Source organism: Scophthalmus maximus, chromosome 13, assembly GCF_022379125.1.
Source record: "Scophthalmus maximus strain ysfricsl-2021 chromosome 13, ASM2237912v1, whole genome shotgun sequence".
Lineage (NCBI taxonomy): Eukaryota > Metazoa > Chordata > Actinopteri > Pleuronectiformes > Scophthalmidae > Scophthalmus > Scophthalmus maximus.
This window is the reverse complement of record NC_061527.1, coordinates 12,846,463-13,420,535: the sequence shown is the minus strand read 5'-3', so window position 1 is coordinate 13,420,535 and position 574,073 is coordinate 12,846,463. Positions and strand designations below refer to the sequence as shown.

The following is a 574,073-nucleotide window of genomic DNA, read 5'->3' as shown; positions in this document are numbered from 1 at the left end:
TGCAACTAGAAATCCAACCATGGTGATTAAATCCCATTCATGTCCACGCCGTGGACAGTGGGTCAGTGACAGTAATGTATCACTTAAGTCTCACACCTCAGAGACGTCAACAGTTTGTTGAAGAGATACAGGTGTCAGAGCTGCTGGTGACAGACAGACAGGCAGGCAGGCAGGCAGACAGGCAGGCAGACAGACAGACAGGCAGGCAGGCAGACAGGCAGGCAGGCAGGCAGACAGGCAGACAGGCAGGCAGGCAGACAGGCAGGCAGACAGACAGGCAGGCAGGCAGGCAGGCAGGCAGACAGACAGGCAGGCAGGCAGGCAGACAGGCAGACAGGCAGACAGACAGACAGGCAGACAGGCAGACAGACAGACAGCAGTGGCTCAGGTAACGAGTCTGACACCTCAACCTACTTATTAGATCTGGTGTTACAGCTTTGCTGCTGTGCAAAACGAGCACATCCCAAACACAAATCGTGTCGTTCGACGTGACAACAGACACAAAAGACATTTCGCTCGCAGCCACTAGGCTAACGGTTAACTTCACAGAGGTCACAGTCAGGGGGCCAGTGGTCCACTCACTCCGTGCAGCCCTGTGGCGAGACTCCCGGCGGAGGCCACCACGTTCATATCTGCAACTCGCGTGACGGGGGAAAAATCATATTAGCAACGGCTGAACTCGCACAACATGACAGCAGAGCCACCACAGAGCCACACATGGGGTCTGGAATCAACACCTCGGACCAGAAACAACGAGCCTGCAGCGGCGACAACTAAACAACAGCTGAGCGGCACGAAACCGTATTAAATACTCTCCGACACGGAAGCGAAGACGAGCGAGGCCGAGCGGCTCCACTGAAGTCGGATGAAGCGGCTCCGAAGCGGTCGAGCACCGCGCACAGACACACACACACAGACACAACACACACACACACACACACACACACACACACACAGAGACACACACACACACAGACACACACACACACAGACACACATACACACACACACTAGCTGCTAGCTAGCGCGCTAGCTAACTAGCTACGCCCTTACGCAGTCCCCGAAGAGATCAGGCAGAAACTTTTCCCAGTCACAGCAGCAACGAAGTTCCCCCGAGAGAGCGACGCGGGGCGAGAGAGGACCGCCGCTCCGGGCGCACACTTTGGACAGAGCTGTCGTAACGTGTGCGCGCGGAGCGGACGCAGGTCGCAGACGGTTTCGCGGTCGTTAGGTTTGAGTTGTGAGACAGCGGTTACCTGAGTGAGAGACAGAGTGGCAGCCATAGTGTTTCTGTTTCCCACTGCTTTCACGCTGCGCTGCTGCCAGACACAGACAGAGGCCGCTGGAAAACATGGCACTGGACCTCGACCGCCAGGATCGGGATCAGGACTCAACTAGGACCTGGGAGAGCACACTTTATAACATAGATGGATAGATAGATGGATAGATAGATAGATGGATGGATGGGTAGATAGATGGATAGATAGATAGATGGATGGATGGGTAGATAGATGGATGGATGGATGGGTAGAAAGATAGATGGATGGATGGGTAGATAGATGGATGGATGGATGGGTAGATAGATAGATGGATGGATGGGTAGATAGATAGATAGATAGATAGATAGATGGATGGGTAGATGGATGGATGGATGGATGGTGGGTGAGTGGGTGGGTGGATAGATGGATGGATGGATAGATAGATAGATAGATAGATAGATGGATGGATGGATGGATGGATGGATGGATGGATGGATGGATGGATGGATAGATAGATAGATAGATAGATAGATAGATAGATAGATAGATAGATAGATAGATGGATGGATGGATGGATGGATAGATGGATGGATGGATGGATGGATGGATAGATAGATAGATAGATAGATAGATAGATAGATAGATAGATGGATGGATGGATGGATGGATGGATGGATGGATGGATGGATGGATGGATGGTTACTTTATTTATCCCAAGCTGGGAAATTCCGGTGTAACAGCAGCACGTTTCACACAGCACACTTTAAAAATATATACAATATCTACACAAATAAATGTAAAATATACGAATTGCAAAAAATATAGAGAATAAGAATTATATATTTAAAGAATTTACATGAAATATTAAGTGGAAAAATGGGATCAAAATTTGTTTTTTGGCTCCGACTCAGTTGAAAATCACAAATCACACGTAATAACGTAAACATGAAGCAATATAGACATACAGCATTTGACACAGAACGGAGAGAAACTGTGCTGCAAGCCGAAAATCACCCATTTTAACCTACACAAAACACACTTCGAACGCCAAGCAACTATATCAAATATATACATTATGTCTTACCTGTGATGTTTTGTCATGATCACTTTGAGCTGTAAGTGGCCTGTTGTGTGTTTCTACTGTGAAAGAAAAATTCTTACAGTGTGTTCACCTCCTCAAAGTTAGTGAATGGTGTTGTCGACGGGGATTCTACTGACTCTGACGTGTGATAGACGTGTCAATCATTCAGATTGACCAGTGGGCCGCTGACCTATAGCCCCGCTATGTGACGTTAGTGTCGCTGCCCCCTCTGACTTCATTAGAACGCACTTCAGATGAGCACCCGTCTTTGTTGTAATACTACGGAAGTGAGTTATCTTGTGAAATACAAAATACAGATACCGCCAAAGAAACAAACAGAAATCTGTACAGGTCTGTGATGTCCATACAAATTTAAAAAATATTATTTATACACAACATATAGGCTAATAATAATAATACATTAAAAGATATGAAACTGGGAAGCATGTCTGTTTATTTTCTTCCAGGTGTTTTTATTGGACAGAGTCCCTGTCTTTGATTTTTTTGTTTATTTCTTTTTTACACAGCGATGAAAACCTTCCCACTTCAGTTACTACTATTAGTACAAAATGTGGCATTTACAAAAGGATCATCTTTCAGACGGGACAGTGTGTTATGGTACAGCAGTGCAGAGATAGTGGCATCAGAAATGAGTAAACCTAAAGTGAATGATTACTTCATGAACGCAAGTTTTCCTGCTGGTGCTCTAAAAGCTACGTCTGAGTTTGACAACGGTTTATATAGACACGCAAAACTGCAGTATGTGCATTAAAGTGAAAAAAAGCGTTAACTTTTACAGCACAAAATGATGCAATGGATTTTATCTTGATGGATGACAGTTTGTCAAACATCTAGTTAGTTCGTATGCACTCTTGTCTCCATGTCATTAACCCTTGTTTGAATCGGAGACTGAACAACCTGCACCAGGATGTCTAACCCTGTTGAGATCTCCACAGGCGGAGGAACAGGGCAGACTGAAAACATTGACAAAAACAAGCGACACAGATTATTAATAAGACAAAACACATGAGGTAAACAAAAACATGTACATGTCATCATCCACATACCAAATATAGCTTTTCAAGTGACCAAAACATTGTACTTCATCAAAACCCAGACCTTTTGCAAAAACAGAAATGACAATTAATGTTTCTTTTGGGTACAATTGTAACACTCAATAATTTCCGGTCCTGACAGACATCTTTCCTTCTTTTCTATTACTATTCCTCATTTAATAACAACAATAATAATAGTAGTAGTAGTAGCACGTGGAAACAGGAAACAGAATAGTCACTGCCAGTTCCCTTGCTTTGTAAACAAACAAACAAATGCATAACCCCACTCCAGGGTGTCAGTCAGGAGGGTCTATCATCTCAGTCACCAGCCGTGTTCCAAGGGCTTACTGACTCCAGACAGTCAGGTTCTTTTCAAAGCAGTTCCTGCACAAACTTTATAACTCATCCTTGAGTTTAGAGTCTGTGCCATCATCCTCCTCCTCCTCTTCCCCCTCCTCTTCATCATCCTCCTCTTCCTCCTCCTCCTCATCTTTCTCTTCTGCCTCCTCCTCGTCCTCCTCGTCCTTTGCCTCCTCTCTCCTCTTGCTTTCATCCTCCTCGCGTTGCTTTCTCTCCTCCTCCTCTTGGCCTTCCTTCATCTTCTTCTCTGCATCCTGGCAAACGCAAATTATGAAGTCTTAAATAACACATTCCTTTACAATAAAAATTCACAAATTTACTTTATTTAATGCTGAACATAAACTGTGTATACACATATGTATTGAAGCTATATGAGCGGGACATTGGGCTGCATGCAGTTGGAAAACTAATCGAGATTAAAGTTTTGGACTTGCCTTTGTTTTACCCCATGTATCATTGCCAACTTCTTCTGCCAGGTTTGGGTCATTGGTGATCAGGAAGTTGTCAAAGATCGTACCAGACTTGACCTTCATAAAACCAAAGTCAAAAGCATGCATATTTTACTGTTGGTTACACAAATATAATAAAATTTCCCTTCACATGAAACAAAAAAACAATTTTGGACAAAGTAGACTTACTAAAACACACATTTAAAAAAGTTTAAAAGACACAGCAAAGTGTGCAAGTAAGAACGTTCCTGTTCCAGGCTGGATATGATTAAACTAATAATCATATGCTAGTTTCTTGTTCTTAATTTAGCAAACTGACTATTTCGCAGTAAAAAAAAAAGTCAGATTTATTGTCTTCTTACCTGCCACAAGTCCAGTCCAATCACACCAATGCTGTCATATTTGTAGATCTCCGAATCAGCTGTGTACTCCGGGTTGTCGATCTCAGGGTGGATCCACTTGCCCTTGTAGGCAGGATTGTTGATTTCTGTCGGCTTCCACTCACCCTGAGGACAGTAAACAGACACACAAAGACAGGGATCATGGTTAATGTTCTGGGAATCACAAAGCGAATAGATCTGCTGATTGACTAGTTTCTCTTGAATGAGGCAAAAATGCACTAATATGTTGTGGTACAAAACCACAACAATCAACAAACCACTACACATATGATATGGCGCCCTCTATGGGCTATGCATCAGGCCACAGCTGTTGAGAAGTGTCATCAACAGCCTGAATTCCTCCTGATCAGTTGTTTGTCAGACCCTGATGAAGAGCTACATTACATATTGTCGTGTTTTTTGTGGCTCACATGCTCGAGGAATATACTAAATATATCATCTGAAGACGGAGGATTGCTTTGGTGCTTTTTCCAACGCAGTCTGCATTGGTCAACAATAAAGACTCCTTGGATCTATTTTTTTGTCCAAAATCTCATATTGCACGATAATAAAATGATTATTCAATTTAAAGTCAGGTGTGTAAACATTTCGCCTATTCTATAATCTGCCAACCTCATGTGTCAAGTGACACATTTTTTGTCCAAGTCAGCGGCAAAAGTTAGCGTGGGAACATTTTAACTGTGGTCATTACATATATGTAACGTGATACTATACTACAATACAATTATAATACAAGTTTTACCTGTATTGAAATACAGGCATTGTTGAAAACCACTCGCTCACTCATAGTACAGGTGTAGTGTTGCATAAATCAGATTTTCACATTTATCCACTGATTAGTGTTACTGTAGGATCTTTAGCAGAAACTTGTGTACTTTTGTTGCACTGTATGTTTTTTTGATGACACTACATAGGACTTGTATGCGGAGAATTTCAAATAAGTAATATACAGAATTCCAAATTTAATACAGTCAGAGTTTTTACAGGCAAGTCTCCCCACTTGGCAACGCCCCAGGGCAGTCATTTCGGACTAACAAGACCAGGCTTTTATCTAAATGAATGGGGAGAGAGCCACAGTCATCATTTTTTTGGTTTCTGGGAAATAAAAAATGCATAGATTCACCAAGATAAGATTTAAAATGTTTTTTCCCCCCACAGGTTATACTTCTACTAAACATGTGCAAGGTTTTGCTTGTGTCAGTGCAACAACACATGTCCACCGAGAGGCTGGATATATGTCGGCCAACCTCCATCTTTGGTGTGATTGACTTTTCTGTTCCAAGATTCTGATGAAGACAGAGATCCTTTGTATCTCATGTATGACGTCTGGTCCACATAGCAAGAGGAGATCTAACTCAGACAGCAGTAGTGTAACCTACAGAAAGGAACGTGTGATTTGAGCGTTGAAAATTATTTGCCGTTCACCTTGTAATCAGGGTTGCTGACCATAGGCGGCTCCCATTCTCCATCCATCTCGTCATCCCAATCATCGGGCTTCTTAGCATCAGGATCTGGGATGTTCTCAGGTTTGTCCCAGTCCTACAAAAAAAGTGATATGAAAATGATGACATTTACATATTGTCAGTTTGCCGATGCTCTTGGACGAGATGAGTCTTCATGAGGTTTTTGGAGGTCTTGACTACATTGAACTGAATCAAAAACATTTTGATACCTGGGAAGGCTCAGACAAACTGACCTCTGGTTTCTTATCATCAGGGTTGGGAATCTGCTCCCTGTCGTCCCAGTCTTCTGGCTTCTTGGCTTCAGGGTCCTTGATTTTCTTGGGCGGCAGGAAGTCCCAGTCGTCCTCCAGATTACCAGACTCAACCTTCTTATTATCAATTTTGACCTCGTAGGTGTTGTCAGGGTTGACGATCAATGTGTACAAGTGGGTGTACTCATCATCCTGCGGGGCAGAAGGGGTATGTTAGAAGCGATTGATAAGGATTGTGTTTGATTCATGAATGATTTACATATAATGAGGTTAGAATGCAAAACACTTTCCACTTTTGACACACCCTGACTGATTATGTTTAATGGTGTTATGGACAATAGCAATGCGGCTACTACAAAAGGCCAAGAACTGGACCCAACAACATACAGGGTCATATCTTCATTCAATGGGAATTAGAAAAAGCTTTTGCCATTTCCCAATTAAAAATAAAAACAACAGTAATTTATTGATGTCTCACCTTGCACCGGACATCCTTGTTGATCAGATGGTTCTTGCCTTTGTAGTTAAAGATAACATGAACCTTCTTTGTGCCAGGGCCACAAATATCAGGACCTAAAACAAGCCGACAGAAAGAAGTGAACATATGTAATCCAGTCCATCCTTTAGAAGCAGAAACTAAGACAACATAAGAGATGAGAAACTTCAAACATAATAAGTTTAGAACAGTTTGGGTATACAACCCAATGAAGATATGTAAAACTGGTGAAAACAAAATAGGAAGAAATTTGAGAAGAAACCATCTTCCAGAATTGTAAAGGTGACTGGAAGCAGGCTTGTACTGATATCACTGAAGAATATATTACCATTCACGGACGAGTCTTTAGGCCTACACAGGGAACTGTCCAAACTTACCAAACATGATGTTGTAGACGGAGTCGCCATGCATGTCCTCCTGACTGAGGTCAGAGGGGAACAGTTTGATGTAGCCTCCACCGCAGTCGATGCTTTGCTCATGTTTCACAGTGAACTGGATGACCAGAGGCTGGCCCTGGTTGCTGAAGTCATCAAAACGGGTCGACATGGCGTAGAAGTGGGCATCCTCACTCGTCTGCAGACCTGCAGTGGAAACAGTGTCACTCTATTTAGAATATGTCACAAGAAGACATCCATGTTGTACAGGTGAGTTTGACTTGGAACTAGTCTCTTCTCAAGTTGGAAAAAAAAGAGAGACAGACTGTGACGATATCTCTGGAGCTGCTCCACAGACGGTGAGTAATGGAACAACTCTGAAACAGTCTGACTGCACCCCCTGGTGATTTCAGTGGGAAATGGGCACATCTTCAGGATTACAGCTAGAGGCCCTACATTCTTAATAAATGTATTTGGATGTAACGGATAAAACATCTAAAATGTTCACTGGTGCCACCACAAAGGTGTCTATCACCTCAAGTGTTTGTGCGTTGATTTCCATCTTAGAGAAAGGTGTACATTATAATTTTGGCTTTAGTGTAACTGGATTAGCATCATGTAACATTTGCTAAAGGACGGATCTCGCCTTCAATTTAGATGGAGTGCTTCCTCTGTGTTGTTCCACCTGCAAATGTAGCATCAAAAGATAATGAATTAAGAGAAAAGGGCAAGTGACATATAATTGTGCAGTGCAAGTCAGTTCAAACCAGATTGAACTTCTTCGACATGGGCTGCGAACAAACAGAAGACATTTAATCTTGCGCTTTAAACACCCAAGATTAATCTGGGTTAACGATCCTGCACAGAAAGATCCACAGTGTAAGGATAACTGTTAACCTCTCCACTCACCTTTGTCTTTCTCTGCATCTCCGTAGAACTTCCCTGCCGTCAGGACAAACTTGCCGTAGTCTGACTTGTGCTTGGATTCCGCCCAGCGACTCGTCCAGGAATCTGCACAAACAAGTTTGAGGTCCAGTTTACAGAAGAAGAAGAAGAAAAAAGCTCCACCACGGATGATGCACCTGTACTGACGATGCATAGGTGCAGGTGCAGTGGAAAATGTACATGCATTGTGTGGTGGCTGCTTTCACTGTCCACACAACGACGAGGCTGGTGGTGAGGGAAGAGGGCAGCTCTAGGTGAATGAGCAGGGCAGAGATGAGCAGGAGGGGGATGGGGGAGGCAGCGAGAGGGTGTGATGCTGGCTGGAGGTGCGGGGTGGTGATGAAGGGAGGGGGTGTTGGGGGGGTCAAAGATGAATGGCAGACATGTCAAACCGAATTCATCTCCAGCTTTGCGTTAAAAAGACAATGCTACATAAAAACGCTGTAAAATCACAAGATCACATAAAAATAAAAATCTTTCATTGAGCCCAGCAGAAGGGGAGTCTGCCGGTTCTTGCCTCCCACTCGATCCAGTCACGTGTGACATGTTAGCAGTTTAAACGGACCACAACACGGACAGACAGACGACGAAGGTGTAGTCGTGTGATGAAGAAGAACCTCACCCCCGTCTTCGAATTGCTCTCGGAAATGCACAGTGGACTCGGCCAGGACGGACGCGGCCGACACGGCCACCAACAGCAGCGACAGGGCTGTCATGGTGACGAGCGGAGGAGCCCAAAGACAAACCGACTCTAAACACGAAACAGTCTATTCAGCGTGTCTGCGGGTCACAGCAGCACCGTGTTCGTCCGTCCGGTCCGTCACACGGGGATGTCACAGTAAGGAGAAACGCTCGGGACGCAGCAGCCGCCGCTTCTCCTCTCGGCTCGGAACAGATGTCTCGATCTGATTGGACGTCGGCGTCCAGCCTCAACGAGGAAGCGTGAACGCGCGCGGCCAATCAGAGGAGAGCAAGTTTGGGCCCAGTGATCGCCGCGGCCAATGGGAGGAGACCACGCGTTTGCTTGATACACACCCAGGGAAGGGTGATGATGCGCAGCGTGTGGATCATAAGAAGAGAAAGAGAGAGAGAGAAAAAATTACAATAAACACGACTAAATAACAATAACATGAATACACTTTATTGTATATGTTTGTATTATATATAATTATTAATTATTATAATATTTAATTATTATGAAGCTAATGACGCTGGAGTCCGACAAAGACGTTTAGAGGAAGCTTTCCCAACCAGACCACATCAGACCAGGTCTAGATAAATAAATAAAAAACACTTTACTTTGTCCTGTCTAATCTGGACGAGATTGAACTAGAAAAGAGACATTTTGTTAAAAACAAAACTGTGAACTAATTAAATCTTCTCTTTTTCCACTTCAAGCAAATAAAAGAGCATTCAGGTATGTAAATGAATAGAGTTGAGCTTCTCTGGGTTACTATAATGTTTGACAGGTGAAAATACAGTGATTTCTGGATCACAATGGTGGAAAAACCAGTGGAATTGACATTTTGTTTTTTTACTCTCAATATCTAATAAAGGTTTCATAAACAGGTGAAATTAAAGTGTTAAGGCTCTAACTAGGGCTTCCCAAGTCTCAACACGCTTTCACACTAATAAGTGGAGCGGAAAATGGACAGTCTGTCCCTCGGTGTTGTTGAAACAACTTCCGCGTTGTAATTTGACTTATGCAGCTGTGAAAAACAGATGTCAAGATTTTTTTTAAAGATCCGTCAAAAGATGTTCTGACATCAGTGTTTTCCAAAAGTCAGACCATTTACTTGAAAGGGAAAAATTGTCAAGATAGTATTTTGAATGACATTTTGTCTGATTTCTGCTGCAGACGTTAATGAAACTACAACAATCCTTATTAAGAGCACATCTACGCAAGTTTTGTACCACAAGGTGCATTCATTAATTAAGAAGGATGATAGGCAGTGGTGACATGCAGACCTAAATACATATAACGAATCTGCTCATGTTATTGCATTAAAAAAAACAGCTCTTTATGGGTTTTAGTGTATTTGTTTATTTTTTTTAAACAATGTCATCATCATTTCTTTCAAACATTCTTCTTGTGATGTGACCTCTAAATCCAACCAAATCATACCTCTGTGTGTGTGTGTGTGTGTAAGAGATAAATAAATTAACCAAGCCTCAAAGTAAAATTCTGTATATTAAGCAATGGTGATGATAATAATAAAACATTTATCAGGTTCAGGTTCATATAGACCCTCTTAAAATCATTGAGATCAAACATAAATTATTAAAAGCATTATTCCTAAATCAAATTGCGCGCACACAAAAACCTAACTTTTTTTTGGAAATGATCTGGTCAACTCCTGTAACAATTTCAAGTAAAATGTCCATCATTGATGTTATTGTCAGCTGTTACACACTCCATACAGAACCCCTAAATGTGCATTCAAACAATTCCACAAAAATAATCAGATACAGTAACACGTTCAAATATGGCACAAATTAGGTCAATAAAGAAACTGCAATGTCTGACATGCAAATACTAACACATGACATATGACGTGACGTTAAAAAAGACCTCGAACTTTAATGTGTCTATTCCACTTTGACACTGCACAACCACTATTACTGTGCTGTTCACTTCTTCATCGTGAGGATTAAAAAGGCAGGTGAAGGAGAACAGCCACACACTGGACATCATGTTTGAAAGACGTCTCCTGCAATGGCACTGGAGTCTGCAGGGTGAGCCACGCTGCGGGTCTCTCGTAGTGCTGGACCTGCCCAGATGTTTGGCCTTTTCTGAGAGACCTGGACATACATATGTTGTATCTGTCTTTGTGTGTGTGTGTGAGGGGGGGGGGGTTACGTAGATCAGAGCAGAAAAGAGACATCTCGTCTGTGGCTCTGTGTGCAGATGGGCTGGTTAAGTAGTCTCACACCTCCAGCTCGGTCTCTCCCTCTATGGGAGGAAGAAGTTGATCCTCTGGGGTATGGACTTGCATCCCTGGGCTGAGAACAGTCTCTCCTCTTTAGGGACGTACAGCATGGCCTTGGCCACCTCATCCAGCGTGGCTTCGTCCGTCTCCAGACCCCGGGCTACGTAGGCGTCACGTGCACAGAGCTTCACGTGGCGATACTCCAGAGGCAAGAAGGGCACATAGAAATCGATGAGGTGGCCGGACATCAGCTCGCTCTGCGCAAAGCCACCTGGGAGAGAGAAACCACGCAGAAAATGTGCTAACAAATTCCCCCAAAACACAATTCAAGTTCCACCAAGCAAGATTTTTTTCATTAAGGTAGAAAAGATTTGCTTTCATGTGATAGGATAACTAACAACACTGATCCTGCCAAGAATCAATACCCCATCTGCAGCTCTCTGTAGCTTTCAGCTAATTGTCCTGGTCCAGCAGAACAGTTGAGCCAAGACATGCAGCTCACACAACAACACAAGAAATGTATTCACTTCCTGCCCGGGTAGAAATGGCAGAGAGCTGAGGTAAAAAAAAACCTGCTGCACACCTTGAGACTCCATAGTTTCTGTTCGTAGTCGATGCTCCAGGTCTTCCATTCCAATGTCCTCTCGATTTTGACCAGAGTGCCAGAAGTCCAGTGCCACATCGTTGATTGTTGCCCCACCAATATTACTGTAGAGATGATGAGCACAGCAAAGAAACATGGTGTGCAAAGCAGTGGAGGAGAGTTTTCTATGTATTTTGTTAAAAATGGATTATTCTTGGACAAATGATCACAGATTAGTGCGCTGTAGTCGCTTGCTGTGTTTAAATACACTGACAATTGTGACAGAAACGAATCTTCTCAAAAAGCAAGGGCTTTCAGTGAAAGGTAGTTTAATAAATGATTAATAATAATAAATATATATATTGTATATGAAACCTTAGAGTTTTCTCCTACATCAGATCACTTAGTGAAAAATGCATTTTCTCTAATTTTGACTGAACAGATTATCTGTCAGCAGAACCTCGACATGGGTAATTGAAAACTTGAAAAATTCATAAAAAGTGCTAATGCGGACAGAGGAAGGAAACATCCCTCATCACAGATGAACTCTCAGAATATCTGGGCCAGAGGCGTATTACACAAGCTTCAACAGACAGAACACACCTGCAACAGAGAACCAACCTGAGGAAGAGGAAGATGGCTCTGCGGTAGCTAACCCCGTCGACATTGTCGTAGTGATCCATGAAGGGCTTGATGGCATCGATGAGGCCTGGGTGAAGCTTCTCGGCCTCGTCGAAGATGAACAGAGTCTGGGGGCAACGCAACACCATGTCCCGGATGGCTTCTCGCAGCTGGCCCTGGAAACAGCGTGAAAAATCACTCAACTCTCTAAACATAGCCTACACAAAAAAATAAGAGTATTTATGACTGTTGTAATATTAACGAATGGTTAAAAGCTGGAAAGGATTTGTAGCATAAAATCTTAGCTAGTTTGTGTACAACAATAATTACCAGATCGATCTTTTTAATTAAGGTTTTTTTATGTTAAATATTTTTATGTAATAAATCCTGTTTCAATACTGATTTTTTTTTAATTTGTGTTCGAGCTCAGATCTAAGACACATTTCCATTCCACTTTAGCGAAGAGGGTAAAAAGGTAGATTTTAAAGAACGTCTTATGCTTATTTATTTTTATAGTATCACACAAGAGGTGGTTGTATAAGGGAGACCTTGTCGAGACACAGTCACAGTCCACATTTACAAATTCTGCAGATTCTGATAGGATGAGTTTAAAGGTTATCCTCTGTACTATACTCTGTTGAATCTTGTTCATTTGTGTAAGAATACTGTGTCAACATAATTTGGAAATCTAATGCAGTGATTGTGAAAGAATGTGTTCAGATGGGGCTGTGTTTGGCAGCTGTGAAACCGGTGGACAAATTTCAGGTTCCAAAAAGCCACGCAGTTCAGTACTGATCAATGTCTGGTCGGATCTGATCTTTATCTTTCAGATGCTGAACAAAAAGTTAACTAAACATTTAACTAAGCAGGCAGGGATCCAGCATGTTCCAGACGCAGATCAGTGGCCTCTGTGTGTCTCACCTTGTACGTGTCCACCAGTCTGGCGTGCGGGAAGTGGAAGGGGGCGATGAACAGCCGGACACACTCGCTCTTCACCCCGTCACGATACAGGTTGTCCGCGATGATGCGGGCCACATAGTTCTTGCCGGTGCCGGACCAACCGTGGAAGGAGAGCGTGAGCGGCTTGTTGGACTCTGGGTTGTTGATGAAACCCTGGGTGGCTTTCAGGACCACGGACTGAGCCAGGTGCTGCCCGTGGAGCTTCATCTGAAGGTCCCTGGCCAGACCTGCACCATGTGTGCACACAAGAGAACAATCTCAGCAACTTTGCAGTGCTCTGCACTGAAGTCACCTACTACACTACCAACCAGTATTGTGTAACAATATTCAGTGTCTTAAATAGAGCAATTATGAGAATTAACAGTTACTGAAAAGCTAATAAATGGCATCAAATTTTCTGGGCTGCTATGGTTGTGCTATACACCTAAAGACCATTGCTCATCAACATGTTGCCGTTCAAACCCACAATTGCTCAGAAGTCAGTACTACATTATGACAAGAGCAGGGGATGTTACTATATTATCAAACCTTTCTCGATGAGAATTTTCTTTGCATTGGATTTTTCTCACTTTGCTTCAAAGTTCTGGGCACGCCAGCTTCCAGTGTCTCTCTACAACTAACTAAATCCAAGTAGAGGTTCTACTCCTGGTGAAATACACAATCTAAATCTTCATGTTACTGAAATAATATAATTGTAAAGTATCATTTGCGTCCTTCAAAGTGTTCTTCTTCCCACAAACAAAATTAAACCTGTACAATCGTTGGAGAAAACCAGAACTTAACATCAACATCCAACCTAATCTATGGTTGCAACCTACAGTATGGACATTTCATGTATTCAAGTGCAAGAACAACAACATTTAATGTAAAGGTGATGCTTTTGAAAATTGCACATCTGCTGTGCTGTCGAGTGTTAGCAGTCTGTTTTAGGTGTCAGGCTCAAAAGTAAGAGTTACAGCAACTTTTATTATTGGTTATAAAAAAATAGGTCCTAACCCACTAAATATAGAGCAACAGAAAATAGTTTAAAAAACATAACATACTGTAACTCTCGGTGAAAGATTGCTTTTCATATTATCTGCACATACTTTTATACATTTCAACTTAATTTTTTTTAAATATTTAATTCTGTTGTATAGTTTTTCCATTACTGCTCCTTGTACTTGTACTACTTGTTTTAAATTTGTGTTGTTATGCTGCCATCGAAGCAAATTCCTTGTTTGTGGATATTTATGTTGACCATTTCACAATAGAGATGCTGAAATAGAAAAAAACAAAATCCATACAGTGCACAATCAGTACTTGTTTTGTACGTATTACAATTTCTATGCAATGCATCTCTCTCTCTCTCACACACACAGTGCTGTACCTGTGATGTTGTTGGTTACCCTGCAGTCTCCAGACTCGCAGCACTGGCCCAGGCTACAGTACCACTGGTGCAGCAGGCTGATGTAGTCCTGAGGGATCCCTGACCACAGGTCTCTGGTCGGAACTGAGAGCAACACAGAGAACCAGTCTTTACAACTGTGCTGCGACCATTCAGTAATACATCAACACTGTGGGGGAAGCCAATGAACATGCAGGCTGCAGGACCGGCTACACAGGCGTCATGTAACATTGATAACGCGTCGCCTCCTACCTTGCTGTGTAGCATCGTCTTGGTTGGGCTGACACTCCCCCTCCCAAATATTGCAATAGATGTAATTGAAATAGTAGCTGGACACGTTGGAGATGCTGTCGAGGCGGAAGAAGTCGGCCTGTGCGGACAGCGCCAGGAGCAGAGGCAGGAAGCAGCGCGCTGACATCGGGCTGGGGAGGCGGGTCCGAGCCGCTCGACTCGACGCTGACAAGCGACTCTCGGGGTTTCCTCTCCCATCGACGAGGAGCCGTCTGCGGCCGGTGCTCCGTGTGGGGGCCGAGTGCTCCTCTTCCCGGTGGTTGCTAGGGAGGAGCGAACGGGTTTTTTACGGTCTTCGAGGCGCTTGCGGGCGGACACTTAGCTCCGCCCATCTTTAAAGGGCCAGCTAGCGCAGTCATTGAACTGTAATGGAGATCATCAGGATGCTGGTTGCTTGTAGACATCTAGTAAGGCAGCTGTTATTTTATACACGATGTTTTGTATTGTACCGTGAAACATCTTAGAATTTGGGGGATTTCTCTTAAAATTTAGACCCAAGGTATTATATTGAAAATAGAAATGTCAGACCACTGTAATAAGCCTCATATCAACTTTTAATGTAGTGTGCAGGTGTTGCATAATCCAGTGCCAGTTTTTATAAATTACAATGTCCCCATCAGCTAACAGGGAGACACAAGTCCATTGCTAAGCAGTGTAGAGCCTCTACTTTGATCCTACTGAGTCAGTCATGGTGCTGGCCCACTCATTGATCAGTTGTTCACTATTATGATCTGAGTCTGCTTTTACATGCAATTTATTCACATCAAATGAGAACAAAGTATTTACAATCCAGTCTTTATTGTCATGGTGAAAAACAAACTATTTTGATATCATGGAACTAGATAACTTCAAATCATTGTCAACTTCATGACTCGTTCCACTTCAGTGTCGTGGTTGCCGTCGTTGAGTTCTCAGGGTCTTCAAGGATGTCTCCTCTTCTTTCCTGAGGAAACAGACCAGTGACATTAAAATAAAGTGAAGGAAACAGTCAACACAACAGAAAACATTTAGTGACCACAACCTCCTCAGACAATAATGGAACGGTATGGGTTATAATCAAGAGATATCATTTGGCAGAATCTTTTCATCATAGATGGAGTGGTCAATTTAATCTGGTAATGTGGTGCACCCAAATTTCTTAGATTCTAAAATGCTTACCAAGTTCAGGCGAGGAGATTCAGCTCTTTCCTGAGAGGAGAGAGAAATAACCTTATTACAAGTCAGTGACTGGTTGATATAACATTTCAGTCACTGGAGTTCTCAGTAACAGTAGTTGTCCACATTATAGTTCAGGTCAGACATTTGTTAAACATCACTGAACTTATGGTCATTTTGTAACTAGTTGGAGTCGCTCCTCACCTCAGTCTCTTTTCTTTGCTGTCGACACTGGCTCCAGTGAGCAGTCAGAGCCTGAAGAAGACAGACAATATAAGTTTAATAAGAACATGAAACATTAGGACGAATATTTTAAGCTGACCAGATCAGCTAGAGCTAATAAAACAAGACTCCATGATTTTTGTCAGTCTTTACTTTTTCATCACACAGGCCAGACTACAGGGATCGAGAGGTCCACAACAGAGATCCCTATTGAACATGTGCATCTTTTTCAGACCCAGATGACGTAGTTACGCGGTTTTATTTTTGTTAACAGGTTGTTTAATCTCCCTTTTAATCTTGTATAAGTGGTATCATGTTTATTAAATGAAGGATTATCAACTCCACAAGTCATCTGGGTCTGAGGTGATTGGAATGCAGTTTATCATACTCACAATGCTTGTGACATCTTGCGCACATGACTGTGCCGATCCCATTTGGTCTGCAAAGTCAAAAGAGCTTCATGTGAGATAATGGGAAGAAATTGTAGTCATTTTAATTTTCCAACAATCAGATCAGAAAACATGACGTATATCCTCAACTGGATCAGAGACCTGATTCAAATTCATCACGTCTGAATTTTGGCTGCAAAGTACTGATCCGAACACGTTACTCACCAGCATTTCTGAAGGAAGCATTGTCACCAGCATGTCTGAAGTATTGTCACCAACATGTCCGAAGCATCGGTCAGCAAAGATCACATGTCTGAGGAGAAGAGGGGATTTTACTACTGTGGCTAAAATACAATTAAGGGTTTAAGGACAACTACAGTCAACACGTCAGATAGGAGCGAAAGACAGAAAGCTTATTCTTCATAGTTAAATCTGCTGAACTATGCAATCATCATTGTGTTGAGCATCACTAAAAAAAAAATTAATACTTCAGGTCCACTCACCTTCATAGTCTTTTGTAGTCAGACACACGTTTCTGAAAATGAACAGAGGAAATGAAATTAAAACCTCACTCGTAATAAAGGTCACCTTCTAGGTTGTGTAAGCAGATGCATCAGTTAGGAGCGAAAGACATGTTTCTTCGTCACAGTTATCAGCTGAACTATGCTGTCATCACTGCATCAAAACAGTTTTTCAACAGGTCAAATCTTTTTAACAAACTCACCTCAACTGATCCACAAATGTTGGAACCAGACTGGCCAACATGAGGACAATCTGCAAGGAAAACGCCACGTTAGAAGCCATTTAAAAAAACAAAACCGTTATGGTATTTCTTAATCACTGCATCAGTAAAAAGTTCTCTTTCACTCTTTTTCAGAGAGATTCCCATTGTTTTTTAACAATATTCATCATTGTCAGTTTGTTTTATGGCCACAATTTAATCATTCTGGTCCATTACCTGTTTGAACGTTGTCAACCAGTCGTTTCAGTCAACATGACCACACCTGCAGGAACACAACACACATGAGCATTTCAAAATGATAATGTCACTTTCGGGCACCTCTTCCTTCAGTGCCTCAGATAAGTCAACTGGTGGTTGAGAGTTTCAACATGTGTATTTTCAAGAGTAGCAAATAAATGTCATCACAGCAGCACTGGGCTCATGTGCAGGATTTAAAAAGGCAAGACGGATGCTTCTCTGGGGTGTGGTGCGAGTCAAGTCCAGCCAGAGCTGCATCTCATGTTACTAACATTGCAGAATCCAAATGGAGTTGAGTGTCTACATTTCAAAGCAAGTCAGGAAGTGTGGATCCAAACGCAATACTCAAAATAATTAATTCCTTGTTCCCCTGGAGGAAATTATTAACTACCACTTCCTTCGTAAACGCATGATTTAATGGATGTCTACCCATGTTACTGGGGAGGCATGTTGAACTTTGTCACAATGCAAATGTGTTTTTTTGGGGGGATCACAGGGGGTTGTTTTAAGTTATGCGGGCCAAAAGTGGAAGACTTATGACCTGCAACTGGGTGGATATATCTCTGTAGTTGGTGATGTGCTTAACCCATCACAATTTTTCTTCTAAACTGCATCACAGCTAAGGAACACCTCAAGAGAAGCATAAAATCATCTTTACAGCCAAACACAAATAAACTGAGCGTCACCTCTTCTGCTCCTGGTCGTTCATCGTTTCTGGGTTTTGCAGAAACCTGTGGATTAACACAGATCTTAGTACAGTGCAGGTGATATCAAGAGGAGCATTACAGCTTTAACTGAAGTCTCAGTATATGATTACTCAGAAATCGCTTCTGTCCACTACTCTTATAATCAAAAATCATCAGTGACTTCCAGTTATAAGTAGAATAGATACATTTAGAAGAACTGCAATTACCTGTTTAGTATTAGATGACTCCCAACACCATCATTTAGGCACATGGATATGAACCTGCAGAAAGAGCACTTTAGATTAAGAGCTCAATCTATACAACCCATGTGAAGCAGTTTTAGAAATCACTTCAATTAACTACTCACGACGACACGCCAAATAATATTTTAGTTCCTCACCATGTGATCGGCAGCGTCATTCTGAAGAGCTCCTCCACGGGTCTGCAAACACATTGGAGCAATAATTAACAAAAAAAATATACAAGTCTGTGCTTATTAGATTTTTATCACTACTTAGGGTAACATGCTTCATTGCCACCTGCTAATATTTTAACAGCTGCGCAGCAAACAACAAAATACCCTGAATCGGCTGAAAGCCATTGTCCCGTGCAGTCAGAAGAGTTGGCATTTCCTCACAGTCATTCAGATGTCCCTACCAACATTTATATCATCATGTAGCACTGGGGCGAGGCTGCACAGAGATGATTCAGCATCTCGACATGTGCGGTGAAACACGTGGCTGAGGCCTGCTGCGGCTAACGTGGCTAACACTGCTAGCATCGGGTCACTACTTCTTAGGACGCGAAACACGTTATTAAAATACAGCACGGGTTCAGCATGAGACACGTATACATACATGTGAAAGTCTGAGGATATAGTAACAACTGAATGGCACCATGTAAAGTCGGGTGAAGACCAGCAGCCGCTGTAAAGTTGTGCCATACATACCTGAGGGAAAGTGAGCCGGAGAATGAGATAGAGCGAAGGGTGCAGGGCCCTTTTATTGGGAATATCGCACTGGCTGATGGGAAAAATATTCCGACGACTAGCGCCCCTCCTGGTCAAATCCATGGACGTGTATTTCGTTTTTATTACGTTTCCTCATTGATACCCCCCCCCCCACACACACAAAAAAATGGTAGGTTAACAGTTAGTTTGCATGTATTATTAAGAATGTAGTATGTAAACATCTATGTATATATGTATGTAGGACGTATGTAAATGTAATTTGGCCATTTGTTTTTACATGAGGCACCTACACGGACACCTATTGCCCGTAGAAAGTAGCGCCTAGAGGTCCTTGCAGGCAGTTGATCCTGTCGCATGAGGTTAATAAAAGCTTCCTCTTAAGTTCTGCTATAATATATTTACAAGCGTGTAAACAGGACAATATTAATATTCACTCAGTTGGTATTTTATTATGGACACCAAGCTAAACGGTCCTGTTAAAAAAAACAAAACCCCAAAAAACCCTCCCATCACTTAAGTGTGCTATGACCTGGATGAATGAGAATATCCGGCATGGAGATTTTGAACATTAAAGATTGAAATGTTTGATCAGTTTGGAGGATGTAGTTTCTGTTTTAAAGCTCAATGACTCCAACGCCTCACTGTGTAAAGCAATACTGTGAGTGTAGTTTGTGATGTAGCTGATATTTAGTAGGTACATTTGTTTACCGAGTTCATTATCATACATTTACATGTCCGTGTGTGCGACTGTCGGTATGTAAACTGAACTGAAGTGAAGGAACCATGACAAAATATCACAGAATTAAACTCATGGAGATTTAATATTATGCATTAATAAACATACAATCAATGGTTATGATCAGAAGGGGAAAAAAAATACATTTTGTTTTCGATTACTCTCCATCAGACGACAGTGATACTGAAATGTATGGCAAGGCCTCAATTCAATTTAATTTACAAAGACAAACCATGGAGGGGAAAAAAGTAGTAACTTCAAATTTAACTGGACTCTGAATTTCATTTGGGTTGTTTCTAAAAAACCTTTTTTTGTCAGATTCAGAGGATTAAATTCAACTGCAGCAACAATGTCTTTATAAATCCCTTTAAAGGATTAATTGAATTGAAGTCTCAGAAGTTCTTTTACTGTACTTACTTCCCTCAGATTATTTAATGTAATGGCCAAATTTCTAAGAAAGCCAAATCATAAGATAAGGGGGGTCTGTCATGAGCTTGATACAGCATTAAGAGATGTTCTCAGGCATTTTCAGGTGAACTTTGTATTGTTTTTTTTTGTAATTTCTGCATATTGAAATATGACGGCATTTAGATTCAACCTACGTAGCTGTAAATAAGAGAATGAATAATAGTTCAAAAAGCAGAGGTTTACAATAGGATAAATACTGCCCTCTATGTGGTTCCTCTCTTGAAAAACAATGGACAAAAAAGAGATTACAAGAAAACTGAACCAGTATAATGCAGTTTGGCCAGAGCAGCACTATGAAACAGAAATAGTGTTTAAAAGGTGAACTCGTGTTCCTCTTTCTCGCTCCTTACACTCTGACATGAGTACACATCCACTCTGGTATCAGTGAGTTTGGAAAGGACACAAGAAGAGATGTAATGTGCAGAACAAAAGGGAGACTTCACAGACTCAGTCCAAACCTTACCTCCTCATCATTATCACAGACCAGCAATCCAGAAAGACAAAAAATATGTAAACAATCATTTGTTCATAAATGCTTTCAGGTAGCATGGAAACATGTTTTAGAGGATTCTTTGTTCTCCACCTGGATCAAAGTTCCTTCAGCCTCTTCTCTAAACCTTTTTTTTGGCATAACGGACATACAAACATGTCCAGTGACAGGCAACAAATGATTTCTATATTGCATATATATTCCATAAATCTGTGCTGTGGGTTATGCAGGGCTTTATTTCTGGAAACACTTGAGACACCACCAAATAGGCGGCAAATTAACTTTAAAAACGTGAACAAAACATCAAAACGAGAAAATGGAATGATTCCTAAAGATGTAAAGCCATACATTTCATATCCTCAAATATTTTACACTATTGCCAGAAAGAAAAATAAACAGAGCATTGAAAATAAAAAAGAATACATATTTATATATCAATCATATGTATATATCTATATATAAACAACAGTAATAACTAGTTGCAGGGAAGCAGAGAATTTCTCCCCCGCCCCTTTAAGATCAATCCGTCCCACCGTTATAAGGCTGTCAGACTCTCAGAGGGGGCGGCAGCTTTTTTTCCCCTCAGTCACCAGATTCCCTGAGATGTAGAGCTCTGTTTTATTTGACAAGGTTTATTTGATTTGAACACAAACCACACAACCCTTTACCCCCCACCCCCAACCCCCCCAACAAATGTGTAAGGAAATGAGTGCTGCTCTGGCTCGTCGTGGAGCTGATGATGGGTGTGGTCGTGAAGCTGATGGAACAGAGTCGAGAGACGAAAAGCGGAAAGACGCTCCCATCTCGTCTCAGTGCAGACAGGTCTCATGATGACTGGTGTCGATGGAGATGAAAGTGAGTTTGCCCAAAGAAGGAGAAGAGCGTTGCTTATTTTCCGGTTACATCTTTGATGCTTTCCCATTCGATTTCATTCATTTCCATTATTGTAGTTTTACAGTCAAATGCAAAGCTGTGTACATATTCAATCATCAGTCATTCCAAGGCTTGGATAAGAAGTGTGTTTTTTTGCAAAAGAGTTCTTATGAAGACTCTGCCGTGTGTGCATTTCTTTATGCATACATGTGTGTGTTTGCATCCGAGTGTGCGTCTTCTCACTGCCTCTGAGAGGCTAATCTCTTTAATAGAGGTTCATCGTAGACCCAGCACTCCCCGTCCTCGTGGAATAGCTGCAGAAACACACAAGCGATACAAAGTATTACTCAGTTATCTGAAACAAATATATTAAAACTGAACACAGAATAAAACTACAAGATTATCTGACATTTCTAACACTGATCTCTCTCGACCAATGAAATAGAGGGCGTCTGTGTACATTTACTTAATGGAGTAGGTATGTGATGTATTATGACTGTATGTATGAATGTATAATGTTACTGACAATGAGGACTGAATACAATCTGTTAGCTAAAAAATAATTACATCTTTTACATAGACCTTTGCTCACGTTATATCCCTTTATGTTGTATTTAGAATTTGTCATCTGATGTTCAAAAAAACAAGATTATATAGTCAATTATAGGAGAATAGATTTATGTTAATATAATATTTTAGGAAGGTGTGGTCTCCTATGACATGTTCTTTCATGTAGCTAATAAACAAGGTTAGAAAGACTCACCCTCGTCTCCCACTGCTGCTCGTTCTCCTTCCTCTCTCGTGCTTCGGCTCTCTGTTTCTCCTCCAACCGGTGTTTGGCATCTGTCGCTTCATCAATGTCTTTCAGCTTCAGGTTCAGCGTCACATCTCTCCACAATCTGATGGATCAGGTAAAGGAGGTAAAGGTCAAATACACAAACACATACTTTTGGACATTTAGGCTACATCCATACTAATACGTTTTTGTTAAAACCAGCATTTCAAAACTAAAACGATCTCTGTATCAGAAGTAATCCCAGTGAAACAACAGTGATGAAAAGTAAGACGAGGGATTTCTTGTCTTGACCCGACGACGATGTGACTTACAGTGAGTGCTAGAAAAGTTTTGTCTTCACCGCATGTATTCGAGTCATGACGGATAATAATCATGGAAGCAAATACAGGTGACTGAGCAATTATTTCCAAACGTCTCCTTTTCTGTCTGTCCATACCACAACGCTGCCCCAGGGTTTTCAAACTAAAACTTCTCAGTTTCAGGAGCTCAAAAACACCGGAGATGTGTGGACGGCAGGCGAAAACGTAGCAGAAGTGATGGAGTAGTATGGATGTAGCCGTAGAGTAGCATTTTGTTTAACAATGTCATTTCTCACCTTCGGGACTCGTACTCAAGCTGGTCTTCCAGCTTTCTCACTTTCTTCTTGACGATACCCAGCCTCTTAGTGTCTATGAACACTGTGTTCTCCTAGAATCACACAAAACACATTCATTTTTTAATTAAACATTTCAATGTATTAACTTTATTTACAGCAAGACTCTTTCCTTTAGTAGTTATTCCCATATCCAGTGAATGCGGAGATTTTGTTTTTGTTCAGCTAACAAATGATTATTAGTTTACTCTCAGTCTGATCCATACCCTTAACCACCCAAAGGAAAATACAAAAAGAAAACTCACTCCAGTTGCCCACTTGGCGTACATCACTCCATTCCATTCCCCTTCAATGGAGCAGAAAGACTTCTTATCATTGGGTGGGCTGAAAAAGACAAAAAAAAGAAGTGTGGTATATTTACTTGACTCCACTATCAGTCTATCAACTGTGTTCTAAAATGTCATTTGCAACCATTTCCCTCTTACAAAATCTCAGCAGTGATCCTGTGCTTCTTTCCTCCATAGAAGGGTTTGGTGTGGAACACAATGTTAGCGCTGTAGCCAGACTTGGAGCAGGAGATGTTGCACTCCCCACCCAGCTCCACCCATGGCACAGTCAGAATTGACCTGGACAGACAGACTCAGGTCAGTGAAGCAGACGGTAACGATCAGAAAGTAATAAAGTGATGATGAGGGAAGAAATTACACTCACCTGCCATATCCATTAGGGAAGGTGAGGATGTAATGTTCATCGTGCTCCAAACATGACACACAACCTTAAAACAATGGAACAGAAATATTACACCTCGTAACAGAGTGTGTTTTTGGGGAGTGTATGACACGTACTTCTTACATACCTTGGCCGATGTTGTGGACGCCTATGGACATGCCTAAGAACTTTGACTTGGTCCAGATGTGAGCGTTGAACTGGATCTTCTTATTTAAACACTCTGCGTAGAATGCAGAAACTACAGAGAGAAGAGAAGAAACACTGATGAGTTTGGACAAAAAGAGAAACAAGCAATGGTCCAGTATCTTAAAAAACAACAACAACTTTCATTTACATTTTCAAGATCCTATTTTAATATATTCAAATCATCAGCAAATATTCTCTTTACTAAGTATTCTGGCCCGATATGCTTAAAAAAATGAGTGGTTGCGGGTTTTGGCGACTCTTTGTAATCATTCAGAAGAAGGTTGGACACTCACTGGGTGGGTGGTGAGAGACCTGCTCCGCAACAAAACAAACACTATTGGTTGAAGACCAGGGAACTGGACCCTCTGACACCGTCTCCTGAACAGTGGTCTAAAGTATTGGATTGAGAAGAGATTAAACCAACACTTGTTCCATGTTGCAGTTGTGCAAAAAAAAAAGAAAGACTATATCCTCACACACGCACACATTAATCCTCTATACTGTATCTTTACATAGATAATAGTTGTTTGCTGCCATGTAAATGTTTTAAATGTGGTGTACATGCATATATAACCTTCAAGTTTATTTGCATAACCAAATATCACTTGTAGTATCTCAATGGTTGTTACAGGCTTACAAGAGATTTTTAACCAAAGTGATTTAAAGTAATATTGTGGACAGCACAATATTACTATTGTGGTAGCATTTCTCAACCAATATGCAAATAAATCATACATGAGACATCAGGATGTGTAAAGTTCCATTGTGTGTAACACAAATTGAAAAAAATAAGATGCTGTGCAGGCAAAGAAGCATATCAACAAAATCCAAAGAGATCAAGAAGCAACCAGGTCTGATGACACTGACTGCAGAGGCCTGTGGTCTTACCGTGTGTGGGGAGGGCTCCTCTGCCTCGCTGGGCAGATCCCAGTGGCAGTAGAACACTTCTCCCAGGATTGGATTGTAAGGTTTCTTGGCCACTGAGCCTTTCCTCCCTGCATGGAAGGCCGACATGTACCACTTCACCACGTGAACCATGCGCTCTCGGGGCTCCGGCTGCTCAGCGATACTAGAGGAAGTCAGAAGAAAAGGCACAATGATCAATCTTACATACATTTGAAAACTTTGACTTGAACAGAGCAGAGGAATTGTTGAAATGGAACATACCTTACAAACAAGTCAGGGTGTGCAAAGAAGTCAGCGTACATTTCTAGCAGAGATCTCCTCTCTAGGATGAAGGTAGGCAGGACCACCTGTGAAACATAATGAAGGTGAAAATCTAAAGTCGCTCACACAGATGATGGAAGTGAGTAAAGGGAGGATGGACTGCACTGCAGAGAGAGAAGAAGCTCTTGAAGAGCTCTCTACCTTTGTGAGGTCCATGCCCAAACGAACTTGAGAGAGCAGATGCATGATGACACTCTTGTGCTCCTCCACTGACTCGCCTTCTCCGTCATCGTCACGGTCGTCGTGGCTATCAAACGGATCTGCAGACAACAGCAGAGGACACATCTTAAAAGGCTGTAACAACATTCATTCCTCAGATTTTTAATGTGTAAAACATCACATATCTTTGAACATTTGACAAAGTTGAATGCGTAAAGGGTTACAAATTTACTTTCCCCTTTTTACCTGCTTCTGTCGTACCATTGGACATGGACGAGTTGAGGGACTCTGTGGTGTCTGGTCGTTTCAGCGCCGTTTGTTCATTTGTGCGGGGCGGGGCAGCTGCAGGCCCTGAGGGACTTTGGGCAAGAGGAGGAGATAGCGTGAGCGGAAAGGAGGCAGGAAGCACGGGAGATAAGGAGATAAAGAACGAGTAGGATTTCACAGGCAAATTGCTGCACACTTCTCCAACTAAGACCGCTAGTGCAGCTTTGATTTTTATTCGCTCCAAGCGGCATTTTGCCACCTGAGTTTCTAAACACTTAATTTCTGAAGCAACCATTTCACTGTGAGCAAAGCAGGTTGCATGGAGGCGGGGTGACGCGATACTCACTCTATGCAGTGTTTGGGGGAAGTGCTGGTCTGGTAAAACTCGTCAGCGTCGTAGAACTCATCCTCGCTGGAGGAATAGGAGAAATCTGGCACAGAGTGCAAGGGCAGGGGCATGTGAGCCGGGGAAGCGACGCCACTGCTGGGGCCTGATGCACCGCTCCCTGACAGAGGGGGAAATATCAACCATTTATGAGTCACATCAGTTTTCTCTCCCTGAGTTTTCCTTTAAATAAGGCTTGTTCCTTCAGACAGGTGGAGATGATCAAAACAAAATAATATGGAGCACTTGTTTCTCAGCGCAGTCCAGCTCACCGAGTACAGTAACCCATCTTTAAAACGTGATGGCTTTCACTGCAGAGCTTATTGACAGTGCTCTGGAGCAGGCAGCCTGCCTCCTTAATGCACAGCACAGCGTTTTAATACTGCTGCCTCAGCATAGAAGACGAATAGGCAGGAGCCTGTGCTGTCCCTCGGTTTTGTACTTGGCACTATATGGACACAGCACTCCGGCTTGGAGAAGTACAGTAACAATATAGTGTTATTACTTTTGTTCTTGTGTTTGAGTTCTTCTTCTGTTAGCTTCATGTAGCTTGTAAAAAGGACCAAACAATGAGAAATACAGCCCATTTCGAGGCAAATCATGTAGGCATCCAAATTTGCATGTCAAGTCCCATTTGCAAATAAAGATTATTTGATATAATTGAAAGCTTCAGAAAGAAAACTTAATGGACCTAGGACCCTGGGATGATATTCTTTTTATTATTGTCAGTTGCAGTTTCTAAGGACAACTTTTTGAAACTTAACTTTCACGGCAACACGAATTAAAAGTCTGTTAAATGTTCAATAAAAATGGAAATTCGAATTATATTAACCAAACATACAATGAATGAATAAATGAGTTTGGGGCGAACTACAGCAGCAAACCAAGAGAATGACTGTAGTTCCAAATATACAGTATAACATTCTTATAAACAACAGAGCTTTAGTATTACTGCCGCTGGAGTGAAGTGAACTTTCACCTGTGCTGTTGGGAGTTGGGGTTTGCAGACTGCCCATCACCGTGACAACGGGACCAACAGGTAATGTAGAAGGTCGTTGGTCTGATTTACACACCTGAGAAGCGTCTTTAGCAAAAACAGAAGGCAGATGAGTTTTCACCGAAGCCTTAAAATGAAGCCGTATTAAAACCAGCAACTCATCCCAAAATGATCTGAGACTTTGAACAGAAGCTTCAGGCGTGAGAGGGATTACACAGTCTATTATGAGACTGAAATCCGAATGGCCTGCTTTGCAGTGTTCATTTTCACTGCATTCATCAACAGTCTAGTCATCGTCATCTGTCCTAAAACAACCGTAAATGTCAGTAAAAACATTACTCTTATTTAATTTAGTCAATTACTTAAGGACTAAAGTGACTTACTTTATTACACTGAAGCAGTGAAATATGCTTCAGCACAAACAACAAAAAACATCCACATGAGACGATCCAAAAAAATAAAACACTGTTATTACCATAATATGTGTCATGCAACTGGACACTGCTGAATATCCTCAATGATCACAAACTTATCTTGTATCATTTTACCCTCAAACACTGAAAGAACATTTAGTACATTTAATAAAAGCCTGAGTAAAATTGATATTTTCATACCAGAACTCGCTTCAGGTTTCATCCCCCAGTTTGTAATACCACTGTGAAACATTAGAATTTCAAATGTTGTTGAGCGACAAAATACTGACTCAATATAGTCTCTGTTGATAAAATTGCCAAAATGGAAAAAAACCGGCGAGCACTTTTTCTGTCACAGCATAAACCGAGTTGCACAGTGGAAACCTCCGCAGGAGGAGATTAGGATGAACAACAGGGGGAGCTGTTTTCACCCTCAAGCATGTTACAAAACATTATCATCCTCTGGGTTATCCTTGTTCTGTGTAGTCTATTAACCACGTGAACACATCAGGCACAGGAACCAACATGCATATAGGAGATGGTGAAAAGGCAGAATGTCAGGTACCTGTTGGTAGTGTGGTCTGTGTTGGCATCGTGGTGTTGACTACAGGACTATCCAGAGGGGGCTGGTAGATCCCATCCACAGGGTTGATGGTGCTCTGGACAAACAAAGAAAAACCAACATCGCAATCAGCAACAACGACATGCCTTAGTTGTGACATCAGACATATACAACTGCCTTCTTACCAATCTGAAAAATTCTGTCCAACACGATAAAGAAATTCACAATTTAGTGTCAGTCTTGGCCTCCAAACTGTTCCAGTGTTTCCCCTACCATTACATTGGGAGCCCCCCGCCACCCCCAACAGGAGCCCCCGCCCCCCCCTGAAATGTCAAATTGATTTAAAAATTGATTTAAAAAAATACGTGCATTTCAGCTTGTGAACTTGTTATAGATCAGCTTAATGCTATACGTACACAACAGCAAGAACAATGAAATATATATGCACCACCCACCGAAGGCAGATCAATTTCCTTTCACTCCATTTCCTGGAAAGACATCACCAGGTTTCATTCATCTAATCAATATGAAACCAACAAACAAAGCCTGAAATCCAAACAGCAGCAGTAACTCTACACAACCACTAACAACACCTCCTGAACTGTGAGCAGCCTTTTAGTGCAAAGAGTTAAATGTGTAACATGTCTAAACTCTGTGGCTCCTGATTTCCCCGTGGTTAACATCAGTGGGGACACTCTTACCTGCAGTGGCCTGTCCTCATCAGTGCCACCTCACATTCAACATTGTGCGTCCAATGTATAACACACACACACACACACACACACACACACACACACACACACACACACACACACACACACACACACACACACACACACACACACACACACACACACACACACACACACACACACACACACACACACACACACACACACACACACACACACACACACACAGCAGCTTGTTGACTTTGTGTAAGGGGGTCACTGGCACCAATGACCCGAATGACAGGAACACCGACAGCAACACAAGCGGACAAAGTGACACCATATCGACCCTCATTCCCCAGCAACTTACCATTGAGGCTTTTGGTTGCACTGAAACTAGATCTAGTCAATATGATGAGTAATCCAATTATTCAAACTTGACTGCGGACTGTGGTTCTTATTTTTCCCCCCCAGAGTTTTCTCTGCACAATTTTGATCAAATAATTTGAATCCAACAGGAACAGGCACGGTGAGTCACTACAATGTCGGTCCATTGACATTAGGCAGTGAGGATACAGTAGCAGGGGTAAATACCAAGGTTGAATTAGGGAAGAAGAAAGTGGACAATAGGCTTCCACAACCCCAGGATACAACACTGAACATGTGGCATGAAAGATACTGACCACTTTGAAAGAAGAAGTCCAGATTGTTTTTCTGAAAGGGATATTTTCCTTTAAATACTAACCGGGCTATTAATATTGAAAGGAGTTTTTTTGCGTCCAGATAATTGGCAAAAATTGGCAAAAATGACAACGGTCACCAGACAGAAAGTTGACAATTAGAGATAGAAAATGTTTTTGCAGAAATGCTTGGTCTGACATCTTAGCTCCATTTTCTTTCTGTTCAAACTTCATTCTCGTCTTCCTTCCTCCATTCCTTCCTTTCTACCTCCCCCTGTCCACGTGAATCAATAAAAGTAAGGCAAGGGCTACTAATTTTAGCCAATTACAGAAATATTGGTTTGTCACAGTGGGACCAGTCTTTTGCTTTGCATGGCAGACATAAAGCAAAAGAGGGCGGATGGAAAGAGTTAAAGCTAAAAACTGCTTTAAACATGGTCTAATGGAAAAAAATAAAATAATTTGTGAATACAATATGACTAGCAGGTTGCCTGAGCAGCAGAGCAAATTTTAACTAAGCACAGGAAATAAATAATTTGGACATATAAATACCAAACAGACTTCTAGTCCTCTGGCAGGGCAACGCTGGACAAGGTCAATCAAACATGCTTCTACTGTTCGAAAAGGTCAACAGTGCATTTATCCTTTTCTCAACATTGCAAGGGCACAGGCAACGTGACGGACACTTAGATGTTCTTAAGCTGCAGCGATATCGTTAGCACAAAGCTTATGGCATATAAAAACGTGCAGTTTTGTGTAGAAAGAGCTTATGCAGCGCTATTTATACCATGTAATACTGTACTTAATAATTGTGAGATTAAGTCGGCTATAAGAGCAGTGCAGGCCTACGAGCTGTACAGCCCCTCTGGGATTCTCGCTTCATGGATCAGACAAGAGGTCGTCCTTATGTCAGTCCTTTACCTAACCCATTCACATTATTGTAGCTACCATTTCCAAAGCATAAAGGAAAGTTTTAGATAGATTTTTCTACTTTCCAGGAAGCCACTAGGTTATGTTCCTTGTCTTTTTCTTTATTCAGTTCCATGGAAATACAGTTGTGAGCAAAAACTGTTTGGAAAAGAAAAAAAATTCCTTTGAGAATTGGCAGCTGAAAATACTGCATTTACAGGCTGCACTCTATAAAGCGGTCATCAGACATGAACTCTGGAAAAAGTCTGGGAAATTGGGACTTGGAATTCAGTTATTTTCCGGAGTTGATCGTTCACATATGAAGAACGCAGCAACGGATTATCCAAGGGTGATGTGTGTTCAGAACAGCAGGAAAATTTCCGCAACATTCAGGTGTGGGGTGACGGCCGGGTAGAGTGCCCACTCGCTTGCCAGGAATCTTCCAGAGATTTTACTGATGTATTCTCACATGGAATCAGTTTGACACTTTCCGTAAATCTTTCTAGGCGGCATGAAAAGTTCTGGAAAATATCTATAAGAACATTTGCGTTCTCACATAGATCCCCTCCGGAGTAGTTCAAGAAAATCTCAGTGCATGTCTGAAAGCAGCAAAACTCCTGATGTGGGCTTTGACATAAAGAAGGACGCCTGCAGAGCCGGTAAAGTGTTCTCCTGATGGCTCCAGCTATTAGTGCCCAGTAGTTCAATAAGCAGGCAGCATGGACACAATAAATCAATGGTGAATTAGGGGTTGAAGTGAAGTGCTACATTCTCTCTCATACAGGCATGCAAACACACATGTTTAGTCTATATACATATACACATTCTGCAGCCAAGTTTTCACGCACACACACATATACATGTACACATTTAGTATCTTGATGAAGAAAAGAATAGTTCCCAACCATTGCCAAAAGAATTTAAATCCCAGATGAAATCAGGAAATTATCAACTGAATCAATAGGACAGAGATGGCAAACGTGAGGGAGAAGAGCTCGAGACAAAGCTCATCTCTAGAGTTAGACAGCATGCACTAGCGAGATCTGATTCATCTGCTTTTCTACACTGGAGAGAAGATTAAGCGAGAAAAGAAAGTTAGCAGTTTGTTTGATTTCATTTTTTTGTCATGGACAGAGAACGTCAAACTTACTATAAGTCCGTTTGCGTGTTGCTGTTCGTTACTTTGGTCCTTAAAATTTTGAGAAGACAGTGTTAGACTACGTATGCAGGAAGGTTCAAGAGTCATTTCATAAAGCATCCTGAGCATCTGTGGTGTCGAGAGCAACGACAACCATCCCTCTTATCACATGGCGCTTCATAAAAATCACCAACTTGCCACATGCAGTAATCCTTTCATCACATGGTAAAATCCCCTGTCGCTTCTCTCACTGTCAGTAAGGACAGGATTGCTTATTTATTTAAATCTGTAAAGTAATTTACAGTCAAGAAGACTGTAGGTATTTGGACAGTTTTACAGTTTTTGTTCTTTGGCTGTACATTTGGATTCATCGTCTTGCAGAATCATGAAATGTTGTCTAATGAATTCCGATGCATTTGACTAAATCGGACAACAGGATGTTCAAGTACACTTCTACATTCACCCTGTTCCTTCATCAATAAATGCCCGTGTGCCAGTTCTAGTGGCAGCCATATGTCCCTAAGTCATAACAGAACCACGCCATGTTTAACAGATGAGGTGGAGTCCAGAGAACTTTGATCCAGAAATCAGACGTTTTTCTTGTGTGTGTTTTTGCAAACTGCAACCTGGCCTTTCTGTTTTTGAGTTTGGGTTTGCATCTTGTGTTGAATCCTCTGAGGTTATGGTCATGAAGTCGTCTCTTAATTGTTGACAAGGAAGCAGCTACACCTACATCCTGGAGAATAATCATGACTTTCTGTGCAGTCATAAAGCTTACCATGTAAATGGTATTTAGATCATACACAAGACTTGTGCTCCTCTGTTTATCAGGTCTTTTGTCATTTTCTAGGTTGGCTGTTATCGATTTTGACAAACCTTTAATAACCTGCCAATTGATTTTTGTTTTTTTCGTGCATGGACTTAAGCAGAACTGACACAAAGCTGCATTTAGTAACCAATGTAAGTAGCCAATGTAAATGTTCTGAGAGCTTCAAGTCTCACCTAAAAACCACATGAAGCAGAAATGATTGCTCCACTTCCTTTCAAAGGGCTGAATGGAACATGTGATGAAAAAATACTGGGCTACACCCTCTTTAACCACCGGCCCAGAGAGTGACTATAAGCAGGGAACTATCCCAGAAACACACACACAGTAACACAGTGCACCATGACGTGGTCTCACAAGAACAACGATTACGGTGAAATGGCAGACCAAGCTACAAATGAATCAAATGTGCTCATAAGGCGTTTACCTTGGCAATTTGCAGCAGTACAATGCAGTGCTTGATGGACTCTACCATACTCTGAAAGAGAAACAGAAAGGAATTTATTAACCAAGAGCTCACAGCCTAAACGGAACGTTAGGAAGGAAAACGTGTTAAGTTCTGACTTACACAAGTAGTCTCTTTCAAATTTTCAATTTTCTGTGAATAAAAGAGAAAAGAGATCAACAGTGATCCAACAGTGATGAAATACAAATACAAGCTTCAGAAGCAGAGGTGCTGGTTCAGCCAGTTGAACAGCAAATAAAGCCCAACTACTGTAAAACATAGAAGTGATAGACTTCAACTGATGAAGCAGCATTTCTTCTTCATTTTTGTTCAACAAGACAGTTTCCCACAGTGAAGTGTCAGGTCACAGCAACAAGCCAAAGTGATAAAGAACTGTGTTAATGTCAGAGAGGAAGTGAATCACATAACAGCTGGAAAACAAAACAAGAGGCTACTAATACATCCTGAAACTCAACTGCGTCTGTCAACAGAACTGAATACTCCTACTCTCTTACTAATTTTTAGTTGGTAGTCTGAAAAACAAGGAATGCAACTGTAATGTTCATCCCTAACGTAAGTTAGAAAAACTATAATTAGTGTATAGTGGTTCGAGCAACAGTTCCTTAATTACAAGTTTTGACAAGCATGCAATGTGTCACATAGACTTGATGGGACAGCTGTGATAGTCAGTCAGAGCTGCAATTATGAGCTAATTTAAAGAAAAATATAACAAACAAGTTGGAAATTGAGTTTTTTCAAGAAAAAATGCTAAATCTTCTCTGGTTCTAGCTTCTCAAATGTGGGGATATGCTGCTTTTCTCTGTTTTTCTTCTAATCATCGTAAACGGAATATCTTTCATCTGCAAATGTTGTAGGGAGATTTTAATGAGCATTATTATTATTTTATGAAATTGTATAGACAAACTGATACATCAAGACAAAATTTGCATATTGATCAACTGATCAAAAGATTAGTTGCAGCTCTTTAGTCTGTTGAGGGCAATTGTTGTATGGTTTTAGTAAAACATAAGAATGATTTATATAGAACTATCTTGTTAGTAACTCAAATAAAAAGACTTACATTTACTCTCTCAACACAAATGCTGAGAACTAGGTCATGAATGTATGATTATTCTTTTTTACCTTTTAGAAATATTCAGATGGCTTAAAACGGACAAACACAGTTATCAAAGTCTGAACGACAGCTCTGCATGTCAGGGTGTTTGCCCCGCTGTTAGGCTCTAATGACAGCGAGAACACGGACCAGAAAGCCAAGACACAAGGACAGAGCAGCTCTGCTGGTACTCACTCTGCGTGACTCATCCTCTTTGCAGTCCTTGATCTTCTCATCAAACAGCTGTGTGAGAGGAAAAACAGGGGAATGGAATATGAGCTGGGATGTGAATCTGCACAGAGGACGTGTCTTCAGATGAAGTGAGGGCACTCACTCATTTAGCTGGTTCTCTGCTTTATCAACATACTACCACAATAATATTTTTTCAAGAGCAGAGTGAACCAGCAACTAATTAGAGGAATAAGATGAAGATGAATCTCATGACTTAGATTCAAATGCAAGAAATTCTACATACATTTTATGATGCCATATATAATTTGGAATGTGATTTTTTTCTTCAACATGACCATTAGCCAAACACTTCAATGTGAGTGGAGGACAATCCATAATTACAGCATCTTAATGAGCTTGTGAATTACAGCAAACGCGGTGATAAGGATGGACATGTGTTTCCTGGTTGAGTCCTACCTTTAACTGGTCAATCAGAATCTGTAGGTAGGCGTCCGCTTCAGCGAGCTTCTTATCAAAGTCTTGAACACTCGGAACAAATCCTGTCTCAGCCTCCTGAGGATGAAGAAACAAAACAGCTCAGCATAAGTCCAGCCATAACTAAATCCATGTTAAACACAGTGCCGGTATTTGCATATTCACATCAGCACTATTCCAGGCCATGTATTCACATATAACCCATGAATTAATATTCATTAAAAAGGTTTTGGTCTGTCACCTCCGGGCCAGGTGGGCTCTGTAAACTGTTACACAAAAGGGTTGACAGAAACATCAACAGTTCCAGAGAGTTTTCCAGCAATGTACTGTACTGGGGGAGATATGAATACTATTGTTTAAAGCCGAGCCAAAATGAAAGGCCAGCAGGTCTGTCTGCCTGTCTGCCTGTCGGCCTGGAGGCCAGCGAATTTCGGGCTTCAAAAAAACTAAATCAGAAAATCAAGACTGAAGATAATCTGGCTACCGACAGAGAAGTATGTGTTAAAGGGTAGAGGGAAATTCATTCTTAATAACACCATCAGAAACAGACTACACCACCCACTACACATGGGCACAGACAATTTCATCACATAATCTCTTCAATAATAATCATGAGACCGTTGGCAGAACAGACATGACCCGGCATCTGTCTGAGCTCACCCGCAAACCCAGAGCAATGTGGTCGGCTATGAAACAAAACCAAAAGCAGGAAAATGGGCAGATAAGCGCACACATACAAAAAAAAAAGAAAGAAGAAGACTTCCTTTAAAAATCTGCCCATATTAAATCCTGGTGCCTGTTACTAGACACGGGACACAACGATAAAAGCTCTACGACAAATCAGTCAGATGACAAAAGCGTGTCAATGCAATTTACAGCTGCACGGCAGTTGAAAAAACCTCTAACACGTAAAAAGTTCTGTTTGAATCGAGCAGTAGTTAAACTGCTCGATTCAAACAGATGTCTTGTTAGAAAATCAAGCTCTTATCTAACCGCGTTTGATGCTACTGCTGCTTCGGACTTGCGGTGCCGAAAGCTGCCGTGTCCCTTTCTTCCTGCTCTCACAGGAACGTGAAGAAAAGCCATTTACTCAACCTGAGACCTGCCAAAGTTTAAACTGTGAAAACATGCTCGCTTTATAGAGAACAAAGTCTGAGTTAACTCAACAGCCATGAAGCCTGGTGTCAGCTGGCCAAACTTCCTCAAAGGATCAAAGGTTCTTTCATCGCTAGCGCGACTGAGAAGTCTAGCTGACCACATAACATCTGAGCAAAAATCTTAATCTAAATCTTAAGTGTCAGCAAATTCTGTGTCTGGTAATTTACTCATATTACACTGGAAAAACACTGTTGTCTTAATGGGAAGGCATGACATCATGATAATCTTTACTTAAAACAAAAACTAAACCAAAGCCAAACACAGAGCGACACAAAAACATCTTTGTACATACAGGAAGTAGACTTAAAAACTTTACGGCATAAGATCCACCTTGGTCAAATTTCATAGTGTTGCAGTGAGGATTAACTACCATCTGCAAACCCACTCCAACATTAGTATTTACAAAATGGCACTAAAAAAAAAACAACCTAATAACATAAAATCTCCCAAAATACCAAATACCATGAGATTAAATGTACAAACACTAGAAGAGCTGAATCAAAACACAAAAATAAACATATATACATGTGTGGAACTGGCCCTGTTTGCCTCATAGGCCTGAACATATGCCCCCAAAAAACTGAGGAAATCATTTAAGCAGAGGATGACACAGTGAAAACAAAAACTAGAGTCCCATTAATTACCAACAGCACAGTATCTCATGTTTTGTCAACACACTTACTCGAGGGGGAGTGTTTTCTACAGACGGAGCTGATAAGTTGCTTTATAAACAGCCACCATAACACCACTACATACTGCTCACTTCTGCGCTGTTCCTGAGATATTCCCAGACGTCTGCCGCACCTCCCACTCCCACTCATTCCCACCGGACAGACTCCCTGTGTATGTGCGCGAGTGTGACATGGCCGAAATAATTCAGAGTCGTCTGTAAACTCTAAAACCCACACAAACACCAACAAACCCAGCCAACTGACCCCAGACTCTTGCACCCCCCCCTCCCCGGCCATTTCTATTTGTCTTTCCACGCAGTGACCCACTTTGAAATGCTGATGCCCCAGCAGCGCACTGCAGCCGATTAACTTCTCCTCGCTATGGTGCAGTGGCATTTTTTTTGTTTGTGTCTGTGTGTGTGTGTGTTTTACTTACTGGGTGCCTCGCTCCAATGGACATGCTGCGTTAAACCTAGTACATCGCTCCCATCAGGCCATTTAGCCTTCACAAATGATTATCTCTTCTTCTCTGTCTTCGATATTCAGTGTATCTCCTCCTACGGCAACAAACCACCAGCTTGTGTAAAAGTTAGCGTTCCTTCTCCCTCCTCCCCCACACAGAAACAGAAAACAATCTCCTCCTCTTGTTCCCCTCTGCAGTCTGCCAATATAAACCACAGCAGCCTTCAGACTGTGTGTTAGCTGGGCAGCCAGCCTGGCTACAATTTATCCTTCAGCGACAGTTATCAGCTGAGCGCTTGGTATGTAGTTGAGTTAATCCAGGTCCCTCCCCTGGCAGGAAAGGCACACTTCCTCTCATGCAGGCAGAAGAGAAAACACACAAAGCAGCAGCAGCAATTGCTAGGAGGGACAAGCACTAACAGCCACACCGATTGGCCGTGGCAGTGGAATGACATGTTTGGTTGATCACAGTAGATGGTTTCAGATTGGCTTCTGCTTGGTCACATGATGCAACGACGACAGCAGCTTGCCAAGCTGAATTTGTCCGAGTGCATGTGCGTGCGTGCGTGTGTGCAGGCAGGCACACGTAGCACATCCGAATTATTTGCCACAGAGGAAGGCAAGGCAGAAAAAGGACAGAGGAAGGGGGACCAAATGGAGGGGCCAGCCATGAGGGAGAAAAGGAGGAGACGGGTGGGAAGAACTGCTTGTAGGTGATGATGGTAGGGAACAAGGATGAAGGGTTAGTTTATAGAAAGGAGAGCAGGTAAAAAAGTTGAACAGGGGGGAAAAATGGAGGGCAGAAAAGAAAACACCTCAGCTTAGTACTACAAAATAAGAAAGACAAATGTCAATGGAACAAAAACATTGCCAGCAAATCAGCAATTAAATAGTCTTTCCTTAAAGCTGAAAATCCTGATCCCCATACCAGGCTAAGCCACATGTTACCGTAATATTCACCATTCATGGTGACATTAGTGTCACCAATATTACCCTGCACTCTGGAGTAGATGTGCAAGCAGAGTATTGCTTTCATCCCTATCTGTGTGTGTGTGTGTGTGTGTGTGTGTGTGTGTGTGGGGACAAAATAACTCTGTAACTAATAGCTGTAACTCCACATTTAATGAATATTACTTGGGAAGATTTTTGGAGCTGATCGTGAAAAGGTCAATTTTAACAAAAATATGGTCTGGCAACTCCAAAAATATGGTCAGACATCTCCCCAATTTATAAAGGGCTAGAGAAGCAATCTATATTGATCCCAAAATGATCCCCATTATATGATGAAGTCAGAAAATGACGTCATGTATAGATTCAAAAATGTTATTTTTCTAGGTATCTGCTTCCTCTAGGACTTTAGGCACAAACTTAAAATAATTAATGATCATATGGTAGAAATGATGTCATGTCGAGGTGTGCAGGGCGCTCATCACTCCTCTGATGGTTTTCATCTATTGCATTTATTTACACCGACAAGACTCATCAATGACTCAACTGCTCTATAAAGGATAAAAGCAAGTGACCCAGCTGAAAAGATGCTGATAACACTTGAGAGTCATTATATGCGTATTGTGCTGTAGCACAATAAATGATTTATAGTGTATGCAAATGCATGTAATCTGAGGCTCAATAAAAATCCCATGATTAAAGCTTTGATATCAAGGTAGCCTTTATCTTCACTTCAGGGTTTCACCAAACCTCAATCCTCTGGCTTCACAGTATGTTTATCAGCAGGAAAATGGATGGTAAATAGAAACTATGACCACAGATGCTAATTGTGGCCCACAGCCAAACGACTTTTTCTTGTTATACTGAATTGATTAGACAAACGGAGCCATGTGAAGTGTGTAAATTCACACACACACACACACACACACACACACACACACACACACACACACACACACACACACACACACACACACACACACACACACACACACACACACACACACACACACACACACACACACACACACACACACACACACACACACACACACACACACACACACAAGGTTACATACTCTGAGCTGGAGGGTGTGACGGAGGATGGTTCCCTCTAAGGCGTGGATCCACTTCTCCCGCTCATCTGCATCTCGGGCTGAGGGTAGAAACAAAACCAATGAGTAAGCATTATATTTGTGTTACACACTTATGGGATCACAACAGTGAAATGACATGAGTAAGTGACTTCCTGTTCAGGGATACATTTCAGTAGTTGTGGGTGTTGAGTTGGATCATGGGGGCAGTAGGCAATTTACAATAACAAATCCAAACTTTGCTGCTGTGGAGGCAGAAATACCAGCATAGAGCGACAGGACAGTAACAAGCAGTATATTGGGATATGAATGGGTAGAGATGGAGAGAGAGGCGAAGAGAGGAGCTTGCTGCATCAAGGGATGTTGGCAAGGGAAAGGGTCAAGGCAAGCCTGAGAATACCTCAACTATGATTCTTATCATAAAGGAAAGTTTTAATCCTCCTCTTTCATCTGGAGAGGATGATCTGGAAGATGGCGCCTGATCATTGGGATGCTTTGTCGGAGAGGATTTTGATTTCTATTCTGACTTTTACAGGGTGCCTAACATCTGAGAGACGCGTCTCCTTTCCTAGTCCCTGTAAATGTTCGTGCTGCAGCATTTTGAAATGACCGGAGAATCTTTGGAGACTTGTTAGGGCAGCCTGATAATAATGAATTACAACAATCCAGCGTTTAAGTGACAAAGCATGGATTAGTTTTACTGCTTTTTAAAAAGTTATTGTTCATATGATAGATTTAATCATACACTTAACCCAGATGATCTTAAAGTGAAGTTCAATAAGGCATAAATAATTGTAGGCACAAAACACATGTAGAAGAGAAAAGTATGTAATGCCAAAAACTGGTGGTTGTGTGACACATACCCCACCCCTCCCTCTAATAAGCCAATCATCTGCAACTATCAGCTAAACGAGAAACGTATCAAGCCCCCAAAAAAAGATGTGCATGAGTAGTAGATGATGGATAACCTTTGGAAAGTGCATAAGGTTTTAAACTTTGTGAAATGGAGCAGGACGAGGCTGCACCTTCACAGCAAAGACAGAGACCAACACACTGCCAGTGACATTAAACAGTGAACCATCATAACTCCCGACATGTGTAACACACACAGTCTGCAAAGGGCACATGCACGCGTTTCAATGCCAATGACGTACATGGATACAATAATATTTCCTCTGCCATGAAATGGAACATAGTGAAGTGGACTCCATCAGCTCAGGCTGTATTTACAAGTATTAAAAGTTTTCCAGTTCTTGTGACTAGTAGCTCAACACCTGCTTTGCTGTGGTTGTGAATGGTGACCATCACAGTCAAAAAAAAAAAATATATATATAGCTCTAAAAGCATTGAAACAAGAACTTAATAAGATATATGCCATTGAATTAGCTGGCAAACTATATCCTGTGTAGGAGTCATTTTTCATTGAGCTGGAAAAAGATGGTGCAGCAGATGAATGGCCATGCTAGTCGAGAGGCAGAAAAGCTTTTAAAGACATTATAAGGCGGCCGAGGTTCAGGCCAATCCACTCAGACAGCGCCTCACTGCCCTCTCACTTTCCCCCTCAGTCAGACTCTCCAGAGGAGCAGATTACTGTGGCTATCGTGTTTAGCTTTATTCACGGCAGGAGAGAGGTAGTGGGAGCTCAGCGAGTCAACAAAAAAACAAATAATACTGTAACTGTATGAACAAGTCCAATCTTTGTCCAACTCTGTGGCTCAAATCTAAACCACATTTTACACACGTTTTACACTCCAGGAAAGGTCAAATGAGGGGACACACCATGTCATGCCAGTGGCTGTCATCTGACATGACCCTCCACTGTTACTCAATATGTTAATTGTCCTCGCAGCATTTAACTTAATAATAAAAATAATCATCAACCAACTATAAAGCAAGGAATCGCTGTCTGTGGCTTACATATCTCGAGACCCGTTTATCTTATCGGCTTCACGCTTGGCATGTGTACTGTTAAGGGCCCAAGGAAGTGCAGTGTTGAATTTGAAGTGATTTGGTCAAGCGATATATAATATTAATAAACTTTGAATTAAACAGAAAAACAGCGCTCTGCCATTTGTGCAGTAGTGGGAGCAGGGCAGCGTGTCAAACATGTCTTCTTACGTCCGCACCTCGCCTTTATCCACAACTCATTTGCAACAGGTTCACAACAGGCACTGAACTATAGTAGTAGTAGTAGTAGTAGTAGTAGTCGTTATAATAATAATAATAATGTCTTTTTAAGCGCCTTTCAAGAGAGAACTTTCCAGAGGTTAGGGCCACCTACTGTAACCTGAAGGCTTTGTAACCAATGGTGCAGAGCCTGAAGAGGGGAGTGAAGAATAGATACTTGTACAACTAGTAGTACTTTTCTTGATCCAGAGAAGGGGAGGAGGATGTGTAACAGTAGATATCCTGCAATCCAACAAGTGTTATTCAGAATTTAGTTGTTAGGAAACCAAGATGCCATTAAAAAAAAAGACTGCGGAGGAGTTTGAGTTTTCCAAAGGTTAAAGATTTCTAGAATACTCCTGGCCATTTTCTGTCAAGAAATAAGAAGTTAGGAGATCTTACTGGTCTCTGAGTTCACAGTGAATATATATACTGGTCCTTACTGGACCTTTAAACACTGTTTTCTGGGACAGTAAATAAAGTTTAAATGGTTTGTTACATGTCATTTTGCCGCTCTTATGAAATGTAATAGGGGAGCAAAAAGGGCAAAAGTCCAAAAGCCAGCAAGTTAATTTTTCCCCCTTTAACTCAACACCAACCTGACATTATGAGCACACTGTAAATTTATGATGCTGTTTCAACCCTATAAGAGTTCAATAGTATGGGAGGCCTTCTCCTACATAGTGAGATAACTAGAGGTAGGCTATCGTTTTATATAGTGATCAACCTTGAAGCAGCCACAATCTACTTTTTAAGCAAATTGCAGTGATTGTGACATTTTGGAACATATACATTCCGTCTACCATGACAGTCACAAACTAACCGAATGATTGCGTATTAAATGGCTACGCTGTGCTTGTCTATCATGTGAGACATATTTGAAAAACAATTCAATGGGAGCTGGCATCATGGTGGATGAGGAGCTGGGGGACATCAGTAGAGTGTCAGTGGTTCGGAACTTGACAGACTGGAATTTCGTAGAACAAGGTTTTCTGGAAACTTTGCGGGAAAGGTAGGTAATCTATTCAACCACCTTAAAAAGGAAGCATCCAAAGAAATATGCCAAGAATGTTTCAGGTTGGTACAACTCATCTGTATGTCATGAGGTCCGGATACATGAACCGGTCTCACTGACTGAGAAGTAAAAACAAACATTTAGATAAAAGAAGCAAATGATGGAAAAAAGAGACTGAGTCCTTCACAGAGGATATTGTGCTGTTCAAAGCTGTGGACAACTTGGTATTTAAGACACTGATGCATGTTTTACATACATAGTCTGATCTGCCAGGGGTTTTAATGCAATACACCAATAAATAAACCAATATGTTGGCAAACTCCTGGCATGAGCCTGTATCCACATGTAAAGTAATTTCAATTTTGGTCCAATATAATTTTATGATGATGCTCAGCAGACTATAAACAACTGACATCTGACAGATTGTGTTGGATATCTAAAACTACTAAATGCACATCAATTAAGCTACAGGTCATTTTAGTCCCCTAGCCTGCAGAAAATTCAATTTTCAAGTAAACAATATCCTAATAGTACAGTTACCACAGACAGATATGTCCAGAGAACCTAACAAATAAGGCTAAATGCAGTAGTGGTGTTTTCCAAAGAAAAACCTCACCCTCCCATCTCAGGTGCCAGGTTATCCATCTCAGAGATCTCCCTTTACAACACTCAGCCTCTCTCCACAGTGATGCCCCTCCCCATCTCCAAAAGGCCTCTCTCAATTATTCATCCCTTCCCTCTGTTTCCTGTTCCTGCCATCGTCAGACAAGCTGATGAAATATTGCAGTACGTGCTCCGATGGGAGGTCAGAGGGACTGATGCTCTGAACGGCTAACTGTCGATACTGTGTCACTTTAGTTGCCCAAATGTGCTGAGAAGAAAATTTCACTGTAATTATAACCCAAGGTCAGTGAAATTATGATGCATTGGTGATGATTTAGCTCCGACGAACACATCAGATTTCTTTGGATCAACTAAATCATGCGGGAATATATTTCTAAATATACAGGTCTAGACTGCAGCCCTGAAAGAACAGTTATTCTGAGGTAAGGAAGGACCCTGGAGCGAGAAGACAAGAAAGAGAGCATGGGGGGGGGGGTCTATCATGGACTGGTGCTTTCAGGCTGGGCGGCCTGACAGAGAGGGAGGAGAAGACAAGAGATTGATAGCTACTATAGATAAGAGGAGGAGAGTGAGAGCAGAGAGGACCAGAGGAAGCTGAAGGGCTCTCAGACAGCTCTGATGCACTGCCGGGGGAAGAGGGGCTGATAAATAATGAATGATTCTGTAAATAGACAGTACAGAGCTGCACTCCAGGCTAACACCGCGGGGAGCTGGCTCAGAACTACACTTCAACCCGTGAGCTGGACTGTCCCATAAGATCAAGTGTCATGACAAATTATCTTTTTTTAAAAAATTTTTTACACCATTACACAAAACCTATTTGGTGATGCGCTGTGTATGGGCAGACATTTTGATCATTGGAAATTCAAAAGCTGGTAAATGGTAACAATTACTCCATTGTGCTGGTTTGTTTTAACAGCTCGGAGTCTTTGCAGTGATGTTCTACTACCAATCACATAATCCATACCTTGCCCATGCACCAGCTTATATATAAAGCAGTGTATTTTCTACCATTATAATGCACAGGTGCAGCAACAAGGCATTTTATGAGTGTGTCAACTGTACTGAATGAACGAAAAGCAAATTAATCATTAAAAAATGACCTCTCATCCTCTCCATCAGACAAGAACCTGGTGATGTCAGGCAGTCGCTCACTCAAGCACCTGGAAAAAAAGAACCCACAATTGCCAAATTAAGCCACAATATTTTGGCTATGTCAAGGAAACGTAATATGGTGCAACTTGCCGTCTCATTCCTTTTCATACCATGTGGAGACTTTGCTGCCTCTTACACTCACTTAACAGCTGATGTCAGTTACAGTAAGTCTGTGAGGATTCAGGGCTTGAGACTTAAGGGTTAACATTGAGATTCAGCTTATCAGACCTAATGCACCTAAATATGGTGTTGCATTATGGGTCATTGGTAGCCTTAATGTTGCGGGGCTAGAGTTAATTAGCCATAAAAGCATTTGGTTACTCCAGTTTAACCTGCAGGAGTTTCAGAAGGCTGCTTTCACACGTCCTACAGCCGCAGAGGAAAACAAATTAAGACAAGTGAAAATTAATGAGCGTCTTTACTGCAGAAATAAACCATGGAGGGAATCTGTCAAACAGCTAGAGCTAGAGAGGAAACTAAGCACTACAGTAACTCAGTCAGCTGACACTGGGACAGTTAGCCCTCTGCAGACGTCAACCCAAACCAAACTTTTGACAAGCAGCCAAACGCAGTTACACTGTCAGATGGTTATGAGAGGATGAGAAAAAATTGCAGTTCAAATACTTTCACTCCAAATCTTGTTTAGGTGCATAGTGAAGAGTGTGATACCTCTCAAAACTAAAAGACTTATGTACACGGCATTTAGAGACTTTATAGAGGAATCCAATAAGGATTCACTTCATCAGGTCAGTATATTTGTTTGCTAATGTCAGAGTGTACACAGTGAAAAACAAGTGGTGTTTTTAACACAATCGTTTTACAACAACATAGAAATCTCCTCCTGCCCAACATCCTGTGCATCTCTTCATATCCAAGCAAACCACGGATGTTTCCAGAATCACCTCCAGAAAAGTTAGTGTGTATGTTTTTGCCTGTTTGCCCATTGGGGACAGGTGAGATGATATCGTGCTCGTCTGTGTATCTGCAGAGCATATGTGTCTCACAGGGAAATTTAATGGTTTTCTCTCAAACAAAAAGATGTTCACGGGGCCGCACAGGTTGACAGTGTCCTGTACAAAGATGTGCTGCTTTAAATCATCAAAAAGTATATAAATATGAATATTTTCACATTCTAATTTAATTGAGTCATATTTACAACACATGTGTAGTCTTCTTTGCTGTCTGCGTTGCCTTTTTAAGCAAGCTCCTGCCTGAAATGAATTCCCCCGTGACAGCATTAATGGAGGATTTTGAATAATGCTCTCAAATTTGGACTCACTAATTAGAATCGCATTTGCATACATTGCTGATGTTATCCTGCTCTCTCACTCAGGTGATTCAGATAATATCCAACCAAGCATCACATGGTTAAAACATTCATACCGTTGTCACCTTCCTGAAGGGAAAAAAAGATTACATCATTGTTTAGCTAAAGTAGCTAAGCACATGATGAAGAGGACAAACACCAGATAGAACAAATATCCTTGTCTAAATGACTCACGGTCTGTACAAACATATGGCTAACATGGGACGCTGCAGACACTCTTCCCTCTGTAATACTTCATGGCCACTAAACAGTCTATGAAACAATCACAGCTATAAACTGTCCTTGAACCTCCATAGAAAAAACTGTTACAAAGCATACTGTACTGCTCCACCCTGACTGTACATCCCAGAAGACAAACACACATCGCCTGCGCTCGACACTTACACTCTGGCATGCAAGCGGACCATGAGACATGCGTGGTTTTCTTCTTACCCTTGCGTTTGTAGAACCACAGCATACAGCTTCGGAACACAGACATGGGGGAGGGCATGGAGGAGGTGAAAGGGGTGGGGGCCCCATTAACTATGGCTGGTGGCCCTCAAGAAGGAGGTGAATGGATGAGGGTGCTGGCGATGGAGTGTGAGGGGTTTGGTGTTGGCAAAATGGATACAACTGGACAGATGGTGGGGCACAGAGATGAACGAAAGGTGGAAGGGGTTAGTTAAAGACCTGGTGGCGTGACAGTAAAAAAAAGGATGTCTGTGGTGCACTGGACTGGACAGCTCCCAGCCAAAAAGAAGGAGGGAAGGGTTGGCAGGACGGGAGGGGGGGCCGATGTTGTAGCCAATCCTGTCCCTATGGAGTGACTGGTTGTTAGCAAGCGAGCGGTGGCAGCAGTGTACTGAAGGGCGAACAGTGGTAGCAACAAGACAAGACCTGAGCTCAGCTTCCAGCTCAGCAGTATTCCCTTTTATTCCCAGAGGCTCAGCTGCACAACAAGCAGCAATCTTCCTCCTCAGTCACAGTCAGGAGACGGAGAAAAAAAAGCCTTACTTGCTTTTTCTGTTCCAGAGCAATCTGTCTAGCTTGTAGTGGAGCAAATCTTGTTTATCTATAGAAAAATGTGTCAGTCCAACTTCCCGGATCGTGGAGAAAAGGCTTGAATGCGCAGGGCATGCTTTGACATCGTCTAGATGCCTGTGTGCATGTGTTTCCTGCCATTAGAGCAGACCAATCCAAGTCTTCAAAAGGCGGGGAGGGAAAGAGGCATGAGTGAGGGAGAGAGAGTAAGTGAGAGAGTAAATGGACAACGGGGATGGATGTGAAGAGATCATAAAGAAAGAACGCCAGTGATGGAAACACAGCAGAGAGGGGGGAGAGGCAGACAGAGAGCAAAATTAAAAGGGGGACACCTCACCTTGGAAATGGAAAGTCTTCTGGTCCACAGTGATGGTGAATGTGCTGTCGTCCTCGTCATCAATGCCGATCACAGCTCCCTGGGCAAACAGAGCGAGAGAGAGAGAGAGAGAGAGAAATAAAAAGAGAAGAGAGAGAGAGAAGCAGACAGTAGGACACGTCATACTCTACTTTCCATCGCTATCCAAATGCCCTCCATGTGTTTCTGCAGCCCCCCTTTGTAAAATACCTTTGATCCATCACTGCACCTTAGTCCCTCTCTTTTATAAAGCTCCTATGTCTTTCTCATACTCACTTTGTTTCGTCTAACACGCACCCACGCATACGAGTGCAGCCTTATGGGACACGGTGGAGAAGGGAAGAGGGGAGGAGGGATATGGGAGAGCAGAGGAAGCGACAGGCAGGGAAGGGTGGAGAGAAACAGACACGGGGGACCAGCAGCGAGCAGCCGACTGCAGAGAAGTGGCCTGCCGGTTAGTTGAGGCATTAGCTCCTAGCAACAGAAACAGGGCGTGACTCTTTCCGTAAATAAACCCAAAACCTACGAATAATAAAAATTACAACAACCATATATATAATAATATAAACACCCGGTAGTCCAGTAAAACAGCTCTCGAAAAGTGACACTTTCCAGGCACGTTGTGTGAGGATATTTTTTGAAGTGTTAAAATAATTTAGAATTTTTTTTGACAAACAGTCACATCACATGACACAATCATAACAAGCTAGATGTGGTCCCTGCTGCTCCAAAGAAAGTCCACAGAGCATAGTCAGTTACTTCAGAAAATTTAAAGGAATAGCGACAAGTGGTCGTGTATCAGTCTCTTGTAATGTGTTGTAGTAATGAGGCTCAACAAATTAATAACAAATATACAGTTGGAATGTATTTTTTCTGAACTTCCCATGTTATCTTACAGGAGAGCCCATTCTATCAGATACAAGCTGATTTAAAGTTAGGTGAGGAAAAATGAACGATTGCCTTAAATATGACTTATGACGTATGAATGAGACAACTGATTTCAGATATAAATTCCAGTAATAATTGTTGGAAAATTAACTATTCACCTTTTTCTGCATTATGCTCTGGGGGGGAAAACGCTTCCATGTGGGGATACATAGGACAACACATGAGATAGTGATAGGCTGATAAGCATTTGTCAGGTTGTAGTTAGTGGGGCTAATGTTAACTGTTACTTGGTCTGCCTAAAAGGACCATTAAAGACGTTTCTTTTTGCTGACCACAAAGTATGGCTTCATAAATTACCATAAAGTTCAACATTTCATGATAGAGGGTCAACAAAAACTAACAAACGATAGTAATGATTGATGGAAGAGATTGGACATGTGAGAAGAGACAGGTACTTTGGCACTTGAAAATAAATCCAACGAAAACCAGCATGACATTACATTAGAGGTCATGGCTACATTGTTATTTCAAACAAGACTAAGCATGCCTGGTTTAGCAGGGCCACAGAGAGCCTGTGAGAGAAAAAAAAAACTTGCAACTGCCACAGTCAGCTGAGGTTCTGGCACAATTGATGACACAGGGATCAGAGATAACAAACAAACAAAACAGACTATGATGATGTTATTTATTCCTTTAAAAGCATAAAGTTAGCAAAAGTGTAGAAGTAAAAACAAATCTCTATAATTTGTAGATATATTTTCACGTTAATGTGCTGTTTTTTTCTTCTGTTGATTGATCTGTTTCACAGGTCTAAACCCAAACAGCCAGATTCAAAGTTGTAAAACAACAAAGTACAAGTGCAAGGAATACTTTCAATGGTCATCACCATTTTCAGCTCCATGATAGATATCATTTTTACTGCAGTTTAACCGTAGTTACTGTAATTTTATCACAATGATCCAGCTCTGACCGAAACTTCTGCACCATGCCTACCACAAATAATGCTGGATCCTCTTTTCAGGTAGTTTCAGGAAAAACCTCCTCCCTGTAGTGAGATCTAAAACGTGTGTGGTGGTATAAATGTGGCTTTCAAATCGGCTTCTGTTGAAATTCACGAAATCTCACAACCTACACTCTCATGGAACGCCACTACCACAAAAACACAGCAACATTTGACATGTTAACTTACCTTTTCTGGTTGTATACAATTTAGGAGGGTTGCATCAATAATGTCGAACAACACAGCAAGGCAGCCAAATAAATAATTGCCTAAATTACTGATCTGGACATTTACCCTCTCGTAACAGGCAACTACAGTGGGGTCCAAAAGTCAAAGCCCCCTTTCCCCCTGGTATCTTATATTGAATGACACGTCTACAAGATTCACTGCTGGCTCTCAAATCCCAGGAGCAGATGTTTCAATAAGGAAAGAGAAATTAAATCCAGAGTGTGTTAAGATTACGTTCTGTTGTACACTGAAGACATTTAGGTTTAGGATCCAACCGGAATATGACATACTTTCAGCTCTTATTCTCTATTATTTGCATCCACGTGTGTTAAACAACTCAAGTCATAGCACCACTTTGTACCAAAAGCTGAATTTCGGAACTTTTGCCTCATGTTAATCTTTTGAACCTACACCCAATTGTCTTCAGTGTACAACGAAAACAAAGGAATTGACCTTGCTGTTTCAATGAAAGTGATTGAGAGGACTGTGTAAGAGGTGAAGCCAATGTATTTATTCCTACCCTGGTCCTGTGTTGACTTCTTTATGCACAAACACAACGTGCTCCTTTTTCAGGAAATTAGAGGTTTTTCTTTGGATAATAATAATTAAGGACTGGTTGCTCGAAAAACCTTTACCTTGCTCAAATAGTAAAGCTAATACTGCGGTAGGACAACTGCTGCCATCTAGTGAACATCCATCGGTACTGAAAACACATTGCAAGGGCATAGACCAGGGGTGAGGTCGAATTGTCAAATCGGGTTAGGAAGTTTCCTAAATCTTGGGGTTTGATCAGCAGCCATGATAAGGGCTGTTCGGATTCTCTAAATGCATAGGAAAGTAGCTTCAATGCTTCCTTTCCAATCTCCTTTAGCATAGGGTACACTGGAGCTTCCTTTGTGAGAGTAAGGAGATATAGACGCCCCACAATTTATTGCGGCAGCGATATTTAACGCCATGCACGGACGTAAACGATTAAATGCGAAGTAGAAGTAGAAGAAGTAGTAGAGTATGAATATGACCCCGAAAGTTATATATAGGTGTGTAGGACTGCACTCAAAACAACCACGGCTTAAACATGTGGGAGCTCTTCCAAATACCTGGCTAAGTAGGTGAGCAACAAAGCTAGGCATGCAGAGTACGCTCATATCTCATGTATTGAAGTCAAGTGTCGTTACAGGCCTGAGCTTCAGAAACTTACCCTGAGTCGCACACAGCCTCTTCTGGATCCTCGCATCATCTTGTCCTTTGACTGTAAACAAACAAAAGAACAAATAAAAAGGGAGTCAGTGTACAGTATGAACTGCAGGAGAGGGAAGACATTAACTTAACTTCCTTATTTTTTTGTATTACTTATCCTTAAACCTATGCTAGATAGTGCAAAAGGAGATTATTTGAACAGGCTCTTTTAGGCTGAAGAAAGCATGTCATGTCACAAAAGAAAAAGCACAGTAGTTTCTAATGAAGTTAATTGCCTCCTCTTCAGGGTCCTGGTGATGTGCTCACTGTCTCCCTGTCACTTGTCTTATTAGGTCACTTGAAAAGAACAGAGAGGTTGTTAATGCTATTAGAAACGCCTGTGCTTTCTCTATTATGCCTAACCAACATGTCTGCTATGGAAAATGCTCATAATTTAAGATACTTTGCACATCTGTGGGATGGAGTTATTTTTTGTCAAGTTATGAAAACTGAACATGAAGCAGTTTTAGGAGATTACAACAGACCTGTCCCTTATTATGCACAAGGCTAACTGCAAATGGTCAACTGTACATTTTGTCCGGTTGTCCTGTATGTTGTTAGGGTATTATTGACATTCACATAAATTTGATCTAACTGAAGTCTAAGAGTCTCTGCTCCTTGTATGAGAGTCAAGAGTCTTTCCTCTCGAGTCGTGTTTAGATTTCAATGTAGCAGTTTTGAAAAAATCTGAAAATAACGGTTCCGAAAATGAAAAAAGAAAATAACATACTGGATGAAGTGAAGAGGAGATCACTCTGTCACTCAATTGAACATGTTAATACATTTTCTTATACATGAGATTAGGGCTACTACTAACCTACACATTTATATAGTCAATTATTCTGCAGATTGTTTTCTCTGCTCATCATTTTGTCTTTAAAATGTCAGAAAATAGTTAATACCACTAACCACTGTATCCAAGAGCAAAACATTACATATTCAATGTTAAACTCTTTCGGGAGCCATCCAGATATGTTTAGTTGAGTCACTATGGTCTTTCTTTAGAATGCTCACTCAACTTTTGACACATGAAAAGCGTATTGATAATATTTTATCAATGAAATATTGATAGATCAGAGGGAAGGCAGCGAATCGTCACATTTGAGAACCAGCATGTGCTTGGCATTTTTGCTCGGACAATTATTCCAGTGGTTTAAATGGTCGATCCCTTGATCAACTTTCAGTTTCAGCTCTAAATCAGATGCTGTGTGAAAGTGCCACTAGATGCCCGTTTGTTCTGGTTACACGTATTGATGATAATCTACATGTATCTGTCTCATCTCACACAGAACCACAGCCAGGGATCTGGTTGATGTCTGACACGGTCCATGTCCTTATAAAACAATGGAGTTACTGAAAAACTACTGACAACTGCACAAGTGAACAATATCACAATAAATAAAATGCTCTCACGACTCGGGTCAACTCAGGTTGATATGTTCTTAGTTACAACTTGTTTTCACCAACAGTAATTCTGACAGTTTCTTGCCTGCAATGAACCAAATACACACCTATAACGAACAGCCACTGCCTCTTGCCTGCGATGTCTTGTTAGCTACTTGGCTAGCGACCCAGCGACCTTCCGTCTCTTGATTAACCACCGGGGGCAAATGTCACCTCGCCTACATAAATAATTGCCAACTTTCTCAACTTATGCTGTGATTTTTTTCACAACAACGTCGTGACGTGTTTGTGCATCTCTGCTCTTAGCTTCGCGAAGCTAGCTTTCAGTACGCGGAAGTGTAAAGTAAAGGGCGAGACCTGATTCGTCAGTTGGTTTCAGAGCACCGTTCCTATTGGTCAACGGTGGGATCTGTCAGCCGGGAGACCCGCCTCCTGGAGCCAGCTGAGACTCCTAACTCCTGACAAACACAAGGCCCTTCTCCCCCCGGGTCCGACACCCAGCGGCAACTTATAACCGCCTACAACCTCGTGAGCGGGTCACTCCGGCGTTTACAGACCGCGGGGACGAACGTACCGTGTAGTATGACAGCAAGCCGGCGTTGTAGTCCAGCACAAACCACCGATACTGCCAACCTTTCATGACGTTAGTCCACTTGCTAAGCGGCCCCTCCATGATGGACGCCATCTTTACCATAGGCTACGGTTGGGGAGGAGTCGGATATGGTGTGGGCCGGCGTCACGCCCACAATGCTACTGAGGATGATGATGATGATGATGAAGAGGAGGGTGGTGGTTGAGATGATGATGATGAACACAATTACTACTTTTATTTCTATAAAATTTCTATTTCTATTTTATTTAGAGTATAATGACGATAAAGATCATAACACTAAGTTTGTTTTCATTCGTAGTATAAGATCAATCAGATTGTTTACCAGAGTAAAATTAGCAGTTTACACATTTTAAACACAACTGGATTTCATAATCTTCCGGAAGTCCAAATGTAAAAGTAACAGCAACAGACTGCATTTGATGTGTCAAAATTAAAATCTGCTGGTGTCAATGTTATACTAATATGTTATTAGATAATTTTTGATGCATAAACAAGTAAGCACTATACTTTCATGTTGTAGCTGCTCAGGGTTTATGAAGTACAACTGTGGTAATGTAATGTATTATTATGCATCAAATTGTATAAACCGATGTAAAACGTGTTCTGTATGTTAATTATTAATCTGTAAAGTAACTAAAGCTGCAGCTACTACAGCTGTGAATACATTTCAGGGATAATTAAGTCATTTGTTTCCTGCAAAATGTACAATTTCAATGTGATTTATATTTGATCTACAGCATCACTGTATGCATTTTATTATTGATTTAAGACTTGGCTAGAAAGAGTCTAATGTGCCCTTTTCTCTCAACAGTCAAAACACATTTAAATCATGAATATTCATCTGAAATTGATAAATCTGTTACAGGCAGTTCAAAAATCAAGGTCGAAACAGTATTCATCAATATCTTTATTATTTACAATAGGCTTAACACTGATAAGCAGAACTTCACAGTAATATAACGTGAGCTTTAAATAAAAAATAAAAAACACAAAATATATATATTTTGTACACTAAAAAAGTTAATGTTAACATCTCTGCCGTTTTTCATCCCTGTGTAGATTCACATACTCATTTATGATGCGCGTGTGTGTGTGTGTGTGTGTGTCTTTACATTGCACTTGTACAACTGAAGAAGTGGCCTTTGGTATAATGATGTGCATTGATATACACACATTCTCCAGAGTTGTTCTCCAAAACAGGGAGACAGACGAGAATAAAATATATACTGTACAGGATAAATGTAGGCAACATAAACGAAGACAATGCATGAGACTGATAATGAGAATGAGCAGAAATGTTGTGGGCAGTTCAAATGTTAAACAGCATTGGTTCAGATATCAGATATGGGGGGGGGGGGACTCAACTCATTGACACTATAAACATTGATTGAATCTTTACTTGTTTATTTCTTTTAAAAAAACAACTGGACTGGAAATGTGTTTGATTCTCGAAGGTCACAATTTTATTTCACTCTTTCATAAGGCTTTCTTTTGGGAAACCTGTTCCACAGAGATGCACTAAACAATGGTAGAAACTCAATGGGCAAACAGGCCAAAGTGGTGCTATACTGTAGGCAATTATAATGAAGAAAATGTTTCAGACAAAACTTTTTTGCTAAATTATAAGACAAGAGAGCAGCATGCTCACGTGTTTCAAGAGGAAACCTAAACGGGTGTGGCTGCAGAAACAGTTTTAATGACCCACGTAACTGAGAACCCAAGTACAAAATCTAAATAGACAAGAATGCACATTTTCGTTTCAAGTTTGCATTTGACCACTAACCTCCAAATGACATAAATGCACACTGTATCGATAACCTATCACAATCTCATGGCAGAGAAATGATCACACATGAATGTTTTATTGATGGACTTTAACATTGACATACTTTGTACACATTTGTTCACACAAAGGCACGATGGCCATGTTATTTGAAATGCACAGTGAGGAGAAGTGAACCATCAGTTTGTTTCAAAGCATCTCACTTGGCAAGAAGTTTCCTGACACACACAATAACATGAATTGATGACATGAAATGCACCACAAAAAAAATGATGACAAGACGTTTTACTTGGCAAAGCATCATGGGTCAATAAGAGACATTTTGAAAGTGTTATGGACCTGCAGTGTTGATAGATTAGATTTTGAAAATATTCAGATGTGTCAGTGAACCAAAGTGTCTTATCCAGTGTAAATTAAGATGTGAGCCAAAGGAAAATAAGATGGGAAAAAAAGTTGTGAATTGTTTGTGCTCAATAAAACAGAGCAGCTGATTTTGGACTTTATTATCTAGTGTGACCAAAATTAGAAGTATGGGCCAATAGATGTTATGAAATAATAAATAAAGAGATTAAAGAGTCATGCAGATGAACATTCGGCCAGGTTCAGAACTGAAGAATACAGTTTCAATACATTCATAAAGCAGATATTCAGATCTGGGTGGATGGGCCTCAGTCTTGCAATACATCTCTGTATTCAAAAACATCACTGTTTATGCTGTGACCACACATAAATCTTTTTTTTTTTTTCCTGGATATGAAATAAATCGAATATATACACTATTGTTTTTCTCTCAAAATAGGTCTGTGCTTTGAATTAAAAAAAAAGAAAGAATAATTTAAAATTCAAGTTCATACATAACATTCTAAAAATTATTTGTCTTTTAAAACCAAACAATGTACAAATCGCTCATGTGCTGAAGACATACTGCAGTTTGTTTGCGGAGAGATCAGTACTGTGTGAGGAGTGTAAAGTAGGTCTCTGCATTGCTTGTAGTGTTGATACGCTGGAGACTTTGAGGCACTGAGGCCGCGACAAGGCTACAGGGAATCCAGCACTGTCCATACTGAGAAGGACACTTATAGAAACACTGTCCCAGTTCACCTGCTCATGTGCTACCCTGTGCTCTCCCTCTTCTCACGACACACGTTTACACTCCATCATACGCCAAAGAAATGTAGTGTGCGACGACTGGACATATACATCGAAATGCTTTCGAGGACTGTGGATTTCCCCCCATTTATGTGGCACTGAGTTAAGGTGTGAACATCAGTCATGTCACTGAAGCGAAGACAAATGGTAATTCGCCCCACATTCATTCATTCACTCACGCTTCTGTATTATGGGAAATAAACCAAATAGATTTAAATAAATATTTTCTTGTATTGTTAAGATTTGCTAAGCCTGTATTTTGTATTACTGTTCCATAAACCTAACGTTTCATTTGAGCTTAGTTATGCTCTTGTCAAATGAACACGATGCTGTAAGTGATCCCTTCAACAGCTGTCAGTGGTCTCGCTTTTTGGGAATGTCACCAGCTAAACAGCTGATTATTCACTAAAGATAATTCTCAAAAAACAATTTAAAGGAGACATATTGTGCTTTTTCAGTTTTTCCCTTTCCTCTAGTGTTTCATATAGGTTTTTGTGTGTATGTATAAGGTCTGTAAAGTTAAAAAGCCGAAATTCCGTGGTAAAGGGAGCTCCTCTCCCAGACAGAAATCTCTGCTCCCGAAGTTCCTGAAACGCCTCGTCAGTAGTCAGGCCAATACGTCACCATCTTACGGAAGTGCATACGGCATCACAACAGAGTGGGCCAATCAGAGTAGACTGGGCTTCATTGGGGGGAGGGCCCTTAAAGAGACAGGAGCTAAAACCATGTGTTTTAGACAGAGGCTAAAAAGAGGAGCTGCAGGAATGAGTTTGAGGAAACTGCTGTGTTTTCTGAAAATTAGAGCATGTAAACCTTTTCAAGTAATAATCCAACTGAACAGTATGAACCTGAATATGAGCAAAATATGTCTCCTTAAATCAATCCCAGAAGTAAGCAGTTCTGAGTGGATTAATTCAGCTACTGAGATAATACCAACTGTCAGATACTATCTATGAAATAAACTCAAAATAATGATATAAAAAAAACATCTGCACACAAATAAGTGTCAAATTGAATCCCCAAAAGGCTTTTTTAGAAATGGCAAACAGACACTAAATTTCCCAAACAATGAGCAAAAAAGTGATGATTCACATATTTGTGAAACACTGCTTGAGCTTAAATCAGGAAAACAGTATTCTCAGTAAGGCTGGACACAACCACCATCACTCTCGCTCAGTAATGTGACAGGCTGACAGATAAGCAGTGGGAGCTTCACCTACATCTACGGCCCGGCTGCGCGCGCGCGCGCGCGCGCGCGCGCGCACGCGCACACACACGCACACACACGCACACACACACACACACACACACACACACACACACACACACACACACACACACACACACACACACACACACACACACACACACACACACACACACACACACACACACACACACACACACACACACACACACACACACACACACACACCTGATACACTCGACATTCATTTGACAAAGAAGCCGTCATCACTGCGGCCAGGTGGAGACTTGCGGCAAAAACAATTCATGGTGCGACTTAAACCACATTTAGTTCAGAATAAACATTTCTCAATATGTACAGGTCAGAGCAAAGTTAGTGTCCACACTGGCATTTTATGAAACCATTGTTTGTAAACAATAAAAAAAGATTACATTTTGTAGAGATTTCTCTGAGGTACTTTAGAGATTCATCTCATTGCGTCCCCCAAAAAAGCTATCAATAGAACCAGAAACATAAAAAAGGCAATATATATACGATCTGTCGGGTAGTTAGGGCTGACGGTTGGTGTTGTCACAGTGGCTACCTCTGCACTACGTCACTAATCTCTTTAATACAGCTGTGCAGGTTGTCCAGTACAGTGTTGGGCCCCATACCGCTCAGTCCTCCTCCTGAGGACGAAGCCCTCAGTTCCTGCAGGCTGAGCTCGAGCTTCCCCACCGCCTCTCGGAAGGCAAATTTGTTCCTCATCTGAGGGATGCAGTCCACGTAACCTGAGCAGTAGTCTAGCAGCTGGTGGCCAGCGTCCAGCACCTGGCTGCTGGAGGGGCTATCAGAGCTGGCGTGGAGGGCGCTGCTCAGGCACTCAGCGTACTCCAGCAGGGCGTCGCGGCTGACCCGCTCCAGGGGCACCCTCTCTGCCTGTTGCCTGGTCCGCCGCAATGCCACCTTGGAACCGGCAGAGGGTGCCGCGTGTGAGGACGAGGCAGTGGTGGTGGCTCCGTTGGCCATTTTGGTGGGAGTCGTGTTGGTGGTGGCAGGAGAGGATGAAGAGGAAAAGGAGGAAGAAGATGCAGGAGGCACTTGTGGTGGTGGCACAGACGGTCTGCCCGTCGTCGCCCCTCCTGACGTCCGCCCTGACCTGTGACCTTTTAACGTGTCTCCGTTCACTTCCACGGGCGCACTGCCGACCTGCTCCTCCCCGTCGCCGCTGTAGGAGTGTTGCAGGCTGCGCAGAGTGGGAGGTGGAGGAGGAGCACATTTGGGTTTTACAAGTCGCGGCCTGTCCCGGTCTGCTTGGTGCTCAGACAGCAGTTTGAAGCGATTCCCCTGAGAGTCTAGGCCGACCAGGTGCACGTCACCTGGGCTGTGCTTCAGCGTGGGGGAGATCAGGACTGGAACTTTGTGGTTGTGAGTTGGTGCGCCCGCTGCAGCAGAGGAAGAACTTGAACTCTTAGATGGAGATGACCAACTCTGCTGCCTGTCCAGTCCTCCCCCACTCTCCTCTCTACCCTCCCTGACCCGGGAGAGACTGTCCGATTCCCCCACCTCCCCCCCAACACCCGGAGCCCTCACCCCTGTAGCAGTGCCCCGGGGTAGGAGCTTGGCTTTGGGCCTTTCCCTGATTTGTGCGGTCCCCTCATCCATCCTCCTCAGCAGAGTTTCCGAGGGCCGTGCAGCCCCGTTCTCTGGCTGGGAGGTTGTGGAGGCAGTTCTCTCCAGAGGGGGTTTCGCACTGCGGTTCCTGGGCAAAGTTAGAGCCATGCGCTCCAGGTCTGGCAGCCCAGCTGACATAGAGGAGGTAGAATTGGACCTAGGGAAGGGTTTAGGCCCTCCAACTAAACTTCCACCCTCCTCTGAAGACGTCGTCTTTCCTGTCCGTAGCCCCAGAGTCTTTTTGATGAGTCTCGGGGTAAAAAAGCCTGCTAACCCACTCCAACTGCTGCCGCTCGTCACCTGTGACCCAAGGCCAGAGGGTTTCTGTCCAAAAGCTGCCCCACAGCAGCGCGACTGAGTCTGGGTGGGTTCCCCGTGGGAGTGGGAAGGGGAGGCAGAGAAGCCTCCTAAACTGTCTGACTGGGGCAAAGGAGGAGGAGCGCTGAAATCAGCGGTGGGTTCATATTTCTTGTGAGGCTGTGTCTCCATCTCTCGGAAAGAACTGCTCCTCTTGGGCGGCGTCGGAAGGTTCTGGTGGAGCTGGGAGGAAGCCGAGGATGAAGAAGAGGAGGAAGACTTCTTCTTTATGAAGGAGCTAAAGAAGCCAGTCTTGCGGTCTCGTGTGAATGTGCCCATATCCTGTGCATCGTCCAAAAGGCTGCCGGGGGATTTATCTCGAGGCTGCTGTTTTCTTGGCAGAGCTGGAGAGCCACCTGATCGACTGTCACCTCCCAGCAAAGAAGCCCAGCCTGGAAAGAGAAGAGGGAAACGGATTGAAACAATAAAACTAATCTGGGCTGTACTCAACAGGAACACATCAGTTATTTTTCAAAGGTTACTCAAAATCATGCAGAACACAAGTAAAGCCGAATATTTGTTTACGCTCCCCTGCCTATACATTAATGTCCCTCATTCTATCAGACAGATGAATCTTGTTGTAAGATAAACTGCTGCCTTTCTCTCTGAAAGCTGCTCTTTCCTCCTTGGGGACTTGTAAGTAATGAAAAACCATTTCAGCAAGGGATTGGAACGTGTTCAAGCCAAGCCAGTCACACACGCGCGTGCATACAGTAATTCAATGATTTACAAGTTGCTCTTATAAAAGATGGGATGATTAATACACCTCTGGGGGCTGAAGATAAATAACACAAGCCAGTGAGAAACTGCCAGACCTCTGATACTAGTAAGGCTGTGGTATAACTTTGCTCAAGGAAAATTTTCACAAACCTGCTAAACCTTAAATGCAGAGGATGCTGCACAAAGTCCACTAGCCAGACAATAAATTGGGACAAGGAAGAAGAAAACTGATGTTGTGTGAAGTGAATAATGGCACGTGGTCACAAAAAAGTTAACAATTCACTCTTAATATTACATCGACAGCATGTGCATTCATTTTTGGGTTAAATATTTAAAACATTATTGTAAATGGTTACGTCACTTCATCCATAGAGCCTTACAATTCTCTCTTTCTTACACACTCACATGGTCCCAGTCTGACCATTGGGGGCAAACTGTGGAAACTTGAACATGTGGGCAGCAGTAGCTGGAACCGCCAACACTGTGATTAGTGTCCGACCCACTCTACCCCCCGAGCCATAGCCACCTGATTATACATGGAAAATAAAATATAGGCTAGGCTTTTAATCTTACATTATTTTGTACAATTTTGGACAAGTGGAGAAACGGTTCCTCTATTTTCGTCTTGTGAAAACACTTGTGCTTTAAGCCTTCGTGAGATGTTCTGCATGTGTAACTTTTACTGGATTTATGACTTCATGAACTCTACTGTTCTTTTTATTGGTCAATACTTGTGATTTTGGACAAAAACATACAACGAAATGGCCACAACGACAATAAACTGACAGAGACAAAGACAAAGGGCAGTGTCATTTTTACATAAAGCCCCCAAAACACAAAAATGAACACAATTTTATTTTCAACATTAAATAAATTAATAATAATTAAAACAAAACAAAGACAAACAACAGTCAATATAATGTCAATTTAATATTAGGGTTAGCAGATATTAATACAAGAGAATAATTGGTTCCTCATGTTAACTTTCATCAAAGATAGCAATCACTTCTTATTTGTATATGTCAGAGACGAGGAACAACGGTTCAGCTGAACTCGATACACGTTTGAGTGTATGGATCAGACGAGATGAGCTAAAACCAAGTTTAAAATGAGGGACACTAAATAACTTGATGCTAAAATACATATTTTTCTTATCAGTAGCGCATAGAAGTTGTGAATCCCGTCAGTAAATTTAATAAGACAGGAAAAAATTAAGTATCTAGAAGGGTCGAGATGTTTGACAGATGATCAGCTGTCTTATATGTTCCTTGGGGATAAAGGAGGACAAGGGACTGTTATATTGAATTTCAATATTTCTAGAAATATTTTATTTGTTTCAGACTGATTATTTTAGATCTTATACATTTTTATATATTTTAAGGTTCCATATCTTGGTTTGAATTTTTTTTCTTCAAATCTTTAACTGGTGTTGGACAACATGGACGTGAGCAATTAAAATTTCATGGATGAATTACAAAATCTTTGAACCATAGAAATCAAATAACTTGTAGGGACTGTCAGGCTGTGCTTGAGGAACTGCTGTGACATCGGTCAATTGACCAGTGGTCAGTTGCTGAGGAAAATGCACGCCCTTCTCTTCAGACGGCGGGCCCGGCGACGCCGCAGGTGAACCTCTGAATCGCCATGCACTCGCGTACCTGCAGAATCATAATGTGGTGAGCCTGACTGGTTGGTAGTAAGGCAGGGACGCCGGGCTGTACCTGAGTGGCTGTGCGTGCCGTGGTCAGTGCGCCCATCCAGACCACCCTCAATGTTTTCCTTGTTTTCTGTGTGCTTGTGGAGTGTGCGAGATTTGGAAGGCAACAGGGGCGTGTCGTGACTGAAAGAGTGCAGCGGTCCGCAGTGACCAGAGGAGGCCGTCTTACAGAGCTCCTCTGCTACCTCTGTAAAGCAAAGAGAAGAAAATACTTGGTTGAGAGGCAGGCACCACCGGAATCAACACAATGCATCTACTGTACATTTACAGAACAAAATGCAAAATAATCTGAATGAGATCATGTTCAATAGAATAACTGCAGCTATATGAGAAGCTCAGCGAGAGCAGGTTTTGAGTGTCAAACAAGACCAACAATTAAATTTCATGAGAGCTGAGATCAAGCGACATGTTTCTGTACCTTCAGAGATGCTGGAGTCATGGAACATCGTTTCAAAGGCTTGGTGGATCTCTGCAAATGAAGGTCTGTCTAATGGGCTCCACTGCCAGCCTGGTAGAAAGACACACACACAAACATGGCATATTATTACAATAAAATGCTGTATTTGACAAATACATGTGACTTAAAAATGGGTTTGAAGTCATCCAGGTGTTAAGTCAACATTTCTTTCACAGATATTTTGAACTTGGTTAATATGTACGACTACTCACATGCTCTCATGAGTTCATAGACTTTGGGGGGACATCCCTCAGGCTGTTCCATACGGTATCCTTTCTCCAGGAGGTCATAGACCTGAGACAGGTCGATGCCAGGGTATGGAGACATGCCATATGTGGCAATTTCCCACAGCAGCACTCCAAATGCTGTGAGAACGAAAGTTTTTGAGGATCCAAAATTAGGACAATGGAAATTAAGAACAAGATAGTACAAACCAACACTTTCTATGACTGTATGCGTAATGTGTTGCTCACCCCAGACATCAGACTTGATGGAGAAGGTGTTGTATGCAAGGCTCTCGGGTGCAGTCCATTTAATGGGGAATTTAGCCCCAGCGTGGGCAGTGTAGGTGTCACCAGTCATCAACCTGCTCAAACCGAAGTCTGCGACCTTCACGACATGATTCTCCCCAACCAGGCAGTTCCTTGCCGCAAGATCCCTGACAGGTGAGGCGAGGAGATAGGAGGAGAGAAAATTAGTTTGGACAAATGCAAGAAGAGTGCATATAAACACATTGACAAACCCTCCCCTCACCTGTGTATGAAGTTTTTCTTTTCCAGGTATTCCATAGCAGAAGAGATCTGCGTGGCCATGTAGAGCAACACGACAGCGTTCACCTCCTCTTTATCACAATCTCTCAAGTAGTCCAGTAGGTTGCCGTGTGGCATGTACTCAGTTACAATATAAAACGGAGGCTCCAGGGTACACACACCTACGTAGAATACACATGCCAACAACAAGTTTGAATGCCAAAGCCAGTGATAATACTTCATTCACAACAACTAATTAATTCATACCTAAAAAAAACAACAACATAATAATAACATAACACACTTTTAGTGATATTCCTTAATACTGACCTAGTAGCTGAACGAGGTTTGGGTGTTTAACCTCCTTCATAACTGCTGCCTCTTTTAGAAACTCCTCAACCTCCATGGTGTCTTCCTGTTATTGTAAAAAAACAGAAATACAAAATGAAAAGAAGCCTTTTTTTTTTACCAAGACAGAGATACAGTAAAAATTGGAAACATACAGCGTCAATAATGATAATCACATGTAATATCAAAGTCCACCTTTAGGTGGCGATCTATAACCATTGTTTTACTCTTTGGTTTTACCCCATGCCCCATCATTTTAAACGTCAGAATGTGCTGAGAAAATATTCATCGAAAACAGAACATTTTACAATTCAACTTTCAACAGATAGGCTCAGAGAAATCACATGATGATATAGAAAGGGACCAACCAACCCACCTTGAGTGTTTTGACCGCCACCGTGAGGTTGTACTTTTTCCACACTCCCACGTACACCTCCCCATACTGGCCCCCTCCCAGCTTGTGCTTCATGGTGATGTCTGTGCGCTCCATTTCCCACTTGTCGTGGATGGGTGACACACCGTAGACTGTGGGCTTGTTACATTTGGGCGCTGGGTAGTGCAACGTGGTGACCAGGCCATCGGCCACAGTGGAGTGGTGGTGGACCAGCTCGGCCAGGGTGGCAAAGCGGCTCTCGGATGTCACATACACCTGAGGGAGGGAGGGAGGGAGGACAAAAGAAAAGATGAACTCTGAGGAAGTATTAAAACCAACTGCAGCTTAATAACAAAACTTTATAATCACGCAGCAATGCAGAACTAAACTTTTACACCCCATTCAATGACTCAAACCACCATCATTTCTGGTGAGCCTGAACTGTTCATGTCTACCTTTCCATCAGAGGCTGTGTTGATGCGGTAGTGGTAGACTCTCCCTTCGTAGCGCAGCGATATGGACAGCTGTCCGGGGCTGCTCTCGCTTTCCCGGACCAGAAAACTCCCGTTGATAAGGGATGAGAGCAGGTACTCTGCAGCGCTGCGGGACACGGGCCCATGGTACCAGCTATGCTTCTCCAGACTGTTGACGGGTGTGATGTAGTTGGAGGGCACCCAGCCCTGGCCGTTCTTAGAGCGCACTTCACTCCACTCTCCATTCTGGTTGTAGCCCAGCACACGCAGCTTCTCGCCTGGACACAGCAGGGGAAACATGTTGGATTACATCAAGCATTGGCAGAATGACCTGGTGGCTACAAAGAGCGTCAATGGACAAGTCCTTAAGAGCTAATCAGTAGTTAAATAAACTCGTAAGCCAAAAGCCAGCTATTAGAAAAAAGAATGGAAACTTTAGGGATTTCATCTGTTCTCTATTGAAACAAATCTTTTTATCAATGCCTTAATATTGGGTCTCAAAGAAGTGAGAGGAGTCATGGATACAATGTGCCTCTTGTTGAAACTACTTCAAAAACTATTGAACAATGATAGCAGGGTTGGGTGAACTGCGTAACTGTCATAGAAGGCTCAGCAAAACCAGGCATGTCGCGACTTGGTCTGATCCGTCTTTCTCTGACGTCAGTGCGGCAGAAATGAGGGTGTGGAGAGGCTGATGTGTTGGAGACAGAAGGGAGGGAGGAATCCATCAAGTACAACAAACAACACTGAATGGAAGTGTGATCCGAGGACGATTAGATAAAGGGAACAGGGGAAGGTAGGGGAAATAGAGGGCAGTGGCAGGCAGGGAGTGATAATCTGACAGAGAGGAGAAGTTCAGCCTGCCAGTAGATGGATTTCTGCAGTTCTACCACACATCCTCTGCACTGCCTTTCTTTACTGTACATCTGCCTGGATGTAGAAGTAAAAAAGTAGAAATACAATATTCACATTACAAAGTAATCCAGCATTGTGTTGTGTTTGCATGCATTTGATTGGCCTGTGCAGCACCTTGCCAATGACGCCGCATTGAGCGTGGTTCATCTTTCTTGATAGACAAACCCTGAAATTTTGTAAATAAAGCCCCCAGTGTCAGCACCCCTGACGTGATGCCATGTTGAAATGAATGAGAAGGCTGCATATGTCAGTGCTTAAGTTTATATGAACTACATCCGCTACATTTTTGTTTTAAAGCTAAACCATCTCCGAACTCACGATCGTTTTAGCTCTATATCAGAAGTAACCCCCGTACAACACATCTGAAAACGTATATCACGTGACCATTAACGTACACGGAGCACATGCATGCCGGTGTAAACAGGAAGCAGATTGTCGAGTCTGAATTCAGTCTCTTACAGAAAATACAATGAACGAGAAAACAATAATAACTAAGTTAGACAAGGGACTTCTTATCTTGGAGCAACGGCGAGGTGGAACCGTTACCGACAGCAAGTGTTTACATTTTGTCGTCACCGCTGGTAGTCGAGTCGTGACTGTTAAGAGCCAATCAGAAAGTGAATGCGAGTGACTGTGTCATCGTTTCCAAACATCTGTTTTTGCCCGTCTAAACTTTAACACAGCCCCAATGTTTTCAAACTAAAACTGGGCCTGCAGCGTTTCCAAACATCTAAGTTATACATGGCAACAGTAACGCGTTTTGAAACTAAAGCCTAGTAGTCTGGATGTAGCTTTAGGTTATCATGAATCAGTTGACTAATGCCAATTCCTAATTTGCAAGAAAATAGTGCAAAGATTTAGACATAGTATAAGTACCAGAGCATTTTGATCGTGCTGTCTGCACAAGTCTCAGACAACAAGTTCTGGTTCCAACTGTGACAAATAGCAGCTACAAAAATTGAGTATTAGACCAAAGTAAAAAGACCAAAATAGTAGAGGTAACATTTCACTAATAGACCTCCAAGTCCAGTCAGTAAGACGAACCATCGGCCCATCAACACGTAACCACTAACTGGAGCTGCAGGTCGAGCACTATGCCAGCACTCCACAGAGCTACATTAAACAGAGATGGTTATCCACATCCAGCCCACCAATCCACCAGTCTCCTCTGTGTCTGTCCTCTGCGCCTGTAGGTTTTGTGGGAGTGGAAACACTGACTGCCTCCCTCCCTCACACTGAGCCATGTGTGCCTGAAGCCTGGGCTCTGGTGTGGCCTAGCCTGGTTTGACCTGGCATGGAGCAGAGACAGTGATTGGCCCCAGACGAGGGCCTGGTGAATCCCTCTCTGTGATCAGCCTCTTCCTGCTGCACACATCCACCTGTTATTATTACAGTAGAACAAACGCCATAGTATTTGAGACAAAGCTGGGGTGTTTCAATTTGAGACAGGGAAGAGTGGGATAGATGGGAAAAGTGCTGAGGAGCCCGGGAGTGCACATGTGCTTGCGGAGAAGAATCCTAGATTCAATCCATGAGTCAGGGTCTAAACATCATTTCCATCCTAGGCAGCTGCTGCAAAGCCTTCAAATGACAGATAACTAACACACTGCCACGTTTAATACTTTGGTTAGGTTGGGGACACAACCCTGGCCGTCTTTTGTGAGGATTTTTTTAGCTCGGGGGGAAAGCTCAACTGCGGCTAGTTGAGACAGGAGGCTTGAACAAAGAGTGTATGTGACAAAAAGAGGAATAAAGATTATGATAATCGTGTAAAGATTGAGATATAGTACAAGCATCACAGCGTTGTAATTGTGCCGTCTGCCCAAGTCTCAGACAACAAGTTATTGTTACAAGCTAAAAGGTGTGTGTGTAAAATAAGTAATTCATGGCTGGGGGTTAGATACCTGCTGCTGTCACTAAAAGGTGAAATTACAGTTACTATTAGGTAAGCTCTAGTGACACACAACATTCCTATGGCATAACTACACAAAAAAATGTTTCTGGGAGTCGCTGACCTGCCAATCACTGGCCGTGCCCTGAGGATAGTACAGATGACTCTTTGCCACATGTGAGGGAATCAGTGTTGGTTAAGAAGGCGTTGGTGAGAATGATCAATGACATGGAAAAATCTCTCCTGGAGCAACATTCACAATCCCTAGGCAACAACCTTTAGTGATGATGCATGAAACCCTGGAGTTGGAGACAGGTCTTTCAAGTCTTGTGTCATCACAGGACGAAACCACAATTTTTGCTGTTAGGGAGCTGATAGGTGAATGACACACTCACTGATACAGATCTTTGTTGTTTTTTTTGATCATGTCTACGTGTAATTGTTTACCTTTGGTTATGCTGAGCGTGTTGTCTCCGCTGGCGACAAAGTCATAAAGTGCAACGAAGAGGTTTGGGTCGCTCTCGGCCGCTCCCAGTAGGTTCTCTTTGGAGCTCCAGCGCACCGCCTCCGTCAGTGCCGCCGAGTCCAGGCCGAACGGCCGGTGGAGAGCTTCTGGAGGGAGGGGAGGAGGAAGGGTCGGGGAGAAAGCAGATAAAACTATGAGATTCGTAAACAAGCAACATCATTCACACAGGTCAAAGGGAAAAACAATTAGCCCCTGGACACAGACTGATACGAGGGGGCTTGTCTTGTTGCAGATCAATCTTATGACAAACAGTTGTAGCATCACCAGACTGATGCTCCTCTAAACAAATGGTACAGATTTCATTCTCCATAATCCATCTCACAGGCCGTCTACCTGTCGGTCCAGGCTCAGTCCCCAGCCTGAAGCCTGTTTGGCGATGACATCTGCTCAGAGCAGCCCATTCTTCTTCAAAACTACTGTTTGCCTGCAGGCACCTCAGGAGCATTACTTAAACCAGTCCAATCACTGCAGAGCACTGCTATCACTAACACACACACACACAGACCTGCCGTGTCTGGCGCAGGCTAGGTAAGATCTGAGGTGGGATCGTTGTTGTACCCGTGTATATACGTAGAGCAGGAGGGAGGAGGAGCTACAGCGCCACTGGGCTCCGAAAGATTCTCTTGCTACGCCGGATGCAGCGATTGCCATGGCTGCACGCCCACAGGCACACAATTATGAACAAGTACAGTACATGCGTAGCCCCGACATGTACTACTACATTCAACAGCTGCTGCCAAAGCCGCTGCATGTCTGGACAGCTGGTGAGCGAGTGGGAGAGGAGTGCGGTGGAATTAAGGGACGGAGAATGGGGAACAAGTAACAGCAACTTTAAAACTCAGAAGCCATTACACAGGGTTGTTTTTCTTCCTCATTTAAAAATAAGACTCACTTTAAAACATAAATGTAATCCAAAACAGCCTCTCGATAAACACTAGATTTTAAAAGTATTTAGCTTTTGTTTTCAGATGTTAATGTGAACATAATAAGAAGAAGGGACAAACAAAAAAACATACCCCAAAATGAAGACTAGAATCAGAGTTGGTCTGGTCTCGTTTCAGTTTTAAACATCATAAGCTGCCACCTATAAAACTCTGTGATCCACGACTGTTTCATCCTCCAGCAGCAGACAAATTCATTGCCAGCTTGTTTTTACTGCCGACATGGTCGGTTTTGGTAAAGAACAGAGATGTAAACACACACTTTCTTCTTTAAAAACAAATTCGATGAAATGCTGAATTGCATTCGAATGAAATATAAATAAATATATATTTAATGTAGATATAAAGGATTTCTGCTTTTCATTTCACAACTGTGATGCAGAAAAAGACTCAGTTAAAGTGAATATTTTGCCTCATATCACAATTTAGAAACACGTCCCAGGTCGAGTAATAAGAGAGATAACCAAGCTAAGGAATGTAAGAGCAGTGTCATGCTCGCAACCTGAAAGGAAACCGACACAAAACTCAACAAAACAGCAGCAGCCGTAAAAAGTGAACTCTATGGTGAGCAATCACACACAGCTGAGAAGTTAACAACTTTCAGATTTGGTTTTTAATTTGAGAATCGAGAGCACACACTTGAAACATGCATTTTCACTAAACTTCTGAGACACTGGCGCGGCCTAATGTGGTCAAACCATGTTAATAAATACTTTTGTACTTTTTTTTCTCCATTCGACCAGTTTAGGGTGGTACATTCAAATTCAAAAGAATTGAGTGAGAACAGAGTGCCATTGCTCTAATCTTTCAACGCTGGCAGAAATTCGTTAAGAAATTAAGTATTTTCCATTGTTAGTCTTCACCATGTGGCCGACACATGCCATACGCACTACAGAGCGGAGGGATTTTTCCGAGCTGTGTGACTTACACACTGAAACAGCCTAAAACAGATTTAAATATCTTTTTATTTTGCCAAACAATGTCGCTCTGCGATATCTATTTAGTCCTCTGTAGCACGACAGCTACACACAAGGCTTGCTCACCTTTGTTCTGGACCAGCATGCACTGTAGCGCAGCACTGGCCGTGACCTGGCTCAGCCACAGTTCCCAGTACATCTCCTGCTCGGTTCTGTTCTGGTCCGCTACCAGTCCCAGTATCCAAAGAAATACTGAGGTTTATCCTCGATCCGCTGTGCTGATGGCGAGCAGTTGTTTTAAAGCTTGACTGTATGTCTATTTAGACTAAGAGGGTGGAGACTGAAATGCACAAAAGTGTACATTCTCCTGGCAAAGAATAAGAAGCACGAGCTAGTCCTCTGAACCATTTCCTTCGCCGTGGAGCAAAAAATGTTGTATGAGAGGCGGTCAGAGAGAGGGAGACCCCCCGGACAATGTATTTACCCACGCTGTCCTTGAATCAAACCGCCTAAACTTCTGAAGTTACAGCGCTGACTCGCACACTCGCTTCGTGCTATGATGTGGCCTAGAGGAATCAGGATTTCCAAGGTCCATCTGGACAGCACAGACAAACATGACTGATGTCCGCTGTGGTTTAACACACTGTGAGAGATGGCAAAAACATGGCAGAGAGAGGCAGCGTGAAGGGCATGTGTTGAAGTGTGTGTGTGTGTGTGTGTGGGGTGGGGGGGGGGGAATGTAGATACAGTGGTTGGGGGTAGGGCAGAGTGTATAGTATGGAGGAAAGTTGAGCTGAATGTGACGTGTGTGCATGTGTGGAGTGTGTGAGGCCTGGACCAGCGCTGTGGCCGACAGCAGATGGCTGGTCTTGTCCCCCAGGGGGAGGAGAGGTCCTATTGACCCCCTCTTTTCTTTTGTGAGTGTGAGTGTGTGAGTGTGTATGACTGCAACTGCCGTAGCCTGGCAGAGCCAACTGTCAGAGCTGCTCCTCTTACATGCGTAGCTACACAGCTCATCAAGAATGTTTTTAATGAAACAGTGATATTATTCCAAACGCGGTTGTCAAAGGTGTTGATTTTGAATCTCAATTTAAGCCACCACATTGCTAAACCGCAAAAAGAAACTCAGTCATTGATTAGTCGAGAAGTCCAAGGCTCAATTCAAAAGTAACCAGACTACATCAGATTATTTTTGATAGCATGAGCACGTTACATTAGTTTCTTAACCTCCCCTTAAAATCTTTCTTTAAAAATCAGACTAACCACGAGATGCTGTTCCATCCAGGCCGAGCTCAAGCCCCATGTGCTGAAATGTTTGATTGAGGGGGCAGTTGGCCCGCGTGGGGTATGTCGTGTGCCCGTCCGGGTGCCTCAGCATGTGTGTGTGCGCTGTCAAGTGTAGCACATGTGCACTGTGAAGAAACTAGGGCTTTTTTGTTTAGTCCAGTGCAGAGGGTATTAGCACGTCGGAGGGGGGCATGACAAGCTTGCACCCCCTAAGACAGCTGGAGCCTGGGACAGAGGTGACCCCCCCGGACCCAAAGCACACACATCAACATTTAAACACTCATATCCACATCACATGCACACACATCATCTATCTGCCCCTTGCACCCTGCTGCTTACACCACAGCTGTTTGAGTCTCCATGTGTCCAAAAATCTGCCACTTCACTAACCGAACCACCTTGGGCCAAAGTATTAAACAACAACAAAACTTGCACCCTAATCAAAAACAATACAGTTCATATCTTCAGCCCATGGCCAGCGAGGTAAGGGTTTATTTTTAGCTGCTGGAGAACAAAACATGGCAACACGACATCCAGAAATAACAGAGCACAGTGATGGTGGAGATCGACGGCAGGCTGCCTGCAGGAAGCCCGAACAAAAACCTGAGACAATGACGCGGATGAGACCCACGTATACAAGACATTTTAGAAGCCAGTAGCCAGGAGGACAGCTCAGATCAGATCCTGTGGCAGAGTCAGACAGAAAGGGAGAAGAAGAAAATGGGAAAGTCCCAAGTTTCTAGAAAAACAGTGAGCTGGAGCCTGAGATACGGGTTTACTTTTATCTACCCTATGTTGTAATATAGTATCATCATCTCATTATAGCCACTGAATCACGTTGATATTCGATGATAAATCATGTTAGAACAGCTCTAGAGCGGTCTTGTGAACACAGTCACAGACATACTGGAGGTGGCATCATCACAGAGCTGTCAGAAGTTGCTAAGTTACCCATGCAGCGATGCAATGGATGAAGTGTTATTAAAATAGCCCCAAATCACTATTCCCTCAACCCTTCAACTTAAAAAAAAAAAAACAAGGGATAAAGAGCAACCAACAAGAGATCCGTCTTCTGTGACACATCTAGTAGGTCACACAGAGGAGAAAGGAGAGGAACTTTAATGATTCTTAATGAAGTGGGAACATAGAGTAAGCACTACCACAATAAACTGATTTGTGATGGAAAAACAATTAATCAACTATAATTAGAGGCACAATATGATGGTTGCCGGTTCTCAAATGTCACAGATTTCTCCATTTTATATAGTGATAAACCGTATTATTAGGGTGTTTTTCAATGATTCCAGATATTTTGTACAACAAATAATTCAGACAGATTAAATCAGTGATGAAAATTATCTTTAATTGCCACCCTACTTCGTGTACAACTAAGCAAAAGCAACTACCGTGGCTAGTAAATCAAGGATACATGAAAGGAAAAGATGGACACCAAATGATTGGGTCTTAAAACAGGGTTAAAATACACAACCGTCGAGAGTGCTGCTACAAAAGCTCAGTACGGGCTGAGACATCTGTCAAGCAAACACCAGTATGCAGTTCTTTTAAGTAAGCTTTTTCAAGTAGTATATTTGTAATATAATTGTTAAAATCAAGACAAATCCATGGGAAATACAAGTTACGTCTGATGTATTTTGTCCTTATTCTTGACGTTTTTGATTTTAGATATTTTATGCAGTAAATGTTTAATGGATTTATCAATCAAATTTATTCAATAGTGGGGGAAAAAACAAAATGAGTTCAACTGCGTGTTTGTTAACTCGTTACTAACATGTCAATGACTCGATTTTTAAGCGATCCATCTAGAGTTGGAGAAGCAGTCCACAGAGAAGAGAGGAGACACGAGAGTCAGTTGTTGTTCAAGAGGACTGGACAAAGGACAATAGCCTCATTAATGCCACATCACAAGTGTGTGTGCGCGCATGTGTGTGCGTGCGTGTTGGCTCAGGGTGATATTCCTTTGTTTCCGAGGACTTGGAATTTATTGTCTGAAAACACAGCTCTTTTGTTTACTGATGTGGTAAATGGACTGTATTTATAAAGCGCTTCTCTAGTCTTATCGACCACTCAAAGTGCTTTTACAGTACAAGTCACATTCACACACATTCATGCAGCGCTTCTATTTACCGCACTTTTTCTGTCACATTCATACACTGCCGGAAGAGGCAAGATTAATTGTCTTGCCCAAAGACACTTGGGCATACGGACTGGGGGAAGCGGAGACAGAACCGCAGACCTTCTGGTTGGTGGATGACTGTCTCTACCTCCTGAACTGCAGCCGCTCGAAAAGACTGAAGACTGAATATTTCCCCCAGTCACTTGAACATGGAAGTGGTCACAGACTTTTATACCCCACTGAATACACACCTACATGTACGCACTGGCCCACAACTCATTCATGTCCACACATATCCACACAGGCACGTCTACCTCAATCAGACCTCTGCCGTTCACTAATCCTGGTGTTGCAAACCGCCTCTGAGTAAGTGTGTATGCATGCACCTCTGCCGGATCACGCCTGTGAATGTTCTCTGTTCCGCTGCGTCCATACAGCCATCGTGTCTGCTGTCTACGTGGAAATACGCCAATTAGGGAGTGGACAAACATCAGTCTGGGCCTGAGGGCAAGAGGGATCATCGTGAAATGGAGAAGAATGGAGCCTTAACCCTGCCCTGCCCCTCTCAGGGCTTGTTATGGGTTAATAATGGGCTCTAAGTGCTTCCCTCTAGGTGTGCTGGCAAAGAAAAAAGCTAAGTGTTGCTTTATGTGACAGCAGAGAGGATTAGCAGCATATGATGGCTTGAGCTAACTCCTCAGCCACACTACAGTGATCTGACTCACACGTAGGGAAAGCTAAGGCCATTTACAAATTTGAATTGACCAATTATGAATCAATACATTGAAAATACAGAGTTACTCTGTACTCATTCAGGCTCTCTGACCTGCTTAGTGCACAGTAGCTGTGCTTAAAAATGTCAAAATTTAATTTAAAAAAAAAAAGAAAGAAGGGGGAGCAACTTTTGGATTGATAACAAGCAATTCTATTTCAGCTTTGCGCAATTCCCAAGTCAAAAAGAAAGTGTGTCCAGCAGAAGCCATACACTCAGAGAAAAATATTATGCTTACATGACTACAATAGATGTTAGAGCGCTGTCCTCGTCGCAGATCTGCCCACTCTTGTCAAGATACATGATGCAATGTGCAGTATGTGGATGACGTAAAATGTCTGTCTGAGGTGAGTGTTTACGTGACCAACTCCCCACAGGTAGAGAGGTGTGTTGACCGCAGCAGATCTCTCCAAAGCTTGAAAAGTACACTCTCCGTATTGCAGCCTCCTTGCTTTTCTCCTTTCTTCCTAATGAGGGTTTGCAGTAGCACCGATGGATTTCGATGTCTGGAGAGCTAATCTGTGTGTGGTGTGGTTAAGCTGTGCTCGTTGTAGGTTTAAGCTGCTTTACCATGACTCAGTTTAATGAACAGACTGGAGCACAGAGGGAAGATTTTAATTTCACTGTGCCCTTAATCAGATAGCCCAGAGAGCCCCCGGCTGCAAAACCAGCGCGGAGGAGCAACTATTTTCAAAGTATACAATATTCAAGTACAGTAAATGGTTTCTCTACACACTGGATTAGCTGCATTAGTAGTATTATTATCATTACATAATTAGAGATGACAGTGGAGCAGCATGGAGAAGGCAGTGTATATTTGAAATTAATCAATGGAGGCTGGAATGTGACCAGCAATCCTTCTTTAAACAAATCATAAAAGTCATCATAAAGTCTCATAAAAGTAACAACTTTTCCCTCATCTCAGATTAATCACACACATCACATGGCATATTTGAGCGCCGCAGTGCCACAGGGCGCCCAGATTAAGGCCCTTTGACTGACTGGTCAGCTGGTGGGCGATTACACCAAAGGAGTAGGACGCGCTGCATTGTCCTCAGGAAGAGCTGCACCACATTACAACTCCACCGAAAAGAACGGGGAGAAAAGAAATATGAGAGCGTGTGTGCAAGTGGATGCATGTGTGAGTATTCACAGTAAGAGTGTGTGTGTCTGTGTGTGCATGCATTTCCAGCCAAGTCTCTAGCCTGCAAACCAGAAGATAAGCAGCAGCGATAAAGCCAGCAACAGAGGACGGCTCCTGGAAGCAAATCAATGCAGGCTTGGCACAGGGGACTGCCCCCATTTCCTACCCCATATCTAATGTTTTCCCTGCTGCACCATCCACAGCTTGAGAGTGAAAACTCTTGATTTAACCAGGGGCCACAACAGCAATTTGGCTGGAGCTCTCCACTAAGTTGAAAACATTTGGTCTTTTAAAGCCAACAGATTCGAGGGATGGTTTCACCATCCGCACAGCCAATCGCTCACTGTTCAGATTAATCCTCACTCTTTAATAATATAAACTGCAAGGGAGTTGAGGCCAAGGAATAAAAACTAGGACTGTGGTTTTGGGAACTACACAAGGTTGACTGGTTGCAGATGCAAAGGCTCAAGGCTGCAACTGAACGTTGGATTGCAAAAAACACAGGCACAGCGAGACCAAAAAAATCTGGCAGAATACAATAACCGAGCAAAAACCACCAGTAATAAATTGTTAAATTTGTTAATTGATGATTATATGCAAATTTGATAAATCTTTTAACATTTGGATTGTGGTACATTCTATTGAGACCATTAGAAATCAATGGACATTTTATTGCCACGAGCAGCTTGGCAGGCAGTTGTAAAACAGGGCAGTCTTGGGATAAGGATGAAAGCAAAGATACATGAATGATTAAACATAAAACCATTACAATGGTACATGCAGTTTTCAGACGTAAGACCACGTTTGATTGTGTTAAAAACACCCCGCGCTTCTAGAAACGCTGCCGTCTAAAACCATACTAATTGCCACCTCTACCAGTCAGACTCATCAGTGATGCCCTAATTTCAGGCCAGTTTCACTCGTCGGAGGTGTGGCCATGGCTCCTCCTAGTGGTTAATGGCGGTTACTAGGACGAACGGACTAATTTCTAATCAACAAATCATCTTTACTCCAGGCTATTATCTTTTTAAAAGGCCTTTTAAAATCTCATCCATAGCCACTGAGGTGTCTGAAACTTGATTTCCTGGCCCAGATGTCACAGTAGCTGCTGTGCGACTTATCTGGTTGTTGGGGTATTAGCACATTGAGTCCATAGAAGAGTGGATTTGTCTCTAATCTAATTTCACCCATGATGCAAATCAGCTTAGGTCCTTGGATCCAGCACCCAGGCATCTTTCCTCTCCTCTGGGCAGCTTAAGCAGTGCTGCACTTTATGTGAAGCAGGCTTTAAATTCACAGCACTGCTGCCAAAAAACACCCCAATCCACTGATCTGCCCCAATTTCTATGATCTGTTGAGAGTAAAAATAGATAAACCTATCGCTTTGTTGATTTTTTAAATTTTTTTTTATAAAAAGACCTTTCAGAAGTATTGCTCCTGCGTTTTTTATGTCAGTACACCAATCAGGCTAACCCACCCAAAGTTCGATGAGGACAGGCAAAAATAAGACATTGACAACACTGAAAACGTAATAAACTGCAGTGTGAGCTTGCAATTAAAAAATACCATTAAAGAGTCTGTTTCCTCGGCACATTCACCCCTCTGTGTCAATTCAATAGCAAAGCAATCTGCCTGCTGCAGTGTCTGTATCAAACGAACCCACTGCATTGATGAAAAACCTCTGAACTCCTGACAGGGCTAAAGGGGGTGGAAGTGGAACCATTGATGTGTTGCAGCCACTGATTTGCCAATTCTGCACTTCAACCAACAGACACAGAGGTGGCTGTCAGGGTGGCTCCCTCTGAATCAGCACCCTGTCTGTCCGTGTTTAGCTCAGTGTCTTCTCGCCGACCTGTCTGTCTGTCTGTCTGTCCGTCTGGTGGGGGTGATGTTCAGAGACAGGGATGCTAAATTAGGGATGGTCTGAGTAGAAATGCTGCACACCTGAGCAGGGGACATGGGAGCTGACTCATCTTGTCTAAAGTGGAGGGGGGAGAGGGGGCAGCCCACATCAGGAAATTATACAAGGAGGAAAAACTGACTGCTCCTGAGGAGACATGAAGGAGAGGGAAACCAAAGGAGCATAACAAGTACCAGTTTGCACGTATACCCTCAAGCATCTTTGTTTGTCTCCCCTAAAATGACTCCGTTGTTTTATGGATACTGACAGAAACGATGGAGGAGTGGTGGAATCACCCGCACATACGAGGCTCAGCGAAAACTCACTGGAAAGTCCGGTAGCAACACACAATAAGGCATTCCTCATAGACTGGCACCTTTCAATTAGATGCCCCAAAAATGCAGCATTTCTGCAGCTTCTGTCCTCTATTTATTCAAGAGCGCGGCCTTTCATTTTCAGAGCATTGTTTCTTCATTTCATGTTCACATTTTCAAATGCTTCGACTCAAAACGCAGCCCTCGCTCTCAAATAGTCCCCACTCGTGTGCAAATTTGCTCTACTCTTGCTCAAAACATTTGTCTGTACTCAGATACAAATGATGCTACACAGATGTCATGTTTTTTCAGTTTTGAGTCCTTCTCGTGCTTCTGTACCCTCATGAAACTTCTGCTCAATGAAATTAATGATCAAATGAAACAAAATGAAAATTCCCCAAACAATACGATGCAACGTTGACCTGAAGCCTTGGCACTGCCTCATTGCGGGACGCGTTTGCTTTACTTCTGACAGTGCCCCTGTCACTCATACTCATTTGGCCCTTGAAGTTTCCTTGTCTGTTATGGGGTGGTTATGAAGCTGGATCAATAAAACCACTTCAATGTGTTGATCTCTGATTCCTTTCAGTAGGAGAACTTTTGAAACCACGCTTCCTGTGAAAGCACATTTACCAGCAACATTAAATCAGATCTGTCATCAACCCAACACCGCAACGCACCAGTTGACTTACAACAATACTATGCATCTGTTCTTGGACTTCCTTGTTCAGCTCGGACACTTTGACTTCCTTGAATGGGTCAATTCCTTTTTTTTATCTAAACTTCCTAGACAATGACATGATTCTATTTAGTCATTTTGCTGTTACATGATTATAAATTCATAGAGCAGCTTGCTTCATTTCTTATGAGCAATTGTGATTTATCGTCCTTTTAAAAACTGATTCACAATACATTTTGTTGTGTTTTAGCCCTAATGAACACTGATTTCCTAACAACCAAAACACGATAACACTGCATCATTACCACCTCAATAGACTAGCAGAAAAAACGGAACACTGAGTGCACAGTCCCAAGCTTCCTCACTAGTCTTTGTTCTATTATAGTGTACTTTGAAAAGGAGATGTCTTTCTGCAGAGTGGCTATGTGACTGCATCCCCGCTGCTATAAAAAGGCCACTCCTGCCCCGACATCGGAGCGAACACAACAGTGCCCACAGTGAGTGCTGCTGCACTTATGTCTGTCTGTCCGTCTGTACTTCAAACTGAGGCGAGATACTTCTCAGATGTCAAGGCCAGGGATTGAAAAATGACATCTTCCGCATGTTCCTTGCTCTCTGCAATTGTGTGAGCTAGATGGGTCTAGGGTCATCTGCGGAAAAACTAGGCAAGCTATGCCGGTAGATTGACATCCATGCAGCACAGATGGGAACCAACCATCCACTGGAGGACAGACGCAAGGGAGAAACAAAGTTAACATCGAGTTTACACACAGGGAGAGCTATCAAGAGGAGTATTAAGAAAAGCCCCGTGTGACTTAAATGCATGACGATATCATGAATCTAGACATCTTGTCATCTTCATTACTTATTAAGCCCAGATAAGCCTCTGGGAGACCGTGCCTAAGGGCAGAGTGCTGGGAGGAAAGAGGCAAGGCCATTTAGGGCACGGAGAAGTTACTGCTGGGCGGTTTCTCCATCGCTCAAAGTGGAGACATGCTGTAGATCTTCTGCATTATTCTCCACGACTCTCAGTGCAGATAACAATATAAATGCGTAACTCGGAGGCAGGAGCGTGGTTACATTTCCCACGAGGCCGCTGACCCACATTATTCCTGCACTTTCAGGAGCTACCAAATGAATCCACTGATCATGTGAGGGGATGGATGCTGGGTGGGACAACTCAGCTACAACAGCACCGGAGCAGCTGTAAACTTTGACACCTGCCCGGGTGCGACCGTCCAGTGACAGAAGGCCAGTTCAAGTACTCACACAGGTGTTCCCCCCCCGCCACCGCCCGGCATCGAACTGTGCATCCTGCTGGTTGACCGCCCCGCCACAGTGGCGACGATCGGACAGAGGATGCGACTGAGCACCACTCGGTGTTGTAACGTGAGCCTGCGGCGGCTGCGACAGCGACTCGATGGAGTGAGCGAACTGCTGCTGCACAAGCGCCGGAGGCAAGAATCACTGTTTACCAGAGCAGGCGGCGCACGGGCGGGCCTCGAGGAGGACTTCGCCCGACAACCTGCAGCCAGAGCCCAGGGGGCGACGCGTCCTCCTCCCCCAGGCACAACGTCTCCCCCCCCCCCGGGGGGATCTCGGAGTAACGTGCGGGCAGCGGTGCGCCGCGCCGCGCGTCGCGCCGGGGAGCGACCGGCCTCGTGGCTGCACTCGCGGACGCGTTTGCCGAATCAACACCGGCAAAGTGAGAATGCGCGAGTCAAATGGACGAGAGACGGACAGCTAGTGTTCGTGGGCTATTTCCGCTAACGCGTCGTTGTCAGAGTAGCGCGCGCTCGGCCAACCGCCGCCGGTCGGCAGCGGGCGCGTCAGAGTCCCACTCCTCTCCTCCGCCGTCGCCCGCGGTCAGTGCCCGCTTCGCCACATACCTGAGTGCCGCGTGAATATGTTGATCCCCGGGTCGGGCACGTTGGCCGCAGCAGCCCTGCCCGGCGGTGTCCCGGTGCTGCTGCCGGGTTCCCGGGGTCTCCTCCCGGCGCCGCTCGCCCGGCTCCCCTTCCCCTGGTGTGGCTGGGACGCGTGGGGCTGCGGCGGCTGGAGGGCGGTCGACGTGCCCTCGCCGACGCGGCCTACCTGCTGCCCCATCCTGGTCGTGTGGCGTAAGGACGTCTGGGTCGAAGCGAGCAACCCCCCCCCTCGCTGCGCACCCCTGGCTCACATTCCCCCGAGCTGCAGCGGCCTGGCCGGAACGGTCTCCCTCGGCCCCCTCCTCGCCGTTCTCCGCCGAGCTAACGTTGCCTAGCCCCGCACTAGCTCGATCGGCTAGCCTGTCGGCTAACGCTAGCAGCTATCAGTGAAACCCACCCACCCTGCCTTTCAACGAGAACAATCGCGAGCCAGGCCCGTGACAGCAGCTGCCTCGGTCCCGGCGGCCCCGCTGCTATCCGAGCAGAAATGAACGGTCAGCGACGAGCGAGATTCGGTCAAATCTGGAGCTTTTTTTCAGAACCGTCTTGCCGTTGTCCGGCAGCTGCGCGCCCCCTCTGACGCCGCCATCTTTACCGCAGAACAGAAGATGTGTTGCACAAGGCGGGGGGTTCGCCGCGATCCCCTGTCACCGTCCTCCTCCTCCTCCTCCTCCTCCTCCCCCCCTGCACCGACACTGACCGAGTCCCAACAATCCCCGAGCTCCGGTGCCAGCGGGCGGGGGGTGGGCAGGTGGGCATGTGGGCTGTCTGAGTCCTGGATTATAAAACACTAAATCAACGATTGTGTGGTAAAACAAAAGCAGTGCGGTGATCAAGACGACCGAATGAAGCCTTGATTGAATTATAAAACTATAAAACTATGTGCATAATAGGTGTATTACTTTCATAATTCAACCACACAGATAGATAAGTCCTTCATGAGAATAGAGCAAATATATTTCAGAGATTGAACAGATATCAGTACACTGTATAAACATATACACAGCTACTGAAGTGCTGCAGAGTACATGTATTCTGGAATTTGTGCAAATCTATTTCAATATTTTTGAAATAACTGGTGCATGACAATATACAGCACATTCATTAGAGCTGAAGAGACAAAAAGAACCTACTTGATTCCTTAAAATGCTTTATAGAACTCACACTTTGATGTGTCTTCAAGACATTTGTCTGCCATCCAAAAATAGAAAATACTGTTTCATAAAATTGTCACATGACACAATAGGCTACTCCAGGCCAGAAAAATAAAAGATCACAATGAACACAAATATCAGTTAGCTGACAACGCCCTGCTCACAAAATAAATAGATTAACTAATTAAACATTAATAATCAATAACATTCATATTAACAACATTTTCCAGGCATAACACAAGATCCAAATTTAGGATAGATATTGAGTTTTCCAGAGCTCAAACTACAAATTTACACTAAGGCAATTCAATATTTATACTGTTACCAGTACATTACAAAATATGTTGATAGTATTTGTGCTGTTTGTTAATATTCATTTCATAAAGGACTATGAAAGTCTCTTAAAAAATAAAAGGGGACCAACAAAATAAAACATTTTAATACAGTGCCACCTTGTGGCCATTGAATTCTTAAGAGCGCCGAGGTTCTAAGTTTTACTTTGCATTGTGCATCTCATTATTCACATAAAAACATTGAAATTGAAAGGTCAGAATTGGCAGCATTAACTGTGCAATGATTGTTTAGTTATTTTCGTTCAAATAATACAAATGTACATTATTCAATTATAACATTATTCCAGGACCACAAGAACTGAATGCACACTGAGCAGATCAATTCCTTATTCTACTAGTTTAACATGAAAATTGCTCTTCTGGAATATATATACTCGTCTTATTAAATGTACTGAGCAATTGACAAAGCAAACTGTAGTCCTTAATATCATCACTGTATCAGTGTTGTAATATCCTCGCAGCCAGCTGCAACAGTTTTACATTCGTAGGACTCCTTTGCAGTTGGAATCACTGTACATACTTCACAACATTGGTCATTCACAAAATATCATTTCATTTAGGTTCACTTGACTCTGGATGCATGTTCAAACCAGTTCCATTCAGTGATAAGGAATACATTACATTCAGCTGTCCCAGAGTATATAAACTCCACACAGCATAACTGTCATCTGTTTTGTTTAACATTCAGTGACAACTTTGAACTTCCTAAATTGTGGTTTTAAGTTTCTATAAAATTTGGGATATGGAAAATATAAGAAATCCGGTGTAAAAGCTCTATGCCTGTATCCTCGCATGTCTGAATCATAGTTCCACATTTACTACAAAATTATTTCCCAACTTCGTCAGCATCTCAAACGCCACCTTCGTTTCCCTCTTTAGAGAAATTATAATACAGAGACCTGCATTTCTTATAGATTTATACAAAACAACAAACAGAGGCTCTTTTTCAAAATAAATCTTGTGGGCAGTGAATATAAATAATAATAAATGTTTTTCCAAGCAGTATCATATATGTATTTTATGACTGGAATACCAGTTGCAAACTTTGATAAATATTAATCATTACTGCATATGTGAATACGGTTTGTACTGTGCAATTTTTATAATCAGCTGCTATATCATTATTGCATCTATTGTATTGGCACAGGGAGTGTGTTCACAGTTGATCAAGGCAAAAATAATAGGAAAACATCTGAAAAATAAATAGTACATAAAAATAAGAGTTCACAAGTGGTTTTATCGGAACTTGTAATTTTGTTGTGGCATCGCCTTTGGAAACATAAAACAGATAAGTAAGGCATCAGTGTGACTTAGCTGTTAGAGTAAAGACTATTTTGGCAGTTACATTGACTCAGTGATGACCTTAGTGCAATAAAATTAAAATATATTAAAGATCAAAAGTTATGAAAGTAACAAAAAGGCTGGTCAAATTTGTACTGATCAGCCACAGTCCTTGGCATTGGTCCAAACACAGGTCACAGCACGTCACCGTCCACCATCAAGCCTCTCTGACAGCTCCAGGAGCGAGGCTTCAGTAACTCTAGGAATGAAGGCTGTAACAAAAAACACCAACATATGAAGCTGAAGTTATGTCTATACTTCAGACAGATAAACCAAAAACTTTCAAATGAAAAACACTGTATCCATAGAGAAAGAAAATACATCAATGTGTTTACAGGACAACAAATCAAGGTGAAGGTGTTACTACCTCTTCTAGGGGGCAGTAGAGCTGAGCATACCACTCATGGGAGTACAGACAGATAATGACACCCTGACCCAGGAAGAGGGACGTCCACATGATTACGTTCCAGATGGGACCTTTCCGTTGGTCGTGCAGAATGAAGTTGAACATCACTGAGAGAGGATGAGAGTGGAAGCATAATGAAAAGATAAATTACTGTGTTTGTGTGTTTTTTGGATCAAATTAAATATACTGAGAATTATTTTGGGGTTTCGCATGGCCGTATGTTCTTACAGAAAAGCAGTGATGTTTGATTGTATAATGTATTTGTTTCTTACTTCCAAAGCACATGAAAAGGCAGAAGAGCACAGGATAGAAAAAGCCAAAGCAGATTGCGAGAATGTATTCGTGGACCACCGCAGACACTGTAAACACAAACAGCATGGCTGCTGCTCTGAATCGCTTCTGAGATATCTGGAATGACAACAGCAGAGAGAAATGTCAAGTCAAAACGTCAGTGGCATACAGTTTTAATATAATTTATCCATTTTAGAAATCAACAATGCATTAGACTACAATTACAGCCTCGCAATTGTCAAATTGTAGGAAATATGGTAATCTCCAATTCTGATCCTGACTAATAGTATTTAATAACGGTCAAAAAAGTGTTTTTGCATAACATTATGATTTAACCTTTGAGGTTTTGGACAGAAATTTTCATTGCCTCATCATTTCTCTCAATAAGACATTTACATTAAATTGCGTGAGGGAATTCATTTTTGAGTTAAAAGCCCGTTTTGTGAGGTGACCTTGATCTTTGATCACCAGATCTAATAAAATTCCCCCTGGTCTTTCTGTGATTTCAGGTGGACAAGAATCGGAAAAACATGTAGGGACATTGTCCGTGACTTTTGACCAGCAAAATCGAATCAGTTCATCCTTACTCCAAGTAAACTTTTGTGACAAATTTTAAGAAATCCACTCGAGGTGTTCCTGAGATATCGCTTTCATGAGAACTGGATGGATGGACGGAGTGACAACCATGAAAACATAATGCCTCAGAGGAATAAAAAAGCCAATCAAATAAACAGAACAACAGAGAAAACTCACCCACAGGATATCCCGGTACACATAGTAGTACAGCCAGTCATGGACCACTACATTCCAAGTGCGATAGTAATTGGCAAAAGAGGTTGAATTCCACCAATCCTGTGCAATCAAATTGAATTAAGTCAAATATAAAAGTAAAACACAATCAAAAATACATCAAATAAAATACATATTAATCTACATTTTGCAGCAGATGAAAACAAAAGCCCAGCACCTTGTAAAACATCCTATCAGCAAAACAAAGCATCTCCGCAAATGCATTGAGCCAACAGTGGAGGAAGGCGAAGAATCCAAGGAACAGAACCAACACTCCTGCAAAGAAGAAAGCAAATAGTTTTTTATGAACATGGCTAATACAACAATACTTTAACTCTCAGCTCCTTGCATGATAAAAAATCTGTAAATCTGTAAAGCAGCAAATGAGAGGCTGATCGTACCAGGTAGGATGGAGTTAAAGACACAGAGGACCATGGCCCTCAGATCAAACAGCTTTAGACTGATGCTTCTAAATTGAGGGATGCATAGCCGCACAAACACGTAATAGGCATAAAACAGACAGCCTAGTACCTGTAGAGTGGGAACAGGTGGAATGGTCAGAGATATTAGCTAATATAGTATATTGGAAATCTTTGTAAGTTGTAAAATGTGAAGAGGTTGGTACCTGAAGTAACTTTGAGGCCACGTAGCCCCATCTGATCACTGGGTTCCTGCATTACATGAGAAATAAGGTTTGAACAACACTGTTCTGTGTTCACTTCTCAAAAGGTACATGAAAAGTCACATAAAGAGATGGTGTACATATACCTGGGGTATTTGTCTCTGTAGATGAGTGTGGGTGCAAACAGGAAGTAGGTGTACTGAGAAACCTGAGGGACCACTGGACTGGGAGCTGTTGATGACAGGAGAGACTGTTTATCAACCTAAGCACACAAGGAACACAGAAATAAGTTGTATGAATTGGCAAAATAAGAACTGTGCATTGATACACAGGGAAAAAGAGAATAAATAATATGTTATTGTGGAGAAGTTACATACTAGTCTTGTCTTTGGCCCAGGCCAGAACCCTTGGTACATTTTCCCTGACAAAGGAGTGTACTTTCATCATTAGACGCACCTGGAATTACAGATATTAAAACCTTTAACATAAGGCAAGTAATATCGGCATAATACAACACTCCAACTGTGACACTGATCAAACTAAAAACAGCCAATAGGTCATGTACCTGTTCCAGGATGATGATGAAGCAGGATGCAGGAGGCATACTGTTGGTAACCACCACAAATGTGGGAAGGAATCCCAGGCCCAGAGCTTGGTAGAGCAGGAATACAGAACCAAACGTCAAAGTGTACAACCTGGGGTAAGACCCAGACTGGGACTGGGACCACAGGTGGAACAGGGTGTAGGGAACCAGCAACACAGACAGGAACATGCAGATCCACGTGCAGACCACCAGAGGGAACTGTCCAAATGCGTAGACCAGCAGGTCAAATTCCAACACCAGTCTGAGGCGAAGAAGAAAAAGTCGACACGAGAAAGGTAAGGGCCTTGAAAGATTATCTCGAAAGATTATCTTAGTTACATTAAATTTTAGTTGTGTAGTAGCAATCACACCATCTCAAGACACTTGACATAGTAAGGTTGAGACCTGACAGTATTACAGAGAGAAACCCAACTGCTCACAAAAAGAGCAAGAACGTGGTGACAGTGTAGAGGAAAAACAGGAATAAACCTCAAACAGAACCAGACTCGGGGCGGGCGGCCATCTGCCTCAGCCGGTTTAAAGTTTTACAATGATATCAATTTAAGGAATGTAAATATAACATTAACAAAAAACAAGAGAAAATGTTAAGATGATGATTTGTTAGAAGTTAACTGGCTAAACAGCCATTGACAAAAATCAAATGTAGAATGTGTCGCAGTCTTATATTACCTGCCTTCATCAATGAAATCTACCACAAGTGTACTGAGGATAAAGAGAATGAGGAGGGCAATAAACATGTGGTAGATGGTCCGGATGTGGTTCACTTCAAACAGCTCGCTGCAGAAAAACAAAAAAAAGACAATTATTACATTATACATATCCCCCCGAAAGTTGACACAATCTTAAAAGAGCAGTAAACATTTATAACAAACAGATATTTCAATGTTCTCTAGACTTGTGTAAGTGATATTTATATGACTTTAACATCAAAGTGTCAGCTTACTCTAGGAGGGACCTGCGACTGACAAACTGCTTTCCCTCGCCATGAGGAGCCCGGAAATGCCTAAAAGAATATAGAGTGAAAACAGTTACCAGCAATTTTGTCTTTCTTTTTTTTTTAAGGAGGAAGAGGATGTGGGGGAAGAGTGGACAGTTTGTCTACATATGCTTTTACCCCACATATACACTATCTGAACCAAATTAAAGGAACATTCACTTTGATAGAGAAGCTGAATGGCAATACCCGAGTTTGCTCCTCTCCTTGTCTGACGGTAGGGGTGAGAAGACCGCAGGAACAGGCGCAGGCTCCAGGCTGGCTGACTCTTCAATGAGACTGTCCATGAAGTCATCGACCTGACTGTCAAACTGACGCATCAGGTCACTCTTCAGGAACTGAGCAACAAAAAAAGGACGGAAAAAAATCATCATCACAGCATTTATGTTGGAGGGATGATTTTATATAGCCTACTATCTTTCAAAGCAGCTTAAGTTTTGAAAAATGATTGTCCTTCAGCTGAACTCACTCACAGAGCATGAGCTTAAATGTAAGTGTAGTAATAAATGAAACTTTTTCATTCAAAACATTGTTGCAGTATTTACCAGCACATAAGCCAATCTGAATAAATACAATTTATTGACACCAATACACATTTTCACACCTCACATGTAAAGCCCTTGTGACAAGAATATATTTGTAGAGCTTTTGAGTGCATTATGAAATTGTCAACATGAAGTCAGATTTTGTTTTATGCCAAAAGCAGTTCTCTATTATTTATCATATTTAACACGGTTAGAAAACATGATGAAGTTGATTTTAAAATATTAATTAAAATATGCATTTAATATCAACTGTCATCACACAACCAGCTCAAGTTCACAGATTCTCTATCATCTATAATTTGGACAATAAAATAGGGGTAGTGTGATATTTACAAAATATAAAGTTTGCCATAACTTAAAATAGAATAATAATTGTGTGATTTACACATTTTATGGCATTAACCATGAAATGAAAAGATATTTTTGGTACATAAGTGAAGTAATGAGAGCTCAACAGGATGCACCTGCAGCTATGGCAGCAGGTTGGGTATCATGGTTCCATCGTCCTGTGTCTCTATACAAGTGTTGATGTTTGTTTGTGTAACAGTTTAGGTCTTTGATTTCATAATCGTTACGCCCTACAAATTGATAATGTATGAAGTGAAAGAAATCAAAGATCTCTCCATTTTAAAATGATTCTTAGATAGTGTTATAATGTTAAAATAAATAAATAAATAAATGAATAAATGAATAAATAAATAAGTAAGTACAAATCTGGATGATTGATTTACTAACCTCTGCTTTCCTTTTTAACTGTAGCTTTTTGCTGATCACATGTTCCACTTCAATTTTTCCTAAAATTAGAAAGAGAACATACAACAATAAATAATAATAATTGTCAACATTCTGCTTTTTTTCAAATGTCAAAATACAGCTCTATACAATAGACACACCCAAATTGACAACTGAGTCAACTGAGTTGCCAGGTTACCTCGTCTCAACAAAACTTTGACCTGGTAAACATCAATTCAAGCCATGTCAAATATTTTAATGAATGACCAACAGACCGTCCCTCTGGTTTTATTGTTCACCTAGAATAAAAATCTGTTTTAATAATACAGATTAACCTTGTACAAGAGACAATCTTGCTAAAAGACTTAAGTTCAAACAGTTGATGTCCGTTTTAGTCACTGTGTTGTAAAAGTATAACCGTTGAAAAATAGCAGAAGCCAACATGCATTAAATCCAATGTTGCAAAATCAAAAAAGGAGACACGCCTATGCCATTGTGTACAAAGTTCAACCGATTGTCTCACAGGCTGAGTAAACTTGAATGCTTGTGATTAAGCTGTCCGTCTGAAGATGAGCAAGATTGTTCAGTTAGACGTCTGTTAACACAAACGATAACAAGCACCGGTTGCACTGCATCCATTTTACATCCAGGGGGATGCAAAGAAAAGACCCGACCCTGTAACAAAGCCAGGAAGCCAACAAATGACACATTAATACCATTATTTCCCCAAATGCTTTACCTTACAGGACATTTTCTGCTACAGTGTTCAGGACTTTTTTTTCAAACACACGGGTCCAAAGAGCAGTGTTATACAATATTTTTCTCGATCTGTTCATGACTTCTCGTCCATGTATTAGCGAACAGCTTCGACCCGGTCATTCTGTACCCTGGTTTACCCACCACACTGTACCTAAAGTCAAAAACAGGGCTCAAGACGAAGGCTTCATCACATGGGTTCAGTGAGTCACACATCCAGGGAAATTAACTGAAATGTAAAAATGCATGTTTCATATTAAATATCTCCCTGTTGTAACAGGTGACTGTCCTCTTCTTTGACAGGGGAGCTGGCAGTTTCTTACCATTGCTGGTGAGGTGGTTCTCTCTGGTGCCTCGCTGGTGTTCTCCTGGACTACGGTCCCCAAAAGAGCTGTCCAGGTCGGGGACGGTGGGCTGCTTGGGGCTGGCCGGGCAGCGGGACCGGGGGCCACTGACATCCGCGTTCTCCATCCTTTTAGAAAACAACAGACTCAATTCAAGGTAATGGAGAAGAGGTCAACGCAGACACGCGGAGAAGCACCTGGGTGCCCTGGAGGACTGTTGACGGACGAGCGAGTCGAACTCCCAACCAGCAGTCAGGTCAGCGGCCGCCGCGTGTGACCGCAGGAGGCTCGACCCGAGCTGGTCGGACTCACAGCCGCACCGATCACTGACGATGTGACGTCACGTGCGTTGCAGCCGCACCGATCACTGACGATGTGACGTCACGTGCGTTGCAGCCGCACCGATCACTGACGATGTGACGTCACGTGTGTTGCAGCCGCACCGATCACTGACGATGTGACGTCACGTGTGTTCCTACCGTGATGCTGCGCTACTCACGGCTGCTAGCACCCAGCTGGAGCTAATCGAACTAGCCAACCTGTTGACGTCTATCGTTAGCATGTTGACAGCACCGCCGTGCAATTACGGAAGGACATGTATTTTTTGTCTGTTTTGTAAACTCTGAATCACTCACTCGCTCGCTCGCTCCCACCGCCGCGTGCGCTGTCGTTATCCAGCGGACCGCCGGACGAGTGACTCCTTCAGCCACGACGACCTGACATGCCGCTGCTCACCTTCCTCATTGTATAAACACGGAGGAGGCGAGGAGCAAGACAGCGGCCGCTGATTGGCCCAAAGAGTCTCTCCTCCTTTCCACGTCACGCGCGACCACAACATTGGCCACGGCTGTCGTCATGGGGAAAAATGGATCAGTGTGATTTAAGACTAAGGACAAAACATTTCATAATAGGCCCCTCACCCGTTTCTCCACAGGACCCCCTGACTAAAATATGAGACTGAAATTTTGCGTCTCTTTATTTTTTCCTTTTCCATCTCGTTTTGCTTCTTTTGGGGTTGTTTTGTATCCCCCTTTTTGGTCACGTGGTCTCTTTTAAACTGTGCTCCATTGACATTCATACATGAAATACAAAGATCCACTTCACACAGAGTCTCTGGCCCGGAAACCCCCCAGATCACTGTGACCCTTGGGGCCCATGCAGCCTTATTTGGTAATCCCACTGTGGCTGTGAAATAATCTAATTAAACACAAATCAAGTACAAGCACACCATTAGTTGAAATAAAGAAAAGCTTAAAACTACACTTTGTGGGGCTCTCGAGACAGCGAGGTCTGATAATAAAGGAGGATGCGACTTAGGGACCTTGTCAAACGATATTGTGTTTTAGTATATAGTTTATGCTCCCCCATCAAAATAACTAATTCATTGAATAATATTACAATGGAAAGATAAACTGCTGCAAACTTTACAAATGTCAGAAACTGAAGGCCTTTATGTGATTAAAATGAACAACAAGAAATATCTTTACACCTAACAATGGACTGATAGTATGTAGGCTATTTTTTGATTTAGATTTAAAAAAAAATGGTCATCTCATGAAGCAATACTGTTAAATGAGCATGTCTTTCTCATATCCAGTCTTTAGAGCAAGTTTAAAAATGCTACATGAGTAAATTTATTCTAATGAATGCAATCTGTTTTTAAATATTTCGAATTCAGTCAAACTCAGTCAACACTGACCTCTGTTTTTGAATGAGACACTGCATCATCTAAATAAAGCGTGATGGATTACAAATTATAAATGGTCTCACGAGTGGTATGTGGCAAACATAGTAAACTGCAAAAACACAAGGATACTTTTACAAAAATCATGAATCAACAGTGTCAGAATGATAACTGTTGCAGCTGAGGGCGAAACGAATGTAAACTTTGACAGAATTTTGCTTCAAGACTGTTTTGTGTATGATTTAAGGGCCCTAAAGGATCATAATTGAATTTGTGAGAGATGGGTTTACGAGGTCTCAACAGGCATTTTGTAACAGGCAGTGATATCTTTCTTACATGATTCGATATAGTCTGTTGGAAAGGTCCCTGTGACTCAGGTCATTTCAGCTTCATGTCTGCAGGCTTTTTTGTTTTAACAAGGCCACTTTGTGATGTGGTTTGCCAGTCAAGCCAAATCAAAAGAATCATAAATGTTCAAAATGTCCCAATTGTCACATAAATTGCATGGGAAATGCCATCCAACTTAATTTTGACCTTTGGATATTCCTGAACTCGATAACTTGCTTGCTGTCACAGTAGGACTCAAAATAAATGGTACTATACTAGTAACTTCATATCCTTCTGTGTGTGTTCAACAAAACTCATCTCCCAAGCACAGATACAACAAATGACAAAAAAACAATACCTGTACATATGTTCTGAATAACTTGTGTTTTTTCATGGGTATATTAAGAGGGCAGCATATCCTGTCATCAGTAATGAAATTTAACCTGATTCAGATCAAGATCTCATTCAACACATTCTGTATTACATTAAAACGCTACTGCTTAATGATCACAGATTAAAGAAATATTTCAAATTCAGCATAACAGCAGAACAGACAGGTTCAGGGCTGCAACATGTTTTATTCCAAAGTCAAAATTATCATCTTATTTTATTTTGGACAATACAATGCTTCATATGATACAATCTAACAATTAATTCAATCTTTTTAAAAATTCAATAAATATACACAAAAAATACAGTGAGTAAATGAATCCTCACAAAATTCTACATGTGAAATATTTAGACACAATACAGTATATCACTGCTTTCTATGTGAAAATGATATTTACAATGTTTAATTACATGCAGGGAAATTCACAAACAAACACACATGGGCGCGCGCGCACACACACACACACACACACACACACGCTACTCATTGGTCACAAGAAGCAGAGGGGTCCCAGGATCACAGCGATCTCAGGGCTGGGGGGAGATAGCCCCCTCATTGCTACACCCAGATCTCTGACAGGAAGCAACTCCATATCTCCTCGATGTAGCTCCGTGCTCCCCTTCACCCTCACATCAACCTCCTCCTGCAAAATAATGAGGCAGAATAGATTTGATGAGAACAGGTGTAGTTTGTCCTTCCTGAAACTTATAACTTGGGAACATTCATTGCAAAAGTAATGATTAGATAAAGTTTCTGACTGATTTGTGCCAACTGCCCTGCCAAGGCCTCAATAAACTGGTGTTATGTTTGAAAAAGAAAAGGCTAGATCTTAGGTTCCCATGCCAATCTGTGTCCTTCAGTTTCTCTTCTTGGGGAGCCCTCGGCCCATTGTTTTTTACAGAGCGAGGCTATTTAGAAATCTGCCTAGCTGAAAAAAACTGTGACTATATCTCTGTCAATGATAAAATAGCTTGGTCTCACCTCACAGCCTTTTCTCGTCACCCTCATTAGGTGGGACTCAATTTCTTTGCCAGAGTCTCCCAGGAGGAGAATACTCCTATTGGTTGAATTTGTTGTGGCAGCAGCACTGGAGGGGTTCACTGTACAGCTGACAGTCATGTGCTGGAAAGACGTATGGCTTTGTAACCGTAGAAACCTCAGCTGGACAACATCCACACCAGCATACTCAAACTATTACAGAGAGAGAGTTAGAACATTTCTTGCTGTTAGATGTAATAAATGTTACCGATTCAATACAGAGATGGATCAGTCTTACCTTGTCTCCACCATGTTGCTGATTATACCACTGAGCCCTTCTTGTTTTCAACTTTTCTGATTCCCACCTGAATTTGATCTACACAATAGAACATGATTTCTTTTCATTTATTCATACATTTTTAGCACAACGTATTTTTTAACTATGCATGATGTTTCCTATATAATAGGAAATCATTTTTCTGACCAATAAAAGCTTCTCTTGCCCTAGTATGTGCAGAGATATCTTGACAATGTATTTTTCAGACCATATTTTTTTACCTTGACCTTGACCTTTGACCGATCAGCTCCAAAAGTTAATCATCTGGATATACGCTCCTAAGTAACGTTACCACCAAGTTTGATGAAAAACAGTGCAGGTGTTTTTGTATTTTGCGCACACACATGAAGACAGACAGGGGCACTTCTTCTTCATTCTCCACACAGCACGTAACCCACATATGGTAAACCTTGTAAGTGAAAAAATGTATCTACCTGTGACTTTAAAGGGTCAATACAGGTTGTTCCTCCTGCTGTGAAGTTACAGAAAACCTTCACAGCATCGTAAACACAGCCTTGGTTGGGGTCCATGTAAAAGTAACCTGAAAAAGAATCACATGAGTGTTTGTCCATTACTCAGGAATATGTATATTCCTCATTATAAACACCAATTGCCCGTGACTGATTTACAACATCATGAGCTTATTTAGACCCTCACCATCATTAAGATGTGGGTGTACGAGTCCCAGCTCATGGCAGGTGGTGGCAGGGTCATCCTTTGTTCCCAGGGGCCAACTGAAAGACTCCTCTGCCTCATCACCCTGAGGCAATCTCCTCTTCACCAACCTGGGCCTCTACAGAGGATTTCATCAGTACACCAACAAACATTTAATCAGTCAGCCAACAACCCATCATAAAACGGTTCCTTGCACATAAAGCACAGCTGGACAAAAAGTAACATGATGACATTGTGTAAATTAAGTGTCTATGAAAAGAGAGTTTGTACCAACTTTTTGTTGTCTTTCCTTTTGCCTGGATCTCGGCACATTTTTCAGTTTAGATCTTGTTTCGGGCCTCAGCTTATTTCTTTGACCTGGTCTTGTGTCAAGTTTTGATCGTCCTTTTGGTAAAGGTCTGCGTTTGCCTGGAGCACCTGGTTTTCCCTATGAAAGAAAAATGACTGACTTTAAGAGCAGCGTTCACTGCTGTCAAGCTTCAAATGCATGATAAAACTTTTCAGTATGTTGGCGTTAAGTTTGTTGATCAGGTAAAATATTATTTTTCATCAGTCCTTTTGAATTGTGTTTGCAAAATGTCTTACTGGAGGTCCAGGCTTTCCTTTCACTCCCTTTGGTCCTCTCCGGCCTTGGAAACCTTTCAATCCCTGTAAAGGTCCAAACACAGGTCAGTAGATTCAACTACAATTATACATAGACACAGTGCTATCTCAACAAACACAAATTTAAAAGTATTACAGTGATTTCAGGATGGCCTCTGAGTCTTTTGCCAAATCAAATATACATATATCTAAAAAGGATTGTTCTTTGACCTGTTAAAAACTACAGACCTGGAAAGTCCAAACATTTACAAAAACAGAAAGAGTTTTAAAGAGACTCTCACCTTCTTTCCATGTTTGCCCTGAAAAAAAGACATTTAAAAATTATTTGAGTTATGTATTTCGTTACTATTTTACAAAGCAGAGTATTATCCCAACTTACAGAAAGTCCAAGGGGGCCTTTTTGTCCAGGTGGGCCACGAGGACCAGTGTCCCCCTGAGTAAATCAGACAATTGATTAATTCCTTGCTACCAATTATAAAAAAAACAAAGAAAAGTAAAACAGAACTTACCTGTTTTCCTTTAAAACCTATTCGACCTTTCAATCCCTGCAAACCAGGATTCCCCTAAGATAACATTTATAGATTTTATCAACAAGAAATCATGCTTTTGCTGTAAGATTATGTTATATGACAATAATTTCATCCAACCTTTAGCCCCGGTGGCCCAATCGCTCCCACCACCCCTGTGTCACCTGGTAGACCCTGTACGTAAAAGAAGAACAACTTACAAACTGCTCCCCAGTCATATGATTATCTGACCATGCAATTATTAATTTCTGTTTGACATTTTTTTTGTTTAAGATGTCGCACACTTCCTCACCCCACAACGACTGGGGCACATTGTGAGGTGTAGACAAGTGCAACACTTTTACCTTTGTACCACGGCTTCCAGATTCACCCGCCTCTCCTCTCAGTCCTTGAATTCCCTGCATCAACACCAGTGATGATGCAGATTTTCAGGTTAACAAGTAAATTATGCCATGTTTATTTCTTAATTTTATATTGTGCAGAAAAACAAACTTGTGAACCTTTGGCCCAACTGGTCCAGGAGGTCCATGTGTTCCTTTTCGTCCAGTTTTACCCTAAGCGATGCAAGAAGACACTAGTAAGACATTGAATTATATAATATTGTCTGATAAGTAATCATTGTCTATATTTAAGGTGAACATTTAAATAAATTACATGATATGGTACCTTTAACCCTCCTGCTCCAGTGTTTCCCCTGATCCCAGGAGGCCCAGGTTTCCCCTAGAATATTAAATGTATGTATTACCCAAAAAATGCATCTGCAAACCAATCTATATCAGATATGTATGAGTGAGACACCATTTTTGATTTTTTTATATGTTGCACGGTTGCATGTAATCCATGTCACTATTGAGCTTACTGTCTTGCCAGACCAGCCGAGAGCTCCAGGTGCTCCTCTGAAACCAACATCACCCTTTTGGGTGAGCAAAGAGAGATTTATTTAAGTAAAAAATATTGAACAACAGAATAAAATTGCTGTGTGGTCAATTTTTCTTACCGGATCTCCCTCATTACCCTCAACCCCCAGTAACCCATCCAATCCACTCAGGCCCTGAAAGTTTAATCACAAAAAAAATAAAACAGTAATCATCCACACATTCCTCTATTTAACTTTCTAGTGTGCTAGAATACAATATATAATAATAATTTAATACATGAAATGAGGTATATACAAATGCAGTATATATAAATATGTAAATGTGTGAATTTTACAGCATCTGTCAAAAGGGATACTTGCGGGTTTTCCAGGTCTTCCAGCAGGTCCCGGTCTCCCTGGCCGTCCTTCTTCTCCCTACAAACAAGACTTCATTAGAACCTACTGTCCCAGGATTTGACTCTGGCAGGCCCATCGTACAATGCAGACTAAATCCTTTTCAAAGAAATCAATGACAGAGATCAGGATAGCTTACATTAAGTCCCTCAGATAATATGTAATGAAGGATGTTGTTCATGAAAAGACATGCTAATTAAAGTACACATATATTTATTTTTAAAATGGTTTTTATTTTTAATATTTTATTTTTAATATTTTTAATATATATTCTTTTTGAGAGAGGGAGAGTTTATTTCAATTACCAAAAATTATGAATCTGGATCAGGATAAATATAGAACTCACAATTTTCCCAGGGCCCCCCTTATTCCCTTTCCTTCCAGGATGGGCTCTTTTTCCCTTTATAAAGACAGTGATGGGAAACAAACATCAGAATTCAGCTGCTCATAAGCATCAACAACGAAAACCTGCAGTCAAACTAGAACATGCTGTGCCAGTCAGATGAAAACTCAATGTCTCCATTATGACGGCTTTATTTTAAGAAGAGAGGTACACTCTCTGCTTTAGATTTTTATCTGAGTCGAACGCCCGCTTCCTTTTACCTTTGGTCCCTGAAGTCCTTTACTTCCTGGAAGCCCAGGAGGACCAGCAGGTCCAGGTCGACCTTTACCACCTGGAGAGCCAGTGAATCCTGTTTTCCCCAGTTCCCCCTAAAAAATACAGTCATTCAGTCAGTCATACTTTAAATAATAGGTTAAATAAGTATAGGTAAAGTAAAGATTTTTGGAATTGATCAAATATTGCATCCTTCAGTATCACTGAAAGGTCTAATTACAAAAGCCAAGAATGGCAAACTTAAAAAAAGCTCTTACTGCTTTGCCTCGTGTTCCAGGTTCTCCTTTTGCACCCGCTTTGCCTCTTATGCCCTGGGAAGTACAGAGGGTTATATGAACACACTGTGTCACTGTGGTTATATTGTTTTACAGACCATTAAATCTGCTTGAACAGATTAATGTTCCACAAACGCTGCCACACATAATAAAATCCCACCGTGTCTCCTGTGATGCCTGCGAGACCGAGTTTGCCCCTCTCACCGTGACTGCCCTGAATTGCGCAACCACAAAGCACAGACATCATTACTCATCAATAAACCCCATGAGTGGACAGATCAAACTTACATCAGTGAGAGCATATTACTGCACCCAAATGAAAGAATCTATGGTAAATCACACCTTAAACCCAGGGATTCCAGTTTTGCCATCAATGCCTCTTTTGCCTGGCAGACCCTGAAAAAAACAAAACGCTGTCTGCTGATCTATTGATAACTCAGTCAGGCTATGAAGCCATGGGAAATAACTGAAACAAAAAAATACATTTTAAATCTCCTCATTGATGGTTCAGAATAAACTCTTTCATAACAGGCCATTTACAGTACACTGATTTGCCACAGCAATTTTAAGATATTTAGCATTAATACAGAGATAAATTATGGCCATGGTCAAAGTCACTCATGAAGTCAAGTTACATTTGTTATGTGTGGCACATATCACAGTCACAACCTTGTGACTGCTTAACATGAAAACTGACAATTTTTTGTTACGCTCAGCATATGCAAATTATTTTTTACAGACTCTCATGTACTTGACATTTAAGCCTTAAGAAACAATAACTGAAAAACAGATTTTGCTGCCGTGTAGCACTTGCAGAAAGTGTTAACATACATGAAGGTGTGGTTTGTATCTTGCAAGTTTCAACCCATCAAGTCAACACAACCGTTTTATACTAAACATTGAGAGTAGGGTTTTACTAGAATTGATATAAAACATTCAAATGCCTTGTTAAGTCAAACATACTGTTGTTGATGGTCCCATTTGTCCAGGGGGACCTATACTACCAGGGGCGCCCTGAAATGAGAAGAAACACACCTACAGTGTTTATTTCCAGATGTGTAACAGTCAAACATGATCACAAATATCTTATACACCACATTAACATTGCATGATGTTTAATAAGTTGACCACATACAGATATGTAACATCATTTAGAATTGAACATCAAAATATATCCAGCGGTGACACTAACAGTTTGTCCCTGGAGCCCCCTCTGGCCTTTGTCTGCTGCTGTCCCGGTGTTGCCCCCTGGTCCAAAACGTCCAGGCATGCCTGATGGACCTCTGGCGCCTGGTTCTCCCTGTGAGAGCATAATTAACCACAACAATAACTTGACATCAACCACCACTGTCCTTAACGACACTGTAAGTTATTAAGTGATGTCGTCTGTTTCTACCAGTTTTAAGCTTCTGTGACTGACCTTGAGCCCTGGAACCCCATGTTTTCCTCTGTCTCCTGCTGCACCCCTGTATCCCTACAAAACACGGTAGACCGAAAAGCAGACAGCATTGCCCTGAGTAAATAACCTTGTAAAATGAAACACAAAAGGTATTACAATTTTTATCAAAACAACTTCACTCACCTGTTTCCCTGGTGACCCCTTTGTTCCCTGTGGCCCTTGATTGCCTGTGTCGCCTTCAGCTCCCTTTGGCCGTCTCTGTCCAGGACGTCCAAGGTTCCCCTTATCACCCTGTAATACACATGTTTTCAATGTTTTTTAAATCATGCTACGTACACATATGTGTCTGTGTTTGACAGAAAGGCTCTTGAAGATAGTAAGGAATCAAGAATAATGACACTTTTATTGTCCGTTTAAAATAGAAGACCCTTTTTTTTTAGAAAAATTACAAATTGACTCACAGATATTCCTCTTTGTCCACTTGGGCCCTCAGGTCCCCTCAGTCCAACTGGACCCTAATTACAAAAGCAAAATTATAATGGGCGTCTTTTTTTTTTTTACCTGCAAAAGCACACACTGCATAGGCCTCTAATCTTTTGGTTTTAGAAAATGTGACATTTTAGTGTCGTTGCATTCAGTTAAATGAAAAAAGGTAAAACAACACAGTCTAATCAATCTACCTCCTCACCATCGAGACCAGCAACTCCCTCCTGCCCCAAAGCCCCTGTTGATCCCTGAAGATGCAACATGTACAGACAAACAGAAACGACTGAGTAATGAATCATTAAACTTTTTCAGAGACCACCCCAAGCCTAAGTTATGGGTGCATTTAAAGAGACAAGAGCTGTGTAGAAAAAAACTTAACCTTGTCTCCTTTGACACCAGCTGATCCCGTTGGTCCTTGGGTTCCATCTTTACCCTAAATATAGAGAGATTAAAGCAACAATTGCCCAAAAAAGACTTACTCCCTATATGAGCTTCTCTCAAAGGAGGGGAGTATTTAAATTTGTATTTCTAAACGATTATGTGTAAAGGCTGTGTGTTGATGTACATACATTTCTGTACATAAATATAGCCAAAATATGTTCAAAGCTGTCTTTGAATTAAAAATAAAATTCAGGTTCTACAGTTGTGTTTACTCTAAGGCAAACTTCTGAAGTACAGAAGACAAATCTATCAAAAATTGTCAATCATTATATTGATCAAATAAATGACATATAAAGTGTCCCCTCAGACATATATTTTTTTAAATTGATGATTGATGAATCCCCCACCAAAATCCTAATGATGTCTGGGTGATTCCAGTAATGCTCCTGCATGCTCCCTTTGTTCAAAGCAGATGAACAGCGCACAACATGAAAATTGACAGTACATTTTGTGTTGTAGATGATGAGCAATTGTTTTAGAAAAATACAAATCTCGATGACACTGTCACAAGCTTGAAGTACCAGTGTAATCTATGATGTAATTCATCCTTACTATGACCAGGCCTTGATTTCAAAACCAAAGAGGTCTGTTGTTAGCCTATAGACTCAAAACAGCTGTTGCAAGAAAATATTTTTTTTATGACTGATATTTTGGCTTGTTGAACAAAAGTGTTACTTAGAGCAGCCAACCCTGACCAGTGGTAGAGCACGCTGACTCATGACCTACTGTGACAGATAACGGTAATGTAGCCATTATTGATGGTCCAAGCACCTTATAAACCCCAGGGTGTTCAGTCTGGACGTAGGCAGCATAGTTGGAGTTAACCATAGCAAATTAGCGCATAATCATTTTTGGTCAGTTTTATCTTTGATTTTGGTTTGCTTTCAATCTTTAATGAAAAAAAAAATAAGATCAAACATTTAGAAAACTAAAGTTCAATCTTAAAAAGAAAAGCATTAAAAAAAACCTTACTGGGTAACCTGTAACTCCACGAGGGCCAACTGGACCTTGTGGCCCTCGGTCACCTGGAATGCCCCGGGGCCCAATCCCACCCCATGGTCCAATGTTACCCTGAATACCCTGGAAAAGATGTTAAAAGCATTGAAATAACAAAGGTGCTCTATGTAAGAGTTTTGCAATGCTACACAGGCAATGTTAGCATTTACAGCTGCTTACTTAGCAAGAGCGATATAAATTATATAAATAGAAGCAAAACAAGGGTTAACAAAAAAGGTTGCTAATCCAGTTGCCATATGTAAGCAAATACTTACAAATGGCCCCTTTAACAATTGTGTGGTTGTGAAGAATAACAACAAAACTGAGCACAATTGTAGAAAACACCATTACACAAAAGCCAAAAATATAGCACAAACCAAGCACATAGCCTAACTGGAACAATAAACAGTGACACAAAGCTGAGTATCATCTGCATAGAAGTGTGATGATGTTTAGCTAAAATTACAAAAGGGCTCTGAGAAGTAGTCAGTCAATGGTCAACTCATTACATTATGTGGTATGTACAGTATTTTTCAAATCATGCACTTAGACTAACAATAAATGGACTAAGTGCAAAATACTGACTAGGGTCCCAAAATACAGAGGCATGACATAATGCTTCTTAAAATGGTTATTGCTAATGAAGACATTTTGACATCTATCTCTCCATGAAACATTATAAACATAAGACTACAACCCCCATTAGTTTGGACTATATGCTAAAATAAGATGAAAAAAAGAAGCACATCTACTGTGTCTTCCACTAAGAGACTTAAAATTGTGCGAGAAAGACTCTTGCACCATGCCCATACAAAATGTATTAAAAGACTTGTAAGTCATTGTTGTACAATATGTCAATTATGTCCAAAAGACAACTTAATGGGTGATGACTGGGTGGGTGAAGTGCTTGAAAGGAATGAATCATTGAAATTCTTACAGCCGGTCCTCTGTATCCCTGTGGTCCAGACATGCCCCTCTCTCCCTGAAGGACAGCAAGATACAACTATTAGTAAAAAGCTCCCTATACACCAGATACACTTAATAGAGCGTGTATTGATTACAGTTGTACTGATATTGTTGTGGCAGTGAAGTTGATAACAGAAATAACTACTACTACTACTACTGCTAATATTAATAATACAGAAAATAACGTACTGGGGTGCCTTGTTTTCCCTTTGGTCCTTCCTCGCCATTCTTACCCTTCACAACAAGGTCAACCACATTGAGTTAAAACATAAAATATAGATCATGTTAACATAATAACCAGTATGGTGCAAGTGATGCAGCATGAAATTCTGACTGATTCATTTATAAACACTGACTAAATATGAGACTTTTAATTGTTCCTACCTTTAGTCCTTCACCCCCTGGAAGTCCACTGGGACCTTCTTTCCCTTTAATACCCTAAGGGAAAAAACAGCATCATTATGACTAGAATTTGAATATCACAAACACTGTACAAAACATTGTACTGTCATGACAAATATGCAATTTTTCAGAATAGCTTGCTTTCTAAGAAGCCACGTGATGATAGTGTGCAACTTACTCTCTCTCCTGGTTTTCCTAGTGTCCCCTTCCTTCCTCTACTGCCAGCTTCCCCCTTTTGAATGACACATACTGTTATTAACATATTTAATTCAAAGCACATCCTGATCCTCCTCAGTGCAACTCCTCCTTCTTGGTTTGAATGTGGTCAGCTTTGGTCCAAGTCAGATAAGAGTTGGAAAAAAAATTCAAATATCTATAAGGTAAATAACTCACACTCTTCCCTACATGTCCTTGGAGGCCAGGTGCTCCTGTCTTCCCAGGTAATCCCTGTGGCAGACATTTACCAGAGCATCAGATCATAATAGTGTGGAAATTCACTTGTTCACTGATTCTAGAGTTAAAAACTCACTTTGGGTCCTAAGGTTCCAGTGTCCCCATTCATTCCATTTTCACCAATGGGGCCCTTGTGGAAAGATTTTATTACTATCAATATTATCACATATCTGTCTAGGAGGCCCTAGCAGCGGAGAATACATTTGCATAAATGTAGATTTAGGAACTCTATGAGATGATGGGTGTTTGGAAAAAAATAGAAACATCAGTGTGAACATATTGTTTGTGCTTGGCCTTACCAGGGCTCCAAGAGCTCCATCCTGTCCCCTGTTTCCCGAATGACCTTGAAAACCCTAAGATGGGAAACAGATAATATGATAAAGATATTTTGGCAGTGTTTTTCCAGTGGGAGCGGATGAAATTCATGATTGAGTACATTTTCAAAATTAGAAGTAAGAAGTACCATTAGATTCATCGGATAATAAGGTCTCTTCAGAGAATCGCTCTTAAGATAGTGATGCAATCAGACCAAACAGGAGGCACATTTTTCTTTCCCATGCAGAAAGTCAATGCAACAATGAAAAATAGAATACAATACAATAGATGCAAAAGTCGCGTCATTCACTTCACCCAGAGAACAGGGCAAATGATGAAATGATCATGTGGCCAAACACGACGCAAATGTTTGCGTCAGTTTGGCCTGAACGCACCATTAGTTAGTGCTAAGGAGTCAATATCTCAGAATTTTCTCTGGTGTGTGTTGTATGAAAGTTTAAGTGTAATCACCTTCGGGCCTTTCGGTCCATTCTCCCCTGAGACTCCAGACATTCCCTACACAAACAGTTTATGCAAATGAAATTTTAGAATGTTATTAGTTTTTCTGCTTGTCATGAATGGACATGTAAATTTGTTTGAGTCAAGAATGTACAAACAAGTTTAAACACAGTATATCCAAAGTCCACATTAAACTGTTGGAAAAATCCCTTAAATCATTAATGTTACAAATAAAAAAATGTATTGAATATATTTTGGACTAAACACAGCAGTCAAAAGGACAGAAGAAGAATTGTAATCACATAGGAACCTTAATACCAGGTTCTCCTTCATGTCCTCTCACTCCCGATTTTCCCATCTCTCCCTGCAAATAAAAGACAACAACATTATTAGCACAGCTTTAGCGCAATGATCAGCATCTAGAATAAACATATACACCACACATTTATACTCACAATGGGGCCGGGCAATCCCGAAAATCCTGCTCGACCTTCTCGACCCTTCAATAGGACAAAAAAATAAAAAATCATGAGTGAAAAGGATTTAATATTTGCTGAAAATAACTCCAAACCTTAAATAAATCCGCTGCCAACTGAAAAAAGACAAACTAATAGTTGATAGTTAATAGTAACAGCAGTATTTTACATACTGGATCTTTCTTATATTTTCAGTTACAGTCTACACATACTATTGACATACAGTTGTACACACCTTGTCACCTCGAGGCCCAGGAGCTCCTTGAATACCAGTTGGCCCCCGATCTCCCTATAAAAACATATATACATAATTACATAAAATACACATTTCAATAGAAAAAACCCCACTCTAGACATGATTCCAATTATTTTCTCATTCCCACCTTTGGACCATCTTTTCCCTGCTTTCCTTGCTCCCCCATGATACCATCAAAGCCCTGCAATTTTAGAGGCACGTATGAAACAAAACCTGAATATTATAGTCACTTTACTACAGCATCTTCATTAACCATTATCATTGTTCATTGAGTTCATTTCACTCACGCTGGAACCAGGAGGTCCTGTTGGCCCTGTTGGTCCTCCAAGTCCCTCAAACCCCAATGGGCCCCGACGCCCCTTAAATCCCTGTTTACCTGGAGGCCCTGAAGGCCCCTGTACACAAACATAACAAGACTATAGTCAGTGTTCTGGTCAAAGAACGGATTAACAATCAACTGAACAGATAGACAAGACTCACCAGGTCTCCCTTGAACCCAGATTTACCCTTGTCGCCTCGCATGGCTTTAGGCCCCTGGTGGAGAAATGTGGACAGAAACAGAAAACAGCTGCACATTTAGCTCTGTAGTGAGTAACCAGAAAGGGCTGTAACAGTGAAACAGTAACTGTAACAGTATAATGACATGACATGGTCAGATAGAAAAATAGATAGAAAAATATTGCCATAGATTATATTTTATAGATTCTAAATATTTGAGCTTGAATTAATATTGAAATTGCTTTAAGTAATCTTACAGGATCACCTGAGGGCCCAGGCTTTCCTGGATTCCCGTTGGCTCCCTACAAAGAGGAAGACAAATTTGAACTCAAACTCATGAGTTCATATCTTCTCTGGTAATAACTGTTGCCTCTGTAGAGGTTTTGGCCTCATAGTCTTACATAAAGTCCAGTTGGTCCAGGTTCTCCAATGTCGCCTTCATCTCCTGAATCGCCCTGGTAAAACACACAGAAGGCCGATGATAGAGCAAACCCAAAATTATAACTGCGATCAAATGCTACATTACAATTTATATTCCCATTTTTTTTTGGAGTGTACTCACAGGTTCCCCTTTAAGACCCTGTGGTCCATCTGGTCCTGGCTTTCCCTGAAAGAAAAAAAAAATTGAGGTCAGTTATTTGAATTCCAAATGTCATCATGTGATATATCTGCGAAGATTGGCTGCTGTGTTTATGTACTGTATGATGAATGTTTATATATTATTTTTGACCTACTTTTTCAAAATTATATAAATAAAAGTAATGTACACAATAGATTGGTCACAATTTAAGAACAAAATAGCTGCCTTTTCTCAAAAGGAGGAGACCTTTTTTTTTAATGCACAACATTGTCATCATTTGTCTCATGTTAAAGATCAAACTGAAAGTCAAACCCATAGCTACTGTAAATGTTTGTCAAATTACAACAGCACAGTGATTCTGTTTCTGAATTTGACCAAATGGTCTTGTCATACCTGAGGACCACGGACACCTGGAAATCCAACTGTGCCATCAGGACCTGGCTCTCCCTGAAGAGATGCACAGACATACAGGTAAGACATTTATTGAGGTGGGAAAATGTAGTATGCTTATCATTATCATTAATACATCTGCAAGTGCACCTGCGGACCAGCTGCTCCTCTGAAACCCAGTTCACCCTGATGACCCTGATGACAATAAATTTAGGTTTAACAAATATCGTTTTATGATTCACTTTACAACTTAATCGACTAGTTGTTTACTTACTGGGGATCCATTTACTCCAAAGACACCTTTTAGTCCTCCGGAGCCAATTTTGCCCTGAGTAGAAGACAAATGAATTGATGCTCTCCTTACATAAATAGTAGCTGATTGTTTCACCCTAAATAATTATTTGATCAAATACAATGTCTATGTGGTAGTATATTATGTTACATAACTTACAGGTGGGCCTGGTGGTCCACTGAAGCCTTGAGCTCCGATCCCTCCCTGATAACAATACAAAGCAACAACAGCTGTGATCATGATGAAATATATTTACAGAGTTATTGTTATTTTGATTCAGTCGCTCTGGATAACTGTCACCCAGTGAGCTGCATGGCACTGACTAGAGTTCCTGATGGTCCTGGAAATCCAGGAGGACCCCTGGCTCCGGGTATTCCCTGTTAACACAGGACCAATCAGATGTTGCATTGTACACTGCTTCAAAAAACATCAATATAAGCCCAAAATAATAGTTTTTAGCTAAGCAGGAAACATTCTCATATATTTGGAATCTGACTTTATGATGATAATGTGAGGACCACCAAAAGGGCCATCAGTAAATAGTAAAAACATCTGTACTTACTATGTAGCCAGGAATCCCAACAAGGCCTCTTGCTCCTTTATTTCCCTGTGAGACAAAGACAATAAAATCAAATATTTCAGCACTCTTTTCCTTAAAAAAGACTGGATGTGTATTGTATCCTGAATCTGACCATGTCTCCTTTTTGTCCACTGTCTCCTTGTGGCCCAGCTTCTCCTTGATAACCCTAAATGGAGACAAAAAAAAGGTATTTGATCAGCACATATGAAAAATATGAGGTAGCTACAAAAATAAAAGGCTAAATGAAAACAAAAAATGAAAAAATTTAGACAGGCACAGATACAGGTAAAAACATATACTTGGGCCTCCATAATTTAAGTCCCCATAACATTAGAAGTCCAGGCCACTCTTACCCACTCACCCAGCTCCCCTTTACTGCCCTCCTCTCCTCTGTAGCCTTTGGGACCCTATAGGGACAAGCACATAGTGGATTTATCAAGCTGCAACATAACTGCACCTAAAAGTGTCAATTGCAAATAACAGACAAAAGATAAGAATAAGCACATCTTTTACATGTCTCTTAGTAGATTTACCTGTTCTCCAGGTAAGCCCGGAGGGCCTGGGTCAGCATCCTCTCCTGGGGTCCCATCTCTTCCAGGCCGGCCTTGGGGACCTGGCAGACCCTGTGGTCCAGGACTGCCCTGGAGTATAACACAACATGTCGTCTTGAACTCACATCGCAGAGAAACAGATAATAACTTGACAAGACATTTTTCGTTCTTTTTATTACATATCTGTGATATTGAATTGCATAGTTAAGTGAACTGTATTTTACTGTATTCTGTTCAATTAAATTGTATTTATTGCATTATTAGTGTGCAACCTGACATACATGTTAATAGTGCAGTATCATAGACACAGATACCTCGCTTTGCATTCCCACTGTAAACCTCAAAGTTGATAAGCACTCTGCAGCTATGCCCCACAATTTGCATAACTATAATAATCAACTACCTAGCAACACATTAGACACCACTTTTTTAACATCTGTGCAACTATCTGGGATATCATCAGCCTTGTTAGCAGTACATGTGCATATTGTTGTACATAAAACAGGCAATTATATGCATGATCAGTCCAAGTCAGAGGAAGAGAAGAGGCTGTTATATCATCTACAATGCATGAAGTTTGCAAACAAAACCTCATTGTAGACAAAAAGCAAATAAAGTCAAGATAATTACAATTTCCCCTTGAACTCCCTTTGGTCCTTGCTTCCCAGTAATTCCAGGGGGCCCCTAGAATACAAAATCAGTCACAATCAATATACATTCAATATTGTCATGGTGTGATGAAGTTTCGCCCTAGATCGCTTCTGTGAACTTTGTATTTTCAAGTAATCCACTTTTGTCTCCTTACAATTGTTCCGTCATCGCCAGGAGGTCCAGGAGGCCCCAGAGGCCCCTTAAGTTTCTGAAGAAAAATTGGAAAAAACTAAACAAAACATAACACAATGTCTTCATGATTTACAGTCAGGCGTTTGGTCCTAATATTTCTACACTGAGTGTAAATGATATGTAAGAAATAATGCATGACAACAACTATGCTATTGCAGTTCGTTGACAACAACAGTTGTGCAAGATTTTGAATAACTCGATTTCAACTGACTTGATGATGAACAACATGAACAACAAAACTCTGCTCGTTGATTGACAGGTCACCAAAGATATGATTACTTTTTGTTCTTTAAAACAAACACCTACTGGCCAGGAAGACACCAACTTTTTGTAGAACTTCTTCTTCTGCAGAGAAACAACAGAAAAATGTGCAGTGATACTTAAAAAGACTTTCAGTGACAAACAATAACACATTTTGAGAACAATAACCCCAAGCACAAGAAATGTACTCATATGCTAGAAACTACTGTAACTATATGGAAACATATTCATTTAAAATGGTGAATTTGCAAGATTAATGTTACAACACCTTTATTTGGTTTGTATGTATATACGATAGAAGCAATGGCCGTCAAACATTTATAACAATGTAGTTGATGTTCACTAATTTGTAACACAATTTCATGTATTGCAAATACACTCTCGGCATAAATTCAAGCAAGTGTGCAGCACAGAGGAAGTCTGGATATTGGCATAGTAGAGCCACAGCAGTTCACCTTGAAAGCCTCCCATTCTTCTTCAGAGGTTTTAAACACAACAATGGCGGGCATTCCAGGAGGACCAATAGGGCCTCTGTATCCTGTCCGCCCGGTCCTGCCCATAACGCCTGGATATCCCTGAGAGGACAGGAAATAATATCACATGTGTGATGTTTGCAAGAAAATACAAATGAAGGTTGCCCACAAACAACGTGAAAGATCATGTAGAGATTACTCCTGGTTTAGATGTACAGCTGAAGTTTTAACTGTGATATGTTTTGAGTTCCCACTGATCCCTTAACTGACCCTGTTCTCGAATGCAGCCTCTTGTGGCAAACCTGTGAGCAAACAATTGCCTAAAAATCAACTGCAAACTTGCCACCATGGCAAGCAGACACCAAACATAAGCGAATCCTATTGGAGTCATTGTATATTTCTTATTTGGCCACCTGACAAATGTCATTTTGGTTTACTTCTAATATGTTCTTTGGCAGCTACTGCCTTTTCCCACTCAGGTCTGATCTATGGGTCTGACTGCTGCCCATAGATTTATATAGGAGGTTGGTGAGAGCCTTGACATTGACAGATGTCCGTTAGCCTAAACAACAAGCTAAAAGAGGCGGATACAAGCTGCATATAGGCGGAAGAAATTGTTGGAGTTGGAGTTGAACACATACTTTGTCTCCTGGTGGTCCTGGTGGTCCTGGTGGCCCAGATGGACCCTGAATGAGTGAGGTCATGAGGTATTGATAAAAGCACGGTAGGACAAATTAAATCAATCAAAATGTATCAATGTTAACAGCCTTCATAATCCCGTAGACAGAGGATTATTACGTCTGAATTCTGGTGAATCAAACAATATAAAAACACTGTGCGTGAAGCTCAGTGTTACAGTACCGCTGTTTAGCCAGAGGAGGGAGACGATGGATTTCAGTGAAGAGTTCAACCCCTCCCTTTTACCACATGGTTCACACACACACACACACACACACACACACACACACACACACACACACACGAACACGCGCTGCTGTGACGTTAAGTTTCCACCTCAGTCATCAAAGCGTGCAGCCCCATTCAAACTCAATTTCATACATAAGGTCATGACAGAAAAATGAGATGATCATATTATAAATTGTGATTAAAATTTGTGTGAACTGTGTGTTTTGTTTGTCACCTAACATCATCAACACAGTCTTAAATTCCACAGTGTAACCTGATATTTATAGTATAAACCTGTGATGACACGACAATTACTGAAAATGTTACTTCATAACTTTTAAGTCATCAGTTTTATTATTGATGAAAAAAATGTACATACTGCTACGTGTAAACAATGTCTTACCCCTTGTCCGCTGACTCCGGGTCTTAGTCCTGCCCCTTTATGTCCGGCTGAGTATGTAGGCTGCTGATTGGCCGCTTCAACAGTCTGCTGTGTCGAGTCAGTCTCTGATTGTTCTATGGAGTCTTTGTTGCTGAGCTGGGATATCCCATCCAGTGAAGACTGATTATGCTTCTCAAAGTCGCCAGCGTCATGGTCATAATTTTCTTTTTCCATCTCGGCATCTCTTTCCCCTTCCTCCTCCACCACTAAATCGATCTCATCTCCATCAGTGTCTCCTCCACTCCCCTCATCTCCACCTGGAAGCCGCTGTTGTGGGGATGTGGTTTCTCTTTTGGGTGAAACACCGTCCAACCTGTCTTTGATTTCAGTTTTTTCTTCACTCTCTCTGGTTGAGACATTGCCCATCTCAACCATGATGTCTCTGCTATTGAGTGCTTCTCTGCTTTGCTGCGTGGGAGTTGAAACAGTCTGGTTTGGGGCTGGATCTTTCTGAGCCGCAGCAGAGTCGTCTGTTACTGCTCCCTCCAAGGAAAACTCTGTCGCTCTCAAGACTTTAAAGGAAACTGGAGGTGTGATCATTGCTGGTGATGTCTCGTGTTTTGCCTCCCTTGTTCCTCCGTCAGATGAAGGGTCCACCCTGGAAGTGACCAACCCTGATTTTGTGGTGGAGCCTAAGATGAGAGTAGATGTGGAGGCATGTGGCCCACTAGGGAAAGTTTTCTCTGTACTTCTTGTTTCTGCCTCTCCCCTTGTGGATGCTGACGTGACACCTGGAGCTGTGGGGATCTCAGGTTGAATGTTCGGGATGGAAATGGCCGTCTCAACTCGCTCCTTGACAGATGTGTCATCACTTGTGGAGCCCTCCTCTTTGGCTGCATCAGGGGACTGATGAACTGGTTCTGGGTGCGGAGCAGTTTTAAGCGTGTGTACAAAAGCCGTCCCGACTATGAAACTCTCCTCTGTTTTCTGTGGCTCCTTCATTGTCCATGGATCTCTCACTATTTCCTCACTCACAGTCTTTGGTTTGTCTTTTGTTCTGTTGGCTAAGCCTGTAGCCTGAGTTTCCACGCCAGTCCGGGTATTCTCTACAGCTGTGGTGTCCACATCCTGTGTGTATGGAACAGTACGTGACCGTGGAGGGTCGGCACTGCTCACTGGATTCAGTCTCGGTGTCAGATCAGTGAGTCTGGCATTCAGAGTTGTGTCTTGAGGGGAATCGTCTGGTCTGGATGATGCTCTGAAGCCAGGAGGAGTAGTTGCCTCATCTATTGCTCCAACCGTCTGGGAAAGGTTTAAATAAAGGGAAACATCACGCTGTATCCTCAACATGTTCTGTGAATTCCTTGTTATGTCTCCATTTTATAATCTTAGTTTGGAGAGAGTAACAGATCGAAGAGCAAGAGATGCTTACAAGTTTTATCAGCTAACTCTATACTTTTCTTATTGCCACTCTCTTTAGTCATATTATAGAATATCTCTAAATTTAAGAGTGGATTCATCCATTCTTGGACATGTAGTGAATTAATTACTGACCAAAGGACACATTTCAAATAAACTACATGAAGAAAAAACTAAACAATACCTCCAAACTCTACGGTAGAAATTACATTTCAATATTCTGCTCTATTTGGTGATGTGAAAAGAGTATGTTCAGAAATGCAAACACTCATAGAAAATTGCTCCTGGTGGAATTACACACACACAATAAATAACATTAATAAGAATTTCTATGATGACTAAACAGACACGAATGGTGCTAACACATGTGCTGTGACCAGTTCTGTGGACAATTATTATGAAGTATACTTTCACATTAATGTGTAAAACAACAACTATACTACTACTACAACTACTACTACTACTACTAATAATAATAATAGTAACCACATACTATCTCTGAAGAATGTTTCAACTGATACATGATTCGTCTCTATTATTGTATGCTATGTTTGATGGAACATGTTTGGTTGTAAAGTTTATAACATCAGGAAAAAAGACAAACCAAAGAGATGTTTTCAGTACATACATTTTGTGAGTGAAACCCTGCAGTCTATCCCTGAGAGAGTTTTTTCTCTCTCTGACAGTCGTGTGTTCATCGTACCTGTGTGTCTGTCAGAGCTGAGCATGTGTTGTTGTAATGTTGACAGTGCTGCTCGGCAGCTGTAGAATCTCCCAAGACAAAGATCATCTTCTGGATGGCGCCCTGATGAACCACAAACGCACAAATACAGGACTGTAGTTACAGGGAGTTTCATGTTTATGACAACCGTCTGTGTGTGATGCTGTCTGCTACACGGTCTTCTCTGTTGTGTGACCACTAGGGGCCACTAAAGTCAAAACTATTTGGATCTGACAGACATTTTAAAAGATGCAGAACATTTCTACAATTGTAAAATAAAATTTTAAAACTGAACAATTGTGATACATGCATTTATTAAATGTCACAAAAAAAGAGCTTGGAGTATTATTAACAAAATCTGTTTTTGTTTCTGCAGAGAATCACATAGCACTGACAATTTTTCCAACCCTTTTTATTCAGAGAAAGTAGAAGGAAAAAAAAACCTTGAGAAACTAACAGTAGGAAATCCTGTTGTTTTCATACCTTCATCTCTTTTTAAATTTTACTTACCGATGTATGAGAGGATTGCCCTTGTAAGACCAACTAACTAAAAGAGCAAATAACGAAATAATTCACTGCATAGCTTTGCTAGTATAAACTGTGCAAAATCTGACTGTAACTACAATGGGCCAGGATGAACCCAAGAGTTTCTGTCGTTAAATATTCCTTCCTGCAGTGCCACCATTTTGATCTAATCCTGAACACAACAGAGACAAAAAGGTGACATTTGCTCAACATCATTTTATGAGGTTTAACGGGAAATCCTTCCCTCGACTCTCTCATCCTCTAAAATATAACCCACAAACTCAATGCAGAAATATTTGTGCTACCAGTGATGCACCATGTTAAAAAACAAAACCAAACAAAACCCCCACACAAAGACAATAATAAAAAGCCAACAGTATTGCCTACATTTTCAGAAAACCACTTAAAACCCCATTAATACTGAAGGAGTAAAGATGGTTGAACGTAATAGAATCTGGATTGAATTTTGACTTTTTTCTCTAGGGCATACATTCTGAGGAGTAAGAAAGTAGAACTCAAAATTTCAAAAAGATAATACTTCTATATTGTCATAAATTCCTCTTTAGTAATATTTTAAAATTGAAATAAAATCGGAAACTCTTTCAGCAGTCAGCAGAAAAAAGTTTCCCCCCTTCTAATTTACAACAGTTCAAAGTTCTTCTATCTGTAAAAAAATTATAATATTTTAACATGAATCCGCCAACAACACTTTGACAGAGAGAAATGCCAGAAACAGACTTACGCAGCTCAGCAGCAGCAGTGCCACAACAGCCCCCTGCATGGCTTCTGATAGAGACAAACCTCTGCACTGCTCTGACTGTCCCGTCAGTGTCTGTAAGTCAAAGTTCCAGTCTGCCTCACACACTCCTCCAGGGGCTGCACTCGAAAATCACACACACCCTCTTCCCCGAAGGACTGAGCCCAGAGCTGGTCGACCACAGGTTTCTAGCCAGAGGGACAATGAACGCAACAGACCAAGCCAGACTCACAAGTTCTCATACACAAAACACACACGACAACATGTGAACACAACCACCACATTTATACCGTATACAAATCCTCTGAAAGTATATCACGCCCCAGAATGTGAACGAAAAGCAGCGGTCGCTGATGTGGCCTGAGATGAGCAATGGCAATTTGCTGACCGCTCAGTTTTTAGCAATCCTTTCATCCCCATTTAATCAACACAAAATCACTAAATTAGTGGATTTGTTACCTCAAGTGTTTTACGTAAGACCCGTTTAAATGGTTCACATTTGCTCAAACACATACTTGTTCTCAAATTCCAGCTTTCTCCAAAAGATTCTTCATTCATGCTCAGAACTATTGTTCATAAGATCCTTAGATACCAAATAGTTAAAGAAGCTAATCTACTCCTGCAGGTGTCATGCTTAATGATAAATGTATCAAATGATGTCATTAAATGTGGTTAATTCTCAACCAAATGAATCCTTTCTGCTTGATTTGCCATTGAACTTCACATTGAGCCCCCCACCTCCACCTCTGTTGTCCGGGGTCAGGAGGGGAGGACTGTGGCCCGGGTGAGGAATGTGACACGAGGATCAGAAGAGCGAGGGAGGGGCTGTCCGCCTGAGGACGGTTGTGTCGGGTGAGAGGTTGGCGCTTACGGTAAACGGTGTGTGGTGAGGACATGAGGCACCTCCCAACAGAGTCAGGCCCAAAGTGTTGATCTGCGGTCCCAAGCCATGAGGCCAGGGGGCGCTCTCCTGTGGACAGCAGTCCAGGTACAACCTCAGTCTGGACGGAGAGATGGCCAGGGACAGGCTGTGCCACAATCCGTCCCACAGTGGAGCAGCAGGAAACCTGTCAGACAGACGTATACTCATATAACAAAAAATGACCAATGATGTGGTATTACAGATATTGCATATGTTTGAGTTCTATCTTTGCCCCGAGCTCATAGGCCGTATTTAAAAGCCAATGTGACTCATCATAATTTCTCCTGATCACTTGTTGAGTTGATAATTTTACGCTTATACCGACAAATAAAACAATGCTCCATTAAAGCCCCTGAAAGCTTAGTTTCAGCTGTTCAGAATTACTGATAACCTTGAATAACATTGAATAAATAAGCAACAACCAAAGTAAATTATAAAAAACAAAAAGAAAACATCATTATGTATTAGTTATTAAGGGTTTAGCTCATCTGCTTGATTGGGAGTAGGAATCATGTTATTTGGATTTCATTTATAATGACAGGGCAGAATGAATAAACAGTCAAACAACTATCATCCAGTTTTGTAATTTGAGTAAAAGATAACTATCATCCCTGTGTGTGTGTGTGTGTGTGTGTTTCCTCACTCATAGTGTTGTTCCGAAACACTGACGACAGTGAAGAGTCGTGGCCCCAGCCTCAGCTGGAAAAGCTCCTCCCCCTCCGGCCCTAGAATAACCAGAAGCGCTCTCTGCTCTGGCCAGCGCCGACCCAGACGCAGACGCATCAGCACACTCAGTTCATCTGGAAACCTGTCGTGTAAACGTTAGCGCGTTCACAAATGAATGTACACATGCACTCATTCATGTGTTTACAGGACACACACCAGTCATTTTTACTGGATCAGTCACTGGACATGGACAGCTGTGAGACGCGTATGTCTGGGACAGTGTAGGTTCAACTCCTGCGGTTGTGGTGTCACAGAGACATTGTCCTCACGGAGAGACGCTTCACAAGTTAATGTAAACTCTGTCACAAAGCTGCCAGATTCAGGCGGCATTAGCTGCTCAGTGCGTTAACGTTCAAGGTCAAGTTTAACACCAAAGCCTTGAACTTCATCCTTTCAACCTACACATCACGGAAATATAATCCACCCTAGATAAACAAGCTCACTGCAGTCATGTGTGACTGAGGTAGGACAACCTTACACTAAAGTGCTCAGTTTTTTTTCTCGTGAGACAGCAGTCAGTACTTGGTTTGCTGTGTTTTCTTACAATGTATCTAAATGTAATAAAAAAATGTATTTATCAAGCACAAAATTCAGATTTAAAAGTGCTTCACAGGGCAGCAATTCAAACAAATAAAATCTTCTTGGTTTGTTGCTTCTGTCCCTTGTTAATACTTACCCATGTCCAAATACTGTGGCAGTCGGTAGGACAAGTGTGGAATATTGTCCTATCAGATATGCTGGGCATCCTCGTCCATCTTCTGTGGATGAAACATTGTAATGAGTGGCTGACTGCATGTCCAAAAGCTGCAACAGATCCACTTCTGCAAACACAGGAGAGAGAGATTATAGATCATTAATGTAGTATCGGTAAGTTAAAGTAAATGTCTTACTTAATCGATACTGCCACAATTAAACACTGCATTTCATTAAGGAACCAGCAAAGCGTTTGATCTGATATGTTGACTAATAAACAGACATGTGATTCAGTGGATCTACAACTTCTCATAGTGAATATCTGAGTTGTATAAAAACATCTGCATCAGATAATGTTCAGGGATCTCTCCAACATTTGCTTCCACACATGAAGCCATCAGAAATGTACCTAACTCTCGGGCAGCTCACCTTTCACTCCTGCTGAACGCATGTTTCCTCCGGTGCTCCCATGATCCTTTGCTTCAGGATGGAGGGAACACTGCTGTGCCGTGCCCACTCCCAGGGTCAGTCTGTTCGGAATCACCAAACACAAACAGACTTGAACCCAGATTGCCGAGAGTAAAGATGAGCTCTGCATCATGTCTTCAGTCGACGCCACAGAAGAAATGATGCTGGGAGAACATCTCCACTGCTGTTACACTTCAATCGGAGGGCCGGGCCTAACTGGCATCTCTGTATTCACACACTCGGCTCACGTTCTGATCTCTCAACAACAAACTAGATATCTCACCTCGGTCTCTGCTCAGCTTCTAGTCCAATGATACATTCACACATGGCTATTTTGGGAAAATGTGAACATATACACACAGAACCATATCCAGTAAAACATTTCCCTGATCATTGGCACATTTGTTTGCTAGGCTCTCGACTTGAACAGCTTGTTCGATGTATATTTTTGTATTTATGGGGCCATTTTAAACTCAATTGAGACCAGTAAGTCGAGAGGTATGAAAAGAGAGGGAGTGGTGATGCAGATGTTTCACGTTGTGGCTCCCGGGCCTGATTGCTCCATTCCTGCATTATTTTTATGTTAACTAGTTTGGAAGAAATGTCTGCACACAGCACAAATGCACATCCATCAAATATGTATAGGTTTCCGTCAAGCTTATGGATCCATCCATCCATCGTCTACCGCTTTATCGATCTAAGGGTCGAGGGGGGCATATCCCGGCCACATACAGAGACGAACAACCATTCACTCTCAATGTCTCCAATGAACCTAACCCCAATCTACATATGTTTGGACTGTGGGAGAAACCTGGAGAACCCGGAGAGAACCCACGCATACACGGGGAGAACACAGAAAGGCATTGTCACCGATTTGAACCGGGATTCAAACCCAGAACCTTCTTGCTGTGAGGCGACAGCGCTAACCACTAAACCACGGTGCAGCCCAAGTTATGTATGTTATGAAACAGAGTTTCTAAATAAAGTATTCAAATGTCACCATCAAATCACCCAGTAGAGAAAAGACAGGTGATCTCTCTTTAATGGTCCTTTGAACAGATATGTAAAAACATTCTTTTGTTAAATGTTATAAACAGGCATTGTGATTGAAATAAAAAATATAAACAGTGCAATAAATTAAACATTGATTTATTTTTGTACAGTTTATACTACATATTTACCAGAAAGCATCTCTATCTAGGAAATCCAGGCTTGATAGGGAACTCTTTGGGCGAGCGTCCCCAGGCACAGATTAGGCTGCTCTGTACAGACGGACGTTGAGTTCAAGTCCGAGGCCGCACTGTACATGTCAAGCGCCGTACTGTAAAGTACAGGCTGAAGCCTTAACCCTATAACCTGTGTACTGTATAAATCCACCCTTGTTGTCAACACACTTCAAAGGTGGTTTCTATAACACATCTTTTCAGTCCAGGACTTTCTGTTCAGGGCTTCAGCAGGTGGGTGTGATCTCCTCTGGCCTGCCCAGATGTGTCCTGTGTTCACATTTCAGAAAACATGTCAAACTCAACACATTATAACAACTCAATAGCACATGATATAAATATACATCTTATTCAGGGGCAACAGCTAGTATCTGGAAGTGTTTGAAGGTACTGACAGTGAATGCTGGGGAATGAGGAAGCAGAATCTTTTCTCTGACTGATGTTTCAGAATTTCTTAATTGGCTAAATGAATCTCACCAAACATAATGGATACGCTAAAACAAAAACAATCAGGCAGATTTATCACACACGTCTCACACATCTCCCATTATCAATGTCACCGTGATCATGCACGTGGAAATTTACCATAACACCGGAGCACAGAAAATACCTAAATGCTTGTTCCTACGGACCAAAACATAGACTCCGACAGAAACAATGTGGCAATTAACGAAGACACAAACCGAACTGTGCCTGTTCCTCTTTTGTAAAAGCGTCCGTATTTGTTGAAACCATTTGCATCACATTAAATCGGAAAGAAACGCCACCTGAAGAAGACACATCCTCGGCTCTATGTACAGGAAGTAAATGGCTTTAGTCACCTCTCTGGCACAACATCAACAGCACATCAATGTGGAAAAAAATTGTCTGTCCTACAGGGGCCAAAGGTATTACAGTCCACGAGCAGAGCACACATGGACCACAGGGTGTGTTTGGAATCTCCACTGGTCCTTGTGGCAGTGTGGTCATTGTATAGCCTGCAAACTGACGTGTAAGCTCTCCTCTAGTCCAAGATCTAAAGAACATCTTAAAAAGTTTCAGATGAGAATATGTTACAAAAACAATGGTACAGTATCCTGAGACAAAACATCTCTTATTCTGTTATCTGGTCAAGAGCTTTAGCATCATTTCACACCAGTGTGCAGCCGATGAATGTACACTCACCCACTTTTTCTCTTACTGTTTTCACATTAGGGCAAAAGTCGATGTCCTGTATCAACCGCTCATTGATTAATGACTGTATAATGCCCATGAACCTTGTGGACATTGTTTTTGTAAACATGAACTGTTGGGAATGGCTGGTTGCTAATTATAATCTGGTTGAATCAACCCTTGTTTCATTGCTACAGTTACAACTATGCACAGTAAAGCCTGACAGCTACCTTCTCAAAAGGCCTGAACTAAAAAACTAAAAAAAAAAGCTAAAATACATTCAACGTATTACATTTTTACATGCTATGTTCACCGGCACAAATGCACTTAAATCAGGCTCGACATGAGAATTGGACACCTTGGATTTACATCTCACCATATTTGATCAAACACTAAGTTGTGTGGGAAGGCTTGGCCACACACGGGTTTGCATGTACTGAGCTACTTCTTTTGATTTGGCAAATTTTCTCTTCTGAGATCACACACACACGTGCACACACACATACACACGCACGCACGCACGCACGCACGCACGCACGCACGCACACGCACACACACACACACACACACACACACGCACGCACACACACAGCCTTCCTCGAGCTACAACAGACACACAGGGATCCAGATAAATAGCAGTGGCGTTCAGGCCTGCCTGTTATGCTACCGGCCATGTGGAGTCGCTCCATGCATCCCCCTTCCTCTGTGTTTTTTTTAGCAGCGGTCGTCCTCGTCTGTATCACTCAGCAGCTCGCTGGCTCCAGCCGGACTCGCCTGGTCCAAGTGCTTCCGGAAATGCCCGTTAGGAACCTGCCAGGAGTGTCTGAGCTGAGGGGCGGAGCTTATAGCATTGGCCCGTCCGAGGCTGGTGGCGATGGCATTCTCAAAGGTAAGGGTCTCCTGCCCGTCGCTTGCCTTGCCACCGCAAAGGTCCTCGTGGAATGGGAGGTAGGGCTCCGAGATGTAGCGGTGAGGAGAGGGGTGACTCTGTGCCAAAACCTGACCTCTGGAGGACCCCTGACTTGCAGCTGGGGGCCTGCCCTCCTTGTCAGCCCTCCACGAGGTCTCCGTGGAGCCAACAGGGCCGTCCTGAGGCTGGGTCTGTACCTCAGAGGAGGTTGCTGGTGTGGGAGAGGTTTGGGTTTGGCAAACCAAAGGAGAATAGGAGATGTAAGGCCGTGGGCGAGAAGGGGTCTGGGGCAACTGGCGTCGATTACGAGGAGTATTGGACTCTGAGGCTGAGTGGGCGGGGCTGCCTGATGTGTTGACCTGCAAATAATACAAAACGGAGGAGATCAGCTTTACATGATCCTTCAAGGTATTCACTTAACATCACAGGTCCACAACGGTCCCTGATGTGAGGATAAGAATGCAAACAACAAAGACTGTAACTGGTGTGGAGGTGCACACCTGTCTCTGCAGGGTGTTTGTGCGTCCTTCGCTCGGTGAGCGGGACTGTCTCCTCTCACATGAAGCGTCTTGGCTCCGCTCCTCAGAGTTGCAGCGGGACACGTCAGGAGACAGCAGGTGGCGCCGTTCCTTAGATCTCCCTCTCTCGTGACTACTTGATTCTCTGTGGTTGACTCTTGAACCTGCGAGTTGTGCAGATTAAAGTAAGTCAAAACGCTTTTAAAATGAACATTTCAGTTCAAAGCGAGGAAAAATATCTCCCTATACAAAGCCCTCTCTCCAGAAATAATTTCATAGAAATCAAGAAATAACAAAATGCACTATGAAAATTAGCCAGTTTAAAGGCAGTCTCTAATTTTTTTTTCACAATATACATGACATTTAAATTATGTAAATTAATGCAATGGCAGGATTTACCCTCCTAAATCTAGTCCAAACCTAGGTTCTAAAAAATGTGGAATTTATTAATTAGATTTTTGTTATCATATTGGTAAATGGTTCTACAATTGTTCTACTATCATTGTGTTTCAATTACTGACTGATTCTAATTTCCACATAAAACTGGCCTTATCCAATTAAAATGGTTAAATAAAAAATAAATAAACAAACAAATATTCCAAATTCAAGGACTTTTCACTCAATCTGTAAGGTCACTGCAGCTTATAAGCAGACATTTGTTTTTCAAAAGCAGCTGGATTCATACAAAAATATTGTATGAATAAGATATGTGTATTTTGCCAATTTTTACTCAGTATTAAAAAAACTAAACTTAAAAATTCACGATCAAACATCGCTTTGAACACGAATCAGACTACAGGAAGTGTTATGGTATGTGTCAGGTGACCTCTGTAGCTCCTCTGTCGGGGTCTGTATGTCTCATCAGGACTTATTCTCTCCAGAGAGTGTTGTTCCTGCCAGAGGCCGTTCACACACTGGTCTCCGATGGTGGAGAAGGAACGCTTCATCAGCTTACTGTCTGCTGACAAGCCAGGCTACACACACACACACACACACACACACACACACACACACACACACACACACACACACACACACACACACAACCGGAGGAGGAATACGTTAGACAATCATGAATGACAACTAATAAACACACTCTCTCTCTTACGGTAAAGGCTGCAAAGACAAGTACCTGTGCAAGAAGTGAATCTTAATTGTTAGCCGTTTTTGAGGCACTTTATAGTGCAAGAGTTGTGACGTACTGAATAAAGGATTGAATAAAGTGAATTATTACCTGTGGATCAACAGCCAGTCTGGGCATGGAGGACGCTCTAACAGAAGCTGTGCGCTGAGGTGATTTGATAGCTGTTGGGTCCTGTCTGGCCTGTTGTTGTATCACTTGGTTATACTCCACCACATCTGGCACCTACACAAACACCACAGAGGTGAAGGCTTGAGTGGGGCTTATTCATATATCCCACCAAGACTCCGGAATCAAAGTGTGGACACTATGGACACTGCGGAAAATCTAGTACTTTTATTATTAAAAACAAATGTTTTACTTCAGTTTTGTATACTCAATTGATATCATTTTGTACTTTAGTGTATGAATGTCTGCCGAAGGGGTAAATCGACCTGCTGCATTAACATTTGTTGGGATTGAGAATATACTATTGCTGACTATCGATGGACAAGCTTTCTTCAGACTAAGTTGTTACCAGTGTGTGTAAATGGTGGTGGTGATGATGTGGGGGGTGGTAAGGGAGGTAGGGTGAACGGTAGTCGTTGTCCTCGTCTCCCTCCTCCTCCTCCTTCTCGTCCCTGGAACGAGACAGCGGCTGCAGGTACATCTCTTGGGCAGAGATGGGACTGAGTGCCACAAAACCTCCTCTGGTGCTGAAATGACCAACACAAAGACTCAGGCAGGGCAACTACAGTAGACGCCCACATACATTTGCAGATAATGATGATACAGGAATTCAAGGCAACAATAAACATATACAATTCCCACAACAAACACAACAAGGTCTTTCTATCTCTACCACCGCAACCAACCAAAACGAGTAGAAAATTCATATGTATTATTTATATATCAATATATATTTACAGAGCAGATCCGGCACCATGTCTGAGGAATGACAGGGATTTGGCATTGCATAGGATTTCCTGAGGCAGAGAGGAAGCATCCATACGCTGGAACATAGGAGCGTGTTTCTACGGGGGAAAGGAAGACACAAGGGAAAGCAACACATTTTAATTAGCCACAAATGAAGCTCCTTAAATTGTCAGGATCATTGCTAGAAAAAACATCCTGGAAAATGAATCTTAAAAAGAAAACGTGTCAATTTCATTTGTTTATAAGATAAATGCTTTTCATTTTAAACTCTTTGTGTTTAGTGAAAGTAATACACACCACTGTCTCAAGCTTTAAATCAATGTAAAAGTCTAAATAATGTACAAGATCAAAAGACAAGGCAACATCAGTGGATGGTGGATGCATCGAGGAGGGAAAATGAACAAAAAATGACCTCGTAATACACGCACAAAATGAAAACAAATGGAGGTACCTGTTCCTCCAGTTGCTGTCGAAGCTTCTTCGCCTTGCTCTGCTTGTAGTAGTCCATGATCATCATGGCAGCATAGATCTTCCCTATGGTCATGTCGCTGGCTGGGGAGGAGGAAGCAGAAACAATCAAAACCACTTTATTACTACGGTAGAAGGGATATTTGAGTTGTGCTGTCAAATTGCAGGTACAATGCCGACGTTACCTTTGTGAATGGGAACCAGCAGGTCCAGTGTTTTCTGAGAGAGATGGGGCCAGATGATGCTGATCTCCTTCTGCAGGTCCAGGTCCATCTGATTCCGATCCTCTCCACCTGGAAAATGCGAGTGTAGTTTGAGCTAAATGAATTTTACATGAATGAATGAATGTGTGTCAGGCGGAGGGGTTTGATATCCGGTCCAACCTCTGGCTATCTTGACCTCCAGAGCGGTGCGGATGAGGGCCATGAGGGTGGAGGTGAAGTGGACTGACATGTCATCGTCCACAGGCATGTTCATCAAGACTAGTCTCTGATGGCAGCAGAGAAAGCATTAGAGTCAGTCACAACCCAGGACAACAATAAACTATAATAATAATAATAGTAGTGATCATAATTTAAAAAAACTGAAATAGTGTGAATCCCAGAAATGCTGTGGAGGCTGGCGATACTTTCATGTAAATAACGATTGAATCTCTTACAAATTACATTTCATATTTTACAAAAGATCAGGGTGGGAAAGAGGCAGTCACTGTGATATAAAATTATTATCACCAATCAAATAAGCTTAGCTTCCGAAGAAAACTAGAACTTAATGAGTGAGTTTGCCTTCTCATGAATCTGTTTTGGAAATAATAAGATAATTCAATCATGATTTCAATGCAATAATCTTCAAGAAATATGAGCAACCAAGGCCTTTCTGGGTATCAGCAGAAATCGAAGAAGATAATTATCATTCAAACCACAATTTCATACATCTTAGTCTGCATATTTAAACTTGTTTTAGTTAAATTAAACTACACCAAAAGAAAGCATACAGATGAGAACAGAGAGGAGAAGCGTGTTATTATCTCCTGTGTCTTGTTTTAGACACAAGATAATTATGTCAAACGATGTTCTCACTTTACGCATGTCCTTTCCTGTCCTTCTGTAAACAGAGGCCTGCAGAGAATCTGGTGATAATCTAGTGTAATAAAAGAGGATAGACTCACACAACACACTGTGCAGAGAGAGAATAGCATTCATCTGCGATGGAGCATGCTCGCAGGCTCAGAGACTCACTCATTACAGTGCAACAACACACACGTTACATAGAACACACAGGTGGGACACTGGGCTGTGGCAGGAGGCACATGCAGACAGGAATATAAAGGAAAAAACATAGTATGAAAGACGTGAGAACATTTGACAGCACACGTCTGCAAGTGACAGGATTTAGCATGTAGATGTTTTGCAACTTTTCTCGTTAAACTGACTCAGAAAAAATAAACTCCACCAAGACTCTTAAATCTGATGACAGCAAACAGATGACAACATCTTATCTCTCTGCCAAGATGCAAAGCAAAACAGCCAAATCATGGCTGCAGCGTTATTTATCTGCCAATGAAAAATACTGCAACTGGAACAAGCGATACTGCATCATGTAATCAACAGAACAAAAATGCTTTGCCTTTCCAACATGAGACACACAAAATGAGCTTCAACAGTGCTTTTCCCTGTTGGTTTACACATGAAGTCAGGCCTGTTGCTCTCCAGCGTTTGCTCTACCTTATATGCCACCTTGGAGGGGCATTTCTTGCCCAGGCCTAGAGGTGGCGACATGTTGGTCAACATCTCATACATGTCTGTGTAATGGATACGACCACTTGGGGCGCCAGGTAGCCATGACGATGGGGATGAGAGAGAGAGGAATAAAGAAGGAGGGAAGAGAAGGGGAGCAGAGGAAGGGAGAGGAAAGATGTTGGAGGTGGAGCAGAAATTGAATAAAGGTCGAAGAGCCGGGAAGTGCACTCCCAAGGGATGGAGGAGGGGGAAAAAAAGGTGCAGGAGGGGTTGAAGGGTAAAAGAGAGGAATAAGAATGGAGGAGACACAAGAGAAAGGATTATTCCAGGGCAGCACACAGGAGGAGAGAGTAAAGTAGGAGAAACAAAACAGGTTGTATTCTTTCTATGCCGCCAACAGGGCATAGAAAACTGGGAAAGGAGAAAACCTCGGACAGGATGAGCAAAAGAATGACAGCCTGGATCTGGTACTATTATCCAATACTTACGGTCTGTAGTGTTGTACAGTTCGAGAGTCATGAAACATATTTAAACCTGATCCAAAAGGTAGAAAGAAACTGGCGTCCCTCATATTCCTCTTAAACTGCATCAAAATCAAGCTTAAAGCTTTGATTTAATGAAAAAAAAAAAATATATATATATATATATATATATATTTTTTTTTTAATGAGGGACATCCTGTGACTTAGTACCCACAGACTGGGGTGGCGTCATTCTTTGACCTGAGGAACAGACCCCTATGGGTCAAGCGGGGGGCGGTGATAGTTGGTGAAGGGAAAGAAAAGGAAAGATAGGAGGAAGTGGTTCTTCACATGGGGGAACCAAACCTTGCATGCCACCCTGTGGGGGCAGTTCTTTCCAAAGCCCAGGGGAGGTGAGATAGTGCGTACAACTTTGTACATCTCCTTATAGTGGATCCTACCACTGCAAAAAACATACATGTCTTTAGTTGTTGGTCATTACATCGTTGCAATCCACAAGAAGGGTGAAGTGACCTAAATGAATATATTCCACTGGTGTGGATATGTAAACATGACAAAGCAGCAGTTTTACGACATCTTGACAATATAAAATCAAACTTATTTCAACCAGTGGGCAACACATGTATGAAAATAACATGGTTTATATATAAGTTTGAATGAATCGTAAGTAGTAAAGTAGAAAGTAATATACTGGTGCCTAACAGAGATACATATTTTATCCATAGGTATCGTCATGTTCTCCTGCTCGTTCTACAGAACGCCACAGATCTGTTCTGGAAATTTTCTAGATGTTGTGAACGTGTCTGACTTGGACAATCTCCCGCTGCTCTTCATCATATGTGAGCGACTTAATTCTGCAGACATTTTCCAGAGCTCATGTCTGAAAGCAGGTAAATTAAATAGTAGATATCTACGCTCTTTCTGTAGTGTCGTTGAGACAAATTTGAGTTTTTTCAGTGTCCTTGGTAAGTAAAGTGATAACAGGTTTGTCTGGTTCAATCAAGTTCAGTGTGTTGGGTGATGCTGAAGTGTGGAGACAGTAGCTCTATGGTTTATGTATTGAACTAACTTACTGTTAACTATAAAGTATCTGAATCATATTAGAACTTGACACTAGCACTTGACACTAGCAAGTAAAATCTGGAAATTTGTGCGTGCACACGCTGCACTTGTGATGGAAGTGTTGGTGCGCCTGACTGAGAAACACTGACCAGGCGGCTCGATCATACTCCCCCCAGATCCGGACAAACTCATCCAGGTGGTGGGGGCCCAGGATGGACGAGTCCCTCGTCAGATACTCAAAGTTATCCATGATCACGGCCACAAAAAGGTTCAGCATCTGGGCAGAAGACAAACAGCAGAGGATGGAGAAACCTTGATATTTATCTAAATATAGATGGCGAAAACATTAATGTGCTCACACACAAGTTATCCTAGTTGGAACTTAGAATAATTTTTCCCCATTAAGCTGCTTTGTCTTACCAGGAAGGAACTGAAGAAGATGAAGGAGACAAAGTAGAAGTAGGCGAATTCCGAGCCACAGCCCCCCTCCGGCTCCGAAGTAAGAGAAGGGTCCCTCTCACACTGCTTCCCCCCCAGACACGACAACATAATCTCCTGCCATGACTCCCCCGTGGCACTCCTGGACACACGCACACACACACGGACACGGACACACACACGGACACGGACACACACACACACACACACACACACACACACATCACACAACATGAGGAGAAGTTGTTTGAGTTGTCCAGCTCACAGGTTATTCACAGTTACGTCTGCCTTGGCAGGTGCAATCAAAGCATCGAGACTCGCACCTCAGAGACCGTTTGGATGCTCTGTACTTGAGATGTGGTCGCGTAGTCTTACACACATTCACAGAGCATACTGTACTGCATGCAGCAGTTCTGACCTTTTAGTTCTATCAATGTCACTGCTGAAGTTTTTATACTGTTGATGTTATGTGTGATACTGAGGGGTACGATGTTTAAATGTGCATTTTTTTCTAGCCTGTCACGTGAAAACAAACTTGCACTTCAATGTGGAAAAATAAACATTATATCAAATCGGTTTCCTGAGATGTACTATAATTATTATTATTAGTAGTAAGAGTAGTAGCATTACTACTAGTATCAGGTATTTCATTATATATTTTACCATACCTTGCTCTCACTATATTTATTATACATCTTAGGCTGAGCTTAATTGCTGAAGTGGTAAATATGCTTTAATATATCACAACACTGCATCATATTGTGTACCTCATAGCTGATCAACTCAACTGACTCAATGTTAAAATAACCTATATTATATACTGTCTTTATTTTTGCACTAAAACTTGAGATGGCCTTGTACTACTCGTTCAAACATAACTATTGGGTTACCGCTACTCCTGTAAATGTGTCAAATTGTTTTTATATAGTTAATTTCATTTTTATATACTTTTGTTATCTAATTGTATTGTTATTTTGTGCACTCATTCTGTCTTGGGGTTTCTGTAATTATCTCATCTAATCTTGGATAGTCATTTTATTACTTGAGCTTTTCTGCTATTCACAGGGTCTGCACAGCTATTTGCTGAGGAGTTAAGTGGTACGCTGCAGCATCTATCACCTCTCGACACTGAGTAGCCCCTTGGGTACGGAGAGAGCGAAGCCTTACTAATGTAACCTAGCAACATGATTCAGGCTACATCAACCAAGAACCAAGTGTAGTAAAACAAGACGAGTGGAAAGGTCACAGCTGGGTCTCAGTTTGACACAAAGAAATGAACTAGTCGAGACTGAAACTAAGCCAGTGGATCAAGAACAGTATTGAGTGAGAAAGTGTTGAGCTTCAGATTGGATCTTGGTTTTCCAAAATTGTATCTCCAAGGTTTCCTACCTGAAGAGCAGCATCAGAGCACCACTGAAGGACTTGAAGTTGTTGTGCTGGTTAATGTGAGTCTCCTCGTTCAGCTTAATGTTCCCAAACACCTGACACACACGCGCACGCACACACACACACACACACACACACACACACACACACACACACAACCGCAAAACAATGCAACATTTTTATGGCAGAACATAAACACTGTCAACATTAAAGAGTGAATTTTCACCATGAAACCAATGATGCCAAGGGACTGCTGGTTCAAAAATGGTAAATGTAGCATGCTATACGTTCTCTTCACAGAGAGACAGAGACCGATCGAGTGTCTGTCTTTCCTGCCCTCTGACCTGCATGCCAATTATGGCGTAGATGAAGAAGAGCATAGCGATGAGCAGGCAGACGTAGGGCAAGGCTTTGAAGGACTGCACGAAGGTCCACAGAAGGATCCGGATGGTGTAACCTTGTCTCAGCAGTTTGATCAGACGAGCAGCCCGGAACAGTTTCAGGAAACTCATGTTGAATGTATCGACAAACTGGCAAAAGAACAGGAATACAGCATACATGTCTACATAAATACTTAAACATTTTGGGAAAACTGTGCAGATAACTGAGTATGAATCACTTTTTGGGAAGGTATACTGTCTTTTTTAGCGTTTGAGTTGGTTGATATTCAATCATGTTTTTCTTTTTACCTGCAGGTCTACCACAATCTCAGTGATGCTGCCCAAGACAGTGATGAAGTCAAAAATGTTCCATGTGTCTCGAAAATAGTTCTGCAGAAACAGGAGAGACGCGTTGAGTCATTAGTAGAGAGGATATGAATTTCACATTCAGGACCCATTTTGCCCATTTTCTCTCACCAGAAAGCCGAAGGCCATGATCTTGAGCACACACTCGACAGAGAAGAGAACCGTGAAAGCCGTGTTCAGATGCTTCAGCACGGCTTCATACGCCGGGGGCGCAGAGTAATACTGAGAATAGAAAGACGGCAGGGATCAAACTACAGGAAATTTGTGTTATGAATGAGATCAAACCTGGAACATTCCCGAAACAATTCACTGCAGCTCAACCTCAGGATACCAGCCCGATATCAGTGTGAACCTGAGCACCTGCACCCGGCTGATCTGCAGGTTGATGGAAGATTCCTCCAGACCCATAAATCATGCCTCAGTCTCCGCACCTCTCATATGTCGCACTAAAAAAGGAGTCATTCCTCCAGGGGGTGGCAACCACTGTTAATGAGGTCATGCTAAATAGCAGCCCCTGGACTTTACTGATCAATATTTAATGCTGACCAAGTCACCCCGTCTCTGCCTGTCTGAACGACCAGCACAGCCTGACAAAAGGCAAGTTCGGGAAATAAATTGTTGCGTGAGAGGGTTGGAAAAAAACCCCTAAAAAATCAGCAGATCCAAATGCAAACATCGCAGTGGGGGAAGGTGGTGCCGTGCTTTCTAAAAAGGACACATCGGGTTCTACATATACGTGCTTCTAGTCAGGAGTGACACATCCAAGCTTATTTTAAAACCAAAGTGTTAACAGTCGCAGGTTCATACCAGAATATGTTGCCGAGAAGCAACACCAGGTGTGTTTTTTCCTACTAGCAAACGAGGATATGTGGAAAATAACGTGTCATGTTCAGGAGTGAGGGCAGAGAGAGAAGAGTAGATGTAGATAATCAGCTGTTGTCCCCCCGGTTTATCACTTGTCAAATGATATGGTCTTATTAGAGTTTAATCATTTTGGTCTGTTGATTTCTGTAAAGTCTTCTTCATCTTCCTCACCTTCATCATCAGTACAATGGTGTTGAGAGCGATCATGGTCAGGACGGTGTATTCAAAAGAGGGCGACACCACAAAATGCCACAGTCGGTACTGGAACGTGTGGCGGTTCTGCGGCATATAACGGGTCAGGGGCTTGGCACCGATGGCAAAGTCTATGCACGCCCTCTGAAATACAGAAGACAAGTGACAGAGGAAACACAGGGGGCATGAAACAGAAAACAAACACAGCAGGTGGGAAACTATTCTCTGTTTCTTTTGACGACAGGGCTCTTTGTTTTCCCTTCTTTTCTGTTTGCTTTAAAACTCTACAGGAAGACTCTTCCTCTTCCCTCACCTCGTTCTTCTCCAGGCTGCACTCCTCCATCATCTTGTCCCCCTGCTCCTGGAAGGTGATAATAATGAGAGCCACAAAGATGTTGACGAAGAAGAAAGGAAAGACGACAAAGTAAATGACGTAGAAGATGGACATCTCCATCCGGTTGCCGTGGCTCGGCCCTCTGTCCTCCTCGGTGACATCTACTGAATGCTGCAGGACCCTGGAAGAGCATGAGACACAATGAGAACATTCATGCTAATAACAGCATGAGCAGCTATGAAAAAACGCCAACACCAGCGGAAAATATATCAGACTCATTCATTGCCCATACGACACTTTGGTGAAGAATACATAAGTATAATTTAATCAAAACAAATATTTTGTGGACAGGAGAAAGTTTTGAACTGTTTCTTTTTTTTTAAAGTTTATCTGACTGAGATAATGAGAGTGAGCTCTCATCCACGGCCACCTACGCCTGCAACCATGCGCCGATTGGACGGTACCCGCTGTCAATCACGCTGTATCCACGCTCCAATGCATGCCGTGCTTTATTGTCTATTTTACTCTCAATGAGACCAGAATTTACAAAATGAACATCATGCTGTATTGAAGAAGACTTGAAACAATTGATTAGACCATAAACCATAAACTCCTCAGGACAATGTTTACTGACGTTATAAATCAAGTGAGGAGTAGGGTCATTCTCTCATATGTTTTCTTCATCAAAGGTCAGACTTGACTATTACGGAAATACAAGCAGGATGTTAAAATGCCATACTGCTCATAAAATCTATTGAGCCCTGTAAGAGTGAAAAATTACACAAAACTATCATCTAGTGTTTCCAGTCAGACACTCACTGAGGCCATCCCTCCCCAGTGGAAACGGTGAAGAGGGTGAGCAGAGCCCAGACGACGTTGTCATAGTGAAACTCGTGCCTCTTCCAGTCTCTTCTCTTCACCTCTTTCTTGTCTTTCCCGTAGTCGATGTAGTAACCCCTATAACAGCAGACAGCAGAGGTGCATGAGAAAATAAACACAGGATAAGAAATGTAGAATCTAAGACATGGAGCCTCAAAGCAATTACAGTTGTAACAATGACACCAGAAAAAGTTTGAATTGACTGACTGATAAAAGAAAGAAAGAGGGAGACAGAGAGGAGGTGGGCAGAGAAGAAGGGAAAAAGGAGGAGTAAGGAATTACCTAATAAAGAACCAGTAAACCAATAAATACTTTAGAAAGGAAAAAAAAAAGAAAATTGAAGAAAGCTGCGTGTAGATAGATTAATAGAAATATACTTTTCTGTGGGTGTAAATCAGAAAGAGGCAATAAAGGAAAAAGAAAGTAGGGAGGAAGAACTGAAAAAAGTAAATGAGTATTACTGGCAGTCCTTCTCTGTGTCCTTCGAACTGTCAGTACAGTAGAAAAACTTCCCTTTAAAGAGCTGCACGGCGATGACGGCAAAGATGAACATAAAAAGTTTGTAGACAATCAGGATGTTGAAGACGTTCTTCAGAGACGTCACCACGCAGTCAAAAACCGCCTGGCGGGGAAAGAAACACGAGACAAAGGAACATTTTAAAAAGGTGCAGGGGTTCAGCAGATACTGCAGGGACAAACAAGACGTCTAGTTTTTATCTTTTCATTAACTAGGTCATAATGGCAGATATATAACTAACAGATTCAAAGACAGAGCATCCCTGACCTTGAGTTTAGGAAGTCTCTTGATGGTCTTCAGGGGTCGGAGGACACGAAGCACTCGCAGAGATTTGATGGTTTTAATGTCCCGTCCTTTGTTATTTCTTAACAGGAACAAAAAGAGAGTAAGCGTCACAGATGGCAGCACAGTGAGTGTCACGATTTAAGACCTTTGAACAATTGTTCTAACTTATTCATTCATCTTTAAAGTAAATTCAATCCGACATACTCAATTGAAATTACACTCTCAATTATGCATGTTTAAAGATGCTAAAATCTCTAATGGAGATAGACTTTGGTGGTTTTTACCCCATCACATTGCTGCTGGTCGTTCCCGCCGGGGCACCATCCACAGATTAAGGAAACACAAGAGAGAATGAGAGAGAGGTCTGTCAACAGTTATGAACAAAATACAAGAGAACACAAATTTACAGAACAAGAGCCAAATTAGATTTCATTTACAGACACGTTGATGATTAGACACACAGCATGATCAGTTATTGTAAGTAGTTAAAATAAATCCTTAAGTGACTGACGTGAGCGCGAACGCCACCAGTGCTCCCACCACGACGATGAAGTCGAGGATGTTCCACAGATCTCTGAAGTAGGAGCCGTCATGCAGGAGGAGACCCTGGTCAATCATCTGACGACAACACAAGGGTGTGAATTGAACAAGAGTCCTTTTTCCGGGATGGTTTCCAGACATGGCATACAGTCAACACTGAATTCATATGTCTGGTTCTGACAAAGATGAAGATCAAGAACCCCACAAAGAGTCTTATAACATAAACCTTTCTTCTAAAACATTGATAACTTATTTTAATTTTGTTTCAGAACTATAAAAATCACTCAAATAAAACAAGACGAAAAGCAATCTTTCATTCGACTGGTAGATATAAGAAAAGTCAAATTACTTCTTGAGTCGTTCGGGAAAATTAGTTTGTTTTTCCATCCATTATTTATGTATTCATCCATAAATGAACCTAATTTTCATGGCTCTTGAACGGTGATAAAGAAACAAACCAAAGAACACAAGGAACTTTTAGTCCCTGGTTTATTTCCTGTGGCTCAATACCTAGCTTGGAGCTTAAAAGACATTTTCATGTTTTACCAACATCTCTTGAAATCAGTCCCCACACTGTGACACAAAACAATCATACCATTTTTACACAGCTACTCACCTTTATGATCATTTCAAATGTGAAGACTCCAGTGAAAACATAATCAAAATAACGCAGCACCTGCAACGATGTGGGTATAACACAAGAAATTGAAATTATTTTCTCATTAAAAAAGAAGCACATCATTTCATGAGATCTGATTTTACTTCAGACTCTCAGCTTGACTAGAAAGAGACAGTCTCATCAAATGGTAGTAATACAACACAAGGTAATTAGCCTGATTACTCCCATAAAAACAACGGGCTCAGTTAGACTCAGACTTCAGTTTTCTTTTTTTCTTTATGGCACTTCCACAGAGCTATGAGACCCGAGGCACAGACAACAAGTGATTGAAACCAATCTCAGGAGTTAATAGGGATCCAGGCAATACTCGTCTATGAAAAAGCAGAAATATTCTGGCATCTATTTAGTTATCAATGTTGCAGCTGTCCCTGTGTCAGAGAGAGGATTTGGTAAATGAGCGCACATACCTTATTCCAGTCAGAGGAGGTAGCCACGGGGTCCTCAGCAGCCAGCGCTATACTGCTGGCGGCTATAACCAGCAGGATGGACATTTCAAAGTACCTGAGGTTCACCACGTAGTGACACGCTCGACGCACCCTGAGGGAGAGCAGATGGCAGAGCGAGGTGTGATCCAGGGGTCAGGCACCGTGAAAGACTGTGCAGCCCTAAGCTGGCAGAGAGATACTGCCAGCAGGGGTACACAACATGGACGGTGTGCTGCATCGATCTTAAGGCTTAAATTGACTTAAACTTTTGGGCTCAAACTTGTCATTATGATGTCAAAACTGACTGAGAGCTCAATTTACGTCACAAAGGAACTGCATCACCCATTACATCATCAAAACAAGACAGAGAATAGTGTTCTCCCGGTATCTATCCCCGGTGATGGAAATGTCAGGAGGTGGAACGGCCCAATTGACAAAGACAACTCAACCCAGCCAGAGGAAAAAGTATCCTGTTGACGGAGGGAAAACAACGGGTGAAGAAGGAGAATGATTGAAAAAGAAGAAAATGGGAAAAAGAAACAACGACAACCTTGGACGGGCATTCGCACTGTGGAGAGAGCTTCTGGAATTGAGAGGCTTCAAAAACCACATGCAGTTTGCCTTCCTGCTACAATATCAGTGAGTTACACAACCAGCTTACTTATTTACACTCCCAGACATTTAACCCGAGGTTATTTGTTCAAATTGGGATTTTTACAGTTGAAAATAAAGTAGCAGCTTCAGTGTTCATACTTCTCCTCCGTTATCTCCAAAAGTGGTGTTGACAACTTCCTCAGGAGCTATGAGGAAATGTACCAGCGTCTTTACGACAGCGACCAAACAATTATACCACCTGGAGCCACCAGGGGCGCCACAGCTGGCTGTTTCCTCTTTAACGGAAAGGACTAAACTTTGAACATGTTGGAAATGTTCCAGAGGCGGAAATCTATTCGATGTTAACGTGAGATACCATCACTCGTCATAACTACACTGCTGTGAAAAGTCTGCTCCAATAGGACGGCCGATAAAAAAGCGCAACGGTTTCCTGTGACAAGTGTGAGTGCCAGCAACTTACGGGTTGTCGGGTTTGAAGATGAACATGCTGTTTGGAGTCACCCGGTTGACAGGATTTGTTTCCTCTGCCTCCTCCTTCTCCGACTTACAGATTTCAGGGTCCCTACTGTTGACTAGAGAAGGTCAGCAGAAAAAGAAGGTGAAGTCCTATCACATATTTCTCACAAAGATAATCTGAGGATGATAATAGTAGAGATGAAGTCTGGAGGCTACGAATTAAGCTAGATGATAATGAACATGACCCTGGCATATCTCTAGAGTCTGATTCATTCAGAACGAGAGAGATAGTTTCAGAGAAACTTGACTTTTCCAGGAGTGTCACTGGGTTATTTCAGGTCTGAGAATCCAACAAGGCTGACAACTGTGTGTTCTTGGGAAGGGCTGAGATTGATGAGTGCTTGTGGATTATCTATACAACTCTTGAAATTAAACCTGTCCCACGCAAGTGTAAAAAGAGTAAAGTAAAGGTAGTGATGTCACACGTCACCTACAAATGTTAGCAGAAAAATAGCTAGAAAACCCAAACAACATCAATGATACCTGTGATCGTGGAGAGCTCCATACAGGACTGTGCACTGGGCACCTCGATGATCACACTGGAGCTGAGCTGACATTTGTCCTGGTCCTGCTCCGTGTCTTTCTCTTCTTCATTGGCCTCTCGGTTGGCAGGGGGAGAAGGGTCCAATTGCTGAAGAAGCTCTTCCTGCTTCTGAGGACACAGGTCACCAGTGTTGCTCTGCTCGTCTGGTGGGTTTCTGTCCCCTCCTCCTTCACCCCGGTCACCCTGACTGTAGATGTAGCAAGAAAACGTTGCATGCGGAGAGAAACATGACTGGATAGACAGGTGGGCAGTGATTTACATACGGTACAGTTGTCACTGTTGGGCAGTGACTCTATAGGCTGGAAAAAGGGGAATTCAGTTCAGTTTATGTTCTGCAAAGTAACGTCACATAGCCTGGGAGCTCATTACATTTGCTCTGCCAAACTACATCTGGCCCCCATCCATTGGGAAGTGTTTTCCAACTGGCAGAAATCTAGCCGGTCCAATCACAACCGATTATCTGATAATGGATCGGAGAGAAGGGACATTTGTAAACAACCAAGGCTGCCACTGACGAACGAGCATTTGACGAAAAGAACCTGATATAAACCCGATATTTTCACATTTCGCCCACAAAAAAGGCAACGGTGGGGAATCATCATCACAGGCATCTCCTCTTTGCACGCTCTGCACGTCTGTTGAGATTTTTCGCATCGCTAAACAGACATCACATGATTATTTCTTTCTTTTTTGACTTCAATTTGATCAGTTTATCAAAGGTTAAAAAAATTCTGCCAAGCAAACAGTTTTACTTTTGACTGTTTTCTAAAAAACAAGCTGGATGAGCAGCCGTCTGGTCTCACCTGCTCTCCTCAGGTATGGACACTTCCTCCTTCTCCTCCTCCTTTTTGGTCTTCACTTCCTTCTCCTCTACTTGCCCTGAGTCTCTCTTCCTCTCCCTGCTGACCGAGCGACTTGCCAACTGGCCGTCGTTCCTGGGAGATGACCCGTGATTTCTGGCTCTGCTCTTGTGGTCACAGTGATGCAGCGCCCTCCTGTCCCTGATCCCACCCAGACCTCCCATCTCGGGAGTCAGCGTGTCAACGTTAGCCGGTGGTCTGAACTTCTTCACTGCCCTGTGCTGGCGATCGCCATTCAGTCTGGGGCTCCGGCACTCGCTGATGGTGTTATGACTCTGATTAGCAGCAAGTTTTTTACTCTCAGAGACTGGCTCTGATTCTGGAGTGTCTGGTATGGCCGTAGACACAGAGGCATCAGGAAGAGGAGGATTTGTGTGATCCAGTGACGCTGGTGCAGACGTGGGGGATTCAGGTATGTCACCAGAGAGGGCGGTGCCTAGAGGCACATCCACAGACATAGAGGAGCTCGAAGGCTGGTTCTTGGCTGGGGAGGCAACGGGATCTGTCAGGCGTTTTAAACTCCCAGACGGCGTGTGCTGCATGGCCTGGCGGTGCAGCGACAGTGGACGTCCATGCGGAGCCTGGGCTGAGGCCGGAGGCCCGTCCTTCTCCTCGCTGGGGCTGTTGAACAGGATCTCTCGGCTGGACATCTGGCGGTGTCTCCGCAGCTGGCTGGTCCTCTGCTCCCACACTGACATAGTCATCCTTTTCCCCCTCTCTCTCCTGGACATGAAAGAGTTAGAGGGGTTGAGTGGTGGTGGTGGGCGGCCCTCCCTGATGCTGCCCCGGGCCTCCTCCAGGGAGCAGGAATAGGTAGGCCGGCTGCGATGGATGGCTCTTTTCCTGTACAGGTAGGGCCGCCTCCTACGGCTTCCACTGAGAAGAGAAAGACAAGACAAAACGTCACTATGTAGTCGCAGACAATTATATGCAGATCCACATTTCATATATACAGTGGATTCAGATTTGATTTATTTAAATTATTTAAATGATGTTGTTTGTGCTTAGATGCTCTAAAAATTCTACTCTCTTTAAACTTTGAATGTATATTAGCAATCAAAACAAAAAATGAATATCACAGTACATAGCAAGTGCTTTGGTCTGATGTTTGAGTGGTTTATCAACTACAACAAAGAATTTCATTTCAGCATGAAGCAAATTTACTGGATCAATGACGATGTTGGGTGGCAAATTAACCAAGCCAGGAATTGTTGTGTGACTTCAACGACAAAAAGAGAATGGTACAGAATGAAATCAGTGGAATCGATATATAAAATGTGGTGTCAAATGTTGGAGGTTGGAGAGTTTTGAGGGACAGGACAGAGCGTGAAGAGAATACTACACAGGATGAGTCTGGACAAAATTTACCCATTCAAGAAAATCAGGTGCAGGTGTTAGTGAGAGATTCAGAGAGCAGAACAGACAGAGTTACTTACTGGGGCGTGGACTCTTGTGTGGTCCGTGTTATCAATGAGCGATTGGTTGAAAACAAGACATTAGTGCTTTTGTGAGCAGAGACAAAACAGGCCAGGAGACACACAGCAAACGGTCCTCAAAGAACATAACCTGGCCTAAGTCACAAAATCAACTGAGTGGAATGTTAATGGAAAGCTGTGCTGAATTTGTCAATCATTGCTAAAGGGTAAAGCTGCTCTTTAAGAAGACTAAACGCACACATTAAATATTCATTTCACAATTAACTGCTACATCGTGCTTTCTCTTTGCAACAAAATTATTTATTTTGCACACGTCTCATCTTTAAAAAGTGAATAAAGGAGGAATTTGGACTTTTAAAAACTGACTGGACTCGTGATGCCTTTACTGTGTGTCTCCATAGGAGCCAAGCGGCACATTGACAAACAAGATGGTAGCAGTATTAGAAACAACATTCATATAAACATCAACAGTAGGCACAACATTGATAAGAAGACAATTTTTTTTTAAAGACTGAGTTACAGTATGGGCACAGGTAAACACAGAGATGGGCTCCATCAGTCAACACAGGGAAAGAGAACATATTTACTGTATATACCCTTTGAACAAAACCACCACATTGGGATGCAGCTCTCAACACCACTGCCACCTCAGTTCACTCACACGTTTGCATTCTTGTCGGACATGCCAGTAAAAGTCAAGTCAGGAAATCCATGTGCGGGAGCTTCAAAATATTACGCTTAAAATATTCAGAATACTCAAGAGCATTTGGGTGAGGGCTCAAGTACTTCACAGTGGAAGAAAAACTGTACACACACTGAAAACACTATATTAAATATTACAGCTACAGCATCATCTGTTGTTTTGTGCCGTAAAAAGCGTTCTCAGCGAGTGTGTGTCATTTCCGTTTTTCTTCCTTTGATCATGCGGACCAGGTACATGCATTACCAAGGTGAAATGATCATCAGCCCCCGACATGCAGCATCTCTTATTTTTTTTACTGAGCAAATGCTGTCATGCAAGTTTCTCCAGGGTCAGATGGGGCAGGTACTTGTGGGGTTTCAGAGTTGACATCAGAGTTGATACCAGAAAGCCTTAAAGTTCACAGTGTCCTCTCTGAATACAGATGCAGGCCCAGGCGACCCCGTGGTATTCCAGTCTCCTCTATGGACGCTGACAAGGGCCTGACCCTCAGCTGGCTCGACTGACACTAACGCACATCCCTCGCTTTCTTTCTCTTGTCTTTCTCCTGCGGTTTTCCAGTGATCCAATTTACGTCGGGTGAGTTTTATAACAATGGTAGGGTCGAAAGAAAAAGGAAGACAGAGAAAATAAAGAATGAAAGAGAAACAAAGAAGCAAAGACTGAAAAGAGAAAGAAAACGAGAAAAAAAGATAGAAAGAAATAAAGGAAGAGAAAGAAAATGTAATCTTGTAAAATCTTGCACATGCCCATGTCCACTCTTGTGCATGCACATGCACGTCCACCACCTATAACGAGGCATTGTGCGATCAAACTGAGAAACAAACAATCCATTCTGCAGGCAGGAAGCTGGGCATTGAGGAAACAAGGTCACGTTACCTTATGAATCAAATCTTCTACAAGTGAGGGCACCTCAACAGATCAACGCCTGCACACATACTGTTTTTACTTCCTTACACTCTCTCTGAACAACACTGTAATGGACACACCATGTTAATTTGGACACCCTGTCTAACCCTGTCTCCATGACAACAATACAGGCACCTCCCAACCACCCCAGTGTGGAACTGGTAACCATGGAGACCTGGACTTCAATTTGGAGGAAAGCGCTGGCAGCGGGCAGAGGTTTGATAGGAGACCTTTCAGTGAAGACATCTCAGTAAGTCTCTGGTGGGACAGCACCAAATACAGATTCAAGCCCCAGGTGACATTTAAGTGCTACAAGTCAGCACTTGTACAGCAGCTCAACTCGAGGCTCTGTATTGATGACCCTGGGCCTCCCTCTAAAACTGCTCTGCATTATCATAAATCAAATCTATTGGCACTGTGGCTTTGACCTGTATAGACACTCTCTGGAGGGAGGGAGGGGGAGGAGCAGGTCAGGCAGGCAGAGCGGTTGCTTACAAAACTTACTCTGAAGACATGAAGGAGGACAACGGTCCGACCTCCTTCGCTTTCTGCAGCGCATGCTTTTGGTTGAACGCTGCCTCTGCTTCCTCTTCATCCTGATGAAAAGAGGAAAAGGCGGCTGAACAACTCAAACATCCGTGAGCTTGAATAATTAAACAGAGCTGAAGTGAAAAGGAAGAAAGAGCAGAACTGGACATGACAGAGTGGAGAGGTTGATTTAACTATTTAGCTGTAAGCAACATATTCTTACAAGAATGAAAGCAGATGACAGCCCTGTTCTTTCTGTGATATCTTGTTTTTCATTACCTTGGTGAGTTCTTGTGCATTTGCGAGATTATCAACAGCAATGGCCAAGAAGACATTCAGCAGAGTGTCTGGTCACACCTGTGTTAAGGACTGACACAACACTGACTCCAGACAGATAATGGTGCCCGCCTCACACACAAGGTTCACAACCTCACACACGAGACTCACATCCTCACACACAAGACTCACAACCTCACACACAGAGATTCACAACCTCACACATGCAGACTGCATGCTATGTCAATTTTTTGGAAATAGGAAATTGAATGAGAGGTGGAAGTAACAAAAGAATTATGAATAGAAATGGACCGGATTGTGAATGAATGGTAGACAAAACACAGCCTAGTTTATCAAATCAATTGGTAATTTATCATACAATGATAACTTTTTTTCCATTTCACTTTCAGGCCACTTTCCTGAATTTAAAAATGGTACTTTTGTGTTGTGGATGATGAATGACAGGCTTTTACAGATTTTTTGTTCATGTAATTCCACCCTTCATAAAATGGCTTCATACACTTAGAAAAGCCAGAAGACTCAGACATTTTGGTCTGGAGTTGAAGACTTCAATTTAACATAAAAGCAGTTTTTTGTATTAAAAATCTTCTACAAAAAAAACAACAGGATTAAGAGTCTCTGACAGGGGGGTCATGAAGGATACAGTTTCCGAACAATGTGAGCACTATAAAGTAGATGGAGGACCACATTCCGGACTTCACTCCCCCTTGAGAGCGAATGCCATTGTACATGACCTCGTTCCAGTCCTCGCCAGTCAGGATCTGAGAAAATATACGCCCACATTCACACAAAATATCACCCGCAAAACTTTTCTCAACATCAAAGTTGAGCTCAGCTATATTTGCTGAAATTTAAAAAAAAAAAAGCAGTGTGAAGCACAGAGCAATAAATTGTCAGGGTTATTTCCAGACCTGAAAGACGGTCATGATGGCTGCAGGAAAGGTGTCGAAGTTTGTCGGGGTTTGGTCCTCAAAGATGAACCTTTGAAAAAGATGTGACACATATGTTCCTGAAAAAGTACAGTTGTGTCTAGTCAGAGAAAAAGCTGTCTTCCTCCTCTGTGACTGGCCTGGCTGATGGAGCAGAGCGGTTTTGTTTTTCTGTGCTCTGTATTCTAGAGGCCAGTTCGTGCACAAGGTCATGCTTGTCCAAGTCAGCCGGCATTTATTGGAATGACAGCTTGTGGGAAACAATCTAGGACTCGAGGGAAAACCACGCGATAGCCAAACGATTCTCAGTCTCTTGGTGTAATGAAAACAACTGTGAACCGTAGGACAATCTGTCCACTTCTCATATGTGTGACTATTCAATAAAGAGGAAAGCCGTGTGTTTAAGTTTGAAAAATGTATGTCCACTGAAACCAAAGGAAACGTCAACCAAGCTTTATTTTTCAGCCAGATTTATTACATTTGTCTTTTCTACCTTCTGCCTACATATTTTGAAAGTGGAGCACATATTGAATAATTAAGACTGCATGCAGTGCGGACGTAGCATCTCTCTGAGTGCATTTCTAGCTGCTCATAACTTTGTATCGTTACCTGCCGCCGAAGAGCTGCATGCCCAAGAGTGCAAATACAAGGATGAAGAGGAAGAGCAGAAAAATGAGGGAGATGATGGACTTCATGGAGTTCATCAGAGAGACAACCAGGTTTCTCAGAGACGCCCAGTACCTTGACAGACACAAAAAGCCATGTTAATGGGAAAAGAAAGACCAGAAAGTAATAGTATAATTCCGGTATTTTGAACCCCAACAGCAAAAGTAAAAGATTTTGACTTTTGCTTTTCATTTCTTTTTGTAAGCGATATGAATGCAATGGGTGTGAATAAGATCCCGTCAGTTTTTATTTTTGGCTTCAATTCAATTCAATTTGTCTCTGGGTGAAGCTAGTTTTTGGTGCAGTTGGTTGTTTGCTTTGTAAATATTGTGGATGAATGGATGAATCTCCAGCTGACCATGCAACCTTTATTCATTTTTAATACGGAAAACTGCATATCACGGCAACAAGACAAACTTACCCCAACGACAATATTGGTTTTCTTTCAATAGCTTTTCTGTCAACATTGAAATGTTCCTTGTCAACATTTCATGGCAAAGAGTGAGGAGGACTAACTTGGTGATCTTGAAGATCCTCAGCAGACGGAGAGCACGCAGGACACTGATGCCAAAGGAAGTGCCGGGCCTGAAGAAACCCCACAGCACTTCAAAGATGCTGCCAACGATGACCTGAAGAAATATGCATTCATAAGGAGCTGCAGAAACCAATCAAATGTATAACGACAGTAAGGACAAGGTGACAGAGACAGACAGGGGGAGGCATGATGCTGCATCATTTATCAACACAAGCAGTTTAAGCTTGGGTGAAACAAACATGAGGCGAGGGAGACAGAGTACTGACACTGCAGTCAAAGCAGTTAAAGGAGGAGTGGAAGTAGAGGCGCGGTCCCAAGCTGTACATCTTTAGGAACATCTCAGTCAGGAACAGAGCGAGGAACAGGAACTCTGCATAGTCTGGAACAGAAAATAGTCACGGCAGTGATCTTCAGAGCAACTTCACAGCTTTTTACGAAGGTGACACAAATTTTTCTTAACTGCCCGAGCACTTGTCATATTTCATGCTGCTACTGACATGAGGTGTGACTCACAGAGGAAGGTGGACAGCCAGAGAGGCTGGTTGTGGTGAACGATGGCCACACACAGCGTGTTGAGGGCCACGAGGCCAAGCACTGTCCAGTAGAACGTGTGTGTCTTCACCACGCGGCGGATGGAGATGCGCAGGAGACGCTCCTTTCGCCGGAAATAGGCTGCGGGACCCCGTTTGGCACTCCTGATGCTTGCTCTGGCCATGGGGATGCCTTGGGGGAAATGAGAGAGGTGGAGAGAAACAGTACTTGTACAACATGTTCCCACTGTGAATCTTGAGCTGTGCTCCGAACAGTGTGATGTTTACAGCCTGATCAACTATGCACTAGAGTATGCCTCACACAATCTATGCCCATATTTATGAGCCCGTCCAGACTCCCACTCACCCACAGAGGAGATGTCACCATATTGTTCCTCCCCTGGTTGCCCCCGATGCACCACATCCATGCCTCTCCTCTTGATGGTGGTGGCTCTCTTCAACACTGCCGGGAAAGGCATGATGAACATAAAACAAGTACAGTATAAAACAGTATAACTAACATGTTAAATTAGAGGCATCATACTGTACTGCAGGGCAGTGACACAAGGCCAAGTTTTGGGCAACATTGTTCAAGCATTTTTGCCTTGTTGACATCAAGTTGAATCATTGATTAGATTTGGATTGTTGTATATCAACATGGCCCCAAAAAATGCACTTTGTATGACCACCCCTACATTTTAAAGACAACCGTGGGAAGAAAATATGTGTGGAGTCTGACAATGCAATGAAACGGTAATGATGAAGGAAATGTGACAAGCTCATGCCTGTGAAGTTTTAGCAGAAAGGGAAAGTTGAGGTCATTAATGCTGCAGTTGAATGAGATGAAAAATGTTCTTTTGAATGTTGGTGTAATGATCCAAAACGGCTGAACGGAAAACTTTCTGCTTCTATTTTAACATCTCTGTCTTGGCAAACCATGCTCTGAGGCAACTTGGCGGTCCATGCATCATTTGCTATTCTGCCGTGTGCAAGTGCTGCCATACAGTGCCAGGAGACATGCCGTGCAGTGCGCACACATGCCGAGGTGAGTATGGTGTGTGTGTCTTTTGACCTTTTCACTAACAGATGTGCTTATGATTAGCTTTCAACCTACCCATCTCACACCTTCCCACTACCTCGTGATTTCTGAATCTACTCTAGGTCAATATTTGCTTGAGGACTTTTTAAATAAGCCACTGATCAAACACACGTCACACACACACACACACGCACACACGCACGCACACACACACACACACACACACACACGCATTTCCAGATCAGAGGTTGCTAAGGCAACCACAGTGCGCCATCTCCCTTTTTAGTCAACGCACTCAGAGCTTCCATCCGAGCAGCTGGTGCCACGGTCTGTTTTTACTATATTTGCATCATTGAATTTATTTTCAGGGTGTCAGTGTACTTCATGTGACAGAGACATACTGAACCAGAAACACTCCTTAGTTTTCTAGTTTGAATGTATTTATTAGTGTACATTTGACCGTGTGTGTGTAGTAGATGGGGTGTGCAGCTGGTGAGGCAGAGCGCAGAACATAGGGAGGTTCTCACCATAGGTACCACCTGTACTCCACTCTGGGAGCATCCTGAGAGCTGCCAATCAATCAACATTTAATAAAAAATCCTGCTGGTTCAGCGAGGAGGAAAGGTCAGAGTAGAGTGTAGAGGGTCAAAGCGGGTACTTAACTGACTGTGAAGCACCGAGTAGTTTAACACTATCAGTGCTCACGCTCTCTATGTGACATTAGGAGTTGTATAGTGAGATATGACTGTTATCTGTGCAAGTGTATCATGGCAGCAACAAACTCCGGACAGCTCAAATCTTTGATGTATTGAATTCAATATTTTTATAACAGGTTACCAAAATAAAAGTTTGGTCCACAGAAATGCTGAGGGTTTACTTACACACACAATGCTGCTGTGGGCTAAATGCTCACATCAGCATGCTTGTACACTCACAGGGACAAAACTGCAGTGAGATTTATGACAGCTCAGTCTGATCCCCACTGTGGGACCTGATGTTGAATCGTGACACAATTTGAGAGTGGATTTCCATAAGAATGATTACACAACTTTTGACACCGATTTCTCTTATTGACACCAAAAGAACTAATCAAGTACAACTATTGATGCAAATTTTACAAGTTTTGAATGTAATTGGTCATAAACCAATGAGTTATTGTATAATTTCTGACTAAATGGCACTTAATTAAATGTTAGGTGATTATTACATCCGTATTAAAAGATTATTAATAGTGTTGATGGTAGAATCACAAATAAGCAACACAAATCATAATAGCATGAGCCCAAGTAGCCTTCACAAAGCATTTGAAAGCTTAAAGTTGAAACAGAATGTGAAGCAATGTGTGAGTAGCAGGCTGACGATTTGCGCCGTGTAACCAGTAAAAACTAAAACTTCTCACCATCAAGGGCAGAGGGTCCGGAGTTCTTATTCTCCTCAGCAAGCATCACCTCCTCTGGAAAACAAAGAGTTGCAGAATGATCAGAAATGAGCAGCAGACGACCGCCCAGATGGAGAGATTTACTGGCATCTTTGGTAACTATAACAGACACCAGAGGTTGCATCTGGTCGTCCCATGTTCCACAATTGACAGGATTAGTAAAGTGAAATATTGATTTTCCTTTCCCAATCAAGAGCCAAAGTACTAGTTCTGGGACTGAAGTCACCTGCTCTGTCGATCCAGGCCCGGTAACCGTTGAGCTCTCTCTCAATCTGCTGTTGGCGTCTCAGTTTCATGAAGGCCCTGCGGTTTTCCACCCTCTCTCTCTCCTTGGCAAATTCCCTGCAGAAAAAAAACAAACCACAGAAACATGTATTTACTGTTTCAGGGTATACGAATAAATAAAAAATGTATTGCAGACAATCAGAAAAGTGCTATTGCTGTCTGGAACCAAGCTTGTCTTCATTCAATAATGAGAGGAGAGGTCTCTTCTCTTTACTGTGGACATAATTACAATTGACCTTTGATTAACCTTTTTGTAAAACTAATTAACGTGAACAGACTTTGACACTTTACACTGAAACAACACAATTGTGTATACCCGCAGCAGATTTCACAGATTCTTCAAGGATGTGGTCTATTGTTGAAGTCTTTGAAGGCCCTGAAGATCAGGATGAACCTGTGCCCTCAGAATTCAGATTCAGATATGTACATCATACATGGTCACAGAGAGCACAACGAATGGTGCATTTGAGCAGCCCTCATTTCTAAGTAAATCAATCCTCTTTGTCATCTGTTGGACATAAGGCCACAGTGAGTGCCCGCATTTGGGCAGATCTCTGGTTCTGGATCTCTGGTTGAATCCCATGGTCAAACCCCCTAACTTGGAGTGTTGGTGGTTGGTTGGTGTGGTTTGACCTTTGTATGGCCCCTCATTTAACACCAATGTGACTTCTCCCAAGCCTCTCAACAAGGAAGGTAAAAGCAGCAGGATAAGCCTTGATAAAACAACATGTGCAGGCTGCTTATACACGTGAGACAATTTCTCACTTTGAGAATCCACACAAAGTGAGGTGAAAACCAGCGTGAGCTTCCACACAATCCATCAAACTTGAAGCACAGTGACTTTAACAGTGACTGGTGCAAAAACCTGGTAAATATGATGTGACGCAGTACGTCTGTCTGGCAATCAGAGGCTGAAAACTCGATACTCGATAAGTTTAAACAGGGAACTTGGAACTAAATAGTGAACCTACCCAGAGAGAACTCCCAGCACCAGGTTCAGGACGAAAAAAGAGCCGATGATGATGAGAGGGATGAAGTAGATCCAGTTCCAGTTGGGGCCCAGGGCATCGTCAGTCTGAGACATCAAAAAGAGAAAAATAAGTTTTAAACTCAGTAAAATCAAGTCAGACCGGAGCAGACTCAACTCATGCTGCCATTGCGACACAAGACAGAAATACACAATGTAGGTGTTCGGGCGGCTGCTGAAGGTTCGAGCCAGAGTGCAGGCGGGGCACCGAACAGAGACATCGTGTGTATTGATGTGCTCCAGCCTCGCACAGAGAGTGTGGAGGAGAGTAGAGGCACTCTGTGAACTGCTACTTTATAAAGCCCATATCCAGTGTTCTGCTTCACTACTTTAAAGCACCTGTACCTGAGGAAGAACACATGGTGAGTGTTTTCTCAAGGATTCTAGGTTTGGTTTGAAAATGGACAAGATCAAAAGTGTGTGGCAGGGAAAGATTATGGAAACATCTCTATAAATAAAACACTGTAAAAAGAAAAGAATACAAAACAGTCCAGTGTCATCACTGTCACTATCACTGTCAAACTGAATAAGCTCCAGGCACTTTAATGGTACACCATACTAATACTGGGAAGATGGTAAATTTGTGGCCATAAAGGCATGAACATGGTCAACAATAACCAGGTAGGTTGCGTCATTCATACAATGTCTGATTGGTTTTAAGGGGCCACAAGTGTGACATGGAAACATTCCCTACACCATCAAACCATCACCACCAGTCTGGACTGTTGACCAGAGGTTGGATCCATGGATTCATGCTGATGTGGCAAATTCTGGTTCTACCTCAGTAGAATTGCAGACGCATTTGACCAGATTACATTTCTATTTTTTCTACTGTCCAGTTTTGGTGAGCCTGTGCCCACGGCAGCTTCAAATACCAATTTCGTGGCTGTCAGGAGTGGAACCCGACGAGACCCATTCTGAGCAAACCTCGGAGACTGTTGTGTGTGTAAATCCCAGGAGAGCAGCAATTTCAGAAATACTCAAACCAGCCTGTATGGCGCCAACAGTCATGCTCCTGAACTGCATATGTATGAGTTTTTTTGCATTACACTTCTGCACAAATAAACAGGGGAACAGGTGGTCCTATTATACTGTATATCCATACGTAGAGACAAGTCATTTCAAAGGTGTGCAGGCCCATAATACAAGGAGGATTTTTATAATTTGTTTTAATTTATTGTGTCAGTGACATGATTTTTTTTACAGTGTGCCTGTCTGAACAGGATCTTGTAATTCTGCGCTACTGCAAGCAGATGTATGTGAGCATGATGGGACATGATAAGTTGGATGGTCATACAGGCCTCAACTACATCACACTAGCAAATCATCCAGTGCTTTCCTTTCTGTCTACTTACTGTCTGAGTGGGTCTGCCTGCCTGCTCCTTTCACTCTGACATGGACGCTCGTGAGGCACAGTGGAGCATCTCATCCCTGTCTGACAGTTACTCTACAGCAGGAAATTACATTATTACTGGTTTCAGGGCTCATTACTTGAACACATGTCTCTGTGAGATGCAACATGATATGTACTGTTTTCCTGCTTGCTTTTGTAAGGCTTTAGGGGATTTTTAAAAACATTTCCTGCTGTAGGGCTGGTGGATCTCGAAAAGTCTCTTCGGGACAAAGCGATTTTGAGCATAAGAACTTTCAGTTTCTTTGCCAAGCTCAGCTCGTAAAAAGCAAGTTGCACGCGGTTATACATTTTTCAGGGCTGATGGCATAAAAATGGCAAGCTCAGAGCAAAACAGGAATCGACACAGCGCTCTGCAGTTTCAATACTAGAATCACAACCCAGTAACCTCCCTCCCCATGTGCTCCATCCACAGGCAAACAGTCAGAGCGGCGAGGACGCAGGTCTCTAATTTAGGTGTGTAAACTGTAACAAACCACTCCCACACCTCAATAATTTGCAGCAAACCAGAAAAATATTAGTGAGTTGTGAGCTGTCTTACATTGTAGAGGACAGTGGTCCATCCCTCCATGGTGATACACTGGAAGACAGTGAGAACAGCAAACAGAATGTTGTCGAACTGGGTAATGCCGTCATTAGGGCCAATCCAGGTATCGTTGCAGGTGTACTTGGATGGACACTGACGCACGCCACACGGGAACTCAAACTCAGATGAGTCCACCGTCTCATTTTCTGAACAGAAAAGTGTGGAAATAAAAAAAGGATAAAAGTACAGTATGTTACAAGTACAAGTACAGAAATACATATGACTAGAGCTCCATAAAACAGACAATAGACTTCTCATCTTCAATGTACTGCAATATTCCCTTGCATTGAAAAGTTATTACCATGGGTAATCACGCCCATTTGAAAGCGATCATGCTTTCAACAACTTTCTCACAAGAATCTGGGAGTAGGAATCTTTCTCTCTAATGTCTACTGATATTGAAGCTCGAGCACATAAGGTTTCTCTAACAATGCTCCCAGTGAGCAATGTTGACCCAGTAGTATTGCTTTACATTTCACAGTGAATTCTTGGCCTCAAAGACGTTTTATTGGATAAATATTCAATCAAGTCGCAGGTCAGAATGTGCAGTAAGAATGAAAGTGAGACTATAAACAGTGGAAGAGCAAAGTACCTGTCGGCATAGTAAACGTGAATATCCACTGACAGAAAATACTTCAACGTGTCTGTTACCTCACTGTTCATTCCGCTTCAGTGTGACAAGAACTGCTTGGTGGTTAATGACAGCCGTGAATGTACAATAAGTCATTGTGGTGCAAAGCTTCTGTTGGATTTAATTATACAGGACAACACTGTCAGCTTGATTTGTCCAAGTCTCCAGGTGCAGCCTGGCAGCCCATTGTGTGCACCCATGTGTGTGTGCATTTGTGCTTATGATAATAGAGCCCCTTCCTAAACAGCTCTGTAAATATTCGCGACATAAAGCCACATATGCAACCTTCACATGAACAACAATAATGACAACGGAATGAGCTTAATCCTGTCTCTTTGCTTCTACGCTCTGTGACTCAGTTTGTTGACAATAATAGTTCTAAAATGAGTCTTTTATTGGTTCACAATTATGCATTGTCCAGATCCATTTTATAGGTTCTTCTCTTTTGTTTCGTCCATGCCATCAGTGTCTTTAGATTTGTTGAAGCAATTCCCTGACTTTTTTAATTAAATTAAATCAGATCTTGGCTTAAGACAAGTAACAATGTCTGTAATAACAGGATGTCACTATTGGCTCTGTCAATACTGTAGGATATGTAGGATATGCATTCTTTAAGTAGACTGTATAAATAAGCACCACAATGCGTAGACTGTATGCAAACGGCTTGTAGGTGCGGTATGTGCTGTATGTATGCTACAGAGATGAACTATGAGTGTATCCATACCCAGTATTCCAGACTGTTGTGTGCAGGTGTAGTGCAGTTTGCCGCTGTAAAACTCCAGGCCAATGATAGCGAACATGAGGATCGCAAAAAACAGGAGCAGGCCGATCTGCAGCAGTGGGACCATGGCTTTCATGATGGACTTCAGGACTATCTGCAGACCTGGAAGTAAAGCGGCAGAATTGATGTAAAAAACACAACTCCTGAAAAAAAGAGATACACTTTACAATTGGCAAAAATTGGCAAATACTGTCAACACTTGATAATAAATTAACTATTCAAGTACATTTTAAGCAAAAATGTCAAAAATGACGTTTCCACCATTCCAATTTACTGGTTCTCTTGGTCTCAAATGAAAGTGAATCTATCAATTAACCAAGTCACTGAGAAAACCATCAGCAGACTGATTAATCATCAGAATGGTGGTGGTGTTGCAATGGACTGCACTATACAGTAGTGTCTAATGTATATATATATATATATATCAATTGATATAACTGTGGGGCTTACTGGGGATGCCTGAAACCAGCTTGAGGGGTCGAAGCACTCGCACCGCCCTCAGAGTCCTCAGGTCCACTGAGATGTTCATATGTGCCCCTGCTGCAGCCAGGATCCTACAGAAACAAACATGCACACATGTCCATTTGCAAACCCACACAACGAGAAGACAGACGGAGCGCATTTTCTGGTGTCTTGCAGATGCATAGAAATGCTACAGTTTCACGGTTTATGAGCTGCGCGGCGCTCAGCGACACTAAGGCCATCATACATGGTGCAGGGGGGCGGCTGCAGAGCTTAGATACGGAGTGTGAGGACGTTCGAGGTCTCCAGCGGGCAGAGAAAGCAGAAAGCAACAAGGATGCTTTTGGGGCTTTTGACGGTTTCCCTGTGTGTGGGAGGACGGCTGTGACAACTGCTCTTTAGGAGGACAACAAAGAGAGCGGCTCCAGCCAGGGAAGGCAGGACACCCTAGGGCTGGAGAAACACAAAGCACACACACACACACACACACACACACACACACACGCACACACACACACTCATTAGACCTATCTCGGCTACACAAAGCCAGAATCTTTCAGAAGCTCCATTTTACTTTGGTTCATTTTGTTCCTCCAGCCAGTGAACACACCTTTGTGGCTTCAAACCCTCAGACTGATGAGGAAAAGAAAAGCAGTGTCCAACGGCCCCCACCCTTTCCCCTATCGCTTCCTCATTAGTCTGCCTTCCTGCCTCTTTTCACACCCTCATGTGTTGCTCTTCCTGTTGCTCTTCACCCGTTTTTCAACCCTCTTCCCAATTATTCCTGAACCTCTGACTCTTCACTCCACTTTTTCCTTTTTCCACTGACCTGAACCACCCGTCAGGATCAGAGACGGATGGAGAAGTGAGGTGAAAACAAAAAGTAAACAGTAAAAACAGGGAGTTAGGATTATGTTTTTGCCATAGAAAGAATGGAAACAGCATTTTATTTCAAGAGTCTAAAGTTAGAGAGATTCATAACATTTGGCTTTTCCCAACTCCATTACCACAATGTTCATTGTCCTGAGCTCCTCCACTGCCCAGTTGCTAAATAATGACGCTCATTAGATCGTGAAGAGACAAAGATGAAGGCAACAACAAACAGGATAGGAAGGTAACTGATATGTGGATTATGTAAAAGGGCTGCAGCTCAGTAAGCACATGATTTATGTGCACTTCGGTCATAAAGAGTCGTCTTTGGTCCAGTTATTTGCTCTAAAATGATTACATGCTATCACACCTCTTACAAAAAAAACCCCAGCAACATAGACTCAATTACATCACTGTGATAGGGGGGTGAGAATTAGTCCCGTCTACAGCAGACGCAGAGTGTCATGTGATTTAATTAAGAGAAGAAAGAGAGAGGGTGAAAGATGGAGAGTGAAGGGAGAGAAGGATTAAAATAGCTCACCACCATCATCCACACAAATATAGAAATGGAATTATCCTCATGTGTCTCACACCTCTGACTATTCCCGTTTGTATCCCCCCCTCCCATTTTCACACCAGTCTCAACAACTCATTTTCGTCATACCTCGTCGTTTCTTTCCCCCCTCCTTTTACTCCAATCATTTCATCCGCATGTCTCCTGCTACCTCCGTCATTTCACCCCCCACTTCCTCCATCTTTCCACAGACCATTAGTCAGTCAAGGCTGCCCTTTAGTTGTTATGGAGACTATGGAGGATGGAGGGTCCAAAAATGGCTGCCTCATTAGGCCCGCTGTTAGTTCAGAGGATGTCCTGGGCCCCAGTTTCTAATAATGACCATTTGTCGATTTTAAGAGTGTTTCCTGAGAGCAGGATACTCTTGAAGTCCAACTAAACTTTCAAAGAAAACCCCACATTCTTTTATTTCTCATGCTGTCAATGTCATTTTGAATTTTGCTTGTTTGGAAGCTTGTTTAAACCAAAGTGCAAGAGAAGACACGATGTGTTCATGTGGGATATTTTTAGGGAACGTTTGTTGCTGTTTCTTAGTCTGTGGCTCTTCAGTGTCTGTGTCCTGGGCTGCAGCCTTGAGGTCACTATCCCTGTCACGCTAATAATACGGTGCCAGTAAATACCAAAGCCTAAAAGAGATGAACTGCCTGATTGGTTCGACGCAAAGAAGTTGTCCATATACAGGATGTACAGTGGGAAACACACGGGAAATGGCAGGAAAGGTGTGTGATACTGCAAAAAAAAATAATTACCAGAATTGGGGTGAAAAACTACTGCTTATCGTAGCTCAGCGCTCTCCAAGGTGTTCACGACAAAGTCATATAACAGGTAACTGACTCATGTCATATATTAAAGAAATAAAATACAAGGCTTAAATTAAACAAAAGATATTAACACCATTTTACAATTCATCACACTTTCAAACCGGAAAAATTCGGTCCGATTGCAGGTCTACAATGAAAGCTCTCTGCCTGCTTCTCCTCTTGCAGCTGGAACTTCGTTTTTGAGTATCTCACATACACGAACACATTTAAACATTTATCTCTTACATCCTGGCTCTGCTTACATTTTCATCAGCGTCTTGGTTTAAATAGCTTCTTATAGGCTATAATGGTCAGAACTGTGATATTACATCTTTGAAGACTATAAAAAAGATAGCCAGAACAGAAATGAAGACTACTCCTTCTTCAAGTGTTTTTATGTCTTCTTCAAATTATAACCGGTTGTTTATTTATTTATTTTCATAATCTTCCTAACCCTGAAATGCTTTGGCGAAACAGGTCTCTCCCTCTTTTTTTTTCCTCCGTCAAGAAAAGTGTGTGCTAGATTTGTTACCATTTGCTAAATATGAGGTGATCAGGACGGCTCGGCGATTGAATCCCACCAGTCACTTTATGGGCATCTTCCTTGACAACGCACATCTGACAGGTGCCCCGTGTTTCTACGAGCTAATAAAGTCACTTTTTGTCACCAGGAGCGGTCGCACAATAAGGTCTCTGCAGGCGTCATGTGAGACACACACTGTGGTGAACCGAGCCTGATGCCCTGGTCCGAGTTGTCAGCCACGATAAGTGAGTAACAGCGACGTACCCCGCGGAACTGACAGCTCCCCGCAGCGTGACAAATCTGTTGTGACAACCGCCCAAGCTGTGACAGCGATAACGTTGTGGCTTATGCTCCATGTCACTGTCAAGCTGCAAACTCCGATGACATGTGCACACCTGACTATTGTAATGATACAGCAGGTGTTATTTACACCCCTGGTCCACAGCTCTGAAGCCACGAGGTAACAACGGTGCATCGTAAGTGGTATTCTCAGCGAAGAGTATATTTCTGTAGAAGAAATCTTCACAGTTCGTTCTCTCTCTCTGTTTTTGGTGATTCGGTGAGATTTCGCCACGATCTCCATCGGCCTCTCCCTCGCTCTCCTGTCATTTCAGTCATTCGCTGCAGCCGTCCTCCAACGCAACACCTCCATTTTTTTCCCAGCTTGGCCAGACCCAGCAGAGTCCACTCATCATCACCTTCAGATTCTGAGCTTTTTATTTCTCCTCTTGTTGTGCATGGCAGTAACACTCGGTTCAACTATCTCTCCTTGTCGAAATGAAAACCTCTCAGTCACTTCTGATACTGACACAGGTAGGATCACATCAAACAACCTCCTCAAGGTGAAAATCAAACTTTCCCTGAACTGCTTTTGGTAAGACAACTTATACATTTCTCAGCTACTGGTATATAGTTGGGAAGCGTCGTGTGGGAGTTTAATTCACCACACAAACATAATGTGTCAGTGTGTACTGTAAGTATCCAGGACACCAAGCACCATGAAGAAACACAATGTGAGATGATGAAGCTGGAATCATTTGCACATGGGCTAATGACAGCAGAAAGTATTGTGTGGCAGGAAGTCGTCGTTTTTTAAATCAGATAATTTTTCTGATTATGAAGGACGCTCCCTTTTGAATCTTCCAGTCACGCCTTCCAGTTACCGTCCAGCGGTGACTCAGCTTTTGCATTCGCATGGTGAGCGGTCAATTTGTCCTTCAAATGATTGCGCAACACAGTCGGTGCACAGCAATCACACCAGTATTTAGAAGGAAACACACAAGTGTGTGTGTGCAGCATTTACCGACACACACTTGTCTTCATCATGAAGACTTGTGATTCTGCAGCACAGATCAATTAAAATAGCTGCTCTGGTGGCCAACAGTGCTGTGGGTGGTGTGTGTGTGTGTGTGCGTGTGTGTGTGTGTGTGTGTGTTTGTGTGCGTGCGTGTGTGTGCACAGCAGATTTCCTTGACATAAAGAATTATGTGGAGCAACTCCCACAGTTATGCTGTGGTTGGTTTAGTTGATATAAGCCTCTTTGCCTCCCACAGTGTGCTCTCTAATTTTAATTCTCCCCCATCTGTCTTTTTTACTTCTCTTCCTCTCTGAAACACACACACACACACACACACACACACACACACACACACACACACACACACACACACACACACACATAGAGTGACCCCCCCCCCCCGCCCCGCCTACATTCACAAACAAGATGTTCCAGTTGTTATGCAAGATCGAATGTTACTGCTCCTTAAATCAACAGCCTGGGACAGGGGCCCAGCTTTATGTGAATTAGTTACCAGCTGAATATTAGCCTGCATATTGGTTCATGTGACAGTTTGCTAAATGTTTGCTGAATAATTGATTTGGGTAAATGATTTATTAGCCATCTGTTGGAAGAGAGAGAGAGAGAGAGAGTGAAAGATGATAATTTAGTATCGAGCAGGAATGAATTCTTGGCAGATCTTCTCTTTCTGGGTCACAAAAGTTCACATAGAGCAAAGCGCCAAATACAGTATGTTTTTAATAAACCCTGAATAAACAAAAGCAAGACAAGATCTCTCCTGAATTAAAAAAAAGTAAAAGATTTAGATGCAACAATGCATCTCGTGGCATCTTTGTATCAATATGTCTTGTGCTGTGGGCTGGACTTTGGTTGCTGGTCTTCAGAGTGATTTACCACCAGACCAACCACATATTATATACTGTACATATTTTTGCTGATGCCACAATCTGTGGTTGATTGAGGGGAACATCCTTCGATCTTATGATCTTATTTCCACCCGAGCCAGACTCATGCGGATTTTCAGGGTGTCTAAAACACATAGTCCTAATATAATTCACCATCAACCATGGCTTTTGAATTCAGGCTTCAAACATGCCTCCACTTGCGTCCGGTGATCCGACATCTCTACAGTAAGAACAGGGGAGTGGGCCTGATTCAACACACAAGATTTCAACAATAACTTGAGTTGTGGGAGAACTGTGTTCCCCATCTAGTTTGTCAGGCGAGTCTTTTACCACAGCCGATACAGGAGCAAATGTCAGACTGCAAAGGGGGATGCACTGCATGAGTAAAGGGTTGTCTGCCTGAAATCCAGTGAGTAAAGAGAAACTGTCTGTTCATGATGAATGAATCTCAGCTCAATCCCCTTTAAGTAACTCTCACTAATGAGTGAACTGAATTGAATTTGACTTGACTTCTGAGCTAACACCAGGACAGCTTTCATCGGAGTGTAGCACCTCATCTTCTCTGATCAAATACTGGACTCGATTGCATCAAGCCCTTCAACGTGGTCTTTGTTTCACAGCCCCTTCAGCCTCTTCATAGGGATGAAGAGGCTGAAGAGAGGCAGGGGAGATATAGAGAGTGAGGAGGGGGAGGGCAAACAGGGACAGAATGGGCTTGTTAGATCATCAGTTTCCTTCACATCTTCTTCTTTAATTTCACTGACTTAATTCAGGACCACTGCTAAAACAACCTTCTCCTTTGGGATGTCAGTTCAATGTCACTAAAGAACGTACATGATGACTTTGCCTTTTTTGTGAGTAAAAAAAGGCTTGTTGAAACACACACCTGCAAACACACAGGCACCCGTGCACCCACACACAGACTGACAAATCTTTTCTGGTCCCCTCTAATTGTAGAGACACTGACCAGGGAAGCAGCAGGACATGGGGACAGTGACAGCCCGACCTGGGGGCGGGGTCCTCAGTCACCACGGTAACAGCTCAGGGCGACACGTCCACTCCCGCTGTGTCAGAACTCATCAATCGATCATACAACAGATGGAAAATAAGACTAGAGAGGTAAAGTCTGTCTGTGTGTCTGCATATGAGTGCGTGTGTGTGTGTGTGTTTGTGTGTGTGTGTGTGTGTGTGTGTGTGTGTGTGTGTGTGTGTGTGTGTGTGTGTGAGTGTGTGTGAGTGTGTGTGAGACAGCTCTAACAGGTGTATGACTGCCAAACAGACAGAAGGTGTTGTTGGCTAAAAACATGCAGTAGTGCCACATTTGGTTCATGCACATGACTGAAACACACACACACACACACACACACACACACACACACATACACACACACACACACACACACACACACACACACACACACACACACACACACACACACACACACACACACACACACACACACACAAACACAGGTTATGGAGTCAGCATTCAGTGAGCCAGGTACAGGTGACAGTATGTTCACATCTCGATTTAAATAATGAGATAATAATCTCACGACAATTGTGCGGCTCAACTATAGCAACAGAAGCTGAAGAAAAGAGAGAAACAATGGACACATCAGGGGAAGCGATGGGGGTGGATGGAGGATTAAACAAATAAATCTGAGTGAAAATGTAAATACAGAGGCTAAGAAACCAAGCAACGTTTTTGCTGCCCAATACTAAAAGCTGCTGTGAGCTATCAGAATCACTTGTGTTGGTTCTCACTCCAACACGAGTTTATACACGAGTATATATATATGTATATATATATATATATATATATACTGCTCTCCTCTCTCTTTCCCGCACCTTTCTGTCTTACAAGCTTTTCTGAAAGAGACCTTAACAACCCTCTTTTTCCTCCTCCCCCCACTCAAATGATCCTGTACTTAAACAGCCATGTTAGACAAAGTTGAAACCCTCTCTTCTCCAGTCTCCTCAGCTTTCATTCTCACCAACCCCCACCTCCCGACCCAAGTGTCTGGCACAGAGTGATGACACAAACCCTTGGTGGGCGTCGCCCTCTGCCAACTGTTGCCAGTCTAATGGAGGGCTTGCCAGCGAATGAGACTGCAAAGGTGCCAATTAACATGTATGAGATTACGCACAGAGGCATCCCTCTTATTTCCTCCTGCTCTATCTCTTCACTCTCTTTGTCTTTGCTCCTGCCATGTTTTTCTCCTGGTTCTCAGTCCTTCTGTTTTTTCTCACTCTCCCTCACAGCTTGCCTTGCCAGCAGCAGTGATTTGCTTGGGAAGCATGCGTGATGGCCTGAGAAGCGAATTTCAATCACAACACTCCTCAGCTACACGACAGCATCCTTTGAGGAAACAGCCATCTGCTTGAACGCCCCTCCTCTCACTTTCTCTGTGTAATACCATCTTGAAAACAGCCAGGCAGCTTGCTGAGGTAATCACGGCCTCCAACGTTGACACTGTCAGCAAATGCCCCTGTAATTACACATGTTTGCACATTCTGCTGCGTGAGTCAGGGGTATCCATGGAGGAAAGGTTAGCAAGTGTTGTAGTCAGTCAGGTGTTGTTCCTCTATGGGCAAAACACTCTGTAACACAGTGAAATTAAGGTTCCTACCTGCGTGACTCGAGGAGACGAGGTATCTAGAAGGTTCTTTCCTTCTAACTTTTTGGCTTAAACTTGTCATTATGATGTTAAAACTGGTTGCACAGTGTAATGGCAATAGAATAACGACACAATCCATGCTTATATTGGTTGGAACCACTAGGTGCATGGAAGTTGTCGGTTGTCTCTTTCATGGTTTATCTTAGGGCTTTTTCTTATTTGAATCAGCGATTATACCATGTGAATTTGGAGGCATGCTGCTTGTGGCGATTGTGTGGGGGTCCGTAGTGTATCTGCGACACAGTCTGTGACCCTTCCTCTCTGCAGAGGCTTCCTAATTACTAACTGATAAGCAGCGCTGGTGACTCATCTAATATTAGCAGATCTCATAAGCTTCATTCACTCTCTAATAAGGTTGCAAACCACAAGCGATGGCCTGTAGGTGAGGGAATTCGTGTGTGTGTGTGTGTGTGTGTGTGTGTGAGAGAGAGAGACAGATAGAGCAAGAACATTATCATTAATTTATCTTTGCTGAGGCCAGAATGATAATTTAGAGAGAAATCTATCTGCAGCTGCACTTCATCATGCTGACTATTAATAAAATGAAACCTGGAAGCTCATTTCTTCCAGATCGAGTAGGTCTCCTCCCTGAGATCAAATCATTTGCTCAAATTCAACCTTCAGCACATAAGTGACGTATTAGGGCCTTAGCTGTTTTATATATTAAAATCACTTTTACCACTTTTTGTTTGTTTTTGTTACTGTTCCTTCATCTTACAACCAAATTATAGCTCAGTAAATTGCAGAGAAGGCTTATGGTGAATGACACCAGAACCTGCCATTTGATAGATATTCCAAAAGTCTGTTGCTGAAAATCCTATGTAAATGCATTTTAAGACATTTGTTTGTCATGTCTTCTTTAAACTATTTTTTTTTTATAGCAACAGGAAAAGCAGGGGAGGGAGGGGATGGAATGCAGCAAAGGGCCAAAGCTGAATTCAAACCCATTTCTGGAGTGAGTCAAATGCCTCAGGAAACACTAACCAGAAGAAAACAACACATCAATAAGTGCTGCCTCATCCATCTGTCTCCGTTGGGAGAGCCTCCGGAGACTTCAGTCTCTTCCTCCCTGTCCCTTTTCAGGCAGGTAAGATTAGAGGATCCATTAGCATGTGTCTGTCTCACTGGGTTCTAATAAAGCGTCTAATTTTGGTCGTGTGGTGAGTTGCCGTGGGGCCGACTGTCCTCACCCCTGCCAAACATCAACTGATCAACATGCTGGAGAGGGGGGAGGGGCTCTCTGACTATTCCTTCCCTACAATCTTCAACATCACTTAGCAATACACTTCCCTCCTCCGCTCCCCGACAGTGGAGCATCGTTAGGAAGCCTGAGCCTCATTAATAATTGAACAGCCAGAATTATGTAGAATTCTCTAAGAACCTTGTCTGCCACCCTTTGTATTTTTGTCCTGTGAATTGATTTATATCACAGCAGAGTGTGTGTGTTTGTGTGTGTGAGTGTGTGTGAGAGAGAGAGAGACATAGAGAGAGAGAGAGGGAGAAGAGAGTGTCAAGGTTAATCTGATATCTCATCAAGTTCCTCCTTTAAAACCATAAACATGTCTGCCCTGAGGGTGAGGCGCCTCCCTCTCCTGTAAATGGTTTGAAATGCCCTTTATATAAATCAACTTTTCCCCACAGAACCGACTAACTGGAAACAGAAACTCCCGTGGGTCTTTAACTTCAGTGTAAATGATGAACTGTAAGTAGATAGAGAGAGGTGATGGTTCATGAGCCGTGACCACCTCACGACAGTCCACGGCTACTTAACTCAGGCTGAAATGAAAAGTGACCTCTGGGGTTTACGTGTAAACAAACCAATGGTATGGTTACATTAAGAATGTAACTACCAATTATTTAAATTACGGATTAATCCATCAATTATTTTCTTTTCTTATTCTATTTTCTTAATTACCACCTCTGAAGACATGGAGACAGACTGTGGGTTGCTTTTAGTGGGAGTGAAAACCAACAATGAGAAAAAGGTCTCCAATGACATGGGTTTCCATCACCATTCATCACTAAAACCTCCAACCGCCGTCCCCTTTTCAGTTGGCAAAATAAATCCAAAAATATTTCCCGTGTGTAGGAGTTTAAGAGCAACAAGCATAAAGGGAAGCAGACACTCATACTGGAACAGCAAACCTGCCAGAAATAACTGAGCTGCATATATAAAAACAAACAAACCAACAATTAGGAATGACCCAAGAACACTGTGTGCAAAAAATCTCACAAAACCACCATCCTTTCAATTCATAATCCTGTTACACACACACACACACACACACACACACACACTCACCCACTGAGGACGACGATGAAGTCCATGACGTTCCATCCGTTCCTGAGGTAGGAGCCTTTATGAAATACAAAGCCCAAGGCGATGATCTTTATCCCGGCCTCAAAACAGAACATCCCGATGAAGTAGGGCTCTGTCTTTTCCTGTTAATGCAAAGCAAGCATGCAGTGAAAAAAACCATGGTTATTATTTTCGTTATATGATTATAAATTGATGCACGTTGGTTGCAGGTGTGTGTCAAGACTGGGGTTACATTTTTTCATCACAGGCAGAATAGACCTGTTCATTGAATTTCAAGCAACTACACAGAGGATTGAAGTGTGTGTGTGTGTGTGTGTGTGTGTGTGTGTGTGTGTGTGTGTGTGTGTGTGTGTGTGTGTGTGTGTGTGTGTGTGTGCTTCCAGATGTTTCCATGTGTGAATTTCTCACCAGTCTCTTGGACATGGGTGTTTTGTCCTCTCCAGGAAGGTGCTGCTCCAGGGCCAAGACGATACAGTTGGCGATTATGGTGGTGAGGATCATGTACTCGAATGGAGTAGAAGGCTGAAGTTAAAGAACTTAATGTAGCAAAATGATTTTATATTGAAATTCTAGTAATAGGGCTGTTGGTTATATATATTTTGACTTTTTTTTGCAAACAAATCCCATGAAAAGATCAAAACCAAACATCATCGTGACATCGTCAGCTTCCCAGTATCAACTACTCTGCCTGTGGCTCTCAGGTCAAATCTATTTACTACGTACATTTTATCAACAGCTAATATCTTCTTATTGACAATAAGAAAAGCCCTATCCTTTAAGTCATGTGTTTAAGTGACATAAAGCTGACTTACCAAAAAGCAAACAGACAGATGCAGAGAAAGCTCTCAGTGTCTAGGTCACAGTCAAACTCAAATGTGATGTGCTTCATTCATCACAGCACAACAGCGCTTCAGCAAATGTGTGAAACTAGATATACATATATTTAAACATCGCAGAGAACATCCATTATTTTAGGTAGATTAAGAGATTAATATATTTAAAAATATTAACTTAATTACAGTAAATCAAGCGCAGCAGTGCTGCATTAACAATGTCATGTAAGCAAAGTTCGACAAGCTAACATTAATTTCATTGTATGAAACAGAATTAATCTGGAATGTAATAAGACCGGGGGCTGTATGCACAACCAGTCACAGGCTGCACCATATCTGAGGTCAGCTGCAACCGACAGCAACACAAAGACATGTGCACGCACACACACGCACACACACCCACAGGAGGTTAATCGAGGAGAGATGAGTGGGTGGGCCTGAGATGTGACCCCATAAGACACTGTGACCCTTGCTACAAGTTTTGACAGTCTGTTCTGTGGGACCTGTACAGATTGTCAGTTGAACTGTTGCTGCTCTGGGTTTGAGCCAAGCCTGCAATGTGCTCTTTATTTAATGCTCTGTGCGTGGGCAGTCCCCTCTCTCCTGGTTATGTGAGGGAGAGGTAGGAAGGAAGGAAGGAAGGGAGCTTAAATCTGCACAGAGTGCGAGGGGAGGGAGGGCGGAAGAATGGAACAGGAGCAAATGATGAGGCCAATGAAGGGTGATCAGTGGAGGAGAAGATGACGGTTATGTCGAGAGTGAGAAGATTGTGGAACAGGTGGGTGAGGAGGAGGAGGCGATGGGACCAAATAAGATCGACACCGGACAGATCGATGTTGCACTGGCAGTTGTATACAGCAGGGTTATTCAGGGACATCTGAGCAATGAGAGGCTAAATAAGCAGAGTGAATACTACCTTAGCCCCAGGAGTTCTAACTTAAACCTTGGCTGTGCCACAAAGTGACTCAGTGCTTGCAAGTTAATTGCTGAGAGCTTTTGGAAAAAGAAAACCATTTAGCAGCCATCAGCAAACAGTAGAGGATGAGCACGAACACAAAAAGTAAAGAAGTGGCATTTTATGTGTCTGAGGCCGAGGGGCTGTTTTAAGATGTGTTTGTATATTTCCAAAATTTGAAGAGCATCTTTTTTTCTTATTCACTCCTGTGCTATAATGAGCATCACTTTAGCCTCACAGAAAGATCTCAGCAGCAGCGAGACGCCACACCCTACAGTCATCCCATCCAACACACACAACAAACAGGAATGGGTAAGAATGGGGAGAAGAGAGAAAATGACGATGGAAAGAGGAGACAGGTATCCACGGCAACAGACCTCCCGTCCAGCCAAAAGTCAATGCCATAAGACGGCAGCTGATTACACACACACACATACACACACACACACACACATATATGTCAAAGGCGTTAGCTGGAGAAATGTTTTTATCATTGTCAACAATATAAAACTATAGTCGAAATATGATTACAGGAAGAAAAGGTCATGCCTTCATATGTTTCTATTATTCTAAAAAATATATAGTTCAAAACTGTTTTAAAGTTGTTTTTTGTTAATTGTGTGATGGAACCAGAAGTTGGTGTCATATGTTTTTATGAAAGAGACCATATGAGGTCAAAACCAGCTAATTTCTTAATTCATAATGCAAACTACATGAATATTGTTGACATATTTATTCCAATTGTTCTACCTAAAGATACCTGAAGATCAATTTCTTTTGTTGGACCAGTCTCTTTAATTTTAGCACCTTATATCATGTAAATACAATGTGCTAAAAGCCCCATAGAGCTCAGGCTAACTACAAACTACCCTTTACATACATATACACACAAACATTGTATTGCCATGTATTGTAATGTATTGCTCATTGGGTGAATGGCCTCTGTAGCTTGTTGAAGTAGTCAAACAAAATAAGTGTTCTGAGATGTTTGCCCAAGAGCCTGGATGCCAGTTGGTGTGTGTGACGGGAATCATGGATCGTCTACCAGCTTTAGCAACGAGGTGTCTCGTGAGCAATCTTGAGAGTCACAGTGACGCCGGCTCCCTGCCTCGATTCCTCAAACATGCGTGTAAAAATAGACACCGAGACAGAGTGTGATGCTCTGCGCGTCTGTGAACGCGCTCAAGCCCAGACTGGGTCCAAGCCCTGTGATTATTGTTGCAGAGAGGCAATCTGAGCTGGGATTATTGGAAATCTGCTAAATATCTGCAGCATGTGTTTTAAGTGAATGCCACAGGCTGAGCTGAATTCACTCTAAACGCTGGTTTCACATTTTTTCTAAAGCAAGCAATAAGCAGATACACTTATTATAATTGGAAATAATGAGAGTAGGACCTTAACTACACTAGTGTTGGACATGAGGGTAGTTGTTTGGTTATTTTACATTTCCAGTCGTCATGCAAGGATGCAAATTAGTTAGAGGGGAATGAATGGACTTTCTCCAGTTTTAACTGACTCAGGAAGCATATGCAACACGCAGAGAATTCCTAAAATGCTCACTCAATGAAATTACAATCTGTGCATTTTAAATCCTGCTGAGGCCTCCAAGGGAGAACTACTGACTCTTTCTCATTCAAGTGCAGTGGAAAGTGGACTTTTGGACTCCACTATGTGTCTAAAACATGTTTTATGTGACAGCAGTGACGTGTCCTGTTGAATACCAAAACTTTTTTATACCTTAAAAACGTAGTTTCACAACCAGCAAGCACATCTTACTCTTGCATTGTTTTTCCTGTGCGCCCGGATGAAACAAACTATTAAATCCAACAATCAATTATTCAGAGGTGTACCTTCTCAATGGGAAACTTCCCGCTGTGGGGGATCCCAGTGGGGATCAGAGAGGAGCAGCAGCTGCCAGTCCTCACCAGGCCTGCCACACTACGCTCAGGTCGTGTGCTTCATTATCGAAAGCAACCACAAGCGGATAGACTGACAGTCGAGACTCGCGCACACATGTGCACACCTCTATAATCACCCAATCTTCCTGTGATCTTGTACAAATGGATATAAAAAAGGAAAATGCACTCAGATTAACATCGAAACAAAGTGCAATGTGCTCTTGTTAGTCCACATACGTCTCTCGCTGGCTCCAGTATTACAAACCCAAACCACACAAGCCTCTGGATAATTTCTGAATCGATCATCTGCCGTTAATTGAGAAAAAAGGGAGCCTCTTGCGGTGCAGTGACAGCGGCAAGTTGTGCTCCAAACACAAGGCTGACCTTTACGAGGTGGCCCGCTGAGATCGTGCGCGCTTGTACTTCAATCCCTGTGGAGGCTCCTTTGAGTTGTAGACAATGAGAGTAGGGCTGCAACTAATGATTCACTTTATTATCGACTCTTTTTGTCAACAAAATATCAGAAAAGAGAGAAAAATATCCTGGGTAAACGTTTCTTCATCTGTCTTGTCTTACAAAGAGTCCAAAACCAAATATCTCTTACAAACTGTTGCATTGGACAGCTTCATATCCTGATATTTGAGGAGCTGAACCCATGGAGTGTTTACCATTTTTACTTAGAAAGGTACTGGACCAATCATTTGATTATCTTAATAAAATGATGATATCTTACATGGTCTTTAAAGGTCTGATTAGGGGTTACGACTGTTAAGATAAATGATAGAAATGATTTAATTTGCATGCCAAATAATGTAATGGACAGCTGACTGGATTCTACGCAGAATACGCAGACTAAAGCACAACCAAAACGCGTTGTGCTTCTTCGCTATATATGAATCTTCACACTGTAAACATGAGTCTCACAGTGAATTGAGAACTCTCATCACAGCATCACAGTGGACACAGCCCAGAATACAACATCACGCGGCTCAGCATCACTCCCTAACCAAACCACATCAACAGTATATTTTATGCAACAGTATAATATAGTAGGACTCTGTGAGTAATTATAAGCTATAATAGCACATGGCACAGCGATCAGACATCATTACACATAATTTCTGTTAATGTCTGTTAATCAGATACAGTAGAGCTCATTAGATGTAATGAGACCCTCCCTCCGCAGAAGGCACATTAACCTGGAGGTTGTTCAGTCTGGCTGCTTTGCTTCGGGTCACGACTGCACACACACAATATTTAGATTTAAAGCCACAGAGTAGCACATGTATGTGCCTGCAGGTACTGTGAAGGAAACATTACTGTTCATGACGCGACCACTGAACTATCTACAATACACACTTCAAAACCCTTGTCCTCGGGTGCTGATCGAAATCCACCCTGTTTCTATTTTTAACCAACTCAAAGGACGGGCCAACCCAGAAAACAACAAACGCAGAAAGACTACGGCCCGCCATCAACAATGAGCGCACACTCATTCTATTTACTGAGTTTTTCAAAATCAGCAGCAGGCCAGTCAGTCAGTCAGGAAGCTGCTGAATGGAGCTGAACAATGGGAGGGAAGAGGCCACACCTGGCCCACACACCTGGTGAGCTGCACCAACACGCCACTGACGGACATTCGCGTGTGGTCGTTCTCCTCAGCAACCAGAAGAGCGAACACAGTCTCTCCCTTTGCAGCAATCGAAGAGCGAGTCATTAGGGTCGAGAAAGCAGCCACACAATTATTAATGCAACAGTGCTACTGAAAACAAATATAAGTGTTATGTAATATAGAGCGAGTTAGGGAAGCAAATCAATGTAACACAATTTCCCAGTGTCTCCGATGATATGTCTTCCAAAGTTTAGTGTTGTCTTTTTTCAATGTTCCTTGATAGTTTATAAAAAGATGATCTTAATAGTTGCCAATTCATTTTCTGTCCATTAACTGAACCGTTAATCCACCATTCATCACGGCTCTAGTTGAGTTTGGCGTATGACGGCAGCAGGTCTTCATAGTCTTTTGTTGACACAAAATATTTGTGCCATATATGGAGAACCTCCTCTGTGTTCCACTAATCCACTTTCCACTGTCAACTCCTCCTCTTCTGCTGTAGATTTTGTGTCAATAGTTTTTTTCTTCTTCTGAATAATCTGTATATAAAATTCAATCCACTTTCGGATTATTGTTTTATCAGAATAGTACAACAGTGCTAGTGGCAAAATCAAGAGGTCTGATTTCACTTATTTTATCATGTCTTGTTTTATTTTTTCTCAATTCCTAATTTCAGTATTGTGTTGGACTGTGTTCCTTTTCAATTAATCTATCAGCTGATATGATATGAACCAAAGAAGTGTTTTTTCACTCAAACTGAACTGTGTGTGTGTGTGTGTGTAGGCTGGTTATTGTGCTATGTGCTGTCCATGGTGCTGAAATGTCTCAGTCATCGTTGCATAGAGAAACTAAGGGCAACATTTGAGATAATGAGACTGTTTTGTTTTTTGACCTAAACAATTGTGAACACTATTTCAATTATGAAATATGAGACAATTGTACTGCTTGAGGGGCATAAAATGATCGTTTACTGACCAATTGGAAGACAGTTGTCCCACCTTTTGTGTTTTACTCCCATGACTCCTTGCGCATGTTGGATAAGTGTGTTTGCAGCCTATTCCCACCATGAAGTAGAAGAAGAAAAGGATATGGCCACTCAATGATTTTCTTGGCGTACTTCCTGACTATGTTGTCCTCGCCAAAGATGAAGAGCGACCTGTTGACGGTGAAGCAGTTCTCCCGGACCGGGATGGGGTTGTACAAGGCCATCGTGCGGGCGCGCTGCGCTTTGGTCTGCTTGAAGGCCGGGGAGACGCCACCTGTGGACACGGCCGTGCCATCGCGGGTCCGGTTGCGCTCGGACCCTCCATCCCCGGAGCTCAACAGGGCCGGGACGTCGTCCCCGAACCTGGCCATTCTGTCGGAAGCAAACCACACGGGAGGGGACAGAGTGAGACGGGAGAGGCGGTGGAGGACGTTGTGTTCCCCCGGAGAGCAGGGCGCGGTGCGGCGCGGCGCGGCGCGGTGCGGTGCGGCTGCGCTCGGTGCGTGCGCGGCATGCGTCGAGATCCGGACCAGTCTTAGTCCATCGCCACTTCTCTTGGCCAAAAAAAAACACGGAAAACTTCTAAATCAAACCAGAAACATGTGCGGATATACCGTGTCCAATGAGGAGCCGTGCAAAAGCAGCAAGTGCGCTCTGCGAGAGAGAGAGAAAAAAAGGGGAAACAAATCCAAAAAAGTAATTCAATTCCGCTCCATTTAACGAATCCGTGATCTCAGAGGGACTTGTGACAACGGATTCGGTTTTTGTATTTTTTTTGTAGCGTTTCATCCATTCAAAGAGCGGAGAGAGAGCCGAGAGAGGAGCTGCAACAGGTCGGGTCTCCAGCCATCCTCCGGCTCCGCGACAAGGCGAGGAGCAGGTTCATCCTAATCTAGCAGCAGTCCACTGACTGATTCAGAGCACACCATCAGTCCTGTCTCCCCTCATCCTCTCCCCCGGGGACCACCTACCGCATGAGCACGGTCCTACCGCACGTGTCCGAGCGCGACGAGCAAACACAGAAAAGGGGGGGAAACTTTGGCATTTTCAACATGTTCCCAAAAAAAACGCCGCGAATGAAACTATACGCGTCACAAAGAAGAAAAGAGAATCCTCCATCCGCCTCGTCTGCAGCGGGATGGTGAGGGAAGCATCTCCCCCCTCGTTCTACCCCACACTGCGAGAGCCGGAGGAGAGAGGACAACGGTGTCTCCTACGATGAGACAGGATCGACACACCTCTTAGTCTCCACACCCCTGTCCACCCTTGTCCAACCTTGTCCAACCCTCTCCAACCCTCTCGAGCCCTCTCCACACTTGTCCAACCCTCTCCAGCCCTGTCCACCCTTGTCCAACCCTCTCCAGCCATGTCCAACCCTCTCCAACCCTCTCCAGCCCTGTCTTCCCTTTTCCACCCTTGTCCAACCCTCTCCAACCCTGTCCACCCTTGTCCAACCCTCTCCAGCCATGTCCAACCCTCTCAAACCCTCTCCAGCCCTGTCCACCCTTGTCCAACCCTCTCCAACCCTGTCCACCCTCTCCAACCCTCTCCAGCCCTGTCTTCCCTTTTCCACCCTTGTCCAACCCTCTCCAGCCCTGTCCACCCTTGTCCAACCCTCTCCAGCCATGTCCAACCCTCTCCAACCCTCTCCAGCCCTGTCCACCCTTGTCCAACCCTCTCCAGCCATGTCCAACCCTCTCCAACCCTCTCCAGCCCTGTCCACCCTTGTCCAACCCTCTCCAACCCTGTCTTCCCTTGTCCACCCTTGTCCAACCCTGTCCACCCTTGTCCAACCCTCTCCACCCCTGTCCAGCCCTGTCCACCCTTGTCCAACCCTCTCCACCCCTGTCCAGCCCTCTCCACCCCTGTCCAGCCCTGTCCACCCTTGTCCAACCCTCTCCAGCCCTGCACGTGCAGTTGGAGCACATTACTGACAGGCAGTGACAGACATTCAACAGAATTCTTATAGTCACATTAATAAACTCTACTGTGGGATGACTACAGTTTTTTGTTGTTGTTGTTGTTGTTGTGACTGGTCATCTCCACGCTGTGGTATTCGATTTGACATGTTGTTCAACCTTGCGCGGTCACGCGTCAAGGCGAGCGCAGTGGATTCTGGTCACGTATGAGATCCTGATGTCGGGGGGGGGGGGGGCAGACACCTGTTGTGAAATGAGCCCAGCAGCAGCAGCAGCAGCACTCAGGAGGACAGCAGCGAGTGTCTTTGGCTAATTACAGGGTTTAAACCTACTATTGCCAGGCATAATAGTGAGGGGGAGTGGTGCTGCTGCTGCGTGCTGGCTGGAAGTGATCACATCTACTCTCATGAGGATGAGATGGGGGTTTTTTTTTCCAATCAAGGACGTGCAGGGTGGGGGGCAGGACCCAACCTGACTATAGAGGAAGCAATGAAGGCATAGTTCTGGTTATGTTGTTATTTTCTTACTGTCAACAAATCTACATTAATTAATTCAAGTATAATCATAATTCAAGTATAATACATACAAACATAGACACACAGTCTGCTTTATCTTTTGCGTCATCCTGAATATGAACTGTAAATGTTTTGTTTAGTCTTTTTAGTCATAAATTACAAGCCCAATCAGACACTTATTGTAAATACATACATGTGTTCCATTGCTTTGCCCTACTCAAAAAATCATGTATGCAAAAATCATGCATACTGTAACCTCTCTGTAAGGTTTCTGAGCAATTCTGATAACAAACAAAAACAACCAAACCAATCCCATAACCTACTAGGAGGAGGTACAGTAACGATCAAGATTCAATGTGTATTTATGTGCCGCTGAAATGCACCATTTACTCCTGTTTGAGAAATGTTTACTGAAGTGTATACAGTTCCCAGATGTTTTAGGAAGTTGTGTCCTGTTATTTTAGAAGATTTACTTCTTCACTCGAAAAGTGTTTGACAACAGCATCATCCTTTAAATGAGGGAACGGAGCACTACAGAAAAAAAGCCACCACAAAAGATATGAAGCATATGAGGTATGATGATACCGCAGGAGACATTAAGCACAATGCTGACACTGATGGGTATTTAGTGACAGTGGTGTGACGGAGGCAAGTGTTCAATGGTGTGTGGCCTCCGACTCATTATGGACATCCAAAATAGAACGCAGAAAAGACAGACAACTGACGTCATCTTGTTAGACACAAAAAAAAATGCTTTAGAAAAATCACATTTTACTTGTTTTTGTTGTTTTGTTCCGGGTGAAACGTCAATTTCTCCACTTAGTCTGTGAAGCAGTAAGCGAGTTATACCATTTCATTGTTTGCTGCCAGTGTGAGAGAGTGCAGCAGCAGTCACAGCTTCCTTGGCTGAGAGTTGAGGGGTGAATTATGGTAATTGTGTGTTAGCCGGATGATTTGAGGTGGACGGATGATGGTTCTTCAATGTAAAAAGGCAGAGAGCGAGAGGTTAGAGTATCTTTGATGATGCTTTGAATCAGCTTTTTTCATCTGTAATTAAAAAAGAATATATTGCAGTGGCTGTGGCTCTGTTGGCTCCCCCCAACTTTTGTATGCATGTGTACATGAATGTGTATGAATGAACTTTTGTATATGAATGAACTTTTGTATGATCTCCTGCAAATTCATTAAATAACATATTATATTTACTGCGAGTACAGAGACAAGTGTCAAGTTCTTGCAAAGGAGAGAATATATTTTCAGATGTTTGAAACACTTTAGGATTCAAAAGAACAAATTGATCATTCAAAGCAAGAGAACCGTGAGAAATCCCAGTCGAGATCGTTCTCAAAGGGGGTGGAAGAACGTCTTTTTAAAAATTTATAGAAACCCATAATATATTTTACTGCAAAAGCTGAAAATCGGGTCAAACCGTAACCAGGCTGTGGGCTGTATACAAACAGCATACTATGAAGACAAATTAAAGAAAAACAAATCAATGACAACAACAGCAAAGTTATATAAGGTAAATACTGCTGAAGAACTGGCATCTAACGGGACATCGTAGACATTGTGTAAATGTTGGGAAATCTCTTGCTGTAAAAGATGTCTAGCTTGAAAAAATCTAGCTGAGTAACCTGCGGTTACTATGGTTTCCCGCTGTCATGACAGCACGGTTGACAGTTCCTGCTCTGCTAATGGGACTTAGTGCCACAGGACTGAGGCGTGAACAAAGATTTCAATTCAAAAATAGAACGAAGGTTCCCCTTTGGGTTGGTATTTGAACCTGGTCATTATCGTCCACTTCCCTGTATAGTTGAGTAAATAAAGTGGCAACTTACCCTTATTCTACTTCTGTGAGAGCTCAAACTATTTTCATATATCAAGCCACATAGATCCAGAAATAAATGACAAGAAACCAATGTTTTCGTAACCTACACCTTTTTCCTCAATGAAACACGAAACGCTAGATTACAGATTTTGATTCAATTTTTGATTTGGATTTGTTAGATAAGTTTGGGGCTAGTTTGTGTGATTTTTGATTTTTTGATTTTTTTGGGGGGGGGGATTTGGTTCAACAAGGATTTGGAGCAGAGAAGTGAGACATCTACACATTAATGAGGAATTGTGCAGCTCGTGTTCTGTCGTCTGGTAAAAATATCACATTCAGAAACATTATGCCAACTTCAGCTTCATCGCATGACATGCCCCAACTCAGCAATAGACACCGGGACCACATATACTCTGCAAAAGAGAAGACATACAATAACAGATTATTGATTATTAACTCTGAACAAAAGAAATGCTTTCACCTGTGTAAGAATAAAGGAATACCCTTTCAAACGGCAGTGCTGAGACAGACGGACAGAGAGACAGAGAGACAGACAGACAGACAGACAGACAGACAGAGAGACGGACAGACAGAGAGACAGACAGACAGACAGACAGACAGACAGAGAGACGGACAGACAGAGAGACAGACAGACAGACAGACAGACAGAGAGACGGACAGACAGACAGACAGACAGACAGACGGACAGAGAGACAGACAAGGAGTCAGTCAGTCTGTCTGTCTGTCTCTCTGTCCGAGTTGGACGTGTCATCACGTTTTCATCAGTGTGGAGAGCGTGCTCGTTGGCAGCCATGGGAGGGGCTTTAACTGTAACGGTATATAAGAGCAGATCAAAAAGACACAGGGAGGCACTATAATCATAACACCTCTACATTGCTGAAGAATTTCCGAAGTTTTGTTTTTTTCTAATCAACCCAGTTTTGCTCTACATTTAATCTAGTTCAGTGGGTTTTAACACAAATAAGTATCCTGGGTGTATTCAATTCTTCACAGTAAAGAGGCTTTGATTGTGCACAAAAATCTTTACTTACTTGTTTTAAACTGAGCACTCGAGGAGATAAAGTCAGCTTGAAAGTTTCTGTGACTCTTGACAGGATAATCAAACATAAAATTGCCTCCTAGCTGTCACTGCCACAACGGTTCCTATAGCAACAAGACATCCCTGGTGAGATGATGCTGTCCAGCTTGAACTGCAAAAGATGTGACGTTACCCACATTTGCTGCAACAAGTAAAAACACACAGAAGTCCAACCTCAAACCAGAGGAGAGATGAGGTTGGTTGAAAGAGTGAACAAGTTGACATTAACTAGGGAGCTGATGTACTGTGGCTTCAGAGAGGCAGCAGCACATCGAACATCAAATTCAACTTCAATTTGAGGATTAATGAACACGGAGCCATAACTCCCTGTCTGTCTGCTCTTTGTTCGGTGAGTGAACACAGTCAAATATTGTGTTAGTTTATAAGAAGCTACTACAGGTTCCCTCTCAATGCAGGTCTCTGAAGAACACTGGTTGATTACATGTTTTACTTCCCCTCCACTGGTTTCGCTGATACCTGTCTAATTTTGCATCTGCACTTTGTAACACCCCCCCCCCCCCCCAACACACACACATGGAAAAATACTATTTAATGGGCTAAAAATAAGTCTGTTTTTGCATATTTCATGCATGTTTCATAGACATGACTGTGGACTGGTGGTGCACAGTAGGATCAACATATGTTTGAACATACTGCTACGACTGTATTGAGACATTGATATAAAAGATATTTATACTAAAAACTGCTGCCCATATTTTGGATATTGTTCTATTATAACACCCACTTAATGCACTGACATGCGTCTGTATGTGTCAAAAGTCACACTTTCATTAATTAGTTTGCACAATGGGTGATGCTCAAACCTTCAAGAACACATTGAACTCGTCTAGTTCCACAACAATAACCGTTGTGCCGGGTCAGTGTGCCGTCGGCCTGAGAACAGATTACACCGTGACACAGAAAAGCTGAGGTCAAACACAGAAGGACAGACAGACGACCAAGCCTGACCCATCGATGGGGCAAGATGAAGGGGCCGGGAGACTGGACTATATTTAGCTTCATTGACATGGTAATGCTTGGAACATGAGAGGACCTGTGTCTGTGTTTGTGTGTGTGTGTGTGTGTGTGTGTGTGTGTCTGTGTGTCTGTGTGTGTTTGCGTGTGTCTCAGTGTGTGTTAGTAACGAGCTGTTGAAAAGATCAACCACCATTTGAATTTCTGGGAAAGTGTTTTTGATCTTAGAAACAGGAATAATTAGAAGTGGGTTCGACAGAATCGATAGTCATCTCTCTGTAATACAGCATGGAAATAGCAGCCCTGATGATTTTGTTCCTGGCCTTGATCAGCGCCTGAAGGAAATATGATGAAACACGTTTACCCTGCAGCACAATTACTCTGCCTCTCTCTCCTTCCTGTATTTCTCCAGCTGTCTTACCCTCTCTCTCTCTCGCTCTATCGCTACCCAACCCAGATTTCTGCCTTCCACTGTTGTCCTCCTCCTACTTGTTTCCTAGCAACTGAACTGACGTGGCCCCTATTCTCAGCCCCGAGAAATCTGTATAGCTGTAACCCCAGATTTCATAGAATAACCTACATAAATCCTCGTTCCCCATGGGGAGCTGAGTTATGGCGGTTGTCTTAACGATTCTGTCCACAAGCATGTTCCTAACCTGGTTTCTGCCATATTGAGTTGAGAATGGTCAAAGCAACAGTGTGGCAGTGATCAAAACAGATATTAATGATCCAAATGCAACACAACCATTTCGGATCTGTAACTTAATGTTTGTCCTGTCTAGAGAAAAGTTGGGAATGATTTTTAAGTGATTATCTTTTGTTCAATTTACACTTGGATCAAAGCTTGTTAAGTGACACACCAGGAGATGCCTCACACCATTCATGAAAGTCATAATTAAACAGTTAATGGAGCAATCAACTGTGCAAAGATAACTAAATGTTATAGCAGGTATGTCACTGAAAGAGCTTCCACCATTGAGCAAGTGGATGTCTAATATCTAATAATATGCAAAAAACTAGCTTCATATTAAACACTTTTTCACGTGTACTCACATTACTGTCACATGATGCTATTATCCTCAAATCTGCCTCATCCTGCAAAACCATCTCATCCAGTCAAGATGTGAGGAATAAGATTGCTGGGAGACTATCTCCACCTAGTGACGAATAGAGGTACTGCATTATTTAATGGGACAGACAATTCCATTTCCTGTTTAGATATTTTTCAGAAACTCTAGTATTATGACAATAGAGCAATATTTCATTTAAATGAGACAAATAGTTAGTAGAATTAGTTAGTAGAAAAAACAAATAAAAATTGCATTGATATTGACACTTATATAATCACCTAAGCATACTTTTAGGTTTAATTCCCTTTAGAAGAGTTTTTCAAGGCTGCCACCTCAGACAAGCCTTTTCAGTTATATCAACTCTTGTTAAGGCCCAGGAAGTTGCTTGAGAGGAATTGGAGCACCCTTCTGGTTTGCAGAAAGAAAAACGAAAATGTAATTTGCCTGTACATTGAAAGTAACAGATGTAGGGGTTGGGAGAATTCTATTACACAACTGGGTAATAGAGACATTTAAACATTTCACAGAAAATATAAAGGGAAAAAACAAAGCGAGAGGGAAAAAAGCATTCAATCCATACGATGGAAATCCATCATAACCGGAATCAGGTGGTGCTAACGGTAAAAAAAAGCAATGAATAAGGAATTTGCAGCAACTGCTTAGTGCTGCAGTCATTTACTTTTAAAATTAAACCATACATTAGTCCATACATCTTCCTGGCTACAAATTAGACTGAATCAAACTGGCAGCCCAGCAGATCAATAATGTCGGCAGGCAGCTGTAAATTTGCCAGAGGTGTGTAAGGGCTGGCTTGTCATAAGCAGATTGCTTGTAGGCTGGTCGGCTGGCAAGGTACCCTTGAGGCCTGCATGGGAAAGACTGTGTAGTGCACAGTATACATGAATAGAGCAGGCAAAGGAAAGAAAATAGAAAATGCGAGAGACAGGCATTTGGGATCTAAATAAGCCCCTCACTTAAGAACAATAAAATCCTTTAACAAACCCCTAAAGGTTATGTGTTAAATGATTTTGTGTTTGTGACTTTAATCAGATCACTCAGATTGTCCCAGCGGCTGCAGATCGGCTACGCTTGATTTTCACACCACAGCACGGTATTTCCCCTCGCATAATTATCCGATGGCTTCAAACGCGACAGCTGCTCTGGTAAGGAAAACACACCGTGCAGACAAGCTCGACTGAAGCAGCAGTGAATCATAAAGAGTGTGGATTGTGAATGCCCTCTGGTGGGCTAAACAGGGCAAATTTAACACACACAGGAGCAGATCGAACTTTGGCGCGAGATGATAAAGACAGAAGAATGATTCATCAGCTCTCTGTGTGTTTGCAGTCTCGGCCGCCGCTTTTCCTTATCTGTGTTTCAACATGCAAGAGGGGTTTCAGTGTGGGGAGGAGTGAGCCAAATTACACTAACACACAGCTTCAAAACGTGTTGTCATTGCACCTCTGAATAAATAATACTGAATTCCAATCCTCTGGTCTGTGGATCCCTGGATTACGATGCCTCTTTCAAAATAATTAGCCATTCTTTCCAAATGACATCACAACCACAGACAAATGATTTCCTCACAGGCTAAAATCTATCAATTTTTTCTATGAATGCACGCATGAGGCTGTTTGTGCAGTGAGCAGTTCTCAGATGCTCCACTAGAGGTCGCTAACATGGCGCTGAAATCTCAGTTCGCTGCTATGCTGGATATTGATGAGGACTCACTCTGCTTACCCAGCAACCTTCTCCCCATTTGTCAGAGCCACAACTTCCTGCAGAAAAACATAAGTCACAGAGCTGCAACAACTGGACTCCCTCTGGTTTTGGGGGGGATACAGATGTGATGAATATCTCTCTCTCTCTCTCTCTCTCTCACACACACACACACACACACACACACACACACACAAGGCATGTCTTTGGCTTGTTCCCCTCGTTTCCCCTGCATATTAGCCTCAAACTGTGGCTTACGTGTGGATGTCGATGCAAACCGCATATACTTCAACCCAGCCCATCACTGAATTGTGATCACAGTTAAGGGGCCCAAAATAGACAATGTCGATATAGCCGCGGCTCCATGCAAAGCCTGATTGCCTCAAAAAGCATCGGTGACTGAAAGAAATGATGTTGCACTACAAAGGTATGATTTGCTCCAGCCACCTAAACAGCACTGAGCTCTGAGAACACAGCAGAATTATCTTTGATATTTAAATCTGAAGCTTTGAATAAAGGGATGGGGAGAGATTTCAAGGTCTATAGCATGGCGCACCTTCATTGTCCTCAGCCAATTAGGACTTTAATATTTCCAAAGAAGCAAATGACAGCTATAATTTCAGTATGTTTGGAGAACTGGTATTATGTTTCAGTTCATATATTCAGATCATATCCTGCCTTATCAGAATTATTTATAATGATTCTATCAAAGAAACAATTGATTTGACTGATTGTTTTTATATGGAAATAATCATTTGATTGGTTCTCTCATTTACAACTAAACATTTTACAATGTGACAACCAACAGAGACATTCGAAACCCAAATCCCTCCTCCCTCGTGTTAGCTGTAGAAGCCTGTCCCTTTAAGGGGTGGGGGCCGGGTTAAATGTGTGTAGAGAAACATCATTGTAGTGTATTGTGTTTTTTATTTGCTTGCAAGCACATACACATATAGAACAGGTCATAATGCTTCCTGTGCTAAATGGTTTTATATTACAGGGAGATATCATATCATGTCCCAGCAGAACCTGTACAGCAAATAAACTGCTCAGAAGAGATCTGAAAATTAATCTCTTCTTCAAATAAGCCTTTTTGTGAGACAGAGTGCATCTAAATTCTGTTATTATCATTTGTTCAGCGACTCAAAACAATGCACTGAAGGTGTTTTATTCTAAGACAAAGGCTGAAAGAAGATGCACTCCTTAATCTTCTGTGCTGCTTTGGCAGCTTTCCGGGTTTATTTTCCAGAAGCACAGACAACACAACTAGACTTTTTAGCAAATACATCCTTTGAGAATGAAATCAAATCAATTGGAAATTTCCATCCGGCACGGAGCCTGGAGCGTGATTATAGCATGTGAGTAATTCCCAATATAATATTCTTTATTTATTAAACAGTTAATAAAAAGCTGGTTTACACAATGGCCTACAAACCATGTGCATTTACACTGTGTGTGTGCATGTTTGTGTGTGTGCGTCTGTGTGTGTGTGCGTAAGCACATCTGAATGGGAATATGCAATAGTAAATGAGAGAGCATGCTGTCGTCATGTGTTGTTGCTTGGGAGGACCAGAAGCCGTATTTCAGTTCCCTCAGGGGACGTACTGTAGCTGGTGTCAGTGAAACAGGGCACGAGCCCAGAGATGCATGGTAGTAACACTTAATGCTCTATCACTGAGAGAACGGGGAAGAGGGGAATGAGGACACCCAGGTGATCTTCTGTGGGTGAGGCGATGTAGGCCATCTGATGGTGTTGCGCACTGAACCAACATCACAAATTGTATCGGCCCCACTTTGGTTTTGATCCAGACTAAAATATCTCAACAACCACGGGACGATTGTCATGAAATTTACTAGAAATTCATGGTGCCCAGACGCCGAACCCTGCTGACTTTGGTGGGTGCCTGGCTTTTCCTGCGGTGCCACCATGAGGTTGGAATTTGAGGTTCTGAGTGAAATGTGTTGAAAAGTATTTGATAGAATGCAATGCAATTTGCTACATTCATGTTCTCCTAAGGATGAATTCTAATAACTTTGGTTACCTCTTCATTACCAGCATGTAGCAACTTCAGCTTTCAGCTGTACAGACTTGTTTTGGGGGATTTTTATTTTTGTCTTCGTACTGACAATAGAGACTGACAGGAACATTGGGCGAGAGATAACACGTAACAAAGGTCTCAAGCTCGAATGGAACCAGACATGCTGCGATTACTCAGTTCATGTCCCTTCGACCATTTCAAAAGTAACATCTTACCCTTGCAGTGTCTTTCATCATCAAAACTGTGCAAGAGCAACTATGCTCTAATAAGAGCAAGAAGATATTATGTAAAGAAGGGCTTTATGCAAACCATTCTTTCACAAATAAGAGGGCAACATGGGGGCATGTAGACATACATTGTTCGTACCGCTTCACTCTGTCGCCTTTGTTGCACTCCAATACTCTTTCCAAACCCTTCACTGTCTTCATTTTACACCCCAGAGCTACATTTAGTCATGACGGACACCATCATCGACTGACACATCCCAGAAACTCAGGGCCCCCCTCCATCTCTGTGATGGTCAACAACAGTGTCAGTTTGCGACATTTTTCCATCCAAACACAGGGAGACAGACACACAAAGGGAGACAGAGTGAGAAATGGAGGGTGAGTGAGTGAATGAGTGCAACAATACATCAGTTTATCAGTTAATGAGGAGCTCTCCACCACGAGTGCCTCAAAACCAAATACATGCACGTCATAAAACAAATTTGCCAGCTTGAAATAAATGAAAAACATGGTCAAAGAGTGTGTGAGTGAACAAACACTTCTGCAATTTTCCCCTGGAAGCACATTCGCTCTCAATAGAGGCTGCCTTCGCCACTCGGCATATTGTTTGACAGACACACGGTTTTGTGGTGTGGAAAATGTCTTTTCAGCGTGTCGTCATTAATAATTCACTCATGACAAACGGCTCTGACATTTACACTGCACTTGGTGTTGGTCTAGAACTTATGGGAAGACAATAATGAAGGAGACGGAAACCGATATAGGTAGCGAAAGATTCCCTCTCAGCTGTATCCTGATGAAATTAGAAAGGGTCAGGTTTGATAAAGTGTCAAACCGTAAGTAGTAAAACACTGATGGCCGAAGCGGTGATGACCTTTATAGAAATTGTGCATTTAACTGAATTTAAGTCACTCACAGAAGATCTTCTCAATGAGGGAGAATAAAACACACCTGAATGAGAGATAATATTAATCCAGGAGTGCAGTCGAGCCCCTAAAGCACATTTAGTAAAATCTGTAAGAATGGGCAAAAGGGTTGGCTGACATTTAGATTACCATGTGGTCCAATTATGTCTCTTCTTGAAGCATCCATCACACACTCGCTTGGTTTTGGAGAGGCGAATGAGAATAAGATTATGTGAATAAGATGCTGGCAGACTGATTAAGAGGCAGACTTTGTAAACCCCTCTGTCTTCCCTCCTGAATTTCTGTCTGACTCACGGCTCAACAGGTTGAGAACAATCGGACGTGTAAGGTCCTCTGAGGCCAGCGGAGTGCAATCGCTCATTCAAGGCTGATGGTTTGTGAGGAGACAAACACTGAAAGAAGGAGACAGATTGAAACCAGGGGTGGTGTCACTGTTTCCCTGACTACACTATTACTTTTCCACCTCGTAGTGTGACTTCACAGAACTTGTTTTTTTTCAAATACATAAACAGACATAAAAGCTAAAAATTGGAACAATGCAATTGTGCAGGTATTTTCTCTTTGAAAATTATAATAGCTCAGTCAGAGAAAGAGAACTTCATCTCATATAGCTTTTCTACAAAGTTCCCATCTGTACTTAAACATATTGTCTTCGTGAAGAAATAAAGTAAAGAGAAAACAAGTTGTTTGGTTATGGCTTTGCTGAACTCAGAATGCTTCACGCAGACTCCAACAAAAACAGAAACTGTGAACCAGAAATCAAAGAATCTCCTTGCTGTTTGTACTGGTGGATAAATGAGGTCTGTGTTTGGTGTGAATCAAAGAATCAAAACTCTGACTGAGGCAATTTTTAAAGCTGCTGCTGTGATCAGAAGAAATGAGGATCACACATTGTCTGTCCAAGTCTGTAAACACCCCTGCCAAGAGTAGAAACAAGCCAAGGAACTATGACAACAAACAGACGGTATATCAGTTTGTGATAAACGAGAAATTCCTGCGAGTGTTGGTGCACAGTGATCAGTCTGAGGACAAAAGTACGAATGTCATATTTTTTTAGTAAAAACCTGACTGCAGCTCCAATGTGAAGATAACAGAGTAGTTCCATTGTTAACTGTTAGAAAGCAGTGGTTTTGCTCTGCATTGATAATGACCTAATTGGAAAAGATCCATACTGAAAATGATTTAATAATGGACTTGTAGGTGGTTCCAACTCACATCAAGACCTCAGACTGAAGACAAGTTAGCAAACCACAAAGTGTGAAGAGGAGGCAACTTCGCTAATGGCAAAGTGGTTGTAGAATATGGTCATGCATAAATTAAGGGCTTTATATTGACAAAAAATTAGCCAATATGCTCCTCAAAGGCATGTTAATAAGCAGCTTCTTAGTACTTCTTCACAATCAGAAGATTAGTGGAGATACTGAGGTTTCAAGAGACACCGAATACTGTACGTCAGGCAGGATTTTGTGAAATGTGTTTAAAACTATACAAAAAACATTTTAAAAGAAACATTTCAAAATGATTCTTTTGATATAAGCGTTGAAACCCCCCCGCTGCTAATCCATTATAAGGCTTGCATGGCTGAGTTGCTGGACTTTAAAGAAATCAAACTGAATGAGAAACAATCTGTGCAAATACCATTCTGTTTGCAGGACACGGCCAATCAACTTGGCCTAAGTGACTAGAGACACCAATGGGAATTGTAGTTTCTGTTATAATGAACTACAAATTAAAGAGTGTCCACAGAGAAGCAGTCGGACACTCCAACAACAATATAAAGTGTATACAGCAGAATAAAAAAAAACAATAGAGATAAAGGCTACAGTATTTAAACAACAGACATCATAAAACATGAAGCAGAGTCTATTGTTAGTAAGAATTCAATAATGGTTGCAGTGTACCCAAGTTGTGACCCAGATGAGCTCTGATCACCCCCTCTATGTAAATTAATGTGCTCTGCCCCGGAACCAAAGGGAGGAACTACGATGTGAGCCATTATTAAAGTGACAGCTTCAGGATAGTTCTTTCCCCTATGTCTAATGGAGCTCTGATGTTCACCAATTCTCTGCTTAATTGGATGAGTAGTATGTAGTTGGACATAGACTTCATCACATGGATATTTCAACAGGTAGACCACATTTTTTTCTCTTGCATGTAAAAAAATCCCTTTACTGGAAATGTCTTCCCTGTCCTCAGAGGACTGAAGTCATTAGTTCTGAAAGTGTTGTGACATCGGGCACAGTTATCACAGAGGTAGTTTTCCTTTTTGAAAAGGAGCCAAGAGAGTCTGTATAGGGGGAGGAAATATCTGAGCTCCAACCATTATTGCATAGGTTAGGTCCCCATTTCTAGACAAAGAGAGATGGATCTGGGGTCAAAATGTCCCAGTATTTCAGGGAAAATACTTTTACTTGCACAGATTTGAGTGTGCAGATGCTTTGTTTCTCATTCAGTGTGGAGCAAGCATGAAAATCATGGTGCCATTTGCTCGGATTAAGAAATGGAAAGGCACAGAAATCAAACTCCAAAACACACAGCACCAAGGTCAAACAAAGTCCAAAACATTTTAGTGATCTCCTGTTTGTGAACAACATCTCTTGTTTCAGTTGAAAATGCCACATTGATTCAGTTTGATTACTGTCATTAGGGTCACGTTAATGCCAACTCTAAGTACTGTTATTTTATCAAGCACTTCCGAAAGGATGTCGTCACGCACGCACGCACACCTCACCCCCTGCTAAAAGCAGAACAAGATGCCAGATGGGGGGAGCTGACAGAGCTCGTCCGCTGCACGTTCCGCTCCACCTACACCTGCAACCATGCACCAAGTGAAACTAGAGCTTGAGACCATAAACTCCTCAGGACAATGTTTACTGACGTTATCGATAAAGTGAGTAGTCATTTTTTGAGAGAAGTGAGAAGTCTATGGTTTGTGGGCTAAAAAATGTGCAGTATGACCACAAAATGGCACTAGAGACCAGTTATTGGAAACAAAAGATACAAAAGGGTTCTTCCTCTGGGGAGCATGAATACACTCAATAAATGAATGGAAATCAGACAACAGTTCTGTATCGAGTTTTGCAGTACCTTATGTGCAAGTTAAAATTTCAGTGGGAGACACAGGGCCATAGAAGTCAAGAGTGTATCAGAGTTAATACCCGGTGGACCATGTTTGTCCACAGCAAAGTTCACATATACAACACTGAATATTTGGCCAAGAGGTCTCTTAAAGGAGGGTTAGGTAACGGCCAAACATGAGACCGAGAAAACCGGGTAATGGACCCAATAATATAAAAAACTCAAATAAGCCTTTATTTTGCATATAATATTTCTCGCACTTCATCTAAATCCAAACTAATTTCCTTTGAAAAACAATAGCAGGTGCACAATTTGGCTCAGGTGCAACATCTCATTTTCCATCCCACTGTCAGGTGGCTATGGGTTTGCAGCTAAGTGGCCCTGAGAGGTGGATTTTCATGGTTGTAACGCAACCTGACTCACTCTGGTCTTTGTTCTCTCGGCAGCAGAAGCGTAGATCTGTCATGTGGCATTGTAATAATCATATTGGGCAAGCCAGAGAACATTTTTTAGTCCATGACAGAACATCTCTACAGGCCTGGTGAATCAATAATTGACCACATCAACTATTGTCATGTGGACTTAAATATCATATTATACATATATTTTTTTTAATAGCCATCTATTCTCTTCCCCCACATTCATTGTACATTATCCATCTCCTCTCCACCTCCCATCTACCCACCCACTCTCTTCTGCTGTCACACTCCCAAAGGCCGTTTCTTTGGCTATAGACATAGCTCAGCATACGATGTGGCATCCTGTACCTGTGGTGAGAAGGGGGTGGGGGGGCACAGAGGGTGCCAACCCCACTAGAGGTGAAGCCCCAGCTTCAGCAGGGAAACAGAGGGGGGCGTCACCGCCATAATCAGCTAGAAATTCCACAGCGCTGCAGGGCAGGAAACCAGTAAATACACACACAATTCCACAAGGACCCTCTCTCTCTATATATACAACATCCTGTTGAATATTCTCAGCATGTTAAGAATATTCTCTAAACCCATCACAAAATCGGTGATTGATATGACAACGTGACAAACAACCAGTTGCAAATATGAAACTTTTACAGCAATCACTCAGATCGACACACTATTGTATCCATTCCACGAATGCTAAGTTTGACTTTTTGGAAAGATGGTCAGACAAATAGATGATGAGATAGAGAAAGATAACACGTCTGAAGCTATAACATGCAGATGATTAACAGCCCAAAGGAAACTTTGAGGATAAATAGTTTCTATTTTGGATAAAGTATAACAGAGAGCAGGTACTGTAAGGGTATTGTATCTAAAGCAGCCCCATACTCACTCCCACTCCTTGCGTCGTGCCTGTGGTGTGCTCTGTATCTTGTGAGCCTGGTGGGCTTTTACAATGTCCCTCTGCTCGATGAGGCCGCCCCGACGTCTCTTGATCACATTAGGACTGACCGCCAAATCTCCATCCACCCCCAGCATCCCCCCTCCAAGTTCAAAAGTCGAGGACACATCAAGAGAGAGGCCCTGACGGTTTGGATGCAGAGGGGGATCATGGCCCGACATATGTGCGAGGTAGAGGGTGTCGTAGCTGGTTGAGAGACTCTGCGGCTCCAGCAGAGAGTGGGACTCAGAATACAGACTGGACCCTCTTGCCAGTCCTGCGCGATGCTTCTGCCAGCTCTCACAGTCCTCTGGGGACGGGTGGAGGATCTGGTGTCTGGGGGTACTGCTACCACAAATCGCCCCCATGCCCAGACCGCCCACTGGAGCTCTAGGTAGCCCCAAAGCATTGTGGTCCCCTGTCAGAGACTGGGAGCTGACCGCATAGGAGTCCAGCATGGTGGGAGGACTGTCCGGGATCTCAGCATAGTGCTGCAGGAAGGAAAGGGAGCAGAGATGAAATGGAACAGAAAGAAAGATGTGTAAGATAAATTATATCAATGTACAAACCATAACCCATTATTTTACTAAACACGTCTGTCCAAATTTACTGTCATCTGGGCAGAAGATGTTTTTGTGTTATTTACCGATACAGATGCAGATAGTAACTTCACCTTACACATGCACATCATTCCCACTCACAGGTGCAGACACTCGTAACACTCTCTGCTTGGATGTTGGATTGTATACATCCGTCAAGCACCAGAGCCGCTCTAGCTTCTGCATTAAACTAACCCTCTGAGGAAATTGGCCAATGGCCAAATAGCAACTACTCTCCCCAGTCACTTTAAAATATTACCAGTCCTCTGAGCATCAGAACTGATTAGATGCTGTAACACATCCTGTAAAAAAAATAATCATATAATACTGCAGTGCTGTGCTTAATGGTGCAATTAGGAAAAGGGGAGAACGGGGTGGAAAAGAGTTATTTCTATCAACTTATCTTCTCCTTTATCTGGTGGGAACACTGAGGACTGGCTTGGTTTCGGGTGATATGCAAAGCAAGTCGGTGCACAATACATCTTGCATCCTGACATGCTCCAACAGCCTCTCAATACCTGCTGCTACTGCCCTTGCTTTATAAAAGCCCTCAACATTTCAGTCAGCCGAATGATAGGTTGCTGGTTTTACAGCCCCTCTGAGATGAAAAATCTTCAAACTTGTGCAGTGAAGATATTGAGCAGTGAAAGGGAGATGATAAGATGAGAAATCAGCGGACTGCTTAATCACCCTGAGAGCCAATAATTAAACTGCTGTCAATAAGTGGACACACTGTGATGAATGAAGCCCTAGTGATCAGAGACACACTTGAGCCGACGATGATGGTTTCACTGCACCTCTGTGATTTCCAGAGATCCTCTCCACTAAAACCTCCTGATATCAACAAAATGAACATTCTCTCCCGTACCTTACTGTATTGGTAACTTAACAGTTTTCTCAACACTATTTTCACCATTTGTAGCTTGTCGTGCTGTGCCCAAGAAATAAAAGGAGCAAAGTGAGACACAATATTTGCTGGTTCATTTGCAGTTGCAACAATTTAATTAGAATAAATATTGTGGAAAAGCCTTTCAGTTCTCAAATCACATTTTGCAGAAGAATAGCATACCTCAAGGCCTTTCCCCCCAAAACTACTTTCTGCATTGCTCATATCCATATTGACTAGAGCGACACAACTAAAGAATGAAGTAGTCCAACAGTAGTGTTTTAAACTACAACAGGAAACATGTTCAATGCTTAGATCGCTGCCACACTGCTGCAAGACGACCGCTCCTGACTCCTCTCTGACACCTCAATGTAACACAGAAATCAATGAATAAATTAATTGAGGTAGTTGAAGAACTATTATGGCAGGGGTTAATGAGAAGAGACTCGTGAATGCAGTTTCAACAGGATCTTTAATCTCAACAGAAGTCACAGATCAGATCCCTTTTGCAAGGTGAAAGAATCAACAACAACAAAACCACGACAGAAACACATTGGTGGCCACTGAAACTGGACATGTAACCTCCATTTAAAAAAGGAAAAAAAAGAAATTGATAGTGCATAGATTCATTCTCAAAGCACACGATGACAAACAATCAGTGATGGTTCTATAGTTTCTAATTGTCTGTGTCCATTTCCTCTGAAAGTTTAATTTCATTGCTCCTTGGGGGCTTAGTGGTATATAATGACAACACTGCAATGCTGGAACCCAGAGAACAATGGCACCATAGGTAAAGTGGCTTTAATTGTGGCTGCTTAATGGATGCGAGCTGTGCTTCCAACAGAGACAGAAAACACCTGTTGCTGCCAAGCCCTGCCCTCATTCTTCTCTCCCAAGCTTTACGGAGTGCTTCGAAGAGATGTGCAAGGAGTTTGACTCATTCAGCAAAGGCCAGTGAAATAAAGAGGTATGAATGTATGTGTATTTGTCCATAAAATTGCCCATTGTGTGATTCCTGGCAGGGGACCTCTATCTGAGAAATAGCAGGAGAACTTCAATTGATCTTGTGCTTACTGAATCCATTTTGCAAATTATGTTTACAAACTGGCTGCATAGGAACGCCAACACAATTAGCTGATATGCTGGGATAACTGAGTTCAGACAATTGGAACTGGATATGGAGAATAACAGGAAAGGGCAATAAAGACAAGAACCAACATGACCCAGACAGGTGCCCTGATGGATATAAATAAAATGTGATGGTACCAACATTTAAACCCCAAACCTAAACATGATAATTTAAGGGTTACAGGACAGATCTCAGCCAGAAGATAAAAAATGGACACAGGCACAAGGATATTTAATCTTATATCACGGCAAGTTTACTCTTTAAGTCACTCCAGTTCTTATCAGCAAACAAGAACAATTTGCTCACCCATGGTGCATTTATGTAAATGCCGTTTACATTGTGCTTATCTATGCATACCATTTGTAACCTACAATTTCAATACTGAGGCAGTTAAATCCCGGGTTTATGGTCATCTACCGTCTGCCAGTGAGATCAACAATGTGAGATTGAAACTGACACGTGATGTCTTTAGTCTTCACAGCTCACATTTGGAAAAAATATTTCCACAGTTTGGTCAATGTACTAATATGTTAGCTTAGCTTAGCACAAAGTTTCAAAACAAAGGCGGAAAAGCTATGTCACGGCTTACATCATTAGACGAAAATACAGGCTTAAATGTTATGAGACTCATTGAACCATTATCAGGACCATTATTACAGACCCATACTGCCAGACCTCAACCACAAAAACACTCAGTGCCATGAGGATACTCACTGCAATTCATGTACCCTCACAATTATCAAAACCATACTGCGAAGAAGTGGTTTGATCAAATTCAGATTAAGTCCCCGAGCTTTCAGGTGGCCATTATGTTGCCAGTCTTGACTTCTCAGTCGCTTGTGGTCAGATAAAAGGGGCCGAGAGGAAGTAAGACTTGGGGAAATCTGAATCACAATTGTAGAGGGCCCTAATTGCTTTAACGCTCTTTGTTGGATAATCAGGTGCCTGCATAATGAGGAGTGAAGGAGAGGCTCAGACAAGCGAGGAACCTTCTCACACCTGCTGCCCTCGACGGCCCACACAACTGCCGGATTACACATTATATTTCACCACATCCCACCCTCAACCTGAATGTCAACCCTGTGAGTGGCCAAATGTGTGTCAGGAAGTGTTATGGCGCCTGAGACTACTCTAATGGGTATCGTGTCCGAAAAGGAGATCCGGCACGCAATTCGGGCCAGCTGACAATATCCATCTTGCTTTGAGCAAGGTGCGGGTGATCGTTAAGAAATTTTGAGGATGGCGTTAGGTGCAAATGGAATTGCTAAAAATCTGTGGCTGTGGCTTTTACTTTTCAAGTGGCTGTCCCTTTTACTCGTTACAGATACTATTTCACATTATTCAAGTTATTCTAAATATTCCTCTTCATCATACAGGCCATATGGAAGAATATTGCAATGTATTCTCAAGCAAGGTTTTTATCAACTGTATGTGTGATGCATCTAGATTCAGAATAGGAATGTGCAGTAAGACCTGTGGGAGTTATTAATCACAATACAGTGGGAACAGAGTGCACAGAACAATATTCTGCACACACACATATTTCTTCAGTTAAGCACCAGTGCATGTTGTAAGTTAACTTATATCTCTGTTTGCCTTGTAAAAACAGAACAACAAAGATCAATTGAGCTGGACAGGCAGCTCTGTCAAGGATAAGGAAAACTGATACTTATAAATACTGTAGAGGTCTGTGACATGCAGAATATAAATGTGTTTCAATGCTCCGAGAGAGGTCTAATTTTCTTTGGCTCAGCTAGCCACTAAATTCGAGCAGTGACTCTCTAAAATACAGGGACTGCATATTACTGTTCTGTATTATACGGAGAGCATTAGGTGGTGCCAACATCTACATATTTAATTTACAACTTTATGTCATACATTGCAGAGCATTTGAGTGGGCAAACAGAAGCAGCAAATATGCAGATGTATAGAGTGTGATATAACACTTATCTGGATAACATTAAAATCCAGACAAAGGCCAAACACACACACACACACACACACACACACACACACACACACACACACACACACACACACACACACACACACACACACACACACACACACACACACACACACACACACACACACACACACACACACACACACACGCACACGCACACACACACGCACACGCACACCACACACACCACCACCACCAAAAGCAACACTTACATAGCATAAATAGCATAACGCAACTCCTTACATTCAACATGAGCTACTTTAAACCATGTCTTATTGTTATTATCCCCTGTCCATCAAAAAACAATCACATTTAGCAAAGATTCTCTTCTCTTTCTAAAACGTATGTTATCAATTCACACTTACAGTAGTTTTCCTGCTGAGTATCTACAAAGGTCATCCCCCCACTGAGACAATAAAAAAATGATGAAGGATATAATAACTTAATGCACAAGACCTACACTGCACTTTGCCAATCTACTCATCTACATGTTCCTCTACATTTATTGTTGTTTTTGTATCATTAGTACATCACCTCTTTATCTGGAAATTGAAAGCATTTAATGTTTTATTCTAACACAACCTACACATTCTCTGCGCAGATGCAATGCATTCTGTAAATGTATTAATGCAAACCTATTGTATTTTTGACATTTTATTTCAGAGGTCCAGATGTAAACACACATCATTTTTTGTAATTTGTAATTTCCTGTCCTGCATTTACCCTGCAAACATATTTTTCATTCATATATCTCTGTTCAAATAGAATAGAGATATATATATATATATCTATTTAATGCATCCATTCACTTTACTTTTATTCTTATTATATGATTCTTTGAATGGAAAATGGTAAATGGACTGTGAGTGGCTCAGTGTCCTGCCACCGACCTTCAGAATAGTGGACGAGCCGCTCTACTGCCTCCTGAGCCACAGCTGTATTTCCCTGCACGGTTTATTAAAGTTTCATTCTATCATTATGATACTATTGTGCCACAAACCGTGAAGGACCTCAGCTAGAACAGCTCAGCTACTTGAAAGCCTGAGTAACAGACATCACAGTGAAAATACAGAGAAATTGTGGATTCATTTTTTTCTGTCATCTCTTACATTTTGCTTTCTCATAGAAGTGTATAACAGTTCTCAACCTAAAAGCAACACTATCAAACAATAAAGTGCAACTTTGAATTCATATTGTTTATCAGGTTAAAATGTCAGTCTTTTTGTCTTTAAAAATAAATGACATGCAGACTTCAGATGATGAAGAGATGCTTCTCAAAGGGATCGTACTGCTGTGATGACCTTCCAGGAAAGACCATTACACACCTACTGATACATCAGAGCAGTAATGATCAGCTCTACTAATAGAACAACCCCACTGCTGTGGTCCAATCCATGGAAGGTGAAGTAGCCTCATGGGGGAAGGGCCAAGAGGTGAGGAACATTTTATATATTTCCTCAGCCATTTGATGCAATTATCAATTTTAGTCTTCACAATCTGATGCCTTATTTTATTTCAGAATGTGTACAAGTAATAAAACAAGAGGGAGAAATATCTAGTACCTCTACATACCAGGGTAAAACCACTGACACCAAAAAAAGCATCAATCATGCTGAGAGTTTTGTTGTTGCTGTTTACTCTCTGTAGAAATGATCCTGTACTTTGATGGAGCAAGGCGAGGAGAATGTCAATAAAGTCATGTCCCAAATATGAAATGTCTTATAAAATGTCAAAGATATTTAGATTTGTCAGTCTACATTTGTCTTCAACTTGATGTCTGTGAAATTACCTATTGAAGTTGTGATGGAAAAGTGAATTATCACCTTTATCATTGGGACCACTATGAAAAAAAACCTCAGCGCCCCAAAGCTTGTAAAATTCTTTGGCTGCTATACAACAATGCAGGGCTGTTACACGTGATTTGAACAAGATGACTTCCTGTACCATTAGAGATGAATCAATCAGTGCGTTTTACAGCTTGCGGCAGACATTGTGACTTAAAGGAGTAATTTGTTTTGGCAATAGTTTCTCCAAACAGGAATCTGTGTGTTTGGCCAAAAGCTGGAAAATGGCCAAATTGCTTTTTTCACAGTGTGAGACATATTTCTCATATACTGTATTTACCTTTCAATTAAATGACAAGACATATGACTCTGTTACGTAAACGGTCCAGATGCAAATATGAATGTGCCACTACACTACACATCATAAACTATACATTAGACTTGGCGTATATATATTACTTCAACTGTAACACAAAATAAAGCAGAGACCTGGAGCTGCTCTTAAATGAGTTAGAGAAAAAAAGATTTGCCATTTAGGTACTGATGTCCAACTCAGCAGCTGTTGTATGAAAAAACATACTTCACTCCATAGTCCTACTTCTGTGCAGGGTAAATCGAATATTATATTGATATACTGATATGAAATTTGAAGAGTATTAAATCTTGCACATACACATTCAGTTTACAATAAGAAACAAATAAAAATGAGGACACTGACGTTTAATTTTTTATGCCAAATTTAGCAACAAGACTGAGGAGAACCAATGTTTTTTTGTCTGTCCTCTCAACATCATAAAGGAGGAGTCCTTCGACACAAGTATGTCCATTAACTATAATTCAATTGGCTTCTTAAGAGACATTGGAGTTAGGCCTGCTTACCTGTTTAACATATGAGCAGCAAATGAATGGTGAAAAATAAAAATCCAGTACATGAAATAATGTTAATCTGCTAATATTAATTAGAAGAACTATCAGCCTTTGTTAAGATACCCATTGTACGTGAAAAAATGCATAAACACTTATACAAACTATGATTGGTGAACAGCCACCAGTGACAAACTGTAGGAAGAACCTGACTGACAATGCAAATATGTCTATTTTCTGTTATTGTTGTTTTTTGACCTTATCAGACCAGCTTTGTTCTTGGTAAATAGATTTGTGATCAGTCCGGATCTAAGGTTCAACTTCAACCAGTGATTTACTGTAGGAACCTAAGACCCTAAACTTGATCATCTTTCTAAATCTTGTCTATCTGAATGTAACTTTGGTAGATGGTCTAAAAAACATACAGCTTGTTTTCCCTAAGATTCAGTTCAGTCGGGCTAAGCTTTGTGCCTAACAGAGGCACTAATTCAAATACAGCATGAAAACCAATTAACAGCCCTTCTAATGAGAGTTATCCAATCAATCAGTGCAATTGACAAGAAAAGACTGACAAACAACCACAACATGAAAATAAAGCCAACAGATTCGTGGTGATATGTGACAGGTGTGATTATAAAAAAAAAAGATAATCTGATCAATTTTAGCATTGAGATAAGCATGTAACCCGCTGAACAGTAACTGGGTATCGCAGAAGCCTGCATGACTATAACTCTAAGCCTGTACTTCAGGAAAAGGAGAGATGTAAAATGATGAACTGGCAACACAGTGTTTGCCCCCAGCATCCTGTCATCTACAACACAAACACTGATTGTTGAAACTTTCGCTTCCTTTACAGTCAGACACGACTTGACAAAACATGCTGCTGTGCTAGTTCTGATTAGTTACCTAAATGCACCATTACAGGCCTCAAAGTGAGGCCAGTTTACAAGAAGATAATGAATAGAACAAAATTTCCCAGTTCATAGAAATGCAAAAGGGCAGAGACAAACGGCCAAGTTCATATTCGGGTAACGCAAGCAAGTCTTGACATGTTAGTATCTAAGACCCCATCAATAACTTGTCAGACACACGCTTCCTTTCCATTCACTGCAGCCAATCTAGTCTTGATTCAATCGTCTTAATCAATCCCTTTCTCATTAACTCCTGCCTCATTAAGGTAATGATTACTGCTTTGCCCAACATTTGAGACTGAACATTGAACACTGAAGATTTCAGGAAATTGTATCATTATCTGTTTTTTACGCTTATACTTAGGAATTAGGAGCCTCCATGTGGCCCTTATACTGACACCTGCCTGCTCCGTCACTGGCTCTGTGGCCCTCTGAATATGAACATTTCAGTATGAGTCTAACTCATAGCTCTCTGTCGCAGTTTAACCAAATTGCTAATTTGGTCATGTTTTGGAGTAGAGTTGAATAAACAACAAGAAACATGGTTCTGCCCACTATGGTCTCCTAAACAAGGATGTGGTGTGAAACCTAACATACTAAACTTCTCATTTGAGATATGCAGTACCAAAAACATGCTCTACATCCGCACAATTTCAGGCTATTTCAAAGTCACACAGCAGCTTCACAACCCTCGACTGAGCTCTGGGATGGATCGGCATGATCGATGAAGACTGAAGGACCCGGCTCCTCGTCCTGGCTCTTCTGCACCCAGCTCCTCTGGGGTGGCACACAAACATTTAGCTTCTGACAAAATGCTCCAGCGGACACGGCGACAAAGATCCATGCAGTCGCCAGTCTGCTGAGTGGGGGGTTTTTTTTCCGTCTTTTTATTTTCAAGAAACTAACACCTGTTTGAAAACATTTACATTAGGTAGGATGTCTTACCTACAGACCGAGTGCTCCTTACCATTTCGTTCAGCTCTCCACTGAAAATGACAAGCACACACACGACCACGTCCGACACTTCCTCCAACCAGTACTGAGAGAGGGGGAGGGGGGGGATAGAAAGAGGGAGAGAGAGAGGGGGGGTAGAAAGAGGGAGAGAGAGAGAGAGAGGGGGGGGGGATAGAAAGAGGGAGAGAGAGAGAGAGGGGGGGGGGGGGTAGAAAGAGGGAGAGAGAGAGGGGGGGAGATAGAGAGAGAGAGAGGGGGGATAGAAAGAGAGAGAGAGGGGGGGGGGGAGCTGTGTATTTGGATAAGTTCCCACCCATTACTGGACCCATCAAAAACTACAATAAAGGCTGCGGTTGTATGACACACGCATGTCACCATGTTTACTTCCAGCAGCACAGTGGACAGTACAGGTGACCCACTTGTTGCCGTCTCGTCCTCATGGTCAAACAAGCAGCGATAACCTCCTGGAAACACCTGCTGCCTGCCTCCATGCTCTGCTCATAACAGACTGCAGTTTACACGTTTATGACTCACCTGTTAACAGTGAGCATCGTCCGCGCAAGTGCGCGCACTCCGTTCGCTACCATAGAGACCGTTACAAGAGAAGATCCTATAACTCCACAAGAAATGGGGGAAAATAAAAAATACGACGCCAAAAAATAAATAAAAAAATACAATACCGAATCCAACATCGTGTGATGAAAAATAACTTTTGCAGGGGAAGTGGGGGTAACGTAGCCCAATGTTTTTTGTATGAATGGAGCTTCCGAGGTGATGCGGTAGTGTACATAGTGTGTGTGTGCGTACTTGCGATACGCACTCTGGCCGCTGGGTGTCAGTAAACGCACATAAAATGTATTGATAAAGCATCTTCGTCTGCTCTGATCATAGACTGTATATTCCATATTTAAAGTCAATGGCTCCAGCTAATCGATGATTGTTAGATTAGGCCTGACTTCAACATTTTAGAAATGCAACTGCACAATAAAATCAGTTCTAACTTAAGAAAATGTGAAACCAGCTAAACTTGCAAATATATCCAGTGCCTTCAACTTTTCATATATATAGGCCTATTTTATATAGTTTTTTATTGTATGATAACTATTCTACCATATATAGTTTTAATTTTCATATTTTTACTCATATCATCACTGTTTATCATCCCTTTATTAAGTGGAAAATAACTTTGTTTCAGTAAGTGTTTCAAACAGATATTCAAAGGGGGACTTAAATAGTTTTAATGATGATGATGATGATGATGATGATGATGATGTGGTGTGTGTATGGGGCGGGGGGCAACACTGTGGCTGGTAAGTGGCTACCGCAGCGTTTGACGTCGCCTAACTCTCGCGATAGTTCGGTCTCGGCTACCAACTCGCCCTGGATACTTCAGTTTCACCGTTGAGAAACATCAACATAGTAACCCGGGGATCGGAGCGGTAACCTAAGAAGCGGGCAGCGACCTTTTATTTCCAGGAATCTCACAGCTGAGCTGCAGATATGATTCCCCGGACCATCGCCGAGACGACAACAATGTGTGCATGTCGCTAGAAAAAGTTGCTAGCTTAGTTGGTACAACTGCGAGCTAGCCTTGGTTTGCTAACGTTAGCTGGCTAACGCTAACGTTAGCAAACAGACAGCTGATCGAAACTGAAGATTTCTGGGGAAGTTTGGATTGTTTTACAATGAGGACGTCGACATGAATGTGGACATCTAGACACCTCGGATCATTTCCCTAGAGGTACGTGTTATGTCTCAGTAAAGCAGCGGTCAGCCAAGTTACCAAACTCTCTCGAGTTGGCGGCTCCGACTATTCCCTGGACCGGAAGGCATTTCGAAATAAGTCATCTTGGAGTCAGTGGTTGTAATGAATTGGAGGCTCAGTCTTTGGACATGCATTGGTTGCCCTTGAAAGTCGAAGATGATCGGTAAAAAGTTGAGTTAGTGTAGATAAAAGAGATATTCAAAAGATAGTAACACCCTGCTTGTTAGTTCACACCCGAAAGTGGAGACATGGTGGATTGTGTGGTGAATAACTCCTGGTCAGGGTGTTTCAGCCGTAGCCCCTAACAACACAAGTTATGTTTCTTGGATATGTTTCGGATGGCAATTGGTTGCTTTTAATTGATTGCATTTGGTCTTATTAAATAGTCTTACTATAGTTTAACGTCTTCAATAATACCCGCGCCAGTCCAGATGTACCGTCAGTGTGAATCAGGCTCGCGATGTTGTACAAAATCATGTTAAAACTACTTAATCCTCGAATGGGAGTTTAACTCTTCAGTGCCATACTCGGGGAGACCGATGTGACGCCAGGGGGATCGTGTAACGTTACACAATCACGCCTCAATAAAGTCAAACATGGCATTATTTTTTTCTTTTTCTTCACGGCCCGGCTCGTGAGGTGGTGCTAAAGGCACAGTGGTGACTTCGGTGGTCGAAAGCAATAGTGCAACTGTCCATGTCCCTACCTTCGTGTCGGGGGGGTGTGGTGTCCGCCCGCGTGGGGCAGCACCGAGCCGCGGCGGCCGAGCGGCGCCGCAGTCGCCGAGCGAAGAAGAAGCTACGCGCCATCTTGGATTGTTCCACTGGAAGCGAGCCGCCTCCCATTGGCTAACTCGCGTCGTTTGGCACCTAACAATCTTCCGACAGCGTCGTTTCTTTCTCCGATGGCTTCGACTTCCTCTCGACAAGTTTGTAATTTCAACAAACGTTCGCTTATGGACTTCGTGGAGACCAAGCGCTTGTACTGACAGCCACACAGGACCGTTACACACTCCTCCAGTCCTGGGTCGAGCTTGTTGTTTGTAGACTCTTTGGTTCCTAATAAGCTGACGGCGGAAGATAACATCAGCAGGAAATGTGTCTTACAAATGTTATGCATTGACTCTGAATTGGCACAAATCATCTAAGCTGCTTTTTGTCTCTCACACCAGATGTGTTGGATTCAGTTAACAGGTAAAGACACATGATGCTGGTTGTTGTCTGCATTATTGATTATCCTCAGTAGTGGTCATCTGTGTATGGCCCTGAGTTAATAATGGAGGTCTGTTACTCAGAAATCCTGCTGATGCAGAAACAACACTTTCCGTCCTGTTTTCCCTCTCAGTCGGACGTTATCACCTCAAGGCGGCGTCATGTGATTCTTATGAGCACAGTCGAAATAACTTCTGTAGAACTACTTGTGACTCACACACTGTCAAATAGTTGGCATTTATTAGACTTGTTTCGATTAATGCTATGATTAACTAATCAGAGTGGCAAAGTTGTCAAGAAATCGCCACAGTATTGACTCAGGAAGACTGCTCCCTGATCAGAACAAAACAGTCGCTCTTGATCTTTGAGAGAGTCATATCTAGGTGGGACCAGACGCCAGTGCTCAGACTTACAGGTGTTTTAAGTAAACATCGCATGGCTGACGTGTCACAACCTTCAGTTTTGCTTCCCCTTCTCTTATAGAAATCTTTTGAGGAATGTTCTGCTGTAGGACCGGTTTTAAATGGCACAGTGACAGTAATCTGCTGTCAACAGGCTGTCATAAAAGCTTAGGCATGAATCAAAGCTTGCTTATTTATTTATTTCTATTGTTTCTGCCCAAGTCAATGTGTTGTTTAAAATGCTTGATGCTTTTTGTGTTTGTGCTCACCGTGTATGTTATAATAGTTAATAGTACAAGAGTATATACTGTTTGTTTCGGTTTTTAGCAAATTTTTGTGTTGTCATTAGTGTACCTTTGCTTAGTATTCTTATTTATTATGATTTTTCTGTTTAATTTAGGGCATAGGTGAACGGGAGAGATGAGGAGGAGCAGGGGGACTGAGGTGTCTCTTAAAAGCTCTGCTCAGCAGCTTACCAATCATAATATTGGCACAGGTGTGTAATACATTTTAGTTGGTTGTAGTAGTAGTGTTTATTATCACTCAGTGCAATCACTTAATTTGAAATTCATAATTTAGATGTGTCACATGGGTTTTACATAGCAAAAGGTTCCCGCTCACATTTTTAAGATGATTTTTATTCTCTTCCTCTTTATCAGAGCTGACATCTGCATGGAAAAGTTTGGCTCAGTCCAAAGCTGCGGTGGGTACGACTGCACCACTGTTCTGCCAAATGATTTTGTTCCGAAACAATTGCCATTTCATAGAAGTGAAGAAGTACAGTTTGCAATATCTAATAATGGCGATAACTCCCTTTCAAGTTCACATAATCCAAGAAGTCAGACGTGTATTTTCTCTGTGTAGTTGCGGCATATAGAGAACCATCTAGAGGCAGTGCCAGGGACAGGGGTTCTCTTGGACTCAGTCATGGAACCCCCCAAGGACAAATTGTCCAGGATGGTCCGCTGCAGGGGTGAGTTATTCCAAAATATAAAGCTCCATTTTGCAAAATAGTTAAATTCTTTGTCATATCTACTGCAATTTCAAAACCGCTATCTGTGTTGTCAGATGGGCATGGAGCTGACAATGGAGGGTTTTCGAAGCGCGGGGGGCGAAGTCAGCAGAGTCCAGAAAAGAGCAGTTCACGCAGCCCACTGCGAAATACTACCCAGGACAGCAATGTCTGCAGGAACACTAGTGTGGAGTTCAGGGAACCACTGGTCTCATACAGGTATAAATACTGCACTAAAATGCATTTATGAAACATCCTTAATACACTGTTTATTGCCCACCTTGGCTGTGATATCATCATTGTAATTATTGTTGTTTGTTGTCAGGTTGTTGTTTATACATGAAACCTCAGGAGAGTTTTTTTACCTAAGTAACAACCAGTCCCCAATGCTTTTTGAATGCTATTTTCAAGACTTCTATTCAGAGACCATATGTTCTTGACATCTCCACTGAATTGCTTGTGGCTGAGTAGCTTACAGGTACTTCAGCAGCTCAAGTCTCTAGCTTCACAGTAATGCTTCAAAATCCTAATGGTCTGTCTTAAGTATTGTCACACGGTGTGACAGAATTACTGGATTTCAAATGTGAATATGTTGCACCTTTACAGTAAATTACACAAGTTACAAATATTTTATTTGCTAACAATATACAAGGTTGAATTTTAAATATTAAACCGGGCAAATATTTCAGAATTGTTTTATGTCTAAGACATTCAGTTCCCTTTTTAGTGTTATTTTATTTTTCTGTCTGTCGGTATTGGTGTGTAAGATTGGCATTACCATAATCCGAAATTTTCCTTTTAATACTGTTCTATCTTTTAATATTATTCATCATTAAACTAAAGTGACACGAGTGAATATGCTGTTTCCTCCACCCATGTCCTTTAACCACCCACAAATGTGTTCTTCTGTATACTCAGTAAATTAAGAGTAAATCTTGATCCTCTTCCTGATCCCTTGTAATCTGGTTTGTTTCCAGAGGGGCCACCCCTCCAGCACATCCATCCTCTCAGCTGGAGTCCTACAGCCTGCATTCGGTTCCAGGGTCTTCGTACCCATCCTCAGATCCTCTGCTCAGCCAGCTTGTCTACCAGAGGGACACCAGGGACAAGCAGACAGACAGGGACCTGGACAGTACACACTCCTCAGCTCTGGAGAGCACCGAGGTCCGCTACCTCAATGACCAGCCAGCCCTGGATATCCTGAAGACAATTGGAATCCAGTCACATCCCGCAGGTGTAAGAGCCCCTTTGAGGGAGGGGGCTCAGGAGGAAAGGATGCCCAAAGCACAAGTCAGCATGGACAGCCAAGAGTCAAGCCCATGTCTCGCTCCAGCCCCTGGCTCTGTACCCAGAGGGGAGAGAACACCCTCCACCAGCCCTGGCTCAGCTTCTCAGAGGTTGGAGAGCCTAAAGCGACATCAGCCTGACGACAAACTGGAGAAGCTCAAAGAGCGTATTCGAAGGCAGAGACAACATCTGGAGGAGACTGCAGAGAGAGAGAAACTGCTGGGTTTTCTAGAGCAGCCTATAATGGCAGCTGTGGGGACTGACAAAGCTTCTACCAACAACATGCCCACAGCAAAAACACGGAAAGTTGCAGCTGCCCCGCGTGCACCTATTTACAAAGGTATCTTGACTATAAGATTGGCCCCACATGTTTCACTTTCTCATTTGTCTGAAAAATGTTACTTGAAATAATGGCTGTTTTGGGAATTTGAGCAATTTAGTAGGAAACAGGATGATGCATGTTGAGCATTCTATCGCTTTACTTTCAGGTTTCAACAGTACTGAGACAAAGATTCGGACTCCTGATGGGAAAGTGTGGAAGGAGGATGAGTTTCATAACCTGAGCAGAGACGTATACAGAGACCTGTCACGACAGTTTGCTGGTAAGCACACAACACAAACATTGCTATTATGACTATTATTATGAGACAGATTTGTCGCGATCAGTCATCTATTGTGTCTTTGGTTTTTCATATAGGGCGTAACTACGCTAATTGCATAAAAAACCTGATCTACACTCTGTTTGGAATAATATCCGAAATGTTTGACCCCATGCACCGAGCTTGTTGGTTCAGCCAATGGACCTTTTTTCTTCTGAACTAAGAATTTTTAGTCAGTTGGCGTTGCTTTTTGGCTTATTTTCTACACGTGTCCTCTTTCCACAGAGAACACCAGATCCAGACATCAGCAGCAGAGTGAACAGAGAGCAGATAGGTCCAAAGAGAGGAGGCCTCCCAAACCAATCAGGAAGGTCCACAGAGCGGACCCTGCCTCTGACCTAATTGCAAAACCAGGTATAATAATCCTCTTTTATGTGTGAGGGCCAACCCACCCACTGATCTATTTTTAATTAGTGACAGTAAGAAAGCTAAGCATGTGGGACAGTGTGGCCAGGATTTTGTTGCGGGTCAGTGTATAGTCCAAAACCATGAGCCTCAAGTGTTGAACCATCTCTGTGATTAGAAGGTTTTCCTCAACTGACTTTGCTGTTTTAACATCTGACATTTTAATAGCGCGGTTGTATTCTGTTTCTTATCTACCTTTATTTATAGATGGATTTTAGATTAGATATTTTTTGTAATGATTTTTCTCAGCGCACTTGTTCTTGCTGATTTCAGTTCAGTAACAAGTTGGTTGACCTCATCGCTTAGTCTTTTGATTAATGTAGACACTCACACACTCATTTCATTTCATGCAAGATAAAAATCAAACAATACTTTTATAAATTATTTTGTTTGAATTCAAATGAGTCAATGTCATAAATGCCTCAACCAGACAGCGGATAATAGCTTTCGGACTACTGCATTCACTGTGTTCTTTCATGAACACATGAACTCCAGTCACTGTGGCTTTCGAGGTTGCATCAAGACACTAATCCCTGAAGAAATGTCCAGTATGTATGACATGTAGTTTGTGACCAGCAAGTAGCACAGAGACAACCACACAGAAGGCTTAGAGCCACATGCTTTGGTATCCTGGGCATAGCATGTCTCTGACAGCTGAGAAAACATGCTTCCAAAGTCACACGTGTTAATAGTATCACTCGCTGTCTTGACCTGTCTCTGTTGACCTGAACACAAACACAGGCTTTTATTTGGTATATAGTGATGTGGACATGGCGTGAACATCCCAAGTAAAATCCTGTACCAATCTCCTGTACTCTAGCTCTCTTTCACTCTGTTTATGGTTTCTTCCAACTTTCGTGTTGCCCCTCATGTCTGGGTGGTCTCTGTTTCATGTTGGCACAGTCCTATAAATAGCCCCCTGAAATCTGTGTCCAGGGTCAGATGGCTCATACACCGAGTACAAACAGCTGCTTAGTTAGCGGATGTTCAGCTTCATTACCAGGAACTACTTTTCAGTATAACACAGTCATGGTAAAATGTGCTCTTGAGATTATTCCAGGGAAAGAGACACTGCTGTTTGATAAATAAAAATTTACTTGGACCTGTTGCACTGTGCTGGTGGCATAAAACCGAGAAACAGATATTGACAGGAAAGTGTGTAAAATAAAATTAAATGTATTTGACAGATTATTGTTAGGAATAAGAAGGGAAATATAATTTTGGTGGATGCGTGTAAACAGCAAATTAATTTGATAAATCCCACAGAAACGTCTTTTTCATAATAAAAGGTTTGGATTAAGCGGCTGTTTAAATTGGTCTTGCAAAATCTATGCACCTTGTCTATCAAATACTTTTCTTGTCACTCCTCTTTTCTCCAATATTTTTTTTTATATTTCAGTGAATCTGTTCCATTGGTGGCATGTCTTTATATATACATTATGTGCTAAGAAATGGAATCATGTTCCATGAAACCAGCATGAACTATATTGCATTGCAGTGCCTTCTGCAAATTAATTTCCTCCTTCTCGGCAGTGATTAGCCCGGCTTCGTGGCGGGATGGCCAGAAGCTGGTAAAGATGGTGCTGGGTTCAGGTCCCAAGCTGCCCAGAGAAGAAAACCTGTCGCATCCAACTGACGGACTGAGCAGAGCAGGTGGGACCTGGAGACCTAAGCTCTCACCCTCATAAACACAACACTATAACCCGCTCTTAATTACTATGTTCGCCAATTTTATGATTCCAACAGCCGACTCAGATTACCGTTAACCCATTTATCTCAGCTTTGATCATTTGTCCAATGCTCTTGCTGTAGAAAGAAATAAAAAGGACATGGACAGCAAAGGCGATTAGCTTTGTACTAGGATTTAAAGAGCTACTCGAAACATCTCAGCTTGATGTCAAAAATGTCTTCTCTGCATTATTTATGCCCAGTGGCATATAGGACAAAATTTACTGAGTTGTAAATTAGATTTTATTTAAATCAGTTTTGTCAAATTGCCATTGATCTATACTATTACACATACAGTTGTACACTGGTTGTCGTAACCTTCGTGGATTTTTTATCCATGTAAAAAGTATAATAGACTATCCCTAGTTTCTTGTAGAGGTTTTGCATGTATGAAACTCACAGTTTGACATCAAGACTGCAGTTTTAACCAGACAAAGGAATATTAATAAATTAAGAGTCTGTATCTGCTGCTGTTCTTACACAACTAAATCATGTCTCACTGGCTCACACACTCACACACACTCACACACTCACACACACTCACACACTCACACACTCACATATACGGATGCATTTGCTAGCTACATTTGTGCTGTGTAACATTGACCGGAAGGAATAGAGATTGACTGTTTGTTGTGGTTGGATGCACAAATTAGACATGGCCTGATTTCTCGAGCTAGCCCACAGTGTACTCTGGGGAATGGCAGAGTGGGACAGAGAGATGCGATGAGGCTCACTACAGCCATGTTCTAAAAAAAAAAAAACACTGTTTGGATTATATACTGTCAAAACTAGGTGAGACTTTTCAAATTGGCCCAGATTAGAGTGCAAGCCAGCCTCCAAGCCATATTCAGTTATTGCATTGTGTCCAGGCCAAGTACTTTTTAATTTTTTAAATGTTATTTGCTGCAGTCACGTTAGATCATCCAATGTTTTTCGATAATGGCAAATCTGTTTATTTCAGACTTTAGTCATAGATAATCAGCAAAGCAGTTCATACAAATTTAGAGTTAAAAATGTAATAAATAATCACAAACTCATACCTCTGATTCAACATGAATCGTGATCTCAAATTTAAAAATGTTTAGTGTTTTATCAACATATTTTCCACTTAAAGACTTTGTTGACGCTGTTTAGCAGCATGCTCTGTATTATGCGTGTATGTGGTTCTTTCTATTATCAAATTGATTACCAGTTGCCAACTGTAACATCTTTTCTGTAAATGTCCTCCAGCTTCCCATCGCCGCTCCAGTTCAGACCAACGCTCAAAATCAAGCCGACGCTCTCGCCCCAGCAGCACAGAAAGGCCCCACACTAGTTTTCAAGAGCAATCAAAAAGCCACTCCGCAGCCACATCAAGCCCCTTGTCTGCAGCTCAGGACAAGGTGCCAGTGGGTATAAGCACAGCCCGTTTGTCAGCAGACATTCAGGGGATACTTGATGACCTTCAGCTGGAGTGTAAAGCAGCTGAGAAGGAGGAGAGGGCCCGTCAAAGATCCCGGGGTGGGAGCAATGGTAGGAGAGGGAGAGGGGGTTCAGGGTCAAGAACAAGGAATCCAATGTCTGCTTGGGGAACTACAGTGGCCACAGGTAGCTCCTCCAGAGGATGCCACAGCGCCAGCCCAACTACACAACGATCAGAGGCTGCCAACATGGCGGACGCAGCACACAAAAAGCGACACTATGATGCAGATTCCGTTCGCCAGTACATTGCCCGACAACAAGAGGAGAGGAAGAAACGCCAGGCAGAGGAGAAGAGGTCACTCAGAGAGGAGACAGAGAGAAGAAACCAAAGACTGCAGGAGCTCTACAGGAAGCAAAGAGAAGTCGCTAAAACAGTGGCCTTTCCCAGCGAGACAACTGTTGCTCCTGTACAAAAGCGACTACAGGAGACCTACAACAAACTGCTGCTGGAGGAGGCCCATCTCAGCGAGGATACCACTCGGATTCACCCTGCTGCTCCTTATAGTCAAATGGTATTGTACATAAAAAATATGAAACATGACTATACCATTAATATATGATAGCTTGGTGGAATGATTAACTTAATGAAAGGAGAAAATTCACTTTCCCCATCTGTTAGAAATGAAATATATATTTCTAACATGTTCCAACAGAGACCTATGTACCAGCCCTCTGGAGAATCAGACAAAGAAAACAAAAGACTAGACGCACCGCAGAGCCCCTCGAGCAGCGATAGGTCTTTAAATGATCAGCAACCCCCATTATCCAGGTAAACACACACACACACACAAAACTGCCTGCTTTGCTCACTAACTCACCAGAATAATAACCTCCCTATACACAGATTCATACACACCGATTAAAAATAACCTTGCTGCAAGTAATTGTATTGAATTTCTTAGAAAATTCTTGTATCTCTCTTGGAAGTAAAGTTTGTCTGGAATCACTTGACTGTATCAAACAGAGAAACTGTGTTCTCAGGTTGTTTTTTGTTTTTGTGTTCCTGCTTGTTTCTTATGAAAACCCCTTGCAAGTGCCTCAAAAGCCTTTTTTTCTCAGAATTTGAGTATAGGATTGAAGAAAACCACTACAGGGACTTTAACTCTCACTGATAATAATATAACAAGATAACATAAAATAAAGATTAAGGTTTTAATGATTTAAATGTTCCCCCTCTGTGTATGTTGAGGGATTATGTTTGTTCTAATTATTGTTTTTCATCTGGTTACAGTGTACACTGTCATGATTTTGCAAATGTAGACAGGATTATTGTGCTCTACTTTTAACAGTTATGTATCAGGCTAGTAATGCATGTATTCAAAACTGTAGCTACATTTGCTGGGGAATGGAGATGCAGATGTCAAGGCAGAATGAAAGATCTCTGAAAGCAGGCTGTTTATACATTTTTTTCTCTCCTGTTAACATTGTCTTTTCTTTCTTGCTTTGTCTCAGGAATGATCTGGATGTAGGAGTTGCCTCTTTGCGTCAGCCAGACCGCCTGAGCCCTGCTGTGCGACCTACATCTAGTCCCAGCGGAAGTTTGCCAGGTCCTTTTGGTGACCATCTTCTCTCTCAGCTTCTCAGGCTTGAGACGGCAGGGGCCGCCGGTGACATCAGGCACACCCAGAGGCCAGCTACAGCACCCAACAACAGGTCACATTCCAAGATGTCCCGCATTGAGGCCCTCAAGGCCACCGCTGCATCCCTCTCCAACCGAATAGAGAGTGAGGCACGGAAGATTGCAGGGGAAGGCATCAACTACGGTACGGCAACTTCAATGGACATGGATACTATTTTGCCCCCTCGACCCTCCCTGGCTAATCTTGATGATGGATTCTGGACAGAAGCAGCTGCCGCTGAAAATAATGATGTAGCATTAAGTTTCCAGAGGATTTTGACTAGCACAAGTCATCGTTCATATAATGGGACAACTTTTCCAGGAGCAGGCAATCTGCATGCCCTCACGGGACAGAAAGAAATGAGGAGTACACACACCAATTTGACCAATCCACAAACAGTAACAGGGCCCACCTTCAACAGTTATACACAAGAGAGTGGGAAGCTAGTCAATGGCTTGGAAAAGGTAGAAATAGTGGATAAAATGGCTCAAAGGATAGGCTACGACAAGGTGGAGAATCAAATAGATCTCCATGACTCAAGTGCCGGTTCTCTCAGTGAGGGTCCCATTCTGAGTGAAGGGAGTTTTTTTTCAGAGGATGAGGCAAGCCCTCCTCACCCCTCCAGCAATCGTGTATCTCGACCAGCAGATCGGCCGGACGCAGTAGACTACTGTGCCGGTGTAAGAAGGGATTACCAGCGGCTGCCTGAGTTCCAGAGGGAGGCGGCAAGATGCTCGGCCCTCAGCCCCCCATGTGCTCAGCAGGACAGCAGTAAGGCGGCCTGGGAAGAGCTGAACAAAGGAAGCCCTTTAAGCGTAATCAACATTTTCACCAAGAACCTTCATGGCTATGTTAAAGGTTGGTTTGCTTGTGAGTGCCTTTCCATTTAGAGGAAAATATGTCAGTCGAGTTTTCTGTTCTAGATGTGGGTGGTGAGTCAGTTTGTTATTTGTCAGTGGATTTATGAACTTTTCTCCTCCTTTTGATATTTATTATATTATTTGTTGCTAACAGAATATGTTTTCAGACATGACCTCTGGAAAATTGGGTCTGGGCATTTTCAGGAGTTTGTTGTTCTCAAATGTCGAACGCAGCAGGGGCTTGTCTGAGTCAGAAGCGTTCACAACGGCATTAACATTTCTGAAACATTCTGTGGTGTCTGGGTAGAGCATGCAGGAGGCAGGACATGACGAAAATTCTGCTGCGGAAAGCAGTGTTTTTGTTTACAGTCAACAACATGCCCACTCACTCACAATGAGACTTCCAGAGATTTTCCTGCCGTATTCTCACATGGGCTCACTCTGAGCAGGTGGAAGGAAAAGTTTCGGTAAATGTCTGTAGCAACATTTGCGTTCTCACATGCAGCCCCTCTGGAAAAGTTCAGGAAAATTTCCAGACTTCAGTGCACGTCTGAAAGCAACTAGAAAGAAAAAAGTAAAGATGCTTGTAGTTATTTTTGTACTCATGAATAAGCACACACACACACACACACACACAACACACTGACAATCAGCCTACACAAGTTCCTAAATATTTCTTGTCTGCTTTGTTTCCACCTTGTCCTACAGTGAGTGAGAGGAACTCAACCCCTTCTCAATCTTTTCACTCTGGAAATGGGCTCGGAGACGCAGCACTTTATGAAGACGACTTTGTGTCATCACATAGCAGCAGAACCACTGGCCAGTTAAGGAGAGGATCAAAATCACCAAGGTAAAAGGAAAAACTGCATATACAGAATATCTTCAAGTGAACACTAGGTGGCATTCACGTCTCACAGATGAAAAGCTCATGCAGTCCTCTCGGACAGCAATCTTTCATGAGTTCATATAAATCTATGATGCAGGCTTTTTAGAAGGAGGATAACTAATACAAACATGAGACATACAGTTTCTGATTGTTAATATTTTTGTTGTGTATCAAAGATTCTAACTTTAATCTAAAGTGATTTGTTCACACTTTTCTCTCCTCTCTGTCAGTGTGAACAGTCACTTTGAGGAATTGATGAGAAGGTCTCCTTATGAGAAAAGTGCAGGAGGCATTCATTCCCACCATTCATCCTTTCACTCATCTGTTCACTCACCACGTATTTCCTCTGGTTCAACGTCTGGCTCCTCGCCCCTCTCTAAGCACTCCACCAGAAAAAGAGGTGAGAATCCGTGTGTCTTTGCATGTTCCATGCGAGAGCGTCGGCATGTTTTCATGCTATGAGCCTGAATTCTTAAGTTTTTTAAAAACTAAAATAGAAATAAAGGAAATTGCCTCTGTATGGCCATTTGCAATCACAAACCTTGCTGCTGCACAATGTAACTCCATTCCTTTACAGGCACAGCATCGGACCAGAGTGATGGCACTCTGGTGGGAGAGCAGAGGAGCTCCTGCTCACCTCCGTCGGATGTATTATCCTCTGACTCCAGGATGAGGGACTCAGACAAAAGCTCTGCCCAGAGCGATGCTAAGAGTGTCCACTCCAGTGAACCCTCGGGGCATTCTCACCAAAGGTAATGATCCTCGGAAGATGAAAACTGTCCAGGTGCAACATTCCTGTTTTCAGTGTGTTTTTCGGTATAGAACACTTATACGATATCAAACTGAATCATATGTGCAGTGATTTCATAGAAGTGGATGATCATTGAGTGGTGTTGCCACAAGTGTGAATTACACACTCATCCAGTTGTCTCTGTTATTTCATTCCGTTGTCTCTGTTATTTCATTCCGTTGTGTTTTCTGTTACCTTCAGTGTGACTGAACCCACAAAAAACATTTGTCAGAAGAGTGGTGGTGCTGTTGTCATACTTTGGCATTTTATGCTGCCTTATTTACATTTTCAATTGGTACGTGCACTCGGAGATGAATGGGATCTTTCAGCGTTGGGTCTTTTCAGTTGTTGCTGTTCCAACCTCTCAAAAACGTCCACTTGGGCATCTACCGTAATTACCCAAAGGTTAATTTATCTGGGCATGACCAACTACTAAACTGCACGAACGGAGCCCAAGTGGAGAATGCCAGTCCAAACAGCCTTGTGGCTTGCTGTTCTGTTGAGCACTTTCAGATTTAAGCAGCCGTGCAGTGCCCAGCAACAGGAGGAGACTGCAATATAACCCAAGACAGAAAACAGTGGTTATTTTGTTTTGGGGGCCAGCAGGGTGGTTGGTCGGGTCAGCCAGCTTCACCGCAGCTTGGGCCTGCTGCCATAGGAAAGGAGAGAGTTTTTTTTTCTTTTAATCTCAGTCCACAGTTGTAACATTTGAGCCCTCTAATGCTACTCTGAAGCCAAGGTGGCAGATTCCTGCCATTCTGTGCAGTCTGTATGTCCTAGACATTCAGATGGGACTGCATCGATGGCACTGTTTACATAGCATGTTGTTGTTTTACTGTGATAGTGACTTAAATTGACTTCACAAAATAAAACCTAAAATATTTCTTTAGATGTGTTACAATAGGTGTCGGTGAATTCTGCAGGTTTTTGGCAGATTGTATTAAAATGTTTCTGTTTTAGCATTGAGATCATGGAAAATATGTACTTTTAATACTATTTTTATAAGCATTTGAGTGTGATTGTTATCATTGGATAAGAATGGTGCCACTGTCTTCTATCCTTAATGGGGAAGTAGAGTGTATCCTGATCTCTCTGACATCGTCTTGGCCCCCAATCATCTCTGAGCAGCACAATATATCCATTCATAGTCTGGGCCTCTCACAGCAGGGTTATGCTACCTCAGGCAATCTGAGGGTTTGCAGAGCTCCCACTCTCTTTATCATTTGGACAACCCCCCCAGTTCAAAGCAGTCAAATACTGCTGAGCTTTCTGTGGTTTGAAAAACAATTTTAGAACTTTTTTTAAATGGATATCATGTAGGTTACATCAGGCCCCATCTCCTATTTTCCACGTATTCAATATCGCCTTTTCACATAGCAGCACTTTGTGTCTGACATATCTTTTTCAAACATATCTTGATTTGTAATCAATTCCCCACAGATATTTGTAGACCCCCCCATTAACCAGTGATATGACCCATCCACCTGAAAAATAAAACCACACCCACTCAAGAGAAGTGCTCCTTTGATTCAAACTTAAAATCACATGGATAGGTAACATTTCATTACTTTTTATTTTCTAGTTTGGCCCTGGATGGAAAGAAGTTCTCAGTGGTCAAGCCCAAACATGCTTCTCCTCTCGGCTCTCCAGACCATGGGCCTCCTCCAGGAGCAGACTCGTCCAGTGAGCCTGTAAGAGGTGGCTCAGATAACATGAATGTAGGCACCACAGCTTCCAGTGGTAGAGTTGAGACCAGGACCACAGGTAAATAAAACCAATATCAATATAACAATAGCGATGTGAAAGAAAAGGTTGGTTGCACATACACATCCTTACCTGTTTCTTTTGGTATGCATTAGGTCTACTTGTGTATTACATTGCTCTCAAAGGGCTTCTCTCCAACAACAAATCTGTTTATTAATGCCTCTCACCTTTTGCACCCTTCCCTGTCTCCCAGGAGAACTACAATATTCACCTGCTGTTCTGCAGCAGCGTATGGCAGCAGAACTCCAGTACCTAGAGTCCGTTGAAGAGTCAGTCCGACAACTGGGCGACATGGAGAGGCTGGTGGGCGTGTCCACGGCTCAACAGGAGAGTGCGTCCTTGGCACAAATGCTCAAGGTAACAGTGGATATAATGAGTAGTTTTAGTAGTAGTAGTAATAACTTAAACTGGACAAATCAAATGCTCAGCTGTGTATTTAGCTGTGTCTGTATTATTGTTATGCAGTTAAAATTGAATTTAACCTATCTTCGAGAATTCTCTTTCTAATTGATGCCACAGAGAAATGATTTGATAGTAGGTGTATAGTTGTTATAAGTTACAGCATAAGATGCTCACAGTTGTAAATGTTACTGTATATAGTAAGTGATGAGACAAAATATAAACCATGTAGACTTTGTTGCATAATGTTAAACTATCAAGGCTGTAATGAACTTTTGGACGTCTGTCTTTCATATAATGAACCTCATGTAACTTTACTTCAGTAATTTTTCTTTTTAGAGACTCGATATAATTTTTTTTTTTTTCCCTCTATACATTTTATAGACTTACTGCCTCACTGTAATGATTCTGTATTGATGTACTTACTGAGCTGCTGTATGAACTTTTGACACTGCAGGCCAAGCAGCAGCGCCATGAGCGTGACCTCTATGAACTGAAGATCAAGGCTGAAAGAGAAGCCCTGGAGACAAAGCTACAGCTGGAGGAAAACCGCCAGAGAGTGGCCAGGGTATAAACGTGTATTTTTAGATGACCCATTTGGTGTTGGTTTCCTCACCTTTTTGAAGTACAAGCTAGGAGAACTTTTATTTTTCTTTGTGTATGATATGTGTGTGCATGGTTTCATCTAGGCTCACATAGAACTGCAGGAAAATTTGGCAGCGACTCAAAAAGAGACCTTGGGCGGCCTCCAAGAGGCAACTACTAAGATGATGAGTCAACAGGCTGAGGCAGCGCGGTACACAGCTGACGCTGCCCAACACATCAAGGAGGTTAGCAATCACTGCCTTCCCCTCTGCCTGGAAAACAGGCAGTGTCTTCATTTTGTAACAAAAGCTCATGGATTTTTGAGTTACAGCAAGGAAATAATAGATATGATTATTTGTTCTCTATATTCCCGTCTGTCAGATGACAGAATTGGCACGGTCGCAGATTGCAGGAGCTTTAGTTGTCGCTCCTGCTGCCATCAATACCTCCATGTTGGACCAGCTGGAAGAGCAGGAGACCTCCAATGCAAAGCAGCAACCGGATAAAGCTGACTCTAATAGGTAAAGCCATATTTTTGAGCAGTACATATTGTTTTTCCTTGTTAATGGCTGTAAACATATTTAGGCTTGTTGCAGGATTATGTTATGACCATCAAACTCAGAGATAATACTGAGGAACCGTCAAAAAGACATTGCCATCACTCTTAAGTGTTTTAAATGTTTATAACTGAGAGCCAAAGTTAGTATTTGTTTTAAATGTGTCAAGTGTGTGTCTCTTACAGCTTCCAGAGTGAGATGTCAAGTAGTAGGACCAAGCCAGACCAAATTCTGTCTTCTCTGAACAGCCTCAGTCAATCTGACTCGTTATCCTTCAGAAGACCCAACCTTAGGTACCAGTCGGGTCTTTCATGTAGCACTAGTTTCACTGTTTGCATTTGTGTTTGGAGAAGAGAAACCAAAAGAGACACTTAATCTGTCTCTTTCTTATTTCCTCAGTGGAGCAAACTCAAGCAGCCACAATAGCCCATCGTACATCTCCTCTGACCACAGAGAACGAACAAAGAAAGAAGCGGGAGATGGAAAATGGAGGAAGGGGGGAGCTGAGGAGAGGACGGAGAGGGAGGCAGGCAGCAGCTCCATAGAGGAGGAAGTTCATACAGCAGCAAATGACTCCCTCTGCAGTGACAGCATCCCCTCCATGGTGGATGAGAAAGGTGCAGAATGACAAGCATGACCACAAGTTTAAAAAGCTGATATGTGTTTCTTTTTTTTTAACACGTGCACACTACTGTATTTACTTAATATTTCGCTGCCTAGACAGTTTGTGTAGTTGAAAACTTGCAGTGTTCACTCAGCCTTTGCTATTTCTGACCCCACCACCCAGGAGACAGTATGTCAGTGGCAACAGAATACTCTCTCAAGTTTGATGAGTCCATGACAGAGGACGACATAGAAGAGCGATCGTTCCGCTCTCTGCTGCCGTCTGAGGCGCACCGTCGTGGAACTATGGAGAAAAAGTCACGCCACCATGAGGAATCAGAGGATGATGGCGCCATTCACAACGCAACATTGGTTTCAGGGGCACACAATATCTTGAAGGTGAAAAGGCAGTGTAGTCAGACACATCACTGACAGTATCATTTCCCCTCAAATGTGATATTTCTTCCCTTTTTTTACCCTACATGTTTTCCAACTCACTCCCTTTTAATATGCAGTCCTTTTAACTTATCTGTTGCAGCAGATCTTAACCTTTCCACCTTATGTTCTCCTGCAGTCTCAAGAGGCAAACATGGCCTTCTCTGGTGGACAGGACAGCTTTTCTCAGTTCACCATGGACATGGTGCGTCAGTACATGAAGGACGAGGAAGTAAGACTGCAGCATCAGAGCTCGCTGTTGCGTCTTCGCCAGAAGGCTCTCAAAGAGAAGACGAAGACGGAGCTGGCCTGGCTAGAGCACCAGAAAAAGACGCTGAGGGACAAGGGAGAGGATGACAAAATGCCACCAATCAGGAAGAAGCAGAGGGGCCTTCTGATGAAACTCCAACAGGAGCAGGTATTTGGGGGAAGAAACATAATGACACTCAGTGACTGTTAAGTTTCGGCGTTTTGATCTTAACAGTCACTAAATAACCAACCATCTCTCCCCCTTTACTCCATGTTCCAAGGCCGAGATCAAGCGACTTCAGGAGGCCAACAAAGCAGCCAGGAAGGAACGACAGCTGTTGCTGAAGCAGCAGGAGGAGATTGAGCGGATGAGAAACTCTACACTCAGACTGAAGGAACGTCTAAAGTGTGCTGGGGGTGAAGCACCACCGGTAAGTATTGCTTTCACAGACTTTACAGAAGAGGTTTCAGTCCAATGTTGTCTGTGATCCAAAAACAAAATCTTGTTTAAGTTAAGTAAGAAAACATATTTATCTGAAGACCACGCTGCTACATTCTTCTTTAGGCTTCTCTTGATTGCCTTTACTAATCATTGGCTCATTTGTGTCTGACCATTTCTCCATCCTCCAGGAGACTCCTGTGTCAGAAACACCAGTGTCAGAGCCGGCTTCCCCCAACACGAGGCATACCGGCAATAACCGCAGTCCTTCCCCCCCGCTTTCTATCTCTGGAAGTGAGACCAGTAGCATCATGCAGAAGCTGAAGAAAATGCGCACTCAAATGGATGAGAAGTAAAGACTTTCATTTAATTTTTCATATATTCATTTGGTTATTGACCAGCATGCAAGTCATGCTCCTCATCTGTCTTTCGTAGCACTTACAGTAGGTTTGTCCTGCTGCCAGTCACCCCCCTTGTGTTTTCTTTGTTCTTTCCTTATTTTTGTTTTATAAAACATTAGGATTTTTCCACTTTTTTTGTTCATCTTACCACAACCTAGGGCTAATCATCTTTGAATGTAGAATGTGTGCTGAAACTGAATTTGAAGTGTTCTTAATCATTTTCTTGCATAACTCTGATGCACAGTGCACACTTGGCGAATACCATTCAGATATACAAGAATTAATTCAATTTTATAAAGGAGTTTAGATATATTTTATAGCTGAAATGCTCTGCATTAAGTGCTGCACTGTGCTGGTTGCGACAGTGGATCTTTTGAATTCGTTCTTTCATGAGTAAGATGTTTAGAAAAGTTCGACTTTGAAGAGTTCTTCAGTAAGGGTCTTTACCCTAACTAGCAACTAACCTAATTGAAACTTACAGTACTATCAGTGCATGCCATCTTTGCTTGCTGTCTTAAGTGCGGTGGATGTGAAGATAAGCATGCTCCATGTTATTCTCCCTCTAGACTAAACTAGCATCCACACTCTTCTACAATACTCCCCTCTAACATTTAAAGCTTTAACAGTTCATGAAAGGTGTTTTTTATAATAAGATTTGTCTGATGCAATCTTTAACAAATGTTTAAGAGCATGGACTTCAGATAAAATTAAACACTATGTAATCTTACCATTGAAACTTAGAATATCAGAGGCATGATTATTTTCCAGATACAAGTTGTGCACGCCAATACTTTTATGACATCCGTTTCTCTTGTGTTGACCAGTTACTAAAGTTCCCGAAGGTCTTCGAGGTTTTAGACTTAGCCACCAGTTTTGGTCAGCTGATTTTAGAGCCTCTCATGACCGCATAGCTCCAAAATGTAGGTCAATTGCTCTGGGGTTTAGGATTTATGAGTTGGCTAAAAATCACAAACCATCATCAATCCATGGAAGATCTTTGTCTTAGGTCAAGATGTAATTATTTATGAATTATCTAAAAATTAGACATAGAAATTTGTGTCTGATTACGTATTTATTAGCTTCCTTGCTTTGCCATGATCCTTAAAAAAAAGTATTGGGTGTCTGTTCCCTTCCCTCTGTCATTCTCTATCAGCACTCTTGTATTGTTGATCATAGCTGAAGCAAACCATATGTTCAACAGTACGTAACACTAACAAAGTTGAAATCACTTCAACGAGGCTGTAACTGTTCATACACTTTAATCTGTTTGACATTTACTAGTTTGCCTATTGTTTAAGTCGTCCATATGCAGTTGCAGCAGTGATCCCCCACCCCATACCAGTCACTTAAAACCATATTTGCTCATATTGCTCTTCTTTCTCCCTTCTCTCTACATGTCTTTTCCCTTTCTATCTCTTGTGTTTTTAATGTCCCCCTCCTCCTTACATTGTGTGTGTGTGTGTGTGTGTGTGTGTGTGTGTGCGTGCGTGCGTGCGTGCGTGCGTGCGTGCGTGTGTGTGTGTGTGTGTGTGTGTGTGTGTGTGTGTGTGTGTGTGTGTGTGTGTGTGTGTGTGTGTGTGTGTGTGTGTGTGTGTGTGTGTGTGTGTGTGTGTGTGTGTGTGTGTGTGTGTGTGTGTGTGTGTGTGTGTGTGTGTGTGTGTGTGTGTGTTGTACATGTCCACACCCATGTTCGTGCGACTCTTTTGACTTTGTCTGTTGCGTGCTTGTATGTTGTAGACACTGCTCTCCTGTCCACTACTTCTTCTCTGTCTTCACTGCCCACCACTGGGCCTCCCTCAGTGTCTGTCTTCCCAACCTTCACCCTAAATTCCAGCTCTTTATCTACAACCAGTTGGTCAGGTACTGTACAGTGATCTCTACCTCTTCCCCAGCACCTCCACCTAGCTCTGCCCTGCCTCACCTCCCACCCCATGGAACATGCTTGTGTTCATCCACCAGCACGGGGACCCTGTGTGGGTGGGATGGTGAATGACGAGTGATTCGAGGTGTTGTGGTTTGGGGTTTTTTCTGTGAGGTTTTAAAAACTTGCAGGATAGAATTTTGTGGGTCGAGGAATTTCACTCAAAGCTTGTTAAGTGCCCAAGGAAAGCTGCTTTACAGAAAACAAATCTAACCTTTTGACATCTTCACTTTGAATTCAAACAATTTTTAATGCGAGTTTGCAATATTTGTCTTACCAGTGAGTTAAATCACTGATTCAGTTTTAAATGGTTAGAAACTGAGATAAGAAAGAAGGTCAAAGGTTATTTTTATTCAGTAGGAGCCTTCCTTGTCAGATGGAAATCTCAGGCCCAGAGCTGGGATTTCACTCATTTCTGTGGTGTTAAATTTACGACTCTTACCTCTTTATTTTCTTGCCTCTTGGAATGAATGATGAATAAGCTTCAATGTATCCACCCTCTCCCCTCTTGTGGCTGCTGGCTGGTCTGCCTCAGACCAGTTATTGATATAAAACGTTTTCAGATTGAACCACACTATGACTTGAAAGTAACAGACTTGTGCTTAGAACAGACCAGAGATAAAGTGGTCTATCTCTTTAATGAGCCCAGTAAATCTTAACTAGCCCTCTTTATTAGGTAGTTGTTGCATAGGATGGGATAATAAGTACAGATGGCCATTGGCTTTAATACAGTTTGGGAATGCACTCAAAGACCCCCCTCCAGTCTGGTTCCTCAGTAACTGGCTTGTCATCAGTTTACATTAGGTCAGGAAAAAGGCCTCTAAATTAGATTAAGGCTAAATAATACTGCACTATAATGGCACCCATAGCTGTGGGAGACCCCATTACACAGCAGCTATACCTGACTGCACTTTGTTTTGATGGGCATCTGCAGATATATGTATGTATAAGTGACCCAGTCAGAGGTAAATGTTAGAATTACAAATTATTTTGCCTGTGCATGATAACAGAACGCTTTAGTTTAGTCATTATCCTTATTGGTTAGGGGAGTGTAGTAAATGTAAGAGGTCATGTTAAAGATACAGGTTTAAATGTCTCTATGCGTGCGTGCGTGCGTGCGTGCGTCCGTGCGTGCGAGAGAGAGAGAGAACAGGGCGAGGGACTGCACCCAATCAATTAACTTCTGGTTTCCAGACTGATGCATGAATCTGACATTTTTCCTCCTCTTCTTTATGCCTGAGTGACATGTCATCCTATTTTTTTTGTTGTTGATGGGTGCTTGTACACTTCAATATTTGGATGATTATTCGAAGCATGTATCAGGTGTGTATGTGTGTCTTTGCTTCTGAATGTTGGCCAGATGCTTGAGGTGAATTTGCTGTGAAAACTGGATGTCCACGTGATTTGGGTCTGCTTTTTCTTCTGCGGGGCCATTTTAACCATTCCTAATGCTGAATGTCTTCTTCTATTCTCTCCCTCATCACTGCCGCCTTTTCTCCTCCCTCATCAACCATCTTCTTCCTGTCTTTCTCTTCCTCTTCATTTCTCTTCACCATCATCTACAATCTCTACTTTTTCTATCTCCATTCTTTTTCCCCCTTCAACTTTACCATCCTTATCCACAGGTTCCTGACCAAGCGGGAGCAGCAGCTGATGCAGAGGCGTCATCATGCCGAGGAGCTGCTGCAGTGGAAACAGCGGCTGGACCAGGAGGAGGCCGAGGTCCGTAGGATGGAGAAAGAGGCCCTGGCTGTCTGGGACAGGACGGCGTCTCAGGACAAGGATTGTGAGAGTCAGAAAAATGCATCCTCTGACTGTAGTCCTAGTCACCACCGAAGATCCGAGCCCAGGACTGACAGTGAGAAAGGTGAGGAACAGGATTATTTAATTTTCAAGTGTTTGGCAAGTTGTTGACAAGCTGTTTTTAAAGTCAAAAGAAATATAACAAGGAATGGTGTTTGGAAATCCAATGTAGATCACATCCTATTGTTTGGGAAATGTCAAAATCAGTACAGACAAATAACAGTAACTTGATATTTAATTTTTTTTTAGAGTATGTGAGTGAGGGTGACTGTTCCTCAGCGACACCTGATTCAAGTATACACACAGAGGGATTGGGGTCCCGGCAACCAGGAAGCCCCTCCTCAGCAAATCCTGTGTCAGTCCCTGAAACACCTTTGGCCTCCGCCCAGAGCAGCCCTGCAAACTACACCCTAGACTTCGCTTCAGCTTCTCCATCATCGAGCAGACAAGTGCGCATAAATGTTGTCATATTTCCTGTCTGTGTTTCAGTGTTCAGTTCCTCTCTTTTGATGGCAGCAGAGTTCATTTTGAGTGTATATATGAATCCGACATGCCGAAGAGAGTGAATTTTCCAATTGTAAACATATTTCAGTGAGTTTCATTTAGAAAAATTCTGTAAAAATGCCAATTGGTTTATTTGTAGTCTTTCTCTCAACTATAAAACACACAGAAAACTTTATATTGTTTGAGGGACATGTAAAGGGATAACTACCCATTTGTTAGTTACTGGGTTGTTGCTGTTGTTGTACACTGAAGTGAGAATACCTTCTCTTCCCCTCCTTCTCCTGCTCCTGCTCAGTCCCTCCAGTCTTCTATATTCAAAGGCAGCCACAGCCCTGCTGCCTCTCCTTCCGATCGCAGCAGCAAAACCAAGATGCAGCTTCACTCCTCCTCCAGGACCGCCATCCAGGCCAGCACTCAGCCAGCTGACTTCCCCGTGGCCACACAGACTGGTGAGTAACCCGATGACTCAACACACACTGAACATACATTTTGGGAGTGATTAGTAGCTCCTGATAGTTCTCAGAGAAGACCAGAAAGAGTGGACGTAGTGCAGCTATAGCACTGGCACCGTGTAGTCAGGCATAATGTGATGCTGCCAGGAATACATTATGCAAGCACTTCCCTGATACCGAACCTGCTTAGCTGTGTGATGGGAGGAGAGAACACATTGCATTGCACTTAGTTATCGCAAAAGCTAAGACAGTTTTGTTGGCATAAAATTATAACTGAATGTGTTTCATTCATTTTCAGGCTTCCCTTTAAACCTTTAATCTTTGCATTACTGTTCATTGTGTACAAGCCATAGCAACATACACAATAACGCATTTTACACATTCTTGATAAAGAAAATGTACACTAATCCTCAAAGAACTGGGTTGGAACTGAGTTCGAGTGGGCACAAAGTTGGATTAGCCATTGCTAATCAGAGGTCTGGCACTGGGTTCGCATTCTAACTGTGATTTATCATCTGATTTTGCCTTCAGAACCCATTTCTGACCAGAGTGACATAGAGAGTCGTATCAAGGCCCTGAAGGAAGAACTAAGAAAACGAAAGTTTACGGCCCTTCAGCTCAAAAAAGAGCAGAAGAAGAGAAACAAGGAGCGATTGAAGGCGAAGGAGGCGAGCCTGCTGAAGCAGCTGGAGGTAAATGTGTGTTTGGGCTTTTAGGCGGCTACTTTTTAAGATACTGAAAATGCATTTGTCTGCTTGCGTGTGTGTGTATTTGTCCATGTATTAGTACATTTATGATATCTTCATTTTTTTATCCCTTTCATTTTCAGACCTATGACAACTTCATCGAGAAAACTCAGGCAGAACTGAACAAGGAACCGGATTCAACCACTGATACAAAGTCTGTCGCAGAGCAGTCAAGTATTAAACCACCTTCTCACAGGTACCAAAAATGTTTTTGTGTCTTTTAATGTAATTTGATTTGAAAGTGATCAGTGCTCAGTTCATAAAAAATGCCTCTTTCTTAGGTCTGAAAAGAGCCAAGTGTCTGACTCTGACAAGAAAAAAACTGATGCTTCATTTAACCACAGTGAGTGATTCATACTCATTATTACTACTGTACCTTACATACAGCATTTATTTAAAGATACATTTTGACAATAAATGTTTCAGTAATAATGTGTTTCTCTCCTAATGTTAGATGCCCCTCCTGAGGCTGATCATAGCAGATCCACCTTGGTGCCTGAAGGATTTTCTGATGAAGACCCACCAACTGTCACTCCAACTCCAGTATACGGTAGCCCAGAGTGTCCAACCTCAGGGCTGAGAAGCCGTCAGTCCACTCTGGATCTTTTAAGACCTTCCTCTAAGGAAACCAAGACACAGACTATGGAGTCTGTGGATGAAAACACTTTGTCAAAATCTGAAATTCAGGAAGAACTGGAGGTGGAAGTAAGCTGCAGGTTGGAGGATCAACACTCTGAACGTCTCTTCAAACTAGAAGAAGAAGACAGACTCGACTCCCACATGTCTACAACTAAACATGTTTCCTCTTCAGTGAGTGAAAAACATCGGTTATCTCCATCTGAAGCAGAGGATGTTTTAAAATCTAAAATTAAATCACATTCAGCTGCAACGGACCTCAACTCCTCACCACATCCAAGCTACAGCTCTTCAGCCAGTGCTCCCTCCTCCTTGCCTCACTCAAAAAAGGCAGCACCCATTAAGGGTGCTGAAGCCTTTTCTCCTTTGGCAGATGGCTATCTTGATGACTTTGAGCCATCAGTGGATTCGTCACCCAGGGAGCGCCATTGTAGTTCCAAGCCTGAGTCGCAAATCTCAATCTCCCCGTCTGAAGTGAAGGGGTCAAAAAAGGACTCCCCCAGCAGAGCCACGCTCTTTGACAGCCAAGATGAAGAGGTAGAGGAGGAAATAGCTGAGGAGCTGAGTCACCATTCTGGCACAAGTGAACCTAGCCACCATTCCGGAAGACTGCTTGATCTCAAGCAGACGGAAGACATCAAACTTGACTATAAGAGCATTAACTCCAGTCACTCACCACCCGTCTCTCCTTTGCAGACCCCTCTTTCTCCCGTTATAGATGAAATGCCAAGTTTTAACATTGGGGAACGGGTTCTTGTGGGCAGTGTTCAGCCTGGCACGCTGAGATTCAAAGGCCCAACCAGCTTTGCCAATGGCTTCTGGGCTGGCGTGGAGTTGGATAAGTCTGAGGGGAGCAACAATGGCACTTATGATGGAGTGATGTACTTTGAGTGCGTCGAGTGCCATGGTATCTTCGCTCCTCCAGACAAAATCACACACCTCCCAGATAAGTTTGAGGTCTACGCAGACACCACAGAGGACAAGGACTCGTTCTTTGATGATCTGTCAGACAAAGGTGGGGATAAATGGCAAGTAGACGAGGAAGGAAACAATCGAAAACAAGGAAATCTTGAGGGTAAAAATGAACAAACATCTCATGAAGACTTTGGGTCTCGGGATAAAAAGATTACAGACGATCCCCTTCGCAAGAACCAGACCCACCTCAATTCAGAATCCAAGCATCAACTTTCTAATGGCAACAGTCAGGACATAATGTTGGAGTTCGACTATGCACCAACAACTCTCCTCATCTCGGACATGGACAAGATTGGCCTGCGGAAGCAGGATCAGACAGAGATTACAACCCTTGTCGAGAGGGAAGATGTAGACTCACAACACCAGTTTACTCCCGCTGATCTTACCACAGATATCAGGGATGTTGAGGGCAAAGAGAAGGACACTGATGCACTGGACAAGTTTACAGACAAGCTCTTCAAAAACTTTGTGCAAGATGCTGTGAAACAGTTTGCTGAAATTAAAAAGGCTAAGGAGCAAAAGATAGAAGCTGCCAACCAGATGAATGGGGAGATGTTTTGTGAAAATGTCGAAGAAGCAAAGTGGATTTCTTCAGTGGACCAAAAAGATGGTCTACCTTTCTTCCCACCAATAGAAAAAGAGGAGCTGTCTTCTCCAGAGCTGTGCAACCGACCAGTGAGTGAATATTTCTGATTCTTCAGTAAGGTATAACAGGAAATTAATTGGTTTGGTTTTCAATATGAATAGAAAAGTAAAACGAGATAATACTGGTCAGTACTGTGATTGAACTGTGGAATTTTGATAATCCAGTTACTGGCAAACAGTACTTGTTGATTTGACCTCGAGGACCCTCGGTTTTGGGATGTGTTCAGCCAAAGTCCATTTCTGTTTATTGACAGACTTTTGCTCTTTGCTGAAATCCCTCCGTGTCTGAAACGTCAGTAAGAAAGAATACTCTTTAAGATCAAAAGTGTAAATACCATGATTTATAATGAGTCACGGTGCAATAACATATTCAAATTCATTGAATGTTTAAATCTAAGCTTGGAAGTGAGCATGAAACAGTTTGTTTTTTTTTCATTCCAGGAGAGTCCAGTGTTGGGGGCCAGCGGTCAAGAGGAGCTTGCTAAGCGACTTGCAGAGCTGGAACTGAGTCGTGAACTGCTCAATGAGCTTGGTGACGATCAAGACTGGTTTGATGAGGACTTTGGCCTCAGCTCCCGCAGGGAACAGCAGAGGCTGAAACAGAAACAGAGAGAGGAAGAGGAAGAGCTCAGGCTTGGAGAAGGAGGCCTGGGAAGGTCTGGCTCATCAGCCGGAGTTCCCATGGGGGGGCTGGTCTCATCACCCGGTGGAGAACAGCAGGTAAAGTCTCCCCCTAGACCTGAGCTACCTCTTCCCCTGCCTCCCAAACTACCTGAGCAGCCAGCCATGGTGGTGCCCCACTCGGCCGCAGAGGTGGAGAAGATGGTCCATGCTGCCACTCAGGAGATCTGGGCGGGCTGTGGCCTGGGGAGGGAGGGAGCAGTGACCCTTGCACATCTGCCAAACCCAGAACCTTCACAAGAGTATTTGGGTAAAGAAGCCAGCAGCCAGGACCAGGAAGCCCTCTCCATCCGCAGCTACAGAAAGGTGAAACGATGACCTTGCAAAACATTTTTTTAAAATTAAAAAATAAGTTAATTTAACATTATCAACCATACAGACATCCTAGATGCAGGCTTATTGTAAAACTGCAGTCTGACCACTTGAAGACTACCTTGGCTTACTTTCGGTCCTCTCTCCCATTGTGCTCAGTACACAAATGTCCTGCTTCAGTAGCTTAGGCTGAAGGCAGCTGGACTCACACTTAATCTAAATGGGTCTACTGAGGTTAAATGCTGGACAAGTTCCCAGTATTCAGCAGATTCCTCTCAGATGAGTGTCCCAACATTTTCAAGAATACACAGCTATTTCAGTAGCCTTTGGCTAACTACTGTGAGATCTCCCTGTGCTCATTGTGCTGAGAATCGTCAGACTCACAGACTGCCCAAGTCGGTCAGATACTTTGCTTTGAATGCAAATACTAGAAGCTGTAATTAGTGAAGTCGTCCTTGGTTCAGTTTATTTAAAATGACATGTTTCAGCTCTCGTGTCTCATTGCTCTCTGTTGTTCCCCAGGGTGTATTTGACCTGACGTGGGAGATGCTTCAGGAGATCTATGCCGAAGACCCCAGAGCTGATCAGCCTCAATGGGTCAAAACACGACGAGTCAAGTCGTCGTTCCACAGAGTGAGAACGCCAGGAGACATCACCAAAATCCAGGTACAGTACAACAGGACAATCACCACCAAACAGACAACAGAGACAATACATCTGATGAGTACGAAACAAAACAGCCAGACACCAAACTTCTTATTTAATTGTTCTATGTCTTACTAGATTTTTTGTGGTTTGTTTCTTTACTATAAGTGTATTTAGCAGCACACAATTTGGCTTTGTGTTCCACTCTGGTTTTCAGCAAATTTTTGGCCGTGCAGTTTTACAGGTCTCTTTACAGTCACCTCACTTCAAATGCAGTGTCATGCCTTTCACGCGTGTGATGATTTACCTTGTTTTTTTCTACATTGTTGAACAGGCGTTCATCGCGGCAGAAGTACTGAAACTGTACGGTCTGAAAAAGGATCAGAGCCAGAAGACTGACTGGCAGAAGATGCTTAAATTCGGCAGAAAGAAACGTGACCGAGTCGATCACATACTGGTAGGTCCCCAAAATCATTTTAGGTAGCAGTTTCACATAAGGGACTACATTTTTCGGTCACCAGGACAGAACCCCTTTTATGTGGTAGGTGTTTGGAATCATCAACATGTGTTTCTTGTATTGTTTTCACAAGTTGTGTCAGAACAACAGGATGTTACAGGAATTGATAAACACTGAAACTGCCATAGGGAATTTTGCATAAAACTCAAAGTTGACATTTAAACTCTCATTCGTGACATTTTCCCACTTAACTCACTGCAGCATGAGCAACTGATGTTGGTACCAGTGTCATAGAAGTGATCCATGTTTGTTCTCTCAGGTGCAGGAACTCCACGAGGAGGAGGCCCAGTGGGTGAACTATGACGAGGACGAGTTGTTTGTCAAGATGCAGCTGGCAGACAGCATCTTTGATGCGTTGCTCAAGGACACTGCAAACGTGCTGACGCTAATTTGCGACAAGAGGGCCAAAAGAGACGCCCTCTCTTGACGGCTTTCCTTCATAGATTTTTTAACTACAACCTCTAGCTCAATCCCAGTTAGTCCTCACTACCCCCAGTGAGCTCCAGCCAACCCACCGCCGCTCAGTCTTCCACCAGCTGATGTGCCAACAGCAACCCTCAGATGCCTTCAATCCCAGCGTTACCTCTCGGCTCAGCAACTCCTTCTTATTTCTGTGACATTCATTTGCTGAATTTGCTTCAGCTAACTTTATTGTACACACAAAATGCCTCTTGAGCAATCCTCACACTTTAATACCATCTGGTCTCAGTTCTCACCTTCTGGACTGGTCCTTTTGTAAATGTCTGTCAGAGAATGAACAGATGTTTTGATAGAGTGGACTTGTGCCATTTGTGAGCATTTAAAGTCCGTTAATGCTGCTAAGTTGATAGTTCCAAAGGGGGAATAAAATATAAAATCCCCCTAGAACAGAAGTGGGTTGTAGTTAATTTCTTTTTGAATCTAAAAAAATATATATATTTTGATTCAAAAAAGTGTAATAGAATATCAGAAAAAAAATAACAGTGTGGTCTTTAAGTGATTTGACAAGTGACACGTGGTTTGTTTTCACCTCCAGGAAATTTAAATTTAACAGTGACTATAAGCTGAACTGCCGACTTTTAGCTCTAACTTATTTGTTTTTTTTAACATCCGTATTGGGTGGAAAGGAAAGTGTAGCAATTGTAGCCTCTTATATGTAATCTCCCATTTTAAGGGGCTGTACGCCTTAAAAGAAAATAGTTTACAGCGATCCTTTGCTGTTCGTCTGATCTTCAGCGAGTACAACGGGCCTTAAATGGTAATAGATCTTCGACTGCGTGGCCCTACACACAGCTTGCTTGTTTTGATGATTTGATTAACGTCATTATCCTGTTGCATTGCCTTTAAATGTAGGGGACGATGTATTTAAAAAAGAAAATCAAACACTGTTCATCCGACAAGGAGATGACCAACCCCTCCTGAATTCCCTTACAGCTGAGAGGCAGCACTTCAACTTCATAATCATTGTTGAATGTGCAGAGAGCTGAAACAGTGAAAATGTGTCAGAAAAATACTTCAGACTACACTGTGTTGGAACATCACTGAGTTCAGATATTATATGAAAAAAATTGCCTACTTGATTATATTATTTATTGTGAAATTATCACTTGGAGCAGAAAGGAACATTGAGAATTGTAAATGATCTTGTCAACCTATAGATGAGAGGAAGATAATTTTAACATTGTGTAAAGAAAATTTAATGAAACTGTAAAAGCACAACTAAAAATGTGAATGTGGCAATACATTATGCAGGAGGTTTAAATAATTCTATGGAAACCAGAAAAAAGAACATGGGGAAATCTGTTTTTTAATATTTAAAAGTTGTAGTGTTTTAAGAATGAATTGATACTGTTTGTGTAATGTTGTCGTGGCCACAAATGTCCATTTGGTCAACACAATCACTGTGTCCCACTTCTGTACTATATGTTCATTTTTTAATGCGTACTCTACGTACCAGTGATAACGGATTGAATCTCGTACTGCTCATGATGTGTTTGTGAGAACACTACACACTCAAAATACACTTCAGCATATGGTATTAAAGTGGGACACACTGTCAGTAGGCTGGACTTGATATTTTTAAACGGTACTGAAATGCTGGATTTGAGCCTTACTTACTCTATAGTCCTTTTACTTTCTATGACCTCAGACGACACCTGCAGCTGTCTCCTTTCACAGTCGGTTATCTTGGACTCTCTGTAGTTGAACATTAACTAAGCAAAGCAAAAAAAAACCACGCATCACGGCTCTCTACTCCACTGGTCGATGTGAAACATTTGGGCTTTTGAGCAGTTGACAAGTTCAGACCAGTCATCACAATAAAGCCTGACAGCAGAGGCTGTCTCTCTCTGTGTTCAGTTTAAGTGCCTCTTTTAATTAAGTAAGTTGCAACACACTCTGTTGATGTCTCCGCATCCTTTGGGCCTATTTTCTTTGAATGTCTCTTCCACTGCTGGTAACTACCAATTTCTAACTGATCCTTGAACCTCCTCCTTCTGGCCGGTTTACCAATGCTTCAGTTTCTGCCTTATCGATGTTGCTGTATCAAATTGACATTTGGACATTTTCTATACCTTCTCTTTTTCCTGTACCTGAGGAAATGTTCGTAAAGCTAAAAAACAAAAAAAAAAAATAAAGCTCACTCTTACTCACTCCCCACATCTGTACATATAGACACAGCTGAGTTATTGTATTGATAAACTGCAACAGGAACGAGTTTGTGGACACTCCCGACACGTGACGGCTTAGCCCTCCTGCTGCCCTGAGCGAGTCATTGAGCTGATGAGACTGAGCACGTACGACTCGTGCCTGAGGGTTTTTTTTTTTTTTCTTTGTTTTGGCCTCACTGTCAGCACTGCTTTGAACCAACAAACTGAACTGTAAAAACTCGTTGTGGCATGTGTGACAGAGCTTGATCGTCCTCACTGACTTTTTGGAGCTTAAGTGACCTTAAACTGAGAACTAAATGTTTTGTGTTTTTTCTACCGTCAGTGTTTTAACAATTGCTTCGGCGTGTGTTCAAACTGTCAATGATAGATGTAGAAAAAAGACCAAAAAACATTTGATACCAATTTGTCTACAGTAAATGACTTGTGTGTTCGGTCTACAGGCAGATGTAACTGTTATCCTGACTTGGTTAGTACCTTAGAAACCCTCTGTCCTTTTGGATTGATTGTAAGTGGGAGGAAGTTAAGTTCTCCTCTGTAACTATGCAGTACTTGGTCTTATGCATCCTTTTATATGTATGTATCAAACAACTTGGATGTCTGCTGTTAGTCCTCTAGGTTAGATGCATTTTTCACGTAGCTTTAAGCTGTTTTGTGTCAGGTGGAGTTGCTTTTCTTTACAAGGTGATGGAGCAACTTCACCTTTTAATAAAAGGTGTAGTCTGATCCCGTTAACCGGATTTACACCGCAGGCACAAAAAGATTTGATTATCAAATTAACCCCGTCAGGCTAGACTTCCCTCTTTTCAAACGTGTATGATTATTTATAATAATGTGCTCTGAGTGTGCGCTTAGTGCACTTGGAGACTTGTACAATTCTTTTATGGGTGTAAATATACGGTCTTTCCACTCGGACCTGCTGTTACTGTAACCTGAACGACTGTTGTAAAATAAACACTGTTTACTTTGCAAATATGTACATAGTATATATTTGTTAACAAGACGAACCTTGAGATTGTAAATAAAGCTTTCGCTGTTTCTAAAGGAATATTCTCCACTAATGTGTCGTAGTAATTGTAATTGGCGCACAGTGTTGTTACATCAGTGACTCAAGGCAAAAATTAATAAATTACAATAGACCACATGACTAATCCTAGTCATGGGTTAGGATTAACTGATTAAATGATATGAATTATTAAAATGTGACATCTTGTGGGGGGGTTTTAATGCTCTACTAACGACTTATTTTCCAGAGTACAAGTTAAAATCTTTTTTTTCTTTTTTTTATTCAATGAAAAATGCTTTTATTTTGAAAAGACAAATGCGCTCCAAGGACAACTTACTATCTTACACTTTCTTTTATTTCACAACAAACTTTTTATGTACTGGGACCTGAAACTATTAACTTTAATTGTTGATACATGCAAAAAAATATCTTTACTCGAGGTCATCTCACTTGTTTTGTAGCTTTTCAAACCAAACAGTCTGTGTCTCAGTCTTTGTCTTCCTGTGAGTTTTCTCTCCACTCCGTTTACTTTGGAGAGTCCGTGACATGCGGTCGAAAGTCCCGCCTTGGGGGGAAAAATCAATGAGTTCCCTTTTTGTGTGTTTGTGTCAATGTGAAAGCTGTTTGTTTCTATTCCCATTACATAGAGACGCTTCCACAACGCCAGGAAGTCGCCTCTAAGTATAATTTGATAATTCTTTTTTTTTTGTGTGAAACTGCTCTGCCAGGTCAACAGTCAACTTCAACATTTAAAGTCAATAGTCACTAATAGTTATTTTCTATTTGAAAGTCGTTTAGGGGCCAAAAGAAAAAAAAAAGTTCTGTACTTCTTTCTCATCGGAAATTAATTATGGCGTTTGGGGTTGTTGTCTTTTGTGGTTGTCGAAGGAACTGAGGTCGCCAGTGGGAGGACCCAGGGAGGGAGAGAGAGGGAAACAAGTGGAGTCAACTTCAGTGCCATCGGGGAGGAAACTTGCTGCGCTCGGCTCACAGCTCCTCCAGCAGCAGCAGCAGCAGCAGCAGCAGCAGCGGGTCGACGGGGAAGATGGCGCGGCGCTGCGGCCGTGCCACGTCTCGGTTTGCGCCACACGCGCATCCCGGAGGAACCGCGCGCGCCGTTCGCGCTCTGCTGTGCGTCTGCCTGCTCTTCCCCTGCGCCGCCGAGGCCGCGCTGTACACCGCCTCCGACCAGATCGTCCTGTTGACGCCGGAGAACGCGGACGCGGTGCTGGTGAACGCGTCGGCGGCGACGGTCGTGGAGTTCTACGCGTCGTGGTGCGGACACTGCATCGCCTTCTCTCCGCTGTACAAGCGTCTGGCCAGGGACATCCGAGGTTGGTGCGGGCCCGTCGCGGCAGCTGCTCACACCGGGGCGGCTTTTAGTGCAGCGGCTATAAACGCGATCCATGTTGTCATGTCTTCTCTACATTGTTAGGGAAGACTCCCAGCTGTGCACCACTTGCACTTTGTTGTACATCACACGACGAGCCTCTAAAAGGAATCACAGTTCAACATTCTAGGACTAATAATTGCCTATGATTCATTTGTCTGTATAGCTGTGATGTTACTGTAAAGTTACACCTCCCTTAAGTTTTCATCGTGTGCCTGCAAACAGAGAGAGAGAGAGAGAGAGAGAGAGAGAGCACCGAGCTGTTGGTTTGTTTCTGTTAATCAGAGCATGTGATCTAATGAGACTAGTGTTTTTTTGATTCTTCTCTACTCTGTGACTCTCCATCACATCCTCCTGTCCTGAGTTTTCTTTCTGGAGCTCACGAGGCCTCAAAGAAATCTCACAGAGGCAGGAGAATCAATATAATTAGGATGACAGTAGAAGGGGGGCAAGGAGTGTGGTGGTGATGGCAGAGGCCCTGACACAGTCATGGGGTATTTTCAGTCTCACACACAGTCAACAATGGTAACTGACGGGCCTGACGGGCCTGGCATGCCTAGCGAATGCCTTGCCCTGGTGCTAGGAGAGGGATCCGGTTGGAATTTTATGGGAGAAGATTGGGTCATAACGTGCTGGTGGTGACAGTGGCCTTACGTCAACCAGGGACCTGTGTTAGTGCATCAGCAACAGTTGACGTCTTGAGTCAAATGAATGCAAAGGCCCATCAGAGAGACTGCACCCTTCATTTGTAATAATACATAGTAAACATGGAAAAATAAGGAAACGGTGCCTGAACGGGCCTTTTAATGTCTTCTGTATTGAAATACTGGAGTGCATTTTGGAATATTGGCTTATGGGTACAAGTACAGAGAGCAGTAGACCAGAGGGAGGGGACCTTCATTCTCTCAAGGCACATTTGAGTGTTTCTAACATTCTTTGCGCGTCGTTCTAAATTGCTGAAGACATACATCACACTAACTTCTCTCATGCAATGGCAGAAACTGTTTGTTTTTTTGGTGAGGCGTCTGATGTCAGATGGTAGTGATGATGATGATGCTGCCAGTAGATGTTATCCTGGTTCATGTCAGTCGGTCTTGAGCAAACTGAGTCTTTGCATGAGTCAGTGTAGGTTGTCCCAGAGATGCAAACTTCAGTACCTGTCTCGTCAGAATAGGGAAAACCTTCAGGACGTGCACACATTCTATAGAGCTAAAGCAGAGGGAGCGTTGGGCTCATTGTTTGCTCATCAGCTGAATTCACATTAAACAGCTTGGTCAATATGTTCAGCTCCTAATGATTGAAAGGCCTTTTGCAAACTCTCCAGCATGTTCACAGGCGTCTGTTCTTGCACAGTCCAAAAAAATGCAGTGTTTGCACAAAAGGCACTCTTTGGCTTTAGTCGTTATAGTCGTTTTCTATTTTTCTGGGTGCAGCAACACTCCTCATCTACTTTTCTTGACGGCCGCCATGATGCTTGTCTGCGATGCGTTTTGTTCACGCGGATCGAGACCTGACAGGCATACAGCCAGAGCAGCCCACCCAGAGAGACATGCTAGTCTCCTACTTTATCTTCTGTTATTGCAGAGAAAAACTATTTGCAGTAAATGAGAATCTTTGTGTGTGTTGTATTTATGAATTGTCTCACAGGTCTTCCATATACGGCCTTGAGGCCTGACGTTAGACAGTTCGCTAAATATTTACTGTGGCTTTCTCTATTCGATGCCTGTTCTTCAGAGTGGAAGCCAGCTGTGGACCTGGCAGCGATAGACTGCGCTACAAGGGAGAACAGGAAGGTCTGCACCAGCTACGGCATCAGAGGGTTTCCCACCATAAAGGTAACAGCGAGCAGTCTGCACAGACTGTCAAATCACATCAAATCATCTTTATTGGCATTAATGCTGATGTTCCATGTTATCCCACATCAGACTTTGAAAAGAAACAACATAATATTCAATTCCATGCTACTCCCATATATTTTCTGAACTGGCCATACAATCAGGAAAACTCACAGGTTTGCTCTAAGGTTTGAGTTCCTTCTTTCAACATGGATATGTTTGTCGTATGTATGTATGTAGATTGTACATGTACAAGCATGTGGGAACTAAACAAATTCTCTGAAGTTTCTTGATAAAGCAAAAATTTTTCTAGTTCCAGCTTCTGAAATGTAAAGGTTTGCTGCTGCTCTCTGTTTTAAAACATGTTATATTAAATGTCTTTAAAACAAACATTGACTTTTGACAGTCTAAATGTTTAATAATAATAAAAAGAACGGTCAACAAAAATGGTAGTAATAATCATTATGATGAAATAACCATTAACAATTAACTATTGTAATTCAAGACTGAATATCCCAATCAAAAGAACAGAATTTTGTAATAAATGTCAATTGTGAAAAAAATTACTTTAGTCTTTCAATAACTTCGAAAGATCCGCTTCGCAAAATGGTTGTTATTATTGACACAGGGATTAAAGTTCACTGTCCCAACAAGTATTTGTGTCAGTTAGATTCCAGAGAGGCCAAGTTTTATTTTTAGAGGACAAAACCCAGAGCCAGTTTCCTAGCGTGTATTGTATTTATTTTTTAAAGAGCATGAATAAGGAGTTGTTGAGTAATAATTTGTTGCTCAGATTGTCAGATGTCATGTTTCGCCCCTTGTTGGGTCAGTAGATGGTGGAAATCCGCTGCATTGAGTCAACCAGGGATCACTCTCCTTGTATTGGTAATATTTTGTCACCAGTTTGTCAAATCATTCGAATCACGGATCATTTTTCGAGGTTCTGGGTGAGGTCCGTGACAGAGGCTGTAGATGCAATAGTGATTTCCCAGAGAGTAGAGTCGACCTTTGTATGATCACCAGCTACACCGCAGAACCGCCCCAGTGTTTGTTGCTTATCTGATTAGTCAGCAGCCATGTGTCAGGGCCTCTACTCTCACCTCTGCTTCTCCTCTCTACCATCCAATGAAAGCCAACGGGGGGGATCTTCCTCTGTTTGGGCTCGCGTTGGAGCTTTAACATCTGCAACTCATTTTAACCAGGAAAGGATTTAGGGGTCAAGGCGGGCAAGGGAGGAAGGCTGCGCCCCCACCGAACATTACACAACGTCGCTTTGCTTCTCTCACGGTGGTGTGAGGCCCAACTGAAGCTCTCCCTCTCCCTCTCTCTCTCTCTCTCTCTCTCTCTCTCTCTCTCTCTCTCTCGCTCTCTCTCGCTCTCTCTCGCTCTCTCTCTCTCTCTTTCATTTCACAGTTCTTCCATGCCTACTCCAAGGCTGACTCGACAGGACTGGCTATCAAAGGTACACAGAAACAGACTCTTGTGAACGTGCAGTTTCAACAAGTGTCCAGTCAGAGCAGGAATATGCACATAGAGCATTTTCTTATTATACGTGTAGTTTATCATTAAGACTAATTAATATCAATGTCTGGCTTAGGTCAGCTCCAGCATAAAACTGTGCGCCATCCATTTCACACTTATCTAATGTTGCAGTTACACTGGGAGTAATTTGTGTGCAGTCACGGATGTGTGTCATCGAATGATAATCCAGAACAAGCAATAAAATACATTCCCTGCTTGGCCCCCAGATTTTTCGCGTGATGTCCGAGATCTCCGTCACAGGATCATAGACAAACTAGAAACCCATGTGGAGCCCTGGCCCCCCGCCTGCCCCCCACTGGAGCCCACCAGGTCAGGACACACACACAATTTCAGTTAGATTCTTTTTAATAAGTGTCAAATGTTTAAGGTTTATAGTTTGTTCTGTCTCTTCATCTCTGTTTGTTAAATCACGGACATGAACCTATAATGTATTAATGTTACCAAACTATGTTTGTTTAGTCAATTTATATTTATGTTTGTAGCATTTACAGTGTTGTATTATATTAGTAGAATTAGTGAACCTACCAGCAGTTTACCAGATAATCGGTTTAGTCCTATTTTTTTTAAACCTGGATAAAATATTGCGTAAGTGTGCTCATACTCCTTTATTTCCAAATTTGTGTGGATTCTAATTCCATGTTAATATGCAATATGTGTTGTGTTTTCTTTGTTGTATTCTTGTTTTTGTTTTTAGATAAAGTATGTCCTTATAATTCTGCACTTACTTCATTCTCTTTGAGATGTTTGGAGGTTTAACCAAAGGTGAATCTGGAATTCCAGTTACACTGTGTTATATATATTTTTTGTTTTGTCTGCTCCTCTCTCTCCAGCCAAGCAGAGCTTGACAGCTTCTTTGAGACAAACAGTGTTCAGCACCTGGCCCTGATCTTTGAAGAAGCCAACTCCTACGTTGGCCGAGAGGTAACAGCCTGTGTTTCCATCTGCCAGAGCTGTGTAACCCTAACCCTTTCAACGAAAGATTAATACAGTTTACTAGTAAAATATGTATTGTCATGTAGCTATATAACTCTGCTGAGACTGACCTTGCAATGTTATCCACAGGGGAAGAAAACTTTCATATTTACAGTCGTTGATGACAAAAAACTGGACATTGGTACATACTAAGTGTGTGTGTGTGTGTGTGTGTGTGTGTGTGTGTGTGTGTGTGTGTGTGTGTGTGTGTGTGTGTGTGTGTGTGTGTGTGTGTGTGTGTGTGTGTGTGTGTTCAGCTGACCTTGGACCTGTTACAGTTTGAGAACATTGCCGTGCGGAGGGTCCTGAACACTGAGGAAGGTCTAGTGACCAAACTGGGAGTGACTGAGTTCCCATCCTGCTTCCTTTATTATCCCGGAGGCAACTTCACCAGACTCAAAGTGTGAGTATCTACACATCTTTCTTTTTTTTTTAACATCAACTTAAAAAACTCACCGTCCAAGGAAAAATGTAAGAAAAAATTAAGGATTAGAAACGAAAATGTTCTTGCATGAGGCCAAATGATTTTAACTGAATACTGTTTAGTCCTCATCTCAGGTTTGTACAGCTTCTGCTTGACATCTGTCTGATCCCCCTATTAGTCTTGTTACACACATTGGGGTGGGAGAGGTCATGTCTTTATCAATGTTTCCACAGAGTATGGTGATGTCACACGTTTTCACCTTAGCCCTCTACAACATCAATGGAGCAGGGCATTTTAACTCTGCAGAATTCTGTAAAGGAAGTTTAAAGACAGTGTAGCAAAAGCTTAGGCTATTTGCATTTCCAAAATAATGTGTGCGAGTGGCGAGACAAATCTGAACGACAGTGTAGCCCTTGTTCTTGGGCAATGAACTTCGAATGAGGGACACTGGAGGATGAAGTCAACACTGGTGACGGCTCTGTTTGCTCTCTGGCAGTTTTGTTGTCCACTTTGTTCCTCATTTAGTTAGTCTGGGACTGCCCTGAAAGAGATACACCTCCAATGTAAACACACAAATGGAGTAGGCTACATCCAGTCCAGCTGTAAAAGCTAAACAGCAACAAATATCGTCACCCAAAGCATTTGCATTCATCTACCTCTAAACTTCTCCACTTCTGCCCGTTGTTCTCTGTGGTGTACGATTGGGAAGTAAATCAATGCAGTTACTGTTCGGCATGTGTTTTTCCATCATGGTATCCAAACACCAGTTGACACACAATTGCTCATTGTGCGAAGTTGTTAAGTTAGAGGTGACATTGCGTTCCACAGCTAGAGACAGTTCATAGCGAGTAAAGGTTTCTGCAAACTTGGAAAGAAAATAGCTGTTAATGCCAACGTTGGCTACGTTGCACTTTGATTTTTATCGAGGAAGTAACATTTTAAAAAGCAAGTGGGGGGGAGGTGTGAGGGCGACATGATATTTCAAACTTTTTACAGTAAATTCTGTTAAGCTTGAAGTTTACTCCCCTTCGGTTCCCATTGTTCCACATGCGACAACTTTGCTTTCTCCTCAAAAGCGTCTCCGTGTGCTCATTATCTGAACCCTATTCATGAGAATACTTTAAAACATCTGGCCTCTTAATGGGATCAGAGCATCAAAATCACTCCCATTATTCACTATCATAAAGCGGCGCTGATCATTCCTCACCCTGCAAATTCATCTGCTGTTTCTGCCTCTTTGTTTGGCTGTTTCAATAACTTGGCATGCAAAGAGGACTCTTTTTAGTTGACAAATGCAAAAAGGAAATGATTTATTGCCGATTTATTTATTCACCCGCCATCTCTCCCCTTCCAACCCCCCTCATCTCCATCACTGTACAGAGGGGAGGTTTTTTAATTTCTTGCATGAAAACAATGCCATTGCTTTTCTGGCTTCACCTGCCAAACAAGCCGCAGCCGCACACAGCGACAGATGGCCCCCCATCATCACTGAATGTCTGATTGGTCCTGGGAGAGGTGTGTGTGTGTGTGTGTGTCTGTGTGTGTATGTGTGTGTGAGTGAGGGAGAGAGAGAGAGAGAGAGAGAGAGAGAAAGAGAAAGAGAGCACGCCGGGGCGTCTCACATCCGTCATGCATGTAATGTGTACTGGTCCCAGGTGAATGCATTCCCTCCCTGCCCACCCTGATGCCTGCCTGCCCGACAGCCCTGGGGACCGCTGGATAAATGGCTCTCCCTTCACATCTGTACACTCCCACCAGACACGCAGGTGTAATTGAGTCCTGGGCTGGTGGAGCGAGCGTGGGCCCAGAGTATCCATCCTCCTTATTACCATCCTGTTGCAGTTTTACGATGCTCTCTCTCCCTTACTCTCTCTCGCGCGCGCGGTGTCCCTGACAAGGGGAGAAAGCAAATGAGAAGAGGATGTTAGGGGTGGAGAGAGAGAGAGAGAGAGAGAGAGCGCATTAATGGCTATGGTTCCAGTTGCAGGGTTTTCACATGGCTAAATGAGCTGCAATCTCTCTTTTACTCTCTCTCTCGGTTCCCTGCTACACTGGCACCATCTGCTCAGTATTTAAAATGCAATCCCATAAGTGTGTAAAATATATGGCCACAAAAAATACAGGCCATAAAGTATATATTTTATGGCGGTGGACCGCTGAAACAAAAGGTTGAAATAAAAAATAAAAGAAATGGTGCATTTTGTTGTTGAGGTTCCTTGCAGGATTGGAGCCACGTTCTAAACAAAAAGCTGTACAAACTTTAGTCACATACCCACTGTATTGTCACAAGTGTACGGACTCTTGAACGTTACAATCTCACCTGGATGGAGCCATTTTATCCAATTCAGCAACAAGGGCGTTGGTGATGTTGGTCATTGGCATCAGGCAGCGGCCACTTCATCCAAAAGGTGTTGGATGGGGTTACGGTCTGGGCTCTGTGAAAGTTATTCCACTTCACACTTGACAAACCAAATTCTCAGAATGGTTCACGGAAATAGAAGCATGCCATCATCTGAAATGTTTATTTAAGCTGTAACATTTAGAATTTCATCAGTTGAACCCAAGGGGACTTTCCTCAACAAGTGGCATATAATCTTACAAATTAAGGCCTTGTACTATATGTCGAGTGACCTAAGGGTCAGTCTCACCTGTGCTCCTCTCTCACAGCAACGTTGAGGCTCGTACTTTCTACTCTTACGCCCTCCAGAGGCTGCAAGGGGTGGTGCGGTCAGGAAAGCCTCCAGCGGTCGCCCCAGACGTCCTCGCCAACAGCACAGAGGATCCCTGGAGACCCTTCAACAGGTATGAACCAAATACGCTACACTGAAATTTCATTTTCTGCTTATTGCTGCATACATTTGTATTTTTGTGAATGTGTGTGTGTCCAGGTCCAGGGTGTATATGGCGGATCTGGAGTCAACACTGGACTACTCCCTTCGTGTGGAGGTGGCTGCTCATCCTGTCATCAAAGGAGAAGCCCTGAATTCTCTCAAGAGGTATATCGCTGCCCTGGCTAAGGTATGTGTGTCCACCAGATTATTATAAAACTCATTGTTTTGGTTATGAATTTAAAAAATATGTGCAAGTGTATATTGGTGTGGGTAAGAAATCAAATCTGTTGTGCAAGCATGAACCGTGAACAATTTATTCTGTTCTTATTTGGAGGCACCCCAGTGCACAGTAAGCAGTTTGTTTACATTCCTTTCCCATATCAGTCTTCATTGTTTGCTGTTAGAAACATTGTCTGACCTGGTCTTGTCACCGAAGGACATAGTTTACTGTGGTGATCAAGAAACGTTAAAGCTTATTGGGTGCCTAGGAACCTAGGTGCAAACAAATTGAAACCAATCTGCACACACGGGAATAGTCGTTTGAAAATGTTTCGAGCCTTGAAGTGATGCCTTTTTGTTCATTTTGTGAGTTTCCTGGTGTATCGCATCATCAATGGAGGACATTCACTGACAATATAAACATGTAGTTGCAGCAGGTCACCACTAGGTGGAGAGTGAGACAGAAGAATATTTGTTCACTGTAGATTTGAGTTGATGTTTATCCAGAGTTTAGTCAAAGGTTCCCTCTTCATACCATGTTTTTGTAGTCATTTTCAATCCATTGATTATTCTCCAAATTTACCCAATTGATTGTTTTGTGTTTTTTAACCATACACACTCACTTTGAGACATATTACTGAAAGCAGAAGTGTATGCAATTGACTGGAGCAGCAGCACAAAGACCCTCCTGGGTCTAGTTGACCCCCCTGATGTTGCCTCCCAGCGGCAGCCTTCCCGGGGGGATCGAAGCGTGGCTGCCACCCACTCGCCGCCCACACGCTTTACACAGATGCATTCAGATTATTATCAAACCTCGCTGGGATACCCAAACCACCGCTCGTCCTCCTCCGCCTCCTCATGCCGCATCCTTCCTTCTGGCTTCACACAAGCATTTCTGTAAATACTTGTGACCACGCCAAATCTCTGTGGCTCACCAAAACACCCCCTTACCCCTGAATCTTCCCTCCTCTATTTTTCCTCTACCATTTTTTCCAACCTCTTTTCAATATCACCATTTTCTTTACTGCCCTTTTTCTCCACCCGCTATATCCCGACTAAAAAGGTGCAATGGATTTTTACGTTTTTCACTGATTCTCTTGTTGTTTAATTTTTTGAATCTTTTATCGGTATCTCATTATGTTACGTATCTTTTGTTACTAATAACACGCTCACGCGTTCCCTCTTTGCCTCCTTCCTCACTGAAGTGTGCCACCCAGGCAAACGTGTTGTGATGATGAGGCCTGACCTGCTCGCCCTGTCCCTATTGGCTACGCACCAGGCTGACTCACTGCCCCAGTCTGCCACCAATCTCTCTGATTATATCTCACTCTCTAGGGAGGTGTTGTAGCAAGCTAGTGTGTGTGTGTGCGTGCGCAGCACAGCACTGTGGCCTCCCATTAGCTTCAGTTTATTTAGTCAATAGCGGCAGGTCCCAGTGGTATTTTGAGCCGGTCCCCCCAGCAGAATGGAGCAGCCACTCCACGGGCCTTTGTGTAGCGGAGGAGGCCGTCGTCGTTTTCTTTCAGCGGACTGTGACTTGTGACGGTCCTTGTTGACGATCGACTGAGCACACAATGCCGCAAAAGGGCAGAATCCTCCCGTCAGTCGGCTTGTTAAGGGCAGTTCATGTAAGACGAGCATGTAGTTTGTTAGACAGGGTGGAGATTTGGGATGAGAGTGGCTGATACGTACAGTAATGGTAGGAAATGCTTATGAGTCTAGTGTCAATAACTTTGAGTTAAATGTAATAATGTTTTATATCACATTTTACATTCAGCCTTTATACATTGCAATTTATGGGCTAGAGTTCAGAAAATGTAATTGACCTCTTGTTTTGAATCCTTATTTTTGGCTTCTTTTTTTATATATATATTTAAATTATTATTATTACAAGAGTCGATTGGTTTGTGGAAATGACCTCACTGTTAAACTGCCCTCTTCTTGATTACCAACACAATATGTCAAATCTAACACCTGAACAAACTTGCATTAGTCATGTGATTAGAGGGGAAGTGACTCGCCGGCGTGTCCTGACCAACATGTGTGTGTCGTCGCCTCGCTCTTGTGACACATTCGCTCAACCACGACACACTTTTTGACGTTTAGCAGAACAATTAGTGGAAAGTGCATTTACAGGCATCGGTGTGTGTGTTTGCTGCAGTTTAGGATTATTTTCATCAGCGAATAAACTGCCAATTATTGTTTATAATTTTGTAAAAAAAAAAAGGGTCCGAAATTAAAGAACTGGGAAATCTAAATAATTCAAAAAGCTAGAACCATTACATTTTGAAAATGTTGCTTAAAAAGTGCACATTTTCTGTCATTTGACTAATTTATTAATTGACTGAAATTAATTCAGCTCTCCTGTGTTTGTTATGTCTTGAGGACATGCAAAGTCTGTACAAATGAATATCTATTTTTCCCCTTTGTAAATTTCCATTCTTAGTCTGGCCACAAAAATAACACACTTGTCTATCCAAGAACTATAATCCCATGATTTGCTTGTTTCTTTGCGATCCACAATCATCCCCTCGTGGCATCTCCTTACGCTTCTCCATCTAAAGATGTAAACATGAGGGTTGTTTTTTAGTTTTTTTTAACCCGGTCATAATATTACTAGATTTACTGTCTTGTCAGGCTGAAGCCGGATTTATGAATCCTCTACATGCATATGAGGATTAAAAAAGTGGATCTTGGGAAGCATGAGAGCATTACAGCAAGGTTTTTAAGGATTACACCGCTATCCTGCTTTTCTTGAAAGAAGCCCTTCAGCCCGGAGGGGACGTTGGGGCAGGGGAATAAAACAAAGAATTAAGGTTGGGGGGGCTTTGGCCTCAAGGGACACAGGATTCACCCTTTCTCATGCCAAGGCTCGGGACAGGATGTACAGAAATACTTTTCGGCATAAAGATGCTGAGTGGTTCACATCACTGCTTTAATTACCAATTCTTGAAAAAGAATTAACAGCAGAAAACAAGTAAAGATTTGGTTTTCCAGGCTTCCCCTTCTGTGACATGTGCGTGCAGCATGCCCCCCGTTCCTCCTCGGGTGGATAGAAGTTGGATTAATACAAAAGGCTTCACCCCTGTCTTCTATCCCGGGCCTGGCCTGGTCTGTGTTGCAGCCAACAGATGCCCCCCATCTTGGGACCCTCACCACAAGGAGCTTGTGGTTTCTCAAGTGCTGCTGATACTAATCGGATGAGGGATGACATATTGCCAGGGTGAAGGGGATTGTCATGGTCCAACTGGGATGGGGGGCAGGAGAGGGGTACAGGGAACAGGGTTACGTGTGTGTGTGTGTGTGTGTGTGTGTGTGTGTGTGTGTGTGTGTGTGTGTGTGTGTGTGTGTGTGTGTGTGTGTGTGTGTGTGTGTGTGTGTGTGTGTGTGTGTGTGTGTGTGTGTGTGTGTGTCAAGATAGAAACTAGAAAACTGATTTGAAGTGTAAGTGTAGAGGTGATAAAATAAAAATCCTTTGGAGCTCGAACAGAATATAAATCAATTTATCAATTATTTTTTGCTAACATTTTTTATTTTGCCATTTTAGCTGATACTAATATTTTTTTGTCTAATTTGTATTTTGTGTTTTCCTTCTCCTGCGTTTTACAGACTAAAACAAATACTCTAGATTGACGTTGTGCACCACGGATGGTCAGGATCAGGGAGGTGGAGAGGGGGATTACAAAAAGATGAATCGGTATAAAAGAAAACAAATTGTTATCAAGGCGGCGCATTATTACACCGACTAATGTCTGCGCGAAGGGCAATAGATTTAAAAAAAATGTAACCTATTTGAGTTTTTAGGTGATCACCAGACCGAGGAAGCTCATGAATAGTGTTGCTTTGGTGATACTGAGCTAAGTCCATTAGCAGGAAACACCTGCGTTTTCGCTTCTGGTTAAATTCATATGGCTCTTTAATGAGCTTTTCTGACTGGTTGGCATTCAGACCCCAGATCCAAACCTAAACCTATTATATCACTCTCCTTGTAGTGAGCAGCAGGCATCACACGCCTTTGTCTGCTCTTTACATCCCACCTTTTGTGCTTTGTTCGTACTAAAGGTACACACACACACACACACACATATATATATTTAAACACGTAAATATGTCCATTTCTCACGTTTTTCGTTTTTCAGAAATTAAATGAAAGAACAAACAAAAGATTAAAGATCAAAAAAAAATAATTATGGAATTTTGAATGTACTCTAAAATGTTGACTCATTCGGCAGCCAAACTCTCTCATGATGCTCTTTATACAATATTTATGAAGGAGCAGAGTGTGCACTTGACAGCAAAATCATGTGTTATTTATAAGTAAATAGATAATATAGAAGTAAATTCTGAACACAGAAAACATGTTTAATTCTTTAGTAGACACACTGTCATACGTCTGTCTGTCTGTCTGTCTGTCTGTCTGCCACCAGAGAGAAAAATGTACCAAAGACATTTTTCCGCAGGCTGAGTGGATGGAAGTCTGAAGGTTCTGCAAGGGGGCAGGAAGGCTCTTGTGTGAGGGTAAAGATGAGGGACAGAGCAGGTCTGTGTTCACCCTGGACAAGGAGGTTTAAGTGAATCACCGGGGGTCTGGTTAAGTGGTCAGGGTGAAACACGCAGATCCTGTTAGAGGCCGATGAATAGACGGCTGAGCCATGGCCTGAAAGGCGTGTGTGCGAATGTCGGTGTATGCAGGTGTGTTTGGTGGAGACAGATGGTGGAGGCAGAACTAAAAAAAAAAAGACCCAGCAATGCAATTCCAAGGAGGTCCACATATAACAACACCCTGGCTCTGTCTGTCCTGCAGTTTGTCTCAGATTCCCTACAACTGTTCAAAATGGAAGATGTTCTCATTCTGTTCAAAAGGAAGCCAAAGATAATGAGAAAGAAAACTGAAGTTACCATGGAAGTGGTCCTGGTGTTTAGGTTTTGGAAAAAGCTTGATCCCTTAAATGTGCCTGTGTCTTGGAAACAGAGTCATTATCTCAAACTGTTCCACGAGAGGCTTCCTGTGAAAAATACTTACTGTCAGCACACTCGACACATCAGTTTTTGTCAGTGTTGTATGTGTAAAGACACGTTTGTCTCTGTCTGACTTTACTCTGTCATTACTGGTCTCAAGCACACATCAGCTGGATTTCCTCCGCAAGTCACAGTGTCACGTTTCCTCTCAGCTGTGTTGTTACCATGGCAAAGGCTAGTTTGAAAAGAAGTAAATACTCAACAGGACAAAGCCCGAGTAGACGGCGACTAAGTGGAGTTAGTGGCTTAGGAAATGGATCTTAATGAAGGAAAAGGCTTACGCTCAATTGTTGTTGTCACATGGAGTGAGATTCTTCAGTGGTGCTGAGAAGGAAAAACACTCAAACCACAACTTGTTATGTATCACGGAGACGTTTCTGGGATGAGCTGGAAACTCAGGCCCCGTGTGTTTATCAAGGTGATGTTGCTTTGCAGTTGCCCCTTAAATTGCAAAATGACCAATTTAAAAGGGAATTGGGCCTCAGTGTCAGCACATAGAACTAGAACACAACACAACAGTCATAGATCACTACTGTATACTATCAGACAAATCTTTGAAACATAAACATACCAGTATAATGTTCAACAAAGTGCTAGGCAATGAGTTGGATAATACATTGTGTGTGTGTGTGTGTGTGTGTGTGTGTGTGTGTGTGTGTGTGTGTGTGTGTGTGTGTGTGTGTGTGTGTGTGTGTGTGTGTGTGTGTGTGTGTGTGTGTGTGTGTGTGTGTGTGTGTGTGTGTGTGTGTGTCCATCCCAGGAGCCTCTGTTCTAATGTGACTAAAGGCAGTTTTTTTTCTGGCCTTTTACAATAGTACATTAAGAGCATTTGGGTTTTAGATTGTTTGTTGGACAAAACAAGCAATCTGAGGATATCACTATGGGCTCTGGGAAAATAGACTTTTTTTCATACATGTTATAGTCCAAAGGACTAAACAGATGTCTCTACTAATTGGAGGATGAGTTGATAATAAAAATAATTCTAAGTCGGAGCTCTCCTTGATTGCACCATAATCAAGTTTGTTTCCATTGTGCTCTGCTGTTTTATGCCTGCAGTACTTTCCGGGCCGTCCTGTGGTGATGAACTCGTTGAAGACTTTAAGCTCTTGGCTACAGAACCAGACTTCAGATGAGATTTCCTATGAGGCGTTCAGAGAGATACTGGATAACTCGGCACAGGTAAGTCAAGACAGAGACCCACAGGTAGCTATCGACTTTTGTTTTGACAATATAACATCCTTTTTGCAATGAACTTTGGGGATTCTTGTTAGTTCTTGTCGACTTTTTTGTCTGTCCTCCCTCCTTGGCATTTAGTGGTTTCAGAAGTGGTTTGTCCATTAGATACGGCACTGAAGAAGTACATGAATGCAAAGAGTTTTTAAGCCTAATCTGGCATCTAACTGTGGGGAGAACAGTGGGCAGGTCCCCACACATGTCTGTCTGGGAGTAGCCGCATCGTTCCACAGAGCTACAAGGTGACATGTCAGTCTGGCCACTTCATCAGGAAACACAGAAATACGAGTAAATGTGCCAGGCTGAGTCAGTAGCTTCCTTCAAATCAAAGCTCTAAACGTACTTTTATCATATCGCCTTTCCTGATTTTACCTAATTCTTGTTTTTTATTATTTGTATGGTTGGTCATGTTTAAATTTCTGTCACACGTTTGGTTAGTGTTTTTATTCCTTTATGACTGTTTTCATTTGTTTTTATGTTATTATGTGTGTTTTTTACTTGAGCTTTGTAACGTTGTTTTGAGAAGTCCTATCAAATAAAGTTATTATTATTATTACCCGTTCAATACCTACAGTACATAGAGTACATCAAAACGGATATTTTATTTTTTCCAAAAGATAAATATCCAGGTATTTCAATATGTACTTTGTCCCTGTGTCGGTGCCAGCACATACAGCTGAAAATCTATGTGCTGTTGTCTTTGGAATGAAGCCTACATGCCTCCAGTATACGGCCCCTTGCAAATTGAAAGAGTCACTTACTTACATCATTAGCTTTTAGCAGGCAAATCAATGGATCAATGAATCAATGGGAAGGTATGAATAGACTTCGCCTCAGAGGAAATGGACTCTGTATATATACACACACACACACACACACACACACACACACACACACACCAAATCTTTACTATTGACATGTGAGTAACCCTGTCAATCACGCCAGCGAAGGCAACACAGTGTGGTGAGAGAAACGACTTTCTGTCAGAGAAAATATGTAGTCGGATTCAACTGAGGCTCATGGTTGGAGATCTGTATCGCTCCTGTTCATTAGCGGAGGGCTGAGCCATTAACCTGAGATTGACTTCTCATTGATCAAGAAAACTACACGGAGCAGCTTTCATTAGGTTGAACAGGTTGGGAGATGCTTTGGGAGGCTCCACTTTTCAAAAAGAGCTTTGCCATTTTGTCTCATTCCAAGGGTTGAGACTGTTGTTTTTATATATTTTTCTCATTGTGAACAAAAAACAAGAAAAGACTTAACCTGTCTGTCCCCCTGGCACTCGGACCTACGGCCATTCATTTCTACAGAAGATGTATTAGAACACCGGAAATAGCTGTTAGTAGGATCAGTCCGTTGTTGGTTTGGGGTTTTTAATGGGATTTATCAACAATTAGAAAATGTAGAACATCACCAGCCTCATCCTTCTTAGCTTTTTTTTTCTTTGTTTGTTTCTTCCCATTCCGCTGTAATTTGTGTTTGTTTTGTCTTATTCCCTCTCAGGCTCCAGACACGGCTTTGCCCGAAGGAGTGAGGTGGGTGGGCTGTCAGGGCTCACAACGCCACCTCAGACGTTACCCCTGTGGGGTGTGGACTCTCTTCCATGTTCTCACTGTCCAGGCCATGAATGCTGGAGGCTCATGTACGTACACACACACACACACACACACACACACACACACACACACACACTGTTGTGGAAGGAAAGGGCATTGAGAGTTCACAAAGATGGGTGAAGTGAGGACGAGGGCTTTGTGGAGCTTTGTAAACAAATTAGCCCAGGAATTTTTGGTGAGCTATATTGTTTTCCAGACTGGCCTGATTTAACATCGAACAGACAAAAGTCTGCCACACAGAGATACACACACTCACACATGTATCTTGGTGATGTTTTGACCAGAAGTATTTCACCCTGTGTTTTGTCATTTGGTCAAAACTAAAATCGAGCCTAATTGTGAGTGTGTGAAAAGGGATTACGTTAGATTATGACCGGAGGCTCCGCTCCTCGCAGGGATGTTAATCTCCCTTCAAAGGACGCACGCTCACACACACACACGCTCACACACACACACACACACACACACACACACACACACCCACACACACAGATTAATCCCGAGGTTTACATACCGTCATGTGACCTGCAGATGGACTGGCCAAAAGGGGGTGTCCATCTGGCCCCCCACCGATCACCATCTTAACGGGAGGATACACCCCCATACAGGACAATATTGAGGATAACATTAAACTCACGTCATCCATATACCCATATACGCTTGCTGCCTAGCTTATTAAAGGAGAAAACACACGGTACATTTTTTGAACACAGCCAAAATAAGCGTCTCCTTACTTTCATGAAAACACACACACTCCAAGACACACTTCCACAGTTCGTTTGAACTTCCTGCAAAGCCGAGAACAAAAGAAAACAGCTCCGGGGAAATATGTTTGTGGCCTGTTGAGGTCCTGAGACAACAGTCTGACCACCATTCACACAGTGGGTTAACTGTATTTAATCTCCACATTGGGTTATCCCATTGGAATAGATTATTCATCTCAATATGGGGTTAACCCAGCTCTCTGTGACTCCTGGCCCACATAACCGTGGGAATCCAGGAGGCTGTGCACCCACACTGCCATTAGCGAGCTCTCGGGCCGTAGTGCAGGTTTACAGTAGAGTTTAATGTATCGAAACAACAGACTATGAAAGGGCCGGTTATTCTTCTTCACATAAAAGATGATGTCAGATTGTTGCATGGAGGTAATCTGTGAGTTTGCATATTATTTACATTAACTCATTTACATTTGCTGGACAAAAAAAAATCATCAACTAACGTTAGCTGTTACGAATTACAAATAAGTCTGTGTAGTGATATTATTATATTATTATAATAATATTTTTTTTATTTGCCCAACTGTTCCAACCAAAAGAAGGATTTTTTATGTTGCATATTTGAAGTATATTCAATGGTCTAACTTAGCAACAAAATCAGGTCAAGCAGACAGGTTTTGATTATATAATCAGTTGTGGCTGAATTCCATTTAGCTGCTTCAGTTTCAGGGTCTTGGTGTTTTGCACGTTGACTCACTGTCACACTGCCGTGTCTTGTTGGGACAGCTGAACTGAACAGAACCCTTGTTATTGTTTTCAGTACCTGTTCGTTTCCTACTCTGACATGTCTTGCTGTGAAAAAGGCCGTTTCATCAGATTAGCTATTGACAACCAATAACTGCTCCGACGCCTTCTTACTCCCCTTCAGATCCCCCGGAGGTGCTGTTTGCGATGAGGACCTACGTCCGCAGCTTCTTCGGCTGCAGGCTGTGTGCCGAGCACTTTGAGAACATGGCGAGGGAAAGCCTGATGGAGGTGAACACGTTGTCGTTGGCCGTCCTGTGGCTGTGGTCCCGTCACAATCGCGTCAACAACAGACTCGCAGGTAGGGGTCAGCATAATCACGGTCAGAGAGTTTGCAAAATCTCTTTGATGCAAAACAGAGGTGATTCTCATTTCAGTAGTTAAATTTCAGCTGTGGTATGTTTCCTTAAAATGACAGTGGAATAGCTGTTGTACAACATCTTTAGCTCCGGTGATGTGAGTTACTTTTCTGAATGAAAGTAGGCTCCATGGAAGCAATTTTGGAAAGAGAAACTTTAGAATGTGAAACAACAATAAAAAAAAAAACAACACGTGGGATTGTGCTCAAATAGATGTTGACAATCCACATGCTTCTGGGATATTGACTGATTAAACTAAATTGGAGCTTTTTACAGATTGTGGTGTGGTACCACACCACTCCAGGGTCTGTTTTGTTAAGATGCCAATTACCTTTGTCATTTTAATCTTATTATTTCAGAGAATTGTTTTTTTTTTAATCTTTTTCAAGTGGAGGTGTTTTTTTTAAGGGTAATAGTTCATCTTTTGTGGCGTGAAACTCAAATGCACCATGTGGCAATAATTCAGCAGACTTCCTGTACGATCTCGTCCTGTGGCAGACAGGACAGTGTAGAGGCCAGTGTGAGGTGCCAACCTAGATGACGTATAGGTTTGTTTTTGGCATTTTTCATTTTTGTTTTGAAATAAATCTGCAAATGTTTTAACAATAATCATTATAATTATTATGATTTAAGATGCAAAAATCAATTAGAACATAAAGAGAGTGTGAGCTCTCTTCATTGGACTCTATACAGGGGATGGAGCAGATGACAAACTTTAAGTTTGTGAAGCTGGTTGTTGTCTTCTGTTCTATGTTTTACACCTCGGTGTCCTGAGCCATCAGTACTCCCTGTCCCTCCCCCTCCACCATGGCCTTTCCTTTTTCCACGCTCCTCTCCTCTGTGTGTACCCATCCACACCATAGGACATAAGCCTCACCTTACTCTATTTTGGGTGAGATTTTAACTTCAAGTTTCCCCTCATGGTCACTCAGTCCCCCCTAATACGACTTAGGGGGCGAGGGCAGGAGGAAGGAAGGATCCTCAGATCAGACACCAGCTGTCACCTCGCCTTAGCCCTCCAAATATCATCCGTTTCTGCCGCACCCATTTACTCCTGACCCCCCTCTGCCAACCTCCATCTTTCTAATACGCTTACCTTGGTTCTCCTCCACATCCCGCTGTCCCGCCACTATCGCCTCACCAGCCATCAGCCAGCTTCTATTCATCTCGCCTAACTTCTTCGCCAAATTCTGCACTCGCATCATCCTTGTAGCCCTGCACTCCCGCAACTCCACTGCAGGATTTTCGTCTTCAAGGAACCTGGGATTTTCTTTTCAGGTCACGTCTTTTGAACTTAACATAAAATAACAATAAATTTCCCTGCATTTCTAGTTTTTTCTTTCATCACCAATCCAGATGATCTGTCTTTTCTCACACTGTACAGGAGTTTGCAAAGTTTCCTCTCGTTTCTGACCATGCTGTATCAGCATATTACACTTCTTCACGTCAGTCTTGAGAGTGCTAAACAGCCTTCCTCCTCCCTCGTCTGTGTTCATGATTTTATTAGGCACAGGGCTGTCATTAACAGCCCACTTTGTTAAATCACTGTCTTTTGTTTGTGTTGACTGCCCACTCGTCTTTTTCGGGGACAGCTTGTGTCCTGAACACCAGGGACCAGAAGGACTCTCATCCCTGCATGTGTCTGCTCCCCAGACACTTGAGCACCATTCAGCCTCCCCCCCTTCATTCATGGGTCTTTCCTCTCTTCTACTCCTGTGTCCGTCTTTCTCTCTTTTCCACTCACTGTCCCCTGGGACTCATATCCCCCGTTTGACAAGTAATAGCGCAGCATACCCACAGGATGGGTCCCACAGGAGCCACCCCTCTTTGCCCACACACACACACAAACACACACACACGCTCACTTCCCAAGGTATTGTGTGACAGCAGGTGGCAAACAACATGACACAAGCCGCACGCAGTCCCCCACTGTTCCTGCCCCTTCCACACGCACGCAGCATTTCCAAACACGGGTCAAGTTGTGGCGTGTGGCGGGGGGGTTTGGTAACGGTGGTGGGCGAGCTGGGGTCCACAGGGGATAAGTCGGTGATTCAGAGAGAAAGAGGGGGAGGAGCCGAGGGTTTGTTGGCTGTGTTTGTAGCAATGAGTGGCAGCGTCTCCCTCAGGAGAGCACACTCCATCCACTCAACCCCTCCTCTCCCTTTTGCCTAAAGTGGAGCTCTTTAGCAGGCCTCGCCACCCCTCCTTTCAGGAGCAACCATGCATGAAAGAGCATCTATTTGTAAAGCGGCTGAACAATTAATTTAGCTGGCAACAAAGAGGCCCCAGGGCCCTCGGCCTCCTTGCAGCAGCAGAATGAAGACTGGTGGCAGCTCAGTCCTGTTGCTGCTTGTCAACAGGCTGAGACTGATTCACATTTCTTTAGACAAAAAGCTCTGCTGCAGCAGGCCTGGCTGCCCCACGATGCATGCACTCGCAGATTTTCGGATTTAATAGAGAATAGACGTATCTTGATAATAACAAGGGCTTGCTTGAAATATTCTATACATAGCTGACCTAGTATCTACATCTTAGTACCAGTAGCAAAAGTACATTTTTTAATAAATGGGGCAATAAACAATAATTTCGACAGCAATGTTGGTTAAAGGACAGTGCTGAGCAATTACAACTACAGCATGATGAAAGAGTGTACCAGAGCCCCTCAGTATATTTAGTACGAAAAATGGGTATTTGACAGACAGACCCTGTTTTTATTTTGTATGCTGTTTTAGGTTACCATTGCACATTAAAATAATGAATTATCAAAACAATTTTTAGAAAAGGACCAGCATTTTGTGTGTATTAATTGTTTACATTTTAAGATGATATACTTTATTGTTATGGTCTGTTGATAGTTAAATGTCGCTGATAATGATCTCAGCTCCATAGCTGCTTCCACATAACTATGTCAAGGAGCATTACCGAAATTACTCCTGGACCTATTTGTGTCATCCATGAATTTTGTCATGTCATCAAAAAAAATAAACCAAAACCAAACAATATTATGAATCCGACAAGTTTTCAGCACTTGGCAGTTTTAGATCATATGGAATGGTTTTGTCTTGGTTATTTAAATGAGAATAAAATGCCTGACATCAGCTGCACTCCCCATCAGCCATGATGGCTCTGTGTGCCGCACGGTGCAGGTGATCCTCACTTACAGAATTAGTGCTGAGGAAGCCAGTTGGACTTGCTGAACAATACATATTTATACCTGATGAATATGTATGTGCGGCGGCGATGACATCTCTGTGACAGGCCATTGTGGCAATCTCAGTATGGCTGGTATGGCTAAAGTCACCCTGGCCGCAAATGTGGCGAGCTCATTAGAATAAGGAGAGAGTCATGAGGCATCTGGTGTGTGTGTGTGTGTGTGTGTGTGCGTGTGTGTGTGTGTGTGTGTGTGTGTGTGTGTGTGTGCGTGCGTGTGCGTGCGCGCGTGTGCGCACGCACTCTCACCTGAAATGTATAAAAGCCCCCACACACACCCAAAGGCAGCAGCCCATCCAGGACACAGTAAAATTGATGTATCCTTTATGTAAAGTACTGTATGCAGAGTACATACACGCATGCATATGACTGAGATTAATCTTGAGCGGTGGAGAGGAGGAGGGGGTGGGGATGGAGGTGGTGGAGGATGTAAATTGACAGTGCTGTAAAGTGACAGACCTGCTGCTGCTCTGCTTTTTTTCCCACACACACACACACACACACACACACACACATACACACAATGGCCTATTGGTGACAAAAAGCAATTTATTACTACACGCTGCCCTGTGTTTGTGTCCCTGTGGGCATGCATGCCGCGTGTGTCCGTCTTAGCGTTTGAGTGAGCCTGAACTGAAAATATATTGTGTGTGTGTGTGTGTGTGTGTGTGTGTGTGTGTGTGTGTGTGTGTGTGTGTGTGTGTGTGTGTGTGTGTGTGAGTGTGTGAGTGTGTGAGTGTGTGAGTGTGTGAGTGAGTGAGTGAGTGTGTGTGTGTGTGGTAGACAGCGGCTACATAAAAGAAAACATGTTAAAGGAGAAAGTTTCTAATTCATTAGGAGGGCAGATGCCCTCTGAGGTTTCTGTTGCTCTCATGTTCAATTTGGAGATTGGACTTTGCTTTAAAAATGGGTGTGAAAGGACAAGACAGGTGGTCCAGAGCACCGAGGTCTGCTGCCTGAACAGGGGATTGTGTGTGTGTGTGTGTGTGTGTGTGTGTGTGTGTGTGTGTGTGTGTGTGTGTGTGTGTGTGTGTGTGTGTGTGTGTGTGTGTGTGTGTGTGTGTGTGTGTGTGTGTGTGTGTGTGTGTGTGTGCGTATACACACATGTAGGGGAGCTGTCCACTTTGGCCACATCTATTATCTCACCACCCCTCCCACTGGGACATCCCAGAAGCCCATTGATCATTATTAGACCCTGTCATACATCCACACGCCCACACACATGCACACACACAAAATATCAATCCCTAGATTACATGCACAGGAGCACAGTGGGATGATTTACATATACACACTTAAACACATACATACACATATGCATATAGGCACTTAGTTTTTACGAGCACTGTGACAAGATCAAATGGGTTCAACACAGATTGCGCGCAGTCCTCAAAGCACTTACATCCTCAAGTCGACGCAACAACACAGAGAATAAAAGAAACAAACAATAGATGGAGCGGCTGACTTAGAAGCTGAGTGCTGTGTGGCTACTATATGTGGACAGAAACTGGATCTATCTAATATTTTATGACCTTCTATTTGATCTAATATAAGTTAGTGAAGTGCACATTAGTTTGTTACTATGGGAAAGACTGTGACAAAGCTGTAGGAGTGAAAAAATGTAGGCCTGTCTACATCCTGTACAACATGGGGAAACTGAATTACAAGCTTGAGTGCTGCATTCAAAAACAACTTCTGTAAGACTATTATAAAATGCTAACCGGTGAAATTATATTATTTTAAGTTGTAATGAGTCCACATAATGCTATAGCACCATGAGTATTCTATACAATATACAGTACATTTAGTTTAATGCATTTCAATACTTTATATTGTGTGAAATCATAATGTTTAACTTTCTGTAAAGTAACAGAATAAAAATAGAAACATATGTTCCTTGTAGTATTAAGTGTAAAGTTTAATTTGTTGTGTAATTGTACTTATGTAGTTGTTTTTCCACCGATTCAGAGCTGTAAAATACATTTTTAAACACAGGATTTACAGGGGAAAAAAAGATTGAGCCAGTAACACATGTCAGCAGGTTCTCACAATACAGGATAATATTCCATCTCCCACCAATTCTTTCATGGTCACAATTTATTCCTTTTTTCCTCCTTCAATACTGTAACCCCTTTTTGTGTGTATCTCTGTATCTCTCCAGGTGCTTTGAGTGAAGACCCCAACTTCCCAAAGGTCCAGTGGCCTTCACCAGAAATGTGTCCAGCCTGTCATACAGTGATGGAGAATGGGGATCATGGGTGGAACCAAGAGCAAGGGGTTCTCCCTTTCCTCCTGTCATACTTCTCCTCCGACAGCATCCTCACAGGTAGGAGTTTATGGCACATATTTTCTTTTCTGAAAAGCTCCTATCTGATAAATTCAAGGATTTTATCAAACTGCAAAAAAATGTTCTTCCTTATTCCTTTATGTATATATTTATATTTATTTTTTATTTCGTTTTCGTCCAATATGTGATTACAACATTCTTCGCTCTTATGAGCAAGATAAAATGTACATGAGGATCATGAGCAAAGCGTCTCATTTTAATATAGAGGTGATGACTTCAATAATGATATGTATGTGTCTCCTTGCATTTCCCTGTCAGACTATCTTGAAGATGAAAGCCAGATCCTGACAAAACAGAGGGAGAAACACGCCAGTCACCTATTAGCTCTAGAAGCTCAGAAAGGTGTAGAAAGAAAAGCCAGGGAGGCCTCGGACTTCATGATGAACCCTCGACCATTACAACCCACTCTGCAAGAGGAGGAGGAGGAGGAAGAGGAAGAGGAGGAGGGAGAGGAGCCACAGGATGAAGAAGAGGAAGGTGCGGAGGGAGCAGAAGCTGCAGATGAGATGGATGGTAAGACATCTGAGCCGAGCCCATGGGCCAAACCTGAAATGGAGGTGGGTCGAAACCGGCAGCAGGCCCACAGAAGGCCGAGCATCGTGGGGATGAGGATGCGAGACACGCAGGAGGACATCGTGGATCTTGACTCATTCGTCAACCAGCACTACAAGGCCAAGGCGCTGCAGGTGGCCGCCTCCAGCCGTGTCAAACAACGCACCCTGCAGAGGAAGGAGGAGCAGGAGCCCGGGCCCGTGTTCGGGCTCGGCATGGAGCTGGACGCGGGGCTCGGGATGCTGGGCCTGCAGCCTATGGAAGCAGACTTTGAGCTGGACATGGAGCAGAAGAGGGTGTGGCTGCAGAAGCGAGAACTGACGGGCCAGTACTTTGGTGAGGAGGTGAGCAACAGGGGACGCTGGATGTCTGTGCTGAGCATCGGATTCTCCAAAGTGGACATCAGCCTGTGTGTGATTCTTTATTTCCTGTCCTCTATGTGTCTTCTCGCCATGTACCTGTTCTTCAAAAACCGCTTCCGACTACGGCGGGTTAAAATTTCCATGCCTTGAACCAAAGAGTTTCCAGATTTGACGTGAGTAAGAGCAATGATTAACATTCATTAGGTTCATGTAGCCTAAGGTAGGGTCAGTGTAAGGGGATGTGTCGAGATTAACGTCATCTCAAGGTGGGCCACTTAACTCTTACCTACTGCTAAAGTAGGCGACAGTATGTTTTATTTCCAAATGTTGTGGAAGTCTAATGTCTACCGAGAGGAGGAGAAGGGAAAATTTGTATTTTACCTACTAAATCTTTGAAAGTCTGGGTAGTTATGTAACCTTGCACTTAATCGAGCAACCAGAGCTTTTCAGGCAGCATTTCAACTGTGGAAATGTGTTCATGTGTTTTCATATATTTTTCCACTGTATATTTCCTTTTAGGGTTTGTGCTTGAGTTGAGGATAAATAATTATGCTTTTGATTGTAATTTACCACTTATGAAGGATGAAATTATACCCAATATGAGATGAATTGAGGTTTTGATTTGATTTGAATCAAATGCAACTCTTTTTTTTAGAAGGGTTGTACGAAGGAATTATTTTTGTTGCTTTATTAATGTTATGAAGACCTCCCTATACTACTTCCCCATGTACTATGACCAAGAATTAAGTTTCAGTTGCGATTTGTATATATATTTACATCATATTTGAATCAATTTAAGTAAATACTCAAATAGGTGATTTTTCCAGTGATTTCAAAATAATGAGTTTCTGTTTTATCTAAAATTACAGATTTAAGATGTTTTGTCTCTAATCTGTCACTTGTTTGTTTTGCTTTTCTATGAGTTTTGCAATGGGATGACAAAAAAATAAAATAAAATAAAACAGTCCCATTCCCTAAATTCTTTGTGAGTTTCTTGAAAACTGTAATGGGACTGCAGCTTATTATAGAATACTGTGACTGGACCAGCTGGTACCGTCGCTTTTTCCAGAGAGTAGCAGATCAGCCCATTGTTCTTCAGCTCCTTCAAGTTGGTTTTCATTACACTGTTATATCACGTCTTTGAGTATTGCATCACACTGCTGAGCCCACACAACAGCTACTTGGGTTGTTTATGAAATGTTGTGGAGCGATGAATATGTTCACACTGGACAAGGCTTTAGAATAAGCGGGATTTGTTTTTGGCTGGTGTCCATGAAGTAAATCTTCTGCTGGCCTTCTCAGACACACTGTTTTTCTGTTTGCCTCATTGCTTCTGTCTGAATCAATAAAATTATTTTTGATAACGACTCATTGCTTTTTTTTAAAAATCCCCCATTTCACAGGGAAGGGTTAATCCTCTGTAACATCGACACAGTTTTATGACAATCTTTTAGAATTTAGAAGGATACCCTTTTCTGTCATTGAAAAGCTGTACAACAAAATGTAAGTGCAGTCCCCTCAATGGTACAAGAAGGAATAAAAATTAAAAGTGAAGTGTCATGGCAAGGACAAACGTCATTATCTCACCCCCTTAAGACAGGGGTCTCTCAAAGTTCTGTCCTGGGACCCCTTTTCTTTGCAATATACTTCCCTGGGTCTAATTATCCACACATGGATTATCCTATCACTATGCAGATGACATCCAACTATATCTGTCATTCTAGCCAGATGACTGCATGGTTAAATGAACGGCACCTTCAACTGAACCTCTGTAAGACTGAACTGAATCTCTTCATCACCATATCATAATGAATAACCTCATCCCATCACAACCAAAGTTATGAAGAACCTGGGTGTCGTGTGATGAGGAGGTATCCTTCTCTAACCATGTTGCATCTGTCTCCCAGTCGTACTACTTTTCTCAATACAACATGGGAAAAATCAGACCTTGTCCAACTCAGTATGCCAACTGACTGTTTGTACAGGCCAAGGTAATCCTTTGTCTCGACTACTGCGATGGCTGTCTGTTGGGCTTTCCCTTCATGCATCGTGAAACCCTTAGACATTGAAGAGAATCAAACGGCGTGTCTGATCTTTGATCAGCCTAAAAGGGCATTGACCTCCACCTGCTACCCACTAATGCTAGGCTACCGAGCACCTTCTGTGTCTGCAACCATATACTTGAACTCAATCGTACGGGCTTATGCTGCTTCTCGGCCATTGCGTTCCTCCAAGGAACGCCGTCTGGCATTGCCAACTCTGCACACAAGGGAGTAACAGTCCAGACTGTTCTCTTTGTGGTTTCCCCAGTGGTGAAACAAGTCACAAAAAACACTGAGAGTGCCTCCTCTCCTAAAACCTTTAACTACCTTTTAGTACTGTGCACTTTGAATGCACTTCTTTACCTGAGCTCCTTCACTTTGTCTTATTACTTCAAGCTATTCTACTCTACAGAAGCTTTAGTGTCGTCCATCAGTTCTTAGTGACTTTGGATAAAAGTATCTGCCAAATGATTAAATGCAAGTTGAAAAGGTCGAAATATTTTTTAACAAAACCTTGCAGAATTGGGATTAACAGGTTCCTGTTTGTTATTTGTTTTGATCATGATGACAGGACATGAGGCAAGAAGGAGCAGGGTGTTACATGCATGTTGGGGGGTGAAGCACCCAAGGTTGAAGGAAAAAGCCTGTTGCCATCTGCTGTGCAGCGCAAGCTTAATCCTAACAATTTCATTGGGATTATAGCAAGTGAGTAATCCAGCTTTCCTTTGGGACTAGAGGGGAGAGATTACCCATGAGGATTAGCTCCCTGCAGATAATAAACTTTATTAAAACGCAATCGGCTTTCGTGGGTCTTCCCTCCTCACACACTTGGAGGTGGGCTCTGCTCGGGGAAGGGAGCAACATTGGGGCAGAAGTATAGAGGAGGGGGTCGGGAAAGGTGGATGAAAGCGGGAGCGTTGTGTGACATGGATGGATAGATAGAGGACGAGGGTTTGATGTCGTCCGGATTACAACTGGCCCATCTGAAGGACGACCAGTGCTTGATCTTGAGCTTTGTGTTTCCTGGAACATTGGCTTGAATTCCCTTGACTCCTGCCCCTTTACCTCCACCCCCCGTCCTCCTGCCTCTCTCTCACACACACACACACATATGTGTATATATATAATATATACTCACACTGTTCTGATTCCAAATCCCACTCCATATCCATATCCAAACCAAGTTTCTAACATCAGCAATATGAAAGGTTTTGATGGTTGAGTTAAGGCAGTCAATTCCTCTAACAACACGCACACACACACACACACACACACACACAATAGGTTGATTAATAGCCCTACATTAAAGAAGAGGAGCATCAAGGCTGAGCAGCTGCGGTTATGTGACTTAATCAAACTCTCAGATACTTTGAATTAGACGCTGAATGACACATTATGATTGCCAGGATGGATTGAGAAAAGCACAGTTTGTCTCTGCATGTTATTTATTCATTTTGCAAACGTTATCCAGTATATCATAAGATACATTTTTTAGGACTCCTTCACACTGAAGGAGGAGTTGTGTGCCCTTCTCAAACTTTTAGTGTGTTTTTTTTAACTATTTGTTTTGGTATATCTGATATGTTATTTACTGCTGGGATTTGTGATGGAGATTAATCAAATGGAGATTATGTGAAATGCTTATTAGCACTCTCTCTCTCTTTTTATTTACATCCACATGAGCCTTTTGGTTTAGGTCCTTCTCTCCCACACATCTGATCTATTAATCTGTTTAAATGTTTACCTGTGTTTGTTATTGGATTGGAGTCAGCCACGCTTTGTGCTCCTTATACTCCACAGAAGCCCTCTTATCAGGTGGCTTGAGCTTCAATGAGCTGCGCGTGTTTTGCTGGTGAAGACTAATGACGGATAATGAGGAAGTTGGCAGCAGCGTAATATCTGTCTGCAACTTTGCCAAGGCCGAGGTGAGCGGTTCACAGTGAGGACATGGGCTTCAGATCTAAATCGTTCAGAGCTGTTTCCGGTCTCTTAATGCATCTGAATTCAGAAGCAGAAAAAGGTTTAATTTTATTTATTTCCAGCAAGTCAGATGAAATGTGCAAGTGAGAACATGAACAGGAAATTGGATTTTACTAAACTGTCAAACTAGTTAAATCATCTCTCATGCATGGGAATAAACACGGTTGAGACAAAATGAAGAAAGAAAATATTAACGCTGGAGTGAAATTGCACAAAGACTAAAGAGTGAAGAACATAAACAGACTAAAATGTACTTTCAAGAAAGTAATGTTTGCTTGGTCACAGATCTAAAAAAAAAAAAGTTGGATTTTTTCTCTTTTCACTTTTTTGTTCCTGTCGCAATTGAACAAACAACCCTTTAATAAAAAAGTGAATACGTGAGCTTTAGCAGTGCTTTTAGGAGGATTTCTTGGTTGTTTTCCCAGTTTGTAGTCTTTATGCTAAGCTAAGCCAATTGCCTCCTGGCCGTAGCACCAAACAGACATGCCAGTGGTATCTGTTCAAACTCCAGAACAGCTGGTACGTGGATCTTAATGGATTGTTGTGCCTCCCTTTACTTCCTTCAGTAGGAAACACCAGTTTCATCAGTCCTCCAGGTACAAGATGAGGCATCACCGCCGCTCAGTGGCCCGATCCCTGTCTTCAAAAACTTTCTTCACAACTTTGTCGCGTTTGTGTCGACTGTTGTTGAGATTTAATGTTGTGCTCTGACACACGGTTGTGTTGCGAAAGCACAGAGTGAAGGGTAAAAACCTCACCTTGCTGCCCCGTTGTTGTCTTCCATAAATTAGACAATGTAGGATTTTATAGCCGCTTCTCTCCTGTACGCGCTCTGCCTCCATGTTTATTACCCCTCAGGCATTGATATTAAAATGCAGGAGGGCCTTGATGCATTTTTCTGTCATCTCTCTTTCAGACTTTAATAATACTATAAAGCTTCCTCCTGTGGACAGAGGGAGAAGGGGGGTGGGGGGGTGAATAAATTATGAAAAACAACTAAGCCAGGTCCCCTTTAGGTTTTAAACATTCAGCCTTTTAGAGGCAGGAGTCAAGTAGGGTCAGATCCATCTCATTTTACTGCTGCGGTCCCTCCCCCTTTCATTTGGACGCTCATCTGCTCATTTCCCAAACATACCATCTCACCATCAGTGTGTTGTGCTGCCGTCTGTCTACGGAGGGGAACAGGGGGAGACCGTAGCCAACTGGAGGAGCTCACGGTTCATCTGTGCAGAAGCATGAACGGGAGGGGAAGCCCAGAATCATCAACAATCAACCCCTTTAGGCCTTGATAACAGGCTCAGTTGCACTGTTTTGATTTGAGCATACCCCGACCTTTGCTTCTTCAGTTCTGTTCTGTTCTGTTCTGTTGCTGGTGTTCTGTTCTCACCCACTCCTCCGGTGTGTGTGGTTGTGCGTGTGTGTGTGTGTGTGTGTGTGTGTGAAGTTTACAGGAAGTGTTTGTGTAATGAAGTTGGAGGGGATCCAACACTTGTCAGTCACATTGTTTTAATTCGCTCAGCTGACACTCCTGTCACTGAGCCGGGAAGATTCACTCTGGAAATCCTGAGGTGATGAAAAGGGTTTTTAATAAGCTTGTACTTCATGTCACTTGGTTGTAATAAAAGGGGCTTTGAGACATTTCATTGAAATCCTTACCTTGAATTTAAATCGCAAAATATATTAAACAACATGTTCATTTTTGTTTCATTTGGATGTTATGGGCAAGGTTAAATTGACCTTAACTCTAACTCTGAGAACTGTAATATAAATATAATATTGGCGGGTCTGCATTTCAAAATCAAGGGTTTCTTTTAGGAGAGGTTTAAGCAAATAATAATCAATACATTTTGATTCAGGGATGATTACATCATTGTTTTCAGAGCCCAGCCTGTGTCATATACCTTATGGTGCAGGCTCGGAAGAAATATAAGAAATGAACTGGTGGATATATAGGACAGAGAATGTACCATTAGCACTAATTTTGTCATCCTGGATCTTAACCAATAATCAGTTTTCCAGGCCTATCGAGGGCCTGGAGTGAATCGGCATGTGTTGCAGGCAGAGCAACACCTGGAGCAGATGTCACCGAATCACATGGAAATGATCAAATTGAATACGAAATGACCCCAGGGATGAATTGTTCAGAATAAGAAGACTGTGATTTTTTTGATTTTTTTTTTGTTTGTGAAAAGTGCAGCCTCTATATGAAATATAATAGAACACCTCGGTCGGGTTATTTGTTGATCTAAATCCAAGGCTGTGGTCGAACACACCTCTGCTGAACTGTGGTTCGAGTTATTCCAGTCAAACGAGCCAATCAGCGCCTCGTCCGAGCTGGACGGGGTCGCGCTCAGGTCCAGTCGGGGCGAAGTGGGAAATATCATACTAGCTTTCGTTTGTTCAACCAATCTCCTCTACTAATTACCCAAATGGACAGGAGCTGTCAGGAGACAATAACTATTCCCTAATAGAATTTGCCCCCCAAATGCAATTTAATTTTCTCCTCCGTGCTCTCGCCCTAGGTTTCCTCCTCCGCTCCCTGCCTCCCTGTTCCTCTCCCTGTTCCTCTCCCTGTTCCTCTCCTGCCTCCGGACCAGACGGTGCCGCCGCCTCTTACCGTCCGGTGGCTGGATATCCAAGTGAGTGTGGACTGACAGGTTGTACCGCCGCTCCTCGGAAAGCTCCGGTTCACCCGCACGCTGGAGGCAAACCCGGAGGAGGAGGAGGAGGAGGAGAGGAGGAAGATGAGGAGGAGGAGGAGAGGAGGAAGATGAGGAGGAGGAGGAGGAGGAGAGAGGCTGCGGTCAGTAGGTAGGTCTGCACGGTGATGTTGTGCGTTCATCTCTCGGAGGGAAAACGTGCATCTTTTCTTGAAGGGATTGTTTTTGGACGTTCGCGAAAATTAATGTGGGCTCGAGGTCAACAGTGTCGTCGCCATATCTGCGAGGTGCATTTGCTCTCGTGCTTATTCGATATTCTATTACTATTTATTTTTGATATTTATTTCTTTTACGAATCGCTTCCTGTAAAAAATAAAAAAAAAAACTGCAAACAATGTGCAGAGAAACAATGCAAGCATCCTGTATTTACACTCATGCAAAAAATAAATCCAATCATTTCCATTGTTTGATGTTTTGGCCTGTTGCGTGGACTATAGTGTATATTGTAGTACAGATATGACTGTGCAGCTTCACACACACACACACACACACACACACACACACACACACACACACCTGTGCTGTACTTCTGCTCACCTTGTGGATGGATGTGACTGTGTGTTTCTGACCGCCCGCTCGGTGTAAGATGGATCTGTGAATCGCAGAATGAACTCGTCCACTGAAATATTAGATCTAATTAGAGGTGTCTGGGTCAACGGCGGTGGCAAAGGAGTCGCCCTCCGCTTGAGTTATTGCCCGAGCTGCTTCCTCCAAAGCCTTTTCCCCTCTTCTCACAGTGGCACCTTAGACAAAGATCCGTCATCTCACCTCTCTCAGTGTGTGCATTACTATAATTATTGGATCATTGGGTTTTTTTGTGTGCTTGTATTTATGTTTTATTAATTTAAAAAATAATGTGTTATTTGCGCAAATTGTGTCTAGAGGAGCGGAACTGCTGTTGTCCTGTCAGTAAATATTTGGATCCATTTAGCCAATATTCAAATATATGTATTTTGTATTTTATTTATCTGCTTTTCCAGATTTTCTGCCATCGTGTGCACTGCAAATTTTTCTTGAGTAAAACAAAATGAAGATTATTTTTTTCCCCACCATCTATTCATCCAGTGTTTCTTTGCCATCTCATTTAACGATTAAATGGTATCGTTTAGTGTCCCACTAAAACAGATGTGCGCGCTCACATCATTTCTCTCTCTGCATTTTTTTGCATCCGTCAATTATTCTAATTGTGTTGCCCTTTGCTGACAAGTTAAGAGCATTTTTATCTGCACTGGGCTTCTTTTTTTTCCAGGGCAACCAATAGGGTCTCGAAATCAACAATCAGAGTAATTGAATTGCTGAATAAATTGAATGATCTTGAGGGGAAAAGTGTATAATGAAAATAAAGTAAGACCAGAAGATTTCCTTGCCACACATGCACCTCATGGATGGATGGATGGATGGGACACCTGTATCTGGAGACTGGAGCTTTGAATCGGTTGAATAAAATTCCTGTAATATTCAGATTTAATCTGCTTGATGTGCCTTTTCATTTGACTAAATTACATCTGATACATTAACCACAGGCGGACGGATTAAGGGATTGTGGCTCAATACCACAGACTGTATATAAGAAGGTCCGTGGGCCCAGTATGTAAACGGTGTATTCAACTATTAGAAATAAACAGTCCGTAGTTAGAAACAGACATCACTGTGGAGAAAGCTATAGGATGACAAACCAGCATTATGTAGTGGAGAGGTGACCGCGATGCCTCATGTAAGACGATGAACACACGAAAAAAAATCATATTTAAATTACTCAAAAGCAGAATATCTGTCTTTCTAGACACCTTCATTTTCGTAATTTTTTTCCGCCAAATTCACTGCTGCACAAATTCATTGCTTATTGAATAAGACGTTTGCCTTTCTTCACATTTTTGTGGAAATATTTTTTGCCAGCACAAATAATTTTTTCTTCAATGTTCTGACATTTACCAGAAAATCTAAAGTCATAATTGCTATTGTATTATTATTATTATTATACTGTTGAATTTTTCCACGGATTAAACAATTCAACTACAAAGAATTCCCATACGTTCAGATTATTCGGACTAGAATGAAATATAGATATATAACATGTTAAATTGGGACGAGCCGTGTGTCTGGACGTGTGGAGCAGCTCTGGTGCGTCACCTGGGGCCTGCGCACGGACCCACTGCGGATGGGCTGGAGGCGGACCGGCGGGGAAGCGCCACTGTTGTGTGCTTTTCTTTCCACGCTTGAAGTAAATTGAAAGCGAAGATTGAGTTCATCTAGCTTGAACCGGCGGCCCTCCGGGGGGAATATCTTATCCGGCAGAGCAGCCTCAGACGATGGGCTTTGGAATGAACAGTGTCAGGAGGAGAACTGCGCCCAGACTCCTAATCCCACCTGTCACTGAGAGGGATCCGGCCGCACGGTCGGGCCCGAGGACCGGCGGCTCGCCCGGGTCGGACTCCCACGTGTGTCCCGGTATCACGGCGGTTTCACTTCTGCTCCCGCGACAACGTGATGCCGTCCTTTCACAACAACAGGGCTTCACTGTGACGGACACTTTTAGTTTGGCTTTCATGTTGACAGCTTCCTGATACACATTCACCTTTGGAATGCACAGCCCTATGGATGGATAACCTATAACCGAATGAAACAGATGAAGACAATGGATTTAATTCAGGGAAATATCTCAGCATCACCTTCCCACCTGCCGATCATCCATTAAACTCCCATCTAGGGCCGCCTGTTGTCTGGTGTGTGTGTGTGTGTTAGTGTGTGTGTGTGTGTGTGTGTGTGTGTTAGTGTGTGTGTGTTAGTGTGTGTGTGTGTGTGCGCGCGCGCGTTGGGGGGAATTTTAAGGACATAAATCGATCTGCTCATGCCCTCATTGATAATGTCTATACGCAGATAAATAAAAGTGAAATGAAAGTGTTCCTCGTTCCCCTGACTGCGTGGGACCCCTGCCGGCCCCGGGGCCCCTCCTGAGAGCCACTGCAGTGAGCTATTTATGGTCTCCACAGGAACAAGGTCCCGCCTCCCCGGAGACATTTTCATAAACCGCGTTAGTCAGACGCCTCTTCTCCTTCCTCCTCCGCGCGCGGTGTACACCTATGGAGGATGCTTTCCGCCCCGGGGGTCTCCCTTCCTGCGCTCCCATTGGCTCCTCGGCAAGCCTCTACCGCGATGACGTCAGGCCCCGCCGCCCCTGCAGCGCTGAATGGACCGCGCAGTCTGTCTGATCCACTCCAAAATAGCTCGGCACGGCGCGGCACGGACATCATCCCGGCAACTGGAGACATAACGGGGGCTAGAGGCTTGACGCGGGGACGGCGACGGGGAGACAGACCACCCTGCGGAGCGGAGCAAGGCCTCAACAACAGCATCAGCAGCATCGTTTACTTTTTTTCTTCTTTTTTTTTTTCTGCACGAGACTAGGACGGGGGAGTGCGCCCACCGTGTTGCGGGTGTATGTGCGTGCATTTGTCTCCCGGTTTGGATCACGATGATGCAAAGTGCGGCGGTCCTACCGACAGAGAGTCCCGTGAAGAGTTTACCGGAGATCCTCGGAGTGCCACTGCAACGTAAGACGTTTTGTTTGTCTGAAAGCCCATCCCGTGTGTGTCGCTTGGTAATGTGGACGCCGGGGCAGACCCGAGCTGCTGCAGGAGAAGGGGTCGTAGGTGAAGGGATGAGGAGACTGAACCATCTCGGTCTCATCGTCACGTACATACAGGCCGGTGATGTGTCATGCAGCAGTGTGCCAGGAGACAATTCTGGCAAGTCGACTTGTCTCATGAGCACAAAGCTCTTTGCAGCCTCACCGGGGAGAAAGGCTCTGATTCTCGACAACAAAAAAAGGCTGAAACATTTGACTACAGTGCGAGTGGCGGCTCTGTGGCGGTTCACCCCATCATTAGAAACCAAAAACTGAAATAATATTCTCTATTTTTTTTTTGTAGCAAACACTATTTAATTGTCTGGTAAACTTTGCTGTATCCGCCGTGGGGTCGCTGCCCCCCCCCCCCCCCGGTGCAGGGAGCTGCCCATGCTGGCAGCTGTTAATGTGTAAACGAGGCTGCATGGTCAAGAGATCAGACGCAGTTGTCATCGCCCATCTGACGAATACACTCCGACTTTGATTGACACTCACCACCGAGTCAAATGAATACATGCTTTCGTTTTTATTTTTGGTCTCTGAGGCCAGGTCTATATAGTTTGTGTGGCATATTGTTCGTTTATTACATTATTTGTGGAGGATCGAAACCAAATATGAATCGCAGCTGTTGATCGTGCATGTTTGTTTTTTGTTTTGGTTTTTTTTAAATTTTTCCCTTCAGGATCAATTGTAGATGTTTTCATCCCGTCGTGTTAATCTGTGCGAGGCCCGCTTTTTAAATATGATGGTGAAACCGAGATAGAAGAGCAATGGGATGTATTTATGCTCCTAATTATTTACAGGCGAGTTAGAAATGTACAAATGGAGGAGCCTATTAGGTTAAAATAATCAACGTCAAATTGGATAATAATATAGGATCATTAGTAGGATATTGAAATTGTTCCTCCTGCAGTTCTACATTTTTAGGGTAAATTCTGTTATATTTGGCCTCCAAATAATCAAGAAAATACAAATTAATACTTGTCGTATTTTCTTGTATCCACACGTATGTCTCTTATTGATCATAACTCAATGAATCAGGATATACACATGATGTGATATGTGTCACCTGTGAGTCGCAGCCTGTTTATTAAAGTGTTTAAACCTGACTAAAGAGAAAAGAGCCTATATGTGGTCGGCTTATGCTCTTTAATTTTATAAATCGAGGCAGATTAAAAGATTGGATAAAGATCCTGCCACTCAGCTCCCCGCCGGCGCCAGCAGTCATCCTGGATTTAAACCTGGATTATTCTAGGAATAAAACAGAGAAACGATCTAAACATTTCTCATATCGTGGACGGAGTGCTCTGCTGACTCAGGCTCATTCTGCCCGAACCTCCACCTGCAGGCTGTGGGTCTGGGATGTAGAGTGTCCGCTTCGCGTTTAAAATCAACATAAACCATTTGGCAAATTTAAAGAGGCTGCCAAATTGCACTTCCTATATTTACTTCAAATTTTAAAATCCTGTTAGAACATTTTTGTCTTTCTATGAAAACGTGTTTCACTTCCTGTGCGAAATGACCGAGGTGATGAGACTGAGTGGAGAGTGGTGGCAACAGATCCAGAGATATGAAGAAGACCTCCTGAATACACGAGGTTTACTTTCTCTCTCACACACACACACACACACACACACACAAACACACACACACACACACACACACCGGAACTGGAGCTGGACGGTGGAAGCTCGGTCGTTGCCAAGAATCGTGCTGCTTTCCTTTCAGCACCACTTGTCTCCACAGAACGGCCCCACGTTCAGCTCCATCCACCACTTTATGTCCAGACACTTAAAATACCCCATTTAATAATCTTTGGCCACGGATATATTTAGATCCTCTCAGGGTTCCTCCACTTTCTTTTATCATCTCTGAGAGAAATTCACTCAGTGTTGAGGTGAAACAGGAAACAGAGCCAGTGTGTCTGAGTCTTTCTCTGTGTTTATTGTGTGTGTGTGTGTGTGTGTGTGTGTGTGTGTGTGTTGCTTTCATTTCTCATTTGTTGGTTTTATGCTGCGAGCTAGAATCACACGGGTTGAATATTCTCTGCAATTTTTCCTATTCATAAAAACACAAGCTAATATACAATATTCATCCGTTTTCACATGAGGTAATTGGACACATTAAATTAATGTAACTAGGGTTATCACTGTGACACATTTTAACCAATCAAATGCAAGAATTTTAAAATAATAAAATATTCACACAGCCTGTATTTCTAAGAGATGAACTTGTAAATTCTTATTTATTTTTTTTAAAGTTAAAAGCACGTTGCTCTAACCTCCATGTTGCACAACGAGAGAGCTTTGTCTTCCTGTATGTTCTGAATGATGAGATAACGCATTCGGCTTATTCAGCTTTATTGTGAGACAATTTCGCAGCCGAGATGTTTTCAAGTGTTCGTGTGCGTGCGTGTGTGTTTGTGTGTGTGTGTGTGTGTGTGTGTGTGTGTGTGTGTGTGTGTGTGTGTGTGTGTGCGTGCTCTGACGTTTGCTCTGGTGACTTTTCCTCGATATTGATTTTTCATTATCGGACACCATGTGGATATTTGAGAAGCGAAGCAGCGAAAGAAAAGAAAGAAATTTGTAAAAAAAAAAAAATTTAAAAAAGAAGAACAAAAAAGGAGCCTCAGAGATCGTCAGTGTTGTTGGTTTATTTTTAGATGACCAACAACCGACGCTTTTCTCACGACATCAATCATGCATAATTCCTCTGCTGACAAAAACACAGGAACTCCAATGTCGATAAAACAAACCACTCCAGTCAACCCAGCTCGTCATTATTTAAATCAACTATAATTCATTTGTCTGTTCGTTAAAGGTCGCGATTCAAGGGGAAGTGAGAATTTTGTTATGAGCGAACTATTCTTTGAAATCTGCATTTTAACTGTTGCTATAGAAACGACCATCGATGCCTCTCCAGAGGTCTGTAGAATGAAGGAGTGAGAAAGTGGCGTTTCTGTATATGTGTTGTTGCTGCTGCTGCTCTGTTTTTAACAAACAGAAATTAAATGTGATGCGGCCTCGACCCTGATTTACACCCTGCAGCCGCCTCGTCAGGGTTCAGCACCACGGACAGCGACGGGCCCGTTCTCCAACAGGGAAACCGAATCAACTGAGACAACATGAGTTTGGTTGACTCATGGAATCCACGTGTTTAACCCCTAAACCCTGAAAACAATTAAAGAATTCGAAAGCGCCACGACAAAGTTAGAGGTTTCAAAATAAACGAAACCTCAAAAAATGAAATGAGAAATTAATATAAAACTATGGTAAACTACACCAGTGTTTGGCAGACAGCTTTTGGAAATAAATCTCTTCACTACATTCTATATATATTTTTTTTTAAAAACGCGGGGATTGTAACTTTCAGTGGGTCTTATCTGAAATATTGTAAAAAATATATATATCTTTTTTTAAAGAGTTCAGGTTGATTTTGAGTGTGGTTTAATTCACCGTCTTTACCACTGTGAGAGTTTTGTGAAACCATTGTTATTTGACTGGGTGCACAAAAACGAAGATGTGTGTCTGTGTGTGTGTGTGTGTCTGTGTGTGTGTGTCTGTGTGTGTGCGTGTCTGTGTGTGTGTGTGTGTGTGTGTGTGTGTGTGTGTGTGTCTGTGTGTGTGCATGTCTGTGTGTGTGTGTGTGTGTTAGAGCTGTACCTGCTCTCTGCCTCTGTGCTCGCCGAGTGTGACCTTGTGCCGCTGTGCTTCCCTCGCAGAGATCCCTCAGTGCGCCGGCTGTAGTCAGCACATCCTGGACAAGTTCATCCTGAAGGTGCTGGACAGACACTGGCACTCCAAGTGCCTCAAGTGCGCCGACTGTCAGACTCCGCTGGCGGACAAATGCTTCTCTCGGGCAGGAGGCGTCTACTGCAAGGAGGATTTCTTCAAGTCAGTGTCCACTTTCCCTTTGCTTTGCTTTCCTATGGCGTCTGTGTGAGCAATGAGTCGCAGCCAAAGCATTTGCTCTGACTTTTCTTATAGAAAAAAAAAAATTCCCCAGTTGATTCCCTTCTCGAGCTATGGAGGAAAAAGAGTCTGTTTTTGACAGAAATATGGCAAAGTATATACATTATTTGTCTACATTCAATATTGACTATGTCAACAGTAAATTGTTTAGTTCGTTTTGGAGGTGACTCTCTAGTTAAATCCAGTGTTGCTCGTTTACATCTTATTGTTTCTACGCTCATCCTTTTTTGTGTTTTGGAAAGTAATGTCCAGTTATAATGACACAGAGCAGAAGAGGCGATTTCATTTGTTTAAAACTGAGTTTGACACCAGCACAATGTGTCAACTAATTGATCAATCTTTCCGTTGATGATGCAGGAAATTTGGGTTAAATCAAATAATTGTTCCCGTCCAATTGTTTTAATTTTGTGTCTGCTGCACAGTTAAAAACTGACTCTTTTTTAAAAAGTAGTTCAGTTTAATGCACCATGTTGGACTTTATATGCAAATTTATTTCAAAATTATATATATTTTTTCAGATGACAGTATTTATCATATTGATGATTTGCCTCCACACTTCCCCTACTTCACATTTTAGTGGCTGTTTTCTGCTGCTGACATAAAGAGAGAAAATCATTTTCTCTTTCTACCTTTTTGCTATTTTCTTTCTTTCCTTCTTTCTTTCTTTCTTTCTTTCTTTCTTTCTTGGAAAGGATTGGATTTCTGAGGCATTACGGAGGAAAATTGAGTTTGACTTTTGTCCAAAACAGGATCAGCAGATCCAGGCTTTTTACTAAATCATGTTTGAAAGGTTTTAATGCTCAAAGCTTGAATGAGACCTAAAGAGCTCTGGAGTCTCAACTGAGAGTTAACTGTGTTAGGCAACCCAGGGGACAACAGGGGGGCGTAAGCATGTACACACTGTCGTGAGGGACATGTCAGGACACACACACACACACACACACACACACACACACACACAAACAGAGACAGACACACAGATTCACTGGTGCTGGCTTCCCTGCAGTGATTTGTAGGCTTCACCTTGCTCTTTTTATTTCTGTGGGTTGGTTGTGTGATTTAAAGCCTCTCCTGAGTCAGTGCTTTATTGGTCCTCCTCAGGGTGTGTTTACTGTGAGCAACCCTCCTCCTACCTCTTCCTCTTCCCTTCTTCCTCCTCCTCCTCTTTAGTTCTCAGTACTTCATCTGCAAACACATAAAAATGCAAACACACACACACACACACGCACGCACGCACACACACACACACACACACACACACACACACACACACACACACACACACACACACACACACACACACACACACACACACACACACACACACACACACACACACACACACACACACACACACACACACACACACACACACACACACACACACACACACACACACACCACCGTGCATTGATCCTCTCAATCCATCAACCTGCGGACAGGTCTATCGTTAACAGAAATGCATTCCAGTGCAGATGTTTCCCTCCACAACAGCTGGGGATTCTATTAATACAGACACTTTGCCATCATTCTCGGCTGCAGTTGAGGAAATACCCGTCTAGCCTGAGGAATTTTAATATTGGTTGTTCTCACTATCCCCATCAACTCGTAAATAGGATATGAATAGGAGAACGATGTCAGTCTACCCTGCCGAGGTTTCACTTCAGATTATCTTATGGCAACTCTCTTACGTGATTTTTTTTCCCCCCGCAGGCGTTTTGGAACAAAATGTGCATCATGCCAACAGGGGATCCCGCCGACGCAGGTTGTGAGGAAGGCGCAGGACTTTGTGTATCACCTGCACTGCTTCGCCTGCATCATGTGCAGCCGACAGCTGGCCACCGGGGACGAGTTCTACCTCATGGAGGATGGGAGGCTGGTTTGCAAGGTGGATTATGAGACAGCAAAACAAAACGGTAGGTCTGCATGGGATCCTAAATATAAACCAAAAATATGACAGACGTTCAGCAAAAGTCCTGACAGTTGAAAAAAATTCAGAGAAATTAAAACAAAGGTGGAAACCTTTGTTCATAATGAAACTCATTAAGAGGGAAACAAGAGTTGTTTGAATACTCACGGCTCTCTCTTTCGCCTCTGCACTAACATCACAGTCACAGAGAAGTAACGTGACGCTGACGTGATTGTGTTTTGACTTACAGTACATCAGGCAGCTGTAGAATCAAAGTGGAGGACATGACAGATAAAACCACAGTACACATGCACACTGCAGTGAAATAACTCCTGTGTGTCGCCCTCCCTCCCTTTTGAGATTTGCACGCATCTCTGATTGATTATGTAAAGTTAAGCAATACTCTTCTCCGCTGCGGCCTCAATAACTCTGTTCCTCTGGCACCGAGTAGATTTATGTCCCCTGCTGTGGGAGGGGGACAGATGCACAAGGACAATAATACACTTCCATATACAACCATTCACTTCATTGAACACACATATCCTCCTTGCAAAGGCCCTTACTGTTAGGGCCATGTGACAAATGTATGAAGAAGTCACTGACACTGGTGTTGTGCTGGTGTTTTTAGATGATTCCGAGGCGGGGACCAAGCGGCCAAGGACCACCATCACCGCAAAACAGCTGGAGACCCTCAAAAGTGCCTACAAAAATTCGCCGAAGCCAGCACGCCACGTCAGAGAGCAGCTTTCCTCGGAGACGGGACTGGACATGAGAGTAGTGCAGGTAGAGAGCCTCGTTCTTATTTCGGACAACTGCAGGCAACCATACTCTGAATTACCTTTGGATAAAAAACCGCAGCTTAGTTACTCACCACAGCAATGCTTGATAACAAACATCTTTTGCTTTATATGACCCGATTTCAAACTGAGGCCCCTCTCTGTTTGTTTTAGAATTATAAGTCTGCCCCTTGACCTCGAAACTGCCGCCCAAATCTCAAATTTGTATAGTAATATATCAAAGATTAAAGGAGGACAGAGAAACAAAATGTCACTGTAGTCCAATTTCAGGCTGTTTATATGTAAATATAGATTATTTTTAAGAAAAGCAATCATGCCTTTAATATTGGGGCTTCTAAGAGCTAAGAGGTTTCTAACGTTTGAACTATTGAGTACAAATGCATACCGTTTAGATTAAAACCCTGAATAAAGCCAGACTTAACCCAGAAAAGTTTTGGATAATGATTCATATTAGTTGCAGTGGTTTCTGTTTGTGAATTGCTAACTATCAATTAACGGTAATCGTCATCATTTCTGCCAGGTTTGGTTCCAGAACCGACGAGCAAAGGAAAAGCGTCTGAAGAAAGATGCAGGTCGACATCGCTGGACTCAGTTTTATAAAAGTGTCAAGCGCAGTCGAGGAGGAGCTAAAGTGGAGAAGGAAAGCTCAGCCGACGACGCAGGACTCAGTGACAGCGAACTGAGCTTCAGAGGTACGTGCTGTGTGGATAACTTCAACCCAGTGCATATCTGTTATTGCTCGAGAGCGAGATTCCTGAAAGGGAATCATCAGTCATGCTGTTGTTCTAATGGGATTAAGGAAGCCTACAAGCTGCTAAATGACAAGAGTGCAGCAGCGATTGAATGTGTCTTTGCGGCGTTTCATTTGTTTCCCTGCGTTGCTAAATGCATGGTGGCTCCCTTAGGTCAAATTCAAAATGGCATTCTCATTTCCCATTCCCCTCACACGTCCCCGTGGCACCTCCCCTGCACATCCTCCTGCCTCAGTTTGTCTCCGTGACGGAGCTTATTGGAAAAGAGAGAGGGTCCTTAGTGGGATGCAAACGGCATTTCTAGTCATCCCTGTGTTATTTAATGTTTGTTTTGGGTAGTCGTAAAAGTCTTCGAGCCACTTTTAAAAAGAAGGCCGTTTTTATGAGAAATGAAAACATGGTGACAGAAACTCTATAAAGTATGTGAGGCTTTTAGTCAATTAGAGAGAAAGTGCTCCGGGGGCTCTGTTGTTATTGAAGCCAACCGTGGCACAGAGCGGGGAGAGATGGAAACAAATATTGTGTGCTGCAGTAATTGCACACACTTAGACCTCTTTTGTTAGCAAAGAATGTAAAGCCCAGCCTTTTCTGACCAACAAAAACTGACACGCTTATCAAACACCTCAATGGTTTGGTCCACTTACTGTACCTCCATGAAACACACATAGCGGTGCTACAATAAATCTCACCCATAAAAGCACTTAACTGTATTGAAATACAACAACCATATAATGTCCACGCAGTTGACAGCACTGTCGACGTGTCAAAGTATTTACACACCTCATGCTAAGTGATGCTGTCTCCTCCGCAGACGACCAGGTCCTGTCCGATCTCGGCCACACCAACGGGCTTTACGGGAGCGTCGGGGACGTGACCAACAGCGCAGTGCTCAACGGTGGCTTCTCTGTCGACGCCACGGGCCAGCCTTACCACGACATCCGGGCGGGAAGCCCGTACGGCCTCCCCCAGTCACCTTCCTCCATCACCTCCTTGTCCAGCCACACCCCTCTCCTCAACAACCTGGGCTTCAACATGGACAGTCTGGTGGCGCAGGGGGGCGCAGGCGGGGTGGGACAGGCCCTGAGGGCCATGGCAGGGGGCCCCACCTCAGACCTCTCCACAGGCAGCAGTACGGGATACCCCGACTTCCCCACCAGCCCCGCCTCATGGCTGGACGAGATGGACCATTCCCAGTTTTGAGTCTCGGTCGCGGTAGACCATTGCTGTGGTTATGTGACAAAAACAGACTCACAAGGCTTTTTACATTTCTTTCTTTCACCCTCCAAGATGCTGGGTGAAGAGCAGAAGGAAAAGAACGAGTGTGACTCTCAGTCGCTCCGCAGCGAGGTAACAGCCCGGGTCGACTCGTGTAGTCCGGAGGAAAGCAGTGAAGAACACGTCCACACTACTGAATGTTCAGCCTCAACACTGTATCATACAACGTTTGTTATCGCCTGACTTTGTTTTGTTCTTTCACTCTCTGAAAACGGGAATGGATTTCCAATATGTCGGTGGATTACGTTCACAGGGGAGGTAATATTGTCTCGACCCCCAAAATAACCCCCCCCCCCCCCCGTCCAACCGCTACAACATTAGGGTCAAATCCAGATCAGAGTCCCTGCGAGACCCGGGAGGCACCTGCATGCTTCTGATTCACGAGTAGAAATGAGTAGGACTGCTGTCGGGCCACATCAAAGCCTTTACATTGGCAATGCACTTTATTCTCCTCTTCTTTTTCTACACACGTGGACAGGAATGCAGAAAAGAGAAAGAGAGGAAAAAAGGGGAGAGACATATGCACAAGGCAAAAACACAGTGTTTCATTGGGAGAGAAATTTACAAGAAAAGTGGCACAAGTGTGAATTTTGAACCATGCTGATGTTTTTTAATGTAGTGCTGGAGCTTACGAGATATTAGGAAGTAGATGGTCCGTCCGTCCGTCCGTCCATTGAAGCTGACGTCTCCTCTGTTTGACTGAGGGCGTACACTGTTGGCTACACAGCAGGTCTCTCTTCTATATTTATAGGTGCTTGACTTGTCCTCGTCTGTGTAAAAGCTGTCTGAGAGCGGACGTCTGTCGGTGTTAAATTATCTGTTTCCAAACTCGACAGGAATCAAAGTGTTGGAGGACGAGTCAAGTTGTTTAGGGGTTTGGAGAAATTTTAGCCGTATATCACACATCTAAATTATTAATTTATTCTTTTGAATGCACAGATGTATAACAAGGGGAGACAGAGTCCTTTACAGATATTATTGAACTAATTAAATGGTTACACAAATATTCATTCAGAACGCCAACAAGTATTAGGAGGAACAAAACAATCTCTGTGTGAGCTCTTCTGTTTTGTCAATCTGACCCAGGCTTCTCTTGCTAATCTACTCAGTCCTGCAGAGCTCTAGCTTTGCCTGCTATCAACCTACTTACTGACCCCAGATGTGTTGTCAGTCTGTTCTGTTCTCCTGCTGCCTGGCCTCCATGTCAGAGGGATTACCAGCCCCCCGACCCCCCACCCCCCACGGCATCCAGTGTCGACACTCGGCTGTCACATCAGTGCTGGTGTGTTTCTCACACATCAGCTGCATCTTTAAGTCCCATGGCAACACAGGACAAAAAGTCCATTCCCTGTTTGTGATTCTCCTGAAATTAAAAAAAAGGGGTTTGATCTGAAATGTTGACCGTCATAAAACCAGTGGCTATTTTGACCCGAGGGAAGGTTCACCCGAATCTTCACTCTTTCTCTTTTTAAGACGAGAAGTCTAAATCTATTTGGTCACATTTCCCTGAAAAGGTCCTTTTTCTACCAGAGCATCCCACTTAAGAGCTAGGAAGAGAATGAACAAACAGAAAGCAACACCACTAAGACAATTTTTAAAAACTGTGGATTACTGCCAACAATTTACAGTGCAATTACTTACTCAATCTGTGGTATCAATGAAAGACACTAGGGCTAATATGTAAGTACAGGGTAAGAAGATGGGATTGGGGAATAGAGAGGTATAAACTTTAAGATGGACTTAAATGACAATGCAGTAATTGAAGTAGTAATTTAGGAAGTCATTATTTAATTACTATGTATCTATTCTAATAATTGCAGAGTACAGTAATTTTATTACTAGATAATAAAGCAAAACAGTGTTGCTATTTCACATATTTGATATTGGTTATGGTATGATTTATTCTAAAATAATAATATGCTTAAAATTAAAATGACTCTGGGAAATGGCCGTGTAAAATGGTTTTAAGTGTGAAGTGCAGTTTACATTATTATGTAGCTGGGTTTCAAAACATAATTGTTTTTCATAACTCAACTGTTGCCATACAAGCTTAGACTGTTATTCTCCTGTATGTACTCTGTCATTATGCAATATAGTCCAGGAAAAGAAGTACTTAGTATAATTCACTTCTACATCCCCCTGTACTTACCAGTAGATACCCAGTAAGAATATCATTGGTACCATTTATAAACAACATATTGACATTGTAAATTGCAGGCTGTAATTCATAAGTGTTAAATGGAAATCCTGTACAAACACAATTGTAGCCACTACAATTTTGTTAAGTCTGTGTTGCCTCAGAAGTTTGCATCTTAATTGTTGTAAATTTTGTACAGTTTGAAAAACGTGTTGATCGTCTTGTTTCATGAGCGCTATTTATTATTGCCATGTGTCTTTGAAAAAGATGTAAAAGAGAGCACTGAATTTATTCATTTATGCCTTCTGTGTAATGGTATGAACTGTGTACAGTCAAATCTATATGAGGAAAATAAAGCTGAATTGTCTTTGGGTTACCCCGCGGGTGCGTTTCTCTTCAATACAGCCGGCCTGCAGTGATGAATGTGAGAGTTATACGATTTTCAGCTGAACTTTGTTTTCAATATATCAAAAGAAAAATATCTACTTTAGGTGTTTTTATTATTGTGCCTTATCTAAACGCTCTTAGAGCGAGTTAACCCGCAAATTCATTTACCCATTGAGAGCATTTACCACACACTTAGGCCTCTATTCAATTGTGGAGATCCATTTAGTACCACCAACAGACAGTGGTCAGTCAGTTAACAGTGATTGATGCTGCTTTCCTCTCTCGCTCTGGGGTGGGGGGGGGGTGACAAGAAAGATACATGGAGAGAGAGGAAAGAGAGAAAGACAGAGGAGAGAGAGAAAACATATAAAGTGGAGAAACAGATGCCTTGTTGGCTGTTTCTGTGATCCTCTCAGTGCGAAAGAGACACAGCAGCAGATTGCAGCGCTGCACTGTCAAGTCCATCCTTAATCTTTGTGCTGTTAACTAATTGTGGAGTGCTTTGTGAAAAATGGGGCAAATATGCTTTGTGGTCAGGCGAAGGGGGACTATGGCCCATATGCAGGCAGTTAGCTTGTATGTTAATACGTCTCGCTGGTAATGCAGGGCTGTAGCTTGGGTTGTTAACCGCTGAGATCATGAAGAACAATTCACCACTGCAACCACACAAACCTAGTGACCAAAAATGTTCTTTTATAACAATGGTCTAGAGCTTTGTTTTAGAGCTGCAGCCGCACCCTCGCATTTTCATAATTTCTTTTGTTGTATAAATAATGGAGTTCATAAGAGTCTACAGCCAGTTAGCAGTGCTGTTGTTACTGAGGTTAAGCCGGTTCACAATCTTATTATAGTGTTATCATGCCAACATTTGTAATTAGCAATAAGAGTAAGCAAAGTTGCCCATTGAACAAATCAACATTTTGCATTTACAATGGAGCTAAATGAAGATTTACGGGATCACCACAATGATTGCTGTTCATCCTGAGGGTAACCTGAATGTCTGAACCAAATTTTATTTCACAATTGATCAAATCACTGTCATTTCCATCCCTAAAGTCACACTGCAATCATGGCTAAAGGTGAATCGGTTTTACTAACCTGGCCACTAGAAAAGTCGTGGCACCAGTCATGAAACAGTGACCCTGGTTTGCATTTGACAAGAGGCATCTGTTGCCTGTTATTCTATATAATTATCTTATTCTATAAAATCCCCCCAAAATTTTATTTCCAAAAAAACCCCACATATTTTTGTAGAATGTAGATTCTGTCTTTAAAACCCCACATTCTCCTGAAATGCCAAGGACATGACCTCTGCATCTTCATTTTTGACACACGGAAGCGACTCTATAGGCTCTCTGCGTATATGTATTGTTTTTTAGTTGCTATATTTCTAAAACCTCACAGGTTAAAGTGGATTTATTCCCTTTTAACTATAGTGTTGGCTAACTATGTATAGAATTATAATGAAATTACACCACAGTGTACATCTGTAGGAAACTAATTGGTATTCAGCAACGTGCGGCAGTTGTCTGAGAGCTGGCCAACCTAACCCAAACATAAGTGTTATCGATTCCTTTGTGTTTTAGCTATTCCTGTTGCATTATAAAAACAAAAAGCAAAGAGTCAGCCTGGTTGGAGTTAGCACGTTTGCATAAAACGCCACAAATTGAGCTGATTTTTATTTAAGCATTGATTGGCTGGGCTATGGGCATTAATGGATAGGCTCTAATAGTAGTGCCTTACAAAGATAAAGAGCCACACAGACAGTTAGGATAATTTACACGCCACTTACAGCACTAGTATACAAATAAATCTGTGGAAACTCCACCACTGTTGCTTTTGCGAAGATGACAAACACAAGCACAAATGCCATTATCATTGATCGCGGGGCTTTTATTACAAACTTCCTGAAGGAAACAGGTTTTTTTTTTCTTCATCTCAAGCTAAAGGGAATAAATTAACATGCAAAATAGATAGGATTTGTTTTGTCGTGAAAGTCAATCGTGCAGCGTCAAGACAGGGCATTTTTCTCTCCAAACGACTCCATCCTGCCTGCAGTGAACAATGATCCGCAGGATGACGGAGTGAGTCTTAAAGAGGGACTGGAGTCACACAGAGGCCTTTCAATGACACCCTCAAGGTTATGAGCTCAACGCTGTTTTAATGTGAAACGGGGCCTTTTCCGCTCAATAAACATCCTGCTGCAGATATCAGATATATGAGGAGGGCTCATGGCCCTAAAGAAACCATGACAAATACTGTACAGATGATGATATGTTTGCTGTAATGAAGGCCCCGGTCGCTATTGTGGTTCAGTGAAAATATAGGAGGCAGATAGTTGTGCAAACTGGGCTTTTTACCGTTTGTTGGTTTATCGGAAGTCCAAAAGGTCGAGTTTTCAATATTGGCAGAAACACCACGCACGCACGCACGCACGCACGCACGCACGCACGCACGCACGCACGCACGCACGCACGCACAGACACACACACACACACACACACACACACACACACACACACACACACACACACACACACACACACACACACACACACACACACACACACACACACACACACACACACACACACACACACACACACACACACACACACACACACACACAAAATCTTGGACACCAGTGAATGAGTCTGACTCTGACATTAGTAGGAAGTGTTTCAGAGGCGGAGGGATTTTTGCTTACTATTGGGTTCCCGGCTACACTTTTAAGGATGTGTGGGTGTGTGTGGTGATGCTTCAGCATGAAGAGGAGGTGGAGCGTGGGCGGGGGGGGGGGGGGGGGGGGTTGCATTAATAGCTGGCCAAAGCAATGACACGGTATTGCTTTTACAGAAGAGAGAAAGGAGAGGAGTAAAAGAGGAGGAAGCTAGTGTGCAGGTCAACGGTGAGGGAAACGGAAAAATGAAATGAGGAGCAGTGAGAGTGGTGTAGGAGTAGGAGAGATCACTGGATGAATTGCTGAAGAGATCCACACACATCCACAAATACCACCCAGGTGCGAAGCAACAAACATGCACATTAAAACCAATACTAAGTACTACCTCTGGTGTCTCAATGAATAGATTTACATGAACATTAGTATCCCTGTTCTGACTCTAATCCTGGTTTTGATTATAGGATATGCTGCTTATATGGCACACAAGAAACCTGGTTAATCATGTTGCAGTACATGTGATCATAACAGTACCCAGGTTTATAATGTGTCTAGGTTCCTCATTACTTCAACAGTTGTGAATGAAACCAGTTAGAGTCCTTCTGTCTGAACTCATTTGGATTCCTCCTCTCCAGCTGATCACTCATGATGGAAAAGAGGGATAATACAATCGTGGACCTTTATTTGAGCTTGTTGATTATTATTACACCATTTATGATCATATTTCTTCTTTTACTGACGACCTTGAAACGGCACACACAGACAATGATAAGAAACCCGATTGAGGAGTTTACCTGTCATCGCATAACAGCGTTTTATATGCTCTATTTAGCATATCCAAGTTTCTCAAATCTGGGAGAAAGGCTTACTGTACTTTACATGAACAAAAACAACAGGATACTCCAATAACCAGATAAAAACCTGGGTACTTGCTTGCATGTAAACTCTTTATAAAGAGTATAAAGTTGGAGGCATGCAAGCAAAGTACTGGTACTTCAAAACTGTACTTAAATTTACTGCTTGAGTAAATGTAGTTACTTTTCACCTCTGAAAAATGCATAAATATTCAGAACCGCTGAACGATATTGGGCCTGGGTGGGCGTTTGTCTGCGGTTTGGAGATGGAGGGAGCTGCAGTGTCAAAAGTGAAAAGCTCAGAGGAAAATTGAAGCCACATAATGGAAGCATAATGGGCTTAGTGTCAGAGTCTTGCAGACGAGCCGGGAGGGAAGCACGGCTGCCGTCACCCTCTCTTACCTCAAGCCAGTATAACGGGGTTTAGGAAGCAACGAAGAGACAACAACAGGCCCCAAACAGGCTTTAGAGATACGCCAACATCCTAATGGCAGGATGTGGATGGAATTCATAACAATGAGATGATCACTGGTTGTCTCTTTGTGGGATTGTAGTGCATCACGTCTCAGACTCAGGTGGAATACTCAAAAGGTTTCTCCTCAACTCAGTTAGGGTTCCTCCTCAAAATTCATGATAAAATCCAATGACGAAGGTTCCATAGCTGAAGCTTACAAAAGTGAATGATGATACTTTTGGGAAAAAAATATTCCCATACGCCCTCCTCTCTCAGTCGATACATGGAGAAGGAGATATACAGATGTAGACATCACATGGAGATATTTCAATTCACTTCATGTACTGTATGGCACCGCTCACTTGCATCTCAATTCACTATGTAAGTACTGTACAACAACTGTCAAGACAAAAATGTAATTTGAAGCGCTGTGCCTGGTGATGACTATCAATGCCTGGTAGACCATCTACTGCTGTCATAGATCTGAGTGACTGACATGTTGAGATGGTTATCTAACGCCTTGTGTCAAAGCAGATTTCCAGGGTTTTAAGTGAAACGTTGGGGGATGAGGGCATCGAGGCAGCGTGTTAGAGAGTAAGGGATTAAGCTTTGTTCCCACTGTTGTGTACAAAATGTGCATTTGTATCTTGGTGTAAATTGTAGTTAAGAACTAGGATCCAGATTTAGTTAATTCTCATCTGGTGGAGTGTGTGTGTGAGCGGAGGCAGAGAAAATGTGCTGATCTGAGGGGCTTGAGGATAAGCAAAACAGATTTGGCTTTAGACCACAAGTTCTTTTTTATTTTTTGGAGAACGTCCAACCCCCTCCTATGTGACAAAACTGTTCAGAGGCAGGTCTTAGAGAATAACAGTGTTGTATGTATGCTGTGCAGACAGTGAACATGACTAAGAAACAATACTCAAACATCAAATGTACAAGAACGTGAGTACTATATGTACAGTTTGTTTATTTTTTATTATTCAATTTTCCATTATACTTTTTAGGTGCATTATATTAATGTGCAGTGCGATTACTGTAGTTGGTGGTAGGGCCTCCAATTATCACTTTGATACTGTATTGGTCTGAGTGTATCTGTGTGATTTCATACTACTGAAACCAGTCTTTTTCTGTTGGCATATTCTGCCATGTTGAATTAATTTTTCTGATATGCTTTTGATCCCATTCAAATGTTCATATATTAAGAGTGTTTTTCCTTGTATGCCTGGTGGCATTGGGTTGACAAGACTCAAATAATGTCTTTTAAAGTAGTGTCACTATTTGGTTAAAGGTGATTCATAAATAATCTGTATTTTGAAATTCTATTAGAGTAAAAACTAATCCAAACATTCATATTCAAATTGCACCCAGCATTTCTCTATAATATAACTGGTGGCTGGCAGAAATAAACTCAGTTAATGTTTTCTTTACATGGATAATGTTAGGCTCAGGTTTATTGTGGTGGCCCTTGTGGTGAGATGAGAGTTTGTGATGATATTTTATGTAAACTATCACTGCAGCAGTATATACACAAATACAGTATGAGGCAAAACAGTCAATTTTTTAAGTTAAGGCTTCTGTCACTAACACAGTTAAGAATAAAAGTCAGAGGAATCTGATTTGTTGAAGACTTTAATGATAATATATGTCAAATAATTAAAGCATTCCTTGGAACATAACACAACTGAATCATGAAAAGATCTGAAATAACGTAACCTGTTGAGAGTTGACTCATGCTTAAAGGCCTGGCTGGTTGTCATACCTGCACAGTACGTGGGAGTGATATGTAGAAAATCTTCTTTACGGTATACACCATTTTATAATGTGATAACGATTAATATTCTAATATCATGAATTTCCTAGAATTGTATTTGTTTATGGATGATATAAGTAAATGGGAAAGTCTGTTTTTAGTTCCTCCAATGACTTCAGTACCAGACAAAACTAGATACTTCATCATATGCACAAATCTTTCTAATTTTGCCAATTAGCAGTCCTGCACATTGATTTGCAATATTGCTTGTAATGGCCTCATACAACAAGAGATAATTCAAGGTTGAGCTACTTCAGTAAAGCAAAGTACCTACCAGCTGACAGGCCTTGATCCCCACGCAATAATCACAATATCACCCAAACCTACTGGGCAGATAAAGTCAATATATATATTATTTTAAATGGATGAAAGTCTATGCGGTCCGTTTCATTCTGTGTCTTATATGAGATGTGCTGTTGTGTCTTATCGTTTGGGAAGGCTAACGTTTACACCCTTAGTTCCAAGAAGCTAAGTCAATTAAATTAAACTCAACAGAAGTATTTGGAAATAAAATCAAATAAAACTTCTGCAGTCCTGGTCTACTACCTGCTGGGGTTGAACAGAGTCTTTTCAGGAATGAAGGAGGGATGGTAGGGCAGCCAGGCAAATGAGTGGAGCGTGGGACGAGATGAGGACTCGGGCGGTGGGCGGGTGGAGGGGGTCTAGCCTTTCGGAGCAGTGTGCTGGCGAAGGAGAGAGGAGATGGTGCTGGATTCGGTGACCTCCTCGGGGAGCGAGCCCTCCATGTCTTTGATGGACGGGTCGGCTCCAGCGTTAAGCAGAAGCTCCACGATTTCAGCGAACTCACACGCAGATGCTGTGAAAAGAAGAGACTAAATTAAAGGACGAGTTAGAAGGACATGAATGATGTGAAAGGAGGGAGAAATAAAATTGTTGCAGGAAAGACATTTAGCTTTTTAGCCATGATTTTGGTGTGGCTCTGTGGATGGCAACATTAGTCTGTCGGTTCACCACATTGGTCCACATTGCAATATCCCAACAACTTCATGATGGATTAGCATGAAACTTTCTTCAGACATTCAGGGAGCATGAATCCCAATGACAAAGGAGTTATTACCTAGACCAAACAGCAGGATACATTTTGTTTACTTATTCAGTGAAATATCTAAAAGAAAAAATATTAAATGAATGGATTAGAATAGAAATTGGGTACAGATATTCATGGTTCCCACGTGATATACCAAAATGACTTTGGTGATCCCCTGAACTTCCTTTTAGCACCACCATGAAGTTGACCTTAGTAGTTTTCAGTAATTCGTCTTGACAACTGTTGGAGGAATTGCCATGACACTTCAATGCATTCATGTTCCTCTTAGTACAATTCTGGTCCTTTCTGAAACCAATTTGTGAAATCATTTTTTCTTAACTGGATAAATGGCATAATTGGGGATTTGATGGATCATTGCAGCTCTTTTTAGGCTGTTATGATATTGTGCACCAATTTTGCATTAATTGTCCTCCCTCCTTTCTCCGACATACTATAGTTTAATACAATATGTACAATGCTGCAGTTCATGAAAAGCCCATTTGCAGGCCCAGTACTGACACTGGCCTGGACCTGTGGTTCCCACAAACACTTCAATTCTGCCCCATTGGCAATTTGTGCCCTGACTAAAAGGGTCTTCGCTCTCTGTATGGGAGGGGGGCATGCACTTTCTTAACCCAGTTAACAGGTCCCTGCGTTCCCAATGCACCTCTCGTCCCTGTGGCACCTCTCACCCCACCCTCCCTCTCTCCCTCTCTTGATCTGAGTGCTCTTCTCTGTCGGTGTCACTCACTCACTCCTTTTAAAGCGCAGACTGTACTGCGACATGATCGCTGATGTCAGCAGCCGCAGTGATTGACAGCCAGGCCTTTTAACCTCCAGCCCCGGGGTGGCTGGTGGGCTGGGTGGCGGGAGTGTGTGTGCATGAGATGATGCATAGGAATGCATGTGTGCATGTTTGAGTTGTGTCTATGAATAGTACTACCTGTGTAAGAGTCAAACACTAAAATAATCACTTGTCTTTCAGCCAAATCAGGCTAACAAAGCTTGGCTTATTTTTCCAGCCATGCCTGCAGACCTCCTCTTTTTGATCGAAACAGTGTTTTATTTAGCCAGCAGTGAGTGTGCCCATGATGGCGTGTGTCTCGCCTGGGCCTTGAGCAGTAAAAAGTGGCTGGCCCTCAGGGGAGCCGTAGAGGAGGAGAACAATTTATGGTGAGCAGTAAACCCTCAATTAATCACTTGCCAGCTACTGTGGCCCTGTGCAAAGAGAGGTGGGAATGAATTTTCATTCTCTGCTATTTGTCTCTTGGAGTTCATCGCTTATGTTTATTAGTCATCTTTTTATGCCCCATCCTCGTGGCTTCCTCTGCAGAGTGTGTTTGTGTGGGAGGGGGGTGGGGGGTGATGCAACACACCAACTCCAGTGCCACCAAGCAGGGGGACAGATGGTGCAGCAACACACACGCGCTCAGAGGACAGGGGAACCGCCCCTCAGGGACACGTGTGTTGGGGCATGAGAGGGTCAGGGGAGTCTAAGGACCACCGCTGATTTCCTCTGGGAGGCCGGGCGATTATTTCACACACACATGCGCAGAACGAAACCAGACAGGCACCCACCCACACACACACACACACACACACACACACACACACACACACACACACACACACACACACACACACACACACACACACACACACACACACACACACACACACACACACACACACACACACACACACACACACACACACACACACACACACACACACACACACAGAGAAAGAGAGAGAGAATACAACAGAGAGGAATGAGAGGAACTGAGTAAAAAACAACTGTTGAAAGTGAAGATGAGGAACGGCAGGAGGAGCGAGACGAAGAGGAGGTAAATGACACATTTGAGACAAATGTGGGCAAAACTCCGGCTCTTTCTAGAAAACAAGCCGAATGTAAATTCGGGCTGTGGAAATTGATAAGAGAAAACCTCCTTACCATAATGTAGTGCCGTTTGTCCTTCATTGTCCTGTAAAAGACAAAAACAAGCCTTTAATTCAACAGACCTGCGACTTGGGAAGAATAAAATATCAGAATCAAATTCCAGGAATATTATCAAGAATAAAACATATGGTTCACCAGCATTTAGCGTAAGAGAAATTGCAAATTACTTTGATCAAACTTCTAAGAATCAACTGGAAAACCTGCAGCTGCTAGAATGCAAAGTAATTCCTGTGTGTTATCTGTGGGCATGTGGGCCATGTTTTCATTGTACCAAAGGGGGATCATGAGAAGATGAGATATTGATTTGAGAAACACGTGAGCAGCAAAACAAACCTCTCAGCTTGCTGGTGACTTCAAGCCCCATATCTTAACTCCACCAAGCTGCAAATGAACCCATTAAACTAATCCCAGCGATTGTTGTGGTAAATGCTGAAACTACCTGGAAGTTTTTAGAGAGCCTGAAAGAATAAAGCTGGCGTTGTTCCTCATTTTTCTTGTTGTTAACAAATACCATGAAAAAAATTTAAAAAATGAATTTATAAAATGAATCAAGACTTATTAACTCTCAGAAACTTTTGGCATTGCAGCGGTTTCCAATATGAACAATATGACATACATGTGACACTGGTCAATCTTTTTGGCTTTCTGGATTTTCTTACCATGTCACTCAGCCACAAGGCCATTTGTTACTGCTGAAGACATGAAGCATCAAAAACGACGCACAAATATATAGATTCATTAATAGAAAAGGCACAGTCATTTCCTAAAATAGCAGGACACTGTAGAACACTGTGTTGCTCAAACTACAGGAAATAGTGCATTCGTAAAGAACGGTTAAATACACATTTGCTGAGTTTCTCTGACAGCAGGATGCTGTATTTGGGACCAACAAAAAAGAGTTTTGGAGGGACAGAGGGGAGGGCTACAGTATATTGGGATTTGGATACACTGACAACATTTGTTGGTGGAATTGTTGGTTTGTTCTGAGATTTCATGAGATTTGTTTACAATAAGAAAAAAAGAGGAAACTTTCGTGCCTTTTCCTTTAAATGAATTAACCATTGGAGCTATATGTGACTGACACACAAAAGTTCAGGGACAATGAAGTCAAGTGTGTGTGAGTGTGTGTGTGTGTGTGTGTGTCCTATGAACCGTAAAAATGGTACTTGGGGTCAAGGGGTCAATAGTAAAGATATAATTCTTGTAAGAACTGTTGGCCTTGGGACAGGGAAATGTGTGTGTGGGGGGGGGGTGTGTGTGTGCGTGTGTATAATAAGACAAGATATGACAGGCATCATCAACAGGAGATTCCCTTGTTAATCACGGCTCCTTCTGCCTTTGCACCTCATAATGATGATAAATGGTCGAACTGTTGCCTCCAGTCTCAGAACAGGAGCAGCCGTTCAGCCCAGTACAATGGTTTTGGATGTTCGGAGGAATGTTAAGAGGCAGCAGACACAGTGACATTTGCTTCTATGCTGTAAAATGTCACTGAAGTGGAAAAACGATCAAATTACTAAAACTGTTCAGGTGAAATTAATCATTAGTCGTTCCACCTTTGCCCTTCCAGCAGCAGATCCTCTTGTGCCCCTTCCTGCGGTGGTCACTTCCACGCCCTTCCTTTACTTTCTACCAATCCTCTTCTGGTTCTTCTGACCTCCAAACCACACCTCCTCTCACCTCTTTCCTTTCATCATCCAAAGTCATCTCTCTCTTTTTTTCCATTCACTCCTTTATTTCCTCCTCTTTCTCCTTGCATTACCACAGCCACATTTCTTGTTCCATTTAGTCTCCTATTCAATCTTGATCCCTTTCCTTTTCAAACCTTCCTTCTTCTTCCCATCTCTTCCTTCGTCTGTTTCCTGTCTTCCCTCTCTGGGTGGGCCCAGTTCAGAGTGGTCCTATTGTTGTGTGTTCAACCCTCTCTCTCTTTCTCTCACACTTGCTCTCTCTCTCTCTCAGGGGCAGCACTTCAGGGACCTGCTGATTGGATTAGAGCTTTCTATTCCCTCTGGGTGGATCACAGAGCACAGATGCAAATCGCCACCAGCGTGGAAAGCGCACCGTAGTTAACTCAAGACAACAATGCTGTCTGTCTGCGAGTTTAGACGTGTGATGTACTGCGGACGTGGTTTCGAGTGAAGAGCGGGAAAGAACTCTGTTAAAATTGACAAATTTAGATAAGAGTGTACATTTTCACCCAGGCATTATCTGTAAAAAATCAAACGGGATGCTCCAAGAAGGAAAAAAAATACTTGACTAATTTCTTCTTTATTTTACTGCATGAAACACAAACCCACTTGGCACACAGGGACAGTGACAGATGTTTTGAGCCGGGGCCAAGTGAAGGACCTTGATGCACATAAATACATACAGTTATAATTAAAGTGTAAGGGGTTTAAGCCCTAATCTGCAGCAAGCGTTAATCTGCAGTTAGTTGTTCAACACACACACACACACACACACACACACACACACACACACACACACACACACACACACACACACACACACACACACACACACACACACACACACACACACACACACACACACACACACACACACACACACACACACACACACACACACACAGCAAGACTGCGTGACAGACAATGCACAAGCAATATAGTTATGGTGCAGAGAGACGAGAGCTTAAATCATTAGTTCACCAACAGAAAATGAATCAAAAACTATTTTGATAATCACTAAAGCATTTGCTTGTTCCTGCTCCACAAGTTTGAAGATATTTTAAAAATGTTTCTCACTGTTTCAGTGAATATGCTTGTCTTATCTACATCAGTGTAGGCCCTGGGGAATTATGATATTTTAAACTGAGTTCATGAAAAAAATACATTATTATTTGATTAACGAGAAAATAATCTGCAGATTTATCAAAAATTTAAATAATGATTGTCTGCAGCCCAAAGTGAGCTGGACAACAAAAGGAAAATTCACATATAAAGTGCTGCTGCCTGTACACGTGCATGTTTGTGAGGAAGAACGTTGTGCGTGCCAGTGTATGTGTGCAGCCCACATGCCTCTTGTATGTTCATGAGAGGGGTCAGGGGCCTGTCCTCTCAGCGTTCCCTAATGCCCCTGGATCCAGGACGGAGGCTTGATGGAATCACAGGAAATTGGATTGTCTTCCATTTGCTTTGGAAGCAGCCTGGAAGAGACACCCCCAACCCCCCATCCACAATACCTGCAGTTAGCAACCGTAGCACCCCCCCCCCCCCCCCCCCCCCCCCCCCCCCGTGCACCCCTGTTTCCATCCCATTACTGAGGCATGTTGCACCGAAACCCCTGCTTTTACATGTCATCCAAAGTTTCCCCTTGCGGTGCAGAAATGCTGGGCGGGATGTCAGCAGAGTGCTCAATAAAGCAGCTGCTTGCACAATACCAGCAGCAGAGATCCAGCACAGTGTAGTGTATCACCCTAATAGGGTGGAGCAATATGCTTAGGAGCTGCATGGATGGGGATTGATCTATTAGTACTATTGCAGTTTTGCTGAATTTAAGTCACACCAATCTATCATTTCTACCACACAAATGATGTGACGCAAGATGGATGGAAAAGAACGAGAGCGAATCGTGGATATATATAGAGAGATATGGCAAGCAGTTATTTCTTTAGCTGTTTGGCTTAACAGATCAAAATATCACTGTAACAAGTCCAAAAATTGGTCCAAAGAAAGAAAAAAAGGGAAAATGTCAGAGGCTAAATAAATTAGTTTGTTGTTGTTCTTACACATTATTCTAAAATGGAGTTCAGGATTTTCCAGACAACTCAAAGTCAAACTGGGGACAATCAGGAACAAACAGAAATCTTGTCTGGAGCTCTGTTGTGTCCATTTTCTCCACCTGCCTTCACAGTTCTCGAATATAGGGACACGGATACTATAAATGTTCAACCACATCCGTTCAAGATTAAGAGGGCATATCAGAGGTGGAAACTTAACTCAGTCAGTGATACAAAGAGGATGCGAAAGTCCCTTAGGTCTATGTCCGTTCGAAAACTAGGTTTCAGTCGGTCTGCATTTAATTCTGCTTGTCTGTGTCCGAGCCAGAGAAGAGATTGTGGGTAGAGGTCTGTCAAATCCACCATCAGCTACTACCTGTAGTTCTCGTGTTTTCATACCATGCCAATCCAAGCACCAACAGGACTCTGTACACGGCATATTAATTTCCATAACAGCCTTTTTTATACTGCTGCTAAACAAAGCACTTTCCTCAAAAAGGAAACAATTGTTTATATTTAAAGATGGACAAAACATGGGTGCAGTGAGAAAGAACTTAGACACTATACATTTCCACGATAATTATTCTGAGAATTTAGTAAAAATTACTGTAACAAATGAGACCTTAGTGAGGATGATTGGCAGCCATCTTTGCTCTGTAACACAAAAAGAGGAAGGTTTCATTCCATGAGCAGAGATATGGTGTTATAAGATGTTCTTATAACGAGATGTAATGGATTATTTGAAAATGCTAAAAAGAAAAGAATATCTTCCAATGTTTCTCTACGGTAAATGGGCAACCACTGCAGCTAAATGTTGGCTAAATGTGATAGTTTCTTCATTTAAAAAAATTATAAAGGGCTGTGCAAAATCATATTTAAAAAGTCCAAACATTTTTGAGTCTCCCACTTCCTACCACCTTATTCCTTTTCTTTTCCATTTCTAAGTCATCTCTCTTTTGTCTCACTAAACTTTCTTTTGGTTTTTCTTCCTCTCGTCCCTTCCCTGCCTTCCACTATTCTCCCCCCTTCTGTCCCTGACAGCAACATTAAACAAGTGGGGAAAAATGGACAAGCAATTATGATTTATGATCAATGCATGCAGCGGCTGCTGACTTTTATAATGACAGTGGTTGGGGGAGGGAGAGATGTGTGTATGCATCAGTCTCAAGGGTGTGTGTTGGGAAGATGAGGGGTGAATCGATCGGCGACTGGGATCATTGCTATGCAGATTCCAGCCGATAGCATTATGATGAGCAGGTGCCATCAATCAGAAAGCAGAGCACAGATTTGAGCAGTATGGAGGAGAGGACGACCCTCTTTCAGAGCAACTACTGTGGCACCTCCACCGCAGACAAGACTTCCTTCAAAAACTTAAAAGTTCCACACTGGAGGTCTTTCACTTTTAGACCTCATACAAACAATTACACACACTGTGTAGCCGACCATTCTCCAAGACACATCATGAGTTTTCATCTCTCAGAGCCTCTGACCAGCTGCTCCTGGCTGTCCCTTGGTTTGAGGTTAAAGGGTAAATGAGATTGTGCGTTTGCTGTAGCTGCTCCGAAGCTCTAGAACAGTTTAGCTTTGACAGATACGTGTTCCCCCTCCATAGACAGATTCAAGGTTAAACTGAAGACTCACTTGAATTCTCAGGCTTTCGACTGCCCATCGTTTATTAATTATATATCGTCTTTTTATCCCTTTATTTTATTTTGTTTCATTTTATCTTATTGCATTTCATTATTTTACTTCTGTCTTTATTTATTGTGTAGCACTTTGGATGTTTTAAATGTGCTTTATAAATAAAATTGACATTGAAATGTCAGAATTATAATTTTGTGCAGCTTGGAAATGATCTCTTTTTGGTGCATTTAAGGCAACTCTAACAGCCGGCTATAGAGCAGAAACCTTTGTGAAGCAAAAAATCCACCGAATTCACATCACACTCAAATCTCAAATTTCTTTAATTATATGCACCAACAAGAATCTAAAGGTAAACCATTGCTTTTGACAAGAAAGCAGAATAAATGTTCAATGTGATGGATTACCTTTCTCAAGCAAGTCTCTAATTGATTATGTGGCACATGAATTACAATGCATCACACTGCAAACCATGCGTTACATTTCAAGTGGGCCTCACCAGGTCAGGAGCAAAGGCTTTGGTGAGTTGGCTCCACATTTACTGGAAATCTCTGGAGGCAAATATGCGGCATTCAAGAGTATATCCTGGTGAAATAAAGTAAATGATGAATTGAATTTTATTCTTTACTGACTTCAAGAGAAATAAGTTGCAGGATGTGAAAGTAGGAAATCAACACATTTGGCAAATGTGATCATGGTTTGGAAAACATTAGCTGGTTATAATAAAACTAAACGTGGAGCGGATGCACTCAAGTTTGTAAACTATCGCTGAAGTCCCAGTTAAAATAGTCACAAACCAACATGTTGTTTTTGTGAGGATGTGTTTTGAGGATGTGACCAAGATGTAGGGCGGTTCTGAGCTTACGCATGAGTTTGTCGGTGTCCGGTTTGTGTTTACCCTCAGATGTGTGGGAAGGCCCCCGCCCATTGTTAAAAGGATCTACAGACTTGGGCCAGCACTAATTGAATCTGGGTCTCCTCTGTGAGCAGGGAGAGGTAACCTTGCCTCTCAGCGTGTGAGCATTGCCACCCACGGTCAAATTAGCCGACGCCAAACTCACTGCTCTTCAGACCTCCTGGGAGTGTCCTTGAGACGCCGGGGTGATCCCCTTCTCCCCTGATACACTGAGCTGCAGTCAGGAGCTCCAAGGTGTAGGAGGAAACCAAAGAGTGTATGTAAAGATGCACGACATGACAGCTCCCCAAAAGTGAAGCCAAATCATTTTGATCGCGCCCTGGTGGTTGTCTGTTGAGTAGGTCATAAACCCTGCCTCCTCAATGGGAAAGAGGAAAAAATGTTTTATATAATAATTTTTTCAGAAAAAAAGGTTTCAAGCGGTAATTTTTCCAGTAAGTTTGGTTTTAATTAGATATCTAATGCTATGATTTGTAGATATGGGCTATACAGATGCTATTTCATTTATTGACTGATTTATTGTTAAAAATGGAGTGAAACGCCCTGATTGACATCTGAGACTGACTGGCAATTGGTCAAGCACATATATTGGTGGGACCTCGATACTGCTGCTCCTCAACACATTCCCTACTCTGCCCCAAATGACGTCAAAAGCACAAGATGGCAGAAACCGTATCCGGGATATTTCAATTTCTTTTTTGTACAATGGGAGACACGTCGTATACAGTCTATGGGGGGAAATCTTGAATGATTTAGGGATCCAGAACTGGCAAGGGTCTTGGGAGAATGCCAAGCCCATAAGTGTGGTACACCTTAGATGTCATCCATCCAACACAACCCTATAGGTCTGGGACAAAGGGTAACAAGAGTGTCTAAAACCAGGTTCAATCTCAATGTAAAAGCTACTTTAAATGGCTGAATGCACCTTTACTCACAATATTCAGATTTTTCAGACTTCTCACACACACCAGACAAACTAAGCCACTTGTTTTTTCCTTTTCCTCCAAATCGCCCTCTCTTACACTGGTAACCTTTTTGTTTCATGCACACCGTCTTTCCCCCCCCCCCATGTCGCCGAGCTTGCTTGTTCCCGTGGGACACCTTAGCCTCCATTAAGGCCATCACAGAGGAGGATACGGTTTAGGCTGAGTATTAACATCACCAGAGGCCCCTCGCCTGTCCTCCCGAGGCTCATCGATGATGTTTAAAAAGAAATATATGAAATAAATAAATACATAAAAGAGTGTAATATGAAAATCAATGGCCAGGCAGGAGAGGCTGCAGCTGAGGCATTTGGAGTGAGGGACTCATAAAGCTGAGTACTGCGGGAGACTGATGGAAGGCAGAACACTTACTTTGTTTATTCTCTCTCCTCACCCCTGTCCCCTCCCCTCACTGTCTGTATCCAGCTCTCTCACTCTCTTATTCTCTCCCCACCCCCCTCTGTCTGAAACGGTCGAGGACAGCTTTAATGCTCCTGACAATTTATGTGGATGGTTAAGAACGATGGAAATCAAATAGTTGAGTGTAGGCAAGGCCCAGTGAGTGGCCAATAAGAAAGAAACAACAGCTGATGATGGCAAAGAGGACTGTTACCTGCTGGAATGGCTCTTTGGGCTGCACTATTACTGTCAAGTTGCTGGGTCTTTTTCTAGTGCTCATATTATGGATTCATAACTGTGTCTGTGTCCGATCGGCACTTTTAACACAGCACGGCAACAGCTCTCATTTCATCGAGTCCAGCTAATGTGCAACAAGTACCAAATATGAATCCTTTAAGAACAGCTTACAGCCTGGCTTATAAAATATCAAGAGCTGTTTGTGGTGGCTATGGTCGATTTTATGTGTATTATAATTCACCAAGGTGTGCTCTGATTAGAACTGACACGATAAGTCGTTTAGTCAAAACTCTTTTTAGTCCAATATTTGCTTGTTCCAGCCACTCCAATGAGAGTATTTTCTCTGTTTTATAAAATAGCTATATTTATAACTGAAAATCTTTATGTTCTAGAGTTTTGGTCAGACGAAACAACACATTTAAAGACCTCTCCTTGGACTCAGGGATGGGAATTATTTGATGACATTTTTTAGAGAAAAGATTAATAGTCAAATTAAACAGCAGATAGATTGATAACTGTAAGTTGCAGCCCTGCTTCAGATTTCTATTTGTTTGAAAAACTTTTAATAGACCTGTTTGACAGATTCTCCTCTGTACATTTACTTATATATATATATATATATATATATATATATATATATATATATATATGAAAATGTAGGACCCATAAATAAAGCTATTGCTGTCACTGGGAAATATGTATAAAATCCCCCCCTCATGGTACGTGTCATTTTATATTGCAACATCAATATATATATTGTGATAGAAATTCTGCAGCAAAGTTTCTGGCAAATCTATTTATAAGCCAGGAATGGAGAAAATACCCAGACAGAATAAAAAATCTGACAAATCAGAGTTGTTTCAGCTCACAGATGCAAAAATGATATTTAAAAAACCACAATGCAGTCCTGCAGACTGATCTGCAACATAGCCAACAATGGTGTAATACCACCAGAGATTTGAGAGGGACACATACCACTGAATAAACAGAGGAGGAAAACAACTGATGGTAGCAAAATTTAGATTTATCACCGTATATACTGTATTTTGGCATATCACGCAACTTTAACAGTGTCCATCTCATGCCTTTGTTTACTCTACTCTATTTTCTCTTATGTGATTCTTCAAATTCACAATATATACATTATCCTTACTTTGCCACCTTGCTGCCTATAAGACCTTACATATTCTAGGGCTAGGTCACACACACACACACACACACACACACACACACACACACACACACACACACACACACACACACACACACACACACACACACACACACACACACACACACACACACACACACACACACACACACACACACACACACACACACACACACACACACACACACACAATTATGACAAATCTTGCTGAATATTTGTTATGACTGGGCTGACTGAGCCATTAGTTATAGGAGGCATTGCTGGGAAAGGGGAGGGATACAAACGTGTAATAATGCCTCCACCATAGAATTTCAATCAGCCACCATGGGGTGTGTGTGTGTGTGTGTGTGTGTGTGTGTGTGTGTGTGTGTGTGTGTGTGTGTGTGTGTGTGTGTGTGTGTGTGTGTGTGTTTACCACTTCGATCACACAAGTAGTTGACACCACAGTACAGGACACAGATGAGAGGGTTCAGTGCTTTGTTGCTACACTGGAATAAGATCTAAAGTGCCTTCAATAGCTGCATAATATCCACAAAAAAAGAAGTAGATATTATTTCATTACATTTTTGCCGAATGTTACAGCTTCAGGATGAAATGTAATAAATATTGGTACTCAGTAACTACTGCTTTTCATGAAAAATGTGCATGAACACATTCTAATGCTTGATGATTTGGTCTGATTAAAAAGGAATATTTTTTCAGACATGCTTGATTTGTGAGCCGGGGATTTGGCTCACACACCTTATTTAAGAAGATGTACAAAACCCTTTTCCTATTGAGAAATAAACAATAGCTCTTTACTATTTGGTAATTGCAATATTTCATATTTTCAAGAGAATTTGACTTTTTATAGTTTTTCCATTACTTTGACATGCAAAACATATTTAGGCTTACAATGAAAATAACATTCCCTAACTAATAATAGAGTTTTGAGACTGATACAGTTTTGGAGAAAGATTTTTTGTGATTGTTTTTTTGAATGCACTGGTCGGGGCTCGAACACGCAAGGAAGAAGAGTAACCCGGATATGCACTGGGTGGGATGGATAAATTACCTTTAACCCATCTTTGGCATTCTGTACTGCATTGTCCTGTCATCAGCCTTCACGCAAATACTGACATATCTGCAATTAGCAAATATCCGCCGATATTTCAGCCCAGCCAATTTATGGAAATATTTCCCACATTCATCAGTGACATGTGACGTCACATATTGTACATATCAGTCATGAATAAGTTTCACACGCAGTCATGAAATCACTGTTTGGCTCCATTATATAGATAAATCAAGAATCCAAATCCACCCACACAACTCACACATCAATGGGTCCGTACCCAAACACTCTCCAGATAACACTGCAGGTTCCACATGCAGACTATGTGTATAAAGACTTGTTATGTGCTCTCTAGCCACCGATTGTAGGCTGCCCAGTCAGATATTTATTACTATTGATCTAGCTGGTCCTGGCTGGAGACTTTTGTTCTGCTACTCGAGGCTCTGACCTCAATTAAGTTATGAATTTCTATCTGATAGACTGGGAGCGCTTGGGGCCTGCCGTGGCTGTGCTACCACGCTGGATTAATTAGAATTAGCGGCGCTTCGAGTTGCCCTCCCCGCCTCATGGATCATGTTGTTTTAATACAAAGTAGAGGCAGAGGCAGCGAGGGATGGAGTGGGGGGAACGGGGGCCCGGGGGGAGGGGAGAGTGATGAGGAGAGGAGAAAGAGAAAGACAGACAGAAAAGCAAAAAAAAAAAAAAAAAATGCAGGAATGAGTTTAGTAAAAGCATTTCAGATGCGGTCATGTGCTTCAAACCTGCACTGTCCCATCTCCTCTAACTTAAGTCTTAGCAATCGTTCCTTCCTGCCATTGTGTTTGTGCTGTACTAACCTGCATCTCACCTGTCCTACCTCTTTGTCAGACTAATCCCGCCTCCGTGACTTACCCTGTCAGTAATCGCTTTAAGTCAGACATTGTGTAAATCTACTCTGGGCCATTCCTGACCTTTGTTGTAGTCTGAAAAACACCTCTGAACCAAAGCCCCATCTTTTCAACTCCAATTTCCACAAATGGGCACATCCTTTATATTATCAATGCATTTCCATGGCAACCTGGAAGCTTGTTGGGAGTGACAGAGGAGGGCTCGGGATTTTCGGCGTGAAAAGCAAAAGTTGTGAGTGTGTGTGGGATCAGGCTTATTTTACCTGTGGGTGTGGGATAACAGCATCTGGACAGAGAATGACCACAGGGAGTGTGGACAAACAAACGTCTAGACCACTGAAAAGACAGATTCTGACAATACTCAGCAACCTTCTATTGCTTTTGCCCTTAATGAACAGGTAGCATTAGAAAGTGACAGGAATGGTTGGGATGGTTTGCACCAGAACGTCTCAAACGTCCTAATAGTGGATCAACAAACCCTACGAAATTATGTTTCTTAATAATCCTCTTCTTTATATTGTGTTGAATTTGTGTGCATCTTGTTAATGATGTGGATGCATCTCCATTTGTCATATATCTGGTTTTGGTTTGGCCTGTTGCCTTCTTGTTTACTATTCACAGTACATATCAAATCAGACTTTAGTTCTTTAGTACTAAAGAATACTTAACTAACCTGTAAAAGCTTTTCTAAATTACTCAATAACATTACCTGTTGAAATCGTTAGATAACGGTGTGAATATGATTCACATACCAAACCTAATATATATACCAAACCTGTCAAATGCATGTATGTTTAATTTTATCTTAACATGAAGCAGCTAAAGAATAACTTTGCTTTACAAAGTTTAGTGTTGAATTAGAAAAGTTAATTTAAGTTTGTTCTCGACCTTTGCAAGGGTCTCAGAAAAGGGTTATGAAAAAACAGAAATTTGACCATCTATATTCTGTGGAAACTGGGCAAAATCAATTTGATGAAGATGATCATGTGATTTGATCAAAAGTTTAAGAATGGCAAAGTAAAGTGAGATTGTTTTGTCCACAGTGAAAAATCTCTTTAAATCAGGACGTATTAAATTAAAGAAAAAGTAAAGACGATGAATCTGACCAAGAATTTCATGTCAGCTTTTGCTCATCGCAGAACTTTTTGGCCATTACTCAAAAAAGAATTGACATTTGATAAAAAATCCTTTTTGAGATGTCTTGAAAACATTCGTACGACCACTGTTTAAACAACACTTAGTGATGAAATTCTCTTGTCAGATCCCTTTTCCCACTGTCATGATATGGAGGAATGTCCTAAACCTAAGCGTATTCCTCATTAATGCTCTTAAATACATTCTAGCACACAGAACGAAAGTCCAGTGTTTCAGCCTTAATTTCAGTTATTACATTAAATGAGGTTTTATTGTCATCTTTCCCAGTTGGTGCCGTCTGCCCCACTTTCTCTGAGTGTATTAGCTGAGGGAGTAGTGATACTGTGCGTGCCTGTGTGTGTGTGTGTGTGTGTGTGTGTGTGTGTGTGTGTGTGTGTGTGTGTGTGTGTGTGTGTGTGGGGGGGGGGGGGGGGGGGGGGGGGGGGGGGGGGTGTTGAAGGGGTTAATGTACAGTACCGACACCAGAGTCTGATCTACAGTTGGCAGGTGGCAGAGCTGTGATCTGTGTATTCAAACACACACACAGCTACCTATTGTGGTCCCACCCTGCCTTGATCCAGGATTAACTATTGAACGAGCCCTTAATGCAGGTTACCAGGGTTTGGGAACAATTCACTAAAACAATCAGTTGATTAATTTCAAACGATTTTCCTCCTCTGCCAAGCAAATAATAATACTTTTTGTTATAACTCTCAAGTCCCCCTCCCCTTTTTAATCAACAAATTAAGCATAAATCATGTTTGATCTTTATTTACTGGTTGCTCGGCAGTTGGTAGAGGTCAAGAGAGATTACTGGTCGCTCTAACAGCCTGCAAACAACCCAAACATTCCTCTGTTCCTCTCATGAACAAACACAAGCTCACATACTTGGTTTACATGTGACAGGGGCTTTGGACAAAAAAAGAAAGAAAGAAACATAAAACTTAATATGATTTTTTTTATCGTTCTCCAATTATACAAGGTTGCTACAATCCTTTCCTTCTTTTCTTCCTCTATTCCTTTCCTCACCAACTTAACCACAAGAGAAACAAACAAAGGGACATCTGAGCAGGTTCTAATGAGAGGCATATCGTTTTGTAAGCTTTATATAGTGAGATAATTTGGCATTGCGACAGAGTGATATGATTTAGCTCACTGTATTTTTCTCTCAGCCACCCTTGTGCCACCTCGTAAATCTGCTACTAGCAACTGCTGCAGAGGTCCAGTTTCTTTAATATTCACTCTCTTCCATGTCCGGCTTCCACCCATACCTGCGACGCGGACAGGTGGCAAGGTCCCGATGGCCTGAATGCATCCATTCAGGTGATGCCTGCACTCTACCTGGCTACAAAATCCTGCCTCAGGATTTAAATACTTTTTTACTACTTTTTCTTAACTCACTTGCAAAGATTAGGCCCATTTTAAAGCTGACCAGGGTTTTGAATAATAAAAAATTCATCCAAAATCTCTACATTATTGTCATCTTCTCTATGTTCAAACTGTTGAGGTAAAAATAATAATAATATCATAACCTGACCAAAGATTCATGTTTCTTACTTTGACTGTTGAAAACTCCTGGTATTTATATTTTTATAAAATTTATATTTTAATGATGGATACATGACTGTTAATACACTACATCTTACCAAGGGACAAAAGCCTTTTTCGCTATACATCCATCCTGCTCTTCTGTCATTATCTTGATATGGCTCAAAATCATCAGTGAAGTGTTCTGTAGTTATCCCACTGTTGAGTCTTTTATGAACCATTCGCCACAAATCCACCGCCCCCCTGCTGCATTCAAAACAAAAGGAGCCTACGCGCATAACCACAAAAGAGAAAGTCATTTGTGAAATGTCCTGATAATGTGGGTTGTGCAACGTAAAACAATTTGCCTGATTACTTCCAATTGATTCTGCCTTATAGTTAAAGCCTCAGTGCCCGATGGACTGCACTATGTCGTGCCGCTGGGCAGGGAAGAGGAGCAATTTCTCCGATGTGCAGCTGAGCCAGCTTACCGCCAAAGCTAAAGCCTCCTGGATGCTGCTAAACCTTGGGAAGGCTAAACACTAGGCAAGCTACCAGCTAACTCTGTCTGTTAAAGCCCAGGGGGATTTGTCTGTGGCACAAAGTGAATTAAAGGTGACCTTCTGGGAGGGTTGAGAGGATGGAGAGAGAAAAGAGAAGGCCAATGGGGGTGCTGAAGATGTCACTATTTGCTTTGGGTTTACACTTACGCTGAGGAGTGTTAGTAGGAATTAGAAGGCTCCAGGCTGACACTTTCCTTTCATCTCCACCATAACAGCATTCATTTCAAACACTGATACCTGTTCAACTACACTGGAACAGACCTCAAACACATCCTGTAGTGACTTCTGAAACCAAATCCAGCAACCACACTTCAGCAAACACGTTATATTTGTATGACACATTATATTTATGCTTTCTTGGTGACAGAAAGCACAAACCATTTATACCGTGTGAAACTGTGTTATGCAAAAGTACAATGACAGTGCACTGTGTGTAACTGCAACTGAAAGTGCATCTTAGGTTCTTCCGTCACCAAAAAACTGTCCAGCTCCACAAATTAAATATTGTTTGCAGTTGCAGGGGTGGACTCTTATAACACACAGACCTGAAAAGATGCTCCAGTTCTGGGACACTTGCGGATCTACTTTCTTTCATCCACGTTTTGTCAGAGCGATAAGAAAACATTCACTTAATAATTTACTTTGCAATTATCACGACAATCGACTGTGAAACCAAATTAACAACCGGCACCAACTGGCTACCAAAATTCTAACTTTCAAACAAAGGCCAACAATTCTTGATGACATTTAATATTTTAAAAAACCCAGAGACAAAAGAGACAGACAGAGACGTGCTGCTCACCTGACTGTTGATGTCTGCTTTGTGCTGCAGTAATACAGACACCAGCTCCTTGTGTCCTCTGTCACAGGCCCAGTGCAGGAGAGCTCGGCCCTGAGAACACAAACAAACTGTGACTTCATTAAGAACTAGGACATTGTAAAAAGCCTGTGCAAAACTTTGCAAATATGACCAAACATTTGACAACATTCAAATTGTTTAAATGAACTATATTGCATAACATGTCATGTCTGTACTTCAGTCAGTGTCTTTGCTACCAGACAAAATAAATTTGGCACAACCATTCAGAACCTTAGGACCTCAACTCCACAATGATAGAGTGACGAGATAGAGAATGTGCACTACACTGCTCTGTGTGTGTGTGTGTGTGTGTGTGTGTGTGTGTGTGTGTGTGTGTGTGTGTGTGTGTGTGTGTGTGTGTGTGTGTGTTTGAGAGAAGTGGTTCAACCTCCGACCTAGATCCTCAGCACAAATGCAGAAACCTGCAAAGCTGTAATGATGTCCGCACACGCACGCACGCATGCAGGTGTACAACTCAGTCTGGTCCTCACTAAGATGGAAGTACAGGTAGACACACACGTATACATCATTCTCTCCCTAGATCCAAGATCCTTGTTCTAATAAAACCACGCAAGCTCATTTTTCAGTGAAGCCAATTAGGTAAAGCAAACTCGCCAAGTCCAGTTCTGTTGCTTAAATCATATTGATCACCACAGCTGCATGTTAAAATGGATACTCATGAGTCAGGCCAGAATACCAATGGGTTGGTATCACTCTTCCTCTCTCTCACTCTTTCCTGCTCTTTTACAGGGGTGCTGCTGTTGACTGCTGGTCACATTTTCACTGACGACTAGACTTTACTGCTTCCAACAGGACACGGCACTAAGTCAATTTCACTTGGGCTTTTGGGGATTTACTGTCATTAATAAGAGCCTGAATGTGTTAAAAGGTATACGTGTGGAGTGATCCAGTGACTGAATATTGAAGTCCACATAACCACAGTGACCACAGTTCGATTAAGGCTCCCATACTTGTCTCCTGTCTGACTCTTCACAGTTGACTATCGAATAAAGGTTAAAATCTTAGTGCTACATTCAAACATTAAAACACAACATTCAGACTTTGGTCCTTGATACTTAGAAGAGGGGACTCTTCTGATTCAAGCTTTCAACCTTTTTGTTGCTCACTGTTGAAGACAGAAGTGCAGCTGTGTAGAATGACCCCTGCAGGATATGTATGCAAAATGTATGTACAGATGTGAAAACCTCACTGCTTCTTTCAATTCGTCTGTCTCCTCTATCTCATCCTCTCTCTTTGGCTCGATCCCAATACAAACACTTGCAGCTTTGCATGTTTGAGTCAGTATGCAGAGTAGGCAGGTATGCAAAGAGTATGCAAGTGTGTTCAGTATCTGAAAAACAGTCAATATAACATATAATACAATGCTCAATTTGAATTGGTATGGTTACCTTACTGATTAAATATCATCATTTTACATATCAAATGTAGGATTCAACATGTGGTTATACGAAATTTAATAAACGGTTGTTGTCAAATGTTGTCTGTTGTGTATTCATTGGCAGGGGATTTCTGAGTTTACGTTAAAATTGAAGGTCGCCTCTTTAGGCTTCTTTGCCCTAACTTCAGGTAAACTAAAGCGATACTTGAGGCACATGTCTTGAAGTATGATTTGTATGCAGAAAAAACACATATATATGTAATAATAAGTGCAATAATTATTAAATTGTCTTGGATTTGAAAAAGAGACAATGATTCAATGATACAATGAGTCTCCCAAACTGTGGGGGTGCAACACAGAACTGTAAATGACACTTTTCTTGCCTTGTAGGTTTTGTTTGAGCTCAACAACTCTCTTTGTGTTGTTTGGAAGTGATAAACAACCAAAGTGTCCTTTCATTTATGTCAAAACAAGGCACAATGTTGGCATGCCTTCTTGAGGCGATCATGATTTATTAATTACATACACACCGCCTAATCTGACATTGTCACTTCCCTTTTGTTTTTCTCCAGTAACTTTGATGAGTACATGCCTTTCCAAAATGTTTTATCACAGAGAATGAAATATCCTTTTAGGATCTTGTTGATTAACAATAATCATTGACAGCTCCATGTAATTAAGCGATCATGTTTCTCCTTCAGTTCCCTGATTTTTTTTGTTTTTCTGTTACTTTCTATGCAACCAGGAGCTGTGTGGAAATGCCATGAATGAAGTGGTGACTGTCTATTTAAGCAAACCCTAATGTTTTCTGACAATGTTCCACACACTTGCAGCATCAACTCAGGTAGTTATTTGGCAGGAGAAGCAGTTAAAGATTATACTAAAAACATGTAACACAGGTGAATATTTGGTCAGTGACACATTGAGCATCTTCTGGGACAGAGCCTCTTTCTGTGTCCGTCTCTCTGAGCTGCAGAAGCGGATCAGGCCTCTTGCTGATGTAAAACTTCACCATTGCCCTCTGCTGCTGAGCAAGCAGCACTGCAGGTCAGCAGGCTGCATTAAAGGGCCGACCATTTTTTTTTCTGCTGCTGTGGCCCGTCAACCATCTGGTGTTTGACTGGGAACTCACCAGCCGACCGCCTGCTTATCTGGAGAGCGGCTGTGATAAAAGCGAGGCAGGGGGCGAGCCATTTGGCCTGGCTGATTATGAATCAAGGACAGATGGATGGATTTCAGGGTCAATCCGGAAAACACTTTGCGCTGGTAATAATAGCTGTTCACACAATTCACACACCTCAGCCGGAGGAGTGGTCCCGTGTGTTTGTGGCTTCAGATCATTGAAACCATTATGTAATGACTGCAACAAAAAACGTGCCCCAGTAACCCGTATTTTTTTAATGATACCCCTTTTGATAATTTTCCCTTGCCCTAGTACACAAGGGGTCAGAGCACAGGAGAGCAACCCTACAGCTGGTATGGATTCAGTGTATTGCTCAAATCACTTCAGCAGGGTGAATGCTCTCTGACGTTGGCTGTTGAATCCTGCGGTGAAAAAAAAAGTATTTCCCTATTGTACTTCTGTCTCGTAACATACATGATATTGTAGGTAGCACTGCATTGTCATGGTAACAATCTTTTAAGTAGTACTGTAAACTGCAACTCTCACATGCGGCCAGTACAGTTTCGCTTATAATTTCAAGCACAGACGTTACCTCTTCGTCTTTAGTATTGACATCCACTTTCTGGGAGCCGATGGCCTTACTGATGTGGTCGATGTTGTTTTCTCTGCAGAAGTCAAAGATGTTCTTATCCTCTTCCCTGAGAGTGACATAGAAATTCAAACAAAGAGAGAGAGAAAGGAGAATATTGAGTCAATCTTATTTTCTGACCATGATTGGTAGTGAAAGAATCAGATCCCTTTGCTATTGTTTGAATTATGTTTTGAGATATGTCGAATAGTGGCATTTTGTTTGTGGAACTTTAGGAGCTTTAAAAATTTTTTTTATCAAACCTATTATACACAGAAGAAAACTAAAATATGAAAACTGTCAAGAGCATGTTTTGTCAATTAACTAAATGTTTTAAGATTTTTCTTAAAATTGTTCAGTGCTGTTGGCCAAACTTCATTCATCCCCATCGACAGTACTCTGTAGAACAGGAAAGGGGACACAAAAAAAAATGCAGTGTCCGTGTGCTTAGATTTTTGGACACTGCATTACTACAATATCTAGTAATCAAACACATAACTACTCTTCATGGTTCACACAATACCAGAAGCGACACGTGCCTTGTCCCTGGGGAACACTGACACGCGACACACGCACACAACAGCGCCGTCCCAACTCTGATTAGATCTCTGTGTCTCTAATCACCTCCTGGCATTGGGGACAGGTTGAGTGCTGGTGGGAGGCAGGGTGCAGTGGTGGTGGTGGTGGAGGGCTACTGGGTGAGGAGGAGAGAAGGGGTGAAATCTCATTTAGAGCTTTACGCCTTCCCCTCCTGTTTAACCATGCCGGCCATTCAGATTAATTGAATTTAGTGCTCTATTGTTTGACAGAAATCCCACATACCCACCACTGTACCACTAAGACAGTCATCCTTAAGGCCAAAACCCCACTTGTTCCCGACTATGACGCCAGCTAGCTCTGTCGCACTGGGCCTGACATGTCCCACAGCAAACACCCATGGCTCCAGCAGTACAGGGGGCAACTGTGGGATGTTGCACAACATCATTGAGACAAAGGTTGTTGTTTAGTTTGGTGGGAAGAACAACACACAACTATCTGCCCAGATGTGTTTCTGGACCAAGACACAAAAATGACGTCCTTGAGTTTTACAAATTCTAATTTCTTAATTCCAATTCTCAACAGAATTTTCAGGATGAGGAGAGGCAGCCTATGTATGTTGATCGATTTTCCAAGAAGAGTAAGGTTTAATGAAATTATGTATTCTGTGGCTCTGGAACAGTTTTGTAAATAAGTGACATCATCTGGACTAGCTTGGCTAAGACTTAGAGACCATAAATGTTTTAATGGCCCACGTTACTAGGATCCAGGAGATTGACCCACATCAGGGACTAAAATTCTGGTTAAATTCAGTCTCTCCTGCTTAATTGCAGTGCCTAATTACAGGGGAACCAGTAACCAGTACTGGCGAACTGAACTGGAAGCTGCAACACTAACAGGCATAATACAACCACTGGCCAAGTTTGAAACCAAGACCAACAGTTTGCTCAGAGAATTACAGCAGAGTTCCCCAGCCCCAGTGACATTCACTGCAGTAAGAGCCTTAACTCCATACACATCTGAATCAACCACAACCTAAAGCTACTCACAGGGGGAGATATACTCTTACTGATCACAATCAGTACATATTGTCTACTGTGAGAATACACTGCCAAAACTGACACTAACTGCACATACAAAGTTCATTAATGAACCTCTTCACTTCCTTTTCTCTGTCTTCACATCTGCTTTCTCCTTCTCACTTGTCTGGTTCCTCCCCCTCTCTCTCCCTGCCGTTTGCTCATCAGCCTGTGATGAATTATGAATAACTCATTAGACTTTTATCACAGCTAGGTTATGTATGAGCACATTAATTTACATACCCCTGATTACAAGCACTGTTTATTCATGAACCCCCCACGCCGGGCCACACCCACTTCCTTGTCTGATGGCCACGGTGACCCCAAGTGTCCCTGACGTGTGGGCACCATCCGTCTAACCTGGCAACTAATCAATAGGCCAGCTCATCAGTCTTTCGTCAATGGTCAGACAGGGCTGGCCAGACGGGCACACCACACACGCTCACATAAAAATAGCACACACACAACTGAGTATGTAGTGTGAGGTTATATAATACATATAATCACTAAATTAAGCTCAAATATGAATGTACACACACACACACACACACACACACACACACACACACACACACACACACACACACACACACACACACACACACACACACACACACACACACACACACACACACACACACACACACACACACACACAGACTGTAAGAGAACAAATGGTTAATGTGGGTCCTATAAATGACGTGACATCCATAGTGCCGCAGTGCATGCTGGGAAGGTCACAGGCCACATTTTGTTGCGTGAATGTGTGTGTGTGTGTGCATGTAATATACGCTCACATGTATGTGTGTGTGTGTGTGTGTGTGTGTGTGTGTGTGTGTGTGTGTGTGTTTCCAGTCTGGTGTACTGGCAGATATGTCCTTCATCCATCAGGCTAAATTGGCCACAGTAGTGGAGAACACTCATCTACCTGGCCTGAGCTTCACTGATCAACAACATGGCCACACCATCCATCACACACACACACACACACACACACACACACACACACACACACACACACACACACACACACACACACACACACACACACACACACACACACACACACACACACACACACACACACACACACACACACACACACACACACACACACACACACACACACACACACACACACACACTGATGTGAGTACGAGGAACAATGAAAACTCAAATATCTCCGCACTGGCCTACAGCACAGCGTACAGACAACAACACCTCCAGTGTTTTTTGGTATCCATTCACAGGGTGGGTGAGAGAATTACAAATGAAGCATTCAAATCCATCTAAATCACATAATGATCAGCTCAGTAACCCAGGGATATTGATAATCAATCCTGATTTTGTCAATATACACGCCACTCACACACATGTAAACAAATTCTGAACTCGAGATGAGCACTGAGCAATGCAATTAACTCTCTGTCTGGTTAACAGGTGCTTAGCTGTTTAATATGGAGTGTGTGTGTGTGTGTGTGTGTGTGTGTGTGCGTGTGAGAAAGACGAGATTGAAATGCAGCAGAGCAGTGAGTGTGACAGTTCCAGCAGGCTGTGCATGGATTTGGATGCAATTGCGTCGACGTATAGAGGCAAGTGTATGTTTATGTGTGCACATGTGCATAAGTGCGTGTACGTGCAATGTTAATGACTTACTCCTTCCCGGTTCCCCTCAGGGCATAGCTGCAACTGGATATCACCAAGGGGAGCACCGTTCTGGGAAGCCTGCTGTACCCGCCTCCCTCGGATTTACCCCGCCTGTCCTCACCATCCCCCCGGACAACCCCCCGAATCGAACGTAATTAAAAAGGGGAGACTCTGGCTGCCTCTTCCCCAAGACTGTGCATACTAATCACATACAGCCATTTAGAAGGAAAACCTGCAGGATTCACACATCTCATTTTCATTTCCAAAAGAGCTCTTTTTCATTGAAATGAAGATGAGGTTTTTAAGCTTGAGTAAGTCTGCCAGGCAGAAGTAAATGGAGGATATATTTCATTAACATAAATCAGAACTGTACGACGTCTCCGGACCCTTACTGCAGTCACGGTCTGTTGAATATAATCAAATACAGCATCAAGACCACTGGTTAACAATGCCAGAATCAGACTGAGTTTACGTATGTATTAAATAAGTCATAATTCACAACTAGAGGATAAAGTTGAGTATGTTCAAGGACCCTTGAGATCTGGGAAAGGCCTCTAGATTCTTTGGGATTTGAAAACACAACTGAAAAACAGAAAATTGAATGAAGAGAGTGTGAGTTGGCACAGAGTAAAAAAATGCACAATGTGTGTCTGTCAGAATCCTATAGAGGCTACTGTTGTTCACTGTATAATCAATGTAAACAACAGTTTCTGATGTGTTTGCCTGTGTGTCTGCATGCCTGCAGTGTGTGTGTGTGTTTCTTCTGATGTAAATACCTGATCATCTCTTCCTGGTATAGAGAGCTGACCGCTGCTCCTCCGAAGCCTGTTCTCCTTTCTGCTCCTTGTCTTTCCTGTCAAATAAAAACATCCAGATATAAAAGAGCAATATTCACCGTATACACTTTCAATTTAAACTACAATATTTACAGATGCCAGTCACTATTAACAAATTTGCGTCTTGTTTAGTTATAGAAAGTGTCACCAAACTAGTATAGTTTGGCTTTGTTCTGCAGGCTGTGTTGCCATCCTATATGGACAGAGGCACTGACCCAACTGTTTTGTGTGCCTAGTGCAATACAATAGGGCCAGGTTAACATATTCACCATGAATGGCTTTACCTATAGCTTCCCCCCTATAGACTTTGCAAAGCCAATGCACGACAGAGATAACGTTCAAAATGTATAATTTTCAGACACTACTCGCTGTGGCTTTAGACATGACCTCACTGGCAATAAATAACCAACAACATGCAACAGAACAACATTTAATATATTGCACCTTAAGTTGTGGCTGTTGTTAATCTTTTGTGTTTTCATGGAATTCCATATTACATTCGGTTCAGCCAAGACTTTATTACCCAGCCTATTCTTCACTGACCAACCTTGACTCACAAAAGAACCCACACAAATCTGATTTCAGGAAATATAGGAGGGTAGGGAAGAACATGACAAGCGAAGCAAAACAACTGTGCGTGCACTTTTGCTTCAACCTAATTCACTTCAGAAACTCAGAATATTCGCTGATGCATTGGCCCTACTCCTCTGCGCTGTAATGTAATATAAATCCAGTGTCTGCTCAACAATTGAGACGGAGCAGAGGTTAAATTCTGGCTATTATTCTCTCCCCTGCTTCTCTGTCTATGCACTCCTACTTACACCATCTTTACTGTGTTTCCAAATGAATAGCCACCGCCATGCTAAGGTGCTTTGTTAACACTAATACAATCAGCTTCTTTTCAGGGGAGCATTGGTGCACATGCTGGCCTGTCTGCTGGGTTCTATCCTGGCATTGTGCAGCTGTGGGGCAGAGTCAGTGAATGTTGCCCTGCACTGTGGTCGAGACAAAAGGATGTGTCAGGTTTGGACGTGTGGTTGACAGTGACACTTTAAATGTGACACAAATATGGAGGGAGAGCAAAAGAAAAAAAGGAAGGGTTCTTGAGAAGCAGGGAAGATTAATAGAGGAAAAGCAGGTAGCACCGAGGTGGAGAAGAATGAGGAGGAAGGAATAGGAGCAGTAATGAGGTGGGAAACAAACCAGAGGCAAAGTAGACAATGGGGAAAAACATGTGTGAGCCACGAGACGCTAGAGTAGGTCCCACATAAATGTAATCTTTGGTTCTTCTATTAAAGAAAACACAGCCTAATTCCATGTCTCTGGGGATGAGCTTGTAGAGCATTAAGAGACTGTGAATCTATGCCCAGCTGAGAGTATACTACATCAACTTGTAGAGGAAATCCACAAACTGTGGTCAGATGTTTGCCGCGTGTGGACGAGGCAATTTCAGGTGTGAAACTTTCATTTTTTCTGATTTTATTTTTACGTAATTAGCAGCGACTGTATGGCAACCCATAGCTCCAGGGACAGAAGTTTTGTTTCCTGGTTACTTAAAATGTATGTTAATACTTTAAAACGTGAAAATGTAATTAATATACATTTTGGCAATTACAATCTTTACAAGGAAGTATTTAAAAATATACATATTATGTCATAATCATGTCAACCCCTCACCTTAAATTGCATCCTCACAATCAGGACATATGTGGCCATCAAACTTTATCTGGCTTTTATTGAGAAACGGAAATTCAACACTCTTTGCAGAATGATCAAGTATTTTCCAAATTGATGGAGACTGAATTTAGAAAACCATAATCTAAATGATGGCCAAATAGCAACTTCAGAACATTATTTTGGGCATAAAAATCTTCATGTTTAAAATGAAAAGTTTCATGCTGAGCTCTGGCAACAACATTTGAAGAAATGTTAAACCATTGCTGCCAGCTGCTGTACACTTCACTGTACACTGAGTTTAAGCTGGCTGGGTGTACAATAGATCATTCTTTCCAGCATGGCTCCTTAAAAACTGACACTTGAATAAACGATATTTCGTTCCCAATCTCTGTTGTAATCACACAGCAATCAGCTCACTTTGTTCAATACAAGCATATTTATCTTACACACATTTTGATGTGGGCGTTACGCATGACTAGTTTGCTTTAGTGTTTCATTAAAAAAAACTCTTCCTGACAAAGTCGACAGTACAAAGTTGTTGTTGTAACTGAATGAAAGCCCCAAAGGACAGACTACCCATGGCAACACAACTCTCCTGACAGTCCAATACTCCAGCAGTGTAAACAAACTCGTGTCATCATACACACAGACAAATCTCGACAGCCATACTCCTCTTTCTTGCATTATTCAAAGTCCAAAATGTCAGAACCTGAGGAAGACAACATAACCTCCTCATGTATTTTTCATGCTACATGTACAGCATAAAGAGCCAATAAAAGGGCTGAGACAAACTCACTGTGACACTGCCCTCTACTGACAAAAATGCTACATCGCATTTGAAAAGGAGCAAATTGGCCAGTGGCGGTTTATATTTGTATTTTTTTCACCATGGAGCAGAGATAAGTTTAATACTGTTTATTAGAAACACCACTTTGAACTTGTTTTAAAAATACAGGGTTCCTGATGTGAGTTTTTCGCAAAACAAGCTTCTAAACGATGTTCACCAGCTGGATTTGGATTTGACCATCTGCTAAATTTCATCATATCATTAACTGTTTATCTCATTTATTTTAGAGGGTTTTTATAGAATGTATTAAACCTGTTATTACTCATATAAAAGTGAGGGAATTTATTTTTGCATTTTGCTTTATTCAATACTTATTGTGGAATCAAGAAAGAATAAAACAGATTTGTACAGCATAGTGCAACACAGTATGTGCAGTTTTGGGCAACAACTTTGACTTCTCAGAGACGGTTCTTATTACCTTCGTGCTGCCTTCAGGGTCTAACACATTGACACAGGAAATGTACTCCTGCATTGCCTGCTCTGCCTCCATATCTCCAAGCTGCTTCCAGGCTTGCCTGGAACAAAATCATCAGAATTATCATCACAAAAATCATACCTATTATCACCAAGCAGCAAGATGAAATGTGAACAAGACATGAAGACAAGAACAACAACTCTTGTGTAAAATGAAAGTAGAATAGAGCATGTTAATCGTTTCGTTTTACTTCAGATATTCTGGTTTAGAGAATGATGAGCAGAGTTTATTTTAAACAGAAGAAAACATTATTACTTTTTTAAACTCATCTGCATAGTACACAAGCAAATGCTCTTTTTCTCTCTCTCTCTCATACACACACACACGCATGCACAATGCCTGAAGCTTTCAATCACTGAGTCACGAGTCAGGACTGTTGCTCATCATTCTTTAAAACTCCTCTAAAACATCCCTGCTACCTTGCCACTCACTCATTCCAAGTGCAATTTCTACTACAACTGACAGTAACAAAGTGACCCGTGTATACCTACAACTATGTGCACACCCTTTATTATAGCCCTGCATTTATTGTCACCGAGTTTAAGCTACATACCATTTTCTCTGTCCTTCAAAGTCAAAGAAGCCAGGCTTTGTTGTATTGCACTTTCCCACTTTGACCTGTGAACACAAGTGTAAATGATTTAGCCCATTAACACTGTTTGCGACACACAGACATGGACCTAAGTAATCTTTCAACAATCTGTGATGGGACATGATTGTGGAGTATCAACTACATTGTGGCTTACATCTAAAGTCACCTGTGGTCGCCCTTGAGGACTCAAGGTTGGCCTGTGTGACCTCAGTCGGACCCTCACCTGTTTGTAGCGAGCATACAGATACAGCAGCTGGTCCCTGCTGGCAGTCTGGACCAGATCTCGTACGCGGTCGGTTGCCGACTCAAACTCGCTCACCAGCTCCTCTCCCTCCAGCCGCTCCCCCATTTCCACGGCACTGCAGTCAAATTTCCCCAAACCCAGGTCCGAGTCGGAGTCTGAGCCTGCTCCGCCGAGGGGCTCGCCTGTGTCGGGCCGGGCTGGGTCTGTACCTGAGCCCGTCGCAGTGTCCGGGGAGGACGACGGTGACCCAGAAGCCATTGTTATTGCTGCCTGTAGCGTACCGCCAGACACGAAGAGCGCCCTAGATCCGAGCGAAAAATATTCAATGTGACCGGACAGTCGCTGCCGGGTAAATATTTGTAAAGTAAGTAAGCGGCGAATCCGTTATTAAATCAGTTACCGTTAAGAATCCGTGACAGTCGGATTGTTTCTCTCGTTGGTCCGTCTCTGGTACGGTCAATTAAAAGCTCCGGGTAAACCGCCTGCTAGCGAGAGGTTCCGGCTGTGTTTTTGACCGGGCTTCGCAGCGCTGCTTTCGGTAAGAAAAAAACAAACACATTAAGCAACAAAGGAAAAAAAACAAAAAAAAAAAACTACAGGGGCTGAGACGAAAGGACATACTCTGTTTTTACCCAGTGTAACTATGTTTTAAATAATCTAACACAGTCTCCGTGGGAATGATGAAATGTTTTGGTTCGGTTTTGATGTTTATTGTGTCTATGGTAACCAGTCAGTAACCACGGTTATTTAAATCTCTGTTTGTTTTGCTTGTTAGCTTACGACGGTTAGCTAGCTAAATGTTTGCCTCGTGGTCTCTGCAGCCTTGTTACGTGGGATAATTGAATTCGCGGTTTCGTTTACCAGCCTCGACTTTTCGACCAACTACTCCGTTAGTTACTTCTTCTGTTCAATTGGAGTCTAGTTTCAGTTTCAACCCTCGGGACGATTGTCTGATCTTCTACTTCAAATAACACGTTATTTACATCCGGTCTGAATGTGATTTTTTTTGTTGACACTCATTAATCAACATTAAACCAGACGCGTTGGCGGCAGGATGCATTGGCGCAGTTTGTCCAGCAGATGCTGCTATTGGCACGACTATGTGTTATCACCTGTCCCGATCGCTCATGAGATTCACCCAGACAGACAGTGGCTTAAGAGCAGTCTGGGTAAAAGTTTATATCAGGCAAGACAATAAAAATATTTTTTCTTTTCTTTCTGACACACAGAATAGCCTATCCGAGGATATTGTTAGTTTCGCTCTCATTACCTTAATTTGCCTTACATTTGGGGAAGTTGGACTGGAGTCCTAATGAGATCCTTTTACTACATCCTGTACGTGGTGGTGGACTATTATTCAGTTCTCTCTGCTGCTCCAGATCACAAACTAAGGCTTCTTCATTATGGTAGCCAATCACAGGAGGTTGTAGGCTGCAATTCCCTGTCCCTTTTCCAGATATATTGTGGAAAAGTAGAGATATAAAGACTGCGTAAAAGTTTGCTTAATCCATAACTCGAATAATCAGATTTGCTATCAGAGGAGATACACAGAGATGAGAAAAGTCAATCATGATTTTTTTTTTTTTTTAAATTTTTAAAACCTGTTTGCAGACAAAAGAGCATTTTGTGATATCTCAACAATTCTTCTGCAACATGATCCGCTCTTTCGTTGCAGAGACACGACAACAGCGACAAGAAGCGACGGCCGGGGCGGCACGTGGGGGTCAGTTTTCTGTGGGCGGGGGTTTTAGTGGATCCTTGGCCGCGCTGCCAATACTTGTGCAGGAGGTCCCAACTACGCCCGGTGCCACTGCGCGCTCTGCTGACGCAACCACGTCGCCGTGGCCCAATGCGATGGCGGACCGCAATGTCCCCAGACCTGCCCAGGGAGGGACGGAGCAAAGTCACTGAGACACTCTCACCGGCTCCGTTCCGCTACCGGCTGCGACCACCTGTCAAAGGCGGGGCTGCTGTCGCACGTGTAGCATGTGGCACGGGATCCGCTCGGAGCGCGCCGACCGGGACGAGCCACAAGTGGAGTGACGAGACCGGAGCGGAGTGCGCCGGGCTGACGCGCCGCACGCTGAGCCTGCAAGTTCACTCGACACAACAGAAAGTCGCGGCGACGGGGGACGTGGGACAAGCCGCTGTCGGATTTAACGGAGGCTCGAGGGCGACGTTTGTTCCGGCAAAATGAAATTCGCGGAGCATCTCTCTTCCCACATCACTCCTGAGTGGAGGAAACAATATCTCCAGTATGAGGTAAAGTGGAGTATATCTTGTATTAGGGATAAAAAAAAAACCTTGTGGACGAAACACATGCAAATACACCCTATACCCTGCAAAGTGTTACAGTAAACTGATAAGATAAGAGTCAATATAAGGATTGAACCTGTTTGAATATATATATATATATATATATATATATATATATATATATATATATATATATATATTTCAGTTTCAGTATATCCTCCTCTTGAGAGCACTAAACGACGGGAAACATAACGTGTTGTTTATGGAGGGTAATATGACTGCGGTTGTTAAGAGCCATAGGGAGCATTCAGTGTGTAGTATTGCTGTTGAGTGAGTTCACAACATTTAAACATGGACACAATGAACAGTTTACTGAACATATGAATGTCTTTCGTACTGGGGAAAAGACAAAAAAATGTAATCTTTATTTTAACAATTCATAGTGCAAATATTTTAGAAAAAAAAGATAAATAATTTCTTGAGCTGTTTTTGTTTTTTATATTCACTTATAAATCAAATATTGTTACCTTTCCCTTCAATTATATATATTTTAATTCGATTTTTTTCTTGGGGTTTTTATCGTATAACTCATTTGGGGTTATACATTCAAAAAGGGAAACAAATTCTTATTTTTTTATTGCTGCAATTCCAAGAAAAATCCATGCTCTTTGAATTATGCTTTATTTTTTGTTGTTTGCAAAAAAACGTAGCTGAACACAATGGCAATCTCCCAGGAATCAATTATTCATTGTTGCAAAATTTCAAGAATTACACCTACATATTTAGATTTTGACCAGAGAAAACAGACTGTAGATGAAGTATTTAATTTTTATAAAGATGTAGTAGTTGTTAATATTTTGTGCCATTTAACAGAAATGTTTCTCTGTTGGATTGAGCCTGCAAGACTTTATCTAACAGGATATTCTATCTGGATTCTGATATCTGTGGATTTAGAGGGATCTTGGTTTGCACACATGGTGTTTTGTTGGGTGGTGTACAGTATTAGAGGAGTATTTTATTTTCACACCCCACCTCTTACTGGCTCCACATTAAGAGCTGTAGTGCAGACGTGCAGTGACAGGACAGGCTGCGCCGTTCCATTTAGCTCTATGAATTATAGACAAAGAGCCTGTTCTCTTCAACCTCAGCAATCTACGTCCCAGACTCAACAGAAGCTCACTGCACTGGTTTTATTTTGGAAACATGCCCTGAATATGACTGTTTAGTTGGATTATCACTACAGTACAGCAGACATCTTTCTAGACTGACATGAATGATATGCTGTCATCTATAACAAAAACATCCTTGGGCAACACAATGGAAGTGAAAAAATAATGAAAGATATGTAAGACATGCAGTGAACAAACTGAGAAGAAGACAACTGTACAGTATGATTTCATTCAAATTTTATAGTTAACATACAGCCTTTCTTGGGTCTTTGTATGAACACACAGCCGCACAGTGCGCCCAGGGACAGATGCGTGACCATACCAGCCATTTTACACCTCCAGTTTTCGCCTCAGCACTTGCTGACCTGAGATGGATGATGGTCGATTTTCTTTTTCATCTGCCTGTATTGAGTTTAATTAGATGTAATTATCTTCGAGTGATATTAAAGTTTGAATATTATTGTAAGCAATATGTCTACACCAGCAACTTTCAATAGAGACTCTCAATAGCAAAATATTGCATTTTTATCAGAATCTTACATAATATTTATCATTATTTATGTTTAAAATTTTCCTTTTATATCAAAGGATGCTTGATGACTTTATTAATAGAACAGCAGGAACATGAGCAGGAAAGATTGATGGACTTCATCCTTCTATGTCTGCGTAAAAACCACATACATTAATTTTCTATGAGAATTAAAAGCACATATGGAGACAATACTTTTGTTTTCCAATTTTTATTTTTAACCATCCCAAAATCCAGCCTATTCAATCATATAGTTGTCACATGCGAAGGTACTGTTGAATTATGAAGAAATGGAGGATTGCTCTTCTGTCCGCACAGATTTTATTCTTTCTCAAAGCTGAATTATATAGGGGGTTTCAGCATGGATGCATGGGCTTGTGTGTATTTGTGTTATTGCCGCTGCCTTCAGTCTTTGTCTGACCTCTGCAAATACCATTACCTCCTGAGTGGGTGGGGCTGGCGGAGATAAAGGGGAGAGCTCACACCTACAGATGATGGACATCATATTCAAGGCTTTATGCCCTGAGAAACCATTCAAGAGACAAGGACGCACATAAAGTTGTATTAAAAAATAGCGAAGTCAGTTAACTTCAGTGAAGTGGGTCTCGGAGAGAAACAGACTTAAAATAAAATTTAATATAGCTCTGAAACCGCAAAGTCTATTCAGCAAATATTCAAACATTACACACAGTGGTAGTCATCACGAATAGCCCCTCATGTATTCACTCTGCATGAGGTGTCTCAGTGGCCACTGCAGCCGAAACAACCGCTCTATTGTAATTCAATTGTCTGTCTATTAAATGACACAATGAAACATTATTCCAGCAGCACAGGTCATTTTTACTTTTATAGTCTCTGCTGTAAAATGTGACACTTCCACATTGGCTGGATCTGTGGCGTATGCAATTAAGTTTCCTGTGCACATGCCATCTGACTGTGGTTTAAAGCGATATTCTTGCCTTTGTGTGTTAGTTGGATTAATTAACCTGCTGCCCAGTTTTCACTCTCCTCCTATTTTTGGAGCACCATACTGTGTGGAAATCTGTGCGCCGCCTATTCAGATTGGTCAGCTAGTTTCTATGCAGATGAGAAGGATGCAGCAAAGTGGCTCTTCCAGCGAATGCAGAGCTTGAGTCAGTAAGGCACTTCATCTGAACGTGGAGGCATTGACAAGGCAGTTGAGTGATTGAGTAATTAGGTTTCTGCTTTATCCTGTGGGATTGTAGTTATAAACCTATATGCTAAACAGCTGTTTGGTATGGAGGTGAGCAGGTCCTGCAGATTCCAGCAGCTTGTTTTATAAACTTTACTTTCTGCTCCTTGTTTTCATTTGCCCGAGGATTTGTCAGACAAAAGCAAACTTGCATGTTTTGCAGCATGTAAAAGGAAAGTGTGAGTTGTATAACTGTGCATTGGACAGTGCAGGTATAAAGAGAGGTACAGATGCAGGTGTGTGTGTGTGTGTGTGTGTGTGTGTGTGTGTGTGTGTGTGTGTGTGTGTGTGTGTGTGTGTGTGTGTGTGTGTGTGTGTGTGTGTGTGTGTGTGTGTGTGTGTGTGTGTGTGTGTGTGTGTGTGTGTGTGTGTGTGTGTGTGTGTGTGTGTGTGTGTGTGTGTGTGTGTGTGTGTGGGCGGGCGGGCGGGCGGGCGGGCGAGAGAACAAGGCCACTTACACATTTACATCTGCAGTCTAATCACTCGTGTAAGCTCAGACGAGGAGGAGGAGAAAAACTAACATTTAAAATCCAAACCAGCAACATTGTATTTGAAGATGAAAAGCAGGTGCCTGTGTGATTTCAGAGAGTGATTGTTGTTTGTTCAAAGTTGTAGCCCCGTCTTTCTCTAATCAAATGAAGTAATGTAGTTAAAATGTCTGAACAAGCACATTGAGCTTTATGTTGTGACAAACAGATTTCATGTAAATGGAACATCATCTATCGGTTGTGTAGTGAGAGTGTGATTTATGAGCATGTTCTACATTATGTATACAACAGGCATGGCAACTGCTGAGACCCCCCCCCCCTCTTTACCTCCCTCCTTCCTTCCATCCTCACCTCATCTTTCCTCCCCCACTGGGAGGACATCTGGTCCCCGACCAGACCTGCCCTCTGCTTCCCTCCCCCTCCCCTCAGCCTCTCCTCCCATCCTCTCGACTCCTTCCTACATGCAGGGATCCACTTAAATAGGGAGGAAGGGATTCAAGTGATCCACCGGTGATCTCTTCAGACTAATAGTGCACTCTGTGCGATCTCCTCAACCACTAGGATAACAATCTCAAGTGTCTTAGAGGACGGATTTGACCACGTAGCACGCAAATATTTTGCTTAGTGTCCACTCAACATGTCACAGCTATTAAAGCGTTGAATTCCATCGACAGCAGTCAATCGACTGGACACTCTGCAGTGTAAGCCTGTCGACAGAGCGTCACGAGTGTGGTACTTGTGTTACATGCAGGTTTGTTTTAGTGAGTATGTGAATGCAGCAAGTGATGGACCCATTAGGCTGGGCTTAGTTGTAGTCTACTGGTTTCCCCCCATGATTACCACCAAGCAGGACGGGTTATCCCATTTCCACGAAGAGCCACCAGGCCCCGCTTTCCCGTCACTGTCATCACCATGGCAATGCCTCCATCTTAATGAACACCTCCCGGTCTGAATCTGCATGTCTGTTTCCCACCTATTAGAGAAGGGCAAGGGGGATTTTTCTGCTCACGAGGGATTAGCCAAGACTGGGCCCTGCTCCAAATGCTGTGTGTGTACAGTTGGTCTCATGTGATCTTAGACAAGGTAGACGAAATGCTACATATACATGAAATGTTTGCATCTTGGATGATCTCCAGTGTCCGAGTCTCATTGTGCATGTAATTCACCCAAGTATCAACAATTCTGGCTGCTACTAACCCACACACAGAATGACTCATACTGTACTGCTCTCTCACTGTCATGTTACAAAAGCTGCAGGTTAAATAGGAACCTGGACAAAGAGTCAATATGAGTCAATTGCTGTATTGAAAAATTAAGTAAAGTTTATAGTGTTGAGGACTCCACGTCTTGTGAACAGATTGATTTGTGACAGTTGTTTTGAGACATGAACTTCAGAAAATCTCCAGAAAATTGGGTCTGCTCATTTTCCAGAATCACAACAGCAGGGAGATGCACACAAATTTCAGGGAAAATATCTGGACTTCAGTGCATGTCTGAAAGCAGCGGTAATGATTCAGTACTTTGATTCAGGCAGATTTCCCACCCCCCCACCCACCCCTTTTTTTTTATCAGTGCAGTTAAGCTCCAAAATTCTTTATTGAGAAACATGATTCAGTTCCAGTTTGTTCTCTGATTACTGCTGAAAATGTTCAGATGAGTCAGTGTTCAATTATCTGTCAGTTTTCATTATCATCACCATCAAATCGCAGAGAAACAACCTCATTTAACCACTGTCGTTATCTCTCGCTCTCTAAGTCATTCAAGTCTTTCTGTCTGTCCCTTGTATCTGTCAGTTTGTCAGTCCTCTTTAAACTCTCTTTCTCTTTACCCAATGTGCCATTAAAATTATAAACACATAAGCTCTAATAAAACTGAAATATTGTTGTTTGTCATACTCTACACTTGTCAAAGGTGACTCAAGCTATCACTGTTCATTTCAAAAGTCCCAACGACAACCGTTCTTCTCTTTTTGCCACCAAAGGATCTTTTAGAGGCTGTGGGTTTTCCCTTGTATTGTCTAATCTTTGTTTTTTGTTTTTCTATCGCGAAGTGTTTCTCTGCTGTGTTGCTCTGATTTTCGTAATCTAAAATAAAAAAAAAATAAGGAAAAAAGATACCCCATATTTCCTGGATCAAGAATATAATCTTACCTATATAATATGAAGAAGTCTTGTCTGCAAACATACATTCTTTGTTGTTCATAGCAATCGCTTTGGCATCAAAATAGTTGGTTGAGCCTTTGTGTTTTCACTTGTTTGAGCTGTTGTTTTTCATCAATCTGTGCACATTTAATAGCAAACAGAGGTTGTCATAATCCGGAACTAACAAGGTGATTAAAATGCCATAGCCTGTGTGTTGTTCAATATGTTAACGGCCATGTGGCCGTTGCTGTAAATCCTCCCATATGGAGATAGTGTTGAGTTAATGGCTCGAGAACGGCTTTCGATGGTTGAAATGCTACTGTAAAGGCAGATGGTTCTAACAGTTATGTAATGCCTCACGGCCCCCTGTAATCACTCTTTACTTAATCTACTGTATATACGTTAAATACATCTTCATCTCCATCTGACATGGATTTAATGTGGAACTTACTCAACACTTTGTTGTCTCATAGGTCATCTAAAGCTCACACCACATGTTCTTCTTATGTGCTTATTCTATGATTTCTTTGGACTTGACATGAATTCTGACATTCCTGTAAAAACCTGTCGTTGCTTGCATCAGTGTTTGACCATCTGTGTTGTTTTTCTTATTGCCTCATCAGGCATTCAAGGAAATGCTGTATGCTGCCCAGGACCAAGCTCCGTCCATAGAAGGTAAGGAGACCCCCTGTTTGTAAAAACAGACCCATGCACGCACTTCTGTTGCCACTGCCCCCTCGCTCGGGGCCTGTTTGGGCATCCCCAGAATAACAGCCCTTCATCTACTAAAAATAGGCAATTACTTCTGCCACTCCACAGACACTGACTTGACCAGACCGCAGCCAATTAGTAAATCATTACCTTCCTCCTCGCTGTCGTGGCTAAACCTGCTTCACGTTATTTACAGATTGAAGTTGAGAGTTTACTGAAGTGAAAAAGTGAAACCTTTTGTGTTTGTTGTCGACCGACTCTACTGGCTTGTCTATCAGACCAGAGCTGGAGTTTTGAGTGGTGCTACTCAACATGGCAACGATAAGGAAGGCCACTGGCTATAATTAATCTTTGGCATTAGAACACACGTGATGAGTAATGAGGGAAAGAATGTAAACCATTTATTTTTATTTTGGATACAGGTTTGTGGAAGTAAACAACTTTCTTTAGTTGCAGGCTGGAGACGTGCAGCTCTGTCTATGTGACTATAGCTGTTTTCAGACATGAACTAAGGAAAATGTCTGGACTTCAGTGCAAGTCTGAAAGCAGCTTATGAGAGTGTGTGAGAGGGTATTGGTTGTTTTTATGTTACACTGCAGCAGGCGTGAAGAGGGGACCCGCAGAAGTCGTCATGAAAAATATTCGATCAAATGTGATTTAAGTGTGTGTATGAATTATCATCGACTTTGTGTGAATAAGATCTTGTGTGTATGTTTTTGTCGTCATCGGTATTGCTCGTTCCTTAATAGTACATTTAATACTTCTATAGAAGACATCTTGTTCAGTCATAACATATGAGCTGTCTCTCCTTTGAGAGGTGTTTCCAGAGGCTGTTAGCCAGGCAAGGCAAGCTGAACATGGATGATTAATCATTTCCTGTCTCAAGTCTGAGCTGTACTCATGGGTCAGTGGTCTGCCTCTGTCTGCTCGTGGCAAGATAGGTGAGCATGTCTTATGAACAGAGACGGGATCGATCAATCAGTGTAAAATCCTACCGTGTCATTAATCTGGTATCATTGTGACGTGACAACATTCCACACTCAATCACGTTGATTTGTGTGCTCTTCACACGTATGTTACACTGTTCAGAAAACGGCGAAGCAGGAAAGTGCAAAGAAAGTAGTACCAGCAGTGGCATTTGAGAGAAAAGAAAATGCCCTTTGGTGATTCTAGGGGAAAGAGAGGGAAGCCATAATGAAAACAGTAGCTGAAGCAGGAAAAACAGCATTATTGAGCCATGTCAAGAACACTCTCCTGTAGCTGAAGTTCATTGACTTTTCATAAGAGAAACAAGATTAGCAGGTGTTATAGGATTCAAGCTTTCTTCAGCACTTTGTCTTCAGATCTACAAGAACCATTCCTTCAAATCTGACTGAATGTTAACTTGGCCGGAACAACATCGAAAGAAAATAAACTGCACTTATACAGTGTTTTTCTACCTTAGTGGGCAAAGCACTTTACAATATGCCGCAGCCTCAGATATCAACATTTACATACTGGCGCATTTACTGTCATCATAACAAGAAACCAGCAAATACTGAAAACAGAGAAGCTTGAATTTGGGAATGTTTTGCAGTTTTTTTGCACATGAATTTTATCTGTTCCTTCATCAATCAACGATTGATTTTTATGATCTGATTCAAGGGTGCACTTTTGTTGTGTTCTCTGCTCTCTCCCTCCCTCTGTGTCCTGTCTCATTCATTATAAAAAGCAAGGTTTTGGTATTCAGAAGATGTTTCCCTTGCCTGAGGGAGACCGTTTACTGGGTTATAAGTACTCGCTCACCCACTCTGCTCTATCACCGGACACCCTGCTGTATCTGATAGAGCTGTGCAGTGGATACACACAACCTTTAACAGGCAGCCTCTTCAAAGCCTCTGCCAGGGCCTCTGCATATGTATCATGTTCATACTGTGAGACACAATCAGCAGTGAAAAAATTGTAGTGCTTATGGTTTGATCTTTCCATAAGTTCATAATTGTCTCTCATGTTGTTTTATCGGTGGCTGTGCAAGTGTAGCGCCTGTTTACCCAATCAGCACCTCCACCGCAGAGAGCCTGTGTGGGAACTCACCACATCCTTCAGCACAATTTTCCAACAAGATCAACATCAGTTTCAACAAGATGGATGTACAATAATTAAAAGAGCTTGTTGCAAACAGACATGCAGCAACACATGGACATTATTGTACCTCTGCTGCTGCATGTGACCCTTCATCCGTCGTTAAGATCCTTTGTTCTCGTTCCCTCCGTGTCTCCATTGGTCCTTGTGTGATTATAATTAAAACATGGCCGTCCCTGTTATGTGAAGAGCCAATGGAAGACAACAGAGTGAACAGCTGGTTGAGTCTCTGGCTCCCCCTGTTCCAACCATTAGAATGAGTTATGCCACAATCTAATTCAATTAGCCTGTTGATTGTTTCAAAGATCTGAGCACAATGGCCCCCGGATTATAAACATTCAGCCTTAAGAGGAACCTTTGTGTGTTTTTGTGTGCATCTCACAAGCTGTATTCAGACATTGACTCCGGACAATTTCCAGAGTTTGCCTTTCACATATGAGGAACGCAGCAGGAGATTGTTAGCCAGACGTGTTTACAATTGCAGGAACATTTCCGTAACATTCGGTGGCGTCTTGGTAAAGCTTGCAGGGGGCAATTCTCACATGGCTCCCCTCGGATATTCTTCAAAATTTTTTTCAGGAGGCTGGCAAGAAAAGCTCCGCAAAATGACCACAGCCACATTTGCAGAACTAGGCGTTCCACCCCTGCGGAAAATTTCAGTGCATGTCTATAAGGAAATATAATCTTTCAAGTAATATTCACAATATTAATTTATCACTGTACATGTCACATGAGCGTGTATTTATACTATGAAGCTATTTCCTTAGCCTGCATGGGGATAAGCTGTATACTGCAAGTCATTCATTTGCTGTCTCATTCATGGTTTCCTTCAATCGGTTGCTCTGTAAATGGTCAGTGTATCACTGTGATGGTATCTGTGTAGGGCAGGGGGGCGGGTCTGTGGGAAGATGGTACTGACGGCACTGTTCGTCCACACAGAAAGTAAGGGTGGGGCTCATGTGTAGTAACACACACACACACACACACTGTCCTATGAGGGGGATGGGGTCACCCACAGCTCAGAGAACCAGAGAATGGATTCTGACTCACGAGGTCTGGATGGAGATGAATGAATCAGAACAAAAAAAATTCTCTGAGTATATATCTGTGTGTATATATACAGTATATGGGATGATTCCTCATGTGACACTACAGTCTCTATTGCATTGCAAAGTAAATAGTAATAAAAAAAGGAAAATAAATTCCCACCTTATTTTTCCTCACTGTTTTGTTGCTCGGCCGTCAGTTGCCATATCCCTTTAGGGCTTTTCATGTTTTATGCAGTCAAATCAATAAAGGTATAAAAACTGCAGTGTGAAAATAGCACGCTTGCAGTATTTCCTTGTGTGGCAGTGAGTTGCTTTACCAGTTCCGTCAAAAAGAAATTTGATGGTATATACTAAAAAGGTTATGTGGCCTTTCATTTTTTTTTAATCAAGCTTGAGCAGTGAAGTGTTTTATTGTGTTGAAACAGGGAGTCTAGCTTCATTGAATAAGTCCCACCATGTCCTTTTAGTGAACAGACAAACATTTAACCTTCTATGTTGTTCAAATCATGCTTCAGTTGATGGAGGGCCCTTGATCTCATCATAAATTTTGTCAGTAGCTATGATCACAGACATGTCTTATTCAACCCTCAGCTGGAATAATGACAATCTCATTATACAGCAGACTGACATGAAAATGTGTCATGTGTCATCTGCATTTTTCTGTGATTTATTGATATTGAGGTATTAAACACCGTGTTTGGATGTGCTTATGTTTGCGTAGCTGTATCCATCTGCTTATGCGTATGTTTTTGTCTGTGCTATGGGGCTATTGGACATGAAAACATTGCATTTATAGTGCATCTGGCTTGAGGCCATGTCAGTCCCCGGCCAGAGTATGTTTGTGTTTAACCGGCCTAGAGTTGCTTCGCTGGTATCAGAGGGCAGAGAGAAACAGTGTAATTCCTTCAAAGAGAAATATGAAACCACCACTCAAACTTCACAGTTACACGACAAAGATAGAAGAATAGTAGAATTGAATAGAACACAAAAGCGACCTCTCTGAAGAGCTATTTGGATGAATGGATGGATGGATGGATGAACTAAATGCTTCTTTGTGTTTCTCATCCAGCCAGAACAAGGCAACCACAAAGCCAGATGTTAATTGTTCCACCACAGGCCCTGCTCTCCACCGTGCAGCCTGTCAGGTGTTTGTTCCTGCACTTCCCCTGGTACTATATTGTCCCCTCTCGTTCAGCCGTTTGATTACATGGGAATAAACAGAAGGGTAAACCTGCACACGGTGGCACCTTTTTACGCTCTGTCAGTGCCCCTTTTAGCTCTGACCCCATCTTAATTAATATTTTTGTTGTTATGTGTGTGTGAGCCATCGTACCTGATTTGCATAATGGAAGCAGCGACATGAATCACAGCCACAAATCATTTCAACTATACCTTTCAACCAGCACTTATTCCGCTATTTTCTATTCTTGTCCGTGTCGCTCGCTCACTCGCCATTTTGTCTGCTGTTGTGGACGAACATGATGAGGTGTTAGTTGAAGGCTGCTAGTCTTTGTATTGAAGTGCTGCTTGCTATTCAGCCGGCGTATAAGATGGAACAGCAGCTGTTATTACTGTTGTCGGTCCCTCTTGGAATTTGTCACTGTCCGCCCCGTGTGGAATAGCATTATGATTTCTGTAATTTTCTTGCCTAGACAGGTTGATAGTTGAAGTTTTTTAGGTTTCAAAAAATATTGATGCATCTTTTGTCTTTGTTTTTTTTTTCCTTTTTGCATCCCAAATGAATCTTGTGTGTTGCATGATTCCCCAGTGTTTATATGTGATTTATGTCATTTTGCTCAACAAATATAAATGATCAACAATAAAACATATTGTATACATGGATTAGGCAGTAGATTAATAAATGTATATATATAGTGTCACAGCACCAAGGTGAATCAGGCAGAGAAACACATACTATATACTCTGTGTGTGGTGAGGAAGACAGACGGATGCTGGCAGGATAGGTCAAGCAGGCATTCAGAAAGTGATAGGAGCAAGGAAAGGATGGGAGATAGATGGACAGGCAGACAGACAGGTGGACAGGCAGGAGGGTTCAACAGGACAGCAGTGTGGCAGCCAGGGTCTCCCACCAGCCTGCATTATTGATGGGCAACTTGACATGCTGCTGCTGCTTGCTTCCAAGCACTAATTGTTGGCTCTTTGTGGGGGTTGGTTCTTTTGGTTCCCGTTGCTCTGCTCCATATCAACAGTAATTTTGGGAGAGGAGAGATGCTGAAGGCTCTTTATCCAGGATATTGTTAGTCCACAACAGACTGCCAAGACACTGAGTCCTGGAATTAGTATAAACCTGGAAATTGCACAGTCGCATCCACAAACTCAGGTTTACCTCCCAGAGAGGATTCACACTGGCCTCGATTTTATAAAGCTGTGTAGGAGGAAGGTGACTGTGGCTTGTGAAATTGGCCCTTTGATGAGGCTTCTAAGGGTATTAAAAGAGAGGGAAGCAGGGGGGGTCAGGGTCAATATAAACCTAGGATCACCATCCCAAGGTCAGGGACTAATCGAACTGAGATAATTAACAGTGAAAAGGCTGATAGGTAATTGGACGAAGAGCTGGATGAAAAGTGATGGCCAGATGCCTTCACTTGTTTGATGTGATGATCATGTTGGAATGAAGCACAGAAAAAAAAGGGCTGGTTGGAAAACAGTGATTTAAATGGACTGAATGGGATTGTCAATGACCAGCCTGAAACGGATAGCGAAACAGATAGAGGGATCCTTCAGGCAGTAGACAAACAGACTGAGTGGGAGGTCCCTGGGCTCATCTCCAATGCATGTTGCCCTGCATTAGCACTACAGCCACCCCGCAAGAGAAAGACTCAGAGAAAGAGAGAGAGAGAGAGAACCTTGATAGATGAAAGTCTTCCATCCATCCATTATTCATTGGTGAATTAGATCTGGCTGGATGAAGTGGAGGAGAAGAGGAAACATGGGGGAGGAGGAGGGGGGAGAGAAAGAGAGGAGGAAAGGTATGCGTTGAAGAAGGAGGGATCTGGATAGCAACTGTTGTGGCTCCAGCACAAGGGGTATTTTTAGATTTGGGGCATTTGACAGGAGTTAGGTTGGATAAGATTTCCACTGGTGCAAATGTAGTAGTCATTTCACAAAGAGGTAAAGGGATTTGAGGTGTGAAAAAATGCAGGTATTAGGAGCAGAAGTAGCAGTTGAGTTTTTACGGGAAGGGTTAGATCAGGGAGAGGGTTGAGGACAGGCTAAGGGTGCTTAGAGGAATCTCTTAAAAGTAGTTATGATGGCTTCTTAGTGTTATGAGCTCTGTAATTAGCGACTCTCATTACTGTGCCTCTATACCCTGAACATTGAACTACTGTATGTGTTGACATCTTGGCAGGGATCTCCTCATCTCCATGCATTAGAAAAATGCCGTCACTTGAATGAAGTTGACAGGAACAGGCTGTAATCTCAACACCTACACAGATAGACTAGACAGTTACTAAATGCTAATCCTCAAGATGAACACTAAATGTTTTCCTTGGACACCGAGCCTTTACTTGAATGGGAATGTGATCCTCACAGATCACATGATCTGGATGTTTGCCAGGTGCATAACTGGAGATCATGCACATGCAGCAAACTCAACAATCTCAAGCATGGAAGGAACATGAATGTAATGAGATCCGTCTCTGTTGATTGGAAATGAGTTGTCTCTGTCTCAGGGGTTTTAGTATATTTGTTTAGCATTAGTAGGATTTCCAAACCATAATCTAACCTCTGTCATGAGGTAAATTATTGTTATTAATCTGCGACAAGAAGCCTAATAACCAGCTTTGGATGTCTGCCAGCAGATCAGTCCAGGCTTTACTCACATGGCATGTATCTAGCAAGGATTCACACAAAGCTGTTCTGACAGAATCATATGAATAGTTTTCTTTATTTGCCTGCATTGCTTGGCTGAAATTGAAAAAAAAGACAACTATTGGGATGTCATGCACACTCATCCGTCCTTTATTCAGAAATGAGAAAGATTCGCAGTCTGAATGACAGAAAGGAAGAATTCAAAGCCTGGAGGTGATGATGGATGGACAGAGAGAAGAGCGGAGACATGTGACCTTGTCTCTGCTCTTTGTGTTTTGATGTTTTTATCTTCCCAAGCTGCAACTCTCTGCTGCACTCACACGCAGTCTACTGCGATTAGGTTCCCTCCCACACACATGTATGCGCATACACAGACACATAAGGAGCTGTGTGCTACAGGGGGTGTGGGTGTGATTGTGTGCTATAGATGATCACAGCGGGGCCATATGCTGTTTTTCTTTTGGTACGGCAATCGGAGTACAACCGACGAAATGTTATGTAGTGTCCACTGCAATCTCTGCTGTAAACACGGAAAATGGTAAATGTAAAGTGGAAAGGAGAAACCCTTCATTACTACACACAAGCTTAATTGTAATAAACACACAAAGAGCATTTTTTTGTGTCACTTTCTGATCATAGCTTATTAATTTCTGTTATCTAAATTAGCTCTCCTCACTGCGGCGGGGAAGCTGTTAATTGTGTTATTTTTTGAAAGTTAAATGATATATTTGCTGTGGATGAGTGCCGTTCTCACAGGACATTTGTATGGACTGGGGATTCGTGGTCACTGTATGTGGGTGGGTTTGTACTGTATGTGTTAGTGGGTGAGTAGGGCATTGCATAAGACACAGTGTCCTTCACTGTAACCGTGTGCTGCATCGTGTCTCTGGAGAAAAGGCCAGATGCTGGCAGCGATTGGTTCAGACGCCCGAAAAAGTGGTGGAAATGTGGCACTCATATGAAGCCTTATCATCTCTATATTGCTGTATCGACTCTCTTCGCTTATTGTCAACACAATTACAGGCCTTAGCCTCGACACCTGGCAGCAGAAGGATCTGTCTCAGATCTGATATTTGATGGAAGCATTTCTCTAGCAGCAGAGAGTTGGACTTTAAATCGAGTCTGGTCCCACGGGGGTCAGTGCCAGCGTACATGATTGCATCTGTAGGTGTGTGTCTGTGCGTGTGCGTGTGTCTGTCTCTCTCTCTCTGTGTGTGTTTGTGTGGAGAGAGGGTTCGGTTATAGAAGTGGCATATGCAGTATTTGTGTTGGGTTATTTTACCCCTGGGCAAAATGAGAGAGACACACTCAGAGAAAGACAAAGACGTGGCAGTGGAGATTCAGGGCCAGTGAAAGATGAGAATGAGAGTGGGAGCGTGAAAGAAAAAAAAGAGAGGTGACATTGGTGGTAATTGGAGGAAAGAAAGCTAAAGCCTCTGGGAGCCTTCTCTTCCAAACGTTACTATTACTCATAAAACACGTGTGGGGAAAAAACGAGGCAGAAAAGAGAACAGATCCTGGCTGAAACTCTTTCACTTTCTAATTCCATAAATTTGGATCAAAGTACATTTTAACTACTCCCCCAAAATGGCAGCAATAACTGTTCATAATTTAAGTTGAATATATTTGATGTCAGGGGATTTGCAGGGGGCACAAAAATATTGGTTCAGATTTAATTTGTCTTCTTATTTACACTATATCACATTCAGAGAGAAAGAGAGATTAATAATTTACAGCTATTGTTCCCTCCTGGACAGCCTGTCTCTTTTTATATTAAATGTTGAATTATTAACAGTGTATGAGTTTGGAAATATGGCAGATCTCCCTCCACAAACCTCCAGAAACTGCCCCCTCACTTACAGGCAGCCAAAAAAGTGAGATGGTTCAGTAGAAGAGAAATTGATGAAGCACAAGGGCATTTTATGGTTTTATGATATATTTGAAGCAAGTGGGAAAATGAGTCACTGAAAGATTACACTGTGTGTTTGCTCTCTTCCTCTCTCCCTCTCTCCCTCACACACACACACACACACACACACACACACACACACACACACACACACACACACACACACACACACACACACACACACACACACACACAGACACTCTCTCTCTCTCTCTCTCTCTCTCTCTCTCTCTCTCTCTCTCTCTCTCTCTCTCTCTCTCTCTCTCTCTCTCTCTCTCTCTCTCTCTCTCTCTCTCTCTCACAATGCCAGGACTGTTGCTCATCATTCTAATAATTCCTCTTAACCATCCCTCCATGTGCTGGCCTCGGGGAGAATGCATATTACATATCCTCGCCAACATGTGTCTAATGTATTCATGATGTGCTTTGATAACAACCAGCATCACCAGTGCTGGTGAAGTTGACTCAGTCAAGGGTCGAGTTATGTTTAAAGCATGTTTGTGCCTGGTGGTATGTTCTCTGACTCTGTCATTTGAAGAAGTATGCTCTTGACTTGATAACAGCTATATTGTGAAGAGACACTCCTTTGTGGCTTTTCAGCAGAAACAACAGTTTGTCTCTCTTTTGCATTTTCGTCCTCAGGGCAAACTCAACGACTTCTTCTTGACAAGTGCCATCTGATAATTAGGGCTCATAATCACCCTATTAGTATGCAGCTCAATCGAGCAGCGAGCAGCTTATTTTTCCCCTGGCATGATCCGCAGCAATTTATAAGGAGGATTATTGTGAATTTCTTGTTAGCATTTTTATGACAATCAATCGTATGTGCAATGACTTAAATTGTTGCCGTGTTAATATCACAAGCATTTGCGTTTAATGTAGCTGGCAAAGCGGGTCGCAGTATTGATGCATCCTCTATTAGGATGCATGGTAATGTTTGTGAAAGCATTAATCCACTGATGGTGGGGTGATGGTGGGTGGCACTGTTTTTCAAAGTAATGCTGTTGGATTGCACCGTTGTTTTCTGTACCTTTCTGTGGACACATAGAGCCAAGCAGAACTTTCTCCATTACTGTTACCATGGCACCAAAGAAAGAGACTTGAATCACTTGAGCCTTGTTTTGTTCCTGTGACATTCAGGACCCAAACACAATAAACATAGAGCATGTAGAAGGAAGAGCTGGGGTGTTAGGTTGCATTTTAAAACTGTCCTGTGAAAACATGCTGGTACAAAAACACATTGGTAAATGAACATCATTATCACAATGGGACTGTGTTTTCCAGTTGCTCCGTAATATGTGTGATAAACATGATTAGTTTCATTGATATCATTTTTCACATATAGAAAGAAAAGCATTTGCTGCAATCACCGACCAGCGGAGTCACTTCTTCATTTCTGGACTGTTGTTACTGTACCTGAATACAGATTTCAGCAGCTGAAATGCATGATATTTTTTACTGTAATGTAAAAAATAGACTAATATAGCACTAATATTGCATATGCGTATACTTCTAAATTGCAGTTGTCTTTATGATGATGGGAAACTGAAAGTTGCTCACCTGGATTTAAAATGTGTAATAGATTGCCATCAAGCAATATAAGATATAAGATGTCACAGAATTACCTGCGTTGTTTCCCTGGGCCTGTCTCCATTGAGTATATCTCACTTTTTGCATTAAAGCTACAATATGCACGTTTTGGAAATTAAGCTAGCGCCAGCAGGATACTCAATGACAAACCACACTTCTCCTCCCAGCCCTTCTTCTCCCTGCAACATATCGCTCTGCCCAGCTGTTCATCTGCATCCTCTTCGTCATGTTCGATGTCTCAGCTAATACTGGAATCGGGACGTTGCTGAGTCAGCCATGGTGATGTGTTCCAGCGGATAACACCAGTTTTAACCCTCAGTGTGAGAGGTGTAGCAGACCAGAGATGCGTTTACATATTGACAGCAGTGAGCTGGCCACCCCTGTGTTCTCTGATTGGCCCGGCCGTTCAATGAGTCTGACTCGGAGAAGCTTGTTACAGGACCTCTCCAAGATGTTTTGGAGCATATTTCAACAAAAATAATAGAAAAGGGAACTCGATTCCTCTATGGGTTGAAAATATATTTGTCTGAAGGTTATTTTTAAAGCACAAATGGATAATATACACGGAACACATTTGCACAAGGACAAACACAGTGTTATAGTCTTGTTGCAGAGAAGTTTTGAGAACATTTGAAATATTACCAAATGTCCCGTGAGTCCGACAATTCCATACAGACAATTTAATGATGTTGTTTTGTCTCAGCTACACTTCCTTAGTGACTCAATGTGTACAACTCGGTTTAACAAGGAGCAGGTCATATCTTTAAGGGTCAATGTATCTGCCCTGAAGAAATACCTGGCAGATACTTGTTTTCTGCTAGGCTTAAGGAGGCTCAGTCAGTATGGTTCAGCCCCTGACAGACAGACAGACAGACACACACACACACACACACACACACACACACACACACACACACACACACAGGGAGAGAGAGAGAGACAAATCTCTGACTCTGATTTGGTGGTCTATTTGTACTGAGGCCAGATGAAGGGGATGAATGGGAATTCAGAGCCCAGTGCTCAATGTGGTTGACAGACAGTGGCTGTCTCTTCTCTATGTGCTGCTCTTTAAACTCAGCTGGTTTCTACCCCATGCTGTTGAGTGACACACAGAGTCTCACACATACACACCACACAAATGCCACTCACAACAGACGCCCCTTCACTTTGTGCCACATACATATTCTTATTCACAGAATGCTTAAAAACAAGCCACATGCCCATTATGCTTCCCGACCAAAAAAACCCGTACACACACACACACACACACACACACACACACACACACACACACACACACACACACACACACACACACACACACAGGACCCTCACTGTCTTAATGCATTCCCTCTTTCCTTACTCTAACTGTAACTGTCGGGGAGTCGGCTGAAGAGATGTGAAGGGTTTTGGAAATGTGTTCCATCTTAAAATTAATGTTCTCCAAAAGATCTGAAATCTTTTATCTAAAAACTTTTTAATTGTTAAATCCATTTGTTCGGGGAAGAATTGATCACATCTAAGATGATACTGTGATAAATATTAAAGGAAGTCCAGAATGAATATCAATTATCTTCAGTAATAATGTAATAATAACTTTTCATTTTGTTGCCCTCGGTGTATTTAAGGCTGCCAACTAACTGAAAGGTATTAAATTGTTCTTTTTCATGAATTGATTTATAAAAACTCTTGGTACTTCCTGCTCTTGTAAATTACGTTAATGATATGACTCTCAAGCACCACAAGGTTAGTGAGCTCCTAATCAGATTGAGTCAGGAAATTGCTCCTGATCTAATAATATCAAGTATTGGATTCCTCTGTGCCTGGATGGCAAAGGTAGAGTGGGAAGTATGACGGCCCATTCATAAATTTGAGTAACAGAATTACAATGAGGGAACGGACAAAGAAGTTCCACTGGGAGAGTCGAAAGCTCTGAGACTGCATTCATGTTAAACCTGAATTAGCGTTACTTACAACAGTGTCGGCTTTTGCCTCAGTTTATGTTGGTAGCTCAGTTGTGATAGTGAATTTAGTGCTTCGTGAGAATATTTCTTCTTAGTGTCGGATAATGATTGTGACAGTGTGAAAACAACTCACTTTGGCTGCGGTTAAAGTACATTAGGCTAATCTTAAGGTTTCAGTAAGCTAAATCATTAGTAAGTTAGTTTGTGTTTCCTCCTCACAATTTAATTCTACCTCGTTCTTTTTCTCTTTGAAGACTCAAACACCTTTACATGTCTGCTTATCTGCTAGCTTCTAAATATCTGCCATGTTTTAGGAATATGTGTGTGTGTGTGTGTGTGTGTGTATATGTTTGCGTGTGTCAGCGTGTTTTTCTAAATGTTTTTCTCGTCACATTTCAGTTCATTTTGTCCTCAAAGTGAAGCTGTTTAGTGCGACTCTTATCGAGAGGCTGCAGCTGCTGTTGTGAGAATACCATGGCAGTCTGAAGGGACTTCACACACACACACACACATACATACATACACACACACAGACACACACACACACACACTCACACACACACACACACACAAACACCTTGGTTTCACCAACCTGACAAAGGCATTCACCCCTAAACAAGCGTGAATAATAACATTATATTAACCTGCAATATGATATGAGGGATTCTCCTGAGAATGGAAGAGCATCTTATGAAGTTGCACGCCTATTAAGTTGCACAATGACATAGATATATTTTTTTTGAGCGTGCCAAAATTGGTTTCCATGTGTAAATCGATGGTTTATCAATCTTTATCAAATCTTTAATTCTGGTTTTGGCTATGCGATATGACCATTATCTCATACATGGTCAAGAAAGGGCAGGAGTAACATGTAATAACTATTGTATGTATCATTATCTGGATATGAAATTACCAATATCAGGATATGACATTATGGTCATACACTATACTTATTACATGATACTCCTATCTTTTCTTGACCATGTAAATTGTGGCTGCCAGTATCTCCTTCCATCTTCATGATTCATCGCGTTCAGAAGTCAAACGTTTGTTTGTGTTCATGGAAATATTCTGCCTGCATCTGTGCTGTGTGAAAGAACATTAAGCACTGTGCAAATGAGGAAATATGTTTCCCTAAAGAGTGATTTCTGACACAACAACATAAACAGTAGATGATAATATGTAATGAAAGAACTTCTTTCATTACATATTATAAAAGGTCTGTTGACACTGTGCCACCAACATTACCACCATTTTATGACATTTCATTGTCCATGTGTTGCCTCTAATTTGAGAGGCTTTTTGCACAATAACAATATTGCACAAGTCTTTCCATGATATAAGATGACATATCTCAGGCGACATACTCAATCTCATGGGTGATGTATTTCAAGCTATGGCAACGTCCATGCTGTCAGTCTTTCGGCTATAACGTTACCTCTCTGACCTCGTCTGTTAATGGCATGGCCACCCTGTTGGTTAATGGATACAGAATTTTGTTCACCTCTACAGTATGGCTCCGCTGCATGTGCTATGGTTACAGTAGTGGGGCCTGGGCTCTTATTCTGCAGAGATTAATGGCCCCAGCTTGGACTATTGACACAACACTTATCTTGTATTTATGACTCCAGCGGCTTCTATCTATAAACCTTAGAGGCACACGTGCAGAGTCACACATGCAGGACTGCACACAGACACACACCTTACTGAGGCTCCTACATGTACTGTTCAGCTACGGTTAAATTTGCCGCTTACTCGTTGTAACTCGATTGATTTTTCCAGAGCAATGTAAATGGCTCTGAGCTCAAGATAAAGTGAAGCGCTGAGCTGGCCTTTTACACACTACACCCACCACACACTGTCTGAGAGGCAGACTGCAAAGACACTGACGGACTAGTAATGAAAGTGAAGGTTTAAATAAAATCACAAATTACAAAAACCTTGCAGTGCAGCTCTAGGGATGGTAATGTTGGTCTGTTGGTCTGATGATGCATTGCACTTCACAACACAGACTGTACGTCTTAAAGCAAATCTTGTGAATGTTTTTTACGTTAACTATGACAACCTCTGAACTGCCTTTACCCTGATGTATATCACAAGTACAGCTACATTGACAGAACTTTTACATTTTGTTATGATTTCACTGACTTTTTTTGACTTTCTGTAGTCTGTAGGTGGTAAAATATATATAATGACAAATTTGGAGTTATTAGCAACTGTATTTAATTAAAAAGAGAAACTACTTGTTAAATAATTTTACACTTACACATAATCATATTAACAGAATTGAAAATGTGTAAACCTTCAGAATTTAGATCCATTTTGAAAGTTTGGTTCAGCTGAATCTTCTGACCTCTGACCTTTCCCTGATCATGACATAATAGGCAAAGGACTTGATTCCTTTAACGCGATCCCTTAACATTTCCTCTGTGACCATCATGAAGTAATTGTGGTTTATTTCCAAATATCTGCAAAACTATTGACGCTCCCATGACCCACAGCTGATGAGCTACTTTGTCTGTATTGGAAATGAGCAAACTTCAGTATGCAAACTTGGTACAACTAAGATGGTGGACATGGTAGCCACTGACATTTTAGTATTTCCATGCATTTTAGCACCCTGGTGTCAGTGTGTCTCTGCAGACTCTGTTTGGAGTTGAAAGCCTTGATCAGAAGTTCTTCAGAAGCAGCAGAAAACAGATGTAAAGAAAGACACCAGGTTGTCAAGTGCAGTTACAGAGGAGGTTTGCCAAACTCTGTGTATTGGTAATGTTTGTATTGTTACGCATCTTCGTAGCAGATAAGAGGGAGAGAGAACGAGAACGAGCTGATGAGATGTCCCTGTAGACTCCGCTTCCTCTGTACCTGGAAGATCAAACACAGAGAGTGAACCAAACATCACAGGAACCGCCAGCCACAGTTAGGCTAACAGATTGTCTTGCCCAGACTCATGTCTGTCAAAGTGGTGTAAGTAAGCTCTAATAGAAATGTGATTTCATGCATCAGATCCAGATAGCTTTTGTTGCAGTCGGTTGAGAGTCAAACCGGACCAAAAATGGAAATATTCCAACATCTTGAATTGTCTTTAAAAAAATCAATATGTTCATTGTCATGCTCTTTTAAACTTAATAGCTTAGAGACCATGTTTTCCCTCCACAGGGATAGATAAGTTTAAATGATATTTGCCTTTATTTGAAGAAGAAATGGCGAAATGTATAAAGGCAGATAGGAAAAGCACAAACATTTCTTTGGATACTTAAACAATAACAAAGTTTGAGGGTTCAGTAAGAACCTCTATGCGGCAAGAGAAATAATTGCATTTTTTGAGAAGCTGTGACTGCTTTGTGGAGTAGCTAATGGGGACAAAAAGGTTCACAGAATGAATTTCTCCCACATGTAGATTAAATGTTGAAATAAGTTGGCCCAGAGCTGATTTTCGCAACAGTAGCATAACAGCGTTCATAGATACACCGTGTTTTTCGGCCATCAGGTAGGGTTTTTTACCTCTGAGATCCACGGATGATATCCAGACAATCGGGCATTCACTGAGCTGGTCGGCCGAGATAATAGCACCCTATTGAACAGCGGCTGCTTGACTCCAGTCACGATTGGCTAAGGTGGGAGTTGATGCTTGCATTTGGTTGATGGTGGTTAGTTACAAGCTGCTGATGCTAGCCGCCCGGTTGCCTGGATACAGCCATCCCTCACTGTGTTAGTGGCCTTGGCAAAGTGACGGACAGCATAAGTGCTCTGCAGAGAATCTGTTGATTCTGCACAGAATGTCTTTATCTGTCTAAGCAATGGATCTATATCATTCTCTGTATCACTTCATCTGGTTGATCTCTTTAATCCTCCTCCTTTACTGTTTGTGTGTCTGTGCATTTGCCACTGGACCAAGCATACAGCTAGGTGAACAAAAACAAACTGGGTTTTATCAAATGTTTTGATATTGATTCAAACTCAAATTTCCATGGTGACTTTCTGGGTAGTACCCCCAGAATGGACAAATGTATCCATTACAAGTTATATTCCTATTTTTTTCCAGTTATGACCCCAAACTATCCCCTTGTAAATGAGCTCATAATAAATTGTAATATTTTATCATTTTGTCACTTTAGTTTGTAAGGCACAAAAGCAGTAAGGCAACAGCACTTCTGTTGGCCCTGCACCATGTGGTTCCTTTTTCAGTGCTGCATGCTCTGGCTGCACTCCAGAATCTGAGCCCAGCAGACTGCCTCCTCATCTGTTTCTCTTGGTGAACAGACAGAGGACGCCAGGACTGCACTTTCTCCTGGACACTTGTGGTCTGTTAGAAGGTTCCTCAGAGGTGGCTCGTTTTCGTCTCTCTGGGAGCTGGTACACTGAACACTGCCATCCCACGAGCGTCTTTTGCTGCTGAATTGTATTTCAGACACGGCGTTAATCAAGCACACTCTCTCTCTCTCTCTCTCTCTCTCTCTCTCTCTCTCTCTCTCTCTCTCTCTCTCTCTCTCTCTCTCACAAGCACGGACTCACGCACTCAGGCACACACACAAAAATACACACAGTTTTTTTTACTTTGAGAAATGTAAGACTTTACTTACTTACAGAAAAGTGCAACGTTTTGAGTACTTAATACAAATAACATGGCAATCTTGGGAATTAACATTGACGTAAAATGTAATTTGTAAATAAATAAAATAATGCAAGGTTTGCTAACTGAGAAGGAAAGAAAAGCGTTTTCAATTAAAAAATTGCCATATTGTGAAGGCATAATCAAAATGTAATGACAATGCAATGAATCAAATCATAATTTTTACAATATTTTCAAATGTAAACTGGGCTGATTATAGTTTATTTCCCTTTGTAATCTCATGGTGTAATCCTGATTACATGCTCTGTGTGTTACTAAAAAAAACCTGAGATAAAGATATAAAAATGGAGAAGAGAGAGAGGTAGACATTTGAGAATAAGAGCAAGAAAGGGATATAAAGAGAGAGAGAAAGAGAGAGAGAGATTTATGCCAGAGCTCTGCTGTCATTTATCTGTGGACACAAAGTAGATTAACTCATTAAACTTAATGTGCTCAGTTGAGTGGGCAGCGGAGCATAAGCAGACCTATGGTTGTAAATTCCAGTTGGTTCTCCACAGCTGGACTGTATTTAAACAGGACGATTACGATGTCCCCTAACCTGCGTGATCACCTGCTGCGAGGTGGATGTGTTTACTTCACAGCAGCAGAAGAATCAAGGACCTGTGCATCACCTCAGCTACCTCAGCCCCTCCCTCTCTGAGTGCCTCTCAAGGCCAGTGACATTCTCCTGTTGTACCCTTACCACAGTTGCCTTGACAACTGTCCTCTCACTGGGCGGGGTACCGCTTACTTTCTCCGTGATGGCGCAATAAGTGCTGCAATTATGTAAATTCTGTTCAAGTGTTTTGCAGATTAAACATAGCTAGCAGAAAAGCTCCCAGCCCGATGCTTTTAGCTCTTAAGTTCTGCACCTAAAAATCTATCCTGCATTGTTGCATTACTGTGCGCCACTGATCCTTTTTTCTCATTCACACATGATTTGCGGGAGACTGATGGAATGACAGGGACATTATCTATAGATAAATGGTTACATACAGCATGCAAATCGGTACGCACTTTCATATACTTCAGATACGGAGAGATGTATCTACACATATTCAAAGAAAGAAATAAGTATTTTTGAAGACAAGCTGTTTCCAAAATCTGTGCTTTGTTCATTTGTTTAGCAGACCGAACGTGTTAGCAAAAAGCAGTGACCACTAGTTATTTTGTCCCATTGTGGGGATTTGTTAGGTGCAAATGCATATAATTTATTACTACTACTTCTACTGTTTTGCTGCTACTTAATGATACGATCGATATAATGAAAATTAACAGTCATTGCTCAGACAAATATCAAATGTGCACTCTGGGCAGAGATGGCAGACTTCACCCCTATTATTTTAACGCTGCATATGGTGGAATTTTCGTAGAAAATAACGTCATTATCAATTCCCCTACAGATTTAATTCTATGAACCCAGAGGGCTTTTGAATGGGGAACTCTAAGAAAAAATCTTTCACATCCTGTATGCATTTCCTAAGTGATGATCAATCAAAATATTATCATGAAAATTGGTAATGTGACCTTGACATTTGACCTTTAACAGTAAATTTGTATTCGTGATTTGTAACATTTATTCCACTTGAGTTGTGCAGAACTTTACATGTACTTTGCAGCATTTTGTCCAAGTCTCGTTGGAGCAACACATTTCTTATACTTATGTATTTATTTTATGTATTTTGTTCATATTCTCATTCACCCTTTGTATTTTCATATCATGTGTGTACAACCTGCCCCTCACACTCTCACAATCCTGTTAGCGGTGCTTTAGTCATGGCTGTGTGTGCGTGTGCCTGTGTGCATTTTGAGAGAGCTTGTGTTCTTGCTTTCAATAACATCCCTGTCCCTAAGAGACCGACTCTCAGGGGCTGACAAAGTGACCCCAGCAGTGTTGTAGCAGAGTTCGGCTTTGGTTCCAGCTCAATGTGGTTATGAGGCTTAAAGTGTTTCCCTGGAAAGTGCCAGCTTTGATCTTGGCCTGTCAATGTACCGCCATCCTTCTCCCTGTTGTTTCTGTCGCCGCACCACTTTCTGAATCAACAACAAATGTAATTGCGTGTAATGCATAGTCTAATATTAAACATGTTAAACTATAGCACACTGAGTGAACAGTCTTATATTGTTTCTGAGTGTGTGGGAACGTACAGAAGCACATGTTATTTGTGAAGATGAAATGGACTAGGTGGTGTACAGTAGAGATGATTGTTGTCCACAGGAGGTAACGCTGCAGTTAAGACCACAAAGGCGATGCCACCTGCGGAGCTCTGCCACTTCAGCTGTGGTGTTTAAAGAGAGTCAATGCTTTCATATCATATAGGGTAGAAACATGTCTCCTTTGAATTGGAATCTTTATTGCAAACTACATCCTGGTCATTTTCGTTCTCCAGTTCTGTTTTGTTCCTGTTTACTAATGTCATTGTTTTTGACTGAACTACTATCTAGGTTGCAGTGTTTCCCCCAGATTGAGAATTTACTTGGTGACGTGGTGTGGAACCGAGCAGCCATGTAATTAATGGATGACAATCAGTGATCTAAATATTGAAAAGACTCACATCTAAATTACATATCTGAAGAATGCTTAAGGCTTTCCTCTCAAACAAACAGGAAGAGCATCACTGAGAATGCGGCTATGGATTGTGTAACTGCAGTGAGAATTCCCTCATTTCCCAGAACAGATGATTACAAGGATTCATAAACATCTACGTGCTGTGCTCATGCTCACCGTCAAACATATAGTCATGTACACATAATGTAGGTCTGTCAACATCCATTCTAAATTCAATCAGATTGTTAAAAAAAAGCTGACATTTGATTGATAGAATTAAAATTTGACTGGGTACAGGATCTTGCTGCTGCACTGAGCACTCTGCGTGATGGACAGCAGTCACACAATGTCACTTTCATTGATTGAAATTGAAATGTATGTCAAGCTGAGATGAGGGAATATTTCAAATACAATCGGAGTAAATGACGTCAGGGATTTCACAACTCAACTTGCCCGCAGTGAGAAGGATGTGCACTCCAAGCAATCTAAAAACTCTCATTTGGAAATACTTTTGGAAATACTGGATTTTGATCATTTCAAGGTACATTTGTGGAACCGTGTGGAAGCTGTGTCAACTACAGTTAGCTTACTGTTTGGCACTAATAATTGGAGGACACACCTTGAAAACATGCAACCAAATCTCTTAAAACATAATCATTATATATACTTAAAAAGTCTATATCTTTCTCTATGTGATCGGTCTCCCTCCCTTTTGGGCGTAATGCACAGAAATCCTGTCAGGTTGCCTGTTGTCTGTCAGTCGCCCACGCTCCCTCTATACACCCCCCCTCACCCACTCAACATCCACCCATCCTCCCATCATCCCCTGCTTCATCACCCATCCTCCAACCACAGCTAGGTTCTTTCGTGTGTGTGTGTGTGTGTGTGTGTGTGTGTGTGTGTGTGTGTGTGTGTGTGTGTGTGTGTGTGTGTGTGTGTGTGTGTGTGTGTGTGTGTGTGTGTGTGTGTGTGTGTGTGTGTGTGTGTGTGTGTGTGTGTGTGTGTGTGTGTGTGTGTGTAATATTTGACCTTTAACCTTTTATGTTGTCATTCATTGTGTGACTGGCTGCTGCTGCTGCTTGTAGTTGGTAGCTATAGGGATATTCTAATAATTATCCTGATGATGTACATATCACTCGTCATGTGTAACCACAACCTTTTCTTGACAGTGAAAATCGGGTTCATGTCGATTTAGGTTGAAACAGTTGCCATTGTCTCCTTCCATCTTCATGATTCTGTATGTTGTGTCACAGACAAAAGCCTCTTGCAGCGTCTGAGTCTGGGGTTTGTTCTGAGCTCTCAACGTTTGTGGATCTCATCCGTAGACTCTCTCTGTACTGTTTGATATGATTCTTCCATACGTTGTAAAAGAGGTTAGTGGAGTTTTGAGTCTGCTCTGGGGACCAGGCTGTGGCATAATTTGCTAAGTACAGTTTTCTGGTCAGTGTTAGACTTTTTTTTCCCGATCCATGTCCCTGCGACAGAGGCAATCTTTCTTTAGGTTCAAGCTCCTCATTTCATGTCCTGTTCAGAATAACCCTGTTCTATGTCATGTTTACTCCCTTCCATTTGTTTGTGTTGCCTTCATGGAAATATCTGTGCCTTGTGAATGAATGTAAAGGGTCGTCCAAAGATGAAAAGAGTGTGATTTGTGTATGGCGTTTATTTATAGTACTCTCAAAACTCGCAGTGGTGTAATACGAGAGCGCAGAACAACACCGCAAGCATAAAATCACACTCACGAGGGAACATTTCTGCTCTGCACACGCACAGAATGAATGAAATTAGAATACTAATAACCACAATATCAGCTGCTGCAAAGGTCACAAATGATGAAGGTCACTATAGACAGGACACAGCGGGAGATTGAGATGCGTCAAAACAGATTTGCATTGAAAGGTGTGTTTGTTTTTAAGCTGGAATTTAAATGCAAGTGCTGAAATGATTAGTTGATTGTAGTGTTAGATTTAAGAAAAAAAAAACTGAAATAAATCTACATTTAAAATGTACAGTTTTGTCAGGACGCTACTACATGCTAACTTTTTCTCTCAGTGGCATCATATCTGAAATGGGTCCAAATATGAACCTGTTTTGTTGCCGTTATTTTCTTTTCTCTTCACTGTTTGTTTTCCAATCTCGTACAGCCATAGCGTTTAACTGCATAGCCCATGCAATTACCACGAGTTGATTAATTGATTACTTGTTTTGATTTCTATAAACTAATCTAAACAAAACAATTAACCAATTACCAAAATGTATAGCAGTCCTGCTTTCTTTTTAGGTCCAACACTGTACAATTATAGATCACTCCAATGAATGAAGAAATGAAAGGACTGTGCTCTTTTGCCATCTTCTCTTTATGTGTGTCATTAGACGTGAAATTGGTCTACAGATTTCCATGTTGAGGATTTTCTACCGGGGAAAACAGGACATAATAGAATTCTTTAGATTGACATCCAGCTGTGTCCATGGTAATTCAATGAGGCCGCCGCGCCCATTACCGGGCCCATCCTCTCAGGAATGTACACACAAATACATAGCGTACACAAACAACACTCATTCAACACAAACAGAGCCTGATTAGGAGTTGCAAAGGAGGGGCTCAACCTTCTTCCTTCATGAGCTGAACGGTAACAAGGAGATGAGAGGTGGATGGAGACAGAAAGAGGAAAGGGATTTTTGTAGATGCTTAAGCTAATAACCTATTCATTCATCTACTCTATAAACCTCCAGCTCCAGCTCCTTTAGCATTGTATTGCCCCTCTGTCCACAGATGCCTTGTTTGTAACTTGCTCTGTTTTCTGGCCTCTATCCATCTCCTGCTGGCCCCGAGGCCAGAGTCCACTCAGCTGTAATCATTCCTCTTTAGCCTGCCAGCCCACACACGACCTTTGCACTGTCACTGCTACTGTTGATACTTAGGAAGCGCTCCAGTGTAGGGAGGAAATTTAAATGTCTGGTGGTGATATTATTCAGAACTTGCTCTTGGATAAAGATACAAGTGATTATTGTCTGAAATCTGTATTTGCCTGAAGCATGATACCGGCAGGCAGCTCAACCTGATGTGACTGTTTCCTTTTAAAGCTGTGAAATTCAATACGAGATCCACTTGATAATCATCACCAGATATGATGGAAGGATGTACCTTCTTGAATGAAAAACGTAAGTCAACACAAGGCAGGCAATATTTTTTTAGCATAACTGAGCACTCACAAGCAACACAACAAGCTTTGCACTAACTGTGTAGTTAACTCGGCGGAAGACCACCAGCTAAAAGCCTACATTTATTGTTAAGTCCAACTCCGTCACCCTGCTCCGCCGCCAGCCGCAGGGCTGGTACCTGTAGATGCAACAAGGCCCCTGCTGCTACATCCATCATAATAAAGGTGTTTGTGTTGAGCACAGCTCCGCTCTGTGGCATTTTAGGGTCCTTGAAGGGCAGTTAAATCCTGCACTAATGAATAACCCATCAGCCAGACTGGGGCTCCCAGCCGCCACAAGGACCCTACCTGTCACATCCATCATCTGCTGGGGGGTGCTGCTGGTCACAGAGAGGGAGGGGGTTCAGGAAGCCATTGGAGTGGGGGTACAGGTGTGTGTCTACAAACAAGCATGTTTGTTGGAAGGTCTTAGGTCCTCTGTATCTGGGTCACTGGCACTAATGAGCTGCGGTAAAAAGGTTCGATCTCTTGTTTGTTACTTCTTAAATGTATAGGAAGAAGAAGATGAAGGAAGGTGATGAGGGGAATACGGGAATAGGAATGTCCGTGGGGGTGGGGACGTGGGGAAGTCGGGGTGAGGGGTAGAGGTTGAACTGGTCCAGAGGGGTTTGAGAGACACAAAGAGCTGCAATTCCCAGAGGACGCTGCTCCATCAGCCAACCCTGCTTTTATTACTGGTCTGATTAAAGTCACCCGCAAGCCACTAATGTAGCTCTAATATATGATTTCTCTCTCTCAGGTATTCGTAGATCCATATCGAAACTCCCCTGTGATCTGTCACATGACTCACTCCCATGGTAACAGAGACAAAGCCTCATTAGCATACTTGATAATTCTTGTATACTGTTTCTGTCTACGTATATAATTTCAGCACTGAATAAATATGCATATTGCTGGTGTATTTCCCACCTCTCACCTGTGATACAGAACAAGAACATTAATTTCATCATATTAACACGTTGACGCAAATTCTTTCAGTTTTGAAGGGTTCAGTCAATAGACATTGTTTGACATTTTGCAGGGCTGCCTATTGTTCCATCTTTAAGAGACACAAGCCGTTTTTTTCTCTTCCTTATTTGTGATATTTTTTAACACAGCAAGATGTTCTTGGCCAGACAGGAGGAAGAGGACTTTTATGTGCACACACACATACACTCCCAGCGGGGCCTTCAATATAAAAAGGCTTTTCATGTTACTTTGCCAACAAGTGCCTGGAGTGTTGACTCTGCTATGTTAAGGGTTAGTGTCAGTCTAAAGGTTAGAATTTTTGCAGAATCCATGGGCTGACTGAGGCAAACGAGACGAGGGAAGCGACTCCTCTCACAGCTGTTTCTGCGGTGCCTTTGAGCAAGGGATTTAATTAATTCCCTAGCTGTGCTCAGAGATCTCAGTGCTTTGAATATATTGAACTTCATTTCAGAGACCCATCATATATGCTTTAGTGCTGCTTATTTTGGAAAACAATCATTTTGCAGACGTGTATTTGCTGGCAGTTCTATCCTCTGATTGTCTTTAAGGATTATGCATTCAGCTTAATTTGTGTCCAGGTTAACTTTTTATTTGGTCATCTATCATGGACGGGTGCTTTTTAGTCTTATTTCACAGTCAGTATGTCTGGCTCTTTTCCTCTGTTCAGTGAGATTTGCTGCCCAGCCTAATCAGAGATCATATTGATTCCCATGCTGCACAGAAAAAAGGGCTGTTGCTTGCCATGCAATACAAAGGTACTGAGTAGGCCTAATCAACACCTATTGATTATTTTACGCTGACCGCTTCCTTCTGGTATGCAGCTTTTTGTTCAGCCTCCTATGAAATGTGTGTGTGTGTGTGTGTGTGTGTGTGTGTGTGTGTGTGTGTGTGTGTGTGTGTGTGTGTGTGTGTGTGTGTGTGTGTGTGTGTGTGTGTGTGTGTGTGTGTGTGTGTGTGTGTGTGTGTGTGTGTGTGTGTGTGTGTGTGTGTGTGTGTGTGTGTGTCTTCTGTTGCTCTGTCACTGTGGCGATATAATGTTGTTATGGAACATTTGTCTTGACACAGGAATAAATTGGGCATAAATGAGTAACAGTGAAGCTGCATTTTATCAAATAATCAACACACATGCACTCAATCATGTTGCTATCATGGAGCCATATCCAGACACAAAACACGCACGCACGCACGCCTGCACGCACGCACGCACGCACGCACGCACGCACGCACGCACGCACGCACGCACGCACGCACGCACACACACACACACACACACACACACACACACACACACACAGGAGCACCTGCTCATTCGCATGCATGCACACAATCACAAAGTGATGTGAAAGCAATTGGCTGCAGCAGAGTAGAGGCCAACTCCCAGAGCTGGTTGCTAATGGCTACAGGATCCTGGGGAGCGTAGAGAGATGTCGGTAATGACAATGTCACTCTCAGCCAAGCAGATCTCAAAAAATGGGACAAGACACACTTAAATGAAAATACTGGTGCATTTATAGCACACACACACACACACACACACACACATGCTGACATGGACGAGCAATTTTCTTCCAACCAGATGCTGCGTTTTACTGTAGCCGTCAATAATCGACTTTGCTCCAGAGGGCCATTTTAGCTCGAGGTGCAGTGTTTGAATAAAGGAGTTGTTGTTTTTTTTCCTGTTTTATACTGCAGGTACAATAATCAAAATATATGATTCCCTTAAATGTCCATTTAAATTTCAAGGTCAAGTAATACATTTAGTTCATCAAAGCTTTTGACTGTGACTTTTAGCACACCTACACCATCAGTCATACAGTTCATTTTATGATATTAGTGGGAAGAGTCATTTTTATTAAGCCCGCCCTGGTCCTGCAGTGTATAATGGTTGCTTTACTGGTAGGACAGTTCATTTCCTTATTCTATCCATCAGCAGTGTCAAGCAGTGTCAAGTGTACAAGAAAACAGGTGGCAGCAGGCATTGTGTGGTGCTTTTACAATGATCTTATCACAATTTTAATTTTCTACATTGAATACAGGTGTCATTTTCTGCGGAAAGGCTCTACATATATTAACGCCAGCACAGAAATATTTTCTCCAGACTGACCAGAGATCTCCTTTGTCTTATGACATGCTGCGTGTTTCCCGTGTAACAGCAGGCCAACCAGATCACAACGGCGCTGATGTAGATGATGTAAGGTCGTGTAAAACCTACAGGACAGCTACTGCTCTGTTCCTCTGTTTAAACGGTGTGCTTGTTCACACAGACTGAAATATTCAGTCACATGTATGTGACAATGCCAGTTGTCACAGAGAAATTAAGTGAGACAAGCACTATTTATTGAGAAATTGTAATTTAAAGCGTTTACATCAGTGTATTTATTGTCTGTTGCTTTAAAGTACAGCAGCTTATATTTCTGTTATATAAGTTATTATTTGTTCCTATTGAAAACAGGACACGGGCCCCTCCTTCTGACAGTACCTCAAATGTGTAGTGCTTCATCTGTAGCCTCGCACAGACATGGCCCTGCTATTTTCTGTTTGAATGCAGTAAATCTAGGTAGTCGCCCTGATTCCTTCCACATGGTCGCGTATGGATCAACAGAACAAGCTCAGTGAAGAGGAAAGATGGGTTGAGGGGGAACAGTGGTGGAGAGAGGTGTGAGGGGAGATATACATACATTCTTCTTCAAGGAGAGCTGAAGAAGAAGTGATGAAGAGGCGGCAGACGGGGAAGAGTCGCTAAAGCAAGAAATCAGAGCATCCAGAGCATCTCCCGTCCCTCTTCAGCAGAGCGGTAAAATGAGACATCAGCGGCACAGTCAAGCATTTCAGATTCTCTCTTTTCTCCACAGACCGGATGATTGATATCAATTATGTTTGCGTAACACTGGCAGCATAACATAAAGCTTATTGTTATCTTAATGAGGCATGACCATGTAGAGCAGCCCTGTCTAATGGGGTTAAGCTGTCAGTTGGCAATCCTGAAAAGAGACAGGAGGTATACTGGTGTGTCTAATCACAGCGGCCCCACAATGCAATTTATTAGTTTGGCGATAGACAAAATGGACAAAATGAAGTAATAGATTACTATACAGTATGTAGAAAGCTGTAGTTTGTACAGCCAGTGTTAGGGTGAGATCATAAACTATCTTCAATAACCAATGGTCATCTCCTAAATTTTTTAAATTAGGTTTTGCTTCGTTTTTGCAGCTCAGTATGTTGTGTCCCCGAGCCCTGTTGTCTGATCACAGTTACAGCAGGTCCACATGTGTGCTCTTATGAAGATGAAGTTGTGTTCCAGTATCAACCTGATGAAAAATAACACATTAATGGAACTGTGCCAATGAGATATATTGTGCTTGTAAATCGTTCTCCGGGCTTTTCAGGAGCTTAAGAAAAAGTTTCCAACATTAAAGTTGAATCTTTCAAGTCAGAATCCCTTGATTTATGCTATCTGTAAATCTGACACACGTACATTAGTTGGGTGTTAAAATATATGTTCCATCCACTCTGCTTGGAATCCTGACTTGGTTCACTTTTGTTAAAATACGATAGTAGCACAGTAGGAAAACCAAAATTAATAAACAGCTTGTTTGTGTTTTTGCCAATTCCTCCTGGACAGAGGTGCAATAGACACATTGGCTATTAATTTTGCTAAATCTTATTTACAGCACTTTTGTTTCAGAGGAGAGGAATATCAAAGTGGCGCCATAACCTAATCCATAAACTGCAGTTAGCCGCTGCAGCACACTGTCTCCCCAAAGGCAGATAACGGCAGAAATAAATCATACCCATAAATGGTATAAGTGGCTTATATTTCATGGCGGGAAATACTAACATATTCAGGTGTGTGTGTGGTACAAGTTATACCAGGAGTGTCTTGTTTCAGAATGCAGATTTATAAGAAGACCTGGGGATTGTGTGTTTGGAGATGTTGCAGTGAGCATTTGAGTCACTTAAATATCATGATTCAAGGAATTAAAGACGAGTGAGTCTGTGGACTGGATGACTTGTACAGGGGGTCATTTCAATACAATGATTGGTTGTAGTACAGATTTCAAACAGCAATATTAGTAAATGGAAGAAGAGACGCCTCAGTCATGCAGACAGTTAACAGATACAAATTATATTCTCAGAAATCCGAAGTGAACGGCTTATGCTTGTTTGAAATCAAAGGGAGATATTAAGAATGTAATGTAATCTTCTCCAACAATGACGGTTACAATAATATCCATAGGATTGATGTGGTTTTGATTAAAAAAAGATAATGCTACAAAGTATAACTCTATAGTTCCTCTCACCTGACAGGCTCCACAGTGGCTCAGACCTGATGTCTTAATCTTAGATTTAACTTAATTAATGTTGTGTTAGGGATGTGCGCAGTGTGTGAGTGTGCATACTGATACATTGATACTTATCCACATCCTTTATTGGACTGCTGCCACAGGAGCGAACACGGTATTATCCAAGCTGTTGCAGACTGTGTGTAGCAACGTGATATTAACAATATATATCACATTAAAAGCCCTGTAGAGAAATAGCTTGGAATGAGGCATGCTGATCAAATTGAAGTTTGTTTAGACTAGACAGTGCGGCTCAGACCGCAGACTTTATTTTAGTTTATAATATCCTCATATGGCAATTATTATATTTTTCCACAGAGGGCTGGAGATGTCTGACAAAGTTTGAGCGACGTGATTGAAGCTAAAAAGTCCAGGTGAACATTTGCACTGATGAGATGAGTCCGACAGATATTTCACTTTGTTATCAATTTGCCTTTTCCCGCTGTTTCTAGACGATGCTGGGAGTCAGTGAGACTCAAAGAAACGATCCTCTTCAAGGCCCTGCCAGAGGTCTAGGCCAAACTTTCCCCCGCTCTGACTGTCACAGATAACACTTCACAGCAGCAGCTTAGTGAAGGAAGATGAGGCTGCAAGGAAGAGGGGGAGAAAGAGAGAAAGAACAGATAAAGACAGAATGAGGGAGAATTGCTTGGACTAAGACACACAAAGTGGATTTTTTCTTTTTCGCTGCCTCATGAAGAATAAAGAGCACAAGTAATTAACTTTCCCATCAGCCCCCTGGTCAATAATGCTGCTGTCTGTGGGCTTTTCCGATTGGAAGAATCTGTGGCCTATTTCTCATTTTCGTTCAATTCCGCCTCATCTAAATTCTTCCCCTGTGCTCCTTATTCCCATAACTTCCTCTGTGATTTGGACCATGCCCATGTTTCCCTCCTCTGAACTCCAAACCAAGTCACCAGGATGTTTTTTGTTTCTGGGGTGTGTCCTCCCAGATGTGTGTGTGCGTGCTTGCGTGCGTGCGTGCGTGCGTGTGCAGTCAACTGGAGACTGCGTTTATAATGGATTCAGGACGTATCAGGGCTTAATAGAAACATGCTGAAAAAGGGCAATGGCAACTGACAAGGCAAATGTAAAGTCCTCACATACATTCATAAGCACTTTAGTGGACTCCATCTGAAGAACAACGAACATGACCCACTTCATATGGGTCTCAGAAACTTTGCCTGTTAGTGTCCGTCAGCCTCTTGTTCACTCACTCAGGTAATTGCTACACAGGCTGCACAGAGAAAACATCTGGTTATATTATTCCTAATAAGTCACATGGTTCATTTCATTCAGGCAAAAGTCTTTCTCTGGGCGAAGAAGCTGGAAACAATATTCTGTAATTCAACATTTTGTTAGACATTATTGTGCATATGAGCTGAATTTTCCACTTCTCTGCAAAGTAAAACTCTTTAAAAAAGTTCCTAACTTGTAAACCTACAGTGAGACCATGTTTTTTTTATCCTTATATCTAGTTTTCTGTCTTTACCTCCCTATATCACTTCTCTCTCTCTGTTTCTCCTTCTCTTCCATCTCCCTCTGTGTGACTCTCTCATGGCATTCTACAGTGTGTCTGGGTGTTTTCCCTCTGGTCCCCAGGATCATCTCACGCCCCATCTGGCCTCTCTCTCTCTCTCTCTCTCTTTCTGTCTCTCTCTCTCTGTCTCTCTCACTTACACTCACGCACACACAAAATAAATTAACACATCTTTCAATGTGTTGAATGTGTGATTCTCTCCATCGTATCATTTTCACTACTCTCGGCATGTGTACTTTATGTTTTTTTTTGGAGCTGCTTAGCTTGCAGTCTTGCAGAATGAACAGTACACAACCGTGCTACAGTAGTTCCTTATCCTGCCTACGGTCGTCCCAGGCAGGCAGTCTCTCCCAGTGAGTGTGCATTCCTAATGCTCCCTTGGCCTCAATGAGAGAGACGATTGGTAGAATTAATTGTGGCTGGAGGGCCGAATGGGAATAAGTGAGAAAAAAAGGCGAGATGGAAATAGAGGGGGGGTGGTGGGGGATCTGGCTGGTTTTTAGTGTTGTGCTTCCTTCCTGAAAGCGCGGCACTGGAGGAAGCTGGAGTTGTTTTTATGCTCCCACTCCTTTTGTCTCTCTAGATTAATATTAGGCTAGAGTTAAGTCAATCCTATTCTCTTTTATTGCTCGGTTTGTCTTTCTCTGCGTTTTTACACCTGCGTGTTTGCAGGGAAGAGATAAGCGAAGCAAATGCAGCAACAATCATAATGTAATGGCCTCCTCAGCTCCCCAGACAGTGATGATATCAGGACATAGTTTATGTCCCACAGTGAGGTGTCATTAAAAGGGATAAATAGAGCTTTAAAATAGGGCCCTGTGTGTGTACGTGCGTGTGTGTGTGCGTGTGTGTGTGTGTGCGTGCGTGCGTGTGCGTGTGTGTGTACGTGTGTGTGTGTGTGTGTGTGTGTGCATTAATTTGTGCTTGTGTTCTTGTGTACTGACAGATGATATCTGAGCTCTTAAAACAGTGGCTTCCCCTCTTCTCAGCACCTTTTCACCCTGATTGACTCTCCTAACTCACTGCCAACAGTTTTTTTTTTAGGATGAAACAGGTGATATAGCAGCACATAATAAAAATATTATAATCAAATAAAAACCCAAATTCAAAGCTTAACTACAAAATCTTTACTTGCAAAAAAAGAAGAAGACCTAAAGCAGTTCTGAGTAGTGAGTGGGAGTGGACAGAGTGTTTGTGATGGCTGTTGACGGCTCTCAATCCTTCTCACTGTCAGTAAGTTAGAGGGTCTCCATGAAGGATTTATGTGCTGGTTTTATGGGGTCGCGTCATAGAATGGCTGAATGAGAATATAAGAAGTTGTGTGTGTGTGTGTGTGTGTGTGTGTGTGTGTGTGTGTGTGTGTGTGTGTGTGTGTGTGTGTGTGTGTGTGTGTGTGTGTGTGTGTGTGTGTGTGTGTGTGTGTGTGTGTGTGTGTGTGTGTGTGTGTGTGAGAGTGTGTGTAGGGTTTTGGGGGTTAGAGTAGTAGGGTTCTGGGGGAAGCTGTCTCATCATTTATTTATACAATCTACAGACGAAGGGGTTAGTGGAGGGAGGGGATTCTGCCTGCTACAAGCCGCCATGGGAATACTGCGGGTCAAGAGTTGTTTTTCTTGCTACCAGCACAGTTCTTTGTCTGAAGAAGTGAAGCCAATGAATGAACACAACATACCACAGTACACTGGAGCAACTCTTCTCATAGCATGTTGCGCCAAAGTATGTCATTATCTGGAACACGATCCCCCCTGGAATCCACGATGCCCCTGCATCTATCACTGGTTTCAATTTAGTTGTTGATGCTGAATTAACTAAAGACGATTCATGTTTTCCATGTAAAAAAAAATCTAGTTCTAGTGGAATATGAGTTGATAAAAATCTGGAGGTCAAAGAAGAAGGGTCAATGTCACTGTGACCTCATAAAACAAGTGTTTGGCCATAACTCAAGAATTCATTATGACACGGTGCATTTGATACCTTTTATTAAATTCCTTCAAATTCTTCACATGTATATGCCAGTGTTTGGTAAATACCTTCTTTCTTTTTTGAAGTGAAAAAAACTAAATACAGTCCCTGCAGAAAGACATAACAGAAATAAGTATTTTGACACATACACATAACTGCACATATTTTGTAAAAATAAGGATCCTCCAGGTGCTGTTTGTTCAGGTATATGAAGTCAGGAATTAGGTTCTGTCCAAAGCAAACCGTTTATAGATATACACTCACCAAATATACCTCCCTTTACTGTTTATATAAAAATAAAATGATGATAGTAGGACATTTACATTTGTCAGATTTGCATGAATATTCTAATAGTAAACCCATTTGTTGATTTAGGAGAATACTCTATTTTAGCTCTAATTTACCCTGATGTCCAAACTCTTGTCTACCTTCGAATCCCTTTGGTGAACGCTGTAAGACTCCGGGAAGACATCTCTTTTATCATCTACGCAGACACGTGATAATGAGAACCCATACTGTGTAGCTGAAAGAGAAGATGTCAGATTAACGTGAACACTGGCACCATAGATTAAATTACAGATACAGACCACAGATATCTTTTTCCGTAATTAGGTTTCATTGCATATACTCACTGTTTTTCCGCTCAGATGAAGAGTTGAGATGATGTAATCATGGGATGCTAATGATGTCCATGTGCTAATGCTGGATGAGGATGAGGTCTGTACCAGAGCGAGGCGCAGATAGATGACAGAATGTGTTGGTGGAGCCGCAGTACAAAAACTGCTCGGATGACTGACTCTGCCTTTGTTCTCACACATCACACAAATGTATGAACAAATGTATGAACAATAAGCATTAGTGCGTATTGACTGATATGTGGATATGCAGCAGATGCACCTACGCTGGTGTGTCGAGCAGTTCACCAGGTCAGCAGGAAACAAAGAGGCGGGGGTGCAGAACCATTTCACAACCCCTCATCCACCTGCACACTGCCCTCACATCTCCACTTTCATCCAGCTCAACTCCACCCCCACCAACACACCCACTCTCTTAGTCAGTATCCAGTGCTAGGAAAGGTCATTTCATTTACTGATTGATCATAATGAAAACAGAACAGAAAAAAGAAATGTAATATGGCAAATGGCAAGTGTTTTTTCCCAAATACCACCTGGTATTTCCAAAATATCGATGCAATTTTTTCTGGTGGTTTTAACAGTAGTATTTCATTATCACTTAATCTGCTGATTCTCTGTTGATTGATTAATTGTCATTGCAGTTTATTTTCTTTTTGCAATCAACTAATAAATGAATCAACTAATACTCGCTGCTCTGTTCAGCAGTTCAAATGACATACCACACTTTCACATGTTGCTTGTAGAAGAAAACTTAGAATTAATCAAACTAATTTCTCATAGTAATCTGATTTATTCAAACCTAATGTTTGCTGCATATAAACCATACGTTAAATCAGCCGCAGTTCATTGAATGCTTCCTGCGTTTCCTCCTGCAACTCTTTGTCACCATCAAAGTGTTCACTGGCAGCGTAACCTTTTATTTTTGAATTACAAATTCTGGTGCTCGCCTGCAGATCTAACTCAAGGTAGTGAACCATTAGTCATTCCGTCTGACTAGCCTGGTGCTCCGTCATTCAGCTGGCCTGTTAGCCAGACGATTGGTCAGCAGTTCAAGCATGCATCCCCTCCATACAGACCGCCATCCCTCCATCCATCCATCCGCAGCAGGCAGCCTGGCAGCTGGAAGCTGCTGTGGTGGCTGAGCTCTGCGTGGATGTAACAGGAGTTTGCTTCATACCTTGTTTATATATTTTTACGTTTTTTAGGTTGGGGGGGAAAAAGCAGTTTGAGCTAATTAAACATGCCTAACTTGATCACTCAATCATGACTGGATCAAAATTGTTGCATTAGGTATAATGTGTATTAAAAAACATACAGCTTAACTTTTAAAGAATGTGTATTTTTAAATGAAAAAAAAAATGTTTTGTTACATTAGTAAAGTAATAAGTGTTTAACAGGCTACACTTGCTGTGGTGGCGGTGGGTTATAGGTAACAATGTCTCATCATAGTGGATCATGATATGACACTTTGGACGGCGGTTTAGTTCTGGTTTGCAGAATCGTTGCATCCCTAGTTGTTGGGCTGAAAGAACTTTGACTGCAGCTGAACTGTTGCGGTTGGGCTGAACCGTTAGGGCAGACTAGAGACCATCTGCTTCCTCTTCTGTTTCTCTTTCTCCTTCGTTCGTCTACATTTCACTAGATGAATGTTTTCCTCCTCCGTTCTCATTTCTTTTTCCTTCCTACTCACATAGTTGCTTTTTCATAGCCCTTGTTCATCATTATCTTCCTTGCTGTCTCCATTAAGTGGTCCAACATGCAGGTGACGTTGTCAAACAGATACAGTAATTGGTCCTTAGTCCCAGTATCCCCAGTGTATGTAGTATATACATCGTCTTCTTTCTCATTGTACCTGTTCTTTACTTAAACTATTTTTTAGTCCTTGTACTCAATCTGTACCACCGTCTACAGCTCTGCTTCTTTGTTCTCTGGCTTTCACATCTTTATCCCTGACAAAGTCACTGTTCATCCTGAGTTGACGTTTGCTCTTGTTTTTGTCGTTACTGTAATGATCTTGTTTTGGATGTTTAATGAGCACTACTTTGAGACACTGAAGGATTTTCACTAACATGGAGTGAAGGATATTTTGCAGCAGTTCTCATAGTTTTCTCATGCTCCACATGATTCATTCTTTTCAGGGATACTTGAGGCCGTACAGTATTTTCACCTGCAGAATGCTGTTTAATTAACTTGTAATTACCTTGATAGCTTTGAAAGAAGTTTCTCATTTATTTTCCTTGTAAAGCTGTTGGACATCTTTCTACATTTCTATGCCAGGCGTACACACCCCTGCTGTAAATGTGTGTGTGTTTGTGTGTGTGTGTGTGAAAAGAGCAATGATATCGACAGGCTGCCGCCTGGGGCATCTCTTTCTTATTACCTTGTTGAATAGAAAGCTTCTCCATCTACCCGTTTGCAACCAGGGTTGACTCTTTATAGCAGCTAGTGTTTATGAGGCGATAACACTGTTGGCTCTCACACGATATAACCATTATCCAGAAAAATCCACATCTCTCTTGATGCTGCTTGGAATTAATCTCCATTTGACATCCAGGTGCTGGTGATGCCGCAGGTCTAAATGTTAAGAATGACGAATATTTATGGAAATAATGTGAAAGGTGCATGCTGTAGGTGAATCGCTGATGATATTTGATCAATGCATCTGGTCTCGTCGGGTTCTATATTAGATTTGTTGTTCCTGTCGTTATACTTGTTGCTAGAGTTGTTATTACTGTCACATTGTTTTTCATAGCCTGCTGTGAATGAAGCAGAGGATTATTTGAGAGAGAGCTTCAATGCTGATTTAATTGTCTGGTCCTGAAAAAGACATACAGGACTTTGTCAGACAGAAGAGATGGAAGGAAGCCATTGATCTAATTGTATCTTTGAATGGATTTGGTTTGCTACAGTACAGTCACACACACAACAGGGACGCACCAACAGAAATAAGTTTTTAAAAAATGACTGGGATAGTTGGTTAAGGTGCCTTAGCTCGATCTAGTAAACACGATAGAAAGCAACCGACAGCAGGGCCAGAGATAGTTTTGACACGGCTTCATCCGTCAGCGCCTCTCACAACAATATAAACCACATGAGGTGTGAGCTTGTGTGACTTTATGAATGGGAATCACAGAAAAGTGTGGGAAGACCAAGAATATAACTGTGTAACAATGCTTCTTCTTTTTTTTCATGTGCTGCAAAAAGATACTCATCCTTTCTGTCTCTGTTTTTTTTTTTTCCCACAGTCACAGATGAAGACACAGTGAAGAGATACTACGCCAAGTTTGAGGAGAGGTTTTTCCAGACCTGTGAGAAGGAGCTCCTGAAGATCAACACATTCTATTCAGGTACTTTTTCATTCCAGTAAAACCGAGATGATCAATATCAAATCATAGTCCCATAAGTTTCAGATCAAATTACTGAATCAGCTGCGTTGTGATTGTGGGAGGACCTTTCGTATTGACTCTGCTAATCAATCATCTCAGACAAAAAAGAAGGCAATATCAACACCATTTAATAACTTTCATGGAGCGTGATTGATTGCCTTATGACAATATAACTACTTATTCAACCACTGATTAAGAGTCGGTGATAGGTTGTTCTGCAGTTGTGTCCCTCTGTACTGAGTTAAGGAGAAACATGTTGCCCATTTCAGTGCTAAATAACATTTTGTCTCATCTTGTTACGGCGAGCAGGCCTCCCTGTGTGTATTTCAGGTAGTGAGGGAGTATGTGTGCAACGTAACATGAGACGGAAGCCCTGATATATTCTGGTATTCGGCCGTCTGGTCTTGAACTTCAGCTCCAGGGGGGAGTTTGCGTACTGTATCTGAAGAGTGACAGTGCTTCCTCTAGAGGTTGTGTGTGAAACTGCGGGTTCTCTGGGTCAACAGAGGGCCAAGGCCGACTGGCAAGATTGTTCCAGTCAGAAACAATGACATATATTGCTGGCAGCAAGGGTTGAGTAGAGCTGCAGATAAACAGGGGATAGATAATTGCAGACCTTGTTAGCATGAGATTGAAATACTGAGGAAAACTTTGAACCTCTTCAGGTTTTTTTTTGTTGTGTCATATGCAAGAAGCTTACAGTTCGCTGCTGTAGAGGCCATGTCATTTTTAGAAGGCCATTATGTACGGCAGCTAGTGACAATATACTTTATTTGTGTAGGACTGATTAGGCTGTAACAAGAGGGTCAAGTAGCCTTTTTTGGCAATATTAAAATCTAAATAACTGTAATAGTTTTGGGCTATTGATTTTTGCATCCACTAATTATATTTATTTGAATAAAGTATGTGAATACTGAAGGGCGAAGATAAGAACAGAGTACAACAGAACAAAACAATAACTTCCCTGTTGTGTAATAAACACTATAACTGTATACATATACTGTATATATAGTAGTATAATGCACGGAATGCCCATAGTTTTACATACTCGAAACCCAATTTCCCACATAGATCAATTATGTATTTCTGATTCTGTCTTCTGATCCATGCTACTTGTGACATGCTAATGTCGACAGCATAGCTGCATCACACTCACAGTTACAGTGGGTGAGTCACTGTCTCCTCAGCAGACCGGAGGAGTAAGTTGAATGTTGTGCATGTAAACATCAGCGTCTCCCTCCTGCGCTCAGGTGTCTTGTTTATCCTCCACACATGGGAGGGTGAAGCAAGAAATAACAAAGATATGCCCGCCCATCAGCTTTATCAGATGTGTGTGTGTGTGTGAGTGTGTGTGGTTTGTGCTGACTTTACATAAGACACTTTTCCTCCACAAAGCTTTTTTCCATCTGTTCCTCTCTCTGAAAGGGGTCTTTGACCTTTCAAAGCCATTCCGCTGTGCTGCGCTGAAATCTAGCCTGTTGAGAAACACTTTCATCAGCACAGGTTATACACACACCAAGTAGAAGTTTTTTGCAGACTACTGGTTCAACAATACATCCTTTCACTGAAAGCTAAGGAAGCACATTAAACCCACGTCAGCGAAAGTCTAAACCACCGACACCTCTTCCTTTCAGATTCATTAACCCCACACACATTAACTGTCCAACCACGTCCTCTGCTGTAAAGTGACACTGCACTTCCAGATCCTCAGATTTGATCTGAATACGTAGGGGTCCTGAGTTTCTCACGCCTCCTGCTGTTGCCATGTGTTCATCCAAGCATTGTTCTCCCAGAGGCCAGGTGAGGGATCACGGTGAATTTAGATGTCAAAGCAGAGCCACGGCACTAGGCAGGTAGTGTGATATATGGAAATATGTGCGTGGGTGTGTGTGTGCGGAAGCAACAAAGCGTGAAAGTCACTGCTCAGCCCTCCACATCACCACTGACGGCTTTCTCAGTTTATGACTCTGCAGCCTCATTTCTCCAGACTGTCGGTCTGGCAGTAAACTCCAAGCCAGGTCAGAGATTTATTTTGTTATCAGACTGCTGTCACGTACAGCACTGCAAGAAAATATGAGTTGGCCTAGTGTGACTCCGAGTCTGTTAGTTTAATGGTTTCTACTGCAGCTGGAAGAAGTTGCAAGTCACAGAAAGCAAGTTTCCCAAAACAAGAAGTAACCACATACTAAATAAAAATAATAATTATTATTACTATTATTATAAATGAGAATTCCCTTTTAGTCAATTGTATTGTTTATTGACCTGTACAGCACTTTAGTCTGTTTAAATAGGCATTATACCTTTTGCAAATAATGACATTAGTGATCAGTTAATAGCCACAATGTGTTAGGGGTTATAAAATCATTTTATGTTATACCCTGTAATAAATACCTGCTAAACCAAAGACTGATGGCCTAAAGAAATCTGCCACTAAATGCTATTTTTATTTGGACTCAAAAATCCTTCTTGCAAAGTGTCAATAAATCTGTACTTGTGTTTGGAGCTTTGTCAAGAGTTTAATCTCAAGAGGGTTTTTTTTTACAATGCACATAACAAGAAGAAGAGGAAATGGGGAAAAGGAGAACGGTGAATGAACTGAAAAAAAACTTAATGTAAGAATGGCCGCTGATCTCTGTCGAAAAATGAAGGTAGGAAGTGCAAGAGAAGTTAATGAGTTAATGGAATGCAGGTTACTGCCCAGGTCCTGTGCGATTCCCTCCTCTTCCCTCTTTGTCTCTTACTGTGGTTGTATTAACCTATGTCTGACCCGCATAATGGTTCCTCATGTCAGCTCAGCCTATTAGTCTCCATGTTTCTGCTTCCTGGAACAAACACCAGAAGAGGAGAGGAGAGGAGAAGAGAGAAAAAGCTTTTTTTGTCATCACATTCTTTGTAGCTTGTAGCTACAGAAACCTGTAACCTTAACCACGATCATCGATGTCAAACTGAAGACTTCTCTTAGCAGCAGTTTGTCAGACAGGAATCTTCTTTCCTCCCTCACTCAGGCTACCGAAACACTCTGAAACACAGTCTGACAGAATGAGGGACTATTTGATTAATAAGTTATAACTCTGCTAATTAATGCTGTCAACCTTATTATTGTTCTTTTCATTGGTGTTATCAATTCATATCTCACTTTTTTGTCATGTATTTTTGAAAATGATACTGAATTCTATGCATCATTAGCACCAACACATGAAGTCACTGGGTTACTGACTAAAAATAATATAACTGCTGAATAAGAATATTCATTTAGATCTCCAGTGGTAAAAAGAAGGCTTCAATTGCACAGCTTCCACGTAAGGCTTCATCAACATGTTTGAATCTTACGCAGTATGCAAATGCTTCCCTTAATAAGAAAACATTCAAAAACCTTTTACTCATATTCTGGTCTTGCTTCCCTGTAGAAAAACTTGCTGAAGCCCAGAGACGTTTTGCCACGTTGCAGAATGAGCTTCAGTCTTCACTGGATGCTCAGCGCGAGAGCAACGCACCGCCCGGCCTGCGCAAACGAAAGACCATGTTCCACCTGTCGCAGGAGGAGCGCTGCAAGCACCACAACATCAAGGACTTGAAGCTTGCCTTCAGCGAGTTCTACCTCAGCCTCATCCTGCTCCAGAACTACCAGGTCTCTGCACACACCACACACTCGTACATCTTGGGGAGTGTTTTATTAACCAAAAAGTCCCCACACTTACTTCTAACCTTTACCGCAGGCATTGTCAGTTGACACAAAAAAGCAGTCTGCCCTAACGGTACATTCTTGCATGGGTTTCTTTGTTGCCATTCACAGAACCTGAACTTCACTGGTTTCCGTAAGATCCTGAAGAAACATGACAAGATCCTGGACACTCCTCGCGGGGCCGACTGGCGTGTGGTTCACGTGGAGGTGGCGCCTTTCTACACCTGCAAAAAGATCACACAGCTCATTTCTGAGACAGAGGTGCTTGCTCACATGTACACACACACGCGCGCGCACACACACACACACTGTAAGACAATGATACTGGTGGACAACTAAATGCATACTGTTCATAAAACCAGACAACTGAGAGCTTTTGTGTGTTGTTGTCCGTGCGTCCAGACCCTGGTCACCACAGAACTGGAGGGCGGAGATCGTCAGAAGGCCATGAAGAGATTGAGAGTTCCTCCACTGGGGGCAGCTCAGGTCAGATATGCTGCCCATGCTAGATACTATCGCTTAGTGATATCTCTTAATATCCACGATTTGTTTCTCTCAACACTAGCTTCTCAAGCAAAGTGCCGTGTGCAAGTACAGCTTGCAAATGCAGAGGAGTGAATAGCTCAATCATATCAACCTTCAGTTAATGTTATTTGATTAATAAATGAGTGTGTGTAAGTATATATATATACATATAGTTACCACATAAATCACTCCCAAGTCCACACAATAGTAAATTATTAAGGAACAAATTTGGTATCTGAGTGTGAGAATATCCCAGCAAGGATCATCGGCGGAAACAAAGGTGGCTGAAGGCGTTGTGTTTTGGTATTGTCAGTCTGTCTGACCGCACATAGTGTACATTCAGGCATGTTCATCATTCGCCATCATTCGTATGTCTGTCCATTTCATTCTTGTGAACGCAGAAGCTCAGTAATGCTTTCAGGGAATCTCTTTAAATTAAGCAGAAAAATTAACCTCACAGGTGAATGATTAGATTTTGGTCAAAGGTCAAGTCACACAAAACACATTTCTGGACATAACTCAAAGTTTCACATGCCCAGTAATGACAAAAATACACTTAATTGCTTCTCTACATATATTATGCGTGTCTGGACAAACATGGATGTAAACTAATAAAATAATAGAGGCTGGTTGCATTTAATCCCCCCTATGTTATATCTACTGTTCTTACTGCATTAATTACTGACTCACTTAAATAATGTGACTATTGATCTCTCCATTTCCCATTTCCCCTACAGACATGTGTAAAAACAAATATGTTGAACCAGTAGTTACATGTTTTTGTTTTATCTGAAATTTTAAAATGTCTGGATTCTATAAGTGTATATGTCATCTGTGAATTTGTTAATGTATTCAGTTTGAGGTTTCTGTATTAATTATGTTTTCCTTTATTCCTCTTCGCCTCACTCAGCCTGCTTTGGCCTGGACGACCTTTCGTGTTGGTCTCTACTGTGGCTTCTTCATCATTCTGGCCATCGCCTTTGTTCTCACTGGTAAGTCACATACAAGTTTGGATTCATATATTTTTCATATCCTGGTTAGTCCTGCACAATTTGTAATGTGTCAGAGATAACTTGTAGTTTGAGTAGACTGTTGGGGCTTACGTTATTGTTTTCCTTCAGATTTGTTATCAAGCAGAATGTCAGAGCTTTCCTGTGTCATATTCAAAAAGTGACAATCCACTGTGGTTTATCAGGCGTTGTGTTCATCCGCTACGAGAACATGTGGCCCCTGGTGCGGATCTATCGGGGCGGTTTCCTGTTGATCCAGTTCCTCTTCCTGTTGGGCATTAACACTTATGGATGGAGACAGGCGGGAGTCAACCATGTCCTCATCTTTGAGATCAATCCCCGCAACAACCTCTCACACCAACACCTGTTTGAGGTCAGAATGAAGAAACAAATGGAGACAATTATTTCTGCTGCGGAATGGGAGACAAGAGTCCCTAGAAACAGGACACACAGAAGTCCACAGGGTTTTAGTTATTCTTTGGAAATATACAAACATAAGATAATTAGCACTGCATTATTCAGATTACTTTGTGATTATATGTGAAAAGAGCTTTCTTCTGATGTCAGTCTGTTGTGTTTTCCCTCTCTGTGTTACAGATCGCTGGTTTCATGGGCGTGTTGTGGTGTCTCAGCATCCTCTCCTGTCTCTACTCAGAGTACACTTACCTCCCCATGCAGATCAACCCTCTCATCCTTTATGGCTTCATGGTGCTTTTCCTCATCAACCCCTTCAAGACCTGCTACTACAAATCACGTTTCTGGCTCCTCAAGCTGCTGGTCAGTCAAGTTCTTTCATCCTCCTGCTGCTGTAGTTTGCTTCGTGTGACAGAATTACAGTGACTGACAGTGACAAGACACATGTTGCATGTTGACAACTGTGAGTCAGTAATGCTTTAGGTGGACTGTACTGGACAAAATGAACCAAGTGTACATTGCCTTTTTGCAGCATAGATTAAGAAATTTGTTCCAACATCCCTTAATCATCCATTCAAATATGAGGGGTTACAGTATGTATCTTAAATGTAATTGATTTGTTTGGTCTGCCCTACTCCGTATCTGTGCGATAACGAATCGTGTGAGGCATTCATTTTTTAACCAACACAAAATGTTGCAGAAAGAGAATTAAATATAAGTTTGTGTGCGCTATTAGACTTTTTTTTATAGCATATTATACTACTGACGCAACGCAAAATAAGTATGCAGTGTGTGCGTGTGTGTGCGTATATCTCTCATGACGAATACATGTACAAATTCTGATATCAGTCTTTTGTGTACAAAACCCTCCCATGTTACTGTTCTTTGTCTAAGCCGTGCTACCAGCCTGCGGGAGTGTGTGTGTGTGTGTGTGTGTGTTGTGTGTGTGTGTGTGTGTGTGTGTGTGTGTGTGTGTGTGTGTGTGTGTGTGTGTGTGTGTGTGTGTGTGTGTGTGTGTGTGTGTGTGTGTGTGTGTGTGTGTGTGTGTGTGTGTGTGTGTGTGTGTGTGTGTGTGTGTGTGTGTGTGTGTGTGTGTGTGTGTGGGTGGGTGGGTGGGTGTGTGGGTGGGTGGTGTCTTGGTATCACTTATGTTGTGGGGACCCGTTTACATCATGGGGACTCTTGTCTTCCTTACAGGGACAAAATGTCCCATTAACGTGAATCATGAGGTAAAGACAGGTTTTATGGTTAGGATTTGGGTAAAACACATGGCTACGAAGGCACAGTACCCACAAAATACCCCTTTTCAAACTATTAATCCTGGACATTAATTCTATTATCACATACATAATATTCCTTTTTCTTGTCTTTTTCTCTTTTATAAATAAATAAATATTAAAGTGTGTGTGTGCGTGAAAGAGAGAGAGGGGGTGTAGAGAGACAGAGGGCAGGAGGGTTGAGGGATAATAGAATGCAGCGTTGTCTCAGGGGATGGGGAGGCTGTGACTGTGCAATCATTACGGGCATAGATCTATCAGTATGTTGATGCCCTGAGCTCCTCTGTCCCTCCTCCTCTTCATCCTCTTCTCCACACAATTCAGCTCTCCTCCTCCTCCCTCGCCTCTCCCCCAGCAGCAGCAGCAGACCCCCTGCTCGTATCTTTGTCCTTCACAGCTCCTCCCAGTCCTCATCATCACCTCAGCCTCAATCTTAAATGGCCCTGTACAACCACAGGCACAGAATTTGAGCTGATATGAGCTGGTTTTCATGATTCGTCTCGTGGAATGAGCAATGAGTGATTAAGGATATTTCCTGGGGAGACTGAAGAAAACGTTTGTTTTCTTCTGAACAGTGCTACAAAATGTTTCCATGCAAAGCGTGCTAATGTCCTCTGACAATAAACTCCAGACAGAGGACAAAATTTTCATTATAGGACAAACTGCAGAGGTAGCACCTGGATTACTTGTGTTTGCTCTAGAAATGAAAACCTAACCATATGAGTCCAGCTGGCTCAGCCTTGAGAGACAAAGAGCAGATATGGGTGAGATGGCCACACGATCAATACAGACTTTAATTGGCGGGTTAGAGAAATATGCAATGAGCTGATGTGTGTCAGAATAAACAAGGAAGATCAATATTTGACATTTGCAGTGGAGGGAGAGTGTGTGTGGGTTTCCCGTCTTGAGACTATACATGGGGAGAGAGAGAGCGGCATGCAGTCGCCCCTGAATGTCACATGTAGCCTGAGGGCTAAAGGGAAAGAGTTGAGCTGGGTTGTATCATTTTACAGAACGTGGTCAATAACTGAGCTCCTGCCAAAAGTCATATCCCAAATTACTTGCCCGCAGAGGCCAACGCGCGCCACGAAACACTGCCAGGCCCATTCATGAGCTTGTGTTGTTACACCAGTGAGTGTAGTGACACACAATAAACATGGACACAAAGAGTGACTCATTAGTGTCCTGTGGTGTGCTGATAAGATAGTCTGGAGGCGTTATCCCTTTGTGTGTTGCAGATCATTAATAAAGCTTGTTCCCTGATTGCACACTAATTAATTGTTGACTAACTCAGTCACTGCACTGAAAAAAACATACACACAATCATGATTTACTGTAACATCTGGGGTAAATTTTGTAGCAGAGAAGTCAGCGCCACACATTTTTTAGACACTTTTTTCATGAACCCTTCTTGGTTTTTATTATTGAGTTTTAAATATTGAGCTTGATGAGATTAGAATGAATATTTTTACAAAATCAACTTCAGCCTTCGCCGTCCCTTCTCTAACCTTCCATCTTTCTTTGGCTGTTGTCCAGTTTCGTGTGTTCACGGCGCCGTTCCACCGCGTGGAGTTTGCGGACTTCTGGCTGGCCGATCAGCTCAACTCTCTGGTGTTTGTTCTGATGGACCTGGAGTATCTCATCTGCTTCTACATCTTTGAGCTGCAGTGGAGCAACAGCAAGGGACTGCTGCCTGAGTTTAAAGGTGACAACATTAGAGTCATGCTCACAATGGCTTAATCTTAAACTTTGTCTTTGTGTGCACCAAAATTTTACCTAAACTTTACTAACTGAAATATGCACTGGTAAAACATGTGATAAAGTGGGAATACCGAAACAATATGATAAATTGCGACACAAACACAAAAGGAATACAAACATTACATATATATATATAGATAGATAGATAGATATTTGAATGTTGAACCTTAAATATGTAATATTTGATGGTAATCACAGTATAAATTATTTACCCGTTGCATCTCATCATGATGTGAAGACATAAATCCTTCAGTTGTAAATGTGACAGAGTTGACAGTGTCTCCTGTCAGGAAAAGTGATGTGAACAAGCTTTTAATAGCCGTCGGTCGACTCCACCAACAGTGACACCTCGGCCTCCACACAGACAATTAACATGGAGCTAATGGAACAGAAATGAGTGGCCACACAGAGGTCACCATGTGACTTTCATAATGATGAGGGAGGAGGTTACGATGGATAACGTGGAGGGAAAGAGAACGAGATTATAACATGTCCCTGTACTTTTCTTTTCTATTCTAGCCCCGAATGACTTTGTTTGCCACAGCTACTCATACGGTCTGCGCGCCATCATCCAGTGCCTGCCCGCCTGGTTCCGCTTCATCCAGTGCCTGAGGCGTTACCGTGACACCAAGAGGGCCTTCCCTCACCTGGTGAATGCTGGGAAATACTCGACCACCTTCTTCGTCGTCACCTTTGCCGCGCTCTACGCCACACACAGAGGTAAGACATGTTTCATGTGTCGTGTAACCCAACAAGTATCTATGAGCTGAGAAGAAAAAGTAACACATGTCCGTTTCAGTGCCGTGAGATCACAGCTTTGAATCATAGATAAAAAATAAGCCTGTAAGAACCTGAACGTCTACAAACTAAAGCAATGATATGTGAGTGTTGCTGTGTTGTTGTCAACAACACCGATGAGCCGTTGTTTTAAGACGTGTGTGTTCAGAAAGCAAAGGTGACCTTGAGCTTTGTGGTGGAAATGGAAAAGGTTTGTCAAACACAAGCATGGCTCCACAAGGTTCTGCTGACACAATGTGGCATTCAATGTGAGGCAGAGGCAGAAAAAGGAGAGAAAGCATTAAAAGTCAACTCACTCTCCCTCTGACAGCTTCGCAATTAGCCTGCAATTATTCTGATTCAGAAGCTGTATCACAAAGGATTTCATGTTCAAAGACACAGCACCCAGGCAATAAAAACATCCCTTCAGTAGTCAGCCTTTGTATTTCAGTCCTCCATCTCAGACATTTCTCCGCACAGCTCGTTTCAAAGCTTTTTTTTCATATACTTTAACACGTATCAGATGCCAATTAATATATTTATTTGCCAGCAGAATGCCAGCTGTGAAACTTCCATCTTCAACCTCTTGAACCGCTAAATGTTATTTCCCAGCTTGACTTTATTCTTTTCCGATATGAATTCAAATCAATATGCTCGCTTCCGAAGCTGACCGCCAGTGATCTGATATTGAAGGAGCAGGAAGAGAGAGAGACAGACACAGACACGCAGATGGACAGGCTTCTCCTTTCTTCCTCTAGCTGGGGAGGAAAGTCGTCCATTAAATCATATCCTCCTACCTCCTCTGGTCTTAGGCTCGTAGACCCGTCGACTAATGGCCTCTCCTCATGTGTTATTCTGTATGAAGCTGTCTTTCATCCTGCATGATAATGGAGGCCGAGGCTGATCGCTGGTTAAGTGAAGGAGGATGGGAGGAGACACACACACACACACACACACACACACACATACAAACACACGTGGATTATGAATGGATGTTCGAGGCTATTTCCTGTTGAAGTATGTCCTGCACAAATGATTGTTCTGGTAAATTTTAAAGCATTTGATGAATTGATACAGAGACTGAACCCGCATCAAAATATGGAAATGATGCATTAACAGCCTCCGAAAGAGTAGAAGTACAAAAGAGAGGTATGAAAAAAGCCTGTACCACTGATACTCCCTGTAGCCTGAGTGTACAGAGGACAGATGATTCCCAGTCTTCCTGCATTTCCCAGCATCTGCCAGAGAGGACAGCCGGGTTGGTGTCATGTTCACACCACCAGGTTGATCAGTCAGTTTCTGGCAGAGCTCCCAGTGTGTGTGTGTGTGTGTGTGTGTGTGTGTATGTGTCACCTTCATTGAGAACCCGATCACAGCTGTGGTGGCTACTGTGTGACCTCACTGCCAATCCACCCTCCACTCGTTCCTGGAACGGGCCACATTAAGCTCTGGCAATGCAAAATGCTCAAACCATAAATGCAACAAACAATTAATGGACTGAGTACTGCGTGGTATTCAGTGTCCAGCACTTCCCCTTTGCTGATCTATATCTGTTCAATTACAGCACAATGTCTTTGCTCTGGTATTTTGGGGTCAAACTGTGATGCAGTTTTGGAAAAGAAAGTGCAGAAACTAACCGATTGCACATTGTCATGAAACTGTAATCTCAACACATGCTCAGAGGCCTGTAACCAGAGAGAGGAAGGAGGATTTCCTGGTTTAGGCAGAATTTCCAAAACTCTGTGAGATACAGTGTGAGGCCTTACAACAGTAAAGCAGATGCTTTACTCAGGATCAATACAGGCTTTACTTTACGTAGAGATGTAGCCCTGATGCCTAATGCTGAATTAACCCCTAGGAATAATCTCATGGGCAGACAAAGTCAGGAGAACAGGATATTGCACAGGCGAATAGCACAACCATCTGATAGATAGAGAAATATTGTTTGGAGGGGTGTCTGTCAAGTCAGTGCACGGATGGTTTTAAGACCTCTATCTGTGACATCAATATTTAAAAAACTCCAGCTACAAATAACCCCAAACCAAAGAGGAACACGAGTCCTGCTGGTCTCCGTGAGAGGTTGACTGTCAAGCTGCAGTGAAGGAATCAGCAAAGTCAGAGCTGATAGAGCACAGAGGGTGAGGTCAAAGTCAGAGGGGAGATGGAGAGAAAGAGTAACAGAGAAAACAAAAGAGAATCGGTAGGAAAGTGGTGGTGATTCACAGGTTTATCAAAATACAGACAATCGCAGCGAGAGGAGAGGAGAGTGTAATTACCAGCCCAGGGCTGAACACATGTCTGCCGGACTCTGCTGGAATAGAGATGAGCCTCGAGTTGACAGCTTTTATAACTTCATTTCATGTTCTGACCCCTCGGTCATTATCAGGAGAGGCATTGCAACACACTCACACACAGACACACACACACACACGCGGACACACCTTCAGGCCCACACGTAAACCAGTGGAGATAAAAGAAACGGCTCTGAGTCAAATCTCCTTCTCTACCTGCCTGAACTCTCATTCACCCCTGCTGAGGCCAAACAGACTCCTGCTGCAGAAGATACGCTGCGTTCCATTTACCTCAGGAGTCGGAGCAGAGAGCAACTTAACAGTTGAGTTGACCCAGTGTAAGTGTAAGACACAACTTCTGATAGACAATATATTTCTACAGCTTTCAGCCTTCTTGGACTTTAAAGTCAAGGCACTGATGTTTTATAGGAGGATACTAATATATAATTTGTTGTTCTGCTAAGAATTTCACAATTCTGTGTCACCAAGGTGTAGATGAAATGACTCTGGTGAAACTGCTAAAAACTTACCCAAAATGGTTTTCATGTAAAAATTAATTGAAGTAAAAATTAACTATTAACTGCACATTGTAGCTAAATGTAATGGTTGCCACCAGATGAGAAATGACTCATGACAGCAGGGACCGATTGTTCTTGTTGTAAATACCTGTGCTCTATCTTAAATACTGTTTATACAACAAGAGTCCGTGTGTGTGTGTGTGTGTGTGTGTGTGTGTGTGTGTGTGTGTGTGTGTGTGTGTGTGTGTGTGTGTGTGTGTGTGTGTGTGTGTGTGTGTGTGTGTGTGTGTGTGTGTGTGTGTGTGTGTGTGTGTGTGTGTGTGTGTGTGTGTGTGTGTGTGTGAGAGAGTGAGAGAGACATACTAGCAGTTTAGCAGTTGAGTGTGTGTGTGTGTGACAGCAGCCAGTGACCAGTGTGAGCCTCTACCGAGGATCCGATCAATGTCCATCTCACCATGTCTAACCTCCTAATGGTCCAGTGGTTAACCAGCCTGGTGGGGAAAAAACCATCAACCCTCACAGAGACTGCAGGGTTAAATACTTCAACACAAGCTGAGGGAAATCACACCAGTGGATATTCTCCAGTGAAAAGAGTCCATTGTCCAGGACCAAGTTTAATCTACAGCAAGGGAGTCTTAGTGTGGCCGCGGGGACTCCTTCCATCCCATCGCTCAGCTGGGGAAGCAACCAGCACAATGGATGCCGCAGCTAACAGAGCAGCAGCAGTAATTCTCTGTTAGAAATGTCCCCGCGCTCTGCTCCCCGGCGTCTCGTTGGCTGGGAGCAGGGAGAAGCTGTGACTATGACTAATGGGAGCGAGGCTGGTCTCTGTCTGGTGGCTGCTGTATGTGTCTGTCTGAGACACTGTGTTTGGCCATCGGGCGCTGATTTATAGAGCTCGAGGAACAGGCGAATCACGTTCGCGGCGATCCCGCATGTGCTTATTACACACGCGAACGCTATGCAGTACATTAAAATACTCATCAGCTGATGGCAGGTCAGCAAATAACTGATGAAGTCTGTTTCCATTGAGGTGTGGTAAACAGGATGCTGTAATGAACAGACTAATGATGTTAAACGCAGAAGTTACCTGAGAGCCTGGAATGAATCTAGTCACTATTTAATTAAACTGGAAGCTGTATTTGTAGCCTGGAAAGAGAGGTAGAGCACAAGGTACAGTACATGTACTTTAGGTACTCGCCTTTTTGTGAAGCATCAACATTTACTGAGCCAAGTGCCGAGTCTTTGTTTAGATATTACAAGCAGAACGCTTTCTCTCCAACATGCTTTCACAGAGCGAAGCTGGTTCATGTCGATTAACTGATTATAATATAATATTGTCTGTGTATGAATAGAAAACTGTAAAAAACTGAAGTGATTAATTCAATATATTCAAATACAATATACTGGAGTCATATACGAATATATATTCCCAGTTTCTAAGACTGAACAACTGATCAATCAACATACTTTACACTTTATCTCCAAAAGATGTACACAGATAAATATATCTTCTTATTTTTTAAACACTGAGGTTGAATCAACGTGACTGAAGTGTACAGCATCTGTACTGGACACATTATTTCAGCCTGTGTTATTATTTCAGTAATATCCTCCTATTAAAACAGGTGGCAGTATTTGGATTGATTCATTTTATAATGCCAATAGGTGACACTACTGTTTCAAGTTGTATTGCTGTAGTTCAGCCTTTGCCTTCACTGAACTACAGCAATAGTGTAAATTAATAATGTCATATTGTGTTTTGTGGAAAATGTTTTGATTTTAGTGGGAATTAAGATTCTTCATGTAGTAGTTACCCACACAGGACATCCAGTAAGTCATAGCTAGTTTATCCTCGACTGGAGGGCTCCCTCTAGTGGCCAAAGTATTATTGGACAAGTTGCATTGTGGATGCTAGATTCTTTATAACAGATTCATTTTAAAGATACACATATAGATGTTCCCTTGCATGACAGACCTGAACACAATCATGAAAACATGTTTGTAACCGACTCAAAGAATGTCACCTGACATCAGATGTGTTTGTGTGTTTACTTCAGAACAAGGACACACGGACGCCGACATGTTCTTCTACCTGCTGGTCGTGTTCTCGACCATCAGCTCCCTGTACACGCTGATCTGGGATCTGCGTATGGACTGGGGCCTGTTTGACCGCGGCGCCGGAGAGAACACCTTCCTCAGAGAAGAAATAGTTTACCCCCACAAGGTAGAGCCTCAATGACAGAAGTCTGATGCACACCGTGCACACAAATACACATACATGTACATGTGCTTCAATATTAGTGAGGACACTCATTGGCATAATTCATTCCCTAGCCGCTTATACGAACCTTATCCATCACAACTTTCCCAATCTCATCTCCTCCTCCAGGCCTACTACTACTGTGCCATTTTAGAAGATGTGATCCTGCGTTTTGCCTGGACGATCCAGATCTCTCTGACCACAATGACCAAGATCCACTCCGTGGGCGACATCGTAGCCACTGTGCTCGCTCCTCTCGAGGTCTTCAGGTGCGGGTCATGCTCCCTTTTTGTCCCACACATACTGGCACTCACATTTGCTCCACAGGATGAAGAATCTGTGCACACCCCATCATTAATTTCAAAATGCTTAGCCATCAGACACATTTCTCTAGCCATTATACTGCTGCTGTAGCTGCAAGCCAGACAATGCCATTTACACCTACAGTAACTCCCTTGTTTCCCCTTTTCAACCTCCTCTCCGCAGGCGTTTTGTGTGGAACTTCTTCCGTCTGGAGAACGAGCACCTGAACAACTGTGGTGAGTTCCGTGCGGTGAGGGATATCTCCGTGGCGCCGCTCAATGCTGACGACCAGACGCTCCTCGAGCAGATGATGGACCAGGAGGACGGCGTCAGGAACCGCTCGGGCAAAAAGACCTGGAAGAGGTCCTACAGCCTGTCGCTCCGACGCCCCCTACTGTCCTCCTCGCAGTAAGGAAGAACACACCCACACATTTCTATTTGAATTTGATTTGAAAAAGGATGGGAAAATATTACAAAAAACTGTAGTCAACGAAAAAAATCTGAGAATATTAACAAAACAATGACCTGGAAGAGATTTTACCTTTGTCTTCTGTGTTAATCTATTTTTTTCAAATTTTTCAAAAAAAATTAGAATAAAAAAATCAAAAAGTGGCTTTACTATATGAACACATCACAGCTATAGATACATAATAATAAATAAAACATTTTCATTGATAAAGATGACTATTGATAAAGATCATACTATCGAACTATATCAAATCCTTTTTTTCTAGATCGAAAAAGGACACAAAGGTGCTAATCGAGGACACGGATGATGAGGCCTTCAGCTGAGTCCACAACATCAGCGCGCACGCACGCACGCACGCGCACACACACACACACACACACACACACACACACACACACACACACACACACACACACACACACACACACACACACACACACACACACACACACACACACACACACACACACACACACACACACACACACACACACACACACAATACTTATATGGACCTTTCGCTAACACCCAACCTCAACCCTTCTCCCTGATAGTTCTGTCTATGTGTAGTGACCCTGACCCCTGACCCCCCCTCAGCCTAAACCTTTAAACCAACAAGGACTGTCAATCTGAATTTACCTCATCTCTAATTCCTTCTGTACACTTGGTCTTTATAAGTATAGGAACACACACACTGTAATGTAGAAAAACACACATCACACACACAGATAAACCTGCTGAAGCACAAACACATGGTAATATTGCTACAGTTGAGAGGAGAGCTGAAGCCACAGCGACGGATGGACGCACGTCACGGGACAAACTTCTGCACGTAACTGGTAACACCGACCACACTGCCCTGAGATTGTTCTCTTCTTTTTTTTAATAGACTTTTTTAGCATGTGTTGTTTACCTTGAGATATTTCTGTTTCTCTAGATTTTCCTTGATTTTTTTTCTGGATTATTTCCCCCCTAGAATCTACACATGTAGATGTACACGCGACTGTTTACACGCCTTTTTTAACTGCTCTAGGATCAACAGGGAGAAGACAAAGCCAATCAAAAGACTTCATATTAATCCATAGAAACCCGAGGAAGGACTCTACACATATAACAGCATATCAAAACAAATCAACCGGTTTCCACTCGTTGATTCTTTTTATACTCCATCTTTTTTTCCTTCTTCTCTTTTGTTCTGCTGAGTTGGATTAATGTCAGTGTACAATCACAGTCCTTGCAGAGGCACTTGCAGGAAAAGTGCATTTTAATACACAACGCATGAAAAAAAAACCTACTTGTACACAAAGGGATGTTTTGACTCAAACATTTCTTGCCTGTGAAGTTGCTTTGTAATATATTTAATATATTTGATGTGCATTATTACTCTACTGTAGTTGTTCAGTAGTTCTACATGTGTCGTTTATACTAGTGAGACTAATTTGAGGATCCACACAATGATTGTTATTACGTATTTTATAACGTTTGGAATGTTTTTTCTTGGTTATACTTGTGCCAAACTTTTAATAGGCTTGTTGTCAGTCAGTCGATTTCCCCCCGACCTCAAATTAAAGCAAAAACGACTTGTGAATCACCACATTTATCGTGACAGGTCGTCTTGAAGTGCCCTGTGAGCTACAGCCGATTGTGTGTGCTTTGCTATTCTTTGCATTAACTACCAAAGCTTTGTTTTTATGAATGTGTCTGTAGCTATAGTAGCTTTGTCCATTCGACCTGCCCCAGTGAGTCAAAGGTAACCGGCCCAAAAGCCTCTTTTAAGAGTATACTGTAGGAGCTCCCAGTAATATGAGAAGAATTACTATTACTGTCAATGTTTGTGTATATTAGAATGATAAGATGCGTCACTCTGCTCGATGTTATGGGCCCTCTGCAAAACAGCTCAGTGTTGCCAGATTTTTGGACCATTTAGTTGGATTTCCCTAAATGGAAAATCAGGATTTGTATTTCAATAGATGTGCCCCCTTTTTCAATTCAGTTTTCTTGTTGTACTCAGAATGTACGAGAATCCAACATCTCAAATGGAAAAATGAAATACTTTTTTATGATGATAGGGATGTGGTTGGCAGTCAGATCTGGCAACACTGCATAAGCTCACTGAGGGCCCTTAATCAGTAAGTATCTGTAAACCCTGACAGCTCCTGTCTGGCTCTGGGCTCCTGAATCAGGGACCCAGAGTCTGGTTTCACCACATTCAGCATCACTGTTTGTTTGACTCTTATGTTCCATGTTGGCTCATTAATTCTAGCAATTCTTCTTTTCTTTACAATTTCAAGAGTGAATTTGTTGGTAAAGACCAGGAAAATGTGCTGTTGATCTGACGTCTAATTATAAAACCACCAGTCTACATCTGAAGAGCTGTTGGTTATAATCTCAAAATGTGTTGCTGCTGCCGTTGAAAGGCCCCCTGGCTTTTAGGGAAACGGCTTTATTGCCGGCTTCTGTGTTTCACTTTCTCGTCTCCTGCTCCACCACTCTTCCTCCCCGTGGCTGCACTGAGTCACCGTGGCTCGGTCACAAGATGAATCCCAGAGAGCTACAAATGTATAATACAGAAACGCCCCTTTTTTTCTCCTCCTGTTTTTGTATCTTTTCTTGTCTCGGCTAACGGACTGAAAAGTTTGTGTGTGATGAGCCAAATAGTGAACTGGAAAGCTGGAAAGTAAAATGTTGTATCTGTTAGATTTTAGAAGATGGGCAGCTTCCCTGTCTGTTTGAATACACTGAACACATGCCATAACTATTAACACACATAAAACATCACACACACACACACACACACACACACACACACACACACACACACACACACACACACACACACACACACACACACACACACACACACACACACACACACACACACACACACACACACACACACACACACACCCCACATCGACTCTGTCTTGTGTCAGAGAACACAACACTACAGCAGATAGTTTTGTAAAAAGGCTCCGTTGTCTTGCCTGCATGCTGCTTTTTGTTCTACCTTGTACATAGATCTTAATTTATTCGACGTGTATATTAGCAATCATTGTAGCCACTGTGACAATGATTGATTTCATATGTTGCCATCTTTTTGCTCGAAGACAAGCAGTATTTTCTACGTGATGAGGAGCTTTTTGGTCGTTCGTTGAGAATCCTGCGCTCTCTCATGTGTAAATCTGTTGAAAGTGTGATTGTATAAAAAATAATCCATAGAAATGGAGAACGGGATTGGTTGTTTCTTGTTGGCGATTCCTTCTTATTTCAAGGCTTCATCAGCGTTGGGTTTGGGGGGGGGGGGGCATAATTCCTGTGTCCTGAAGCTGTAATCCTGTTTGTACATTTGTGAACGTGCATGAAAAATATTGTGGACATTACATCCGTTGTTGTGAACTGCCATGCAGACAGAAGCACTTTGACGTACTGTAGTAGGGCGCAGGAACAGGCCCCAGTCCAGAGAGGACGAACACCCACAACAACAAGATACTGTTCAACTGATCCCAGATCTGCCCGAGCTTCTCTCGTTCAGCTCAAACAGATCCGGGATTGTTATTTACTCGCTGGAAGCATTTTTGAGATGCTTCTCCGTGCAGTGATCAGAGTCTCTTAACAGATATTCAGTATGTGGAACACGCGGACACAAAAAAAAACAGGGTTATTTTGTACAGTTTGTGTTCAATGAGCTGATAGTAATGAGCCCTGACATGCCATGTTCCCCAATTTTTGTCTACTGCTTGCTGAAACTCCCATGATGTTTAAGTACTTGATATGAGTGCATCCTCCCGCTCGCCCTCCCTCGATGTTGTTTGTACCCTCGCTCTAATCTAGATGAACGTGATAGTACCTGTAGTTTGGTAGATGGATGTTCCACTTTAATAAGATACTAAAAAAAAAGATAGTAGAGGAAATACATTGTGGCTAAATGTAATTTCAAGAGACATAAAGAAAGAAGGAAAATGTCTTACACCGTCCAAACCATCGTCCCCCCTCAAGTCCCTTTGACATAGTTTGTACATGTCGAGTGTATAACACTGTTCTATGATGGTTTTCCTGATGGTATTTGTATTTCTGTAAACACTTTGGTGATCCTGTCATATCTGGGTTTTATAAACCACAATTATTTTTAAAACTCGCTCTGCCTCTTGACTCTTTTCTTCCTTTTCACCATTTTTTCATTTTGTAACGGCTGCAACTTCCTGTGAGCTATCTGGGTTTTTTTTTTTACCTTCTCCAAAAGGTTATGATTCACAAGAAGCTTTGCTGAGTGAGTATCTTCAGTTAATATAGATGCAAATGCACAGGCCTATTTCACTTGCACTCGATTGATGGTATTATCTCTCGTGAGCCGTGCTTTTACAAGGTTTCTGCAGGTTTCATCAAGTTAAATCTAACACTTTCAAAAACCTTTTTAATACCACATTGAATGTTTTTAATAACAGTTCAGAAAATTGAGTGCTGCAGGCAATGGGAAAAGTCTTAAGTACATTAGATTTAGGGCTGAACGATTAATTGCATTTGCAATAATATCGCGATATGATAAACGGAACCAGCAAATCATCTGAATTTTTTTTGTAGAAACTGTATCAAACAAGTTTTTGAGTTAATTTTGGTCATTTTTGCAGCCATTTGATTGACCAACTGTTTTGTTTTTAATATTCTGCAGAACCAACCAATCACAGTGAGCTGCGCCCAGCAAGTCAAGCCACAAAACCAAACAAGCTGCCACTCAACATCTAAGAAGGTCACAACTAGGTTGTTTATTTTATGATAACTGATACAGGATAAATGTTATACATTCTATTTTAACACTGATATTTTGCTTTTATTTTCAATGTCAGTATGCAAAAAAAAAAGAACGCAAAGTAAACATTTGGTGAAATCATGAATATGATACATAATTTGACTGCTCATCGATATTAAACCAATTAATTATAAGGACTCCTCGTTACCCTGGTGATAACTCGTTTCGCTACAACACAAAAAAGGGGAGAAAAAAGATACAAAAAAAGTGAAACAAACTGCAAACATCGAGTTGGCAGACAGCAAACACTGTAAAGAACCACATGATCTTTAGATGTATCCATCAACTCATGTAGATGCATATATAAAAATACAGGATCCCTGCTGTATATATATGCACATACAGTAATAATGCAATTACTAGAGTTGTAGAGCCTGTACTGGGCAAACAAACAAACAAAAATGAAGAGCAGGATACACATACATACACACATTTACCATTATCTCTCCATATAAACACGCATAAACCAACCAACAAGCAGAAGGCTCTCTGGGTTTAGAAGCTAAAAACTACACTTGACTTAAAAAAAGAAAGAAAAAAAGAAAAGAAAAAAACAGACATTCACATTTCTGAAACAGATTTCATGATCTCATAACTCAGAACTTCTCACCTGATGGACCACCTCTGTCCGTCTGTTGCCGTGTGCCACCAGAGAAGCCGGAGTGATGAGGACGATAATCTCTGCTTGTGCTGTCGTGTCCAATCTCGTCCCATCAATCGGGGCCGAGTGAGTTCACTCTCACTGATTACTGCACTGTCTGTGTTGGTCCTGTCCTCCACCACGTCACTCCTCTCACACTCACTCATTCACCGACTCGCTGTAGGGGGGTGTGGGGGGTGCTGCCAGTTTCTTCATCCATGAGTGGACGTGAGTGAGTGAACATGTGGAGGAAGGTGAAGTGTGACTGCAGCTGTTTATGTTTGTGTTTAGTGTATGAATGTCCTGTAAGTCCATGCATTTTACCGTGTGTGTGTGTGTGTGTGTGGCTGTGCGTCTGTGTGTATATATTTATATGTGTGTGTGTATGTGTGTGCATACTGCATGTCCATCTCTATGCAGGCCTCTACGGTGAGGCCGGGGCTTTGCTACCGCTGTACTGAACTCGGTATCTGTTGACCGCCTGCCCCTTCACCTCGGTCGACAGGCAGGTGGTCTTGCAGGGGATCATGTCCTCCTCCTCCTCGCCCAGCAGCCAGTTCTGCACTGAGCGTTCAGCCGAAGCCGTGACGTGATTGGCTAGCCAGCCCTGGTGCCACTTGTCAAAGCGTTCGTGCTGGCTCGCTGCCACTCTGTGCTGCGACTGTGGAGAGAAGAGGAAAAAACACTCAAAGCCTTCATCTATCAAGCAGAAAATGCAAAAGCAGGAGTCTGATTTTTTTTTTTTTTCTGGCCGTCTCCCAGATTCACCAGAAACTCTTTCACACATCACAACATAAACTTAATGTATGAAATGAAATGCAGACTCTGTGCTACCTTCCTGGCCTTGACCAGCGCTCCTCTGCGGTACATGTAATCCTCAGAGTTCATGACAAACACCATCTTGTGAGTGTTAAGTTTGAAGCGACAGTCCAAACTCCCGGCGTTCTCCACGCCCAGCTGACGGTGCCACTCTCTCCTGCAGCGCATCGCCTCCACCTGCCGCACCTGCCAGCGACGGAAACGCCGTAGGTTCCTATGAGAACACACACACATTAGAGACTTTAAATCATATATATATATATATATACCTAATGCAGATGTGGTTTTTTTTTCAAGTATAGTAAAATATTAATGTACAATAAAATACAGTGAAATAATAGTTAAAGAACTGAACAATCCAACAATCACACCTGTCCTAAATTTGACCCTTTTAACATGCAAATAATTCTCTGTAAATATTCTCAGGTTTTGTTTACACTGTCATTAATATGTACATTAATTTCCTTTATGGTGGTCATCATTTGAGGTGTTGTCATCAAAGCATGTGCCATCTAATGCACATCCGGTAGATGTGCCACCGGAAAAATAAAATCCTTGAAAAAGGAAGTTGGAATTCCTGCACACTTTCATCGCTAAGTTTAGTTGAAAAAGCAATTTTTTGTATGACCAGAATGTTTTATTTTCAATAACACTTACTGCTTAAACTGTTTCAAGAAGGAAAACATGTAGGAAAGAGAGAAGAAGCCCAATCATCTTTAATAATAAGGTCTTTGAAATAAGATAAATATATATAAATATGTTTATCTTATCGTCTATAGAAATAATTGTGTTAAACTTTGACTTGTCCTGTGTTGTTTTACTCTCATGTATTTTGTAAAGCACTTTGTAATCTTGTTTAGATAAGTGCGATAGAAAAGAAAGTTAATCATTTTATATATACATATATATATATTAATTCATTAATTTATTATATACCTGGGCAGGAATACAGGTTTGAAGAAGTAGCCCTCTGCTTGTGAGCACAGACTGGACTCTGCTCCTACAAACTGCTCCATGTAGCTCGACAGGCACTGAGGGAAAGGAGAACAAGTAACACATAGTTCAATATGTTTTGTTTAACTTTAATCAGATTAATCGGTCCAAGCCGTCTGACACAGAAGTAAGTATTTACACAGTTTGTAAGCATGTGTTTACCTGTACATCTAACGGGTCGTCGGCCTGTGCCTCCTCTGTGTCCAGCAGCTCAATGGTCATTGTCACATGACCCTTGTTTTGAATAAACATCACCTGAAGACACAAAAAGGTAGAGACACACAAACCAACTGAAATCAATTTCTATTTGACTCAAGAAAAGGCTTTTTCGAGTTTTTATTTCTATAAATACAAATTCTGTATAAGAGAAGGTTGGGACAGTGAAGACAGCTGATTCAATAATGTGCAAATTGGCTCTAAAGAGACCATGTTTACCTGCTGTGGTACAACTAGATATATACAACTAGTTTTACTCCCATGTTCAAATGAATACAGATGACCTATGGGACACTTGACTTTGTGAAACTATTAACACCAAGAGGACGAGTTCTGAGCTCTTTAGGAAAGCAGCTCTCTTTTTAAAATCAAATAATTTAAATCATGATTGTTATTCCTGATACACTCCGTTACAAAAAACACTATTAGTTATGTGCTTTGCTTGTCTGGCACATTTAGTATTGAGAGAAATGGTAACTATGCTCTAATGTGTGTACACCACGTATCTCTACTGCAGATAAAATCTGGAAATAGAGAAAAAATTCCGACTGATGTCCGAGCCAAAGATACAATCCAGCACTACGTTCACCTTGAAGCAGTTCTCCTCAGCCATGACTCTCTCAGCTTTCCACTGGAAGCTTGTCTCCCAGGCAGCTCGGACACACTGCGAGGACAGGTTCCCCCCCGCTGCCCCCCGCTTCCTCTCAGCGAGGTAAAGATCAACCACCTGCAGACAAACCTCGTCGCTCACAAGGTGCTGCAGCTGAAGGACGCCAGAGTGAAAGAGTTAGAAACAGCAAGCGGAAGAGAAACGTGTGAGAGAGCAACCTCGAAAAAAGTGAATTTATTTTTCCTTACCTGCCGAATTATGTTGTGGATGACCTTGTCGATGGTGAAGCCGATGTAGGCGTGGATGGTGAACATCTCTCTCAGTGTGTCTTCATACTGTGTGGAGTCCAGGTTGCCATCCAGCAGACTGCGCACCATGTCCAGGAAGGCGGGGTAATACTCTTCCAACTCCACCTCGCCTTTTGGACGGAAAGAGAGGTCGCGTGTGTTACAACAGCATGTAATTACAACGTGTTCAATGTTACTATGGAATGAGCAGGGTCAGTGTGGATCTGTCGTCACAGCAATGCTTGCACACGTTTTGGACAAACTGCGCTTCTGTAGCATGAATAAAATGGAAAGGAAGTGGTTTTAAACAGGTGGTCGTGAATAGAATCCATTCAAACTGTCGTCTTGGCAGCAGAGCCAATCAATCTATCAAACAATCAGCAACTATTCTGGTGATTGATTAATCATTCAAGTCAATTCTTGAAGTGAAATACAACAAACCTATATTTCTCAGTTCCAGATCCAAAAATGAGAGAATTTGTATATTTGTGAGTTTTGGACCGTTGGTCAGAATAACACAGCAGGTATCAAGTGATGTCGATTACGAGTGATAGTGAAAATCATCATTAGTCGCAGCCCAGATACTTGAATACAGCCAGACTGGACCTTTATGTCAGTTGAAAACTGATCAGGCTTTATACAGTATATAAAACTTTTTTTCTTTTTTCTTGAATGGCCTTGATATTTATCTTGCACACCATGCTCAGAACACCACAAACAGATACTGTGCTGACAAGGCAAAGAAAAAGAAACAGCTTCAGTCTTTCTACAGATCTGGAGTATTTTTCAGACAAGCCTTTCCCTTGAAACATGGATTATGACGGTGACTTGACATCATGAATCCTGGCATCATTCAGGTGAACTGACACCAGGAAAAGTTTGATTTAAATGGGCCTTCTGAACCAGCTCTTATTCATTAAACCAATTAAAGTTCCTGATTTTAGGCCAATGATCTAGAACAAACAACACAACCTCCTTCTCTGAGGTTATTTTTCCTGTTGAGTCAGATATGACCCGACCAGTGGCTAAACTTACTGGGCTGTTTGAGGCGAAGCTCCATGGCGAGGTCACACGCCTTTTCCCTCCGCCCCTCCGCCATCAGCAGCCGCTCGCGGCTCTGCTCGGCTCTGTGCTCCAGCAGCTGCCGCTCCGCCTGTCGGTAGACCCGCAGCAGCCGCGAACACAGAGTTTGGTGCAGCCGCAGGAAGAAATACCAGTTGTTGTTGACGAAGAAGAGGTTGTAGACGCCGTCCAACTCCTTCTGGTGCTCCGCTTCTGGGTCGCGCAGGTCCACCTTCTCGCCGGATGAACCTGAACCCATCTCCATTGGGGTAGATCCAGGGTTGGGTGTGGTGTTGCCTGCAGGCTGAATCATGCTACTGGAGGCCTCGGTTTCTGTAGGTTGGGGGGGGCTGCATCGCCTTCGCCTGGACTCACCATTGAGCTGCTGCTGGGGTTGAGACTGGATCTGGGACTGGGCAGGTTGGGGTTGAGACTGACCACCTGTGGCTGCCAGTGCACCTGATGCATTATTAGAATGACCATTTCCCCCTCCTCCTCCTCCTCCTGCTCCTCCTGCTCCTCCTGCTCCTGCTCCTCCTCCTGCTCCTGCTCCTCCTGCTCCTCCTGCTCCTCCTGCTCCTCCTGCTCCTCCTGCTCCTCCTGCTGCCGCCTCTGCTGCCGCTGCTGTTCTACCTCCAACTCCTCTCTCTCCTCTCTCTCCTCCCTCCTCAGGCTCGGCCTCCTCGTCTGTCCAATCTTCGGTATCGCTGAGTTCACCACGGCGAGAGAAGAACAGGTCGGGAACGAAGTGCTGGATGATGCGTTTGATGTGGTCCTTGTCGTCTTTGTGGATGGTGGGCTGCCGTTTCACGTGGTAGATGATGAGTGCGGCGGCGTCCTCCAGGATCTGTTTGTCCTCATACGTGAACAACATGTGGGGCTCACTGGGCGAGGCTGAACCAGAGCCATTACGCCCCTGCTGGCCAACTCCGCCTTCTTCTGTGCTCTGCTCCTGACGCTGAGACACAAAGGAACAAACAAACAAAAACACACACAAGGTCCATTTACTAACATGCTCGTCCTGGAGCTTTAAGCCATGTCACATTACGAGTCATCAGAAAATAGTGAGTATACTCATTTCACACGAACTGTGGATATTCAAACTTTTTTATGATTCTGATCCAGTCTTGGGTTAAGATTGTTGGGTCCACTCCCGTTTCCAATGTCAAGTATTAATGTCAAGGTAGAGAATAGTCTCATTTGCTCTAAAGAAGACTGGCAATATGCCCAATGATCAAACATATATCAATTTAGCTTTTCTTCATTCTGCTCTGGGTCATATACCAAATTAAGAAAGGGCTTTAAAGTTACTCATCAACACTTAAAGATAAAGATAATGAATGATTTTATCTCTTTTTGTGTCCAACCTCTGGTATGACTCCACCAGCTAGCCCAAAATTTAAGACAGGAAGGTAATGACACTGCACACCTCATTATCTTGTCATGTTTCGAAGGCCCTAGTGTTATGACCGCGGATAGCAAGAGAGGGTTTACCTCATCATAGACACTCTCAATCTCATTAAGGAGACTCTTTGACCGCAGGGCCTTCATGTCATTCTGCTTGAAGTTGACTCCCTGGTGGTCGAGGGACTTCAGGTAGGCCTTCTCGTACTGCTCCCTCCAAATCTTATTGAAACCCTGTTGGGCCTCTCTCCACTCCTCTTCCTTGGCTTTCAACCTGTTCAGAATGGCACAGCGTTAATGTAGGTGCTGCACAATACACAGACATGTTAAGAAATGTGTTGTGTAAACGTGTGCAAGTCTACGGGAGATTGATTGTAAGGATTACAGTATCAGGGAAATGAAACTTGAGTGTTACAGAATTAATTTCTTTATGTGGAAGTCAGCCAGGTTTTCAGGTGCTAGGGTAGAACACACATACCACTTTTTATAAACTTTTGCTTGTATGGTTCACCTTAGTTGGCAGGACTCACAAAGACCAATGGCTGTTGATCGAAGGATCTTATTCATGCTATCACAAAACCAACATTTACCTCATGTCGTCACTTGGTTAAATCTCCCTGCTGGTGATTTAAATGTTTTAACTGTAGGAAACAACTTAATATCTATATATTTTGTGTCGACAAACAGCATTTCACTAGCGTCTAATTAACATAATCTAAATAAGTGCACATATAAAAAGGTATAAAGTAAGACATAGCTTGTTATGTGCTTAAATTATCCAGACATGTCAGATGTGAGTGCAGTAGCTGATGAGGTCTACAATACATTTCTTTCATTTGATGTTTCACCTTTGAGGAAATCTGAAATAATGCCAAAACCAAAGAGTAAACGAGACAGTCCCGACCTCTTGAGCACCACAGGCACAGCCGTGGCTGGACTCCTCTTTAGTCCCTCGATGATCTCAGGGGCTTTGTCGCCATAGATGCGATACACGGCACGACGCTGAATAACCTCCGAAGTGCCGCCCAGGCAGTCGTCTAATCGGAATCGTTCCTGGTCCTCTGGTGAAAGGCGGGACAGCTTCTTCTGGACGCTCTCGAGCACCCGGATGGTGGCCAGGTTAGTCTCCAGGACCACGTCCAACTGTAAGTGGAGGGTTACAGACATTAAGCTTTTTAAAAAGGCAGTATGTGCTCTACGTGTTAAACCGTATTATCACAAAAATATAGAAACATGTATAGAGTAATTTGTGATGTTTATACAAATGTATCTGCTTTACAAGAAGCACAAACAGAATCCTCGTTTGGTAGCAAGTACCTCAAATCTTTCATCCTCGCAGCGATGCAGCTGCTCCTCATAAGGAGTCTTCTTGGAGCTGACGAAGGTGGAGTCCTCCGACCAGGAGGGGAATGACACCCAGGTGTCATTCAACACCTACATACACAAATACATTGATAAATCATTATCAATTTGAAACCCCTTTCTACGGGAAAGTAGTTTTACCAATTCCTATATCAATACTAAATAAAGTTAACCTTTGGTTAATGTTTGCTACAGAGAATTAATTTCAAGACTGGGTCCTCGTGTTGTGTTCATGTGCACAAACACAAGCATGAGGGTGACTTGAAGCACATTCCTGCCAATGATTTCACATTATTCCACCAAGCTACAGGTGGCGATAATTTGCTAGAAAAGAAGAATTACACACAGAAAAGTTGAAAATGTGGATGTGAAAAAAATATGTATTTGATAAGCTTCACGGATACACACGCTGTTTTGATGAAAGAAGTTTTGCTTAAAAGAAATCTCCACAGGGAACCTTACAGCTAAGCAGTGACGAAGTGATCGCTATTTTAGTAAAATGTATGTGGGCGTACCTCCTTGCACAGGGCGGTGCGCCCGCTGCATTTAGGCTGTTGGTAGGTCTTGGGCAGTGCCCTGTAGCTGGACCCCAGGCGCTTGCAGGAGGCATAATCCACTTCCCTGCCCCCTCCCCCCTCCATGTAGCGATCCGACAACCCTGACACAGCATGAGAGAGCTCTTTGTCCCCCAGAAATGACTTGAACTGTGTGTACAGTTCGGGAAACTTCCTGGAAGGAGAGGAAATCATGATTGACAGATAAATCAGGAGAAGAGCAGCTGACCATAGGGCTCAGAAAAATCCTACCAATCTGAACGTGGTGTGGTTAAAGATCCGTGCAGTTTCATTTGACAGTGATGGTCGTATCAGTATTGCTTGGATATTACTTCCCTCTTTAAAAAAAAATCTAAAGTTTGTGCAATAATACCAGAGAATATTCTTCTACAAGACCAGACATTAGCATGTACACTTTAGTCAGTCTCCCTGCAACTACTGTAGCCATTGATTTGTGCATCCATTTTTTTCTCATTTTACCCAATCATTTCACATATTAAACCAGCTCAATCATCTCTCCGTCCACTCACCCCAGGAAAGGAGTGACTAGCTGAAGAAGCTCTGCTCCTGAAACCACCTCCTGGTTGAACAAGGCGATGCAGCGCAGGAAGTTCTCGTACACTTCCTGGCTTTTAAACAAGCGACGAACCTGAATGGTGGGTGGGTTGACAAGAACGTTAGACCAATCACCTCACAAGACTTGAACAAAATATGTAAAGACAGTAATAGAGGACAGAGGGTCAGAGGAATAAAACCATTGAAAACAATAAATCCAACATTGCTGCAGGGGAAAATAAAGCCTCACCTTATCAAAGAAGGAGAATTCTCTTAAAACCCCATGTTTGCCAACTGAGGCAAATGACTGATCTTTGGTGCAGGAATACTTCATTTTTTTCTACATAAAAAAAGAAACCGAAACGTAATAATCTTCACATTTAAACATCCGTTATCAAAGTTATTGTAGTTAAAGCTTTAGGGATGATGCAATGTGTTGCTGCGCCTTTTTGAGATCAAGGACATATATACGTGCACTGGCACATTGCCCAGGGCAGGTATTCTGAAGAGAGAGTTTACCTTCAGCAGTGGGGACATGTGCTGCAGCAGGATGGGTCTGGGCCTCTTTTTGTTCTGTTTGGTTAGCGTGTCCTCTTCCTCCGGCCTTTTCAGCTGCTCTTTCCCTCCAGTCAGTGAGCTCCCTGTGAACTACAGGAGAGGAAGCAAACAGACGTTGGGCAAATGTATAGACTGACAAGATTTTTCCAATTAATATGATATACAAAGTTTCTAGATACAAGGAAAATGGCAGAGTTGTCATATTCATCAGTTAAAAAGCTAAACATTTTCAATCTACTTGCAAAAAAATTGCAAATATTCATATTTGAGAAGCGAACACAAGGTTCCCTTTGACACTTTTGCTTAAAAAAAAGCCTTAAACGTCAGTTGTCAGTTGACAAATTCATAATTTCAGTTCTACTTTGCACTTTAAAAAGGTAGTTTCTAAATAAAAAACACTTATTTGCACAGCATTTACTATTAAATATGAATATTTTCAGGATGACATTTATGAGCAGAAGCACAAATACAAAATGTCAGTAGCAATTGCGAGGCTGGTTTAAAAAACTAAAAAGGTAAAAAAAAATTACAACAGAACATATTGTTGGTCTGGTCCAAAGGCTGAGTGCAAATTGGTTATATCCGAACCGTTCCTATTTTTTCATTAATTTTGAAAGTGGAATTTTAAGTGTGTCTGTCTTTTGTTGCTTTACTGACCAGTGATCTCTTGGCATCAGGCAGGAATTGTCCAAACTCAGCCAGCAGGTCTTCTTGTCCCTTGAAGAGACTGGCAACTTTAGAGAACACCTCATCTTCCGTCATCCCACTGCTGCCTCGGCTGCCTCGACTCTCCTTCACCTCCAGCTGCTCCTTCTAAAAGTGTAGTGGGGGGAAATTGGTAAAGTAAGGAATTAACCTTAATTGAAGAAGAAAAAAGGTTAAAATGATATCTACGTCCTCAAGAATAGACTGCTGTGGAAATGTTACACTTCAATAAAAACTTTGGTGACTTGGTTTATTGTTATTTTAAAAAAACACAGTCAAAGTCAAGTCAAGTGAGATGGGAGGAAATTAAGAAAGTGAAACTTACATTACATATATTACATCTAAAAAAGCAACTTAAGTCACTACATTTTTTCTCTGCAGTACCTGATATGTATGAAGAATCTCGAGGAAGGCTCTGTAGATCTCTGGGTGATCCAAAAAGCGATTTTTAATCTTGTTTACGTAGCTGATGGCACTGTCAAACTCTACGGGGCTGGTCTCTGAGGCAGGTGGGGATACAGACGAGGTGGTGGCCTGATTTTGACTCTCTCTGCTCGTCAGGGGAAGAGAAAGTTTGCTGGGAGGCTCTGGAGGTCCTGCTGTGGTTGAAGAAGGTAGGGACTCTGATGAGGCAGCCTTGACCTCGCTGGTCTGGGCGGGTCCAGCTTCGATGTGGGCGGCAGAGGCACTACCTGAGGTTGCGGGCACTGCAGAGGTGGTAAGACTCTTCCCCTGCTGGCCCGGTGATACCTGCAAAAATAAAAGATAGAAGGACGATGTTGAGCTAGATGATTAGAAGAGCATTAAATATGGTAAACTGTCATTTACTTCAGTTAAGATATTGAGAACACAATTTGCAAGTAGATACCAATTTGGAAGTCAGCTATGTTTATGCACCTTGTGCATCAGATGCTAGACAAGGAATATGTGAATCAATCTGTCTGAGGGAAAACGCTCTAAACCTAATCCACTGATAGTACATATGACATATGTTCAATTCAGCATGGCTTATTTTGGATCTTACAAACCATGGGGCCTTGACTTAAATCTATGGTTGCAAATGTTTTGTTTCTTCAAATCAAATTCAGGAAAAGGAGGCACTCCAATGGTGAAAAGTCAAAGAATCTCATCACGAGCATTCCTATTTCTAAAAAAAACAACAACGATTTGCTCACAAATTGGCTGCCTTGTTTTGGCGTTAAGCCTTCACCACAGCAACATTCTAAGGCAGAGTACTTAACTGTCTCTTCTGAGAATAGAAGTACGGTGCCCGTTTCCTCTTAAGAATTTAAAAGTTTTGTTGCTTTTTTCAAGCTGAAAGTTTTATTAATCAGAACGTGAATAAAGCACCAGCTTTGAGACTTTATCAACCTCAGCTGTGAGGGGTGTGTCTCACCTGTATAGAGAAAGGAGACTGGAGGAAAGCCACCCCGTTCTTGGGGAGCTCTATCCGATACCCTGGTGGGAGGAAGGCATTGAAGCCCAAGACTAAGTCTGGGTGTCCATGGAAGAGCTGCGACACACGGTTTATCACCCCCGGTGTGTCAATGCTATTCAGGAGAAAAGACAGAAAAACAGACAATTGAGCAATGTAGTTGCCAAAGAAAAATAAAGATTAGCTTCCTCTCTCATGTGCTTCATGGCAACAATCATCTCGTAATCAAAGACAGTCTGAGAGCTTGGTTTGAGAAGGAGCACGGTTGAATCACTAATTAGAAATTCTGTCATCCCACACATTTTACATTTCAAGATAATTGAACTTCTGTTGCCTTATTAGAGTAGGAAGCTATCAGCAATTTCTTACTTATTGATAAAGGCACTTAGATGTGTGGTTAATCCCCGGGTACTGCTGTTTTGCAAACTAATCAAATTCAACACACACAAGCTCCACTATCACCAATCTCAAGGCCCGTCTCATTAAAAATGTATCACTAAAACTGAATAACTTCTGGCACTCTTGGGACTGATGGTGTGTAAGTAGCATCCCATCCTATGCATCGCTATGGTAACACTCGACCGTTCTCTGTTTGCACACGTACCTCTGCGACTTGAACTCTTTCATGATGTCGAGAAACTTGTTGTATATGCCCGGGTCGTTGGCAAAGCGAATTTTGACTTGGTCCAGATATGACAAGGCATCTTCAACCTACACACAGAAGTGGGGGGGGGGGTGGGGAGAAGGAATAAATAACACAAATGAGATCAGCAATGCAGCAACAAAGCTGGAGTTGAGCTGCTGGAACACACACACACACACACAGATCTGGGACGGTTTCACACATCTAACAGGACAATGGTTGGTCTCCGTGTCAGCACCAAAGTGTCCTAGTGATCCACACGCTGGATTCCAAGCGAAATGTGTGACTATGTTTGATTTTCCCGAGTGTTCAGTTTCATCACGAAGTGATATTAAAGGGGGGGGGGGGCCAGTGTGTGCTTTGTCCGTTGTCAGCTTCAAGTGCCCCCCGAGCAGATGCACTCGTGAGCCGTGCGGGCTGTTCTACTACGACCGCGACATAAATAAACAACACGGGCGACGTCGGGCGGCTCTCCCTTCTACTCGAGCACATTTTCTTTGAACCGCAACAGCCTCGTCCAGGTCCGTTTGGCGGCGACGTGTGTCACACAAAGCACAGTCGGGGAGAGTCTAGAGAGGGGGTTTGCGGCTAACATTAGCCAACAACCTGGCAACCGGCGACAATAAGTCCGCCGACACTCACAATAGCTACACACGTCCGACTCGACACGACGCGGTCGGTCGCAGCTGGTCCTCGACCGGCGGGGTCGTGTCGGTCAAAGCGACGCCACCGATGTGTTTTCAAAAGCCCCTGTGCGACACACAAAAGAAACGTGTAACGAAGCCGCTAGTGAACCGAAGTAGCCGTTTCTCGGCTAGCCCCGGCTGACGTCCCCCACTTTGTTCAGGGTGGCTGAGAGGAGAGGAGAGAGAGAGAGAGAGAGAGAAAAAAAAGAGAAAAAAAAAAGCCCGAACAAGGAGGAACTTCCCACCGCCGAGGCTCGAGTTAACGTCTCGCTTCGCGGCGGCTGTTATTGACATCGTGAATGCGAAACAACCGCTAACTGCGTCGCCCCACTTGTCACTCGGACATTCGTTAATGAAACACAGCCCCCACGTTTAACCTCGCAGCGTCAACGTTCGGCTGGTCGCCGATGAATTACTTTAAAAACAGGCCGGCGAGCTAACTGGGGCTAGCCCGCCGATCCCCTCACTACTCTCTGCATCGGAGGCGAAAGAAGAAGAAAAGAGAGGGAGCGAGAGGGAGGGAGAGAGAGAGAGAGAGAGAGAGAGAGAGAGAGGCTCCAACCCAATGATCCGACGAACAAAATGGTTCTGACTCTGAGGGACTTTTCCCTGGTCGCGTCCGTTGTCCTCTTACCTTCAGCTTCTGGAAGTGCTGCTGCTGCTGCTGCTGCTGCACTTGCTTTTGTGTTATAACGTAAGGCTTGTCCTGGATCTGGTTGATTTGCTTCGCGGCGCTGTGCGCCTGAATCTTCGCCATGAGCCCGGGCGACGGGAGCCTCCGGAGCCGCGGACCACAACTTGCGAGGGAAGCGTCGGTGTTACCTCCAGTTGTTGGCTAGCCGACAGACCTTCCTCTGGGTCGGGGAGCCAGCCTGCCTCGCCGGACAGCCTCGGCTCGGCGCAGAGAAGGACGGAGTGGAGGGCTGGTGACTGACAAGCTGCTACTCGCCGCCACTTCGGGTCAACGTCGCCATCGAATCGAGCGCGATAGGACAAGAAGTGTCGGTGAATCGGCGAAGGGGACAATGGTCGCCGTTTATCTTTTTTTAAATAACTATCGCCTGTCTCTTTAAATTCGGCGGCAGCGGTCTGTCTAGGCGTCCGGAAGCCAGAGTAGGAGTGAAAAATTGAAAAAAGGAAAAAAAGTGAAAAAATTGAACTGCGCAGCCGCAGCGAGGGGCGGAGCTGAGTTGGACGGAGTCCGATTGCTCCACTCCCCCTCCACTGCTACAAAGGAACGATTCTGTGTGCTGCGGAGCGACAGCTACATATTTCACACTGTACCCGCAGCTGCAACGTCAACGGTGGACGGAGAAGTGACAGCGAGGCTAATCGATACCGGGCCGATAGCAGGCGTCTCTGTACTGCGGGTGTTCGAGCAGAAGGCTGCGTGGACTCAGCTTGGTCCTCGACACAAGAGCTGCGGAGGCAGTTCTCCATGAACTTTGCTGTGTTATCTAATGCATTTCAAGGACGACAGCAGCAAAGTAGTTGAATTTGAAATGATTCATTAGAAACTGACTTTCACATGGTACAATATTAAGAGGAGCAATGTCGAGAATAAACAGCAAAGGAATACGTGCGGATTAGTGCCAACCAATTCTGCTTCACAGTACGACTGCCATTGATCATTATCAATTGAATGAAAATAATCAACAGCAGGAAACAGTTATAGATGCCCATCACAATGTGACCATCAAAACCTTTCATGTAAGACCAAGAAAAGCAACAAACTAACTAATTAGTCTAATTGACTAATCATTGTAGTCTGTTAAGGCACCCAATGGCAAATATTCGCTGTGGTCACCCCGACCCCGTCTCCAAGTGTCCACCGAGTCATGTGCAACCAAACTTCTCATACTGAAATAATACTTAGTATGTCTTAGTTTATGGTCATTTTAATAAACACAACTTGACTTGGAACATCCTCCGCTTGAGAACAATATAAACTGAAATAATCAAGGTCTTACAATAGTTTGGCCTGGTGCACAACCAAAAGACAGGACCGTATAATTAGCTAATAATGCAGGTCCCACCTTAGTTGATATAGTATTTTAGTGGTGCGAATAATGAACCACATTTATAACTGATCAAACTGTCAGACCAGTGAAAATGGATGAACATGTGGCCTTTGAGCTCCATGTCTGCGGCCCCCGGGGCAGTTGCCCACTCTGCCCATTTGGTAGTCCAGCCTTGAATGTAGCGTGGGCATATTGCCACAGAGGATTTTTAAACTATGAGGCATTGGCAGCCAGTTTCCATCTTTGAAGCCACTGTTGGAAAGTCAGTCCTCCTTTATTGGCCATAGGAAGGACATGCTGGGCTGGTTGATCCCACCTATGTGTTAGACAGACACAAAAGAGAAAAAGTTAACCAGAAAAGCAGACCTTTAACACCCAAGCAAAGGTATAAAAATAATCAGGGGAAAAAAAATTGTAGTGTGAATTAGGCAGTGTGATCCACTGTAGCTGTTTGGAGGAGGGGGCATCCACATATCTTAAGGATGAATGTACTGATAGGATTAATGGTTAAACTATGATAATACACACAGGTGGAATTATCTTTTATAAAAATGTCTGACTGCTATGTAAACGATGTGATGGATCAATTGTTTACAGTACAGTGGGTTATCTACTTCAGAAATGTGCCTCACCAGTAAGAGATGGCCGTCTTGACTTGGTCCCCATAGGAGAGGCCCTGTGCACAACGTTGGGTGAGGCCTCTGACTCTAGGTAGCAGACACTTCAGAAGCTTCTGATCGTCCTCTACGACCCTCGACAGCAAGGCTAAGAAGCACATTGAGGACAAACAGTAGATTTGTTCTTACAAAAACGGATCACAGCTCCTAAAACTTCTATAGTATAGAGTATAAATAGCATGTGTGCAAACAGCAGAAAGCAGCACTTGAGCGTGAGAAAAGTTTCTCTCTTGATAAGTTCCTCTGATTACCTTTTTGATCAGATGCATGCAGCATTTCTGTTTCCTTCTGTATTTTCTGCAGCGAAGCAGAGTGAAGTTGTAGTAACTGACGGAGAAAACGTAACTCAAGCTTCTGTGATCGTGCCTGTAAACACAACTCCTCCGGAGCCTAAAGGGTAACAAGGAGAAAAAGAATCAACATCAGGGAAAGGACGAAATAATTCCATTGAAAAATCACATGTAAATTATATAAAAGCAAAAGTTATACAACAAGCACTTGTTAAACTAGTAGATATCTCTAAAAGATATAGTCACAGCGGCCTTGACAATACAAGGTTGTTGGTGTTATGGCTCTGTGCAAAACAAACAGATTTTTTATTTATATTTTTAACAAAATTGCTTTTAACCTGTAGCCCTTTGAGATCTTTTGATGAAAAAGGGCACTATAAATAAAATGTATTTATTTTATTTTCATCTATACTATTTTGATCAGTTCTGTTGGTGAGAGGACTGGGGTCAAGCGCTGGCAATGGCAGTCAGCTGGTTAATCAAAACCAACCTGAGCGTGTGGAGGCTAATGAGCAGTGTAAAGTGTTGGAGGAGCTGCTCGCTCAACATTACTGCACAGCCAAACTTCACATACAAAGTGATGCAGCAACATGTCATTAAGATGGGAAGTAAAATGCATTGTTAAAGTGTATATTTACGACGCGAGATTCAGAGAAATGATAATGACACTGGAGCCAAATGCTAAAAGCAACTGAGCCATAAGTTCTTTAATGATGAGCTGACTCAAAAGATTTTTTTTTTTTTTTAAATAGTCATAGCACAACAAAAACTGTGACGCCGAGTGGTTTCATATCACAACTACGGGATGAACGAGCTGCTCAACAGAGCCATTCGTTACCATAACGTCACGCATGCTTCATTTCAAATGAAAACTGAGCGCATATGTTGTGGTAAGGCACATGGGCAGACCAATGTAAATACCACTTCTAGTCACAGTAGTACTTTGTTCGATGTTTATTGTAAATGTTGTACATGTTGTTCATTTTAATTTCCATATTGGAAAGTAATTCAACACTTTCAGAGAGTTTATTGTTCATCTATATTATCATATTTATTATAATTCTTTACCATATGAAAAGAAAAAAAATCAGCATTATTCCCTTGGTTTAACCATTAGACTAGGATTATATTTAATAGTTACTGAATAAAATAATGATTAGATCTCACTTCTGTTACAAGAGACACATTAACATCAACACTCACCATGTACAGTGGGAACGCCAGACTCTGGCACAGGCTGCTGACGGTTGATGACTGCAACCGATGGATGGACAGTGAGGATGCAGGGATTCGTTGGATTCTGAAAAAAAAGGGAAAATGTTTCATTTTTTCATCCGCGGCTGTCACCACTTTGCTAGATTAATGTAAAATGCTTTAATCCACAGCAGGTAGAGCCACGTGTCTACCACTGACAAAATTGGATAATTTCCTTGTTCTGCTTCTCTCATCTGTTTCCCCTCTGTGAATTTGTAATTCTTCACTAAATCGAACAGAACTCCACATAACTGTGGGAAAAGACAACCTGGCACGTGTTTTGCGTAAGGCTTTCTCATTTATTCCCAAATTTTCTGGCAGTGAAATGTGTACTTGGATATCAAGTCCACAGTTGTGGTGTTTAATTTAGGAATCCTTTTATAAAATAAAAAAAACTGGAACAAAAATATATTTATATTGGTTATGTACTGATCTGACTGAAGTGTAGCCCTTTAAGTATTGGTCAACTTTCTCTTACCCCTCGACAGTCCTGCAGTCCAGAGCGAGAAGTGAAACCATTCCAAACTGTCTGACATCCTTAGAAATAGAGTTTCTTAGACTGTTGGCTGCAGTGGTGACATCTTCAAACTGTGGCACCAGCTTACTCTGGATTAATTCCTGTAACTGAAACAAAATGGAGGGACAGATATATTCAAGAGATGCCCAGAAATGTGATTCTTTAAGGCAAAAGTTATATCAAAGCTTAAAGAGATTAAAAGCATTTATTTCACCACAGCATGCAACAAACAGTCTACTGAATTGTCACAGATGGATCACATCCAGACCTCTCTTTGCAGATGGATCAGCTCCGTCTTGGCCGTGGAGTTTCCCTTAATCAGACCTCTGATCTGCTCCTGTCTGAGAACCTTCAGAGATACAACCCCACAATAACTTTTAAATGATACATGTTACAGAAATTTAACTATAAACCATCATCTGGTAAATCAAGATGATCCTCTCCTGACAGGTAACATCACACTAGGGTTTTTATGGAAAGATTCAGATGGTACAATAACCATCTCAGAAAATATCACACTATATGATATTCCACCATTAATATCAGTTACAATGACACTTCAAGCCACGAAGACAGAAGAGGTTTTTGGTTGAACGTGTTAGTTTGCATGTTAGCACCACATGTGAGTCAAATCCTCTAGACCACATTTTCCGAAATAATCACTGATATAAGTTTAAATGCTGATATAGACATATAAAAAATTGATATCTAAAAACACGAAGACGCGTGATCCCAGAGTGAGGGTTATGAGAAGTGACGTCTCACCACTAGTTGTCTGAAGTCCAGGATGCTCTGCCACTGGCTGCGGAGGTTTCTGAGCGCTTCCTGGCGACTTCTGGCATGTTGGTCCAGTTGAATACAGCGGTTTCTGATGTGATCTCTGGCTGCTGCCTGCATCACACACTGTAGTTCCAGCTCTACAACTGACCTGATATCAACACAGAGAGGTCAATGAATAAAACATAGGCACAGATCATTCTTATAAACAAGGTTCAATCAGTCTCTAGTTTGTCTGATGAGATACTATTTGTGTTTGAGACTTGCAAATTCAAACACAAATAATCGCTAAGTATAGACAGAGGACAGGCAAAGAAGTAGACAAAAGTATACTTTGAGGAGTTATGAGAATATTTTGCCACTTCACTACATTTATCTGTCTCAAATCCAAAATCCACCAGTTTGGCTTTAGCTTTAGTTTCTTTCTTAATACAGTGAAGGTATTTGTAGTTAATATGGTTTAAGAAGCATACGTATGTTATTATACTGTCTAATCTTCCATATGATAAAACACAGATATCCCTGACGCTTTAGAGGGAGGTAGCAGTTTTAGGGAAAGACCTTCAGCTAGGCCCCAAGTGCAGGTTGAATTTTAGAACCTCTGTGACTTAAAGTCAATATTTAGTTACCTATGATATTATTAGCCTATGTGTTGTGATGATTCTTGCATTCATGCCAAATAATATTAGTGGGATCCATCCATTACTAGTGGTTTAGTTCAGATGAATGGACTTACAGTGCCAGTGTGTCATTGTGGAGCTCATCTGCAATAACAGAAATCTCCTGCTCAGCCTCCTTCCTGCGGGCCTGCAGCTGATTTTTGAGCTGCTGAACTCTGGAGCGAGTCTGGGCCAGTTCCAACAAACTCTGCTCCACCTCCTCCCAAGCATCCTGGAAAGCCAAACAGAACCAACAAAGGAAAATGTGTTAATCACAGAGAACACATGAACTTTCTGATATTACGTTAAAGTGTATATGTGAGTGTTTGTGTTTAGAACCTGTAAGAGGGCCTTAACCGGCGGCAACTCATTATCCTCTTCTGCCGACATGTCCAGGAGGTGATTGCTTTCATAACGGAACCTGCCAAAGAAATACCGTATCACTGAAAACAGATAGTCTAACATGCAAAGAGAACAATCACAATAAAGTGGCGGTATGCCTTACCGCAAAGCTGTCACGTCTCGAGTCACATCCAGAGAATGCAGTTTGTCCTCTAGTTCCTTCTGCTCTCTGGAAGCTAAGTATTGTAATGCTGAGAGGACATGGTTGGGAGGATAACCATCCAACACGCTCTGAAGCAACAACAGGCAACGACAAGCAACAACATTTTCATTCAAAGTGACAGTTTACACACACACACATCAAGTACCAAAATATTTAGTGAAAAATACACCAACCTCCACAGCACTCAACCAGTACTGAAACATTGCAGTTCTCTGTTCACGAGTCACACTGCGAGGGAGGGAAGACAGAGGCGATTCATTCATGGTTCGTTAATCGTTGATTTCTATTTTCATACATTATAGTACTTACTGTTTGGATGCAGAGTGCGCTGTTTTCAGTTCACTCTCTTGTAGAGACTGATAGAAGTGAACCCTGTCGTCACACAGCTCTCTTACTTGACGCTGACAGGACAAAATAAACGAAATTATGTTTTCATTCAATCAGCATCGGATGTACTAGCAGGCACGTTGGCCGGCATTACTCAGATTTGAAATAGATAAATAAAAATTGTGTGAAGACCAGCACTAATTTATTGCAAATCTCCAATAAATATGGTATTCAGTGCACGTAATGTTGATGAATTAATCTGTCGCCTGTATGCACAAACGTGTATTTTTGACAGTGCACCTTCCAGATAAACTAGACAAACTAAACTCTACAATACAGATCTAATTGAGGCCGCTCTTACCAGGACCTGTGCCTCCGCTGTGGTTTTGGAGTTGAGTTTGTCACCGTCACTGTTGCTTGAAGACTTTTCATCAAACAGAACTTCCATCTCTGCTTTCCTGCAATTCACAAACACTCTTTAATAAATCCGAACTGCCAGCCAAATGGCACGCATTTGTAAATCAGCTAAATCTATTTGTTTCTATTTTCACACACAGCTTAAATCTTTCTGCCTCACCTGGCCATCTGTTCCAGTGCCTGACAGTGTCCGCTGATCTTTTGTGTATCATCAGACAACATCTTGCAGCCCTGAACGCAGCTCTGCCTGAAGGCCTGAAGGAGCAGCTCTCTGCGCTGACTGTCCTCCACCTGGGCCCAGGTACGACTGATAGACTGCTCTGTTGGATAATTACAATATAAAACATTTCAGTGCGACATCACCAAGCATATTTTACAACTACGAAACCTTTTTATATTGCGTGTGAACATAACGGACATTAAGTTTACAACATTAATTTTATATAGTAAAAAGTAGCCCTCACTGCATGACATGAACTGACCTTGTGTGGCCAACTGTTCCTCTGTCCCACTGATCTGAGAGTCCAGGTGACTGATCTCAGCTTTTAGCTGCTCTATCTTCCTCTGAAGTTCTCTCTGCTTGGCCGCCTCGCTCTGACCCTCAGCCTGCTTCATCTGAGCATGCAAAAAAACACCAGCAGATAAAAACACATTTCATTTAAGCAGTGGATATTAATGAAATTAAAAACTACACATAGTTTATCATAAGTGTGATGACTCAGCTCACATCAGTCAGTACTTCCAGCAGATGATTATAAAATAGAAATGGTAAACGAGTTGTAGCCTACCTCTTTGTCCTGAAGAACTTTGTACCTTGAAGATCACAGTGTTAAAGAAATAAACAGACAAATGCTGATACATGTACAGACAGCAATAAGTTGCCTCAGATATATGTGAAAAACTACAGAATTGTGATGTTTTAAAACTCATCTTTGGCATTTCTGCACTTCAGTTTCTTGTCATATATCGGCTGGCACATAGGCCAATACAATATATCTGCAATGAGCTAATATCGACAGATATATCAGCCGTGTGTCAATTCTTAAGTCGACCTCCAGGTGCCATGATGGACATTGTTAAGAAACTGGCGGCTTTAAAATCTTCCCTCAGAGTGTGAAAGGATACCACTGCAGATTGCCACGCATGATCCTCACATTCCTGAAAACAACAACAACAAAAACAGAAACAGTCAAGAAGCTACAGAGTATATAGAGGGAGAAAATCCTGTTTACTCTAGGGACTGGACCATTTGTCAGTTGCTATGCTACTGAGTGGATTATGAGATGACATACAAGAAATCAGCAGAACTCCATAACCACGCCTAAGTGATCAAGTCACAAAACAGCAGGGCAGTGTGAAGACTAACCTCAGTTGGAAAACGTGTTGGGTGACATAGTTCCATATGGGCTTCCCTGTCCCAACACAGAGCCTGGAAACGAAATGACCAGCATTAGTTTTACAACGTTGCAAAGCACATATCAACAGTGAGGAGCTCTAGGTGTTCCAGCATTAAATGTGATTGTACGGGGGGCACCCACGTTTTGAAGTAGCTGTCATAAGGCAGGCTGTCCGGGGGCAGGTTGAACTCCTTAGTCGCCCAACGCTTCAACTCCTGCAATAGATTTCTGTCCGCCATCCTGACAGACGACGACAACAACAACAAGCTAGCTGCTAACAGTGTCAGTTAGCGAGGTTTGCGTGAGGCGTTGAAAACGATTTTAACGTTGTTAAATATAATATTTTTTCTGTCGCCGCACTAGTGGAAGATACGTCCATCTGTCCATACGCCTACATTAACTTGGCAATTAATTTGTTTAAAAACATTAAATAAAATCTGACATACTCGAGCTTTCAATTTCCCGCCTGTTTTTGTTATTTCCGGTGGTGAGCATATTATCCGCTGCTCCTGAGGCAGCGCCGCTGCTGGTGGGAGTTGGTGTTGTCGAATATAATTCCACATATAAACAACTGTAATGTACACAAATAAAAACTATTGAAGTCTGATATACAACAGTCAAATATTTGTTGAAATAGTTTTGGAGATGTGTTGATTCAATTTTATGATCATTTTTGTAATAATATCATAATCTAATATACTTTCTAACAATGTTACACAGTGCATAAGAAAAATAAATCAAACCCCAAAAGTTGGACAGACAAGGTAGTTGACCAAAAGGACATAAGAGATAAAACAGTAAAAATGAATAAACATCAATGCTTCATCCATTTAATATATATATATATATATATATATATATATATATATATATATATCTTCTTAAATCCTTTCTCTTTGTGAAAGCTTTAGAGAATTGATTCACATTAATTTACACCATTTTTTATTAGATTTATTTGTGTATAATATTCTGCTTTTTTCTGGTTAAATCCCTGTTGATAACTTTTATTAGTTAAGTATATTGTGCATAAATATACAAAAATAAATAATGAATAAATATACAAAATATTTCATGGAGAATCTTCAGTGAATTCAACTACACTACAACACTAAAGTGGTGAAAAACAAAATCACTTAAAAGGAAAACTTGCTGACAAGCAAACACATTTTTGGATACTGTAGATAGGCTTCATTCATTTTGTTGTCATACAATTGTAACTTGATTCAGCATTATAAAATATAATCTAACAACATAATTGCAACTAATCTGAATTGACTAAATGGGAATAGTATTTTGAATAGGTAAAAAGGAAATAAAAGGAAAATCCCACACTGGTTCTTCAGTTCCACCATCTTTTATTTCATCCTTTACTACAAAGAATCAATCATGTAGTATGAGTCTAGATGCACAGCATTAGACTTTCAGTTAACAGGGGCAAACTAAATTATTTCAACCAACCACTCTTCAACCTTTGATCTCTAGGGATCACAGTAAACATGGTGCACATACTGTAGAAGCCTTAGTGGGTGTTATGTTTGACATATATTTTCTCCAATGAATCTCATTTCATCATGACAAATGGGTCATACTCTGAATGTTTTACCATATAACAAGTGCGTTAAATAAATTAAACCTGAGTTAAACAAAAACTAAAACTGATTACCCCACATTTCAGATACCACAATGATGAAAACATTATCACAATATTTTAAGGCCCATGGGTTTTTGTGAATACAAAAGTGGAAATCAACCCACATTTTTTTAAAAAGTAATAAAAAAAAGAAAGAAACATAATCATAGTGAGAGAACACGTCAAAAAGAATTTCCCAAACAATTGTTAGCGTTAAAAATATATACCTCAGTTATTTTTGCTGCCATTTCCTCTGTGAAAAAATGGCACAGGATGCCTTACATTATAATGTATGTCCTTAGCACCATGTTTATGAGATGTCCATTGATGACGCTGGAATCCACTAAAATATCAGGATATTTGCTTGAAGTTACCGTATCCTGGTGAAGAGATTTAAAACTGATACAGATTCCTGAAACAAAAGATATTGAGTTTTGGTTAATTATTTTACAGATCAAGGGAGAGCGCTGAACACTACTGACCAAACAAAGTGCTTTCTCACCTTTGTTGACCTTGTTTTGCTGAATACGTTCCAGAAGCGCAGGGTCTCATCTCCAGCTCCTGTCACTATTGCCTCGCCATCAGGGGACATCGCCTATAGAAAAATCATAAAAACTTTGTGAGAGCGCGCACTGCCAGATTTTCTGGCAAAGATGACAGGCTTTTAGTATCAGCATGACCAACATTGAAATCACAGACAAACACACATACTGACCAGGTAGAGGACTCTGTACGAGTGTCCAGTGAGCTTGGCCACCTGAGTGAGGGCTGGATATTTCCACACCAAGATCTGGTTCTGAGAGTAGCCATGGGTGCTCACCTGGAAAGAGAAACGTTAATTACCCGTGGAATTTTTCATGATTTATTGTTTGCATCACCACACATTTCAGTGGATTTTATTATAGAACTAAGCAGTGTCTTTATAAAAGACAAATGTCAAATTTAAAACATCAAATATAGTGTAAGTGTAGAGCTGTACATCAACTGTGCAAAGTGGGTATCTGGAGTCACTCACCAGCTCATTAGCATGTTTGGACCAGGCCAGGTTGCAGACCTGTGAGCCGGTGTCCATACACTGCAGCGGCTGCGACGTCAGTGTGTTCCAAAATCGGATGCAGCGGTCAGCAGTGCCGCCTCCAGAGGCCAGCAGGCCGTGCTGGTGGGGGGACCAGGCAATGGCTTTGACTGCAGCCAGGTGATCCACGTAGGTCTGCACTGGACTCAGTGACGAGTGGTTCCACACCAGCAGCTGAGGAGACAAATCACACCATCGTCAATGAGTAAAATGAACATAGATAGAAACAGGTTAAATAATAATAACAACTGCACCTTGTTGTCGTTGCCACCAGAAGCGAGCAGCTGATGGTCAGTGCTCCACTTTAACCCGCACACTTCCTGTCTGTGTCCCTGCAGCCGTCTTTCTGACTGCAGTGGTGGCGACCGTATGTCTCTCTGAAGAATCATACGATCACGGCTTCCCGAAGACAACTGGTCTGCATTCCACGCTAACGCTCCTGCAGACAGAGTAAGATTTATTAATACAGACAAATTAATACAGCCTAACGCTTTTTACTTCACATCATTTGTTTTTAATGTCTCTCTAACATTCCTGTTGAGTCCCACTATAACCCACATTTAGGATTTAAACACAGCAAATTTTCACACCAACTCTGGCTGTGTGTCCTTCCAAAGTGAAGAGTTTCTTCCCAGCACCAGCGTCCCAGATCTGAACATATCCTTTGTGAGTCCCCACTGCCACCATGTTTCCCTTAAAACAAAAAGAATCCTTTCATTAACAAAAAATTACTGTACCAAAAGTTCTGATGGCAGTAAGCTTTGTGTACTTACCCTTTCAGACCACCCCACTGATGTGACTGAATCTCCCTCCACTGAAAGATCACACAGTCTTGTTACCTGAGGAAAAGACTCATTTAGTTAGAGATTAACTGGGGCAAAGCATAGGACTGAATGCTTCTAAAAACTCAATCTTTTACACACATACATACTCATCAAACAGTTAAATACAAGTTCCAAAATTAGTTGTCCAGACACACAGTGTAGTACCTGGCTGGTACAGGCACTCCACAGGTAAACACACGTGCCCAGCCCGACACTGAGGACGTTGAGGGACGACCAGTCCACTAAGTTGAGGTAAAAGTCATCCTGCAACTCTGGGGCATCAAGCACTTTGAATGGGATCTTTGAGATTTTGCGAGTTGGCTTCCTCGGTGAACGTAGCAATTTTTGACTGTAGCAGAAAGAAAGTCGGACTTCATTAAACCAAAATGCACATTTTCTTTGTTTACAGTGTTTCCAACATTAAAAACCAAAACCTCTACCTTTTGTTGCTGACAGGTGATAGGGAGTAGGGGGAAATGTTGGTGCTGTTGTCTGGAGATGACCTTTTGGTATTGAGTGAATACTGCAAAGAATACAAAGGCATTATACCATTAAATTCTCTACCAGTTTCATTCAAATAACATAAAACACAGAAGAAAACCTGTACACAGACTAAAATAGCTGCAATAAATTCATCTGTTCTGACATTATATGAGATTAACTGTCCATACCATGAAGAGACTCTTCTTTTCAGGGGTGGATGGCTGTAGACGCCTGTCTTCTGTCTGCGGGTCCAGGATCTTTTCTATTCCCGCTCCCAGCAGCTCATTCTTCAGCAAAGCAGAGTAGGCCAGCCCATCTGCTACACACACAAAAATATATAATTTGATCCATAAAACTGTATTAACAAACACAAAGTCAGTAAGTAATAGACTTGCAAAATAACCTTTGCGAACTGTACCTTTTATGTTATCAGAAGTGGCGTCCTTAGATTTCCTGTTCTGACTTGGTGACTTCTCATTTTCCTAATCAAAAACCATTGATGTCATTGATTTGAGAGAGACATTGATACTGTAAACAACTTCACCCAGACACGCTGTGACATTTTGAAATTTGCAGTATACATGGATTTGTCTTTTCTCTTACAAAACACAGACACACTGCTCAATACATTCACCCACAACATGTCCCTACATTGATCCTGTGGAAGTTGATATTCCAGTTGGCCCCTGCTCTGGTGGGAATAAATCTGTCTCCAAGCTTACTGGGTGAGGATAATGGGGAACCAGTTGGTGTCCGACAGTGGAGAACGTGTGTCGATTTCTGCAAAACCAATATATTTTCATTAACTGTATTTTCTATTGAATTTACAGAAGTTTGGTCACTTTTTTCATCAGTTCTTCTAATATAAAGTACTGTGCAAATGTTTTAGGCACTTGATGTTTTGAAGTGTACCAATGACAATTGGTAATGGCAAAGGGTGATCACACAAAGTATTGACTATTAACTATGGACTATTCATGGCATTATCTTTATAGCATCATCACTTCACTTTTAGTGCCTTACACTTATGTGCAATGCTGTATATTATCCAACACAACACAGAAAAAAGTTGTTGCACAGTTGCAGTGTAAGTGTGCAACATTTACATGTGTACGGTCAACAGAAACACTAACAGCTGAGCAGAGGAAAAAAGACAGGACTCACAACAGGGCTCAAGTTGTCATTTTGAATGTTAATTTGCCGGAGGAGACGATGTTCATATTCTGGATCCATCCTAGATCCGGATCCCACAGCCACAGGCTGGGAAGATGGGCCTGGCAAATACAAGAATGAAAACACACTCAACAAATGTGTTTTGATCAGTTCTTGGATGTTTGACCTTCCCTTTACAGACACCATAAGACTGTTTTCAAATGAATCTGCTGAAAGAGAACAGTTTCTCTGAGCAAACTCTAATTCAACAGGCAATTTACACAAGTGTGATGTGGAAACGTGAAACATGTATTGCACCACATACACGGACAATGGTCTTTCAGTGACGTAGGAAACATCTTGTATCCAGTAGCTTTTAAATCCAAACTATCAGCACATTCTCAAGATTACGGATTTGTCAACAAAGGAAGAGGCATACATGTATTTTTCCAGAATACAATTGCACTTTAACATTGACATGAAGGTATGAAAAGTTATCCAAAAGATTATGCAGTGTCCTGTTGATACTGATTTCAAACTGTTAAACAAGAATGTTTGGGATGACAGTCTAGTTACAAGTTAAGAGAGCATGACGACATTTCACAGGGTTTTTTAAAAGCGTCTTACAAAGACGTCCGTCGAACACTTGATAATCGCGCTCGGTAAATGCCCCATAGTTTTCTGTATTTAAGTAAATAAGCCATACATACTTGGTGGTAACTCAATTCCAGAGTGACAGCAGATTCAACAACTCATTTATGGTTCGTCTAACTTTGAAGTGGCTCAGCTCGATGAGAGACAACGCGAGGACAATACAAGTTAATGTAATGTCATTAACTTGACAGTGTTTACATGTGTGTCTGCAGTCACATTCCAAATAAGGATAAGGAAAAGCTAATGATAACTAGCATTAGCTAACTAAGCTAGTGGCTAACGTAGCCAGTGGCCACATTCACATTTTGCGACAGACAACCTACCAGCAACAACCGGCCAGAGCCGCGGAACAACCCCCGCCCGACGGCCCGAAGCGAGGAGCAACACTCTCCGGAGAAATGTGGTGAATTAGAGCAATAACTATTCAGTTATTTACTCTGGGAAGTGGATTTCTGTTCACTTCAGTTTATCTGAGGTGAAAAAAAAAACATAAGTGCATTGTGGGATGTTTGTCGCCCCCCAGTGACGTGACGTACACGTCTCAAATCAAAACACGGAAGCACAACTTTTAGACGTTCCAGTGGGAGTTCCAATCCTCACCGCCAGGGGTTAAAAATAGCTTCCCTTTTTTCTTCTCTTTTGTTTTTTACAAAATCAAATACAAACAATTAAGGGACATTTTCAATTGTACAAAACGACTTCCGTGTTGATACAGTATATAATAAACAGAAGAGAAACAAACAGACAAAACATAAAAGATCAAATGTGAGAGTCTTATTCCATTACAGTAAACAAGTCAAGTAAGGCAGAAAGTTTCAGGGCATTTTTGTTAGTCATATAGCGAAGGGACCTCCTTTATTAGATCATTCTTCCATCCATTGAAGTGGGTTTTAACTTTTAGATATCTGCATTTGTGGATAAAATGCTTACTCAATAAAATTAAATTGTTAATCAAGAAGTCCAAGTTTTTCTCCTTCATCAACACTCCCGTTTTAATTGAAATTACATTTAAAGGGTGCAGGGATATATCCTTGGAATGAAGCCAATTTTGAAATGCAGTCCAAAAGTCTTGCACAGCTTCACACTGGAAGAAAACATGCTCTACCGTCTCAATATCCCTCTGGGTTGAACACAGCTGACTTCACTTGTTTTACGTTACCACCATTACAGCATAAGTGCAAACAGTATTGTAATAATAAAGATCAACATGTGGGGATGAGATTTTATTAAATGCACTGTCGTTGTAGTTCATTTCATTATACGAAAATCCTCTGACAGGGTCAAACTGTTCCACAATAAATCCTCAGTCACGAAGGTTGAAATATTCAGCTTTTCTTGGAAACGTGTCTAATTTAACTCCGTGATCATTCATGGGAGCTGCAGTTTGTTGTTGTACTCTATTGTGTTCTGTTGCATTATTTTGTCCACCTCATTTATATCCGTGAGTGTAAAGGCGAAATAACAGTAACTCCTCTGATGTAATTCAGTTGAACAGCATCACAGATTATAGCCTCCAAAAATCACACAGTTGAGTCAGCAACTCGTCAACACACATTGCAGGACTGTCTTTATTAGACTGCATTCGTTTTAGCCATGTGAACCTAAGCAGTTACGAATAAGATAATTTACATTTAAGATGTTTATGAAATGAAGTTTTTTTTTTTCCAGGGGCTGGTTCAGGCTTATTGTAATTTCCACACATGCACAAAGGGAAACAAAATGTTATGGAACCAGTGATACAGACAAACAACACACAATTACAATTTATCTAAACCTGATATTGCTTTTAACTGTTGTTGTTTCATTTTCTAAAACTCAGTCGAAAACACTTACACCTTCACTTTAGGTTTGTCCTCACACAAAAGATTTTCAAGTAAGTTTCTATAACCTGTTATTTGATTTTCAGTCATTTTGGCAAATTTAAAGAAAAGCAATTTTCTTATGAATGTATTGAATTCATCACCCAATTATCATTTTCATTGATTCTTCAAATTTTTTGACACCAAAGAGAAGCTGAACGTGACGTCCATAATATTGAATATGTTTTTGTTTCCTTTAATTTAATTAAACAAAAAATCCCTCAGAGGGATTTATTTTATTCTATTTTTTTCATTATCTGCATTAACATTTCAGTAATGAAACATTGTATTGTATTTTTTATTTAATATCCGACGTTGGTTGCATTCCTTTTGAAAGGGATTTTGGTGTCATGTCCAAGTTTCAAACATAGAGGGCGTAGTAGTTCCACTGCCAAACTCTCCAGACACACAATGTACAATGTGGATAGACTATAATTGAAAAGCTTTGGCCTTCTTACATCTAATGAACTTATTTTTATCATCACTTATGGTACAGCCCCCTCCTTGTCTGCAGTCTGATAAACACACATTCCTCTTTTGCAACGATCAAAACACAGGTCTTGAATCAAAAAATTGTATTTAAAAATGTAATAAACAAAATGAGATATAATAACATTTTCCTTTTATCGCTTCTAGGAAAATTTGTGTGCAGTAACATCAGTTGTTATGAACATGATGTGATGCCCAAAAGGAGAAATGTTCCTTCCACCTTGTCAGACCACATTGTCCAGTAGAGAATATGTTTTCTGCAACATGTAATGTGATGTCTTGCAGAAGGACACTTCAATAAGCTGAATAATAAGCCTCCTGTGTGTGTCAAATAATCACATTAATCAGTCCACTGAACAGTTTTAACTGGATCTGTGATAAACCTCATACTTTAACAGAGCGATACACACATTTAAAAAAAAAATTCCCATGGAGAGGCAATGTGCCAAATTATAAAAAGCTTTATGGAGCAATGGAAGCCTCCCATAAATCAGTTCCCCGGTGATATAAGCAACTTAATCTGATGGTGAAGAGTCACATTTGATATTAGAGTCAATGATACTTCTGTGATACATATCACAAGCAAATTAGCCTGGACACAATGGTAATAGGTCTAAATGTGTGTACGGTTCAGTCCACACTGATAATGTGATTACACTGTGATGTATATTGTTTTACAAATAAACATGGGCATGAAAAAGAAATCCTGTAAAAACAGAGAACAGTGAAATTGCAAATGTACTTACTTCTGTAAACTGTAGATATGTGAGAAAATATCTAATAATCTGATCAGGTGAGAAACCTGGTTTTGGGTCATGACATTTAAGTTGTATTTTTAGATTGGATGGCTTCTACTGTAACAGGATTATAGATTTGCTGTGTGTGTGTGTGTGTGTGTGTGTGTGTGTGTGTGTGTGTGTGTGTGTGTGTGTGTGTGTGTGTGTCTGTGTCTGTGTTTGTGTGTGTGTGTGTGTGTGTGTGTGTCTGCAATGTTTTTGTCACATTTTGTGTTTTTGCGTCTTTGCAATGCTCTGCTAATGACCATGTAGCTACAACAAAAGACTGAGCTCTGAGCCTTTAATGTTGGCAAGTGTAGTGATAATAATCACACACAGAGTGCACAGGGGGCCCCATGTGAACTTCACTGTGTCACTGACAGACCCTATAGAAATGCACCACATCAGACACACTACATAGTTCCCCAAGTGTGAAGCACAAAAACACACACACACACACACACACACACACACACACACGCACATACACACACAAACACTTTGTCTGTCTGTCTGTCTATCTGTCTCCCTCATACAGACACACCCACACAACACTGGCGCCAACGACCAAATCCCCCCTCTCACCCCCCCTTTAACTGACCTCTAATTATGTCATGCGAAAAAGCTGTCCCATTGAAAAGCTCTCTTAATCAAACCCAATTAATTCCGCTGTTTTCCCTTATTATCCTTTGCAAGGAACGCGTCTTTCCAATAAGACTGTTAACTCCAGCCTTGGCCCTTTCAGATCTACTGGGGTGCAGGAGCGAAATAATAGACTGCACAATTAATCAATTAGTCATTAGGGACTCATTGGTTCTTAACGAACACAGTAACCGTGTAGCAGTGGAGTGGAGTGCTGCAGTGGTCCAGGGCTTCCTCTAAATCAATCAATCTTCCCTAACAACTTTTAAATTTAAAGAATTACAAGAATTGATCTACTTTAATATTTAAATCACTATTGCTCAGTCTTTGTCATGTTGTTGCTCTTATAATGCTGAAGTTCTTCATTGCCAAGGCACCTGTCATTTTTTCACTTACTTGCAGAGTTAGGCCTTGGGGCCAAGGTAAGTGTTTGTCATCAATTCATTTAATTTCAGAATAACAGAAGAAAGAAAAACTTCCAAAAGGAACACAAAGCACATAAGGGCAGAATACCTTTTTAAGATAAGATAAAATGAGATAAGGTAGCTTTAGCTGAGCAACTAAATGTTATATTTACCACATATGTTGCCATAATCAAGAACTTTTTTTTCTGGCAAAGTCTCAAGTCTTTATTCTACACATATTTCTAATTATATGTAGCCCTTTGCTTTGCTTCTACTACTACTACTACTACTACTACTGGCAGGTGAACAGGTTGGTTATTGTTCAACAGCAATCACTTCACTCTTGTGTTAAGAGGCAGATTAATGTTCACATTGTTTTTGTCCAAAGTATCAGTGTGTTTCACCACCACAAGTGGTTTGAAATCAAGCAACATGTGGGCAGACTGATTTGCAGTACAATACAGATGTCCACATAAGATTAGGTATATGTCTTGATATGAGCACAGGAACATTGAGCAATGTGCTATGTAAGCAGGATGTATTTGTAGTCATGCAACATATATACGTTAATTAATTATGATATTTGCTTGTTTACCTCGATCTGCAGACTCTATCTAAATGTTCAATAACTTTGGAAAACAGGTACATTTTAGGAGATGTTCAGGGACTTTGTCAGAGAGTAAATGATAAAAAAGGTCATCTAAAATTCTAATTGGCTCATGGTGTGATTTTTTATTTTATTTTGCACAGTAGAGAAAACTCTCCATCAGAACTTTTCTTTTTCATGTTGATGTGCTGCTGTTCCTTTTCCCATGCCTTTCATTGTGCCATGCACTCCGGCTCAACGCATGCCTACCCTGGCCCCTGGCTGTGGCTATAGCCCCGACTTGGCCCCGGCTGAGCAGTGCCAAGCTGTCCAGCAGTTAGTTAGTATCTGTTCAGACCCAGCTCGGCCCGGCCTGGCCTGGGTACTAATCCCCAGGGCTGTCAGAGGACCCCGCTCTGAACTCATCCTGCAACACAGGAAAGCGCTCTAATTGGGGGATTTTCTACATCATTAACTCTGATGAGCAGCCACCCCCCGCTCGCTCCCCCCTCTCTCTTCCTCTCCACTCTTACTTCCCCTCTCTCTCCCTCCCTGTCTCTCTCACTCCCACACTTTACCCCAGCTTAATCTCTTTCTTAATGTTTCTCTTTTTACTTTCTCTCACTCTGACTTCCTCACATTCTCTGCCTGTCCTTTCATCTTTTCTAGTCCAAAGTATTTTTTTAATCCATACAGAGTGATGGCTGTACAGCTTGTGAAAACACCATTGAGATATGACCTCATCAACCTGAATCAACATGTGAATGAAGTTGAAGTCCACCTTTTCTTCTTACCTGTTTAATAAAAAAGTGCTATTTCTATGATCCCCGAGAGTTCAAATATGGGGTTACTTTTGTTCTTCTTCACAGATTAAGTTATGTCACATGATTCATTGGTTTTACTATTGTTTCAGGCCAGCAACTGCCTTAAATATATTGCCATTGCATTCAGCATTAGAATCTCTGAAAATGTAATACCTGATAATATGCAAAAAACCCAGAAGTTCATTTAACAACAGTCTACATGTTAAAATTTCTTTTAACAATCTGGATGAAAAACTATTCTGTCCACACAGGAGAAACCCTGATCTGAGTTATTATTGTGTTGTGTTATTGTGTGTGAAGATATGAAATATTGGAAACAAACATGAATATAGGCCTATATAACTACCATTATAACTATACCATTATTGATTTTTGGACATATTGAAGAAGAGGCCCAACTTGAGAAACAAGTTAAAAATCTTTATACTGTCTAGCCGACATTTTTATATTTTCTCATCCAGGTGTTTAGAAGACTCTTCTTTGGCCTCCATCAACTGTGTTGTTTAAAACATTTTTTTTTTACATTTCTTTAAACATGTGGATATTTATTGGGATGCGTAGCTCTGCATCTTGTTTCCATTACTTCCACTAGCCTATCCATATGGTACTAGAAGGTGAGGTACATGCAGGCCTCCATCTGTCCAGGAAAGTGATTCACACGCTGAGGAGAGCAGCTAGCACGGCGGCACCGGACACTCTGTGAACATGTGTTGCAGCGGCTGAGCCTGCCGGCCTGCCCGCCTGCCTGGGGGCAATTAGGGAGCCGGGCCCTGTGGTCAGAGGCCCCCCTGGGAAGCGCTGATTGATTGGAGTCTCATCTTCCTAACAGGCTGGCACCCTGCCACCAAACCATGGAAAAGCAGAGAGAATTGGGAGGGGTAAAAAAAAGAGAGAGAAAAAGCTCTTATACGACAGAGAGACGGGGTACAAGTATTGGAGCAAAAGAAAGAAAAATCTCTGCCCACGTATGTCAGATGATAACGATTATATGGTAGTAATCTTGGATTGCTCTTTAGACTTAGTAGGGGGAAAAAAACAGTGACCACGTGGGAATGAGTGCACAGGTCAACATGAAAGAACTACAGTAAGAGAGTAGAGACACATATTCTATCAAACTATATTTATTTTCAGGTTGCCATTCTTCCCAGAATATCAATTATCCAGACAAAATCAAAAAGAAAGAAAACAATGATATCACTTAGACAAATATAACTACAACAAGTAAGAAAACAAAACAGCCGTAGGAAACTATATTCTGTGCATTTTCACATAAAGAAAATTAAAACTGAAATCTAGTGCAGTTTTGTCCATCATCTAAACTTTGGCTTATTCTTTGTCCAAAATCACATTTATGTAGCATCCTAAAGAAGCTCTTAATGTGCAAGGTAATCAGTATTTCCTCCATGGGCCTGGCATTGTCCAGCATGGAGTCTAGACACCTCTAACAAAAATAAAATTAAAATTAGAATACATGATGACTGATCATGAGTGGGTGGCAGATGTAACACTGTGTTTTCCCTCTCTCAACAATGGATTTTCCAATGAACCAGAAATGCCTTAACATTGTTTTTGTTCTTTCTGCTGTTGTAGCTGTATTCATGACTTATGGTCTGAACAATTCTCACATCACATTAAAGTGAAATATCACAACCATATGATGGGAAGTTATGGAGGCAATTTAGTCTCCTTAAAAAAACATATATATAAAAACATAACAAACGGGTTCTGAAATTGCACTTTAAGATGAAGGATTTTCTCTCCCTCTTGCTCTATAAACAAGTCGAACCAAATCACTTTTCAGTTTTGTGATATGCTGTAAATCCAAAATATTTTTGATCCACGTGCTGATAAATTGAGCTCTACTGCTCAAAAGAAACATACTGTTTAGAGTCGATCTACCTTGAACACAATGAGAGCTCACTCTGTAACAGATGGTAAAAGAACAATATTGTGTCACTAATGACCACAGCAGCTACAATCCATGTTTCTCCTCCTTTGATAAAAGAAGAACCATTTTCCATGACAAAATGGTTACGAGGGCCTATTTAGTGCAGCCTGAGACTGTTTCCACCCCCCTCCACTTTCAGACAAAGAGGATACACTTGGATCAATTGTGCTGAACAAAGACTAAACTATGTGGGGTGACGCATCACACAGGGCTCTTTCTGCTGCCCTGCACGTACACACAGCCACCCAACACTGAGCTGCCAACAGGTTTTCTCCTCCAACAGCCACTCAAGCAAAAAGAGGGTTATTCCTCTCGCTGGCCTTCCTCTTTTGCTTCCACCCTCCCCTCCTTCATTAAAGCATCTCAGCATAAATCAGAAAGAGATTATCATCATGCAGGATTATTTTTGGTATATTCTCAGCCCGGGTCCACTCAAAAGGTGCCTTCATAACTCTGAATCTAGTTCACTTTCCCGCCACACAATTATGTATTTTACACTTTGTGATGCCATAATTTGGAGATTGTCCTCTCCCTGTACATCGACAACCATGAGCTGTCATCTTCCTCCAGTCAAACCAGGGTATCAAGCTTCTAAACTGGACAGCTATTAAGTAGTGGCATACTTTATAAGTGTGAGATGAACCGAAAACCAGTTACATAAATCATAAATCAAGACATTATTGAGAGGCATGAATTTAAAGTCACAGTCAGAAATTGTTATGTGTCTTATTGCGTTGATTTTCTTCAAAAAGCTGATTAAACTGAAATTGAACCTTCATTCACAAAGGACTCTGATTAGCTGACCCATTAAATTTGACAATGGGATTAATTAGTAAAAACACAAACTCACTGAGGAAAATGTGTAGAAGTAAAGGATGAACAACAGAATGTGATGTTTTGTCAGACTAAATCAATCTGATGGTTGACACAAATAAAGGAAAAAAAGTCATGAGAAAAACTATAACACCCACAGCAGTGCTTCATTAGGGTGAGTTTCATGTGTTATACCGTGTTCATGAACTGCTGTGCTATGATGTGAATTGTAACAAGGGACAATTAACCATCACCAGGCAGGGAGAAAATTAATTTAGCCATTTCTTACATACAAGTTCCAAGTATGTTTGTAACCTCTGAAAACCTCTCTCCAGATTGGAGGGAGAACAGGTTAGATTAAACAAGTTAGAGTTCACTCGTCTGATTCATGTCCTTGAGATGAGAAAACTGGAAAATAAAAATAGAAGAAAGTCCAAACTAAAAGTCCTAAAATCTTCAGTCTTTAGAGTTCAAAATCAAATTTCCTTTGCTCTGGGTAACAGTCTTGTCCGAGACTGTACTCAATGTCTGTCACCCTGAAAACCCAAGACAGAAATGTTTGCATCCCCCTTTCCCGGTGTCACTCACGTGCTCTGCCAGGTTTTTTTGAGTCACATGGGTTGCCAGGTCTTATCCATAGACTGGACGTGTTCTTTTGCTTTCATCCTCAGTGCAGCGATACTAGAGCTGCGCTGGTCCACGTCCTCCAGAGGGTATTTATCAGAGTATAATGCTGGACACTGGTATGGAGGAGGAGCGATACTCTGCATCCCCTGACCCATGGATGGATGAGGATGAGAGTGAGTATGAGGATGAGGATGAGGATGATTATGAGGATGAGGATGAGGATGAGGATGAGGATGAGGATGAGGATGCTGATGCGGAGTGGAGTTGTGGAAGCTGTGGCTGGGATAGCTGGGCTGTAGGCCTTGAGGTGGCCCCATGAAGCCTGGGATGCTGTGGACCGGTGTGGCACTGGACAGGGGAGAGGTCAGCCAGGGGTCCAAGGGGAGGGAGTTGCCCATTGGAGCCATGCTGGTGTGAACTGGCGCTGGGCGGTTGAAGGAAAGCATGGGCGAGTCATGGAGCTTCATGGTGCTGGCATCCATTTTCTCCTGCCGACGCCATTTAGCTCTGCGGTTCTGGAACCAGACCTGGAGGATAAAATCAAGCTATTATTAAGTGAACTAACGGATACAAAGGAGAAGTGCATCATTTTGACATTGTTTTGTTCCAATGTTGCCTTCTATTTGGGATTTTGTGACGGGTGAACCATCTTCACAACAACTGACCAAACTTCAATCACTAATGAAGGATGCACGATTCTGCTTAAAGTTCAGGAAATGTCCAATATTTGTAAGTGTGTAAGTTGATAATATCCAGTCTCAAGCTTCAGCTTAAGCTTCTGCTCCTCTTACGAAGACACGACACGCCCCTACTACACCTACGAACAGATTGTTCTGTATTTTGTAACACTTACACAAGTACCTAGTGCAATCTAATCACCTGGACACCGACAAGCCATAACCCAAAGGTTTATGTTTCTTCTTCCTTTCGAGCACCTCAAAGAATTTGAAACACCTATTAACTCTTACGTTTAACTGTCAGCATGTGCTGTGAGTAAGGCAAGGCAAGATAAACACCATCTGTTCAAACTCTTAAGAGCAGAATTACGTTAATAATAGCACAAAGCCATAAACAGCATAATTCATGAATTGTCGTTGTAAATAATAACAGTCCAACACCAGAGAAAACAATACAGCAACGAGAGAAAACATTCACAACATAGATCCTGAATATTCATGTCAACTGAAAAAAATATCTTGGGCTTTATTTATAAGAGAACCCACACGAGGTAAATATTTCTCATGCCAAAGGATCTGTGTGATCGGTTACTGTAAACCGCAGGCTTATTGGGATACGCCCCGATGTTGTGGTTCCTCCTACCTGAACTCTGACTTCAGGGAGGTTCACCTTCATGGCCAGCTCCTCTCGACTGTACACGTCTGGGTAGTGGGACTTCTCGAAGGCACGCTCCAGCTCATGCAGCTGGTAGGTGGTGAAAGTGGTGCGGTTGCGCCTGTGTTTCTTCTTGGGCTGGTCATCCTTGCAAGGCTCTGGAGACTTGCCTTCATCACTGTCTATGCTCTTCCTCGGCTCACTCAGTTCCTCGTCGCACTTATTTCCGTATAAGCCAGTATCTGTTCAGCACATGATAAAAAATTAATCGGGAGTGGCTATTTTCTTTGCACAGTTTTCATTTGCATCATCTACTCAGTTTTTCTACATGTGCACGTGCAATCACACTAAAGTGTAGAAACTAAAACCTTGAGGACTGAACGGTTAGTTTAAATTAAGAACATGGTGCTCACTTTCCAGTAGAGCAAACATTTGTTTGACACCTGCAACAATAGGCTACTGTAGGTCAGTGAAGCAAGCAATCCCCTGAACTTCAATGAAGCTCATAAGCATTCCTAATCGGATTTAAAAAAGAAAATGGTGATTTCAATATTTATCTCTTCCGAAAGAAAACTCTTCGCAAATACATTTGAAAATAAAAGCATTCCCTCTTGTTTCATGGACTGATCTGTAAATCAATGTACATCACTCACAGTGGACAGCAAAACTACTTTAGTTATTTTGTTTTGGCTCAAATTCATCCAACGGTGACAATGTCAACAGTCCTGTCAACACTTGATAGAACAAGGCTTTTAATGCCACCTACCCCCCTCATGAATTAGAATACATCTCAGTACAAAACTAAATTAAACAAAGTCAAAAAATGATGACCAACAGTCTGACAGAACTCAACTTGAATTATGTCCTGGCAGACATTTACAAGAGCAACTGTTCAATCACAGAAACTATGTTAAAATGACCTCAAAACACTGAATTGTCAGATGTGTTAGAACTTCTAAAGAATTTCTCTGATGAAGTGAAAATTTTGTCATAATTGGTCCACATTTTGCCTAATAATTAACCACAAATTAAATTATTAAGTCTTGCATGATTTCGTGAATTTTGTCATAATTAACTAACTTCCACGTATTTGGACAAAAGAATCCATGAGCTATCTTTTATTTCTAGAGATATCAATTGAATCTCACTGTCTTCTTCATCTTGTTAGGGTGTCACTGGACTTAAAACGCGCAATAACAGATTTTTTTGTCAATGTCTTTTATGTTATTCATTTGGAGTCATGTTTCTTTCCACCTGTTGAACAGAGGTTCAATGTTAACTCTCTTTTAGCTCTGTTTTTCGTCTCTACCAACTCCTGAAAGACTACATGCTCCATTATGTCAACCAGCTAGTTGCTAAGATTGTCTGTAGCTTGGTGCTTAGCAGAACTGCATCTGTGTTGGTTGAAACTGATGCTATGAGATCAGTGAGGGCAAACAAAAACAGTTAAGCTGAACTGACCTGAGACTTACTAAAGTAAAGCTCTGTAAAGCTATGTAAAGCCAGGGGCAGCTACAGATTCAGGTGATAAATCTCTGTAGGTTAATCACTACAAGGTTAATTACTGCGAGCAACTGTCAACATTGTAATTTGTTCCATCATCTTTATAAAAACATCACTGGCAGCTGCTTTAAGTTACATCTTTATGCCAAAATCACTAAAGGCAAATAATAAACCTGCATGCTTATCTACAGTGAGGTTTTCTCAACACCATTGTTCAATTCACGTTGACGAGATCTCCAGACCGTCACTGTCCTTTCACTGCTTCAGTGAAACAACTGCCAGTATATGTATGTAAATGTGAGCTTGTTTCTGTTAATAGGATGTGTTGAAGGAGGGGGGTCACCGTGGCCTTTCAAATGGCAAACGGGAGCAGAGGCAAAGGCAGAGCAGGGATTTGAGGGGGTTCATTTATCCACCTCTCATTAAGCAGCTATGACAAAGGCCAGGCCTTGACAAAGGCAGAGGTCAGGTCTGGTTCAGTGACCAGCTCTTGGCCTGTCAGCCCATCACAGCCACCAGTCTGAAGGCTGCCCACTGTTTATCAGCCAGCAGAACATCTCAGTACGGAGAGGGGGGCCGACTGACACCGAACTCTGAAAAGTTGCTCATTCAGGGGGAACTGGGCTGACTTCACAGGATAGTTACATACAAAAGGGTGATGTCATTGGTGTTGATGTATACCTTAATCACGAATAACTATAATGTCCGCTTGGGTTCAGCTATACAGTTTGAATGACTTATAATCAATTTTCTGGTGAGGACATATCCATCTCCGGTTCGAGGAAATTGTATTTTTTCAGGTTTCTGCCACAAAATCAGCCACCAACTGCCATGTCCTGCATGTGAAAATTGCTTTAGATTAAACATGATAAATTTGATCCCGAGACAGTACGATAACAACAACACCCGAATGAACTACTGTACAATCTAATCTGCACGGAAGAGAAGATTAGGGGAATTCCACAAGGGGATGGGATTGTGCTCGGGGACATAAACCCCCCTACACCATCTTGTTCTGTGATTTATCTCTCAACCTCAGCCGGTGCAGTTCACACAGCTAATGCAACAGGCTCAACATGGCAACAGTTTGATTCTGAATCGATGCAAACTGCACAGAAATGCTGCACCAACATATAATATCGAATGGTTCTAAAATTGCCTTTAAATAGGTCAAATTTGTAATTTATCAGTTGCCTCTGTTTTTCAAACAATAGCTCAAAGAATGAAAGAAAAAATAATAATAAATCGCTGTATGTCATAGATCTTTGTCTGTTTATTTCAGTGTCGAATACTCAATGAGACATGATGATCCATTGTGTGGTTGATTCTGTTGTTTAATTTCCATTCAAATTTTAAAACCTTTACTGTGTATCATGGATGTTTCTGTCTACCTCTTCTATCTCCATATGGTCTCTTTTAAGAGGACCTTTTGTTCATACTACTTTTGTCTTTTTAATGTGTGCTGTTTCTGTTGTACATACAGTTTTATATTTTTCGAGAGAAATAACTTTATACCAATAACAATGATCAGCACATTCTGGTTCTTGTTTGGACCATGAAAAACTGAGCCTGTGTGTTGGTCAGTGGTCAAGTATGTTATAGCTTTATGAGGTTTGCTCCGTGGCTTCAATAACCTAACTTCAGTGCAGTAAAATCAAACATATCCTGACCTACTTTCCGGGATTATAGGGGCTTCTGTATAATCAATATTCTGGACCATTGCCGATGTTTTGAAGTGAAACCAAGTGCTGTGAAAGGTGATGCTCCTGATAACCTCCGATTTGCCAGGATTGAAGCCAGCATCATCATCATCATCATCATCTTGACTCACCATGGTACTGCTGCAGCTCTGTGCTGCCGTTTCTCAGAGAGGCAAGGTGCCCGCTGTAGGACGGGTGTGACGAGGGTTCCTGCTGCTTCCCAGACTCGACCAGGCCGTCTATGTCCACTTTATGAGGTCCAGAGGCCCCAGCAGGACTGAGGAGGGGGTCCTGGTCTTTGCTGAAACCGAGAATGACATCGATGCTGTGGACGCGGCCCCCCGCCGCGAAGCCCCCACCTTTCCCCAATTCGTGGAAGTTGCTGGGTGAGAGGCAGCTGTCGTCCACCATGCTCATGGTATCCAGTGATAGATGCATTAGAGCGTTTGGGCACCTTCGCCTGAAGTCAGACGAAAAGGGTTTAAGTGAAAAACTCAAGGTACTGTAGAAGTTTAGAGATTTGCTCAGACAAATTCTATTCATCCTTCCATCTATCTGACCACGATTATCTCTGCATAATCGCAGGGGGTCGGGAGTCAAATCCTCAGACTCTGAAGGCAGTGCATACTGAAAAGTGTCATGATGGAAACTTAAGGCACACAAGGTGCGAAATGAGTCCAAACAAATATTCGGGGTGAAATGAATCCCGAAAAATATTCAGTTAGTTACTGCCATTCAGTGTTAATTATGAATGTAAATAAACTGCAAAATTAAACATATACATTTCATTTTCTGAATTAAATATGAATTTATTATGTTTGTATTATGAAATAAATATTTCTCATAAAACCAAACCCAGAATAACAATAACATTGTTCGCAAGTCAAAGTCTCTCTTTTAAAATAATGTTGTCAATTATTTCTTTGGTCGTTATGCTGATAATGTCAATAGTGTCAATACTGTCTTATGTAAGCACAGATAGTAAAACTCTAACACTTCTGAGAGGTAAAGAGTAAAAAAGACTTTTTGGGGACGGCAGGTGATGTCTGCAGTGACTGTCATAAGTAATTCATTCACAGGTTGTGTAATCTTTGCAAAAATGTATGCATGTTGACCAATAACAAATTAGGTTTCTGAAAAGATACATCTGCAAAATAAAAAATGGGAGAAATGGGACTGCAGCGGAAAATGAAGGTTTTTGGTGAATTCTTGTACATTCATTTCATCAGGTTGATGTTAATTAATATCCCTATCTGAAAATAAAGTAAGTAACAGAGTAAATGTACTGGATTGGAGTTACTGGTACTCAAAAGTCCTACAGTCCTTAGCATCAGCGTTTGTTTGTTTGTTCAGTCCAATTTCAAGATTTACCACTACTGTACCTTTCAGTGAGGCACATGCATGACAAGTAACAGTTGAACTTCAGTTTCAGTGAGAAGTAAACCAAGACTGAGGCAGAGCTTACCTTTTGGAGGTGAATACACTGATGGGTTGAAGCTGCTGATGCCAGTACTCCACCTGTTCACCCTCCAACTTCTCTCCTCCACAGATCCGCTATGCGCTCCGCTCACAGTCTCTCAGTTGGCTCTGCTCACCTGGCATCTCTCTAAATAATCTCTCTGTGTGTGACAAACAGTCCTGAGAGAAAAAAAACACCACTCCAATACAGTGTGAGCAAATCAAACCGCCCAGAGCAAAGAACATTCAACAACTGAGTTGAGACGCCATACACTCCGGCTCAGAGAGGAGAGTGGAAGAGGAGGGAGACGGAGGGGGAGAGGAGGACAAAGCTGAGGGGGCGTAGGAGGTGAAACGAGGGGATTAGGAGAGGGTTGTTAATTGGAATCCTTCCCCTTTAAGAGTGATTGGCAGCAGTTTCTGCTCAAGTAATTGTTTTAAATTTCTTTTCCATTAACCCCCACAGGAGGAGGCCCGGGCTAATGAATCCCTGACAAGACTTTCTTCCATACTTTTTTTTTTTTTTTAAAGACAAAAAAACACTGAAAGTTTTCACTAAGCAATGCAGGGACAGGGCGTTTCCCAGAAATGCATCAGGTGATTTATACAATCTAGCAAAACATTTTGTTATTAGCTATATATTTTTTTCATTTCCTGTGAGACATCTGCATAATCTGTTTAATCTGTCTACTCTCACATGGGACAGTGATGAGTCAATTAAATAACAACTTGTGATGGTTTTATTAACTGCAAACTCCAAAATAAAGTTAGCATGTGCAACAACTCAATTGTTGCGAAAGACTGCGTGAATAATAAATATACTTCCTGCTGTTTGATCAAGTTGAAGACTTAACACAATTGATCGTATACATCATGTACTGCATTACCCCAAAACAACTGTGTGCATAATCAGTCAAGAATAAGAAAAATCAAAATAGATTCTTTTTAATTGTTTGGTAGATAAGTGTATAGCAGTACATGCAATATGCAATAGCTGAATACATTCACAAAGTCAAGTTTGATTTCCAACAGATACCTAATTGGTATTATTATTTAATGATAATAAAAAAAGGGTTTGTAATGTAATAGTTTGTAATCAAAGTTACAAAATATCACTTTCTAGCAATATCTTCTAATTGATTTTTTTCCATATAAACAATTAAAATGAATAACCATCTAAACATCAGACAATACAAATATTTCCATTCACATTAGAGTCACGAGATGTTGACAAAATGACTCATCTATCTCCTCATCTTGTCTTTCCACCTTTCCTCTGTTCATATAGTTGACCATAGGCTGGTGAAAAAAAGGAGCAGTGCAGTTATCAAACTGCTTAGTTTTATCAGATGACAATGTAAGTACCCCTGATCCTATTAGAGGTAAAAAAGGCAGCTAACGTGTAAATGCGCAGTGTCAGCTTACTGAGGGAGGGGCAGGGGGAGGGAGGCGGGGAAAGGAGCAGGACGGAGGGAAAGAGGCAGAAAGAGGGAGAAAAAAGGTGAGGAGGTGGTGTGCCGTGTGACAGTGGAGGTAAATTCATGTGATTCACTAGTGGTCTGTCATGCAGAGGCGCACACACACACACACACACACACACACACACACACGCGCAGACATGTGGAACTACAGATAGGCTGCTGGCAAATACTTAAAAAAATTAAATCCAATCAGCTTGTGGTATAGGCGCAGTTTGCCACAAGTTTGAGAACACTCCCAGTTGTTATTGAAATTGAGACTAGGAATCTTCTTGTTGAACTAAATTAAATCTACATTTTTAACTGAATTCACCTGCAGGCATATTTGTGGCATTTCTTTGTACACTGGAAATTAAATATTGTTAGGAAAGTTCATCCCCGCACTCATGCAAAGGTTCCTATTTGTTGCATAGTGGTGCTCGTCCATCATTAGAGGCCACCGTCTCTTTTCTTCTGAAGTTTCCTTGCTGTAGGATGAACCCCTTACTAACCAGTCTGTTACATGCCTTTGTCCTGCGTTTCTGATAGCACAACCTTGTGCAGTAGAGTATTGTCCTATTAATGCATCAGAGGTTGTAGTTACACAGTTTTTTTTCTGGAATCAAAATTCTCCTTTGTACAGACAAAGGGTTTTGTGAATAATTAAACAAAAGCAGGATCGCCTGAGGAATTGATCAGCATGGAACATTCAAGGCTTAATCTACTGCTTTTGCTGCAGAGAAGCTGCACATTTATGTAAGTGTGCAGACAACAAGCCAGAGCCACTGAGTCAATTTCACAGTCTCTTGACCTGCAGCTGTCCCAAAACTCTGTAACCTACACTTTCTTTAATGTCACTCGACAGTGCCTTTCATTAGATCCTCTTTGCCTGCTAAGCTTGTCTTCCATATGTCACGCCGCCAGTCGGATCGCCAGACATTTTGTAATGCAGGTTTTTCTGTTATTCACAGGGGGTTTTCCTTCCCACTCACAGCTAGGATGATTAGAGTTGTGCTATGATATCATGGTTAGCTCTTAAGCTAATGGCATCTCTGAAGGCTAAAGGCCACAACGAGTTATACTTGTCTCGTCAGGCAAATATCAGGACATGCAAAGTAAACTGTCCAACACATCCCATATTGTTATCAAGGTCTGCGTGTAGGGGCATAACTATGGGTTGAACGATGGTCGCACAAAGGTTACCGCCCACCCCAGAGATTTATTTTGGTTAAATCACTGTTTCACATGAATTTTAAATATACTTAGTAGATACTTGATTATATCTTACAAATAATCACTATTTATTCTGCATACTCGACACATAAAACCAATTAGCTACTAGCCAAATTAGCTATGATGACAGTAGAGGTCCAGATGATTCTTTTCAATCCTCCCCCCCTTGGATAAGTCGGTCACTGAGGCAAAGACCGCTTATGGAAGATAATGAGAGACAGGTGGCTATTAACCTCTTAACCTTGTTTTGATAAATGAATTACTTCCATACAGCACACAGTGGCAGCATGTTCAGGTTCAGCCTCTCTTAACCTGATACTGTACCTGATACAATGAGCTTCAGCAGCTGCATGAGCTTCACTGTTGCTGTACGAAACAAAAGTTCACTTGAAACATGTGAATATATATATATATATATATATATATATATATCGATGAGTGGTTGTCGAGACCCTCAGCCTAACCTTCCATATATTTTAAATTGGACTTCATGCTGTTATTATGGTTGTCATGTTTGAATTAAAACACAACCAATGATGTGGAAGCTAATTTTTTTCTTTACCAGCTTTCAATACGGTTTAATTTAATACCTTTTTGCATGTAAAATCATGATTTCAGATAAAAAGCATGGAGTAAAGCAAATAGTATTGTGATGATTCCGTCCCCAGGAACATGAGTTCTAGTGGACTTCTATTTATTTATCCATTTCTTGCAGCTCCCCCTGGCTCCAGTGTTTTGCTTCTGACTACTTTTTGCTACATTTTGTGGACACTCTTAGTTGCATTTCATTTTTGCTTTATTAAGACGCAGTAAGTCTGTTTAATTTTTTATTATTAAATATTATATAGTTACTCCCTGTATTTGGGTCCAGTTCCTGTCAACCTGTGACAAGTATAAAGTATAAGTGACTGAAAACTGTAATTACTTTCCATTACCCAGAGTTATGTTTCTTTTATAGACCAAGAGGGAGGAGTTTTATTAATCCCATGAAGATCCATTTTGTTGCCTCTACATTCATGTCAAAAAGTCTGCCTGTGAAACCAGGTGGGGAAGAACGCAGGTACCCGGGGATGAGCAGCTGCTCAGATGATACCGTTTTCAAGTAAGAAGCTTATTATGTGCTTACAGGCTCAGAGCGCTTGGCCAATGTTTTGTCCTTAACCTCTGATCTTCTGAAGTGATGGCAATCTACTTAAAACTAACCAAGATAAACCCCATTAGGTTACCCTACGCCAGTGTTTTTCAAACATGTTTCTGCTTTGCCCCTCCCTGCAGAAGTGAAAAAAGGCACACACTCCCCATTCCACAATTGTTTTGATCAATAATTGACAGTGACACAGGACGCAATTAATAAAAAGGGCTTTTTCTCCTACCACTAACGCAAGGCGCTGAACTTCCACCCATATCTTTTCTATCTTTAGCAACAGCTGAAAGCGACAGCTGACGGCTCATTCTCTGTTTACCTTCGCCAATGGTTCAGCAGATTAAGACTTCACTAAGTATAAGGAGAAAAGCACAGACTCACTAAGAAAAACCCCTCCTTGGCTCATTCATCAACATATGGAGCAAGCGAAGCTTTGCCCCCAGATCCCTACATCGACACAAAGAAGAAATCCTCCACCAAATAATGTATCTCATCCCCGTCAAAGACAGAAAATCTTTCATTATATATTCTGTTTTTTGTTTTACATCTGGTTCCTTAATACACTGGGCAGAAAATCTCATTAGAGAGCATCACGAAAATACAGCAGATTGAACAAATCGTGGAGGATCCTCGAAAGATAACAGCAGATAAAGGATCAAACCTCAATTTGGGGTCCTTCTCCTGGGACAGAGACAAATACCAGGCTTACATAGACTTAAAATAAAATGACATCTTTAATTTGGTTTTGTGACGTGACAATAATCCAAAATAGGAGTTTTGAACTTGAAGTATTTGATTGCATTTCTATTAAATTAGACACTGTGAAACGAGTGATATAAGTATAGTAATAAATATAATAAATTAACTATACATGTAAAACAACCAACTGCAGTCCACAACATTTTTCCCCCCAAGATTAAGAGAGCACAAAATATTCTGTACCTTCAAAGAGCTTAAGAGATCCCAAGAAATGAGGGTAGTGAAAAGCAGATAACAATAAAGGTGCTCCTATAATCTCAAAATCCCAGAGAAGATGGAAAAAAAGTATTAATAAATACCATATTTCCCTCAGTTTTCTCTCACAAAACCAATTCAATTCAAATAAATGTAATCAAATTTGAAAGAGCAGTAATATGCTTGGTTTCATAGATACGTTAATTTTTATCTTCTGGTCTTCATAACATTGAAAGGACATGCTACCAACAGAATATCTGCATCAAATGAACCGCCGATCTCCCAATCAAAAACCTTAATATAGACCAGAAATGTCATTGAATATTCTTCATACTGAGGCCTGATCCATGGCACATTGCTAGGCAATAAGACTGCAGTAGAATCAGATTGTGGTAATCTGTGATTAAATCGTACATCTCTCTGTAACATCACCTGCAAATAACCTGTATTTACTCTTCATGTGAAACATTATATTTTCGATCCTACATCTGTGACACTCGAATGGCAATGAATAATTAGCTCATTGACTGAATCAATGTACAGCATTTCAAAAACATTATGACACTACTGTATTCATCATAATGCTATACAATATTGTTTAAGGATAATACTGGTGATATGTTATATTTTTGTTCCTGTCAACATATACCATGAAAAGAACAAATTCAACAATGTGAGAGACTGTTTATCCTGTCGCTCTCAGCCTGAAACACATTGGTTGCCACTGAAGACACAAACCTTTAAAAACATGTCACAAACACAAATAGTTTCATTTCTAACAAAGGCTATGGTTCAGGAGAAGGAGAGGGTTGTCCACTAACCAGAAGGTCGATGGTTTGATCCCTGCGTCCCTAGTCCCCATGCTGATGTGTCCTTGGGCAAGACACTAATTGCCTCTGACGGTCGTGCCGTCAGTGTATGAATGTGACAGAAAAAGCACAGTAAATAGTAGCGCTGTATGAATGTGCGTGTGTGTGTGTGAACGGGTGAATGTATTGTAACTTGTAGTGTAAAGTGCTTTGAGTGGTAAATAGACCGATATAAATACAGTTTATTTTAACTTTTTTCTTTCTTTTTTTCCATTTAAACAACAACTTCCATTTAATCAATATTAGTGAGTATTCACAGCAGCTGGACGGTGTACTTGAGATCAACTCAAGTAACTACAGCAACAATAGACAGAACTTGTTAGAGGGATCAATTCACTGTGGGTTTAGGCCTTTTTGTGTGATTTGTTGATATCTCCTTATATTTATGCCACTGGTATTAAGTAGTTTATGTATTTATTTAATGTGATAAACTATCCCCCTGTTTATCAGAAACTGTTTTAAAACCTGAGTGGACACATGAAAATCTTTAAATATCTGCTGCGCTTTAATTTCTGTCACATTTATCTAAACTCTTTTGTCCCAGTCAGCCCCCTGTAGAACAATGACTCCAGTGTTTTCCAGTGATCTGATTGGTCATTAGTTGGACTGTCGACAGGTTTTGATCTCTTCTCAGCTAGATCGACAGTTGGACCTGCATGGTCGCAGGTGTAGGTGGGCGTGCAGTCGGCCAGCTCTCAGTCAGCCCCAGCCCCAATTCTACGTCTGGTTGCAAAAAAGCCAATATGGCAGTGGTGTAAATGCGAAACTCAAGGCTTCATAACGGCAGTTCACAAACCACGGGGTGACCTCACGGTGGGTTGCCACCTGGTAGCACAGGCCTCTGGAGTATCAGTATAAAGCGTCACGACATCCATCCAACAGTTGTGGATATATTTGAGTCGCACCCATTTTCGCTTTGCACAGACCCACTAAGTAAAACGCCTCCAACCATTAAGCCTTTTCTGGCATTACATGGTGACCAGAATCCTTGTATGTTGATCGTCCGCTGGGTTAAAGGAATCTAATCAGCCACTCTGAGTGTGTTAAAAAATTCATGCAACTGGTTTGTCTTGTGTGATTAACACATGAGCAACAACGTGTGGGTAGGCAGTCTGTTTCCACCAAAGTGCGTTCAAGATGTACAACCAAGATCAGCATCTAGATCCAGACCTCGCCCCATCCCGATGCTCAGACCCAGGGCTCGGGCTGTGTTTTCCCATCTCTCGCTCGAGTTTCTCCTTCAGTTTGTGGAAAGCGGGTCTTCTGCGTGGCTCCAGCTCCCAGCAAATAGTCATGAGGGAGTAAACTCCAGGGGGACAGTCCTCCGGAGCCTGCATGCGATAACCCCCCTCCACCGTGTCTTTCACCTCCTTCAGAGACTACACGATCAGGAGAAACAAGGGAGCAGGTGAGGCAGTGGGAATCAGAAGGGAGAAGTGGAAGGTGTGGCACAAATGAGAAATTGTGAAGACTGATATACTAAATACATACTTTTTAATAAATCTCATTAGGCAATTAAAAAACAAACGTCTTGCAATGATGAGTGTGGGTGAATAAATCAGTGGTGTCATAGCTTTCTTATTATGCTGTATGTTTAAAGTACAGGTGCTAATCATACACACACACACACACACACACACAAACTCTCCCTCTTTGTAATTTTGCTCCTTGTCTCTCAGTCTGCTCTCTTTGCCAGATAACAGACAGAAAACAAATTACCAGGTGCAGAGTTTAATTGAGGGCCCAATAAACTTGACCCAAATAAATTAACCTTTTTAAGAGGTTGTAATTGGGAGATAATCATCTACATTTAAAAGGACACCACCTTATGTATTGCGCAAAAGATACTCCAAGGCCACAAAGTGTCAACTGCAGCTTCGATTAATGCTGCCTGATCCTGCTATCCTCAATGGATCGCCGGCCAAGACACAAATCACCTGCGGCCAGGGTGCAGGGATTACAAGAGAGAGAGACCCGTCTGACAAACAGGGCCTTGTTTAAGTTGCACAGTTCGCTTCCAATTCTGCATTACAGTTTCAACAGAATCCGCCCATCCTGTGACATCAACCTGTGACAACTTGCAGTTGCTTCGACCTCTATGACAAAGGCAAAGATTAACCTCCTCTTCCTACCTCCTCCACACACAATCACTTTATAAAAGTAGCTTAAGAGAACTACCTGAGAACAACACGATAAATCCTACATGTTGTCCTATCACGGTGTACTGCAACAGTAGAGTCTCCTTTGTGAACTCTGAGTCTCCGGTAAAACCTCGATCCTCATCCTCTCTGACGCAGTACGGTGATCTCGTAGACCGGGGGTGGTTTCCTGCTGAGACGGGCTAATCCACTGATGACAGTCTAGTGACGATTGTGACCACTAGGTTTGGCGGCATTTCCACTGACACACCTACTGTGTGATAAGATGTGACTCCTAACATGACATGGTAACAGAGTTAGGTAAAGAGCTTGGTCCTCCTTCCTGCCGGTCTGGGCCAGGAGTGGAGTCAGCTCACATTTACATCATCATCTCTACTTTACCGAAGCTGACCTATCATGGTCAGGACACGTCCTCCCAGCACCCAGTAAACTGGAAAGATGAGATCATTTGACACTATCACATTCAACTGAAGTGTAAATATTTCCCTCAGTTATCAAGAACAGCTGATTGTTTTTTAGTTGGTTTTTTTTAACACACACACACACACACACACACACAGACACACAAGCACATCAACACATTTACTGAACAGGTATCGATTATTGAATTAGTCTCTTCATATCTATACATATATAAATACTGTGCTGCATCACAGACACTTGGATAGAAAGACAAAATATTATATATATATATATATATATATATATATTTAGCTGTCTATCTCTCTTGTACTTGTCTCTGCTTTTATTTTGGGGGCCTTTCTTTTGGTTTGTTTAGTGTCTGTTATTATTACTACTATCTGCTTTAATCTCATTTTGTTGTATGAACAATATGACAAAACCCAAGCGAAGGATTTTTCAGAAGTCCAATCTTATAGAGTCTTCATAGGCTGACCAGAGAGAAATAAAGACAAGGTGGAGGTTTGCAGGTTTTTTAAGACACAGAGAGGCTGTGCAGGTATTCGATGATGTAAAGACACAAACACACTGCACACCAACAGGGTCATGCACTAGTGCTTCATACCATCTTGGGGTAAGGTTGACGACCGTAGGCGAAGATCTCCCACAAAAGAACACCATAACTCCAGACATCAGACTTTGTGGAGAATTTCTGTATGATGAGAGAAAATGTACGTACATATAAAAAAAAATGTAGACATATCTTCTGACATGATCTACTTTGTTAAGTTAAGTTATGTTCCACCCACAAAGTAGACAAACTCTGAAATCCTGATAAATTAAACAACTGGAAGAAAAACATCAGTTCTACTGGAGATATGCAATGAGTCTTAACAACAACCTGGCCCTATAAATGGATTATCACAAATTATAAGGCATTAATAAATTGATTTGTTAGCCATTACTAGGGTAATATTTAAAAATAGAAACCCATAGAAACCACTCTAATTTGTTTCACTTGAATTTTAGATTAGATCAAATATGTGTGGGGGAAGAAACAACTGTTATTTTAATTTGTTCTTTGATCCTGACATTTGAGGGAAATTCTTCTGACTATGCACGTACAATCATTGGGATTGTTAGGACTAAAAGATATAACTAGTAGGAACACTTTCCACCACAGGAAGAGGAGAATCTACAGTTGAAATGAGCAGCCGAGTATTTCAGTTGAAGTAACCATGAGAAAATAATAATTATGGTTAATCGGTGAATTATGGCAGATTGTAAGGACACAGATACAGAGGGATAAAAACAAAACAAAAAATTCAAGGGTAAAGGAAAAGCAGCATAGCAGCTCTTCAAACTGACGTCTTTCTTCAGAGCCTCGGGGGCGGTCCATTTCACAGGCACTTTGACGTTGTCTGACACCTTGGGGTCCAATCTGGTCAGGCCAAAGTCGCTGACCTTGGCCACACTGTCGTCAGAGACGAGGACGTTACGAGCTGCCAGGTCTCTGTGAACTAGCTTCTTAGACTCCAGGTACTCCATCCCCTCACACACATCGCTGCGACACCAACATGCAAATGCACATAAAACACAGTTTCATAAAACACAGTGTCAAAAATATACATTGTCGATCCATTGTCACTGCCTTTACTCAGTGTATATGATTTGCTATGGAGAATAATCAGAAAATCAAAATACTTAAAAGCTTTTCTGTGTTTGTTTTTTTCAAGTTTGAACTCACAGTGAAAAGCGTAGAAGCTGAACTGAGTCTACAACTGAACGTCCCCTTGTCCTGAGAAAATTGACAAGGTTTCCCTGCAACACAAAATCAAATGATAAAAGACATGAACAAGGTTCACTGAGAAGGATTTCTGTTCGAGTTGTGAGTTATACTACACTTGCCAGCTAGGGGGTAGATTTCTGGTGCAAGAGTAGATTTGAAAATCAGCATTAATTGCATAACAGTTTGAAAATGTCGTACAAGGACTTCACATGACCGTAGCCACCTGCAAAGCTTCTAAACTTTGGCCAGATTTCATCTACAAGCAGAGAAACGCAGAGCAGGGAATCTTGTTGGAGTTCTCACTAACTTTGTTTTCTCACTAGCTGCTGCTGCAGGTGATGGTTTTGTAGAAAATGTATTATTTTTCATCTTGTCATCTGAATTATTCTGGCCAAATATGGCAAATCTATGTTTTTTCACTGACTGCATGGGACTTTATGTTGTGTTATGCATTTTGGAAATAAGTTGCGCTGGGCATAGTTTCAGTTTATGCTGAATATTAATTTCCTATGTTTTCTTTTCTAATTCTTTCTGTCGTGTTACCTGTTCCTGTTATCGGAATATTTCCACTGAGAACCACTGATAAATGATACGTTCACTGTACCTTGCGCATGAGCTCTGTGACAATATGAAGCCCTTTGTGAAGAATGACGCCCAACAACCGCACCAAGTTTTTATGCTGCAGCTTCCTGGGGGGGGGGGGGGAGGAGCATCCACATTTAACTACTGTAAGTCAAGAGAAATGGCAGGAATGGAAATACAGAGCCCATCTATCACTGAACAAACATATTGAAACTGAGTGTTGTTGGCACAAACAGACTCACGTCATCACTGCTGTCTCCTGCAGGAAGGCCTGAGCTGTGACGTCACATTTGATGGTCTTTACTGCCACCCTCTGGCCCATGTACTCTCCTTCATAGACAGCTGGGGTTGAGAAGCACACGTGTTATTTACCCGTCGTACATCCCTACTACTACGGCACTTTGCTGCTGTTGGCATGAAAATAAAGAAAATAAAGAACGCTCACCACCAAACTCCCCCTCTCCGATATTCGCTCCCAGTGTGAGCTTTGTAATGTCCAGCAACCATCCAGCTGGAGAAGAGAGAGACATGATAATATGACAATAACCTTCATTTGGCCATTTCTATTAATATTTGATGTACTAACAATGACTAGCAAGGATACATTTAAATTGGTTCACAAATAAGCTCCTCATCTTGTTAAAATGTGTTTGTTTTTTTAAGACGCCTGACATCAAACTTACATTTCGACAGCTCTAACTCAGCTGACTTGGTTCCTTGTTTTTGTCTGGGCTTCAGAAGAGTTGTGGCAATTGAGCCTTTGTCCTTCGAGTAGAACTACAACGACGGAAACACAACAGCACATAATCATCAAACACATTTAATTATGTGTCACATATCATTTTTAAAACGGAAAGGGATTACTTTAATTTCCGCCGTATGTTCATGCTCGGTTCAGTTTGTTAACTGCGTTGCTGCAAGATTTCGAGTAACTTGAGCTCTGCAGAGAAACCTCCCCTTTACTCAGGAAGTGATTTGAACGCTGTGGTCAGACTGTGGTCTGATGAGTAAACCTATATAACATATATATATATACACATATATGTAACCTATATTTACTTTTAGAAAAACCAACTTACCCACTCCCCACTTCACACCAAATGCGTGGTGATACTAGTATGTGAACATGTCAGCTCATGTAGAGGGACACATCAAAGTCTGCTTTTGTATTTTTCAGCAGTGTGCGGGCACAGGGACAGAGCAGACACAGAAGAACATGTTTCAGATGAATAACTGACGTGAACCGCCCTCCCCCGGTTTCCTCGCGGGAATGATTCGGCCACTCTGACTCAGACCTAACGCCATCTGCAGCTCGCTGATAAGAGGGTGCAGAGCGACAGCGACCGTCTCAGTGAAGTCTGTCTCTTTCGGTGGATACCCTCAGGCAAACAGGCCAAACACAGATAGGCCTTAAAAGGACCGTGACTCTTCTTTCTTCGTGACTCTTCCTGTATGTACTTCAGATTGACACCCATGGTGTTCAGGCCGACAAACACTCTGGGCACATTACACACAGCAGACATTACAGTGTCGAGGGCCGTGTTTATCTTGTCCACTGGCCACGGAGCTGGCTTACGAAAAAATAACTAAATGAATCAACTGATTATTTATGACGCAACGTCCGGCTCAATTCTCAGTGAGGTTAAAACTCCTGACCTTTGCAAACTATTTCCCTTCTCTGTACACCTCGGATGTAAATGTTCTCCTGTCTGAAATTCCTTCTCTGAAGCGTTCACTTTCACCTCTCTCCTCAGAGACATTCATGTGAACACGGCAGCTGGACTCTTTGAGTCTCCATGCAGGAACTGCCAGTTCATTTTCTCTTACCTCTATCATGTCTATGAGGTTGTAGAAGTACTGTGTGTTGTCGATGGTCAGCTTGCTGTCCTGATAAATCACTCTGTAGTGGATGACCACCCCGGAGACACTAACGCACAGGACGTAGTCTCCGGGATGTCGGATAGACTCTCGCACCAGGAACAGGCCGTCCTCAGCCGGCTGCAGCTTACACACCGCCTCTGGACCGGAGATCTTCCCATGGAACCAACTGATGGACGACAGCACAGGGTGAACCAAATATTAACATTGAAAGAAAACTTTGTCTTTGCAAATCATGCTGATACAGTATCGCTGTGGGCTCATAAAAGACACCTCACCGATCTTAATTTTTAATCAGACAGGAGGTGAATACATTAGGACCAACCAACTTTCAGCAGCTAACGTGTCAAAAAGAGGGAAGGTAGGGTGACATTCTTTGTTTGCACGTCCAACCTCAGCCCACAAAGTGAGGTCACACATTGAGCTCACATGGGCTGTCGTGCCATCAGCTCCACACCTTTTTTTTCTGAAAAAAAAAAAGGTGTCAAATTCAGAGGAGACGTACGGCATGAGGCTGAGGCAAGGGTCAACACGCAGGGCCTCTCTCTCGCGAACATTGGTGGAGTTGATGAGCCCCTCGTCTCCAGTGGTGTTGTGGCTGGCTTTGTAAAAACCCTTCCTCTGCAAAAGAGACATCAGTCTTGTGTCATATAGTGTGACCTAAAGTACATTAAACAAATAATATGAGTTCAAACAAACAATATGTATTGAAACAAGACAGTACTGTGCTAATGTCGACAATAGTGAGGATGTCTCCTTTGTGATACGCCAGTTCTCCAGGTTTGGGTTTTCTGTGGTCGCCCTTGGCTACACACTGTGTCCCTGCAGTCCAGTTCATCTGCAGAGGCAGAGACATCACAATTACATACAAACAAATCTCTATAATGGGCCCGAGTCACACTTTCAACTAAAGAATCCAGTTTGCTGTTGCTATCACACAACAACATATTTGATTTCATGTTTTATGTCACTGGTCCGTTGTTACCACGTTGAAGTTTTCATGAAAGAACAACATTTCTTTTGTAGGAAGTAAGAGCATAGACAGTTATGCCATTAAATATCCTTGTTGATTTTAAGAGCCAACCAGCTTAAATTAAACCACGCCCCCTTCCTGCGATCCCCCAAATAGTTCAGTGGTCAACCAAGGGGTCACCACGTGACTCTACTTCCCGCTTCCGCGGAATCGTGTAACTGCGCCGTTTCAAATTAAAAGTCCTCGTCAGAGTGTGGTGTAACTCTCGATTCATGAAAAAAAAAAAGGCACAGGTGGAACCCCTGTTGAGAAACTGTAGTGTCTTTTTGTCCATATATGGAATAAGAGGGAAATATGGGCTTTCTTCTCTTCCTTTGGAATGTTATGGAAGGGGTCTTTCAAGGACCCTTACCACTCCTTTACTTGGCCTTGAGAGTTACACGTCTCACATAGCATAACTTGATTCGAACCAGGTGTTCCTTATCAAGCCAACGATGGGCCTATAAAAGAAACCCCCAGGAAGAGTCGGGGGGGTTGTCCTTTTGGCCGGACACTCTCCAGGCTCTGCAGTGCTTGTAATCGATGCTGGTCTTTTTGTAATAAACCTATATACAATCAAGACGGTGTCGGCGGACTTCTCTTCAATACATCTTCACATCATCGCTACTTAGTATACAACAAAACACAAAAGGGGAACCAACTAATACCAAAGGATATAAAGGACAGAGGACAGATCAATAACTTCCGTTTCTGTAACCGCCCCTAAAAACAAGTGCTTGGAACTGACTCTAACTTTGTCATTCAACGGATCAACATTGAAAATAATGATCATAGTATTGACAACACTAATAATAATAATAATAATAATAATAATAATAATAATAATAATAAACTTTGAGATGTAGCTGTTGTTTTAAAATGCCCCCAGTGACACCAGAATACCTCACACTATACCATTATAATAGTATGGATCGTATTTAGTCAGTGAATCTGCAGGACGTACCTTCTCCATGAAACAGCAGGATGTTAAGTCTGTGCTGAAGACCTGCAAAATGAGAGAACGGTCCATGAAACCACTCGGAATAACATAACAATCTGCCCATTGTGAATTCATCCTGTCCATACAGTCTGAATGTCTCGATGTGGACACGGGGAGCAGATGTTGTCAAGAGAGATACTGGACCGCCACACAACCCCGATCGATCCAGATGTTGACAGCGTGTCGCTGCTCCTGTCGTGTACATGTGAAGTGCCGGGCCAGACATGACAGCGTGTTCAGTCTGGATCCTGCTGGTCCTCATGAATGTTTCAGTACCTGCAGCTCTCCGGACAGATGCTGACAAGCCTCCTCTCCTCTCCTCTCCTCTCCTCCGCACCGCTGGCTCCTGTCAGACAGCCCCGAGGGTTCAGGATCCTCCGCAGCCGTCGCTCCTCGTCTCGATCAGCGGTCACATTTCCCGTCAAACCTCTCGATCGTGATCGAAGTAATCGGCAGGAAACGATCCCGTGGATTCAGGTCCCAGACGTGACGCCGCCGCCGTGCGAGCTCTGGAATCCGTCACTTCACTTCACTTCCTCAATAGTTGGGGAAAACTTGTAGTTTATATTTGATGAGGCGACGCGAGAAGTGGCGCTGTGGGCGTTGTGTTGTGCGTCTCTCCACAATGTTCAGTGGGTTTTTTAAAAAAAAGGACCGACACAAAACAACCCTGGAGACCTTATGGCTTAAAAGTGTTTTAATAGCTCCCCTTCATTTATAGGGCAACACTACAAAGACATTCAAATAATAAGACAGCAACGCTCACACTTTCCTTATAAACAATACCAAATAGATTCCTTCAGAAATAAAATAAGCAGTACTTATATATATATGATGCTCTTAGTAAATGAAATCAAACTAAAAACTGCACAAATAATTCTCTCACATCTTTTAACTTTTAAGCCAACAAGTTGTGCAACTGTCCCTTCCCCGTCCCACATCTGTGTGTGAAATAAGATAATCACAATGAAAACCACACAAAAACATGTTTCCCCTTACTCAGTCCTCTGTAATACACAATATGACGCAGGCACAAGGAAGAAAGTCAAAGTCTATAACCATCTTTTTTTCAATTACAGTAGATATTCAGTCTTACCTTCAGTTTTATTCTTATGACTAAAGATTCTCCTCTCTGCTAAACCATTCTCTGGAAGAAAATAAGATTACTAGGCATTTCATTCAAATGACAAAAATTATGTTTGCATACAGTAACACTGCCATTTCTTAAGTGCTTCATTTTCTCAGCATGCTACAGACTGTGCAACGTAAGACTCGTCTCACCCGAGACAGATTCACTCTCCAGTGTGACCGCCGCAGAAAGACCCCATGGGGGATGTTGCACAAAGCCGAGCTTGTATGTCTTTGTAGGTTTTTGATCAAACCTGTAACAACGTAATTTCAAGGGGGAAGTTATTTTAAACTAGTTCACTTTTGGATTGGAGTGCCTTGGAGGCCTTTGGTTGGATTTTCAAACGTTTTCATCTCCCGCAAAGTTTTCAACACGTATAAGGAGGAAAGCTTTACAGGAGACTTTAAATGGTGTGGAGAGTTCAGGAAGGACTTGTAAGGTTCGTTCAACAGCATCACATTATCTTTTTTTTCCCTACTAATGCGTCATCTTAGGCACAATGAACATCACAGTTTTGGTTTCTGTAGATCCTGAACAAAGGCTCGGTTGTGATCAGATCCCCCGAGGCAAATGTTAAAAGTCAGATCTTTATGATGTCTCTCTTAAGTCCCCATCTTTTTTTCCAGTGTTACAAATGTCATGCACCGACATCAGCTCAGTGACTCATTTCCCAAAAGTTGGATGGTAAAATTGAACTGGCCTTAAGAGCAGTAGAGCTCAGAATCTGGAGATAAAGCTTAAGGTGCTCATGATGTAATGATACTAGACGCCCTAATGTCATAGAAAACAATACTACTGTATGTGACAGCGGTGGTTGAACTATTGTGAATAAACGAGGGAGCAATGGTTAGTAGTGTGCAATTATAGTAAAATGGAATGATGCAGTCATTTTCAGGTGGGTGGGGTTTTTTTTCAACGGAGACAATTTTCTCAGCGTACTTTAAAGAAATCGCCTAACTGGAGCAAGATTTGTGGGAGAGATTCTCAGACTTCAGTCCTCCTCCTCCTCCAAAACAAAATTCATGAGCAGACATGTAACATTTAAAGTTAGTTATATTCATATGTGTATAGCTGCGTGTTATTGTTTTCATGAGAACCACATTTTTAGAGTTGTGACACTGTACCAGTCTCTAAACTAGCAAACTTCTCTGCTCTGGAGGAGGAGGTCAAGCACTTTCTTCTTCTTCCTCTTCCTTCTTGTCCTTCTTGCCCTCCCCCTCGCCCTCTCCCGTTTCGCTGACATCCCGTCGACGTTTGCGGTTGCGAGCGCTCGCCTTGGACGCGGGCAGGGACTCCATGCCCAGGACCTTGTGGATCTGACGGAAAGCAAGGAGCCGCAGAGCATGCTGAAAGTATAAAAAACATGCAGTCATTTAGAGCAGCACAAATCCACCTGTGTCTCATGTCTGGTTAAACTGCCCAATTCCAAAAAGGTAATTCATACTTTCAAGCCAAATAGAATTAGAGGCCATGGTATAAATCGTCTGTATTTGTACCTGAGCACTGGCCGTTATGTCCTCTCTTGCTTGAGACATCATGCTTTCCAAAGCATCTGTTGGTTCCTTCTCACATGGGTCCATCATCCCCGGTCCATCTGAATGCGGGGAGAAGAAAATGTCAATATGTCAAAAGCTAGTCTTCAGTATTTTGAATTCCCAAAAAAGATGTTGGGAATTCAAACACTTCAAACACTTTTTTTTCAGTAATCATATTGCTACATAGATTAAGTAATCGGTGTATCCACGTCTCGTCACACTCGTCTGACCTGGCAGCAGGATGCCTGTGGAGATGCACTCCAGGACTCGGCGCATGGCCTCCCCCGGGCTCAGCGGGCCTGTAGCGCTGCTGATCACCTTCTCCACCAGCAGCTCCATCGCCTGGAGACAGACACAAGACACTGAAGGAAGAGGCCCATCTCCTTACGAGAGATAGTGACACAGCATGAGCTATATCTGTATCATATCAAATATTAATGGCTATCAAATCTTCTCACAATATCTACCCACATGAACAGTACACAGAGAGGAAAGATTCACAAAAGGAATATTAAAAAGTCAACTTACCCAGCCAGGCATCTTTCCCCAGGTGGGAACCCGCTGACATAAATCTCTCAGCACCCGAATGATGATAACACAGGACTGCAGCCCGTTGGCACGAGCCTTCAGAGATGAAGAAAAAAAAAACAATTAAAAAGGCATTTGTTGAACATAATGCACATTTTGTACACATTCAATTCAACACTAAAAATCTGCTTCGTCAGTAGATATTTTAAACTAAATTAAAATCAACCCCAAAAAGAATTGCATCGCACTCTGCATTTTTTTTGAAACTGCAGTGCAAATTTATACTCTGGTATATTTTGTTCATTTAAATATAAACCCACAGCTGGCACACTGGGCCAAAGTCTTCTACAAGATACATGTTGTCAAAACAAGGATATTTTCTCATTTTGGTGAGAAAGATTTCTGGTTATAATGAGAATCTTTTTGTTGAAAGACAAAACGGTTTGTCCGCGGTTATGTGGAAATGCTACTTTTACTTTTATTTCAGCAGAAGAACAAAGCATGACAGAAGAATACGAAGCCCTCAAAGGACAAATTGTGAAACAGGAAGAACCTTGAATTCCACATGAGTAAACCAAAGTGCTTGTTCTTCTGAACCATATAGACAGAGACCTACGTCTAATACCAAGGCATTGTCAGTAGAACACCTTCATAAAAAAAAAAACATTGTTAGCGTTATTTTGTTAAAGTGTGATCACACGATAAACATCTTCAAAAGGTTCAAGCCAAAAGGAAAGACACGGCTCGTGCCCAGATGATCTGAAAACAGACATTGCGATGCATTTACCTGAAACCACTTGGCATGACGGAGAGCAGCCAGGTTTTCCAGGCATTTCCTCTTATTCAGGAGATCAGGAGGGTCCTTCTCAGCCAAACCTGGTGGAGACCACACATACAGGCTTCATGACTTAGTCAAACTACAGCAGAACCCAAATGACAACCTCAATTCATAGCAAGAGTTGTTATTGCCGATGTACAGGTCGTTGATGAGGGATGAGATTATTAAAAAACACCGGACGCTCGTGTTTGTCTCATTTGACCAGACATGTCCTTGAATCCTTAAACACTTTTGTTTGTTTGGTAAGAAAACAACAAGGGGGAGATATGAAAGAAAAGGTATGTGAGTCTCTCCAAGTTTTACAGATCTATTCTGAAAAAAAGTAAAAAAGCACAAGTGTGGTTTTTTGGGGGAAGTGGAAGGTTAGACACATGCAAAAAAGTAGGAAATCCAAAGCTTTCAGAAGCAAAAGAGGATTTTTTAATTTTTTATTATTCCTTTTTAGTTTAAGGTGACATTCATATTTGATATTTTTGGAGATTTGATGCACGGCATACAGATTTAAAATGTCTGTATCCTTTTCGCTGGAAAGACATTTTCACTTGCCAAACAAAAGTGTAACTTATAACTTTAATAATGTCCTTATTCAGTCGACATGTATTATTGCCAGAGCTGTGGTACTGAGCACATTAAATCACTGTCACAGCTCACTGAGGCACTTAAGATACAACAGAGCCATTGGTAATGTTATTAGTTACACTTGTGTGCTTTTCTGTTTCTCTGTCAAAATGTTTTTTATGAGAAAGGTGCATGAAAAATATTCATTGTATGTCATCAAGCCAAATTCCGTCAGTTATTATAATGACGTTTTATCGCTCTCGTCATTTTGTTTACATCTTTCAGTTGAAGAATTACTCATTAAAAAGGCAACATCTGGCAAATTTCCCCCACTATTTTTTATACCAAATTTCCAAATTCACTGTAATTCAAACCTCAATGTGAACTATTTACAGTTTTTTGAGCAGTTTTCCCGCAGGGTAGATATTCCCTTTACTACTCCAACTTTTGGATTTCCTCCATTTTGCATTTGACCCTCTGCTTTGCATGAAAGACTTTCAGACATTTTATAGTAGATCCAAAAAAAAATGTCTCATCTGCCACAACTGAAACATGGACTTTGTCATCTCTATGCAGACTCATCAAAGAGCTAAGAGTAAAGTTCTCAAGCAGATAAAGGCACAAGAGCGAGGACATCTCTCTCCCTTCATGCCTCCTTGTTTTAAAGGATAGGTTCACAATTTATCAAACTGGGCTTTAAACAATACTGGCCACCAAAGATCATTTCATAGTGTGCTCTCATTTTCAGTGGTTGGGGATGAATTCCACAGTCCTTGTCCTTGTCTTTAAAGTTAACATGAGACTTCAGCCTTCTGAATCAAGATAAGTTAAAGTCCTTTAAACATAAAAATCCTTCTTTGCCATTTTCTAAACTTTGGAAAATACTCACCTCATTAGACTGTTGAAGCCTCACTCAGATTCACCAATTCAGATACAAGTTTCAATAGATTTTACAGAGAACAAGGACACTGGATTTTTCTCACTTTCACTGAAATCACTTTAGGAAAAGGAAAAGATCTTCTAATGACCAGTATGAACGAGAGGAATGATTACATCAAGCAAAACCTGTTTCCGTTATTGCTGAAACTTTTCTCTGAAGTCAGACTTAAAAAATGTTGAATATATCCTTTAAAGCAACATTAACTTGCAAATAAATAACAGTAAAGTCAAATCTACACAAGGTAAGCTTCGATGTACTATGATGTAGAAATCAAAATACTTGTTTCTGTTGGATTCAGACGTTCATGAAATAATAAAAAATTATTTAAAAAGTTTGTGGACAGATTTAATTACAAAGACATGACATTTAGTGTTGTTACTGGTGACTGCGATGAGGTAATATTTCCCAATGTCAGTCATGGGGGTTTCCACACTTCCATGTTCACTACAACAGAAGACATTAACTCGTTTACAGGGGAAATGCACAACAAAAATCAAAAGCCACGTGTTTGAAGTCTACACTACCATACCACTTAGAATCAAAGACCCATATTTATCATGCCTCTTAGAGCAGGGATATTATTTTTTATCACGTAGCAGCCGAGCTCCTCTCCTGGCAGAGACCCAGAGGGGTTTCCTTCTCTGGAAAGCTTAATAAACATGGGCAACCTGGTTGCTTTAACTTCTCTATTCTTAGTGGTATGTGTACAAGTGTGTTCTTCACATTAGTCATTGGCTTGCCTAGGTCTGCTGATACAGAAGTAGGGGTACTGATCAACAAACCCAAACAAAAATTTTAAAACATAAAAAGACAACAGCCACAGAAAAACATTCCTACCATGTTTTCCGAATGGGAAAAAAAATCACATTAAAACGCTGACAGTTACTGGAGCAGGCGGAGGAGTGTTTGCAACACAATGATCTTGAACCTGAACTGTTAAATGCGGAGGGGAATAAGTGCAATGGATTCACTGATGTCATCTTGTTATCATTATTATTACTGATCATTGTGGGGCGATAGAATGACACTCCAACACCTCATTGCGATAATGCCACACTATGATGCAGGGATGAGAGACAAGGGAATGGGAAGTCGCTGGACCTTAATATCCCCCCATAGGTTTCATCGCCAAAATGCAACAAGGGGCATGACAAAGAATTTTTTTTTTTCAAAATAGATCCTCATTTAGAGAAGTTCCATCCCTGGGCATTATCTGAACATTGACCACCAGTTCAGTCTAATATTACAGTTTTCCAAAGGTTTTATCTGAGCATGTGTTGAAAAAGATAAACACACACCCTCAAGGCACAGAAAGGTCGGAGAGCCCGGCTTTTGATTCCCATGATGTGGAAAAGAAAGAAATTGGGGACTAGTGTAACTGCAAAAAATATGGGAAATGAAAAGAGTGGGACAAATGAATATGTGGGTTCTTTCTTACTTTGGGGGTTAAAGATATTAAACAGTCTTAAATGTGGGCTTGGTTAAAGTCCCACCTCTCATTCTTTGTAATTTAAGTTTTCAGCCTGAAATTGAGCTTTCTAACGGGTGGAAAAGTGGAGCAAGGTTTATATATTAATATATGTAAAGTGTATTACACACATTGCTAACATCGGGTCGTCTGGTACTGAAAGCTTTGGCTTCTCTAACCTTTCTCAGCCGACTTTCCTTCTGCCTGCTTGTCCTTCTCGGAAGCAGGGTCCTCCCTCATCAGCGGCGAGGTGAGAGAAATGGTCACCTGCATTTTTGGCTCCTTGCTTGAAAATATCACGACGTTCGCCTCCTCGGGGTGAGCCTGCACCTCATACTGATCTTCAGAAAATGTCTGCCGGTTAAAAGGACACTTGGGATTACTCACTACAGAGGAGGAGGGGTGTATGGGGCAAAGAATAGCCTTGTTTGTCAAGGTTACTTGGGTTTTTCTCTTGAGGCTATTGGGATCATCGTTCCCTTATTCATACAGGGTCAGTGAAGACAACAATAGCATCTCTCAACCACAGTTAGGTTTAAGAAAGAAAAGGGGGCAGTTAAGAAAAAAAATCCCCAACTCACTCTGTAGGATTCAGGTGTCATAACCAGGCAGTAAATCTAAAGATCAGTGAAAAGCACCTTTAATGAAACACTCATTCATTACAGCTAGAGCAGGAGGGAGGAAGAGTGAAGAGTTAAAACACTGCGCAGCCTTGTATGTGGTACCAAACCTCGTCGGTGGACCTTAAATAGAAGTTGACATGGATTTTTCCTCTTTGGCAGTTTAGTCATTGGTGAACATGGAAAACAAAATCTCCCAAATGTAGAATCCACACAGTTTTAAGACACCTCAACATCATAGAAGTTTTCAAAACAAAAACAAGGAATGGAATACAGATGGAGGGGTTTTAGGAACTAGTTTTACTTTACTTTAGGGATATGAATACCAGCAAGTGTTAGTGTTGTATATTTGAAAAAGAATGAAATAACAACTCTAGAGATAGTGAAGAGGTTTATCATTAAAATACAAGTGTGGAGGACAAACAGCTCTTATTTTAGGCTGTGGGAGATAGTTGCATGTTCATTAATGGATAAATTAACTGCTCACTCATAGAAAATAAACCCAACTAGCATGAAGTGAGTTTAAGGATTATTCTGGTTCGGTCCAGATGTAGAAAACGTGGGGATACTGGAATTACTACATCACAATGTTCAGTTAGTACATATTAGTTTAGTAAGATTAAAACAGTTCTGGTTTGTTACATAGTGAAACATCTTCCAGTCCCTCGGGATTCTGCGCTCATGACACAAGTCATAAGGCAGTGCATGACAAGGAGGTTCCTCTTTAATATCTACTTCACCAGGTTGATATTTTTGTTAGGATTTTGATTTCATTTCAGTATGATCCCACTGACAACAAATGTCAGAAAATCTTACAATACAGGATAAAACTTTTAATGTAGGAAAGTAATCGGTGTGAAATCCCCATTTAAACACAACCCCTCCCTCCCACAACCTCAAACGGCGCCTGGAAAAAACTAAACATCTACCAAATTTACAGTCTTTCACTTTATTTGCAAGGGTTTTCTTACCTCCAGTTCCTTGGGCAACTGCTTGGCGATGTTCTTCAACAGAGAGATGGTGGGTTTCTTAGCAGTGAGAAGGATGAGCTCCACATTTCTGTCCCCGCGAAGCAGCAGGCCTTTGGCCAAGATACCGACCCTCATCACACCTTTGAGGAGCCGGGCTGAATTGTCAGTACTGTCAGAGATTTAAAAAAATAAAAAACATTTTAAAATATACTTGCGTTGAAACTTCAGCAGATTCCCCACGAATCCCTGTTCTGTATGTGGAAACTGATACAGCTAAGTGGTTGCATTTGTAGTAACCTGATGGATCTGCCTTAAAACACAGACTCATAATGAGCATTTTATTTATTCATGACTTCTATTTTCGCCCGACCACACGTCTGTAGTTCTACATTTATATTTGATACTCTTGCATCTCTGCGTTGCTCTTTGGTTGTGTCAAAAACATTAAAAGAGCTTTTACGCTTCAACTACCTTAGTCCTTGTTTTTACGAACATGCTCAGTCCAGATGAAACATTATAAAAAATGTCACATCACGATAACAGTATGTTTATCTTTATTATCACAGCATTTGTTCAAATGTGCTGAAAATGATTAAAAAGTTCTTTGAACAATAAAATAATTCCTTTGTTATTACCATCTCACAACACTGTGAGTGGCGTTTGTAAACATCACTCCCCGACGTGCTAGCAAATGACGCTACGACTCAGGGGTTTTGGCCTCATCAACAACAACTCAAATAGAGAGACAAGCTCTCTCCAAAATCACTTATTGCCCCTTTAACGTACGTCAATGAAGCCAAATTGGAGATGTGGGTTAGAGATAATCTGACTATAAAAGCCCTCAAACATTTTGAGTTTGCACAAGTAGCATCTGCTGACATGAACTGTACCCTCCAGATCTCAGTTGCATTACGATGGAAATGGTTACAAAGTCATCGCACGGACATTAGATAGGTATCAGTCTACAGTTAGTCACACCAACTATAAATCAGTCACTTTTTTTTTTTACCCTTTCTCGTCTCCTCCTTCAGTAGCAGCGGGGGCCACAGCTGACGTCTCCTTCTCCAACAGGGAGTCGGACACCAGTTTGAGGGCTCTCTCAGTGTGGGAGACGATCATCTGAACAGCCTGCAGCTCCTCTTCCACTGGATAAATGGTGGAGTGCTTGGCCATGATGTGACGATCATCAGGGGAGTCAGGCCGACGCACGCATGTCTTAAGGGAGAAATGATCACAGTTGGCATTAAGCCTCAGTGAAAGTGAGTTTTTCAAAAGAAGTATAGCTGCGAAGCTCACCAGTAGAGGGGGCACTGGCATACCAGGGCGACTCATCAGTGGTGGTGGCGCCATCCTGCGTCTCTGCTCCCCCCAGTACATCTGCTCCTCCTCCATTCTCCTCCAGTACATGTCCTCCTCATATCGCCTGCAGAAGAGGGACACGTCGCTTGAGTGTCATCCATTTCATTTGAATGTCATTTACTCCCACCGGGAAATTTTATGTTGGTCATTGAAATGTACACAGTTGTCCATGAATAATAAAGTATTTTACTAAAACAATTTCTCTGATCCAAAAGAAATATTTTGTGGAGGTCCTGTGTCAGAAGTATTGTTAGTTGAAGATTTGCATGTCCTCCTGCAAAAAGAGAAATTAAGGCACAGGCCTGGTATGATAAATAGCTGTGCAGTATTAAGATAAATCTCTACATGTAATTCAATAAATGATCACTTTCAATCAATATTCTGATAGTTAAACAACTTTATTTTATTGTATAATCATGAAAAACTGTGCGATTGACAACAGTCAGCGAAAAAAAATCTTTTTTCTGTGTGCATGCATCAGCTGATGAGCATTAGGTGCGTCCCCTCTACTGATGTCACCTGTCTGATGCATATTCCTCATCTTTCCCTTTTTAGTCTGTTCTGTGTGAACCAAACAAACCTGCAATCTTATCAACAGGGTGGGACCGAGTTTCGGTTTCTGACTAAAATCTCTGGCCACAAGTCTGACCTCATCTCCATGTGCCAGCGCTGCTCGTCGTCCCTCTGTCTCTTCAGCACCGCCTTCTGCTTCTGCTTCTTCAGCTTGCTCTCCTGCAGCTTCCTGGCCCGGTTACTGGGCTTAATCTCCACAGGAAGTTCTGGGTTCACTTTCTTCTGCAGGGACACAGAGGAGGGTGGAACAAATCTTAAATATTTGTAACCTTGTGAATATATAAAAAGTCAGTCATCATGTGCATCCTTGTTACATTGTCTACCCCCTGCTGGTTGAGGTGCCACATAACATTTCTCTCATGATGTGTCTTTCTTCTCCCCTCACGTGTAGTTTCTGCATGACCTCATGATTTGGGGTTCTATGACAGAGCTGAGAAAAAGGAGATGCCGCTTGGGTTTTTAATCCTTGTTTATGGTGGTTATTGTTGCTTGTCTGTTTTTGGATGAATTTTATTTTTTTTTGTTTTTACTTGACTCTTGAATTATTTTGGATTTTTTTTGTGAGGAGCCTTTTTAGAGGGACAACCCTTAAAACTTGATATTCTTTTGAGCAGAATGACAACCTGTCAAGACAAAGGCGAGTACTTCCATATAGCAGCTAATTAAGAGATGAAGCAAACTTTTTCATTGGTTTGTCAGTCAGTCCATTTAAACCAACTCCTTATCAGATCAGTGTTGCCCATTAATTACCTAGACTGTGGCAGCCCACCAGAGTCCAACTTGTCCTGCCAGAGTTTCATTATGATCCAAAAGTTCTTCTTCACACATCTCATAATGACATCAAAAGATCTCTAATTTAGTATTTTGCACCGTTGCTTCATTGTTGAGCTGTGTGCAGCACTCTTTGCACACTCTCACAAACACATTGACCAGTCGGTCATAGGCATCAGCAACACCAGGAGAAAATCTATAATGTTTTTTTTTGTCATCCTCAGCAGGCAGGCAGAATTTGGCACAACACCTGCCATTCAGTTGCACATGAGCGTGTACTGCGCCGAACTGACTTGTTTTGTTGCTTTCCAGGCTCAAGAGAATCTCAAGCATCTCAACCTTCCTAATACCTTTATAACGCACTTCGTAACCAGTCAGGCAGGAATTCAGCTCAGTAATACAACAGTGAAACCTGCTCACCTTGTATTGCAGTCTGTGCCTTCTTCCCTTCAGGTGCATGTCTTTTGCGTTGGGGTCATTGAAGCTGCACTCACACAGTTTACAGTGAAATCGAATCACTTTGCCGTCGTCGTTACGGACCTGAGAAATACAACACACAATCATGCAGGAGGACAACTTAAATTATCAACAAATGATAAATTTATACATAAAAATGTTGCTGAAGATTTGATACACAGCAGATACAACAAATTACACATTTTATGATCCAAAGTATTATGTTTAAGACGCTTGACCTGCGTCTGCTCAGTTGTGATACTGTAGCTACTTTGTTACCTTGAGACTGATTGACTTTGGTTTATGTTGAATACCATGATCATTCTTCTTCAAGTTTCCTGCCTACCTCCTCTACATAGTCGTGTCCCACCGGCTGGATATCACCCTGGCCACCCGCTCTGTCGCTATCCTCATCGTCACTCAGAGGCTCCATCCTCTGGACTGGTTGGACCGTGGGCGCCGCCACCTTCACAGGTGCCATTGGTGCTGGTGCTACTGCTACCGGTGTCACTGCTGGAGGGTTAAGAGGCTTGTAGGCTGTGAGGAAGAAGAGACATAAAATTAAAAAAGTTAATATCAAATCTCTCATTTCTACTTCTAGTTATTTTCCAAAGGCTGATAGATACATTTCAGAAAATATAAACTATAAATGAAGATGGTTTGGAAGGGCGTACAAAAGATAATATGGGGCTGCAATTTGTCTGAAAATTGCCTATGAACTTGAACTATTTTCATGCTTAAGATGAAGAATGTCTATTTAATCCTGCTCAAACATTCATCCCACTAAACTCAATGAGAAAGATTCATCTCACTATCAATATTATATCAAAACACCACAGTAAACAATTGAAGGGAAGAAGTGCTGGAGGCTAAAGCTACCAAAATGATGTCCTTTATCTTTTAATTTAGGCGTACATTTGGTTAAGTGTGCACTGAGCAGCTCTATTACGAAGGAAAACAGTATCCATTAACTACTGGTAGTGGAACAGAAGGTATCCGAAATGAAATGGATCAGATCAGGGGTCCCAATTGTCTACATAACAAATCAACAAACTTACAAATGACAGTTATTTTGGTGGGAGCTGGTTTCTTGACTGGTGATGCTGTTTTAGCCGTGGCGTTTACGGCCCCCTGTTTTAGTGTTGCAGTGGGGATTGTAGTGGTTGAGACTGAGGCAGGAGCAGAGGTGGAGACCGGAGGTTTCCCGGCAGTCGAGGTTGTGACGACTGGACCAGAATTCACCAACACCGGCTCAGTGGAAGGTATAGGCTTGCCTAGCTTGGTGTGAAGTTTCACCACCTTTCCAGGGTTGACAAAGGGAGAGAGGGAGAGAGAACCATTTAAGAATGCAGACATTTAATCCATCCCAAATCCCTCAAGTGAGGTTTTGTTCCAAGACTGGGTAGGTCAGATGGTCATTGCATGAGAACACCACAGTCATGTCCACTAAAAAAAAAAGTGTCTGTTTCTTCAGCAGATGCCCATATTTTCGTCAATAACTTGAGATCATCATTATTATTCCCTCTCACACACAGTTAATCTTCTCTGTTGTACTGTAATCCACATGCAAATGAGTAAGAAGACAAACAACTGACATAATTACAGAGGAGTCTTGTACAAAAAAAGTCTTGAAAACTTAAAGCCAAATCGACACTCGTCAGATTTTAAACGAACAATATGTTGGTTCAGTTGTATGAATAAACTAAGTGTGCAAAGGCGGAATACAGTTGGCAGACACAGGACACAAACAGCAGCAGAAAGACAAGTTGTGTTTTTCAAGAGTAGGTAACACTGAAAGCTTCAGTTTACTTCAGTCAAACTGTTTAACAAGTTTAACAGACAAATCTTGACATTTTTTATATTTATATTTTTAACCCTAATAACAACACATATTGAGAGACTTACAGATAAAAGACAAGATTGCATCTAACCTTCTGGTGTTTGGCCCCACGGATATGGGCGGCGTAGGCATCTACCCCAGTGCAGGAGACATCGCATAACTCACAGCGTAGCTGAGTCTGGACACCTCTGGGCCCGTTGGTGGTCCCCGTCTGTCCCCCAGACTTCAGTGCTGCCTCCTTTTTCTTGTGCTTCTGGCCCTCCAGGTGCTCCCGGTATGTCTGGTGCAGTAAATCAAACCAGTTAACAAGGTGGAGCATCCAGACATGCAATAGCAGAAATAGAAAATAGTCATATTGTTGTATAATGTTACTTTTCATTGTGTTGATGAAATAAATTCAGTCTAATCGTAAACAAACATTCAGCATAAGTTCATCTCACACTTTAATAGTTAATTTTTTCTTAATGGTTTGTGTTTACTATCCTCTGTGATGCCCGACACAATAGTGCTGTTATGTTAAAAGTTCTAAAAAATAAAATCTTGTTAATTCAACCAGATTTTCTTATCTTCTACCTGAGGCCCTGCACAGCTGATCTTGCAAATGTCGCAGTAGTAGATGGGCGGATGCTTTGGAGGCCCTTTGGGCTTCTGCGGCTTGTTTTGGTGAAACGTTGGCTTTTTGTAGGTGTTTACGGTTGGAGCCGTCACCATGTTGCTCCCCGAGTTGCTCCAGGATGAGCTTGTCAGTTGCTTGAGTGGTGGGTGGATGTGGGGCTTGGGTTGCTGGGGCTGCTGAGGCTGCTGTGGCTGTTGGAGCTGCTGTGGCTGCTGTAGTGGAGGCTGCGGCTGGGCAAGGGTCTGTTGGGCCGGCTGGTAATAGGAAGGGGTGGATGTGGAGGTGTAGCCAGTTGAATCATAACTGGGGTAGCTAATGCCTGAAGGTGAGAGAGCAGAGAAAGACAGTGAGGACAGAGGATTACGTGACATTAACATAGAAAAATATGTGTCTAATGTAAAAACTCCCTCAAGGTGATGCAAGCAAGAAGGTGCACTTTAATTTCACAACGGGGAGCAAATGGCACTTCCTACTCAAGCCTTATATGCAGTTTTTGATGGTGAATTGAAGTTTTTGGCTGCAATGAGCAAACGTATGTTTGGTCAAAAGAAGGGTGCAGAATTTCACCATGCCTAAACTTTTGTTTTCCTTTTTGTGTTGTAATCTTGTTTAAATTATTGTGAAAAAGAAGAAATTTGTCTATCACTGTATGCCTTATGGAAATCAGGTCATCTTTTAATTGAGTAACAATTCCCTGAAACTTTTGACCAGGGGTGCCAAACTTTTGCATGCAAAGAAACTTGGGCAAAAACACAGATGAACACATTTTTTTTCTCATCTTACACCTTCATAATAATCTTACCCGAGTATGAAGTGGCTGCAACGGTGGAGCTGAAGGATGAGCCAAGGGTGTAGGATGAAATGGGAGTAGGAGGTTGCTGGACACTAGTGGACACTGGGTAGATGTTGTAGCTGGTAGACACAGCGCTGGAGGGGGCCAGGGGTTTCAAGGCCGTTACTTGCCTCTGGGGAGGAGGAGGCTGGCTGTACACTGTGGTGGGCGCTGGACTATACGTGCTCTTCACTCCTACTGATAAAGAGAGATTGGGGGGGGCGGGTGCGGAGAGAATAGGGTAGAGGTGGAGAGGAGAAAGGGCATCAGTGTGAAAGAGATCCGAAACATCCTCTGGGACTGCCTGTCAAGAGCTTTTGGCAGGGCAGGCAGGATCCTCATTTCTCTACCAAAGGATCACCAGACAGATTTCACATGTATCATATTACTCTTCTAAGTGCAAAGTAAATATAACTGAGACCGGAGACCGACAAATCCCCCAGGAACACTGAGGTGCGCGCGCGTTGTGTTCTACACTGTTAATTAGGCCTGAAACCCTTGTTATATAATCAAACGTCAATATTTTTGGAGCGATCCCAAAAGTCTGTTTCAATGCCTCTGTGTGGGCTCAGTGTGTAGTGTACAAAACTGAAAAAAACAAATTATTGTCTGTTATGTATCCTATGTGATTCATGGTTTGTAGATCTGGGTCATAGCAGCAATCGCACTGTGAGAATTGGATTTTTCTCATCTGACATTGTCTGAATTTTGCTGCAGCACGACTCTGCCAAAGTTCCAAATCTGCTGTTGATGGACCAATATCTTGCCTTCGGTTGCCCAAAATTGCCCAGTGTAAGGGGTCTTTCTTTAGTCAGACCAAAAGTGTTCAGGAGGCCCAGTTCAGAAGCAGTTACTGGCAGCTCATGCAACATGATTTACTACCGCAGAGGACATACATTCCTGACAAGTGAAGACGAGTTGACCAGGAGCTCAAAAAGACACAATCTGACAAATGCTGTCACAGGAAAAAAAAGTATCACTGCTGACTATGAAACTTTCATTGCTCTCCAGAAGACAAATTAAAGCCCAAATAAATCACAATAATAACAAGCTCAAATAAAACCATAATATCTGTCATGTTGATATAATATCATTTAAGCTCTGAAGTCAAGAGGAAATTGAATTATCTCTCAGCTGCAACATCGACTGAAATGTTGGTCACGCCATGATAATAAAACATAAACTGACTCACCAGTCTGGTAGTAGTTCTCTGTGGGTGTCCTCTGAGCAGAGGCAATACTAGTTTGGTAGTACTGTTTATTGTCATAGGTGGTTACGGCGGCAGGGCGTCCGTAGCTGTAGTTGTCCTGCTGGTGTTTACATGGGAATATTTATTCCAGTGAGAAAGCAGCAAAGTAGAGAACTGCAGCAAGATTTAAAAATGTACACAAATCTTAACTCTGCATTAAAGCATATTGTAAAAAAAAGCTGGCAGGAACTTTTGTTTGAGGAAAAATCCAGATAACCATGATACCAGTAGGTTCATTTCTGTGTGCCCTGTTATCTTGGCAGTTTTCTATAATGCTGTTAAAAAGGCAAAGTGAACCACAAATAATCATGAAGGAAGCAGAAAAGAGACTCACCGTGTCTGAGTACACCTGGTACGTCTGTGGGGTGGTGGTGGGCTGCGGGGGGGCTGGGGGGTCTGGCTGCCTGTAGGTGTACTCTGGAGGGGCCTGGTGGGTCTGATAAGCCGGGTAAGGGGAAGAGGCCACAGGCCGCGCTGCCTGGACCGGAGCTGGAGCGTAGGAAGCAGTCACTGCGTGAGCCACGGCTGGGGCCTGCTGGACGCTGTAACTGGCCGTGGAGGGGTGGGAGTAGGCCGGGGGAGGCTGGGTACTGGAGGGGTAGGAGAGGGAGGGAAGGACATTAAGAGAAGCAAGAAGGTTAACTTGAAATCCACTGCCACCTTCATCCAGGAGGAAACCCTGGACTAGAGCAAGAAAAAACCCTTTTCTGTCATAACAGTTAAACAGAATAAAGCCTTTTTAAAAACACTTTGCAGCATCTAACTGCACCGTCAAGCTTTTATCGTGGAAGTTTAAAAAAAACTTCAGTCAGCCTTCACAACATCATCCCCTATTCTACTTACATAAATACAAACCGCAGAAAAAAAACTGCTTGATGTTATCCCAGTTATTTAAAACATAAGGAACCCTGATGGCCATTTAGCAGCAGGGCGGCTCTACAGTGCACTGCGCGCGAACACTGGCATACTGCAGTGATCAGAATTATTTTAAAGTTTATTCTCACGTTTTGTAGTTAAACTTGATTCGCACTCCCTTCTGCATATTACCTCAATTATTTCTTTTGACTACATGAGCAAAAAATACTGAAAAATGTCCTTCCCGAGTCAAACGTGATGTCATCAGATGTTTTGATTTCTGCGACCAGCTGTCCAAGAGCCCAAGATGTCGGACAGACCAATTTGAAAAAGAGAGCGGCTTGAATGAGTGAACACTGTGATGGCCGAGCACGAGGCCCTTCTTTTTTTAAACACAGCGACACAATATGTAGTGTAAGTTGAGCGACACAGACAGAGACGTCTTGTTCGGGAGTTGAAGAGCTGAGAGGCAGCAGACACATGCAGACGAAGCCCTTTAATAACACTGTGTAATGAAATGTAAAATGAACTTCTGTCTCTATTGCTGTTAAACATATATAAATTCAAGCACATGAAAGTGTCTATTATGCAAAACTTTCAATGCCTTGATTTTACATCTAGGATTTCAATGACCCCTGGGGGAGAGACAGTCTGCAGGTTAATGCTGCTGCTGACGACAACAACCACTGTGTCTCTGCAGCTCCGACACACTGACTGGAGGATCCAGCGGTGTAGTTGAAACTGCATCTGTAACAGTGATCATCGATGAGCTCGAGTGGCTGGAAGAGAAACGTGCAGAGGAATAGATGTGTATGTGTACACGGACACGATGTGTCTGTGGTGCAGAGGAAACCATCGATGACATGACAATTACACCAGATCACCTGTCAAACTCACAGGTCCCACAACACATGCCTGTAGCCGGTGTTCACTTCCATTCATTCAGTGTTTTCCCCCTGACGTCCGCGCCTCGTTGTTAAAACATGTATCTAAAAACAAAACGCTCAGTTTGCGAGACACCGGAGCTCCAGCAGGGCTGGACCGGGGCTAGCTCCTCATGATGCCGCACACCGGCCCGCAGCTGCGGCAGCTGCGGCAGCTGGCTCCACACCGGCAGCCTGACACTTCCTGCGACTGACTTGTTTTGATAAAGTACACGAAGCGCGGACGAGTGAACCCGTCGGTAGCTGCTTTATGGGCAAAGACGCCCGCGCCGGGGTTCACTAACGTCGGGCAGCATGTCGTGCGGCGCCGGCCGGCCTGCGGACTCGGTGAGCTAAGCTAACAAAGCTAGCTGTCCCCCCCACGCAGTGGAGTCCCACCATTGACCCGAGCCTCCGCCGACATTCACCCGCGACTGACACCCGAGACCCCGCAGACGCGCTGACACCGACCGGCCTCGCTTCAATCACCTGTATTGCGGACCGGCACCATGTGTGAAGCCGAAGTAGTTGCTTGCAGCCATCTTGGCATCTCCAGTACAGTACAGCAGCGGCGAAGCTGAGACTGTCCGTCAAGATAGTTCACCCCCCCTCCACCGCCCCCTCCAACACTGATAGACCGGAACTACGTCACTCAAAACAAATACTATGACCTACAGGTATGATTATGAGATTTTCAACAAAACCTCTCTAATTACTTTCGGTATCACATTTTTTTGTCAATTACCATAGCAACATAAATTCCAGTCACAAACAACAAACAAACTAAAAACGAAAGAAAGGAAAACAAATAATTAATAATTAAAAAAATAATCAAACTTGGCAGAGAGTGAGAGGGGAGAGAGAGAGAGAGAGAGAGAGGGAGAGTGGTTTGGGATTTACAAATCCACAAACCTTTATTTCTAATTAATTCCATTTACCCAAGTTTTGTTGTCATCAAAATAACAAAAATTTAAATTCAAGCAAAAAATATATGTAAACAAAAAACAAAAAAAAGGAAAATAACAAATAAAGGATGAAAACCACGTTTAAGCGAAGGCGGAAGTAGATCGGGGTGAATCCTCTCGCCTCGCTTGTATATTCTCCTGCGGTATCAGCTGAACGCATAGGCTGATGTCAGTCACGCTTGCACTGGGTGACTGTGTCATTGAAAACCCAACCACCAGTCTGTCTGTCTGTCGGTGAGTCGGTGAGCAGGTTATTTTAACAGAGCAACATCTCCAGAGGCCTCATTAGTGCCAAACATGGCCTTGAGTTTTACAGACAGCTTTTTTTTAAACGGCACAAAATCGAAGACAGACGAGAATTATAGAATTGAACTCGGATTTATAAAAATTAAAAAAAATAAACACCTATATTATTATGACTTAAGCATATATTGTTACCACTAAAATAGAAGGAGGCCTGTTGTAGAAACATGCAGAGTTGTCAGAATGCTATACAGGGAAACTGTGGGGCTGATATGATTGGTTGGGTGCAAGTGAAGTAAGGGGCAGAATAATTAATGTGTGGGGAGAGTTGGGTAAGAGACTCAGGAGGGGAGATACTATGCATGGAGAGAGAGATGCTGTTGCCGGGGAACAGCAGCCACATAGAGGACCACTGGAAACAGCAGCAGGTTTATCTAACGGACTAAAGGGACACAGAGACTGGTGCCATTTTCCCCCGAGTTGCTGAAGGGATTTAAAGAACAAAAAAAAAAAGCTGCTTCCATTAGGGGATCTGGATGCAGACGAGACTCAAAGAAGGGTCTGATTTTGTGGTTGTCCAATCAGAGGCTTAGAAAAGGGGGGTAGATAGAGTGAGATCATGATGCCAAGGCAGATGTAGTCTCATTTAAGGAATTTTGTGTCTTGGTGGTGTGGATGTATAGGAGCTGAGAGGCAGTCTGTCAGCTCGCTCTTCACGGCCAGTCTTTCTCCAACAAAGGTGGCCAGAGGCAGAGGACAGGAGGGGGGGGAGTCCAGCACAGAGGTGCCCCCTGTCTTTAGACACCTGCTGCTGGCTAGTGGCTGACATCGAGGACACTGTATGACTGTGTCTGTGCATGAGTGTATGTGCATGTGAATTAGCCAAAGACAGAGGGGGCAAGGGGAGATTTCAGCCCGACCCATGCTCCTCTGTTGGTGTGTGGGGAGGCGATCGGGACTTTCTTCCTCCGAATCTGTGCATCAGTGGCTGAGGAGGAGGGAGGACTCGCATTCAAACCACCGAGAGGTTTTTCAGGGGATCTTGCACCGTTCATGTGAGTATAATCACTGACTTAACGTCCTTGCATTTCTAATCTGCTTGCACAGTTTCCACCTGGCACTGCCTGCACACTAGACATCTGTGCTGCACAATGTGCTGCACATTTGGTTGCAAATAATTTTTTGCAGCATTTTTATCTAATGAAGAATGAATGGTTTGACAGGGGGCAGTGGTTGCAATATTTGCTCTGTTAGACATGGCTGTTAACTCTCCAAGGATATTGCTGCCAAGACCAACAAAACCACTCCGCAGCCTCTTGTAATTATATGATAGGAGTCCACTGCATGTTGCTGATAAGATAATAAATCATAATCATACACGGATGGCTGCTCCACATTTTAACGTCACAGTATTATAAGTATAACTTCCATCACAGACAGGGTCTCCTCTCAAACACATAAGTAGATCAGCTAAGAAGACAGCAGGACCTACAGTCCAATTAAACAGACACAGTTTTCATTCCATGCAGTTCACTAGCCAACACAGAGTCAAAAAGGCAGAATCCACATCAGTGAGGTTGGATTAAGGAGCAGCGAGGAAGGATTAGGTCTGGAAGTTGTTCCTCCACACTGGCCTCTTGAATTCCACCCAGGAGCAAATTGGTGTGTGATATTTGACTTTGAGGAGAGCTGAGCTCAGAAAATGGGCTCTGTCCGTTTCAGTCACATGCCTCTCACATGTGCCCCTGTGGGCAGGGGGATCAAAGCCATGTGACCAGCACTGGTACCAGCCCCCTAAATTAATTTGGAGAAAAACCTCAGACAATGCTGATTTTCCCTTTGCTATCGATTCAAACACGTGTCTCAGTGGTGCAGCCGCTGAGCTGACTGTCTAGCTAGTGGAGTGATGTCATCTGACAGTGTTCCGCCGTTGTTGTAAATGGTTTTCATTGATGAATGTTTTCTCTCCACACCTGCAGGCCCCTGCTCTCCTCTCTGAGGGATGGGCACCACAGAGGCAACTCTACGAATGGAGAACATGGAAGTGAAAGATGAGTGGCAGGACGAAGACTTCCCCAGGTTGGTTCCTTTTAATCTTTATTGGTCATCATCTATTCGGCCACATGAATGTCTAATACAGGCAAATGGTTCAGATGAGAGAAGACATCCGCAAAACATATAGAGATAGAATGTTTCTATATGCTTTGTTTGTATGAGTACATCTTTATATAACGGGCGTATATCTTATTTCTTTTATGATTGTTAATTTGCATTATTGGCCTACTGCATCACTGCATCATACTATTTTATGATATAGACACTTTTATTTTAGAAAAACTTGATGTGTATGTTCTGCTTTGTGAGCATCTGTGGAGCTTTTCATGTAAGCTGCAGCGGAAGCTTTTAAGGAGCAATTGTCTTGATGTGAAATGATTTGGTTTGGGCACAGGGTGCCATTTAACACTGTGCTCACAGTGAGAGGCTGTGAATAGGGCAGCTGATCAATGATCCGTCTCTACAGGAAAAGAAACAGAGACTAAGATAAATTAATCAAAAATAAAAGTTCTTCTCAGTGCACGTTACAATGCCCTCAGAAAAATTTAGAGAGTGGAAGGTGGGAGGGGGCTTGGTGATCAGAGGTTAAAATCTGCAGTAAAAGAGCAGTTGAGGGGGTTCCCCCTCCCTCTTCCATCCTCCTCCCTCCTCCTCCCTTCTCTGTCAGATGGGAAGCAGGAAGCCAGGGCGCAGGTGCACAGTCTGCCTCTAAATGGTCTCAGTCTACGTCATGTGACGCAACAGCAGTCACCGAACAACAACACAGCATCGCCATGAAAATGGTGGCAGGTTTTGTTTAAAGAGCAGACAGAGACGGAGGAATATAGCCAGCAGCAAAAGGATTATTGACGCTGCCTCAGGGTGATGCTCATCTCTCGTCAGCTGAGAAGAAGAGGAATGATTAAGCAAACCAAACACAAAGGTGTGCGAGGTTGAAAAGCCAATTTGAATCGGCTTTGACAAAGGCAGCTCCCTGTACTCTCTCCGGAAGGTAAGCATCGTCGGTTCATCCTTATATTGAGCTGTAGTTGAAGGACATTGCAGACATAAAAAGAGATTATCTCGCTTTTGTTAAAAGAATAAATCCCCAAATCGGGTCTGTGGCGTTCATAGAAGGGGCTTTGATTCTGACAAAGGAGGTGTCGGACTATTAATCAGCGCAGGGGTCCTCGGGGAATAGATTCAGACCTTTCAGCCGTGCCTGTTTCCCTGGGCTAATGCCAGTGCTGTTGGCTGAAGAGGAGCACACATTGTCACACACTGTCCTCCTGCAGATGGGTGGGTGAAGCAGTTGGCTTTCACAGGAATGCAGCTAAACCCACCCCTGCCGAAAAACACTGCGCCGTAGCCCTCTGCAGCTCTCTGAAGCTTTTGCTGTACATCCCTATTTTCTTGGTGTTGTCGCTGATGGGCACAAAACCAAACATGGAGGTGTACGCACATCTGCCATAATGTGCAAAGGTTGCACCTCATAAATGAACACACATGTGAGGGCACGCTGCACAAACGCACACACACTCGTGCAAGTATATACAGAGCAAGATGTTTACCTCCAGTTCGCTCCTCCTTCTGCGCAGGCTGTCAACAGTAGATAACAGAGCTGCACAACTTTGTATGTATGCAGAGACACACAGAGGCGATCTTCTTCTCTCTTCCACTCATTCCCTGTCTTTTTTATTCCTCCCCCTTCCCCCTCAATTTCTCATCCCTCTATAATCTTCATCTCTCCCCAGAGTTAATTACCATCTCTTTGCTCCTCAGCCTGCCGCTGTTTTTACTGCATGCCCTGACTGATCAATTGAAGGCCACCCTAGTCACAATGTTACATTTGATTGTGAGGTTTTAGACCATCACATCCTGGGGAACAGAGTTTAAAAGACCCAAAACATGAAATTGTATACCCCATATTCAAGGTTGTTCATTGTTTTGCTGAACCTTGACTTTGACTCTCTTTTATATCGTACAGCATATCATACTCAACAAGCATAAGTACTGGTCGCTTATGTGCGTCTTTTTCCCTCCAGACCACTACCAGAGTACGGAGACATGGATTCATCTTGTGGTCTCACAGACGACAGAGGCTGTAAGTATCGCTGACAACTGGATGGTCCCTGATTGGAAGCTCTGCTTCGTGATTGGAGTTACAGCCTCTCCTCTCCTCTAATCTCCTCTCTCCTGGTCTTCGCTGCTGCAGCTCCCCCTAACTCCCTGAATGTGAGCCCACCTGGAGGAGGCGGCGGCGGGGTGTCCTCCTCTCACCGTAAACGCCGAACGTTGCTCGCCCCCGAGATGAACCTCTCCCTGGATCACAGTGAGGGTTCCCTGCTGTCAGACGACTTCCTGGACACACCAGATGACCTGGACATTAATGTTGATGACATCGATACTCCGGATGAGACGGACTCGCTGGAGTTCATCACCAACGGCAACGAATTAGAGTGGGAAGGTCAGAGGTTCAAAATACACATGCATGCCTGACTGTCCACTCCTAATTCAATTTGAAAATCTCTTAAAAGGAATGAACCACATACGGTATATTTTACTCTCCACTGGCACCTACACTGTGCAGCATGGTGCTTATTCAAGCACAGATTTGAGAAAGGATTCTGGTTTCATGTCTGTTCAGATGACACACCGGTGGCCTCAGCCAAAGCAGGTCCCAGTGACGGTTCAGGAGGAGTGGATGAAGACGGGAATACCAACAACGGACGCCTCTGGAGATCAGTGATCATCGGAGAACAGGAGCATCGTATTGACATGCAGGTCATCAGACCTTACCTCCGGGTCATCACTCATGGAGGTCAGTGAAAGGGCACAAATCAATTTATCACCTTGAGGATGGCTCTGGTTTCTAGTAACATATAAACATTTGCTTATTGGACTAAAATATACAGCCTTTAAACCTTAAAATATTAAAATAAGTTAAACACCACTGAGACCTGTTTTCATGTAGCAGACAAATAGATCACTGTAAGGCACCAAACCTCAGTTAACTGTTGTTGTTGAAACACTAATAATGATTTACTGGATCTGTCTCTCATCAGGTTATTATGGAGAAGGTCTCAACGCCATCATCGTGTTCTCTGCCTGTTACCTGCCTGACAGCAGCTGTCCAGACTATCACTACATCATGGAAAACCTCTTCCTGTGAGTTTGACATGACTGACCTTTATTTTTCCATCACAGGATTTGATGCCATACACGAATGGCTCAAATCATCCCAAATCAGAACTGACTGATTTATGATCACCTTGTAGGACTGGGATGTATTTGGATATTGAATGCTTTTTGCTCCCAATCTCTAATTATTATGTTTTACCCTTTCCATCAGAAGTGGTGTTTTTTCATGATGCTGTAAACCTAACATACAACTGCTTTGAAGTAACAAAGTGTCCTGTGATGAAACATCTGTCGTCTCTTCTCCAGGTATGTGGTGAGCAGTCTGGAGATGCTTGTGGCTGAAGATTACCTGATCATTTACATGAACGGAGCCACTCCTCGGGGGAAGATGCCCGGGATCAGCTGGCTCAAGAAATGTTACCAGATGATTGACAGAAGGTGAGGAAAAAGAAACACTACAGTCATATAGATTTGCATCCTGCATATAAAACATTTCTTGATACTGAACTGCATAATAATTAAGACTGCTGAGTTCTGTGCACCATTAACATACAGATATGCATGACACAGATACTGACAGACACAAAATTGAGAGTAATGGAATTTGGACATGTTTTGAGAAGTACTGCATATGCTCATTTTTAAACACTGACCAAACTCTCTGCTAACTGAGTAGACTTTGTTATTTGTGTTATGATGGCAGACTGAGGAAGAACCTGAAGTCTCTGGTCATCGCTCATCCCACGTGGTTCATACGCACTGTCCTGGCCATATCTAGGCCTTTTATCAGGTGATACATTCAGAAACCAAAACTGTATTCTCGTGTTTTGAATCCACATTTACTGAGTGAGTGCCTTGGACTTTGTTGACTGAATATTATTCTGTTTTTGAAGACGTTTCATGAGTTGACAGCTGTTAATTGAATACATTTTTTTAAAGCATCTCTGCCATATATATTAAGAAACCAAATACTGCCACAAGAAAAAAACAGTTTTTTATGACATCAGTAAAATAATGTAACCCGTTCTTGTGTTGCTGTTTTGTCATCAACCACTGCAGTGTGAAGTTCATGAATAAGATCCAGTATGTCCACAGTCTGGACGAACTGGCAGAGATTGTCCCCATGGACCACGTCCACGTCCCAGAATGTGTGGTGCAGTAAGTGTCTCTGACCACTAGATGGAGAACATTAGCTGCGGGAGACAAACTCAAACTGCGGGCAGTAGTTACTCCTGCTGTATTATTTCTTAGTGCTAAATGGTTATTAGTGTAAATGATCTTATGATCTCTAGTTTCCTGTGAATGGGCTGAGAGGGCAGGATTAACTGTGTGAATTGAGGATTTATGGTTATACTCATTTTCAGGTTTGACGACGAGAGGATTAAAGCCCGAAGGGAAAGGTAAAATATAATCTATTGTCACATTTTTATCATAGTACTCACTAACACATATGGTTTTAGCACTTACAGGCTGTACAAGAGTGTTTTTATAATCTCCAACAAATGGGCATCAGCCTAATATCTCTCTCTCTCTGTGTGTGTGTGTGTGTGTGTGTGTGTGTGTGTGTGTGTGTGTGTGTGTGTGTGTGTGTGTGTGTGTGTGTGTGTGTCTGCAGGATGGAGCAGGAGCAGAGACAGCAGGAGCATCCGTCACTCCCACATGAGACGATGAAAAAGTCTGCAAGGTAACTGCCCTCACTGAGTTTCACATTAGACATGTATTTAGTTGAGACACTGGGACACTATCATTCATAAAGTTCTCATAAAGTTGCATTTGTTTTTCTCATTTCCAGGCCAAAGTCAGTGATTGTAGATCAAGGGTAATGAGAACGGCAAAGCTTTGCAGGTGAGGGCATGATAAACCATCTCCACTTCTGTGTTTATTGGCCACAAGGTGGCTCTGTGCTTTGGAATGGATCCACCACATTGCCAATTTAATTTCCACTGAAATAGTAATCACACACTCCAGTGTGGATTTTATATATTTCAGTACAGAGATTATATTAAGAGCAGAGTCACATTATGTAGATATATTTTCTGTTTATACACAAGTTCTTTGTTATACTAGACTGTATTAATTACACACATTTTGTATGCATTTGTGTGCAATGAACAGAAGGAAAAGAAACAATAATCATCTCATTCCACACAGCATCATTGGACAACAACATACTCTTCATCAGCTCTTCACCATAGACTGGCGTAATACATACATTAATTTTATACAGCAAGAATTCAGCATTATTTGACCTTATCTTTTGAAACTTCTCTGCTACAATTAAAATTAAGTTCTGCTGCACACAGCATAAGTTTGTAGTTGATTTTACACAGTAGAGTACAAATGTCAAATTGTGCTGAAAAATATCTGCAGCCTTCTGGTCCAAAACGAAGGCCGCCTAATACAAATGACTTATTTCATAGACTAAACAGTAACCAGGAAGTCCTATCCACAGCAACTTAGAGCCTGATAGTTAATGAGGCACACACACTCTGAGCTGGATGAAACCAGCTGGCTTCAGGATGCATATGCTATAATCTGTCACTATGTGATAAAGATCATAAGTCTGAAATGCCAATGACAATAATTCATAAAGCTGATAAATATACATTGATTTAATCAGTGTACAGGAGTAGTTCTTGGCCATGCAGTCATCAATGTAAATGAGGCATGTTAAATGGAGCCATGGCAACAGTTCATTTTTATGTCAGGATCAATAGATTGACTCATTATCTGTTAGGTACACCTTCAGGGAAAACTGGGAAGGTCTTAATTTCTTAAAAATGTCATTGCAACTTGATTGAGGGAGAGTTTTAAAGTTTCATGTATCATGTTAAAGTTTTATATGCATTAGTAAAACAAAACTACTTTGGTTTACAATTTGCAAATTCCAAATGAATTGGTAATATTTATTTAGTAATACTCTGGCTTCAAAATTATATAGTTCCTGCAGACATTTGTTTGCCTCATTCTATACAATAAAAAGATCAGACAGAGAAAAAGTTGCACATACGTACATACTTCTTGGAATCATTGATTTGAATTTGCAAACGTTTCCTTCTCTGTATGCAGGGTGTGACAGAAGTGTGGAGCATGAAACCTTTGATTTATACCAATAAGAAGCAGACGACGAGTCTACATGTGCTTCCTTGTTCTATATTATCCAGCTAAAGATTTGTGCCATCGATCTCCAATCAAAACTTTGATTGCTCCATCCCTATTCCAACTGTCTCTTTCTTCCTCCTGTAGTGGTTTAGATATCACAAACTTGAAAATGTGCAGAAGAAGATGCAGCTCTGTTGGCCTTAACTACTTTGGAAGAACTGTTTCTTAATGGAAGCTGTTGCTGAGTTCATCAGTTCAGCACCTCGCCGAGTGGCGTGACTTTATGAGAGGCTCATATTGAAATGTTGAGTCATCGTGAGGCTCTATAAGGCCAGAACATGGACAGAAATTCTTACTCTACAATATAACACATAATTAACTAAAACAGTACAAAGAAAGACAACAGATTTTTTGCAACATCGGGTGAAATACTTCGGTTATATAGTTTTTCTATTATTATTCTGCAGCTTGTTAATAACAGATCAAAAATTAACTGCATTACCTACAAAAATGAAAATGTGTTCGTTCAATGCAACATTTTCACTTGACAAGAGGGATGTGTGCATAAACTGTGACATGACAAGACCACAGCTGTTTAACAGAAAACGTCACTGAGCTTGAGTCTGTGTGAGATAACCAGACGACTGTGTAGTATAATGTATATATAATAATGATGGTGTTTGAGTTGATCAGAGGCCTTCATCTTTATTTTTAGCTGCTGTTTCCTGGGTGGAATGTTCTGTTATGCTGTACTGACATTTTGAAAATGTTCAAATGTACTAACATTCACTGACATAGAGATCATTTGCTATTGTTCTTCTGCTCTGTCATAGTTTTCCTCTGTGCCCTTCCATCTGTGCTCTGCCTTGTGTCATGACGTGCCTCAGTTCTCTGTGTGTTAGCAGAAGAAGCAGAGCCTCCATTTGCTGAGAAACAACTACAGACAAATTTGCTCAGTACATTGTACAAACATGTTCTTACCACTGACCATATGAGATAATAGGTGGCCTCTAAATGGAAGGTCACAACTAAGGCATTTTCATTTTCAGTACAGATGGATGACGTTAATGTAGCTTACACCGAGTCTTACTTTGTCATTTATATTTCTCTGTTTGCATGTTTAATACATGATGGAATCAACTTTTTCTGGGGATCTTTTCCTCGTCTTATTGTAGCAGGAGAGCAGGGGAGTGAGAAATGTTTATTTTTGTAAAGAACTGCATACTTGCATTGCCTGTATACTGTTGATATGGTTTAGCTGGAAACGGGTTGTCACATAAGTATAGACTGTGATAGATTTGTGTTTAGGAGGTGATGATTCCTCTTAAATTGTATTTTGTGTTGCTGTGACAGAGCATGACTGATGTCATGCAGTTTTATAGCTGTTAGTAGACGGCATGGACATGCTTATGCATCTTTGGTTAAAAAAAAATAAATAGGACTCATGAAATGTTTGTTTCTAAATTGCCATCTCAGCTGTTATGCTCCACTTGTTATGTTGCCTTTTTTGTTGCGGGAATGTTCGACAAAAGGTTCAACTTTTCAATTCTTTTCACTCCTTTTTGGGTGTTTTGACGACAGTAAACCAAACCTGAGCAGCTGCATTTGATATTTGTCATCCTTGATGGAGCAGTCACAACACAGCAACCATATGGCTTTTCATATAAGGAAGGTTGTTCTGTTTGTGCTACTTTTGGGGCTGAACTGAGTGCCTATTTTTGAACCAAATGTTTAAAAGTAATCCAGAATAAGTGAAGGAATGTAAAATGTAGCATTTCAATTTTTTTGTGATTAGGATTCATAGGTTCTCTCTGTGAAGTTACACCTGGTTAGCATATAAATAGCGGTTATTACCTCCGTTTCTGACTATAAAAGCACAATATCTAGACTATTACAAACTCTTTATTTGCTCTAACAAGTTTGCTCAGATTAAATTAGAATAGGATAAATGATCCATCATTCTGAAGTTGTCTCTAGGTTGCCATGATTGTTTCTTCTATGTAAATATAAGTGAATAAATTGTTCCTCCAAAATTTCTATTATGGTGTTTTTTCTCATACTTTCTGTTTACTCCCACTGAGAGATCATTCCTGTTCTTTAGATTTAGAATTTGGCCTGGAAAATCTGCACTTACACACTCACTTTGTCCTCCAGAGACAACTGTCATCTTATGGAAACAAAAATTGCAGTAGCCAAGTGTGCAATAATAAATCAACAGTTAAGAGCCAAATACAAAGAATGTTAGCAGATATTCAATTAAATTCAAGTTTAAGCTATTGTTTAATTTCTAATTTAATCACTGGACTGTGATTCTTCACCAAACCTACGACTAACTGAGTTAAGGGAACTATGTCCAAGGGGTTTAGTGTCAGTCTGCAGTATATTTCATCCTGTTTTTAGAGGGCCAGACGTACAGTATGTTCATGTGCATGCTGTAACTCCTTTTCCCCCCTCTCTTTTTAAGTTGTTACCCAGAATATTTTAAGTAACCTACCTTTTGCTTGAGAGGCTTCTTAAGTGTTGCTGTCAATCAGAAAAACCTCAAAGAGGACATGTCTGACGTGTGATGTCAGACTGCACAAAGCGACCCCTCCTCAAAGTCCCCAAAAAAAGTCTCTGTCTTTTCTTGGTTTCAGAGTCCTGCGACATCACCAGCACGAGATCATCACCATCAAACCCATCACACCCAGAGAGAGCCCCTGACTGTTGACCCCTGATCCCTGACGGCTGTGACAGGATTGACATGGCACAGTCACAGACACACAAATAGAAACATCCACTGTTAGTTGCTGCTAACACTAATGTAACCACTTTAGTGGAAAACACCAGTGCAAACGCAGGCGTTAGTTATTTGAATGTATCTCTGTAGTTTTCCACCAGGTGGGTCAGACCTGCTGATCTCAAGTCTCTCTCGGAGTCTGTCTGACACCGACAGCTGCTGGAAGTTCGCGGGCGGCGATTGGCCCACCGCGAGGCGTGACGTAGCACGAGTGGATGCAGAGCGCGGCGCGGGCACGTACCACAGCACCAGAACGTCGCGTGCCCGCGTGAGTCGTGACGCAATATGACGCGTGTTGGGTATAAAGCGCGGAGCCGCGCGCTGCGGGCTTTCCATAGTATGAATGAAGTGTTGGGACACTTCATCACTGAACTCTGTGAAGAGCCTAAACCGCGGGATTATTTTAAAATTCTCCTCCACTCCTTCTAGTTCTGTTGGAGACTGTTTCTTCAGCAGCAGGACCGTCGAGAGGTGACGACAACATGAAATACATTATCGGAGTTGGCGGGTAAGTGTGTTTTATATATTGTATCTTTTTGTATTCGACTGGTGACGGAAACATCTCGTGTCGCATTTGGTTCCAGTTTGAAGTCAAACTAGTGGTTTAAGTAAAGTTATCGATTGATTTATTGGCTTCTCGTCGATGGTCATCGCTTTGTCCACATGCGCTATCAGCTGCCCGCCAGAAAGATGCGGCGCCCGGGCGGTGACACCGGTGCGCCTGGTTTGTTGTCACGAATCGAGCGGGACATTTGAAATGTTTTAGCGCTTCACTCGGTTCAGAAGTGGAGGGAGAGTCGAGATCGGGTTAGGGTTAAGTTAGGATGTTACCATCGAGCTTCATGCAAACACTTTGAAATGATGAAGTGACGTAACGTGTTATGTTTAAAAGAAAAGATATTGTTGAATGAAAACAGCAATGTTCTTTTTATTCAGATCCATTTGTCTTTATTAAAACATCTGTTCATCACAATCTATTACATGTAAACGTCTTTATAATAATAATAATAATTTTATTTATATAGCACCTTTTAGAAGTAGCTTCACAAAGTGCTTTCACAAAAACATACAAATCACAGACAATCATACCAGCATTCTGGTAATAATATTCAATAATACGGTGTTCAGGTCACATATCTGTATGAAAAAGATATATAAAGACAATATAAAAAGATTAGCTCATTTGTTGTTGATAATAATTATACTTAGATAACTGTGACCTTTTTATCATATGATTCATAATATCCACCAAAATATGGAAATATGGGACCACATGGTTTATGGTGTAAAATGTAAGCACGTGCTTTTCCTTTCTATTTATTTATATATATATAAAAATATATTATAAAACTGGATATTGATTTGTGTATTATCTTGATTTTTTGTTTGTTTTCTGTTTGCAGAGTCACTAATGGTGGCAAAACCACCCTGACCAAAAAGCTGATCAAGACTTTGCCCAACTGCTGCATTGTGCACCAGGATGACTTCTTCAAGGTGAGATTTAGCAGATTCCTCTTTTCAATGGCCAGAGCATTGCATGTAAAGAAAGTAGTGTGTTGCTGCCACGAGTAACACCCCCCCTCCCCCACACACTGCTCTCTGCTGTTGATATGGAAATGGGCGTGATGTTTATGCATTTTTTTTTCTGTTACTTGGCCGTCACATCTTACTGCTTCAGTCTTTCCTCCCTTGTAGATTTCGATTTTTGTGATCCCTTACATCAATTAACTTTGCAGAATTTCACCCTTCATTTCTCTTTCCTGATTTGAATCATGTAATTTTAACATTTCCATCTTTTTTATTTATTTCTTTATTTTAGAGCAGTATATTTTTGTTTATCGCTTGCTTTATTTTGTCCATACCCTTTGCTGTGTGCCTTTGTGTCCTTGTTCTTGTGTGCATGTGCTCTTTGCCCTCACTCTGGCATGCGAGTGGGATCTGCAAGTGTTCAGAGCTGTGAGGTTGCAGCAATGTTTTATTGGTGACTGTTATTTCAGAAACCCGATGAGATAGAAGTCGGGGAGGACGGCTTTAGACAATGGGATGGTAAGACTTCACCGAAGACTGCCAGTGTCTCAATGTTTACCTTCTTTTCCATTCACATACTAATTTTTTTTTTTTTAAGTGATGTACCACCAAGCCTCTTAGATTACATACGTTATAGTCGGTTAACATACACACATAATGTCAACATGAAGCTTATAATAACATCCAGAAAGTTATAGGGACAAAAAAACACATTCCCAATATTTTTTACATTCTTTGTTTGTCTCCTCGCTAATCTTCTAAGTAACTGTCTTTTTCTGTCGTCTTCCTTTCAATCTTGCTCTCCAGTGATCACAGCTTTGGATATGGAGGCCATGACCAACACGGTGAAAGGCTGGATGGAGAACCCGGTGAAGTTCGCCCGCTCTCATGGTATCACCCTGTCCTCTGCCCCTGACGTGGCCGACCCCGATGGGCAGATCCACATCCTGATCGTGGAGGGCTTCCTGCTCTACAACTACAAGTTAGTTCATATTTAGTTTTTAGTTCACATGGTTCAACTTACTGCATGTGTTCGCCTGGAGGGACTCTCCTAATGGCTTTTCTTTCTAGATTGAAGTCTTGCCTTGATTGCAGCTGACCTGCATGTAACATATTTTTCATGCTTGCCAGTTGCCAATGACATGTACAAGGACCCCTGCATGTTGACTTGGGGCAGGTCCTGCAATTAGAGATAAGGGGTTCAGCAGAAAGAGGCTCTCTGAGTTGTCCTTGACGCTCGCTGCTGGGTGGTTGATACTGTGTGCTTGGGGTGAGAGTGGAGCTGCACGCTGCAGAAATGTAGATAATAGGCAGTTTCTTGACAATGCTATACTCCTGTACTCGTGTTCGTTGGAAGGCAGTGTTTATCATCACTGATGACCTTGTTCATCTCCCCTCCAGGCCTCTGCTGGATGTCTTCGACAAGTGCTATTACATATCAATCCCCTATGAGGAGTGCAAAAGTAGGAGAAGGTGAATTAATTCAAAAAGACTTGGTTGTATTTCTCGTCACGTGTTTTTAACCCCAGCATTGAAAGTGTACTGTAACTGTGTCTCAATTGTATTTTTAGTACGAGGCAGTACACCATCCCCGACCCTCCCGGCCTGTTTGACGGCCACGTGTGGCCCATGTACCTGAAGAACAGGAGAGAGATGGAGGACAGCAGCTTGCATATTGGTATGCTGCAGTTGTGTTGCTTCATTCGTTTTGTTTTGTCAGCATGTGTATTCGTCCGATCAGTTAGAGTTCTTGTAGACGGGATTCTCGTCTGATCACTTCCTCTCTGTTGCAGAGTACCTGGATGGTTTGAAAACCAAAGAGGAGATTTACAACCAGGTGTATGAGGACATTCAGAACAACCTGCTCAATTGTTTATAGGTGAGTCATTTTTTAGGAGAATTATAAAATCATGTAGTTAAGAGTAGACAAAGATTACGTTTAGGTGCACAACCTTGTCTAACACAGTTTTCTTCTGTTTCTTGCAGCAGGAAGACTCGTCTCCATCCCTGTACAGAACTTGTAAATAGTCCCAAGGATTTTTTTTAAGGATGTTTTTCTAAATTTGTATTTCTTGTTTTTTGTACATAGAACAGACCAATGTTAACTTATCATCGTCATTTTATCATCTTCAGACGATCAATATTTGATTTTCGTTAAAGGTGATTGTACTGATGATGTTACTGGTATATGAAACCACTGACTTTTACTAGACCATTTGTTTGTCAATTTCATTCTCATTCAAATAAATGTATTTGTAGCTGTTTGCTGATACAGTACATCAAGCATTTGTGTATTTTGTCGCCCAATATAAAATAATAACTGCGGAGAAGGAGGAAGTGTTCAAGTTCGTTATCTTGGAGTTGCATGGCAACTCCATCTGACTTTTATTAGGCCAGATAAGTCTTATTGTAATTGTAATAATAATGATATTGTAATAATTTAACAACTGTAGTTCTGCGTAGATTAGTTTAGTCATGAATGAATTCATGTAATTTTACAACCAGCCAAAAGATTACAGTTTGTATTTTATTAGACCTAGCTCTACAATTTCAACCGTTGGTTTTTAGAGGGTGTGAGTGGACAGTGGTAAACCATATACTAGAGGCTCAGACCAAAAAATGTGTTGGGCAATTTTTTAAAATGCATGACCCGACCCGGTTTTGTTAAGGATTTAAAGAAAGTGGGTCAGTTCCAAGTGGACCAACGACAAACAACCTAACTGATCTCAGCTTTAATAACAAGTATATAAACAATCCACTGTGAAATCTATTTTAGACATTTGAACGACTGTCAAATGCCTTTATCTATTCTGGGGGGGTTTCCAACTATGTTGCATGCTCTGAAATAGCCTCCCTCACTTGCCTCAAGAAGATGCCTGAGAAGGTCATAGACTAACCCCAAGATTTAGGCTATTAGCGCTGGATTTACAGTGCTCGGGGCCCAAGGCACGTGCCGTTGTCACCTGCCTTCCCAAACGTATAAATAGGCCGGAATAATTTCTCATTTCCCCTGAGGGGGAATACCTCACCCTGTCACAGTGGACGGTGTGAACTTCAGCTCATCATACCACAGCTAAATATGGGAATGGTCGGGTAGGTACGTGTATTTTAAGTGTCTTCCTTTCCATAGTGGATGGGAGTCCAGTAATATTTCAATTAGACGAAAAAAGCAGCATTTGGTCTAGGTTTTGTGTGTTTGCATAGTTGTTGGATTTTCTCAGGGATGTGGGTCATTTAGTGTCCTGATACAGGAAACCTGGTGATTAATTATTACACAGCAACAGTTCAGCTTGTAAAATAAAGGTCCAGTGCTGCTTGAAGCATCTTATTTCATTTTATTGTTTTCTCTCATCCAGAGTGCTGGTAGTTCGCTTTAATAACCTCCCATATTTTCTTGACATCCTTTTACAGTAACAACCAGTATGTTTGGTTTGTCGTGTCATGAGCTGCGGGTAAATGTAATCTGTCAGGTGCGTGTCATGTGGAAATGGAGTGGCAAGGTGATCGCTGTGACGCTCTAACAGATGGACGTGGACTAGACCACACTGGCCTGGACTCCCGGTGCTAAAAATGACGGCAGCGTGTGTGATGACTGTGAATTCATGCACTCAGGTGGATCTGTTCACCACGAACAAACATACACCAGGGAACAACCTGTGAAATTGAGAGCTAAATAAAATGTGCTTTTCCCCCTGAAAAATCCATATATATGATACACACAAACATATATAATATTCTCCAAAAGTTTTACATCATCTTGATCACCACACGCTAACGGGCCCCAGGGTGAAACAGTGGCCCTGTTATTCCAGACTGTGTTACAGTAAAGTAAAGAACCTCGGAGGAAATGAATCCAGTCGGGACCTTTTCTTGGACAAACCTGACCTCATTACTCACAGCACGGGGGAACCGAGTGACTGAAGAACATCCGTCAAACAGCGTGCGGATGTATAAAGTCGGGTAAGCGCGGCTCTGCCTGAGATAGTTTTTATGATGTAAGCGCTGAGCTGAACCTTTGTACACATACAGAACATTGCCGTGTAGGATTGAATAGGTTGCATGTGTGAGATCCCATTCTTGTTTTAATATCTCGTGAATACCATTCGTATCATTCATCAAAGGTCACACTGAGGGAAATATGTGCACAAGGTCTAACTGGTTTTGTTCCCAAAGTTTTCAACCTTGTTCCAAATCATCCGATGAGGCAAGTCTGCAGATGAGGTGAAGCCTTTTCCTTTGTTTCTGTCATTGTTAGTATTCATCCGACTGCTGTTTCAAAAGTCAACTGTAAACCTTTATGATTTGGATTTAAAATATGTATCGATCAAAAAGAAATTCACACTATGAATAAATAAGTAAGTCCAGTATTTGTGTGTCATGGGACACTGAGTTTTATCACCTGCTCTGAAAAACTCATTCAGTGTTGTAACATCATATAACATTCCATATGGTCACATTCAGAGTCAGGGGTGGAATATAACTTATTACATTTACAAGTAGTAAGGAACAGTTCTGAGGTAAATGTACTGTTCTTGAGTTCGTCCATTTTATGCATTATTCTTCTGGTTGACTACACTTCATAGGGAAATGTTGTACTTTATTCTTATCTACGTTCATCTGAAAGCTATGAGTTGCTGTGCAGAATGGGCTTCATGGTAAATTCATTGAACACAACTTGTGTCCAGAAGTTAAACTTAAACATTTTCAGCAAGGAAGAAGAACTAATTTAAAGATATTTTTAATGAGGTAATTGGAAAATTATCATTCAATATACATACAAAAGTAACAGTTGGTCAGGTAAAAGGTCCATATTGGTGTTTTATTATCAACCAGGCTATATCATTGGATCATTCTTATTAATGCATTAACACCTAAGCAGCGTTTTACGTAATGTAGCCACTCATTGCAGCTGAGTTTAACTTCTATACTGTTTAAGCTATAACAATGCATCATATTTTAGAAACTGATCATGATTTGTATATGAAAACTTCATGTGCAAAGTAATGTGTATCTATGGTGATGTATTAATATAATGGAGTAAAAAAACAACAACTATATTTTCCTCTGGGAAGTGGCGGTGATGAAATATATGCATAAAAATAAAAACACTCCACCATTTTTCCCTGATGGTGTGACCTCATGTGGGAAGGTGGTGCCAGGAGAGATGAAGGTTAAAATTATGTGTGTCACAGAGTTAGGGAGGGAGGGGGGTCACTTGCTGAGAGATCTTAGGCGTTTACATAACGAGAGACCAACCGACAGGCTGGAGGAATGACAGCCATCCGGTTACAGCCTGCTCCAACTAGAGCCGGACCCTGTGATTGTGTCCTGCGACTTGTACAAGCCTGTTATTATAAATTGGTTGTCAACTGGCCTGAAGTAGGTGAGAGGCCCACACATGGAGCTGCAGAGGATACATGCAAGGGCCTATCACCCACTTCAGGGCAGTTGAAATACAATTTATAATTACAGGCCCTTCAAAACTGTGCAGTGGTTGAGAGCTGTAAATATAAACTGGAGCAAGTTGAAATGCGTCACCAGCACAAGCTCTTGTGAAGTGCAAAGATTCTTGTAGAAGTAAGATAGATTTTTGTTCGAAATTTCCGAAATACACATTAAAGAACCTGCATGTGTTTCCAAGTGTTTTTTGACAGTTAACTGACATCAGAGTAGGATTCTTGAAAATAAGCTGGTTTGAACCACAGCAAGACGTTGACCTTGATCCCAGATCTATAAAAACTAACAGAAAAAGGAAGTGACTACAGTCACTTCACCTTTGTCTCCATTCATGTTCATATACAGAAGCTGAACAGACCGTGAGGTGTGACACCTGCTAAAGTCACACGACTAAAACAGTTTGGAGACTTTCAGTCTGTGATGATCCACTGCCATCATCTGGCGAAGAGGGAGATTGGCCTCATTGTGGTGAGTCAACAAACTGAGAGTTAGTCCAGACAGTACTGTCACTACTGCACTAAAGACAAAACTGCAAAGCCCTGTTGTATAAACAGGGGATTTAGATTCCCTATCAACGGCTTGTTGTTGTTTTTTCTGGGACCTTCAGTGGACTTTGGGGTTCACTTGGTGAAGCACTGCTCCAGTGTTTCCATTGGGCCAGAAATGAACTTTCAGTTAAAATCACAAGTGCACTACCACAACCCTGGAACCAAAACTTGGATCATTTCCTTTTTTCTCTCTCTCATCATAATGCAATTAAGGAAATAGGATTAAAACCACAAGAATTGTGATTGTTGGATTCTGAGCCTGTGCATGCAATGCATAGACTTATATATGAAACTCAATATATACAACTTCTCACGTTAGTAAATATAACTTTCAGATAATTTAAAAATAGGCCTCGATTGTGAAGTGTTCTGAAATGTTTAAACTGTGACAGGAGAGAGTGAGCGCAGCTCCTTGCTGTGGATGGGTGGATTCATCAAGAGTAACTCACTCAACAGACGCTGGAAGACGTCTCAAACCAAACTCACGGCGGTGACCCTGTGCGCAACTGCGTGGCGAAGTCGAGTGACTTGAGAACACCACCTCATCTCATCTCACATGTCAAACACAAATGTTCTCGGCGCCTGAAGTCCTCGGGCAGAGACGCCATCACACGGAGCCATGGAGAAGTTTGCGTTTGTATTAGTTTTCCTTCTTGATGTTCTGGTGCGTTTGGGTACCGGTCAACAACATTTACGCGCGCGCGTCGGACCGTGGAGAAACCGGATTCAGTGGGAGAATAACGGTCAGCTGTACAGTTTGCTCAGCACGGGGACTCAGTACCGAACCCCTGCAGTGATCAGAAGACGCACTCAGCTTTTGCTAACAGCTGAGAACAGTTTTAACCGAGTTGACCCTCCTGCTGCGTCCAGTCGACCCACCAGAGCCAGATCTGGAGACCCCCGGGACGTGGTCTGGGTTCACTCTCTACAAAACGACCTCAGTCCAGTGGACGCATCTGTGGTTGGTGCTGATGCGGATCAGTACTTACTCGCTTCGGGACGACCGGGGACATCCGGTCAGTCGCCATCGCGAATGGTCTCCCCCAGGGAGGCCGTTGCTCAGGGGTACCGTTCACACCGGGCTCCGTCAAATAGCAGCGCTGCCTCCATCCAGGAGTTCTCTGGCAGCGGAGTCCCGCGAGGTGGCCGGAGCACAGCTGGAGATGACGCTGGTACGCAACAGGCCGCCGCGTCGCCGATAAGATCACCGGTCTTTGCGCACAGCCGAGGCGGCCGGATAAGGTCTGAGAACTCGGATTCACCTGCCCGGTCACCTGCCATATCTGCACCGGTCATAGCTGAGGATAGAGGGGATGCACGCCGCACTCCTCAGCAGACCAGCGTGGGCGATGCGCGCATTGCGCACAGGGCGAGCTCACTGACCAGAATCACACCGGAGTCCAATGATGTTCCCACAGCACCGTCCAGCAACGCGGTAGATGTTCACTTTCCCCGTCCGAGGTCGGATCAAACTCGGATGACAGACACGAGTGACCCACAAGATCCCCACAGCATCCATCATAGGAACTCGGTTTTCTCCAATGTTTACCCACCGGACCGCAGGAACAGGGTCACCGCGCGCCCACCACCAGGAACCGGCTATGGCACCAGATTCTTCCACAATGGTGAGGCAGATGAGATAGAGACACCAGGGTGTGGAAACCAGTTAGCACGAGACATTGAGCATCATAATGATAATATGAGAGATTGAACATTAAAAAAAGATATTGCTTAACTGATGACACCCTTAAACCATTAAAGTCAGAACAATCATCATGAAGTCCAACTCGTTTTGGTGTAAAGTAAAGTCTCCAGTAGCCTATAAGAAAAGTTAAAATGAAATGATTGATTGTTAGACTTGGAGCAATGAATGATAAAGTATTTGATATTGAAGATATGATTAAAATAATTACTTGTCTAACAGGATTCTGTCATAGTTCAAAGACTTCATCAGTTGAAATTGGATATATTTTCTCTAATTGTATAACAGATGAGCATAGAGCTTATTCCCCATCAATGTGTTTAATGCCCCAAACGTCCATTTAATGCAGAAAAGCTAATGACCTTGTGTTTGCATCTGAGTCCTGGCATATTTCATGGATTTAGAGATTGCATTTTCTTTTTCTTTTTGTTTATGCAGGTCTTCCAGACTTGGTTCCTGACCCTTATTACATCCAAGCTGCCTCTTACATTCAGAGAGTGCAGATGTATGCGCTTCGTTGTGCTGCGGAAGAGAACTGTCTATCAAGGTGCACTTCTTTATTTCAGATTACACTGCATTATTCTGTCAGTCAAGTGAGGCCAGTTAGTTACATTAATAATAATAAAATGTGTCCTTGTGGTGTGACTGAGATTTTGAAATGCAGCCCCTCTCTACTGTGCAGTGAATGGTCTATCCAAAGACAAAAATCAATGGGGTTCACACGTATGAATAAAAAGCATGATTTCATGAGTCAGAATTCCTTTGATGTTGCCACCTGAGGACGTGTGTTGGATTCCATCCTGTTTGGACGTCACAGCTGAATGACAGAGCGGCTGGACACAAATCTGGCAACCGCCGGAGATTCTCTCCTCTGATCTGAGCGGCCACTTTGCCAAGTAAAATAAGCTCTGAAATGAAAGGCAAAGGATTCCTGAGGTGAACGCAGAAAGAAGAGAGGCAAGACCAGAAACCAACTCTGTGGATCAACATTTGTCTAATGGCCAGGGAAGGACGAGGCAGAGTTTAGTGTGCAGTGAAGTGCTGTAAATATTGATGATGTAAAGATCCCACGGAGGAAAAAATCACAAGTGAACATCCAGCTGGCCACTCAGTGCTTCATGTTCCCAAAGTGTCATTTCAGCTCAGTGAAGACTCTTGACAATCGTTATTCCTCTCCGGTTTCTTCTTTCCTTCAGGTCTGCAGATCATCCGAGTGTGAGCGACCTCGACTACAGAGTCCTGCTGCGGTTCCCACAGCGAGTGAAGAACCAAGGAACAGCAGACTTCCTCCCAGTTAAGCCCAGACACGAGTGGGAATGGCACAGCTGTCACCAGTGAGTTCACCTTAAGAACTGTATATATATTTATATGAATGGAAAATTTGCAAAGGTTGCACAAACGAGCAGACCAAGACAACAAAAGAATGATATTTCCCAGGATGAAGTTGCAGCTGCAGTTGGATCTATCTCTGTCTCTCCCCAGACATTACCACAGTATGGAGGCCTTTAGTAACTACGACCTGCTGGACATCTCCACTGGACAGAAGGTGGCTGAGGGACACAAGGCCAGTTTCTGTCTGGAGGACACGTCGTGTGACCCGGGAATACGACGGCGCTTCGCCTGCACCGCTCACACACAGGTTGGCCAGCGCAGTTTATGATTTGTCCTTTTTTTTCCCATTAATCCGTCCATTCCTAATTTTTCACTGACATATTTAGAAATACACATGAACTCTTTCCTTAAGCCAAAAGAAGGGTGTGTAAGTCTGCCTTATTCTCAGGGGCTTGGTCCTGGTTGCTATGATACATATCACGCAAACATCGACTGCCAGTGGATCGACATCACTGATGTACCACCAGGAAACTACATACTCAAGGTGGGGATGTAGACCAGTATGTTTTCTACTGACTGAAAACAGATGAGATATCTACATTTCAATTGGTGTTTCTGCTGTTCTTCAGGTGACAGTGAATCCCTCTCAGCTGGTCCAGGAGTCCGATTTTTCCAACAACGAGGTTCGCTGCGACATCCGGTACACGGGCGCCTACGTCCAGGCAAGAAACTGCAGGATCACTGTGTAAGTAGGAGACTGGCAGTGTCCTCTGCCCTGGCTAAAATCAGAAACATGAATGAAAGCTGATCATTGGCGTCCATTGTTTGTTTGTTTTGACAGAAGCTGACCTAACTGAAGACAACAATTTTGCCCTGCAGAAATATATATTTAATACCTTCTTGTTGCTCTCAATGTACAGTTGCAGCTCTGTTGTGCAGCTTTTAAATGTTTACTACCATCATAAAGTTGTCTGTTTGTATTTATGACTTAATATATTGTAGCTACAGCCATGCTGGCTAGATGTTATTCATTTTCATTGTGTATGTAAGCATTAATAGAATTCAGAACCTCGAGGAAAGCAGCTGAGCGTAATTCACAAACCTAAAACAAAACAGAAGTCTTAACTTGTTTCATTTGTACTATGTGACTGAATTGGTGCATATTCTGAAGGAAACTGTGGTTCTCTTCTCCCCTGAATATTAACAGCATTTTGTCACATTAGATAGTTCCTCTGTTAAACGACTTCATGTGTATTGTGAACAATGTAAAAGAGCTATGACAATATAGAAAGCCATAAAACTGTGTAGATTATCTCCCATTACAGCGTCAGTGAGATTTTTCGTCTTCGGCCTAATGAGATGATTTTCAATGGTTGAAAGGTTTTCTGCACTTTTATCATATTTTATAGTAAAGTGTCTTTTTAATTTTTTGGGCAACCAAAGTACAATAGCAGTCTGATCCCCCCCCCCCCCCCCCCCAACAATCTGGTGATGAAAACATAGGTTTAGAGCATCACTTTGGATGAAATAATTTGAACTAGTATTTAAAAAACATGTCGTCACTCCACTGCCTATTGACTGTCAATGACAAATAACCCGAGCTGAGGGCCATTCGAGTGTGGAGTTGTACATTTCTTAAATGCTGTTGGAGTAACACACCTTGGAGATACTTGTGAAAATGACTCCACTGTGCATGTTCGTGTCTCTCGGTAATGGCAGCACAAGACATACAGCTTCACACCATGAGCCTGCTGTTGTTGCATATTTGTCATGTTGTGTTACAGCGGATGAGTGACTGGGAAAACATTTATTCACCCGGCAGTGGCTCTAAATGAGGTGTCTGGGAATGTCTCGCTCTGTTTACACTTTGTCACCAGATTTATTCTGTGTGATTGGTACGTGGAAATGTTGCAATCACCACAACTCAACACAAATCATTCTTGTTGCAGTAGTGCTGCTTGCCGTCCAGCACAAATACATTACCTCATAGTCTTCCGATGTTAAACATATAACAGTAAGAGGTTTTACTGTTTTTTAACTTTGTGGACTCTCGTTTGTCTTCAGCGTCACATTTCTCTTTATGTGTGTGTCAAATCATTATTTTGCAGACAAACAGGAACTCCTCGAATGCATTAAACCGACAAGGGTGTCACATTTGTCAACAAAACAGAATTCAACTTAAATACTTCCAGTGGTGATAAAGGTAAAGGTATACAAATATCAGAAATGACTTTAAAATCTGACTGCACCACATGTTGTTTACCCACATCACACTGGGTATGAACCCATTTTAGAAAATCCTAAGATTTCATCCCCTCATCCGAACATGGTTTGGATAAGATGGATGTCGAACCCACACCCTCTTTGGTCAGAGCGCCCTCGAGGTGAGCCCCCTGATGTGAATTCAAGTGTGACAGCGGTCAGGACCGAGCCTCCTCCACCGCTCCAGGTGCTGTTTGCTCAGCGTAGACCGACGTGCTATAAGCCTGCAGGGCGTGCGGGATGGGGAGAGGTGCCGGTCGCCCCTGCTGAAGATGACAAGGAGGGGAGAAATTCCACAGTTTCGCAGACTGCCAGGAAAACCGGACTGCAAACTGCTGACATCAGCAGCACCACGACTGAACCTTTCTCATCACGGGCTGACCGTCTGTGAGGCTGTGCCCAAAAGGCCCCGACTGTCTGAGACTCGCAGTCAACAAGTGTCAGAGCCAACAACCTAGACGGCAGTCACATATGATGGGGCTCAGTTTGTTCCTTGTTCAGACAACAACTGTCAATAGTGACCGCTTCCGCCTTTAGCCTTTTGTTCACTCCCTTTTTTTAAAAAATCCCATCTGCTCCCCACTTAAGGATGGCTCTCACACATGATTGTCCAGTAGTAGAACTATAAAAGAATAAAGGAAGTGGACTGATAACCCAAAACATGGAAGAAAGTGAAAGAGAAAGTCTTGTATCTGCCCCTTAATCTGCATCCAGACCAAACTGTAGTGGTTTCTTTCCAGGTTCTCCCTTTCCCCATTCCTCCACCAAGTTCTGCAGAAATCAGTTTTGCATTATCCTGCTAATAAACAAACCAACAATCAGAAACGGGCGAAAAAATAACCTCCTTGGCGAAGGTAAATAAAAGCCTCTTTGGCTGATAAATCATTCACACGCTAGTCACTAACTTTGTCGTTCTGTAATTTGAGTGAACCACAGCAGTAAAGCGATGATGAGGAGACGCTCTACACTGAGCCATGGGACGACTTTCACATTACAAACAGTCCATTCATTGTTACAATAAAATGTTGATTAGTGCAGTTTTAAGTTAAACAACATATATTTGTAAAATGATTTATGATTTATTCATCATGCAGAAAGAGTCTGCAGGTTGGAAAAAATGTAATCCCACTCTGACAGTGTAACCAGTATTATGCCAGTGTTTATATAAATCAACATCCACCGGATGTTAATTTAACACTCTTGCATCAATGTGAACTCATCAGCTCCATTAGCGGATGAATCACAAAACAATCAACATCTGTCAACTAATCAGCCAATGATGTGATGTTGTGTTTTACTTAACCAAACAGTCAGGTATTTTCCAGTGTTGAATTTGATTTGAAAAAAACAGATTGGAAAGCTCTTATTCCCAGACAGACTTGGTTCCACTGAAGCTGTTCAGCACTCTGATTCTGCGGCATAAATAAATATACATAACCACATAGTGAATAGTTGTTTCTTAACACTCCCTGTTGTTTAAGGAAAGTCTGGAATATGAGTTTGCATCATTGGAGAAATGTATTTGACGACACCTCAATGGTAATGTTCTGTTCATGGTCTGTTTACTTTGTAGAGAACTGTTTGTTTACGGAAAATAGAAGAAGCTATTTGTATGAGCACATGGGAAATTAAGTGATTATATTTGTTCTCTCCTCCAGGGTATTGCACAGCTCAACATCAGACATCCTGAAAAAGGAAACAGTGTTTACCTGGGCAGGACGAGGATTCACCATTTACACATCATTACAGACTTAACAGTTTCCCTGTTTGAAATGTCAATATTAATACACTCAACGGGCTGTCTTAGTGAATGCAGGCTGTTATTTATTCTGTTATTGTGTAATCTTTGGGCTGGGAAGTGGGATCGGGCAGGGAAGAATTCTGGATGCAAACAGAGGGAGGAGAGGGGTGATGGGGGCAGACAGGTTCATTCAACTGAAACACATCTGAATTTGGGTTTAAATGCCCACACTGTTTCATGGTTTTTACACATGAGTGTCCGACAATGTTGGGAGGACTCCAAACATCTGTTACGGTTCACGAGGAGGACGCTTTATGGCTCCAGACACATACATATATAAACACACGGACACATGCATGCGGACATTCAGGAGCAAACATGTTGGTGTCTCCTGTGACACAAAATCTTGTTCCGCTGTGAAAACAGGAGGAATGTACATGTGCAGCAAACGTGTTTGTGGACAGGCTCAAATGGCTTTTGGAGAAATTCCATAAGAGGATGATGCTCATACGCACGGTTTATTTTATCATGTACAATAGGTTCTACAGGGCACAAGCACTCAGAGCTAGTGATTCCTTCAAGGCTACTAACAAGGATATTTCATTCATCAGAGGATACAAAGCATGGTATTTTGATTGCACTTCACAAAAACAAATTGGTTAAAGTAATAAAGTACTTGGCTAAAACCATTGAAATTCAATTTAGATATCATTCTCCATTCTTCAAATCACAGTAGCTTATATTTAATCAAATCAAGTCAACCAATCAATCAGTCATTTAAGTCAAATCAACTTCCTCTACTTACATAGCAAAACTTTTAATGTTCTTCTAATGATCATTGTAAGTCTCAGCAGGATGCATACACCACACACATACTTGATTCAGTTTTAGTACAGATAAAGACATTTCTTTATGTAGAGTAAACTCACCATATATGCTGTTAATGCACATTTGATGCCCTGCTCATACAGCATGACCTCAAACCACTGTATCCATATATTTCTGTTAGATCCACTTGTATATTAAATGTGTCACATTATCCATTCCTTTTGTTTCATGTACCTTATTTGAATAGGGTTTTTGCTTTTAAATGGTTTATAGTTTATGTTTAACGGGTGACAATTGCATCACCAGCTGTGATTATGAATACAAAATCTACCTGATAATCAAACCCAGACAATAGATAGACAGAAAACCTGTACCTGTGGGTTCTCTCCGGGTACTCCGACTTCCTCCCACAGTCCAAAGACATGCAGATTGGGATTAGGGTTAAGTGGAGAAATTGACCGTAGGTCAACTGAGTCTCCACTTAATGGTTGATAATGGATGGATGGATAGTAGTCTGTGTAAATGTCTACTTCTGCTTGAAGTAGAAACATACATAGTAAATACACTATCTGTGATATCTTTTACTGCACTGTAACTTTTATTACTTGTCTAATTCTATTTTAAAATGTTTTTATTTTGTCTTTTTATCATTGTATTTTAATGTGATTGTGTGTGTTTCTTCCCAATGCTTTTAATGTTTTATGTAAAGCACTTTGAATTGCCTTGTTGTTGAAATGTGCTATACAAATAAACTTGCCTTGCCTATAGATTTGTAGGGGGCGACATCGTGTGGTCAGTAATGGTAATGCCACAATCAAGTCCAAACTATTTTCTCATATATTTTCGATTTAAATACAATTTCATGACAAAGCTTCACTAAATATGGGTGATTTTTTTGTGAGGTCGTCATTCTTGTATTTTCTTCAGAGGTTCATATGTCGTTTTTGTTTGGTTTGACGTATGACGCAGACGGTGACGACATTCTCAGTCGACCAGGAACCGAACTGAACACTTCAAACCGCACAGCGGAGCAGGGAGGGAAGAGATGGCGTCTGTTATTAACTCCCGTGTTGTCAACTGGACGCTCCTGCTTGTGTCCGTGTTGGTGTCCGCGCTCCTGCCGGCCGAGGCGTCTCCTGAGCGGACGAAGACGGTGGAGTTCAACGTTAAACCGGGAGGAGTGGTGCACACGTTCGCCGAGGGAATTGTGAGTGGCTGTAGGACGTGTCCTCTTTATTTGACTCCATTAGCTGCTCACGTCTTTTAAAAACACCACCGTACACACACCTGCTGCGATGCTCCATCTGATTATTAACCGTCGTCTGTGAGTTTGAATGTGGTCCAGTTCACCGTGCATTCGCTGCGTTTTTTGCTGATTAGCCGGTGTTTAAAAGACTAATGACAAAAACATAACACATTATGAACTGTACTCTGTTAAAGGATCGCATTTATGTGACTAAAAATGCACTTATGTGATATATCTGACATTTAAAACCACAAGTGGGGAAAAAACTACATTCAGCTGTAGTCGCGGCGTGATGACGACACAGCCAGTGGATGGCTGCCACGTCGCTGCCACCGCGGCTCCGCTCATTGGCTGAGGTTTAATAAATGAGCGCTTTGAGAGCAGAGGCTTAATGTGATGTAGTTTAAAGCCAGCGACAAATTACCTTTTTTATTTACCATAAATTTTTTCCTTTTTAGTTTTTGTATTATTTCTAAAGCTTTAGACCATACATTGAAGGCCCTTTTCACAGCAGACATTTTGACTTGTCATATGAAGAAGAGCACAGGTGTTACTAACAAAATGAATGTGGTATTCTTGTCACATTAATGGCAATTTGGCTATTTTTCTCATTTTCACCAGTAGGGTACAGTAATATGATATTCCCATGAGACTAATAGGTGAACAGTAAAAGCAAAAGTTTTAGGCACCAAAGTGTTGATTCACCATATTCAAGATGTGAAACTGTTAAGAAGTAACATTAGTGTTGCAAACATCATTTTCATTATCGATTAATCTGTCAAATATTTTTTCAATCAATCGCTCTTCAAAGAATGTACAGAATGTGACAACACCACAGAGCCGAAGGTGACAGTCCAAAACCTGTTAACATTAAAATTACAATAATGTAACCTTGTAACCATGCTTTCCCTTTTTTCACTGTATCTGTTCAATTATTTTTCCTTCAGTCTGGTAATTGACTAATCATCTCAGCAGGCATGTGGTATAATGACAGTAATTACATCTGTGCTTTTCTCCAGAACTTGTCAACATGAACTGTGAAGGTATTTTTAATAATCAAATAACGACACACTACAAGCAGTTTTTTCCTTCCTGTTCAGATACACCTGTGTGCGTGTGGCACAAATCATTTGCACAATAATGAAAAGTGTTATTGCATAGCATTTAAAAGTAAGTGATTGATTAAAAATGAATGTAATTGGCAGGATCTATGCACTAACTACCTATGTTATATTCTATTATTGCAGAGGGATTACGAATGCTCATTCACTTATGCTTCACAAGGGGGAACCAATGAGGTGAGTCTCTGTCCCCCATGACTCTCTCTCTTACTGATTCATCGTATTATTAATTTTTTATTACAGCAGATCTGAAAAAAAAAATGTTCCTCTGTATTTGTGCCAAACAGCAATGGCTCATGAGTGTGGGCCTGAGTGATGAGGACACGCTGTTTTCCTGTTCTATCTGGAGGTGAGACACACACGCGAGCACACACACACTAACACACACACACTAACACCAACACAGAGCCTCCTCTTCAGCTCAGTGACCTTAATGTTCAGTGTCTTCGGTGAGAATCTGTGAGAGTCTGTTTACACCAAATTTAGTTCTTTGATTTTAGTTTGTTGTGACAATCGATGTCATAAAAGGACGAAACAAACCAACACATTTTTCAACATCGTTTAAATATATTCATGCCTGCTTTCATAAGTGGGTGAAATGTATGCAATACTTAAAAAACAGATTTCAAGTATTTCTTTCTCATTTCTTCCAGGCCTCAGGGGAAATCATACCTGTTTTTCACTCAGTTCAAAGCTGAACTGAAAGGAACCAAAATTGAATATGCCAATGCATATGTAAGTATTAAGAAACACTGTTATATGCAGATATTATTTGTTTTGTTCACAATAATTTGTTTTTATGATACCAAGTGGTTCTCCACAGCCACTTTCAACCTCTGAAGCTGTGTACTTTATTTGAGTAACTGTATATATAAAAAAAAAGATTCTACTGTGGCAGAAGAAGATAGTATCTAACCATTCAATATAGGAATTAAGGTAACCACACCATTACGTATTTATCTGTGACTTACATCATAGAATCTGTGACCAATTGCATCATAAAACAAGTTAAATGTCAATTTTTACTAAACTTAAACAAAACCAGAAAACCTTTACATGTCTTTGCCTCTTTAAATAACTGAAGAAAGTGTCATGTTCTCTGACTCACACTGGCCTAAACCCACTACATAGTCAGTGGTTTATCCACAGTCCTCAGTGTTGTGAGATGTTTGAAGCCAACCTGCACAATATAGTTATAATACTGTCGGTGCAACACACGACGAACCCTCCCCTGTGTTTTTGCTCCTCAGCTCTTCTCCCACTTAATGATTGGAGCTTGTGTTGGACAGCAAAAAGCTCACAGGACGTTACTTCCTAACTAAGACAAAGTGCAGTAATTACTTTTTCCACGATATTACCTGGCTGCTTGGGGCATTCTGTCAGTGTAGAGATTAAAGCTTCTTATACTGAGCCCAAATTATTTCAGGGGGCATACTGTATTTTAAAGGGTCTGCACAAATGTCAGAAATATTGTTGATGAACAGTTTTGCATAGCCAATTAATGCAATTAATAAATCACCCACCTATGCGCTGGCAACTCTGCCATCCATTTGTCAGGGTAAGGGGTAAAACGCAGGGCAGATTTGTTTGTTAACTTGATGGAAAGCTGAGGGAAACAGCTTCCCCCTTGTTGTCTTGGTTTTTGAGACCAAAAATATCAGTGTCACATATAATCTCACAGTAAATTGCAGCTTTTGCAGCTTCTTTCCTGGACGTGCATATGTAAATGCATGTACTATTCATGTATTGATAAGGTTCATTAGCTGAGCCAGACCGTTGCGTCATCAGGCTCACTGAGATCGGGAGGACTCTCAGCACAGCAGCAACTAACTGTTATTTTTAATCATCATCATTAATGTATTGTTTATTTTTTCTGATTAAGTATTTGTTATTTTTTTATTTTACAAAATATCCGTATAAATGTGGAAGATAAGCATCGCACTTTCCCTTAGCCTAAGTACACGTCTACTGATTTCTTGTTTTGAGTGTGATCAATGGTCCACAACCCAGAGATATTGAGTTTACGAAGATATAAAAGAGAGAACAGCAGCGAGCTCTCACATTTTAGAAGCTGGCGTCATGAAATGCTTTCAACCTGTTGCTTGTAACAATCAGTTGTCAACTTTTTAGCAGATCAAATATTCATTGTTTCAGCTCTAAATTTAAGAACAATTGCCAGTGTGAGTTGTCAGTTCTAATATTTGAAGCCAATAAATAAATGATAAGCTATTTTACCCAAGTGTTATCAAACACACAGTCAATAAAGTGTCGGTATCGTAACATTTTCAATTCCCCCAAATTATTTAGATAGTATGTTCTCCAGTCATCTCTTAGCCTGACGATGCTCAGTCCAACACACTGAAGCTTTAAACGTCACCTCAAATCTTCACCTGAGAGTCGGAGCAGACTGCACCGTGAAGTCCTGAGCATGGTTGAATAAAACATGCTGTCGCTTGCACTTTAGACCCGTCTTTTGCTTCACCAAACATCACTACTTCTCATGCTTATGTTTCCATGGAAACCCATTATATGCTCCATATGTCCCTGTTCATTTTTAGATTCATTGTTCTAATGACCGTTTGAGCCGACCTAGATCTCCCAAACTTTGACGAACCAACACACACAGACGTTCAAAGTGACATCTAAACTTTATTTGTCCTGGAAGTCCGACTCAGAATTGTCGCATCTTTGCACGTAATGTTTCATGGAAGGTTAATGTCTGGACTGTGTCTGAGCTCAGTCACTCGGCGGAGGACTGTCGTCTGTGTCTGATGTGGTTGTTGGTGAAGTGAAGAACACCTTGACACGCCTCCTTCCCCCGGCAAGGACAGTCCTGACACTCTGTCATTAGTGAGAGCACATGTTTCAGCCTCTCGCTCTGGCTCTGTGCCCTGCAAATAGGAAACAAACACACAAAGTAACATCACTAAATGTTGGGACAGGAACAACCAGCCATACACAAACACACCTGCGGCCCCAACACAGCATCTTCTTGACCTTGACGTCACATCCTTCATCTTTCCCAGCCCCGTCCACTGTTCGCATCCTGTTTATTTTTCTCCTTCTTCCTTTTCCTCTCATCCTCCTCTTCATCACTGCTGCTGCACGTGACTCCAGTCGCAGACGGCAGCGGCGGGACAGAGTGACGTGCCTTTGAAGCCGGAGGAATTCACCATTAGAGACTCAACAGGTGAGAAATTGATCAACTCCCACTGCTTGTAATGTAAATCTTTCTCTCCCTCCCTCCCTCCCGTGCTGATTTCCGTCTCAAGCATATACTCAAGCAGTGAGTGGGATGCCATTTGTCCCTGTAGCATTGTTTCTTGTTATTCAGTATCTTCAGAAAATCCCCAATGCATTTCCAGTTCCAGACTGTGATTAGCAACGAGCCAAACTGAACAGCAATTTACTGTAACTGCAATTTTCAGTAGAGAAATCTACATTGCGGAGTCTTACAGAATAAAAAAACTCACCAAATATCACTTGAGCATAATCCCATCTCTGGGATGGAGTCCCCAACAGTTTTTCCGTGATCTTTGGACAAATAAAAAACTGTTTAAGTCTCCTCACCCCTTCTGTCCAAAGTAATGTAAAAGAAAAAATGCCCTAGGGAACAGAACAATAACATTTTCAGGTTGAATATCTAAAACATAAAACTCATGAACACAGCAGCAGTTCTAAAAAGAAAAGAAAAATGCAGTTGTAGCATTCATTGCCTGCAGGTGGCACGAATGAAAAATGGCTGCAGCTATAGAGTGCTGCAGGAATGATGTATTTTGGTAGGCCAGCCCAGAAGTTGGTATCAGCCTCATTCACTCAAGAAGAAAAAGAAAAAAGCCAATGGGATTTTTCCATTAGCTTTAAGATTGTTGCAGAAAATAAGGGACAAACAAAAGACACGTACACCACTTTTATGATGATTTGAAGCCTAAATGCAATCGCCAGATATAAAAGTCTAATGTTAGGCTATAAACAAACTGCATCACTGTCATCTCTACCACTAAGCTTCCGCCAACTTGTAATTGGATTTGATGCACCTGCCTCTTCTGCAACAGCTTCTCCTCTTGGAAAGTTAGTTATCGTTTGGAAGAGTGCGAGTTTAAACACAACGAGGCTGTAAAGGCGAACTGTAAAAAAACCATCAACTTTGTAATGAAGGAACCAGAAGTGCTTGGATTTGGATTTTAGGACTTGTTCCTGCAGCACTGTATTACTCTCCTTGCTCATCTCCATCCTGCTGCTGTTACTTGACTTGGCAACAGGCAGCGCACGTTGGACTGGACCAGCAGGTCTGAAATTGCTGCCTCTGCAGATCTGCGGCCAGACAATGCTGACTGGGTTCAGGTGCTTTGCGTTGCTGCTGACACTGTATGTGTGTCCCCGTATTTTTGTAGTGATGTTGTCTGTGACAGCAATTTACTCTCCCCTCTGACCTGTAGTGACCCACAACGACGGCAAGTTCAGCGCTCAACTCTCCAAGCTGACCGCCATCGGGCGGACACGACACGACGAGCTGTAACCAGTGGGAAGTGTGACTCGGCTTCGGTCACGTTTTGACCAATCGGAGCAGCTCATGAGCTCAGAGTTAGGCCTCTCTGTTTCAGCTCGGCAGTCGATGAAGGAACCAACATTTGTAGTAGGATGATACTGATTTTGCCTTTGCAGCACTTTGTGTGTCAGTACATTCATTACTTTACATGGTATTACCTTACCAAAGTACATCTATGCTACTTGGGACAAAAATAATAAAAGAGGGAAGCGTAAGTTGAGTATCCTAATTTTCATTTTTTATTTTTTACATAATGTCCTAGATAAAATAAGATAAAATGCTTCCATAGTTGTTTCTTAGTATCTGAGGCTGTTCGATTTACAGGGAATAAATCTGCCCTGATCCAGGGATGTATGTGAATGTATAGAGGATTGTTGTCTGGGGGTTTGTTGAGTATAGATAACACATTTAGAGTCATGGGGGGGGGTTTATCCATCTTGTGTAATCCTGAGAGGAAAGTGAGTAATCCCCAGTATAGTCATGGCACACACATAAACAATTACATTTTCCTCAATCTCATTCTGCTCTGAGCTGCTGTTGAAGTACGCCTCAGACTCTTGTCTGTTTATCTTCATCTGTTCCAGTTAACTGAAAGCATCACATTTGATCACCCTAAATCACAAATCAGTATTATTTGTGATAAGTTTTTCCTTTCGGCTTGTTTCTGGGCCAGAAGCCCCAACTCGTAATTGAGCAGATAGCGACTTCATTGTGTGAAATCAAGAGAACAATATACGGTACACAATGGAGATTATGTTTCTGAATACACTGTAGTATTTTTGGATAAATCTCAAAGATTTTACATGTCAATTAATTTAGAAATTAAATTGAATTAGAATTTCTCCCCGCTCAAAGTCCTGAATGATGTTTTGTTGTTTTAATCTTTTGCACACAACAAGTCCATACACACACCAGCAAGTCTTATTAACCAGCACATCAGATCAAAAGCTCAGTGCAAGAACCAAGAGATCGGGCATGCTATTGATCACCATTGCTCCTTTGACGCTGCCATGGTCCTAAGATATTTATAGGGTAATATTTTCTACATGATCCGAGTATCAAAAAGTTATGAATTAAGTGAGTACAAGTGATCAACAGTGTGTATGATTTCCTTTCATACAATTATCAAGAATATGTAATTGTTTGTTAATTTTAATCAGTTGCAGACTTTAATTTTGGGATATTTTAGTAGACTTTCAGTTACCTTATATGAAATGTAACCAAAGCTAAATATAGTTTGTGCGCAGACATTTGGTTCTTGAAAACCTTTGCTTTCATCCCTCAGTGTCCTGTGTGGATCAGCGAGGATATCGTGAATGTTTCAGAAATACCTCATTATTACAGGTCCCGCTGGTCGCTCCCCTCTCCCCGCTCTTGTGAAGCGAAAAGGATTACCTTTATCTTCCTCACACTGATCCGACCCTCTTACATCCACACAAGTGTCCACAGGATGAGGTCCGGGGATTGATTTCAGATTTGAGTATTGTGCTGATGTGACTGCGGTGGGATTCATTTCTGAAGTTCGTACCTTGTTTGGTCTGAGTTCGGTTTTCTCTCGTCCTTTTCTCTGGAGTTGAGCGAATGCTTGGCCGGGATGTTTGTGTGTCCCTTTTGTCACCATCCAGTTTCCCTCCGAGGTCACAAATGACCTCATCCACATCCTGACGGGGAATCAAAAGAAAAAAAACACAAGATGTTACTTGTTTAATACACATTTTCTTTTTCTACTTTTTGATTCATGATGGAATGTGATGTATGTTTAAATAAAGACATCTTGTCACTGTTCTGGAGATGAGTCTCTCTTTTTTTTTTTGTCTTGTTTTGTCGGTCATGATCTGAAAGAACCACCATGGCTGAACATGAAAAGAGAGGAGAAATCTCAGTGCCAGCATAGAGGCAATCAATATTCTGGGCACTGTCGCAGCAAACATGGCGGAGTAAATTTTTATGTCCCCGTCATATTCGTCCAAAATAACTATAACGGTTTAGTACCAGCTCTAATGTACTCCTTATTAAAGTCGATTAAAGAGCCAGTTTTTCAAAATACCAATGAAACTTGATCTGAAGCTTTGTATTAAAATGAGCATTAAGGAGAATGTGCTTCAAAAAGTATTCTGCCAGCGTACTCAATTAACATATATTGTCCTCAGATAAATGTTTGCATGAGATAGAGCTTTTCCATTGTGTCTTCTTAGTTTCTGGGGAGAAGGGCTTTGCAGGACAGGATCTGCTAAATCCAGAGCTTTTCATATACAGTTTGTGATCCAGAGGCACATATGGGAGTGTATTGAGCGGTGATCTTTGTGGGCTTATAGAGATATAGAGTCAGCAGGGATTTATTCATCTTATATTAAGCCAAGAGAAAATCTGTATTTTTGATTGTCCTCAAATTGGCACCGGTGGTTTAAAATGTATTGTATGACTACATGCAATTGAGCCACGACTGTAACTATAAAACTTCTGAATTTACTGTCAAGAAAAACTGTTGGGTATAGTAGCACTTTGACAAAGCTGAGTTTCATTAAGATCACAGCAAGCTGTGGCAAGAAACCTCCCACAGCTTCCTGATTGTAATTAATGCATCTTTCGGCAAAGCTGCGCCTATTTCATAATCACATTTCCAGTTTTGTGGCATCCAGGAAACACATTTGACATTTTGTTCTCAAGATGGTTGTTTCATTGAGTAATAAGTCTCCGCAGCACAATAGCTCTTTGTTTACCAGCAGTTCGGTCTGTCTCCGAGACGTAGAGCTGCCTCTGTGCTGTCGTCCAAACCCTGAACAAACATCACTGCTGTTTACCATCTGGTACCTGGAGAGATGTTTACTTTCAACGTTGCACCTCAATGTTCGACCGTTAGGAAAATATATGCACTCAATGCAGAGCACGGGATTAGTTTACAGTGACGTGCATTAAAGAGCTGTGATCAGAACATTTTTCGAATCATCCCGGCAGTTCACAGCTGGTCAAAGTAAAAACTATTGGATGGATTTACATGAAATTTTACAGATACTCCTGCTGCTCTGACTGACTTTGATAATCCCCAGACTCTTCCTGTTGTACAATGGTTCCTAAACTTTTTTATTCTTAGGAAGTTTAATAAAAAAACATGCATATAACCTTTTGTGGCATTAACATGTTTCGGGCTTCCCTTTTTTGTTCACTCTCTCGCCTCAAGTCCTCAAATGTATCTTGTGATCTGTCGTCATCAGGTCAACTTTTTTTTATGAATAGCTGCTAAACAAACAATATCTACGATGACCCCGAAGTGCAAATCAATATGATTTGCCACTGTGTTTTAATTTGCTGTGTGTTTTTTAACCCTAACATCAGCATGTTAGTGCTGTCAGTCTTATTGAAGGAAATGATAACCTAAAAGTTTCTATAAATCTCTTACTGTCAACAAATTCCATCAAAATACCCAAACTAACGATGAATTGATTACTGATGTGCCCGATAGAGCTTGTTCATCATTGAGCTTCACTGTTGCAAGGGGTGACATCATTTTGAACATGAGCACTGTGATTTGTCTAAGTCAGTTCTACATTCATCGTCCTGCTACATCAGATGTACTCAGAAGAGCATCAGATGTGTATTAATCCACAGTTCAAAAAAAGTCCTAACAAACACACCTGCTTGATTAACATTTGCATTCATATTCTGTGGGGAGCTGCTTTTGGAAATCACTGTACAAATAAAAAAGAATAAAAACTATATAATCTATGAGCTTTTTTTTTTAAAGATTTCTTTCTTCAGTAGGAACAAATGGGTTCCAGGCTGAGTGCTACAGACAAAAGTCTGAAAACGATAAGAAATAGTCTAACAATTTATTGTTTTGGTCTTTTCTTTTGATTCATTTACAATCAGAAACATAAGGAATAACACAAGCTTCATCCTGACAAAAGAAGGTATGAAATGCACCTCTGTAACATCTCAGATACAAGACAACCTTATGACTTAAATGAACGAGACATCGATTCGCTGTGCTGTATTAATCTGGCATTCCAGCTTTCCTTTTTTACTCTTATTCCTCTCTCGCACACCTGTCCCCTACTTCGCTCTCTTTGCATCTCCTGACATCCGGAGAGGAACAGATGGAGATCGTGGCCCGGTCGGTCGAGCCAGAAGCAGCAAACGAGATGGGATTTTTGTAACACCAGGGGCCCGGTGAAGGGCGCGGCGACTGGCCAGCTGCCCCCTGGTCTCCCCCAACGCACATCCCGATGCTGGGCCGGTGACCTGGTCAAGCACAGAGCCACTCGGCCTGTTCACTTCTTAACCCGGCCTTGCTAAGTTTTCTGTCACGGAGAGTTCTCTCGCCTCTCTGACCCTGCGTTTCCCTTTCACACCACTGAGCCACAGTAGCCCGAGGTGTTCTCATTATCCCATCTCAACTCCTGACAGCAATTATTTGACCCGGACAGTACTGATACACGTGAGTAGAAGTGCCTGGCTCCATGGGTTGACGTGCACAATAGTCATCAGTTCTTACTTTGTCTTGACAGCATACAATAATTCCAAATCCCCCTCACATTTCTATCTAATTAGGCCTTCTCCTTAGCCTGTTAACTGTGCAAGCTGGGGCAGTCTGAGAGCTGGAGTGCAAAGTGAGCATCTGCATAGAGGCTCTTGTTACCAGAGCAGTAACCCAGACAGATGTTATGATGCCCTGTGTATGTTCTGTGTACTCGAAAGATGTGTGAGAGGGGGAAAGGGACATCAGCAGAGCCAAGCTGTTCCTCCTGACATACTCACCCCAAGATGCATATATGTCCAGTCACCTTGGAAACTTGGTCTCACTTCCTCTTGGCGAGTCTTAAATCACTCTTCGCTCTCGCGGACTTGTGGCTGGTGCTGTGAATATGGCTCAGTTCGATCAGCCTCCCACTCCTGCTGCAGTGTCTCACACCGTGGTCGAGAGCAGCCTTCTTTTCTCCGGATACGGAGGAGCTTTGCGGTTCTCCTTCACTTTCTTTGTGTGTTCAGAGAGTCTGTGGTGGGGGTAAGGTGGAGGTTTGCGACCTCTGCGACCTTGTGCTATCGGTGGTTTAGCTCCGGCTGCAGATGCAGTGCGCACCTGTGAAGCTGCATGAGCACTGGACACAGTTTGAGTTTCTGAGTCGGTGGGTGGGCAGCTGACAGATGGAGGCTGGGTCAATGATGGAGAGAGCAAGCCAGCAGATGGGTGGTCGCTTTGTGGGGTCCGATAAGAACATACTTTGGTCTCGATGATGACAGACGGGCTAAGAGCAGGGGGTGGGTGAGGCTTTGGAGACAGTGGGGAGGGAGGGGAGACAGGGCTGACCCTGATGGAGGAGGATGGACCAGCAACAGGGCTTTTGGGGGGATGGAGGTTGACTGTTAGAGGGGAGAGACCAGGTGTGGGTGGTCGGACAGGGAGGCTTTTTTGGGGAGGCAGTGTAAGGTCATGGGAGGTGAGGTTTTGAAGTTGAGGTGGACCCGATGAAGGGAGATTATAGTTGCACGCCAGCGGCCCACCTTTTCTGGGAGAAGACCCAAGACTGCAGCTGAACCGAAGAGTTCGACTCCTCTCGGAGGAAAGCCCAGAGGACACCGGGTGCAGCTGCACACTCGGTGGAGATTGGCTCCTGCTGTGCCGATCCCTCCTGAGGGTGCCGGAGGAGTCCGTGGTTCCTGGCCGTCCTTCAGGCTCTGAGGGCCTCTGATGGCTGCTGCCTAGTGTCACCTCGCTGGAGCTGGAACCTGAACAGGAGCTGCTGTCGCTGGGAGGCTCGGCCCTATTGCCTCCTCTAGTCCCCCGCGACTGCTCCTCCTCCTCATTCAGATCAATGGACGAGGTTAGATAGTCAATCTGCTGTACCACCTAGAACATACAAACAATGATGGACAGATCATTAAGTTGCATTATGGGACATGTAGGAGCCAGCATTTCTAGAACTCGACACATAGGGAATGTCAGGATATCTCAACCTCTGCTGTTTCGATTTCGAGCATTAACCTGCGCAAAGTATTGTTTTCGCCCCCTGTGTGTGTGTGTGTGTATGTGTGTGTGTGTGTACGTGTACAAAACAACTCAACAATGCATGGATGGATTTCTGCCAAAATTGGTAGTAATATTAGCTGGGAGGTTATCTCCAGATGATCAACTTTTGGATGCTGAAAGGTCAAGGTCAAGGTCAAGCTCTAGAGAGACAATCTAACCCTTATACTGATCAGACAACTTCATAAAAACACTGGAACACCGCTGTCGTACAGGGCTGAACATTGACATGACAGTTGACACGCAATAATGAAAATTTCTGTTGGTTGATCTTCAGTTGATTCTTCAACTTTGTGTTTTCAATACAAAGAGTGTTTTGATTTTTTATTTGGAGATGCAAACGATGCAGCGGCCTCTAGGTTGTAACAAATTTCATACAAATGAACTTATACAGTTTGGTGTGATAAATCATTCTACATAGGGCTGCATTTATAATTTAGAGCATTTCGGCAGAGGACGCTCGCCAGATGTATAGCACCAATCTGTAACTATGTCACGGGAGCCTGTACTACTTAGTGCAAAAATGTTTACCTCAGCCTAAAAAGGACGAGAGCACAGGAAATGTGTAAGCTAAATTCAAGTGGGTTTCCCTTCTAATAACTCTGGCTGGATAAGCACACTGTGTAATATATCATACACAGGCACACAAGTCCGGATGCATGTATCCAAATGTGTGCAGAGCAAGAGTGTATGCATATACATAACACAAAGACACAGTGAGGTGGGTGGACACACAAACACACACACACACACACACACACACACAAAAACACACACACACACGCACAAACAAACACACGCACACGCACACGCACACGCACACACACACACACAAAATGACAAAGGCTAGAGAGATTGTAGAAAATTACACTGGGAAAATGTTTGACCTATCTCTCCACCTGCTCAATGTGCACATATAAATCCTCGGCCCCTGCACGAACAAATGAATTATTGTTTTGTTCCCTGTGTTCAACAACATCCTTGCTGATGTCAAAAGATGACCTGGTTCGTTGTAGCTTTTTGGGCGAGACATTTCCTATTACTTTGAAGTACCGTGTACATCTGCACATCAGGTGACTCTGGGCAGGTGCTGCCTTGTTAATGTCAGGAATCAGAGGCGATAAAAGAGCAGAGGACCCATGGTTTTCATCTGCTGTTCTCCCAAGAGTGTTTATGAAACAACGTGTTTGACCCCTCAGGTCTTCTCACAGTGCTGATGAGTGCTGAGGGATGATGTTATTTTTCATAGAGCTCAGTCATTAAAGTTTCCTCTAACTCTTTCAGTTTGAGTCTGTTGTCGTTTTCCCTGAGGTCCTGAGTCACAACGCAGGGGCTGATGTGACAAAATTCCTCAGCAGATGATCACTGACATTTTCTCGTGTGAGCCTGCTTTTGTGATGTGTTTGTTTTTCTCACAGTGTATGAAAGAGAGAGAGAGAGAGGTCTTTAGTGTTGCTGTAATATTCGTATAGGCAAAAATATTTTAAAGGCTCCCTCCAAATTGTTTTCATTATCGCGATTTATTATTAGAAAAAAAACAGAGGGCTGCTGCTCATGCAACAGAATGATAAAACAGGGGCTTTGAAATAAATATGCGCCCAAAGTCTCCTCTGGTGCCTTATCCTCCTTTGATCTGTCGTCTCTGTTGTGAAAATTTGGGACTCTCTATCACAGTGCTGGTTTGCGCCCTCTCATCCTACCCTTCTTTTTGTGTTGCTTATATGCTCTTTCATCAGTGTTATATTAATACTGTCACACAAAACCTCGCGGCCAGGATGATGAGGTTAGAACCCCGGGCTTAGCTGCTACCCTGCAGATGGAGATCAAATGGCAAGGGGCGAGACTTTTCGTGTCACTTTTACTGCACGAGGAATACGAGGCGGAGATGCTCGGACATAAATGGATTATGAAAAAGCATCGGACGCTATCCAGCTGGGCCTGGGGCAGCATCTGTCAATAAGAAGGAAGAGATGAGAGGGGATGCAGAGAGAGGGGAGCTTTGCCTAATGTCACACAGCGTAATCTCAGAGTCCTCTGAATGCATCAGGCCAGGGGGGCCAAACTACTGTCTCATTCACCTCTTTGAAAATGCACGAATGGACCGAGCATGAGTGCCATTTGAAGGCTTGGAGACAGATGACAGATTAGAGTTGGAGAAACAGTTTGCAGACTGCATGCGTTGGATTCGTGCAACCCTGCTGCTGACTTTTTAATGCATGTTAATTCTGCTGAGGACGTGCATTCGTAGCCTGCATTGTTATCTGTAAGGACACAAGCCCTCCAGGTTTTATCTGAGCATAAGCATGAACATTTCCTGCATGAGGAAATAAAGTGAGAGGATGCAGTAACTTCTCCTTTCTGTTTCCTGTTCTCCCTTTTTCTGAACTGATTTGTTTTTTGTTAAATGTGACGATCGGTGAAATGGTTGAATATGAGACACCGTAGCTTTTGTCTTGCTTTATCTTTCTCATTCTTCCGCACGATCTCTGTCGCCTTACCTCTTTCATTTCCTGGTGAACATCCCTCAGCGCTGTGAGCACCTGCTCCAGGTTGTCCATCACCCGTTTAATCTGATTACGAACTGCCTTCCTGCTGCAGCCTGCTTCCTTGCTCTGTGATTCCCCTTCACTCTTTGGTCTTTGCTTGACGAGCGTCTGGTTCCGGCCCAGGACCGCAATGTGCTCCGAGCTTGGTCTCGGTTTCCTGGGGCGTCGCAGAGTCGTGGCACAGCCCAGGCGTGTCTGGGGAACCTCGGTGGAGAAGATGACTCCGTTCAGGGGCCCGTTGAGACCCTCCACGGGGGGTTCCCTCAGCGCTGTCAAGTCTCTCTGGCTCTGAGAGTCCCTGCTCTGTTGTTTGACGTAGCTGAAGCTGGAGCTGAACCCATGCTGCCGCTCTATTAGTCCCTGAGTGTCTGGGCTGACCCAGCTGGATGAATGGAGGTCTGTCTGGCAGTAGGATGTATGGCTGGCGTAGTCCCACACCTTCCCACTCCTGTCCTCCATACACAGCACAACGGGCACCGTGCAGTTTGGCTCCTCTGCGAGCGGTGCAGGAACGGGAGGGGGTCCCACCAGTGGCCCGTATTTCCTCACTGAGGTGCCAGTCCTGTCATTCTGTGAGTGAAGGAGGCTCAGGTGACCACTGTGGCTCCTAGCCAAAGTCTGGTTGTCCTGAGCAGAGGTGTGGCTGTTGACCGGACCCCGTGGCCCGTCCACTGGGCTGATCTGTGCGTTGTGGTCCGCGTCTAACTCCGGAGACTGGTTCCACCTGACAGGACTCTCTTCCCTCTGCTTGCCCAGACTCCCTGGCAGGATGTGGGGCCCCCTCAGCACCACTGGCAGCATCCTCGTCATCCCCATGCCATTACACCGTAAGTCACCCTTCTTCCCGCGGTCCTTTCCCGGGAAGGAGAAGAACCCGATCCCTTTGGCTCTCTCCAGCGGGGTTAGGTTGTTGCGGGGCTCGGGGTTGGATCTGTGCGGCCTGTTGAGCCCCAGGTCACTGCTGTGGTGGGACTTCAGACTGTTGCGCAGCCACGGGATGAAGTGAGGGGCGTGTGGCTTGAAGCTTTTCTGCTCCCCAGGCGCCGGAGCCCTGCTGTCAGAGAACATGGTGATGGAGGAGGATGTCCAGCAGTCTCACAGAAAGACGAAGAGGCAGAAGAGGAACAGGAGGAGACACAGAGAGCATCCTCCTCTTTTTCCATGAATCTCCTCCTACCTTTGCCGTGAACAGGGACTCTATCCACTCTGCCTTAAGTCTCCTTCCACCTTCCCTCTCCCTATCCTACTCTTTCTCCAAAACTTTTATCTGTTCTTTTCCCTGCTCGACTCAGATCCCACCCATCTACTCACCTTTTCCTGCTGGAGCCCTATTTCTGATTTAATCGCCCAGCCTTTCCCCCTCTTCTTCTCCCTGTGCTCCCACTACCCTCTCCGTTGTGGTGCTCCTGAGCCCCTCACCCCCTCATTGTGCCGGCCTTGGAGATGCCGATGGCCTCACTCTCCGTCTTCTCTCTCTGCCTGCCTGCGTATCACTGGCTCAGTAGCACTGGAGGCTTCTCGTCTCTCTCTCTCCATCTCCCTCTCTCTCTCCCTCCCTCCCTCTCTCTCTCCCTCTCTCTCCCCCCCCCCCCCCCCCCCCCCCCGCGCACTGCGCTGCGCTGCCTCCTATCCTCGCTCTTTCTTCCTCCCACTCCCTCTCACTGCTCTAACTCCCTTTCTCTATTTCCCTCTTCTCTCCCCATCTGTCTCTCCTCCTTGTTACTCTCTGCTCTCATCTGAAAACCCCTCATCATGCTCTGTCTTTGCAACTCTCTTCTCGTTTTTGCTCCCCTCTCCCTCCCTTTCTCTCCCTCTCTCTCCCCACCTTCCATTTGCCAGAGAGAGCAGCTGAACTTCAATCAAGACGCCAGTATTATTAATCCCCCGTTAGCCAATGTATATCCATGTGATTCCCCCTGCCACTGTTCTCATCTGATTACTCCTTCCCCGGCTCAGCCCTTCACAATTAAATGGTGCTTATACTACACCAGAGGGGCTTTAAAGGAGTAGGGGAGGATGGCAGAGGAAGGGATGGGGGAGGAACAGTAGGGGGGCACAGGGGCACATAATTGCGACCTACAAGATCTGAGATCAGCACCAGTTTGACAGAAACTATAAGCTGCCCGGCTACAAATAACAGCCTGGCTGTGGCGCAGTTCCCACCAGCTTATTGTCAGCAAACAGTGTCACGTTACCTCCCAGTTGTTTTCTCGTTTTATTTTCTGCCGCATATCAAACTTCCATTTGTTCCAATTATGCAGAGACAGCTGCTATTTTCGGGGTTTCTCATTCACATTCCAATTTTTTGGCCGTCTGGATTAGGTTTCTCGTGTCTGACAAGCCCAAAGATGCCTCCTAGGTGCCTTTCCACTCAACTGCCACTGCATGGATGAGTCCCTGCCTCACTGGCAGCATCTGAATTGAAAAGACGGCAGCAGAGCCACACAGACGCCCTGACAGTTTGCTGTCACTCAGCAGCGAGACACTCACGGCATCTGTCTTGCAGTTAGTCAGCATAGCAATCTATTCCTCTGGTAGAGCCCTGTTAGAATATGCTGTCATTCACCAACATCTCCTACTCTACAGGTACGTGGGGCGAGAGAAAACAGACACAGCCCCGGTGTAATCTGCAGGCTAAGACGATCCCTGACTACATGTCGATAGACTGCTGTCGGCCTGTAATGACCGCTAGTCTGGATTAAAAAAATGCTATCAAGAGTGGAAGTAGTAGAGCAGCCGCCGTTAATCCTTCGGCGCTTTTAGTTCCTCGCCACATAGTGGTGCACACAACCAATGTCTGCTTCCATGTAATAGAGGGACATATTTTATATTTAAAGATGTAAATGTGAATGCACCTTATATCTTTATATGCATGTTGACATTTAGAAGGTTTTTACATAATTAGAAATTCCAATTGAAATTGACTTTTTAATGGGTTATAAGTGTAATGGAAAGGAAAAGTGTGTTTGTATGCGTGTGTGTATATATATATATACACAATATTGGCACACTCTAATTAAAATATTTTTAACGACAGTGCGCATTTTCATTTAAATTATCTAAAAAAACCATCCATGTACATTCACAGACATATAACAAAAAAGAGAAATAAAATGACATCCCAGAAATTAATTAAAAAAAATAAAACAATTGTGCATATACTGAATTAAAGACACCAAATCTTAAAATATGAACATAACTCAGTTCAGGAGGTCTAAGACCATCAAGTCCAAACCTTTATCTTCCCTTTTAGTCTCCTTTATCTTCCTAAACCGCTCCTGTTTCCCTGCCCTCTGGCCCTGTCTCATTCATTAACTTATTAAATCAAATGTATAGAGCAGGAAACTCTGTGTGCGAGACGTAACATGAATGGTTGCCAAATCACATTATATTGTGGGAGTCTGTCCTTTATCTTATTCTTTCCAAATGTAATTTTTTTTTTGCTTTGATGAGGCAGCATGAGAGTAATTGTTGTTAGGCTGTGTTGAGTCTTTTTTAATACTCTAGAGACTCCAAGTATGATTCATAAAGGCTCTGGATAGGGTGGAGTGTTAATGAAGATATTATCAAAGATATGAGACCAGAAAGATGCCACTTTAGGGCATAATACAAAGCTATGTAATGAGTTGTGCCAGAGAGAGAACACTTATCACATACACATCTAGATACACACAGTACTGTGTATTTTTATCTTGTAGTCATGAAGTCTATTTAGTTTTTATAAGAGCGCAGGCACACCTCTGTGCATCTCATTCAGTTGACCACACAGCAGCGGACATCGACGTGAATGAGGTCCTGATTTTCTCTATTCTCAATTTCAGAGTAGAAACACCTGAAATTACAGAACATCCATTTTCACATATGTGTATAATGTGATTTTATCAAACAACATTGCGGCGGTTACATTATCAGGGATTAAAGCAGGGAAGAGCAGCAGCTTGGAAGTGACTGCTGGCTAACATGAAGTCTTAATGGGCCACGTGTTAGTCACTGATTCATACTTGTTCCGTTGTCTCATAACAAAAGCAGGAAACCATGAGAAGAGCTTCGTTTGGAATTTGGCTGTAACTAAAATACTGTATGAGCAAATTGAGCAGGAGAGAAGCAAAGAGATTAATATTGGGCAGAAAGTAAATACAACGTGACGGCGGCATGAATATTCTAGTTCGGGTATTGCATCATTTAGCAACATTAAACAACATTTTGAGCACGCTCTGGCCTCTTTACACTGAAAGTAGTGTTTTGCACGTTGACCACAGCTACACGGTCCAGCCATATGCCACGTTTTGACCTTGTCTCGTTAGATAACCTGATGGATTAAGTTAAGATAAATAAACCCAATGAACCTATTCAGAGATGCGTGGTTTTGTCACAGGCGAGTGACAAAAATGATCCCTGTCTACCTTTTTTAACAATGTGGAGGCAAAGTGGTCGGACGGACAGAAAAACTGGCGGATTGAACAGTGTGTTAACCTTCCTAGTAAGTTGGAAATTGCAAGCGTGATTGCAAAAAATATGTTTTGCCCCTGAATGTGTGCGTGTGTGTGCGTGTGTGTGTGTGCGTCGAAGACCTTGAATTCATGTCTTTTAAAAGTCTCAGTTTTCCTCCAATCAGCCACCCACTCTGAGGCCCATAAATAACATGCCAACAAGTATACAATCATTGCTCATTTTAAAGTCAATGTGGAATAATAAGTAGTTGTCACAGTTTGCTGTCCATTTAGGGCCGACTGGGCAGCCTCTTGAGCCTGGTTGCCTTTCCTCCATCCATTATGTTAATATTTAATGTGCTGAGATAAATGTGTGTGAATGATTGAAGTACAAAAACAGCAGGGGGGGGAGAAATCTCATTTTTATATACTGTAAATAAATGTCCTCTTCTAACCGAAACTCTGCTTTTCAAACTCTTTCTGTCAACGTCATGTAGTCGTCAGTGTAGGTGGAAGAGTCGGGTGCAGGGTGAAGACAGGCAGAGCACACATTCTCCTGGTAACCTTGTCGACTGCCTCCTGTAGTGCTCCCTCGCTTTGTTTTGAGACGTGTAACAGGTCGACTGCCCGCTGAGAAGCAGCAGAGCATGTGCGCCAGGAAACAACTGCATGTGTGTGTGTGCGCGTGTGTGTGTGTTGGCTGAACTTGACTGCCACTGCAGACACACTTTCCTTGTTGAATTTCTTTGAACAGACACAGACAGGAAGAGAGAGAAAGAGAGAGAGAGAGAGAGGACATCACTGAACGCCTTACATAACTTTGTGGAAAAGATGTAAAAATGACGCTTTGAAAGGCAAAAGGCCTCACGTCTATCAAACTTTCCTGTGCAAAATTGCTTTTAGTCACGGTGTGAAGGCCTCAGGGCGCTGGGGGATCTTTTAAAAGCCACCTGGACAGCAGAAATGTATAGTCAGGAGGGATTATGTGTTCACACGCTTGCATTTGACACTGTATTTACATAAAGTGAAAATGAGAAGGTTCCTGAGACACAATGTACTTTTTCTCTTCTTTTTTTTTGCGGTATTAAATATGGACGTGAGCAGATGCTGCCTTCCCTGAAGTGTCCAGTGTCACGCTGCTGGTAATCCTCCAGGCTTCGCCAGTTGAGCTCTGCTGTGCGTGTGAGCAGCACTGTCTTTCCCGTCCTCTCATGTATATTTTTGTGTTGTTTGCTTTTCCGATTCAGCTCCGCCGCGCTTTTCATCCTGGAGCAACACATCAGTCAGGTGCTCTCCGAGGACCAGAGAGGGGAAGAGAGCGGCGTGGGGACACAGAGGAAGAGTAAAAGGGAGACAGAGAGGAAGACAGGGGTGGAAAAAAAAAGAGTTTTGAAAGACTTCTAACTTCCAAACTGACATCATAGCTGTGCTTGCCAGAGGGGAGAGCACCTTTAAGCATACTGGATGAGTGACGATGTGGAAGGACTACAAAAGCAAAAGTAATGCATGAGCAGTGCACTGCCAGCTATCCTTCATGAGATAGGTGTTGAGAAAAAAAAATTGGAAGTGCCCAAAATGTCAGCAAAAGACTCCTCTGCCTTAACACTCTGAGCACACTGTAACAACATTGAGAAAGGATGGACGTCACCGATAGATCGGGACGTCAACAACCCATGGATTTCCATAGAAATGAGGCACGACAACTGGCGACGCGGTGACTGAATCAAAAGGTGACAAAATGTTTTACATACTGTACGTTACCTCAGTTGTATTCAGACAACAATGCAGTGTTCTCTGCTTCAGGTATCCGCCGCTGATAGAGATGAATTATATAAACCCGCCTCTTCATTCATTCCTTCATTTGAGCTGGTTTGAAAAGAACAATAAATATGTCATCATAGAAACAGCTGCAACATTTTGCATTTTTTTTTCTTGAGGGTCCCTCATCTTTGGACGGCAAAGAGGTCAAAGAGGTCACAACCTTCGTTAAGAGTCATCATAAAACATGCTACAAGCGACATTGAAATAAGGCAGGTGTAAGAGAAGAAAATATTTTTTAAGAAAACGACACACATCGGCCAATAAACGCTCCTACAAAGAAGGGTTGGGCATATGGTCGAGTGGCTTCAGGCCAATCAGTAGAGAGGTACGTCCACCAGCCAGCGGAGGACATGTGTGACATTACTTTGTCTTCTATCAGTCAAGTTGTTCAATATACTACAAGTGTTTCTGGAGTACTGTAGGTGAAGTTGTGCCAAAAACCTCTGCCTCTCCCTCAACAGGCCCAAAAGGCATTTCCACCGGCATCACCGATAGACAAAGTCTACAAATATGACCGTGTGTGTTGTATGGGTGCAGAGTGTTGCCTCCTGTTTGAACACAATGCTCTGTGATTTGTTTTGTTGCACCACCCAGAACTCAAACATTAGGGTGTTTGAGCCCACATTGACAGGCAGCCAGACTTTGCAGCACTGTGCCAAAACTAACTGTCTGTATCCTTGCAGTGATGGAGCGTGAAGACCATGGCATCGCGTTGTCCTTTGTGGCAGGGTTGTACGTGTGCGCAGCCGAGCAAGAGACTCATCCCTTTGTCATATTTGATCCTGCGGAGAGATCCTCCGCAACAGCTCTGCTCAACTTTTGTTTGGTTCAGGTTTGAAGTCTGAAGCACAAATAATAACTCCGCAATTTGTGCTTGAACACGAGTGGAAAGAGTAATGGGTCCTCTGTACGCTTCATCTTTCCAGCGCCCTCCTCCTTAGGATGCAGGGCAGCTCCTCTGTAGTCACTTCATTATGTAGAAATGATAATTATGCCCCAGTGAAAGCTAGCCTCACCAAAATGTATTAGAGCCCTCAGTTACATCCAGTGATAATCAAGTCGTGACAGTCATTTGGAAATTTTAATTTTCTGAAAGTGTTTGAGACACACAGACGGAGAGGAAAGTAATCAAAAATAATAAAACCCAACTTTTCAACCCGCTCCCTCCCTTTACCCAAATACTTCTTGCACAACTTCCCTGCAATATGACACAGGCACAACAATCGTTCAGGTTGATGTGAGGATGTTTTGACTTTATTTGACATCACAGTCACAAGTCAACTGAGAAGAGGAAGTACACAAAGAGAACACACGACACAAGATGTGCCTCAAATCTGAGTTGTACTCACATCTCAGTATGCTCATAACTCTGTAAACTCAGGAGTGCTTTCCCTAAAAAACAATGCATGTAGAGATAATGACCATTGGAGGATAATTGGGAACTTGGTACTGCAGTAGCCTTTCAAGTGTGCTGCAGGGAGGATCTGCAGATGTGCTACAGGCCAAATTATCATTCCAGAGTCAAAGATTAAACTCAAGCTGAATCCACACAAGAGTATTACTCATGCTACACTTTCAACTGCAGCCGAGCTGAATGCTTAAGTATCTAAAAACAGAAGCCAGAAGTATTTCTGTCTTACTAATTTCCTGTTTTAACTTTGACCACTGGGACTGTGTGGGCTTGTGGAAAAAAATGACCCAAACTTGATTTGTTTGTCCGTCAGATGGGGTTTGTGTTTGCTTTCATGACTTCCTAACAATGCTGGGAGAGGGAGGAAGGGATTTGGCCAAGTAAATCCAGGTCAGACTTAGTGAGATTACCCTTCTGATCTGGCCAGAAATGTCCAACATCCAAAATACAAATGGGAAGACACTCGTGTTTGGTCAAGAGAGAGGGAAAAAAAAGACAATAAATGTATTGTTGTAAAAAAGTAAATTGTATTATATTTGTCGTGTCTGGATACAATACAAAGACACTGAAACAATGATATGTACAGAAGGGAAGAATAAAAACATTTCACAAAATGCAACATGAGAAGTATTGCTTCATTTGAGGGCTTTAGTAAAACAAGTGAGGCTGCTGCAGAGGTTCCTAATCTTTCAATCGTCATGGTTTTTGAAATGAGGGAGATTTAAACTAACCCTGAGATGTGGAGGGGATTGGAGAAGATGGCATCCAAAGACAATTAAAGTCAACTCTTTTGAGGGACTTAAGGAAAAGGATTTACCTCAAAGCCTCCGAAATGATTCAGTCAGAGTCAAATGGGTCTAAAAACAAGGACAGACTCAGAGAAATCCTCTAACAATTAAAAAAAGGTGTAATAAAAATAAAAGATCGAAACCACAACAGCCACCACCTTTGTCTTCATAAATCATCATTAGCAGGGTTTTAAGTATCAAGTGCACGCAGTTTTCTGTGTTCCTCCGGGAAAAGGGCTGCACTTTGAGTAGCATCAGTCATCTTTTCTTTGGTAGAGCTGCTGTGGATGAAGTGGAAGTCTCAGCGATCCTATCTGGAGGTGCACGGCGCTTATTACACAGCTCAATTTCCAATTCTCTCACAGGTATGCACACAAACACTCCCGCACATATAGAATACAAAATGAGGCTGCAGCACACAACCGTCTTCCCAGACAGGCCCGGCGATACGAACACTGACAAAAAGGAAAGGCTGCTATTATGTGAGGTTGGAGAGCAATAGTAGCAACTGTTCAAATGTTCCTTCATAAGGAAGGAAACGCAACATCAAAGGCCCCGGCATCGCGCAAACAAGAGATGGTTACCTCCGTCGCATAACACGAGGCTGCTGTGTGGGGAAATGGAGTGACTCCTCGACAGAGGCAGGCTCCAGGCCATTATACAACCCCAGAGAAGGGCGCTATAATTGCAGGGGGAGAGTACAATCAGGTGCTGCGTTTGTCTCTGCTCTAATAACCACACGCTGCCCGGGCCCTTTCCACGTAGACGCCGCGCTGCAGTTTCGGTCCAGCCTTTCATCCGACTGCTCACGGGCGCTCACTTTCGTCATTAGCTGTCAGATTTCAAAGCGGAGTTTTTAGTGCTTTTAGGAAAAAAACCTGAGGCGACGCCAATAAATCTGAAACTCAGCTGACCGTTTGGCTACAACATCCACTAATTCATTGCTTTATTTCCATCTGATAAAATGCCGGAGCAACCTTTGAACCTGGTGCCACAGTGTGCCGCTCCCTTGCTCATGAGATTATGACATTTATGGACACAAACTTAATGTTTTTTTCTCCTTCTGAGCAGATGAGCGGACATTCAATGAAACATTCGAGTCAGCGCAGGGACAATCAACAATACACAGCACAATCAAATTCCTTCCTCTTTACGGTCCCCTCATGGCCCAAATACTTCATCTTTGTTGTTGGGGCTATAAACCAGACTATTAAAGGGAAAAGTGGGTTTATAGGTGTTTATAGGTTAACACAAGTCTAGCCTCTCCACAAAGTGGAGTTCAGTGCACGATGGCGAGAGCTTCAAAATGCAGCCTAAGCAGGATTACTCGACCGCCATGCTTCACATGGTTTCACTGTTGCAGGAAAGTACAGTACAGCGCTTGATCAGGATTGAGTGCAATACTACTTTTATAAAAACAAAACTAAAAAAACCAACAAAAAAAACCCAACACTTTTTTCCGTTGGGTATTTGGAAAAGATGGGAATTCACTTTCTTTCCTTTGCCTGTGCCTGAATTCATGTCTTTTTGATCTAGTAAGAGCACAGTGCACAGTGCCTGAGGAATGAAGAAAAAAAAAGAAAAGGCACAGTTGTCAAGGTTCTTACCCCTGAATATAGTGAAGAGCATAAAGTTTTACATTCATTTAAAACAAAGAGCAATTAATGTTTGTTTTTTACTGTTGAGTAACAGAAAGTCAGACTTTGGGTAAACTAGCCAAGAGAGTTTCAGTGTTACAGTAATATCTGAAAGGCGCACACACAAACACAAACCAACAAATGGGAAAATAAAATTGTTCATGGTTTTCACCTCGGAAAAGAAATCCGACAAGATGGTACATGAAGGGTGACCAGAGGTAAAGGTGCCTGATGACGAGGCGAACGGAGGTCAGAAGTTCCCGTCGTCGAGCATCTTGTTGACACCGTTGCAGATCCTCTGCAGGTGGCCACGGTAAACCTCCGAGGGCCCGTAGAGAGCGGCCAGGAAGTCACAGTCGGCGAAATGATTGAAGACGTGGTTTACTCTCGAGTGGCTCTTGGCTGTCAGGTGGCGTTTGATGGCCTGGTGCAGCAGTTCACGACACTCGTTCAAGATGGCGCTCATGACGCGGCGGTCAAAGGTGAACTCGATCTGGTGGAAGCTGACCGCCGTCATGGCCAGAGTGTGGACTTTCTTCCTGTGAGACGACGAGAGAGAGAGAGAGCAAGAGAGAGAGCGAGAGAGAGAGCGAGAGAGAGAGAGAGAGAGAGAGAGAGAGAGGAGAGGCTGTCAGTTTCTAATTCTGACTGGAGCAGCAGACGCGAGTAAAAATAGAAACTGCTGTCTTGTGATTTTTTTTGGAAAAGTTTTACAACCCCCATATATCACTTATAGTATTGTCCTTCACAGCCATACATCTCCACTTCAATATAATCACCAAGCTGAGTTTGACTATATTAGTGGACAATATTAATTGATTAGTTGTTTGGTCCATAAAATAACATCAATAATCAACATCAAAAGATGATGTTTTGTTTTGTCCACACACCAAAGATATTCAGTTCACTGTTGTAGAGGAGCAAAGAAACCAGAAAATATTCACATTTAAGAAGCTGAAATCAGAGAATTTTGACTTTTTTTCCCTTCATAAAAACTACTTGAACCGATTATTCGATTATCAAAATAGTACTAGGTACTGTTGTAACTCTATATTATATTTACAATATTCCCCATCTAAGTTTAGCTTGTTAGGATTTTTACATATTTCATTTGGCAAAAACACAAAGTACAGCTGAGGCTGTTGGAATGTCATTAGCTTGGACAGGATTTTTGTCTGTAAACCAAAGTCTTAAGAAGTGGACGGTCAGAATTGAATCTGCTGTGGTGCTGTAGGGGAAAGTCAGGGGGATCAACAAAGTCAGTAGGTGTCATCCTCTGGAGAACCATCGGTGTCTGCAGCAAGTTTTAAGGAAATCTATCAAACAGCTGCTGAGGTATGTCAGTCTGGGCCAAAGAAGCAGACCACCTGACCAACGGGCCAGCGCTGCCGTCCCCGGAGACAGAGACATGCCACCAGAAAAGAAAATGGGATCAAAAACGGGATCATACCAGCTGTGATGCGGTCAACATATTCGATTACCCACTCTAACGTGTAGATGGGAAACCGGGATACGGTATTCTGCGACATTCAAACGTGGGCCAGGGGCGTAAAGTGGGGTTCCCTTTGCCATGATGATACAGACACGTACAGTGTGGGAAAAAAGTACCAGCTCCGCTGTTGCAACTGACAAGGACTCATTGTTTTACGGGAAGTTGTGTTGTACTTCCTGACAAACAACAGCTGGGTGCAGTAACTTCCTGAAGTCGTATTGTCATGTGACTGAGCCTTACAGGTGTTGGGGGGTAGAATCTGGACCTTTGGACAGAGCCATGCCAGCTGCCCCCCCCATCTTTAACCCTTTAAGTCCAGATGCAATGTCTGCATGCTTCTCCCTTCACAGCCAGATGAGACATGCATGCATTTTATATGATCTTGTCGTTTATCAAGACGCGTGACTGCTGAAATGCACTGACTGAAATGCAGTAGTAGTTCCATGGATGAAAACAACAACTTGGATCACTCACACAGACTTGGACATGCCTGCTGAGCTGCCAGCCGGCTCAGTGAGTGAGAGACAGGAGGATTTCGGTGAGTAAGAGCAAGTATCACCGCAGGCAAGGGTAAAGACTGACAGTTTCCAGGGCAAATACAATGATTTACAAAAAAAAAGGCAAAGGTTTAGATCTCAGATGGTTGTTGTTTCATGTATTTATCTGGTCCAGTGACTGAAAAATGTTTGTTTAGTGAACGTCAAGTATTAAGAACCCTCAGGTTGTAGGGGGTTGTTCTCATTTTACAATCCTCTTTCAGGCGGCACCTTAGATCTTCTCTGGTTAATGACTCTTGTGTCTTACCTGAAGTTGTCCACCAGGATCAGCTCCTCACTGTTGAACTGGTTGTTCCTGTAGAGCACACCCAGCTTCACCACCATCTTGATCAGGTTCTTGATGATCTTCTGGGACTCTTTGCGATTGCGGGTATACTCCTTGGTGACGCGGTACAGCTCGTCCAGCACTTCACTGCTGGTGTCGTCGATGAAGAGGTTGGCCATGCTCTTGGTGGCCATCTTGCTCATCAGCTTCTTCTGCGCCTGCAGGGCTAAGTTCTTGGTGCTGAAGGAGTCCATGGTCAAGTCTGGGTCAAGATGAGACAGACAAAGGGAGAGGGATGGGAGGAAAAGAGTCAGTGGCTACATGACAGCAGACATATTATCTTTCTGCAAAAACCTTGTGAAATGATGTGTGAAAACAAGATTGTTTGCTGGTGTCCAATATTGCTGGTAACCTTCCCTGAGATGTCTGCTTAAACTTTCTCATCCGGAAAGCAAAGAGAAAAAGGGTGAAACACATTACCCTGACAGCCTGCAAAGTGTAAGGTTATTGCAAATAGCATCTACACGTATACTGTTTAAACTCCAGGGCCAAGAGCAGTTGCCTTTATCAGATAATGAGCCGTGGCAGCTGTCAAATTAGTCCCAGCAACCCTCTGGCTCGGCGCTTACAAGGTACTTGGTGAAGAATGTGTCATAATGTGTGTAGGAGTAAAGTCAGTTACAGCCCGACCACACAAAGCACACAATGCAATGTGAACTCCTCATATCCTTGGTTCATTCGGCGAACACGCTGCGTCTGTGTGTGTGTGTTTGTGTGTGTGCATGTGTGTGAAAGTCAGCAGCAGACAGACAGTGTCAACTCATTCACGGCACGCGTGCTGCTTGATTTATGTATGTTGCTGTTTTTCGGCTGCGTGTTTGTGTTTCTGTGTTGATGTTTGTGTGACAAAGCGGGGTGACTCATTGAAAGGCTGCGCCCATGATGGAGGCTCATGAATAGTGTGTGTGTGTGTGTGTGTGTGTGTGTGTGTGTGGGGGGGGGGGGGGGGGGGGGGGGTTACGTCTGCAGGTCACATCTTCAGGTTTGCACTTTCTGAAAACACAAATCTATTGAGGATAACATGGGAGGAGAGTAAACAAGCAAGAAAAAGCATTGATATTTGCTTCAGATATTCCTGCTCTCTACCAGATGAATTTGGATGACGATGCTTTCGCCGTGGTGCCACCATCACGTAGACATCTTCACTTGAGTGATACATCTCAACATTCACTTGATGGATTTGGTACAATTTTTGGAACAGTCTCCTTCAGCTCACAGTCTAAATTGGATTTCTTCCCAGCTTGCTGTGTAAAATGATACTGAGCAGCCGATGCACAGGACACATACACTGACACAGGATTTAACAATAACTGACCATTCCACTTAACAAAACACAGGAAGCAGGAGATGAGTCCAACTCACAGTCAGTTATTCATCAGATATCGACTCTCAAAATGTTTTTTTGGTACAGACCGAAATGTGCAGTTGTGCCAATTCATACAAAATGATGCCAAGTCCTACTATGATGATTGCAGTGAATCAAGGAAAAATATATTTGCAATCATGTAAAAACACTTCTTTAGCTAAGGATATAACAAACTTAAAAGCAGGCTCAACAGTCTCAGAGTCGCTGACATACTAAATGTAACCTAATAGGTGGCTGCCACGGTGAAATCAATATCATAATGTTTAAGCAACGTCCCATTCACATCACAATAGAGGATTCATCTTGATGTAATATTCTTCCTCACGGAAGCTTAACCGAGAATCTGTATGATTGGCAAATTGCCTATGCACGTGCTGAGGAATAACACAAATCCACAGAAGGCGAAATGCTATTAGTGCGGCAGACAGAAATCAGTGGTGACATCCCCGCTGGCTGACTTGTGATTTTTACAGTTGTCGGTACTAGAAGGCAATACGTCTGCTGCTAAAGTGTGTGACTTTCATTCCTCTCTCTCTCGCTCTCTCTCACTGCAATGCCTCTCCAAGAATATCAATAAGACTCCTTAGAGAGAGTGTCAGCAGGATGCTTCCCAGGGAGGAGACACATGAGGGGAGGGAGAACAAAGACACAGAGATGGAGAGGAGGAAGAAATGGGAGACGGGTGTGTGTGTTATATATCAATCCTGAAACATCGGGGAAATGTACGTGGCTGAATGAGAGGTCATTTTTTTCATACCGTTGCTGAATCTAGTTTTATTCCCTGTCTCGCTGCAGAAGCTTCATCGGACCTCGCGATGTGCTGATCAGGGATCAGTGGCAGATCAGCGCTTTCGCCATAATTGTAACTCTAAACTTGGCAGTTGCACTAAAAGAAAAACGTGCCCTGATGCAATATATGTGAAATGGATCACAAGGAGAAAGACACTAATGATCAGACTGAAAGAACATAAACAGATCTTGAGACATTTCTATGTGAGGGCCAACTGAAAACAATCACTTACAGTCCTGCGGTCACCCTCCAATCACAACAGTCCTCAAGAGGAGAATTGCTTATAGCAACACTTCGAGTAGGTCTGCATTTACCTCCCTCTCTTCCTCGACACACCTCTGCTGATGGATGGACAAGAGTTTTAAAAAGTGCAAATGGATAATGGGCACATTAAGAAAAGCAACCCCTCTCTCAGATTGGAGGGCGATTTCATAGCGCTCATTAAATTCCACTCTCGCCGGGGACGAGAACCATCATATAGCTGTCAATTTTGGACGGACACAAAAAAGAGGAAGAGGAGCAGTAAAAGAGAAAGGAATAAGTGACCGTCTTTCATAGCCATGAAAACAAACACTTAAAACGCAGTTGCACTTGTCAGTCTGATATTTCACTTAGAGCTGAAGAGGGATATAAAACACCCCTGACTCTCTCATCTTCTGGATGGAGGGAGACCCTTACTGTGGCTCCCCCTTTCCCTCCTCCATCTCCCCAAGGCAAAAAAAACAAAAACTAAAGGCGGCATCAAAAATATCCTTAAGGGACAAGTGCTCAGAGTGATGAAAAGGTTTTTGATCATGGAATCGTCTTTTTTTTTTTTTGGTGACTTTGCAGCATAAGACTAGATAGTGCCAAATCTAAATGGCCTGTGAAGTCTGGTGCCCAGGGACAGCCTGGCCAACCCTGACACAGCATCTCCATAGTATTTATAGAGGCAAAGTTTAAACGGATTTAAGGCAGAACAAGACACGACAGCGGCGCACACTGCTGAGCGCCGTTTGCAAAACACACAAGCCACAGTCATCACAGCACACAGAAGCCGCACAAGCATCTGCACGCTCGCACACCGTGTGTATGCACACACATTACCGATAGGCCTGGTTTGCCGGGCAGCTGAAAAACAAAATGGAAAACAGAGACGGACTGCGGCGGCCAACAGCACCTCAACATAATTATAGCAGACAAGCCACAATCTCATCAATTCGCTCAAAACAAGCCAGCATAGATCCGCTCACAAAGACAAGTATTGCAAAAGCTCAGCAAACACGACTCTGTGGAAATGAAACCGGACCCTACACAGTGTTAGATGGACGGCGAGGGAGTCTGGGCCACTCTCTCCCCCTACTGCAGGTGCAGAGGGCCCCGTCTAGCCTGTGTGACAGTCGTCGTGACAGCGATGACAAGGAAATAACCTACATGTCCTCTCTTGTCCTTTGAGGATTATTGCAGCAAGGTCAGGTGAAGCTGTTATGGGCCCCTTCAGGTTTCATTTGCTTTGTCCTCTTTGGACATCAGGGCAGGTGAAGCTGATGTACATTTGGGGAAAGGGGAACGAGTTGGATGACAGCCTCCACTGGCTGTTATTTCCGTCCATAATGTGCCAGTGAATAAGGTCGGCAAAAAAAAAATCTTTACAAACTAAACACATTGAGTAACTCATTTGCCACCAACGAGACTAACTAAAATATATATTTACTATACTGATTATTGCCAATTTATACAATAATGATTGTTTTCACTATTGATTAATCTGTTATTTTTTAATGGTGGGCTGATAACAACATTAACCCAGAAACAAGTTGTCTAACTCTTTCTAACGTTATCAAAACCAGACAACCAGCACCTCTGAAGCCCATGACTGAGTGAAATGTTACATGATGAGATAAGATGAACCTTTATTGGTACATCTCCTTGTTAAGTCCGTATGGAGACTGTTGTGGGTTATGTCGGACCATTCCTCTGCTGGGAGCAGTGACTGTGATGAAACAGTCCAGGGCAAAAGCTAAGGCAGCCAGCTGCTGACTGTAACCTTATATTTTCTTGGCAAATGTAATGGTGGTATCCATCTTCTCATCTAATGCAAGAACATGAATCAGCAAGTTTCCCCAAAATGTCAGAAATATTGCTTGAAACTAAGCTATTTGACAAGGATAAATCAATCTTTGGCCGGACCGCAACACAACTCCGCACTTTCTTTTCGAGTGGTCATAGAAAGAAAATGGAGGGGGGCAATAGTTCACCCTTTGAAATGCCAGAAGTGAGGTGAAAACAGTGTCACAATTTTCGGAGAGCCCAGGAAGATATATCGCAATTGCTTGTTTTGTCCAAACAACAGTCCGGAAACCATTTTAGAATATAAAAACTGAGGAGAAACTGAAATTCCTCACATTTGAGAAGCAGGAAACGGTAAATGTTTGACAATTTTTACTCATGAAATTTACCACTGATTGATTTTTTATCGACCTATCAATTGTTGGAGCACTATTTATCAAACAGTCAAGTCTATTTGATATTTCAGTGACGTCTGAAATCGGTGAACTTGCTGCAGTGTCTGGCGCTTCGCCAATTACTCAAGCCAAAGAGGAGACACCTGTATTGAGACAACACAGACATTCCAAACATGCTACTCGATATGAATATATACATATTTTTTCTGGCTCATATTCACGATAAATTCAACATGACGTGAGTGTGGAATTGGATTTCCAAAGAGGGGGCAGTGAGCAGGACCTTACCTGTCAGTCAAACTAAAGCCGAGGCGTGACAGGTGCGAAAAGGCCAAAAGAATTGGACACACCCGTAGCTTCCACCCACTTGGAATGACACCTCGCAACTCATGAGGAAGAAGAGGCAAGGACAACCAAAATGACACCACTCTAATATCTGCTGCCAATCTGGACAGCGTGGTGGGTATTGAGAACAGGCAGCACAAAGAGAAAACCAATAAAGAGTGTGCGTCTACACTGCTTGGACACCACACGTTGCTAAAAAAAGCTTTGGAAGTGAGTGCAGAACTTTCCATGACACTTCATCCTTTAAGTGATTGGTTGATGGAAGCAGAAAGTGTCACGACTTTTACTCTCTTCAGGGATCACTGGTCAAACGGACCGGGGCACTGTGAGCCCGAAGGAGACGACTCTATCAGCAGAGAAAAATCTTCACTGCTACAGGGGAAAAAAACACACGATTACTGACAACAGCTCTGTATTCTGCCGTCTGCCCAAAATGCCACGTCAATAGTTAGAGACGTAATTAATATTTTCTCCTTCCTTTCTAGATTTTAGTCCTTCAAATGTTCCTCGGTGACCCAGATGTCCGGGACACATACCATGCAACTGACAGTCCAGCCGACGACCTTTACCATATGTCGTTTCCCCTCTGTCCCTCCCCATCGCCTCTCTCCTGCTGTTTCCTGCTACTGTCCAACACATGCAAAACACCACGAGTAGAATATCTTAAAAGCTCTAAAAAAGGTCAAAAACTAAATAGATTTCCCAAGGCCAAGGCTGCCATACTGTTTTCAGTCTGTTAGTCCGACAATCAGTTCAAAACTAAAAGATATTAAGTTCAGTGTTATAAAATCGTGTATTTTGCCACATTTTCTTTGAAAAATAACAATAAAAGCAATTCATTGGTTATAAAAATTACCACAGGTTGGTTTTCTGTGGTAAAACAATTCGTTAAAATGGCTAGTACGGACGGACGCAAGATTGCAACTCGTGCAGCCTTGTAATGCAATCCTGTACATCGGCTGTAAAATGAAAAACTACCATTGAGAGACTGTCAGACACTTGATCCAAGGATTTTCTCATTCATCCTTTAGCCAACAAAAATGTCAAAATACAGTCATCACAATTTGCATGCTTTATCAGAGCGACGGTCAAAAACTAAAAGACATTCATTTTAATATCGTAAACAAACAAAAAACAGACAAATGAAAGAGGCAAATCCTCACATTTGAGAAGGTGGAACTAGAAAAATGTTTGGCATTTTTGCTTGAAATATTAAATGATTTTAAAACAACTTCTTTTGCAGGTTGACCACCGTCAACTTCATGGTCATTTTGAAGTTCAGTATTAGTGGTGCTGTGGTATTGCACTGAATAATTCACCACATCATAAATTTAAATGAACACAATACAATCAAGCAATGAAATACAGCGTCTAATCAACACCTCTCTGAAGTGGCGCTAACAAATAACTACACATGACAAGCATCCACACTGGATAGGATGACGATCAACTCCAGTCAACTTTACCTTTATAGCACAATTCATCCAAACATGTAGCCCAATGTCCTTTTGGGGACTTAGGGCTACATGTTTGGGGGGTATACAAATAAAACCAGTGTACTGTGTACACTGGACATATTGTATTTGCCATAGCGCCTTTTGGTCGAGTTCCCGCAGGTAAAATGTAAATAAAACACTGTCTTCCCTACCCTAAGCCCAATTAAAATAAGAGTCTGACAACACTGCACAGTTGCTAGAAAAACAAAATGACAAGAGTGAGAAATGTATTACGGATGTCATTATAGAGAATTCTTATCTGGAAATCTTGAATAAGAAAACTTGTTTCTCCACAGACTTCTCCCCAGCTGTGTGATCCAATCCGCCTCTGATTTGAGAAACAATAGACGTCCTGGTTGTTATATAAGGTACATCCGTGCTTTGTGTTCAGAGAGGACAAGTAACCACTCACATGAGCTGTGCAACTGGAACCACTCCACTGTCAGGGAATCAGCAGCAGGATTTCAGGACAACTGAATGCTCCAATTTCATCTTTCATCAAGTTTTGTAGTGTTCCGTCTCACTCTTCTCTGGAGATGTTGCATAACAGAGGAGGTGCTGACTGTTAATAACAGAGCCAGTGCTGGGAACATTGTGCGTGTTAACAATTGGACAATATGTTGCAGGAGTGTCAAGTCTGGGTATAATGGTCACATTGTGCACTCATCTGGTCCAGTAGCTCTGACATGAGCTCCGTGTTTTGTAACCAGAAACAGATGCAAAACACATATGGGAACAAACTACATGCATGCTTTTGATTTTTGTAGGATACTTTTGTGCTGTCGCATTCTCATCTTCCCACACAGTCATCATCTGTGAAGACGTGCTGATCTGCTGAGAGGAGGCAATCTCTGCCTCTCTCTCTCAGACACCGTGCCCCATCCTACCCTTCTTTAACAGTTTTCTTAGAGCTGCCAGAGCCTGCTGAACAATTAATAATTAACACATCAGCACATAAAGGATCGTGGATGAATTATTCAGCTTGCCGATTTGGACTAAAATAGACCGGAGGCTGAGAGGAGACTGCTACAGTCCAACAGGTTGGGGCTGAACTGTGGGGACAGGGATAAGAAAAGCTGGACCATCAGCAAATACAGTATGATACAGTGGCTGTGAGCTGATAATGTCAGGAACATCAGTCAGAGCTACGCATGTATAATCAGGCTGGGAATACAGTAACTGCTGCACCGCCCGCGGGCTGACACAACACTCACTGACAACATTTGTTCGTAGGGTGAAATTCGCAAGTGGTTAGTTGTTTTATGGTTACAAGTGAGCTGACTTTGAATAACACAACTGTGAGAAAGAGGAGGAAGAATAATAAAGAACCAAAAGCCCAGGCCATGTCCAAGTTATAATTACATATCATTCACAGAATAATTAGCATCTTAATGGCACTGCAAATAATGACAGACATAATCAAGGTGCTAACTGGTGCCTGAGCCGTGACTGATGTCGAGGCCTATGACGTTTTAATCTAGGCCACCATAAGAGCAGGGCACATTAGGACTAATTTTCCTCAACTCAAGCCCTGAGAGCATCATTTGTTAACTCCCAACGTTAATGGAACGGCAAATACCAGTGTGCTCGGCTGCAGGAACAGCAGGGATGGAGTTCGGCGAAAACAGAGGGGGAGAGGTATGAGAGGATATGTCTGTGACTAATAAATGACTCAAGTGGGATCTCGAATGAGTCCAGTCCATTGGCGGTTAACGCCGTGGCTCACTCTCTCTATTTCAAACAATGCCGTGATATTTGCAGGCCTCGCGATCCTGCTCCCTGAGACAATGCCACATGCGCCGGGCGTTTTGGGTTTCCAGGGAAACTGGAGGCCACCTGTGTCCTCGGCCAAACTATGCAGCCCGGCAGAAGCAGGTCAAACACCTCTCTTGTCGTGTCAATGAGTTACCATGGATTCTCCCCAGCAGGAAAAGTGTCTCCAGCACTACCGCTGCAGTGTAAAGCCCTGCCCTCACTAGCACTTTGTGGTGAATGTCAGGGCAACGTGACTGTTTCATCCTTTTCTAAGAGACACTAGGGGGACGGGAGACACTTATGATGAAAAATACATGAATGAGGCTCAGTAGCCTCTGCTTAATTCTTTTGAGCATTTATCGTATATTTCTATGTATTGTCTTCAGAATCATATTGTGCTGAAACAATGTGAACAGCGCTGCCAAGCACAAAGCTATGATTAATGAAGAAGAGTAAATTATCATTTAAACCAGTCATGGGTGAAATCTAAAACAAATGGGACTTTCATGTCCACCGTACCACCATGTTGCCCACGGCAATGGACACCAATTTGATTATTTAGGGCTGCAAAGGACAATTATTATTTTCATCAACGATTAACATATTGATTAACCGATTCATCCTTTATGCAACAAAATGTCAGAAAGCAGTGAACAATGGTCATCATCACCATCACAAGCTCAAGGCGGCATCGTGAGGTTGTTTATTTTGTCCAACCCACAGCCTGAAACCCAACGATATTCAATTTATTCAAATTTTCCTTCATTTAGAAAAAGGTCACACACGCCAAAAAGCCTTGAAAACAGTGAAAGAAGTGCCTATCACAATTTCCAAGGAGACACCTTGAAAAAGCCAATCATCCAACCAGCACTCCATGACAGAAAGATGGGCAATATACAAGGATATAAGCAGCCAAGTACTTAAAAAGTTAATCTATTATCAAATTAGTTGGCAATTGATTTTCTGTCAATCAACCAAATGCTTCAGATCTAGATTATTAAGCCGGTTGATGTAACTATACGTACACGGTAGATGTCGACGAGACATGATATTCATTTTGGCCTTTGCCTCTGCCTGCTGGTTCTCACCTGATGCCGACAACAAAGACACAAAGGAAGCCATGGCAACTAAAAAGAAAAAGAGTAGCCTGAGAAACTCCAAATTATCTCACCACTGCCACGACTAATACGAGGAGAGACGGCAAACACCAAGTCCCGATCCAGGGCCATAATTCAGCAGACGTGCCTGTTGAGGCTACATGCATGATTATGTGTGCCACTACCTGCCAGAGCCCCGGCTGCACACTGAGGCCATTCATCCACACTCCAGCCTTGTTCTGCAGAGGGGCTTTACAATGTAAACACAGCAATGAGTTACAAAACATATCGGTGTTTTGCAAAACATATGTCTCCACTCTTTTCAGTCTTGGTTTGCAGCGAATTACGCTGGAACAACGAGGAGGCTTTTACGGAGTGTTTAAACAAGCAGCCGTGAATCCATTTCCTCTAACCATGTTGTGTTCGGCCACGATTCGTCAATTTCTTGAGAGATACTGTGAATAGAGGTGAATAGTGTAGGCTTTGTATATTTATTTGTAAGGCGTAAAATTCTTTAGAATTTGTCTGTATAGATCACGTAATATGCATAGTCTCTGAATGGCCAACAAATTGATCCAATTTTTTTGTAAAATATATGTATACGTGTGAAATTACAATTAAAAAAACATGCACAGATTAGTATTATTCTAGTTAAGCATATTGGTGCAATTGGTTGTGCCATCTGTGCTTATGATTGCAGATACCAACATTTAAAAAAAACAAAACAGAATAAACAGAAAATATATGTATTTCTGTTTAGAATTTAAGTGGGAAATATGTGTTAGAATAAAAAAAAAATTCTCAATTAAAGTTCTATATATTTGGTGGTTTTGGTGATGGTCATTTATGAGGAAGTTATGGTCAAACTGTAAAATATCAAGCCTCAATTACATTTCTTTGTAATCAAGGTTTGCCACAACCTTTGGTTGGGTATCACAGATTGTTTTACTCCCCTGATATCGGTATGGACATTGACCGCCAAAAAAATCCATATCGGTCTGGCTCTAATTTCTGTGACACACTAAGCAAAGTCAGCCTCAATTACATTTCTTTGTCATCAATGTTTGTTAACAACCTCTTTGGAATCATTGTCAAGTTTAAAAAAAACAAAGCAAAACAGGTTCTACTTTCAATCTTCTAATCACTTTGAACAGTTGCTGAACAAGCAGTCATGGCTTCTAACAGTAACGAACTACTGTCTGTGTGTGTGTGTGTGTTTGCCACGTTCATTCTCATGAATCCGTTTCACTATGATAAATAACCACCCAACGGAACCCTGCAACAGATCGACAGCAGGTCCGGGGCCAGTTGGCTCCATCGGTGGCGACTGGCCGTTGAAACCACCGCCTGAGAGGAGGAGGACAACCGGCCTGAGAGGAGGAGGACAACCGGCCTGAGAGGAGGAGGACAACCGGCCTGACCAACACAAACTGGCTCCTAACGACTTCATCTTTATGAACGTTGCTGTGCGCCGACTTCAGTGAAAGGCTGAACCCCGACCCCGACGGCGGGCCTGCTGCAAAGCGCCGTGGCCGTTGCGGTGGTCGTGGCTGTCAGTTGGCGAGTCGGGCCGTTACCAGCGACACGTTGGACCCACCTTGGGAACACAGAGGAGCGGCCAGCCGACGAGACGACGAGTCACCCGCTCAGGTCCTCATCCTGGCAGGGCACGGGGGAAGAGGCGCGGCGCGAGGGGGTTGGTTGCTCGTCTCGTTGGATCTCCTCAAGGTAAAAAACAAACAAAACAATAAAGAGAAGGAAAAAGTCCTCGTCTCGTCGCCGCCTGTTCTGCTCTGTAACCGTGTACCAGGCACAGACGTGTGAATTATTAAAAGAGTGTTTTCTTCTCTCGGCTGCTGTGAGGTCGGTTACGAGAAGAGTTTGTCGTAACCCGAGTCCTCCTACTTGTAAAAAAAAAAAAAAAAAGAAAAAGTTTCAAACTTGAGGGGGACCTGGGGATCGACGGATTGATGTCGGTTCGGACCAATGGAGGCGCAACAAGTGGGAGGGGCTCCCGTCCAATCAAGCCACGGCGAAAGGAGCCGTTCACAGCCAGCACATTCCCTGCCCCCATTGAGTGGTTCCAGTAATTATCCTTGTCCCGTTCACGGTCCCGGGGCTGTGAACATTTCCCCCCGGAGGAAACGGTGTACAGGGAACAATGAGCAGGAACTGTGTGGAGCAGGGTCTCCCCCCCCCCCCCCCCCGTCATTCTGTCATGGACAATATGATATACTGGCTCGTTAAATTACACAGCCATGAAATGCACGTTCATTTATTTATATATTTCCTTCCTCGCGTCACCATTTACAAGACACGTTACAAATGTAATGTGTCATAATGTGCATGTCATTATCTCCCTAATCAGTTATGTTCCCCTATTAGTCCTGAGAGTACCGAGGGGCACTACTTTTAATAGGTGTGTGTGTGTGTGTGTGTGTGTGTGAGAGAGAGAGAGAGATTTTGTCAGCGGATGTTTTCAGGGGCAGTGGAGAGGGGAAGTTTTTCCTCATCCGTTTAATGAGGACACCGGAATTCCCGCGGTCAAAATAGCCTTCTTGCAAATGCATTGTTATTTTAACAGTGAGGTCATTTTACAGTGGTGATATATATTATGCACTACGAGTTTTTGCCCCTATGCGCTGCCAGAAGCCTCGGTGGGTCGACAACTGTGACTCTACCACATAAACTAAGCATATCAAAATTTATACCTCATATTGTAAGTTTAGACCGTTGCTGAAAGTTTCTTTCAAAATTTCAATTATGCCACTGTGAGGCACTTGTAGTGGTCAAAATGAATCTAGCGCGTCCTCTAGTGGCATAATATGAGCGTGTGTGTGTGTGTGTGTGTGTGAGAGAGAGAGAGAAAAGTATGTTGCAGAATTTTTCAAAAACATACAATATTCCTTTATAAATCCTCATTTTAGGAATGCTAGAACAACCCTAAATAAAAAATGTTTAAACATTTCTGTAAATTCATGGGTGATATGGATGAAAACATGGATACATAAAGCAAAACCCTTTACTTCTTATTCCTATGTTTTTTGCATCAAAACGCCAAAACGATCTGGTATAATATTTACACTATCTATATTATTAATTTACCCCACACTAAACTGTAAACTCTAAATTATGTTTACAATTAATTATCATTATTCTTATTTAAACACACTTACAAGGTAAACGTTGTCAAAGTGGATGAACAAAAATTTCCTTTTTATGAAAATATATCGTGGCAAAGATTTTTAAAAAGCCTCAAATTGCACGATTGTCAGTGAACTCCATCTCCCACAATCCTCGACGCCAAGCAGGAAGTGATCGTTTATTTGCTACGTGTCAGGAAGTCGTCTGCAGTCAACATGGCGGCGCAGCAGAGCGATGTTGATGAACTTTTCGATGTAAAAAACGCTTATTACATCGGCAGCTATCAGCGATGTATCAACGAGGCTCAGAAGGTGAAGGTAGGTGACGCGTTTTAGACGGTTAATGTTAATTATTATTATTATTTTGTACATCCTGTTGGCCTGTCTGGCTCACCGCAGCCAACGCTTCGTTTTGCTAGCAACAATGCTAAATGCTTCAGCTAATGTTTCTCGCCGGGGAGTCAGATCTGAATTCAGCTGCATCTTGTGTTTTGTCTTCTGAAGCCGTCGGCACCGGAGAAGGAGACTGAACGGGACATGTTTCTGTACAGAGCATACATCGCCCAGGTGAGTGCCAAAGTGCGGTTTCCTCAAGTAGAAATCTTTGGACGTGTCACACTGGGCACAGTTTCACTAGCTGAGAGTCACTGTTTATTTGTCGCCGTCACAGATTGAGAACAGACTCACCCTGACCTGCTGTGTTCTGTGTTGTTGCAGAGGAAGTACGCCGTTGTCCTGGATGACATCAAGGCCAACTCGTCACCCGAGCTTCAAGCCGTCAAGATGTTCGCTGAGTATCTGTCGAATGAAAGCAAAAGGTGAGAGTTCGCATTTGACCGTTAGTTCAACATGGAGCTGAACGACACGGCCAAAACATAATGCACTTTGTCAGTATGATATAAGCAGCAAAGCTCAACACATCATTCATATTTTTTAGCAGATGAAGCTTAATCCAAACTATTTAATGTAATAGTTCCACAAGGTGTCTATGTGGGACACATTTTCATGCAAATCATGCTGGTTGTGTTGAATAAAATACATTGGGCTGTCAACGTTGGTGGCTGCCCGCTGTGCCCAGTGTTTTTTCAAAAGTGTATCAGGGTTACTATTTATACCTGAGGATGCTCAGCAAAAGCTCGTCTCTTCCAAATGCTTAATGAAAGCTCTGTGTAGAGGTTACTAAACTGCCTTTCTAGCTGATTGTGTCATTGTCTTCTTAAAGTCTTCATAATCTAAATCTCTATGCCCCCCCCCCCCCCCCCCGCCCCCCCCCCCCCATTTTTTTTGTAGGGATGCTATTGTTGCCGATCTAGACAAGAAGATGGCGAAGAGTGTGGATGCTGCCAACACCACCTTCCTTCTCATGGCTGCCTCCATCTACCACCATGAGATGAACACTGATGCTGCTCTTAGGACTCTGCACCAAGGAGAAAGTCTGGAGTGGTAAAAAAGGATCAAGATTTTACTGAATACGGTGTCGCCAAGAGTTTGTTTGCAATCCAAACTGGTTTCAAATAGATATATCCGTTTCATTCTTGTTCTATGCATTTAATTGTCATCAACCATTCTGTATCATGCACATCAATATAAGCTAAAATTGCGTCATCATTGTTAATGAGACAAGTGCGTTGTAGGGAAAGAGTTTATATTTCCAAAAAGCACTCTATGGAAAGTGTCTCCTCCCACAGAAAATCCACCATCTTTGTAAATTCTAGTTTCAGCTGAAACATCTGCTCCTCATCACTCTCTGGTCGGTCACTGGATTTTGTGAGGTTGCCTCAATTTGGAGACATTTGCATGAAACTGCGAACTGACCTTTTTTTTTCTCTTCATTTTTCAGCATGGCCATGACCATTCAAGTTTTGCTGAGTCTGGATCGTGTTGATCTGGCAAGGTATGGGAATACGCTGTGTAATATTTGAATTGAATTCTTAGTTCAGATTTGTTACATGAATGCTTGTGGAAAACATCAAGGTACTTTTTGAATGTCTTTAGTGAATGTCATAGTACCACATTACCACTAGAATTCCATAACTGTTGATATCAAATTCAATATCACAGCAAAAAATAGAAAACAACAAAGGCTGCTGTTATGCAAGAACATGCACACACACCTATTGTTGGCGTTTAAACAGCAATTCCCGAACGCTTGGAGGGAAGGGTTATTATACTACCTTCATCAGTCGTGGTGGAATCATATTTCTTATTCGTACAACGTCTACGATAGCTTTCCAACATACAGTACTCCAGGGGGAAAAAGTAACATCCCATTTTTGGAACTTTGGCATCAGCTTTGTAATGAAGCACCTGTTATCATGACATCTCTTTTGTGCTTGTCCTGTGAAAGTGGACATATTCTTTATTTTAAACTCTCTTGAAACCTACAAGAAAACCAGTGTGTGTGTGTTAAATCTGAAGCTACATGGTAAAAAAGGAGACCTTTTTTCACACAAGTGTATACTTTATGTATGATTGGGGCTGTGTTCCTCTAATATTGATCACTATTACTCTCTTCTCTTTCTCATTGACAGGAAAGAACTGAAGAAGATGCAGGAGCTGGATGAGGATGCTACTCTAACACAACTGGCCACAGCCTGGGTTAATATCGCTGTGGTAAGGAGACAATATTTGTTGATTTATGATTTAAATGCTAAATAATTAATAATTTGTATACTCCTGTACACAATGGAGTGAATTACATAATGGCTATGTGTACACTGAGTAAATTATATTCATGTTTTATTGTGCTCTGTTTGTTATTCCAGGGCGGAGAGAAGCTGCAGGAGGCCTACTACATTTTCCAGGAGATGTCAGACAAGTATTCATCAACACTGCTGCTTCTCAACGGGCAGGCAGCCTGTTACATGGCTCAGAATAAGTGGGAGGAAACCGAGGGAGTGCTACAGGAGGCACTTGACAAGGTGAGATGACAGTTCAAGCTTTGTTTTTTTTCTTCAACATTATCTGACACACTGACCTCACTGTCGTCTAAATACATGGACAGTTGTTTCATAGGCTGATATAGATTCATACGGCGGCTAAACGTAGGAGTTGTGTCAGAGGTGATATAGATACAGGATGGAACCTCATAACAAAATGCAGTCAAAATGATTTTAGAGTAAACACATTTTTTACATCATATTGTGGAATATGGAGCCGTCTTGTCTTTGAGATATTTTGCTGATAGAAATTCTATCTAAGTGAACATAAATATGTTATTCCTCTCTTCCAATTTTTTTTATGTGTTGACAAACCACAGTTGCAAAGATCTAAACATAATAACTATGACTCTTTTTGTTATGAGTGAGTTATACTTACAATCAGGCTAGCCACAGCATTAACACTTTAGGCCCAATATCACAGGTCTCTGAAACAAGGCCAAATATTTAATCAACTCCTCGCAATGTAACAGCAGATGGCACCATACACTCTATTGTTGTCTACAGTTATTCAGTTACTGCCCTGACTCTGTGATTGGATAACGGTTTGACCAGTGTGCATAGTTCACAATATACAAGTAATAATTAATTTTGAGTTGCGCTTGTTGACTTTAATGTATTTTCATTTTTCGCACTGTTGGATGTGCACTGCTCTGTGGTTGTCTGAGTTGGCCAGACAGCACCAGGTTTGTGAAATGTCTTAAAACTAAATCAGCTATTTAGGTAAACCTAAGTGAAGCTTTGATCAGCTGCTCTGCGCTCCCTGTCTGGAATTCCCCATGTCTGTTATAAAACTACCTTTGATAATTTAATCGTCCTTCATGAGGAACATTAAACCCCTGGTTCAAGATGCCTCGAGGTACTACAGTATTAACCGGTTACATTATTTACAAAGTTATGGTTATCTATTGATTTTATCTTTCACTAAACACACAGAACATAACAGGATTGTAATGAGAATGTACATTAATGATGTCAGCGCTCACATTCTGCCTAGCTAAACTAGACAAATAGTTTTATGTTGGTAAGTGGAATAGATAAATGGAAGTTGTGATGTAAAGTTTGAAACATACATGTAAAAATAAACACCGCAGCAACGCTTATATTTTCCCTCCACTTCTATTTAATGGCAGATGTTCATATTAGACTGGATCACTTCACCACCTTGTTGTCTGAGAGAGATTGATGTCAGAGGAAACGGTGTGTACGACCACTGAACTGATTGACGCAGAAGGAGGTTGAATTTTCTGTGCTTATCTGGCCACTGAGAGACATGGACGAGCAGAAAAGCGGACCAATGACAGTTGTTGCTTTCTGCGTCACGGTGACGTGTAGTCACATTTCCTGGGAAGTGCACATCAGACTACGCCGTGGGGTACACGGCTTCACTGTAAAAGTGGCGTCAGTTCTTCTCAAAAGTATGAACTACTGTAACCTTTAGTCTGTCACTTTCTTGTCATCTCTGTCTTTCTGTCTTCCCACAGGACAGCAGCCACCCTGAGACATTGATCAACCTCATAGTGCTGACCCAGCACCTAGGCAAAGCTCCTGAGGTGAGACTTTGGACCTAAATCTTTTTACAATGGCACTGTCTTAACAGCTATCAGTTTTGTGTTTTCCTTTTGACAAGCTCACCCATGTTCAAAGAGGTCTTGAAAGATACTTTTTGTACCCCTCAGCAATTTGTTTGTTTACTTTGATTAAACCAGGCAAATGCATTCAAGCGAGCAATTACTTGATTGTGTTTGTTTTCTATCACAGAAAGTGTATTCTAAGCATATTTATTGGTTTAGTGCTGTGTGTGAATTTTACACCCTGGCACTCAGAGTTCATGAGATAAAGACTCAATTATCTCCCCTTACTATTGATGTCCTTGATAGTAATGCAATATAATGTCGGCCATTGACACAAAGCCTTGAGTAAAATATTTCCAACTGTGAAAACTACTGATTTGCACATATCATTCAAGGTTAATTTCACAAACAAGCCTAATCCTCAGGTATGGAAGAGAGTTACCTTTGAGTGGTGTTTATTTCTCTTTACCTTTTAGATTTGGATAAATCTAAAGTAATGTTAATGTTTGTCAGTCCTTGGGTAATTAATGTTCCTGACAGTGATATAAGTTCAAATTCTGGTAGTTGACTTCTTTTCTCTGCGAGTGGAATAGTGTTTGTTCGAACACAGATGTACACTATTGGAACGTGTGCCATCAGTGGACTAAATTATTGAATGTAGCTGTCTTATCTTGATGGTGCCAGAAATTAGCCTGACCAATATGTATTTATTCTACATCAAAAGAAAAATCTTGACAACGATGCCTAAGATTTTGTTATAAAACACCTATGACTATGAATGTAATTGAGGCTTTATATTTTACAATTTAACCATAATCTTTATTATAAATAACAGTTAATAAAAAAGAAAAACACATGTACAACCAAATATATAGAACTTGATTTAAGAAAATAAACATTTTATTAAAAATGTAAACATAAATGCACATATTTTCTGGATTGTGTTCTCTGTAACCTAAATGTTTTCATAACGGCTTATTTTGGCATCAGTACATGCAAATAAATTGGTCAGGCTCTACAGATCTAAAATAATACCAGTTAACTGGCATTTAACCTCCAGTTGTATTAGTTGATGTGTATGTGCTCCATGTTTTATCCACCAGCCAGAATTGCAGTATAATCGAGGAATTAGACATTGAAAATATCCCAACTGCACAAATGCAAGCAATATTTGAAGTACATCATGGTCTTGGCCAGAGTTTTAGTCAGGACACATGGTTATCCAAGAGAGGTTGAATTGAGGGTGAATGGACTAAAATGATTTGACTCTCATCCGAAAGGCTTGTTCAGGTCGAACTCACTGGTGAGGTTTTGAAACTCTTTGGGGTAGTTATCAAGGCCATTGATGTCACTGGATTCGTTTGTGCTACAGGCTGATGTAAGGTCAGCCGTTGGAGTCGTTGGAGTCACCTGAGGCTAAGTGTAAACAACAGTCGTTTTTTGGGTCACATGAACGAACCAAGTGACATCAATGGCCCCACAGAGGACGTGGAAGTCTTCAAGGCCTGCCGATAGACACAAACAACCCTACAATTGTACTCAGACTTTGGGTGAAAACTAACTGGAAGAACACAGACAACAAAACAAATGCAGAAATCTCTCTTGGGACAAAAACCCCACAACAAACAATCTTTTTTTCTACAAATGTGTTTTTTCAGACCCTTCGAAAAATGTTTGTTGTTGACAAGCTGCCACGATTTTCATAATTTTACTCATTACTTTTTGCTGATCTGTTTACTTTTGTCCTCAGGTAACCAATCGCTATCTCTCTCAGCTGAAAGATGCACACAGATCCCACCCATTCCTCAGAGACTATTTAGCCAAGGTAACTTGTTTTTATCAGGATGTTTATTCTTTGCTCGGCTGAATTTGTAGAAAACTTCCCTTATTGCTGTATTCTAACCATCCATTCATGACTGCCATGCAACTGTACAACACTGAATGCTGTTGAACATTTGAAACTGTAGATTGTTTATTGAAAAAAAACCCATCACAAATAACATGAGGAGGTTATCAGGAGAAATCAATGGCCTGGGCTATTTTGGATAACAAGACCTACTCAGTTGTTGACAAGCCTTCATAATATTTCCTCTGTGATGATTGAATTACCTAGCTTGGTTGTTGTGATAGTCGGGCATCATGTGATCTTGGATCAAAGCCAATGTGAGCATTGACCTGTGAAACTTTAGCCTTTGATACATATTAGTTTGCAGATGTACATTAACATGCTGAAATTGGGCATCGCTAAACAAACCATGCCATGCACAGCTGTTCTTATGGTCAGATGTTTTTTCGGGTGTCCAATTGTTTTTCTCTGCTCTTTGTTTTTCTGCAGGAGAATGAGTTTGACAGACTAGCGTTGCAGTACACCCCCACTGCTACAGCGTAAGACACCTGCCTCTGCTGAGGTGCCTGAACAACAGAATTAAGTTTAACACCATGAGGTTAACACACTCTCTGTCTCTCTTACAAATCTACGTCACATACAAACAATGTTTTGACATATTTACTTGTAGAAAAATGTACTTCAGTGAAAATTTGGCTCTGTTATTTAAACCAGACTAGGGGTCATCATTTTCCTAAGGATATTTGAAATAAAATTGCATTTCTCTTATGAAAATCAAAACACCTGTTTACTGTAAGCATTCCTTTGAAATAATAATAAATGTTTAACACGTGTGATGTGTTTTAAGTGTGGTTTTGTGAATAAAAAAGGGTCTGTGCAGGCAGACTCCAAAAATATTTAAGTCAGGACTGTATATTCAAGTTGGAAAAGTGGGCAATTGATCAAGGCTCCTCAGATTCACAGGGGAGGTTCAGGTTGCCTCCATATCAATTATGTTTACATAAATATATTTCCTTTTTAAATGTTATGACTTTGGAATAATATACTTTATATACTTTAGCATAATATACTTTATGAGTTGCAGGATTTAATTTGATTGTTTTTGTTTTGTTTAAAAAAAAATCAAAATATTTGTCTCCCCATTTGCTATGGCATTAACAAGGAAAACCATCAGAAAAGTTGCAATAATCAATCAAGGGAGAGCTGCATGGGTGAAATCAGCACTTATTTACATTGTCAATCTATCTGATGGTTTTATTTAGTTATCAATTGATTTATTTCTGGTTTATAAAATGTTCAAAAATAGAGAAAAATAGCCAGAATTATTGCCTGGAGCCCCAGCCACATCATATTACTCATCTGGGTCTTGTTTCCCCCCACAACCCGTTTATATTCCATGATCCACTGTGTACAGAAGACTGTCTTGACACCCCCCATGCAATTTGCTTGGGACCCCCAAAGTCCCCTGAAACGGCCCTGAGTACAGTGTTCAGAAAATATGAAATTATAACAGAACAATGTGTAGAGGGGTCGAGGTGAATCGGGGCCATGATTTTGAGTCGAGTGATGAAACTGTGAGGTGAGGTTTCCTGTACGTCGTGACATGTGACTGTGATGTTGTGTGTAGTCCTGTACGTGTACTGTCTCTTTAAGTCATCGTTTAAAATTTAGCTGGGGGATAAAGAAAAGAGAAGAAGAAAGCGGTCCTAGTGACGTCACGCCCCCCTCCGCTCTCTCTTTTTCTCATAAACGAGCCTCGTCCTCGTTTCAACGGACCAGTCGATTTCCGTTGCCCGGCGGAGCGCGGTTCGTCAGAGCGCCGACACGTTGCCCAGCGGCGGCAGATGAGGAGAAGGAGACGCGACCGGGAGACGGCAGCCTCTTCACGTCGGGACCATTACCTTCTCGTTTGACGCTGTCCTTTTCGCCGGTGCGCGTCTTGTGACGGCGCGGAGACGTGACATAAGGCGAGTAACGGACTGATGTGAGACCGCGCGACACGACATAGCGGCGCAACAAAAAAAGCCGCATGTTGTCTGACCGGGCTCGACGCTGGAGAGGCGACGGCAACCTTCACACCTCCGGTTGAATCCGCTCGCGTGCGAGTGCGCGCGCTCCATCACGTCTGAGGCTAATTTATTCAAGTAGCGAGCGAGCGAGCTAGCTGGGGGGGCCGCGGCCAGTGCGGGCTGCTTCACCGTTGTGTGCGTTTGATTGACTCTAGCTAGGCGGCTAACCGGGAGGACGCGCCACCACCGAGGAGCCCGTGTGCGTAGCGGAATGATGACGATGATGATGATGATGATGATGAGAGGAAACCTTCACCAGACAGGCGCCAACGGCTCAGATTAATCGCCAAAGACACATTTGCTAACTGGTTTGTGTGATTATCACATCCAGACACGAAGCCCGTGCGTCCGCTCCGACCCGGCGGGCCCCGCAGTCATTCATAAAACGGTCCTGGACGCGGAGGATGGAACATCTCTGAATTTAGACAACAAAGCATTAGGCGGCAGAAGGGTGTAAGCCGGTTAGATACGATCGTTTGAGCGTTTTAAGGCGAGCTAGCGAGCTGGTCGACGGATTAGCCACACGGTCTGGACTGTGCTGCGCCCCGGACTCGCTCAGTCCCTCAACTGGAGTCACCTCGTCCCGGTTTCCACGCTCTTGTCCAGCCGTGCGCCGCGCCGCGCCACGATGAGCGGTCACGCCGGGGACGCCGGCTCGCCGGAAGTGGAGCCCATGCCGGGATACCTGGAGCTCGTCGCCAGAGCCTCGTCGGTCATGCTGGGCGCGTGGAGGGAGTGTGGCTCCTGCGGGCTGGAGCTCTCCAAGCGGACCCTCCTTCACAACGCGTACATCACCTGGACCGAGATCGCCCTGTTCTTCTTTTGCGCCTTTTTGTGGACGCAGGTCCGGCGGGGATTGACGGAGAGTCTGTTTGAGGTGGGTGCCACAGAAGCACAACACACGCCGGTCCGCCCCGGAGATCCATGGGTAATTTAATTGCAACCCTTAATGAATGGGTTTAGGAGCTAATTTCTCCATTTGAGAGTCGCAGCGCCGCGGCGGCGTGGACCGTGCCACCGGCCCGAGGCAGGTGAGCACCTCTATCACACGTGAACAAATGTTGGACCACTTGTAGGTTTGAGATGACAAGACCAGACTGGAGGGAGGAACTGCTTTACTACAACCATGGTGTCAGAAAAATGTACCTGAGCCCCAGTCTACAAAATATAACAACAACAACAACAAAAACCCGTTGCTGCTTTAGCAGAGCTCTTCAGTTAGGTCCTGTCAGTTATTCAAGATGGTGGCGGATGTAGTGCGGTGAGGAAATATACACATGTAACCCAGTCAGCCACTACAAATATATGCGGTAGCTGTCATCAAGACAGACACTTCTCTCTCTCTCTCTCTCTCTCTCTCTCTCTCTCTCTGTTGGATATGTCTGCAGTTGGTAGTACATTACAGTAAATCCCCTAATCTACACACTTCGTTGGGCAAACATTTGAACTGAGAAGGTTCAATAAATATTACTATTCACATTTCTGTTGTGCATATTCCGGTAGACTGTTGTGTAGTGCATGTAATTCCCACATGCAGCGCATAGAAAGCTTTATGGCTGGTTTTGTTGCCAAAGCCTTCTTCAAATATCAAGCATTTTGGAAGCCAAGTTTTTACATATTCAAATAATTAACAATATGTAACTCACCCAAAATGTGATGTGTGTGGGTGTTTTTGGAGGGCATGGGAGCAAAGTCATTAATTGCATTATGTCGAATTACAAGTGATGCAGACGCCCCATCCCCCCTCCATGTCTCTCTGACACAATATGGACAAATGCAGTCAGTTAATATATAGTACATTTTGAAATAATACCTCCATTGCAGAAAAATCAATGGAGCAACCATTTTTAATATAACTAGACAAGAAATTTGCAAGTTTCACCACATTTATGCTAAAATAATTTAAAAGTTGAACGTTACCATTAAAAAATTCTTGAGCTTTGGTTTGCAACTTTCCCCCCAAATGGCCTCTTACACTCGTAAATATTACATGAAGTGATGACTTCCTTAATTTAATAGTCTGCAAAGTCTCAGTTACCATATCTGATTTATAGTTTCCCACAGTTTCAACTTCTTCATATTGCCTAATGCGTTTACAATTTTGAACTGCTACTTAAATTAATTCACTAGCTTTATAATAGGAAATGAGACCGATAGACTCAGGCTGCTACCATAAAAGTAGAAAATTGCCTTCTTTAAGTATCTAAAGACCTAAAGAGTGCACTTACAAGACTGCAGTGTATCTAAATGCAGCATTATTGTATTGTTTTTTACATCAACATGTTTCCCTGCGGCCAGATGCTCAAGCTCAGTTTGGCCCTTTGCCAAGGTGTCCTACACTGCCCAAACCTTTCCAACTCCTGAGCACCTCCACCAGGGAGGGGCCCTTTCTCCACACATAGCCTGGAGGAGGACTCTGGCTCCTTACACTGCCATCATTGTGGGTGGGGGTGTAGTGTCCACATGTGCTACAGTTATGCTTCGGAGATGACACTATGGCATTACACTCTTGCTCAGTGCACCTTGTGTGAAGGCAGATGTGGCCTGAGAATGCAAAGAACATGGCCTGTTTTGTGTGGATGGACCCTGGTGGAGGGCAGGATACTGTTAGTTCTGTGAAGGAAGATGTGAGTTTTTTAACATAGATGAATTCAGAAAACAGTCTGCGTGCTCTTAGTTATTTAATTCCACCTTTTTCATTGCTCACATTAGGGATGAAGAGGGCGGGTTCAGTGTGAGGTCAGATGTGCTCCGCTAATGCAATATGAATATTGCTGTTTCACATCACAAAAGACGAGCTGTCAGAAGATTACATCCACAGCATTTGAGGATTAATATGAGCACAGCATACGTTAATGACCTGAACACAATGGGATATTTTCTCACTTGTTAATTTCAACATTGAGTAAACCATAATGCATTTAACAACCTGTCAGTAATGATTGAATATGTGGTTTTCACAGTATTGAGGTAAACAAAAGTTATGGGCTGGGATTTTCTGTTAAGTGGAAATTTCAGAACAATAAATGACAGCAAACACAATCATGAGCACACATACGTAAACATGTGCGGCGCTTATGAAACCGTATAGATGGTCAATGTTAGATGCGGCACCAGAGAACAAAACACTGTGATCGTGTCCTGAGATTTTATGTTGACTTTGTCATGTGATCTGAAATGTGAGATATAAAGGCCTGTTCCACTGACATGCTATGGAAACACAATTTAGGGACTTCAAAGAATGGTGCACCAAAGCAGCTATTTATGCATCAATCAATTGCAGAGATTGATATTTGGTTTTTCAGATTATGGTCAAGTTTTTTGTTTCTTTTGTAAAATCAAATTATTTGTAGTAGTTACTGGGGCAATTTAGAAAATAACACGTTTCCTGTGTTGTTACTTACAGGACTCACAGTTACATTTGAAGAATGAAAGTTGACCCACTTACTCTGTTCTTCATTTTCCACTGTGCAGATCACAGCAACAGCAGGAACGTTTCTGGGACATTGTCTGGTGTCTGGGTAGAGCATGCGGGAGGCCGATGCGGAAAATAGTAGTCAAACTGTGGTGCGAGCCTCTCTGCTGGACCTGCTACAAGAGATATTCATTCATCTTTATTTTGGGAGAGTTTTATTTACAAAAATAGAGGCAACAAAGTCACATCTACAGCTAGAGAACAAGGAAACAAGGTCAAGCTTGTAAACCCGGAGGTGTGAAGAATCTTTTTTTCTTTGGAATTGGTCTGGTTGTGTGTGTTTCAACCTTCCTGTATTAGTGTCAGCCAAAGAAAGAAGGGAAGCAAAGTTCCACATGGTGCCATCAGTTCACATATGAATGAGCATGCTGTAGGGTGAGGTAAGGCGAGCGCGTCGGGGGGTGGGGATGACCCCGATGCACGGTCCTCTGTGGTTGAGTCAGTGGTTTCGTTATGTTTCACATTCGGTTTGATGCTCGAGCGCATAGATTACAGCAAAACCTTTTCAGGTCAAATTAAACACAACTTTTTGATAAGCCACTTGAGCCCCCGCTGTCTCATAACTACACTGGTGCATCATGTTCTTATGCACTGGCTCTTATGACACTGAAATTTTAAAATCTCTACAGTATAATTTATCGTTTTTAGCGCCACACTCCACATACATGCTTACCAGAGTGTGTGCAGGTTTATGTCTCTGTTTGCTGGCACAATAAAAGTAGCTTTACATCTGGTGGGTTATAGAGTTGTGCATTGCATTTATGAACATGTATGTGAGGTTTCAGATACATATGTTTGTGTAAATGTTTTCAGGCAAAAGCATTGCACGTGTCACTTCCTACTGGCCTCAGTAGATGGAGAGAGTGGATGGGTATGGAGACGGGGGTGGGAAAGGAGTGAGAATAGAAAGATGGAAAATGAGGAGATAGGGTAATCAGAGAGGACGAATGAACAAATAAGGACGAGGGGGGGCAGGGGAAGGAAGGAAATGAGGAGAGAAGTGGGCTGAGGGATGGGGTTGTTTGTCTTGGGCCAAGCCTGCTGACTCAGCATGCAGCAGGGAGACATTAACGCAATCACACGCACACACGCATGTTGGTAAAAGGACACGCACATGCAACTTCTGCAACGGCAAAGAAACTGTCCACCACCCAACTTTTCTATCAACCATGTATTTTGAAAGAGGCAACACACACACTGCTCAGTATAGAAATACAAGGCAGGAAGAGGTCAAAATCCTCTCAGCAGCAGCAGCAGTTTTTAACTGCTGTCATAAATGCCTCTCATAGCCCCTCACACACACACACACACACACACACACTGAAGCGGTCACTGAAAGAGGCGAGCAGTGTGCTTGCCAGCTCCAGCCTTGTTGCAGAGCTTATCTCCCTGCGGAGGGCTGCGCAGAACCTCGCCCCGCTGCTGTTGTTCTAGCCCCGAGGTCTGACAAGGCCCCCCGACCCCAGATCCTAGATCACCCTTCACTAAGCCCCTGCTCATTACTGTGCATTAGAGCCGCAGAGAGAAACCTGACACTGGATTTGTGGTTAAGGGGAAGTGCTGTCCATTCAGCCAAAAGTGCCCACTCAGGTGAAACTCGCTCGTCTTTTTGACACCATTTGCAAGCAATCGCTCTGAGGCTTGGTTATTGTAAGCCCCCTCCTCTTCTCTCCTCTCCTCTCTCGTGACTCAGCGATGGGTCTAATTCATCATCACTTGGCGAATTGGCAAGCAGGACTTTTACCATCACCTGACACGTGATCTATGGCTCTGTGCGGTTCAACCTGTCATACATCATAAATACAAAGCACTTAAAGTTCACAAAACTGTCAGCACCACTGTTTGACACAGCGGTTGTGCTGCCATTAATCATAATTTGTAACTCTTATATTTAGGGTCATACTTCTATAAAAATCTATATATTTTGGTCTTGGACAGTTGAATAAAACGATGCAAGGTTTCGCTCGTTATTTGAAAAGTTCATAGATTCATCAAAAGACGAGACCTAATAATTGTCATATGAATCAATTAATAAAATCATTCGTTGTGTCTCTGTTCTTATGTTCTTCATCAGGTCAAAAGCGTCAAAAATGATCCTGTATTTAATTAAACAGTAGAAGCTTTTTTCACACACCATAATGTAGTTATATATGTAACGGAGTGTTAGTCCACTTAAAAAAAAGATTTCAAGAATAAAATCGTCATATTACTAGAATTTAGTCAATTTAATTTAATTTAATGATATTACATTTGTGATGTTCAGAAAATGTAACATTATTTTAGGCTCTGTCATTTCATAGAGAGAGTATCTAAAGATCAGCCTGCTGCCTGCATTAAATGAGGAATGAGGAAGTTATACTTTAGTATAGGTTTTACAAATAATGAAATACTTAATATTTTGGCGCCTCAGCACCACATGGAAAATATTGTGCAAGAAAACAGTTCTATCCTGAACAGAGAACCGTACTGACTTGAAGGAAATTGCCTATTTTGAGGAGTGAGAAATGGCTCCAAATATTTTTTATAATATTACAATCTCTGAATTGTGTTTCCAAGATATGGCCCTAATACTCCATACTCCACACGCCTGGAGATGTTGTGATCCTGAACACAAAACGGACACTAAAGGAACAAACAGAGAACGGCTGGACGTGCTTCAGCGTGGTGAATCACAGTCGAAGCAGCCACATTTCCATCAGCTACAAAGCGGGGTCATGAATCAGCTCTTGTTTGCAGACTTTGACAGTGAGACACTCTGCTGGTCAGCTGGAATGTGACTTTGAGGCCTTGACTGTGACAGAGCCGCTGTGACCAGCCTCTGGATCTTTTTCATCTTCCTCTCAATTTCCGTCTCACTTATTTTCCTGCTGATAGACACAGTGGACAGTCGTGGATCTGTCCTAACAAGGCCAGTCTGTCAGAAGAAATCAAAAATTATTTACATACATCATATTTCCTGCATCATGTTTTATTTCATACACTTCTAGGCTGTGTGTGTGTGCTAATGGTTCATTCAGGTCCACAGTGTGTAGATAATGATTTGGTTATCAGAAGCATTCTTGGGACATCTGTTTCTGTCCTTGTCTCTCTCCCTGTCTTTCTCTGTCTCTGTCTTTCTTGCTGTCTTTCTGTTTCTCTCTGTCTGTCTGTCTTTCGGAGAGACTGGTACATCCGCATGGTCTCACACTAAGAAAGGGAGCACATTCCTATACAAAACGTGATCCAGATAGTTGCCTGTGGCTTTCCTATTTGTCCTCTTTCCAAAATTCACCTTGACTTACTTTTCTGTCTGTCTCCTGCATCTTTCTGTCTTTTTAATTCTTGATCTAATCATTTTTTAAAAATCTGTTGTCCTATTATATCCCCTCCTCTTTCTAGTCCCCAACCACCATGTGGTATTGGGTTTGCATAGCCACATAGCTAGTTAGCACAGATGCAGACCCATAGGGGGAATTCCCTGACATGAATGACAGAGGTTGCTCTAACAGAATGACTGCAGCCAAGGTGTGAGTCAGAGAGACTACACAGACCACAGACTTTACTCTTCAGAGACATGGTGCTTTGGCAAAGAATGAAAAATGTCTCCTTGTGGAGATGATCAATGCCTAAAACTTCTTCTCCAAGTTAAAATGCTTGGACGTTTTATCTTGTAGATCTTTTGTAAGAGTAATAGCAGTAACCAGAGTCTTTTAAAGGTCTGTGAAAGGCAGGCGAAATTTAATTATATAAATATGAGGCCATTTTTAATTAAACTGTCATAATACACTTACAGTATATTTATATCACTTCATGACAGTGATTTTGGGATCAAAATGTTTTATGATTAAGTGTCAGGGCCATTAAAATTATTGAGAGCAAAAATAGATACAGAGTTACATTGTTGGATGAACTGCTCAGGTATGTACTCCCACTGTAATCCATACCTGAACCAATAACCTAACGTTGATCCATCTGATCACTGTATTGAACTCCTCAATAGATCGTGTAATGAGGCCTGTCTGCAATATATGAGCTAAAATCATCAGCTTGAGCTGAGCTTTTTCTAATTTGTAGAAGATTGTTACTGCACTGTACATTTACTGTACAGAATTGCACAGCATGTTATTCTGTAACATTTAAATTCAGTTTCACATCTTTATGTTGTCTGGTCACATATAGTAGATTGACCTGTTGACGAGAGAGACACACACACACACACAAACACACACACACACACACACAAAGCGCATACACAAGTATTTATCCTCATCCAAAAAAATCTGTCCTCATTTTCTGTGTTGCCAGTGGCATGGATACTGCATTATGAATGACAGCCATATGTCTCCTAGCTGTCAGCTTGAGCAGAGAGCAGCTTGACTGAATATCTTAACACCTTCTTGCCTCATACCTTCATCTGTCTTATTTTTCCTCTCTCTTTCTGTTGCTTTTACTACTCCAGAAGTGGGATTTGGTTCCTCTGCAGAGTAGGGACATATGAAATATGCACAGACAAAGACTGATACACCACTATGATGATGATATGCTGTACTTAAGTAGTCATCAGCCATAAATAAAAACCACATGACTACATATAACAAGATTGATGATGATCAACAGCATTAAATAAAGAGCCAGGAGTTAATTTGAGAACTAAATGAGGTGTTAATGCCTCAACTAGGATCAACTAATAGGCTCCACCTGGTACATTGTTCTCTCTCTCTCACACACACACACACACACACACACAAATGGGAAATCATATTTATTCCCAAACACTCAGACAGAAGAGCTTCATTTCTTATTTGAATATATTTAGTTGTTAGGCACTGAAACCACTGCAGGTGTCATGTTGTGGTGTGTTGTTTACTGAACATCGTCTCATTCATGGCATTTTAAAATGTTCCTAATAATGTCTGCATGTAGCGTAGCTAGGTTTGAAACTGGTCACTGCAATGGTCAGAGGAACCCGGTGTGATAAAGTCAGCAGAGTCAGGTGTTTCAGACAGTGTTTTTCCCATGCCATTACAGACTGCTGTTGTAAACTGTGGTCAGTTACTCACTCATGGATGCTATGTGGGTCATCAGTGCTCGTCCACTCACGTACTTGTGTGCAAATCAGTTTTTTTCAGTGACGACAGTGTCTGGTCTAATTGTTGTTTTAATCAAATCAAGTTCAAATGTTCAGCCAGCCATCAGTATTCCAGCAGTGTTTTCCTGGTGGGCCAGTCGGATCCATATGGAAAGAAAAATCACCTCTAGTATTATGCTACCTTTATCCAGATGTTGTTGTTTTCCCTCAAGGTCCATACGACTGGGCACTGATTATTTTCTCTGTTTTCACATTCTGCCTTTGCAAAACTTCACTACAGTGCATTTCACCTTTAATTTGTCTGAAATGCACATCGCCAAATGAAATGAACATAATTGCTTTTTCAGAAGCCTAATGGAAATTAACAATAAGTTGAGCACAGAAATCAGTAAAGCGGTAAATATGGAGATTGTTGCCGTTTTCTTCCCATAGGAACAAAAAATAACCCCCACTACATAAATATGAGACACTCATTTCCTGTGGTGAAAGCACACAGGCCTTAAGCGGATGACATATAACATTGGGTGGCCATTATCTGCAATATAGGTGCAAAGAACGGGGGCCTTTAAATGCATCTTTCTTGCCTTTCTCTTTGAACTTTTTTTTCCATGTGCAGGAGACACTGAAACAAATTCCCCTCCTGCTTTCATCAAGATAGTTCTCCCGCTGCTACATCAAATATATTTAAATGAGAAACAGGTTTTAAACCAGGTTTTTGTCCCTGACCTGACTGGTACATGTACATGTCAGGAGCAGTGCGTGCTTGCATGCGTGTGGTCCTCTTCAATTTGATTAACTTACTGAGTAATCATTCCTCTTTGGTCATGGTGAGATTATTGTCACAAGGACATCTTTTTTCTGTAGTCCCTTTCTTTTTATTGAGTCACATGCAGTGCATGAGTATTTTAGACCCATTCACTTATTTCACATTTTGTTATGTTACAGGCTTGTGCTGAAATTCTTTCAATTAGTGTCTCTTTGCTGCCAAAGGTGCAAGTGTAGACCATAACTTGAGGCTGCAACATAACAAAATTATGCTTTTTTTTCTAAACGTGAAGGGGTCTGAATAATTTCTGAATGTACTGTACATAGTAACAGCTGACTCATATCCCAGCATGCATCACAACTGTCCATCAACGTAGCCCGCTTCCAGTATTTGGCAAAATATTTGCGTAAGGGGCTATAATTGAAAAAAATCTGCCATTATTCAACATCACTGATTTTTTATTATTCATTTTATGTGTATAGAGTCTTGGCAACTACCCTCCACCCCAAGGTCTGTAAAAAGACGTCCACAACCTGAATTGGGATTCAAAAGTGACACTGAGGCGATGTGGGTGACGCTAGACGTGCAGAGCTAAAGGAATGAAAGAGGATGTGTGAGAGAGGGAGCCTCATTGAACAGATCCACACATGAGCCAGAATCCTGACTCACTGCCCCAGTTTATCTTCTTATGCAACAGGCCAGCGGACTCCATTCTCTCCTCTCTTGTCGCTTGCTTCTAGGAAGGGCAGGGGGGGGTTAGAGAGTGTGGGGTGAAAGGGAGCGCAATGTTGGTGCAGCTGCAGCTTAGCAGGGAAAGAGAGGAAAGCAGGGGCGAGGAAGGACTCAAGTGGAACAGAGATGGAGACCACACTGTAGGGCTTTGTCAGCATCCCTGCATGGTTGCCAAGGCAACCACTTATTTCTCAACTAGTCTGTTTCACGCAGCCTCTCTTCCTCACACAGACATTTCCTTGTCATTTCTTCGCTGTTTCACTTCCATTTTCTTTTCAGCGTATATACGTTTAAGGCTGCTGCTCTGTCTTCAGCAGGGAGAAAGAGACGAGGCTGGACGGTGAAATGAGAGCTAGTGAAGCCCGGAGCGAGAGAATGAGTTCAGCCTGTCTGTCAGAGAGAGAGGGGAAGAGAGCGGGGAGCCGCTGAGCGGTCATAGGTCCCAGCTGAGTGTAATTCAAGGCTCCGTCATTTATCCGACAGAGGACAAGTGGATTATCTCAGTGTCCTTGACCCACTACTGCCGCACACTGTAATGCTAGCATAGAAAACTTAAGGGTAGATGTATGCAGAGGGAGGATAAGACCCAGGGAGACAGTGGGACGGTGGGAAACAGAGCGGCAGGCTCTCAGAATATGGCGACATGTCATAATGTCATGTGAACAGAATAAAGCAACAAAACAAATTTAAAAATGGACAGGATGACAGAAGAATACAGACTGTATTTACAGTAGATTGTAATCGATTCTTATCAGAAACAAACACAGCAGAGCAGTTCATAATGCTTTGAGGAAGGACTTAACAAATATGTTGAATCTGTACTGACAAACACAGTCAAACTGTAGAATTTTGTTACAAAGTAATTTAGCGCAAATGTACTTGTATGTGTTTGTTTGGACAAAGCCGTGCTTCGTAGATTAACGTCTCAACTTTTTCCATTGGTTTGTGCCAAAAGTTACGTTTACCTCTTTCCTGGATTCCTTATTTGTTTGGCCTGAGTCCTCCATGTGGGCACATTTACTACATGAATACAGTTGTCCTGTTGAAATGAATGAGCTGAGGGCTGCTAACGTTGGTCTGAACAGGGCTTGCAAACACCTGCATGGTACATGTCATACTATGATATTTCCAACTGCACGGTGTCCAGCACCAGTACAGTCTGCAGTAGAGCAGATTCATTTGGCTTATGAACTGATTGAGAGTGAATTCATTGTTGCCATGATACCAGAAGCTTTGTCAAATGTGAGGCTTTGCTTCTTTTCTTCGTCCTGTATGACAGAAAAGAAAACATCTTTGGGTTTTCAACTGTTTATCAGACTAAAAAAACACAGCTTGGTTTGTTGTGTCTTTTGAAGTCCTGATCTGCAGAAGTATGCCACAATAAACTGTCACTTCCCCATTTACACTTTGGGTTTGACACCAAAATGTCACTACCTAAATGTAGAAGTGGAGATAGTGTCGATGACACAAGCAGAGAGGATAGATATGACATTATAGAGACAAACAGTGGATGAAGGCATATGGAGATATAAGTAAACAGAACTTATAGAATGTAAATATTGGAGCATTAGTAAGAGATGTGACAGTTATGAGGCGGCAGTAACGGTGATTAACATTTAAGATAATGAGCAACAGAGTCATGGCTGGTGTTTTGCAGGAACCTGCATCAGCTTCGGTTGTATTTTTTTTGTTAGGCTTATGTCTTCGCGTGTGACATGGTGGTGGGGTGTATGGGGTGGTGGAGGATTGGGGGGCCGCTGTGTGCTGACAGCTGGCTTCTATAAATAAATGTCGTAGGCAGGGGGAGACATGAGGGTGGAGAGAGAGAGAGAGAGAAGGTGGAGGAGGAGGATAGGAAAGGGGGACAGGGGACGGGTGGGCTGATATAGAGGGACTGATACAGATGTACGGAGAGGCTTGAAAGAATGTGGCGAGCCTCCTGCGATCTGGGCCATGACTTTGATCAACGTGCAGCAGAACCAATCAGCAGCCCCCAGTAGGGTCATGTGCTGATGCCTGCACGCTGCCTGTCTTTCGTTACGTGTGTCGTGAATAAACCACAAAGGGTTGTGCTCTAACATTTTATCTCACATCAGTGTTGCTCTGTCAGCGTCCTTCCCTGTCTCGATTTGACTACTGTGTATATGCACGTGTGAGTGCGTGTGAGACACACCAAAGCCAGAAAACCTCAGGAAAGAGAGGGAGACAAAAGGAGTGAAAGTTAATTTAGAAGCAACAGATTGAAAACTGGCGTCATGGGACAGACTTTATATTTCTATTCCTTATATTTGTGCAGACTATATTTTTTATAGTTTTTACGGTGCGAGTTGTGTACCTATACCTGCTGCTGAAACCGGAATTTCCCAGTTTGGGGATCAATATAGTGCATCTATCTATCTAAAGTGTTTGAACAGGAGCCTGTCACAGTAAGACTACAGGTTAACGCGTAGCCGTGGCAACACAACTTGTCCATTCATCTGTCATTTAATCGCTCACTGTCGACTGGCTGCTTGGTAACAACTGACTGAGAAGAACTGTATCACTGACACGGGCAACTTTCACTTTCCTGCCTCCAGTTACACTGTTACACAGCTTCGTGTGGGCGTGCGTGCGTGCGTGCGTGTGCGTGTGCGTGTGGGTGGGTGGGTGGGTGTTGGCGTTTTGTTCCCCGTCTTGGCCCAGCTATGAAACACTGAACACTTGCCCGTCTTCCTGCACAACCTGGTGCACCTAACTTTAAATGTATCCGTCTGCATGCACAATTTGTGTGTGTGTGTGTGTGTGTGTGTGTGTGTGTGTGTGTGTGTGTGCATGAGGAGCCTTCGCTCTGACTTCCTCCAATTCTGCTTGCATAGCAAACCATAAGCAGACTTGTGAGAGACAGTATTATATCAGCACGTGTTCGTAATGCAGCCGAGATAAATACTCATATGTTTAAACAAACATCCCCACACTGTTAGTAGCAGTGGCAGCATGCCAAATAGTGTGACACTTTCAATTGACGTCTCAGAATAAACCACTATCAGTATAAATAAACAATCACCTGAAGTTTATTCTCAATAACACTTAAGTGTAACTAACCACAGGTCCATGAGCTTCACTGTGTCGTCGTTTGTGTTTTTGTCAGTTGTCTTGTTCAGATTACACTGTGGTCTTGTCATCTGTTTTAAAAATGTAACCGAAGATTAAATGAACTGTGCCCTCTTTATTTGAATGTGATTGCAACAAGCCAAAAGTCGTATATCTCTAAATCACCCCGCTCATTTGCATTTCCGAAGTTGAGATTTGAATATGTATAAAATTGTGTGGACAGTACAGCTCTAAACAAAAGCAGTCCTTCACAACGAAACAGAAACACCTGAATGATTTTCATCTCAGCTCCGAAGCCACGAAGCCGAAACACAGACTGTGAGCAATATCTGAAGTGAATCGTTCATGTCGCCGCACACTGAATTGAAAGCTTCATGATGGTTTCACATCACTGTTGAACTGTCTTAATGAATCAGTTATCCCTGCAGTTCATCCAGCTGCTCGCCTGAAGGAGCAGCTAAATGAATCCTGATTGTCACTTCCTCACACTTCCTCCCTCCTTGACTGACTCCCGCTCTTTTTCTTTCTGCTCTGTCGCCGCAGCCTTTAGCACAGTGGTGCAGGCTGCTGCCCAAAGATGCCGCCAAGATGCCGGAGAGCGCGTGGAAGCTGGTCTTCTACACCATGTCGTGGTCCTACAGCAGCTACCTGCTCTTCTTCACCTCCTACTCCTTTTTCCACGACCCGCCCTCTGTCTTCTACAGTAAGATACACAGCAACACGTCATGTCAAGTTGTGTAAAGTTCACGTGTTTAGCAGTTTTTTTTACGCCAATGCGTCTTTAGGATCTGTTCAACTCGTCTTGTCCTCATTGCCTTATGATAAAAGATGAGCTGGGTAAAACAAAACCAGAAAAGAGTGTATTTAATAGCACTGTAACCGAGCAACACTCTTAACGACCCGTAAGTGTAGATAAGGTATTTTAATCTCATGACACAGCAGGCAATAGATTTGTACAGCGTGGTTAATGCATATTCTGACTTGTGAGTTGATGGAGCCTGTCTGTTATACTGTAATCAATCAGTGGTGTAGTTATTGATCCAAAAAACCCAGAAAACGTTTTATTTACTAGGTCAAGTCGAACATTACACTGAGAAAGTTTAAAGTTATACAAGTGAATAAATCATCAAACAACCCAACTGACAGCAACATTTTATGATATAATTCTTTAAGTCAGCAGCGGCTCGGCCGACGATGCCAGGTTCATCCTGAATAGCTGCATCACTTCCAATATCTGTCAGCCTGAGATGTACAGGAGCAGAGTACTGGATTGTTAGGCAGAGAGAGAGACGGTGAGAGTTTCGAAAATGAGGAGAAATCTTAAGTAACGAGTAGTGAGGAGGAGCAAACTGTGTGTATCCTGCAGAAAAGAGAGGAGGGAGAAGAAAAAAAAGCTTCATTCAGCAGGAGAGAAAAAAAGGGCTCCAGTTCCCATGCCTCCCCTTAGCAGCTCTCCTGTTGTGATCCATCTAGCAGCCTTCTTCTCAATGTTTAATGACGGAAGGTCCAATCAATAAACATTACACGCGGCCTGAGCGTAACCCCATCCCACTAGAGACAAACCTCACTCAAACATCGCAAGGGAAGTTTTCCGTCCAACATCTGATAGGTTTCAGAGAAACGAGCCTCGTGGCCTGGACATAGATTTGCTTGCGTAACATGTGGTATTTTTAAAAACCCTGTAATTATCTGAAGGGTGAACTGGATCCCTCACATACTGAACACACCAGTCGACCCTTCACATCTGGTATCCACCCCGGAAGTCACTGTGTACAGTTCAGTATCTGGAGATATTGTTTTTTGTCCAGATGGATGTATATTGTTTATTTAACAATGATCCTGCTGCGTATACGACATATTCATCATCTGCAGGAGATTTTATTGTGGGACATTAACTGCCTTAAATGTCCTTAGATTTATGATTTATTTTGAATTAATTAGTGGACATAACTAAAAGTTTAAATGATATAGAAGGAGACAGGTTAGCTGTAAATTTATTTATATTTATACATATATTTAAAAAACACTCTTCTTCAAAATTATTCTGATAATATGAACTTCATTTTAAATCTGCATCTGGATGGAGTAATTTTCAAAAATGCACATACACTATTGTTTAGAAATTATGACATCTATAATGTCATCACGTTGCTTTTGTGCCACCTATAGATATCAAGCCATTATATTTATTCATTTATGGTTGTTTATGTGGAATAAACCATGATTACAACATCAAGTTAAATGGTACAGTTGGCCCATCTGCACATTTTATGTATGACCCACTCAGCTCTTCGTGTTTTAGAAAAAGTGTATAGGAGAATTGGTGAAAAACATATTTTTTTCTCCATTTTTTTGTCCAGAATTATTATTTTTTAGCTTTGCAGTCTTTAAGATGAGTTCAAATAACGCGCCTTACTAATGTCCACACATTGTAGTAACAAGATAAGTAGAAGATCACAGTTAAGAATCTCTTAAGCTGCTTCAAGAGATCTTTAATATTCCGCGTCGCGTCCTAATCGCTCACCGTGTCTCCGTCCTGCTCCTCCAGATTGGAAGAGCGGTATGTCAGTGCCTACAGATATCGCCATAGCCTACCTGATCCAGGGCAGCTTCTACGGCCACTCCATCTATGCTACAGTCTACATGGACGCATGGAGAAAGGACTCCACGGTCATGGTGGTGCACCACATCATCACTCTGGCGCTCATTTGCTTCTCCTACGCCTTCAGGTATTTTTCTTTTTTCACTCAGTTGAATCTTTGGACCCGTTAAGTCGAGAAATACGTACTTTTGACTGCAGAACAGAAATAAGCGTGTCTGGTTAGCTGATTTTAATTTGTCTGGTCGGACCACCCAAACATCAGCCCTGAAACACACAATATTAAAAAAATGAACACAGTGTATGTATGCAGGGCTTTGTGCTTTCTGGCTGCAAATAAAGCAACTTTGCAGAAAAAAATTGTTTAGAGCCACAGGTGAGCAGATGTAGTACAAAAAAAAACTGAGGCAGAGCTTGAAATAAATTGCACCACTGCTGCTGGGATTGTTTGTATCTTTTCTGTCTTTTGCTGACTGCACAATATCCCTATGATCTACCACTACATATTTATTAAATAAGGTTTTGGCTGAAATATACACACACTTTGAACTGTTTGTTCCCTGCCGCTCAGATACCACAACGTGGGGATCCTGGTGTTGTTCCTCCATGACATCAACGACATCCAGCTGGAGTTCACCAAGCTCAACATCTACCTGAAGACCAGAGGTGGAGGCTATCACCTGCTCAACGACATCCTCTCCAACATGGGCTCCGTCAGCTTCAGCATCACCTGGTGAGGCTCAACAAATACACACACACACACCCACACACACGTGTGATCTTGACAGTTTCATTATGTTTCTGTCTTTTGCCTCTTATAGATGATTTATAGCCATGTATAATGTTTGTGTTTCTGTTTCCAGGTTCTGGTTCCGTCTCTACTGGTTCCCTCTCAAAGTGCTGTACGCCACATGTGTGTCGAGCCTCCAGTCTGTGCCCAACATCCCCTTTTACTTCTTCTTCAACACTCTTCTTCTTGCCCTGCTGCTCATGAACATCTATTGGTTCCTGGTGAGGACACATAGAGAGAGACCTATACATAAATACTGGTTTTAGGATTTTATTTATTAAACTGCAAAGCCTTTACAGCTTGTGTTTGTTTGACTGCCACAGACCCAATCTGATCCTTTTTGCATTTCCTGTTTTCCACCCCTCTCCGTTGCAGTTCATCGTTGTGTTCGTAGTCAAGGTACTGAAGGTGAAGGAGGTGAACGACGTCAGGGAGTACGAGGACGAGGACGGCAGCAAGGCGGCAGCGGCCCGGCACAAAGACCCTCAGGCAGCAGACGACGATGACGATGATGCTGGACATCACAACTCTGCCCAGGGGTGAGCGGCAACTTCAGACGCTGTCACTAGTTTAATCTGACACAGAGACGTGCCGGCAGCTGTTGACAGGGTTACACTTTAAATACTTTAAACGGTAGGTTTATTTTTAGTAGCAGGCAGTTTGGCAGGAAACCAGACCTGCTGATTTTAGATGCTATTTGTTGAATTTCTGCAACACTAAATGATTTGATTTTGTTCGTATGTGTCGGACTGGTGCCTTGTGGCAGGAAGTTCTCTCCATACAGACAACTGTGTAGTACTTCTGTAATGTAGTCTTTTCCTTTTTTTTAAAGATAAAAATAAAAAAACACTTTTACTCCATAAACTTCATATGCCATATATGGCACATATGACACATGCCACCATCAATGCGAGTGGCATGTGTCGGAGCCTCTTTAACGTGATCTAATTTGCTAACAGTATTACCACCACTTAAAGGTTCGGGTCAGCGGTTCTCCAAGAAGTCTGGTGATATTTGAACTCAACAGCAAAACAAATGTTATTATCATTGATCTACAAGAGGAGATGCAGCAGAAGATCGTAGTGCGCTGTCATTTCTTTTTGTGCTTTTTCTTTGAATTTAAAAAAAAAATCCCATCAAAGAAGCCACTGTGTTGAACAATACTTTTTGCCTAACGTGTAAAAATGAGAACTGAAACCAACGTATATCTGTTTGTGCCTCTTTTTATCTGAAGTCGTGGATTCACCGTGTGTTTTTTTTCTGTGGCGTTGCCCTTTGGTATCTGACCAACGTTTGTTCACCTCTTTCATCTTCTGATGATAATCACAGCGGCCTTTGACCTCGGCATGTCTTTAGACCCTGGGACTGCTCATCACCTCGTCCCCCACGCTCTTAGAATAGTTAGAGAGAGAGAAAAAAAACCATAAAGGCCTAAACTGTCCTGTTGTGGTACAACCCAAAGATTTGATAACTCCAGCAGATTAAGAGTTTATCCCTGCCGCCTTCTCCCCCATTTTCCTAAAAGCAGGCGCCCCCCCAGCTTGGGTAACAAGCGGCCCCTCGTAGGCAGATGGGATCAAAGAGGCTGAGACCATATGGACATGTGATTATGTGGCGCTCCTTATCGGACCGGCCTTGAACGCCGCTGATATCCCCTCAGCCGGCTAATTCCTCACATCTGCTGATCGCCTCACCCACCTGACCTGCTTATCCTCTCCTCCTCACGCCCAACAGTCCATCAGCTCACTCCCTCCCCCCCCTCTCTCTCTCTCTCTGCAGGAAGCACGTGCAAAACGGGGTCACCAAGGAGAAGCATCTATAGTGGGCTCTTTGTCGCCACCACCTGGCACTAGGCCACAAGTGCAAGACAAGACACCGTCCTGGGACGACTCACACCCACAACGTTGCTCTGAAGGGAAAGTGTCACTAAAAGAAAAGGAAGGAAAAGATACCAAGTTAGGGTGCAATGAGGTTTCTATTCTTTAAAAAAAAAGTTGTTTTAGAAAATTTGATTTCATCTCACTGTCGTTTTGTTTGCAGACTTGTTTTTATCAGAGCACTATGAATGTGATTTCAGGTGACTTTTTATCTTATTGTTGCCGACGTTACATTCACTAGATTCAGTAGAAACGCGGCAGGCCGGGCGAGAGCTCGGGCTGCGAGTCTCATATTAACTGTCGTCACGTTTCACAGCACTGCAGCACCTGGACAAGGGAAAGGTGGAGGACTGTTGTGGGTCTGTGGACACATCAGTAAACCCCCGTAGATAAGAGAAGCTCTGATTCTGTAAAGGGGGTGAATGTTTTCCTCCTCCTTCCATTTTTCAAACTCCACCCCCCCCCCTCTCCTTAGACACGAGGAGAAAGAACTAATGTAATCAGAGGGAAACATTATATTGTTATGAGAACTGTTTCGGTGTCTGCAGTGATGCTGGAGAGCTTGTCTGGCGTTGTCTGGTGCCGTTACACCACATGTATTGATTTTCATATCACTGCACAAGTCGGTGGTGGCGACTGCACAGCTCCGCTCCCCCTGCGTCCAATAGCCTGCACGGAAAAGCCACATAGCTGTGTGTGTGTGTTGTGAACGTGTGTGTGTGTGTGTGTGTGTGTGTGTGTGTGTGTATGAGTCTTTTAAACTCACAACATTTCACCTCTCAGTTTGTCTCTTGTACTGATGATCAACAGGCGTTGGGAATATTCACTTTGTATTCCTGTACAGAAAAAAAACAACTTCTTCTCTTTATCCTCTATTCCCTAGTTTGTATTGCGAATCACCTGCTGCTGCACATGAAGGCATTCAAGCTGAGCGCTGGTTTAATGACAGCAAATAGCTAGAATTGATTGACTGGGTTTTTGTTTTTTTAAGTCTCATCCTCATGGATTGATGGTCTTTAAAACAATAGGGATTTGAATTACATTTATAACCAGTTCTCCGGTGGTGGCGTAGTCTTATCATGGTCACAGGAAAATGGGGAAAAACAAACAGCCCAGAACTTTGTTTTAACATAAGGGGGGAAAGGCATGAAATCATTATGTATGCGCGCACACTACGGTATTTAGGAATGCATGACATCGGAATGATTTTGCAAATATGCTATGAAATTGTCTTACAAAACAAACGTTGAAGAATAAAAAAAAAAATCATCTATGTAATCAAATGTCTTCATAAAGGCGAGCAGCGGCGACCACTGAACACACATGGAGACCGACGTCTGCTTTTCCTAGAAATCCCAAACATCGGAAAACTATTTCATGTGACCGTTGTCGACTGTGCGTATGTTTGGTGGAAACCGCTGCCTCGCTGTAGAAAATAAGGGATGTTTCTACTCTTCCTACCTTCTCGATCAAATTCAAGCTCATGTCTGGATGAACCGCAGGCTTGTGCTGCCGGAGCAGCCCGCAGATGTCGTCTGTCTGTAGGAGAAGGTTCCGCTGGGTTTTTAGTTCATGTTTAGTTCTCCTTCCACAATCCCCACCTCAGCTATTCGTTGCTGGGTTTTTTTACACTCAGCTATCACTTTTATTTACATTGTTATTGCTGTAGTTCAGGTTTTAATTGTTGATTTGTTTTTGGAATTGCTGCTGTTTTTTTCTCTGAGAGCACTGTTTGTATTCCGGTTGATTTTCTTTTTTTTTTCTTTTTCTCTGCTGTGTAGAAATCTGCTCAGATCAGATCAGATGTTTCCAGGGACCAGTGAGAGCCATTCGTTCACCTGCATTAACAAAAACATGTTGTTTTTATCTGAATGCCGGCTCGCGCTCTTTTCTCTGTAGTCGTTACACATCTGTACTGTAAGTCACATGGTTTCTCCAATATGATGATGTGTGTACTGTAACAGAGTCCAATGGCTGGCTGTTTTTTTTGACTACGGATGGTGTTTCTGGCAGGAAGTGACCTCCGCTGTCCCGACTGCTCAACCGTGAGACCAGAGGATCCATATTTTGCTGACTTATTCTTATGAGTTTTGTGATGACAGGCAAGGAAAGTTTGCAGCAACCCCACAGACACCTGACACCTGCGACGTGGATCAGGTGCGACTCATCTTTCAGGTCTGATACGGTACTTTGTGCAAAAGGCCTCTTCAGTTTCTCCACCTCGCTCCCACTGTCGCACTACAGACCGTGACGTGTCGGGGTGGGCGATATGATGATGTACGTGTACCATGAGACAGTTTAAATTGTTCTATCTCATTAATGTCACGCTAACTACTGTAAACACCTCTGGGTGTGTCCAGAACAATATTTTTAATCACTTTGTTGTTGTTTTTTTGGGCATTTTAATTCAAATGTTCCGAGTGCTTGTCGTGCATTCACGTGCTCCTCGGAGAGGCCTCGTTTCCCGAGTTGGGTTCTTCGTGTAATGTGCAAAAAGCATGGACACGGGAACCAAATATGTTGTATTTGTGTTTACAGCATTTAAACAGGCTCTTTCCATATGTGCACAATAACAAAGAGCAAAAAAACAAAGGATCAGGTGTGATGGGCAAATTCATAATTAAAAACTTGTGCACCTTAATCACAGAAGCATCTGTATTGATGTTGGACGTGACAAAAGTGTAACATTCGACACGTTTGCATTAAAAGCTACTATTAAGAGCTGATTTTAAAATTACGTTGATATGTTTAATGTGTATGACGTCGACAACTCAGGTACCAAAATTATACTGAGTGGTTGTACCGACTGGAGATGGCATTCACCCGAATTTTACGAGTCTGGAACTAATTTTTCCGATTTGTCCGACACCACGTGAATGCACTATTAGAATTTTTTTTAATTATTATTTTGCTTGATTACAAACTGCATACACCCTTCAAACATTGTGACATCTCTGTCGTCTTCAATGAAAAAAAGAAAAGTTTGAATTACCACACATTGACTTTTTTTTAGAGCCGTGCGTTGTGAAGGATACCTCTCGAATGTCTGGGACTCAAATGACTTTTCTCTCACATGAAATTATCTTCCTACACATCCGTGTAAGATTTGTGATATTACCATGTATTCTGTAAATCATGAAGAGGCTTTGATCCATATTGCCCACCCCTGACTTCTACACAGAACTGATGAAACCATCCAAAATTGAACAAAGAGTCAAAGAACGTCACTTAATTTTTCTCTGAATGGATTTCACTGATTCTCACTTACATCATACTTCATCTTTGGTGAAGTTCAGTTCACTCAGACAGCACATGTATGACGGATTTATTCTGAGTGCATAAGTCAGAGTGCGTATTTAGCATCTTACTCGGGGGATAGAATCAGGGAGTGATGAGGAGCATAGCATTTATATTGTGTTGGAGTTTAATACAGTTGGTGTCTTGGATCTTGACTAAAAGATCAGGGGAGTGACAATATAGAAAAACTAAAGTAGCAGCTCAGGCAGAGCAACCATGTGTTGGATGTTTAGTAAATCTATGATAATACAACTTGAGCTGTCCGGAGTGACTCACGACATCTTGACACAAAGTATCTGCATGAACCCGTCGATTGTGCCAAAAGACAGACGGGCAGAGAAGCCCTGCAGGTATTCTTTATAAATTGCACTGTAATTTATTAGTTTTGTTTTATTGTTCATTAAAAGTTGGGAATTAGAAAAAGGGAGAGGGAGAATTTGGATTTTTTTTTTAAAATGACTTTCTGGTTAGAATCATTATCCAAATCTCTTAAATTCAAAGTGTATTTTAAGAATAGATTTTTTTTTGTTGGACAACTTATACAAACTGTACAAATTCCCCTTTTGTTTTTCCAACAGTTTCTGTAAACAATTTTAGAAACTCTTCTAAAATCGGACCTGATTTTTGCTCTTTTGTAATAGTTTTAATATCATCCAGCCAATGTTATAGTTTCATTCCCCTCCAATTAAAATAAAAAGTTGTTATCAAACAAGGGATGCATTTGTCACGATTTCTTTTCATCATTTATTTTTAATCACAACTGATATTGTCTCATTGCCAAGAATCAAGTGTTGTGGATGAGGCGAAGCAGAGTTCAGACCAGAGGAGAGTTCATCTCAGTGCACAAATGAAAACTGCTTCAATAAATTAAAAAAACAAAATCTCATATGTACCACACAGTATTTCCCTCATGTTGGTAGATACAAAGTCCTCTCACTGGTGGTGGGGGAGTGTTACAGGTCATGCAATAACACATGGAAAATACAAAATAGTGGGGAAAAAACAACACACAAGGCAACACCAGGGCAGAAAGAAGGTCAAGAAAGCGACAAAGACAACCATGTTGTTGAATTGACACAACTTCTCATTAATCGTCTGTTTTTTTCTAATTCAATCTGAACAGTCTTTTTGTTATTGCCCATTTAAAGATGTGAATGTATAAATACTGCAGCGCTGGTCTTCAAACCTTCAAACAGCTTTAAAAACATCTGATTAAGTCACTTTTTTCTTCGTTGCAGGCAGCAGAAGTTCACACCACGACAGGATTCCACTGATAAAAAAAAGGCGTGAAGGGGGAAGTTTTATCTCTTCACGATGCGTTGGCGTTGTACTCTCGCACAGTCCACGATTAGACAAGACAACGGGACTGTTTGTGCGAGTGACCTTTTGCCTTTTGTAACATGAGCTTTCTGATCTGAGAACTTCACCAGCATCGGGTTTTTTTTTCAATCAAGTCAGAAAAAGACAGACTTGACAGTAAGACACATCAAATCACAGAGACAAACCTGAAAAAGGCGACAGAGAGTTAAGGAAAATGTTAAGGTGGAATCGGTTTACATTTGTCATTATGTATATTAAATGGGGAAGTTTCATACATACAATGATTATTTGGCAAGGACTTATTTTTTTCCCATTCAGCTCTACTGTTTCCTCTAATAAACTCACTACAGTCATTATTATATAAATCCTACTTCACATTTCATATAGACAACTTGTTTTTTCCGTAAACTGTATTTTCAGAGTCATTTTCTCGGGGTAGAATATTTCAAAGTCTGCTTATTGCAGCACTATCAAACCTTCATCTACAGTCACAGACGTATTGACGTGATCTTTGCTCGTGTCCATAACGTCTACGAAGTGCTGCTCCCCTCACCAGCTTGTTAAAGATGTAGAGCTGAAGCAATAGATCAATCAATTGATGAACAGACACAGGATGAGAAGAGACAAGGGGCCTCTACAGCAACCAATCAATTTGAGTATCGTAGTAAGACTGACTTGAAGAAATGTGAACCCGTCCTCTAAGAAATGTGGTCGGTCAACACATCTCTCAACAAAAGTAAAAATCTGTGTGGTTAGTTTCTCCCTGTAGCTGCCCGAATAAACATGCAACGTCAGTTTGGCTGAATGATCGCTCGCACAGCGCACTGAGGAAGAGGAATGAGGAGCGACCAGTACGGCGACATCGTCGTCGCATCTCCAACCTCTGACGTGTGAACACGTGATTTAAAAATCAAGAAATGAAAGACGAGACATCTGCGGAGAGAAGAATTATTCCTGATCGTTCCAAAATGGATGTAACGTTGGCAGCAGGACAGGATCTGACATCATAGTTTGAGAATCAGGATTTACGGGACGTGGAAGTGATTCTGCTGGTTTGAAAACCGTGGTGAGAACAGCAGCTCGGCCCAGCTCCTGCAGTTCTTACTGGCTTTGAGTTTCAGGATTCAAAGAGGGGGGGAGGGGCTCAGGGGAAGGAAAGGCGTCGTAGTTGGTTTAGTGGGCCTTCACCTTGGGCTGGGTGATTCTGCGGACAACACTGTAGAGGACTCCGAAGTTCTGTGATGAGAGCACAAAAACCAGAGGTGGTGTTCATTTCATATTCACAGACAAGAAAGGCCCAGAAGACGTCTGCAGGTTTATGAGCTCTTTTCACAGAACATTGTCAGCAGCTCGTACGTTTCATGTGGGGCTGGAGTCAACCAGCGAAATCAAGAATGAAATCGTAGCCAATCCAGTGGTCGAGGGGGAAAAAAGATGTGCATGTTTCTGTATTAACTAAATCAGCCACAATGCGGTGAGTGCACTCTCCCGGTGGCCTCATGAGCCTCAATGAATGATAAACAAACACAGAAACATAGAATTTGAAACTTATGAAAATCATTATTATATTTCCTAATTATTAGAACAATATTCTGTTTTCTGACATGAACTCCAGAAAATGTCTGGACCCAATTTTCCATTACTAAATGCTGTTCATATAAGAATGCAACAGGAACAGGTCTGGAACATTTAGGCAAGGGGGGAATGGCGCCTAATGTTTGGGCTCAAAATGTTTTTTTTTTGAGTCTTGGTTACAATAATATTGATAGGACAGTTTTGTGGCATAGTTTAAGAGTAACAAAAACAATACAGGGCTACATCCGAATGTATGTAACATGTCTGAAAGGAGCTACAGACGACTTACCTGGATCGCTAAATACATCATCCCTAAGTAAGCGGCGATGCAGACGGCCAGGAGCAGGTCGAAAATGGCAGGCTTCACTCTGAGGGGAAGAAAATCAGACAAGGGAGATGAAGAGTAAAGCTAAAGGTTCATTATATGATGGCTGCTTTTTTTTGGTTTGGATTTTATCTTTTAATAACCAAGTATGGACCAAAAGATGATGTAGTTAACTGAGGATTAATTGAAACCACACATGGCAGCCTCTTGACTTTACAGAGCTGGAGACGGAGCTTTTACGAAGCGACAGTAAATAAGTATGAGTTGATGAAGTATTTCAGAGGAGGAGCAGATTAAAGACGTACCTGTAAGCGTTCATCGTTTGCTTGAGCTGGTCATAGAAGACAAACTCTGGATCCCTGAGGAGGATGAAAGACATCACGAGCGTGTTATTAATGTGATTATTAACATTTTTACTGGTTGAAACGTAGTGATATTGTGTTTTCCCTGTCCTCTAGTGTGTTATATAGGTTTTTTTGTGTATGTAAAAAAGTCTGCAAAGTCCACAGAGAACTCTGCTCCTGAAGCTCCTGAAACGCCTCGTCAGTAGTCATTATTCCACAACATTGTGATGTCATTACGACAAAAACAACATTTAAATGAATACAACACATTTAGGTTTATAAAACGTATCCAATATGCATCTGTTTTTTCCCGTTTGCCTCCACCCTCGTGTTTACCTTTTGTCAGCTTTGACGTAGTGTCTCTTGACGTCCTTGAGGTAGCGTCCCAGGTGATACTCCAGAGTGGACACCACGCTGCTGTCCTTGTCCAACAGCTGGGCGGCTCTCGGCTGCGCTGTGAGCCAGTCCACCACCGCTGACAAGTGATCCTCCTGGACCTGCTGAGCACACACAACTCATTACAACAACAGGCAGTAGGAACACAGATTCACCACCAGCCTGGTCAGATGCATTCCCAACAGCAGTTGTTTCATTTCCAGAACACTCAGCCGAAGGGTGGCACCTGGGAAGAGAGCCCACTCGCTGGTAGTGAATCTTCTGGAGATTTTGCTGCTGGCAGGAAACGTTTCAGGAAAATGCCCAGAGCAACATTTGCATTCTCACATAAAACCCCTCTGGAAAAGATCAGGAAAATGTCCGGTCTTCAGTGCATGTCTGAGATGCATGCAAGTTGAATGACTTACCATCTGTTCAGTGAAGATCTGCAGGTCTCCAGGGGCCCCCTGGGCAGCACAGCACAAGAAAAAAAATATCACATCACATGAAGGAAACAGGCGAAGCATGTACTGTTTCCATAGATTGTCTGGGTCATCTGTTTATACCTTCTCTGTGAGATTGTAGATGACCCTGGCAAGTGCCTCTGCTACCACCTTGGCATTCCTGCCAAGTTTCTGTACATCAACGTGAGGCCTGTAAGACACAAACACAGAGTTTGCAGTCAGTCGGACATAAAGGGGAAAAACTCCCATCACATCAGAGAAACCACAACACCTGAGCAACAAGCTACAGAGGAGAGAGACTGATCACAGAGCCACAGGAGCCAGTCAGAGAAAAGAACACTTAAATAGTTTACTAACAGACAGGGAGACAGGGAGATGAACCACTACAGAAGTGAAAGAGGAATTAATATTGGAAATTGTAAGAGAGGATAAATCACCAACAAAAACAAAAGTACATAAATTCACATAAATACTGTGACTGACGATGGAAGTGTGCACCATTCAGGCCCCTGACACACTTCCGTTTCGTCGTGAAAGGGGCACAAACATTTACAATGAATGAAGACAGCTAGAATGAAAATGTTACGTTATTCAGAGACTTGCAGTAATGAACCCACCCAACAGGGGGCTCTCCCACTCCGTGTTGAGAGGAGGGGTACACTGACCGCACGTCCATGATGCTGGAGCGCTGAGCCAAGCGGTGCGAGGGCAGGTGGGAGAGGGTGAAGGCCGGCAGCCGGCGGATTCCGAAGCGCTCGTGCTCCCAGGCCAGCATGTCGTCGGCCAGGTTGATCTTCTTGTGCACCATGGAGAACTTGACCTCCGGGTACTGACTGCTCACGACCTGGGAGGACGACGAGGGACAGAACGCGACAGTGGCTGTGTCAGTTTAGGTTCTAGGGAGAGATCAAAATCTATTTAGAACCGAATGACTCACTGACTGTGGTGTATCAGGCCTCCTCATACTTACCATCTCCAGCTCCTTGAGCAGAGAATACTGAGGTGTTCCCTCCTTAGGAGGTTTGGACACGTGGAGGTGAAGCGAGTCTCCGTTCCCCAGTGTGTCCAGACACAACACGAAGGCCACGTTGTCCTGCAGCAGACTGTAGTCTGTTGTCGAAGGGAGGGAGAGGTGCAACGGGAGAGAGGGGTAATAAATAAATTGACAATAACAGAAAGATGAGAGGGAACGAAAAGATGGAAAAATAATCATGTAGAGAATGTGGAGAAGAAAAACTTGGACTTTTTTTTCCATGTATGAAAGCTTTAGCGTCATTTTGTTCTGTTATATTTCAAGTACCTGTGTGGTCCAGATTCTCCTCCAGCCAACGTTTGGTGCCCTGGTAGTTAAACTTTCCTCCACCGGACACAAAGAACAGCAGGTTGTACCTGAAAACACCACAGGATTCACAAATGAGTCCAAGACGACACGAAAAAAATCAACCGAGAGAAACGGACGAAGGAGGATGTGAATGGGTGACACTACAATAACAGACGTATGAACGAAAGCGTTGCACTTAAAATTGATCAGTGTCTATGGATAATATATCAAAGGGTCTTTAAAATGACGGATATGTCAAGTGAGTAGTACTGACTTTGACATATGAATGTACCTGTACATTATTATTATTACTGACCACAGTTTAACACCGTCACATGTGATTCTTATAACTGAGTGTACAGATAATGTTCAATATGGTTTCCAAAAACACTTACTATGACAAATGGACGTGTGTTAAGATGAATCAATACTACTTCTACTGTTTCATCGTATGCATTAAGTGAGTGAGCAGCACAGACTTTCTCTGAGGTGTTTGTGTTAACGTTTGTGTTAAAAGGTTTTTTTTGCAATTAAAAAAAAAATTATGCTTGGGGTGCTGTTTGAGGTTCATGAGGCGCACAACGATCGAAAAACAATCTGAACGTGGATGTCAGTGTCACGACTCACCCTGCGTGAGTCCTTTTGTATGTGTAGAGTTTCGAGAACAGCCGAGCCAGCTCTAGTAACATGGACACTCCGCTGCCGTTCGAGTCGGCTCCGTACGACAGCCACTGGACACAACAACAACACACACACAGAGTCAGATTACTTTGCTGTTGCATTACTGTTACTTTCTAAGAAAAAATATTGAATGAAGATTGAGTTTTTGGACTAGAGGCTAAATAAATTAAACCAAATCCAGCATATATATTTGCAGACAAAATATTTCTCCTGCTAACATCCTGAATGTTTTGAAGGTGTGAGGGTGGATTTTTTATTTTTAGAAGAAGAACGAAGCAGCGAACATACTGGCGCAACACCGAAGGAGTCATAGTGAGCCACCAGGACAATAGTGGGCAGGTCCTCTCCTCCAACTCCAGCCAAGCGACCCTGGTAAATAACAACAACAGAGCAATTAGATCAGGCAGAAAGAATAAAAAGAGAAGAAACAAAGTCTACAGCTTTGAGATTAGCTAATCCAACACCACTGTGTTAAGTGAAGCGTCTGGCTAGTGTGACTGTGCAGAGCTGAAGTGATCTACAGTCACACTCCACCTCCTGACCACAGTCTCCTAATCCCCTGTAGTGGGACTAAAACACCTTTTCCTTCTGGTTTACACTCAAATCTTAGATTATAAAAATCCTGAACTAACATGCGTGTGCTGCTTCATTTTCTGCCCATTCTGACTCAAACTGTTTGATTGAAACTAAAAGCAAAGCCATTTAAATCCCTTTGTGAACCCCAAAGAAGGGGAGAGAAGAAAAAAGCATAGCACCAAGCAGTGATCAGTCCTGTCAGCCACCAAGTATAAATAAAAACTACATATACAGTCTCAATATAATCTTTGTGTACAATAACACTGCAATTGATTTAATTAATCACAATGTAACAACACACATTCAAAAAATGAATAAACACAACATTAAGTATGTTATTAGTATTGTAAAGTATATTTGTCGTGAGCCCTTCTTATCAAATCCATCTTAGACTTCAAACCTCCAGGCCTTTCAGTCCACACAGCAGTTTTTGTTCAGGGATTTGAGCCCACCCACATTTACTAAGAAGTCACACTGGGCACAAAGACACTGTAGCAGATAGCACAAACACAATACTGCCCGAGGATAAAAACACAAGATCCACTGTTACAGCTACCAGGAAACTCTCTCTTCCCACAAGTGGATATTATCTCATTTGGAGACATGACTAATTTGTAAAAAAAAAAAAAAGCCAAGCAAACAGAAAATGGTAAGTATTAGCAGGGCCATTCTACCAATGCCCCCAATTAACATAATTTGCTTTGACATCAAGTGGAAATCTAGAACCACTTGCCACTGTGCGTTCATGCTATACCATTAACACATCCAACTTGAAATGAGGGGTTTAAGGATTAAGGTAATACCCTCAGAATGGCGCTAAATCTTGTGACACTATGTTATGTATTTTCTTCACCAGTCCACCAGTTTATTTTTCTTTGGAAATCATATACTACATGACATTCTACAACCTAACCCTTTATTCAATAAAATACAGGAATGTTATTTGATACGGAAACCTTGTCAAACTGAGAATATAGAGCACAAAAAGTTTAGAAAATGATCCTGATAATATGAGATGCACTCTTCCAACTCATTTTTACTTTTTGTGGGTGAACAACCACCAGCCCACTGTGTTACCTCTCTCTGGTGCTACTGTGGACACTTATTTCTGAAGAAAAGTGCTTGTGCAAACATTTGTTTTTTTCCATTTGAAACTGGTTCTTGAAGAAGAACAAAAAAAACTTAAAGACCCACATACATGAGTTAAATAGTGAAAGAATGAGTACACTGACTTTTTTTGTACAGCTTTTAAAAAAGTTGGATGACTTTTATAATCTTGCGTCAAGTGTCTCACCTCCAAACTGGTGATGGCCCAGTCGCTGACGGCTTTACTCTGAGCTCCACTGGTGACCATCTGGAAGCCGTTTGCTGTGGCCGTGTGCAGCAGCACTGTACAAAACACAGAGAGCGTAATGAAATGAATCCCCGACCTTTGACTGATTTGTGTATGTCCACGTTGAGTTCCCCTCCCATGTGCGCGGTCCACACTTAAGTTTGTGAGATCGGACTTTTGAAACCCCAAATGTGTTAGAGTGTGTTTTGTGTGGAAGATCCCACTGGCAGGTGCACGGGCACCTGGGTGGGCACGAGTCTCTACCTTCAGCCGCCGACAAGGAGCCCTGCGAGGAGGACGAGGTCAGGGTCTGGGTGTAGATGGACAGCAGCTCGTCGTCCTCCACGGCAAAGTACACAGGGACGATGGTCTCGGTAGCCAACATCTCTGGCTCCAGCTCCATGAACTGCTACAGAGGTTGAACAGACGGGAACATCACATTTAACGACACAAGACACGCAGCTCCATTTGTTGTGTGTGTGTGTGTGTGTGAGAGAGTGTGTCAATACCTGTACTATGTCCTGGGGCATAGCAGACATGTTCTTGGGCAGGGTGATGACCACAGCCCCCGCTGACTGGCGCAGGGCTTTCTGGTACTTATCATAGGAGAAGTCCGCCAGTCGCATGATAACACAGCGGCGACTTAGTACCTCTGCCTCCACAGTCCGGGCCTCGGTGTTCAGGATGGCATTCCTGGTGCCTGAGGAAGGACGCCACATCCATACAATCAATACTTCCAGGCACGCTTTATTAAGGGGGACACGCATTTCAGGATAGGACACGGGGCTTCAGTTAAAGGTCACGATCCCGATTAGGCGAATGGTGCTAGGCTACATTAGCAGCTAGTTAGCTAGTTAGCTGCCCCGCATACTGTCATTCAGCGAGGCTAGCTCCGGCTAGCTGTTTAGCAGACCGACCACGCCACCGGCCAGGTCGGTGCGGTAACGATTTGTCTATTCGCGGGTGACACACCGGAGAAGCGGCCGACTCACCGTACGGCTGTCCCTGCAGGTCGTACTGCTGCATGCGGTACACCGTGAACTCATGTGCCGCTTCGGCCGGGAGCGGCGACACCAGGATCAGCACCGCCGGGATGAACACGATGAACGTCAGTGGAAACGACGATTTGAACATGTTGTCGAACACTTCACTCGCCTCCTCGAACATGTTGGCGGTTGTATTTAGCGCACAGTCCGGGATGAAACAATGATTTCAGCTGTCACCGCTCTCACACACACAGACAACCGGGGACCGAGTTTAGCTAACCGACCAGAGCAACCGCTGGGTGATTCTGATCAGGCGAATAACTGGACCACCTCAATCTCTGGACGGGGGCAACAGCCAATTCAACACACCACTAATTTTGGAAAATATACCGATATATTTCAACGTTTACCTTAAATGACGTCTTTATTTATAATTTTAATCTGCCAAACAAATATTTTTTCTACGATAAATGACCGGTCCTTCAGGGATCTCATAGGGCAGCTACAAATACTGGAACATGTATTAATTAATGTCACTAGATGGCGCAGTACACCACAGCTACGATCATTTGGACAGATAATAATACTATTGATAATAATAACATTCTAATTTTTGTTATTAACAAAAAATCCATATGCATATACAAAGTTAGCCAATCAATACAAACAAATACAAATACATATCTTAAAACAATACACATTTTGTCCATATCACATTTGAAAAAAAACGTGTGTTTTCATAGCTTTCTAATTGTTAATGAATCTAATCGTGGTGCCAAATTGATGCCCGTGATTTGGCTTGGAGTCAGTCCTTTATGACTATGGAGCTGGGCTGGATTATGATAAACTGATTTGTACAAAGCCTCTGCTTAAATGTGAGGATTTGATACTCTACTGTTGTTCAGACAGAACACAACAATTGAAGAGGTCACCTAATAGACTGCAGGGAATTTTCAATATTTCCTGATGATGTATAGATTTACAATTAATCAAATTACGCGAATAATTTGCAAATCAATCAATAATTGAAATACAGCCCTATTTTGTTGACCTGTTCTGACATCAGTCCCAGAGCCAAAACTGAAATATTTTGAAATGAAGCCAAGCCAATCATTACCCACAATTATTATTAACCTTTAAGTAAACATACAGTAACAGGTTGTTAGAGCCCTCTCTTCAAGCCATGAGCACAGAAAGAATGAATCCCATTCTCCTGTTTGTCATTATTGAACTATATATGACAGCCTTTGGAACTAGTCAGAGTTTTGGCTCTATAAGACAAGGCAATTCAAAGTCAATTTTATGATATTCAATGGTTTTGGCAGGGACCATGTACAGAAAGATTTAATCTCAAACAAGAGAGACATTGCTTTGTGCCAGATTAGGTTCTTTAGCCAATTTTCCATCTGTGTCTTTCTGCCTTAAGTATCCTGCTGTATCTCAGCATATGTCAATTAAGTGAAAAATATAACATTTCAAATGAATACATAAATAAAAAAAACTGTTTTTTCTCCTTCTGTGAAGTATTCTTGCTGACTCATCTTCCTCCAATCAATCAAAACAAACCTCTCTTTTGATTAATGTGCACATTAAAATGTGTTTGTTTATGAAAAGACAGGAAATAGAAACAGTTTGCCTGATTGTAGTGCTAGTGATCAACAGAATCAGTTTCCATCAGACTTTGTGATACAATTTTTTTATACAGTAAACATTGATGCTGATGATAAAAATGAAAAGCCTGAATCCAGCTCCTGATCTCTCTCTCTCTCTCGGTTCTCCCCTCCCCGCCACTCTCTCCTGGGGCTGCTCTGCTAAGTGGAAGATTAATGCTGATATGATGTCCTGCCATCCCACTTAATGGACCTTGGCGTCATTATTTCCTGTTGTATGAGTAATCCATGCCCAGGCTGGTGAGAGGGCAAGCAGCACACAAAGCATAAAACCAATTTAGCGTGGATGTTGAGACTCATTGTATCGAGTTCACATTATTGAGAAATTATCATTTGGAGATTCGCTGAGATGACTCACTCTGGTCTGGTCTGAGGAAAACGTGGCTACTGCCCCCGCATGAAGACAAAGGGAGAAAAGAACACTTGTCTCAAGGGGAAAATAGTGTTCTTGTGCCGATTGTGCACGAGACAAGTCACATGAATCTAATTCTTTTAAATTCAGAACATCCTGTTATCACAGGATCAACACAGTGGCTCGCGGAAAATACACGAGGTCACATCTTTCACTTGATATCGCCTTTATAAAAAAACTTTATATAACTGTGTGTAAACCACACACTACTCCAGACTAGGCTACCACACACGCACGCACACGCACATAAACACACACACACACACACACAGACACACGCACACACACACACAATGCATGCGCTGTTCAGTGTCCTCATTTCTTTCCAGTGCTCCTGGGAACGTCCTGAGTCAGACGAGCCTTTGCTCCCGACCCCCGGCCACAGAAAAACACTTCCTCTGTGCGACCACACAAAAGGTGCAGTCACTGTGTTTGTGGGTAAGTACCATAGATTAATGAGAGATTAGCTGCCCAGTAGTAAAGTAAGCAACTTCTGTGTAGCGCGCCTATGTGAGCAGCAGCCCCCTCGCCCTCCTCGGTTTGTTGCCCCTTCCCATTCTTTGAGGGTGCTGTCATTTTCTCACCACGCTGGCAGGTTGCTGAAACACTGGCCACACTGAAGTGCTTAAACCACCCAGCGACATGGTCAGAATCACAGAATACCAAAGATATACTGTCAGAGGGAGTGCGCTTTGGCCTGAGCTCCTCACACTAACACCACTATCCCCACACAATGGAGGTGCACACCTATGGAGCAGGTCAACTGAGTCATTCACTCTGTAAAACACCAAACTGTAATCCACTCGATAATGAACTGAAGCTTGAAAAACAGCAAGATCCTGCTCAGTGGCTAGATCTGCCAATACGTGGTGGGGAGACAGAGTTGTCAGAGGATCTGTCATAGTGTGTTTTGGTCACATGGATGTTCACCTGATAAGAACTTGGGTATTTTGAGATTCCAGTTAGCGGACAGCATCTCCTTTTCTTTATTCGCTGTTTCCTGTCCTCCAGCTGTATCCTACTGGTGCTGGATGTGGACACTATTCACCTTTTCTCCTCCATATGTAATATCGATTTCTGTTCACTAAATCCCCATGAAAGATCTATATTATATGCCAGGTACACAGCTCCTCCAAACTACAAGGCAACGTCACTAGAATGAGTCCTACATTGGGAGCTGGTCCTCTTCCTCACTGCACTGCTGTCCTTGTACAGCAACCCAGAGTGATTCTTCCACGTGGGAGGAGTCAGGTGAGGGGCAATTCAGTTAATTGCAATCTCCAACCTCACCACTAGATGTCACTAAATGCCACTTACTCGTCCTTAAATGAGTAAGCCGTTTTCCCTCCCTCATTTTGTAGTTTATTTTACTCACTGTATATATTGTTGTGTAGTTTTGTGCAAAACAATATTTCATATTTATGAGCTCTTCTTATTTTCTAAATATGAAAAAAATCTATAAATCTGTAGCGTTACTTGTAGCTACAGTTACCAAATAAAACATAGTGGAATAATTCTCCCTCTGAAATGTTGTGAAATTGAGTATAAAGTAACAGAAAAACTAAAAGTAGAGTGTGTGAGTGAATGTACTTACTTGGTTACTTACCACCACTCTATTATAATTATCAATGTCAGAAACACACTGAGGAAACGCCAAACCTTAAAATGTCTTTGTGCTTTAATGGTTAGTTGCTATTCACTTAATGAAAGAAGTTGCGAGATTTAAACATATGTTAATGAGTCATACATTGTCTCCTGAAATCACACTAGAAGATTTGAGGTTTGAGCTGCACTTGTTCTCTCAGCAGACCCTGTATTGATGGATCTGGTGTGTTTACCGAGTTGACGGCTGCCTCTCAATTCAAAATATGAACGCCCTTTTTCCTTTTCTCTCCTGCTGATTTACAGTGATTTGTGGCCACAGGCCTGGTGGAGGCAATATTACCCCGGCTTCTTTACGTACCAGGCAATTGATTTACCAATGTTTTTCATTAAGGCCGGTGGAAATAAGACAAAGAAAAAGGGAGAACATAAGCTATGACAGCTGAGCTGCAGCCACTGAGACCATGAACCTATTTGGTTGCGCGGGGCAACAGTCAGATAATGGATGACGAGGCCTCTTGGAGCCAGCCGTTCCATTAGGTTTTGTTAATGCGGTCAGAGGAGGATGGCGTGGCTCATCCGCCTTCATATCCACTTTCAGAGATGCTCACTCATGCTGGCCAGTGGATTCAGCCTATCTCTTTTGCTCACCCTATTGTCTTCCTTTCTACTGTTAACTTCATGCTACGCTATACAGTACATGTATATTGATATATATATACATATATATATGTATATATATATACATATATATATATATGATTCTTGGGAGTAGATCCATTTAGTGTTGCTGTTTTTGATTAGTTGGTGGTTTTCTTACAGTATCTTCACAGTCATTGCACAAGAGTAATGGGTACATATTGTCTCTGAATCATTACGCCAAGGGATTTGTGGTTGATTCGCACTTTTGCAATATGAGAGACTCGGAAGCTTATTTTAAAACAGTTGTGCTTCTCTAATGCTATACGAGCATGTCACTGCAGCGCGTGTGGCAAACTGGGAAATCGGGCCTTGTGAAAGAGGTGTATGTGTCATGACCGATTGCCAGTACAGTGTTAACTGTACATTTAGTGAGCAGGACAGAGAGAAATTCATGAATGGAGACATGGGTGTGTGTGTGTGTGTGTGTGTGTGTGGCAATTACCTTCTGTGTTGTGCTGGGAATCTAAGCAGCATGATGGGAAAGGATCTTGTCTAATCCTTTCCAGTGTGTCTTTTTTTCCCTGCCATATCTCTCTATCTATATCCACACTACTGTGACTCTGGATCATGTGCACATATTTGAATTATTCTAAGGACACAGTCTTGTATTTTACTGTTGGTTACTTAGCAGGAAGACAAAGGCTCATATGTAGATGAGATGTGTCACCACCACATGTTTTAACTTTGATGTCCAGTGAATTCAGAGACATTTTGGGGGGAAGTTTGGGTCAGTGGAACAATAATGAGAACACACTGACATATGATGCCCCTTTTTACAGTTTATAGAGGCAAATGTGTTAATGAGCAGTTGCATATTTACAAATTCAGCAAAAAACAATGTGCAGAAAGATGCTCCACAGAAATGAGGGTGAATGCTGAGGTTCGCCACTTTGAGCAACATCTTTCACTAAATGTTGACTGATCTGGTCAGTCTGATGGAAACCACTACTAGACACCAACTAATGGAGTTACTCTGTGGCTGATAATGTATTGTCAACATCACTGTTAATGATAAAGCATAAAATAATTAAACCACACAACAGGATATTTTGGTGACTATTTACTCTAAAAAGTTTCCTCCATCCCTCTCAAAGTGATGTTGACACCTTGGGACAGCGCTGGGTGTGACCTTCCAACTCAACGTTCCGTCACCGCCTCATGCCTTTGCATCTACGACCGAGCGACCCCTGATTTATCCCAGAGCGAGTAGGCCTTGCGCTCCTCGCCTCTTCCTGCCTGTCATGTTTTCATCTGCCCGACTGGTGCATCACAATGGATGCCTGTGCCTGCTGAGCTCCCCCTGACCTTCTCCGTCACCCGACGCTCTCTCTCCCCCAGCTGAGCGGGGAGCTGCCTCTCTGCCAGCCTAATAAATACAAAAACAAATTGCAGCAGGTTAGAAGTATGCAGCGTGGGCTGGAGCTGTTAATGTAATGAACTTGGCTTCATGGAAATACGAGGCAATTAAACTCCCACGGTGCCTCCCTCTGGCCCAGACAGGCAGACTGAAGTAGGGGTGTTGGAGACCCAGGAGGGAGAGGGTGAGAGAAAGTAAAGAGAGAAGGCAGAGAGAGAAAAAATTGGGGCCTGAAAGAGAGAATAGACCCATTTAGCAGGCTCACAGGAGTAGGAAGTGTGCTGAGTGTGATTGAGTTTAAACACCAATTAGTCATGAGGCTGTCTCGTCTGGAGGTCATGTTGGGCCCACAGGAGCACCGCTCGACCATCGCTCACCCTCCTGCTGTTTGTTTTGGTTGTTTGCCGCCCTGATTGGCCTGATTAGCCTGATTGCTGACTGATTGCGAGCCAGGCTTAGGTTGTTCAGAAGGTGAGAGAGAGAAACAGGAATCAAGAAGAGGTTTGGCGTCAAATGTGTTCTTGTGCTCACAACTCAATGTCTGGTCGTGCATTGTTAATACAGTAGGCTGCCGATTCTCCTGGCAAACAGGCCCATTTTACTGTGATCAATCTTCTGCCGTCTGTTGAAAGAAAAACACTTTACACTGCTACCTCAGTTACTGTTCTACTTGTTGTCTCAAGCTGATCATAAAACCAACAGCTGGATGTTTGAACGGCATTCTGGGACACGTGGGCCCCTCACTTTCTTGAGTGCAACAGACTAGGTCAAAGCATGGTGAAAGAAAAGGACAAAAGAGGTACACAACTTTATTACTAATCAAAGTGACTTACAGTATGCAATGTACGGAACATCACAGTTTGATGATATATAAATGGGTAAAATCGGTATAGAAATAAACAGAAATCTCAAAAAGAAACCTAATCATTTTGCTTAAAATATGAGGAAATACACTGGATGATGAGAACACTGCCACCACTCTGCCGTTCACATATGAAGAACGCATTAGAAAAATGTCTGAGTCAGACACGTTCACAAACAGCAGGAACATTTCCAGAACATTTAGTTGAGCGGTGGCGCATGCAGGAAGCAGGACAAGATGTATGAATAACGCTGCGGAAAGCACAGTTTACACATCGACAAATAGTCTGCCCTTATCGCCCAAAGCTCTCGATTCCCATTGGCTTTCCAAGTTGCCATCTTTGTCTTCTACATTAATGCCTCTCCTCTTCATCCTGAAATATTTTTCTCATATTTATTGTGGTTTTACAAATGTCGTTTGAAACAAACTAAATGTAACATGTTAATTAGGGAACTTGAGAGCGATGTCAGTTTTCCCAATCTAACTCTCATCTAAGCATATTTTCCATAACGTTAAACTGTTCCATTGACATGTTTTTGATCAACGTCATTTGCAGCTGGACAACACAAGCAACAGGGTGACACTTAGAGTTACTCACTCTTTCGAACCTCAGCTTCGCTCATTCTCAAAGCTCAAATCTAAAACCAGAATCAAATGTGAGATTTTGAGCTGGTCCAATCAGGAAGGCCCGATCCCCAGGCTTTCACCACATTTGGTATGTAATTGGCCGCGCTGCTGTCAAGATGATGCAGAGGTTTGAATGGCCTGTCGAAGGCTTTGTTGTCTTCCATCCAGCCAGCTGGAGGAGGTTTATGAGGGAAGTCCAATATCTGCCAGCTCCCCATCACAGCATGGCTGTTACAGCATGGCATCTGCCTCCTGAGACACACTGCCTGAGAGATTTTATATCATTGTCTCTTCTCTGTGTGCCTTCATTGTTTGTTATGAATATAAATATTGTCTGGCATTTGCCAGATGCACAAGTGAGGGAGTGGGGAGGAGGGGCTAAATGATTGAAATTCTATTGAACGTTCAGGAAGTCATCTGAACCAGGACACCAAGGAGAGAGCCGTCGGTTTCCGCTTGCTTCTGTCTGCACTTGCGCTGAGATTTGTGTGAAAATAGACCTTTTTTTTTGTCCCTCGCCATTTCGCTATCTTTCTCTGTACCAACCCACAAGCTTGTCAACGTAGCTGCTGACACAATATCAGCACGGGGCATTTACCCAATCTCTCTACACAAACACAAAACATCTGTGCTGCTGGCTGTCATAAAGCCCGCTGACCACCTCTGTGAGAAACTGTATTCATGAAAGCGGCAAAGCTCTTTGGTTTGAGGGAGCTCAAAACATCGGCTGGCTTTGAAGCTACCAGGAAGCCCTGCTCTCACTCAGCACAGATAACACTCAGGCCGTAGCCAAAAACCCTGATCCATCTGCTCGCTGCAGGCAGGAAATGAAGAAAATGTGATGAAATGAGTGAGGGAAGCAAAGAGTGTGAAGTTCAAACGGTTAACACCAGCGGACGATCTGGATAACAGTAGATATGAACGCTGGCTGAAGCGTTACCTCGACAGAACAAAAAAATGAGGAATACCACTGACTTTGATCAATGTGTTTTCTTGAAATCAATTTACAAAACAAAACGTTCTTTTCAAGTTTTTACTGGAATGATAAAGTCAAAGCATTTGGTATATAGACTTTCATCATCATCATCATCATCATCATCATCCATAAAAATAAATCTATCTATGACAATAAATGCAGCACACGTGGAAGAATTATGAACGGAAAACCTATTTGAATAGAGCGCAGGTGGCAGATATGGGGTTTCATCTCTATCAACAGGTGGCAGATCTTTTCACTGTTTTTACGTGTTGGCAGAGACCGTGCAGTCCCACTTATGTTTGGAAACAGCCAATCCAAGCTATACGTCAAATATGAGTTTATCATTCATGATGCTGTTGGTACTGTCATTGAGTCGTGGATTGGAGTTGGTGTACTGTAAGCTGCACGTGCCATCTTATGTGCACAATTGAAATGGAGTGGAAACCGTTTGGTTCAAGGGAGCACTGTGCTAAACGAGCACAACTAATTTTCTATGTGAGATGTATTCTAAAGTACAACGCAGGCCGGTGGTGACCCGCCCCTCTTCTCATGGCCGAATCCCAGATGAGAATGTGTTGAGGACCTGACAGGAGTCGATTCATCATCCCTCACAGGCCATCCATCACCAGCGGCAGGCGTTGGGCTGGGTGAAAACCCCAAACTCTGCTGCGAGTGCTCCACTCAGTCCAACATGTGCTTCAGAGAGCTTCCTGTAAGGCAGTGATTTACTCAGTCTGTGCAGGGCCAGTGACCACGTGTTGAGGTGATATATGGGTAAAAACAGAAAACAGGCGGCGGTTATAGCAAATCTATTAATGTCATCCCGCAGGCAGAACGGACGGTCCAGTGAGAATCAATGGTGCGAGGAGTGAACCGGACAGTCACACTTAAAAAGTTGGAGTTTATTATCATTTGGTTTCAGGCTGCGTTCTGATTATCTGACTTTACTTGGCTGTTCATCTAAGAAATGAAAAAAGAAAGAGAAGATAAAGTAAAAAAGATGTTAGAAGCGGCAGAGGAGGCCTCAGCTGAGGAGCTTCTGTTTTCAGCTCAGTGGCAGGGAAAGGTTTTGTTTGTCGATACATCAGGCCAACAATTTTGTTTTAACTATAACTGTCGGGCAATGACTGTTCCCCTCTACGACTTTTCATACAATCTCCCCAAAACAATGTCCAAAACACATTTATTGCCAATTGTTGTATCCTGCCCCTCTAAATAAGTGGGTTTACGTCCACCTGTTCTCATGTGCATTTTCCGGCGGAAACCTAAAAAAGAAAAATGTGACAAATTGCAAAGCTAACAGATAATGATGCACATGAAAATAGATTTAAAAAAAGTAAAGTTTAAACCTCTGGTAATTATATCTGTGCATGCATGTTTTTGTATGTCACAGATGTGCAGGCCTTTCTTGTTTCTATATGTATATGGAGTATGTGTGCGTCTCAATCGTACTCGCCAGCCACCTGTCAGGCCGTCTGCTGCGTCCTTTCCTTTGATGCTGGGCAGTGGTGTGTGATCCAGATGTGGCAGCAGAGGAGCGAACAGTTCACTTAGTCCCTGGAGATTCTCCCCCCTGAACCCTTCACTGGGATGCCATATGTAATATAGCTGGCATATGTGTGAGCGTCTAACAGCTCCTCTTTCTATCGCCCCTCATCCTTTCATATATGTATGATTCTCTTCTGTAACCCTACTTTTCACTCCCTTCTTATCTGCTGTTCCCCTCCACTCATCTCCTGGTACTTAGTGGTTATCATAAAGATCTACTGTATACTGGATTAGAGGGAGCGAAACCTTCAGGATTCTCTCCTGTGTTTTCGTTTTTTTGTTTCACTTCCTAATGTTTTTTCTGTCTTTGTGAATTATATCTCTCTATCATCTTACCACCCCATTTTTCAATAGCTCTTTTTTCGTCTCATAGCACGAGAAGCTCAGGTCTAATTAATAATATTCATATTGGCCAGGCCCCTGGTATTGTGCTCACTTGCTCACTGAGACATGGAAATGTTAATATTATTAGTTACACCTGGGCTTCTCCTGCTATGACAAATCAAAATGTCTGTTGTTGCTTGAATGAAACAGAAAATGGTCTCATAAAAGTATAAAAAAAGAAAGGGTGTAATCCATCGCATTTGAAAGAGTGGGGATGTGAGCATATTGAAAACCATCATACATGTGGCTGTTGTAAGCCGAGCTTCAGATGACTCCATGCTTGAGATGTATGGGAAAAGAATAGAGTGAGAACTTTAACAGAGAGCCCTCCAGGCAGCACGCATCACCCACAATCCCGCTCTTAAACGGCTTACAGCAAAAAGTGCCTGAGCTTTATGGAACACATGTGTCTATTTTCACTCGAGTCATCTACCACGCCTGTGTGTGTGTGTGTGTGTGTGTGTTTGTGTGTGTGTGTGTCTGTGTGTGTGTGTGTTCTAACTTGTATTTGAGTTATTTTTTCTCATTATACGTGGCCGACAATTGAGGGCAGCTGCAGAGAGGGTGCTCTAACGGTCACTGGAGTTACTGATGCAACAAAAAGGTGCATTACAGTGAGAAATGGAATTCTGCAGCAGCAGAAGCCTTTAGCTATATGATCTTAGTCCTGTGTCAGCAATTCTTGCCTGAAGTGCCCTTGAGCAACACGCTTAATCATACAGTCTCACCTGGCTTGGGACCAGAGAAAGGAAAATCTGAAAAATATCTTGAGCTATTACATGCAAATGTACAGAGCAAGACATCACAGCATTGCAATAAATTTTAATTCAATTTTATTTGAATTAAGTTGATGTTATATTAAGGGAAGAAAACAGAAATGATAAAAATTCAAATGTGCGGCCATGCTGCTACCCCGTGCCCGAAGAGGCGAACGCTGGTCCGGTTTGGAAGCAGGATGTGGGCAGGAGAGCTGGGCATCTGCCACATGCCATGGAGCCGCTGGAGCTCATTTGCATAGGTTATGTATTTGCGTGTCTGTGAGTGTTTCTAGAGTTCAGTTTGTTGCCGAGTGTCCATGGAAATTTGTGTGTGCGTGTTTTTGCCAGTCTGTGCGCGTGAGCATGCGTGTTAATTTCGGTTTCATCCCTCTGCTTAGTGATTGCTTGAATATAACAAGTGTTTGTTGTGTGTCTGTGTGCATAAATGTGTGTCTGTGTATGTGCCCTCCCCCGTTTACTGCGTAGGCTTCTTTTCTTGGCACAGCACCATGCATGGCATCCCCGCTGGCACTGTCTTCTGCCCACCATGGAAAAGTCAAAGACAGGCAGCCAGGCTGTCTGTCTCCTTCAGTCTGTCATCAGCCCCACCTCTCAATCTGGCAGTGTGTGGTTCAATATCAAAGCCCAAAGACGGTTAGGACAGGACCAACATGCACCAAAAGTATTAACACTATCAACTGCATGAATCTTACTCTGCAAGCGTCATACCTTGTTTAACCAAAACAAATGTTCAGCCAAGAGTGGCTAAAAAAAACCAACCCTCTTGATTACAGAACTGTAGACTTGGGACTGGGTTTTACAGCATACGACATCAGACCAGACTTGCACTTGACTTTTATGAGTTCAAAAGTTTTTCAAGCCTTACACTTACACTATATGCATTGAGGAGACCGCAAACAAGGCCACACCATACAAACAAAATGTGACATTATGCGTAAGCTCTAAAATACAAATGTGAAACAAAATATAAATCATTGCATGCAGGGAAACCAATCTGCTTGGTAATTTGTGAAAGATTGGTCTGAGTTACTGTAAATGAGGGTATGATCCCAGTCGGTCACACTGCCTTTTTGCTTTATTCTGGCTCAGTCTGCTGGAAACTCTGAATGCCTCGGACTAGATTAAATAAACAAATAACACCAGAGGGAAACTCTGACAAATACAGGCAACCATCAGCACCTTGGCATGAGTAATGAGCACCCATTACTGACTTGAAAGATAGCTTGTTTTGTGCTGATGCGGCATCACCTCACGATCCATGATTAATGTTGTCATGCCACGTCTGTTTTCATCCCATGAAGCTTTGCTCTCATAAGTGCTAATTAATTCTATGCAGTTTTCAGAGTGGGCCGTAATTTCTTACAGTCAGGTTTTATTTGCTGGGATTGATATATCCATCGCTAAGCTTTCTGCCTCCTCTACAATATGGTGAAAGTAAAAAAATTAGCTCAAAGTATTGAAAACATGACATATATATATATATATATATATATATATATATATATATATAGTGTTGTTACACTGAACTGTTCCACCTGCCCAATATTAATTCTCCTTTTAGTTCTATTTTTGGTCTCCACCAACAAGAGCCATATCTGTACCTTTAACCGCTGATGGGTCCACTATGTTCATTAGATATTAGTGGACCTTGTCTGTCTGTCTGCTGTTTGGTGCGAGGCAGGTAGTTTACAGTAAAACCTTTTCACTGAAGACAGCTGCTGGAAATGGGATTAATGAGAGCAGTGAGAGTGAACCAGAAAAATCCAGAGTAATGCTGTGGGTTGTAAACAATGAGCTGAGAGATGTCCAAACAGTTTGACAGCAACTGTCAAGTCAGGTGGTAAATGTCTGTTCGTCAAGTGCGTCAATACAACTGAGCTCTTTCACATCTTACACGATCACTTGATCCACTGTTACTGTAATATATAAATGTTCCACTCACGCAACTTCCTTCATTGCATTGGGTTTGAGGTAGCAATCAAACCAATCAATCAAAATTTGGGTAAATAACTCCTGAGATCTGAAAGACTGGAATCCATTAGAAGAAATTGAGAATCTTTTTGTTGTTTGTGGTGCCTGTCACACACAGGTCATTTGTTAAGAGAAACTAATGCATCATTAGCCTCCTTTTTGCAGAAACAGAGAAAACCAAGCCTGGAAAACTACAGTGAAGTCTAATTTTCTGCTGTGAATTGATAGGTTACACTGATAAAAAAGCCGTGAGTTATGAAACAGACAGACAGCTCCAGGAACATTGCAGTGGCTGCAGTTCTTGTTCCCTAAACTGCTTTTGTAAGATATGATCTAACTTCAAAGAGAACACAGGAGTTTAATTAATGAATGTTATGTCTGGACATGTAATACTCTGTGAAATACACTCTAATCTTTGCTGCTGCCCTCTAATCATCTTAGATTTACCGCAGAGAGCAGTTGGAGCCCTCAGAGGGACATCATTATGTGAGTCCCTGTTGAGTTTCTTTTTTCTCTTAGTTGTTGTCACATATATTGTATTTTACTGACATCATTCTACCCAGACTTATTTTAGTTTTTGTGCGAGTGAGGGTTAAGAGACACTTCAGCAGGACAGAAAATCTTTTGGACACACTGTTGTGGGGATTTAAAATCGTGAATTTCTGCTTACAGGACGCTCTCGCTGCTGGGCCTCCTGTCACTCTCCAGTGACAGACTTAAAGGCCAAGTCCAGAGCTTCTGCAGCGGGCCTGCTGATGAAACACTCTTTGTTGACAGAGTGGTTTTCTGTGTTGAACATATCAATGTTTTTTTTGGGACAAGAGTGGATGTGACTTTGTAACATCTAACATTTCTCTATCATTTACGTTTTCATGTATTTCTGTGTCAGAAAACAATTCTGTACGATAAATTACATGATTGTTTTTGGTGCCATTAAAGGAATTTGGTTTACAACTGTTTGCTAAGACCCCCCCCACCCCCCCAAGAAAAGTAAAAAGCAACCCGAGCAAATTATGTTGCGCCACATTTGCAGACTGGTTTCTCTTGTGATGTTAAAAGTGCAAAAATACTGTAAAGTATGAACCAGTACGCCATCTGTGCAGCCAAACAAGGTTATGAAAGAATGGGATAACAGTCTACTGTATACTCCGACAAGAACAAAGCAGTTTCTTTATTTCTCTTCCTTCCACATGGATCATAAACTGATGAGGATGCTGACTTTTTACGACATGCGTATTTTGCCTGGGTCTTTTAGCTAGATAACATGCATGTACAATAGCTTATTCAAAACGAGCCCATTGGAGACAATGAAATGTCAACCAGAGACCGTCACAAACTCATATACAGTAGCGAACTGTTCAATTAGCTGTCATTTGACCTTACACGACTGACAGTTGAATGCAAGAACTGACAGGGATGATGAAAATAACTTAATTGTGTCCAGTTAGAAATGTAAACTGCATATGTCCTGCTGTGCGAGAGCAGAAAGCTTGACAACAACTAAGGGCGGTGCATGGGGTCTAGCAAAAGGTCAAATCTCCTTAACTTGAAATAAAAGTGTGAGATTTAATGTACACTGTCTGACAACAAACAGCAGGCCTACATGTCGAAAAGTCCAATTTCCTGACTGTTATGGTTGTCGTAAACTAAGTGGTTAAATGTATTTTCTGTTGATTCATTGATTCTCCTCTCATCTCCTGCAGTGGCACAGCAGACCATTAGTTTCTGTAATGGCGGGTAAACATTTGAGACAATCACAAGGCAAACAGAATAACACAATCGATGCCACTCAGCCCCGAGAAATGTGATCGTTCACCTGGACTCCTTCAGAGGATCCCAGCACCTCCACGAATGAGCAAAAAAGAGAGAGACAGTGTCCCTTTAAGGGATAACTCACAGAGGAAGAAGAAAAGCTGTGAAGACGGAAGGCGGGGAGTTGTGTACGTGTACGGGTACATGTCAAACTGATAGACACTTTGGAGAGAGAGGGAGAGGGAGAGAGGGAAGAAAGAAAGTCGAAGACGGAGAGACACAACATTGCATTAGGCACTAAGAGCGATTCCTCGCTCGCTAAAGGCTAATGCAATTTCCACAATAAGAGTTTCTCAGCAGAGGCTGTAAAAAAAAACTACAGAGGGAATGAAAGACGAGAGGCAGGGAGGGAGAGAGAGGGGGGAGAGAGAGAGAGAGAGAGAGAGAGAGAGAGAGAGAGAGAGAGAGAGAGGGAGGGAGGGATAGAGAGAGGAGGGAGGGAGGGAGAACTGGTCTCTCATATGGACGGTGGATCTCTTGGGACAACTGACTAAAAGTCTCTGTCTCTACTGTAACTCCTGGCTGTGTGTGAGTGGCTGAGTGGGTCGCTGCTCTCCTGAGTCTCCAGAGTGATTTATCAGGTTTTCAGGGAGGGGAGACAGAGGGAGAGAGGGGGAGACAACTCCGGTGGCAGGCAGGCAGGCAGGCAGCCGTTACCAGCCAGCTGGCTGGGTGTGTTAACTCCACATCTCCACATCTGACCTCTATGGGAACAGAGCAGCCTCAGCTCCTCTCCTCCTGGCAGACTGTGGGAACAAGGGTGGACAGATCTTCATTGCCCCCACCCTTGCTTCTCACTGGGCAATCGCACTCGGGGAACCAGCCGTGGACAGGGCACGACATGAAAAGACCTGGGCTCTGAGGATTGCACTGCCGACTGACTCTTGGATCTCAAATGGCACAGTTGGCGGCGGCAGGGTTGACAGTCAGTTGTCCAGTCATGTAATGTGGCAGTGAGACGGTTAGTTAGTCAGCCGGTTAATTGGTCAGTTGGGTCTTTCCCAAAGGGTCAACTCTTCCACTTTGCACATATCCTCATCTGAACTCTGAGGTGACTCAGATCTACCGAGTACCAACAGTGGACCTGAGGGCATGGTGAGTGGCAAATTCCCTCTCTGTCTCTCTAACATTTTTCACACAATATTTTTCCTTTGAGTCTTTTCCTCATGTGAGTGTATCATTCCATTTCCAAATGTTATTAGGTTTGCTTTGTCATGCCTCTCCTTATTTTTCCATCCTTCCTCAGTTGGCAGGGGACAAACACAGGACAACGGATTTGATCAAAGCCTAAATGTGGTGTTATGGAGTTTATTAACTCTTTCTTTTGGCGGTGGTACTTTGGAAGACAATGCATTTTTTTGTACGACAAATAAGTAGCTAGATATTTCACATGGGTGGCGTAATCTTTTTTTATGCGAGTCAAATGAAAATATCTTTTGACTCAAGGCTACTTTACAGCGTAATATGCCAAATCAATAATAACCTTATAAAAGTTGAACAAATGTATATTTGACATTTGATTTTGATCTTGAGAAAAAACTGCACGTCACAGACACACACACACACACACATACACACACACACACACACACACACACACACACCTGCATGGGTTTTGGCTGGTGTACCAGCACTTTTTCCCAGCAAACCCATGACTGTGGGGGTTTTTGTAGAAAGCCATAATCTCACCACTGTTTGGAAAAGGAGTTTGGTTTGATAAACCACCCCTAAAGTCAAGTGCACAGAACATTTCTGGACAAATAGTTCAAATATTTGAGCTTGCTCCAAGGTTTTATCCGGGTCTGCTAAATCATTAAGTTGTTCCCATGTGAAGGAAACGTGGACAACAAGGAAAGACTAATGGATTTATAGATAAGTTTAGTAATATTTTGTTATCAACACAGTGAAATAACAAATTGGGTCCTTGGTAATAATGAACAGACCAAGAATCCACATGCATCTCTGCAGCCCTATAGTTTGATGTTTATCAATTTTAAAGGGACAATGCACATTCATAAGTTTTTTTGGATATTGTGTTCCAGGTATGTGCTGCTCGATGAGAAAAAGCAATGTCCTACATATCTTTAAGTTTTTTACTGTATGTGGCACAGAAGCACAGAGTTAAGTCTCTCTCATGAACCTCCCAGTGTCAAAGCATAAGCAGCTGTTTATAATGTGCAAAGTTAGACCAACTTAGACAAGCAAAATAAATGAACAGTTTATAAACTAGTTTAGCATATGCAATGATTATGACCTGTTTTTTCCCCGTCTAGAAATCAGTGAGCCAGGTAGGAGCTGACTAGAAGTAAATATTGTTTTTTACTAAAAGCTTATGATTTATTGCAAACAAGTTACCCATAAAAACTCAATTAACATAAAATGTGTTAACGCTGTCTTTTTGTTAGTTTGTTCGGGAGTCCGTCTGCCCCCTAGTGGCCAAATATCACATAATGTGGCATTTAATTTAAACTCTTCCAGAATGGGCCCATACTCTGTGGCAGATATTGACATGGGCGTTGTTTCAAGCACTATGAGCAGATGTTTGTTATTTGGGTTCGGCTGCTAATTTGCTGTCATCAATCACGTTTGTGTGCGCGTGAGCACATGCCTCATTGTGAGGGCAGGCCTGCATGGTGTGTGTTCCCCTGCAAGAAGCTTGACACCTGTGTGAGTCCACAGAAGTTGGTAGAAGTTGTGTGTGTCAGTGTCCTGTGTGCAGCCACATGGCCTCCTCCTCACTCATGGTTTCCCTGCACTTTGTGTGTTCGCTGCCTCCCCTCAGATCAACTGCAGAGTGCTTAAGTGTGCAGGACAGCATGGTTTCCCTCAGCCCTTTCAGCCCGGCCATGCGTCTACCACAGAGAATTTCTGTCTGAACCGTGGCAATTACAGCCCATATCCAAAGCCAACTTAGCCAGGAACCAAATGAAGGGGCCTTTGATAGGCCCCGGCTGATGCATATTTACTTTTTATGACCAACCAAGTAGTAAACAGCTTGCCTTGTTGGCGCTGGAGCTAGTCTTTAAATATAGGCTTGTTCACACACAAACATGCGAATAAACACGCGCACATGCATGAAAGCCCAAACAGAAAGAGACATACTTTTCATGACATAAAAGAAAAAAGTATAAGATCATTTCTTCATTTGCCAAGTAAGGGAACACCAGCGACACTGCCAGCTCTGTTCCCAGTCACTGATTTCATAATCAGGTTTGTCGAGCTATGCCTGGGTTTTTTTTTTTCCTGAGTTGCAGACACAGCAGCAGCAGTAGCCTCCGATTGAAGCCATGTGTGCTGGAAAAACAGGCCTCCGTTTGTGGAGAGATTGCATGCTTGGAGTGGGAGGGAGCCTGTTGGTTACAGAGGTCACAATCCAAACACGCCAACTCCTCCTGTCCTACTCACACGCCATGCTGACGGAGGCATCTCAATAGTCGGTCAGGAATTCCTCCCAACCCTTCTTCACTCCCTCCTCATCTTAAAATGAATTAACTGCTTAGGTGTATATTTAGCCTCTTCAGCAGATAGCACGTGTTGTTTTTAGTTTTTAATTTTACAGCTTTCATGGCATGCCTTTAAGGAACATACAAATCAAATATTTTGCCCTTTCCTCCAAGGTGTTGTCTACAAGCAAGGTGGTGTCTAAAACTGCAGGAACGCTGTGTTCAGGGCGTGCCTCAAAAAACCAAAAAAACAGTTGGTTAAGTTAATTCGAGTATGAAAATTTATCGGAGTCAGCTCAGCGCTGATGCATCCCAGTGTCCTCATATAAACCCCGCAGTGTAATGTTGCTGTGTCTGAGCTTATCTCCTCTATCCATGTCACCACACATGTACACTCGATTTATCATCCATTTCATCCCTTTATACCAAATTTTATCCTCTTTTGTTTATGTTTTTCTCACTCCTTTCCATTTCACCGTTCCTCGGCTCTTCTCTGGTTCTTGCTGAAAGTCTTTCCCCTTCGAGTCAAAATGTTATCAGGATAGCCACAGCTATTAGCTAATAGCTATGATAGCTTCTACTATCAGATTCAGAGATAGCCAATGCCAGGCTTTAATGCAGCAGTGCCATTTCCCCTCATGCATTATAATCGATCATGTTCTTGTCAGAGCTTCGAGCCAGATCAGTTTTTCATTTCTCTATTGTTCCTATCAGAGGTGAGTCAGTGCCTCCATAAAAGGTAACAATCACATGACTCATATGATGAAGTACTTTTTCCACATAAAATTCTTAAATAGCTTCAGTTTCATGTGCTATTCTGTTAATTTCAAAAAAGCTATTGATTTGGCATGAAATTACATCTCCAACAAATTACATTAATGTTATGCAAAGTGGATTATTGTTAATGGGACATGTGAAAAAGCTGCTGCTTAGTTCCCACTTCGTTCATCAGTCATAAGTGAGGGCTGGTTCGTCGAGACTGAATGATCTAATGAGCTAAATAATGAAGCCCAGACCCAACAAACACCGGTAATGACTTTTTAATGCTCATGGGTCTTAAGCTACAGATGTGTGATGGTTGAGACTGGTTCATGTTTTATCTCTGATCAAGTGTGGCTTTTAGGAAATGGTTGAACATATCTCTGGGTTCTCTATTTGTGTGTTAAAGTGAGGGTGGGGGGCTCCAAACAAACTGGTTATGTACAAGGTGTCCAACAGCGTCAAATGGCAAAAGTGTTTATTGGTGTGACATGCCAGCTGTTTTAGAAATAGGGGGCGCTGTAATAATCATTCAAATACGGTAATAACAGTGCAGAGGCATTCATGATGTTGGTTGTGCACCACATGTGCCACAGAAATTATTTTTATGCAGAATGGAAAAAGAAACCCTGGCTCATGTCTGCGCAGCTGGCCAATTGGTTTGTGAAGTGGGTGTGACTGTCAGATTGTCAGTTGCGGAAAGTTACAGAAATTGTTGGCTGCAGCCCATCAATTCCCACGTCAAAAAGGTGTATGTTGGGGGAGAGGGTTTAGTTGCTGTTCGATGATCTGTCAAGTACTTAGTTTGAGGCTTACTGACACCTTGAAGACGGTGGTATACTTGAAAGAACTAGGTCGTACAACATCAGAAGACAGAAGTATTTACAGCTGTTCTGAACAGCCACACTTGAAGGCGTGTCAAATGAAGGCCGATATGGAGAGAGGAGTGATATTGCTTAGATATGTGGACAACAGTGACATTTTCAGAGTGAATTTCACAGTGACTGTTCAAATGAAAAGTGATTGAAGATGTGAAACCTCTCTCATTGAGAGGTTAAAACCCTGCATTTTTTAAAACTTCGGATGCAGACCCCCCCCCCCCCCAATTGGTTGGAGCGTACTGCCACCAAAATTCCAAGACTTTCCTCCAAAGGTTGTGATTTGAAGAGAGTTTCATATGTCACAAGAGGTTTGCACGCTTGAATAGCGTGGTAGTACCGCATCCATAAACATTGGTTTTGCTAATGCACTTAGGCAGGAAATATGAGGGGCCATCAGGGATATTATTCAGAATTACCATGCATGTGAAACCAAACTTCACGTACAATTATGAAAACCTGATACATATACATTGAAAAGATTTTACATACACAGCTGAATCGCTCTCACAGAAATAATCCAAAGGTTTGGTTTCATATGTGTTTATGCATGGTAATTCTGAATAATGTCCCCGACGGCCCCTCATACATATTTCTCTTTCTCTCACACTTACATTTCTCTCCATCAATAGTTTCTCCGTCACCCACTCAACAGTTTGCCAATGTTTTTTGAGAGCAGGGTGACAAATCATTGTGGCATAGATGTGTGAGATGCAGGGTGACGTCAACACTACATGACTGGTTTCAGATGTGAATGTTACACTCGCGGTCACCCACTACATTTATCACTACATCTCCTGTGCAAACACTGCCAACTGCCAAAAGTGAAATTATATGAGAAACTGCTTTTCAGCAAATGGTGTGTGGCTTTTGTCACCTTTGAAGGAAAACGGAGAGAGAGTAGAGGAACGAATATGGATTTTAAATAAAGAATGTTAATAAATTAAATTTTGCGGCTACCTCTTTGTTTTTTTTTAGGGTACCAAATGCCATTTCTACTCTGTGTTATTTCTGCTCCGACTCTTTTGCCCAACAAGCAGTTCCTCCACGCAGCGTGAATGAGGTAATCTTATTCATCTGAGAGTGCAAACCATGCACTTTCTAAATGTGGTGACTTGTTCACACGTTTAGCCATGTGCACAACAGTAAGTCCCACCATTTGGACTCTCTCAAACCACAAACAAATGACAAGGAAAATCAAGTTTAGTTGCTATGGACTTATGGAAATGATGTCAAACAAACACTTCACCTCCAGTAGGTTATATCAGCTTTGTCCTGATGCTGTTGCTAGCTTTTTTACTCACAGCATTGTATGCTATGTTTATTAGTTAGCAACATTACACAAAACTACTCAATCGATTTCCAGTAAATTTTGTGGAGGAGTGGGGCACTTTCTTTAACATGTTCAGATAGGGTGTTAGCTTTGGCGGAGGTTTGCCCTTTCCAAGCCCTTCCTGTGTGTTTGTTTGTTTATTTGTTTATTTGTTTGTTGGTTGGTTTTTAAGCAGGATTATGCAAAAGCTACCAAACCAATTCCCACCAAACTTGGTGGAGGAATGTGGGCTGGGCCTTCGAAGAACCCATCTAATTGTAAAATGCTAAACATTTGAATGCTGCAGCTTTTCAAATGTGAAGATTCATATGTTGGTTTTATCTGATATTTTACAGTGCACTGCTTATTTAATGTACCTTTCAGGTTTTGCTGAAAGATTTTTCTTGGATGTGTGACAACCGGACAATAATTAGTCACCAATCAGTTATTTTCAACGTTGAGCCTCCACACCCTGCAAACAAACAATGACCCCTCCCTTTGATTCGCCCTCAACATTTTCTTTTCTTTCACACAAAACACAGATCGGCTCATGCATGCAAATGAACAATGGGAACACCAATGTGGACACACACACACACACATACTGTACATGCACGCATGCACAAGCAGAAACACAACTTTACATTCCACATCTCACAACCTAGACGAACATATTTATGCATGATTCCTGTGCAGGGAGGGGCGGACTCTTAATGTTGCTTGACAGGACAGGCATATTTTTCCGTCTGGAAGGATTCTGCGAGGCTGCATTAGGTTGAACAATATGTACTGTGGCTGTGCAAATACACGCCAGCGCTGTGGAAGACACCCATTTCCTAAACAAAACGATGTGCCGATGCCACTGAGGTCAGCAGACACTGTACAGACAATGTTTTACATGCAGGTGTATACAAGAATAGCACTGTGACTTGTAAAGTCTTTGTGTATTTTCTTTATAATTCAAGAGATTTTAAATGGGCTGATGATGGAGCTCTCTAATGGGCTCTGTGCTCCTACAGTGTTGATTTTGGGTAGATCTCTACGGTTTGTGCTTCTCTCTCATTCCTCGACTCCTCGAAATTGGGACACAAGTTGTTAGTTCATCTTTGAAATATGCAGAGTATAGGAAATCCAGGGGAAAGCATAGTTAAGGCACACCATTAACATACACGATTGATAGCTAGAGGAATAGATTGTAATTTTGGGAAATGTATTCACCATATGGTAATTATATGAGACTGATATGACTGATGCTACTCTCCTGTCTATTTGTTAGACATGGAGATACAGCCAGCAGGTGGTTAGCTCACCTTAGCACAAGGACTAGGAACAGGGGGAAACATGTAGCCTTACTCGGGAGTGCTCTGGTGGCTGAGTGGTTCCAGCACATGCCACAGGAGTGTCCACGGATCAATTCTGACTGTGGACCTGTGCTGTATGTCATAACCGTCTCTCTCCTCTCATTTCCTGTCTGCCTCTTTTGTTTTTGTTTAAATAGTCATTTTATTGAAATGACAATTCACCATTTTACAAGAGGGTGATGTGCTGGGCTCTTTCCTGTCTATGAGCGGTACACTGCAGGAGGTTAAGGCTCCCAGCCAAGTTATGATCCAACATAATTTTGCTCAGATCGAACAAACAAGATGTAACGTGTTAATCAGTGTGTTTAAGAGGAAGGATCTTATTACCTTTAGACACAGCTATGCAAGTTGCTTCACCATGTTCACAGGCTTCGTGTTAAGATAACTGGCCTTTGGCTGTAGCTTCGTATTTAAGGGACAATCATTTAACTTAACTCTGCCAGAAAGTAAATGTATTTCCCAAAAATATCAAACTACTCCTTTATGTTTTAAAACAACAACATTATATGGTTCTCTATATATGGATCTCCAACGATTTTGACTCTTAAATTAAGGGAGAGGAGATGCTGACAACACATGAAAAGGGATCAAGGATAGACTGTTGAGACTCAGCCCGAACCTCCTCCTCACCGCTCAAACAGTCCTGTCATTATTCCATCCCCACCAGGGTGGTCCTGGAATTTTTCCTGCTAAACAGCACAAACAACAACAAAAGATAATAATACACTCTGACCTTCTAATTTTGCAACAGGGAAGTTGTAAAAAGAAAATAAAGGGCTGGACTTAGTTT

The 574,073-nt window shown here is 42.3% G+C and overlaps 29 protein-coding genes, 2 long non-coding RNA genes and 7 other non-coding genes across 77 annotated transcripts in view; 11 read left to right on the top strand and 27 right to left on the bottom strand.

Moving 5' to 3' along the window:
- eps15 (epidermal growth factor receptor pathway substrate 15) overlaps nt 1–1,363 on the bottom strand; it is a 23,463-nt gene extending 22,100 nt beyond the window's left edge. The window contains exon 1 of one of the 3 annotated variants that reach the window (XM_035646859.2): nt 1,257–1,363. In XM_035646859.2, coding sequence (XP_035502752.2) covers nt 1,257–1,283 — 27 coding nt within the window. In that variant the 5' untranslated portion in view covers nt 1,284–1,363. Of the gene's footprint in view, nt 1–582; nt 899–1,256 lie in introns of those variants that run through there. The other 2 variants (XM_035646857.2, XM_035646856.2) reach the window with 2 other exon arrangements.
- A 1,414-nt stretch (nt 1,364–2,777) lies between these two features.
- On the bottom strand, nt 2,778–9,039 carry calr (calreticulin). Its single transcript, XM_035648153.2, has 9 exons — nt 8,757–9,039; nt 8,099–8,200; nt 7,193–7,396; nt 6,798–6,892; nt 6,302–6,511; nt 6,031–6,144; nt 4,567–4,710; nt 4,190–4,282; nt 2,778–4,009 (listed from the first exon to the last, which is right to left on the bottom strand). The coding sequence occupies exons 1-9, from the start codon at nt 8,848–8,850 to the stop codon at nt 3,791–3,793; spliced, it is 1,275 nt and encodes a 424-aa protein (XP_035504046.1). The 5' UTR covers nt 8,851–9,039; the 3' UTR covers nt 2,778–3,790.
- A 1,119-nt stretch (nt 9,040–10,158) lies between these two features.
- Nucleotides 10,159–15,223, bottom strand: tor3a (torsin family 3, member A). Its single transcript, XM_035648147.2, has 6 exons — nt 14,868–15,223; nt 14,598–14,720; nt 13,190–13,455; nt 12,269–12,444; nt 11,648–11,772; nt 10,159–11,335 (listed from the first exon to the last, which is right to left on the bottom strand). Exons 1-6 carry the CDS (start codon nt 15,031–15,033, stop codon nt 11,088–11,090), a joined length of 1,104 nt encoding a protein of 367 aa, XP_035504040.1. The 5' UTR covers nt 15,034–15,223; the 3' UTR covers nt 10,159–11,087.
- Nucleotides 15,224–15,927: 704 nt separating this feature from the next.
- On the bottom strand, nt 15,928–16,002 carry LOC118318887. The gene has a single exon (XR_004795850.1). It is a non-coding gene; the product is annotated as a small nucleolar RNA SNORD47 (small nucleolar RNA).
- A 161-nt stretch (nt 16,003–16,163) lies between these two features.
- On the bottom strand, nt 16,164–16,227 carry LOC118318893. Its single transcript, XR_004795856.1, has one exon. It is a non-coding gene; the product is annotated as a small nucleolar RNA SNORD78 (small nucleolar RNA).
- Nucleotides 16,228–17,051: 824 nt separating this feature from the next.
- LOC118318889 lies at nt 17,052–17,135 on the bottom strand. The gene has a single exon (XR_004795852.1). It is a non-coding gene; the product is annotated as a small nucleolar RNA snR60/Z15/Z230/Z193/J17 (small nucleolar RNA).
- A 142-nt stretch (nt 17,136–17,277) lies between these two features.
- Nucleotides 17,278–17,356, bottom strand: LOC118318890. The gene has a single exon (XR_004795853.1). It is a non-coding gene; the product is annotated as a small nucleolar RNA snR60/Z15/Z230/Z193/J17 (small nucleolar RNA).
- A 154-nt stretch (nt 17,357–17,510) lies between these two features.
- Nucleotides 17,511–17,592, bottom strand: LOC118318881. Its single transcript, XR_004795845.1, has one exon. It is a non-coding gene; the product is annotated as a small nucleolar RNA SNORD79 (small nucleolar RNA).
- Nucleotides 17,593–18,449: 857 nt separating this feature from the next.
- On the bottom strand, nt 18,450–18,519 carry LOC118318894. The gene has a single exon (XR_004795857.1). It is a non-coding gene; the product is annotated as a small nucleolar RNA SNORD75 (small nucleolar RNA).
- A 422-nt stretch (nt 18,520–18,941) lies between these two features.
- LOC118318888 lies at nt 18,942–19,022 on the bottom strand. The gene has a single exon (XR_004795851.1). It is a non-coding gene; the product is annotated as a small nucleolar RNA SNORD74 (small nucleolar RNA).
- A 1,087-nt stretch (nt 19,023–20,109) lies between these two features.
- On the bottom strand, nt 20,110–52,109 carry osbpl9 (oxysterol binding protein-like 9). Of its 9 annotated transcripts, XM_035647403.2 has the most exons (25): nt 51,962–52,108; nt 49,946–49,996; nt 46,614–46,692; nt 43,878–43,937; nt 38,955–39,031; nt 34,619–34,714; nt 34,166–34,213; nt 32,980–33,009; nt 32,839–32,889; nt 31,598–31,636; nt 28,191–28,284; nt 27,195–27,299; nt 26,177–26,336; nt 25,810–25,922; nt 25,546–25,664; nt 25,345–25,430; nt 25,066–25,246; nt 24,471–24,567; nt 24,119–24,229; nt 23,974–24,037; nt 23,748–23,888; nt 23,568–23,646; nt 23,266–23,357; nt 22,638–22,773; nt 20,110–22,188 (listed from the first exon to the last, which is right to left on the bottom strand). In XM_035647403.2, exons 4-25 carry the CDS (start codon nt 43,891–43,893, stop codon nt 22,114–22,116), a joined length of 2,010 nt encoding a protein of 669 aa, XP_035503296.1. In that variant the 5' UTR covers nt 43,894–43,937; nt 46,614–46,692; nt 49,946–49,996; nt 51,962–52,108; the 3' UTR covers nt 20,110–22,113. The 9 variants fall into 9 exon arrangements, with proteins under 9 accessions (XP_035503296.1, XP_035503290.1, XP_035503291.1 ...); XM_035647397.2 differs by lacking the exon at nt 43,878–43,937 and having other exon boundaries at nt 51,962–52,109; XM_035647398.2 differs by lacking the exon at nt 43,878–43,937 and having other exon boundaries at nt 25,825–25,922; nt 51,962–52,109.
- Nucleotides 52,110–52,889: 780 nt separating this feature from the next.
- abl2 (c-abl oncogene 2, non-receptor tyrosine kinase) lies at nt 52,890–78,923 on the bottom strand. Of its 5 annotated transcripts, none has more exons than XM_035647126.2 (11): nt 78,296–78,923; nt 66,240–66,404; nt 62,969–63,264; nt 62,517–62,789; nt 62,123–62,207; nt 61,797–61,974; nt 61,517–61,701; nt 61,256–61,408; nt 61,005–61,094; nt 60,591–60,773; nt 52,890–58,541 (listed from the first exon to the last, which is right to left on the bottom strand). In XM_035647126.2, the coding sequence occupies exons 1-11, from the start codon at nt 78,510–78,512 to the stop codon at nt 56,719–56,721; spliced, it is 3,648 nt and encodes a 1,215-aa protein (XP_035503019.2). In that variant the 5' UTR covers nt 78,513–78,923; the 3' UTR covers nt 52,890–56,718. The 5 variants fall into 5 exon arrangements, with proteins under 5 accessions (XP_035503019.2, XP_047192645.1, XP_047192648.1 ...); XM_047336689.1 differs by having other exon boundaries at nt 66,240–66,401; XM_047336692.1 differs by lacking the exon at nt 78,296–78,923 and adding an exon at nt 68,303–68,862.
- Nucleotides 78,924–79,467: 544 nt separating this feature from the next.
- soat1 (sterol O-acyltransferase 1) lies at nt 79,468–88,032 on the bottom strand. Its single transcript, XM_035647127.1, has 16 exons — nt 87,901–88,032; nt 87,245–87,393; nt 86,169–86,227; nt 85,078–85,226; nt 84,838–84,897; nt 84,564–84,671; nt 83,856–84,135; nt 83,668–83,746; nt 83,437–83,521; nt 83,294–83,339; nt 83,070–83,199; nt 82,847–82,944; nt 82,633–82,731; nt 81,861–81,996; nt 81,550–81,695; nt 79,468–81,394 (listed from the first exon to the last, which is right to left on the bottom strand). The coding sequence occupies exons 2-16, from the start codon at nt 87,390–87,392 to the stop codon at nt 81,317–81,319; spliced, it is 1,701 nt and encodes a 566-aa protein (XP_035503020.1). The 5' UTR covers nt 87,393; nt 87,901–88,032; the 3' UTR covers nt 79,468–81,316.
- Nucleotides 88,033–93,454: 5,422 nt separating this feature from the next.
- Nucleotides 93,455–100,999, bottom strand: LOC118318108 (collagen alpha-1(I) chain-like). Its single transcript, XM_047337007.1, has 24 exons — nt 100,878–100,999; nt 100,391–100,444; nt 100,168–100,221; nt 100,032–100,085; nt 99,817–99,870; nt 99,621–99,674; nt 99,426–99,470; nt 99,208–99,252; nt 98,247–98,354; nt 97,213–97,266; nt 97,028–97,081; nt 96,809–96,862; nt 96,531–96,638; nt 96,369–96,422; nt 96,141–96,248; nt 95,912–95,962; nt 95,291–95,344; nt 95,109–95,162; nt 94,931–94,984; nt 94,661–94,768; nt 94,404–94,457; nt 93,785–94,078; nt 93,647–93,700; nt 93,455–93,507 (listed from the first exon to the last, which is right to left on the bottom strand). The coding sequence occupies exons 1-22, from the start codon at nt 100,917–100,919 to the stop codon at nt 93,935–93,937; spliced, it is 1,461 nt and encodes a 486-aa protein (XP_047192963.1). The 5' UTR covers nt 100,920–100,999; the 3' UTR covers nt 93,455–93,507; nt 93,647–93,700; nt 93,785–93,934.
- A 183-nt stretch (nt 101,000–101,182) lies between these two features.
- LOC118318810 (collagen alpha-1(V) chain) lies at nt 101,183–113,911 on the bottom strand. The gene is made up of 30 exons (XM_047336899.1): nt 113,868–113,911; nt 113,546–113,646; nt 113,214–113,244; nt 112,341–112,505; nt 111,647–111,842; nt 109,476–109,577; nt 107,375–108,655; nt 106,707–106,751; nt 106,048–106,167; nt 105,638–105,676; nt 105,294–105,347; nt 105,119–105,172; nt 104,471–104,578; nt 104,291–104,344; nt 104,050–104,103; nt 103,920–103,964; nt 103,681–103,734; nt 103,517–103,561; nt 103,393–103,454; nt 103,216–103,260; nt 103,069–103,122; nt 102,658–102,702; nt 102,497–102,550; nt 102,353–102,397; nt 102,078–102,131; nt 101,885–101,992; nt 101,725–101,778; nt 101,577–101,630; nt 101,321–101,365; nt 101,183–101,229 (listed from the first exon to the last, which is right to left on the bottom strand). Exons 1-30 carry the CDS (start codon nt 113,909–113,911, stop codon nt 101,205–101,207), a joined length of 3,237 nt encoding a protein of 1,078 aa, XP_047192855.1. The 3' UTR covers nt 101,183–101,204.
- An 806-nt stretch (nt 113,912–114,717) lies between these two features.
- On the bottom strand, nt 114,718–189,401 carry LOC118317735 (voltage-dependent R-type calcium channel subunit alpha-1E). Of its 2 annotated transcripts, XM_035646670.2 has the most exons (49): nt 189,315–189,401; nt 180,161–180,699; nt 163,563–163,829; nt 157,583–157,688; nt 157,157–157,296; nt 147,193–147,296; nt 146,686–146,844; nt 145,286–145,476; nt 143,278–143,381; nt 142,248–142,363; nt 141,983–142,036; nt 141,111–141,152; nt 139,912–140,007; nt 139,528–139,737; nt 139,281–139,393; nt 138,996–139,108; nt 138,423–138,554; nt 137,796–137,865; nt 137,528–137,645; nt 136,867–136,934; nt 136,564–136,655; nt 132,958–133,890; nt 132,094–132,341; nt 131,555–131,666; nt 130,462–130,591; nt 129,992–130,051; nt 129,347–129,453; nt 129,120–129,131; nt 128,818–128,914; nt 128,495–128,655; nt 127,974–128,111; nt 127,134–127,335; nt 126,800–126,964; nt 125,876–125,986; nt 125,708–125,788; nt 125,363–125,548; nt 125,022–125,113; nt 123,615–123,774; nt 123,344–123,471; nt 122,478–122,574; nt 120,295–120,400; nt 120,097–120,204; nt 119,895–119,995; nt 119,435–119,541; nt 119,046–119,223; nt 118,622–118,753; nt 118,214–118,361; nt 117,370–117,551; nt 114,718–117,228 (listed from the first exon to the last, which is right to left on the bottom strand). In XM_035646670.2, exons 1-49 carry the CDS (start codon nt 189,315–189,317, stop codon nt 116,674–116,676), a joined length of 7,674 nt encoding a protein of 2,557 aa, XP_035502563.2. In that variant the 5' UTR covers nt 189,318–189,401; the 3' UTR covers nt 114,718–116,673. The 2 variants fall into 2 exon arrangements, with proteins under 2 accessions (XP_035502563.2, XP_035502564.2); XM_035646671.2 differs by lacking the exons at nt 122,478–122,574; nt 141,111–141,152 and adding an exon at nt 121,636–121,732 and having other exon boundaries at nt 132,958–133,737.
- Nucleotides 177,817–186,494, top strand: LOC118317737. The gene is made up of 5 exons (XR_004795515.2): nt 177,817–177,902; nt 182,538–182,660; nt 183,764–183,904; nt 186,038–186,221; nt 186,436–186,494. It is a non-coding gene; the product is annotated as an uncharacterized LOC118317737 (long non-coding RNA).
- A 1,263-nt stretch (nt 189,402–190,664) lies between the features above and the next one.
- On the top strand, nt 190,665–222,350 carry cep350 (centrosomal protein 350). Of its 4 annotated transcripts, none has more exons than XM_035646666.2 (38): nt 190,665–191,042; nt 193,079–193,174; nt 193,338–193,381; nt 193,543–193,651; nt 193,747–193,909; nt 194,668–195,317; nt 195,466–195,579; nt 195,862–195,990; nt 197,575–197,694; nt 199,003–199,745; nt 199,887–200,002; nt 200,686–201,710; nt 202,421–202,562; nt 202,829–202,998; nt 203,176–203,350; nt 204,971–205,152; nt 205,346–205,509; nt 206,009–206,119; nt 206,241–206,381; nt 206,518–206,657; nt 206,879–206,986; nt 207,093–207,310; nt 207,481–207,695; nt 207,871–208,149; nt 208,262–208,411; nt 208,611–208,771; nt 210,558–210,680; nt 212,367–212,608; nt 212,794–212,993; nt 213,344–213,497; nt 214,032–214,192; nt 214,330–214,442; nt 214,528–214,589; nt 214,701–216,532; nt 216,944–217,489; nt 218,018–218,161; nt 218,475–218,597; nt 218,917–222,350. In XM_035646666.2, exons 2-38 carry the CDS (start codon nt 193,099–193,101, stop codon nt 219,082–219,084), a joined length of 9,513 nt encoding a protein of 3,170 aa, XP_035502559.1. In that variant the 5' UTR covers nt 190,665–191,042; nt 193,079–193,098; the 3' UTR covers nt 219,085–222,350. The 4 variants fall into 4 exon arrangements, with proteins under 4 accessions (XP_035502559.1, XP_035502561.1, XP_035502562.1 ...); XM_035646667.2 differs by lacking the exon at nt 190,665–191,042 and adding an exon at nt 191,904–192,259; XM_035646668.2 differs by lacking the exon at nt 206,879–206,986.
- A 585-nt stretch (nt 222,351–222,935) lies between these two features.
- On the top strand, nt 222,936–249,106 carry qsox1 (quiescin Q6 sulfhydryl oxidase 1). Its single transcript, XM_035648121.2, has 13 exons — nt 222,936–223,642; nt 225,433–225,533; nt 226,947–226,995; nt 227,282–227,384; nt 227,906–227,996; nt 228,305–228,450; nt 231,139–231,273; nt 231,360–231,489; nt 237,597–237,719; nt 239,277–239,415; nt 241,034–241,210; nt 246,640–246,804; nt 247,084–249,106. Exons 1-13 carry the CDS (start codon nt 223,354–223,356, stop codon nt 247,887–247,889), a joined length of 2,454 nt encoding a protein of 817 aa, XP_035504014.2. The 5' UTR covers nt 222,936–223,353; the 3' UTR covers nt 247,890–249,106.
- Nucleotides 249,107–257,713: 8,607 nt separating this feature from the next.
- On the top strand, nt 257,714–269,323 carry lhx4 (LIM homeobox 4). Its single transcript, XM_035648880.2, has 6 exons — nt 257,714–258,032; nt 261,828–261,999; nt 263,791–263,993; nt 264,615–264,769; nt 265,304–265,475; nt 266,347–269,323. The coding sequence occupies exons 1-6, from the start codon at nt 257,954–257,956 to the stop codon at nt 266,733–266,735; spliced, it is 1,170 nt and encodes a 389-aa protein (XP_035504773.1). The 5' UTR covers nt 257,714–257,953; the 3' UTR covers nt 266,736–269,323.
- Nucleotides 269,324–274,930: 5,607 nt separating this feature from the next.
- Nucleotides 274,931–304,881, bottom strand: acbd6 (acyl-CoA binding domain containing 6). 2 transcript variants are annotated; one of them, XM_035646514.2, is made up of 9 exons: nt 304,735–304,881; nt 304,314–304,635; nt 304,052–304,116; nt 303,442–303,538; nt 300,440–300,516; nt 296,365–296,470; nt 293,194–293,283; nt 278,132–278,162; nt 274,931–275,946 (listed from the first exon to the last, which is right to left on the bottom strand). In XM_035646514.2, the coding sequence occupies exons 2-9, from the start codon at nt 304,590–304,592 to the stop codon at nt 275,792–275,794; spliced, it is 900 nt and encodes a 299-aa protein (XP_035502407.1). In that variant the 5' UTR covers nt 304,593–304,635; nt 304,735–304,881; the 3' UTR covers nt 274,931–275,791. The 2 variants fall into 2 exon arrangements, with proteins under 2 accessions (XP_035502407.1, XP_035502409.1); XM_035646516.2 differs by having other exon boundaries at nt 304,314–304,798.
- Nucleotides 304,782–367,946, top strand: xpr1a (xenotropic and polytropic retrovirus receptor 1a). 2 transcript variants are annotated; one of them, XM_047336998.1, is made up of 16 exons: nt 304,782–304,872; nt 306,010–306,596; nt 312,754–312,805; nt 348,381–348,482; nt 351,929–352,149; nt 352,315–352,464; nt 352,606–352,689; nt 353,639–353,720; nt 353,924–354,111; nt 354,336–354,515; nt 356,966–357,134; nt 357,710–357,910; nt 362,837–363,003; nt 363,169–363,308; nt 363,526–363,750; nt 364,077–367,946. In XM_047336998.1, the coding sequence occupies exons 2-16, from the start codon at nt 306,528–306,530 to the stop codon at nt 364,132–364,134; spliced, it is 2,088 nt and encodes a 695-aa protein (XP_047192954.1). In that variant the 5' UTR covers nt 304,782–304,872; nt 306,010–306,527; the 3' UTR covers nt 364,135–367,946. The 2 variants fall into 2 exon arrangements, with proteins under 2 accessions (XP_047192954.1, XP_035502405.2); XM_035646512.2 differs by lacking the exon at nt 304,782–304,872 and adding an exon at nt 304,935–304,971.
- Nucleotides 367,947–368,548: 602 nt separating this feature from the next.
- sin3b (SIN3 transcription regulator family member B) lies at nt 368,549–382,489 on the bottom strand. 2 transcript variants are annotated; one of them, XM_035646510.2, is made up of 19 exons: nt 381,779–382,489; nt 380,420–380,526; nt 379,777–379,930; nt 378,765–379,130; nt 378,333–378,488; nt 377,637–377,765; nt 377,368–377,457; nt 377,093–377,211; nt 376,524–376,737; nt 375,964–376,080; nt 375,551–375,789; nt 374,737–374,920; nt 373,216–374,200; nt 372,142–372,311; nt 371,873–372,046; nt 371,230–371,322; nt 371,011–371,105; nt 370,090–370,288; nt 368,549–369,916 (listed from the first exon to the last, which is right to left on the bottom strand). In XM_035646510.2, exons 1-19 carry the CDS (start codon nt 381,899–381,901, stop codon nt 369,680–369,682), a joined length of 3,951 nt encoding a protein of 1,316 aa, XP_035502403.2. In that variant the 5' UTR covers nt 381,902–382,489; the 3' UTR covers nt 368,549–369,679. The 2 variants fall into 2 exon arrangements, with proteins under 2 accessions (XP_035502403.2, XP_035502404.2); XM_035646511.2 differs by lacking the exon at nt 381,779–382,489 and adding an exon at nt 381,101–381,366.
- A 146-nt stretch (nt 382,490–382,635) lies between these two features.
- Nucleotides 382,636–390,539, bottom strand: haus5 (HAUS augmin-like complex, subunit 5). Its single transcript, XM_035646513.2, has 19 exons — nt 390,187–390,539; nt 390,015–390,077; nt 389,774–389,806; nt 389,437–389,461; nt 389,131–389,263; nt 388,809–388,968; nt 388,593–388,689; nt 388,214–388,305; nt 388,078–388,132; nt 387,845–387,972; nt 387,679–387,760; nt 387,417–387,571; nt 386,669–386,831; nt 386,172–386,252; nt 385,865–386,010; nt 385,336–385,432; nt 384,094–384,232; nt 383,798–383,930; nt 382,636–383,481 (listed from the first exon to the last, which is right to left on the bottom strand). Exons 1-19 carry the CDS (start codon nt 390,282–390,284, stop codon nt 383,379–383,381), a joined length of 1,983 nt encoding a protein of 660 aa, XP_035502406.1. The 5' UTR covers nt 390,285–390,539; the 3' UTR covers nt 382,636–383,378.
- An 844-nt stretch (nt 390,540–391,383) lies between these two features.
- LOC118318611 (fizzy-related protein homolog) lies at nt 391,384–396,369 on the bottom strand. Of its 2 annotated transcripts, none has more exons than XM_047336968.1 (14): nt 396,187–396,369; nt 395,222–395,331; nt 394,709–394,837; nt 394,476–394,539; nt 394,246–394,376; nt 394,015–394,097; nt 393,740–393,923; nt 393,524–393,589; nt 393,341–393,443; nt 393,005–393,189; nt 392,691–392,924; nt 392,391–392,495; nt 392,178–392,270; nt 391,384–392,087 (listed from the first exon to the last, which is right to left on the bottom strand). In XM_047336968.1, the coding sequence occupies exons 2-14, from the start codon at nt 395,288–395,290 to the stop codon at nt 392,046–392,048; spliced, it is 1,488 nt and encodes a 495-aa protein (XP_047192924.1). In that variant the 5' UTR covers nt 395,291–395,331; nt 396,187–396,369; the 3' UTR covers nt 391,384–392,045. The 2 variants fall into 2 exon arrangements, with proteins under 2 accessions (XP_047192924.1, XP_035504326.1); XM_035648433.2 differs by having other exon boundaries at nt 394,246–394,373.
- A 6,199-nt stretch (nt 396,370–402,568) lies between these two features.
- rx1 (retinal homeobox gene 1) lies at nt 402,569–411,177 on the bottom strand. The gene is made up of 4 exons (XM_035648869.2): nt 410,832–411,177; nt 409,498–409,826; nt 406,152–406,405; nt 402,569–405,358 (listed from the first exon to the last, which is right to left on the bottom strand). Exons 2-4 carry the CDS (start codon nt 409,802–409,804, stop codon nt 404,816–404,818), a joined length of 1,104 nt encoding a protein of 367 aa, XP_035504762.2. The 5' UTR covers nt 409,805–409,826; nt 410,832–411,177; the 3' UTR covers nt 402,569–404,815.
- A 4,191-nt stretch (nt 411,178–415,368) lies between these two features.
- matk (megakaryocyte-associated tyrosine kinase) lies at nt 415,369–425,876 on the bottom strand. The gene is made up of 13 exons (XM_035647287.2): nt 425,577–425,876; nt 425,265–425,306; nt 424,013–424,126; nt 423,794–423,909; nt 423,238–423,457; nt 422,094–422,187; nt 421,856–421,921; nt 421,653–421,752; nt 421,433–421,517; nt 420,787–420,860; nt 420,408–420,603; nt 419,665–419,751; nt 415,369–417,860 (listed from the first exon to the last, which is right to left on the bottom strand). Exons 2-13 carry the CDS (start codon nt 425,271–425,273, stop codon nt 417,633–417,635), a joined length of 1,389 nt encoding a protein of 462 aa, XP_035503180.2. The 5' UTR covers nt 425,274–425,306; nt 425,577–425,876; the 3' UTR covers nt 415,369–417,632.
- Nucleotides 425,877–425,982: 106 nt separating this feature from the next.
- Nucleotides 425,983–443,983, bottom strand: zfr2 (zinc finger RNA binding protein 2). Of its 4 annotated transcripts, none has more exons than XM_047336852.1 (19): nt 443,851–443,983; nt 441,918–442,173; nt 441,527–441,644; nt 440,305–440,532; nt 439,460–439,821; nt 438,978–439,166; nt 438,105–438,345; nt 437,393–437,583; nt 437,011–437,130; nt 435,896–436,041; nt 435,184–435,310; nt 434,897–435,102; nt 433,888–434,056; nt 432,476–432,650; nt 429,280–429,368; nt 428,493–428,588; nt 428,195–428,306; nt 427,926–428,023; nt 425,983–427,775 (listed from the first exon to the last, which is right to left on the bottom strand). In XM_047336852.1, exons 1-19 carry the CDS (start codon nt 443,901–443,903, stop codon nt 427,596–427,598), a joined length of 3,156 nt encoding a protein of 1,051 aa, XP_047192808.1. In that variant the 5' UTR covers nt 443,904–443,983; the 3' UTR covers nt 425,983–427,595. The 4 variants fall into 4 exon arrangements, with proteins under 4 accessions (XP_047192808.1, XP_047192810.1, XP_047192811.1 ...); XM_047336854.1 differs by having other exon boundaries at nt 440,305–440,529; XM_047336855.1 differs by having other exon boundaries at nt 441,527–441,641.
- A 911-nt stretch (nt 443,984–444,894) lies between these two features.
- Nucleotides 444,895–455,666, top strand: atcaya (ATCAY kinesin light chain interacting caytaxin a). 4 transcript variants are annotated; one of them, XM_035648204.2, is made up of 13 exons: nt 444,895–445,624; nt 446,549–446,648; nt 448,649–448,707; nt 448,819–449,070; nt 449,251–449,424; nt 449,669–449,771; nt 450,051–450,182; nt 450,448–450,534; nt 450,804–450,902; nt 451,109–451,144; nt 451,360–451,428; nt 451,537–451,589; nt 455,483–455,666. In XM_035648204.2, the coding sequence occupies exons 2-12, from the start codon at nt 446,572–446,574 to the stop codon at nt 451,565–451,567; spliced, it is 1,119 nt and encodes a 372-aa protein (XP_035504097.1). In that variant the 5' UTR covers nt 444,895–445,624; nt 446,549–446,571; the 3' UTR covers nt 451,568–451,589; nt 455,483–455,666. The 4 variants fall into 4 exon arrangements, with proteins under 4 accessions (XP_035504097.1, XP_035504096.1, XP_035504095.1 ...); XM_035648203.2 differs by lacking the exon at nt 455,483–455,666 and adding an exon at nt 452,991–454,883; XM_035648202.2 differs by lacking the exon at nt 455,483–455,666 and adding an exon at nt 452,814–454,883 and having other exon boundaries at nt 444,898–445,624.
- Nucleotides 455,667–455,952: 286 nt separating this feature from the next.
- Nucleotides 455,953–459,429, top strand: LOC118318487 (muscle-specific beta 1 integrin binding protein). 2 transcript variants are annotated; one of them, XM_035648206.2, is made up of 8 exons: nt 455,953–456,133; nt 457,029–457,119; nt 457,623–457,671; nt 457,960–458,134; nt 458,554–458,625; nt 458,724–458,830; nt 458,946–459,031; nt 459,139–459,429. In XM_035648206.2, exons 1-7 carry the CDS (start codon nt 456,108–456,110, stop codon nt 459,029–459,031), a joined length of 606 nt encoding a protein of 201 aa, XP_035504099.1. In that variant the 5' UTR covers nt 455,953–456,107; the 3' UTR covers nt 459,139–459,429. The 2 variants fall into 2 exon arrangements, with proteins under 2 accessions (XP_035504099.1, XP_035504100.1); XM_035648207.2 differs by lacking the exon at nt 457,623–457,671 and having other exon boundaries at nt 456,083–456,133.
- Nucleotides 459,430–461,339: 1,910 nt separating this feature from the next.
- loxl5a (lysyl oxidase-like 5a) lies at nt 461,340–467,621 on the top strand. Of its 5 annotated transcripts, XM_035648752.2 has the most exons (8): nt 461,340–461,373; nt 462,955–463,077; nt 465,298–465,406; nt 466,056–466,193; nt 466,342–466,498; nt 466,640–466,735; nt 466,821–466,936; nt 467,033–467,621. In XM_035648752.2, the coding sequence occupies exons 3-8, from the start codon at nt 465,363–465,365 to the stop codon at nt 467,037–467,039; spliced, it is 558 nt and encodes a 185-aa protein (XP_035504645.1). In that variant the 5' UTR covers nt 461,340–461,373; nt 462,955–463,077; nt 465,298–465,362; the 3' UTR covers nt 467,040–467,621. The 5 variants fall into 5 exon arrangements, with proteins under 5 accessions (XP_035504645.1, XP_035504644.2, XP_035504643.2 ...); XM_035648751.2 differs by lacking the exons at nt 461,340–461,373; nt 462,955–463,077 and adding an exon at nt 463,536–464,782 and having other exon boundaries at nt 467,036–467,621; XM_035648750.2 differs by lacking the exons at nt 461,340–461,373; nt 462,955–463,077 and adding an exon at nt 463,539–464,782.
- A 4,370-nt stretch (nt 467,622–471,991) lies between these two features.
- On the top strand, nt 471,992–479,728 carry mydgf (myeloid-derived growth factor). Its single transcript, XM_035647853.2, has 6 exons — nt 471,992–472,229; nt 473,516–473,566; nt 473,677–473,738; nt 474,043–474,124; nt 476,507–476,579; nt 477,829–479,728. Exons 1-6 carry the CDS (start codon nt 472,068–472,070, stop codon nt 477,906–477,908), a joined length of 510 nt encoding a protein of 169 aa, XP_035503746.1. The 5' UTR covers nt 471,992–472,067; the 3' UTR covers nt 477,909–479,728.
- On the bottom strand, nt 476,019–477,911 carry LOC118318324. The gene is made up of 2 exons (XR_004795677.2): nt 476,387–477,911; nt 476,019–476,280 (listed from the first exon to the last, which is right to left on the bottom strand). It is a non-coding gene; the product is annotated as an uncharacterized LOC118318324 (long non-coding RNA).
- Nucleotides 479,729–481,946: 2,218 nt separating the features above from the next.
- On the bottom strand, nt 481,947–488,060 carry LOC118318543 (bromodomain-containing protein 4B). Its single transcript, XM_035648321.2, has 2 exons — nt 486,459–488,060; nt 481,947–483,783 (listed from the first exon to the last, which is right to left on the bottom strand). Exons 1-2 carry the CDS (start codon nt 487,572–487,574, stop codon nt 482,842–482,844), a joined length of 2,058 nt encoding a protein of 685 aa, XP_035504214.2. The 5' UTR covers nt 487,575–488,060; the 3' UTR covers nt 481,947–482,841.
- A 6,613-nt stretch (nt 488,061–494,673) lies between these two features.
- tnfaip8l1 (tumor necrosis factor, alpha-induced protein 8-like 1) lies at nt 494,674–510,228 on the bottom strand. Its single transcript, XM_035648330.2, has 3 exons — nt 509,858–510,228; nt 498,890–499,169; nt 494,674–497,132 (listed from the first exon to the last, which is right to left on the bottom strand). The coding sequence occupies exons 2-3, from the start codon at nt 499,159–499,161 to the stop codon at nt 496,844–496,846; spliced, it is 561 nt and encodes a 186-aa protein (XP_035504223.1). The 5' UTR covers nt 499,162–499,169; nt 509,858–510,228; the 3' UTR covers nt 494,674–496,843.
- Nucleotides 510,229–511,561: 1,333 nt separating this feature from the next.
- Nucleotides 511,562–518,595, top strand: cope (COPI coat complex subunit epsilon). Its single transcript, XM_035648329.2, has 10 exons — nt 511,562–511,721; nt 511,908–511,970; nt 512,121–512,221; nt 512,694–512,846; nt 513,244–513,297; nt 513,935–514,016; nt 514,169–514,324; nt 515,827–515,895; nt 517,667–517,741; nt 518,252–518,595. The coding sequence occupies exons 1-10, from the start codon at nt 511,620–511,622 to the stop codon at nt 518,303–518,305; spliced, it is 909 nt and encodes a 302-aa protein (XP_035504222.1). The 5' UTR covers nt 511,562–511,619; the 3' UTR covers nt 518,306–518,595.
- Nucleotides 518,596–519,413: 818 nt separating this feature from the next.
- cers1 (ceramide synthase 1) lies at nt 519,414–542,241 on the top strand. 4 transcript variants are annotated; one of them, XR_004795751.2, is made up of 8 exons: nt 519,414–520,708; nt 533,506–533,665; nt 535,511–535,691; nt 536,133–536,294; nt 536,425–536,572; nt 536,727–536,890; nt 538,131–538,306; nt 540,010–542,241. XR_004795751.2 is itself a non-coding variant. In XM_035648328.2 (7 exons), the coding sequence occupies exons 2-7, from the start codon at nt 533,551–533,553 to the stop codon at nt 538,171–538,173; spliced, it is 813 nt and encodes a 270-aa protein (XP_035504221.1). In that variant the 5' UTR covers nt 519,414–519,729; nt 533,506–533,550; the 3' UTR covers nt 538,174–542,241. The 4 variants fall into 4 exon arrangements, 2 of the variants coding, with proteins under 2 accessions (XP_035504221.1, XP_035504220.1); XR_004795752.2 differs by having other exon boundaries at nt 538,131–540,145; nt 540,242–542,241; XM_035648328.2 differs by having other exon boundaries at nt 519,414–519,729; nt 538,131–542,241.
- A 14-nt stretch (nt 542,242–542,255) lies between these two features.
- ncln (nicalin) lies at nt 542,256–551,142 on the bottom strand. Of its 4 annotated transcripts, none has more exons than XM_035648322.2 (15): nt 550,832–551,142; nt 550,349–550,539; nt 550,104–550,248; nt 549,801–549,895; nt 548,219–548,299; nt 547,877–547,980; nt 547,229–547,317; nt 546,899–547,038; nt 546,546–546,772; nt 546,031–546,118; nt 545,893–545,931; nt 545,426–545,589; nt 545,051–545,104; nt 544,710–544,788; nt 542,256–544,081 (listed from the first exon to the last, which is right to left on the bottom strand). In XM_035648322.2, exons 1-15 carry the CDS (start codon nt 551,004–551,006, stop codon nt 544,019–544,021), a joined length of 1,734 nt encoding a protein of 577 aa, XP_035504215.1. In that variant the 5' UTR covers nt 551,007–551,142; the 3' UTR covers nt 542,256–544,018. The 4 variants fall into 4 exon arrangements, with proteins under 4 accessions (XP_035504215.1, XP_035504216.1, XP_035504218.1 ...); XM_035648323.2 differs by having other exon boundaries at nt 545,426–545,586; XM_035648325.2 differs by having other exon boundaries at nt 546,594–546,772.
- Nucleotides 551,143–574,073: the final 22,931 nt, after the last annotated feature.

Bases quoted from the DNA above. Each gene is read 5' to 3' on its own strand.
- calr (XM_035648153.2), bottom strand. From the start codon at position 8,850: ATGACAGCCCTGTCGCTGCTGTTGGTGGCCGTGTCGGCCGCGTCCGTC. The intron at 6,893-7,192 runs GTAAGTTTGGAC...GGCTTGTTTTAG, and splicing joins CGTCTACAACATCATGTTTG to GTCCTGATATTTGTGGCCCT. The intron at 4,711-6,030 runs GTGAACGGCAAA...TACTGTCCTCAG, and splicing joins TCAGCAACCCTGATTACAAG to GGTGAGTGGAAGCCGACAGA.
- tor3a (XM_035648147.2), bottom strand. From the start codon at position 15,033: ATGTCAGCGCGCTGCTTCCTGCCTCTGCTCCTGGCGCTGTCCGCACAG. The intron at 13,456-14,597 runs GTACAGCACTGT...CACATGGTGCAG, and splicing joins GGTAACCAACAACATCACAG to GTCTGGCCAGGGACCTTCAG. The intron at 12,445-13,189 runs GTGAGACACACA...CGCTGTTTCCAG, and splicing joins GACTGGTGGACACGTACAAG to GGCCAGCTGCGAGAAGCCAT.
- osbpl9 (XM_035647397.2), bottom strand. From the start codon at position 52,081: ATGGTAAAGATGGCGTCCATCATGGAGGGGCCGCTTAGCAAGTGGACT. The intron at 34,715-38,954 runs GTATGTAACCTT...CTTCATCCTCAG, and splicing joins GTCACACCCTCCAGCTCAGA to GAGGCTGAGACAGGATTTGT. The intron at 25,431-25,545 runs GTAGAGAGCTCT...TATGTTTCACAG, and splicing joins TGGGCATGGACCTCACAAAG to GTGGTCCTGCCTACCTTCAT.
- abl2 (XM_035647126.2), bottom strand. From the start codon at position 78,512: ATGGGGCAGCAGGTAGGCCGCGTCGGCGAGGGCACGTCGACCGCCCTC. The intron at 66,405-78,295 runs GTATGTGGCGAA...CCCTCCCTCCAG, and splicing joins CATATTCACGCGGCACTCAG to AAGCTCTCCACCGGCCGTTC. The intron at 63,265-66,239 runs GTAAACAATTAC...TGCTGTGTCCAG, and splicing joins CACGCTCAGCATAACCAAAG to GCGAGAAGCTGCGTGTGCTG.
- soat1 (XM_035647127.1), bottom strand. From the start codon at position 87,392: ATGGAGAACGCGGATGTCAGTGGCCCCCGGTCCCGCTGCCCGGCCAGC. The intron at 85,227-86,168 runs GTTAGTAAATCA...TTTGTTGCTCAG, and splicing joins AGTTAAAAAGGAAAGCAGAG to TTCCTGAAGAGTGACCTGAT. The intron at 84,672-84,837 runs GTAAGCTGACAC...GTTTTTCTGCAG, and splicing joins AGTCGCAGGTCCCTCCTAGA to CGAGCTGTTTGAAGTGAACC.
- LOC118318108 (XM_047337007.1), bottom strand. From the start codon at position 100,919: ATGTCTGGAGTCTCAGGGGAGAATGGACCGAAAGGCCCGAAG. The intron at 100,445-100,877 runs GTGATTACACTT...TTCCCATCTTAG, and splicing joins ATGGACCGAAAGGCCCGAAG to GGTTTTCAAGGTCATTCGGG. The intron at 96,423-96,530 runs GTGAGTGAAGTT...CGTGTTTTGTAG, and splicing joins AGGGGTCACCAGGGAAACAG to GGATACAGGGGTGCAGCAGG.
- LOC118318810 (XM_047336899.1), bottom strand. From the start codon at position 113,911: ATGTGTGAATGTATCATTGGACTAGAAGCTGAGCAGAGACCGAG. The intron at 111,843-112,340 runs GTGAGGAAACAC...TCTGTCTGACAG, and splicing joins GTTTCGGAACAACACTATGA to GTTTCCTGCTGCTCCACTGT. The intron at 101,230-101,320 runs GTGAGTATAAAT...TTTTATTTGCAG, and splicing joins CGGGATTGCCCGGCCCCATT to GGAGAGATGGGAAAATCGGG.
- LOC118317735 (XM_035646670.2), bottom strand. The intron at 157,297-157,582 runs GTGAGAAATTCA...TTGCATTAACAG, and splicing joins CACCCATGTCCAAGAGACTG to GAAAAGACAGAGCCCTACTT. The intron at 117,552-118,213 runs GTCACCTGACAC...CACAACTCGCAG, and splicing joins CCGACAGAGGAGCTACAGAG to GTTCAAGAGTCAACCACAGA.
- cep350 (XM_035646666.2), top strand. From the start codon at position 193,099: ATGAGGAGGAGCAGGGGGACTGAGGTGTCTCTTAAAAGCTCTGCTCAG. The intron at 206,987-207,092 runs GTACCAGTCGGG...TTATTTCCTCAG, and splicing joins TTCAGAAGACCCAACCTTAG to TGGAGCAAACTCAAGCAGCC. The intron at 207,696-207,870 runs GTGAAAAGGCAG...GTTCTCCTGCAG, and splicing joins GGGCACACAATATCTTGAAG to TCTCAAGAGGCAAACATGGC.
- qsox1 (XM_035648121.2), top strand. From the start codon at position 223,354: ATGGCGCGGCGCTGCGGCCGTGCCACGTCTCGGTTTGCGCCACACGCG. The intron at 228,451-231,138 runs GTGAGTATCTAC...CCTCTCTCACAG, and splicing joins AACTTCACCAGACTCAAAGT to CAACGTTGAGGCTCGTACTT. The intron at 237,720-239,276 runs GTAAGTCAAGAC...ATTCCCTCTCAG, and splicing joins TACTGGATAACTCGGCACAG to GCTCCAGACACGGCTTTGCC.
- lhx4 (XM_035648880.2), top strand. From the start codon at position 257,954: ATGATGCAAAGTGCGGCGGTCCTACCGACAGAGAGTCCCGTGAAGAGT. The intron at 263,994-264,614 runs GTAGGTCTGCAT...TGGTGTTTTTAG, and splicing joins TGAGACAGCAAAACAAAACG to ATGATTCCGAGGCGGGGACC. The intron at 264,770-265,303 runs GTAGAGAGCCTC...CATTTCTGCCAG, and splicing joins TGGACATGAGAGTAGTGCAG to GTTTGGTTCCAGAACCGACG.
- acbd6 (XM_035646514.2), bottom strand. From the start codon at position 304,592: ATGGCTTCTGGGTCACCGTCGTCCTCCCCGGACACTGCGACGGGCTCA. The intron at 303,539-304,051 runs GTATGTAGCTTA...ATTTTGTTCCAG, and splicing joins TTTGAAGGACAGAGAAAATG to GCAAGCCTGGAAGCAGCTTG. The intron at 300,517-303,441 runs GTAATAAGAACC...TTTATTTGACAG, and splicing joins ACCCTGAAGGCAGCACGAAG to GAAAGACAAGGAGCAGAAAG.
- xpr1a (XM_047336998.1), top strand. From the start codon at position 306,528: ATGAAATTCGCGGAGCATCTCTCTTCCCACATCACTCCTGAGTGGAGG. The intron at 352,690-353,638 runs GTCAGATATGCT...CGCCTCACTCAG, and splicing joins CTCCACTGGGGGCAGCTCAG to CCTGCTTTGGCCTGGACGAC. The intron at 363,309-363,525 runs GTGCGGGTCATG...TCCTCTCCGCAG, and splicing joins GCTCCTCTCGAGGTCTTCAG to GCGTTTTGTGTGGAACTTCT.
- sin3b (XM_035646510.2), bottom strand. From the start codon at position 381,901: ATGGCGAAGATTCAGGCGCACAGCGCCGCGAAGCAAATCAACCAGATC. The intron at 379,131-379,776 runs GTGAGACACACC...TTATTTTTGCAG, and splicing joins AGTCTCCTTTCTCTATACAG to GTATCACCGGGCCAGCAGGG. The intron at 377,766-378,332 runs GTCAGTAAAGCA...CCTCTCCTGTAG, and splicing joins CTGATGCCAAGAGATCACTG to TTCACAGGGAGCTCACTGAC.
- haus5 (XM_035646513.2), bottom strand. From the start codon at position 390,284: ATGGCGGACAGAAATCTATTGCAGGAGTTGAAGCGTTGGGCGACTAAG. The intron at 389,264-389,436 runs GTAGGCTACAAC...TTGCATGCTCAG, and splicing joins AAGTTCTTCAGGACAAAGAG to ATGAAGCAGGCTGAGGGTCA. The intron at 387,973-388,077 runs GTTGGTGTATTT...TTGTTGCTTCAG, and splicing joins ACTGGTTGAGTGCTGTGGAG to AGCGTGTTGGATGGTTATCC.
- LOC118318611 (XM_047336968.1), bottom strand. From the start codon at position 395,290: ATGGATCCAGAATATGAACATCGTCTCCTCCGGCAAATTAACATTCAA. The intron at 393,590-393,739 runs GTACTACACTGT...TCTTTTCCTCAG, and splicing joins GGAGTGCCTGTACCAGCCAG to GTAACAAGACTGTGTGATCT. The intron at 392,271-392,390 runs GTCAGTATGTGT...ATTTTTCTATAG, and splicing joins CGTACAGAGTCCTCTACCTG to GCGATGTCCCCTGATGGCGA.
- rx1 (XM_035648869.2), bottom strand. From the start codon at position 409,804: ATGCATCTATCACTGGATACCATGAGCATGGTGGACGACAGCTGCCTC. The intron at 406,406-409,497 runs GTGAGTCAAGAT...TGTGCTGAACAG, and splicing joins AGAGCTGCAGCAGTACCATG to ATACTGGCTTATACGGAAAT. The intron at 405,359-406,151 runs GTAGGAGGAACC...TTTATCCTCCAG, and splicing joins TCCCTGAAGTCAGAGTTCAG to GTCTGGTTCCAGAACCGCAG.
- matk (XM_035647287.2), bottom strand. The intron at 422,188-423,237 runs GTAAGAGAAAAT...CCGTCGTTGTAG, and splicing joins ACCTCATAGACATGATAGAG to TTCTACTCGAAGGACAAAGG. The intron at 421,922-422,093 runs GTAAGTTTGATG...TCTCTTCTCCAG, and splicing joins TGAGTTAGAGCTGTCGAAAT to CTGGATGGTTGCTGGACATT.
- zfr2 (XM_047336852.1), bottom strand. From the start codon at position 443,903: ATGGCTGCAAGCAACTACTTCGGCTTCACACATGGTGCCGGTCCGCAA. The intron at 438,346-438,977 runs GTTAGATGCAAT...AACCCTGGAAAG, and splicing joins GTGGGGCCAAACACCAGAAG to GTGGTGAAACTTCACACCAA. The intron at 429,369-432,475 runs GTTAGAGAAGCC...GGTCTCCACCAG, and splicing joins AGGAAAGTCGGCTGAGAAAG to GTTTGGCTGAGAAGGACCCT.
- atcaya (XM_035648204.2), top strand. From the start codon at position 446,572: ATGGGCACCACAGAGGCAACTCTACGAATGGAGAACATGGAAGTGAAA. The intron at 448,708-448,818 runs GTAAGTATCGCT...TCGCTGCTGCAG, and splicing joins TCTCACAGACGACAGAGGCT to CTCCCCCTAACTCCCTGAAT. The intron at 449,772-450,050 runs GTGAGTTTGACA...TCTCTTCTCCAG, and splicing joins ATCATGGAAAACCTCTTCCT to GTATGTGGTGAGCAGTCTGG.
- LOC118318487 (XM_035648206.2), top strand. From the start codon at position 456,108: ATGAAATACATTATCGGAGTTGGCGG. The intron at 456,134-457,028 runs GTAAGTGTGTTT...TTCTGTTTGCAG, and splicing joins TACATTATCGGAGTTGGCGG to AGTCACTAATGGTGGCAAAA. The intron at 458,831-458,945 runs GTATGCTGCAGT...TCTCTGTTGCAG, and splicing joins GGACAGCAGCTTGCATATTG to AGTACCTGGATGGTTTGAAA.
- loxl5a (XM_035648750.2), top strand. From the start codon at position 463,777: ATGGAGAAGTTTGCGTTTGTATTAGTTTTCCTTCTTGATGTTCTGGTG. The intron at 464,783-465,297 runs GTGAGGCAGATG...TTGTTTATGCAG, and splicing joins CACCAGATTCTTCCACAATG to GTCTTCCAGACTTGGTTCCT. The intron at 465,407-466,055 runs GTGCACTTCTTT...TCTTTCCTTCAG, and splicing joins GAAGAGAACTGTCTATCAAG to GTCTGCAGATCATCCGAGTG.
- mydgf (XM_035647853.2), top strand. From the start codon at position 472,068: ATGGCGTCTGTTATTAACTCCCGTGTTGTCAACTGGACGCTCCTGCTT. The intron at 473,567-473,676 runs GTGAGTCTCTGT...TGTGCCAAACAG, and splicing joins CACAAGGGGGAACCAATGAG to CAATGGCTCATGAGTGTGGG. The intron at 476,580-477,828 runs GTGAGAAATTGA...TCTGACCTGTAG, and splicing joins CACCATTAGAGACTCAACAG to TGACCCACAACGACGGCAAG.
- LOC118318543 (XM_035648321.2), bottom strand. From the start codon at position 487,574: ATGTTCTCTGACAGCAGGGCTCCGGCGCCTGGGGAGCAGAAAAGCTTC. The intron at 483,784-486,458 runs GTAAGGCGACAG...TGTATGTTCTAG, and splicing joins TTCACCAGGAAATGAAAGAG to GTGGTACAGCAGATTGACTA.
- tnfaip8l1 (XM_035648330.2), bottom strand. From the start codon at position 499,161: ATGGACTCCTTCAGCACCAAGAACTTAGCCCTGCAGGCGCAGAAGAAG. The intron at 497,133-498,889 runs GTAAGACACAAG...GTCGTCTCACAG, and splicing joins ATCCTGGTGGACAACTTCAG to GAAGAAAGTCCACACTCTGG.
- cope (XM_035648329.2), top strand. From the start codon at position 511,620: ATGGCGGCGCAGCAGAGCGATGTTGATGAACTTTTCGATGTAAAAAAC. The intron at 512,222-512,693 runs GTGAGAGTTCGC...TTTTTTTTGTAG, and splicing joins CTGTCGAATGAAAGCAAAAG to GGATGCTATTGTTGCCGATC. The intron at 514,325-515,826 runs GTGAGATGACAG...GTCTTCCCACAG, and splicing joins TACAGGAGGCACTTGACAAG to GACAGCAGCCACCCTGAGAC.
- cers1 (XM_035648327.2), top strand. From the start codon at position 520,460: ATGAGCGGTCACGCCGGGGACGCCGGCTCGCCGGAAGTGGAGCCCATG. The intron at 535,692-536,132 runs GTATTTTTCTTT...CCTGCCGCTCAG, and splicing joins TGCTTCTCCTACGCCTTCAG to ATACCACAACGTGGGGATCC. The intron at 536,573-536,726 runs GTGAGGACACAT...TCTCCGTTGCAG, and splicing joins TGAACATCTATTGGTTCCTG to TTCATCGTTGTGTTCGTAGT.
- ncln (XM_035648322.2), bottom strand. From the start codon at position 551,006: ATGTTCGAGGAGGCGAGTGAAGTGTTCGACAACATGTTCAAATCGTCG. The intron at 548,300-549,800 runs GTGAGACACTTG...GTTATTTACCAG, and splicing joins GGGCCATCACCAGTTTGGAG to GGTCGCTTGGCTGGAGTTGG. The intron at 547,039-547,228 runs GTACTTGAAATA...CTTCGACAACAG, and splicing joins GGAGAATCTGGACCACACAG to ACTACAGTCTGCTGCAGGAC.